Source organism: Elgaria multicarinata, chromosome 21 (assembly GCF_023053635.1).
Source record: "Elgaria multicarinata webbii isolate HBS135686 ecotype San Diego chromosome 21, rElgMul1.1.pri, whole genome shotgun sequence".
Classification (NCBI taxonomy): domain Eukaryota; kingdom Metazoa; phylum Chordata; class Lepidosauria; order Squamata; family Anguidae; genus Elgaria; species Elgaria multicarinata.
In genome coordinates this window covers 8,657,512-9,190,031 of record NC_086191.1, presented here as the reverse complement: position 1 = coordinate 9,190,031, position 532,520 = coordinate 8,657,512, and the positions used below count along the sequence as shown (strand labels likewise).

General features: G+C 49.4%; 24 protein-coding genes and 1 non-coding gene across 46 annotated transcripts; 7 read left to right on the top strand and 18 right to left on the bottom strand.

Moving 5' to 3' along the window:
• Positions 1-31,188: 31,188 nt before the first annotated feature.
• IL6R (interleukin 6 receptor) lies at positions 31,189-56,191 on the bottom strand. Its single transcript, XM_063145815.1, has 10 exons — positions 55,942-56,191; positions 46,898-47,146; positions 46,589-46,712; positions 44,323-44,501; positions 43,191-43,351; positions 41,801-41,948; positions 41,621-41,664; positions 38,388-38,466; positions 37,434-37,527; positions 31,189-34,551 (listed from the first exon to the last, which is right to left on the bottom strand). Exons 1-10 carry the CDS (start codon positions 56,027-56,029, stop codon positions 34,326-34,328), a joined length of 1,392 nt encoding a protein of 463 aa, XP_063001885.1. The 5' UTR covers positions 56,030-56,191; the 3' UTR covers positions 31,189-34,325.
• A 4,819-nt stretch (positions 56,192-61,010) lies between these two features.
• On the bottom strand, positions 61,011-96,273 carry ATP8B2 (ATPase phospholipid transporting 8B2). Of its 3 annotated transcripts, XM_063145890.1 has the most exons (28): positions 96,221-96,273; positions 93,168-93,235; positions 91,401-91,459; positions 89,893-90,006; positions 89,514-89,612; positions 89,245-89,306; positions 85,173-85,245; positions 84,683-84,753; positions 82,342-82,421; positions 80,835-80,993; positions 79,212-79,300; positions 77,982-78,178; positions 74,830-75,038; positions 73,581-73,624; positions 72,936-73,101; positions 72,056-72,244; positions 70,377-70,492; positions 69,499-69,663; positions 69,093-69,204; positions 68,055-68,160; positions 67,476-67,620; positions 66,422-66,605; positions 65,286-65,509; positions 64,425-64,508; positions 64,073-64,303; positions 63,256-63,394; positions 62,260-62,390; positions 61,011-61,599 (listed from the first exon to the last, which is right to left on the bottom strand). In XM_063145890.1, exons 2-28 carry the CDS (start codon positions 93,196-93,198, stop codon positions 61,294-61,296), a joined length of 3,585 nt encoding a protein of 1,194 aa, XP_063001960.1. In that variant the 5' UTR covers positions 93,199-93,235; positions 96,221-96,273; the 3' UTR covers positions 61,011-61,293. The 3 variants fall into 3 exon arrangements, with proteins under 3 accessions (XP_063001960.1, XP_063001959.1, XP_063001961.1); XM_063145889.1 differs by lacking the exons at positions 93,168-93,235; positions 96,221-96,273 and adding an exon at positions 92,168-92,252; XM_063145891.1 differs by lacking the exons at positions 61,011-61,599; positions 62,260-62,390; positions 63,256-63,394; ... (4 more) ...; positions 93,168-93,235; positions 96,221-96,273 and adding an exon at positions 92,168-92,252 and having other exon boundaries at positions 67,516-67,616.
• An 11,857-nt stretch (positions 96,274-108,130) lies between these two features.
• On the bottom strand, positions 108,131-116,548 carry AQP10 (aquaporin 10). Its single transcript, XM_063146256.1, has 6 exons — positions 116,427-116,548; positions 112,210-112,336; positions 111,377-111,514; positions 109,677-109,795; positions 108,795-109,012; positions 108,131-108,410 (listed from the first exon to the last, which is right to left on the bottom strand). Exons 1-6 carry the CDS (start codon positions 116,529-116,531, stop codon positions 108,131-108,133), a joined length of 987 nt encoding a protein of 328 aa, XP_063002326.1. The 5' UTR covers positions 116,532-116,548.
• Positions 116,549-124,817: 8,269 nt separating this feature from the next.
• On the bottom strand, positions 124,818-131,519 carry HAX1 (HCLS1 associated protein X-1). Its single transcript, XM_063145599.1, has 8 exons — positions 131,409-131,519; positions 129,613-129,842; positions 128,020-128,192; positions 127,673-127,730; positions 127,138-127,247; positions 126,424-126,541; positions 125,729-125,851; positions 124,818-125,000 (listed from the first exon to the last, which is right to left on the bottom strand). The coding sequence occupies exons 1-7, from the start codon at positions 131,459-131,461 to the stop codon at positions 125,754-125,756; spliced, it is 840 nt and encodes a 279-aa protein (XP_063001669.1). The 5' UTR covers positions 131,462-131,519; the 3' UTR covers positions 124,818-125,000; positions 125,729-125,753.
• Positions 131,520-133,104: 1,585 nt separating this feature from the next.
• Positions 133,105-175,697, bottom strand: UBAP2L (ubiquitin associated protein 2 like). 6 transcript variants are annotated; one of them, XM_063146134.1, is made up of 29 exons: positions 175,633-175,697; positions 169,179-169,308; positions 168,234-168,311; positions 167,202-167,312; positions 164,829-165,000; positions 163,788-163,883; positions 162,971-163,016; positions 162,037-162,149; positions 160,323-160,397; positions 156,933-156,985; positions 156,729-156,814; positions 155,550-155,721; positions 154,790-155,018; positions 152,813-153,090; positions 152,090-152,262; positions 150,179-150,368; positions 148,747-148,801; positions 147,825-148,002; positions 146,699-146,771; positions 145,208-145,403; positions 144,118-144,206; positions 142,551-142,604; positions 142,003-142,084; positions 138,582-138,799; positions 138,377-138,482; positions 136,453-136,520; positions 135,329-135,526; positions 134,952-134,987; positions 133,105-133,772 (listed from the first exon to the last, which is right to left on the bottom strand). In XM_063146134.1, exons 2-29 carry the CDS (start codon positions 169,266-169,268, stop codon positions 133,677-133,679), a joined length of 3,411 nt encoding a protein of 1,136 aa, XP_063002204.1. In that variant the 5' UTR covers positions 169,269-169,308; positions 175,633-175,697; the 3' UTR covers positions 133,105-133,676. The 6 variants fall into 6 exon arrangements, with proteins under 6 accessions (XP_063002204.1, XP_063002205.1, XP_063002206.1 ...); XM_063146135.1 differs by having other exon boundaries at positions 160,338-160,397; XM_063146136.1 differs by lacking the exon at positions 134,952-134,987.
• Positions 175,698-176,530: 833 nt separating this feature from the next.
• On the top strand, positions 176,531-184,030 carry C21H1orf43 (chromosome 21 C1orf43 homolog). Its single transcript, XM_063145975.1, has 7 exons — positions 176,531-176,723; positions 179,669-179,770; positions 180,567-180,684; positions 180,805-180,858; positions 182,028-182,194; positions 182,912-182,970; positions 183,744-184,030. Exons 1-7 carry the CDS (start codon positions 176,601-176,603, stop codon positions 183,937-183,939), a joined length of 819 nt encoding a protein of 272 aa, XP_063002045.1. The 5' UTR covers positions 176,531-176,600; the 3' UTR covers positions 183,940-184,030.
• Positions 184,031-187,103: 3,073 nt separating this feature from the next.
• On the bottom strand, positions 187,104-532,101 carry LOC134412125 (protein S100-A13-like). Of its 4 annotated transcripts, none has more exons than XM_063145928.1 (4): positions 526,425-526,620; positions 524,839-525,112; positions 520,635-520,781; positions 187,104-187,118 (listed from the first exon to the last, which is right to left on the bottom strand). In XM_063145928.1, exons 2-3 carry the CDS (start codon positions 524,989-524,991, stop codon positions 520,644-520,646), a joined length of 291 nt encoding a protein of 96 aa, XP_063001998.1. In that variant the 5' UTR covers positions 524,992-525,112; positions 526,425-526,620; the 3' UTR covers positions 187,104-187,118; positions 520,635-520,643. The 4 variants fall into 4 exon arrangements, with proteins under 4 accessions (XP_063001998.1, XP_063001997.1, XP_063001996.1 ...); XM_063145927.1 differs by lacking the exon at positions 187,104-187,118 and adding an exon at positions 501,496-501,509; XM_063145926.1 differs by lacking the exons at positions 187,104-187,118; positions 526,425-526,620 and adding an exon at positions 532,042-532,101 and having other exon boundaries at positions 520,456-520,781.
• Positions 197,450-252,879, top strand: TPM3 (tropomyosin 3). Of its 8 annotated transcripts, none has more exons than XM_063145917.1 (10): positions 197,450-197,599; positions 201,945-202,070; positions 228,527-228,660; positions 228,899-229,016; positions 229,758-229,828; positions 233,205-233,280; positions 237,450-237,512; positions 238,425-238,494; positions 240,740-240,818; positions 243,156-243,291. In XM_063145917.1, the coding sequence occupies exons 1-10, from the start codon at positions 197,486-197,488 to the stop codon at positions 243,157-243,159; spliced, it is 855 nt and encodes a 284-aa protein (XP_063001987.1). In that variant the 5' UTR covers positions 197,450-197,485; the 3' UTR covers positions 243,160-243,291. The 8 variants fall into 8 exon arrangements, with proteins under 8 accessions (XP_063001987.1, XP_063001985.1, XP_063001986.1 ...); XM_063145915.1 differs by lacking the exon at positions 233,205-233,280 and adding an exon at positions 235,400-235,475 and having other exon boundaries at positions 243,156-243,283; XM_063145916.1 differs by lacking the exons at positions 233,205-233,280; positions 240,740-240,818; positions 243,156-243,291 and adding exons at positions 235,400-235,475; positions 251,401-252,879.
• NUP210L (nucleoporin 210 like) lies at positions 254,582-293,523 on the top strand. Its single transcript, XM_063146255.1, has 40 exons — positions 254,582-254,766; positions 259,198-259,334; positions 259,784-259,915; positions 260,812-260,905; positions 262,900-263,050; positions 263,364-263,496; positions 263,986-264,144; positions 264,327-264,395; positions 265,308-265,414; positions 266,399-266,539; positions 266,879-267,016; positions 267,933-268,088; positions 268,987-269,185; positions 269,584-269,729; positions 270,496-270,717; positions 271,307-271,480; positions 272,866-273,058; positions 273,270-273,358; positions 273,678-273,782; positions 274,534-274,635; positions 275,093-275,221; positions 275,730-275,857; positions 276,230-276,362; positions 277,072-277,134; positions 277,704-277,883; positions 278,380-278,460; positions 279,072-279,203; positions 280,208-280,366; positions 281,244-281,335; positions 282,034-282,208; positions 283,026-283,201; positions 284,145-284,365; positions 287,099-287,235; positions 288,304-288,427; positions 289,219-289,368; positions 289,951-290,201; positions 291,779-291,983; positions 292,469-292,573; positions 292,882-292,956; positions 293,378-293,523. The coding sequence occupies exons 1-40, from the start codon at positions 254,582-254,584 to the stop codon at positions 293,464-293,466; spliced, it is 5,637 nt and encodes a 1,878-aa protein (XP_063002325.1). The 3' UTR covers positions 293,467-293,523.
• Positions 293,896-296,977, bottom strand: RPS27 (ribosomal protein S27). Its single transcript, XM_063145873.1, has 4 exons — positions 296,882-296,977; positions 295,827-295,935; positions 294,795-294,905; positions 293,896-294,174 (listed from the first exon to the last, which is right to left on the bottom strand). The coding sequence occupies exons 1-4, from the start codon at positions 296,885-296,887 to the stop codon at positions 294,146-294,148; spliced, it is 255 nt and encodes an 84-aa protein (XP_063001943.1). The 5' UTR covers positions 296,888-296,977; the 3' UTR covers positions 293,896-294,145.
• RAB13 (RAB13, member RAS oncogene family) lies at positions 300,440-307,810 on the top strand. The gene is made up of 8 exons (XM_063145587.1): positions 300,440-300,834; positions 302,968-303,028; positions 303,749-303,809; positions 304,269-304,346; positions 304,681-304,770; positions 305,480-305,545; positions 306,818-306,868; positions 307,216-307,810. The coding sequence occupies exons 1-8, from the start codon at positions 300,711-300,713 to the stop codon at positions 307,288-307,290; spliced, it is 606 nt and encodes a 201-aa protein (XP_063001657.1). The 5' UTR covers positions 300,440-300,710; the 3' UTR covers positions 307,291-307,810.
• On the bottom strand, positions 310,058-310,248 carry LOC134412433 (U2 spliceosomal RNA). Its single transcript, XR_010026410.1, has one exon. It is a non-coding gene; the product is annotated as a U2 spliceosomal RNA (small nuclear RNA).
• Positions 312,777-317,767, top strand: JTB (jumping translocation breakpoint). The gene is made up of 5 exons (XM_063145605.1): positions 312,777-312,879; positions 313,521-313,561; positions 313,801-313,886; positions 315,719-315,798; positions 317,122-317,767. Exons 1-5 carry the CDS (start codon positions 312,818-312,820, stop codon positions 317,276-317,278), a joined length of 426 nt encoding a protein of 141 aa, XP_063001675.1. The 5' UTR covers positions 312,777-312,817; the 3' UTR covers positions 317,279-317,767.
• Positions 319,545-324,395, bottom strand: LOC134412095 (cocaine- and amphetamine-regulated transcript protein-like). Its single transcript, XM_063145872.1, has 3 exons — positions 323,990-324,395; positions 320,696-320,779; positions 319,545-319,815 (listed from the first exon to the last, which is right to left on the bottom strand). Exons 1-3 carry the CDS (start codon positions 324,125-324,127, stop codon positions 319,708-319,710), a joined length of 330 nt encoding a protein of 109 aa, XP_063001942.1. The 5' UTR covers positions 324,128-324,395; the 3' UTR covers positions 319,545-319,707.
• CREB3L4 (cAMP responsive element binding protein 3 like 4) lies at positions 329,473-338,738 on the bottom strand. Its single transcript, XM_063145825.1, has 10 exons — positions 338,677-338,738; positions 337,051-337,229; positions 336,540-336,792; positions 335,721-335,827; positions 335,132-335,242; positions 333,832-333,938; positions 333,479-333,547; positions 332,708-332,792; positions 331,871-331,967; positions 329,473-330,361 (listed from the first exon to the last, which is right to left on the bottom strand). Exons 2-10 carry the CDS (start codon positions 337,222-337,224, stop codon positions 330,054-330,056), a joined length of 1,311 nt encoding a protein of 436 aa, XP_063001895.1. The 5' UTR covers positions 337,225-337,229; positions 338,677-338,738; the 3' UTR covers positions 329,473-330,053.
• Positions 343,303-356,435, top strand: SLC39A1 (solute carrier family 39 member 1). 4 transcript variants are annotated; one of them, XM_063145604.1, is made up of 4 exons: positions 343,303-343,422; positions 350,136-350,521; positions 351,206-351,336; positions 352,201-356,435. In XM_063145604.1, exons 2-4 carry the CDS (start codon positions 350,362-350,364, stop codon positions 352,903-352,905), a joined length of 996 nt encoding a protein of 331 aa, XP_063001674.1. In that variant the 5' UTR covers positions 343,303-343,422; positions 350,136-350,361; the 3' UTR covers positions 352,906-356,435. The 4 variants fall into 4 exon arrangements, with proteins under 4 accessions (XP_063001674.1, XP_063001670.1, XP_063001671.1 ...); XM_063145600.1 differs by having other exon boundaries at positions 351,203-351,336; XM_063145601.1 differs by lacking the exon at positions 343,303-343,422 and adding an exon at positions 347,785-347,801 and having other exon boundaries at positions 351,203-351,336.
• CRTC2 (CREB regulated transcription coactivator 2) lies at positions 360,598-389,580 on the top strand. The gene is made up of 14 exons (XM_063145819.1): positions 360,598-360,941; positions 369,627-369,728; positions 370,806-370,922; positions 371,136-371,197; positions 372,320-372,388; positions 376,353-376,456; positions 376,642-376,671; positions 377,744-377,826; positions 380,409-380,458; positions 382,320-382,564; positions 383,896-384,275; positions 386,061-386,330; positions 387,324-387,549; positions 388,407-389,580. The coding sequence occupies exons 1-14, from the start codon at positions 360,717-360,719 to the stop codon at positions 388,616-388,618; spliced, it is 2,175 nt and encodes a 724-aa protein (XP_063001889.1). The 5' UTR covers positions 360,598-360,716; the 3' UTR covers positions 388,619-389,580.
• On the bottom strand, positions 392,737-394,188 carry LOC134411962 (protein S100-A6-like). Its single transcript, XM_063145689.1, has 2 exons — positions 394,008-394,188; positions 392,737-392,962 (listed from the first exon to the last, which is right to left on the bottom strand). Exons 1-2 carry the CDS (start codon positions 394,143-394,145, stop codon positions 392,828-392,830), a joined length of 273 nt encoding a protein of 90 aa, XP_063001759.1. The 5' UTR covers positions 394,146-394,188; the 3' UTR covers positions 392,737-392,827.
• Positions 402,234-403,244, bottom strand: LOC134412074 (protein S100-A5-like). The gene is made up of 2 exons (XM_063145849.1): positions 403,074-403,244; positions 402,234-402,427 (listed from the first exon to the last, which is right to left on the bottom strand). The coding sequence occupies exons 1-2, from the start codon at positions 403,209-403,211 to the stop codon at positions 402,284-402,286; spliced, it is 282 nt and encodes a 93-aa protein (XP_063001919.1). The 5' UTR covers positions 403,212-403,244; the 3' UTR covers positions 402,234-402,283.
• LOC134412429 (protein S100-A2-like) lies at positions 419,453-423,095 on the bottom strand. 2 transcript variants are annotated; one of them, XM_063146351.1, is made up of 3 exons: positions 422,994-423,095; positions 421,740-421,910; positions 419,453-419,619 (listed from the first exon to the last, which is right to left on the bottom strand). In XM_063146351.1, the coding sequence occupies exons 2-3, from the start codon at positions 421,884-421,886 to the stop codon at positions 419,458-419,460; spliced, it is 309 nt and encodes a 102-aa protein (XP_063002421.1). In that variant the 5' UTR covers positions 421,887-421,910; positions 422,994-423,095; the 3' UTR covers positions 419,453-419,457. The 2 variants fall into 2 exon arrangements, with proteins under 2 accessions (XP_063002421.1, XP_063002422.1); XM_063146352.1 differs by lacking the exon at positions 422,994-423,095 and adding an exon at positions 422,636-422,668.
• LOC134412350 (protein S100-A4-like) lies at positions 425,947-435,518 on the bottom strand. The gene is made up of 4 exons (XM_063146254.1): positions 435,381-435,518; positions 432,919-433,063; positions 427,576-427,724; positions 425,947-426,265 (listed from the first exon to the last, which is right to left on the bottom strand). The coding sequence occupies exons 1-4, from the start codon at positions 435,516-435,518 to the stop codon at positions 426,101-426,103; spliced, it is 597 nt and encodes a 198-aa protein (XP_063002324.1). The 3' UTR covers positions 425,947-426,100.
• Positions 453,324-464,025, bottom strand: LOC134412349 (protein S100-A16-like). Its single transcript, XM_063146253.1, has 3 exons — positions 464,013-464,025; positions 455,755-455,933; positions 453,324-453,963 (listed from the first exon to the last, which is right to left on the bottom strand). Exons 1-3 carry the CDS (start codon positions 464,023-464,025, stop codon positions 453,832-453,834), a joined length of 324 nt encoding a protein of 107 aa, XP_063002323.1. The 3' UTR covers positions 453,324-453,831.
• Positions 465,358-481,909, bottom strand: LOC134411947 (protein S100-A16-like). Its single transcript, XM_063145672.1, has 3 exons — positions 481,730-481,909; positions 466,840-467,024; positions 465,358-465,886 (listed from the first exon to the last, which is right to left on the bottom strand). The coding sequence occupies exons 1-3, from the start codon at positions 481,734-481,736 to the stop codon at positions 465,722-465,724; spliced, it is 357 nt and encodes a 118-aa protein (XP_063001742.1). The 5' UTR covers positions 481,737-481,909; the 3' UTR covers positions 465,358-465,721.
• LOC134412124 (protein S100-A14-like) lies at positions 498,586-505,921 on the bottom strand. The gene is made up of 4 exons (XM_063145924.1): positions 505,798-505,921; positions 505,300-505,462; positions 500,978-501,124; positions 498,586-499,388 (listed from the first exon to the last, which is right to left on the bottom strand). Exons 2-4 carry the CDS (start codon positions 505,327-505,329, stop codon positions 499,257-499,259), a joined length of 309 nt encoding a protein of 102 aa, XP_063001994.1. The 5' UTR covers positions 505,330-505,462; positions 505,798-505,921; the 3' UTR covers positions 498,586-499,256.
• LOC134412126 (protein S100-A13-like) lies at positions 513,265-515,496 on the bottom strand. Its single transcript, XM_063145929.1, has 3 exons — positions 515,377-515,496; positions 514,514-514,763; positions 513,265-513,487 (listed from the first exon to the last, which is right to left on the bottom strand). Exons 2-3 carry the CDS (start codon positions 514,655-514,657, stop codon positions 513,350-513,352), a joined length of 282 nt encoding a protein of 93 aa, XP_063001999.1. The 5' UTR covers positions 514,658-514,763; positions 515,377-515,496; the 3' UTR covers positions 513,265-513,349.
• Positions 532,102-532,520: the final 419 nt, after the last annotated feature.

Sequence of the window (532,520 nt, the reverse complement as noted above, 5' to 3'; positions counted from 1 at the left end):
GCATCTTCTGCTCTTCCCTCTCTCCCACACCAGGCCTCTTCTTAGGTTCATAGCCATGTTAGTTAGGAATGAAACCTCCGTTTCTGAATCCCAGAGGAAGGGGCTGTTGCTTTTTAAAGCCCTTTAGTTCCAAAAGAGTTATTCTTACATGCAATTATTAATCGCCACTGAGGTAGAACCTCCATGCTCAGTGGCAGCCTACTGTTTACATCTTTTCTCCTGGATATGCTCAAGAAACCAAACTATGCCTTGAAATTGAAGCAAGGTTGCCCCCATGTGTCTGAGCTATGGATTGCAGCAAGCAGTATAAAACAGGAACCAAAATAATAAAGACTCTGGCAAATTTCAACACTGCCATAGGCGACATAAAGCTACTGATGTATTTATTTTTTAAAAAAAACCAAGGCAGGGATTCATCAAAGAGAATGTTGCTTTTCATAAAATGTGCATAATACTGATACGTGTTTTTGTACACTGGACAAGAATTACTTTCTTTGGAATTGAAATGCAAGGCATCTCACCCTAGTGAGGAAGAAAACAGAGAGTTGTGCCCACCTGCTCAGTCTGCTGTCCAGGTGTTTTACCTGTAGGTGAGGAACTTCAGGGCCTTTCCTGCTCTCCTGTCTTACGTTTCTTTAACTTTAAACCGGACTTGGACTGGACAGGCCTTCAAATAAGTAACTGCGATTGACCGAGATTCAAAAAAAAATTCCATGTCTCCAACAACAGTAACAACAAAAAGACATTTTAATGCAGATTTTTGGTTGTTAAACTGTCTTGCTGAGCTAGGTTTTTAATTGGTGGATGAGGTTATTTCTCGTTTCATTTAACGGGTGTGTTTTTTGTGTGCTTTTAACCGATGGGCTGAAATGGATGCAGCCATGTTTCAATTCTATCGCATTTTCTCTCGGCGTTGTTAGCGTTCGCCATTTTGAGCATTATCTTTGGTGGAAAGGCAGGATATAAATCATCTGATGCATGTTTACACAGAAAAATAAAGTCCTGCAACTGCCAGCATTCCCCAGCCAGCTATGCTTTCTAAACATGCATAAGATTAAGCACTAAATCAGTAAGTTGAGGGAAAGTAAATGAAAGAGAAAACAAATTGAAGTGGACTAAATTCATCTTTACTCTGGGGCTGTTATTAAAGAAATTGAAGTCCAAATGAAATGTCTCTAGCTGCAATCTAAGTCTCGTGGAGGGGATGGGGGTAGATTGGACTTCATCTCAGGCTGCATTGATGAAATAAGTTGCCACTGATTTTCCATACATTCTTTGGGTACTGATTTTGATGAATTAATTGGGTGAGTGTGTGCAGGAAGTGGGCTTGCCTTGGGTGTGTTTTAAAACAATTATTAGTGGGTGAGTATGTCGGCGTGTGTGGATTTGTATTTTTTTTTCAGCCTTGGTTGTCTATACATAAGAAGGACAGGAACTGAATACATGATTTTTCTAGCATTTGTAGATGACTTGCTAGTAGCAGGTAGTTCCATAGACCTCATTCAACAGTTTACAAGCCAACTGGAAAATTGTTACAAATTAAATTCCCTCAGTATTTGAGGGACCACAGGGTTTCCCTATACTGGCTATGACCTGGCCTTGCAGACCACTCACTGCCTTTCATCACAAAGTAAATGTGATATCATCATTGCTCTTTGTTAGACACTGCCATAAACTATAAACAAATCTATAGTTTCAGTATTACAGAACATAGATTATTTGTTATGAATATGTACTATCTAAGACTATTGGCCGAGTTGCATTGAACTGAGAACCTCCCACTTAATACTCTCTCTGAGTTAAAGCCAGCTATAAAGACTAGTCTCTTCTGGCAGGCCTACCCAGATGAATTTTAAACCTAAGAATTTAAGATGTCCTGATTGTTATTTTTACATTGTATTGGTTCTATATGTTCTTTTAATCAGTTTAATGCATCCAGCCACCTCAGGCAGCAGTTGAACTTGTACTGTCCCCGCACCAGTCCCAGGATGGGCATACCCCCCTCCCCTATTCTATGGCCAAGTTGTGGAAATGGGAGGACAGATCCTGCAAATCTAACGCCTCCCTCAATTGGTCCCTGACATGCCGCCTTTTTGCCCTCTCTACCATCGGAGCAGTGTTAGTGCTGCAAGAAAGCTTCCAAGGATGATCTGTCCTCTCTTCCCATGGAGAGGGAGGCATTCAAAATCCTTTGACCCCTGGGACCCTTTGTAGGACATAAGATTGCATCCTTCGCCATTTCCTCAGTCCATTTTTTCCTCACTTCACTGTTGCATTGAAACACTGTCATTCTTACAGATACGATCAAAATATCTGTACACGCTGATTGCACGAAATCGTTCAGCGTAAGATATGTACATCACGTTGCTCATAGAAAACATTTACCAACATGCCTTTTGACATTAAAAGGTGGTGGCGGGGAATGTATTTCTATACTCTCCAGTTGTTTTGCCGGCAATAGATTAATGAAGAAAACATTTTGTTAAACCTCATAAAATTACATTCAAATACACATTTCCTACATGTGATTTTATAAGATTTTAATGTAATTGGAAGGGTAGAATCATAGAATCATAGAATAGCAGAGTTGGAAGGGGCCTACAAGGCCATCGAGTCCAACCCCCTGCTCAAGGCAGGAATCCACCCTAAAGCATCCCTGACAGATGGTTGTCCAACTGCCTCTTGAAGGCCTCTAGTGTGAGATTTGTATTTAACACACTGATCAGTGTCCAGATTTATTACAACTTGATGAAATTGGGCTGCCGGGTTAATGTTGCCATTTATAGGCAAAATAGCCATTGGCTACATGCCATTGGCTTGCTAAAAAAAGAAATAATACAGCCCCTTGTATTACAACATAATCACATATGACATCCTTAGCCATTGTTCGTCTTCAAACCTGGCTATAAAAAAGCCAGAACTGCAGGGGCTTCACCTAAGCTCTGACAAGCCCATCAAGACCAGGTGTGCTCCAGCTGCAGAGAGCTCAAAGGACCCAGGTACCATCCTAATGGCAAGATTTAGACGCAGCCGGAGCCGAAGCCTCAGTCGTCGCCGTCGGAGAAGGCGACATGGGGGTAAAGGTGGAAAGAAGGGAAGACGGCGCCATGGCAGAAAAAAGAAAGGTAAGATGGAGAAAACAGGACTGTGTCTTGAAAACTTGAAGTCTTTCACATAGCAGTTGCTTCATAAAACGTCTCGGGCATAAGATGTGACCGTATGTTTTCTTTTCTGCCCTATGAAGGTCACAGACATAGAAGACGACGAGGAGGGAGACGGAAAAGCAAGAAAGATTAAATGTCATCTTCGTGGCCTACAAACCCTGCAGTCCCAGCCTTATTGGGACTGCCAAACAGAAAAATGACACAAAACCTTCCTAAGAGAACACCCAGGAACAAGAGAACACACAAGAGAACACAAAGGAGGCTGAACTGAAACAATACCACCTGTCAATTAAAAATTGTCATTTCATTTTGTGTCGTGTTCCATTCTTATCTATTCAGTATAACATAACAAGGGGGGAAGGAACAGGTATATAACAAAACAGAATATATAGAGGTATCTCATATGTGTCTACTCAGCATGCGAAGGTAATGGGTATAAGGCTGCATTCCTGTACCGGGAGAATTTCTACTCCATGGTTAAGTTTCACTGAATACAATGTTACTAGTGCATGGATAACTTGAGGCAAAATCCGTCCTCTCCAGATAGTGCTGACCTTGGCTTCTGCTCTGAAAGGCAGACAGTGTCAACACCAGTCCTAAAGGGATGCAAGATCATCTGATTCCCTCAAAGAACTCAGGCTAAAATTATTTCAAAATATTTTTCGCACCATCAGTGCCTTATGAAAAGAAATATGAGGATTACAAATTATAATTACTGGGGAATTTGCATATGGATCTTCGTGAAATCAGACGATGATCCTATTACACTCAGGGCAATGGTATTCCTACTTTCATTCCCCTGATATGGGCAATCACATGGACAGACCAAGTGTCTCCATAAAAGGGGTTGTCCGTTGGATTGCATCACAACTGAGCTGACTGGAAGCATCATCAGCCTTTGTTAGACTTGTTTTCAAAAAAGTACAGAGATGCCACTCTTGGTCACAAGCTCTGAAAGGATTAAGGACAGGTGGGGCTCCAGTTGCTAAGAACTCAGTGGGGAAGCGCACCAACAGACATGGCAGGATTTAGACCAGACAGTGGCTTGAGCCATTGTCATTGCAGAAGATGACATAAAGAAAATCATGGAGGTTGATCTGGACGGAGAAGGCAGCCCCTATGGCAAGAGGAAGAGAGGTGAAGGCTTTGATATATATATATATATATATATATATATATATATATATATATCAATATATCTGCAACTGTGTGACTAAATAAATTATCACACCATCGTTATACTGTGCACTCACTGCAAATTGCATGCAAAGGACTCCGAAGTTTTCCATCTTACAATCTGTTTTTATTGTGAAGTACTCTGAAGTTTTCCAGTTTATAATCTGCTTTGACTGTGAAGTACTCCCACGTATCCTGCTTTAATTGTGCTATAAAGGGAAAAGAATCGAGGTATTTTGCAAGCAGTTTTTGAGCGAATCATTTGTTGTTTTCCGAACGGCCACTGGGGGCGCAGGAGCAGGATTTGAAATGTTTAAAGAAAATTTAAACAAATGCTTACATCTGCGTAAACTTTAAAGATAAAGACATCAAAATTGGCACAGTAATAGATATTAAGGAGAGCTTTAAGCATACCAAATTTGAATCGGATTGGGACATCCGTTGATTTTTTAATGATTTTTTTTTTACATTCCCCCCTTAAACCCTTTGCAAAGGATCTTAGGAGTGCTGCTGCCCGGGGTGTGAATTAGCAGCAATGATGCCAGTTTAGCGCTGTAGGGGATAATTTGAGGGAAACAGGTACATGGGATGAAGCCCCAAGGATGAAATTCTATGCAGAATTCCTGGGAAGCCACCTTCACTGAACAAAGTGGGCGTTACTTTGAATAAACATCCTTAGGACCATGTTCTTCATGGCATCAAATTACTGGTGGTAATGTCTGTCTGCTTCCTAGGTCGCCGAGCCCATGGACACAAGAGAAGACAGCAGAGGAGAAGACATGACTAAACACCCACCTCACAATCTCCTCCTCTCTTAATCTGACCTCTCTAGAATTTCTGCCAAACAAAAAATGAAATGAAGCAAATTTCTTCCATCAGAACTCCAGGATGACTTCACAGGATTCAGAGAACGTGAAAACAAGCAAGGCCACCTGTCAATAAATGCCAGCATTTCATTCCAGTCTTGTTTATCATTCACTAGAGTGGGGACATTTATTTGATAAAAGGGTAAAGGAAAAGTTTGAAAATATATTTGAGACTATAAACTGTTAGCTTTTAATAGTCAACGATGACGGCATCCTCCTAGATTCTTTGGGAGCAAATAGTTATGAAAATGATACATAGCAGTGAGGAGGCCCTAGCTAAGAAACCACATTTTTTCAGAACAGATGCGCTTTTCCTTGCAGTTGTCTGAAAATAGCATACACCATAGAAATGTCCTTGGACAAAAAACCCTGAAAAATTACAGAAGGATAGGGGCAAAGGCTAGGGAAATCCTCGCATAAGTGCCTGCTCAGACCCTAAGATCATCCTCAGGGGTCCTTCTTTGTGAGCCCCTGCCAAAGGATGTGAGGCAGGTATCTACCAGGAGGAGGGCCTTCTCTGCTGTGGCACCCCAACTGTGAACGAGCTTCCGAAGGAGGTTCGCCTGGCACCTACGCTATACTCTTTCAGATGCCTTTTTATCCTCTCAGCATTTTAACAGTCTGTAAATTAATTTTAACTTTGCTGTTTTGACTTTGTATTTTAAATTTGTATTTCTGCACTGCTGCTGATTTTATCCTGGTTGTGTTTTTAATATTGTATTTTATATCATGCTTTAATACTGTTTGTTTTATACTTTGAACAGTGTTAATTTTTGTGAACCACCCAGAGAGCTCAGGGGAAGTGTGTGTGTGTGCGTGGGGAGATCGGAGCCTGGGGGAGGTGGGGGGAAGTTCGGAGGCGGGGGGGGAAGGGGGCTGGTGGGCAGGCAACGGAGCTGGTGGGGATGGGGGGGAAACAAAGCCAGCAGGAGAGGGGGGGACTCATGGCCAGGGAGGGCGGAGCGGGGAGAAGGGTTTTTTTTCCCTAAAGGATTTTCCTTATCTAAATGCAGGAACGTTCCTGCGTCCGCCCCCTTTAAAAAATAAAAAAATGGCAGACGCAACAGGGCTTTGCTTTCCCCTGTCACGTCCACATCTAGAAAGGCGCGACAGTCCGTGCTACTTGTAGCATGGGATCTTCACTCCAACTGCCTGGATTAGGCGGTAGGTCTAGCAAAGCCCAAATAATACAATGGAGTGTAACCAAATGTGGCAACTTAAATAACAGGGAGGGACCTTAAGGATGGGATTTCTTGCACCTTTCCTGTAATGCTCCCCTATTGCTTCCAGTCTGCGACAGTCTCCGAGGCAGGTGATGAACATTCCTTTTGTATGGATCTATGAACACTGAGATGTTGCTATGCAACTCAATGGCCACTGGTTGTTGCCCAGGAAGCAGCACGAGACAGGGAAACTGTACCAGGAGGCTTCCATTTCAAAGCTACTTCTGTGGGCCTTCCTCAAAATGGCACCATTGCTTTTCACACATCTAAGAAGCCACAAGAGGTGGCGGGTGACAAATCACTCTGATGAGGTTTGGGATGCTTCCCGACAGAGGGCTGCCAGTCAAAAGACATGGTGCTATAATTCCATTTTAACAAATTTTCTGTGGTAAAAAGCAGTGAGAAAAACATGGAGGGTTACTAGTGGAAGATGACATCATCTGGACCCCATAAAATTCTGTGAATGAGGTAGGGTGAAGGTGGGATAAAAGCTTTGTCTGGAAACATCTTTGTTGTCAACTGAGGGCCCTGCTAGATGAAGGTTTAGCCCGGTGCTCGCCCCGGGCTTGCCCCTGTGTGTCCAGATGATGCACAGGGGATCCCAGGGTCAGGCAGGGGTGAAACCTCCCTGGACACAGGGTAAGTGAAACCCCATTTAGTCCGGTTTTTCTCTACGGTCTCAGGCTCAGCCCGAGATTGCGGGCGTGTAGCACGTTCCGCTGCTGTTCCCGGCTACCGCACTTACACACGAGTAGCTGGGAACAGCCGTGGTCGGGCTGCAGTGCTCCCACTGCCGCCGATGTCCCCCGGCCTGGGGGCCATCGGCGGGGGCCATCACAGGCCGGGGGCCATCGGCAGCGGCGGGAATCGGTGGCAGGTGACAAGGGGGGGCAGGAATCAGCAGCCAGTGACATGGGGGGTGGGAATCGGCGGCCAGTGACATGGGGGGCGGGAATCAGCAGCCAGGGGGAATGGGAGATTGTGGGGGGGGATTCGAGGCCAGGGTGGGGAACTTGGGGCAGAGGGGCCTGGGAAACCCATTTTTTAAAAGCAAAACAAAAAAACAACCCTTACCTTTCCGGTGGTGTGCTCCTGTGCACGTGGCCCATTTAACACACAAAAAAAGGCAGATGCGACAGGGCTTCGTCGCGTCTTATGTGTCGATAGGCACGACGGCCCCTGCTAATTGTAGCACGGCCTTGCTGCGCCTGAAGCACCGATTTTTAGGTAGGTGTAGCAAGGCCCTGAGTGGAAGATTTCACAACAGCAGTAAGTCAATAGCTCCACACTGAGAGCCACCAACTGGGGAGAATTAGCGCTTGGAAGAGGATGTGGGATTGTGGCAGCAAGACTTGCCCCTAATCTCCATGCCGAGATTGCACCAGTGGCAGCTGGAGCCCATCTGTGGAGCAAGGTGATGGCGGTGCATCTCCAACTGTTGCCTAGCTCCAGACTTGTAGCAGAGGTGTATCCTGGTCAATGGTGACACCTGATTGGTCTCCATTGGCTGGTCAGGAAAGAGGGAGCAGGCCAATGAGCTGAACGGCCGCTGGAATGCCTCCGCACCTCCGTGCGCCTCAGGGGAGAAGGATTAATGAATGATTCTTTTGGAGCCCTTTGCGATCTGTTTGGGTTTTCATCACCTGAATCATTTGGTACCATTTGCAAATTTGGCCACCTCACTGCCCATCCCTTACTTTAATCATGCTCTTGAAATTGTACACAAAAGCAGGGAGCAAAGTTCGAATCAGGTGTCATGGTCCAAACATTAGGAAGACACTTTCTGGGTTTCAACACGACTTTTATTGATAGAAGGGAATGTACGTTGCAATGGAGAAATAGTGCACCTCTGCCAAGGAGCACCCTTCTGACCCTTGCTGGGTGTGCAGCTGTGCTATTAGCAAGTCCTGGTCACATAGATATGAAACAACTGAGCATGTGCAAAGTATGTTGTGGACTCAATAGGAAATTTAGCCGACCACAGGTTCCTATAGTTTCTGTGGTTACGCTAGCTCTTTCCTGTCTTTCCTGTAAGAGGAACTTGTCTGACAGTCAGCTGTTTCAAAGTTCACCCAGAGTGAATGTTATTTCTACTCTGGGAACAAGTTGTTGTTGTTGTTGTTGTTGTTGTTGTTGTTGTTGTTATTATTATTATTATTATTATTATTATTATTATTATTATTATTATTATTGAACAGTTCAACTCCAGTACCAATATAGCTTTTCTTATGCCAAGTTATGCCTATGGCCCCCACCACACAGGAGAGATCACACTGTGGCATGAGGCCTCAACTATATTTTGCTTCTTGTCCTACATACAGTGAAAGATTTGGGTGGGAGGGAAGGGGAAAAAAGAGACGGAGCAAAATTAATGGAATGATATTCTTTAAGAACAACTTTCTTTATATGGTACAGGGCAGCTAGGAATTCGCTCTCCTGGTGTCGAGGATGCAAGTAGCTCCTGGTTGTTTAATACAAAGGGACAGGCAGGTTGAGGGCTAACTGGGGGGGTCAGGATGACCCTGACTCATGTGATCCAGGTCACCAAAACAAACCGCAAAAACAAAGGAGGAAGGATAAAAGAAGACCACAGTGGGAGAGAAGAGGCCCAGTATCCCAATAGAAGACAGCCCACTGGGAAGGCAGGGGCTCATCATTCCATTTCTCTGAGGCCCTTCAAAAGTTTCTTCTTATAAGAGGCTGGCAGGCTTTGCCCTTGGGTCCTCCTCAAACATCCCTCCATTTGAGTTACAGCTCCAGCCAGGTCCAAGCTTTGGATTCCAGCTCTCATAAGCCCGGAAAGAAGAGGGTGAGGGGTCTGGCGTTCTTGTTCCCTCATCTTGCTGGTCGTTGTTGCTGCGCCTGTTGAGGGTGCGTCCCCGTCTGCTGCCTCAGTTGAGGATGGTGCCTTGTTAGCTGCCCTCCTGCCAGGCAAAGAGAGAGAGAGAGAGAGAGAGAGAGAGAGAGAGAGAGAGAGAGAGAGAGAGCACCCATCATTTGACAGTGAAACTCTGTCCATTTCCCCTGTTCCTCCCCCTTCCCAACCTTCTTAGTTTATTTCTAGCCCCCGCCCCCAAGGCAGTACCCAAAGGTTAACACAACTACAAGAAAATACAACTTACAGAAGTTCAAGGCAGCAATGGCTCAGTAGTCTCAGTGCCATCTTTAAACAGAAAAGCTTACAGCTCAGGCACATCCTTCCCCTGGCCTTAAAGGACACAGCACCCCTGCAATTTAAAAGAGAGAGGACAGGAGTCACCCACCCCCCAAGGGTTGAAGCCCCTTAGGGAGCCGCTCAAAACAGCTTCTGTATAAGGGGCCCAGCAGGGCTGCCCTGCCCTGCCCTGCCCTGCTGGTTTCCAAATGTAATCCTCCCCCCGCCCCCCAGCCAGCCTATGCCAAGACCGCAAGGCTAAGCAGTTTTGCCGAATGGCCAGGCTGGCAGCTCAGTGCCGTCTCCCGGCATGGCATCTCTGGACCAGCCCTGCGAGTGGAGGAGGGAGGTCTTGGGACTGGGACGCATCATCCATCAAATCTCGGATTTAGCCCTGTGTTGCTCATTAGCCCTGCGCTTACCGGCAAGACAGCTTCCTTCCTCAATGGAGGAAATGAAAGGATGTTGATGGTGCCAGGTGAAGTGTGCTGAGCTATTTGGCTTCTGAGGGCCTTTCACATGTGACTATTCTTTACACAGAGATAAAGTTCCAAATTTGGGGGTGGGGGGAAGCATGAATGTTTTGGATTTGCTGTGAGTAGATAGGTTGGGAGGCCAATGTTATCCTAATTTATTCCAAAGTTTGACAAAGCTTGTGTTTCCCACAGCTGATATAAAATATAAGCAGGGATTTGTTTTGTTTTGTTTTACATCTTCCTGTTTAAATAAGTTATCTAGCGTGTTAAAATCCCATATGTCTACTGCTCTTATAGTATAGGAAAGCCCTTTTCCTAGTCCCAAGGTTGTACAGACACAAAGAACAAAAATAACCTTCCTCAATAAATAATTCAATAAGCAACATTATAAAACAAACAAACAAACAAATACCTCAGTTTTAAAGAAAAACTCATGAGAAGGTTAATTTGATTGTGTAACTATGATGGTCTCATGGATATACGTTCTGAATCTCTGTGTTCCTTTACTGTTGTATTTTCCATGTTAATAGCAAATAGAATTTTAGAAACTTGAATGTTAGTAATATGTAATAAATACTCCAAACATAATTTCATCTTGTCACTTACTGGTAAGCAATGAAAATAGTTCAGGAGTCATTGCCCTCACTTGATTTGGCTTTGTGACATCAAATCTTGTTGTCTAGATGAGGTTGTTGTCATGTGACTCCTGACTTGACTGAAATATACATGGTTGGCTTGGGGCCATAGTACCTAAGTCTGCAATCCTAGGCACTCTTACTTGGGAGTAAGTGGCTTACCTGTGAACTTGGTGTGTTTTTCTTCTGAATAAACACATACAGCAATTGCACATCACTTCCTAGCCATAAAGATGTGGGACCAAGGCCCACTGAACTTAGTGGGACTTACCTGATTATACGTCAGATTGGACTGCATGCCTACAATTCTGTGAACACTTACCTGGAAATAAGCTCTGTTGAATACAGTGATACTTACTTCAGGTTAAACATGCATAGCCTCAGGGCTCATCTACACCAAGCAGGATATTCCACTATGAAAGCTGTATGAATGTGGTATATAAAAAGCAAGAGCCACACTACTGCTTTATAGTGGTATTGAAGTGCACTGCAGGATCTACACTACTGCCTTATAGTGGTAATAAAGTGCACTGACAGCTGTTGGGGCCCATGACACAGCGACAGCAAGCAGGATGAAAGTGGTATGAAAGCAGTATACGGTATATGTCATGGGCCCCAACAGTTGTCAGTGCACTTCAGTACCACTATAAAGCTGGAGTTAAAATCGCAGGAAGAAACATTAACAATCTCAGATATGCAGATGACACCGCTTTGATGGCTGAAAGCGAGGAGGAGCTGAGGAGCCTTATGACGAAGGTGAAAGAAGAAAGTGCAAAAGCTGGGTTGCAGTTAAACCTCAAAAAAACCAAGATTATGGCAACCAGCTTGATTGATAACTGGCAAATAGAGGGAGAAAATGTGGAGGCAGTGACAGAGTTTGTATTTCTGGGCACAAAGATTACTGCAGATGCTGACTGCAGCCAGGAAATCAGAAGACGTTTACTTCTTGGGAGGAGAGCAATGACAAATCTTGATAAAATAGTTAAGAGCAGAGACACCGCACTGACAACAAAGGTCCGCATAGTTAAAGCAATGGTATTCCCTGTAGTGGCCTATGGCTGCGAGAGCTGGACCATAAGGAAAGCTGAGCGAAGGAAGATAGAGGTTTTTGAACTGTGGTGTTGGAGGGAAATTCTGAGAGTGCCTTGGACTGCAAGAAGATCAAACCAGTCCATACTCCAGGAAATCAAGCCACACTGCTCACTTGAGGGAAGGGTATTAAAGGCAAATCTGAAGTACTTTGGCCACATAATGAGAAGACAGGACACCTTGGAGAAGAGGCTGATGCTAGGGAAAGTGGAAGGCAAAAGGAAGAGGGGCCGACCAAGGGCAAGATGGATGGATGATATTCTGGAGGTGACAGACTTGACCTTGGGGGAGCTAGGGGTGGCAATGGCCGACAGAAAGCTCTGGCGTGGGCTGGTCCATGAAGTCACGAAGAGTCGGAAGCGACTGAACGAATAAACAACAACAAAATAAAGCAGTAGTGTGGCTCCTGCATTTTATATATTGCTTTCATACCACTTTCATAGTATAATATCTGCTTGGTGTAGCTGAGCCTTCAAGCAGCTTTTCTGTAGAACAGAGGTATAGGCTTTTTCTGCAGGAAACATAAGTACTCCACTCAGTGGAATATAAAATGAATTATGTAGTAAGAGAAAAATAAAGGATCAATAATATCATTTCCCACAGATTTTTAAGGATTTAAAAGTAATAGCTCTTTTCAAGCTGGAGTAGACCAATAGCTCAAACAGAAAGGTTACCAGTTATTAAAAACCTCATATTGATTCCCTCATTCCAAGAAAGACAAGGAGTGTGGAATTGCCTTTTCCCCACTTTTGCAACTGAGGGAGAAAGGGGTGGAATGAGTGGCGGACAGTGTCCTGAAGACAGGAGTGGGGCAAAGGAGATTTGGATGATAGTCAGGTTGGCTAAATTGGCAGGCATCCTTTTTGGAATTTGAGAGGATTTGGGTATGTGGGAAAGGCACTTAGCTGAGGCAGAGATGGGAGCCACACAGAGAGCTCCCAATTGGGGCATCAATGGCACTGGTGAAGGTATTTTAGCAGGCAACTTGCAGAAAGGAAACACATTGGAATTGGATTGCAAGGGATATTATTGACAGATAAGCACTGGTCCTTCTACAGGGCATCTTCTGGGTGAAATGTTTGGCCCTGCAGCTTGAGTTTGATGCTGCCGTTCTAAAGAGTAGTACTCATAAAAGGACTTCCATTCAGTCCCATTTCTGTCCTCCATGTCTGCCTTTATGATGCAAGAGTGTATGAAATGAGGCCTCTCAGCAGCCTGCTCAATATCACCCAAAATTCAATTATATGAGAAATATCTAGCAAAAGTGCTCAGGCAGTCTTCTTATACAATAGGTTAGGAAATGATTGCATGGGCTGTCAGGAAAAAATACTGTGTATTATTATTATTATTATTATTATTATTATTATTATTAATGGATCCGTTAAACCAGAAATACACAATGATGCAGTACACACAACAACCCTTTTTTATGAGTTTATTGACACATGGACAGGCCTAGCATTGCTCCTGTAACAGGAGAGCTCCTGAATCTTGTGTTCCTCCCTCAGTTTCTTGATGGCTTCTCTGACAGATTTCCACGTTGTGAATGGTTCTTGCTGGTGAGGTTCACTGGTATGAAAGGTGGAATTTCTGAGTAGGGGGAAGCTATCCACTGGAAATTACTGCTTTCCTCCTCTCCTGTAGTAGTATGTAGCACAGACACGTACATACCCTGTCCAAAGCAAACCCAACAAAAAAAACAATATTGTTTATTAAAGCATTGTTCTTTCAGATGTACAGCAGACCTCCCTTTATGTTATTAACTTGGAACTGCTCCCATTCTGATTATTTGCCCAGCATAGGACGCCCACCCAATACAATACTAGGTAGTATTTACCTTTCTTCTTCTTCAGTGGTGCATCATAGATCTTCCTGCACCTCTTGTTCCTCCTACTTGGAGGAACTTTATGTTCAGGGTCTTTGCATGATACGTGCTTGGACATCTTCCTTGATATTTCAGGATTCTAGGAGCCAAGGCATTATCACATGGCTTGTACAGCCAAGCTGTCCACTCTGATGGTCTGTGAGTTTCTGAAGAAATTATACCCAATCTCCTCCTTTTATAAAATCTGTAACAGTGGGTCATGTGTGATTACAGTGGCCCTTTGTGTGCTGAAATATGCCCATATATAGTAATAACCAGGTATTGGTGGAAAAACACAAATGCATTTTGTTGTTCCCATGAAAATAACATTCCCCTGAATTTTAGTTGGATGGTTCAAAGTCAGCTGATTATTAGATAAGACAAAGACCAGAGATAACATATCAAAATGGAAGGTCACCCTGTCAATTCCTTTTCAGTCACCTGTTTTATTTCATGCCACCTTTCTTCCACTTTGCTTGATTGAAGGTAATAGTGGCAGCTATTGACATGATAAGCCAAAGGGTACCTCTTCATGGCCAGGCCAGCATCAAGGGTGGCCATGGTTGGGCGCCTATCAAGGTCCCATCCCACACCCTAGCAGTGGCCCACTAATGAGAGCCCCCTGGAGTGGCTTCTCTTCACCAATGGAAACAGCTTGTTCACCTGCCTCTCCTTTTGGCCCAGATAATTAAAGTGGCGAGGAGGAGGAGGTAGATGTTACTGCCTACTTCCTCACTGGCTGTCAAGCAAGCCAGCAGTAGGTCTTATCAATGACAGATGATGCTGGAGAATTTGGGGACACATAGTTTTTCAAGGACAATTATGTGAACCCATCACATAATTTGCCCAGCGTAGGACGCCCACCCAATACAATACTAGGGCAACCAGGATGATCAGGGGTCTGGAAACAAAGCCCTATGAAGAGAGACTGAAAGAACTGGGCATGTTTAGCCTGGAGAAGAGAAGATTGAGGGGAGACATGAGAGCACTCTTCAAATACTTAAAAGGTTGTCACCCAGAGGAGGGCCAGGATCTCTTCTCGATCCTCCCAGAGTGCAGGACACAGAATAACGGGCTCAAGTTAAAGGGAACCAGATTCCAGCTGTACATCAGGAAAAACTTCCTGACTGTTAGAGCAGTACGACAATGGAATCAGCTACCTAGGGAGGTTGTGGGCTCTCCCACACTAGAGGCCTTCAAGAGGCAGCTGGACAAGCATCTGTCGGGGATGCTTTAGGGTGGATTCCTGCATTGAGCAGGGGGTTGGACTCGATGGCCTTGTAGGCCCCTTCCAACTCTGCTATTCTATGATTCTATGATCAGTTTCTGATTTCTTGAATGGCCATTGAAAGCAATTACTAAAATATTAGTGTTGTGCATCTGATCATTCATACTTTGTGGTCTTCTTAATATATAACCCTTTCCCCAATCTTTGACCAATTGTCTTGAAATTTTCAGGGTATGTAAAACCAACATTTCTTTCTGGCACATGTAAATTTCAGCAAGATTGTTGAAACATTTTTGATTTTATGAATATTAGAATGACACCTCCACCCCGAATTACTGTTTTATAATGGCGGAATGCAAAATCTAATCACCGCCCTTAACTACATGGACACTGCAGTGTCCATGTAATTCCCAATAGTTTATGATGTTGTACAGTTACAGAATCCATATCCATGGCATTGAAATCGGGTAGGGGATTTATGTAATAGGAAGTAAAGTTATTTTTCCCTTTTTTTACTTCCTCATTGATATGGATTACTTTTGAAATTGGGACCACAGATTAAATGGCCTAGGATTCCCTTTATGCTATATGTGAAATAAAATTAAGCTTTATCTTGGATATTTATACCATTGATGGCGTTACAGTTGAAATGCATTTTAAATTTTGAAATGCAAATTAAGGCTGCAATCCTATACACATTTACCTGGAAGTGTCCCATTGAACGCAATGTGGCTTACTTCTGAGTAGACTTGTATAGGGCTATACTGTTAGGCTGCTGTTCTAAAGAATCCTAGAAATTTATCAGAGCGTAAGTCCCATTCAACTTCTGCGTAAATATGCCTAGGAGTGCATCTTATCAAATTATGAGCAATCCTAAATCCACAAGTCATTGTGGTTTGATCGTTTGTGTGCACTGCAATCTTAAACAAGTTTATTCAGCAGTAAATCCCACTGAGCTTAATGGGACTTACTTAGGGTGACCCTATGAAAAGGAGGACATGGCTCCTGTATCTTTAACGGTTGTATTGAAAAGGGAATTTCAGCAGGTGTCATTTGTATATATGGAGAGCCTGGTGAAATTTCCTCTTCATCCCACCCGTTAAAGCTGCAGGAGCCCTGCCCTCTTTTAAATTTGGCCACTCTAGTATAGCTCCTGCACTTTAACTGTTGTGATGAAGAGGGAATTTCACCAGGTTCTTCATATATTCAAATGACACCTGCTGAAATTCCCTTTTCAATACAACTGTTAAAGATACAGGAACCCTGTCCTTCTTTTCATATGGTCACCCTAGACTTACTCTCTAACAAGCGTGTTTAGGATTTCAGCCTGTATTGATTGTATTTTTTAATCTCAGCCAAAAAGTCTCCCAGAGCAGGATATCCCTGAATCAACCAGTGTCTCTGTTTGTGCTGCTGCTCTGTATGGGCAGTGACTCAATGAGTTACTGTGGGTGACAAGACAAAAAAGACAGCTGTACAAATATATTGTTCCTGATACCAAGGGAAGTTCTTCACTCAGAAGTGACTTGGCACCACTGCCCTCCTTCCACACCCAATAATGGCCTTGATATTCTTTTGACAAATCCTGGCCTGAGGTAAGACCGGCTTTAGGGAAACCCCATTTATAAGAAGACCAAAAGAAGTCCAAGTGGCATTTGAAATGCTTTATTGCTTGGCACACATGGTTACAGCTGCTTGGTGTTTCAGGCTCCTGCCATGATCCTGGCCCAACATGCTTTGATGGGATTGGCCGTTGTCTGACTTCAAGAAGTGAGTGAGGCTAGATTGACGTTGAGCACTTCCGGTAATGGGATTGACGTCTGCCTGAAAAAGGAGGGAGAAAAGGAAATAAATGCAGGTGAAGGAAAGCAGCAAAACCTCCAATGGTTTTTATTTCCCCTCATAATGATTTTGTCTTATAGAATTGTCATCTCTCCAGAATGAAAAGACTTGCTTTGGCTGACATAGGACCAACAAAACGGCTCAGCAAAGGACATGCTGAGTCACATGGCCCCACAATCCTTCAGTCACCTTATGGCAGCATCCATGAAGGACTCATATTATTGTAAATCCCACCACCACATTTGGTCACATCATGCCCAAATCTGGAATCAAGTTCACCCTTCTCCTTTCCTTAGGACTCTTGTATGCCTATTAGTCCTCAGCTGTCTAAAAAGCCAGATAAAATCTTGTTATGGCGTTACGTTTTCTGTGGTTGTTTGTTTAGGTTTTTTTTTTTGGTTTTACAGGGATGCCATTTCAGGGTTCAGTAGTTGTGTGGGGTGAAGGGAAGAGATTTCGACAGTGCAAGTGTTTCCAAGATTCCTGGCAGTGTTCAACGGCTTTCTCTTGGGCTATATAAACCAGGCTAAATGTTGAGAAAAGTGACATATTTTCAGAGAATTCATTAATAACCAAGAAATGTTTAGGTTGGATCCAGGCAAAGTTACTTGAACTTCATCCCCATTGAACTAACTTGCCCCCAATGATTTTAATGGGTGATAAATTCAACTAACTTTGGATCGTAACCCATTTATCATTTTATTACATACAGCTTTGAGGACTAATTCAAAAAAATGATCGAATAAACTAAAGGTACCACTGAGAAATAATCTCATGCAAATAGAGAAACGATGCGCAGCTGCCTCAAGTGCCTTGAGTTTTTTTACTCAGAATACTTGATGTCAGCTTTTCTTAAAGAAAAAACTATTTTGTGATTTTTTAAAATACTTCTCCTCTGTTGCCTCCAGTGTCTTCTAGCTGGTCTCCTCCTCCGCCTTATCTTACTACTACGAAGCACTCTTCGGCTTCGGCTGCTCTGGCGGACATTCCTTGACATGATTCCTTTTTCAGGTTTTCAGCCTCAGAAAGAGCAAGCAATTTCGTCAGTCATCCCGTTACGATAGTTGATATTATTCTGATAAATACAAACAAACAAACAAGCGGACTACAACAGGCCTCTTTTGTGAATGGTCATTCTGCCTTTATGTTTTATCAATCTATAATAATTTGGCATGGGTAAAATATAAGTAACAGTGTCCAAAACTTTCTTTTAAGCCCTGTATTTCCAAGAGTGCCCTGGAAGTGTTACTGCCTTGGTTAATGAGGTCTGCTGTTATTTAAAGTAATCAGAGCTTCAGTAAAAAGCAGAAATCCAGGCCACACTAGCGATGACCAGATCTCCTAGTTTAAAAATTATTATTATTATTATTATTATTATTATTACGAGAGGGGATCAGATCAGGATTCCGAAGCCGGAGGTGTTTCTTTTTAAAGAATCCTTTCTTTCTATACCATTATCCTGAAAGAAGTCCCTCAGCCCAAGCTATTATTCACCCCATGGAGGGGAATATGTAGATGGTTGCTTTGAAATAAAACACACATAATTAAAATGGCAGGAGATCTGATTTCGCAGCATCTTGACTAGTTTGGCCCACAGTTATATTTTGAAGATGCCTTATCCTTTAACTGAGCTGCCATTTGATAGAGCTTACCTTACACCAGCTTGCTGTGCCAATGGGACTTGAACTGTTTTGTGAATAACTAGGTAACAGTGTACTGTTATGAAATCAGTGACATCATGAATGATACATTATGACATCATTAACACCAAGACTAAACAGGATGAATCACAGAAAGCCCAGCTCAGCAGTTCTTCTGCAGACTTAAGGAATGTAGAGGAACAAATAGAAGGTGGCACTCTTCCAACTTATCAGACCACACTAGGACCTTAGCTAGACCTAAGGTTTATCCCGGGATCGTCCCGGAGTCATCCCTGTTCATGTAAATGACACACAGGATATCCCAGGAGCAGGCAGGGACGACCCCGGGATAAACCTTAGGTCTAAGGCCAAGGATTCAAAGGCATACACCAGCAATGGTGGTGTCCAGAAGCATATAAGCAACAACCGGTGCAATTTAGTAGCTATAGAAGTAAGGTTTTCCCTACAGTCTTTCCCTGTCAGGAGTAAGCTGCCATGTGTGACACTAGCTGCAGATTCTGAACTGTTGGCCCCATGGCGAGGAATAAATACATAACGTTAGCAAAGCATGAAAGACTTGGTCCCACTGGCTGATGGAGCCCTGTTCCTGAAGACACACTACACACCTTGTGTTCCCCCTGCTCCTGAAGTACACTACACACCTTACGGGGAGAACAACTCTATCCAAGAAAAGTAAAACCATCAGCCTGGCATCATAACCTCTGTCTTGTCTGAAGTATGCTCCAGCTTGTTTACCGACATTTGGCTTATAATCAGGCATTTATTCAGGAAATAAATGCTGCTCTTGCGTTTAATGGAAACGGGGGAAAGTAAGGTGCGTATCATCAACATACTGCTACACCACACTCCAAATTTACGATCTCTTCTTACTGCTGCCTATGTTAACAAACTAGGGAGAAGACAGAACTTTGTGGTACACCATAAGCACATTTCTTGAATGTGAACACAGGTTTGGGACCATGTGAGGTTTTCCTGAAAAATTCCTGAATTTGCAGATGGTGGCAAATTCAAGACAAAAACAAACAAACAGTGAACACCAAATTCTTGTATATTCTTATAATTAACCTACATAAACTGGTAAGATGGTTGATCTACTGTAGTTTCCATCTGGTTTCCATCCTGAACACTGTACTCAACCCTGATGGGTAGGGGTTCAGCAAATCCACTTCATCCAATAATTCCTGAAGCTATCCAACCAGTGTCAGGACAAAACATTTTAAACTGTTGACCCTGGAGAGGTGGCAGGTTTTTTGGGGTGTGGGGGTGTGTCTTGACTTAGCTCTTGTTCTCTTTTTTTATCTCTTCCTATATTTTCTGCATCTTTTCTTCTCTTTTCCTTTTCAATTGGCGATTCTATTGAATAAATTGGCCCCGCATAAACGCTTTGCTCGCATCCCAGACCATACTCATCTCAGCAATACTACAAACGAGAAGGATCTTGGAATTGTTGTAGATCACAAGCTGAATATGAGCCAACAGTGTGATATGGCTGCAAGAAAGGCAAATGCTATTTGGGGCTGCATTAATAGAAGTAGAGCTTCCAAATCACATGAGGTACTGGGGTCCCTCTCTATTCGGCCCTGGTTAGGCCTCATCTAGAGTATTGCGTCCAGTTCTGGGCTCCACACTTCAAGAAGGACGCAGACAAGCTGGAGCATGTTCAGAGGAGGGCAACTAGGATGATCAGGGGTCTGGAAACAAAGCCCTATGAAGAGAGACTGAAAGAACTGGGCATGTTTAGCCTGGAGAAGAGAAGATTGAGGGAAGACATGATAGCGCTCTTCAAATACTTAAAAGGTTGTCACACAGAGGAGGCCAGGATCTCTTCTCGATCCTCCCAGAGTGCAGGACACGGAATAATGGGCTCAAGTTAAAGGAAGCCAGATTCCAGCTGGAGATCAGGAAAAACTTCCTGACTGTTAGAGCAGTATGACAATGGAACCAGTTACCTAGGGAGGTTGTGGGCTCTCCCACACTAGAGGCCTTTAAGAGGCAGCTGGACAACCACCTGTCAGGGATGCTTTAAGGTGGATTCCTGCATTGAGCAGGGGGTTGGACCTGATGGCCTTGTAGGCCCCTTCCAACTCTACTATTCTAGGATTCTATGTTCTTCAGTTCACCACAAACGGGGAAGGTCCAGATACCTTCCTAAGTACCATTCCTTAACAGGGATGTACAAAACTTCCTGACTGTTAGAGCAATATGACAATAGAACCAATGACCCAGGGAGGTCGTGGTCTCCCACACTAAAGCCATTCAAGAGGCAGCTGGACAACCATCTGTCAGGGATGCTTTAAGGTGGATTCCTGCATTGAGCAGGGGGCTGGACTCAATGGCCATATAGGCCCCTTCCAACTCTACTATTCTATGATTCTATCATTCCCCCCCACCAAAGGGCAACTTTTGTCCTTTAGCTCCCCACTCAGGACTATTTAAAAAGTGCTTCATCATGGTTGGTGTTTCACACAGTAGGCATAACCTTATGTTATGCCACATGAGTCACCACAACTACCACATGGTGGGTTGAAGCCATGGTGGGTTGCTGTACGTGCCGGCATCCTTTTTGAATATTCAAGCCTTGGCAGGTTTTTGCCATGGTTTTGCAAACAGGCCATGGGGTATTGGAAGGTTGTTTTCCCTTCCAAGAACCCATGCTGCCCAAGATCAGATGATGATGATGATGATGATGATGATGATGATGATTATATAGCACCATCAATGTACATGGTGCTGTACAGAGTAAAACAATAAATAGGAAGACCCTGCCCCATAGGCTTACATTCTAATAAAATCATAATAAGACAATAAGGAGGGGAAGAGAATGCACCAAACAGGCAGTATAAAAGTCAGAGCAAAAGTCAGATGACACAGGAAGCTGCAGCTGGGCTCATATAGGTAACATGGCACCTTCGGCCACCACAGTTCGTCGTGGCTTAAATCAGCAACAGTGATCTTGCAAACCAGTCGTTGCATTAGTGAATTAGTGATCACCTCTCCAGCAACACTTCTGGCTAAGTATGGAATCATTTTGGAATGTAGCGTTGTGCCATTTCCCACAAGTAAACAAAAGAAAATGACTTTGCTCAAAGGAATTATTATTATTAATCAATCGATTGCTGTTTACAGGCGATGATGCAGAACAGTATAATTGGAAAGAAAGCCATGTTTTGTCTGATAGTTGGTTTTAATCTCCCTTCCTTTTTATTCAAATTTATAGTAAATTGGTAACTCAGCAAAACCTACTCTTCTTATGCAATGAAACAAGGCTTTGTCATTTAGGTACGGAGTAATTCATCTTTGGTTAGTAACGTGAGCTTTTGAATATATCCATATGCAGAGTTTGGATAGGAAGAAACGTGTTGTGGAGCAGAGCAAACTTTAATTATTCACTTGTATAGGAATCAGTGCAAGCTCAATGCATTATTTAATCTTAATGACACCCTTGACAAATGACACCCTGTAGCACTATTTGGCCTGACTTCAGAGTAGCTAAGTAGCTGAGGCTTCCATTATCTTCTGCACCTTGTATTGTATTTCCCATTCTGTGCTAATGCCTTGTTGTTCTCAGATCCAATGACCACCTGCAGCTTCAGACTGAGCACATGAGTAAGAATGTGTAATTCTTTGCTGTGCGAAGAAGCCCCCATTGCTTTGGGGACCCTCTGGATTGCCGCCAGGCTGTGAGGCCTCTGAACCCTGCCTGGTGGTCCCTGGCTAGTCACTGGGAGGACTGCACAGTGTTCTAAGTCACAGGGGGAACCTTTGCACAAAAGAACTTCACCCTTTACTCATCTATGGGGATCAACGGAGACAGTACGCTAGGAAAAGTGTCAATTACAACTGTACAGAGGAGAATGCCTGAAAGGGGGGACGTACTAAAACAAAGGACAGTACTTGCCCATAGGGAAACCATACTTGCCCATAGGCAAGTACTGTCCTTTGTTTTAGTACGTCCCCTGTAAAACAACGCCTCCAAAGCCAAGCTGCTTTAGTAAAGTAAAGCAAAGCTGTGGCGTTACACCCCACAAGTCAGTTCCCAAAGGTATGCCTGCAGTTTGTAAGTCTGTGGTTTTTAGAATGTTGGCCTGAGTGGGCGGAGTTAGAATGTCTTGGGAAGGGGGAGGAGTGATATATAAGGGAAGGACAGAGGGGATTGTGGGGGACTTTTTAGGTACTCTTAGAGTCTTTAGTGCTCTCTGTGTTTATGGTACTTAAGTTCTGGGAAATTTGAGAGTCAGTGTAGTGAGTGGTGTCTTTAGAGTGTGGTGTGCATGTAGTGGATGTATATTAATCAATACTGAGAATAAAGAAAGTTCAAGAGTGATTGTGTGAGAAAAAGGAAAGTGCATATGTGAATGAGTGACAGGATTGTATGAAAGGTTTCAAAAAGGTTTTTAAATGTTGTTAGTTGAAACAAAGCTTGTGAACTTTTAAAAATAAATTTTGATTGTTTTGTTTTTAAACTACCACAAAAATCCCATGTGTCTGTTTGGCATTTATCGTCTTAAGTTTACACATATAACACCCACTCTGACAATTATTCACCTAAGCAGATATAACTCACAGCGCATTATTATATATATTAAAATCCTTCTCCATTTTAAACCCCTTTCTCCACATAGTTTGGAGGAAGAAGGTTCTTATCCCTTGTCTCAGGCGTATCAAGCGGTGGTGCTTGGCTTGAGCAGGGAGTAGCCTCGGCCGGGTCTGTTGTTCAGAGCCTGTGTCGTGGCAAAAGCCACCTACCTTTCTGCCATATTTCCCAGCCTCCTTCAGCAAAGGTCAGGAAACCAGTGGCCAGATTTTTTTGGATGATAGATCCCATCATCCCTGAGCATTGGCCATGCTAGCTGGTGCATACTGGGAGCTTGAGTCCAACACTCTGGCCATATCACTGCAAAAAATCCGTTTCTTCACCATTTTATCCTGCCCTTCTTGTAAGGAATTGAGTTTGCTAATTTTACCACTAGGGGCATCCTTTGCATATTCTGCCTCAAGATGCCCTGGGTGGAGATGTACAAGAATTTGGCTTTGCTTCGTCTTTTACTCCTCTTTACCCCATTCGCACCTCCGAACGCAAACAGAAACACGAGTGTATTTTGGGGGAGGGGGTGAAAGCTCACATGGGCATTTTCCCTTTCAAGCAAAAATAAAAACAGATCACATTCAAGCCCGAGAGCGACACAAACCGAACTTCAAGGTGAAGTTTAGGGAATCTCAACAGTCAAACATCATGGATCCTCCTCCTTCCTGACTATGGCCCATTTCCAGATTTGCTTGAAGTTCCCTTTTCCACTCCCACCTGATGCAGAAAGCACCAGCGTTGAACGCACAAAGTTGCAGTTGGCTAAGTCAGATCTTTAGATAAGTATTGTTGCTGGAAAGACGGGGAGTAGCTCAGCTATTGCTTTGCATGCAAAAAGCCCCAGGTAATCCCAGGTATATCCAGGTAGAGTTGGAAATATTCTTGCCTCAAACCTTGGAGCGGCTTTTCCCCTTGTACAAATGTATGACGTGACCACACTTAGGATACTGTGTGTATAGTTCTGGTCACAGTATATTGTACAGTTGGGCGGAGAGAGTGCAGAAAAAGGCATCTAAAGTGATCAAGCGTTGAGAATGACACCTCTGTGAGGAAAGGTTAGTACATCTGGGAATGTTTAGCTTAGAAAAGAGGGAAGTAAAGGGGAGACATGACAGAAGTGTACAAAATACGCCTGGTGTGGAGAAAGTGGAGAGGGAGACATTCCTTCCTCCATCTCTCATAAACTTAGAACCCAGTCGGGTCATCCCAGGAAGGTGGGAGATTCATGACAGATCAAAGGAAGGAAGGACTTCTTCGCACAGCGCAGAATTAAACTACGGAATTCGCTCCCAAAAGATGTAGTGACGGCTGACAATTTGGATGGCTTTAAAAGGGGAAGTGACAAATTCTTAGGAGAAGGCTATCAATGGCTGCTAGCCCTGATGGTTATGTGCTACCTCCAGTATCCGAGGCATTAAGCCTGTGTGCACCAGTTGCTGGGGAACATGGGTGGGAGGGTGCTGTTGCACCGTGTCCTGATTGTGGATCCTTGGTCGAAGGCTGGTCGGCCACTGTGTGAACAGGATGCTAGACTAGATGGACCCTTGGTCTGATCCAGCAGGGTTCTTATGTTCCTGACTCAGTGCCACAACTCCCATCATCCCTGCCCCTCGGCCATGCTGCTTAGAAGGGATGGGAGTTGTAGTCCGAACCATCAGGAGGGCTCCAGGGTGGGGAAGTCCTCCTCTGCCAGTCAGCATGAGCAATACTGAGCCAGAAGGGCAAAGAGTTTGACTCAGTGTAGGCCAGCTTCCTATTTAAAATAAAGCAAGCTCCATGAGCATTGAAATCTTGCTTAATCTGATGGTTAAGGGCCATCTCTCAGTGGCAGCTCACCTGTTTTGCATGAAAAAGGTCCCAGATTCAGTTTTGGGACTCCATCTCTGTATAAAGAAGTTTTCGATTTAAATCAGTCATTCTTCAGAACCATGAGGACTGGAACCTTACTTTAGAAGAGTCAATCCCCGGCATCCCCTGGTACAGATCCTGTCTGAAATACCAGCTGGTCTGAAAATGTCCCCACCCACCCACGTACTTTCGCAGGGCCATTTGTTTCCTGCTAATGTGTCTTGGAGTCATTTTTGGAGGCTTTTGTGTGCTGGAAGGGAGAAATCTGAATATTTATTTGTTTCTTCATTTTCTACATTGATGTCCCACCCAAGGCAGCGTGCACGATCTTCCTGCTCATCTCCATATTAGCCTCACAACAACCCTGTAAGGTAGGTTAGGGCAGAGAGTCAGCGACTGGCCCAAACTCAACCAGTAAACTACACAGCCAAGCGGGGACTAGCCGTATTCCCATTGCCAGTGCAGAATGGCCCAATGGGAACAAGACTACGTTTTCATGACATAGACCCTGTTCAGACGACATGCTAAGCCAGCCTTCCTCAACCTGGGGCGCTCCAGATGTGTTGGACTACAACTCCCAGAATGCCCCAGCTGGCTGGGGCATTCTGGGAGTTGTAGTCCAACACATCTGGAGCGCCCCAGGTTGAGGAAGGCTGTTTAAGCCATGGTAGTTAAGCGTTTTGAACTAATCATGACAGCTTAGAGTGTCATGTGAACCATTCCTAAGCATGGTGGCTACATAACCATGGTTTAAACACGCTCATTAACCATTTGCTGCAAAAGGCTGAGCAGCCTAACCGTGGCTTAGCGTGTCGTCTGAACAGGCCCAATGGTTAGAAAGAAGAGATGGCTTTCCCTACTTGCTATTTGGAGAATGGTCTCCAAAACCTGAATTTCACGTCCCAAAGAAGAACCAAACTCCCTCCCCGCCGCTTTGACGGAGACTTCCTTCACTGAACTCTGACAAACCGTCTTTTCTTTTTTGGGGGCTTGTTTTTCCGCTCAGTTCTCCCCAATTTGCATGCGTTTCCCCTTTGCGAAGGCCCGGCTGTTTTTTCCTGAGCGCAAGCAGACATCCGCCTCCGCTTTGCCTGCCTCTTAAGAAATGCTGAAAAAGAAAGACCAGAGACATTTCTCAATTCTCAGGCTGTTTTTTGGGGAACTAACCGATTGCAACATGGCTGGGTTTAAGAGAAGTTAGTGCAGGCTTGTTGTGACCACAGAGGAAGAAAAGAGTGTCAATGTACAGAAGTTTAGGAGGAAATGGGCAGCAAAACAATCTTGTATCTATCTATATATATATATTGTTGCTACGACGGTTTGGCTGTGGAAGGAATCAAAAGGGCCAGTCTCACGGAATCAAAGAGTTTTAGGGCTGGAAGGGAACCCTAGACGTCCTTTAGTCCAACTCCCTGCTCAATTGAGTGAGATAAAATTAAAAGCAACTGCTATAGAATCATAGAACAGCAGAGTTGGAAGGGGCCTATAAGGCCATCAAGTCCAACCCCCTACTCAATGCAGGAATCCACCCCAAGCATCCCTGACAGATGGTTGTCCAGCTGCCTCTTGAAGGCCTCCAGTGTGGGAAAGTCCACCAGATAACTGGTTCCATTGTCGTACTCCTCTAACAGTCAGGAGGTTTTTCCTGACTGTTTAAGCATCGGCCTTTTGGGCTCACACTTTGCCCACCTCTGTTCCAGTGACCTGGGGGGAGGGGAGGGCAGGGGATTGAGCCCCAGAGAATTCATCTGCCTTTGTCCGCACACTAAGCACACACCTCTTCCCGGTCCAAAGATAACTTTCAAAGGCTTTTTAAGAGCCCTGCTGGATTAGGCCAAGAGTCCATCACTCTATGCACACAGTGGCCAACCAGCTGTCAACCAGGGCTCCCAAAAGCAGGACATGGTGAATCAGCACCCTCCCACCCATGTTCCCCGGCAACTGGGGTACATAGGCTTACTGCCTCCAGTCCTGGAGGTAACACATAGCCGTCACGACTAGTAGCCATGAATAGCCTTCTCCTTGTGGAATGCACTGCTCTGAAACGTGGCACGGCCCACTGTCTTAGACGACTTTCAGAGGGGATTAGACAAGGTCACAGAGGGGCGGGGTGGAAATCAGTGGCTGATCGTCACGGCGCCTCTGTGCTGGCGTCAAGATGGCACGTTGCCTCTCAGCCCCAGTTGCTGGAGAAGGGCCCTCACCCTCATGTCTTGCTTGTGGGTTTTGTGGGACGATTTACAAATTGGGCTTTTGTTCTGCTCCATCCAGCATGGCTCTTATGATAGTTGGAACAGAGCCTCCAGGTTTGGAGGCACTATACCGGTCTGTGCAGAATGCTGAACTAGATAGGGCTTTGACCTGATCCAGTTGGGCTCTTTCTAAATTCTAATAATCCAGAAGTGGTGAACCTCAGGACCATTGGCCAAATCCAGCCCTTATACTCCTTCCCCTTCATGAACACCCTGCCCTTCTAGGGCTTTCTGGGAACGCCCTTGGAAGATCTCACACGGCTTTGCTCCGGGGTTCCTTCCTGCTGGCTTCAATCCGGGTCCCTTGCAACAGGGAGAGACCCTAACTAGGGGGCTTCCAGGCAGTGGAGGGGGGGCTCTTAGCGCTACGCAGTGCATTCTGGTGCCCATTGGGGCTGGTGGGGTGGAGGACAGGGCAGATGTTCAATAGTCCACTGAGATTGTTGGAGGAATACAGGAGACCACGCGTGGTGCACGAAAGCTGTGGAGAAAATACACCTGGTTGTGGGAGGATCTGTTTGCCACCAATCAGTGGGGGGCAAGCAGGGGCCTACTGCCCCATTTGCCCCACATATAGAGCTGCATCAAAAGGCATCATGTCATGATTCCAACTTTTCCTCCTTAACAGATTTTCTGCAGTAAGGAAAATTACGGAAGAAGCAGAGGAAAAACGTGAGAAGGCTCCCCCCCCCCCCAAATAAAATCCCATTAACAAGGCAGGGTGATAACCCAATAAAAACCTCGTCTGGAAGCACCTTAAATCTGGCTCCACCTGCCTGTGGTTTTCCTGTGGCAGGACCGCTCTCAGTGGGGACAGCCCCAAAGGTTTCTTTATAACCCCATTGACTCAATTTTAGACCAAGTCAAAATTAGGAGGAACTTTTCGGTGTGCCTCTAGCAAGCAACGTGGCCAGGTCTGACAGCAGCAAAGCTATTAATAGCCACAAAAGTCCCTGTTTTGCAATGCGCAGGGTAATCACAGGTGTGCAACTAATTCTTACCCACTGCGATCGTCACCCTGTGCTAGCGAGGCGGGAGGGGGTGGGATTAAACCACAGCATCTACATGGTGTGGTGGAAATGTGACAGTACTCAGTGGAAGAATGTCTCTGCTCTTGACTAAATCAGAGATGACAATATTGGCAGAGCATGGATGTAGAATTGGTACCAGTCTACAGAACTGATCCAGAGTGCAGCTAGATAACTTTGACCCCTGGTCTTAATGGTCTTACTAGGAGCCCCTTCAGATAGCCGTGTGCATTCCTTCAAAGTTGTGAAGCACACCATTAACAATTCCCAATGGTGTGAAGCACACCATTAACAATTCTAAAAATAACCATAACCAACCACCATGCTCTTCTGCCACTCTTCATGGGCTGTAGAGCACCAGCTTTTCATAAAGAAGGACCTGAGCTTCAACCCCAAGCATCTCCGGATAGGGTAGGGGAAAACCCTCCCTGAAACGCTGGAGATCCGTTGCTGCAAGCTGGTGTCGACAATACTGAGCTACATGGATGAAGGACCGGATTCGATCTAACCCTGTTTTGTAAGTTCCTATGTAAATCAGTGCTACATTCAGATTTATGAGGACTAGAAGCACTTACTTTCTTTTTAGGAGTAGCACTGTAACACAATGGTAGCGCATTGGAGAGATGGACCACTGGTCTAGATGGACCAAGGATCTGACTCGATCTAAGCCCGCTTCCTAAGTTCCTGTTTAAATCAGCACTATTCAGATCCACGAGGACCAGAAACTTACTTTTTAGGAGTAGCACTGTAACACAATGGTAGCGCACTGGAGGGATGGACCCCTGGACCAAGGCTCTGACTCTATAGAGGCAGCTTACGATGGATTTCTACAAGCCAAGCAGGGCGCACCACCCCGATCAATGCCCTTTGCCTAAATCAGCAAACAACACGCACACACGAACAGGCCCATCGGCCAGGAGGGCAAGACGACCCTTCGGCCCTCAAAAGACCCGCAGGGCTTTCACTTCCCCCCCGAGGAAGACGCAGGCTTCCTCCATCGGCTGTTTATCACCCACAAGAGGCCCAAAAGAAGAACTGGAAGGCGGTGGGAAACGGCTGCCTGGACCGGTGGTTTCACCACCAGAGTGTGTGTGTCCCCCTTCTGCACCATGAACCTCCCGCCCCGCCCCACAAGATTGCCCAACGGTTTTCTTCCTCTCCCTTTTTCTCACACACAAGTGTGCAACCCACTGACCCAAGGAGAGAGAGAGAAAGAGGCCGAATCCACATGCACCAGAATGCCCCCTTGAACTGTGGGATTCAATTCGCATGCAGGCAGTAGCACTTTCATCTTGCTAGAAATCGGGTTGGACAAAAAAACTCCATCCAGCCTAGACTCCCAAATTGGCATCTCTACACATCCCAGGGTGACACCCTGGCTTTCCTTCCCCCTTGATTCAGCGTACATGTAAAACAAAACAAAAAAACTACTGTAGGAACCACCTGGGGGATGCGTGATCAAGTCTTCCCTGGCTATTCATTGGTCAGCCCGGGTGGTTTGCCCTGGGAACTGCCCAGCCTCACGGAAACACTTTGGCCCTTTAAGCGTTTGCAGCGCCTTTCAGCCAAAGAGTTCTGGCAAAACTCTTCCATGCGCTGGAGGCTCAGGGGTGCGCTATACACACATACAAACTGCAAGCCGCTATGGTGAGTTACTCTTAAGATCCTGATAAGTACGTGTTAGTGAGCTAGATTGATATTTATTTATATTTCTCTATGCATTTTATATCCCACCTTTTTTCCTCCAAGGAACCCATGGTGGCGTACATAATCCGCCTCCTCTACAAGTTATCCTCAGCACAACAACCTTGTGAGGTAGGTTGGGCTGAGAGTCTGTGACTAGCCCAGAGTCACCCAGTGGGTTTCCATAGCCGAGTGGGGACTAGAACCCGGATCTCCCAACTCCCAGTCCAAAACTCTAACCACTACACCACACTGGCTCTTATGTTGCGTTTTAGTGGGGTGGTTTTTTTTAAGCAATGGGTTCTTTCTCAGCTTCTCTCTGCTCTCTGGTTCTTGAATAAATGGATTGGACTGGAGACTGTCCCAGCCTGTATCTTGCAGCACTTGTTTTCTGCTTACGAGGAGAGTTCTTAAATATATTATCTATCTATCTATCTATCTATCTATCTATCTATCTATCTATCTATCTATCGCCAAAGGAGCATTTAAAACTGTGATCTCCATCCTGTGGTATAAAGCGGTGCAGTCTCTGGAGAAAGAGAAGATGTAAAGGGAAATATTAATAAAATTCTACTACCCCATAAATTCTTACTATTGATAACTTCCCTCTTGTTTAGGGGTGGTGTCATTTTGGCTACATAAAGATCCACCCTTCGAGAATGAGTTCACTATTAGCATATACGGTAGGGTTATTGGACCTCTGGCATGCAGGCCAAATACAGCCTACTTGAGATCCTAATCTGGCCCTAGGGATGGTCATGCCCCCTTCCTCGACCCCTTTCCCCCAGTTACCAATAGTTGTTTTTTTGGGGTGTGTGTGTGTGATATGCCTCTCCTAAAGCTTGCCTCCTGTCCCCACTTCCTTTTGCCTTCTTTGGCCCCTCCCCTTTCACCTCCGCCCACTGCTGGAAACTGGCCCCTGAGAGCTTTCCTTCCTTTGAATTAGGCCCACGGGCTGAAAAGGTTCAACACCCCTGGTAGAGGGCCTAGATTCATTCACACACACACACACACACACACACAAACAGAGAGTATAGAGTGGGAAAAGGTAAACTGCGAAGATCAATGAATGTCCGTGAAATGCAAGTGCTGCAGTTTGCAACACTTCTGCACAAAACTCAAAACATATAGAGTGAACGTTCGCAACAGCAGCAATTCTCAGTAACGCAATCTCCCTAGCATTGCTAGGTTAGTTTAAGCTAGTGAATTAGATTTAGCGAGGGTGGGGTGGGCAAGGGGACAGGACAGGAAGCCAAGGTTTCGACTGAGTCCCAAATGAATGAGATCAAATATGCTGACACAGCTTAGCTCAGCAAGAACAACAAAGAGTCCTGTAGCACCTGAAAGGCTAGCGAATTTACTCTGATGTGGCTTTTGTGGCCTAGAGCCCGCTTCATCAGATGCACATGGAGTATTATGGAAAATTTCCATTTAATATACAGTACATATGGTGGCAGATGGGTGTGGGGGAAAGAACTGTAAACAATGAGGTCAGAAGAAAATTAAATGCAGAAAGTACTGACAGCGGCAACCATATTATTCAATAGTCATTCACAGTACCATTTTTGTTGCATCGTGGCACTAAGTAAGCCAATTAAACCATGTAGTGTGATAAATAATAATAAAAAAACCCTTTATCCTGATTCAGGCCTCTGTGATAGAATTAAACCCGTTCATGAAAGCTAACTCATCAACGTCTCACTCTTTTCGCAATGACCACTGGGTGTCCTGGGAGACTGAAGAGTTCTGCCACTGTTTTTTTGAATAATTGGCATTTTTGCTGTGCAATTTGCATCCATTCATCCATGAGATTTTTAGGTCCTGTCAGTGTTTCCAGAATATATATGGTGACAGAGCTGACATCTGGCTGTGTTGCGGGATCAGTCTGGTCCCTGTATCTGTCTCCTTGTTATGGGACCTTGTTGTTGCTAGTGAGTAGCTGCTCAGCAGTGACTCAAGGATGCCAGTCAGACTGTGACATTCTTTGGGCAGAGTATAGTGGTCATGTTCTGTCGTACTTCTGAAGGCACCACAGGATTATTTTAAGGTGTTTATCGGTCCTGAGCGTCATGCGCGATTGCCTAACGCTGTGTTTTCCAGCCGGTTAGCCTAGGGAACATTCTGCCTTGAGAAACAGGCATGTAAATAAACCAGTCTGCTTGCAATTGCAACACCTCATTGTGCTTAGCCACAATACCATATGCCCTGGGAACCCAAAAAGAGAAGTGAGGCCAGGCGGGTCTGTCGCCAGAGATGGCCTGGCCCTCTCCGTGGACGTTACAGAGGCCTGTATTTGCTGCTTTCTTATCCAGAACAAAACCTAAAACCTAAACAGGTCGCTAGTCCCTTTGACTTGTGGAAGCAGAACGAAAACTGAGCAGGCAAGTTCTTATGCAAGGGCTCACCCAGAAGAAAGAATTAAACAACTTTAAATCTATTAAGGCTATTAAAAGTTATTAATTATTACTGGGCTTCCACTTAGGGCTCTTTTGTCCTCAAATGTCTGACTACTAGAAACGAACAGTGTTACACACACACATACTAATGTACCAAAACCACACACAGACAGTGGCTCAAAAGCAGTCATTTGGCACAGTTTCCCTGGCTGGAATAAATGTAGCTTTTAACCTCCTCTAAGCCGAGAAGATAAGTTCATAAGAAGAGCCACGCAGGATCAGACCAAAGGCCTATGTAGTCCCAGCATTTTGTTCCCACAGTAGCCAACCCAATGGGAAATCCACAAGCGGGACACGGCTGCAAGAGCGTCTCCCAATTCATCACGTCTCTTCCGTGGGTGATTTGCATAACGTTCAGTTCATGTTCCACTGAAACAGCAAAGAACACCCCGGCTGTCAAGTTGCACTCAAAGCAAAAAAAAATCACCAGAACAGTTGTCCCACATTGTGACCTTTTGAAAGAAAAGCAAAAAAAAAAAGAAGCAGACGAATGATAATCTCCGTGCTGTTGTTTGACAGCCAACAGCCAACGTAACACCGGGTTTCGTCACATCCAAGAGAGGCGGAGTTCTCCCCGGGGGCAGCTCCGCCTTTTGGCCATGGCTACTTGGACTCTGGGCTGTGTGTTAGAAAAAGCACGCTGGTTAATGAACAGCTGAACTTCAGCCATTTTTGCTCTCATCCCATTGGCTCAGCAAGAACAGGCCCGGGTTTATTCACGCGCTATAATGGGAGGCGATTTGCTCAAGCTGCAATTGTCTGAGGATCTTTACTATTATAATTATTTATTCTTATTCCAGTCGGGTGGAGAGCATTATTGTGTCACCCTTTGGAGAGTGAGTCCACAAAATACTGGCACAGGCCTGTGCTTTGCACACAAAATATCCCAGTTTCAATCACCGGCATCTCCAGTTTCGAAAAATAGATCACGTAACAGGTGATGGGACGCCTCTTTTCCTGAAGCTATGAAAACTTGCTTGTGGTAGCAGACAATACTTTGCCAATGGACTGATAGTTCAACAAGCTAGAAGGCATCTTTCAGTTTCATTTGGTCCACATTTTAACCTGGAGAAGCCTGATCCATACTTCCCGTAGGAAAAATAAATGCAGGTTTTGGGTAAAATGCCCACAAAAATGCCATATTTGGGGGGTAAAATGCCTACAAAAATGTGCATTTTAGGTAAAAAAACATACAAAAGTGTGTCCTGGGGTAAAATACATTCAAAAAAGTGTATTTGGGTGGTTTAATGCATTTTTTAAGAAAGCAGACTCTGTGGGGAAAAGTACGTTCAAAAATAATGTACAAAAACTTCTCACCAAGCCCGTGGAAATGGGATGGAAGAGACATCTGAATGAAAACGTGCGAAACTGACTCAGTCTGGTAAACAGACCCATCCATCCCAGTTATTTATTTAACTGCATCACAGATATGGAGACCTGAACTTGGCTTGTAAAACACCACCAACAGTCCTGGGTATCTCCATCAATTTGTGGCTTCAGAGATGGAGGATATTTCCATGGCAGAGAACAACCTCCCTTAAGATCACAAAGGTCAGGAGACGAGAGAAGCTTCACAGGACAACTCCTGAAATGTATTCTGTTCTCCGCCCATCATTCAGGGGAGATGTAGGCATGCCCTGATGAAAGGGGGTCTGTTGCTACCTCTGACCATTTTCTCTGACAGCTACCGTGGTAGACAAAACATCAGACCAGACCGGATCTTGTGAAGTCATCTCCACCTGGACAACAGCGACGTAGAGATGGTAGTGATGACCATCGGGAGGGTTGACCACGTTAACCGCCATCTTCTGTTTCTCCATGATCAAAAGAAGTGGGTTGGGTGGGATCTTCCAGCTGGTCAAAAGAACGTTGGATGACCAAGCCAAGACCGTATTTAGGTGTCAGTACTTTGGGGGCAGTCTTGCGATTATTCCAACGATGACACCCTCAAGCGGAGCAGGGACTAACAGACATCACGGGAGACCAGACAGGTGCCTCTACCGTGGCCCGATTTGACTCGCCGCTTCTTCTGGGCAAATTGTGCCCACTCCCCGTGCCGCAATGCCAAGGAGCCTCTAATCCAACATCTGCTATACTACTTGGGAAGCAGGAAATAGTCTGCATTAGAAACATCGTACGGGCTGTTTTGGTCCAGGGTACGCGGGCTATCGACGGAGCTCTCACTGAAGGGTGAGTCTGGAGGGGAGAGAAGCGGTGAGGCACTCATAGGAGGCTCAGGCCCCAAGGCGGCCAAGGAATAGGACGGTACGGGGCTGGGTTTCCCTTCTCCAGAAGTCAAAAGCCCCAGCTTTTTCCTGAACCTGGAATGACAAAAATGACCAGCTTTAGGATCAAGGTTTTCTGGACCGTTAGCCGTATTAGCCTATTGCAGCAAAACAACACAGAGTCTTGTCGCATCTTAAAGCAGAGGTGGAGAACCTCAATCCCAGGGGCTAAATCTAGCCCTCTGGGGGTCCCCGGAAGGCCCCGCCCCTTTTCTCTGGATCCACCCCTTTCTTCCAACCACTCACCGTTTGGTGGTTTCTTGCCTTGTGTGCAGCTTTTCCCCATTCTAAAAAGGTTCAAATGCCCCTCCCAAGGCATCATTACTGGCAGAGACAAGCTAAAATAAGCTGGCATTTTTTGTATTTTTGGCTCCACCCTTTTTACCTTCAAACTCACCCACCTGCCAACACTGGAATACAGCCCCCTGAGAGCTCCTCCAAAAAAATCCCTCAGGCTGAAAGAGGCTTCCCACCCCTGCCTTAAAGACTACCAGATTTATTCTGTCATAAGCCTTCGTGGATTTTTTGTTGAATGCAAAAAGCACAGACAGTGATAATTACCTTTCACAGTTGCCATTCGCAAAATGCTGTCGCGTGATAACACAGGCATCAATGCAACGGTAAGCCAAATAAAATATGTAGTGTGACAGAATAAGCCAAATAAAATATGTAGTGTGATAGAATATCTCCTTGCTGATTCCTGAACATCGGGATTGGCAATATTTAGAAACCAGTGAGGGACCATTTCAGCCTCCCAGGAGACATTGTTGAATGCAGTGTGTCACCTGGGAGGCTGAAATGTGTCCGTCCGTCCCCTGCACTGGTTTCTGAACATTGCCAGTCCTGATGTTCAGGAACCAGCAGGGAGACATTCTGTCAATGACCTAGAAGTGGCCATTTTTCAACAAAGGCATTCAAAAGACAGACACCAACTCATGTCCAATTCAGCAAGACGCACAAATCTGTTTCCCACAGTTTGAAAAAGAGCAAAGGGAGCTTTGGCTATTGGGCGGTATAAAAATGCAATAAATAATAATAACACAACAACAACAACAATAAATGGTTTGTTTCTTTGTTTTTATTACACTACATATGTTAATCGGCTCGCTGTAGCAATGATGCCTGTGTTATCACCCAACAACATTTTGTGAATGGCAACTATTAAAGGTAATTAGCACTGTCTGTACTTTTTTTCATGTCAGTTTCCTCTGACAACCATGTACGTCTCTCCTCCCACCCCTGGCATGTCTATATAAATCTGTCAATTTGAGGTTAACGCTTCATGAATCTGATGCTGTGGACAGTGTCCAGAGTGAACGCATATGCCAAAATAAATATGTTAGCCTGTACGGTGCCACAAGGCACTTTTTGTTTAGGATCAAGATGGGGACGTAATGGTCAGGTTATATCCCTCCGGCATCTGTCCTGCTCACTCCCTAGAGCAGCGAAGGCCGTCCAAGGGATGAAACAACACAGGATGATGCTATGACTAATTGGGTCCAAGCAAAAGGCTTTCCCAGCCAAATTTCATAACCCTGAAGCCATGGTGGGCAACCTGCAGCCCCAGCTGGCCCAATTTCAAAAGTCATCTGCAAGCAAGCAGTTCCAAGTCCAAGTCAAATTTATTGCACTTTGCAACCAGCCACCATACAGCTTCATATAGATGTGTTACATTCATTTATTCATTCCCTTGGCCTTTGTGCGCAAGAGCATGGCCAGCACAAGGAATGTAGCAGTTCTAAAAGTTACATATTTGTTAAAACCATTCAATAAAAAACACCCTTTTTCGAGGGATGATCTTCCCTTCATCCGAACTAGCAAAGGAAGGATGTAAATTTTCCTTATGTCTGAATAGACTCTGCATTCTAAAATAAAATGGGTGACGTCTTCTAAAGTAAAAAGGTTGCAAGGACAACCTCTAGCTTCCTTGGGGATACCCTGGAGGTGCTCCATACAGTCTGCCCAGGGGAGTACATTTAACCTTGCCCAGGAAAAAGCTGTTCTCATCTTAACTGAGAGTAAATCAACCAGATATTTTGGAAGGTTAAGGAAAGAAGGGTCTAAACGCACATAAAGCTTATTAGATGTGCAACTTGTCATTTCAGCCATTTGAGACTGCATTTCAGTATCTTTAAGACGTTGCAACAGTGCTGACTTGGCTCCATCAAGCAAGCAGTTCAGATCTATGGCAAGAAAGATGACCTTTCTCTCGGCAAAGAGGGAGAGAGGAAGAGAGAGGGGGCGGGGGGGGGGGAGAAGCAGTGTCAGAGAAAAAGAGAGAAGAGGTGGCGGAAATAGAGAGAGAAAGGGGATAACCTCAGCCACTTTTGGTTCTGGTCACAGCAATTGCCAGCTTTGGCTCCACTCACTGGTGGAATACGGATCCCTGTCTAATTTCAAAACCCCTCTGCCAGCAATCGAGTGAGACCTTGACAAAAGCAACCTGTCCTTGCAATATCAATCTGCTGGGTGAGAAGAGGGTGTCAGAAAGAGAGAAAGAGAGAGAGAGAGAGAGAGAGAGAGAGAGAGAGAGAGAGAAGACAGGGATGGCACAAGGAGAGAGAAGAGAGGATGGGTGGCAAAATGGGAGGGAGAACGGGCAACGGCAGAGAGAAAGAGAGAGAGAAGGGGTGGTGAAAAGATTAGGAAGGGAGAAAAAGGGGTGGCAGAAAGAGATAGAAAGTGGGTACCCTCACCATTTTGGCTTTGGCCCTGCCCACTGCCTGCAGACAACTCCCAATAGATGACTCCCATGCATTCCCTCCCCCAAACTTAGTTGTTCCCCCTTCCAGGGCCTGGACACTTTCCCCAGGCTCTTCAAAAATTTGCACTTATCAGTATTCAGAAGCAGAGTTGGGCAAGAGGTCCAACGTCCCAATCGTCAACACACCCACACACAATTAAGTTCCTTTGCTCACCGGGCAATGATACCGACCACCAGGGCAAGGCCCACCGTCACACTTAGTGCCATGATGAGGAAGGTGTGAAGAGGCACCATCACGGCAACTTCCACTGAAAGAAAGGGAGACAAACGGGGTGCGGAGTTACGGCAGGGTTCGGGGTTCCTGAGCCAGGAGTGTCGCCATTTCTTGACTTACTCATGTGGTCTTCATGATTGTCCTCTCCCAAGTCCTTGGGAGGGGGCAAGATATTAAAACGCACACCCCAATTATTTGAATTTAGAGACGTTCCCTTACACTGTATTGGAGGGGGGGAATGCAAGATGAGCCCTAGTAAGACACTGCAGTGATCAAAGTTATCCTCTCCATACATTAAGCATTCATTTCTACCCACTCTTTCATTCAACTGTTTGAACTTCAATAAAAACAACAATTACCACGTGATGGCAGCAGTAGGATTTCTACCATCTACTCCCAGGATCTATTGTGGTTTGTTAAAGCCACCATCAGAGGGCTGTCATTACATTGTCTCTCAGCTTGATGACTGGACCCATACGGTATGAGTCCAGGCTGGCTAGATGATGTTTCTGGGCCAGCTGTCCAGAGCAATGGGTCTACCAAGCTGGTAGTTAAGAGGGTGAGACAGGAATTCCCTGGTTCAAATTTTGCCCCGACAGCCACAGACTGTCTAAGGATTCTTAAGGCAAGCCATAAACACTCAGCCTCAGTCTGCCATCTGCAGTACAAGAGTAATACAAGAATGCCCCCTTCATATTTGGGGTCGACTCGAGAGAAGGGCCTTTTTGGTGACTGCTCCCAGACTGTGCAACTCCCTCCCAAGGGAAACCAGATGGCACTATTGCCCCCAGCTTTCCTGGCAGCTTGGCTAAGCACCTGTCTACCCCCATATTCTAGTGGTCTTGGCCACAGATACAATGATGCGTTGAGAGCACAGCGCGCATGGCTGCTCACCAGTTGGCTTGTCCCTGTTGCTTGGGACCTCGGAACTCCCAGGCCTGTTGGTACTGGCAAAATAATCATCAAAGGGGAACTGCAAGAGAGAGAGAGGAGACTAATTTGTTTGGAAGCCCCCCAGTCGTTGAACAACAATGCATCCCCCTACCGTATGAACATAACGTTGCAGCCATAGAGAGTTGATCCTAGCATGTCTGTACTCTGACTTTCAGGGCCTCCCCCAGATCTCAGGCAAAGTAGGGTCTTCCATGGATAACTTTTACCTAGGGATGTATGGGTTTTATTAAATGTGTTCCATCTCTGTGTGGTGGATTGTCAGGTGCCTTTCATTCTGTGGACAGAATGGGAATTCATAGAAACATAGAATAGTTGAGTTGGAAGGGGGCTATAAGGCCATCGAGTCCAACCCCCTGCTCAATGCAGGAATCCACCTTAAAGCATCCCTGACAGATGGTTGTCCAGCTGCCTTCCTTCCTTTCTTTCTTTCTTTCTTTCTTTCTTTCTTGCATTTCTATACCGCCCGATAGCCGAAGCTCTCTGGCCTCTTGAATGCCTCTAGTGTGGGAGAGCCCACAGAATTTGCACAAATTGCAATTTATGGGGGGGAAACAAGCCTACCACAGCAGAAAATCCATAAGCTGGCCCAGCTCGATGTAATCAAATTGAGCTCTTAGAAAGACAACCCTAGGATTTTGTTCTATTAATGCACATCAGCGCATATGCGCGTTAACACATTGCCATACATGTACGTTAGCCCATTAAGGAAACAGCTAAAGATGCTGGTTTAAATTTTTATACGTTTGTATTTTGGTCTCTGCTCTGTTTTCCTTTCTGCCCCACTGCATTGGAACACTCAAGGTCTCTGCCTGGAGATGCCCAAAGCCACCTTACATGGAGTTAAACCATCGGTCCTTCTATCCCAGATGGGAACAACTTTCCAATCCTTCAGGCAGAGAAGGGACTTTGCCAACTGAGATCTGGAGGGGCAGGGGATCGAAACTGAGACTAGGGATGTTGTTAGGTCTGGGCTTATGAGGCATTGGCCCCGGATCTATTTCCCTTTGCTCCAGATCACTTCCCCATTGATGCCAATGGAAGAGTATCCTTTAAGCTTCATTGCGTGGGGTGGGGGCAATTTTCCTACAGGAGGGAAAGAGAGAGAGAAGCAGGAATGGGTCAGCAAGAGATAACGAACTAATTGCAAGGAACTACTGACTGAGGATGATCTGGTGTGGGGTCAAAGTAAAGCGTTTGTTTTAGTTGACGTGGCTCAGATGAAATATTAAATAGCAGTTTTGCACATGCTGAGTTTGATCTATATAGCCTTCTGCGCATTTTAAACAAACGCGGGTAGTTATTTCTTAATTTGCATATACAGATATAAATTAGCATATGCAAATGTTATGCAGAGTTGTGGGCTACAAGCCTGGACCCCCAAATCCTTTAAGTGCCTAGCAATGCCCCTGCCTGACACCCTTTGCTCTCTCTGCATCTTCAAAAGCTAAGCACACAGTGAGCTTCGTCACACCAGCGTTATACTGTGCCATCACTGCGAACTGCATGCAAAGGACTCCGAAGTTTTCCATCTTATAATCTGCTTTGACTGTGAAGCGCTCCCAGGCATCCTGCTTTAATTGCACTTCTTAGCCAAAAGAACCGACGTATTTTACTACCCCTTTAGTAGCGAATCTTTTGTTGTTCTCCAAGTGGCCACTGGGGGCGCAGGAGGAGGATTTGAGATGTTTAAAGTACAAATTAAACAAACGCTTACATCCGCGCAAGTTTTAAAGATAAAGTCATCAAAATTGGCACAGTAATAGATATTAAGGAGGGCTTTCAGCATACCAAATTTGAATCAGATTGGGTCATCCGTTGATTTTTTAATGATTTTTTTTACATTTCTCCCCCTTAAACCCTTTCCTGGTATGCAAAGATCTTAGGAGCGCTGCTGCCCGGGGTGTGATTTAGCTAACGATGATGACGACAGCTTTACGCTATGAGGATAATTCGAGGGAAACGGGTAAGTGGGATGAAGCTCACACACCTCTTTTATTTTAGGACTTAGGTATCCCCCAAAAGGGCTCATCTGGGAGCCCCAAGATTGGGGCTAACACCCAAAGAGTGACAACGTTTTGGGCGAGGTGTTTGTGTCGGGCAAAAAGAGGAACAATGACTTCATAATGGAGAGTGGCCAGAAAACAGGGGTTGTCCCCAGGAATCGAAACTTCTGAAGCGTGCCCATTTTGCTGCTGTCTGGCACTCTTTTCATTTGAACGTCGCCTTTTCTTGAGTGAGTTGTAATGAAAGTGTATTATCTGGAGCCGCTGGGTTGAGTCGGGTTCCGGTTTTGTCAGGTCCAAGTCATCCGTCGGGTTCTTTTGGTTCTCAAGCTGAAAACGCGCCACTTGTGCAAACAGATGACATTTCATTGATGGGAAATGGGTGCAGAATGTATACATGCATCCATTTTCCGCCGATACACATTGCGTCTTTTGGCATAAGTGGCTTGTTTTCATCTTGATAACTCAAAGAACCTGACGGATGACCTTGGTCTTGACAGAACCAGAACCCAAGCTCAACACAGCCAATTTGGAAAGGAAAGGTAAAGAGGGGCACGTAAGTCCCAAAATAAAAGACTTGTGTGTGTGTTCTTCGGAGTAAGGATAAAATGGACAGAAGGAGAGGGATCATGGAAGCTGCCTTGGGTTCTTCGCAAGAAGATAAAGGCAGGATCTAACTGTAATAAATAAAAATAAACTAAAAGACGCAGAGAGAGGGAAAATGGTTAGGGGGAGTAATTCACCCTCTGTATGCAGAAGGTCACAGGTTCAATTTCCAGCATCTCCAGATCGACAAAGTTTTTGTCCCTTGGAGTGAAAAATAAATAAATCAGTACCCCTGATTGACATCCACACAGTACACTACGGTGTCTCTTGCAGAGGAAACAAATATAATTTGTGGAATAGAACTTAGTAAGTGATCCTGATTCGGAAGTGTTGAAAGTACACCCTGTTTTTCATCTGTGGAAAGTTAGAAGAAAGGATGAACACCTCCAGAAGAGGCTCAACTCCACGACACACAGGAGAATCGTAGATCTAAAAGAACTCTTTCCTTGTTTGTGAAATGAAACCGGAGAGAGGAGAGTGATAAATGGACAGCCCGCAGGGAGGGTGTTCTAGTGTCCCGGGGCTACAGCTCAAAAGGCCCCGCTTCTCGTGAGAGGCACTCACCTTCGAGACATGCGACGTGGTTTCTGACTCGGGGTCCTTAAGTTCTGAAACGTGAACAAGAGAGAGAAAGGATTGGATGGGAAGCAAATCAGGGGAAATGGGAGATTACCTTGAGGCAGAAAGGGTTAGTGCATGGGGGGGGGACTATCATCTTTCCATTGCCAGCGGGTAATTACCAACCTGTCCAGGGCATCCCCCTAATTTCATGGCTCCATTCACTCCAGCTTCCGTGGTTGAATTCTTCACGGCATCGCACCTGGACGGTGTGTCGGAGGCCTTGCAAAGCATCGTAGATGGTGTAGGAAGTGACCCCGTGCGGAAATGGGACCTGTCTCCAAGAGAAGGGGTAAGGGGTTAGAGCTATAGCTTTGAAGGTAGAAGATCCCATGTTCAGACCCCAGGTTCAGACAGGGAGACCTGGGGGAAACTCCTGCCTGGTGGCCCTTGGACTACAACTTCCATCCTCCCTGAGAATTGCCTGGTCCTGATAGGAGCTGTCATCCAAAACATCTGGAGACACCAGAAGTGGTAGTCATCCAAAATATCTGGAATGGAAAAGCTAGAGCCCGGAACAGAAGCACGCCGTGCTGCAACGAGGTGTTGCAACGACCCACTTGCATTGGCTAGCGCACAAGCAGAGCAGCCTTTTCCCCGACCTGGTGCCCTCTCCAGATGGGCTGGGCTGGGGATAATGGGAGTTGCAGTCTAACACATCCAGGGGGCGCCCAAGCGGGAAAAGCTGAAGTGGAGCGCAAAGCGAGTCAAGGAACAATTGCACTCCGGATGGTCAACAGATCCGTTACTCTCACAGCAGATCCTCAGGATGGAGGTAGGTGACCTTCCCCAGTTGATGGTTCTCTCCATTCAGAATATTCCAGAGAGGCATCCATCTAGGGGCATGATCCATCCGGGGGAGGGGGCTTGCCAAGCTTTCAACAACTCGGGCCTCCGGGACTTAAGGTCAGCTCTCTAAGAGTTCACTCCACATCAAGTCAGGCCAGCTTGTGGTTTTTCTGGTCTGGTGGGCTTGTTCCCTCCCCCCCCCCCATAAATTACAATTTGTGCAAATTTCAGCCTTTTTCTGCTTCATTTCGGCAAACTGCAGCGGTAATATCCGCAATTCGCACAAATTATGTGAATTGCGGCCGAAATTCACATAGATTACTCAAATTGGAGCTGCACTATTGTTTTTAAATAGATATTGTTTTTATGCTTTTAAATTTTTGTATATCTGTTTTGAATGTTTGTTGTTTTTAACTTTTGTAAACCGCCCAGAGAGCTTCGGCTATGGGGAGGTATATAAATGTAATAAAATAAATAAATTGTGATTGACAGGGGGAAATTGTCCAAGAAAGTTCCCTGATTTTGGGAAGAAGATCCCAGCTCAGCTCGCAAATGCATGCTGAGCTAGAGGGATGAGGGAAATCCGACAGGCCGAAAACAGCCGGATTTCCTTGTGACGGACATCCCCACACCTTGCTAATAATAAAAAAAAAGCCCTGAAAGCCCTGGATTCACTACACCCCTGCCTCTCCCCCACTCCTATAGTGGTGCAAAAGCAAGACCAGACCTCAGAGTAGTTTTGCGCATTTTCTGCCCGGTAGCGTAGCTGGAACTTAAGATGGTAATAAGTGGAGCCCCAGGAATAAGGGTTACGCCAGGTCACATGCAGCTTCCGGGGGGCCTTCTCCATGGCGGTCGCCACAACGTCTGCTGGCGGATCTGGTTTCACTGCATGGTGGTGGTGGAAGAGGAAAACGGAAAGATTTAAAGGAGGAAAAAAAAGAAGTCAGGCCACGTGACCTGACAGTGGCCACACAAGGCAGAATGAATTCACCAACAATACTCTGCCATCATATTTTCCCACAGAGGCCAGTGGGAAGCGCAGAGGACTTGAAGTTTTTGCCCCACTGCCTGTTAAAATGGAGGTTCTATTTAGCCCTCCATAGAACTCAATGGAGATTCTATTTCAAACCTCCATCTGAAAATGGAGGTTCTATTTAGCACTCCACAGAACTCAATGGAGATTCTATTTCAAACCTCCATCTGAAAATGGAGGTTCTATTTAGCACTCCACAGAACTCAATGGAGATTCTATTTCAAACTTCCATCTGAAAATGGAGGTTCTATTTAGCCCTCCACAGAACTCAATGGAGATTCTATTTCAAACCTCCATCTGAAAATGGAGGTTCTATTTAGCACTCCACAGAACTCAATGGAGATTCTATTTCAAACCTCCATCTGAAAATGGAGGTTCTATTTAGCACTCCACAGAACTCAATGGAGATTCTATTTCAAACCTCCATCTGAAAATGGAGGTTCTACTTAGCACTCCACAGAACTCAATGGAGATTCTATTTCAAACTTCCATCTGAAAATGGAGGTTCTATTTAGCACTCCACAGAACTCAATGGAGATTCTATTTCAAACTTCCATCTGAAAATGGAGGTTCTTTTTAGCCCTCCACAGAACTCAATGGAGATTCTATTTCAAACTTCCATCTGAAAATGGAGGTTCTATTTAGCAAACCCAATCACTGAATCAATACATATTATTCTTTGTTCAAGCATTCCAAGAATAATTTATGGACTTTGCATCGTCAGAATCCACAAAGGAGGATCTGAGGCAGCAAAATACACCTTTTGTGCCCACTACATATGATAAACTTGACCCTGGTGCTATGGAACAGAAGAGGTACCTACACAGTTCATCGGACCAAAGAAGCACCCGCTTCCTCTCAGTGCCTGCCAAGTTCACCACGCATGCGGACACCGCCAAGACGACGTTGTCTTCGTTGTTCACCCCAGTGAGGCGACAAGAAAATTTCTGAGACTTGGTGTAATAGCGGCACTGCTGTTCAGTGTAGTTTCTCCCACTAAACCTATTGAGGGGATTGGGGAGAGAAAAAAGCACACACGTCAGCATACACAATACTCAGCTGGACTAATGCATGCTGGGAAAAGCTACCCGGAAGCTTTTGCAGCATACAAAAGGTACACACAAAAACCATTGTGAGCGTGGCTCCAGGTCAGGTGATTTGTCCTTCTAGACCAAAGCTGCTTTACAAAGACTGGGTTCAGACAACACAATAACCGACACTCAAGGGTTGAGTATGGGTTGAGTGGAGCTTGTTGTTGGACCGCGGGTTGTTGAAATGTGGGATATCGTGTTGTCTGAATCCAGCCATGCTAACACACCATGGTTTTTTAACCATGAACAACCCATGAAGAGAACCCATGATTTGTCGTTGAGTTGTGAACTTTGGGTTGTTCGTAGTGAACAAACCATGGTTGGTTATCGTGGCTGGGTTCAAACAGCACGATAATCTGCAGGTCAGCAATTACCCACCATTCAATGACAGCCCATACTCAACCATCGTGTTGTCTGAACCCAGCCATACACTTGTAGAGTTTGTGTTAGTGAGTCAATTTTGATATAAATGTCTACACCACAGTTAAGGCTCCTCATGTATAGGAAAGCGTCTTTGACTTATATGCTAACTATTCATTCTTCAAGATTTTCTAGGCTGTATCCATGTATTAAGATTAATCAGAAATCTAATTATTTGGAGACTTGTCACCTTAACTCCATGCAGAATTGCCTTTACAGAACTAAGGTTTAATGTTTATTTATTTATTTATTACATTTTTATACTGCCCAATAGCCGAAGCTCTCTGGGCGGTTCACAAAAATTAAAACCATAATAAAACAACCAACAGGTTAAAAGCACAAATACAAAATACAGTATAAAAAGCACAATCAGGATAAATGTTATGCCTTCTGCCTTTCTGGATAGTTGTTATAAGAAATTACCGTTGGGGCAGCATTTCTGCATGCTCTGTAAAACAACTATAAAGGACATAGTCCATTGTATTACCCAATGACCCATTATATAATGACCCCATCGAAAAATATCTGCCTGAGTTCAGTCACAAGAAAAATGCTGTTACACCAACTGTGTTTGTCTGCTTTTCGTTATCAGACAAGGACATACTGTACAGCACCAAGTACATTATTGGTGCTATATAAATAAATAAATAAATAAATAAATAAATAATGATAATGATTTTGATGTTTCAATGCATGCTTCTTTATTTAAATTGGTGGCCAGGAAACGGAGAGCCAAATTTGCGGCCCAAATATGAATGACTTTGTGTTTGTAATGGCTTACAGCTAAATAAATTAAAATGATCTCTCTCTACTCCACCTGTCCCTCAACTTGGTGCCGTCCTGATGCATCAGATTACAACCAGGGTCAGCTTCAAGTGTAGGTACCAGGTTTGGGGTGGGTGGGGGCAAGAAACTCTCTTCACTGGCTGCCAATTAGTTTCCAGGCGAAGTATAAAGTGTTGGTTATCACCTTTAAAGCCCTACATGGTTTGGGTCCAGGCTACCTGCGGGATCGCCTTCTCCCGTACAATCCGCCCCACACACTCAGGTCCTGTGGGGAGAATTTCCTTCAGCCAGCCAAAACTAGGCTGACAACTGTTACCCAGAGGACCTTCTCTTCTGCTGCTCCCAGACTGTGGAATGGCCTGCCGGAGGAGATTCATCAACTTAACCATCTTTTAGCATTTAAGAAAGCTATAAAGACTGATCTCTTCTGGCAGACTTATCCAGTAGAATTTTAGGATGCTTTTAGGATGTTTTTAGTATGTTTTTAGGAAGTTTTTTGGAAGCTTTAACAATGTATACTGTGTTTTGATTAATATTTTATCTATTTATAGTTGTTGTTCCCCGCCTCGATCAGGATGGAGAGGCGGGTTAAAATTATTATTATTATTATTATTATTATTATTATTATTATTATTATCTGTGCCTCATGCCCCAAAGTTCAAAGATCAAGAGATACAGAAGGGGCCTCTCACCCACCCAACTATTCTCTCTCCTGCCTGAGGAACAGCAGTGTTCTCCCCAATGCCTGTCCCAAGGCAGTGGTGATGTGATGAGATGTGATACGTTGCTCACCCTTTTTTCACCCACAACCTGGCCTTGGTGCGGGGCGATATCGGGCGTGACACCTTCCACTCACATATAATGTCCTTGGCTAAGCTCCGCCGGTGACAGGTGAAATGTGGCGTTTCGGGCGGTTCTGGAATGGGAGAAGAGTTTGTCACGCAAGAGAAAGACACTCTGTGCTTCAGGAGGAAGAGGGAAGTCTGAGGCGGGTGGCAGATGACGTCAGCATCCCTGCTAATCAAAAAATCCTGGCCCTTCGTTCCTGTGAGCCCTGATTCCACTACACTACTGCTTCTAACCCTGAAGAACGGCACTCACCTTCCAGCACGAGGCGATGAGAGCGAATGAGGCGGCCACCGGCATGGCAACTGTAGTGACCCGAAGCGTTATAATATACCGATGACAGGAAAAGATTGGACCCTAGAACTGCTTTCCTGGCAGGGTGGGAACTCAGATTCTGCCCTTCAAACCTCCAGTGGACAATCGTGGTGTTCTCTGGCTTCCCCTCCAGGCAAGGCAGGGAAACATTTGCACCCGGCGGGATGACAATCATGGCAGATGGCACAGCTGGAAAAAGAAAAGGGGAAAGGATGAGAATGGGAGTCAGATATCCCAGTGAGGATGATGGGAGTTGGAAGTTACACATCTGGGGGGTGCCAGACTTGTTTATTCATCCCCCATCCGCCCAGTGAGATATACATGAACGTAACAGAACTTAGACAAATACACAGAAATCAACAGAGGGAGGGAGAGAGGATGCAGCGACAAGTTGTATTATAAAATTGGGAGTGAGGCTTGTAGGTTATCTAGGCCAGGAGTGGGCAGAAAGTAGATTGGCAGAAGTTTTGGGCTTCAAACTCCCAGCATTCCTGACTATTGGCCATGCTGGCAGGGCTTCTGGGAGCTGAAGTCCAGAATAGGGCGCCCATATGAAAAGGAGGACAGGGGGCACCTGTATCTTTAACAGTTGCATAGAAAAGGGAATTTCAGCAGGTGCCCTTTGTATGCATGCAGCACCTGGAGAAATTCCACTTTCTTCACAACAGTTAAAGCTGCAGGAGCTATATTAGAATGACCAGATACAAAAGAGGGCAGGGCTCCTGCAGCTTTCACTGTTGTGATGAAGAAGGGATTACACCAGGTGCAGCATACATACAAATGACACCTGCTGAAATTCCCTTTTCTATGCAACTGTTAAAGACACAGGAGCCCTGTCCTCCTATCCATATGGCCACCCTAGGACTCCAGATCATCTGGAGATCTACTTTTGCACACCCCTGTTCTGGTCCAGACTCAAGCCAAACAGAGGACATTCCATTTGAGGCAAGGGCATTTCCACAGATGGGCTGCCCGGTCTCTCCTTGAAGACCTCCAATGAGCAAGAACCCGCCCAGACTTCCAGGGGCTTGATTCCATTGTCGGAGTGCCCTCACCATCAAGACAGCCGAGATCTCTAGGATGTCCCCAAGTGGGAACAGATAGGTGCTGGATTTATAAGGATAGAGGAAATTTTGCCCATATATGGTGGCACTGTAATCCTGTTAAGGAATATTGGAAGGTGATAATAAACAGCATCAAAGAAATTACAGGCTGTGAGTTGCAATAAACCCCAACAGCAAGCCTCCCGGGTGATATTAAAGTTCAAATCCATAGAGATTTACAGGTGGTGGTGAGTTATAAATCATTCACTGCAAAGATCACCCTTAGCAAAAGCTTGGCGAACAATATATATTGTATATCCTCTTCTGGTACAGTGGAAAAAGAAGTTTTGGACTGCCACAGGAGGGAAGTTGCTATCAGAGAGAGGAACGAACTCCATCCAGATTTTCCAAAGAAGTTGGATACCGTTTATCAATTTATTTATTTATTTAATTATTACATTTCTAATCCGCCCAATAACTAATGTTCTCTGAGTGGATTGAAAACAATTGAAAAAGTAAAACGCCATAGAACAGTTAAAAATATAAAACACAACACAAATGTTTAAAAGAATAAAATACAGTATAATTCAAAACAATGAACAGCATAGGAATCAATGAAACAGCAAGAGTAACCTAGAACTAGGTCTTTGAAATGCCTGGGAGGAAAGAAGGGTCTTCATCTGGCACCTAAGCCAACAACTTAGGTGCCAGGCGAACCTTTTGGGGGACTTTACTCCATAAGTGGGGTGCCATCACTGAAAAGGCCCTCACTCTTGCAGCCACCTGCCTAACTTCCTGTGGCAAGAGCATGCAGAGGAAGGCATCTGAAGATGACTGAAGGATCCAAGCAGGTAAATGCGAGAGATGTACCTTTAGATCCTCTGGAATATTACTGGACTTATTGGAATACTAAAACAATGGCAGTCAAGAATACGTCCCAGGCAGTTGATTTAGAAATTATGAATATTCTAAGTTGAAGTGTTGTTACTGTCTTCAATGATTGTATTAGGAAATCAATTTTTTAAAAAAATTATATAACGAAAATGGAGAAAGGCACACAGCTTGTCAAGAAATACCACCCGTAAAGCATTGCACATGCCCATAGTCCGAAACTCACCTCTCCATCTTCTCCAATATTTCTCAGACAAAGAAGGGCCTATATGGGGGGGGGGAGAACCTCGATTCTTAGACCACGGGTCACTGTTTAAACCCGCTGAGTCCACCACAATGACATATTGCTGAAGCCCTGTTTGCCTGGGATGGTGTGTTTAATTTATTCTTCAACAGCATTTCATCAACTGATTTCAAACTAGAAGGGTGATTGATCTTTGGTTTAAAAATATCCCAGAAAAACAAAACTGTCCTACGAGGTGTTAGCAAGAGTTCAAAACATATCCCAGCCGCTGCCGTGTGCAGAATGGCCAGCTGCATGCTATAGGCAGACAGAGTTCATGTACACATTTCCACGCATGTGTACCAGGTTCAAGAAGCACCCATTCAGGAGATGCTAAAATCAGCCTTCTTCTCCAACCAGCTGCCTTCTATATGTGTTGTACTTCAACTCCCATCATCCCCAGCCAGCTGAGAGCTGTAGTCCAAAATATCTGGAGGCCACCAGGTTGGAAATGGCCAAAATAAACTCTGAAGGACGACGACGACGCAAGAAGAAGACGGCTGAGAATTTCATTTGGTTCACATTTTGATGCAAACGTACCTCATTCCCTCTCCCCGAATTTAGACGTGACCCAGACCCGCACACTTCAAAACATCGCGGTCAAGTTCCCCATTTGAAACCACGCACACACAGCAATGTGTAGATTAGGAGAAAGCGTGCACAAAATCATTGTGCGCTACGGGGGCAGGAAGGCGTATATTTAAAGAACTGTGCACAATACTGCACTTTTCAGGGGAAATGGGAACCCTGAAAAAGGTACGCGGTTTCGCACAGACGTTGGGAAAACGAAATTAGCGAATTGAAGGGGGGATGGTGGAAATAGACAAGCGAAATTGACAGACTTGCCTATCCCTAGCTAGGAGATAGACTCGGCCCTTGTCATTCAGGCCCTTAGGTCATTTTCAGAAGACATTCTCCGAGCGCTTCTGCCAAAGGAGTTTAGGCAAGCGGCTATAAGAGAGATGGCCTTCTCTGTTGTGGTACCCTACACGGTTAACTTTTTGGCAACCAGGCCAAAAAAAGGCCTTCCCTCCCAGTCATTTTAGAGTTGCGTTTATTTTTATCTTTTATTGCTGCTTTTCTATATGTTATGCCTGTGCTGTGTGTTGCTTCCTATTGCAATTTTATTCTCTTATCTTTCATAATCTGCCCAGGGCACTATCATTTAGCAGGTTTTTTTTTTTAAAAAATAAAGAAATAAAATATGAATTTGCCATGAATTTGCTAGGGCTGTGGAGACCAGGAAAAATAGACGCTCCCTGATAAATTGGGGTTGTTGGATTGTGTTGCTTCCAATGTATTCCAGGGAACTTCACAGGCTGAGTGATGGCTTTCGAAACAGAGAAAAGCCATGTCCTTTTTCGCTGTTGCTAGGCAAACCTCCCTCAGAGGCCAAGGTGGCTTTTTTGTCAATATTTGCTGTCAGGGCCGAGCGGAGGAGAGGAGACCATGCCTCACGCAGGGTTACCAACTGGCCAAAGTTAATTAAGCCACCTCTCTGGCTTATTCTTTCATTTGCAACGACAGAGGGGAGAGCCCTGCAACAAAATGTCGCAGTATATTCTCACCCCCTAACCTCTGGCCCGCTGGAGTCCCAGCAATGGATTCATCCCCTTTCTCTAAACCACAAATCATTTAGCAGTTTGCTATTAAAGGGGGCAATATTTAAATTCCACCTTCCTTCTAAGGAGCAGAGACATGGGATTATCTCTGGCCATAGCTAGACCTAAGGTTTATCCCTGGATCATCCAGGGGTCAAACCTGTTCATCTACGTGACACACAGGGGATCCAGTGCTCAGGCAGGGGCGAACCCTGGATGATCCCAGGATAAACCTTAGGTCTAGCTGTGGCCTCTGTCTCACAGCTCACATTTATTTCATTTGGGCATGCTCAGGAGCGCCTCCTGATCAACTGGGCCTCTTGCCTTCATCGATATAAACGCAGAGAGATTTCCTTACCAATAAGATGCTTTTAGGTAGAAAATAATAATTGTTTCTATGGGTCCAACTTCCACCACCTTAACGGGAGCTAACTCTCTTCTCCAACACCACCAGCGCCACGTCTAGGCCTGAAAAGAAGAGGGTGGCTGAGGCAGCCATTTTAAATCGTGCACAACCTGGTGACACCTGCACATTTTCCAGGCCTCCCCCCTGTGCTCACATGCAGCACACAAGCACCGTGAATGAAAGTTCATTAAAATAAAGTAACAGAAATGGCAACGAAAACAATTAGATAAGTGCAGAAAAACCCGCCCTAGCCTTATGTCTAGCCTTACCAACCCCTATTATAGGACCGCCATAGAGGCTAAACAGTTTAGTGGGCACAAGGGACGGGGCCTTTTTTGGTGATGGCCCCGTATTTCTGGAATTCCCTTCCAAGGGACGTACATTTGGCTGCAACGTCGTGGGCTTTTACATGGCCTTGAAACCTTTTTTGGTTTGTTCATTCTGCTTTTAGTTGAGGACGCTGTGCTAGATTTTAACCGTTCCACCGTGCCATTTTAGCTACATAAGGAGTGCCGCTTTGAGCAATGAGATTCGCTCTTCGCATGTATGACGCAGTGCCTACGAACGGACCAGAAACCTGCGCAGCGAGTGCTCTGAATGATTCAACAGCATGGCCTGAGTCCACATCACGCAACTTGATGTGCTTGTGGCGGGAGAAAGGGTTCTTCCTTTTGTCAGCCTTGAACCTACTGCCAATCAGCTGAGTAATCTCAGATTCTCGTATTCTGAGAAGGGAGAAGGTCGGGGGAGATTTCTCGCCTGCCTGTCATGCCCGGTTGTGCAACTGTCCCTTTGGGAAGGGAGAACCAAGCCAGGCGGAGGGCGGTAAGCGGCTTGGGAAAAGGTCATTGGCAGAGCAGTAAGTAGCACAGCACGAGTGAATAACAGCAGCTCTCCCCCACCACCACCACACGTCCCCTTTCGATGAAAATTGACGAAGACCTGGAACTTGATAAAATGTCAACAGCCCAAAGCAAACAGCCCGTCCGGCTGCTTCCTCCCAGTGCTGCCCCGTTCCGTTCCTCTTGGTCCCTTGCCAAGAACAGTTGGTACCCAGGCAAGCCAGGCTCGTAGATATCCACTAATCCCCAGCGCGGACAGGAGGACGGTGTGCCCGCACAGCAGTGCTGGTTGAATCATCATCATCATCATCATGGTGGCCACCTGGCACAGAGGCACGGCTTGCTACGCATGGAAGCATCAGGGCTGGCGGCAGTTCGATCGGTGGGGCGGAAGCACGTGCACATCATGTTGTCAGAAGCACACGCTTTCATTCTGAGAGATGGGCAGGTGGCCTGGAGACGTTGCAGATAACGCAACAGCGCTGGGTTCAAATCCCCACGCATTGGCTGATCTAGGGCCAGGGACTCTCTCTCAGCCTAGCCTACCTCACAGGGCTGTTTTGACGATAAAATGTGGGGAGGGCAGAGAGGCATAAACAACGCCATTTCCTCCATAGAGAGAAGGTGGAATAAAAATGATGTATATATATATTTTATCCTCATCTTCATTATTGCTATTCTTTTGTTATTGTATTGGTGTTTTATTGCTAGCCACCTTGAGCACAATTTTAGTGGAAAGGCAGAATGGTGATGATGATTTAAAATAATATAAAATAAAATATAATACTAACATAAAAATGAAATGAAATAGTAATAATAATAATTTTAATAATAATTTGTTGGAGGAGGAGGAAGAGGAAGAGGTGTCATTCAATTGCAGGCAGCAAAATCATCAAAGTATGTTATGGCAAATCTAATCAATCAACCAAACCCTAGTCCATGAAAACTTTGCATTAAAGCTGGGCTCCTGGTGGCCATCCAAATGTTATTGGACTGCAACTCCCAGCATCCATCACCATGGGCAATGCTGGCTGGGACTGATGGGACTTGCAGTCCAACTCCCGCCAGCCCCAGAAACTGGTTAGCCTTTCAGGTGCCACTGAATTCTTGGTGGTGATGGTTGTTTCTCCACCGCGGCCCAACGGGGCTCAACCCTCTGGCAATTTTTACCAAAACAAAAAAGAGAACTCACTTCACCCTGCCAAGCTCCTCTTGCAACTGCCTTTCGCACACGGGAAATGAAGAGCGTGAAAATAATATCCAGAAGTAATCAGAAGAAGGAAGTAACAAATAATGGCTTGCCAAACCCAGGGTCAGATTGGATGGTCGATCTTCACAGTGGTATATTAGCTACAAAGATGTAACACGGCCGCGGCGTCTTTATTGTTCCCGTGCCAACAGCTTTCTCCCTGGAGGGGACGGGACCACAACCCCCATCACCTGGCTGGGGATGATGAACACTGTAGTCAAACACCTCTGGGGGTGTGCTTGATTGGGGAAGGCTGTTTTCAGGGGGAGGAAAGAGAGGAAGCAGAAGATTTTTAAAACGACAACTTGCGCTTATTTTGCGTTGCCCTTGCTGTTGGTCTTGCTCCCAGTTTTAAGGAATCGGATCCCATTTTTAAAAACGAATATCCACAGAGAAAAGAGAAAGGGAAGGAGCAGAAACCCCCAAAGCCTACATGGTTCATTCCCCTGGGCTGGCCTAGCCCACCAAGTTCAAGTAGCGCAACCTCGGTGTATGCAACAGGTCAGGCAGAACGGCTGCAAACCATCTCGTTTTCATCAGTCATGGGCTGCATGCAAAGGGTGCCAGGGGAGAGGGAGGGGAACCAGAGACAGACAGGAAAAGGTGGGGCGATCACGGCACTCCATCGTTACATGAATCTTTGCCGTTCAGAAGAAGATAAGAACGTAAGCAGAGCCCTGCTAGATCAGACCAAGGCTCCATCTAGTCCGGCATTCTGTTCACAGTGGCCGACCAGCTGCCCAAGGAAACTCACAAGCAGAATGTGAGTGCAACAGCACCCTCCCACCCATGTTCCCCAGCAACTGGCATACACAGGCATACTGCCTCTGATAACTGCAGGTAGCATAGGGCCATGAGGACTAGTAGCCACTGACGGCCGTCTCCTCCCTAAAGTTGTCCCACAGGGCCCCCCAGCTGTAAGGAAAAGACGTGATTTCCGAATATGATGGTGCGATTCACACCTCTTCCTTCTCAACTGGGCCTCCCTAACCGGAAGCCCCCCTTCCCAGGACATCTGGTGCCTTCCAGCTGTTTTGGACGACAACCCTTGGCATGCCTCACCCTTGGCTGGGGCGTGTGTGTAGGGGGGTGGGGAGAAGCTCAGCCACCCCTGGCCGATCTTGGGTGAAGGAACTCTAACCTCCCCTTCCAGGACCACTCTTCACCCCTTTGGGCAGCATCCAATGTTACTCCTACTAAGAGTCGACCCACTGAAATGAATGGGACCTCATGACCAACTTGTCTTCTGTTCATTTCAGGGTCCAGTCTAAATAGGCTTGACATCAGACACTCCCCTTCACGTCCAGCCTGGATCTAGCCAGTCAAAAGCCTTTGGAGGAGAGTCAGGGCAGCGTAGCAGTTAGAGCGTTGGGAGTCGGGAGACCAGGGTTCTAATCCCCACTCAGCCATGGAAGCTCGCTGGGTGACTTTGGGCCAGTCACAGACTCTCTCAGCCCAGCCTACCTCACAGGGCTGTTGTTGTGAGGATCAAATGGAGAGGATTGTGGAAAACTCGTATTGGGAAGTGGGAGGATAATCCAGAAATTCCAACTCCTCCTTCCCCCCCTCAGCCGTATTTATTATAACTCTCTAACCTCCAAAAACACAGGAGGTTGAGTTCCAACAGTTTAGTCCCAGAAATAGGAAAGGGGCAGACGGATCCTAACCCTAACCCCCCACACCCCATAAGAGGCAGTTCTTGCACTTGGGAGAGGAAAGACACAGTAGTTATATTTACTGAGTTTAGAGACAGAGAGACAGATAAAGATAGACAGAACATTGGTTATTGGGCCGATTAAAAATATAAGAGGCAGCTGGACAAGAGGCAGCTGGACAACCATCTGTCAGGGATGCTTTAGGGTGGATTCCTGCACTGAGCAGGGGGTTGGACTCGATGGCCTTGTAGGCCCCTTCCAACTCTGCTATTCTATGATTCTATGATAATAGAAATATAATAAAAGAAAGAAGACTCATGCTCAGTCTTTCCATTTTAGATCCTGTTAATACGCAGTTCACTGCCCACTCACACACACACCCCATTTTGATTCGCACAACAACCCTGTGAGGTGGCTCAGTTAGGCTGAGGTAGAACATGATGCTAAGGTCACCGAGGGAACTTCACGGCTGCCCAGGGATTAGAACCCCGGTCCCCGTCTGACACTCTAACTCAGTCTCCTTGTCTGACACTCTAACTCAGTCCCCTCCGGATGTTTTGAACTGCCAGTCAAAATGCCAAAGTTCTGGCGGGCATTCAGTAAGGGAAGGCTGCTTTCACCACTACACCACGCTGTCTCATGTGAGCAGAAAGGGTTTTTCTAGGACCACCCATTCCCCAAACTCCTGGAATCCGTGTGAGAGGCAAGGGGTGTCCTCTCCAAAGAGACCTACCTGTCCCAGCTGCTGCCTTGTTTTTCTGAAAAATAACCACCAAGAAGAGAAGAGAGTACTCATTCATGGCTCTAGGCCTGATGTCCGATTTTTTCGCAAGAGAGAAAGAAAAAATGACCTAGAAGAGGGAGGTCGTTACACAGCACTGCCCTGATATTTATTCCCCATGACATAGAGAGTCGCAAATCCGCAACACGGGGACGGAAAAGCCGCAACCACGCAACACCCAGGCAGGCCAACACACAGACGCGCAACGCAGAGACAACGGCAAAGTTTCTCACCTGGCTTCAGGCAGGGCAACTCTAGCTCCGTTAAACCCGCCGTGACACCGATCAGATGGACTATCACGGAGGCACCAACCAGCCACATGACGCCAAGTGGATGCCGGCCTCCGCTTGGGTTCCAGCCAGGTTCGCTGGACGCTGCCACTCTGCTGTGCCCTTTGGCACTGCCTCACGTCCCCCCAGGCTGTAAGGAAGCATTTGAGGAACTGTTCGAAGCAGAGGCTACTGGCAGGGGTGCTGTGCTGAGTTGTGAAAGCGGTCGGGGAGGGTTGAGCAACAGGGCGGAGCCTAACAGAGGCCCAGGAGGTGGGGCAAGTGGCCCCTAGCAGAGTAGGAGGGAAGGGGAATTCTCCCTTGGCTCAGCACGTACGTGTGTGTGTGTGTGTGTGTGTGTGTGTGTGTGTATTTTTTACAAGCACAGATGTCAGCTCTCAGGTATCAGAACTAGGAAAGCAGACCCCCAAGATGAGTCTTTGAGAGCCAGTATGGGGTCATGGTCAGAGCGTTGGACTGGGACAAGGGAGACCTGCTTTGGGCCGGTCGCTGGCTCTCAGCCAACCCACCTCGCAGGGTTGTTGTGAGGATAAAATGGAGAGGAGGAGGGAGATCATGTATGCCACCTTGGGAGGAAAAAAGGTGGGAGATTAATGTAATTGACTAACATAAGCCCCATTCATTTCAAATGGGTCTGCTCTATGTAGGACTCAAATTGGATACAACCCAGAGCACACAATATGTAAGAAGAGCCCTGCTGGATCTGACCAAGGGTCCATCTAGTCCAGCACTCGGTTCACACAGGTGCTCACCAGCTGTGGACCAGGGATCCACAAGCAGGACATGAGTGCAACAACACCCTCCCACCCATGTTCCCCAGCAACTGGTGCACACAAGCAGACTGTCTCTGACACTGCCTTTGATAGCCTTCTCCTCCAGGAATTTATCCAACCCCCTTTTATAGCCGTCCGAAGTGGTGGCCACCACTTCATCTTGTGGAAGTGAGTTCCATAGTTTAACTCTGAGTGAAGAAGTCCTTCCTTTGATCTGCCCTGAATCTCCCACCGATCAGCTTCCTGGGATGACCCCAAGGGGATCTAGTATTATGGGAAAGGGATGGAAATGTCTCCCTCTCCACTTCCTCCACACCAGGCTATCATGCCTCCCTCTACCACCCTTTTTTCTAAGCCATACTGCGGGAGACTCAAATACAAGACTGCCTCCTATTTCAATCCACCCTTTACTTAGAATCATGAGGACGGGTATCTTACGGTCGTCTGTTAAGGGAAGGACCATAGCTCAACATCAGAAGGTCCCAGCCCCCAGCATCTCCAGGTAGGGCAGGGAAAACTCCTGCTTGAAGAGAGCCACTGCTGCTGCCAGTCTGTGTCGACAATACTGGGCTAGATGGTCTGGAAGTCTGGCTCTGTATAAAGGCTGCTTTTAATGTTCCTATGACAGGAGTTTGGGTTTTTCAAGCACACGCCCAACAACACATTAGATCTGGCAATGCCACACATTTGGAGCCAAGTGGATCCTAAAAGGAACACGAGCGCAGTTAGGTAGCCAGGGAGCCTGACCTCACATCCTGTGTGAAACAGCAAGCCGGCGCTGTTTTCGGGGGTGGGGGAGGTGACGTTCTGTGACTCCTTCTCCCAGCCTGCTGATTTGCACTTTGCCCTCTAGAGCTGGTGGTCCCACCCATCTAAAATGGCCCTGAGGGTCCGGCCAACTTTTCTCAACTTTACGCCTTCCAGATGCTTTGGACTACAGACCCCATCGTTCCCTAGAGTGACACAGAATGGATGCACATGCCTGCAAAAATCATCACCTGTTCCCTCCGCACCCCCCCACCCACTCCGCTTCCTTTAATTTAAGCACTGGGACATAAGAAAACCAGAGATATTTTTGTTTGGTTTTGTAAGAAAATGCAATTTCTCTTTATACTCATAAAATGATACAATTCTGCCAAGTATAGAAATGTGTAATAAATTATATGGAATGTTCTCGGTCGCTGCACGGCACGGCGGTCCTGTTATGTGGCTCCTTTCGCCTTGCACCAAAAATAGACAGTCCGTGACACACCGGAACACCCTGCCCCCCCCAACAAACTTTTCCTCTTTGGTATCGGAGTCAGTCTCAGGCGAGACTCGGGTGCAGCCAGTACCTGAAGCGTGGCCCTGTGCATGATCCCCTAAACATGACGTGGAGATTGGGGTGACCACCAGACTCTGGCCCAAACTCCCAGGGGGAGGGGACAGGGGGACAGGATGCGAGCCCCAGGACACACAGCAGAGCAAAGATTAAGCTTGGAAGAAAAACACAAAGCGATCAATTCAAGGACATACGAAGAGCCACGCTGGATCACTCCCGAGGCCTGAAGCCAGCTTCCCAGGGCAGCCACACAGGTGCCTATGAAAAGCTGGGAGGGGTGACGCAGGTGAGGGGGTGGAGCTATGCCACTGGCTCCTCCCAGATGGGGCGGGGCTTCCGATAGGTACCCCCGCCATGTCAGACTGAGCTGTGCTGCAAAGGGAACTTGAGGAGAGAGCCAAAGGATGATGGAGAAATGGGGAGGTCTCCCCATCGCATTTTGCCCTGCTATCTCTGAGGCACAGAGGGGATTAAAAACCGGGAAGAGGAAGTTTGGGGAAAGTATCCTCTGTCGGTGGGGCCCTGGTGGGCTTACTTAGCTGCAGTGGTGGCTGCTAGGTTTAGCCATCCTTTTAATTTCCCACAATGCCCCAGAGTGATGTTAGGCCACGGGCATTATGGGAGATTAAAAAGAGAGGCTAGAGCCAGCCGCCTGGCACTGCTCTGAGTGCTGGGCCTGGGGGGAGGGAAATGAAGGCATGGCCAGGTGAAACATCAGTATTTGGACCCTGCCCAGTGCCCATTAATAGGCGGGGTCTGTATGAGGGAAAAGACCAGGAACAACTTTGACTTGAGAGCCCAGAACCTGGAGAGAACAGGGCTGCTGCAGAAACCATTATAACACAGCCCCAGTTACCTCTAGAAAGCTGACGTCTCCAGGTTACAACCACCTGGATGCTTTAGAAGACAGGATGGGGTGAAGCTACAGCCCCCTCCAGAATTCTTCCAGACTCCAACTCCCATCGCCCCCGGGGATGATGGAAGTTGGGGTTGAACAAGATCTTTTCTTCTCGCCAATCAAAACATAAGTTGGTGACGGCCAAGGCTGTGAAAATATTAGCAGGTGCTATTAAAATAAGATCTATGCTTTTATCCGAGCCTCCATTTTACACTGTCCCTTCGATCGATCAGTAGTTTATTTCTTTTTCTCTGATGTGAAAAGGATTGTGTATTAAGGTTTGTGTTTGATGTCATTTTTTTAGAATCTAACCTGGGGAACTTTAGTCAAATGTAATCCTGGTTTTGTCCCTTGGGTTATATTTTAGACGCAAAGGCCAGTGAACGATGCAAATGCAGGCATCCGAGACCTGGTTGTGAGAGGCAGGGGCAAAGGGCCAGGGGGCCCAGCCAATGTTCAGGCCTGCCTTGGAGACTGATTGTGGGGTGAGGGATGAAGACCAGAGTGGCTACCTAGGAGGCCTCCATCCAATCAGAGAATAGAGAAGAGGATACAGAGGGGAAAGGAGCCAATGGGAGTCCAGAGATCCAAGCCAACATCCTAGTCAAATCAGACCCATGGAAAACAAAGGACGCACCAGCCCCACACATCTCCCGAATGGCGGTTCGGGGTGAAGGACAGCAGAGAAATTCGTTCAGTTCACGCTGCAATGCGGATTGACCGAATTTCGCACTTCCAACCTGCTATGCTGACCAAAGCTGTTCTCTCGTGAAATTCGTGCTCCTCTGAATTTTGCAATCCCCCCAAAAAAATAGCCTGCCAAAAAAGTGCATGCAAAGAAAAAAGACGCCCCCCAAATTTGGAAAGCTGATGCGTAGCGCAGGCAAAAACGCATACAAAAAGGCACTGATTCAGACAAACGTGAACGGAAATGCTGATAATCATCCAGCGAAATTTGTCTGGGGGGAAAAGAATTCTCAAAGGTTCAGGAGAAACCAAACATTGATTGGAAAAATGAGAAACGGAGAGAAATCGAAACGGATGGATATGTCCCTATTCTGGGCTCAGTCGTCTCCCTGCCCGGTTTGCTCTGCTGTGATTGGAGGGCTGGCCCCAGTCCCGCCTCCACTGGTGCAACGCTTTAGGACATGGACTGCGTCAATCAGGGAAGCGGGCGGTTGAGGAGGGGTGAAGTAAGAGGAAGCAGCTCCTTACAAGCCTAAGTCCGACGTTATATAAAAATAAAATTTCTCTTTCACTTCCTCCTGCCTCGGGAAGCGGTCCCTGGGTATGCAACCCTCGAGAGTGGACCCAGTTGGGGAGGGGGGAGGAAAGCTTGGGTTTTTTAAGAAAAGGATGGGAGGAGCTATCCGATTTCCCCCCCGAAACCCTCGGCTCCTTTTCCAACCCCTGTTCCCACAAACAAAATCAGAGAATCTCCGTGCCGAGGAGTGGTGCGTCTCAATGGAGGAAGCGACCTCTTATCTTGTGGGCACTGGATGCCAAATTCTTCCTCTGTAGGGCTACCGTGCAGGCGGGCAGCGAAGGTTTTTCCGATCCATGTGGTTCTTGCCTGGTTCTTTCACCTCCGCCAAGGGGCGCCCACTGAGAACCCCCGCACCAACGGGGAATCAAAGAAGATAAACACCCAAGTCTTCCTTGTTTTGTAAACTTGGATAGTTCTTAAGTTTCTCTTTCTTTCTTTCTTTCTTTCTTTCTTTCTTTCTTTCTTTCTTTCTTTCTATATATATATATAAAAAGACACGTGTCGATCATGGGGGGAGAGGCAAAGAGATAGGGCAATAGCAGGGAGGGCCCGCTCCCCCCCCTCTCCTGGCGTCTCCATGGGAAACTCCAGCCTCCGACGCGCCTTGATGCCCCCAACCTTCCTGCGCAGCTAGCGGGATACATTCGTGCGCAGTTTGGGGAGACGAAGTTGCACTGCTGAGGAAAGTAGATATTACTGGATTTATAATTTTGTGTTTTTAAAAGACCCCTTTCGCGCAACAGTTCAGGGTTACGTCCGTCTGGGGTTTGGGGGGGGGAGTGGGGAGAGCTGTTCTGAGCGTTATGCCCCGCCTGCCCCAGCCGCTATACGCTGGCAGCCAGACACGGGGTGATTTTTGGTTATACGGCAACAGCCCAGGGCTCCGGCCCATTCCTGCCGATCCACCCGGAAGGTTCCGCGTCTCCACAGCAACCGGGGGCCGACGGGCCGTTTCTGGCCTGCGGCCGGCCCTTCTTCGAGCAGGCGGGCCTGTCCTTTGCGTGTCTGTCCGTCCGTCCGTCCATCCCGGCCCTTCTCACACCTTGAGCGTCTTGTCGGGCCCGCTGCCGCTGGGGCTGCTGGCGACACTGCTGCTGCTGTCGCCGCCCCCGCTGCTCTTCTTCTTCCGCAGGGTCTCGATCCAGCTGGCGCTGGTGCGGCCACTGAAGCTGGACAGGGCCAGGGAGCTGAGCCGCATGTTCTTGCCGGACATGATGAGCTCACCGAAACCCTCCTGGTGGGAGAAGGCGTAGCCCGAGCGCCGTGAGCCGCCCCGGCCTACCCGACCCATGCATCGGTGTTGCGTCTTCTGCTTCTTCCGCACCAACTGGGTATAGCGCACCTGGAGAGGAAGGGAAAAATCAGGGACGGCAAGGAAATATTAGATGCAAAAGATACCTAGATGCTCCTCACCACCACCCCACGGAAAAAGGCCTAGGGTGGTATCCAACGTTAGTCTTGCAATGGGTCTACTCTGATGAACTGTGGTTGAGTCAGTCAGGACTAACACAAGTCCCATTCATTTTAATGGGCCTACTTGAAGTAGGACTAACATTGGATACTACCCTCAGGCCGCAGGGAGCTGCTTCCATTGCACACAGCCACTCGGCATCTATTTTCTGTTAGTACAGTTTTGCGCTGTGGCCGGTTTCTGTTCAACATTTGTTGTTAGTGTACATGTTTTTTAACTTGTTGTAAATAAGTAATAAATAAAATAACGGCTGTATATGGTGAGACGTCTGTGCGCACGTGCACTCCAGCGTGTCGGCATGGGGGCACATATGCGCTCCTGTGCACGTGCGCTCCTGTGTGGGATGTGGCACAGCTCACCCGCACAGCCTGAAGTGGTACAGACACAGGTTCGCCACTTCAACTGCCGTTTGTGGGAAGGGAAGAGAAGTGAAGGCCTGGGTTTGTCAGGAGAGAGATAGGCAGGGTTGTCTACCTCAGGAAAAGGAGGTAACGGCTCTGTCTTCCTTTTGCCCTGCCTGCCCAAACTCACCGTGTCCGAGAGCTCAGGCTTCAGGTCCAGCTTGAGGAAACGGAAAGCCACCACAGGCATGATGCACACGACGGTGGTGAGGGCGATGGTCAGCCAGACGTCCGGTTGGGCGAGTGTGTTCTGGGCATTGCCTGGCCAGGGGAAAGGAGAAAGGCAAGTCAGGAAAGAGGAGCAAGAGATTCAGGAACAGTTTGAAGCCGGGATAGGGCACAGCTCGGACGCTAGGCCTCCTACTCCTCTGAAAACCTGTTTAGATGTGGAACGGCATTTAAATGTTGCAAAGAAATAAATAAAATTAATAGGTAGCCAAGAAAGGAACAGAACTCTCCCATAATACACTGCCCTCATCCATTTTGTGAAGCTGACTCATGTAGCAGACAATACGGTGACTTTAACCATATTGCAGACAGTTCCCATAATGCACTGCCCTTGGTGATGTAGCAGAACTTTCCCATAAGGCAGTGACTTTAACTTGTATTGCAGACAGTTCCCATAATGCACTGCCCTTGGCCACGTAGCAGAATTTTCCCATAATGCACTAGTCTTGGCTACATAGTAGAATTTTCCCATAATGCACTGACTGCCTTTGGCCATGTAGCAGAATTTTCCCATAATGCACTAGTCTTGGCTACACAGCAGAATTTTCTCATAATGCAGTGCTTTTAGCCATACGGCAGACAGTTCCCATAACGGACTGCCCTTGACCATGTAGCGGAACTCTCTTATAATCCACTGCTCCTGGCCATGTAGTGGAATCCTCCCACAATGCAGTTCCCTTAACCATAGAGTGGCATTTCCCCACGATTCATTGCCCTTGGCAACGCAGTAAGATTGTCCCATATACAGCCTTTGTCAACAGGAGAATTTAACTGCTCTGTGGCTAGGCAGGAGAAGACGAATGAGACAAAGAGATGCAGGGTAGCAAGGGGGAGAAACCATCTTCACCCCTACACCATTGGACCCAGGCTGGAGCAGAGACACGGGCTTTGGACTCACCGACAAAACGGAACTGGTTGGGGAAGAGCTGGAAGAGGCCGTCGCTGTGCATGGCAAAGAGGATGGCGAAGTAAACAGCCAGGCTGCCCCAGATAAAGAAGTGGTTGATGGCTGTCCAGAATCCTGTGTCCAGACCAATCTGTCGAGGGAATGGGAGAATGTCAGCAGAGCATCGTGGGTGGAAGAAGGGAGGCCTCACAGCCCAAGACAGAACCAAAGCTTCAGACTATGACACACAAGAACGGACACTTGGACACAGTTCCCATAATCCTTTGCAATATAGAGCAGAGTTCCGTGGATCCCTTCACAAATGATCTGGAGTTTCCCAGGGCTCCCATGTCCTTAGTGCTTCCAAAGAGAGGTGTCGGGGATTTGCCCATGACTAGTGGAAAAGCTTCCCTGAACCCAGGCCATTTGAAAATCACTGTAGCAGCATCCCAAATATTAGGACCACTAGGAAATGGAGCGTCCCAGGGCTCCCAAGTCATTCATAACTCCAATGGTTTTCCCATCACTAGCAGAAAGGGGTCTTTGAACCCAGGACATATGAAAGGCACTGTTTAAGCGAACAGTATGATATGTAGTCACCAAAGGTAACACTGAGCATGTACGGAGTGCCTTTCCCTCACTGCTAAGGAGCTGTATCTCATCTCCAGGCGGAGATTTGAGGAGCAGAGGCCAGGACCCCTTAGGAGTGCCCCCCAGCTGCATTCCCACATGGGATTCCCAGCTCAGAGCCCTCCCTTCTCACCTTGATGCGACCGCTTCTGGGGCGGAGCGGTTGCTTCACAGCCAGCAAGGAGCAAGGATGCCTTACCTGCACGCTGACGACGATGACGAGGGAGGTGGCCACGGTGACGGCAAAGGACTGGTAGTCAGCGAGCTGGGCGTTGTCGCTGAAGACCCCGTAGGGGATGAAGAACATGAAGACGGAGGTGTAGATCCCCTGGGCGATGCAGATGAAGAACTCCCGCTTGTTGAAGAGCAGGTTCAGCTGCCCGGGTTCGTACAGCTTGGGGTACTCCAGGCTACGTTGCTCAGGCACATCCTAGGACGTAACGAGGCGAGCGCTGATGACCACCTTCCGCCGACCGTGCTCTCGGTCCCGATCCCGGACTTCCTCGCCTCCCCCACCCCACCCTTCTTAAGACGGAATTTGTGACACTGACCTGGTCAAAGACACCCATGGCGAGCACAGGCAGCGAGGTGTAGACAATATTGTACAGAGTGATGAAGTACTGATCGTACACGGTCTTTGGGGACGCGGGGGGAAAGAGACAGAGAAATTGGTGGGTTAGAGGAAGGAGCTCCCTGCTCCCTGATCCTGCTCCCTGCTCCCTTCTCAGTTCCCTAGGGAGGTTGTGGGCTCTCCCACACTAGAGGCCTTCAAGAGGCAGCTGGACAAGCATCTGTCAGGGATGCGTTAGGGTGGATTCCTGCATTGAGCAGGGGGCTGGACTCGATGGCCTTGTAGGCCCCTTCCAACTCTGCTATTCTATGATTCTATGACCCCAGCCTTGCGATCTTTGCTGCCCTGCCTACAGGCACAAAACAAATAAGAACGTCAGAAGAGCCCTGCGGGATCAGACCCAAGGTCCATCTAGTCCAGCACTCGGTTCACACAGGGGCCAACCAGCTGTGGACCAGGGACCCACAAGCAGGAGGTGAGTGCAACAGCACCCTCTTGCCCATGTTCCCCAGCAACTGGTGTACATAGGCTTACTGCCTCTGAGACTGGAGGGAGCACAGAGCCATCGGGACCAGCAGCTATTAAGAGCCTTCCCTGCGTTTCTAACCCCCTCTGAAAGCCATCCAAATTGGTGGCCATCCCTGCATCTTGCAGAAGTGAGTTCCACAGTTTAACTCTGTGCTGTGTGAAGATGCCCTTCCTTTGTTCTCTCCTGAATCTCCCACCAATCAGCTTCACGGGGTGACCCCTTGGGTGTGGGTGGGTGTAGCATTAGGAGAGAGGGAGGGGGAACATTCCAGCCCCCCACCCCACCCCAAATTAGATCTCCCCAGGGCACCACCTGGGCAGAGAAGCCGCAGAAGAAGCCGAACCAGAAGTGCACCATGGTGAAAGCGAAGTTCTTGTAGAAGAAGTAGCAAAGGAACTTGCACATGCGCAGGTAGGACCAGCGCCCGTGGACCAGCAGGAGGCGTTGCAGGAACTTGAACTGTGAGAAGGAGTAGTCCGAAGCCAGCACTGCCTGGATGCCTTCCTGACCGCTGATGCCGACGCCGATGTGGGCAGCTGAAGAAAGCAGGGGGCAGGGGATGAGACAGGAAAAGGCAGGCAAGAGGCGTCAGGCCCCATGCGCAGCCTGAGCTCTGGTTCCCAATGCCCATCTCAGTGAAACCAAAGTATTCACCCGTTTTCCTTCTGGCACAGGGCAGGACCAAAATACAAGCATGTTTTAGCTTAACCATCTTACTGCTGGGAAGTAAGATATATGGATGGCATTTCAACCTTACAGAATGCGGGGGACTTCACAAAAGCCAGGAAGCCACTAAACGATCGGCACTCAGGAAAAGAGGGTGGGGCCAGGGAAACAGGGCAGGGCCAAAATACCAGCATATTTTAGTTTAACATTAACTGCCAGGAATTAAGACTTAGGGAAGGCATTTCAACCTTACAGAATGCGGGGGACTTCTCAAAAGCCAGGAAGCCACTAAACAATCAGCACTCAGGAAAAGGGGGTGGGGCCAGGGAAACAGGGCAGGGCCAAAAAATCCAGCATATTTTAGTTTAACATTAACTGCCAGGAATTAAGACTTAGGGAAGGCATTTCAACCTTACAGAATGCGGGGGACTTCACAAAAGCCAGGAAGCCACTAAACAATCGGCACTCAGGAAAAGGGGGTGGGGCCAGGGAAACAGGGCAGGGCCAAAATACCAGCATATTTTAGTTTAACATTAACTGCCAGGAATTAAGACTTAGGGAAGGCATTTCAACCTTACAGAATGCGGGGGACTTCTCAAAAGCCAGGAAGCCACTAAACAATCGGCACTCAGGGAAAGAGAGTAGGGAAAAGGGTGGAGCCATCTGGGCAACCTTGGAGGGGCAGATTTTGACTCTAGGTGGGCCAGATTTGGCCCTCAGCCTGAGGCTCAACACCCCTGTCCTTTGGGATGCCTTCCACTCCCTTTTGCTCCAGGACTCACTCTTGATCATGCTGACGTCATTGGCCCCGTCGCCAATGGCCAGCGTGACAGCTTTCTTGTACTTCTTCACCAGCTCCACCACCTGTGCCTTCTGCAAGGGGGTGACACGGCAGCAGATGACGGCTTTGCAGGCGCACGCCGTCTCCAGGAATTCCAGCTCCATGTCAGCCTCCAGGGCATGTGCCTGCAGGGATTTAAAAAAAACGACATGGCAAACCTGCTTTGCAGCTCCTGCCCAAACCAAGCAGCCCAAGGTCTCCCAAGTGAGCTTCACAGCTGAGCAGGGATTTGAACCCGGGCCTCCGGGCCCTGGGGTTTAGTATTCTAAACCCAGATTTCCCCCAAGTTGGTGCCTTCCAGATGTTGTGGACTGGAACACCCATCATCCCTGACCACTCAGGCTAGAGCTGATGAGAATTGTAGTTCAAAACAACCGGAGGACGCCAGACTGGAGAAAGGCTGGGCTGGATGACCTCTGAGGTGCCCCTCCTACTCTAAAACTCCGTGGCTCACAGGGAAGCAACAGACGTGGAGTTTCCTTAACAGAGCAACATCCTTCACCCTCTCTTTATTTGGGCTGTTCACGAAACACGCTAACCCACACACTGTGGCTGTCATTAAACCGTTTGTTGAATCGTGGATTAGTATGCTGTCTGAACCCAGGACGTTTTCCACCGTGTGGCTTGTTAACCATGCAGTGCAGCTTGTTAACCACCCTGAACAACCCAACCATGGCTTCTCGAAGCGGCGCGTTCGAGAAAAATAAGCCACACTGCATTGTTCGCAACCTACCTCGCTGAAAATGTCCTGGGTTCAGACAACAATGCGCCAACCCACAGTCTAGCAAATAACCCATGGTTTGTTTATTTTATTTATTTATTTATTTATTGCATTTTTATACCGCCCAATAGCTGAAGCTCTCTGGGCAGTCCAACAACAACCCACGCTCAGCCACCGAGCGTGGTTTAGCGCGCTGTGCGAACCCAGCCAATCCCTCTCACCTATCAGATCAAGGCAAAACGTGTTCTAGACACACTCTGCGTTCATCCCTTACCAGACTGTGCCCGTTGATGACTAAGGCGTACTCTCCCGCCACGGCTTCCAGCACAGATGTTAGCTTGGAGGCGGAGAGCTTCTCTTGGTAGGTGAACCCGTTCCCCACGGACCGCGAAGAGTCCATCAGTTTCTCACGAGCCTTCCTGCCAAGAGGAGGGGGGGGCAGAAGGAGGATTGAGGGTCTTGGAGGAAAGGTTACAACATGGGGACTGTTCAGCTTGGAAAAAATGAGGGTAAGGGGAGACATGACGGAGGTGCACAAAAAAGATGCCTGGTGTGGAGAATGTGGAGACCTTTTTCTCCCCCTCTCCCAATACTTAAACCCAATGGGTTCATTCCATGAAGCTGATTGGTGGGAGATTCAGAACAGATAAAAGGAAGGACTTTTTCACCCAGCAGAGTTAAACTATGGAACTCACTTCCACATGACAGAGCGATGGCTTCCAATTTGGAAGCCTTCAAAGCGGGACTGGATGAATTCATGGACGAGAAGGCTATCCATGGCTACTAGTCCTCATGGCTCCATGGTACCTCCAGCATCGGAGGCGGCATACCACGCCCACAGGCCTTCACTCACCGCAGCTCCTGGCGCACCTCCAGCACCGTGTGCCCCGTGATAATGAACACTTCCGTTATCTCGTCCGTGAGCATCTTGCAGGAGTAGCCGATGTTCACCGCCGTCTCTGAGGAGGGAGGAGAGAAAAGCTCAGAGGGGAGAAGAACTCAAAGCCCGGGGCCTGGCATGAGTCTCAAAACCGAAAGCCAGAGCTTTCAGGACAAGCATTCATTTTCAAACTACAGGGCTTAAACCTAGAAAAAGGGTAGTCAAAAGGGGAGGAAGCACATTTCCAGATTTAAAGGGTAGCAAATAAAAAGTTCTTCCTCAGCAACAGAAATGCAAACTGGCCCTACTGAAAGACTTCCCCCAGGAAGGATCCCCTTCCTCAACTCTCCCCAGCAGCAGCCATTCAGACTGCTATTCTTTTCCTCTTCCCTCCCATCTGTTTTGCCTTGCGTGTCATTTTGATTCTTTTTTTTTTTTTTAGATTGTAAACCCGCAGGCAGGGACTACCTTATTGTTTTGCATTGTAGTGTATTTTATTCTTTTAAATGTTGTAAATAAAGTAAAATACACGACACTCATCATCTCAGGCCCTCCTCCAGGTGCCTCCTTTAAGGGTGGCTCAGAAGATGGCATCACGGGCTTCTCAGTGGTGGCCCCCAGTTATGGAATTAACTCCTCAGCAAGGGCCACCTGGGACAACATTGTTATTGTTTCGGCAGCAGGTTAAGACCTTCCTCTACTCCCAGGCATTTGACAGTATAGGATAAGGTTTTATTTAGGTCATGGGATATTGTTTAGTTATGTGAGTCTGCTGCCTGTGTATATGTCTGCACCTAAATTGTTTTGATATTAAGCACAATATTGTATGTGTTCAGGTTTTCGATCTTTCTAAACTGCCTGGAGATCTTGAGCTGTTTGCACAGTATAGAAACGTAACGAATGAAAATGAAATGAATGAAATAAAATAAATACGTAGAAATACAGTTGACGGGGTGTTGAAGGGAACAGGTAGAAAGGAGCCGCCCTTTAGCAGCGCTGCAGGGTCTTTACCTTGCTTGTCTCCCGTCAACACCCAGATCTTGATGTTCGCCAGCGTGAGAAGTGCAATGGTCTCCGGAACGCCCTGCTGCAGCTTGTCTTCGATGGCAGTGGCTCCTAGCAGCTAGAGGCAAGGAAAAGCAAAAGATGGTAGAGGCCTATCAGACCTCATTGCAGTAGAGGCTGGTGGCACTGACGTCATTGAGGCGATGGATCTGCTCCGGGTTTCACTCAGAACCAGTCAAAACTCTCAAGGTGCGGAAGCTCTAAGCCCTGGCTTCCTTGGCTTGTTCCTAAATCCGGCACGGGCCCAAAGTCAGCCAGTGAGCCACGAGGCTCAGTGGGGACTAGAACCCGGGTCTCCCGGGTCCCAGTCCAATATGGGAACCGCTATGGCGGCCGCGATGGAACGGCTTACCATCATGTCGTTCTCCACTTCCTCGTAAAGCCGGGCCAGACGCTCCTCGCGGCCCTCGCCCGCAGTGTTGGCCCGGTGCAGTCGCTCGGCCCAGCCTGCGTAGTAGCTTTCGTCGAGGTCGCGATAGGCCAGCACCAACGTCCGGAGACCCTCACTGGCGTATTCCTGGAAGCGGGGAAGAGAGGAGGGGAAAGTCAAGCAGGCAAGCCAAAAGCATCTATTGCGGATCATAGAAAAATTTTCAGTTTGTTGTCTCCCCGAGCTGTGGCCAGAAACCGGCAATGCGAGCAACACAGGAAAAATTAGGAACCCAAAAGAAAAACAAGAAGAGGTGGACGGCCACTTCTCCTACAAAAAAGCCCCCTGGCCCTCCTCGCCAAAAGTCCCCCGGTTTCCAAGTTGGAAGTGAAGGAGAACAGACATGACCCCAAATATTTCCCCTGCCTAATCATCTTAGATTTACTTTGAATGTAAATGGTTGATCTCGCCCACCTTTCCTTCAAGGAGCTCAAAGTGGTGGGCATAGTTCTCTTCTCCACCTCACCTCACTTTACCTTCACAACAACCCTGCAAGGTAGGGCTGGCTCCAGGTTTCAGGAGGCCCTAGGTCACGAGTGGGCAGTTTTGGTGTGTCGCATTTGCCTCCCCCAATGCCCGCACTGCGGGCTGCACCCAAGATTCCCAGCAATCCTGCCCTCTAGATGTTTTGGACTACAATTCCCAGCATTCCTGATCCTTGGTGACGCTGGCTGGGACAAATGGGAGTTGAATGTACTTCTTCGCTAAGCAGGAAATCATACAGTATATTCTCCCTTGCACAGTGCTAGAAATTACCTTGCAAGAGCCAACAGCCACACACACACACACAGATTACTCACATTCAGGTGGTCGGTGGTTACGTTATACAGCTCCTGGTTGCCTGGGTGAAGTCGCTCCAGCAAAATGGTGTCTGCTCCTTTGCAGTAAAGGCGGATCTGCCCTTCCTGGTTCCGTACTTGGGGATGGGAAGGAAAGGCAAAAAAGGACCAGGTTTAAGTGTGGGAGATTTCTTCATAGCCCACCTTTCTTCCAAAGAACTTAAGCATGCTACACGCTTCTCCTCTCCATTTATTTTCCCTTCCAAAACCACAACCCTGTAAGGTAGGATAGGCTGAGAGAATAGGACTGGCCCAAGGTCACCCAGTGGGGTTTGCGGCTGACCCGCATCTCTCCATTTCTAGTCTGGCGCTCTAACCACTACGCCGTGCTGGGTCTGAGATCGTGCGGAGAGGGTGGGTATTTTGATTACAAGAGGATCAGACAAGGCTGCGCCAGGGGGAGGATGAAAAGCGAAGCAGGGCCACTCCAAAGGGACTGCTGAGATACCAGCTGCCTCTGGCTCACCCTCAACTGTCACCTGGCAGCAGCCATTCCATCAGGCTACAGCACAGGAGGGACGAGAAGGGAGGCAGGGACAGTCCATTAGCTATGCTGAGACAACAGCTGCCTCTGGCTCGCCCTCAAATGTCACCTGGCAGCAGCCATTCCATCAGGCTACAGCAGAGGAGGGACAAGAAGGGAGGCAGGGACAGTCCATTAGCTATGCTGAGACAACAGCTGCCTCTGGCTCACCTTCAGCTGTCACCTGGCAGCAGCCACTCTTACCAGACTAGAATAGAGGGAAGGGAAGCAGGGCCGCTCCCTTAGCTCTGCTAAGATATCAACTCCATTTGGCTCCTCCTCTCCCTGAATGTTTCCCACCCCAGCTGGCCACTTTAAGAACAGGCTATGAAGAAGCTCAAAATTTGCAAAGTACAAAGAACCCCCCCCCCCCTCAAAAGCAGCCCAACAAGGACTGAGAGTGCTCATTGGCTACAAAATGCTGAGTGACTGTTGGGGGGCAGGGGTAACGGAAAACCGGGGGAAGACAAGGGAATAGAATGGAGTACTCCAGAAGAGGACACAGCTAGCTGGCTGGCATCTAATCAGGAGCACTCTGTGCTTGAATGTTTTGTCCCAGGTTCCACTCGTAAAGAATTATTCTTGATTTGAACTTGAGAGCCACCATGTGGTCAAAAATGGCATAAAAATCCCAATCAATCAGTTAAAAATGCACACATACAAACCCGGGCCCTTCTGCCTTTCCTCGACTTATCAATCGTCAACTGCCCACCCCCCACCCCGCCTCCCGCCCCTTTGTGAAGCCCTGCATCCTGTGCTCCCCCAGGCATCTATCCAGTACCTCCTCTGTGCTTGGGTTCTGTATTCTGAACACAGAAACTGCCTTATGCACCACATCAGATCATGGGGTGCATCTAGATCAGGGTGCACTCCAGCGGTGCAGAACCTTTCAGTCTGAGGGGCTGAATTCCATTGTGAAGGAGCTCTCGGGGGCCGTATCCCAGTGGTGGGCAAAGCCACAGGCGAAAAGGGGCAGGGCCAAAGGATCAACCATACCTGCATATTTGAGCTTGAAGCTCTGGCTGCCAGTAACTACACCTCAGGAGAAGCATGATTGACCTTTTAGAAAAGAGAAGGAAAAGCTGCAGAAAAGCCGGGAAAACCCACAGTTTCTCACCGATGACCGACATGCGTTTGCGGACGTTGTTGAAGTCCAAGATGGCGAGAAGGTGGTAGGTAACGGTCTGTCCCAGCTCCTGAACCATGATCGTCTTTGGGGTGCGCCCACGGAACACAAAGCCAAAGTTGCGGGCAGCCGTCACCAGGGCTCCCTCGTCGGGGGACTGGGCTTTGTAGTACAATTCCCCTGTCCGGATCAAAGAGGGGAGAGAAAAGACAGAGGAAATTCAGGCCCAAGAATTGGAACGATGGCTTCTCCTTGGGGGACGTGGTTACGGCAGCTGTCACGAAGAGCACCAAATTGACCGTTACGTTCCTGGAAGCAGTGGGTCAGATCCACCTTTAGTTCTTCTTAAAAGCAGACCCACGGAAATCAACAAGACTTGAGTTATTACTGATGACCTGAAATCCCCTTGAGTTCAGCGGGTCTACTTCAGGAAGGGCTAAAGTGAGATCCGGGCCAATTATGTGGTTGTTCCAGTGACATTTGGTTACTACAATGCAAGAGAGCCGTCTTGGCAATGCCGGTAGCTAGGAGGCCAGCATCCCCAGAAGGCCCATAGCTGGAAATGTTGCAATGTGAGGGTGGGGGGGGGGTGAGTCTGTGTATTGAGGGGAGGGCAGAAAATTCACAAGAATATCAGAAGAGCCCTGATGCTGGATCAGACCAAGGGTCCATCTAGTCCAGCACTCTGTTCACACAGTGGCCAAGCAGCTGTCGACCACAAGCCCACAAGCAGGACATGGGTGCAACAGCACCCTCCCACCCATGTTCCCCAGCAACTGGTGTATGTAGGCTTACTGCTAAGAAGGTCATCCTTCTCTCCCACAACCTTTGACCGCTGCCCCTTATTTCAAGCCCGCCCCCCGATTCCTACCTGGGCTCTTCTCCTCGGACATGACCGTGTGGCAGAGCGAGAGGAGGCGGAAAAACTCGTGCACATGGAGGTCGCCTATCTTGACTGCGTCCAGCAGGCCCGTGTCCCAGAATGTGAACATGGGGTCAGCCAGGGGGTTGAAAGAGAAGTCTACTGGTTCCGTCTTCTGTTAGAGGGAGAGGAAAGGGTTACAACAAATCAGCGGATGCCTTATTTAGGAAAACAAACTCTTGTTCCACGTTCTATTGGATACCACAAATAAGGGTTTCTCTAAGTCAGCCAATTGCTGGAGGCGTAACACAGCTAATGCTTCAAGGCACCCTTCACAACTTGGCGCTGAAACGAAGCCAGCGTCGGCACCAGTCGGGCATCCAAGGGGAGTTCATTCCACAGCCGGGGTGCCACAACAGAGAAGGCCCTCTCCCATGTCCCATCATAAGGTACCCTATTTCTTCGATTCTAAGACGCATTTTTTCCCCCATATAAACATCTCTAAAAATGGGGTGCATCTTAGAATCGCGGGTGTGTCTTAGGTTTTTTTTTTCCTGTTGGTGGTACTGAAATTAGTGTGCGTCTTACGATCGAAGAAATACAGTATGTCTCGCATTGGTGGGATCTAGAGGAAATTCCCCCCAGGGTTCCTACCTCTCCGAGCTCAGCCTTGTAACCCAGGACATCCAAAACATCACCTACAGAGGAGAGAGATAAAGAAGTGTCCATCACCTGGACTCAGCATATCGTGAGACAGTGGGGCAAAATTCAAATTATGACATCATCGTTAACAAGTGGGACGTACCACATTCCCCTCCAAGCAAGGTACCCACATCCCACCTTGGATTTCTTTTCCAAATGCCATGCAATGTCCTGTGGTTATTTCGGGCTGCGTTATTTTGGACTTTAGGACCTTTTTAAAAAATTGCACGTTTGCAAACATTCAGGATGCTGCATCCCTTTCCCTTCGTTTCTGAGCGGCCCCGTACCAGCTACACCGCTATCGGCACTCACCGCTCGTGCTCACTACTGCGATGGTACTACTGCCAGTGTTTTTAAAGAATTTCACATACATTACTGGGCAAAGTCCCTTACAACAGACCTGTAAGCAGCAAGGCCTCGTTTCTATGTACAATGAAATTAAATGGCATCTGGTTAATATCTGATGCTCAGAAGGAATTCTCAACCCTCCACTCAGCTAGTATTAATGATCGGGCAGTTCTTCAAGGATTTCTTTATTTATTTGCTTCTTCCACCCCTGGCCATATTTAGATGTAGGTCCCCTCAGATTGCAATATCTCCAGCAATCAGTCTGTATGAGAGGGGGGAGGAGCAAGAGACAGTGGCCCCGTTCAGAAGACACCTTAAAACACGGTGGTTAAGCCAGAAAGCCAGGCTGTGTTCAGAAGACACCTTAAACCATGGTTTTAACTGTGGTAAATAAGCCTTTTTGCTTTAGTCACCGTGGTTAAAGCCGTGGTTTAAGGTGTCTTCTGAACACAGCCCAGCTTTCTGGCTTAACCACCGTGGCTTAAGGTGTCTTCTGAATGGGGCCACAATGGAAAAGACATACTTAGCTACAGCAGCTGAACCAAATCAGATTGGAAGGGAGTTCCTCCAGGAAGCCAACATGCAAGCCCTGTTTGGGTCACAGGTGGGAGTGGGGAGAGCATGTGCCTTACTGCAGTGGACCCAATCCATCAAGGCTCTGGAATCTGTTTCCTGGACAGGTAGGTTGCATAGCCTTCCCCTCCTGTAGCCAAGTGGGAGGGGGGTATTCCAGCCCTCGGAGGGAACGCAATTCCCTACCATAGCTATAGCAGAATCAGCCCCGCTTTGCATCCAGTACTCAGAGAGAGGTTGCCAATGGAGCCGCTCGGCGTGGCTGGCCGGCCGTCCTTACCGTAGCTGCGCCCGTTCACTGAGCACTTGCTGAAGACCATAATGTTCTGGGTGAGGGTGCCCGTCTTGTCCGAGAAGATGTACTCCACCTGGCCCAGCTCCTCGTTCAGGGTGGTGGTCCGCGCCTCCGCCGGGGTGCACCGCTTGCTGCAGTACATCTTCTTGTCCCAGTTGATGAAGTAGCTGTGCCCGAGACGGATCACCTCCACGCTGCGAGGGAGTCAGAACAGAGACTGAAACTGCCTTCTCCATGATCAGGCACCCTCTGGATTTGCCAAATGCAGCTCCCATAACCCCCAATTAGCCTGGCTGACATTGGCTGGGAGCTATGGGAGTTGTAGTCTGACCAAATGAATCCATCCATTTCATCAGCGTGGCCCATCGGACCCGGCTCACTTCGGCCCAACTGGATTTGCATCTTTGGGAGAGGGGGCGTTGTCCCCATAAACAGAACGCCTGCCGTTTGCAACATCTGCTTACTTTGCGCAAATTGGGGTCAAAATTTGTGCAAATTGCAGCTGGAATTTGCGCAGCTTCCTACTTATGAGGGGGGTACCCCGAAAGATATTTCCAGATTTCAGGGGAAAAAAACAGCCGTTCAGCTCGCAAATGCAAGCCGTAGACCACGGGGATCCGTTGCTCCCCCAAAGGGCTGGATTTTCAAACGGCAGAACAAGGAAGCTTCCTGCTCCATTTGGGTGTCATTTAAAAAAAAGTTTGCTGTATTTACATGTTTTTGTTTCGGCTGCTTTGTTTGTTCACTTTGTAAAGAAAAGCAGGATGTGAGCATTTTACAACAAATAAGGAAATATTATGCCTCTCCAGTGCTGGGGTGGGGTGGGGGAAACAAGTTCGCATCCTGTGCTTTTCTCCCTCTAGGTAATATCAGTCTGGAACATCCACACAGCTGCCTGGTGGTTCTGTATTTGCAACGGCTCCTTGCTGGCCATCCACAAGCACAGGATGGAAAGGCAGAGGTGAGTTCCCAGCCAGCCCAAACACCCCAAATGCAAGCAGGGCCAGCCATTTGAAGGATTCATTCATTTGTGTTAAGCGATCCCGTAGAAAAAGCGCACATCGCCAGGGGCGGTTCACACGATCACCTTTGCCCACCTTGGCTTATTTCACCCACAGTAGGTTGCGGGACATGCGGCCGGCCGTTTTGAATGTTCAATGATCTCTTTCAGGGTTATTTGAGGGTTGCGCAACCCTTGAACAACCTCTGCTGCCTGGGTTTGGATAATACGACAAATCATAGTAACTCCCCGCAAAGGGTAGGATATTCAAAATGGCCGCCTGCAGGCGCCACACGACGCCACAGCTAAAACAGTGGGCTGCAATGACTTTGCCAACCGGATCACAGTATCTCAGGGTATGTGCCTGGGAACAAATCCCCCCCAAATCCCATACCTCTCTCTTCCAAACCCATTAGGCCTTTAACTAACCCCCAAAAGAGTGTAGGAGAGTTAGAAAGCCAGAAGTACCATCTCTGCCAGCTACAAATCCTCATTGATCAGAGATCTGCAATAGCACACTCCCTGTAGCAACCAGGGGAGAGATTGAGTAGATGACTTTCAAGGTACCCTTCACAATTTGTTGGCGTGGCCACAATCGCGCATCCACAACAATCCAGGATTCAGCAACTCATATCACGGATTAGCGTCACGTGCGAACCACGTCTAAGTGAAACGGTGTCCGTATCCATAGTACCGTTTTAGAAAAACTGATGTAAACTGTTCTGAACTACAGATGGCGGGAAAATCCACAATGGATTTGAATGAGTTTGGATAAACCGCCCAGAGAGCTTCAGCTATGGGGCGGTATAAAAATTGCAATAAAATAAATAAATAAATAAATAAATTCTATGAATCCATCCTTCAGGTTCCACAGCGGATCGCTTCCCCTCAAGTCACGCAGATTCAGTGGATTTGAAAAACGGCTCTTCACTTTTGGGGGAGGGGATCCACGCCAATTGGCTAACGCTCACGCGAATTAGCACAAGTAGAACGAAATTCTGGTTTTTAAAAAATCAGATTCTGTCCATAAGCGAACGATGGATCAAAAGTTCCCTGATATGATGCAAAACTCAGAGGGACATGGATTTAACAGCCTCCAACGCTCTTCGCCAGAGGAAGGGCGGGGGGGCGGGGGAGGTTTGCTCTGTGCTGCTACAGGGACGCCCCGGCTGGACGTCCCACCCCGTGCTCCCATCGGAGAGGCCCAAGCCAAGCTAGAAGTTAGTGAGGAGGAGGTGAGGCAGCTGAACGAGGATTGCAGGGCATGCTCTTACCTGGGGGCTAAGGGTGAGAGAGAAATTCATGCTGGAGGAAGCCGAAAGAAAAAAAGAGAAATTAAAAAAGGAAGGACAGAGAGAAAGAGAGAGAGAAAACAGGACAGAAGGGCTGCAGGAAAAGAAAGGGAGAAAATTAAATAAACCCAAAAAGTAGTGGTGGAAAATCAGGGTGCTTTATGAGGACGGATGGACCTGGGCCAGGAGAGGCTAGGGTCAGTTCTGTGGGTTCTGACAGGGTAAATCTGGTCAAGCTGTTTCCAGGAATAGACGCACCAAGTTGCCATACACATCTGGAACACACCAAGTTGCCATACACACACATACATGTCTCTCCGCATTCCCCACCCTTCCCCCTTTCTGAAATTAACTCAATGGATGGGATTTGAGGGAACTTTGAAGCTCAACACTTCCCCCATATATGGACTCAAGTTCGAATCTCGCCTCAGCCACCGGCTCACTGGGCAGCCTCCTCCAGCAAGCCACCCTCCCCTCAGCCTCAACCTTCTCAGTCTGTGAAATGGGCAGAGCGACACCGGTGTAGCTTTACAGGGCCACCGCAAGGACGATGGAGCTGACGCCTGTAAGCAAAGTACACTATGCTTTGTTATTTTGGAACGGTTTGGGTTGTGGGTTTTTAGGTGCCCAACGGCAAGCCAGCGGGATGAAGACATAACGTCAATCGACCCATCTCAGCCATTCTGCCCCAAGGAACGCCAGTCTAATTACGCTTGCGTTGCAGAAGAGTATTCAAAGCAAGACCCACTGTTGCTAGGTATTGTTACTGGTGTTCTTCTTATTTTTTATTATTATTATATTTATTACGGAGACAGGGAACAGGGGAGCAGAGTATGGCAAAATACCTGACGTAGAGCGAGATTGGGACGACGGTGTTGAGAATGATGATGTAGGACCAGAAGGAGAGGAAGCCAGAGAAGAAGGCACTGTCGACCGCCTCGTCCCAGGGCAGGTAGATCTGGAAGCAGGCGCCCACCTCATACTCCCAGATGGAGTTGCCAATGGCCAGGATCACGCCCATGCACACCAGAAAGCCAAAGATCTGCCAACCATGGAGGAAGAGAGCGGGTATCAAAAAGGGCCCCATCGAACCGATCAAGAACACAATTGCGGAGCCAGGCTTGATCCCGGGGCTGTCTCATCCTGATCCACCACCGATCCCTGTCACAATTTGGAAACACCTTGGGGCAGATCTCCTATACTGATATTCCATTCATTTGGTACATTTCTAAACCACAACGTAACTAACGTTCTAATCCGCCCACGAACTAATAGATCTATGCAAAAAATCGTTCTTCAGACTCCATCGCAGTCTAGCATGACCAAGGGAATGGATGGGGTTATGATTCTACAAAAGACATTCGACAGGGTCTGATCCAGGATGGCTCTTCTGATGTCATCTCTTTATTTAGAACAATGAGGACCGGAACCTTGATCATTAGGAGGAAGACCATAGCTCATCAATAGCGCACATAGCCTTTCCTCCGAAGCAAGCACAGAGAGGCTTGCAATATTGTTAAAAGCAAATACCCGTAAAACAACAATACAACCCTACCGTCACAATAAAACCACTTAAAATCCAATAATAAGACTCTCTGCTTCCTCGCTCCTTCCACGCCCCCCACTCCGAAAATACTGAAATTGTACATTGAAAATATCACAATTTTAGTAAAATTCCACCAGCCTCTTGGTTTAGTCAGGTTTCTTATTGAGTTTCTCTATAATTAAATATATTGTGTATTGGTTTTGTCCATGTCCATGTAAGAAGCTAACCAGTGATCGTAATAAAATTCATCTATTGTATCCCTTTCTTTTCCTCCGAAACACGCACAGAGCTCCTTGCGATATTAATAAAAACAAGTACCCATAAAACAACAATGCAATCCTACCATAACAATAAAACCACTTAAAATACAATAATAAGAATCTACCCAAAAAACACCCTCGGCCTCCTTTCCTACCCACACTTTGAAAATACCAAAACAGCATCCCCTGGATACACGTGTTTGCTGACACTCAATTGGTGGCATTCACACATGACGTGTTGGTGGTGGAGTTGGGGGGAGTTCACCTACCCAAAGCACCAGAGTGTTCATCAAACGATCAATACTCGTCCTCTTGAATTTAGTACGGCCACTGTTCTGCATCAATTTGGTGTCTGGGCCTGGGGGAGTGGAGAATTATTATTTTTATTATTATTATTATTATTATTATTATTATTATTATTATTAGCCATTCAACATCAAAAGATATCAGAGTGATGTACAATAAATTAAAAGGCAAAATACAGAATGTTGAAGAATGGTGGCATTGCAGTCTGGTTAAGGGATACTGGAAGAAGATAACAAATAGTGGGAGAGAAATTACAGGCTATGAGCAACAATTAATTCCAACAGCTATACTCCTGGGGAATACTAAAGACCAAATCCCTACAGATTTAGTGGCGAAGGTGATTTAATAGCTGCGAGGATCCTCTTGGCAGAAGCTTGGAGAACAACATTGATAGCCGTCCCTCATGCAGTGGAAAGAAACATTTTGGATTATTATTTAATTATTATTGCATTTATATCCCGCCTTTTTTCCTGCAAGGAACCCAAGGCGGCATATATAATCTTCCTCCTCTCCACTTTATCCTCACAACAACAACCCTGTGAGGTGGGTTGGGCTGAGAGTCTATGACTGGCCCAAAGTCACCCAGTGGGTTTCCATGGCCGAGTGGGGACTAGAACCCGGATCTCCCGACTCCCAGTCCGACACTCTAGCCACTACACCACACTGGCTCTCAGGGTGATGACTAAAAGAACAAGTTATGAAAAGGGCAGGAAGAATAAACTCCGTCCAGGCTTTGCAGCAACAAAAAATTGGATACCATTGATCAATTATTGGAATAGGATTAGGTCAGGTGATCTTGCAGCTTGAGATATACCAGACGTGTGTTAAGTTGAAGTATTGTAATTGTTTTGCATGACTGGATTGGAAACAAAATGAAATAGAAACAAAATAAAAATTGATTTTAATTTAGAAAACCAGAACCATTACCAGTAAAAGCAAACACTGGCTGGAATTTAGTCAGCAGTCAGGAAATGCTTGCCTGGAAAGAAAGGTCTGCAGCAAACAGCAAAAAGGAAGTAGCATAGGTGCAAGCTGATCTCTGTTGGAAGGGCGTTCTGGAGAATGGGAGCCAACACTTTGAAGGCCCTGCTCTCAAAGGAGCTTTATGTACTTTTGCGCCAGGACTGTAGGTTTTCCCTACACAACCTCTCCTTGCAAAACTTTTTTTTTGAGTGGTGGTGGGAGAATAGAGCTTACCGTTTGTCCTCTCCCCGCCCCCATCTAACCAAAAAAAGGCACTTGAGGCGGCTTGCAAGCAAAACAAGTGCACACTGACCAGCCTTTGGTGCTCTCCAGTTGCGTTGGACTCTATGTCCTATCATCCCCAGCCTTACAACAAAACAAACCCGTAACAACAACAGAAGCTCATTGCAACAAATAAATGCACACTGACCGGCCCTCCCCAAGCTGGTTGGTGTTTAGATGCATTGGACTGCAAGTCCCATTATCCACAGGTAGCTGGAGATAATGGGACTTGCAGTCCAATACATCTAGAGCCCAGCCAGCTTAGGAGAGGCCGACACAGAGAAAAGCAACCATTTTTAGTTTAAAGAAAAGCGAAGCAAGAAAGACACACGTCCACGCACCCGCGAAGATGACCAGGCCGAAGCACCACTCCGTATTGCGAAGGACGCAACCACGCAGCAGCATACTCTGGTTGCTTAAAGGGTACTTGCTGTCCTTCCAGTAGAGCGTCCCGCTGAACTTGTCCAGTTTATTGTTGGGTGGTTCGCAAATCACCTCCCCTAAAGTCAAAGGGCAACAGAAGGCAACATCAACATTTCTGGCTGCAAATTTCTGCACCACGAAGAATGGTGTAGCAAAAGTGGGGCTCACAGGAATGCCACACCAGGCTGACCTCATCTGCCACCCGCTTCAGACTTCCCTGACCCCTCTGAGCTTAGCTGCAATCCTCACAGTAGCTGGGAGGAAAATGATTTTTTTCAACCACAATCTATCATTCCCTGTTGCAATGCAAAGTATTTGCAGGTGGCAACTAGGACCCATTTGCTTTACAAAATATTTGCTTCTAGTGGCAATGAAAACTATTAGAAGTGGTTTGTTGATATGGTTCTGAATCCAGAAGGAGGGGAGCCCTCAATAAGAACCAGAAGCAAATCAATGGACCCACAACTGCAGCAAAAAGCAGATAAAACTCAAGGTCCTATGTCAACTTGAGATCTTGTGCGTTCACTTGCCACAGCGTGTATAGTTTGGTGCACATGGACCTACATTTTTACGACGTAAAACATATTCTTATCCTGAGAACAAATAAAAAATTACAGCTAAAACTGGCCTGTTTTGCACATAACGCTAAGCCATGGTTTATTTAACCCATGATTTGTTGCCTTACTGAGGTTTGTTTGGCAGGCAATTGAACAAACCATAGTTTGTTTTCTCAATCCACAGGTTGTTTGCCTCCTACCTTTTTCACCTGCTCCCTCCCTGTATCCCAAATAACTGTAAAGAGCCTGGTTGTTGTTTTTTACTGCTTGTGCCCCTGCCACCTCTGTGGCCTGGCAAAACAACCCACAAACAACCCACAAGGCCAGGTTCACACAGAACAACAAGCCATGGTTTAAACAACCTAGAGTTCCTAACTTTAAAATAAACCATTTTTTTCTTTCTGGGTAGTTCGTGGTTCATAAAATGTGGTTTGTTAGCACAGACGTGTTCACAACAACCCAGAATTCTACAACCATGGGTTAGCGTTATGTGTGAACCAGGCCACTGAGGCAGACCCTTGATCCATCTAGCCCAGTATAGTCGCCACTGACTGGCAACAGCTCTCCGGGGTTTCAAGCCGGATTCCTTCCAAGACCTACCTGGAGATGCCAGAATTAAATCTGGAATCTCCTGCATGTAATACAGAGACTCTACCTCAAACCAACAGACCTTCTTGGCATGCAAACAACTGGATAACATCCTTATTTAAGAAAACCATTATTGAAGGCTCCTCCCTTAAAGCTGGCTAATAAATAATTTTAAATACATTTTAGACTAGAGAATCATCAACGAACGGACCTTCCGGACCGGTTTAAAGGCCTGCAGAGATGGAGGTGGGCCCATCCATGCCTGCTCCGGCCCACTCACCATCAAAGTGCGCAAGTTTGCTGGTGTCGCTCAGCTCCGACGTCACGGGAATGGCCTGCCGTACCTTCATGTTGGTCTCCCTGGAGACAGAAATGGCGTAAGCAAAGGAGAGGGGAGGAAAGGCCATGCCAAAGTCTCCTGTTCTGGGGCCCCAGCTAGGCGGAAACCGCCCCCCCCCCCTTTCACACCCAAGCCCTCCCGAAAAAGCAATCAGAAGGTGCGTGGGAAGAACAGAAACAGAGCCCTGCCAATTCCAGCCGCAGGTGTCTCCGTATTCAGAGGGAGACAGCGTCTGAGGCTGGAGGTTTCATTCAGCTATGGTGGTCAACGGTTGCAGGCAAAAGAAAATTAAAACATTACAAAGTGGCGTGGGGTGAGTTGCCGGTAGGCCTGTCTGCCACCATGAATCTTACCTATTTTAGCTATAATATCAAAGGAGGACGTAAGTCTGTCTGTCTCTCCGCACCGTAGTGCCGAAACTGTGAAGCCCAGACAGTAAGCTTGCTTATATACTAAGTGGACCAGGGGGGGCATGGGGATGCCTCAGGGCTATTTTGTTTTAAAAACGCATTAATTAATTTTAATTCCTTTAAATTCGTCAGTGCTGTTGAAGCTTGCAGGGCCGTCATCAGTCACTAGGTGGCAGGCTTCCCTCGGCACACAGTCCAGACAGTTGGAAGCCAGGGAAGATTTGCAGGCCGAGGGAGGGAGTTACATGTCTGTCCCCTTTTGTGGCACCCCCATTTCCCCCCCATCAGAGTGAAGGAGTGGAGAGACCCCTCACTCAGGGATCTGTAGGGGTGCACCATGGCAGGAGCTATGCCTAAGGGTGCCAGTGGGCATGGCTTCAGCCAGATGGGGCGAGCCAACTCTGAAAGCCGCTTAAGTTTGCTTCAAAGTGTGAAGGTTTGAGACCTACAGAGGCCAGGTGATAAACCGACTTAGAGGCCTCGTGTTTTCTGTTGGGGGAGGGTATCCCTGAGAGGAGTACGTTTCATTTCCCCAGTTAAGGTTCATTCCTGGTTAAGTTCCATGTCTCCAGTTAAGTTTCATTCCCTCAAAGTGGGAACTTTACTTGTTTTGGGGCAGAAGGTAAAAAAGAGAGCCAGAGAAAGATCAGGACTTATGGAAGGAGCAGAAAGAAGCAGCTTAGGGGTAAAGGAAGGTGCTTTTTTTGCAACTCCTATTTTCTTTTAATGCCTTTGTATCATTCAAGCTCTATTGACCAAATAACTTTAGTTGCTGGTACTAACATACAAAGTGCTGGTACTAACATACAAAGCCCTAAACGGCTTGGGCCAGGTTATTTGAAGGAACGCCTCCTCCCATATGTACCTGCCCAGACATTAAGATCATCCACAGGGGTCCTTTTCCGTGACCCCCTGCCAAAGGAAGTAAGGCAGGTGGCTACTAGGAGGAGGACTTTCTCCGCTGTGGCACCCCGGCTGTGGAATGAGCTCCCCAGAGAGGTCCGCCTGGCGCCTACACTGTACTCCTATCATCGTCAGCTGAAGACCTTTTTATTCTCTCAATATTTTAACATCTAAATTTAAACTTTGCTGTTTTAATTCTGTATTTTAATCCTATACCAATTTCTGCTGTGTGGTTTTATCCTGGTTGTGCTTTTTATATTGTATTTTGTATTTGGGTTTTTAGATTGTTGGTTGTTTTATTATATTCCTCATGGTTTAAATTTTTGTGAACCGCCCAGAGAGCTTCGGCTATTGGGCGGTATAAAAATGCAATAAATAAATAAATAAATAAATAAACAAAAATAAAATACATTACAATTTGCTTGTTTTACTTTACTAGTAAACTGTTGTGTTACTCACCCCACGTCTACAGCCTAAACTCCACGTCACTGGGAAGGGGAAGTTAAAAGGAGTGAGGTGGGCCCCTTAAGGAGGCAGAGATCCTTAAAAGGTTGCTCAGGGAGTCCAGGTCATAGAAGGGCCAGAGCAGAGGCCAAATGTGGGTCAAGGGGACCCCTGTTTGGAGGTAGGCTCACTCCAAACATGAAAGTTCCACTCAGCCTAACAACTCTGTTCATTTTCAAGTGCAAAAGCTAAGCGCCCCTCAGCCATGTCGGGATTGGGGGAGGCAGATAAGCTATTCTTGAGCCCCTTGGACATAAAAGCAGCACCTGTGTGACAAAGACAACCGCCCCAAAGAGCAGAACTCCCCTGCAACCCACGCTCCAGTTCACGATGGCCCAGAAATCGCTTCTGGGCATTTCAGACTACAACCCCCGTGAGCCACAGCCGGCACGGCCGACAGTCAGGTTGCCGGTCCTGGTCCCAGCCACTCGCAGCGGTGCGTGCAAAAACGGACCAGCGCTCACCCGTCCAGTTCCGCCGTCTCGATGTAGCAAAGCCCGTGAGGTTCGCTGCTGGACAGAAGAAGCAGGTCAGCCTGTGGTGAGAGAGAGAGAGAGAGAGAGGAAGAAAGAAGGCTGAAACGGAGAACTCACTGGCAGTGGGGACAGCTCAATGGTAGAGCCCCTGTTTTGCAGGTTCGATCCCTGGCACCGCCAGGTAAAGTTGGGAAAGATTCCCATCTGCAACAATGAGGACTAGCATCTTACTTTATTTTTAAGGGAAGGACCGGAGCTCAGAGGCAGAGCCCCTGCTCTGCACACAGAAGGAAAGCGCTACACGCAAAAGCACCTTCGACAGCTCCTTGAGAGTCCTGAGAGGTTCCGACTGAAACCTGGAACGGATTCACCGTCCCACTGATGCCGGAGCCTTCCGCTTCTGCTGCCCTCCGCTGATTGGAAGCACACACACACACACACACCGCCCCCAGCCCCAATTCATCCTGCGAGGACTCACCGCCACAAACTGGTTGTTCTCCAACTTTATGATATCACCGACGCGAACGTTCATCCACTGTTCCTGCTGGAGGCTGCAGAAGAGGGAGCAGGGGGGAAAGCAATAGGTCAGTTTCAGATGAGATTATTCATGTAGTTATTATTGCATTTATATCCCGCCTTTTTCCCTGTTGAGGAAGCCCAAGGCGGTGTACGTGGTCCTCCTACACTCCATTTTATCCTCGCAACAACCCTGTGAGGTAGGCTAGGCTGAGAGTCAGCGACTGGCTCAAAGTCACCCAGTGGGCTTCATGGCTGAGTGGAGACTAGAACCCAGGTCTCCCCAGTTCAGCACTCTAACCACTAGGCCACACTGATTTAGATGGGCAAGATCCTCTCTTACTTAAATCTCCTGCCATGAGAGCTACAGAAGCCTAGGAGTTCAGAGCAGGGTGTTCTGAGACAGGAGATCCTGAGTTCAAATCTCATCTTGGATATGAACGCACTAAGAGCCATGTGGGACAGGTGTACTCTTAGCGGAAATGGAGCATCCAGGATCAGAGGAAGTCTACCTCTAAATACCAGTTGCTGGGAAGGAAGCACAGTTCCCTAAATATCTCAAGGCATCTAGCTGTCCGCTGTTGGAAACTGGATGCAGGGCTATTCAGACCCTGGGTCTGATCTTCATACTGATGTACCACCAGACAGGATGCAATCTCTCAAATCTTCAAAGCAACACACACATGCTCTCTCAGTAATCCTTACGGCAACCCTCTAAGGTAGGCCAGTGTGATTATTAGGGGAGTGGTGCAGGCTGAGAAAGCAGCCCTCTCTCACTAATAAGCATACCAGCCTACCTCGCAGGATTGCTGTAAGGTTTCGTGAAGTGCTTTGATAGACTCAACAGGTATGATATAATGTTGTTGGGAGCACTCACGCTGGAGGTCATACACTCGATCGTATCTTCGGCCTAGGGTTGGTCATTGGGGATTGTCATCTAACCCCTCTGTCATGGACAGACCATTACCTCTTGCAATGTGTGTTTAAGACACCTCTTCCCCCCGAAGAGGTGATGGCCCACAAGTCTGAGTCCGTCCAAGAAGCAAGCTGAAATCAGACAGTTTCCAGGGTGCTTTGAGAGCCTATAAACCTCGGTGGGATACCGACTACTCAGTGGATCAGTTGGTGCACTGCTATAATATTTGGCTGACCACAGCTATTGATCATGTAGCCCCAAGGCGCCTGCTGGCTTGGAGTTGCCCACGCAATTCACTTTGGTTTTCAGATGAGTTGCGTGGGATGAAACAGAGGTTGGGTAGATTAGAGCGGCACTGGAGACGGACCCGCTCTCTTGCTGATCGTAAATTTCTTGTATGGCACCGCAAACAATCTCATAGGGCTGTGATGAAGACGAAGAAATCTTTCTTCTCTTCACGCCTAGACGCATTAAAGAACCGGCCAGCTGGCCTCTTTTCAATGCTCCGCAGCGTGATCAATCCTAACTGCACAGCAACGGTAGTAGAACCTACAGTTAACGGGTGCGACGAGTTTGCCCAATTTTTTGTTGATAAGATTAATGGAATTAGAACTGGTTTTCCTCCAGGCTTACCCTCTGAGCCGCCGCTGGAGGCATCGAGAATACGGCCTACGTTTGATTGTTTTGGCTTAGTATCCTTGACTGAGCTGGAGAGGATTTTCAGTCAGGTTAGACCGACCACCTGTGGCCTGGATCCATGTCCAACTTGGTTGATCCGCCCCGCTTGGTCGGTGGTGGGTCCACTTTTAAAGGCAGTGGTGAATGCATCCTTGATGGAGGCTAGGGTGCCCACCTGCCTAAAATTGGCTAGTGCGCGGCCGCTCCTTAAGAAACCAACTCTTGACCTATTGCTGCTGACAAACTACCGACCGGTCTCTAACCTTCCTTTTCTTGGTAAGGTGGTAGAGAAAGTGGTATTGGAGCAGGTTCAAGAGTTTTTTCATGACTCCGATTTTCTAGATCCTTTTCAATCGGCAGCAGCACGGAGACTGCCCAGGCCACAATCTGTGACCATCTTCTTTTAGTGATGGACAAAGGTCATCTGTCCATCCCGCTGTTACTGGACCTTTCAGCGGCCTTCGACACAGCGGATCATGAACTGTTGATTAGACGGTTGAAGACCCAGGTGGGACTGGAGGGCCTGGCTCTTGCCTGGTTCCAGTCCTACTTGGATGGAAGGGCTCAAGTGGTTACCATGGGCACATCTACCCCCACAGCCCTCCCCTGTGGAGTTCCACAGGGTTCCATCCTCTCACCTTTCATGTTCAATGTATATGTGAGGCCGCTGGCAGAGTTAATTAGAGCCCATGGGCTGAGGTACTATATGTATGCTGATGATACCCAGCTTTACATCCCGGTGGGGTCTGACCTAGGCGAGGCAGTTGCTACTCTGTCTTGGTGCCTGGCTGAGATCTGTAACTGGATGTCTAGGAGTAAACTAAAGCTTAACCCGGAGAAGACTGAGCTGATGGTGATTGGCCGAGGTCAGCGGCTGGCAGATTTGAGGCAGGAACTGCCTATTTCAGGAATCCGATCAAGGATTGTGACTGAGGTGCGGGACCTGGGTGTTATTCTTGACCAGTCCCTCACTATGTCATCACAGGTGGGGGCCGTGGTTCGGAGTTGCTTTTATCAACTCCATGTGCTCCGCCAAGTTCGCCCCTTTCTGTCAGAGGCTGATCTTACCACCGCAGTCCAGGCCCTGGTTCTTTCCAGACTGGACTATTGCAATCTGTTGTATACAGGGCTTCCCTTGAAGCAAATCCAACGTACAAAATGCAGCAGCCAGGTTGGTCAAGGGGCTCCCGAAGTGGTCTTCTATCACTTTGGTGCTTCAAGAGCTCCATTGGCTGCCGGTGGCTGCTAGGGTGCGCTGCAAGGTCTTGTTGACCATGTATAAAGCCCTGCATTGCTTGGGTCCTGGATACCTGAGCAATCGCCTTTCTCCTGTGTCTCACCATTGGCAGACTCGCTCTCAGGAGCAGGGTGCCCTGATGGTCCCCCGCTACAAATTGGAATGTGCGGGGGCCTGGGCTTTTTCAGTGGCTGGCCCCCGGTTATGGAACAATGTGCCCCTGGAGATTCGACAGGCTCCCACTCTCAATTGCTTCAAAGGCCTTTGTAAGGCGTTTTTATTTTCACAAGAGTTTGGGGAGCGGGTGGTTTAAATTGGGGGTCGAGGGCTTTTAATGGTTTGAGGGTGAGGGTTTTAATGGAATTGTCTTAAAGTGGGTTGAGGGTTTTAATGGAATTGTTTTATATGTTACTGTAAAGCGCCTCGATGCCTGAAATGGTGAGGCGGCGCTATAAAAATGCTTTAAATAAAATAATAAATTAATTATAAATAATAAATGCAAAGCAGTTATTTATTAATACAGAGCTAGTGATGGAGGAGAAAGCAAGGGGGACAGGAAAGTGTTAGGGAGATAGGGAGCCCTTCCCCGCATAAAAATGCTTCCCCAATCCACAAGGAAAGGAGTATTTTAATTTTATTTATTTACACGTTTAACTCTGTAACACTAGTATTTCCTGGGTGGCTAGTAATACCAAAACCAGAAAGCCATGCAGGCAAAAACAACCAGGAAATTTAAAAGGCAGCTAAAGAACCTCAGATAAAATTAGGATCACTAAGAGCTTTTTAAAAAATTTCTTCCAGTATTGGGTCCAATACATCCCATCCGATCAGTTCACGGAATTCCAACCAGCGGGAGCTGAATTTGAGGATACGGGGGCCACACCTGAAGACCCTCCATGCCGGGACTGGTGTTTTCCATGCCCCCCACCATCACTACCAAATGGTCAACTTAACAGTCTATTAGCATTTAAGAAAGCAATTAAGACTAATCTCTTCCAGCAGGCCTATCCAGAGGAATTTTAGGATGCTTTTAGTATGTTTTTAGGATGTTTTAACAACGTATATTACGTTTTAATTCAGTTGTATGTATTTTATATTTGCTGCTGTTCCCCGCCTCGATCAGAATGAAGAGGCGGGTAAGAAATATATTTTTTTATTTTTATTATTATTAAATCAATCCATGGCTGACGTAGCAATACTCACATCCCATTGATCAGCACTTGGGATTGACGGTTGTTCACCTGGTTGTCACTCTTGTGGCGAAACTGCGAGAGACGGCAGCATCGGCGTAAGAGGAGGGGAGAAGAGGGGAAAAAACCCAAGAATAAACAGATCTGACCCATCACTGGGATTCTGCCCATTTCCTCAGCTCAAAGGGGCTGGGTGCAAATCCCCCCACCCTTGGCCCGCCCGCCAGGCAGCTTGGAAATCCCAAGTCCCGTTACCACCCCTCCCGTCCTCGCATGGCTTACGTAGTCGTCGGTGGCGTCCTTGACCGCCGTGATGGTAAGAACGAGAACCAAAGGCACTATGGTGGTGAACCACGAAAGGGAGGAGATTTGCGGGATCAGCTGAGGTGGAGGAAGACATGCGAGGGGGTAAGCGCACGCCGGATGCTTCCAACGGAGCCTGCCACTCCCACCCCCACCCCCCTCTGCTCCATGGTTTGTTTGTGTTTCAATCCAACCCAAATTGGGGTTTGGAAGAGAAGTCCTCCACCTCCGTAAGAAAACACAGCCCGGAACCGTGAAGATTCAAGGAGATGGCTGTGCGGTGTGACCTGGATGGGGAGCATGGGATTTCTCCCCCACCCCCCGCCCTCGAAAAGGGGGATCCCTGCGTAAATCCCACCTGGAGGATGAGGAGGAAGAGGAAGTAAGTGTTGGCCACTTCTTGGAATTGCTCAAAGAGGTTGATGGGAAGGAACGTGACCACGTTGTACTTGGACGTCTTGATGCAGTTGCTCTGCGAGGAGGAAGGCAGGGGGGTTAAAATTCAATTAAAGGATGCGGTTGTGGGGTGTGCAAGCACGAGTGTGTGTCTGGAGACCCTCTCCCCACTGCCACCCCTCAACTCGTCCATCAGCCCTGCATTTCCCCCCACAGAAATATCCCCGCCATTGTTGCAACCTTTTCTTTAATTTCCCGGCAAGGGATTAAACCGATTCATCATTTCCATCCGAGAAATCAAGTCGTCCCCCACTCGGTGGGGCGCGTTCGGGGCTTTCGAAATGAGGTCGGGAGGAAATGTCGGATTTTATCCCTTCATTTCGCCCCACCCCACCCGACTCTGGAAAAATAAAACATCCCAGGGTTGGCGTTTTTGATTTGTTGCCTTCCACTTGCCGGCTGAGTTTAGAACCACGGGCTGGCTGTTGTCCCCAGACAGGAAGTTATTCATAGACACACCCCTGACCAAGATACGAGGGGTCAAGCTGAGTCAGAAATGGCGGGGGAGGCTGCAACATTGGCGGGGGGGCGAGTGCACTGCAGAGCGGAGAGCAGCTCCCTTTTAGAAGTACACCTCCATGTCAAAGACGGTGTTTTCTGGGACGGCTACCCCTCGTCTCACAGAATAGCACGCGCTTCCTCCTAGTGTGTGGAGTTCTTCCTTGTTCATATGGGGTGAGGAAGACGATATAAAAAAATCACATGCCTTTCCCCGTTAGGGTGTCCCAGGTCTGGGTCATCCCACTAAGAACACTAGTTCTTAAGAACATAAAAACATCAGAAGTGCCCTGATGCTGGATCAGACCAAGGGTCTGTCTAGTCCAGCACTCGGTTCACACAGTGGCCAACCAGCCATCGGCCAAGGATGAACAAGCAGGACATGGTGCAACAGCACCCTCCCACCCATGTTCCCCAGCAACTGGTGCACACAGGCTTACTGCCTCAAATACTGGAGGTAGCACACAACCATCAGGGCTAGTAGCCATGGATAGCCTTTGCCTCCAGGAAATCATCCAACCCCCTTTTAAAGCCATCCAAATGGGTGGCCATCCCTACATCTTGTGGTAGTGAGTTCCATCATTTAACTCTGCGCTGTGTGAAGAAGGGCTTCCTTTTATTTTGTCCTGGATCTCCCACCCATCAGCTTCATGGGATGACCCCTTTGGGTTCTAGTATTTTGAGAGAGGGAGAAAAAGGTCTCCCTGTCCACATTTTCCACACCAGGCATAAGTTTGCCCACCTCTATCATGTCTCCCCTGAGCCTCCTTTTTTCCAAGCTAAACAATCCCAGCTGACGTAACCTTCCCTCATAGGGGAGATGCTCCAGCCCCTGAATCATTCTAGTTGCCCTTCTCTTAAGAACACGCTCGCTGTTCCTCACCGCAAGCACCCTACCACCATGGTACTCACCGCATATTGAAACTTTTCGTTATATTCCCGCGCGTTCGCCTTCACCCGCCTTTCCTCCTCTGGAATGAGAACCGAGTCAGCCGCTGGCGTGCAACCTCACCCGTAGCAAAATAATAATAATACCCATATGCACCTCACAGGTGCGACACTGCCCCGTAGGGCCATCCCCACTGTGCTGTCCTCTTTACCAGCCCCGTCTTGCCACCGCCTCACATCTCGGCATGGCTGATGCGATACCTCGCTTTCTTTTTGCTCCCTCCTACTTCCGTCCCCCCAGTTCTAAGAAATAGATTTTTCTGCCTGTCCCTCTCTTTGCACCAAATACAGAAAGAAGACATTTGGGAGTTGCGGGGAGAGAAAGAAGATTTCTGTGGGATTCTGCCCGTCTTGATGCACCGTCCCGGTCCATTGCTGCACACGGGTGACCTTTTCCCCAATATTTTGCCCCCGACCCCGTTTGGGACTCAAGAGTCCAGCAGCCTCAAAGCAAGGTCACTTGCAGGGACAGGGAGAAGGAGGGGGCTGGCTAAGCAATGCCCCCCCAGTCACACAAAGAGAGAGACACCAAAACAATACACAATGTAAAGAGAGGAACTGGAGGAGGGAGCCGGCAAAGGATGAGGTAATGTTTGGAGATCGCCGCAATGGCAGAATCCCCAGGGAGGTCACAACAGGACAAAGATGGGAAAGCCAGCCCTGGATGCAGAAGAAGCCCCCAGCCCCCCAATTATTCACCCACCCCGCAAAAAACACACACACAAAAATACCTGTCCCCCCGGGCGGCTGGCCGCGGCGGTCGGTCACCACGGCGACCCAGGGCCATTTCTCGGGCATCTCCTTGGGGATCGTCATGGTTACCGCAAGCCCAGCTTTCGTGAGTGGGTGCGATTATGGGGAGGGGGGCTGTCCAGGAGGCCCCCGCGCTTAGACAGCGGCCCCCCGCCAGCCTCCCCAGTCCGTCCCCCCCATCCTCTCCTCCTTCTCCTCCCCCCCTCCCCACTCGCTGCAGGAGAAAACTCCACGCTGACATTGAAGGAAGCCGGGGGCCGCCCACCGCCACGCGGCAGCCAATGAGGGGCCGGGATGACGTTACCTAGCAACCACTGTATGGGGAGGGGGATGAGGGGGGAGCCTCTCTCTCATCACGGCCTCCCCTTCCCGGTCCCCAACTCTAGATGGAGACATCCAAAAAGCCACACGAACCACCGTTCCTTCTTGGCCAGGGCCGATGTGGTCACCCGGCAACCCCCAAATAAACCCCCTTCCCGTTCACTCAATCCCCCCTCATTTTTAAACTCCCCTTTAGCCTGCTCGCCCTCTTCCTCCAAACATACACATCCCCCCTCCCGGTCTCTCTCTCCAAATTCTGATCCTCACAACGACTCTACGAGGTAGGCTAGGGCTAGCGCGTCGCCCACTGGCCAGGAACGAAGAAGGAACGAACCACGGAGCTGGTTCGCTCCCACACCTTCCGTGGCCGTCCCAACAATCAGCAGGCGAAGTTCTGCACGGCAGAAAGAACGTGACATGGCCGTCAGGGGCTGCCAAGGGAGACGCAGGAACGGGAGCCAATTTAGAAGTTGGCAATCCCGGTTTGGCATAAGGAGAGTGTGACTGGCCTAGAGTTAATCAAAGAGTTCTGTGAGGAAGTCAGTGGGGCAACTTCCCCCAATGCCCATTCCCGACATTGAGGGTTTCCTCCCCATTTCCAGCCCCCCATTTCTTTCCCCACCATCGCCATCGAAGAGGCCCGTCGCTGAGACTTACCTGGGGGGTGCTTCTTAGTACAACATTCCATGGCATTCGCTGGCAATTGATCAGGCCCATGGGAGATGCTGCATTTGGGGCAAATGGGGAGGGGGGCGGACAGAAGGAAAGAAAGAAATACAATGAAGGAGGGGAAGAAAAGAAAACGTATCGGAATAAAATCCCCTTCTCCGTACAACCAAAGCATGCCTTTATTTTGCAGTGGGCAGTCAAAGGTTTTCTACCTTCCTATACACGAGGGGTGCAGAACTCCAGGTCCACAGGGCCTGATCCAGCACGTGGAACCTCTGGGGTCCCTCCAACGGGTGGGACTAGGTAATCCCAGCCGTTGGGGCTGGTGGGGCAGAGGACACGGCAATGTTCAATATTCTGCACAGATTGCTGGAGGAGTCCAGGACAAGACCACGTGTGGCACTGGGAAACAGTGGAGCAAATATAGCTGGTTGTGAGGGATTTCTCTGCCATCAGGCCAATGGTCAGGGGTGATGGGGGTTGTAGTCCAAAATATCTGAAGGGCGCCTGGTTGAAGGCTGGCTTGAAAGGGTTAAGCCGTCTAACCCCCAAAATGGGTTTGGGGACAGGATTTGAAGGGAGAGACGTGGCATTGCATGGGTGTCCTGGGAAGGATTTCCAAGCATTAGAGCATGACAAGGGACGAGGGGAATTGTAGGCCGAAACATCTGGAGGGCCTCTTCTGCGTTGAAGGCAGCAAAAGCCTAGCCATTGAAGGGAGCCCATTTATTTAATTGATTAATCAGTTTACAGGGCAGCTCATTCAACCAGCCAAACAACCCTTTCGCGGCCCCTACATTTTCCCTCTCTTTCGAAAAACAGGCCACGGATGCTGCTACTTCCGGCTCTGGCGAAGGCTGCAAAGACGATCCGAAACCACGATCAGCACTAGCGCTACCAGAGAGGCTTCTGCATTATCTCCGGGTGTCGCAGCTGCCGTGCTACGAGGCTGGCGAGGCCTGAAACCAGATGTCGACAGGGAAGGACAGCTACCACTTGGGGGGGAACTGTGACAAGAGACACCTGTTGTGGGACGTGCTTCCTGTTGCATTCGTGGCTTTGTGGCAACCGTCGCCAGGGGAACGTGACTGTTGGTTGCACGGCCCCGAATAATCCCCAATTCTCAAAACAAGAGGGATGGAGGTGGTGTGCGGACAGCGGACAGCTAGGGGGACCAAAAGTGAATAGACTTCAACTCCTATCAGCCCCAGCACAGGCGATGGTCGGGACCCCTGTGACTTGTAGTCCAAAACACCTGGAGGGCAATAGGTTGCAGAAGACTCAAGACATGGGCTCTGGGCTACTCTTATCAGTGTGCCCGGCCGGTTTCTGTTTGGTCGAGGGCGGATTCCCAGGGCTTCAAATGAACCCACCTGCCCTCCAAAGTAGGTCAAAGACACCACACACAAGAGTCTATCCACAAAGCGAGACCTGGCCGGGGCCAGAGGCAGGGCCTTTTCCAGAGTGGCCCCAACCTTGAGGGAACAACTTCCTCTCTTGAGATCAGGGGCTTCTGGTTTGCCTCCCTTCCCTCAACTCATGTAGAGGTGAAGCCCTGAACTACTTATTCGAACACCGGGGTGGTGGTGGTGTTTTTATCACATTTTTACCATTTCAAACAGACTGCTTGATGGCTTTGGGAAAGTCATTCTTTCTCACCCTAACCTACCTCACAGGGTTGCTATGAAAATAAAATGGGGAGCAGGGAACCTTGGCGAAATCACTATCTCTAAGGCTAACCTACCTCGCAGGGTTGTTGTGAAGTTAAAATAGCAGGAGGTGGAGATTTGTGCCAATCCCGTGAGGATAAGATGGGAAGGGGGAAACGCCGTACATCACTGTGAGCTTTAGGAGGATGGGCAGGACAAAAATGGAACCACCTTCCCTCATTTCTTTCTTACATTTCTATATTGCCCAATAGCCAAAGTTTTCCAGTTGTTGTAGCAGCAAGTCAACATTAGGAATTACTGCTTTAAAAAGAGAGAGAAGCTACCTCTCTTTCAGCTTTAAATGGCTTCCCTATCTGGTCGCCTGGAATGGGTTCACGCTCGCCGCAGGCGACCAGGAGAAAAGCTGGTGAGACAGCCACGTGGCAAAACACAGATCAGTGAGGAACGCAGGAAATGAAGTGCCAATGCATCCTCACTATTTTGTTATTGTGCAGACAGGAAACTACCATAGATGCAACCACAAAAAGTATAAAAACACAAATGATCAGAACAAGTGGTTTCTTTGGAGCTGAACGCTGCCAGAGCCTTCAATGTGCTTTTTCGGGCATGGGCAGAGATGAGGGTTTCCTCCGCCACTGCTGTGTGTTCAACTCTCAGAACCACACACCACACACACACAATCCGGAGGGATACAGGCACAGACACAACACCCTGCCGGTGTCCCCTGCCCCCTTTATTCCGCCCCCCCCCCTCCAAAACGCCTTCCCTTCTGATCTCAGATAATGGGTGGTACTGGCAAGGGAAAAAGCACTCTGCACGAGCCCCAGAACACCATCTCTCACTACCTTCTGTTGCATATTCCACATGTGGAGGGGGGGCAGGATGAAAACAGGTTCTGGGGAGGTTCACCCACCAGCTTTTCCTGGCTCTTGGAGCAAGATAAAGAGCTAAAGATCTGGGGAAGAAGCGGAGCGGGAGGAGGAGGAAGGCGCGTACACCAATTTTTTTGGGCGTTGTTCCCTCCCAAGACTTTGGGGACATGCCGAGAGAGAGAGAGAGAGAGAGAGAGAGAGAGAGAGAGAGAGAGAGAGAGAGAGAGAGAGAGAGACAGAAGGATAAGTGAGAGAGAGAAAGGTCCAAACCCACCCAGTTCTGTTGCCCTGGGCATGGTTTAGGAACATCAAGTTGGCAAAAGGCTCGGGGGGGGGGAGGGTGAAGTGTCCCGAAAAATAAGTTAATGCAACTCAAGTGGATCGCCCCTGGCCTGTCTGTCTGCCCATCTGCTGCCCCCTCCCATTCTGTACCAGCCTGGCTGTTTGGGCATCCGGTGAGGTTGGGACCAGTGGTTATTTTAAGACATAATGGTCTTACCCGGGAACCCTTCCGGTGAGGACGTGTCTTACTTCAAAATCTGGTAAGGCAGCCCCGCCGCTCAGTTTGGGGGCTCCTCCTGGTCATTCCACAGAGCGGGGCCCCAGGCTTCTGTCCCAAAGTCCTACCCTGAAGGCACCGCTGGCTGGAGGGGGGGGGGCGGGAAGGGGAGGAAACGGCAGCCGGAGGGAGGGAGGAGGTGAAACAGTTTCTGGCTCCGGAAGGCCATGCTGCTAAAAGATGACACGAAAGCAAGATTTTGACTCCCGCCGGCCGCCCGGCAGCATCTGGAGGGGGGTGAGGGACGGTGCCAAGAGGAAAGCGAGGAGGAACTAGAGAAGAGAGATTACAGAAGCAGGATCCAGAACCTGGAAAAAAGGGGGATTTGTTTGGGTGTGGGTTAGCTAAGGCTAAGATATCAAGACTTCGGCATTTGGGGAAGAGAGCTGGGCTTTGGGGAAATGTTTGAAGAAGGCACAGAGAAAGGGAAGGAGGATTCCAAACCCAGGAGTGAGGATATGATATCTGAGCATCAGTGCCTTGGAGAGAGAGAGAGAGAGAGAGAGAGAGAGAGAAAGATGGGTGGGGGAGAGAGGGACCGAAAGAACCACCAGGAAAGAAACCTGGGAGCTAGGTAATGCAGGATCTAGGAGAAAGAACTGTGTGCAGGGGGTGGAATTGTTTCCTAAGATGCTAATCCAGGAGTGAGAGTGGTCATCTGGTCATCACATTTGTGGTGTGTGTGGGGTGGGGTGGGGGGTGGAATCTCAATGAAAGGATGGCTGGGGAAAGAAGAGACCACCCCCCCCCAAGAAAGGGAGTGCAGGGGTAAGGAAAAAAAGGTGCTGGATTTTATTAGACTCGGCCAAGCAGGGAGGAAGGAAGTTTCTAGTCAGGGTGGGGGTGCAGGGTTTGTATCCTGATTTGGGAGGGGGAGGAAGGAAGAACAAGGGAGAGAGAAATAGGGCAGATGAGGAGGGGGAGTTTAAAGACAAAACTGTAAACTGTTCCTTAATTATTTGTTTGTAAAAAAGGGGGGCAGATAAAATGTAGGGGGCAGCCCCCATGCCCCCCCCCGCTACAGATCTGGCTCCTGGCTAGACGGTGGCTGGGAGAGGGAAGATATGAAAAGAGAAAGGGGGGGAGAGATTGTCTGGTACGTCAAAGAGCAGCAGGGCACCACCCTTCATCGCCCCTTACCTGGAAGCAAGCCTCATTGAAATCAATTAGACTTACTTCTGAGTAGATGTAAACGGGATGTGAACTGTTAAAGAAAGCTAGATATCAGTATGTAAGAAGGGGGCAACCCTTCCTGCGATGGGGGGGGGGGAGTTGGTTGGAGTTAGAGGCCCAGGGAAAGAGAGGCGGATCTAAAAAGAACTTAAGGAGAGGGAATTCATAGTCTCATAGAATAGACGAGCTGGAAGGGTCCTATAAGGCCATCGAGTCCAACCCCCTGCTCAATGCAGTCAACATAAAGTATCTATGGGGGTGGGTGGGGTGGAGCATATCCAAAATTCACTCACACTCCCCTCCCCAAATAAAAAGGACTTAAGGAAATGCAATGGAGTCAACATAAAGTATACATGGACGAACGGGGGGGGGGGGGGTTCCCTCCAAAATCCACCCCTCCCAAGAACTTAAGGAAAGGGAATGTAGGCAACATATCTCTCAAAGGGGGTGTGTGTGTCTCCAAAATCCATTCCCCACCCACCCCCACACACAAAGAATTTAAGGAGAGGGTATTGAGACAACATGAAGTAACTCCGGTCGTGGAAAGAGCTCCAAAATCCCCCCACCCCGCCGGAACTTCTGGAAGGGAAATCGGAGCGTTTCAAGGGGGCCTCTCCCAAATTCACCCCCACCCCAAAAATAAAAAGAAACGAAGGAAAGAGGGGAAAGGTGTAAAGTAACCAAAAGAACGCCCCCCCCCCACAAAAGACACCCTCTGGGTGAGGACCCCCCCCCGGCCCCCTTTCCAATAGGTGGATCCCTGGGCATGGAAAGGAACCCCCGGGCCCCTCCCGGCGCACCTTAACGAGCCGCCGCCGCCGCCGGGCGCCCCTCGCCGCCGCCGCCGCTCCCTCCGCGCTCCATCCCCCGGCCAGGGCCGCTAGGCTCGGGCGGCCCGCGACCGTGTGTGCTGGCCGCGGCCGCCGTCCCGCCGTGCGCCCTGGCCCATGGCTGTGCCGCTCCGTTACGCGCGCCGTGCGCCCCAGCCCGACGAAGCCCAGCCCGGCCTGGCCCTGGCTGGCTGTGGCGGCGGCGGAGGCTGTTCCCGGGCGGGGATGGAGAGGCGAGGAGGAGGAGGAGGAGTAAAGGGGGGGCGGAAGTGATGAAAGGGCCCGCCGATCTCGGGGGCTGCTCTTCGCCGAAGCAGCTCCGGGTGGAGAAGCCACAGATCGGGCGGGGGACAAGGCTGGACGCGTGTTCCCTGGCGAGGATCGCCACGTGAGGATGGGCTGCCCGCGTGTCGATCCCAATTAGGACCATGCCATTTCCCCACCTGGGAGGGGGATTTGGGGGGAGGCGTCAAAAGAGGCCCCTGTTCCCTTCATACACTCTGCACACACACACACACACCACCCCATTTCCAGGCCAAGGAGGTTGAGGGGATGGACACCCTCGCAAGGCACGTGTCGGTCCATATCCACCACTGCCCGTCGCCCCCAACCACAGAGTCGGGAGGGACCTTGGGAGGTCACTTAGTCCATCCCCTGCTCCATGCAGGATGCAGCTCCAGTGACAGAGGGCTGGTCAGCCTTCTCCTTTACTCCAGCAATCTCAGCGAAACAGTAAGCATCTGCCTTGCCCCCCCCCCCGCCCAATGCCCCTCCCCCTGACCATTCCTCTTCGTTTGAGGTTGGTGGGATGGCGTTCCAAAAACCAAAACTAGATCCTCTTCCAATCCAGTATTCCCCCCTCCCAGGTCTCACGGGACTAAACCAGACCAAGATCCATCATACCCAGTATTTTGTCTCCAACAATGGGCACGAAGGGGACAGCCTTCCCCTGTCTTCTGTCCCCAGCGCCCGGCATCCAACGGTATATTGCTCCTGTCTGCGGAGGTTCTATTTAACTATCCTGGCTTTCCTTTCCTTTTTTCTTAGTATCTCTTACTTGCTTTCTACCCTCCTGGGAGACATTGTAACCTGATCCTTCTAGCAAGCCAGACTGAATGTGATCCATTTAACCCAGGCTCCATTCAATCCTGCTTCATTTGTTATCTTCCCAGTTTCAGTCTGGCCTCTATTAGAAACAGTATCTAGCAAGATACCATTCCATGGACGCACAGATACAGACCTTCTGCAAAAAGACTCCCATTCTCCAGATGAGAATTGTTGTTATTGTTATTTATGCTGTTGTTTTGATGGTTTTAAATTTTGTATACTTTTTAATGTTCACTGTTTTTAACTATTGTAAACCACCCAGAGAGCTTTGGCTATGGGGCGGTATATTAATTTAATAAATAAATAAATATATCCTGCCTTTTTCCCTCTTGCAAGGAACCCAAAGTGGCTAATGTGGTCCTCTACATTTTATTCCCGTTGTCTAATCCCCTCCTGATTGAATATTATTCAGCTTTTAAATAATAATAATAATAATAATAATAATGTCATATGCCCCCATATATTGAGCATCAACTCCATTCAGCTCCTTCTTTTCTTACCATCAGTTTTTGGGATGTGGTTGATTTTACTTGTCCCGTTGTGGCAGGCCGGCGAAGAACCGTCATCCGTCCGACAGCGCAGTGGGGTTGGAGGGCAGCATGACCCAGCGGCATGACCTGGCCCTCGGTTCTGGAGCAGGGCGAGGACAGCACAAAGATTAATTTGCTGAGGGAGAGCCGTTCCGTTCGGAGCCAAGACATCTCTGATGGTGCCAAATCAGACTGTAGGGGGCCAAAAGGCAGGAGAGGAGGAAAGGGGAACAGGACTGCTGACGTTTATTTATTTATTTATTATTGCATTTTTATACCCCCAATAGCAAAAGCTCTCTGGGTGGTTCACAAAACATTTGCATAGGTAGGAAGACGAGGGTGTTGCTAAGGCGGTGTCCTGTAACCCGGTGACCTCCGGATGGTTTGGACTTCAACTCCCATCAGCCCCAGCCAGCTTGGCCAATGGTCAGGAATGCTGGGGATTGTAGTCCGAAACATCTGGAGGGCACCAAGTTGGAGAAGGCTGCTGTGGACTATATTTTACTTATCAAATCGGAGAGGAATCCTGGATATGCAAAGCTATGTCATATAACTGATTTTATGTTTCGAAAACGCGCCCCGGTTTTATGTTTGTTTTTACAACTACCCCATGGGTGATGCCCATTTGGGTGACAGTATTCCACTTAGGTACACAAGAATCCTGAGAAACTGGACAACCATCCGTCATGGATGCTCTAGGGTGGATTCCTGCATTGAGCAGGGGGTTGGACTCGATGGCCTTGTAGGCCCCTTCCAACTCTGCGATTCTATGATTCTAAGTAGATTGCTATCATTCCAGTTGCACACAGATGGGGAAACTGAGGCTTGGCAAGAGAATAAATGTCTCCGTCCGTGGTGGTCAACTAAGTAACAGTCCAATCCTATAGGTCAAAGGTGAAGAAGCTCTTCTGGCTAAAAGGCTGAATTCAATTTCTAGTGGTGGGCGGTACCAAAGGCAAAAACAGGGTGAGGCCAAAATACCAGCGTATTTTAGCTTAAATCTCTTTCTGCCAAAAGCTAAGCTTTAGAAGCTTTTCAAGGGGAGAAACCTGAGCAATGATTGATGACGATGGGGTTATCTGGTATTGCTACCCCCTGTTAAAAAGTCAGTTAGCAGAGAAAAACATACGGTAGACCAGAAGGAGCGTTTACCAGTCGCGCACACACATAAAGTCTGAAAAGCAAGGAGATCGCTACTTTAGTGAAGAAAAGGTAAAACAGTTTACTCACAGGTCCTTGCATAAAAATGCAGGTGCAGCACATAGTTTCAGGCAAAGTTTGTTTGCTCTGTTTCTTTGTGTTCTATAACGCTGGCAGGAGAAAGAGAAAACACCTGTGCTCCCAGCAATGGAGAAGGTCAGAGAGAGAGAAGGGGGGAGGATCAGGAAACCACACTGCAGACCATAGAGGCCCTAAGGCTAGCTATGCCCCAAATTTCCATGCATTAACTAGCTCACTGCAATACTGCCCCCTTCCTGTAACTTGCAGAAGAGGTTGCAGTATTCCCAGCAGATTGGAAGTTAGAGGGAAACTGTGGGGTTATGAGAAGTGGGTACGGCCATCTGGGAACCCCATAGGACTGGAGGGCAGATTTTGCCAACAGGCAGGGGATTCCCGCTGCTACTACAGACGTTTTCTTGGATCGAGCGCCCAAGGGAACTTACTCCGAGGAAAATGCGCACATGATCGCAGCCAGAGTTAAAAGCTCTGATGGAATTTGAACTCGCTTCATCAAGGCTCCCAGCCCACATTTGTGGTCTGGCGGCCTAACTGGTTCCCCGTGCGAGTCTGTGTTTATGTCTGTGCGCTTGCATGTGTACTTTAACATTCCCTTCCAGGCTTAATTACTCGTGTGCCTAGCTGCTAATTTAACAGTGCACAAGAATGTCTACATGCCTTCCCCACGAAAGAAAGCCGAGTATCACCTAAAAACTCTTGTGATGTCAGAGGAGCTCAAAAACAAATGGGAAAGGCAACAAATGCTTTGGGGCACACCCTTTTATTTATTTATTACATCTCGACAGCATCCCTGAGCATGTACAGAGTTGCTTCCTCTTCCCCCACAGATCTTTAGCCAGCATCTCAGGAAGCTTACACCTCCCTGCTCCAGATGAAACTACTGGAAGGCTGTTGAAACAGGGCTGCCTTTGAAAATGGTTCAGAAACTTCCGTTTATTTATTTATTTATTTATTAAACTTATATACCACTCCCATAGCCAGGGCTCTCTGGGCGGTTTATATACCACTCCCATAGCCAGGGCTCTCTGGGCGGTTTACTCTCTGGGCGTTAGTGCGGAATGCAGCGGTCTGGTTTCTGGACAGGTGAAGAGCATTTTTTGTGCATGTCACTTCCTTCATTTAAGCCTCTGATTGGCTGCCAGTTCATTTCTAGGTCCAATTCAAAGTGCCATTTCTTGCCTAAAAGGTGTTCGTCCGGACTATCTCGGGGAGCATATAGCAGCCCCCTCCCCAGGTATGTGGTGTTCTAATTGCTTCACGATTCCATCTTAGAGGGAGGCTACATCAGCTGGCACTCTGAGCAGGGCCTTTCTGGCGTCAGCCCCAGAGCTCTGAAACTCCCTGCCCTCTTTCTGAAAGCAACCCAAAACATTCCTTTTCCAAAGAAGCCCTTGTAAACAGGCTCTGGTCTCATCTGTCATCTCCAGCAGGCTGAACCAGGGGTGGGAAGCAGGTCAATTTTACTATCCCTGCTGAAAGACCACTCCCTCCCCCCCCCCACTCTTTTCCTTTTGTGTGCGTCTTTTTAGACTGTAAGCCTGCAGGCAGGGACATGCTTGTTTTTATTGGGTTGGATCCAAGATCTGCATCCCGCAAGAAGAAATGTTCAGCTCACAGAACATCCCTCCGCCCAGTTTTGGGTGATCTTCCCCTGCACCCAATAAACCACAGCTCACCACATTCAGCAGGGTCTCCTGACTCTCTGTATAGCATTTTCAAGAGCGTAGAGGGACTGCCATGAGAACTAGGTGATAGGAAGCTCACGCCTGCCATCACAATTGAGCCCGCTTAAATCTGAATCCAATTCACACTGTTTGTTAGCCACTCCAAGAGCCTTTTTGGCTGAAGAGCAGATGATGATAATAATAATAATAATAATAATAATAATAATAATAATAATAATAATAATATCAGATATGCTGTTGCATTTTGTTGGTCAGGTGGTCTTCAACAGTGCTGCTGTTTCCATTATTTTTACTGTTATTGTTTTGGTAATAGGTGTTTTATTTTATTGTCATGATAAATATGTGTGTTTTTAAGCAACTATGAACCACTGAGCAATTTTCACATATATACACATTTCTTTGTCTTCCTTTTTTCAAGAATAACGTTATGGCACCATGGTTTCCATTTATTTCCTATATTTCAAGCCAACTACATATTTCTGATTAATGCATACACACACAAAATGACACACACTTGCACTCACTCCTTCTTTATGCCATAAAACTTAGGGTGACCATATGAAAAGGAGGACAGGGCTCTTGTATCTTTAACAGTTACATAGAAAAGGGAATTTCATCAGGTGCCATTTGTCTGCATGCAGCACCTGGTGCAATTCCCTCTTCATCACAACAGTAAAAGCTGCAGGAGCCCTGCCCTCTTTTGTAACTGGTCACTATCGTATAGCTCCTGCAGCTTTACCTGTTGTGTTGAAGAGGGAAATTCACCAGGTGCTGCATGCATACAAATAACACCTGCTGACATTCCCTTTTCTCTATGTTAAAGATACAGGAGCCCTGTCCTCCTTTCCATATGGTCACCCTAATATAACTTGCGTTTTTGTTTTTTTCATTTGACTTGGGCAGGATCTACACTACTGCTTTAAAATGGTTTATAACAGTTTTGACAACTGTTAGGGCCCAGGACACACAACATGTACAGTTTCCAAAACGTTTTCAAAGTGTTTTATCCTGTTTGGTGTCGATCTGGCCAGGCTGTTCCGCTGTGGATGGTCAGAGAAAGACGAAGAATTTGCATTAGCAAATTCCTTCATTTCTTTCGTGGCCTCCTTATATGATCTTTCACGTTTTCATTGTTGCAGGGTGTGATTGTTTTCAGTGGTGGTACGCCACCCTGATGGCTCTTGAACAGACACGGCGGCATGTTAATAATAGGTGTTCTTTTTGTTGCGTCCACTTTTAAATTTCATTTCAAAATAAAACACAATTTCGTGATTAAAAAAGAAGAAGCATAAATCGGTTGACCTTGGATACACGAGATGATGTGTGGTTTCTCCAGGGCAGCCTTCGAAGAAACTTTTGGCCCAGGCCTCACTTGGAGCACCCAGGCAGGCCGGGCCTTGCCCAGACCTTGCCAACCGACATTCCTGAGCCCACGGGCGGAGGAGGCCTGCGGTTACGGCAGCTGGCATGCAAGCACAAGCCCCTCTGAGGGCCAAAGGCAGCAGCTGCCCCTAGCGGCAGAAATCCAGCCTGCCTCTCGCACTGCTTTTGGGTTGACTCCATCACCAGGCTGCCTGCCAGGCAACAGGAAACTCGGAGCAAGCTTTGCAAAACTGACTTTCTTTCAGAGCAAAGGAGAGCACTGAAATCCCACGCCCTGCTCCACTGGCTAAACCTTACAAGACAGCTTCTTGTATTTCCAAGAAATTGCCTTTTTCGTACACTCTGCTAAACTCTGCCTTTTCGCTAGCAACTTTTGCTTACCTCATTCCCGGGGGAGCGGGTGGTGCTTGTAAGCTGATCCTCACCCCCTCTAACAAAAATTGACATTTTGCCGTCCGGTTCGCCTTAGCCCTGCTCATCCCTGCATCTCTCTGTGAAAAAAGCTTCAACTGAGTTTAGTTTGTTGACATAGCTTGCCTGCATTTTTGGACTCTTCTTGGGGGACGGCATGGCTGCAGGGACTGTCCCAATGATTCCCCTGCCCTACAAAACGTACCACAACACTGCTGGCGTGAGCAAAAGGGATAGCTGCACACTGCAAGGCACATTAGCACCTGTGCGCTTAAACAGGGATGCGAGCACTTGTCACACGCTTGGGAGTGACGGCCTTTGTAATCCTGGGAGGGGCGGCTTTGACCGGCATGTAAAACTTGACTGACTGGCTGCACAGCGAGGCCGGATCACTGACGGCCCTGAAAGCCAAGAAAACCTGCCCTGCGAGGCGGCTTTATGCCTGCCTCCAACAACACAGGCTATGCTTCGACTCGCTGCTGATGCTGCCTTGCTTCGATGTGACCGATGAGGGAACCCTGGGCAGGTCTTGCTGTTTAGCAGAATCGTGGGTTACAAAGGCATTGCATGACAACACAGCTCTAGTTTAATTTTCAACCCATGCCTGGAATGTGTGGAGTCAAGCCCTGAGTGAAGGTGGCCACTTTTTTCCCCACACTCCTCCCATTGAGGTTCTTAGGCCTTCATGGATACAACATAATAATTAGGACGACTGCAGCTCTTAATCAATAACGTCTTTTCTTTGTTTCTGGTTGCACTCAAAAAGGAACGCAGGTTCGATTGATCAGGAAATTAAAATGAATACATTATTTGTAAAAACAGTCCAAAATGGGATATTCCCTTTGCAAAAATATACCTACATTACTCATATACCTACATTGGGAGGGTAATTTTCCTACATTGGGAGGGTAATTTTCCTTGGAATTCACAGTTAAATCACACACACACATGCTGCGATGTCAGCAAAAATGTTTTCCTCCACCTCTAAGCCACACAGATATCGTTTATAATGGCACACTTATTATCGCATAAGACAGCGGTTCTCAACCTGTGGGTCGGGACCCCTTTGGGGGTCGAATGACCCTTTCACAGGGGTGGCCTAAGACCATCGGAAAACACATATTTCCGATGGTCTTAGGCAACTGTATTGACTGAACTATGTCATGTATCATCTTTTGTATTATTAAAGCTATCGTTATGTATTATTTTCATTAGCAAACCATCCCATGACAATGGATCGTGTAGAGAAGAACGAAAATAATGTTATGGTTGGGGGTCACCACAACATGAGGAACTGTATTAAAGGGTCGCGGCATTAGGAAGGTTGAGAACATAAAAAGAGCCCAGCTGGGTCAGACCAAGGGTCCATCTACTCCAGCACTCTGTTCACACGGTGGACAACCATCTGTCAACCAGGGACCCACAAGCAGGACATGGGTGCAACAGCACCCTCCCACCCATATTCCCCAGTAGCTGGTACATATAGTCTTCCTGCCTCCGATACTGGTTTGTTCTTCAGACCAGCAACTTCATGATTCAGAACTCCAACTCGAGGGACTTCACCAGTTGAATTTCTGCCTGCTCTGCAGCTGTTACCTTGGTTCTTTTGCAATACCATGGTTTGCCCGGACAGCCCTCCACATGAAAACTCCATGTAATGCCAGGGTGAGAGGAGAAATAATTTATTTCTCAAGCCAGGCATGTTGATGTCACATTCGGAGAATATTAAACATTTCCAGTCGAGGGGGTAGACAGGTTTGGGATTTATTTCCAAAAAGCCAGAATGCTGTCCCAAAAGAAGCAACGATCTAATAATTAAGGTATGTCTGTCTGAGTCCCTGCAGAATGTTATCATCCTCAGCTGACTAAACAGGGATTAAGATACCTCTTAGGTTAAAGGCTCTTCCATCATTTATTTACTTATTTACGTATATGAATTGCCCTGACTCAGACTAGAGCACTGAAGGGCAGCCCACGCTGGCCTCATCCACCAGCCACGGGACCAAGAGCCACTGAGATGACGCAACCTTTGCCTCCCAGGAAGAAGATCCCAACAGGGAAGAATCCACTTAGCCCCCTTCTGTCAGTCGGAGATGAAGCAAACCCAGGGACCTTGTTTCTGCCTTTCCTGCCAGAAAGAACACTCACAAGAGTCCTGGAACTCTAATGCCTGAGTCTGCTTTCTCCCTCCTCCCTCCCCGCTCCGTTTCCTTTTGTGTTGTGTCCTTTAGGTTGCATGACTGGTGGCAGGAGCTCTCTCATTACAGATTTTTTGTGAGCCCCCTCTGATCTTCCGGGGTAAAAAATGCTCATGATAATAATAATCCCCATTTATTTTCATCTTGGAAATTAAAAATACTAAGATCGCAAATCAGGGATAAAGATTCCATCACAAAATCTATGGGATCCAATCCATGGGGCCAGGGGTGGGTGGGGGTGGAGGCTGCTTGGTTGTGTGAGTTTGGGCAACTGATTGATTGATTTACATTTATTTATATACCATTCCATTTCTAAAATAGATGAACATAAGAAATAAAACAGTAAAAAGATTAAAACAGAAGGTTAAATGGTTCATTTAAAAACAGAATACCCATAAAAACAGTGGATGGTCAGTTAAGGAATGCTCCTTGGGAAAAAAGCTGTTTTTAGGAGGTGCCGGAAGCAGCACAATGTTGGCACCTGCCTGACCTCCAGGGGCAGGAAATTCCAAAGAAAAGGGGCCACCACACTGAAGGCTCTTCTCCGGGTGGACTCCAATTGGGGCACTGGATCCACCGGTTCGCCTATATGGACAGGCCGCCCCGGCTACGTTTGGTTTGGTTTATCCTGCCACTTCACAAAACGTGCTTACGAGACAACAATCCGTGGTGTAAAACTGATGCACGTAAAGAAAACAAACAAGCAAAAGAAAAAAAGAAAATAAAACCTAAGAAGACCAGAGAAATGAATCCATCACTGAGTCGGACTGGCAACAGCTTGCCAGGGTTTCAGACAGGCAGATCACCCTCTCCAGCCCTCCCCGGAGATGCCAGAAATGGAAGATGGGATAGGTTGAGTGCGTACAAAGGGTGGCTTCAACCACTGACTTATGGCCTTTCCGCTAAAATGAAAGTAAGTTTCCAGTCCTCAGGGTCCTGAACGAAGCTAATTTAATTAGGCCTGTAATGGATTAAATTCTGGGCCCCTTTCGTGAAGTACTGAATGTGTTGATGGGCAGAGCCTTGGCAGGATTTTGGGCAGGGTGGGGGCTCTCCCACTGACCTACGGCCCCTTCCGTGAACCAAAGAGCCTCCACCTAGACTCGGCACCCAGCAAAAGCTTCCGGAGTGGCTGTTCCACAGGAAAGGACCCATCGCCAAAAAGTCCCCGTCTCCTTCTGCCAACACACATCCTCCGTGCCGATCATGACCTTAGCAACATCAGCTCCACCCCATGGATAAGAACAGAAGGGAGTGAGGGTAGAGTCACTGCATTCTCCCCACCTCTCCGGCCTCAACTCGAATTGGCCGATTTCCATTGGCCAGGCTTGCCAGCCGGGACGGCCTCCGTGCTTTCGTCTTTCCAGGACTCGGCGTACACGTTCACGGCATAAACTGGGATTTCTATCTCCTTCTCCATTCTTGGGTGAGGCTTCTCGGTGGACAGGTCCTCCTCCGCCTCGTCCTGAGCTGGCGGGTGGTGAAACTCAACCCCAAACTGGTATATGGCCGTCCCGGTTGCTGCTCCCACCATCGGGGCCACCACAGGCACCCACCACCAGTAATTTCCAGCACTGGAAAGAGAAATCAAGATGACACTGAAAGGCACAAGACAAGGCAGGTGGCGATTTCTGCGGGTTTGCGCCCTGCAACATCTCTGCAGGGCGGCGATCCTTCCTTTTATTTCCAATGCCAGGGATGAGGTGCCCCACCCTCTTTTGTATCGGGTCAAGAGGGCAGGGCTCCTGCAGCTTTCACGGCTGCGACGAAGAGGGGATTTCACCCGGTGCTGCATGCGTACGAAGTACGAAGGACACCTGCTGGAATCCCCTTTTCAATGCAAAGGTTAAAGATGCAGGAGCCCTGTCCTCCTTTCCATATCATTCCAAGAGAAGTTGAGTTCGGGAGGCATTTGATCCATTTAATATAGATTTAAAAAAGGAAATGAACAAACCCACCTGAACACCTGGGGGCCCCAGCCGGCCACGTAGGTGAAGAGCCGCGGGCCCAAGTCCCTAGCTGGGTTGATGGCACAGCTGCAGTTGGCTCCCATGGCCAGACTGAGCATCAGGACCAGCAAGCCCACGCCCAACGGCTGCAGCCCTGGTGGCATGCTCTTGTTGCGGGAGTCCAGGAGGGCCAGGATGCTCAAAACCAGCATCCCCGTCCCCAACGTCTGTTCAGGATGAAACAGTCAGCTTAGTACGCAGGCCAAGAGCCACACCCTCACCTGCTGGGGCTCCCCATTCGGCCACACCTCCTTCCCCTATAGCCCCACCCCTTTCCTCCAACCACCAATCCTTTTGTAGCCCGGCATGGTTTGGGTGACCACGGGATTAACCCTTAAACCTGCGTGCCAAAAGGAACACAAAAGCAGGAGTTCTCCTTTGAGCACCCCTCTGTCCTTGGTGGTGGCTGCTGGCCGGATGCTTTGAGGAACCCCCACAAGCAGGGCTAGACGGCAAGTGCTGTTTTCAGCCATCCCCTACGCCCCCCCCCCAGCAACTGGCACCGAGACTCAGATAGACTGCATCTGAACATGGGGTTTCTCTTTCAAGGATCACAGTAAATAGCTGCCGATGTTAACTACGCCCTGCAAATGTAGCTCACAAAGAACGTAAGGTGCTTCCCAGGTGTGTTGGACTTCAACTCCCATCAGCCCCCCAGCCAGCATGGCCAGTGCCCAAGGATGATGGGAGAGGTACTCCAGCAGCATCTGGGGCATCACAGGTTTTGTTACATCCGTTCCGTTTGTGTTTCATAGCTGTTGTCAGCCATTGACAGAAAAGCTAAGACAAAAAGAACCCTATGCTGGCATCGACATTTCTGGCAGCCCCTACCTGGTCAAGGAAGCCGTTGCGTATCGACAGGTAGGGAGCTGGGTAGGTGGCAAAGATGGAGGCAGTTTCACGCGGACCGGTGACTGCCAGGGTCCCATTGCTATAGCTCTGGATAGCATCTGTGGAGAGAGAAAAACCAGCAGTATTGAGGCTTGGCAGGAAAGGAAAGGGTTAACAGACCCCCCCTTGCCTTTCTCCCAGGAAGCACGCCACCCTATGCCAGAGATGTGCACATGGAATGGAATGAGGTGGTAGAGTCCTGACATAGTAGACTATACCGCTTTGGACTGCAGGAGGGAGAGTATAACACACTTGAATGTGCCACTGCATTTAAAAAACAAACAACCCACCAAAACTCTCCCTGAGCAATCTACTCGCTTTGCAACTAGAAAGCTAGCACTGCAGGTTTCTCCTTGAAGTGCTGCTTGCCTACTTGCAAGGATGTTGTTTGGGTTTTAACACAGGGAAGTTTTCCAAAATGGCACAGGCCAACCCACCGCTCTCCTTCTGCTGCCATGTGTCGATCCAACTCGACCTGCAGTGGACTGGATCCAAAATTACATTCCTGGCTGCGAAGAAGGACCCAAAGGGCAGGAGCTATGATTCTGGAACGCTCCATCAGAGAATTTAAGCAGTGGAAGGGACCTCAGAGGTCAGGTAGTCCAACCCCAGCCCCAACCCTGTTCGCTGCAGTTATTTTGCAAGTATAGCATCCTTCAGAGGTGGCTACAGAGTAGCTAGAGCTTGAAGATCTCTGCCAAATCTTAAAGATCTCTCATCGCCTCCTGAGGCTGCCTATTCCACTGTCAAAATCGAACAGCTTTCCCCCCGTTAGGAAGTTCCTCCTAATGTTTAGCCTAAATCTGTTTCGCTGCAGCTTTCCACGCACTGGTTCTCACTCATCCTGGCCTCTAGAATGACCGGGCACAAGCCTGTTCCGTCTTCCGGAGCACAGCCCTTCACGTATTTGAACACAGCCGCCCTTAATCCAGAGCAGATCTTATGTATTGTTGATCCGGAACTGCTTTCGTTTTCGAGCATATCCTGAGAAAACGCTATTGGGAGCGAGTAGCTAACATGGTCACCATTGATGTTTCAGCTCTCTTTCCTGGACGCCACTTGCCTCTAGAGCAGGGGTGTTGAACATGTGGCTCGTGAGCCCCACCTCTTCCACCAGCTTTTCCCAATCTAAATAGTTGAAATGCCTCTCCTAAGACTTACTGATGGGCAGTAACAGCCTTAAGTTCCAATGTGCTAGTATTCTTGGGCTCCTCCCCCTCTGCCTTTAGCCCCGCCCACCTCTGGAATTCAGCCCCCCCCCCCCCCTGAGAGTTTCTCCAAAATGGAACGCAGCTTTCGGCCAAAAGAGGTTCCACACTTCTGCGGTGCTGCGTAGGCACACAAGAAACACTTCACGTGCCGTGCCATGCTCCGGGCGGCTGTTCCACACCCCGCAGAGGTATGTTTCCAGGTGTCAATAACGGCACGTCGGCCAATTATTGTCGTCAAGTGCATCTTCAGCACAAAGAACAAAGAGATTCCTGGCCATTACGTCGGACGCAGGTGAGCAGCTGCGGAGTAAAGTGAACGCACCCAGGCGGTGAAGGGCTAAGAGCGGATCTTGTGAGGCGGTCCCAGAGTTTGACCAGATGCACCCCCTGCCTGATTTCCGCTCGTGAAATGTAGGAGGACAACGTTACCATAGTACAGAGCGTAGACGGCGCTGGCGCCTATAAAAGAGCCCAGGATCTGAATGGCCCCATAGATTGGCATCTTCCACCATGGGAATTGACCTAGCAGACACATGGCTAGCGAGAAGGCCGGGTTCAAATGCCCTCCTGTGTGAGAGAGAGACAGAGACAGAGACACACAGAGAAAAAATGTTATAAGAGCAACAACACAGGTCTCCAAGTATCTGCTCCAGATTTGGGGATGGGTCCTAATTGCCCATTTTGGATCAAGTCACCCCAAAATCCTTTCCAATATACTGTTGCTGGGAAAACCTCTTTCCCTCCAACTAGCTCAGGGGGATCGGGGGGGGGGGGGGGCAGAGGATGCCAGGATCCCTGCTAATAAAAACATCCTGGCGCTCCAATCTGACAAAACCTGGTTCCGCTACACCGCTAATCCCTTTTTAAAAAAATTCCAAAGAGGGAAACTTGGGGCCAAAAAAGGTGCAGTCAAGAACACAAAAAGAAGACCCTGCGGGATCTAACCAAGGGGTCATCTCTAACCCAGCCCTGTGTCTCCATCCGTGGCCAGCAGCCAGATGCCCCAGGGAACGCTCACTGTTGTTTGAGGCCAGTGTCTGGGCCTTGAAGAGGTAGGCTGAGTCTGAACGTGGAGGTTTTGTCTTGCTGCCCTGTTTCCTAGCCACTGATTGCCAGCATGGGGCAATGGAGTCACATGCTGGGGAAACCCAGGGGCTAAGGTCGGCTGAGATAAGCGTGCCAGAGGAGATAAAGGGACCTGCAAATCTCTGGCACAAAACTCTCTTTCCTGGGACACCAAACCATGCCCTCTCCTTTCTCACCTGAGACGCCGCCCGAGACGTGGATTGCCAGCATCACAGCGATGCCGGAAACCAGGGCTGAACTCATGTAGCCTCCCTTTGTCCCTTCGCTGGTGACAGACTGCGCAGTTCCGCTCAGCGTTAACACCTGGGAGGGCGGAATGGGTGGGCAGGGAGGCAGAGGGAGAATCTGCGTGAATCTGCGTGAATCACTGCCATGGCCCCCCCTTCCACATCTGCCCCAAGTGTCCCACCCTCTTGTATGGTGAGTTTGCAACCACTTCCTCGGGACAACAAACACGGACCTTCAAATCTTCCAGTGCTTGTAAACAAAGGTAGACATTGACCAAACATGGAGGTTCTGTTCCAAACAATCATGAGAACCCTGCTGGATCAAGTTTGTGGTGCATTTTGGGGACTTTGCCCCATTCCTTTTTTTCATTAGGCCTGCCCCCCGCCCCCCCCCCCCCGAAACTGAATTCAGTCCTTGGGCAAAGCATGAGAAGGTGCCCCCCCACACACACTTCATTCTATGAATGGAAGGTCACTGGCCTGACAGTTGGATCATACTTTAACACTAGTGTTCTTCACCGCCTCTGAGGCAACATGGTAGTTTAGGGGGATCAGAAAAGGCTGTGTGAACATGCACACCCTTCTGTCTGGGGGTTTAAAAGCAACAGTTAGGAGTACTGCTGCCCAGCATCTGACGCCTGAGGCACTCGCCTTGCTCTGCCTAATGTTATGGCCAGCCCTGCTCTGTATCAGCACGGCCCTCAGACCCCATCGCAAGAACCTGGTGCAGGTCAGTTACTTCTGTCTACATGGCGTGGTCTTCTGTTTCTGTTTTCTGTGTACCAGGGGATTCTAAGCCCTTTCAGCCCAGGGGCCAAATTAAATTTCAGAGAAAGCTGTGTACATTTTTTTAAAAATAAAAAACATGGCTGGATGAGATGGGAATTGGACAAAAGTGGGTTAGGATGGAATCCATGCAAAGCTGACGTGGACCAGAAGGGGCTTCTGACCGAATGTGAGATTGACATGGACTGAAAAGGGTTGTGATCAAATACATGTGAAACTGATGTAGATTGGAAGGAGTTTATGACTGAATGCATGTGAAACTGACACGGCCCAGATGCAGATGGAGCCACCCGCCCCTGGAAGTCAGTCCCACTGAAATCAATGGCGCTTACTTCTGAGTAAATATGGCGAGGATAAGCTCAGCGAAGCGCCGTTTCAAACGCCAGCCGATCTGGAAGTGGGATCCAACCTCCCAGTCGCATCAGGGCATCTTCAAAGCGAGGACCTGTTGCACGTCTGGCTGATTTCACAACCCGTGGAAGGCGCAAAACAAACCTTTGGGACCTTGAACTTTGTCTCTCTGGATCCCGCTGCTGGGTCAGCTGCAATTAAGCATGACTCCCCGTAGCCACGAAGACGGTGCAAGCGTTCAGAGGAAGGTATCAAAGCGTGACCAGTAAGCAACTGGCGCTGATGGTTCTACTGCACAGAGAACACCTCCTCTGCATGGAGGACTCTTCAGCCCAAATCCAGTTTAAAGCTGAAGAGCCATCCAAAGACTGGCCAGGAGCCTCACAGCTGCCATCTCCAGTTAGCTCCTGAAGAGACACACAGTGTCTCTCTGTTTATCTCCAAGTTTCACCCTAAGGAGGTTCGCTTGGCCCCTACATTATATGCTTTTAGGCACCAGGTGAAGACCTTTTTATTCTCCCAGCATTTTAACAGTCTAGAAATAGATTTTAACTTGGTGTTTTAAATTTGTAATTTTGCATTGCTGCTGTTTTGATCTGGTTGAGCTTTTATATTGTATTTTATATTATGGTTTTATACTGTTGTTTTATACTTTGAATGTTTCTAATTTTTGTGAACCGCCCAGAGAGCTCCGGCTATTGGGCGGTATAGAAATGTAATAAATAAATAAATAAAGGTCTGTCTATCTTTTTATTTGAAAATGTGCATAATCTCCACCTTCATCTCAAAAAGGATTTCAGAGTGGTGTACCCAAAATGACCTAAAAACAATGTAATATGACAAAAACAATCTAAAATCTAGCCATCGCTTGGAATTCTAGCAGCTGAATTCTGTACTAGTTGACACTTCTGGCCCATTTTCATGAGAAATGGCTGGGGTGGATAGAAAGCATTTCAGATCACCAGTTATGTGTGTGCAGAGGGGAGATTCTCATGCCTGAACGCTTCTCTATTCCCCCAAAACCCCACACCTCCTCCCTGCACTTAGACAACTAGGATGTCAGGAAGAAAGCTAGGTTAGAACCCTTTTCCCTGAAACACTAACCTTCTAAGAGCAAGGGTGTGTCTATTGCTATATCTATATTTACCACCTCGTTTTGGTTTTGGTTTTTGTGTGTGTGTGCCAATGTTTCACAAATGAAAACAGGCATCATCTTGAAATTTAGCGCCTTGATTTTTCACAAAACTGACCAGGCAGCTGCACATCGTGGAAGAAACGTCTCCTCCACCCGCCGTGTTCATTCATTGACTCTGAAATTGGCCTTTCCTCTACCAATTTAAAAAGCCAACAGAGTGTTTGTTCTGTTGGTTAAAGATATACTAAGAAAGAAAGAAAGAAAGAAAGAAAGAAAGAAAGAAAGAAAGAAAGAAAGAGGGGGAAACCTGAATTGTCCTACACCTACAGGATAGGTTCTTGGCAGTTCAAAATAAACCTCAGCAGCTGCAGAGTGTGAAAACCCACGCCGTGGATGCAAAGCTGTTCACATCAGCCACACACAGGTCATGCACACGTCTTGACCTCCATGCTTGCTGCACAGTGCCTGTGTGCTTCTGCACGTCCTTTATGTGTATGTGCGCTGGAGAGAAGGTGCACGCCTTCTGCACTCGAGAGTTTCCGCTCCTCAAGACCCCGGAGAGAGAATAACTACGCTACTTATTCTCACTAATGGCGTCTTCAGAAGGTCGCTCCAAGAAAAAACGGGAAGCAGCAGAGACAGCGGCTTCCTCAGGCGAAGGAGCCAGAAAGCGGGAATTGTCTCTGATAAATGGGGCCTGCCACAGCGTAAGATCAGCCCAGAAACTCCCAAGCTGTTTAATATGCTCACGCAGGCAATTAAATTAATCGGAGTTCAGTTATCCTGGGCATAACACTTGAGTTGGGGATGAAACTGCTAGTCAGCAATTGCTTTGTAAAACTAAACCGACTGTAAAAGTGACAACCTGGGTGCTAGCGGAATAATCTACATTTCAGTTTAACGGGGTGGGTGGGTTCCTGCTTGACCACCTCCCCGTCTCCGCATGGCTCTCGAATCTCAGAAACTCAGAGGGGAGCTTGACCTTCTGTGATGCTTTCATTGAGCTACAGTTTTCCTAACAGGCCATGATTTGGCTCAAACTGGAAGGGGTCCGAGGGGCGAGCTTGTGGATTTCTTTATTAAGACCCCCCTCTATCAAAATTTGAGCACAGACTTTTCCATCCCTGCCCCAATGCTGTTGCTTTTTTGTTGAATCAGAAACCCCAAACCCAGTACCCTGCCTCTGACAGTGGCCAGCCAGCCGGTGGTGGGCAGCTCACGCGAAGAACACGACAGCAACCTTTCCTTGTCATTTGACCTCGACCTCTGGCATTGGTGGTAAACTGTTCCTATCCGTGGAGGTTCCATCCATTTAGCCGTCATGGCTAATAAGAACATAACTGCCTCGCTGAATTGGACCAGGACCCATTAAGCCCACAATCCTGTCTCCAGTGGGGTGGTGGGGGAGGGCTGTTTAGCAGAGAGTCCCTGTTTCACATGCCAAAGGTCCCTGGTTCAATCTCTGGTGTTTGAAACCCTGGAGAGGCACACTAGATGGATCAAGGGTCTGAGGCCCCTCCCTGCTTCCCTTTATAAATCAGCACTTTATTCAGAACCAGGAGGACTAGAATCTTTCCTTGTTTGGATTCAGAACCAGGACAATTAGAATCTTCCTCTGTTTTAGAGAAAGCTCAGTAGCAGAGGCCATGTTTTGCATGCCAAAAGTCCCAGGTTCTCCAGGTAAGACTGGGAAAGTCTCCAAACAAAATACCCGCAGGGCTGCTGCCAGTCAGTACAGACAATACCAGGTTGGAAGAAGAAGCTGCCCGTGTTGCTAGATCTTACCACGGCGTGCTGTCTCTTCAGCCCCTCTCTGTTCCTCGTTCCCATGGCTTTGGACACACACCCCCTCCCTGCCAAACGACAGACCAGAGGAAACCCCCTCCCGACTCACGATCAAGACGAACACCCCCAGGAATTCCGCGATGCATTGCCGAGCCAAGGGGCTGCGAAGGCGGAGGGCGGTCCGGGTCTTGGCTAAGAAACGGGAGTAAATCATCGCCAACCCGGGCCCAGAGGAGATGCAGGCGCTGCAAGGGAACGGAGCCTCCAAAGGGCAGCTTAGAGATATATACGTATCGGCACGCAAGTGCTGACCGATCGCTACCAGTGATAACTAATTATTCCGTGCTGGTTAATTGCCTGAAGAAGTTATGTAAAGGCAAAAGGGCACACACGCTTCCGGCGTGATCAGGAGCGTGGCCAAGGTATGCCACCCACTTGTCTCTCGATGCTGGAATTATGACCCTTGTAGCCAACCGGAGGGAATAGGCAGCCTGGGCGGATGCTGCCGGGCGGTGAGGCTCTGCTTGAGTTTTGCACGTGAAAAACTCGTAACGAGCATCGCCAGAGAAAACGCCCTCGGCCAAGTGGATTTGCCCACGCAGGTGTGGATGTGCTCCGTGACTCAATGCTTGGCGGCACACGGATCCGCCCACGTGCGGAGTTGGGCAAGGATGCCCTTCCCTTCCAGTGGTGTGCCTGTGTGAATGGTGTAATGTGCACTGCACACGTGTGTCCTTGTCACGGGTGTACACGACACACATGCAAAGAGAACGAAAAAGCACAGCCCGGGCCCAATCGTAGAGCCTCAACCACCAACGTCATGGTATAAAACAAAATGGCCGCACTCAGGCCAAGACAAGCGCCAACTGCCTGCAACCGAAACATCATTTTTCTTCCCAAATGGAGGAATTACTGAAAAACCTTGGTACCAGTAAACGAACAGCAGCAGCAGCAAAAAACCTTGGGTTCCCCTGACTCTGCAAATATCACCCTCTTGTGTTTGGGTGATGCTGTTTTGGCTGAGGAAGCAACAAAACAGCCTGCATACCCAAGCATCTGAGACAGGAGGGAGCAATAATACACTCTTGACCGAATTTGGAAAATTGCACACGCTCCCAATAGGCTGGAAAGTCAGAGATGAAAAGCAGCCATAAAGGCAGGTGCTGTTTTTGCCCCAGTGTTCAGCCTGGCTCCAGAATGATAAAAAGAAAAGAGTCCTTGTGTTTCCTTCGTTCCCAATTCCATTTGCATAAATTACCTGGGTTGCGCGAATTTTCCCTGTAGACTGAATCAGCTTGGCTTTATTCTATGGGGGAAAGTTGCAGAAATTTGCACAAATTTGGGGAAACTTGGGCAAAACTCTCATTTGATCACTGCTTGGTTTGCACACATTTCTTTTTCGTGCAGAGTGAGCAGTGAGTCCGAAGACGGGCCAGAATTGGGCATGAGGCAAGCCTTTCAGATATCTCAGCCTGGCTGCTTCATCGTCGTTTGAAACTTAACATGGCAAAGACTGAATTGCTTGTTTTTCCTCCTAAACCTTCTCCTCACCTCTCATTCTCTCTTACTGTCAACGATGTCACGCTTACTCCGGTCAAGGAAGCTCGTAGTCTTGGCTTTATATTTGACTCCTCACTCTCCTTTACTCCTCACATCGAGGCAGTAGCTAAATCCTGTCGTTTCTTCCTATATAATATTGCCAGGATTCGACCATTTTTGTCTGTCTCTTCTGCCAAGACTCTCGTTCACGCACTGGTTATCTCTCGGCTGGACTACTGCAACCTTCTTCTCTCTGGCCTTCCTTCGTCTCACATCAGTCCGCTGGTCTCTGTCCACCACTCTGCCGCTAAGATCATCTTCCTGGCCTGCCGCTCTGACCATGTCACTCCACTTCTGAAATCTCTTCATTGGCTTCCAATTCACTCCAGAATCCAATATAAACTTCTCCTGCTGACCTTCAAAGCTCTTCACGGTCTAGCTCCTGCCTATCTCTCCTCTCTCATCTCACACTATTGCCCCGCTCGGGCTCTCCGCTCCTCTGATGCCATGCTTCTCGCCTGCCCAAGGACCTCCACTTCCCTTACTCGGCTTCGTCCTTTTTCCTCTGCTGCCCCTTACGCCTGGAATGCTCTTCCAGAACATTTGAGAACTACAAGTTCAATCGCAGCTTTTAAAGCTCAACTAAAAACTTTTCTTTTTCCTAAAGCTTTTAAAACTTGATGTTGTGCAGACTTTATACTGTTAGTTTTACCCTACCCTGTGCCTGCTTACCCTACCCTGTACTTGTTTGCATTCTCTTCCCCTCCTTATTGTTTTACTAGGATTTTATTAGATTGTAAGCCTATGCGGCAGAGTCTTGCTATTTACTGTTTTACTCTGTACAGCACCATGTACATTGATGGTGCTATATAAATAAATAATAATAATAATAATAATAATAATAATAATAATAATAATAATAATAATAATAAAATCCCGGCAGCCATGAATATCACTTGTTCACCCATCCCTAATCAAGGACAGGAATAGGAAAGATTATTGTGTTCAAAGTTCCACCAGCCAATCTGAACAGCCCTGTGAAGACTACTGACTCACTTCGGAGGCCATTTCAGAGCCCCTGAAATCACCCCGATTTGACTCGGGGGTTTTCAGAACTGAAGCAAGATTTATCCTCTCCCCCCACCCCCCAAAATGTCCCTTTATGACTACAGTAGTTTGTGCCCATAGTTTGATTAAAAAACAGATCCCCCATGATCTTACCTTTAAAATGCAGCTTGGCTTTCAGGGAGGAGGCAAGTTCCAGCAGCAGAGGTGGCCAGGGATGGAGAGGGAGGCAAGGCGAAGGAGGGAGGGGAGGGAGAGGAGTCCATTGGACTCACATGGACTCACGTCCGGCCTCGGGCGGGCAGAGTGGCACACCACCACCCGAGACCACTCTGAGGACTTCAGTACCGATCCATCTCGGCCTTGAGCCAACCTGGTATCAGGTCAAAACAGGCTGAATTAGCACACCTTGACTCTGATTTTGGGCTTCTGCCCAAGGTGGTGCACAGTGAATATACTGGGCTGCCCTCCTGTGGCCACTTCTGAGCACTGCAGTTTGCTGTTTGCAACAGCATAATTTACACCTTAGGTCTTACAGTGAGGTGGTTTCATATGGCCAACTCTGAGCCTAATTAAGACCTCTGAGCACCAATTGCCCAGTTAAGACTTCAGTGCTTATACTGGAGTGCCCTTTTCTGCCCAACCCAAACATTGCAACCCAGTTGCACAGTTAAAATATCAGGGATTATAGTGGGGAGGCAGAATGACTCTCCCATTTCATGAGTGCTAAGTTTGCTGGCTGGGGAATGCTGGGAGTTGTAGGACCTTCTTCTGGCTGTGGAATGCTGGGAGTTGTAGGACTTTCTTCTGGTTGGGGAATGCTAAGAGTTGTAAATGCTGCTTAAACTGGAGTGCCCTCCTGTGGCCAATTCTGAGCACAACGCCTGCTTATTTTAACAGCCCAGTTTAAACCTAGGGGCTTTACACCACAGTGCCCTCCTGTGGCCAATTCTGAATATTGCGCTTGCTAATTTGAATTACCCAGTTAAAACTTATGGGCATTTAGTCTGGGACATACCAGGACACAGCGACTTTAAACATTCTCCCCTTCCCTCAAATATCTTTTCTGACTGTATCTTCACTCATTGCAAGCTGCTGTTGTTGTTAACAGGGTTTGCTACTGGCCCCAGATCTGTTTCAAATTTGTTATGGCTAAAGCTCTACCTGAATCCTATCATGGTACAAAGTTTCATCTCTTTATCTTTAAAAATGACGTTTTTAAAAATAATAATTTTAAAACCTCAATTTCTAAAAAAATCCTAAAAAATCAATGGATGAATGGATCTGTTTCAAATTTGGTGTGGCTAAAGCTCTACCTAAATCCTTTCATGGTGCAAAGTTTCATCTCTTTATCTTTAAAAATGACGATTTAAAAAATAATAATTTTAAAACCTCAATTTTTAAAAAATTCCTTAAAAATCAATGGATGAACGAATGTGTTTCAAATTTGGTATGACTAAAGCCCTTCCTAAGAGCTACCATTGTGCCAAGTTTCATGTCTTTATCTTAAAAAATGATGGAGTTATAAGCATTTTCCCCCTCCCGGATTAGCCATCAAAAACCTGGACACATCCGGGCAAATCTGGTCATATGGTCACCACAGTGCCATCCTGTGGCCATTCCTGAGCACTACAACTGCTTATTTTAATAGCCCAGTTAAAACCCATGGGTTTTGTACCACAGTGCCATCCTGTGGCCATTCCTGAGCACTGCGCCTGCTTATTTTAATAGCCCAGATTAAACCTACGGGTTTTGCACCACAGTGCCATCCTGTGGCTATTCCTGAGCACTGCGCCTGCTTATTTTAATAGTCCAGATTAAACCTACGGGTTTTGCACCACAGTGCCATCCTGTGGCTATTCCTGAGCACTACGCCTGCTTATTTTAATAGTCCAGATTAAACCTACGGGTTTTGCACCACAGTGCCATCCTGTGGCCATTCCTGAGCACTGCGCCTGCTTATTTTAATAGCCCAGTTAAAACCTACGGGTTTTGTACCACAGTGCCATCCTGTGGCCATTCCTGAGCACCGCGCCTGCTTATTTTAATAGCCCAGATTAAACCTACGGGTTTTGCACCACAGTGCCATCCTGTGGCCATTCCTGAGCACTACGCCTGCTTATTTTAATAGTCCAGATTAAACCTACGGGTTTTGCACCACAGTGCCATCCTGTGGCCATTCCTGAGCACTGCGCCTGCTTATTTTAATAGCCCAGTTAAAACCTACGGGTTTTGCACCACAGTGCCATCCTGTGGCCATTCCTGAGCACTGCGCCTGCTTATTTTAATAGCCCAGTTAAAACCTACGGGTTTTGCACCACAGTGCCATCCTGTGGCCATTCCTGAGCACTGCGCCTGCTTATTTTAATAGCCCAGTTAAAACCTATGGGTTTTGTACCACAGTGCCATCCTGTGGCCATTCCTGAGCACTGCGCCTGCTTATTTTAATAGCCCAGATTAAACCTACGGGTTTTGCACCACAGTGCCATCCTGTGGCCATTCCTGAGCACTGCGCCTGCTTATTTTAATAGCCCAGATTAAACCTACGGGTTTTGCACCACAGTGCCATCCTGTGGCCATTCCTGAGCACTGCGCCTGCTTATTTTAATAGCCCAGTTAAAACCTATGGGTTTTGTACCACAGTGCCATCCTGTGGCCATTCCTGAGCACTGCGCCTGCTTATTTTAATAGCCCAGTTAAAACCTATGGGTTTTGTACCACAGTGCCATCCTGTGGCCATTCCTGAGCACTGCGCCTGCTTATTTTAATAGCCCAGATTAAACCTACGCGTTTTGCACCACAGTGCCATCCTGTGGCCATTCCTGAGCACTACGCCTGCTTATTTTAATAGCCCAGTTAAAACCTACGGGTTTTGCACCACAGTGCCATCCTGTGGCCATTCCTGAGCACTGCGCCTGCTTATTTTAATAGCCCAGTTAAAACCTATGGGTTTTGTACCACAGTGCCATCATGTGGCCATTCCTGAGCACTGCGCCTGCTTATTTTAATAGCCCAGTTAAAACCTATGGGTTTTGTACCACAGTGCCATCATGTGGCCATTCCTGAGCACTGCGCCTGCTTATTTTAATAGCCCAGTTAAAACCTATGGGTTTTGCACCACAGTGCCATCCTGTGGCCATTCCTGAGCACTGCGCCTGCTTATTTTAATAGTCCAGATTAAACCTACGGGTTTTGCACCACAGTGCCATCCTGTGGCCATTCCTGAGCACTGCGCCTGCTTATTTTAATAGCCCAGTTAAAACCTATGGGTTTTGTACCACAGTGCCATCCTGTGGCCATTCCTGAGCACTACGCCTGCTTATTTTAATAGTCCAGATTAAACCTACGGGTTTTGCACCACAGTGCCATCCTGTGGCCATTCCTGAGCACTGCGCCTGCTTATTTTAATAGCCCAGTTAAAACCTACGGGTTTTGCACCACAGTGCCATCCTGTGGCCATTCCTGAGCACTGCGCCTGCTTATTTTAATAGCCCAGTTAAAACCTACGGGTTTTGCACCACAGTGCCATCCTGTGGCCATTCCTGAGCACTGCGCCTGCTTATTTTAATAGCCCAGTTAAAACCTATGGGTTTTGTACCACAGTGCCATCCTGTGGCCATTCCTGAGCACTGCGCCTGCTTATTTTAATAGCCCAGATTAAACCTACGGGTTTTGCACCACAGTGCCATCCTGTGGCCATTCCTGAGCACTACGCCTGCTTATTTTAATAGTCCAGATTAAACCTACGGGTTTTGCACCACAGTGCCATCCTGTGGCCATTCCTGAGCACTGCGCCTGCTTATTTTAATAGCCCAGTTAAAACCTATGGGTTTTGTACCACAGTGCCATCCTGTGGCCATTCCTGAGCACTGCGCCTGCTTATTTTAATAGCCCAGTTAAAACCTATGGGTTTTGCACCACAGTGCCATCCTGTGGCCATTCCTGAGCACTGCGCCTGCTTATTTTAATAGCCCAGTTAAAACCTATGGGTTTTGTACCACAGTGCCATCCTGTGGCCATTCCTGAGCACTGCGCCTGCTTATTTTAATAGCCCAGTTAAAACCTACGGGTTTTGCACCACAGTGCCATCCTGTGGCCATTCCTGAGCACTGCGCCTGCTTATTTTAATAGCCCAGTTAAAACCTACGGGTTTTGCACCACAGTGCCATCCTGTGGCCATTCCTGAGCACTGCGCCTGCTTATTTTAATAGCCCAGTTAAAACCTATGGGTTTTGTACCACAGTGCCATCCTGTGGCCATTCCTGAGCACTGCGCCTGCTTATTTTAATAGCCCAGTTAAAACCTATGGGTTTTGTACCACAGTGCCATCCTGTGGCCATTCCTGAGCACTGCGCCTGCTTATTTTAATAGCCCAGTTAAAACCTATGGGTTTTGCACCACAGTGCCATCCTGTGGCCATTCCTGAGCACTGCGCCTGCTTATTTTAATAGCCCAGATTAAACCTACGGGTTTTGCACCACAGTGCCATCCTGTGGCCATTCCTGAGCACTGCGCCTGCTTATTTTAATAGCCCAGTTAAAACCTACGGGTTTTGCACCACAGTGCCATCCTGTGGCCATTCCTGAGCACTGCGCCTGCTTATTTTAATAGCCCAGTTAAAACCTATGGGTTTTGTACCACAGTGCCATCCTGTGGCCATTCCTGAGCACTGCGCCTGCTTATTTTAATAGCCCAGTTAAAACCTATGGGTTTTGTACCACAGTGCCATCCTGTGGCCATTCCTGAGCACTGCGCCTGCTTATTTTAATAGCCCAGTTAAAACCTATGGGTTTTGCACCACAGTGCCATCCTGTGGCCATTCCTGAGCACTGCGCCTGCTTATTTTAATAGCCCAGATTAAACCTACGGGTTTTGCACCACAGTGCCATCCTGTGGCCATTCCTGAGCACTGCGCCTGCTTATTTTAATAGTCCAGATTAAACCTACGGGTTTTGCACCACAGTGCCATCCTGTGGCCATTCCTGAGCACTGCGCCTGCTTATTTTAATAGCCCAGTTAAAACCTATGGGTTTTGTACCACAGTGCCATCCTGTGGCCATTCCTGAGCACTGCGCCTGCTTATTTTAATAGCCCAGTTAAAACCTATGGGTTTTGTACCACAGTGCCATCCTGTGGCCATTCCTGAGCACTGCGCCTGCTTATTTTAATAGCCCAGTTAAAACCTACGGGTTTTGCACCACAGTGCCATCCTGTGGCCATTCCTGAGCACTGCGGCTGCTTATTTTAATAGCCCAGTTTAAACCTATGGGCTTTGTACCACAGTGCCATCCTGTGGCCATTCCTGAGCTCTGCAGCCTGCCCTTCCAAGTTGCCCAGTTGAGGCTTCAGTCATCTATACTAGGGTGCCCCCCTGTGGCCATTCCTGAGCACTGCAGCTAGCTCATTGCAATTGCCTAATTAAACTTTAGTGTTTACACTGGGATGCTTTCTAGATGCCAATTCTGATCCCACTTAAGCTCAATTAACACATCTGAGCACTAATAGCCCAGTTAAAACCTATGGGCTTTATACCAGTGCTAAGTTTGCTGGCTGTGGAATGCTGGGAGTTGTAGGACCTTATTCTGGCTGTGGAATGCTGGGAGTTGTAGGACTTTCTTCTGGTTGGGGAATGCTAAGAGTTGTAAATGCTGCTTAAACTGGAGTGCCCTCCTGTGGCCAATTCTGATCACTACGCCTGCTTATTTTAATAGCCCAGTTAAAACCTAGGGGCTTTACACCACAGTACCCTCCTGTGGCCAATTCTGAATATTGCGCTTGCTAATTTGAATTACCCAGTTAAAACCTATGGGCATTTAGTCTGGGACATACCAGGACACAGCGACTTTCCAGTTGTGTGGACATTTGGGGGCAACCAGAGAGCACACAGACAAGCCTCAAGCATAAATAAAGACTTTTATTTCTTGTATTATTCTTTCGAGGGCTGCGAGGCCTTCTTAGAAGACAGAGGAGGCAGCTGAGGGTCAGAAGCCACGCAAGATGGGAAGCCGTATCCAAGGCGAGGGCCACAGCAATAGTTTACCTTGGGGCGGAGAACGCAGCGTCAGAGGTGTGAACAAACCTGCAAAAGAGAAAAAGAAGCAGAACCGATGAAGCAGAGAGAAAAAAACACATAATGCCCCTTGCCTCCTTTGGCGCTCAAGGTTCGGCGAAAGTAAGCAATTCTACTTGTACTGCCAGAGGGGAAAATCCATAAAGCGTCAACAAATTGCTTGTCCTCGCTCCACTCCACCGTTTTAGCATTTTATGGATCCACCCAAGGCCGGCTGCTCCCTTTCAGCCAGCCGGGTCCTTTCAGTCCAGCACAGCAACAGCACCCCACGCTGTCATGTTTCTTTTTAAAAAGGAGTCAGCAGCACAATGCCCTCGGATGCGCTTTGACGTTGTGCAACTGAATCCAACGCATTCTGGGGGGCACCTGAAGGAACTGCAGGGCGATGAGGCACTAAAGGTTCTGGAAGAAAGGAAGCTGTTCAAAGGCCCTTGGAAAGTGGAGCCAAAAAAGGGGGGGGGGCTCCTTTTGCCTGGGGGAGAATTCACCTTCGCACCCGTCTCTTTCTGGAGTAGGCATGCTAGACCTCTTCCAGAGAAGCCCTGTTGGCTGGGGCTGATGGAAATTCAGAGGCCAAGAATATCTGGAGGGCCACAGGCCATAGAATGTTGCCCTGAAACCTTTGCGGCCCACAGGGGTACCTTGGCAGGAGGTAGAAGACACAGAAATACCACTCCAGGAAGCGGGACTGACTTCACCAGCCATAGGGAGACCCCTCTGCCCTCCTCACACCTCACCTCTAATGCTGGCCACTGGACAAATCTATCGCCTCTGGAACCAGCGGTGTAAAAAGGCGTCCAGAATGGAGAAGGAGTCGCTCATGTCCTGTCCGTGGTGTGAGCCTAGGGGCGCCAGGTCCTCTGTGAAAAGAATTGCCCCGTTAGTAATGTCTCCCTTTCCACACAGCACATCCAATCGCATCATGGGTCTCGTCTTGTTCCGAGATGCTCATGAAGTTGTTTTGTGTACCTAACAATATTAATTCTGATGCTTTGCCAAGCACAGCTCATGAACATACAAGCCTATACTGGACAGTAATGAGGACTAGAAACTTGGGTTTAGAAAGAAAGAAAGAAAGAAAGAAAGAAAGAAAGAAAGAGCAAGCCAACGTGCTAGGAATCTAAATCCTGCATTCATTCGTGCATTTTGAATCTGAAATGTCACCAGGCATTTCTCATATACTTACAAGCCCAGATTTAGAAACATTAGGATTAGAAATATTTTATTATTATTATTATTATTATTATTATTATTATTATTATTATTTTAAAAAAGCGGAAGCTGGGATTCTGAGGAAGCTGAGCGATGCAAACTTCTATGAAATCACAGGATATACACTACCCTGTTTCTCTCTCTCTCTCTGGACCGTTTTACTTGCAAGGCCCTTAAAAAGACGTTCCTTGTCAATAGGGTCCCTCCTCCTTGCGCTCACCTGAGCCGCTCTGCTGTTCACTGTCAAGACCCGGAACTGGCTCCCCTCTGCTCCGGCGGGTGACAACGGTCTCCTCGTGGCCTTGACTGTCCCGCACAGTCCGGCGTTCTTCGACAGTCTAAAGCAACAAGACAGAAGAAACGGCTGAGATGCTGAAATGGGGGAAAGAGTCTGGGGCATAGCTTTGGCCCAGAAGTGGACCCCATAGGATGTGGCAGAAGCAGGGACATCCAGACGTTGAAAGGGACACTTAACGTCCACCCAGGAGTCCATTCATCCCAAACTTTTTGAGTCTGGAGGTGTTTTCAGCTTGGGGAGAAATAATCGAGGACTTGCAGGATCTGTTGCTGCCTCCTCAGCTGCTCCTTTAAACCAGAATAGTTCTTTCAGAGCAACAAAGCAACAGCACCCTCTGCTGTCAGCTTAAAAGGTTAACCACCCTATGCACTGCAATGCACTCTAACGTTGTCCAACTGACGCTAATGCATCCTGTATCCTAAGGGATCCGTTTTAGGAACTGTCCAAGCGGTTCCCCACCCCCACCACAAGGACCAGGAACTTGATTCTTCCCGGAACGAAATTTGCGAGCCAATTCTCTCTCAATTCAGCCAAACCTCCCAGAGTCTCCAATCGACCTCCCGCAAGTCAGACACCAATGGGAGTGCACACACACACAAGGGTTTGTTCTTTCCACCCAGAAGCCTTTGCACTAACCCCATCTGGCGCCACCACTTTTGTGACCGAGACGCTTTTGAAATAAGACCGGGGCTGGGACGGCAAGAGAATTGTCTCAAGGCCTTTGGATGTAACATGTGAATCCAAATCTGTAAAGGGAAACAAGATTTAGTTTGTTAAAGTCCTCTCTCTGATATATGAACGGTTTCTCAACCAAGCTTCAGATATTCAAGTTAAAACGTATGGAGGCAAGGAAGGGCAGAGAGAAAAAGAGAGGTTTCTAGAGTTTTCTCTACAACAATAAGGACTAGAAACTTTAACGGATGTCTCCCAGCAAATGATATTGACATGTAGAGGTATAGCGGAACGCAGAAGGGCTCTTTCCCCAAAGGAACAGGGAGATTCTCACATCACATAGCAAATTTCTGCACCTGTGGGCCACATACACACACAGCCCCTGCCCACGTCTCACAGCTACATGGTTTCGAAAGCCCCCAACATGTGGCTAGCCTGATGTTTCGCCCCAGACCAAAGCTCCCTCCACCTCCCCCCGACCCGCCAGTCAGCCTCTGACCTCTGTCCTCCTTGGGGGCGTCTTTCACATCTCCAGGGGTTGGCTGTGACTCTTGCAGCTACAAAAAAGAAGAACACTGTTAATAAGATCAGTAAGGTAAGCGAGACGATGGTGAGTTCTACACCTGGGCGAAAGCCAACGCAGAAGGACACAGCTAAGTGCTAAGCTCCCCTACGTAAAGGCGATCAATGCCGCGCATGTAGAAAGCTAGCATATCAGAGAAATGCACCTAGTGCAGCTCCTTCTCTATTGTGCTCATGTTCTACATGCGGGGATTGATTGATTGATTGATTGATTGATTGATTTAAACTACTTACATTCCATCCCGGGTTCTTAGTACCACTTACCCCTTGGAAGGGGCGCCAAGGCCTCTTCTCTGGGGCTGTAGAACCAGCGCCATCCTCTAGCTCTCTGCTGCCAGACCTCTGGTTGTCGGGGTATTTGAGCATCGAATCTCTCAGGGTCTGCCTCTTCTCATGAAGGCGGTCAGCAGGTGGTGGTGCCTCCATGCCAGGGAACTCTGTGGGCAGAAGAGGAATAGTGCTAGGGATAAGCAGATACAGACATCCCAAGCAGATACTGACCTCCCAGCTTTATTGTGGGAGCTGTCTGGGCTTTGGAAGTGGTCCGTTTCATCTGGGCCAACACCTCTTTCGTGCCCATTCAGCTTTCTGAGTCAGGCTAAAGCAATGCACTTTGCAAGGCAGCTTCTCCGCAAGCGCTTTTCAAGGCCGCAGTTCCACTGCGAGTCAACCGAGTCAACTTGGCTAAACCTGAGCTGCCAAAGAGCTCAAGGTCTCCCGAGCTGACCTGGAGCCAAAGCTGTCTGAGAGCGGAGGTTTAACCACATGGCCTTAAACAGCGTGCTTTGATTGAACGTGGGCTCAAAAGAGGTTTAGATTATAATTTAGAGAAAAAGAAAGACTTGGGCCTACCGCTCTACTTTAAAACATGGCATGACACTACACCGTAATATGTAAAATTTTACTACGCATTTAGAAACACCAATTGAATCAATGCAAAAATTAATCTTTTCACAGGACTGGAATGTTGTCGTTACTTACAGGAAAGCAACAAGGGACATGGGGTGACTGACATAGACTCTCAACACACACACCCTCACTCTTCCGATATCCCCAAGTCGGAATCTGTGGTTAGCAAACCATCCCAGGATTGGGCGAATGTCACACGTCCTGCCGGAGGGGACTCGTCAACTTAACAGCCTGTCAGCATTTAAGAAAGCTATTAAGACTGATCTCTTCCGGCAGGCCTATCCAGTGGAATTTTAGGATGTTTTAACAATGTATGTTATGTTTTAATTCAGTTTTATGTATTTTATATTTGCTGTTGTTCCCCGACCTCGATCAGAATGGAGAGGTGGGTAAGAAATAAATTTATTATTATTATTATTATTATTATTATTATTATTATTATTATTTGGTAAGGGACATAGAAAAAGTGTACAATGTGTTGCTGGCTACAGAATTCAGCTTCCAGTTAAAAATATCAACAGCGATGGCCACCAGTTGGTTTGCTTTAAAAAGGGATTAAACAAATACCTGGAGAAGGCAAACAATGGCTAATAGTCTTGATGGCTATATGCGACCTCCAGTCTCAGAGGCAGTAAGCCTGTATGCACCAGTTGCTGGGGAACATGGGCAGGAGGGTGCTGTTGCACCATGTCCTGCTTGTTCATCCCTGGCCGATGGCTGGTTGGCCACTGTGTGAACACAGTGCTGGACTAGATGGACCCTTGGTCTGCTCCAGCATGGCTCTTCCTATGTTTAACAACAGATAGCAAGTTTCTAGACCTCATGGAGGTCTAGTTCATCAGCAAGCGCAGCAACCCCCTGGCGTATCTCAAACCAAATCATCTTTGCTGGATCCAACCCTCCTACCCACCCACCCCACATCGGAGAACCGCATAAGGCCATGCCTACCAAAGGGATGCATGGGTAAGCTCCTGGCGCCCATCTCGCTGAAGAGGTTGTTAAAGTCCCGGAACAGCTCATCAAAGCCAAAGGTGTCGTGGGAGCGTATCCCTCCCGGGCCAAAAGTGAAGCCGAATCCAAAGTCGTCAGAGCCTCTAGCCCCAAAGAAGGGCCCGTCTTCATCGTCATCCTCTTCGTCATCGTCCCTCGTGATTCCCCCAAAGAAGGGGTCCCGGTGCCTATGGCAACAGTGCAGAAGAGGAGATAGGTAGTGGAGACGTTCCGGGCTGCGTAAGGCAGAGAACCAATCACCTTGAAATTCCTAAAAATTAAAGAATAAGCCTCCAATCTACAAAGCAGGGTTCCTGAATCCCAGGATTCAGATTTACAGGTCTCCTTGGGAGTATAACACCAGATAAACAGAGCCCTATTCTAGCCCTACCCGGGTTTACTCTGAAATAAGATCCACCATGTACCACGGGACTTGCTCCACAGTTAAACATGCACTGGATTGCCACGTAATACAGCAATCCTATATACACACTTACCAGGGAGTAAGTCCCAGTGAGGAGCCTGGCTCTTGAGTCAACAGAAATCGGATTCGCATGGCAAAATCCTCGGTGAAAATTGACGTACGTACGTTCCCGTTAAGATCTAATTCATCATCTGTTCCCGTTAAGGGCCATTCATGCCCCACTTTGGACAGGCTTCAAGCTAGAAATAATTGGCTTATTGACATGGCTTGCTATTGGGTACCTAGGAAACCTTATACCATAACAGACTATTTATACTATTCATCCAGCTGTTGCCGAACAGCCGTCAGACAACAACTCCCATTACCCCCACCCAGCATTGCTTTGGCTGTGCTGGCGGGGGATGATGGGAACTCCAGTACAACTATATAAAGTGCTAAAAAGACACACAACTACTCCGAACACCAATAAAAGGTGATAATTATCAAATAACTCATTTATTTACAATTTATAAGGATATATAAAACCAAGTGATGTGTCTCAAAGTGGTTGTAAATAAATGGGTTATTTGATAATCATCTCCTTTTATTGGTGTTTGGAGTAGTTGTATGCCTTTTTAGCACTTTATATAGTACTACTTAATAACTACTCCTTTCCATTACTTGGGGAACTCCAGTACAAGCCATCCGGAAGGCATTAGGTTGTAATCTATCATCTGTTCTGCGCTCATGGATTTAGGACTGAGCCAACATAAAACCACTGGGGCTTTGACCTAAATAGAAAACATCGCAACACGAGACAGATCACGCCGCTCACTCTCCTTCGCGCGAGGGTCAGAACGCAATTTTAAAAAATACAAATCAGAAAGGGCGAAAGAGTTAGGAAATCTACATTTGTTTTGTTTATTTAAAGGGGGAGACAAATCGCACACTGTTGCTGTACAGCAGCCTTCCTCAACCTGGGGCGCTCCAGATGTGTTGGACTACAACTCCCAGAATGCCCCAGCCTGGCTGGGGCATTCTGGGAGATGCAGTCCAACACATCTGGAGCGCCCCAGGTTGAGGAAGGCTGCTGTACAGCTTTCTCCAACCTTGCGCCCTCCAGATGTGTTAGACTACAATTCCCAGCATAGCAGGGCAGGCAGAAACTCAACCGGTGTGGCTTTAAAACCACCTTTTCGGCGTAATGGGAGGGAAAGCTGCACCGGTGGGATTTCTGCCTCCCCCCTTGTTTGAAAGGCTCCCCTGGTGGAGAGAAGGGGTGCAGTCAGTGCACCCCCTGCAGTAAAGGAGTGACAGTCAGCTGTAGGGGCCGGGGCCCCCGATCTCTCACCTCCGCTCCCCGCGGAAGCCGAAGAAACCCCGGAACAGGTCGTAGAGGCTCATTGCCCAGCAGCCGTAAAGCAAAAGGCGCCCGCCCGCTTCCGCCACGCTGCCGCGAAACGACCTTCCCTGACTGCCGTAAAACCAGGCCGCCTTCACGACAGCCTGGAGGTGGGGAAAGGTATTACGTAGGAGCCGGAATTAAGAGATCTAGAAAATAATGAAGAGGTACCCACCGAGGTCGCATTTCCGGATTCAAACTATCTTTTTCTCTCGGTGTGTAAAGAGATCCATGGAGAAATGCAAGAATTGCATTTCTTCCACAATGTAATCCAATACATCGGTGGTCCCCGACCTGGACTACATCACCCTCAGACTTTTGACTGGGATGATGGGAGTTGTAATCCATTTGCAAAGTGACAGGTTAATGAGAGATCTACTCAGTTGTAACTCCTATTGACTTCCAGGTAAGTGTGTAAATATATATACAAAGGGCAGCTTTAAAGTTTTTATTATTTTATACACTACTCAGAACTGCCTCAGATATGTATGCCCCACCCCAAAGTCAGAAAATTCCCAGTGAAGGGAAACTTTGCTAATTTTCAAAGGTCTTATTTTGTGTGTAACGTTCATTTTCTTGAATTGGTGACGATTTCCTTGACAGTAAGTCCCATTGAACTTAATGCCACTTACTTCTAAATAGACAAGCCCAGGGCTTTGCCTTTAAAGCACATCCCTCAACGGCATGCAGGTTTCTACTGCATGCAACGGAGTACCAGAGAAGAATCGAGTCAGATGAACTCTATTGAGACCTGAGGGGGTGCTCAGGTCTGGAGGCTTATATATTCTGTGCTATAAGTATGTATCTATACAAACCTTTTTTGTTTTAAAAAAAGGACTTATTTTGAAAGGTCTGGCCCCAATGCTACAACTCTATTCAGGAGTAGGTGTCATGTACGTAACAGATCAAGACAACTGTTGACTTTGTGAGTGATTATTAACTTATTACATTTCTATACCAATAGCTGAAGACCACCATGTTCAAGATATCAGTTTCTGGGGGGATACAGCACAAAGCGTTGGCCCAATTTCATGCCTGGCTAGTAGGTTTCTCCAAAACATCCGACTGGTCACTGTCGGCAGAATTACGGCCTCGGATGAACTTTGGCATCTGAACCAGCAACGGACACCCTAAATGCTTAGGAACAAATGAGGTGGATGGTTCTTCCAAAGAAGCAAATTTTCTTGCGATTGCATGGGTGTTGCGATTGCATTACTTTACACTTTCCCACCCTTTCTCATGGCATTTTGGCCCCTCGCTCTTTACGATAATTTGTTCTGTAGCTGTGTGGAATAATGTTATGTGCGGCTGTTTACCTCTGGATAGAAAAGCGGCATATTAATCCGGGTTATGAAGTTGCTTTCGATGCATTTTCAGCAGAAAAGGAGTTGTTACTTTACTAACACCAAGGCCAGTTTCCAGTCTGGCCGATCAGTCTAAGAACCTTTAACATTAAGAGTTGGTGCATGAAGCAGTTATTCTCCTCTTCCTTCCTCACCCCCCACCCGCTTTCCTTTCGTGCCGTGCACTTTAAGACTGCAGGCCTGAAGAAAACAAGGTCTTGAACTGTGTGTGCAGTTGTACACCCAGGCACGGCCGCAAGAGCGGAGTAGGAAAAAAATAAAGCAAGGCTCAGAAAACAGAGTGGGGTTTTCGTTTTTATATACAAGACACATTTATCCATTAAATTTAGAACACAGTACAAAAAAACACTTCAACTAATTAATCTTACAACGCGGTTCATATCAATTACTGCTCTTATTCCTAATAATAAAGGGCAGGGCATTGTAGGGGGGGCAGGGAAAGGATTCCAGGTGTTGACTCCTTTGGATCCGCCGGGCGGTACTTTTTTTGTGGGGGACGGGGTAAGAGAAGTAAAGGAGTAGAAAAAGAAAAAGAAAAAAAAAAGGCCCCTACGGCTGAACAGCTCGTAATCTGAATGAATGCAGAAAAAACAAAAACAAAAGGGGGGGGGGGGGAGAAGATACAAATTCTATATTACATACGATAGGGGGGGTAAAGTTGGCTGGGGGGAGATCGCAAAGCCCAGCCGTGCTGGCCAGGCTTGCCGGGGGCTGCAGGGCCGTGCCAAGAGCAGGGGAGCTCTTCTCCCAGGGGTGGGGAGGGGGGAGGGGGGTCCTTCCGTCTTGGTTAGGTCGCTGTCGTTCTTCTGTCCATCTCTTGGTTGAAGTGGGGGGGGGGGCGCCTCAAAGCCCCTCAGTTGGCGCCCCAGTTGTAGCTGTTGTAGGCGGATTTGTTGGCCTGTGATTTCTGCGGGATGGAACTGCCCTGGCTACGCTGGCCGGTGCCACTCTGCAGGGGTGGGGTGGGAGGGGGAACAGACAAGGGGAGAGGGGAGAAACAGAGAGAGACTGGTTGAAATTCTGCCAGCCCTGCCTCTTAGGCCTTATTCTGAGAAAGCAAGCAGACCTCAAATCCTACATTGGAGCGGTAAACACACACAAGTCATCTCAACAGAAAGCCGGCGTTTTCTCCCATCAACCAGGCCTCTAGGTGTAGAATAGGAAGCCGTGTTTTTTTAACTCAAACCAAGCACAGCCAGGGGCAATGTAATAGTTTCGGCTGTGAGCTGTAGGACAAACACAGGACAGACGCTTAGGGAGCAAAGCCAGTTACACCCCGGGAGCCATTCACTAGTATGACCAGCCTGAGAAGTACAAATCTACATCCCAGTGGCTTAAGATCAGGCATTCTAACATTAGGCGTTTTGAAAAAGCCCCATATTTGTTGCTATTCTTGGCAATCTGCTGCAAATGACCCAGCAGTCTTAACGGGAGAGCCCCGTCCACTTTTTGCTCACCCTACCTCTACACGGAAGAGCCTGGGTTAGAACTTCAACTGCCCAGGAACCAGAGGAAATTGCAACACAATCCTAATGATGTTGTACCTTTGGTGTAGATTTGAATTGTGAGACTCTTTGGAAGCCAATCTCGGTTGAAAAGTGGGGTACAAATACAGTTAAGTATACATGGGTGAGCTTTCAAGATATTCAAATGTCACTTTTAAAACCTGATAGGGAGGGAGCTTCAAAAAAAAACCAACGCCCTACGCCTTGTTGCTAACGAAGGTGACAGTCTCTCTATCGCTCCCTGATTAGAGCAGCACGCGCAACCGGGGAACGACTGCTCATTGTTCAGCCTTCAGTTTTGAAATGGGAGGGCTATGGAGATAACTTTTATATATAAAAAAAAATCAAGTTGACCCGGGTTCTAGTTTCCTGCTGTGAGGAAATGCAAACCGCACAAGTCAGAATTTGGCGGACAGAGTACTTCTTCTCTCAACGGGCGGTCATAGGACTGGTCAAAGCTCTAGACCAGGTGTGGGCAACTTGCGGCCCCTCCAGATGTTTTGGCCAGCAACTGCCGGCATTCCGCAGGACGGACCCGCGCAACTCTGTCTGGGCCGGGGGACTGAACGCTAGCAGGGCAGCAGGCTGAGTGCAAGGAGTGATGCCTCCGAGAGGCTGGTTACCTGGTCTTCCTGCTGATGTTGGAAGTACAGAATCGACTGCCAGTGTTTGGGAAGGTGGAGGCAGGCCGAGGATATGGAAAATACAAGGATACATTATGCCAGCCCCCCTGGACCCAAGTGTGCGAGGAGGAGTTTGGGGAGAGAATGTACCAAGTCTGCCGGAAGGTGAGAAGCACGGTCCGAGCAGACTTGGTACGACCCATCCGTGGGGATGGGCAGGGCAGGAACGCCTTGGGTTATCCCAGGAGTCTTCCCCGTGTCTGCGTGCGCCAAGAACGTCATCTGTGTCTCCACGCGGAGGGGGCTGGAGGAGAAGGAGGGACCTGGAGACAGCTGCTGGGGGTGTCAGGGAGGGAGGGTCTGGGGTCCATGCTTACCTGCCCGTCCTGCTGCAAGTGGTGATGCAAGATCTGGGAGTGCGCCTGCTGATGGGGCGCCAGGATGTGCATGAACGGGGCTGGCGGATACGCCGCAGCAGTGGCCGGGTTGAGGGGGCCGCCGCTGCCCAGCGCAGACGGCAGGCTGAAGGAGGCCGCCGGGGTCCCGGTGTGAAATCCCTGCTTCTCGAATGACTGCTGCCGGGAGCAAAAAAATACAATACTTAGGGGTGAGGTTAGTGAAATACATAACACACACAGAGCACTAAAGAGTGCAAAATTTTTATTCAAGCAATAAAAAGCAGCGGTGGGAGGTGGAGGAGAGGGACAGAAATGTAACTCTGCGCGGATGTGTAAAAATTAAATGTGGGCGCTGATGTATAAATACACACACACAGTTTTATAACACGTATATGATAGACTAACAGAGTAGTTTTAAAATATGTTTAGTGCTAAACATTCTTGCTCCTCCTTCATTATAAATACGATCTCTGTGTGTGTGAGAGTGTGTCTGGGTCAACTTCTCCCACTCTGGCAGCTTGCACCGGCATCCACACTTGCTCACAACAACCCAGGGTTTAAAAACAAACCCTGGGTTATTGTGATGTGCAAACCAGGCCAACGTGAAGGGGTGGGGCATGTAAATGCCTTAACTAAACGAAACTAAAACCGAAGCTGTCCTTCCACCAATGTACTGGCAGTTTTTATCCCAGCACCCCTGTTTGCAAGGCCGTGTGTTTCCCACCCAGGAGCTTGGATATTCCCTTCCTCCTGGGGTCGCCGAGGGTGCTCTGTCTAAGAGGCAGGCTGCTCAGCAACAGAGCCTTCTTACGAGGTGAATCGACAACACTATTCGGAGACGGGGAGAAATTTTGTCCTCTGGCAAATAAGTAGAACACAGTACTAGAACGTAGAAACGTACATCCAGTTCTCTCTAGGAGAGTTGCACGCATCCAAACCTGAGCCACCCTAACCCCCAGACCGCAGCACATCCGTTTTGAAGATGGGGAGAGGGGCCGAAACGCAAGGTTCTGGCCAAGGTGAGATTCGAACCCAGGGCTCCCTAACTTCTACAGAGCGGCAACGTGCACATCCCTCACTCGATGGCCCGCTGCAATACCAACCTGCGTTTTGGAATAGACAGAGCCGGAAATGTCTGGCACTCCTGTATTACTGGATGTTACCGACACACCTGGGGAAAGGGGAAAACCAGCGGAGTTAGCAGCTAGCTCAACCAACACACTGTCCACTGGAAGCGTAAAACCCTTCCCAGTACCCTAGTAGCATAACGTATCTGCAGCATCCAAGTACGGGGAGGTTTTTGGGTTCGTAATCCTGCTTGTGCACACATCTAACCAGCTCGTTTCTAGTCCTCATGGAGGCTGAACAGCAGCTCAAGACGACAGCCATGTCTACATGGAGGGCTGCAGCGTTTAGCAGGCGCCACTATCAGCCAGAGGGTGGGTTGAGAGTAGTGTAATGCCCTCTAAGCAGCTTCCTGCACCACCACCCACCCAATCACCTCCATCCCCTGACAAGAACAGTTCGATGCTGCCTTTGATTTTAGTAACTAAAAGCAACAACACCTGGAGACAGTCTGGGCAGTGGTGCAAAGGCTAACCTCCCCCTGCGATACACACGCTAAAAAATAGCCTGCATCTTTTGTGATGGATTCTAGTTTTCTATTGCAAGATCCTTTGGAGGCCAATTTTGGCTGGAAGACATCAAGCACCCCAAATCACTCGCCCCCAACCAGGTCCCCAAACTAAGGAAGGAGCACCTGCGAGTCTGCTTTCTCAGCACTGTGACGTCAGGCAACTGGGTCAGAGCAAATGGGCCATCTAGCCTGGCGTCCACTTTCACCAGAGGCTGGTGCCCACTAGCCAAGCATGAAGGCCAACATCCCTTCCCTACAGTTTGCCCCTGGCAACTGGAATTCAGAGGCGCTCCTAGTTCTTGATAGACCTCTCCCTCCTCCTCCATAAATGGGCCTCACACCCCCTCTAAAGCCATCTAAGTCAACGCCCGTTGCCACATCTAGCAACAGCAAATTCCATTCATGAATCAGGTGCCGTACAAAGGAGCGCTTCCTGTTGCCTGCCCGGTATCTCCTGCCCATGTGTTGGGAGCACGCCAAAGTTCTAGCAACAAAGAGTCTTGAGGCACCTTAAAGCAGCTTTCCCCAACCTGGAGCCCTCTGGATAAATTCGACTTCCAGCTCCCAGAATCTTCCAGACAGTATCGCTGGCTGGGGGATTCTTGGGAGTTGTAGTCCAACATTATCCAGAGGGCATCAGGTTGGAGTAAGTTGCAACCGGTTTAGTCCGTCAGGGGTTTTCTTGAGCCACAGCCCACTGCAACCAAGGCAAAACGAATCTGATGAAGTAGAGAGTGCCCAAAAACACCTTTTAAATTTGATTGTAAAAGTGCCAGAAGAGTCTTTTGTTGTTCTCGCTGCAACAGACTAACACGGCTACCCTACCTGGAAATTGCTCCAAAGTTCTGGAGAGGGATTGGGAGGGAATCTCCACACCAAGAAGACATAGATAGATAGATAGATAGATAGATAGATAGATAGATAGAGGGGTGGGGGAGAGGAGAGAGATATGTGTAAAGTAGCACAACATCAAAACAACAAGGAGTCAGTCTTAAGTTAAAATAAATTTAAGATAGCCATAGTGTTAAATGGATACCAAGAGAGGCAGTTTGGAGTATCGGGAGATGAAAATTCCTAGGGAGGAAAAACAGAGGTATGACTGGTGTCAAACTTATGAATTGTCCTCCAGATTAAGGCCAGATGGACTAAGAGTTCTGCATCCGCAGATCCAGAAATGTTCCTGTCTGCCAAACGCGTCGGTGTCCTTCGTTTGCTCAACTGGAAGCAATTGCAAATCGATTGGTATCCATTTAACATCACAGCTGCTGATGAGGTGGGAAGTCGAAACGCTTCGCTCGGACTCTATTTTGAAATTATTCTGCGGGGAGTCTCTCCGACCCCCTTAAACGCATCGTTCTCACGCCTTCCTCTCCCCCGCCATGTCTGCTCACCAGTGCTGTATCCATGGGAGCCGTAGCCGCTGGGCTGCTGAAAAGGGGCGGCCGAAGCGTTGACGCTGACATTCACGCTGTGCTGTTTGGAAGAAGTGGGAGCCACCTGGGGAAAGCAAAGGGCTGGGGAGTGAGCCGCGTGGAGGGCAGAGGCGGGGTCTGGCTCCACCCCCGCCCCGCAGCTCCACAGCAGGCCGGCACTCACGGGGAACACAGCTGGCCCGTACTGGAAGGTGCTGGGCAACCCCGGGACTCCGGTATAGTACGGCAGGCTGGTGTAGCTGTAGCCGGGCGGCAGGGCCGGGTTGAGGAACGTCTGTTGGGTGGTGTGGTGCGTTTGCGTCTGGTTCTGCTGAGGCTGTGCCAGGGTGGTGGCTGGCGCAGGGGAGGAGGCATCGCCACGGCCAAACTTTGTGAGGTCACCTGTGGGGGGGGGAGAGAAGGGGGAGCGTGGAATGAGAACGCTGCCCTGCTGGCGTCACACCGCCGGCGGTGCAGTAGTTACTGCTGAAACGCAGGTGTCATCGCAACACTCCGCGTAGCTAGGCCCCCTGCCCCAAGGAGAGTCCAAAAATGCATGCAACTGCGCTGATTCACATCAACAAACCACTTCGAGTAGTTTTTATCTCCACCAGGTAAAGCATGTGGGTCCAAATTGCCCATTTAGCGCCAAGTCATCCCAAAACACTTTGCATGATAATATATTCTTGCTGGGGGTGGGGTGGGGGAGAATCCATTCCCTCCACACACCCTCCTTAGGTGAGGACTGCAGCTTAGCACAGAAGGAACGGGGAAGTCGGTAGGCAGACGGCATCAGTATCCCAGCTAATCCAGGAGTCTGGGTTCAGCGCCCCTGTAGCGGAAACACGGAAGATGGCTGTATATTGAGGAGCCAGTGGTGCATCAGTCCTCCTGACCACTGAACCGATGTGTGTGTGCTGGGGAGAAGGGAAGCAATACTACTTCCCAGAGAATCACTTGCTGTAGATAAAAAGATTTTGGCAGAATGTCAAGGCCAGCCGAGAAGGGAGCTGTCTGCGTTGGGCTGCCCGCCTGTTAATTGTTGAGACTTGTTGTTTTCCAGTATGCCAGAAGGTAGAACGTATGAAGTCATGGGACCATGTCCACCATGGGATAAATCAGAGGGATTAGTACAGGATTCTCTGTGGCCCTGCTCGTTTCATAACCTCTCCGTGGGCCAATTCCACAACTAATATGGCCCAGGCCTTTGGAGACATACACCGCTCTTACCTGATTTGCTGATCTTAAGGCCAGAGTATGCGGCTCTCGGGGACTGAAGGATGCTTTGAATATATTGCCTTGCTTTTTCTTGGTTTATTAGCCTATTTTAGCCCAAAAAAATCTTCTTTCCTCCACCCTGACCACACTACACAGCTCCTAGTTTGCCACTGCCCCAGGAAGGAGCAGACTTCTCCAGCGGTGTGGTAAGATGGCAACCGTGATTAGGAAAAGGCACCCAAGGGATCTTCCTTGCGTACACCGGCTGAATCAGAGTCTGCTCTCCCCCTGCTCTTTAGCAACTGCCCCGCTCTCACTCCCATTTCTGCTCACTAGACCTCTTTCCGCCTCTGTAGCTAACAACCACTGTATACAGACACCTCACACCCAACCCCAAGGATTCATAGGTCTTAACAGTTAAGAGCGAGAAGCAGCACTGTGGAGCCAGGGTGGTGGTGGTGGGACATTATCCCCTGATGTATTTTTTCATGGGTGTGTGTGTGGAATATCTCTTTCAGAAATGCACTGCGTGCCATAACATTTGCTAATAATGTCATGGGCTGGTTCGCACGACAAGACAGCCCACTGTGGTAGAAAGTGTGTGTCTTCGTGGGGACAGGTAGTAAATTCTGCGTTAACACCTGAAAATCTGCAATGGTTTACATATGGATCACTTCAGCTAGAGAATTTCCGAATCTGACAAAGCACAGATTCTGGCCACCACAGAACGGCAACTTTGGAGTTATAGTCCAACACTTTCCCAGATCGTGGAAGGCTTTTTTTAAGGCATGTAAAGCATTTTAAGCAGTTTTGATTTGGTTTGATATTCATTTTTACCTTCCAAGCCACTTTGAATTTCATTTTTTTAATAAAGTGGCATACACATTTCTACATAAAACTAACGTTACTGTATGTCGCCCTTTCTCCAAAAGAATCTACAGTGCATTCATAATAGTAATTCCTTCTCTCTAGGGAATTCTGGGATTCGTAGTTTGGGATGAGGAAGAGACCTCTAACAGAATGCTCAGTACTTGCAGTACACAGGGGATGAACTAGCATACAACAGATATAAAATATTTATGGTGCAAATTTAGCCTCACTCTCTCCTCGTTTCTCTTTCCACCCCTGAAGCTTGCTGCTACTTTTAATTTAAAAAGGAAGTCATGCCGCAATGCCACTGTGGTGGCCCACCTTCTGAAGGCCTTGGTCTCCTCACTGGTGAGTAGGAACACCGTAGGATTGTGGAAGACGCAGGTGTGATGGCTTTGCTGCCCTGCTGCAGGGGCAGGGACATAAAATGTGGATCGGAGCAGTTATTCTTCCAATGCTACATTAAAAACACACCAAACTGTGCATAAAAAGGCCTAATCTCACAGAAGATGCACAAAATGCATACATACGTTCAGGTAGCTTTAATCAAAAAGGGGGGTGGAAGGGACTCATGAATGAAACTGACGTGTGAAACTGACACAGACCAAAAGTATTGGTGGCTTCCATCCACCGGGTTCTGACTCATTAATTGAAGAACAAGAAACGAATTTATGGCCAATGTCCCCTTTGATATTTTAGGGGTGGGGATAAAGGTTCCAGATCCAGCACTACATATTGTTCCTGCCTAATCTCTATATACATGTTAACACTCTTTGCTGCCATGTAGCTTGATCCAACACCCCACCAATACCCTTCTCACATACTACAGACTACCCCAGCTCTCTTTCTCCCCAGTTTTTTTTTTTTAAATAGGGAAAAAGAATTCCAACAAATCTCTCTATAATATACCAAACAGTATGGGACTTCAGTGCGTGCGGGGCTTTCGTACAGATCCCAAGTGGTTTCACATCAACAGCCATATGCTCCCATGCATTTGTCCAGCCCCCTTTTAAACCCACCTTGGCAGCCATCGCTGCCCCATCCCAGTTTGACCATGCACTCATTTGGGTGTCACATCGTTTTTGAGTCTCATCGTTGGAGTATCTCCTTTGCTTTCAAGACAGCCAGAGTGACTATATTAGTAAATAAAATAAACTGATGTCACAAAGGCACCCTGAAGTCTCCGCAGGAGTTAGGCAACCTGATGCCTTCCAGGTGCTTTGGAATATAACGCCCAGCATGGCCAAAGGTCAGGATTATAGGAGTTGGAGTCCAAAACAACTGGAGGGCATTAGGTTGCCTTCCTCTGATGCTCTGGCCTCCAGAGGAAAACTGAATTTGCTGCTCGGGTAAATGTGGAGTGTAGCAAACGTAAATCCAGCTGAAGAAACTAACAAATGTATAGTGCTGAATTCTGCAGGCAGTCGCACACACAGGGCCTGACGCATTAACTACCATGTCCTGGTGTACAGATTTAACTCAACCTCCTTTCAACTAGGGCTCAGCCATCTCCCTACCCGAGTAAGGGTTGCTAGTCAAGCTTGCGTCCCTTCCAGTCAGCTGAGTAGTCGGCGTGGGGAACGGGATGCTGTAGTAGTCCTGGAAGAGAGAGAGAGAGAGAGAGACAGGAGGGGGAATTAAGGCGGCTCGTTTTGACTGGCTTTGCCAGGGATTGGCGGTCCTATCAGTAAGACTGTGTGATTTCGTCTTATCAAGCTCGGTTCGGACAAAAAAGGAAGACCAAAAAGCAGCAACCTTGTTCAAGAACTGGGCTCCTTTTATTAGTTATTGGCAAAATACAGCTCACACGTCTATAAATACGTCATGTACGCGAAACAATTGTAAACGTTTATTTGTACACTCCGTTATTTCAATTCTTGTTGCATTTAGAATAATTCCAAGTGATGCGGCATACTGTAAGTAGTGTGACGAACCATGTACACAATGCAGAACAATGAGAGGCGGCATTTCCCTTAAGATTTAATGATTTAAAGAAAGAAAGAAAGAAAGAAAGAAAGAAAGAAAGAAAGAAAGAAAAGGAAGGGAGAAAGAAAGACTAACTTACCAACGGGAACCTTGTCTGAAGCATCTGTAGATCGTCATAGCCGTAGACCTGGGGCTGCAAGAAAAGCAGAAGAAGTTAAGAAGAAGCCACGTCTTTCAGGAGTGACGTGTTTCTGGAAAACAAGGCAGTGGGAATTTTTCTACCAACCCCCTGTATCAACTGGGATCTAATTTAGTGTGCTTAGGCTTGTCTGCACTTTTGGTTTTAATTTGCCCTGCTGATGACCGACTGTGTAAGATACAAACAAACATTAATATATAGATGCCCCCTCTGGATAATTACTTGAAAAATAAACGAACAACTTCGAAACTGTTCCTTGTATCTTCATAGTAGGGTGCTTTCTCTCTCTCTCTCTCTCTGTGTCCGTGTTTATGCCATTCCATGAGAGCACTGAATATTTATTTGCATAATGTAGTATTGGGGAAGGTAAGTTTGATAAACACCTCTGATTTCCCCTTTTTAAAATGCAGGTTTCTAGATCTTATGGTTTTTGAAAGTATGTTTGAAGCAACGAGTGTTTTGGGCACACCTGATGACATTTTGGAAGATGAGGAGGGATTTAGGGCATTGTACAGCTCCCGCCTTACCACCGCCCTGTGATCAGTGGAAGCTTTGCAAAGTAAGGAGTTAATTATGAAAGTCCCCTTAATTTATATAGGCTACAGAATTCAAGTTACCTTGGTGCAGAGTTTCTTCGCAAAGAACATGCACTCCCATCCAAAAGCCCAATTGGAGGGCCGGCGCCACTGGTGGGATCCAAGCACCCCTCCACCCCACGGCCACTAACCCATAGTTTGGGTTGTTGAAGTCCGAGTTACTGTGATGTGCAAACACAGCCACGCTAACAAACCATGATTCGTTAACCACAAACAACCCAGAAGGAGAACCCATTTATTTTATTTATTTATTTATTTATTTATTTGTCATATTTATACCCCGCTCCTCAGCCAAAAAAGGCTCTCAGAGCGGCTATATTATTTAAAGACATAAACAAAACCTGGCTTGTTGGGTTGTGAACTCAGGAGCATTTAAACCATGAGTTGCTGTGATGTCCGAACCTAGAATTGTGTACTATCCATGGGCTGTTTCACCATGCTACAGAAGCAGTGGGTAAGAGTAGTAAAAAAAATTCCAGCTCCTCTACATACCAAATACTACAGTGCCACAAAGGCATTTAGGATACAGAGAGGGAGTGGAAGAAGGTGGAAAGAAATAAACAACCCAGGTTTTGAGATAATAAACCGTGATTTGTTTGATTGTTTGCAGGACAAACCTTGGGTAGGGCAGCAAACCCTGGGTTAAACAAACCAGGGCTGTGTGTAGAGCGATCTGCCTACTGCAGAGGAAGGTGCTTGGACACATGGCTCTCTGCCATGCAAGTTCTTGTCTGAGTCGGATGTTGCAAGCACAAGCAGGCTGGGGGCTGCTTCGATTGCATCTGGTACCGTCTCTGGTTTGCTTTCCCATGCTCTGTCCCTCCTGCCACGCTACGGTCCCGAGAGCCGGGCAGGATCTACTGGCATGGGTCCAACCTCTGGCGGGGAATGACAAAGTGAGCGCTACTCACCGGGTAGGCGTGCAACAGCCCCGGAGCCATGATGTACGGGTTCGGCAGCAACGGCGGCACGCCGGGAGGCAGGTTGGGAGGAGCCTTTCCTAGAGGGAGAAGGAAGAGTTATAGCAGGCGTCGCACACGGCAACCTCCTCTTACACAGGCAGTGAGGGTACTCACAACCGTGAGAGCTGGTGTGATGGAGCGTTGGACCAGGACCGGGGAGACCTGGGTTCAAATCCCCACTAGTACTGTAGAAAAGGGCCTTGGAGGTTGTTTCATACAGGATCTGCCATGCAGGATGCAACTACAGAATCCCTGGGAGATGCCCGACCTGTCTCTGCTGAAATACCGCTGACGAATGAGAGCCCACTGTCTCCCCAGGCAGCCTGTTCTGCTGCTCAACGCCGCCGTCCCCACAAAAATAAAACCACATTCGGGTAAAATGAAGCTCACTGGGTGATCCTGGGCCAGCCACTGACTCTCAGGCTAATCTACCTCACAGAGTTGTTGTAAGGATAAAATGGAGGATCGTGTACACTGGTTTGGGCCCCTCGGAGGAAAAGGCGGGGTATGAATGTCGCAGATGAACAAACATCCTCAAAAAGGGTGTGGTGACTCAGTTGACAGGGAGGGAGCGACTCTCTGGAGGAAGAGCTGAGGGGCTGAAAAGCCAACCAATCCCTTGGACTGCTTGGGAGGTTTTGGAGAAGGGCCACAGTTCAGAGGCAAAGGGCATGTTTCAGACACGGAAGGCCCCCAAAGTCCAACCTTCCCATCTCCCTCCCAGGCCTGAAACCCATCCTGCTGTCCTCCAGTTGCATTGGATGAAACCCCCTGGCATGACCTGTCACCCAGAACTTCTGGAGGGGGCCAGGCTGGGGAAGGCTGCTACCAATCAGTGTAGACAACACTGAGCGATATGGGCCCAAGGCCTGAACTCTGTCTAAGGCTGCTTTCCTAGGGTCCTAATTTAAAGCCAGCCCTTTGACCGCACGCACGACGACAGGGAATCTGGACAGAACGCAGGGGCCGTTTGGAAGCCAATCCTCCTGCCGTGTGCATTTCAGCCAAGCCCGGGGCGGGTGGGAGATCAAAAAGGCACCTGACGTCGTGGCCACTGAGCTGCGGGTGGTGGCCGTCACCGTGGAGTTGCTGCTGAGGCTCAGGCCCAGGCTACTGACGCTGCTGAGGCTCGACGAGGCGCTGACCACGGGCGGCGCGGCCGAGACGGTGCTGGAGGAGGTGGAGAAAGTGCTTGCAGAAGAATGGAGCCCGGCTTCGCTCTCCACGCTGGTATGCTACAACAAATAGACGCAGGAAGCGGGAGAAGTGAGCAGATTCCAGAAGGTGAAGCCATGGGGCTCAGCCAGGAGGCCGCCAACCGGCGTGTCGGAGCACCGCAGTTCAGCCAGCCACGGGGCCGGGGCTGGATGCATCTGGTTGCGGCTCAACGTTTGATCTGGCACGCCCACCGCCCCTGAGGAGCTACTGGCCAAGCTAGGCAGGAACTGGGAGGGCGTGCCTTTCGTCGGCCTCAATGCCATTCAGGAAGGGAAATTCAAGGGGGAAGGAGCGCGAGTCCATGCTCATTCCCGGAGCTCAGGGGTGCAGAACTTCAGGCTGAGGGAGAGGGGCGGTGCAAATGCCCCCCATTGTCCCACCTTTTGCAGAGTTTTCCCCACTCAAATACCTCTCCGAAGATGGAGCCCCTAGCAACAAGCTAATACATGCTGGGATTTTTGGCTCCACCCACCCCTGGAATCCGAGACCCTTGCTATGGGTTTTATACACAAAAACATTCCCTCCATCATTTAAACCAGATGTACGAAGAAGAATATCAGGAGTCCCACGGACAGGCAGTCCTGTTTAAGTGAAGCCTGCACAGGCTTCAGCTCGCAGAGCAAAACAGGAAGATGAGTACAAGCCTGACGCGATAGGCTTTCTTGCTGGATTGTACCATTTGGAACTACAGGAAAGGGGTGGGGACTGATATCTGAGTATCCCCCCTCCTCCACACAAAATACCCCATACACAGACAAAAGGAGCAAGTCAGGGATACTATTTTTTCTCTCTCTTCGGCTTCGTAGTTCCGCATAGCAATACCAGTGTCGAGGAGATCAAATACGTCTCTCTCCCAGCACCGCACGAAGTCGAGTGGTACAGCTCAGCAACAGAGACATGAATCAGGGAAATCATGTGTTTGAGCGCTGAGGAAGCTGAACTGGGGGTGAGGGGTGGGGAATAGAAGGACTCCTCTACACCTGTTCTCACAGACCACAAGGGCACACTGTGGTACAAGACCCTGAGTTTTCCCTGGGGAAATTCTGGGTGCCATTAAGACACAGGTGACAACTTCCTCTTAGAAAACAGAGCAGAATCCTGGGATAATCACACATACAATTCGCTGAGTGCAATTTCTCTGGCTCACAGGGGACTAGCATAAGCGAGGCCTCACGCTGACTCTGAATAACTTGCAAAAGGGCACCCAAAATAGACTGTTGGCTCCCGTGAATGCAAACCCTGAGACAGCATTCACAACTCTACCCCAAGACCCCCACAGATTCCCTTCCATCCCATCTGGATCCCTACTCACCAGGAGAGTGGAAGTTGACGTGCGACCGGAGGAAGTGGAGGAGGACAGGCTGTTTTGCTGGGTCGGTAACGTGCTGCAGGAAGAAAACGCCAACACTGGTCAACTCTTTTCTTGGTGGCCAGGTCCGTAAGCCTAGAAAGCTCAGGGCCTTTCTGGTAATAGCCCCTGAGTGGCACACACACCTTCCCTTCCTCAGGGTGGTTACGATTTGGTTATACTATTTGGAGCTTGGATGCTCTGCCATAGTTTTACAGACTGCTTTTCCATGTTTGTATTCTGAATTATTTTTCTATGCATTTCAGACAGAAACAAGACCTCCAACCTGCCTGAGAGTTATAGGACTTATTTCTGTCTAACGTGCACCTTAAATTGTGCTTTTGCAATAGGTATGGAAAACAAACACCTTCCTTTAATCTTGTTTTTATGTTACGGTTTTTGTAGAATAAATAGATCTAGCACAGGATTTACCTATTGCTATCTTTGTATCAACCACACAGAAATCACCCTTACTGCTGTTTTTTTTAAAAAATAATAATAATCAGGATGTTCTCTACATCATATCACTGCTGCTACTACTGAAATCATATTATTATTGTTCTCTATTAATAATGTATCGCTTTATTCTTATATCACAGTTGTTACTTAAATTGCAAGCCACTTCTGTTATGTTAGTAAAAGTGGCATATAATTAAGAAACGAAACACACTCAGGAAAGGCAGAGAACTTGGGACTGAGGCACAGACTACCGATTCTTGGGAAACACAGCTTCCAAGTAAGTTTCTAGTCCTTATGGGTGAACTTAATAATCTGCCTTATACAGAATCTGACCACGGGCCCGTCTAGCACTGGACTGATTGGCAGCAGGACTGATCCTGGTTACATTGACCCTGGGAGCAAAAGGATTTGTCAAAGCACTCCAGTTCTGGTGGTGGAAACAGATTCTTGGGCTCTCCCTCTGAGCCACTATTTTGCAACTTGCTCCAGCTGTTGAATCTTGGGGTTCTAGCAAAACACAGAGTAGATCTTCAGAAGCCTAAAATCTGCTTATTCTGACCTAGACTGTAAAAAAACCATGAAAGGTGAGGGCGGGGGTGCATTCTGGGAGGGGGGGGTGCAACCCTAATACCTGCTGTGTTGCGTGGTGGCCGTGCTGGGGAGCTCCTCGGTGTGATTCAGGCTGCTGAGCACCGATGAATGCTGGGTGGCCGTGGTAAGCAGGGATGCCGCGGACACAGTGTCACTGAGAGGGGTCGTGATGCTTGGGGCAGAGGGGGAGTCAGATTTCACAGCGGGACCTGCAGAACCTGCGAGACCGGGGAGATGAGACAAATGCGGTGTTAAAGGGGGGGTTCTTTAAGAGGTTCCTTCTCCCCTCCTCTTTTCAGGCTTACTTTTCAGCACAATATGAAGGAAAAGGTAAAGAAGTGGAAATCTTCCATGAAGGTAGTTAAAACAATGCAAGCCAAAAAACAAAACAAAAAACCCTTGCGACGACGGGGTGTCAAAAATAGAACAGACACTTGCATTGTGCCAAAATGAGAAGAAAACAACCCAGGGCTGTCAATCAAAGAGAACGGTATGAGAGCCAGACAGACATGAACGGAGGAGGAGGAGTTCCACAGATTAGGAGCCAAGATTGAAAAGGCCCTGTGGCTGGCAGGCAGCCTTCTGGTGAGTCATTTCCGCCACAGCTGCAGAAACTGTCCTCCCAGACTCCTTTGCAGGGAAACACAGGGCCTCGGCTTGACTCTCAAATGGAAGACTTGGCAAACAGGGCCCAGCCTGCTAGCCCCATGTCCCCAACAGCTTTCCGAGCCCTGCCAGGTAGGCCAGCATTCCCATTCTCGACCTGAGGGAGAGCGGCCACCAAGCGAACCGCAACCAAAGGACGTTCTTCATCGGGGGACTCGGCAGCCCGCCGCTCTCGCCCTCAGCTGCTGCGCTACGCACCCGCTGCTCGCAATAGTCAACACTTCTAACTTGGTCCACTGCACAAAAGCGGCCAGTGTGTGTTTTCCCCGCCTTGTCTGGGCTTGAGCGGTGCTTACCTTCAGCTGTCTGTGTGGTATGCAACTGCGTGGGCGGCACCGAGCTGAAGCCGTTCTGAGGAGAGAAAGGCAGGGGAAGGCAAGAGTCAGCTCCGGCTGCTACACAAACAGGGCCAGCCCAAGACATTTTGCTGTCTGGGGCGAAGAACAAGATGGCGCCCTCTCCCATTTCACGTACAAAAGCCGACTAGCTTATTTCTTCAACGCTGGTGATGGAGCATCCTTCTCCATTGAACCTGAACGAAGCAGGCTATCTTAGGGGGCATGGGGCAGGCCGACCCCTCTCCTCTCCTCTCCTCCAGCACCTTGCTGCCACCTGAGGCGGCTGCTTCACCCTGACTAACAGTAGGGCTGGCCTTGGCTCCAGACGTATTAGACTGCAACGCCCATCAGCTTGCCAAGGCTGACGGGAGTTGCAGTCCCATACGTCTGGAGGGCTGCGCATTAACTCATCAGCTGGACAAAGTCAGACCCTGCATCCGCCCAGCCCAGTGTCTTGCCCTCAACTGTGGTCAGGTATAGGCCTTGTACCTAGTGGTTAGATTTATTAGGAAATGCTTTGAGAATGTCAGATGTTCCCTGAAAGCTTATCTCTGTAAACCATGCCCACGTGCCAAGAGGGCAGGATGTTACAAACCACTTCGAAGAGTGTCCGTCACCTTTTCCAAAACACTCTGATGTTCCCAGAGAACCAGCCGCTTCAAGGCCGAAGCAAAGGAGTGAACCACCAGCTACTCCCATGGGAACTGCTTACAGAGATAAGCTTTCAGGGAACATCTGACATTCTCAAAGCATTCCCTAATAAATCTAACGACTAGGTACAAGGCCTATACCTGACATTTGGCCAGATTTATATTCCCTCTTTCCCAATGAGGTCAGTCAGACGCCTCCAGGAGGCCCACAAGTAGGCAGAGCAGGGAGGCAACCTGCCTGCCCCACTTCCCCGTTGCTTCCCAACAACAGGCATTCAGACACACACTGAAAGTGGAAGCTCTACAGCGCCACGGCCAGAACTCTCGTTTGTCAATTTCTCCAATCCCCTTTTATGATTAACCTGGCGGCGGCCACATCCCCACGTTAGCAAATTCCATAGAAGCATTTCACATTGTGTGAATGTCCCACCCTAGTCCAAAAGCTACTACTTCTGGCGACAGATATTTCCACAGGCAGACGTTGAAAAAATAAAAAAGTGGGGAGAAGTCTTAATCTCCCCAGACTTGGCCGTCCCAATTGAATGCATTAGTCAGATCTGTTTCTCTTCAAACCCACAGGAGGCAACTGGCAAGGTGAGCAACTCTGAGCATGTGCAGAGTAACCCCCACCCCACCCTGCTTCTTCCCACATTGTTCATCAGACGAAAGGGCTTGCAGATAAAACAGGCATGTGAACTCTGGTACGTCACAACACTAAGCACTGAGCAGGGGAATCTCACCTTGGCCTGGGTCAAGTCTTTTTGGGGTGAGGAGGAAATGGAGTTTGGGTATCGCCGGGTCTGAGTGGATCTCTGCTCGTACAGGGGTCCCTGAGCACTGTTCTGGGAGGTATACGTTGCTGTAGGCATGGTGCCACTCTGGTAACCCGACTCTTGGCTCTTATTGGACGAAATCGTGGACAGCGAGTCGCTGGAAAAGGGGAGGCGGAAGCAAATACACAGTGTCAGCTAGTGCAAAAACAGACCAACATCCAGAAGGGCAGCTAGCAGAAAGGCGCTTGGCTAGCGGAGCTCACGGTTGCCGTTTGGGCAATGTAAGTTACATGCGAGAGCCTGACATTAGTACATTTAGATCTTTGCCCTACCACCCAGAAATGTGAGGCAATTTGGCTCTTCCTATTAAATTATCCTCCCAGAAACCATGTGAAGGAGAGAGAGAGAGAGAATATATGTGAAACTGGTCCAAGGTCTTAAGGTGAGCTTTATGGCTGTGTCTCAAACACAGTCTCCTTGGTCCTATTCTGGTCACACAGGGGAGGGCCAGGATCTCTTCTCGATCCTCCCAGAGTGCAGAACGCGGAATAACGGGCTCAAGTGACAGGAAGCCAGATTCCGGCTGGACATCAGGAAACACGTCCTGACTGTTAGAGCAGTACGACAATGGAACCAGTGACCTAGGGAGGTGGTGGGCTCTCCCACACTAGAGGCCTTCAAGAGGCAGCTGGACAACCATCTGTCAGGGATGTTTTAAGGTGGATTCCTGCATTGAGCAGGGGGTTGGACTTGATAGCTTTGTAGGCCCCCTTCCAACTCTACTATTCTATAATTCTATTCTGGTACTCTAAAACCAAGCCTTTCCCCACCACAAGGACCTCCAGTTATTTTGAACTTTCAACTTCCAGCTGGGCCAACCAGCACCATGGCCATTGGTCAGCAACGCTGGGAGTTGTAGCCCAAAACATCTGGAGGGCACCAGGTCAGGGAAGGGTCTCTAGCCACACCGCACTACAGTGGCTCCCTTTGGTAGGTCTGGACCGAAGGGCATCTGGGCAAGGAAAGGCTAGGTGCTGTCCGAGTATCAACAATGACCAGGTTGTGCCGGTGAACCTGGCATTCACTGTGGCATACGCTCTCCCCACCCCCTTTATATCTAAGAACGTCTCAGAAAGGGTCTCCTGAGGCGCCGTTGGGCCTCCATTCAATGCGCCTGGTACTTTTAGGGATCCAACGCCCCGAGGACCTTATAGTCTAGAAGGTGAACAAGGGAGGGCAACAGAGGATACAGCAGCAGAAACGTGCTTCCCCTTCAGTTACACAGACTTAAGCTTCCGCTCAAGTTGAGCATGGGGTCAAAAGGGGTCACGACAAAACGCCTCCTGGGGTTTTTGAGGAGAGATCTGAAGGAAGAGAGGAGGGCGGGGATATTCAAGAGGGTGTTCCAGGGGTCGTATGGGGCAGAGTCATTTGAGGGAGGAGGAGACATTTGGATGGCTGAGATGGAGGATCCTCCCTGCCTCTTCCCTAGATCATCCTTTCTAAAGCTCCATGTTCTCCTTGCTGCTGTCTGCACCTTATTTACAAAAGAATATAGACTCAGCCATGGGAGGCTGTCAGTCAAAGTGGCTGCAACAGCGGCTGCAAAGCTGGTGTTCTCCAAACAGTTTGGAGTACAACGCGCAGCGCTACTAACCAATGGCTACGCCGGCTGGGGCTGTCGGGAGTTGAAATCCAAAAACATCCAGAAGCACCAGGTTGCAGGAGGCTCTGCATGGATTGACCCACAGCAACAGAAGGGTAATAGTGGGCCTTGAGCGTCCCCCACCTTGCCTGAATCGCTTCTGCCTCTTACAGAAAGGAAAGCTAGGCCGGCCACGGAGATCCCCCTGCCCAAAAGCCCGCGCGGCGGTTTACCTGGTAGTACTCGTGTACAGGCTGCCCGGGGGCTGGCTCGCGGAGGCGCTCGTGGCAGGCGTCGACTCGTACTCCGAGAGCACGGGCTCCGAACCGAACTGCAGCGCCCCGAACTGCAAGTTGAGCCCCGAGATATCCGCGGAGCCGGGCATCTCCACCGCCAGCGCAGGGATCTGGAGGACAACAAGGCAGCCCGTGACGCACGCTTGGAGCACGGCCTCCCGAGGGAAGGACGTGGCGCGCTGAGCCCAAAGGCAGGGCGCTCCCTCGGCCCCTGGGCCAGGGGTGGGCAAAAGGGAGATCTCCGGATGCTTTCGACTTCAGCTCCCAGCATTCCTGAAGCATGGCTGTGCTGGCAGGGGCTTCTGGGAGCTGATGTCCGTAACATCTGGCGCTCTACCGTCTGTCCTCAGCAACCAACAACAGTAATTCCCCAAAGCTTTCTGCCTGGAGGGAATCCCTTCGGGGGCAGCTTGCTGCTTGCGGTACAGTGTTTAGACTATTCTAAAGCCACGTTTAGGCCGCTAACCCTTTTGCAGCAAGGGTTTGCATGCTGAAACCCTGTTTATATAGCCACCCTGGCTAGGAGGGGTTCGCACGACACACTAAGCCACAATGTTTACCTCTAAACGTTTAATCATCATGGTTTGATCAGTCTGGTCAGCGCCACTATCTCAAGTTTAGCCCGCCCCGCCCCTCGACGCCCAGCTACCAATCACCCACCTTTGATGTTAAGGAAGCTTTCTTCTTCTGTTGTTTCAACTTCTGCTGAGCTGGCTGAGGACTTGAGGACTGGTTGTCTGAAGAGCCCGGGGACATCTGGGGGACAGGGTTGGTTTTGCTGGCCAGGGGGGACGACGGGGGCGGTGGGGCCGTGATGGAAGACGTCGCCACAGGCTGCTTGTCCTGCAGGAACACTTCCATCATGGTGGAGGCGGGAGGGAAGGCCTGCCGCTTGGAGAAAGGGCTGTGCACGGCAGATTCCGACGGGTTCTTCAGATCTGCGGGCCGGAAAGAAAAGGAAGGTTGAGGCAAGGCCAGCTTCTGCCTGTTAGTTGTTCACTCTGGGTTATTTAATCCATAAACAACCCAGAGTTGCCCGATTCACACATCACGAAACAACCTGGGAAGAGGGTTCACTTGCTCCAGCGTGCCCCCCACCAGGTAAGCAGGCACCCTCCAATTGTTTTGGACTTCCAATGCCAATAAACCCTGACCACTGGCCATGCTGGCTGAGGCTGATGGGAGCTGAAGTCCAAAACATCTGGAAGGCACCAGGTTGCCTGCCCCTGCCTTGGAGCAAAACACATTGCACTGAGCGCACATGTCTAAACTCTGCTCAATGAACCCACTTCAGCCAGCCATTTTGCATTCCGCTCCCGTTTCCGTCCCTCCTAGGCATCCTTAACCTGCACGTTTGGCGAGATCAGGATGCTGTGCGTGTGAAGACTTTCCAATCAGTTTCACCGGCAAACAAAAGGAGCTGGCACTATTTAAAGCAACTGGAATTTAACTGCTACGTTTTGGGGGTGGGCGGGTGGGTTTTGCAACTTGTTTCAGACCTTTTAGACGGAGTGGAATTTGGCACCAGAAAGCCGACTTGTTTGGGCACCGTAGCCGGCCGGTCAGCTAGGAAGCTGCATGACCGAATTGACCAACGATCCCAGTACTTGCTTTGGCATACGCTGTCCCCCCTTTATGGCTATGAGGGAGCCGAAAAGGGTCTACTGGTATGCAACCAACCCTGAAGCAGGGCAGACGGATTAAAACCAAAACTTAAGAACACGAGAAGAGCCCTGCTGGATCCAAGGTAGGGTCTATCCAATCCAGCATTCTGTTCAACCAGTTGCCCACAGGAAGCCCATGAGCAGGATATGAGTGCGAGAGCACCCTCCCACCCATGTTCCCCAGCATCTGGTGTATATAGGCTTACTGCCTCTGATACTGGAGGTAGCACAGAGCCATCCGGACTGGTTGCCATTGATAGCCTCCTCCCCCAGGAACTCGTCTATCTTCTTTAGACGAATATGGAGAGTCTAAAGGGAGACATTTTTCTCCCTCTCTCATAATACTACAACCCAATGGGGGTTGTCCCGTGAAGATGGGAGATTCAGGATAGATCAAAGGAAGGACATCTTCGTGCAACGCGGAGTTAAACTTCGGAATTCAGGACCGCAAGACACAGTGAAGGAGGAGAAAGCGATCAACGGTTTCCAGTCCTGATAGCTATATGCTACCTCTGTCTAGTAGAGGCACGATGTCCATGTACACCAATTGCTGAGAAACATGAGAGGGAGGCTGCGGTTGTTCTCAGGCCCTGCTTCGGGTTTCCCGTGGGCCACTGGGTGAACAGAAGCTTGGACGAGATGGACAGAAGCTTGGTCTGCTCCGGCACGGGCCTCTTCATGTGGCCCACTTCACAGTGTAAAGCAGAGCACCGAAAGCATGTCGGAACACTCTCCCCAAAGAGAGAAAGCGAAGATGTCAGGTTTGCCTCTTCTCTCGAGCATCTTAGACTTCCCTCGTATTTCCTCAATGTGGAAGGGACTACTTTTTGCAGCCTTTTACACCTTTTACTTTGTTGTGCTGCAGGCCAAGGAAGGTGTTCAGCGGCAGGCAGGGTGCCGTGCCACAGGACTCTTCCCAGCTCAGAACCAGCTCTTCTTCCCCCCACCGCCGCATCCGCCCTGAGCGTCTTACCGTACTGCACGAGAGATGAGGACGGGCCTGTGGTGCTGAGATCCCAGGAGGTGGCCGTGCTGCTGCTGCTGCTCCCGGATGGCTGGGGGTGCTGAGCGGCCAGCTGTGCCAGAGCCTGAGCTGTCTTGAACTGCTCCAGGAACTGCGAGCCGGTGGTGGTGGCAGCGTTGGCTCCGCCGCTGCTTTTGGCCTCGCCGACGTCGCTGAACCCCTTCCCCAGCATGCTGACCTGAAACGGCAGGAAGGAAAGGAAGCTGAGCGGCACGGCGGCTCAGGCCTGCAGCCTCGGGTTCCGACCTCCGCTCAGCCTGCCTAAGTCCAGCTCCCTTCTCTGGAATGGGTCACTTGACGAAGCCGGTGCACGTCAAAAGGAACAAGCCCCGATTTCCTGAGCAACTGCAGGAGTCACGGCTTGACAAGCATCAGGAGAGTGGAATTGCCATGTGGTCTCTGCAGCAGGGGCGGCCAACTTGTGGCTCTCCGGAACTGAGATCTGAGATTCCCATCAGCCCTAGCCCACAAAGCCAAAGGCGAGGGGCGATGGGAGTTGCAGCCCAAAACATCCGGAGGGCCCATCCCTGCTCGAAAGCTTAGCGCATCCTTCCTTCCCCCACCTGGTGCCCTCCAGGTGGGGGGCACGCTGGGAGTTGTAGTGCCTCTGGAGGGCATCAGGTGGGGGAGAGATGGCTTAGTGAGCAGAGCATGGTACATGCATACAAGACACACAGCACACCCCAGCAGGAGGCAGACATTTCCTTACCATGCCATGGTGAGAGAAGGTGTTCCCCGAGCTCGGCTGGGATATGGTGCTCTGCTTGGAATTGCTGAACACCAGCGGCTGGCTGAGAGCCGGGGCCTGTGAGGAATCCAGGTTGGGCGACTCGTTCTCCAGAGAAGAAGGGGTCTTTCCTAGCAGCACGGCCAGGTCGATTCTAGGAGGGAAAACAAGGCCGCCATTAGCAGCGGCTGGCAAGCCCCTATCTGCCTACTGAAGCCAGTCGCGTCTGTCCTACGTATCCACGACAGCAGACAGACTGACGGGGGACTGGGTGTGTGTGGATGGGTGCATCTATTCCCAGAGGCGTCGAACCTCTTTCAGCCCAAGGGCTGCATTCCATTCCGGAGAAGCTCTCGGGGGGGGGGCAAAGACACTAGCCTACTTTAGCTTAAAGGTCTTCAGCCTTAGGAGAGGAACGAGAGGGGAGGACAGCAGTGCAAAAGCTGGGAAACCACCAAATGATCGGAGGTTCATCCATCCTGACCCGCTTTGCCACTGCTCGCCCTGAATCTGCCGCCTACTGGTAGGGCCGGCTCAGCACACAATCCCATTCATCTAATATTGCCTGCTTACATCTTTTAACATCTGTTGGGGATGGCCCTCACCCAGGCACATCAGTGCTGGAAAGCCTCTTTCCACTGGAGCAGCCTTGATTGTGAACCACCACCACCTCTCTCTCTCTCTCTCTCTCTCTCTCTCTCTCTCTCTCTCTCTCTCTCTCTCTCTCAGGAATTCGACCCAGGCTGCTCCCCAACGTCATTCCTCCATCTCCAAATGATTTTGCTTTTATCCTGGCTAGCATTTGATCTGAACAAAGGGTTAGTTATCCTGGCTCTCTTTCTCTCTCAATGCTGCTGCTGTTTTCATTGCCACCCTGTTCTCTGACTGTTTTAAAGTTTGCTTTGAGCTTGAGTGGTGAGCTGCCTTTTGCACCTCCAAGCTGATACCAGCCTTGGTGACTGCACACTTAATTTTCTTTCTAACAAAGACAACGCATGCCCATATTCATTGGTACTGTTGATTCTGAGCACAGAACCCTGAGACAGGGATGTAAACCAGGCAATAGCAAGTGTTTTATTTCAACCCACCCACCGCCACTAAAAACACAACACAAACTCCGAAACGCAAATGCTGCTACTGTTGTAGACACAAATGCACCACCTCTGTCCAGCCGTGATGGTCACATTTTCAGCAGGCAGGGGCACAGAGGAGACGTTGGATGCAGTGAAGATCTTGGTCTCTGAAAGCTAGAGAGAAGGGGGGGGAATAAAGGAAGGAGGCAGTTAGGGGTGTCCACATTTAGGGAATGCAAAGACAAAGTGGGGAGCTAAAACAGGCAGGGAGGGGTGGGTGGGGAGTACCTACATCTTCATTCCAGTCCTCAGTCCCCCATTCCTCTGTTGCTGTCCTCCAGGCACCTGCCAAAAGAACCAAAGAAAGCAAGCGTCTGGTATGTGCGAATCCTCAGCACCTCTTAGCAAGAGCGTTCAAGGAGGGAGTTTCCAAAGAGCGTTGCAAGCAGCTAAGCAGGTTGGTGCTCCTGGCCCAGACAGACACAAGCGTGGAGAAGCGGGAGGCAGGAGAAATACCGGCACACCAGACAAGCTCCCCACCGCCACCAGAGCGAAAGAGGATGGAGCCTGGAATCCCTCTCACGGGACAGCACCTTCCTTTAACCTGACCCGAAACTCACTTCCCTTGAAAGAACTTTTAACATTGTACAGGTTTTTTGATTGAAAATAAATTTTGGAAGGGGGGCAAAGAGCAGAGAGCTTTGCGGGGCGCAGTAGGAGCTCAACCCACGCATGGGCGTTGAGGACCCCTGCTCTAGACAGTGTCGGAAGCTCATGTCAAGGCCCAGGACAAGACAGGCAGGAAGGCAGGGGAGTCACAGCACACGACCCTGGGCTTAAAAAACAAAGCGGAACACCGCACCTGCCAGTTTCTGCAAGCTGGTGTACGTGTTTAAAAGCCCAAATATAAGTCAACTGACAGAAAAAGGACATGGCAGAGGGAGGGAGGCAGGGAACACACACACACACGCACAGCTAGGAAGGTTAACCTTTATAGGCTTTTACGAAATGGTGAACAGATTGTCACTCATCAGCTTAACGCCCTACTGAAGCTCACATACTGCCACAAAAGACTCCCCCTCCCTGCAAGTTTGCCGCAAGTCGCAGGGAACCCGGGAGGCCTCTTATGCTACGCTGGCGTGCCACAAAGCTACCTGGTGAGGATTTGAGGGGTGGGCTAGCAGCAACCAGAACAAATGACTGGCAACTGCCCCTGCGGGCCACCCCCCCCCCCCCCCGGTGGAGCCCAGGATATCCCGCCATACAACAGAATGGTGGTTCTACTTCTTCCAAAGCCATGTTTTACGAGCACAAGAGAAGGGCAAGAAAGCCAAGGTGACAGCCATCAATGGAAGTTCCCATTCACACACCTCCTGGCCGCTTTGCTCCGCCTTGAGCTCTCCCCACCACACAGGCCCATTTTGCTCATTCTGCAGAAGAAAAGCCAGGCTTGCTGCCAACTGTAACTCGCCAGGAAGCTGCAGCCAATCCCGCCTGCCTGCCGCGTGCTCCCGTGTGAGCGCACATGCTTGCAAACCGAGCCCTTGCGGCATTCAGTTTTTAAGTGGGTGCGTCAAAAAAACGAAAAAACCACACGCACAGAACTACTAGACCAAGCAGCCCCAAGTGTCGAGGACTCCTTCAACACTGAACCAGTCCTGAATGTGAATAAGGGAATCCGGGCTAAACAGACTTGGCAAACACAGAGAGAGAAAGCAGACGGCACTCGACACTTCGCCCACGAAGGAGAAAACCTAGGATAAGACATCCTCCTCGCACAGCCCCATTTATAAAGAAAAAAACACAGAAACCAAGAGCTGGAGGGTAGACACGCGAAGAGCGCTTGACCCGGTTTCGTGGAATTTAGTAAAGGAAGCTGTATATTACCCTCCCATAGCCCCAGAGACAGTCTGCCTCTCAATATCAGTTGCTGGAGAACATGAGCAGGGGTGTGTGCTGCATTCATGTCCTACTTGTGGGCTTCTCCTTGGGGCATCTGGTGGCCACTACGGAAATAAGCCAGGCCTGTGGCTCTTCTTGTGACCATTAAAGGCCATGCTTCACTGAGCAGGTGCTAGTTCTTTCCAAAAAAAAAGCTGCAAGATGCTATCATGGCTGGCTCAACACATCTGACCCAGGAAGGCTAGGACTTGGATGACAAGAGGTTCAAAATCCCCACACAGCTATGAAGCTCACTGGGTGGCCTTGGGGTAGTTCCTCATTCTCATAGTGTAACCTTACCTCGCATGGCTATCGTGAGGACAAAAAGGGTGGAGAAAGAAGATATTGCGCCCACAGCTCCTTTCAGGATAAAAATGGAGGCGGCGGCGTTGGTTTAAATCATCGGGAGGTCTGAAGCGTCTCCCCCATCAAGAACTCCTAGCAATTTGCTAGAAACACATACACACACCTGTCTAGTAGCATCTAGAAACTACATATACCAGGCTGCCCCAAAAGCAAGGGCGGGGTTACACTAGCCAGGAGACATCCCCCAATCCTGCAGATGTTCATTCGCACACTTGGCCCTGGCTTGTAAAAGGCCACTTGCGCAGTCACCTGGGGCGAGTGAGGGCTTTCTCCAGGCGAACAGCTAGAGAAAAGCTTTTCGAACCAGGAAAGCTGGGCGGCGTTTTCCATCGCCCCACACTGCCAAGGCCGCAGGCAACGCTGCAATTCTTCTCCGCACAGGCCTGCCTCAAGCATTAAAATCTGGCCCGGTTCCAGCTATCGCAACCACTCGGAATTAGGAAAGAGGCGCCCTGACTTTTACCCTGATCTTTAAACTTTCTTTTTACGAGCCACTTTGAAAAAAAGTTGTTTTAGGATAAAGGCGTAGGGGATAAAGATTTTTAAAAATAAAACTTTTGTGGATTCACCTGCAAGGCTGCTCTTTGCTTACATTGCTTTATTGATACAGATTTTTCTGTATCAATACATATGGGTTGGCTAGAAGAATACCATGGCTAAAGACATTTTGACAAGCATGTGTCTTGGTCTTCAGCCTACCCCCCTGCCCACCCCCTGGGGGGTTAAGGTATTTGTGCCACAAGTCACACTGTAACCCACCTTTGCCTGCCCTAATTGTGAAGCCCTCACAGGCATGTCTGCCGTTTGGAAATCCACCCCTTGGGCTTGACGGATTTCCGCTGCCTGCCTGGTCTGGTTTGCACTCGTGAGAATAACCTCAGGTTATTCCCCAGATCCAGATTCATTTTCTGAGGGTTTTTTTTTTAAAAAAAAAAATGGCATAAAATTGATGCAAAGTTTAGCCCTATACATCTTGAGGTCACCCTGGGGTGCTCCCTGAGATAGACCAACCTTGAGTCTGACCCGGCAAAGCAATTCTGAGCTCCTTTTGACACAACAGCATTTACCTCGAGAGCTTCAAAGATCCAGAAGGTGGAAGCCACGGCACAAACCCATGTTCCCACCCGTAGAATCTTAAACCCCTCCCTTAAAAACCCAGGGGTGGGTGTGTGCGTGTGGGAGGGGGGGAAAGGACCAGCATTAGTAAAAGCATAGGCAAGAATGCACAAACATCCATTAGGTGAACAAAACGGGAGATGGAAAGAGATGGGGGGGAAAGGAACGAGACAATGACATATCCACAGATATATTCCAACTTATTTTTTTGAAAAAAAACAACAAAGTAAAGTAAGGAGATCCGGGGCAATTAGTGCACCTGGATTTCTCGTACCAGGAGCAGTGTCAAATTTTCGGGGATAATTTGACCCCTCACCCCTAATGTAATCAACTCCTGAAACAAAACAGAATAAAAAAGAAAAGAACAAAAAATCCAGTGAAATTTTACATACTTTTCTTTTTTAAAAAAACAAAAAACCGAGAAGGTGAGGTGCTACTGCAGCTGCCACCCTTCCTTCCTCCCCGCCCCACCTACGCTGTCACCCCTCTGTACCTGTGGATATTGTTAAAATTAAAGAAAATACTTAATGCTACTAACTAATAATGAGAGTATGAAATGGGGCGTGCATTTTGTAAAGTGGTGGGCAAGCCAATTCTTTCTGGGGCTGGGGGGGGGGCAGATGAAGGAGGCGGCGGGGGGACGGACACCTATTACCCCCTTTCCCAGAACAAGTTCTAGCACTCACCCTACTTGCAACTGTGGACATTGAACGAATGGCAGGGTGGGGGGAGGAGGAGGTGAGAAGAGGGTCTACTTGTAAGAGCAACGTTAAGATGCGGTGGTTGGTCTGCTGTTATTTCTAAATTTCTACTGTACATGAAGGAGAGGTTTGTTTGAGTCTTCCTGTTCAAGTAGGAGGCGGTTCTTTTTTTAAACAGTTCAGCTAAGCTAAGCTGAAGTCATGCTGTTGACACTCAAGAAGAAAAATGCATCTACCAAGGGGGTTGGGGGGGGTGGGAGGTTTAGAAAAAAAGAAGAGGACGCACCACTACACTTGAACCGTTTTCTCTCTCTAAAAACTTTAGGGAACTTTTTAATGAAATGACAAGGTGGCGGTAATCACTACCCGTCCCCCTGCCATGGTCATAGTGTTCTCTTCCAAACTAGACAACAGAGATGAAAAGAAGGACCCTCAACGATTTTCCAACTACGTCCTTGAACTCTAAAGCTGGGGTGGGCAACTTGCGGCCCTCCAAGTTTTTAGGGGGGGCCCTAAAACTCCCACCAACCCTAGCTAGAAGAGTGAATGGTGAGGAATTGTGGGAGTTGAAGGCCACATCTGGAGGGATACATGTTGCCGACTCCTGCTGTCAACTGAGTAAGTAACTCCCCACGATTTTTACAACCAGAATATTAACATAGATCTAGGGCCCAATCCTGTGCATATTTTGACAGAAAGAAGTCTGACAATTCCCAGCATTCCCCAGCCAGCCGTGTTTTTCTGTCTAAACATGCATAGGATTGTGCCCTGAAAACGATAACATGGCTGACATCCCCAACGTCACACCAGATGAAGCTTAAAAGGGAATAAATCCAGCTGTTTAACCACATCCGTAACTTGACATTAAGAGGCTGTATATTTGGAATTTGGTCACCCCGACAGGTTTCCCCAACCTGCTCCCCTTCAGATGCTTTGGACAGCCACTCCTATCATCTCCAGCCAGCCTGGCCAGTGGTCAGGGATGCTGGGAGTTGCCGTCCACAACATCTGGAGAGGACCAGGCTGGGTACGGGTTTGCCTGTTGAAGGCCCCGGGTTCAATTCCTGGCCTCTCCAGTTAACAGACTCTCCGCTAGCACGATGGGGAAAGGCTCCCCTCCGGAGACCCCTGGAATGCCACCGTCCGTCCGAGGAAACGATACTGGGATAGACGGACTCAGGCAGCTCCCTGCGTTCAAGGACAGCCAACTAGATGGGCCAACCCCCAACCCCTGCCCCAGAGTAAAACAGCACAAACGTCCAAGCCACTTACTCGTTCCGTCGTCCGGCTCAAAACTCCCAGTGTTGTTCCACGTATTGCTGGTGCAATTCCCATAACCTTCTTCTGTGCTAGCGGGCTCTGCGTAATCCGCGGGGTTGAAGGTTCTGGGAACGCAGGGGAGGGTTAGGGGGCGTCCCATGTGGGAGGAGGCACACTCGCCCGCCCCCGCCATGTACTCCCCACTAATCCAGAACCGGCGTCACCCCTGGCCCAAGGGTTTCTGCCGGAGTTCTTCATCAATTCACCCCCATGTCTGAAACTGCCCTCCCCTCTAGAGGGGTATCACTCAAACCCATAAGGCTGGAATGAAAAGCTTTCAGAGTAGGGGGGGGATCTGTGTCCACACCTCGCTATCACCGCTGTTCAGCTCCTGCCCTTCCCTGCTTCGCTCCACCCCATCCTCCAAGCCCCTTGCTCAGGGGTGCACAACCTTTCTGGCTCAGGAGTGCCACACCTGCACGTGCAAACACCATTTCAAGCAGTTGCTCTGGTGGCTCTCACCAGCAGGAGCACTCACAGGCAGGGGGAATCTGTGCCCCTGCAGCCACTCTCGAAGGGCAGGAATCATAGAGCCTTTTGAGAGCGCTAGAGTGTCTTCTCAGACGGAAATCAAAGAAAACTTTGTGGCAAGAGCAGCATCGAGGGAGTTGCCTCTGGCCCAGGGAGGGGGTCATGGGGAGACGAGGTAAGGCCTTGGTGGGTCTATGTGGCCTGCAGCTTGTGCACCCCTTCCTTAGCTCCTCCCTTGCTAGCCCTACTTCGCTCAAGAATTCCACAGAATTTGTAAGATACGTCATCCGGCCATAATGCAACACGGGTACTGAATGTACCTAACCATATGCCGCCTAGAATGGCTGGTGGTAGACCGGCCCACCCTCCCTAATAAGAAAAGGGGGGAAACCAAAACACACGCGGTGACGCTTACCCCATGCCTTGGGCCGAAAACCTTCCTCCCCGCCTTCCAGAGCCACCTGTAAACAGAGACACTGAGCTCGTAATCTCAGTACCAGGGTCTGCCTTTAGCCAAACTCTGCCACCGTGGGATATTCTTGTCGCTACCTTACTGTCTGCTTTTTAGGCAGCCAGACACAAAGGACGACATTTGGGCAGGACAGTGGTCATACAGGGACATTCTTCATCAAGCGCTTCTTGTTATGCAATGATCAGGAGCGGTCTCCCCACACGACCCCCTCCTTGGCTAGTTCAATTTCCTCCTTGTCTTTTTTGGTCTTCCCTTCTTCCCCAGCCCTCTCAGGAAGGAAGGAGACTCTACAGCTGCATCTCACCTTCATTTAGGGTCGGATCAGTTTGTGGCCCTCAGCCCACAAGCGAGTCTGGACTGTAAAATGGACTACGATTGGGGACGCTCGGCCATCTTGAGCTAGCGCTCATCTCTCACCCTAAACTGCCCCAGGGGATTGTTGTAAGGATTGGGAGGACGGTGGAGGGAGGGAGAGAAAGGGAGAACTATGCATCCTTCCATGAACTCATCTGAGGAAAGGTGGAATAAAATAAAACCTAACAAAATTAAGTAAACAAACCAACTAAACTTCACTGGGATCATGTCTGGCTCTGCTGGTAATGAAGCTGATAGAGAAACTTACCCAAGGGCTGTTTTTGATGTCCCGACATCACAACCACCCTTTAAAATCCTATCATTCTACACGTCGTTGTTTTTTAAAATGTCAACTAAGGGCAGCCAATTCCTTTTGCAGAGTTGCCAACCCCTCTTCCTTACTCACCTCTGCCTCGCCCGCGGCCCCGTCGCCCTCTCTCTGTGCCTCTTCCAGAAGATCCACCTGTCTTGCCCCCGTCCAGTCCGTTCTCCTGGCCCCGAACTGGAAGATACAAAAGTGCACGGGTGTATTTCCGGAGGGGTACAGGGGCACGGTTCAATCGCAACGCAGAACAAAGGTACACTTGCGACAGGTCGATAAAGAAGGCACAGCGGCAGTGCGCCATGTACCTGTGCCAAACGCTGGTGCAGATTTGGACAAAAATCCATTATACCGGAGTTCTCTCTTTTGTACTCAGTTATATGCACAGGTACTAAAAAGAGGCAAGCCGCTTTAATATGCTCCAGCATCCCCAACTAATATAATCTCTTTGTACTGATTGGAAATTATTCCTTCTCCCTCGATTCAGCCCATAGGTTGCAGAACAGGTGGTAGAATTTAGGGAAGTGGAATTGTTGGGTGTTTGAAAAAGCCACAGATCTGCAAGCAAAACAACATTTAAACACTTGCAACACAGGATCTGCAGAAGCAGGGCTCAAAAAATAAAATTAGAAGAACTACAGCTGTTGATTGCCAAGGGCACCTGGATATTTGATTTTTACTCTCATGCAAAGCTTGCTCCAAACTGGCTCTTAAGAGCAATGCCTTCCAGGTTGAACGAGTTGACTAGGAAGCCATTTTGCTTCCAGGTCGCACCAGCCGGGCAACGGGATTTTAACCCAGCAGCTGCTTCTCCTCTTGTCTCCTGTTCCGCCCCAAACCAAGGGAGCTGTAATTTTGTATCCCAAGGAGCAATTCATACTCTGGCCACCAATTTGGATGGCTTCAAAAGGGGATTAGATAAATTCCTGGAACAGACGCTACTAGCCTTGATAGCTATGCGCTAGTCCAGTATAAGAGCCAATCGTTGGGGAACATGGGTGGGAGGGTGCTGTTGCACACTCAGGTCCTGCTTGTGGGCAGCTGGTTGGCCTCCGTGGGAACAGAATGCTGGACTAGATGGACCCTTGGTCTGAACCAGCCTCAGGGCTCTTCTGATGTTCTTACATTCTCTTCCACGGCTAGCTCCCCGGCCCCTTCTTGGCAATGCACCGCCCCGTCGCCGGCTGAAGTCCCTCTCCCTCTCTCGGTTCTCTTTGCCTTCTTCGCTGGGTTCCATCTGTCCGCTGTCTTTCTGTCCTGAAACACCCTTCTTTTTCCCCACCATCTCCCAGGAATGCTGAAGGGAAGAAAAAGCAGCAGCTTAGGCTTTCATAGTCCTCTTGACGCACAGAAACACATTTGCTTTCTTTTTAACATCCTGAACACACTGTGGTTGAGAGCTGAATAAACCTTCTTGTGTTTTTCCCTTCAAAGCCAGTAAATCCAGGGACTCCTGAGCCATAAGAGCCAATTTGTGACACCTCTGGAGCCTATACTCTTACAAACAACCTCTCCTGTAGCAAGTCTAAATAACAGCATACAGGTCAGGAAAACTGAAGCAAGCATGGCCCAGTGATGGACATACAGTATAATTCAAATTCCAGTTCGGCTCTGGACGCAATTCTGGGGGGCTGAGGGAGAGGGGCAGAGGCACCGAGACTGCCAGCTTCATTTCTCACACTTGTAAAAACAAGGATTACAAAAATGATCTACTTTTGCACAAGGACAGCCAAACATTTTGCCCCCTACATGCCCTATGCAGATGGTATAATTAGGACAGGACAACTGCAATTCCTGAGCCAAGAAAGCAATCACCCTCGCTCAGTCATTTTCAGCCGTGCCTGTCCACAGACCTACGCTGAACCTCAATTTACACCGTAGGACCCTACATGAATTTTGTGGGGTCCAGTATAGGAATCGTGTTGATTTTCTCTCCGCCACATTCCTCTTTCACTGGCTCAGCTTTCTTCCTGCCTTCTCTTTAAAAAGACCCCTTAAAATTGAGAGAACTGCGGGGATGCCTCTGCTCGAGCCACTTTAGGTGGCTTCATAGCCCAATTGCCAGTTGTGACCCACTAGCAGGCATTCTAGGCCAGCCTGCCCCAACCTGGTGCCCCCAAGATATTTTGGACATCTCCCAGAGTCCCTGACCATTGGCCCTGCTGCCTGGGGTGGATGGGAGTTGAAGTCCAAAATATCTGAAGAGCACCAGGTGGGGGCAGGCTGTTCCAGGCAGAGACTGCCAATCTTCAGAAACAACTGAGCAAGGCAGTCCTCTCACTACCACCCCGCTCCTCCATTACGTCGCTCGAGAACCTTAGTACAGGGATGGGGAATGTGTACTCCTCCATATGTTGTTGGACTGTGTGACGGCACCGACCTCATACAGAAGGCCTTGCCTAGCACACCCTTCTCAAGCCAAGTGCTACCTCTTGAAAAGCCGGAGGAAAGGGTAAAACCAACACAACCTCTCCCCTATATGTGAGAGGAACAAGGTAAAGGGTTTTGGAAAATAGGTTCTATTACTGAGGTACTGAACTGCAGTTGTATTTTTAGATGTTTTTACACTGTGTAATACAGCAGGTAATAACTCCGAGCTGACACGTGGCTTGTGGTAACAGAACACAAAGTAAAGTTTATTGAAATTTAACAAATCTTTAGTATTTCAACTTGGATCAAACCTGCATATTTTTATATTCAAAATAACAATCCCAAGTCCCTTAAAATTCTCACTCCTCACACCAAACACTCTCATGAAGCACAAGCCAGACTAAAACCCCAGACTTCAAACCAAACGAACTAAAACTCCCACAATCCCCTCAGCCAACCTATTTATACTCCTCCCTCTGCCTCTCTCACTGCATCACTAGCCACACCCACTCAAACATTCCGCACTCACTAGACATACAAACCCAGACATACCTAAGGGACAGAAAGGTGGGTATCGCCACAGACTGCAACTCCCATCATCCCTCAGCACTGGCTATGCTGATGGAAGCCACCGTCCAATGACATCTGCAGGGCCACATGGTCTCCACCACTGCCTTACTCCTGCAGGATACCTTGGCACGACTGGAACTTTTAATTTAAAAAGGTTACTATCCATGATGGCTATCGGCAGCTTCTAGGCAGAGGCAGTAGGCCTCCGAATAGCAGTTGCTGGGGAACACAAGTGGGGTGGTTGCGATTGTCCACGTGCCCTCCTTGTGGGCTTCCCAGGGACATCTGGTTGCCCTCTGTGGGCAGCAAGATGCTGGACCTTTGGTCTAATCCATCAGGGGCTCTTCTGATGTTCCACATGGATACACCTCTGCATATCTCCGGACAGACCAGCACGTAGCTGGGAGAACAAGCAACAAGGGGCACCTCTTGAACCACTTCATCCCTGAACAACTCAGCCCAAGAACGGCTCAGGAGCCTTCTCTGCGGAAATGACTTCCAAGCAAAGGCTTTTGCAATCCCACCTCCATTTTGCTAACTGAGCTGCCGGGGCCTTACCGTGTCCGGGTTCCCCTCCAACAGCACATTGATGGCTCTGTTCACATCCCCGTTGCAGTCGTGCAGGGCGATCACACACTCATCCTGGTTCTTGCCTGTGATGTCAATCAGCTGCAGAGAGGGCGGGGGGAAGCAACGAGTACAGGGTCACCCCAAACATAGCTAGGCCCAGTAACCGCTTGCCAATGTACAACCGCCCCACGCCCGAGAGCCACAAGCGACGCAAAGCGGCGATCAGAGCATCCATCTCGCGTCAAAGACAACCTGCAGGGCAAGGTGTAGAACGGACCTTCCCTCAAGCCGCCCCAAAAATATACCAGTGTCACTCTACCGATATAGAACAGCAAATGGGTTTGTTTTTTACAAAATTTGCATCCCACGAACAGAAACAAATCAACGAAGCCACACAATTTTGCAAAGTGAACACACTTCATTCCAGTTAGCATTGAAATACACAAAAATACTTGGTTTCACGACAGGGGGAAATTTTAGGTCTTTTTTTGTTTTTGTTTAGGGAGTTGGCTTTTCCCCCCCCCCCCATCTGTGTAAAGCAGTAATAAAACAATCTAGTGCCTTCTAGTAACCTACTACTATACGAGCCTCATTTTTTGCTGTGATTTTAAATATAAAGTTGTTTACACTAGAATTTATAATTGCCTGCTTTGAATTTTTTATTTGTTAACTTGATAAGAGGGTTAAGACCTCTAAAATAAAGACATACTCAACACTGAAAGAACATTCTGCCATGAGAATAAACTATCATTATATACGCCCGTTGGCATACAATTTTTACACAGCGTACACAGCAGCTATTCAGATTTGGGGTTGGACATCCCATTCCCTACTCCACAGCGGCGATTGAATCAAGACAGCCCCCGATAACAGGTAACCACAGTACTGTACAGCCCACCTGTATCCCCCCTCCCAAAATGGAAGCTTTTGACAACACAATGGGAAGGAAGTCACCCAAGGGGATTGGGTCACGGTCAGGCCTCCCCTCTCCTCGGGTCCTTCCGCATCCTAAGGACTCACTTGTTTCACCTTCTCCTCGAAGTCAGCGTCGTTGTGGTCCGATATCATCTGCGCAAGGCGAATTTGCTCCGCAGTGGCCTGCAAAGACAGAAGGCCGAGAACAGCGCCATTAGAAGCTTCCGTTTTGAAGAGGGCTCCCCAAAATGGACCAGAAAGGAGAGGGATTAACTCTGCAAGTGGGATGGGCAACCTGGTAATGGGACTTTTAGGACTAAAGCCAGTGAGGGGATTCAACCCTTGGGTACGGACGAGTCCAAAACTGAGGTGAAGGTCAGCCTGATGCAGAACGTGGCCTGCCGGGGTTAGAATTCTTGCTCACCAGCTAGGTCAGTCTTTTGCTCTTTCTCTGTGAAACAGGGACAGTCACGATCCCAAGAGTTGATAAGGAAATTGCAATAAGATTTTGAGATTACTACGAGGGGCAACCCCCCGCCCCGGAAATAATCAACTCATTGGATTTGTCCATGTGCCTGGGCAACCAAATGTTCTGGTCCCGGTGGCCAGGAAACTGGGAAATTTGACCCCTTGCGCTGTCTCCTTGTTGAAAGAAATTTAGGAATTGATAAAGCAGCCTTCCCCAATGTGGTACGTTTGACCAGAGATCTCATTACTCCCAGCCAGTGTGGGGAGGATGAGAGTTGCAGTCCAACCCATCTGGACATTACCGAGTTGGGGAAGGCTGGGCTAAAGACTTCAGTAGCACCATCCAGCATTTGCCCATAGAAGCCAGGCCTCTGCCTCACCTCTAAAGCAGACCAAGTTAAGCTGCATGCTAAAAACAGACAGCCAGGGTGTGGAGAAATTCCCTTCGTCTCCCACGAAGATGTTAGGGCCAGGTGCCGCGGTTACTCACAACTGAGCAGGTAAGAGCAAGAAGAGAGGACTCTACCCCACCCCCATGCCAAGCCAACCGGTTTCCATGGACACTTCCCACTCGGCCTTTACCTGTGGCCGCTGCTTGTGTTGTGCCTGGTTCTGCGTCTGCGTCTGCTCCCAGCTTCCCCGGGCTCGGTTAGTGCCCACCGATGTCATCATTTACAGTATATACAAATAACAGTATTTACAAGGTAGAACTCTGCAAGGAAGGGTGGAAGAGAGGGGATTTAAAAAATGGAAGCCAACAAGTGGATGGCCCAGCCGCAGTAAGAGTTCTCAATTGCCCTGGAACAGCAAAGGATGTTTTTGCACATAGGCACCTTATACTCCCACTTAAAACAGAATAGCCACACACCTACACAGAAGCATCTCTCAGTCCCTTTATCATAGGATCACGCATTCCCATTGAGTTCTCCCCTCCCCTGTAGCCTTAACCACAGCGAAACCCCCACAAGCCAGAGACTTTGAACTTGTGCCTCCCAAATCTAGCCTTGACTCCTCATCGTATCCGTTGGATTCGCACCAATTCTCAAAGGGAGAGAGCTCAATCTCAGCTTGTTCTTCAGCCATTCAACGCCAGTTGAAAAAAGGGCTTTTGATACAGCACGTCCCCAAGGAAAGTTTCCATTACCAGTGGAAAATTACAGGTATGTTGCTACACGCCACCAAAAAGCAACTTTGACAAAAGCTGGCACCTTCGAGGGGCAGCAGTGCTGCCCAGCCCAGCCATGCTCCTTTCTCACCTCTCCACATCCAGCCACTCTTGGAGGGTTGGCCGCCCCTGACCTCATGAGTTCACATTTTGAAGCGAGGTTTGAACCAGGCAGTTTCCTGACTCTCAGCTTAAATTCTAGCCCTGACATCACAACCGCTCTCAGCAGGACTAAATGAGGCCATGGCAAGCAAGACAAGCCTCACATTTTTAGAAGCCCGATATATCTTTCTCCATTCTATTCTACCCTCCGCAAGAGTCACGCAACACTTTTTTTTTAAAGGCCTAATTTGGGGAGGGGGGCATCACTCAGCAATGCCTGCCAAAGCTCCTAGGTGCAATCCCTCAAAACTCCAGTTAAACGGATCTCGGGTAGCAGGAGAGTGAAAAGACCCTTCTCTCTCCGACTCTCTGGAAAGAATCCACCAGCCAGGGTAGAGAAAGCCTGGCGAGGTGGGCCAGCAGTGTCATCTAGTATAAAGAAGCTTCCTACATTCCTTCCCACCTTATCTCTCAGTTTAAGGGGAGCAACACCCGCCTGCAGTTAAGTTTTCAGAGGCAGACGGAGTGCCTCTTGGCTTTGTGCCATAGCACCACACACAGCTTCCTGTCCTGCCAGCTTCAAGGAGAGATCCAGACCTAGATCTAAACAATCCTCCCAAGCCAAGCAGTCTGATGTCCCAGCGGCAGAGCTGAAGAACACTATATTTTTAAATAAAATATTTCAGAGATTGCTTCTTTTCCCCATTTATAACCTAAGAGGGTTGTCGGAAAGATCTCACCAGAGTGTGAACACCAGTTAGAGAAGACAAAACTTAAGAGGATCTGTGCTGGATCAGAAAAAAAGGACCATTATCTACTCCAGCACTCCAATATCTCTGTAGCAATAAGCCCAGGATACCCACAAAACGAGACAGGAAGGCAACGGCCGTCTCCTGCGGCTGCGCCGCAAGGAATTAAGGCCCGGAGATACTGCCCCTGAATCAGGAGGTTCCATGTTGCTAATAGCTGCTGGCAGACTTGTTTTCCTCCTCCATCCACAAAATTCCCTTCTTTTAAAGTAATCTAAGCCACTGGTCTTCACCACATCTTTTGATAGTGACTCTCTTAAATTAAACTGGACTGGATAGATCAATGATCCGACCAGTTAATAAGGCAGCCTCATATATTCACCTAACGCTGAAGAGTCTTACTACTGCCTCCCTCTACCTCTGAACACACAAGGTACAGGACTGCTAGGGAAGCACTCTGGGACTACTTATTAGGTAAATTCCTGATTGCCACGAGGATATCATCGAGTGAGTCTAAGAAAAGAACCTCACTTCATGCTTTGCATTAGAACATCCGTGGCTTCTACCTGGTGGGTGGAATAAACTTCCTGTTTATACATCAGGCCTTTTCAGTCAATGACATTCGTTGGTTTCATATTTAAGGTTTATTCCCACACAGGTTTTTTCTGAGACTGTAAGATTGATTCAGGTGCCTCCAGAGGTGGGAATTTGGGGAGGATTTTAAAACCTCTCTTTGTCCCTGCAGATCACAGTTTCAATGGCAGCATAAAGAACAAACATGTTTTCCCACCAGCCTGGGCAGCGACGAAACTTGGCATGACAGTTTGAAAAATTACAAAGAACCATCTTTAGCGCCAAATTTCAAGATGGATATTGAAAAGGACACAGGCAGAAAGGGGAAAAATGCAGCAAGCAAGATGAAAGGTTTGTAGACGTAGAAAAATGCTAAATAAATTGATGCTGTTGGCTAGGTAAAAGATGACGCAAGAAAAAGGGGGAAATAAATAAGGCTTCCTTTAAAGAATAGCTGTTCTTATCCTATGGGGTTTACATCTCAGGATGTTTGAAGCTAAGAATTAGGAAAGCAGTACTGATATAAGACTCTTTGCGAAGTGTTAAAAGTCCTACAAGGCGTAGGACTATTATTGATTACTTCAATAATCTTTACAATACTCCAGTAAGTCAGGCCACTATTAATATTCCATGTTACTGGAATAGTGGGTAGATAGTAGTTTGCATCCAAGAAATGGCATTTTTAAAACATCTAAGCATTTATATCCAACTCTTCTGCCCAACAATTATCTGAGTGCTGCAGTGCTGAGATGAAAACAGAGGGCTTCCGGCTCATAGCTCGACTGCTTAACCACTACGCTAAAGCAGTGCAAAGAAAATCCTTCCATCAACAGTAAACAAGCACCCCAAGAACTCTATGCAATCTTCTCCTATAGAATGTTTGAAGGAAAGGCGGTCATGCCTGACAGGAGACCCCTGACCATGTATCAAAGAAGAGGACTGGGTCCACAGAGCACCTTCAGTTCTCCAGGACTCTAAGAATAAAGTAATAAGAAAGGTTATTCTTCTTTGCTGGAGAGAATAAAAGCTGGAAAAAGCCAACGATGCTGACAGGCTGTTTATGCTTTCGGCACCCTAACCAGGCAGGCTTTACAGGAGAGAACAGCCCAGGTAGACACAGCAGACAAGCTGCTTTGCTTTTAATAAAGCGTTTTTGCAACCAACGCGGACATTCTCTGGACATTTACCTGGGAGGAAGTTGCACCGAACTCAGGGGACTTTGGTGCAAACATGCTCAGAACTAGGCTGCATGGGAGATTACCACACAAATGCAGTTCACTAAAATCTGCGAAGTCTCCATAATACATCTTACTTTGTTTATTAAACTTTTATGCCACTCTGTAATTAGAGCTCTCCAAACAGCTGACAAAAAACACTACACCAAATTGCCTTGAAACTCAGTTTGGATTATAGTTGCTATATAAATTTAGGTAACAATAATAAAATTACTGATTAATAATAAAACAGTCAAAGCTGACAAAACTCTAAGGATGTAATCCTTTGCATGTTTAGGCAGGGGGGAAAGTCCTACAACTCCCAGCATGGCTGGCTGGGGAATGCTGGGAGTTGAAGGACTTTTCTCTGTCTAAACATGCACCGGATTGCATCCCAAACCAGCTTTCCCCAACCTGGCGCCCTTCAGATCCTTTGAACTACAACGCCTAGCATTCTTGACCACTGGCTATGCTGCCTGGGATTGATGGCATATGTAGCCCAAAACATTTGGGGAAGGCTGCTCCAAACCATTTAAATGTATTTCCTTGAAATGAGAAGTTATTCTGACATTTTGACTAGTTAAAAGAACCTCCTTTGAAGAATAGCTGTTCTTATCCTATGGGGTTTTACATCTCAGGATGTTTGAAGCTAAGAATTTAGGAAGCAACGAAAGTCAGGCTTTGGTATGTGAGGCCTGGGCTCTCAAACCCCTGCTTAAGAGTAAAGGGAGCAAAGAATTAGTAACATATTTTCCGAGCCTTAAAAAAAGGAGCAAAAAGCCAAGAGTCCTGCAAACTAAGCAAATGGTAGACCGGGGTGGGGAATCTCTGACACACACCCCCACCATTGTTGGGCCACAACTCCCATCACCCCTGGCCATTGGCAGTGTTGGATGGGGCTGATGGGAGCTGGAGTCCAATATCATCCGGAGTGCCACACATTCTTCATTTCTATGGCAGATACAACTTTCATTTTCCGTCTGTAAAGCAGGAACTGCAGCAGCCTGCTTGAAAGGGATTACTTTAAGGATGAAATTTTGTCTACGTTACAGCCTTTCTCCCTAAATGCTACACACTGAGTCGAAACCTTCCAGCCCAGGGGAACTTTGGCTCCTTCAGCAGGCCACCAGGCACAGAGGGTTAGCAAGGCACAGAGAATGTACGTAAAAAGCCATGCTGAACAGACCAAGGCTTCACCTCATCCAGCATTCTGTTCACACAGTGGCCAAGGAGATACCTGTGGAAAACCCACAAGTAGGAGATGAGTGCAACAGCAACCCCCCGCCCATGTTCCACAGCATACTGCCTCCGATGCTGGAAGTAATATACAGCTTTAATGACTAGCAGCCACTGATAACAAATCCCATAGTTTAACTGTAGCCTCAGGTCCAAATGGTAGAATCGTGTGCTGGCAAATTTGCTTTCTTTCAGCCTATCCTAGTTCACAGGAACGTTGGATAGCAACTTGGGCGCTAATCCACCAGACTTGGGCAACCTGGATTCAAAGCCCTGTGTAGTCACATTGCTCACTGGGGCCAGTTACTCTTTCAGCCTAACTGTCACAGGCTCTTGGGTAAGCAAAAAACAGAATCACTGCTCCCCCCACACACGCTTGATTACAGTGCCCTGAATTCTTTTGGAAAAAAGTACAGTATACAAAAATAGAAAAAAACTTGAAAAGAAAAAAACAATAATTATTTATCACAGCTGCAGGAAATGGTTTATGGGCCCTGTCCTATAGGCAAATTAACAACCCAATCCTAAATATACTTTTGCAGAATCAATGTGGCTTTTTCTACAGTTGGTGTGCACAGGAGTGCAACTTGACTCCATGAGAAAGTATGCCCCAATGAAAGCAACGAGGCTTCTGCCCTAGCAAGCAAAAAGAGGATGGCACTTAAGGGGCAATGCATGGTTAACTCAGAAGTAAAAGCCCACCTTGCATAATCCCAAGTGAAGCGTCTTTAGTACCCTCCAGATGTTTCGGACTACAGCTCCCAGCATTCCTTACCACTGGCCATGCTCGCTGGGCTGATGGGAACTGAAGCCCCAAATTACCTGGTTGGGGGGAGGGGGAACAGCTGACTTACAGGTTTTCAACTAACAGCCCAACCCTACGCATGATTTACTCGGTAGTAAGCTTGGCTGCTTGCAACGGAAGTTACTCCCTGGGAAGCATGGCTTAGATCCTGGCACTAGCCCTGGTTTTGTTACTTAAAACGGTGCAGCGAGGGACTTTTCCCGGCGTCTCGCCACGCAGCTTCCAGGCGGCTTTTGGGGGGGGGGGGTGTTTACGGATTAGCGGAGAGAGGAGGAGGGATCCGGGTGCCCCAATTTACCACCTTCGCCCCACGAGAGACGATCTTGGGAAGGCACGAACAATGGAAGGGGGTTCCGGTTCCCAGAAAGGGAAGGAGTCTTCCCGCCCCCCGCACCGCACCGCTTGCAGGAAACCCGAAGGCCCCGGCAGGGCCGGCGGGCGGGCGAGCAAGAGGGACCGGCGGTTGCCGGCTTGGCCGGGGCGGGGTTGTTGTTGGGTAGTTTTTAAGGCGCGGGGAGGGAGCGAGACGTGGGGCTTTCTTCGGTGGAAGCGGAAACAGCCAGCGAGGGCCTCAAGGTGGGGCGAGAAAGGATTTCTCTTTTCTTTTCGGGGGAAGGGAAGCAAGGGGGAACAGCGGTTCGCCCGGCAGTGTGTGAGCAACAACAACCACAACAAAAAGGAGGAGGAGGAGGATTAAACTCTTCTTTAAAAAATAAAAATAAACCTGAAATAGGTATATAGCTGTATTTTCTTCCCCAGAGAAGGGGTGTCCGGGTCTGACTGAGCCCGACTTAGCCCTTGCTTACCCCGGCTACGCGCGCCACGCAAGCCCCCGGCTTCGTCCCGGCCGACTAGGCCGCAGCGGCGCTCGAGACCGGAACTGCTCCCCTCCTCACGCCCCCTTCTTCCTCCCGAGGCCCGGATCCCCTCCCCCTTCCTTGCTTCCTTCCCTCACAGAGAGACACATATTAAAGCACACACACCGGTCGGTTCAACCATTTCTATCCCGCCCCCACCAAAACCTCTCGTACATGGGGGGTGGGGGGAGAGGAATTCTCCTCAGGAAAAAAGAATAAGAAATTATTATTAGATTACAAGGAAAGGGGGGGGGGAGAAAAGAGAGAAAGGGGCGGGGCCGGCGCTTAAAGGGCCCGCGCGCAATTCCCGGCGCAGGAGCTGCCGCCAACTTTACCTGAGTCTCCGCCGCCGCCACCACACACACTGACAACTAACCCAGCGCGGCCGCGACCGCCCCCTACCACGTGACGTGGAGGGGGCGGGGACCCGGGGAAGCTTCGGCTCGCCTGAGTCACGTGGCGGGATCGCGATCACGCCCCTTTCCGCGTCTCTCCCTTCTCGGACAGGAAGAAGGGAAGGTGGGTACGCATGCGCACACAGGCGTGTTTGTTTTGTCCCCCTGCTCTCGACTCACCCCGCCACGTGACTCTCTTTCACCGCCTTCTCCTCACAAGGTGGGGTATTTTTCTGCTTCTTACGCACTACGTATTAAGTAGCCTCGATCACAAGCGCCAATCATCACTTCCGGTCCCCATTCGAACCGCCCTCCCACTCTTTGTGGAGACGACCTTGGCGGGGAAACTGGGGTAGAGATACGACGGAGTGAGGAATTATGGGAAGGAGTCGCTTGTTTTCTCTCTCTCTATATATATGTATAAATTCACGCCTCATACACAGCTTCTTCCTAGCCCTCTACGGAGCCCTGCTCGATGCAGCTGCCCCTCCTCCCTGCACATGGACCGCTTTCCATTGGGAACCGGAAGTGTCGCACTTCATAGACTATAGCCCAGCCCTTTGCGCTCCCTGGCCATCCGCTCCTGGTCACGTGACCCTTATTTCCCCTCACGCGCTTCCTTTTCCCCTCCGCCCCTTTCTTTCACGTCGACCATTCACGGGCGCGTCTTCCCAATCCGCCCTTTTCTTTCTTTTCCAAGCGCCATTTCCCCGGTCACCTGATCCAGAACTTCCTCCTTCTCTTCCCTTTTCACCGACTGAGCCGAACCATAGAACTTCGCCTAGAGCGCCGGAGGCGGGGACAGGGCAGAGCCGGTCCTTCGTCACGTGACGTGGCCGCAGCTCGGCTTCGGGGGCCGCCATGTTGTGTGGCCCTTGGGGCGGCCGGGCCAGGCGCCGGGGCCGGGGATGGCGGCGTCCTCCTCTTCCTCGCCCCCCTCCGCCAACGCCAGCCCCAATCCTTCCCCCGGCTCGTCCAGCAAGTGGCTCTCTGGGGTGAACGTGGTGCTGATCATGGCCTACGGGAGCCTGGTGAGGACAAACGCCTGAGGAGGGGGGTGGAGGATGGGGACGGGGAGGCAGCCACCACCGCCTTCCGTCTCCACAGAGAAGAGCTCCTGCGTGTGCGGGGAGAAGCGGGGCGGCGGCTGTGGGGGAGCTTCTCCCCCGGCAAAGGGCCGTGAGGTAGTGGCCGGGCCGGCTGAAGGAAGGGGCGTGTTGTCATGGAAACAGCCCCCCTCCCTTGCCTCCGCCCCTCGCTCCCGTCCGGCTTTTTCAGCTGGGCGATGCTGAGCCCAGGACACCTGGAGGGCGCCACGTTGAGGAACGCCGCTCTGTGCATGCCTCGGGGACAGCTTCCCCTCTTCCCCACGCACCCACCCCGGGCCTGGTCCCCTCCAGATGTTGCTGCACTCTGACTCCCAGCATTCCTGACTGTTGGGCGGGGCTGATGGGACTTGAAGCCCAACATCCTATGGCGGCTTAGGGAAGGCTGCTGCGTCCCGGGGCGTGTGGTCCGCATAGCATGACCGTCTGCTTCTCTCTTCTACTGTCCTTGCTGGTATTTGTTTCTGTTCTGTATTCTTGTTACAGGAGTGGTTTTCGTCTCCCACTTAAGGCCCTTCTTTGTGTGTTTTATTTAGGGAAGGGTGGTCGCTTGGAGCTCTGGCTTTGAATGCAGAAGATCCCAGGGAGCCTTGCTAGATATGCTGGGAGGTCCCATCCAATGCATCTATCTGGAGGGCTCATGCAGTCAATACACAGCTAGAAGGACTGATAATCTGACTTGGGGTGGGGCAGCTTCCTATATTCTTACTGAAACCAGCTTTTCCTCAAAATTGTGAGGACTGGTATCCTTATTTTTAGAAAAGGGGCCATAACTCAGTGGGTCACTACCTGCCTTGCGTGCGGAATCTCCCAGGTTCCATCCTTGGAGTTTCCACGTGGGTTCGGGAAACACCCTTTTCTGAAGCCCTGGCGAGTTGTTGCCAGTCAGTGTAGGCAATATTGAGTTAGATGGAGCAAGGCAGGAATCCAGCGTAGGGTAGGTTCCTATCCAAATTGGCCTTATTCAGAGCCTTGAAAACTAGAACCTTCAGGTAGAGTTGGGAAAGGCCCACATCTGGAGCCCAGCCCCCTTTCCCTCCTTCCTGAGGTCATGTTTCCAAGGGGGAAGGAGCAGCGAGCCTTGGATCTGAGGTTGTAGCGCTGTCTCTGACCTCAGATCCCGTAATCCAAACTATTTGGAAGCGCCGTCTCCCCAAGATGCTGTTTAAGGGTCATAGGATTGATCCCTAAGGTAGCTTTGTGTTTGTGTCATATGTGTTATTATTGACAGTGATATATGTGGTGCAATTAATGTGCAAGAAACGTTTTCACAAAGTTTGAGAGGCTTAGAGGGGCGAAAGGTTTGGCCCAGCTTAGTGGAGCAAACCGGGTGTGTGTGTTCTTTTTGTTCTTTTCCTCACCCCGCCCACCACCTCAAACATTCACAGATACATCTTCCCAAATCATGTTTTTCTTCTTTATCTTTATTATTCCTCCCACCCAGATACATTTTCTCCTTTTGGCTGCCTGATACAGACTTCCTCCTTTCCTCCCCTCTGCCTCATGTGGAGCACTCAGCATTAATAGGGGCTGTAGCCTAGCTGTCCCCAAATTGGGGCCCTCCAGATCTGTTAACAGGATGACTGAAAGAACTGGGCATGTTTAGCCTGGTGAAGAGAAGATTGAGGGGAGACATGATAGCACTCTTCAAAGACGTGAAAGGTTGTCACACAGAGGAGGATCAGGAGTGCAGGACCCGGAATAACGGGCTCAAGTTAAAGGAAGCCAGATTCCAGCTGGACATCAGGAAAAACTTCCTGACTGTTAGAGTAGTACAACAATGGAACCAGTGACCTAGGGAGGTGGTGGGCTCTCCCACGCTAGAGGCCTTCAAGAGGCAGCTGGAGAACCATCTGTGAGGGATGCTTTAGGGTGGATTCCTGCATTGAGCAGGGGGTTGGACTCCATGGCCTTGTAGGCCCCTTCCAACTCTGCTATTCTATGATTCTATGATGATTGGGATATGTAGTCCAGCCCATCTGGAGGGCCCCAGGGTAATTTGACATAAGAGTCTCATGTCAGTAAATAGTTCCAATTGCTGTCCTGTTCAGAAATCCTTGGGGAATTTTGCAGGATTCTTATTTTCTGGCTCCCAATACAATGCATATGGGCGGAGCGAAGGCTGCAAGCCTACACAGATGTACCTGGGAGCAAGTAAGCCACAACTGAGCTTACTGAGTAAACAAGCATAAATCAGTCTGCTCTAGGCAACATTTCTACCTGTTCTTTATGGCCAGTCCCACGGAATGCCCTTTGGACTTGTTTCTGAGTGAACAGTACCCAAGTCTGGGTTGCCTAGTTGCAGGATTTCCAAGAACTGCTTGTGCGTTCTTGGAAATAACCCCAGCTGAACTCATTCGGACTTACATCAGGATCAGGCTGCCTTGCTGCAGCCTTAGCTTTCCTCCCAGGTCTGCGTGACGTCTACCTAAACAGTTCTACGGCTAGGATATACATCTGCTGAACTCAGTGGAACTTCCTTTTGAATATAGAGATAGAGGGTCAGGTTGCTAGAAGCCTTTTAAATACCTGAATCCTATATAAATGGACTCGTAGGTTCAATGGGACGTACCTCTCAATAGGGCTGCTGCAAACGTCTATGAGTGAACCGTGTTGCGCTTTCTGATTAGAGCCACTTGTCTTGGGACCGATGCCCTTTTTTATGCCTTCCGGTATTGGCCTCCTGTGCCGAAGCATCACGCTCCTGGCTCACATGCAGGCTATTCACTATACAACTATCCTCAAGGTGCTCCGTGTATATGGATTGGGGGCAGGGGGTGCCTTGACACCCGGGGGTGGAGAGGGGAGGGTTATGAGCCTGTTCCGGCTTTTCAAAATAGTGATGGTTCTTCTTTTGCTGCCTTTTCCAGATCTTTGTGCTGCTCTTCATTTTTGTCAAGAGGCAGATCATGCGCTTTGCTATGAAGTCCCGCCGAGGCCCCCATGTGCCGGTTGGTCAGCATGCGCCTAAGGTTTGTTGGCAAAGCAGGGTGAGGCTGTTGCTTTAAAAAAAAAAATGGTCACCCCAGGTGGAAGAAGGGGTCAGAGCACTCTTCCTATTAGAAGCAAGAAGCTTGAGGATTCTTTAGATTGGAAAGCTATGGGCGGGGGTATTCCGCTGGAGGCTTACATAATTGTGGATGGCATTTGGGGAAGAAGTTAAAAAAAGTCCTGCTTGTGGGCTTCCAGGAAGCCTCTAATTGACCACTTTGGGATGCAGGATGTTAAACTTGGTAGGCCTATGTTTATTCACACTGGTGTTTGCAATAAACAAAAGGACGTACTCCGTTACACGTAATGGAATTAATATTTCCTGTTCCAAGAAATGGTGATGTCCACTCACCTAGGTGGCTTTTCAAGGAGGGAGGATACATCTGTTGACCGCTGGCTGGGAATGATGGAATTGCAATCCAGCTGATCTGGAAGGCACCAGGTTGGGGGCGGCGGTGTTCCTACCTCGAAGCAGCTGCACTGAAACGTCAGTCAGAGCTACTTCTGTGCCTGTTAGCGCTTTGAGATTTCTCCCCAAACCAAGCGGGCTCATGCCAGCTCACATCTTTGGTCTTTCCAGCCCGCTACTGCCTGCTCTTGATTGATGCTTTCTCCCAGGGTTGTTTTTTTACAGCCCAGCAGGTACTACAGATATCATTTTTCATCGGAGGTAGCAGGGATTAAGACTGGGACGGCCTGCTGTGCAAAGCAGATGCTTGCTTGACCACCAGGCTCTGTGACGCCCTCTTCTTCCTTCTCCCACTTTTCTCTGTTCAGGGCCTAAAGGAAGAGATCGACATCCGACTGTCACGGGTTCAAGACATCAAGTACGAGCCTCGGCTGTTGTCCTTCAACGACATCAGGCTGCTTCAGCTGGAGTCGCCTCGAAACCCATGTACTGTGTCATACGTGTGCTGGGGGGGGGGCGGTAGGGGGACTGCGGGGGCCTCCGTTGGTGGCGCCTGCTACGGAGCGTGGGGTCTTGCGCTGACTCGGCTACCTTTTTTTCGTTCAGGTTCTTATAACTACGTGTATAGAATGAAGGCCTTGGATGCCGTTAGAGAATCAGGTAAACATAACTAACCATCACCAGGAACCATTCTAATTGGCTAGTCCCAACTCCTCTGGAGGGCGCCAGGATGGGGAAGGCAGGAATAGGCGGATGCCCCTGGTCTGGAAGGATTTTAGAGGCTTAAACTATGGCTGGTCAACGTGTGGCCCTCCAGATGGTTTGGCCTGTACCTTCCATCAGTCCTAGCCAGCATAGCCAACAGCGTGGAGTCATGGGAGTTGTAGGCGGAAGCACCTGGAGGGCCACAAGTTGCCCACTCCGGCTCAAGTGAAGGCGTTGAAAGCCAGCAGCCCCTGGGTTTAATAGGCACCATTCCGCTTGACCTCCCCTGAAACTGCTCTGGGCGGAGGGAAAGGCAGAGGCAGCAGGAGTGAACAAGGACGGGAATCCTACGTCCACGTGGGAGGCAGCCCGCCGGCATCCTGTGCCCAAGACGGTGGATGATGCACCACCACAGGAAAGCTGCAGGGTGTCTCTTTGACCTCAGAATTCGGTTTCCTAAGAATATTGTCTTTCGTTCTCTTTTTTTTTAAAGCAAACAGGGATCTACCAATGTTGGCTAGGCCTGGTAGCCAACCGTTGTTTCTACCAAGTCAGTGAGGCTTTCTGGTTCGGTTCTTCTTGGCAAGGGTTTTTCATGGGGAGGGAGGGGCCCCCTGAGTCGTCACCCTGATGCAGCGTCTCATCATGAGAGGTAGCCTTATCCCCTTTCATAAAGGGCTCCTTCTGCTTTCCTGTTTTGCCAGGAAAATGGTAACCCTATGGCAGTGTATATTAGAAGCATTTTTTATTTTATTTTTGCTGCTCCCCAGAATGCACTTTATGGTTGCCCTAGGTGAGTGTGTTTGCAGCCGACTAGCTGCAAAGATATTATTATTGTTATCATCATCATCATCATCCCGCCTTTTGCCCAATACTGGGCCTTCACACTTGGAAGTGCGAGGGCTGTGCCTGGCAGGCAATCACAGGCACCAGTGAATTACTAGATAAGATTGTTGAGCGGCTGAGGCCCTTCTCACGACTTCACAGTCACAAAACAAATCATGTTGAGTACAAGAAATCCTACTGATTTCCTCCCCGTAGTTGGTCTGCATTGCGAAATTCTTGACTTAGCGGTCTGCATGTTGCCTTTCAGCACTGAGCAGCATTTTCATCTCTCCCCGTAGATATCCCATTCACTGCCGAAGGCCGGCACCCCAAATCCTTGATAGGGAAGAATTTCCGAGCCTACCTAGTGGACCTGCGCAACTCTAGCACCCCCTTCAAAGGCATCCGCAAGACTTTGATTGACACTCTCCTGGACGGGTACGACAGCGCCCGCTATGGCACAGGGGTGAGTGGTCTCGGCCCGGGGCGCAGCAGAAGGCAGCTGGCCTGCTGGTATCGCAAACGGCAGGTTACAGCTTCCCCCAGCTTGGTCCCCCCCCCAGTCTTTGGGGCTACAACTCCCAGCATTCCTGACCATTGGCCATGCTGGCTGGGTTGATGAAAGTTTTAGTCCAAAATATCTGGAGGGCCCCAGGTCAAGAAAGTTTGCCTTCTTCCTCTCCTCCTCGCTCTTCTTCTCTCTGACATGGTTCGGCTTCAGCAGTAGCCAAGACAGATGTTTCTAAACCTGCACCACTGCCAACGCCAGCAAGTAGCAATCCAGGTTTCAGAAAACAGCCCCAAGTCAAAATTGGGGGTGTCCTCTTTGAGGGGGCAAATGCCAGCCCAACTTACCAGTAGTTGGGTGTTCCTACTGGGGATGATTTCAGGGGGCCCTTTCACCCTTCATCTCTCACTCACACAGAGCCATGAGATCCAATCCTCCCCTCCCTTATATTCAGTTCAGTCTAGAATGGTCTGAGGGCACTTGGTGCTCTTTGGTGTTCAAGGACATGAGGCTTTCCCGTTCTTTTTTCTCCCCCTACCCGGCTTCTTGTTGCTCTCTCCTCCATTACCTAAATGATTAATTGGGGGGGGGGGGGCTGGGATGGCCGTGGTAGTCAGGGCCTGGGATACAAAACCGTCCGGCTTACTTAACCTGCTTTTCTCTCTTCTGCCGTAGACTTTTGGCAAAGCAGAATTCCTCAAGTACCAGGAAGCTTTGTACGAGCTGGCAGCAATGTGAGTTGGTGGACTGGGCATGTCTGGGGAGAGGAATCTGCACCCCGAACCGTACAGGATGGCAGTGGGGGACAGCGGAGGGGTGACAACTGGTGCTGGGCATGATGGGAGTTGCAGTCCCGCACATCTGGAGGGCACCAAATTGAGGGAAGGCTGCCCTATGGGGATTTGAGCCCTGGCCTTTCCCGTCTTCTAAGTCCAACGCTGTGTTGCTGATTTAAAGCATTTTTTTATCCTGCTCTTCAGCCAAAAAGGCTCATCGATCAAGATAAAAAACCAGCCCAGATTGTCCCTGCCTTCACGCTTGCCATCTAAACAGATACGACACAAAAGGAAAGGGGGGTGGGAGGGAGGAGAAGCGCACGCGGGCACAGTTCTCAAAGCTACTGTCCTTGTGATTTCTAGCCGGGCTTTGGGAACGCTTCTAGTGGATTGCCTCCTGCTAGGTCAAGGGTGGGCAGCGTGCGGCCGTCAAGTCGTTTTGGCCTATAGCCTTCACTTTTGGTTGTACTGGCTAGGGTGGATGGGAGTTGTAGGCCCAAACACCTGGAGGGCTACCAGTTGCCCACTCCTGACCTAGGCGTGATGGGAGCCTCTGGGCAACACGGGTGGGATAGCCTGGCTTCCTTTCTCTCTCCCCCTCCTGCAACATGATGGTTTGGCTGCCATGAGCCAACTGCAGCCGCTCCATCACGCTTGCTGTTGGGGCTCTGACCTGCGCGGCCTAGCTGTGCTCTGATTCGGCCACTGTGCGTCTCTCTCCACCGCTGCAGCATCAAGGCCCGAGGAGGCGGCAGCCAGCGGCAGCATCAGTCGGCAGCCAAGGACCTGACCCTCTCGCCCGACATCTCCGGCCCCACCATCCAGGTCACCTACCTGCCTTCCAGCCAGAAGAGCAAGCGAGCCAAACACTTTCTGGAGCTCAAGAGCTTCAAGGACAACTACAACACGCTGGAGAGCACCCTGTGACGCCTCCCAAGCCACCCACGCCCCAAAAAGACGATGACCGGGGGGGGGATGCGTCACCCCTTCTCTTGTGGCCACGGGGTGCCGTTGTGTTGCCCGCCTGGACCGAGAGGGGTCTTTCGTCTGTGCACTGACTGGCGGTCGCTGCATTCCTGTCGACTGTCTAATGCAAAGCAAGTTGCTGCGTGGGGGTGGGGGGGCCCCTGAATCCTCCCTCCCCCCCATACACACACACACAAGCACACTTGTGGTTTTGTAAATAAGTCATTCCATTACCTCTTTAATTTATTGAGAAAGACTCAAGCCCCAGGCATGCCTCTCCCTTGCCACGGCCTGCAAAAAGAGCCAAGAATGGGTCCTCCCTGACCTCTTCCACCATGAAACGAGATCCTCCCTTGGTGTTCCTCCATTCCTTCCTCCCAGCATATCTCTCCGGGTTGTTCCTCCACCACCTCTTCTTCCCTGGAATCTCCCCTCCTAGCTTGCCCTTCTTCCCGGACAACGGGTGGAAGAGGCGGGTTGGGTTGTCAACAACCTGTCGGGCAGGGTGGTTGCTTTCCTGCGGCCTGTCCTTGGGGGAAGGCTGCCCAGAAAGCTGCTTGCGCCAGTGAGCCAAATCTGGTCCTGTTTCCTTCACTCACTTGCTGCATGGCAGCTGAGTGGTGCCCACTGAACTGAGCCAGCCGCATCGCCAACGCCACTTCCAGACCTGGGTCCCAGCACAAGCCTCCTCAGCCTTTTTCCCCTCTCTGGAAACGGGGACACAGCCAGGCCTCCTGTCTCTCTTTTTAAAGCGGCTGTTTAATAAAACGGACACTTGCCCTGCTAGGAACTCCTCGTCTGTGTGCTTCCTCCGCGAAAGGATGCTGCTGGGGGTCAGGGTGAACTGGGTGAGGTACCAAGCCAGGCCCCGTTCGCCTCCAGCAACTTGGGGCTCGTGCTGCCCTCCTTTGTGGCCCACAGCGTTTTGCGGTGGCTCCTTGTGCAGTGGTAGGCAGGGAGACAAGCAAACGTCCCTGTAGGGTGCAGACAAGCTGAGCTGGGTCTCATAATTATTTATTTCCTGCCAGCAGGAAATATGTCACTTTGCAGCAGGTGGGTGGGGAAGCGTCCGGCCTGCTGACCAAAGCCGGCCTTCTTCCTGACATTGTCCTGGCAAAAGATGTAATCCTTGTCACTTTCAGGAAGTCTGGCTGCAGGAATTAAAGCCGTCATGCGCTCTGTGGTCAGCAGGTGTCGTCCTTCTCCTGATCTGGGGACTATTGACACATCACAAGCTGACCTGAGGCCTCCATCTCTTGTCCTGTAAGGGGGTGGAGGGACGGGGGGGGGGGGGGTTGCTCAGAAATGGATCTTGGTGCTAGCAAGTGTTGTACACTCGACTTGATTTAGTTTATTGACAGGTTGCTTTTCTACAGTAGTTTATGCTCAAAGCGTCGACTTATCAAAGTATGTCACATTTGAAGAAGCGGGGGGAAGACAACCCCAATTTATGAAATAACATCTCACATTCAAATGTGTTGGCAGCAAGCACAGGACCCCCCCCCTCCCCCCAGTGTTTAAATTGGTGGAATGCTGGAAGAAAGGTGAAGCATTCCAGTCTCTGGTTTCATTTTACGGTTCATTTTATGTTACAATGACCTCAGGAGAAATACCTAGCAAAACCATTCCGAGATCTGGGACACGCTGAATCGATGACGTTTGAACTTTCAAAATGCCGCTCGTGTTTCTGCCAGCACCTCTTCTCCAAAGGCCTCAGCGCCTCAAACCGCTGGACTGGCTGAAAAGCGGCCGTCTTATCTTTTGAAGGACGGGCATGTTTGTCGCACCTTTTATCATCAGTCCCTAGCCAGCATGGCCAATGGTCAGAAGTGATACATGTATCCTGACAACTTTTGGAAGGCCTCAGGTTCCCCATCCCTGGTATACACCAGTCTTCCATGCTCTCCAGATATGTTGGGCTGCAATTCCCATCATCCCCCAGCCGGCTTTGAAGAGCACTGAGTTGGGAAGGGCTGGGACAGATTACTGTCCCTGTTGGCCTAACTCTGTCTATGGCAAATTTCTATGTTCCTAGCAAGGGTGAGTTCCCTCTTTAGATGATGCTTACCTGATTTTGAAGAAACAGTTGTCAATGCCTGGTTGGTACTTGGGTATATTACACCAGGGAGAGGCCTTTACGGTCCTAAAAAGAGAAATCCCGTGTTTACATTGCGGATTCAGCATTTGGATTCTTCCTTGGCCCAGCCAAACGCAAGTCTCCTGGAAGGGGCTCTGGTCATTTGATGTTTAACCAGAAGATTAAACTTGAGAGCCAGTGTGGTGTAGCGGTTAGAGTGTGGGACTGGGTTCAAATCACCACTCAGCCATGGAGTTCACTGGATGACTTTGGGACAGTCTCTGCCCAACCTACCTCACCGAGTTCTTATGAGGATAAACTGGAGAAGAGGAGGCCCGCATAAGCCGCCTTGGGCTCCTTCGAAGAGGAAAAAAGGCGGGATATAAATGTAATAAATAAGGAAAGAGGAATTCAAGGGTAGAGCCCCTGCCGTAGCTGACATTCTCTCCACCTCCATCCACCTCAAACTTCTCCCAAAAGCAAGCAGATGCTGGCATTTCTTGGCAGGGGACAAACATTCTGCGTTGCATCCCGTGGGATCAGGCCACCCCCACCCACCCACCCCGGCAAAGGTGGCACCGTGGCCATCTCCACCTGTTATTTGGGGCCCTGACAGACCGCTTGGCGAAAAACAAGGGTCTCATCTTCGGGCCGGCTGGCCTGATTCGGTGCCACAGCCGTCAGCAGCGGCCTGATGTGATCCAGAGAGACAGCTTGGCTAATGAGCCACGGGGGCTGGCCCCGCTCGCCTCAGCCTTGTCAATAACCGGAACTGGCCTAGGCGGTGATGGGCCCCAGAGCAGGGAGATGCCAAGGTCACCACCAGAGAGGAGGGGATGGGTAATGGGGGTGATGGCCAGCTGCATTGGATGGAGGGCCTGGGAGATGAGGATGCGCCCTAAGAGGAATTTAAGTTTGGGTGGGCCTCTCTCTTTCTTTCTGTGTGTGTGTGTGTGTCTGCATGAGTGTGTATGTGTACGCATGACTCTGTGTGTCTCTCTCACTCTCACCTTGTCTGTATCTCTCACTTTCTATCTTTGTGTTTGTATGTCTCTCTTGCTCTCTGTGTGTGTCTTTTTTGCATATGTCTCGGTCTCTGTCTCTTTGTTTGAGTCAGTATCTGTGTGTGTATGCTTGTGTATGTATCTCTCTGTCTCTTTGTGTCTCTGTGTGTGCCTATACCTTACTTAAAAGTTCTCATTATTTTAATAGAATCCCAACTCCTCCCTGCCCACACACAAAATAAATACTCCAAGGTCCTGCTGCCTCGAAAAAATTAAGCTAGGGATGATTGGTAGAGTGCCTCCTCTGACAATCGCCACTTATGGGCCGTCCCCTAACAGTGTGAGGTGCAAATCCTATTGACACACAACATGTGTGACTTATTATTATTATTTATTTATTTATATAGCACCATCAGTGTACATGGTGCTGTACAGAGTAAAAGAGTAAATAGCAAGACCCTGCCTGTATCAGAAAGGACAGGCAGTCCTGACATTGCAAAGGCTAACAAATTAGTTACAGGCAGGCACACATCTACATCCCCAGAGTTGCTCAGGATATATGGGATAAAATTGGATGAGAGGACTCTTGATCATGTGAAGAGTGCATTTCCACCATCACTGGGTTAGCTACACATTAGGGATTAGGAGAAAGGGCTGTTCACAAGCAGAGGGCGAGGCAATTTGATGCCCTATAGATGCTTTTTAGGGAAAAGCTCCCAGAATCCCTGACTGCTGGCCATCCTGTTTGGGTGGGGGGCTACTGGGAATCGTCGTTTAGAACATCTGGAGGGCACTGGATTGGGGGGAAGCTGATTTAACCTTTCACAGACAGAAACTGCATGCATGTAATGCTCCTGTTATACTACGGCTCAGATCCGTTAGACCAGTGGTTCTCAACCTTCCTAATGCCGCGACCCTTTAATACAGTTCCTCATGTTGTGGTGACCCCCAACCATAAAATTATTTTCGTTCTTCTCTACACGATCCATTGTCATGGGATGGTTTGCTAATGAAAATAATACATAACAATAGCTTTAATAATACAAAAGATGATACATGACATAGTTCAGTCAATACAGTTTCCTATGACATCGGAAATATGTGTTTTCCGATGGTCTTAGGCGACCCCTGTGAAAGGGTCATTCGACCCCCAAAGGGGTCCCGACCCACAGGTTGAGAACCGCTGCGTTAGACCTTTCCCTGTTGTTACACATTGCTAAAGCTCTATTCTGCTTCCTCTTTGCTATATCGCCGTATTTCTTCGATTGTAAGATGCCATCGATTGTAAGACGCACACTAATTTCAGTACCACCAACAGGAAAAAAAAACCCTAAAACACACCCGCGATTCTAAGACGCACCCCATTTTTAGAGATGTTCATATGGGGGGGAAAGTGTGTCTTAGAATCGAAGAAATAGGGTAGTTGGTTTAGCCATGGCCTCTCTTCCCTTTATTTGAAATGCAATTCCTAGTCGCCATGGATTGCTGTCACCTGAATTCGTCACATCCCCTTCAAAAGGGCTCTTATGTTTAAAGAACATAAGAAGAGCCCTGCTGGATCAGATAAAGGGTCCATCCCATCCAGTATTCTGTTCACAGCGGCCAAGCAGCTGCCTGTGAGAAATTCACATGTAGGACCTGGGTGCAACAGCACCCTCCCCACCCATGTTCGCCAAGAACCGGTGTTCATAGGCAAACTGTCCCTGATACTGGAGGTGGAATATAGCCATCAGGATTAGTAGCCATGGAGAGCCTTCTCCTCCAGGAATTTGTCTAACTCTCCTTTTAAATCCATCCTAACTGATGGCCATCGCTACATCTTCTCATAAAGAATTCCACAGTTTACCTCTGCGCTGTGTGAAGAAGTCTTTCCTTTTATCTGTCCCAATTCTCCCACCAATCATCTTCATAGGATTGCTCTGAGTTCCAGTATGATGAGAGAGGGAGAGAGAAAAAAATCTCCCGATCCACTTCCTATCCACGCCAGGCGTAATTTTATATACCTCTATCTTTACTCGCTTCGTTTCTAAGCCAAACAGTTCCAGCTGTTGTTACCTTTCCTCCTAGGGAAGAAGCTCTAGCACCCTTTATCATTTTAGTTGCCCCCCCTTTTTTTTTGCACCTTTTGTATCCTCCTTTAGATGTGGTGACCAGAACCGTACACAGAATTCTAAGATTTCTATAAGAGGAGTATGACCTTGGCAGTTTTATTTTCAGTTCCTTTCCTAATTAGGCCTAACATGGAATTTGCTTTCACCACCGGGATTTTTTGCCCCAACGTGCGTATGCTTCACATCTTGGGATAACGAATTCTCCCGTTCCAACTTTGTGCGTCTTTTTACTCTGTCCCAAACCTCCTGCATTGAGAGGGGTCGTTTGCTGCTCATATTGGCTGCCATTCATGCACCCCTCGCCCATTCCAGCCAGCTGCCCTCTTTCCCAAGGTCGCCCGTGTGTACCCACCCAAGCGTGCCCCATCGCTGCAGGGAAATCTCCATCAGCAGATGGGCCAAGGGATCGATCAGCCAGGATTAACCAGTGGAACAAGGTGGGCGGGGGGGGGGGGAGAGAACTGAATGCGTGCTAATGGAATGCATTACGGCCAGAGAACGAGCCGAGATGGACCTAATCCCGAAATTTTAGGCACATAACGGTGGACGACATAAGCCTTTCGTTGGATCTAGCACAGTCTTCTGTATATTATTGGATGACCTCGGGTTTTTGTATCATGAGAGTGAAACAGAAAAACATCTTGTATTGTATTCTTTTAAATGTTTGCATTCTATTTTATATTTTTAAGCGTTTTAAAAAAGCACTTCAGTTTTTTAACGGGCTATAATCCGCCCGGAGAACTTTAGTTATTGGGCAGATTAGAAATGTACTAAATAAATAAAATAAGTAAGAAAACATCTCTCTGTTTACTTTCTCCATGCCACGCGTCATTTTAGAAACTTCTAGGCCAGGAGGCGTTAGCTCAGTGCTAGAAGACATGTTTTGCCTGCACAAGGTTCCAGTTTGATTCCTGACTTCTCCTGGTAGGGCTACCAAAGAATCTTGCCTAAAACCCTGGAAAGCCGTTGCTGCCAGTCAGTGTCGACAATACTGGGCTAGATGGACCAAAGTTCTGACTCCATATTGCAGCTTCCTATGTTCCTGGCCAAAATAAGGCATTATGGGAGTTGCAGTCCAAAACATCTGGAGGGCTCTGGGTTTCCTACCACTTCTCTGCGGTGTCCACACCCTCTACTCACCTTTTTTTTCCTAAACCAAAAAGGCCCAAATCCAGGCTTTCTCGGAAAAACCTGCTCCTGCCAGTTGTGCTCTAGATCAGAAGGGGGGACAGGGCAAGAAAGACCCCCACCCACCAAATGCACACCAATCTTGGCCCCTTGTACCCGATGGACGAACGGCATGCCATCCAGGACACGGTGTATTGACGTGAAATTGACAAGGCCCGGAGGCCTGCAAGCAGCCAGCGAGGAAAGAGGATCGAATGCTATTGATCAGGATAATTTGACTCCAAGGGCATATGGGGGAGGGAGTAATTAATGGGAACGCGACCACGTGTGCGGTGGTGCTGAGGGCCCCCGACCAGGAAATCCACCCCACCCTTTGCACCAGGAGGAGGGGGCCAAAAGGATACGGTTATAAAGCGAGCTAGCGACAAAGCAGACCTCAGACTACAAGGATGCGCAGGGTGGGCGGCCCGGCCCTATACTCAGGTAAGGCCTTCGGAACTCAGGAAGGAGTGGGTGGGAAAGGATTCCAGGAGATTGCTCCCTAAATTGGCTCCCTTGTATGTCAAAAGCTGCCTTTGACAGGTCAGACGATCTATCCATCTGCCCTAGTATTGCCCACACTGACTGGCAGCAGATGTCCGGGGTTTCAGATAGGGATATTTCCCACTCGTATCTGGAGTTGCCGGAAATTGAAACTGCTGCAGCCTTTTCCGCTGCTCTGTGCCGAATCAGACCCTTAGTCCATATAGACCGGTTTTGTCGACACTGACCGGCAGGGACTCTCTGGGGTTTTAGGCAGGAAGTCTTTTACAGCCCTAGCTGGAGATCAAACCTGGCATCTTCTCGAAAGTGATGTCAGAGAAATCTGCAATGGAATCCATGGATTCCACAGTGGACTGGTTTCTCCCGAGTCATGCAGATTCCACGGGCTGGATTTTTTTAAAAAAAACCTTCTGGAATTTTATGCAGATTTAGTGGTAGAAAAATGCATTTTTTAAAAAAGAAAAGAACACCTGCCGAAAATGTGCATCTCCCCCAGAGGCTAAAGCATGAACATGTGTATTGCGGGGGGGGGGTGTTCGCAAGTGTGAATTTGCGCAAATGCAAATTTGCACAAATTCAGAAGACCGGAAGAAATGCCATTCAGCCAATGAGCGGGTGGTGGAATGAAAGGCACCTGACAATGCAGATGGAACGGATCTCACAAAATCCGTACATTCCTACTTCTTCATGCCAAGCATGCAGCCAGTTTCTAGTCCTCATGGTTCTGAACATAGATGCTTTAAATAGGAGCATAGGAAGCAGCCTCAGACCGAGACAGACCACTGGTCTATCTGATCCAGTGGCACCTGAACTGAACCTGGATGCCGGGAATTGGACCTGGTACCTTCAGCCAGCACTCCCAATATAGTCTGGTGCCTTCCCCTTTGCTGGTGCCTTGAGTTCCCTGGATGGAAGCAACATTGGCCAAATGAGGGTGTTACCATCTAGGCCTCGTCCCCCGATTATCTTGGCCTCCTCAGATATTTGTTACTAGCCGATCTGCCCATACTGACGGTTGTCGGTTATTTGTCACGCATCGATCTCTTTCCCCAGGTTATATTTGTTTTCACACCTGGTCATGTGGAAACAATTCCTAGTTGCCCCAAGTGACCGAGTAAATAGCTGCTTACATGCCTGATGTTAAGAGAAATGATCACCTTTTAATGGGCATGAAGTTAGCAAAATCAACTCATGCCAACGAGCAAAGTTTGGTCAGCTTGCTCCCAGTCTGCCCGTGCCTTTCTTCCCGGACCCACTTGAAGAGACCAACTTAGTTCTTCTGGCTCATGAGAGCCTTTAATTAGTGCATGGATGTATTTATTCCTTACAGCACACTGAAATTCTCCAGGACGCAGGAATTACTGCACGTTGCATTGATGTCCCCCCTCCCTCCTCTTTTGCAGAGTACCCAACACGCGGTGACATCTTCGACAGGTCCGTCACCCCTGGGCATTCCTTACATCTGGTTCCCCTGTTTCTGTCTGATATGTTTGATATTAGGTTGTTCTACTGGGAAACCAACTAAATATCAAACATATTCTTACAGCGCCAGGGTTGTTTCGACGCCCATCAAGAGCGCATTTTGGACTCACAACCAGTCGTTTGCAGCATCTTTAGCCTTGGAAGCTCCCCGCTGAGCCTGCTTTATCAGATTATCCAAAAGCCGGAGGCAATTTTGGGAGAAGACTAGCTAGGTAACCCTTATCCCAGACTCAAAAGCAGACTACAGGTCCGGGATGAAGCTCAAAAGCAGAAGCTTCTGGGTCTGTGCAGGGATGCAAAAGCTGGAGACACCGGGTCTGCAGAGGGATTGAAAAGCAGGAGACTTGGGGGGGGGCTTTGCAGGGCCTCAAAAGCAGGAGATTTGCGATCAATGCAGAGTCACAAAAGGAGACTAAAGGCCTGTGCAGGGTCACAAAGGTAATATCACATAGGAAGCTGCCTTATATTGAGAGCTTCTCTACTTTAGTGATTTATTGCATGCTCATAATTGGCCACTCATGGAAGTTTGCCGTCCTTTACATGACACCGTCAACCTCCCGCACTTTCCCCCAGTAATATCGCTTTTTTTAAAAAATGGAGATAATGCAGGATATGAATTATCATGGGATGTCCCCAGTATGTAAAGCTGGTGTAGTGATATAATTCCACCACTCGATGGTGCTGCTTCATTGAACTTAATAGTATTGCCGAGAAGGGAAGCTTTCAGTTCAAAATCAAGCGTTCGCTGTCTAAATGTGTCAGTCGTAAATGCAGAAAGATTCCAGAAGAAACCCTGGTAAGAATGCAGAGGTTTTTTCCTTAGAGACATCCTGAGCCAGCCCCTTCACCAACTAGCCCAGTATTGTGAACTCTGACTGGCAGCAATGGCTCTCTGGGGCTTCAGGCAAGAGTTTTTCCAGCCCTAGCTGGAGATGTCAGGAATCGAACCTGGGACCTTCTTATGCAAAGCAGGGGCTCTACCCAGTGAGCCACAGATCCTCCCCAATCATGACTAGTAGCCATTGATAGCTTTATTCTCCATGAATCTCTCCAATCCCCTTTTAAAGCCATCCAATTTGGCAGCGGTAGCAAATCCCACCTTCAGCTAGGTGCACATCATTCTGCTACATCCCCGTTTGTGTATTGCTGCTTCAAAAGATTTATAACCTGCTTTTCCATATCAATGTGGCAAGCAGCTTAGAGATTTAAAACACACACACGCCTATGAAAGCAGCCCTAAACAAATCAACACTTTGGGAACCAGGCCGCAGCGGCCAGAGATCAAACAGCCCGATGCTAAACTAGCAGTTGGGTCACCGCAAGCCTGAGCGAAATCCAGTTCAGAAGCAGAATTCGAATTACAGGCACTTGCTAGTTGCTCAGAAGAAAAAAAAAGGGGGGGAGCGCCAAACTGAACCCAACAGGGACAATGAATCCTGGATTCAATGAATCAATGAATCCTGCATTGAGCAGGGGGTTGGACTAGATGGCCTTGTAGGACCCTTCCAACTCTGCTATTCTATGATTCTATGATTCTATGACTAGTCAATGTGGATGTTTGGAGGATTTGCAGCCTAGCATATCCTAACCATGCCGTCTCCCCATCTCTGGGTTTAGATTTCAGGACAGCCATTACCCATGGCTCTGGACTCTGGGTTTAGATTTCTGTACACCCATTACCCATGGCTCTGGACGCAGGCAGCAAGCGGGAACATTTTGGGCACGTGGGTTTGGGGTGGAGCGGGGAGAGCAGTGTTGGGATCTCAGCACCTGTCAAAGATGAGATTGAGTAACGGAATGCCGGCGGCCTTGGATAAAAGTGGCAGAGGGCTCAGTTCCTCCTACCACGCTCCCTCAGGTCCCCCACCCCACCCTGCACTGGGCACAGTGGGTAGGGAGGGCGAGGAATTGTTCTTAGGCTATTTAAAGCCATAGGGTAGATTGCATGACAGCAGAACAAAGGACCGAGGACAAGGTTTTGCTGGGAACACGGTTACAGGCTACTGACCTTGGCGGCTCGGTCCCGCAGACTTGGGCTGGATCGATACCCAGGCAGGAGAATGACGTGTAAACGGGGGGTGGGTGGGTTACAGTCCTGGACGGTTAGAGTGTGGGCTGTACTGCTCCTCGTAGGGAGGAGTGGCATTGCGGAATGCTCTTTTATGTTTCATACTAACACCTGGAACGAGAGCAGGCGAAAAGCTCCTTGCAAGTAGAAAAGTAGCACAGCAGGGAGAGGGCCAGGGAGGAGCCGGAATCCCGGCAGCACTATATTTGTTTCGTTTCTACAAAAGGAGAGCAGGGTTCAATGAAGCCAGGTCATTCATTTATTGCATTGAGATCTGTTCCTCCCTCCAAATTCCTTAGGGTCCTTTCTCTCCCAAGTCCATTTCATCTTCACATCAACCCCGTGAAGTAGGTCAGGCTGAGAGAGGAGGTGGGAGAGAGAGAGAGAGAGAGAGATTGGCTCGAAGTCAGGCTGCTGTGAGGAGTTATATCTGGCCATCCATAGCCATTACATCATTCTAACCACTACACTCCACCACCGACCCACACGTCGTCTGAAGTGGGACAGTTCAATCGATGCCTAAGGACCTCCTGGACCTTAGCCAGGATCAGCTCCAGCCCATCAGCTTCTGGGATATGAAGAAGCATGGAGACAGGGAAATGTCCTTAGATAGGGTGTTCTCAGTAGCTAGTAGCCACCAGCCATCAACCACTAGGTGGTAAACAAAGCAAAACTGGGGTGGGGAGGTGGGTTGATGTTGAAGCCACCAAGGCTGCACCCAGGTCTGTTTCTACTAGCATGTAGAAAATATAAAATCCAATTGTAACCTGGATCCATCTTCATCCTTAGGTGAAACAAACTGTTGTTTCACCTTGGTCAGAAGACCATGTATGCAATATTACTGTTGTTATCATTGATATTATTATTATAATTTTATTACAGTTTTATTCACTTGTCATTTGTCTCCATCGCAAGAGCATCCTTGTGCCAATTTGAAGTCACACGTGGGCTGCCATCTCAGACGCACTTACCAGGGAGTCAGTCCTGCTAAACTCAGTTGTGCTTACGTCCAAGTGGACCTGACTAGGACTGCATTGTGTTAGCGGCCAAGACTACCTGTGCCAGGGCCCCTGCCCCTGCCCCTGCCGAGCCGCTGTGCACGGACTACGCCCAGCAATTAAATGACAGTTAGTTTACTGATCTGGGAGTGGCTGCCAAGCCGTGCACTTTACACAGAGAATGCTCTGGGCTTCAACCCAGAGACGGACCTCCTCTTCCTCCCTGGAGGCTGCAGCTGGTGAAAAGCAGGGAGCGACTGGGTTCGCACAACTTGCTAACCCACACCTAGTGTTTGAGTGTGGGTTATTGTTGAACAGTGGGTTGTTTGTTGAACTATGGGTTAGTGTTCTTCCTGAACCCAGGGCATTTTCTGCAGAGAAGCTTATTAACCATGCAGTGTGGGTTATTTTTCTCAAATGTGCCACCTTGATAACCCATGGTTTGTTGCTGGATTACTCAGGGTGGTTAGAAAGCCACAACGCATGGGAGATTTTATTCTTGTATTTATTTCTACGAGTGGTTCATCGCCCTATAACTGGACGCAAACATACTTCTGCCTTGCTGCCCGCCCCTTCACTGATTAAAGAACTGAATAGCTGTGTACTGAATAGTCTCATTTGACTCTAACGCCTATGTGTGTGGACGTGCATGTGTGTGTATGGGGGGGGGGGTTGCACAAGTATACATGCCCCCAAGGCTGCTGCTGACACCCAATATGTCCCTCGGGGCCCAAAAAGTTTGCACCCCAGTATTAGAAACATTAGTGCGCGTGCATAAATGGCTGCACACAAGATTTTCATATTGTCGCTTGGGCAAATGGCCACAGGAAGCTCATTGGAGTGGGCTGAGTGCATGTGATGTGAATTTCACATGACTTCCCCCGCTGCTGCTTAAGAGCAGTGCGACCCTTTGCAGGGCCGTTGGAGCTTTACTTCATAAGTACCATCCCCACAGGGCCTCGGCCACATCCACAGGTCTTTTGGCCTGCACGCCGGTCCACCTGTACCCTCAAAGGACATGGGGTGTCCACCGCCACTGATACAGCGGAGGAACGATGGAAAAACCCCTGCTCCCTTATTTCCAGTTCTGTGAGAATCGGCGGTAGCAGTATGATGGTAGGGATGGGCACTCGGCATGTGCTCAGAAGCACTTTGGTCTCTCAGGCGCTGAGCACCTAGATGGCACGGTGCCACAATGCTCACACGTCTCCACTGATGGGCGTACAAAGCCAAGGACACAGCCCAGCAGCACGTCCCACACTGCGAAGGATGATGACACTGGTAAATTATGTGCAGGACAAGATCTTAGCCAGGTAATCCCCCACAGGCACTCTCCCAAAAAAGAGGGGGGCAAGAGCGGGAGAGCGATTTACCTAGGGCAGGGTCCAGAAAACGCAGACAGTTGCTGGTATAAAGAGGGACACCTGGAGTGCCCCAACTTCCCCATTAATCCAGGTATGCCACAGGTGTGGTGTCCCAGCATGCCCCTGACTCCTTTGGCCTGGGTAGGCCTTTCCCCCGGGGGGGGGGATCCCCTCTGTCACACGTGTTACAGCCCTTCGTCCTTGTGCACTGACCTCACTTCCACACAGGAGCGAATGGCAGGAGAATCCCCGAGTCCTAGCCAGGCCCGGAGATCTCTGCTCTGTCTCCCTTGTCCCAGGCGCACTGAACCGGCTCCTTCCACCTGGCAGACTGCGAAAGGATAAGAGGAGGGGGCTGCTGGGTGGATGGATGGCAGGTGGGGGGGGGCGTTGCTGGAACAAAGCAGCAGCACACCACTTTGGGGTTTCTATTAGTGGCTCCCAGCTGTCCCCCGGGGAGCCCAAATATGGGCACTGCTCATCACGGAGCAAGAATCTCCCACGGCCCCAGGCCAGGACAATGGAGGGACATTTTGGGTGCGAAGGGCGGAGCCCCCTCAGCCCCTGAAAGGCAAGCCCTCCTGGCCAGCTGGCAGGGAGGGCGGCTACAAAAGGGCCCAGGGGCAGAGAGGAAGGAGCGCGCTCTCCCCAAGGAAGCAGTGAGCCTCCCTCCGTCCCCTCCGGACACCGTCTCTCCCTTGGGGCCAGCCGCTCACACCGACCGCCGCCGCCATGGAGGCCATCAAGAAGAAGATGCAGATGCTCAAGCTGGACAAGGAGAACGCCCTGGACCGGGCGGAGCAGGCCGAGGCTGAGCAGAAACAAGCAGAGGAGCGCAGCAAGCAGGTGGGGAGGCGTAATGGGACGCCCCGGTGAGGCCCGGGCCCTGGAGCAGAAGGCGAAGGCTCTGTCGTAGGGCCCCCAAGCCTGGCCTTCCCCAAACGGGTGTGCCCCCCCCAGCTGTGCCGGACTGCCATTCCCATAATTCCAGGCCAGCGTGGAGGCAGTCCAACCCATTTGGTTTGGTGCCGATCTACGGCTGGGAAGTCCTGGGTTCAAATCCCCACTCGGTCATAGAACTGCCCAGATGACCTTGAATTGGTCAATCTCTCTCTCTCTCTCTCTTTTCCCACCTGCCTGCCCTACCTTGCAAGGTTGTTGGGTGGATAAAATGTGCATGCGTGTGTGCGTAGAGCAGCCTTTTCCCAACCGGTTTCCATCTGCTGATGTTGTTGGGATTACAACTCCCATCCATCCTCCCTGACCGTCGGCCATGCTGGCTGGGGACATAGGGAGTTGGGAGTCCAAGAACAGTCACAGAGCCAAAGGTTGGCCACCCCTGGACTATAAACAGCTTCCCTTGGAAATCACCTTTTTCTTAGAGATTTTCAGTTAAGGAAATGAGATGAAAGGTTTTCTTTTATCGTGGAGATCTAAGACACTGGGGCTTTTGTAGAAAAGAACACTAAGCGGACACACACACACACACGCACTTGCCATTTGGGATACTGCTGCTAAGCCCCAGATCATGTGAAATTGTTGCTGAAGAGCAGCCCCTGAGCATATGCAAAGTGCCCGTGCCCATTTCTCTTTGCTTGCAGGCTCCATTCCCCTCCAGCCAAATGCATGTGAGGTTGGAGCTGACTTTGGCTATCTGGTGTTGAGGGAAACACACTCTGCATATGCTCAGAGGGCAAATCATTTATTAGTTCATATCACTCAGAGAAGTCAGAGAAGTATGGGGAAAGGGGCCAAGAAGAAAAACATACCTAAGGCTAGTTTTCAGTGGTGGGGAAAACACACTCAGCGCATGCTCAGACAGCCTCTCAACAGTAATTTCACACAACCGGAGCTAAATTCTGGACCAGAAAACAGATGCCGGGGCTTAGATGTGATGAGCCCTTGTAGGAAGCAACCCCTCCAACTCACTTGGATGTGTGTTAGCTGCAACGAGCCCCGTCTGCTTAACAGAAATGTAACTCCGCATATGCTCAGCGATCCCACCAAACAATTCATTCATGTGACCTCAAAATAAAATTTCGGAAGTGAAAATCCATTCCAAGGTTAGCTGCAGAGAGCCGTCGTTACTCGGCGGCAAGGCAAAGGCGCTCTGCTTATGCTCAGAGGTGCTGGATCTGAAAACAGAGTGTAGGCTGCCCTTAACCCTGGCATGGATTAACAGCTCTTTCCTTGGGGGGGGGCGGTTGTTTGATGAGTAGGGCAGGGCAGGTGGCCACGGAGGGCAGAAAGAATCTCTATTCAGTCTCGAACCCGTCCCTTTGGAGTTCCAGTTTCACATTCTTTGTGGCTGACAAAAGTCTTGGCAGACAAAAGGAAGGGAGGCCCTGTGGGTGCTCAGGATGGCTCCAGGGTGACCAAACAGCTGACAACAGGGTAGGAGGAACGGGCAAGTCAGGCTCAGTGCAGGCTATAATGGTGGGACGTCTCAGGTTGCTACACCCCATCACATGAACAGCACGAAAGAGCAGATTTTGCCAGGAGTGATGTGGCGGAGAAACGTTCAAGCCCATCTGGCAAGGAATGCCCTTGGATCGGAGAGAGGACTTACTTCGGGTGCAGTGGTTAGAGTGTTGGACTGGGGCTGTGGAGACCCAGGTTCTACTCCCCGCTCGGCAGCTTCATGGGATGACCCCGAGTTCTAGAATGATCAGAGAGGAAGAATAATATCTCCCTATCCCCATTCTCCACACCATCATGTTATACACCTCCATCTTGTCTAGGGATGCTGAAGAAATCCGCAGCAGAATCAAATGAGTTCAGATTTCCATGATTCTGACCCATGGATTCTGCAGTGGACCAGCATTTCCCACGTCGCACGGAAACTATGGACTTGAGGACTGTTTTTTTTTTTGTTGTTGTTTAAACTTTCTGACATTTTATGCAAATTCATTGAAGAAAAATACGTAGATCAAAAGGACTGTCCAAAAATGCCTATTTCCCCATAGTCTAAATCATTAAAATACATGTTTTTAAGGGGGGGGATTTGCATGTATTGCAAGTGCGAATTTGTGCAAAATGCGAATTTGTGCAAAATGCGAATTTGCGTGAATTTGGGAAATTGGAAAAAATCTGATTTGGCCAACGAGTGGATGACGGAACTAAAGGCACCTGACAATCCGCAAAACGCCTTTACATCCCTAGTCAGTGGAGACTGGTGGTTCTGACATCAGCAGGGCGGTGAATCCACTCCAGGTTTCAGCCCAAGACAGTCAAAACTCTAAAGGAGCTGTCCAAGGTGTGAAAACACAGAGCGGATTCTCTGCCCCTCTGAAATCGGTCTCCACTGTCCCTAGTCATGTCTCCTTCTGCCTGGGCTTTGCCCTGCCCTATTTGCCCATCACCAGTATGCAGCCCTCCATCACTTCCCCCCAAAAGGGTTAGGGAAGGTCTCCTACTCCTGGTTTGGATCCAAGCTTTCCTCCAAGGACTTCCAGTTTCTCTCCTCCCCCAACCCCCGTGACCAGCATTTTATCCTCACAACAACCCTGTGAGGTAGGTTCAGGTGAGAGTGTGTGTGTGTGAGAGAGAGAGTGTGTGCCTGGCCCAAGTTCATCCAGTGAGCTTCATAGCTGGATGGATATTTGAAGGTGGGTTCCACCACCATTATTATTATTATTATTATTATTATTATTATTATTATTATTTATATAGCGCCATCAATGTACATGGTGCTGTACAGAGTAAGACAATAAAATAGCAAGACCCTGCCGCATAGGCTTACCTTCTAATACCATCCAGCATCCCCCAGTCCTGGTCGAACGTGCTCTAAAAACACTACTGCAAAAACACAGGCACGTTTCCTGATGTTCTTCTGCATGTGAAGACTGAGTGCGGCCAATGCTGCAGAGATGGCAAAGGCACTCTGAATATGCTCAGAGGCACTCTCTACTTTCTGTTTTTCAGGAATGGACTCTGGCACTGAAAAGCAGGGAGTTGGACTCGATCGCCTTGTAGGCCCCTTCCAACTCTGCTATTCTATGATTCTATGAAAAGAGGCTGTAGCAACCAATCATCTTCCCCACATACTCTGAGAGCCAGTTTCAGGGTGAGGGAAGAACCAGAAGGGAGAGCTGTTCCTTCCATGCCTCTTTTGCAGGCTTCCTAGAAATAACAATCTGTTTGGTGCTACTGTGGAAAACAGGATAACTATCTGGAATCCAGCAGGGCTTTTCTTATGAGAATGGCCCTTGCCAGTTGGGCGGTATACAAAGAGAACAAATAAGAAAATAAGTAACGAAATGAATTCTGCCCAGAGCAATGCCAATTAAAATAAAAAGGACGAAGTTCTAGGTTCTTCTTACATTCCCAGGTTAGAATGTTGATAGATAGATAGATAGCCGATCTGGGATGTTTAAGGTTACGTTTTGCTTTTCTCTTGGCTGGAGGCAGTGAAGAGTAATTCACGTTTCATGCCCATTAAGGCTGGGACGGCAAAAGGAAAATACGACGGGGTATTCGAGATCAGAAATCTCAATCTCTGCTTTGACAAGGATCTCACAGTACCCTTGTAAGGCAACAAAGAATTATGGCAAAACGTCATAACCAGTTGCATAAGCTGGAGATGACCTTGTGATGTTTTGCACATGGGTAGACCGAACCCTCTTCAGATAAGACCTCAGCTCTCGGGTGGCCCCTGTCATAGGTGGCATCAGAGCCAGCCTCAAGGGTTGGCATGGCCGGGCACCTGCCGAGGGACCACACTGTAGCAGGGGCCCACTGACATGAACCCTTTGCTTCTCCTTTTCCCCATTGCAACCTGCCAGTTCACCTGCCTTTCCCTCTGGCTCAGACAACGGTGGTGGTCAGATTGAGGGGCAGGAGATGCCACGGCCTATTTGGTCCCTGGCTCTGCCTTCCAAGCAAGCACGTGGGAGCCATGATGAGGAAGAGGAGGAGGAGGAGGAGCAAGGGCAGCTGGTGACGATGGTGGCGAGAACGTAGACTCACTGAGTGGCGTCCTTGGATCTCGGTTACATGTCTCCCTAAGGTTGCCAGCTGATCAGAAAAGTGCCGGCCTGACCTGCTGCTGTGCCTTGCAAAGTCTGATCTGTGGCTAGGGCTGTCTCTCTATCCATCCATTCAGATTCATTTCAGTTCTAGGTCAGTCCTCAACCTAGATGGTGGCTCTATGGTAACCGTCTCTCTCCCTCCCATTCTCTCCTTTTCGCAGCTGGAAGATGAATTGGCTGCCATGCAGAAGAAACTGAAGGGGACAGAAGACGAGCTGGATAAATACTCAGAGGCTCTCAAAGACGCACAGGAAAAGCTCGAGCTGGCGGAGAAGAAGGCAGCCGACGTACGTAGGGGGGTGGGCGGGAGACACCCCCGGCTCACACACTCATGCTCGCATTCCGTCTGAGAAGGACGCGTGGCCACAACGGGTGATTTTTCACCTCGCATTTCCGTTTGGCCGCACAACCTTGGGTGTAAGCTACCAGTCCTGTTGTGGTGTTGCCCTTTGAACCTAGGGCTCCTGCCCTGTTTCTCCCTGCAGGATCAGTGCCGTAGAAGCCCTTCTCTTCTTCCAGGGCTGGTGTTGAGGGTAGGCATGGTTGGGCAACGGCCGAGGAGCCACACCCGAGCAGGGGCCCACTGACAAGAGACCCCCAGACTCGCTCGTCCTCTTCAGCATCACCTGACCCAGACAATGATGGTGGTGACGAGGAGGAAGAGCAGATGCAGTGAGAAGGCAGACTCACTGAGGGAAAAGGCCCACTGAGGTTGTCTTGCACATGGGCCTCCTGCAACCTGGAGCCGACACTGCCTTCTGCTATGCAACTTCTGGCCACATCCGCTATGCCACACCTTTCCGTTCTCCCATTGGCTTAGGGGCAGGAGGTAGCGAGAGCAGGATAAAGGGATGGGGAACTTCTGGCCCACAGGCCAATTTGGCCCACCAGGCTGGCCCATCTGGTCTGCAGGGCCTCAAGTGAGGCCTCTTCCCAAACTCCGCCTCCTGGAGTCCACTGAGCACTTGGAGAGGAGGCAGGAAGAGGAATACTCCAGTATCATCTTGCAATGAAGCTAGATCCCCAGCCTAGGTGTTGGGTGGAGGAGTGCGCCTCCACTCATTGCCATGGCTAGGGTGGCTCTGCTGTGCAGGGACTTTTTCCAGTGGCCCAGCCAGGGACCACATGATGTCAGGGAGCATGACTATGGCCGTAGCTAGACCTAAGGTTTATCCCAGGATCATCCCGGGTTCATCCCTGCCTGAGCACTGGATGCCCTGTGTGGCATTTAGATGAACAGGTTTGACCCCAGGACAATCCTGGGATAAACCTTAGGTCTAGCTACGGCCTATGTCCCCTGACATTATCAGACTCCCAGAGGGGTGGGTAGGGGGTAATCTAGCCCCCACCCAGTTATTGTGCCTATTTCGAAAAGGTATGGATGCCACCAAATGACCAGTGGTCAGGGGAAAGGGGGGGGTGGCTATCTGGGGAATCCCAGAAGGCTGTATTGGGATTGACTCCAGGGCCTAAGGTTCTGTTGTAGGCAATATTGATCTAAGGTGAATCAAAGATCTGTCTGGAATCTTGCTTTGTTTAACGGAAGGACCATAACTCGATGGTTTGGGATATACTTCACAGAAGAAGGTTCCAAGTTCAATCCCTGGCATCTCTTGGTACAGCTGAGAAAAACTCCTATATGTTCTGCTTCTACTGTAATGAGGGCTTAACTGTATTTAGATGTTGTTGAGGCTTGGGTTGCAGGATTCTCCTATGGACTGCTTTTTTTCCAGCAAGGTCAGGTTTCAGGAATATTCAAGAAGGTCAGGTTTCAGGAACAGGAATAGAACACCACCACCATAGAAAGCTCCAAGTGGCGCTGGAACCCAGATATGTCACTCCAACAAGGAGCAGAGCAAGACTGATCCTTAAATAAGAGTGTAGCTGCCTTTAGATTGGTTGGCCCTGCCTCCATATTGACTGAGGCTCTGTCTCTTAAAGGGGCCTGGTGTTTTTTCGCAATCTCAAGCTGCAACAACGTGGGAGTGGCTGTGGCATGCTAATATCCTCATGGCCCGAGTCCTTCAAGTCTAAGGACAATAATGCAACTTCCCCTGGATGCAGAGAAGATGACATCTGGGGGCTGTCTGGAGAATTGACTCCTGGGGAGGTGGAAGCTTTGCAATCCCCTCCAGTCGCTGAGTCCTCTGCCTGAACTATTAACTCTGAAGCCTTTTCTTCAGAAGACAAAAGTTCGGGACCCTCTCAGGATGAGGGTTCAGGCTCATAGTCTAACATAAATCCTAGAGAGCTGCAGCTAGTCAGTACTGAGCTAAGATGGATCAAAGATCTGACTTGATGTAAGTTGGCTTTATATGGTCTTATATTTACTTGATACTAACCCAAGTTACCCAAAACATATTTGTATCCCAGCCCTTTCCCATGATGTGGTGCCTAGCAATTTAACTACAAAAGGGGCTTTCTCACATGCTAGAGAAAGGCCAGCCTTTCCCAACGTGGTGCTCTCCTTGGGTGTTGGACTTCAACTCCCATCCTCCCCAGCCAGCATGGTCAATGGTGAGTAAAGCTGGGAGTTGTAGTCCAAAACATCTGATGGGCACTAAGTTAGGTAAGGCTGGCCTAAGTCAACAGGTTTCAAACTTTGTCAGGAAGGAGCCCTGAAACCACTATCAGTGAGAAAATCAGAAATAGCCGACAAGTTGCCCTGAATGACAGCTTCCAATCCAGCCACCTACAACGTGCAGCCATGTTGGTATATTCTAGGCTGCATGCTTGACCATGAACATGCCTCCTAGAACATGCCCCAGAATCCTTTGCTGTGCATCAGTGTTCCGAGGCAGGCATCCAGGGGCATTTTTCAAGGTGAAAGGGCTCCCTTTCAGCTTAGAAAAAGTTGAAAACCATTGCCCAGGGTGCTAAGAGAGCTGGCAAGGAGACCGCCACCCCCTTCACTTCCCAACTACTTGGCAGGAGCAGGGGAAGTTGTGGGGAGCCAGCAGCCCAGGAAAAGGAAACGCTCGGGTTCCGAAAATAACCTTATCTTTTCCAGCAAGCGTTGTGGTTAGGCTTGTGCACGGTCAGAGGCTCACCAAACTGCCGCTGACTTTTGCACAATGCCAACCGCTCTCCGGAGAGCCAGCTCCGAGCTTTCCCCAGCCATGTAGGCACTTGAAAACGCGGACGCAAATACCCACGCGCCCGCAGTGCTGAATTTCATAAGGATCTCTGTGAATGCCGCAGTTATAGTATCATAAGGGCCTTTGGGCGACCAAGGAGGGGGGTTAGTTCCCAGCTTTGATTCCTGGCATCTCCTGTACCACCATCAGGTAAGCAGCAGTGGTACAAGACTACTGCCTGTCACAGTGCTTGTCACTGGGCTAGATGGGTCTAACTCAGTGTACAAGGCAGCTTCTGAAGTTCAGTCAGCTACATAGCTCAGTGGTAAAGGTCCCAGGTTCAATTCCAGGCATCTCCTTGGAGAGCCACGGCCGTCAGCGTGGACAATATTGACCTTGTTTTCTGTGTAAATGCATTTTATTTATTTCAAAACAAAGATCAGCTTGGTGCCCTCCAGGTATTTTGGACTACAACTTCCATAATCCTTGACTATTGGCCGTGCTGGCTGGGGCTGATAGTTGTTGTTCTGGACGTCAGATGTTTTGTTCGGAAGGGCATCAGGTTGGGGAAGGTTGAGCCAGATGGACCAAACCTCTGACTCGTTATAAAGGCAGTTTCCTACATTCCTATTTCATTCAGCCCATTATTCAGAACCATGAGGACTGGAATCTTAGTATTTTGTTTGTTTTAGGAGAACGGCTATAATTCAGTAGAGCACATGCACTGCATGCCGAAAGTCCCCAGTTTCAGTTCCCAACATGGCCAGTGGTTAGGAATGCCGGGGGCTGAAGTCCAAAAAGCACAGAGATATTGAGATCTTCTTTTCTGACTTGAAAGAGTAAGTAGCGTCCTATATTCATATAAATAGAATTTGAGCAGAAACTGTAGCTTAACCTCCGCCTCCCCACAAAAAGAGCTTGTTGAAGTCAGCAAGGGTTTTCCTTAAAAAGAAGATCATCTCGTACGCAACATAATTGGAAACCCGGGACGGATCTGGTGCTGAAGGAAACTCTGAGTCACTTGTGCCTTGGCGTTTAGGAAGGAGTGACATCCAAAATTTGGGAAGATTGACAGCCCGGCGTTCGGGCTAAGTGGAAACCCACGCGGCCCTGTCCGCAGATGCCCGAGGCTGTGCAGTCAAGGCATGTCGTGGCCGGATCCTGCATGCTGGGCCGACCCTCTGTCGTATCGCTGGCGGCAGACTCTTGGCAAACAGGCACGTTGAGTTTCTCCTGCCGTGATGGCTGCCCCATCCGTCAAGCGCCTAAGGGCTGTCAGCGCCTCTTGCAGCTGCCACCTGGCATTCGGAGGGGATTATCTGTACAGATATATCGCCCAAAAACATTTGACGGACAGACCGGCTTTCGCCAGCTCCTCGCGCCCCTCCTTTCCCCTTCCAGATTCTGTTTGATGGTGGCGGGGTTGCGTGCCAAGGTACGGGGCGACCTTTGGATGTCGTTGGCCCTTGGCCTGCTCAGCTAGCCTTTTGAGATAGCCAGGATTTTGGCCACAGCAAAAATCCTGGCTATCTCCAGGAGGATCAAAATCAGGCATTAGCTTCTGCCCAGAGCCAGGATGCCCAGCATCCAAGGGCAGCTGCCAGCACCCCAGTGCCCTGTTTATATTTATTTCTTTTTCTTTTTTTGCCCCAGGGCTCTCAGCAGCACCAGGCAGCTGGGTGTAGGCACCATTTTTTTATTAAGAACATAAGAACTTCAGAAGGGTCCTGCTGGATCAGACCAAGGGTCCAGCGAGTCCAGCTTCCTGTCCACACAGTGGCCAACTGGCTGCCCCCAGGAACCACTGGCCAACCAGCTTCCCCCACAACCTCTCCAACACAAAGTCACTCCAGGTCAGGAGTGCAGAGCCTCAGACTTGGGGGTCGCAATCTGCCCCTCTGGGGTTCCACAGAAGACCATGGCAGTAACAGCTTTGAGTTAAAATAGACCAGTATTGTGGCCCCCCAAGAGCTTCTTCAAAATGAAATTCCAGTGCATTGTGGGAAATTAAAATGGCAGCTAAACCATTCGAATTTCCCAGCCACCCAGCACTACTCAGGGCACTGCGGCTCACTGTCACTGACACCAAGTAAGCCCACCAGGGTCCACTGATAGAGCAGAGGGCCCACCAGAAGGACCTTTCCCTGGGCCCCCCTTGAACCTGGTCCCAACCCTAAAAAAAACCCATCTTCCCAGCAGGGCTGGCCTTCCCATGAGCCACAGTGAGCCATGTGGCTCAGGCAGTGTATCGGAAGGGCAGCAGACTGCACACTTCTCTCTACCAACCACCTCTCACTGGGCTGCCCCCCGCCACGATGTCTCCCAGCTACTGGTGGGGCTCCTGCTGCCCACCCATGCCTTGCTCTGTGGGGTCCTTTCTCAGAACAATGCTTAGTGGGAAAGGTGCCCAGGAGACCGCCCGAACTGCCGTCGCTTTGCTGTAACAGCGGCAAAAACTGTTTGCAGCTGCCTTTGCCAGCAGGGCTGGCTGGGACCTATATACTCCAGTAGATCCGGAGGACACCAGATTGGGGAAGGCTGAAGTGTTTTTAAACCTAAAACGAGAAGCGCCAGGGGGTGGAAGAAGAAAAGGCAGGGTTGGGGAGTCTCTCTGCCTTCGGCCCTGCTCCCCACCACCCATTTCACTTTGCATGGAGAACCCTCAACGGCCAGGAACAGCGCGAGATAATTCTCCGCTTTCATGTCTGGCTTCTTCCGGCGTCAGCCCTATCTCCGTTCCAAAGGCCAGCTTGGAACCGTGTGGACAAGGAACAGCTGGGGAGTGCTTAAATCTTGCCGGAGTTGCCGAGAAAGATTTCTAGGGGCTCAAAACATGGGGCTCTGGGTGTCATGGCAAACTCCCTCAGACCAGTGATTGCAGAGAACTGCAAATAGGTAATGTTTGTAGAAAGAATGATGCAAGATAAGAGAACACAGTTTGCACCATATCTACAGGAAATAGGGTTGGGTGTGAACAGTGAAGGGCGTTTTAATTCAAATCTAATTCAGAGTTGTGTGGGGGGAGTGGGGGGAGCAAAGTCCTCAGATTTTTTTTTTTAAGTGGGAAACGCTGCTGGGGTGTGAACTCCACAGGCAAGCCTGCTCTGTTAATCCATGGATTTACCACTGCAGTAGTCTATTAGTAGTAGTAGTAGTAGTAGTAGTAGTATCCTGCCTTTTGCCCAATACTGGGCCTCAAGGCAGTATTACAAAGCTTAAAACATACATTTTAAAACATAGGAAAAGAAATGTAAAAAAAAAAGTTTAAAATACACAACAAAATTATAAGTCATTAACATAGATGGCAGACCAAATTACTCTCCAAAGGCCTGCTGGAACAAACAAGTTTTAGCCTGCTTCCGAATGCCCATCAAGGAGGGAGCCAGCCTAGCTTCCCTGGGAAGAGAGTTCCAAAGCACCGGAGCAGCCACTGAGAAGGCCCTGTCCCATGTTCCCAAGCGCGCTTGTGAAGATGGTGGGATTAAAAGAAGGGCTTCTCCAGAAGATCTTAAAGCACGGGCAGGCTCATAAGGAAGAATATGGTCTTTCAGATCACCTGGACCCGAGTAATATAGTAGTTAGAGCAAGGATGGGGAACCACTTTCACTCCGAGGTCCGGATTCCATTTCACAGATGCTCGGGGGGGGGGGATTCCAGTAGTGGGTGGGACTGAAAGCAAAGTGGGCGGGGCCAAAGGAAAAAAGGGCAGCAACAACAAAAACCAGCATATTGTGGTTTAAAGTTCTTTATTGCCAGGAATTAAGCCTTAGGAGAGGCGTTTCCACCTTTTATAAGGCAGGAAAACGCACCAAAGCTGGGAACGTGATGGATAAAGTGGTGGGGTGAGAAGACTTAGAGGGAAGTTGGGATATAAATGTAATAAATAAATACACGTCCTTTTTGTAAACGAGGTCATACAGACAAAGGCCTCTTGATCAATCTAAGAGAACTTGGGACTTTCATGGGGTAGGACGTGATCCCTGACAGAGGCAGGGCTCAGGCTGCTATTTCCCTAGGCATGTAAGTCAGTAACTTCATTTATTTTAATGAGAATACCCCCCTCAGATTGTTTTATTGCTCCTTCATTCAGCTCGGGGGCAGGATTTCTAGGCGTGGCTACTTTTCAGCAGTGCAATGAGGTCATTTTGGACTCTGGACTTAAAAGGAGGGCCACCTCGTTAGAAGGTAATGTACTTAATTAATTCAAAACGTGGCAAGCTGGCCCTGCATCGTTTAGTGGCCCCTTCTGATCATTCTCCTCTGAGGGGCCCCGGGACCTTTGCCACCCCCTCAAGTCCTGCCCTAACGGAACCAACGCTACTTTTGCCTGTCGGAGATTACTTCCCCAACACCGGCCAGCAGAGGGGGCCAAAAAACACATTCCTCCTCTCGGCGGTTATTGAGGAAAATCAATCCCAGTTAACGGTACAGGAATTTCAATGCGGATCTGGGTTCGTTTTGGAGGTCTGTGCAATGCTGGCTGGCAAGGAGGAGGGAGAGCCCACGGGAAACCTTAGCTGCTGTCTTCTTGAGCCTTTCAGCCATCATTTAGATGCCGCTTTGCAGCTCCAGGAGGGCGAGAGTAATCTCAGAAGCCAGCTTGCATGCCAAGGAATGCCTCCCTCGCCGGTGCTAATTGTAAAGTCAGCCGAAGGATTGCTACGCTGACCGCTGGAAGAAATGAAATAAGGAGTGACAGATGCAAAAGGGCTTTGCGGGAGAGATTCAGCTAAGTCACTTCCTCCAAGCTGCTCCAGATGGCTGTTCCCCCGGCCCCCAATGGGCCAATTTACTCTTGTAGCGCTAAATCAGAAGTGCTAAATTGAAAGGAAGAAATGCCAGGACTACCCATGCTAATCCCTGAAGGCCCATGTTGGCTGTGGCTAAACTAATAATAATAATGATGATGATGATGATAAATATATATACACACACACAACACATAAAACAGAGACAACACACACAGAAACAACACACACACGCTCACACAATAAGCAGACCAAACACACAAACAACATAAACGCACGCATATGAAAATTCTGCATCAGTAACACAAATTGTGTGACAACAAAACCTGAATCCTGCGACTTGGCTACACTACAACAACGAAGCCAATTTGCACAGTTTCTCTTATTTTGCATAATTCTATAATTTTTTTTACTGATGTACATAGTTTCCGCAAGCCTCCTTTCGTTAGCTATGGGGAGGTTGCACGGTGCCCTGCCCTTCGATCTCCAGAAATCTCCCTCAGTAACTCCTACAAGTCGCTCCATTTCCAAGCGTATCTTCACAACAATGTGAACTAGTAACTTTCTCTTTTTTAAAAAAAGAAAGACGAGAACGCCAAACATGAAATCCAAGTTCCTCAGGAAGCTGCATAAACCTTGCTGCTGTTCATGGCCTTTTGCCGGCTTTTCTGCCACACCCACAGCCCCGTGGCATATGCAGAAACCAGGGAATACCCAGATTTTCCATTAGAACTTGCAGCACTCAGCAGCAAAGCTGGGAGAAAAGTGTAGATGCGCCCTGTCCTAGGGTGTCTCCCAAGTCGAGTCTTTCCCCTCTCCCACACTGGTGGCCTCCAAACATTCCGGACTACACTCCCCATTATCCCCAGCCATTTGAGCCTGCTGACTGGGGACGATGGGATTTGTTGCCCGACAACACCTGGGGACCCAAGGTTGGGAAAGGCATCGGATCGCCCAAGAAAATGGACGGCAGTCAATTCCGAGCAGACCAAAAAGAATACGCTGCATCACAGAACATGCAATTCATGCAATGGATGTTGTCTGGGGGCTTCCTGGAAGCATCCTTGTGGCCACTTCGGGCAACCATGGTAGATTCAATCCTGGGCTTCTCCAGGTGGTACTGGAAAAGATCCCCTCCCCACCCCACCCCTATCTGAAACCTTGGAGAGCTCCTGCCAACCAGAACAGACAATACTGAGGTGAGATGGACTAATGGTTTCGGCTTATTATTATTATTATTATTATTATTATTATTATTATTATTACATTTATATACCGCCCCATAGCCAAAGCTCTCTGGGTGGTTTACAAAAGTTAAAAGTATAAGGCAGCTTCCTGTTTAAATCAGCCCTTTCTTCAGAACCATAAGGACTAGAATCTTACTTTAGTTTTGGAGGAAGGTCTACAACCTGGCGGTAAAGCCTGCAGAAGGTCCCAGGTTCATTCTCCAGCATTTCCAGGGCAGGGTGGGGGTGGGAACCCTGGAGAACCACCGTGAGTCAGTGCAGAGAATATACTGAGCTACAATGGACTTCGTAAAGCTGCTCCCTACGTTTCTTCCCAGGATACAGGACTAGATAGACATTTGGTCTTATCCAGCAGAGCTCTCCCTGAGTTGTCATAAGCAATTTCCCTCTGATGTTCAATATATTGAGTTTAAAATGGGAGACTAATCCAACTGGAGTTACCTTTGGGTTTTTACTCCCTGTTTTCTCATGCAAGCAGGGCCAGCCCTACCAGGAGACACAGTGAAGCAGCTGCTTCAGGTGGCAGTCGCTGAGAGGCAGCAGTGGCAGCCCCATAACTGTTCCCCTTGAGTCCACCGGGCATGTGCCATCCGGCCTATCCTGCACCCCATAAACTAGGCTGCTGGCCTTGGCCATGGTGGAGGAGCCCAGTGTTGAAGTAAGATTCAAATGCCTATCCAGTCGGCTTCTCTGTGTGTAACGGGGGGCGGGGTTTGCCATCTCATCCTTTGCCTCGCGCACCAAAGTATCTTCAACCAGCTCTGAACACAGACATTTCAAACCAGCTCTGCTTTCCCTCTTTGGTGAGCCGGAAAATATCCTTTTGACTTTGTACTCAGGAAAGGACTGCCGAGGTCGATAAGGGCGCTCTCTCCAACTATTGATAAGGCCCCGCTCCCTAACTATTTCGACGCTTCCCTCCCCCCCTCCCCCAAGAGAAAGGGAAAATGCTGTAGCTGGATCTTCCAGAGGCAAACGTCTTTTAATGCCAAAGAAATAAATGCTGCCAGCTGAATGTGAATAACGCAGCTGTAGCTCCAGCAGCAAGCCATCAGGAAACGGGATTCTCAGATCTTCCGCTGATCAGGGAAAGGGGCGGGGGATGGGCAGGCCCGCAAGAGGGATATGTGTGCATGGGACTGTGTGTGTGTGTCCGCGTGTCCGTGCAAAAACCAAGACCTCACTGGAATGGAATGTTTCCCAACCCTGCTCCTTCCCCCAGCAAAAGCCCCAGATGCTGTTCTGCAGAGGTTAATTCTAGTTCTCATGCCCATATATGTACCTCGTTGTTCTCCTAGCCTTCACGCCTGGGTTTCTCCCTTGTTGTTTTCCAGTAGTACATGCAACCTGCCAGCACACCAGGGGTGGGTGGGAAAGTATCGAAGACCCTGTAAGACCAAAGCATACAAGTTTTAGTGATTGTGCTTGGGAAGGGGTATGCTGGTTGAATTTGGGGCCACCTCCAGGTTTGAGGGGCAAAGTACCCCCTTGCCTTCATTGGCAACCCTCCCTTCCTGGTAAGCTCATGTGCTGTTAGCAGGCAGCAGTGCCTCGTGACTACTGCTAGCCACCCACCCTTTGGACGTCCCATAATGCCACAACGTTATGTTATGCCAGTAGGATACAAATATACTGGGACCCAATGGGGTCAGCCCATGAGGGGGAATGGTGGAAGATTCCAGACAGACAAAACGAAAGACACAGCGGCACAATGGGATTCACTGCCACACGACATTGCTGATGGACAACTCAGAAGGCTTTTAAAAGGGGATTAGAGAAATCTGTGGGCGATAAAGCTGTAAATAGCTACTAGTCCTCATGGCTACATGCTACCTCCAGGATCAGAGGCAGTATGTCTGTGTGCACCAGTTGCTGGGGGAAACTTTGAGACCAGGGTGGGTGGGGTGCTATTGCACTCACGTCTTGATTCCAAGAGGCATCATCTGTGTGCACTTGTATGTTACTATGGCTGCAATCCCAGTCTCATTCAAATCAGTGAAAACTTTCTTCCAGGTAAACCTACAATCGGCAGAACCCCAGTCTTTTATCCAGGTTTACTCAGAATCCCAGCCCCATGATGCTCCCTGACTCATTGCCAAGTAAGTTGCGCCTAGGTGTGGAGGCCGACCCTCTGCACATTTACTCAAAAGTAAGCCTGACTAGTGTTCGGTTGGGCTTCTGCATTAGTAGATGAGGCTTGGCACTAATGTTGTCTTGGAAGTAGACCCTGCTGGCTTCAATGAGGCTTCCTCAGAAGTAAGCACATATAGGCCACTTATTTACATGGACTTCTTTGGAAGTAAATCTTGCTTGAGATCAATGGATTCCTCACTAGCAAGGGTGCATCTTCTTTACAGCCTGGGTCTTGACTCGCATCATCTTGGAAGTAAAGACCACTGACTTCAGCAGGGCTTTCTCACTAGTAAGCGTGCCTTGGTCTGCAACCTTTTAAGAGCCCAATCCATGACACACATTTCTGCAGAACTGATTTCATTGGGGCTTCCTCACTATAAGCCAACACAGGTCCGCCTCATTGAAAGAGCTCTGTCCTTTCTGTGCATTTCCTTGGAAGTCAACCCGCTGGTTTCTATGGGGCTTCCTCCGTCGTTAGCAAGCACAGGGCTGCGTCCTTTTGAGAGCCTATTCCCCTTGGAAGTAAACCCACTGATTTCAATGGGGCTCCCTCCCTGGCAAGCCTGCAGCTTCTTTCTCTTGGCAGGCGCGTCTCACTGGGAAAGAAGCGAGCCCTCCCCCCGGGGATTTCAAAGGGGGCCTCCTTCTGCTATCGGCCCTCGCCGTGGCGTTGGTACCACGGACGTGCCCACGGGGCCAGCCCCAATGGGAGGACTTTCTGCCTCCAGCCCTTCAGTGGTGGGTGTGGCGGAGTGGAAGAGCAGAGGAGGATGCGGCGGCGGCGGCCTGCTCCGTTACCATGGCAACCCGCGGCTGGCGGTAGAGTAGAGGCCCGCCCTCGTCATCCGGGGCCTGCGCGCAACGTCAGCGGGCGGGGCGGGTTCCGGTATTTCAGGGCGGGGCGCGGGGGTTGTCGGGAGAGGAGGCGCGGACGGAGTAGGGAGCAGGCCAGGGCGTGTGAGCGAGCAAGGGAGGACTGAGAAGCCATGGCCGGGGCGACCACCATCGAGGCGGTGAAGCGCAAGATCCAGGTGCTGCAGCAGCACGCCGATGAGGCCGACGAGCGAGCCGAGAGGCTGCAGCGGGAGGCGGAGGCTGAGCGCCGCGCCCGGGAGCAGGTAGGCGGGGCAGGGAGGGGAAGGAGACGTTACTTCGGATGGCGATGCTCTGAAAATGGGGGTGGGGGCGTGGGGGAAGGAACGGGGATGTTGCTACCCAGAACCCCCTGCGGTGGACCACTCTCCCAGAATCCCCTGCTGTTGACCATAGTGGCTCTTAAGCTGGGAGGGAGGGGGGAAATGAGGTGCTGTTGCTGAGCGGAATCCTCTGTGGTTCGGCAGAGGGGTTCTCTCAAGCCTTGGGCTGAGGGGAGAAAAATGGGGTGTTGGTTCCCAGAATCCTTTGTGGTGCCCAAGTGATTCTGTGGATCTTGGGGCGGGGGGGTGGGCATGCTGCTACCCAGAATCCTTTGTGACTTGCTAAAGTGGCACTTGCAAGCGTTGGGTGGGTGGGGGAATGGATGGTGCTACCCAGAATCCTCTGTGGCTCCCCACCCCACATCCCCTGCAGTTGGCCGAGGAGTCTCTCCAAGGGCTCTGGTGGAATGGTTTTCTCCGGTCCTCCTGCCTAGATGGTGCCAGGCAGTGAGCATGGAACCCTTAACCAAATAAAGCATGAGAAGAGCTCTGCTGGGTCACACCTCACAGGGTCCCTCTGGTCCAGCTTTCTGCTTCCCATAGTGGCCCCAGCCAACTGCCTATGGGGAGCCCCATAAGTGAAGGGTGAATGTGATTCTCCCCCTTACTTGCCCTCTTAATCCCCTTGGCTACTGGCGTTTCAGAGTCCTTTGAACCTGGGAGGTTTAGTTCTCGTGGCTGTTAGCCATGCTAGTTAAGAAGAATGCTGCTGCGTTGACGAGGGGTGCAAGGGATGGCCAGCCGCGTGGCTCATCTTTAGCATTTGGTGCTCAAGGGGGCTTTCGAAGGGCCTGTTCTGAGCTGTCATTATTAACGGAAAGGGAGCCTAGCTGGATCAGACCCGGTCCAGTGTCCTGTTTCCCTCAGCAGTCTTGGGCAGATTCCTTTGGGACGCCCACAAACAGGGCCTGGCGGCAACTGCTCTCCCCTATTTGTTCCTGGCAGCATCTGATATACATGAGAGATCCTGCCTCCTTAACATGGCGGGGCTGTTTAGCTGCCGGCGTACACCCGGCTTCAGATCAGTGATCCGGATGAAATGATCTGGAATTAACTGCTGCTACTGCTTCCTGGGCCAATACTCAACAGTTGAAGGCATGTTTTAAAACTTGGCAGTTCGCTTGCACAGAGAAGCGGTGGCGGTGGGAACGCCTCCATCCTTTGTCCTTCCTCCGGAGACATGGGATGGGGTAGCATAATGCAGGAAGAACTAGCTTCCATACAGGGTCCATGTAGTTCACTGTCCTGTTTCCGACCGTGAATAGCCGGTTGGGTCCCAAGCAGGCTGTCCTTTCCTGTTTCTCCCAGGTTCTCTGGATGTGAACATACAAACTAATAGCTCCTTGATAAAGGGATCTTCCTCCATGAATGTGTCTGATCTTAACCCCCTTCTTAAAAAGCTAGGTTGTAGTAGCTGTTAGATCTTCCAGTAGTGAATTACATAAATTTATTGTATGTGTGTGAAGATCAGAGCTTGAGTAGGATCCCTTGAACTCACAGAAGGTCCTGGTTTCAGTCCCTGGTGTCACCACTTAAAAAGGATCAGGTTGTGGGTGGTGAGAAGAGTCCCTCTTTCTCCCTCTCTCTTTTTGCCTGAGGCCATGGAAAGCCATTGCAAGTTGGAGCAGATGTCCCTAGGCTCCATATAAGGCAGAGATGCTGGAACGTGGGCATATGTCATTAATTGAGCAGGGGATGGGGACTCAAGTTGGGAAAGGGATAGGATGTTTTAACCCTAACGTGGCTGGAGACGGGGGAAACAGAAATGGAAGGATGTTGCTAGGGTTGCCGTGCGGTTGGCGGCTTGTGGGAACTGGAGGTGAAAGGAGCTGTGGCTAAGCTAGAGAGGGGCTTCCTCTTGGTATGATTTGGGTGGGGGTGGCGGCGGGATGTAATCCTCAGGGTAGCTCTTCCTTTGTGTCCTCTTAGTGACGGTGGCCTGAGAGCTTTTTTAAAAAAACACTTCAAAAGGGCGTTTCCCGGAAAGCCAGCTCAGAGAGGGTTCTGGCTGGTGACTTGTGGCTCTCCTGCCGCCTGTTCAGGAAAGGAAGTGGCGGTTTGGGGCCGCAGGAGAGGCTCTGCCCACTGAAGAGGGGTGGAGTCACAGAGTCGCCTTTCCCGCTCTGCTTGAAGGGGCTGGGCTGGGAGGAAGCTGGCCAGCCTGCCGGCTTCTGCAGTGGAGAGTGTGGCAACTTCTCTCCCTGCCCCCACTTCGTTATGAAGAGTTCCAGTTGCAGATCTCCTGCAGTTGAATGTTGCCAGGGAACATGGGCCGGAGGTGCTGTTGTACTCATGTCCTGCTTGTGGGTTTCCTGTGCTGGGCTGGGTGGACTCTTGATCTGTTCCATCAGGACTGTTCTATGTTCTCACAAATGGTTAGGGATCCGTTAGCTTTCCCTCTGCTGAGGATCTTGCCTTTGCTACTGCCCTAAAGAGGCTGCATACTTGGCCTGAAGGCCATCTTGAATCTCTTGAGGGTGTCAAGAAAGCTCAGTGAGAGCTACTGGTTGGCCTTCTGCAGTATAACTTACAATGTAGATCAAGCTAAGTACTGCCAGCATAGCTTCGCTTCGTAAGTCTGGGAGCCTTGGTTTTGGTTTTATCCAGAGATAGTGCTTTGATCGATTGATGGGGCAGCAAATTGCCAGGCTAGCTTTATCTGGGCTTCTCCTGACTCTGGTGCTGCTGTTATTTGGGGAACTGCCTTTTGCGTAGTTAGAGTAGCACCTGGTTATCTTCCTCCGGCAGTGCTAGAACTTCAAGGTGGTGTTTTGCTCTGTCCTTGGGCTGTATACTAGGTGTGTATCGCAAGTGCCTTCTTCTTCTTCTGCAGCCCTGGCTTTAATTACCTGCTTGCCCGCCCTCTTTATCACAAGCAATTTTTTTTTCATGCCAGTGACCTCCGGTCAGGTTTGCTTGGCAGTGTAAATAATATTTTGTGGAAGGCAACTTCTGCCAACATGGGAGGAACAAGGCGATGCATAGGAAGCTTGAACTTCATCCCTCTAAAGCTAGAAATTGCCCTTTTTGGCTCCGTAGGCATTGCTGGTTTATCTTTAAAACCTTGAGAGCTAGAAACTTGCACTTTTAAAACAATTGGAGGCATTTCTTGGGATATGGGATGGGGCAGAATCCAGGGCATACCCATGTAGCCCTGGTGTAATTGCACAAATGTAGCAATGCACATGACCCTGCCTTGGAAGCAACATCTTTAGGGTGCAATCCTGTGTATGGTTAGAAAGGAGAAAACCCTCCTCTCTCGCCTTTCTGAACCTCACAAACTAAGCATCCTTGTCACTCTTCGCAGTGCCGGTGGAAGCTAGAAACTTGCTTCTTTTATTTTAAATGGAGGCTGAAACTCCCTGGGATATTGAACACTGCCAATTGTCAGTCAGCGTTGCTTGGCATAGAATAAATACAGAGTAGGCAGACTTCAAATGTCGGGAAGAGTTGATGTCTAAGGGATAACTCATACTTTTTGGATGCGTCCTTGCTGAGAGTCCCGTAAAAACTCTGTTACGGTGCTTATGAATTGCCTGGACACTGACTGGCTCTAAATCAGCCTTTATCTGCAGGCTCCATTTCAGCTGAATGAAACCAATTCCCAGCACTGCTTTGAAGAACGGAAGACAACCAAGAGACACCCCAGCTGTTGGGTTTTGCTGCTGCCATTTGCTAGAATGCATAGTAATAAGGCCCAAACGTTGTTGGTACAGAGCTTGAAATACAAGTACCACTGAACAAAAGATGTAGTAATGCCGGGAGCAAACAGCAGGAGGTACCTTCCCATCTTGTTCTACTTCCAAGCCTGCCCGTCTTCTGCTAAAGCTGCCCTCCAAGTGTAAAACTTTAAAAGTTAAAATTGCCTTATTAAAACCAAAAGAAGTTACAAAAAGAAGGGAAAGCCTGTGTGAAAAGGTATGTTTTCAGGAGGCGTTTAAAGGACGTTCCATTTTCCACTTCCCGAACTGCACGAGGGAGGGTTTTCCTGATAATGGGTGCCTCTACAGAGAAGGCCCGTTTATTGCTAATGTTTATTGCATAATGTATGTTTTAGTGTTTTATAATATATTTGCCGTTCACCACGCTGAAATATTCTGAATGGAAGGAGATATGTAATAGGGACAGACAAATCGGTCAGATTTGGCTTTCTTCTTGATTCAAATTTCTTGAATCTTATTTTGGTCCTGTTTATGGAGAGCTCTTAACAGTAAATCAAACTGAACAGACTACTCATCTATACCTAGTATGCATATATTCTAAGTCAGGGAGAACTTCCATTTCGGAGAAACTCTCAAGCTGTGTCCCAGTGTGGGTGGAGCTTAGGCAAAAGGGGTGGTACCAAAATACCAAAAACAGCAACATATTTTAGTTTAAAGCTCTTGCTGGCACTAGCTATGCATTAGAACAGGCCTTTTGGAATGTGGGGTGGAGGGGAAATGCACAAAAGCTGGAAACTGCCAACCGATTGGTGGTCTAGGGGAAGGGGGTGGGGCCATCTGGGGACTATAGGAGGGCCGCATTTGGCCACTGGGTCTAAGGTTCTGCACCTCTGTTTCAAGTAAATAAGCAGCAGACTGGCTTACTTATTTATTAAAACATTCGTATCCCATCCTATTATCACTGGGATCTCAGGACATGAGAGCGACAGGCCCTTTGTCTGAAACAGAAGAGGTTGTTCTTTAGTAACTGAGCTGCAGTCCTATACACACTTCCCTGGAAGTAAATCCTACTGATTGCATTTGTGAGTAAATGTAACTAGAATTGCATTTGTCTTGCATTGGGAAGGTTGCCAGTTGGTGTCCCAGAGAAGAACTGTATAGTGCCAACTACCCGGGGCAGCAGCTGTGCCTTCTCCTTTCTGTCCCCATGCCCTTTTCACTATTCCCTCTCTTCAAACCTATGTATGGTATACAGTTGGGAAGTGTGACAAAAAGGACCATAGAGGAAAACAGTGGGGAAAGCCACAAATCTCCTGGTTGCCTTCTGGCAACTTGTCCATGTGATACCCCATTCATCAACTCTATCCCTTTAGGCCAGCTTTCCACCTCCCATCCACCTTGGTGGGAGTCCAGGTGTGGTAGAAGACACACCCAGAGTGTACCCATGCAGGGGGATGCTCCTTCAAGCCTAGTGATCCAGAGTGTAGGAAACGCAAGCGGTTGCTAAACAAACCAGCCTAGATTAACTTGGTGAGGCTTAATTCTCTCCCGCCCTCCCGAGAAGGCTTTTTGACCTCTGAGCTCTTGACTTGCTGGCACAGAAGTCCTTCTGTTCTCCGCTTGTGTTCCCGTTGGTACTGTAGCAAAAGGGATAAGGGTTGATTCCCTGCCCCAAAGTAGCTTTAAGCCACTTGGCACACGTCTCGTGAACAGTGGCAAAACCCCCTAAATTGGATAGCCAATGCATATAATCCTTCTCTTCTCTCCATCCCCCCCACCCCTCGCAATCCCCGGCTTTCTAGTCCAGGATAGGAAGAGCTCTCTGCCTTGCTGGGAAAATAACTTATCAGCAGGCCTTTAGCCAAGAGCGAAGATTTATAGCCGTCTCGCCGTCATCTGAACAAGGGAGACAGCTAGTCTAGGGAAGGAGGCGATTTGTCGATCCCCTGGCATCCCTTCCCCCCCTTCCTCTACTCTTTCTTTCAAGCTTGGTGAGAGCGGTCTGGTTGTAAACAGGCCCGGTTGGTAAGAGAGACACTTAGCTTTAGTGATGGGGGCCTGGCTCGGAAGAGGGTGGTGATTTGGTTGGGGAACGCAAATCCCCACCTGTCTGGGATGGTCTCGTGTGTAAGGCTGCCCTGCAGGAACCGAGTCACTGGGGGCTCCCCTTACAGCATTGGCCAGCCACAGTTAAGAGTTCTGATAGATTGGGCTAAAGGTCCATCTAGTCCATGATCCTGCACCCTGCGGGAGCTGCACATTTGCCTCTGGGAAGCCCGCAGGCGGGCCATGAGGGCAGCAGCTCCGAAAGGATATGGGAGAGTTGTGGGGGGGGAGTGCAGAAAAGGGCAACTAAAATTATCCGGAGGCTGGAACAATGCCCCTATGGGGAAAGGCTCCAACATATGGGGCTGTTTAGCTGGGCAAAAAGACAAGGGGGGGGGGAGATGTGATCGAGGTGTACGAAATAATGCCTGGTGTGGAGGAAGTGGAGAGGGAGGCCTTTTCCCTCCATCTCTCCTGTACTTAGAACCCAGTGGGCAGATGAAAAGAAGGACTTCTTCACACAGCACAGAGCTAAGCTATGGAATTCTCTACCAGAAGACGTAGCGGTTAAAGTGTTGACTCCCGAGACCTGGCTTCTAGTCTCCACTCAGCCATCAAACTCACTGGGTGACTTTGGGTCAGTCACTGACTCTCATCAGCTTAACCTACCTCACAGGGTGGTTGTGAGGATAAAATAGAGAGAAGGTGGACTATGTAAGCTGCCTTGAGTTCCTTGTAGGAGGGGGGAAGGCGGAATATAAATAATAATAGTAATAATAATTGGATGGCTTTAAAAGGGAGTTAGATAAATTCCTGAAGGCTCCCAATGGCTGCTAGTTCTGATGGCTGTATGCTATCCCCGGCGTCAGTGGTCTAGAACAGCATTGCTCCATCATGATGCCCTCTGGGTATTTTGGACTACGACTTCCAGCATTCTTGGTCATGCTGGCTGGGGCTGCTGGGAGTCCAAAACATCTGGAGGGCACCAGGTTCTGGGAAGTCTGGTGTGGAGGAGCTGCGTCGTTCCAGAAGGAAGCAGCTGGGTTTGGAGAGTAGAGGGGACAACGTCCCTTGTAAGAGGGTGGGGGCACCCAAAAGCTTCCTTTGGCTCCCAGGTTGCCCATGTGGCATCAAGCTGTTTCTGGCCTTTAGAAGTAGCCAAGCACTGGGGAGGCGTTTGGCCCGCGGCTCTAAAGGTGTGTCTGTCTACAATTGCAGCCCTGTTTAGGATCCAGCCCCAGGGTCTGGAGAAGTGTCCCTTATGAACCCCCCCCCCTTCCCATCTCTGGAGGGCTTGTGGGCCTGCACAGACTTGTGGCTTGCCTGCTTGTTGCAAGACTGGCTGAAGAGGCCTGAGGCGCCGGCCTCCATCAGCATGTCTGCCCTTCACTATCCATTGCCGATCAGGAGTGGGGGTGGCGCCTGCCAATGAGCAGAGCTTTGATTGTGCTGGAAATTGTGTAATAGCCAGGGCTTTGTGTGTTTTTAAGTTGTGGGTGGGATCTCTACTTGGGCGGCCAGAATTGTCCACCAAGAAACGATCCCTAACCCTAACCTGGATAAACTGAAGCATATCGTGCCAGAATGAGTCAGGTTTTGCTAGTCGTGCAGCATGCTCACGCCACACCCGTAACACTGAGCATCCTATTCGGCCTCCTCCTTGGCTTTGGAGGCTCCTGCAGTCATAACCTTTTTCGAGTGTATCTTTTGTGGTCCTAAGTGCTAGAAGCTGATGCGTGCATGCACACAAACATGGGACAAGAAGGGGGGCTGAGTTGTGCTCTAGATCTGCATTGTGCAGGATTGCTGCTCTTCCTGTGGGGTTGCAGTGTACGCACTGCTCCATATGGAGTCCCCATTTGGGAATTCTCATGACTTCAGGCTTTCCTTCTTTTCAGAGCAAGTTCCTAGTCCTCATGGCCTGAAAGTATCTGGTGGACACAGATAAACCTTACCCATGTGCCTGGGTCCAACTGCTGTAGAACTTTAGGTGCCTTCCGCTTTTACCTGAATGTGGTCTTGGCTCACTTGCATGCATTACTTGGGACGTATTCGCACAGAACAGTAAGCCAGAATTGTGGGGAATCGTGGCTTACAGACAAGCTGTGGGCTGGTACGTCCTGCCCGTTTGCTCCCCCTTGCTCAGGTGACTGCAAAACAAGTCAGGATTCGGAAGCTTAGTGCATCATCTGAATCAGGGTTCCTGGCTTGTTTCTCCCTTTAAATCCAGAATGGATAGCCAACTCTGGCTTGCGATTCTGGCTTGTAAAGGGAGCAACAAGTTCAAGCCGGGGATCCTGGGAGCACAACTCTGCTTGTAAGCAAGCTGCAATTTTGGCAGGGTGTGGCCCTCAGTGGGTTCTGGAGGAGTGGTCAGCTTCCCAACACTGGGAGTTGCTCATCCCTGAGCTAGTTGGACACTTGGACCGATCCAGCAGGGCTGACCTTAGCAGATAGAGCAACTGGAATCATTCTGTTAAGATAAGTTTCAGTTTGAACTGGCCCAGCCTACCTTGCAGGGTTGTTCTGATGGGCTACGGAGTTGTGATGTAAAGATGCCACGTTCAAGTGCGTTCGTCAACTCTGGCTTCCAGACCCCGGCGCACAATAGCACACTGAACCGTCTCCTTGGTTCTCTCCTGTTTTCATTTAGTTGGATGTTTTCTGCGGCTTGCTTTTGTCTGGGAGGTGGCAGGGAGTGGGGGAAGTCTTTTCTTGGTTCGACAATGGCATCCCCATTCGATAATAAAGAGCAAGCATCTCATGGTGGCCTGCGGCTTTGTGGTCTCTATGCAGCGAGTGAAGACTGAGCTCAGTGGAAATTGCCGTTGGGGCCTGGGAGTGGGGAAGAACTGGAGCAGAGGACGGTGGCACCGAAGTGGCCGCAGGGCCCTGAGTGAGGGTGACGCAGCTGGGTGTCTGCGACTGGCACCCTGGTACAAAAGTGCTTAGGCGAACTGTGGGGGCCCTGTTTGAACATCTGTGTGAGCTCAAGTTCCTCCATGACCTCAGCTCAAAGCTATGTGCACCAAAATGGAGGCTCCTTGTCTAGGATTGAGTTGTGGGTTTTCTCCTTCCCCCCCCCTTTTCTGTCTGCTTGGCTAGTGGCGTTTGTAGACACAGCCCAGCAATGTTAGTCACCTGGTCTTCCCTAGGAGTCCTCCTAGGACCATGTGAAGACAAACACCCATCAATAAACACAGGAAGATCAACAAGGTGGCCGTCCGGCACATGCACACATGGGAGCAAATTCCATTGAACAAAGCGGGACTTGCTCCTAGGGACGGGTGAGAAATGAGCTCTGTGAAATTCTTTTCGTATGAATTTACCCAATTCCCATCTCCGGAGTCTTTCAGCAACCTGAGATAGACGGGCATTCCAAAAAAATCCATGTTTTTTGCAAGCTATGCAGCTCATCTGGAGGGTGGGGTATGTGCGTTTTGGGGGACGTGTGCACAAAATGTGTACACTTGAGAAGGGCACTCAACTGCATTGTAACAATGTACTCTGGAAGGGGGGATGCATAGGCTTAAAATGTGTGCAAAAATGTGTACGTTAATGCATACATTAGGAAAAATGCACACAATATTCCTGTACATATTTTTTTAATTGCAAGCTTATGTGGAAACAGGGAGGCATGAAATTGGCCTAAAAAGAGGTGCCCAGCCATCCAGACTGAAACTGACAGATCTGTTCTGACTGAAATTGACCAATACTGCCAGTAAAACATTCAGGATTCTTGCTCTAAGGACTATAGAGAGAATTTGTTTTGTTGATTGCTGCGTTGATAGTTCTCTGTTGCTTCTCTGTAACTTGTTACAAAACAGGGTATAAATAACAGAGCGGAGTCTGATATTCCAAAATAGGAAATGCTGTGATGTGAAGCAGCCATTCTAATACAAGTTTACCGAGAACCTCCGAGGCAGCCTCTCTGCTGGTGGCCAACTTGTGCAAGGGTGCATTTGCCATCCTGGCTTCCATGCGCATCAGAGTTTCCTGCCCTTGGAGGCTGCCTGTTGCCTTTCTGTATGAGTCTCTGTTAAAGAGGCATGTCTAGAATCTCAGGGGTGAACTTGTGAATGCAGTTAGAAGGCCTACAAAAATCCTGCTCTTGCATGGATGGCAGGTCACCGGGAACCACATGGGAGGCCGCGGATCAAGCCCACACTTGCTTATCTTCAGCATTGCTACAGCTCTGAAGCCACAGGTAATTTGTGGCGCAATGCAGGCTAGCTATTGTTGCGCCATAAAACCTAAGTATACATACGTAGAGCATCCACCAGACCTTGGGGGTGAGCTCCTCTAAGGGAGGCTTAGCCTTGCTCCTTTCATATTCCTAAAAAGGAAACGTTTGTGTGGGGATGGGTGGGATGGAGTGGCTGTATAATATAAAGAGAGGGTGGGGGAGTCTTAATTACCAGAACTTTGCTAACCCACTGGTTTAGGTTTCTGTCTTGGTGATGTTGTGGTTTGTCGCCTACCTAAGCAATGCGTGGAAACGATTCCTTTATTCCGTGAACAGATTGCAAACTGCGATAGATACAGATAGACTAAAGCTACTAATCTCCACGAAGCCTCGCGACGGCCCTCCGAGGTCGGCGCAATGCTGAACGGAAGCAGCTCAGCCAGGGAGAGCTCCATGGCTCCCTCGTCGATTTGAACCTGGGTTTCCTTGTGACCCCTTGACCACGTTGGCTCGCCTCGGCCGGTGCGAGGAAGGGCAGATACAGCTCTCAGCGGGTTGATGGGGCTGTAGGACTCTGTGACGTGGGCGTCCGCCCAGTGCTCTTACCTTGAGTGCTCAGGCTGCCTTGGGTGGCAAATTGCGGGTGGGCAGGAGGTGCTCCGAGCGCCAAGGTAACCGTCTCCCCCTCCCCAGCTTTGCAAACAGAAGGCGGAGGGTGTTAGCTTGCTTCCTTTGTGCCGACAAGGGCTTGTTTGGAAATAAGGACTTCGCTTTTCCCCATGTTTGACTGAGGGCCTCCTTGACTGCTTAGGGCTCTTTCCACTCTTCGGCTTGGCCACTTGCTTGGCTTCAGGGCTGCCCTGGCCCCGTTCCCATGCCTGCCCGGCTGTGTGACATGTTTCCCTTCCCATCAAATGCTAATCTTAGAGTTTCCTTGCCAGCCTCTTGTCTGGATCCCTGGGGGCAGCGAGGGGCCTAGTCGTCACCAGGACGAGCCGGAGTGGGGAAGGAAGGTCACAGTTCCCGATGCTGGTAGCAGGAGAAGCTTAATGGGGAGACTCCCAGCCTTCCTGTGGAATTCGTATTGGGCAGCCCCAACTGATGGCTTCCAATATTGCGTTGAATGTACTTGCCGCTACCTGGTGTACCGGGCTTCTACTGCAGAGATCACAGGCGTTTGGGGTTCCGGTGAAGCTGAGACACTTCCTCTCCATTTGGCCAGCCTCCCAGATCTTTTGGACTCCTAACTCTGATCGCTATTGGCCATCAGGGGAGGGGAGCCGTCACCAAGCATGCCTTAAGCATTCAAGGCAGGGTGCGGCAGCATCCAGAGTGGAGTGGCATCGTTTCCTTGGCCCGCTGGACACATCTGGCACTTTCTAAACTTCCCCCCTGCCTTGTAATTTAGATCCCAAACAAGAGAGGCAGCAGCAACAGCCCCAAATGCAGTTCGTTTTGGGAGTATCTGGTTTCCATGCTGGGGGGTGGGGGGTAGAGAGGTTGTGTGGGCATCAAGGAAGAGCCCTTTCCCCCTGTAAATGTACTGCCGGGCGCTGTGGGCTTTCCGGGGGTGGGAGGAAGAGCAGAAGCAATGTGGCATCCTGGCTCAACAGTAGCTGCTTTCATTGCTCTTGACTTGTGCATCTTCCTCCTCCTTCTCAACTCTGTCCCAATAGCGGAGGGGTGGGGAGCCTTTTCAGCCTAAGGGCCAAATCCTATTCCGGAGGAGCTCTTGGGGGGCGGGGGCACGGAACGCTGGTGGGTGGGGTCAAACGTAAAAGGAGCCAAAAACCTAACAGCAGGCTTCAGCGTTAATCTGGTACTACCAGTCACTGAGCCTTAGGGGAGGCATTTCAACCTTTCAGAGTGGGAGGGGAACTGCACAAAGGCTGGGGAGCTACCAAAAGATAGGTGGTTGGGGAAAGGGTGTGGGGCCAGGGAAGGAGACAGGCCCATTGCCCCACCCCCACCTCCGGAGAGCTGGCGGTTCTGCACCTCCGTGTTCCCCCGAGAACTGGGGCCGTTCGACTGCTCACTCAGCCACGAAGTTCACTGGGTGACCTCGGGCCAGCCGCCATCTCTGAGGCTTACTCCGCAGGGATGTTGTGATAATAAAGTGTGGTTGCGGGAGGGGCACATAGGCTGGCTTTGAGGAAGTAAGTGGACCAGCCTGCTGCACATGAGGTTTGGCTAAGCCAGGGAAGTCCTTTCGCTGAGCAGGAATTAAATCCAGGCGGTGGCTAAATGGATGCTTGGGGTGCCCCCCTCCATTTTGGTGGCACATTCCAGGGGAGTTTTAGTTACTGCCCCTCCTATGGACAGACTTTCTGCATGGCAGGCAGAAGAGGGCCAATGAATTTGCAATGTGGGTACTCCAGAAAACCTAGAATCAGTTTATTAATTTTCCTCCTGTAAACTTCACTCGGAAATTCTCTGATGCCCTCCTAAATTGACTCACGGCTAGGTAGCACGTTGAACTGATTTAGTGAACCAAAACTAGAGGGTGGGAAATATGGGGTGTTAGTTTTACGTGCTGCATAAATACCTCCCAAGTTTTTTCCTATCTCCGAAGAACTCGGGAGGTGTATTCACTGTGATTTAAACATTGCATTCATTCAAAGCTGTATTGAGGGCCGTGACCAGTGTTTCAAGGGAAGTAAATGTTGAGGCGTAACGAGTCAATATCAGAGTTTTCCTAGATTTTAGTGGGGGTGGAGAGGGGAAAGAAATGAAGGCGATGAAAACTTAATATCTTACAATAACTTATTTTTCTTTTATTTAATGTACAGCGCTTTGTAACAAAGCACCATATAAGTAAATTTTACTTTTTAAAAAGTTATTATTAGCATGCCCAAATTAGCATGCTTCTTGGATGGTGTTTCTCCCAAAACATATTAATTATAACTTTGAAACTGGCCGAATGGAATGAGAATGTGTCCTGTTAATTGTTACCCATTTTATGAAGCAATGCTTTTTGCATAGGAGAAACAGTCTGTTCCACATCACTGCCCGTCGCACGTGTGTCTGTCACGGAACCCCTGTCCATAAGGGCCATGACATGGTTTTCCTCTTATGCTTCCATCCCTATTTCCCTCTTTGTGTCGCGTCTTTTTAGACGGACGGCTTGATGCAAGGACTGTCTTGTTTCTATTGATTTGTAAGCTGCGCTGGGAGCTCTTCCAGCTGGGGAGCAGGCTGTAAATACTGGAAGTAAATAAAGAATATATAAAGAACCTTCGCAGCCGCAAGCTATCGGACAGAGAAAATAAGAGTGATGAATTTCGCAGGACGGAAGTGCCGGGATTCGGGTTTATACGGGAAGGGCATTTTCGACCCTTCAGGCTCACCCTGTATCCCAGATGTTTGTGGATGCTGGGTAGCTGAATCCCTGTATTCACCCAGGATGGGAAAGGGACCATAGCTCAATGAGAGGAGAGCACGCTTTGCGGGCAGAGGGCCTTTCCAGTTCAAGGATCGTATGCCTGTCAAAGTCAGTCGATGGCACTAAGATAGATGGACAAATAGTCTGACCTGTATAAGGCAGCTTCTTGTGTGCCTAAGGCAGCTTTCCCTGGCTGGGAATTATGGGAGTTGTAGTCCAACACATCAGAGTTGGGGGCACCAAGTTGTCTTCAGTAGTGGTGTAATAGGACAGGGATGGGCATCAAGTAGCTCTCTAGATTTCTGGACTTCAACTCCCAGCATTCCTGACCTTTGGCCACACTGGCAGGGCCTTCTGGGAGTCTGAGTGCCAAGCCATCTGGAGACCTGCTTTCTGCCCATCCCTGTAATAGTCCTGTCCAATCTCACTTCTTCTCATGGGCTTCCTTACTCTTAGGTCAAGCAGGACTTTGCCCGTCTGCCACCTTTCCGTGAGGGGGGGTGTCATAGCCATGATCTTGCTTGCTGTCTGATGCCAGTGGGGGTTTTTTTTGTTCCTCCTGCCTGCAGTAATCGGGCTTGTGTAGGCACTGTAGTGGAGAGAGAACACTCTGTGCTTGGGCAGTCTATATTCTGCACCAAGAATGTCTGAATTCTGCAATCTTGACTTTTGAAGCGTGGCGCAGATGTGGTCTGTGCCTCTTTCGTGGTTCTTCCTAGGTTGCCTAATGATATTTTCTGCTGGTCCGGGAGAGGAGCGAGGAGCTATGCAGCTCCCAAGCTGTACCCCTTAAATTGGGGGCAGGCAACTCTGGTTTGGGTTCTAACTCCCACAATCCCTGATATTGGCGAGGTTGGCTGGGGTAGCAGGCACCAGCTAGCCTCTTGCTTCCCTAAAGAACTGCTTCTTAGAAACCAGAGAGGAGGCTATGAGATTTCCAGCAGCACTGAACTCGCCCTTTGCAGCACATCGCCATGAGGGCTAGAAACTTATGCTCATTTCCCCCCATTTCAGTGAAGCACTGTTCCCTGCCCGATACCACATAAGTATATTTTTCCCTCCCCAGGCTGAGGCAGAAGTGGCATCCCTGAACCGCCGCATCCAGCTGGTAGAGGAGGAGTTGGACCGGGCCCAGGAGCGCCTCGCGACAGCCTTGCAGAAGCTGGAGGAAGCCGAGAAGGCTGCGGACGAGAGTGAGAGGTGCGTGCGCTCGGCTTGTTTACGCTAACTGTGGGGCTCCGGAGCCCCAGCCCACGGGACCAACGGCCAGGGATCCTGGAAGTTGTGGTCCAAAGCGTCTCGGTATAAAATCAACGCCGCTGCTTTTGCCTTCGGACTCCCCTTGTAGCTCAGCTCCCACGAGCCCTTGGAGCTTGTGTGTGTGTGTTGATGATCCCATCTCTCTCTCTCTCTCTCTCTCTCTCTCTCTCCCGGGCAGGGGCATGAAGGTCATCGAGAACCGAGCTCTGAAAGATGAGGAGAAGATGGAGCTGCAAGAGATCCAACTCAAGGAGGCCAAGCACATTGCTGAAGAGGCCGACAGGAAGTACGAAGAGGTGAGGAGCCTGGTTTCTTCCACTCTCCTGTGTTCCTCGGCTTTGCGGAAAGCCCGTGGCTCGGCGAGAGAGCCCCTGCTTTGTCCGCAGAAGGTGCCCGGTTCAGTCCCTGGCATCTCCAGGTGGAGCTGAGACAGAAGGACTCCCTGGCGAGCCGCCGCATGTCAACGTAGACAATGCTGGGCACAGTGAGACGCTGGTCTGGCTCAGCTTCCCATGTCCACGTCCTAGCTTGGGCACTGGGCCTTCAGGCGCGCCTCTGGAGCGCATGGCTCAGGGCTCCTTTGAGGGTGAGGCCAGCTCCAGAGGGAGCCTTGCCTCAGGGTCACTTCAGCAGCCCTCAGTCCGAGCTTCCTGCCGACTTCCTGGATGCCTGAAGGAGGATGGGTGGATTCAGATAGTGGCATGGGCAGAAGGTCCTTCTCTGCAGGGTTTGGGTCGTCCGTTCCCAGAAGCCCCTGCTGCCAGGGCCAAGCGACAGGAGTGCTGGGAGTGGAAGACCAAACCAGGTGTCGATGGGCCTCCTGCCTACCTAGGGAATGGTGCCAGGCCTAAGGTTTGCTCGGCTAGGCCTTTCTGCCACCTGAAGGGTCCTTGGCAGCTGCTTGAATGTTCCTGGCACTGGCGGCAGGCTTGAGTGTACACACATGCTCTCCCTGCTCCCCCCCCCCGCCAATGCGCTGGCGGCCAGGGCGCTCCCTGCGTTGATCTTCTCCCACTCCTGCTCCCTCCCACACCCAGGTTGCCCGGAAGCTGGTCATCATCGAAGGGGATCTGGAGCGTACCGAGGAGAGGGCCGAGCTGGCGGAGTCGTGAGTACCTCTTTCCTTCGAGCTTTTCCTCCTTGGCATGACGCCCCCCCCACCCCCCGCTGCATGGAAGCTAACACAAGCAGCTCAGCTTGCACCCTGTTAGACGAGGCCTGAAGCGTCGGGCGGGGTGGGGGGCTAGGGGCTGGCGGGCGGGAAATACGGCTCGCTCCATAAACTCTCCGTTTCCTCTCCATCTTTGTTACGTTGTTGGGGAGCAGGGGGGTACAGAGCACTCTGTTCTGAAGATACCCTGACAAATGTCTCAACGGATTTCTTTGATGCCACCTGCCCCCCCCCCAAGCCTTTAGAATGGGGGCAGGTGGGGGCAACCTACCCTATCAAACTACTAAAAAAAAACCCAGTTGGAAGGACAAACAGGGATGGCAGCATTTTCTTGCAACAAAGGAATGCTGCTGATCCAGGTGTCAGCTAGCCCTGTCCTCTTTCCCCAGGCTATTCTATTTCAATGACCCCCCTTTCCCCCATTTGCTTCCCCCCCTCCTACCCTAAAGAGCCAATCAGTGTGTCGTGCCCACTGAGCGTGTTTCGCCCTCGTTGGGGCTCTCACCTCCTTCCCCTTTAAGTTTTTTCCCCTAAGTTACTTCTCTGTGGTTCTGCAGACCTTGGGGAAGGGGTGTCCTCCCCTCCCCCAAACCTGCTGATACCTCACTCTTGGGGTGGATGGCGCTCTTCCGGCTAATTAAGGATCCCCCTCTCAGGATGTGTTAGCCTTTAGTATTTTTATCTAGCGCCTTGATACCCCGTTTCTCTCCCAACCCCCCAACCCCCCCATGAGACTCAAGGCCTTGTGCACAGAGTTCTCCAGCGACAGCTCTCTTCCAGATGTTCTGGGATGACGGCTCCCAGCATTCCTGACCGTTGGCCGTACTGGCTGGGGCTGATGGAAGTTGCAGTCCTGACACATCTAGAGGGCCACAGCCTTGGGACGGCTGATTCTAGAGATGGGGGGCTCGATCCCATGGTAGGAGGCAGCCCGGCTTCCGGCCCCATAGCCTCCATCTGTTTTTAAGTGTGTCGACTAGACCACCCTGCGGCAGGGTTTCAGACTCCACAAGATCCATCGGGTCTGCTTCACATCTGGACTACCGATGTGATTTGGGGGGGAGGCGGCTAGGCGCTCCACAAAAGCCCTGAGCAACAGCTTCCATGCAGTCCGTTGCATGGATTGCTCTCGTGCTCTGGTGAAAGGGGAGGAATCCCCAGCCGGGTTCAGAAGGCGCCCGCCCTCTACGAAGGCTCAACCGCCCCCTCCCTGAACATCTTCCCTGGGTGTCAGGTAAGGGCAGGCACATCTTCCACGCCTGCTTCAGCATCAAGGGTAGAACAGCTGCGATTTGTGCTGCAGCAGTAATCGTGAATGCCCAACATTAGTTTCTCACTTCCTCTCCTTTAAAAAAAAAGGGGGGGAATTGGGAAGTTGAATCTCAGCCTCCCGAGTTTAACTTAGAATCATAGGATCATAGAATAGTAGAGTTAGAAAGGGCCTATAAGGCCATCAAGTCCAACCCCCTGCTCAATGCAGGAATCCACCTCAGAGCAACTTCTGAGAGGACGTCATCAGGGCCCTTCAGAACTTGTCCCCTGCTTAGAGAGGAGGTGGGATTACTACAAGCTGACCTTCTCCTCTAGGAATAAGCCCAGGAGGGTCTGGTGTGGGTAAGGTGGTATCCACGCCACAGGCTCAAACTGCTTCCTTCTCCTGTCAGAAAGGACACGGGTTGCAGGTTTCCGGTACCCTTTCCAAACTGGAATTCCCAGAATCCTTTGCGGGGGAGACGGGCGAGCTGACAGTAAAACGTGTATTAAAACAGAGACTGGGTGTTTGTTTAGATAGGCCCCGACACTGTCCTGTTGAGTCAGCCTCCCCCTTCCGCGTGTCCTCCGGATGTGCTGTACAGCGTGCCAACACATCCGGAGGGCATGCAGTAGCGGGAGGCCGCTCTAAGTCCATGCGTTGCACACTGCTTCTGTAGGTAACCCGTTGTGTCGGTCCTGTTCCATGCCTGAAGGCCCTTTGCGTGTCGGTCCTCCTCTTCTCCCTTTCCCTTCCCCAGCTCCACCCCCTTCACTGTGGTGCGCGCATCTCCCTGCGTCGGGGGCCCGGCTGCGCCGCTTCCTCTTCCTTGGACATGGCCGGTGTGCGGTAGATTTTCTGTCGCTTACCCTTGTAACAGAGTGATTGGGGGGTGGGGGGGTCATTCATTGTCGCCACCCCTCTGCAGCTGTGGGGCAGGAGAAGCGACTGGGACAGTCACTCTCAGCTTGGGAGCCGGCCCGGAAGCTGCAAACAGCCTCCCGGTGGTGGGGTTATGGGATCCACATGGTAAGCTACGAGCCCTCGCTGTGCAGCTCCCAGTTCAAAGAGCTCTGCTCTCGGTCAGAGCTGTTTGTATCCCCACCCGGGTGAGGAATTCAAAACTCTCATCCCAGGCAAAGCAAATTCCACACCACAAGAAGAGCCCCATTTTGCCTCCTTTTGCAACTTGCATAGTGTTTTTTTTTGGGGGGGGGGGGGCGTTGTCGTTTCGTTTTGCCAGTTACAGGATGCTCAGAAGGCGACCTTGCCTCGAAGGCAAGGAAACCGCGTACTGGCTCCTGGAGCATCAACAAAACGCCTTTAGGCTCAAACCCCCTTTAAGGGCAGAAGCTTGGTTCTCATTCACGACAACCGCAACAACGAGGCCCTCAGGGATTCTGTCCATTTTGCCCGGTAGCGTCAGCCGTGTGTCCTTGCATGCGGCACGCCGTTCGTGCGCGGCCCTGTCACGGGTGGCTGAGGCGGGAAAGGAATAGAAAGCTGTTCTGGCCCCTGTCAGGACTTGATCTGGTGGCCCTCCTTTCCCTCTTGCCGCAAATCCCCTCACAGAACCCCTCCTTGCCTGTCCTAACTTCAGCGAGCAGCCTTTCCCATCCCGGTGCCCTCCAGATGTGTCGGACTGCACTCCCCTCATCCCCAGCTGCTGGGGATGACGGCAGCGTAGTCCGACAAGTCTGGAATGCACCGGGATGGGAAAGGCTGTGGCCGAGAGACGTTTTCCGAGGGCTGGACCGCGCCTCACGCTCTTCACCGTCACGCTTCCGGGCCTTGTGTAACGGGTTCCTCCAACTCCTGCGTGGCATGCCGCCTGTAGGAGCTGTGCTCCTGACGCCTCCCCTCATAAAATGTCTTCCATCCTCTCCCCCCACCAAGCATGCGTGTTGTGACAGACTTTTTTGTTTTGTTTTGTTTCTCCCTCCTCTTCTTCCCCCCCCCAAATGGCTCCGCTTTGTGTCTTGTTGTTGTTGTCGCTGCTGCTCCTTTCGGGCCCCCCAACCCCGCCCAACCCGTGCCTGCGAACGCGGCCGCCCCTAACAGCCGTGGCCGGGAGCTGGACGAGCAGATCCGGTTGATGGACCAAAACTTGAAGTTCCTTTCTCAGGCTGAAGAAAAGGTACTAACCCTGCCCCCCCCCTCTCCTTGAGCAACCATACTTTTAATTCCTGTCTCTCCACCCCCCCTTCTCTCGCTGCCTCAAAGCGCTCCACTTGTTCTACTCTCGCTGACTTCCGACTCGCTTGCTTTACTCTCCGCCGAGCAGGCGGCTTTTGCTGCTTGGCGAAACCGCTTCCTCCAAAATGGCCGCCGGGCCAAATGGATTCTGTGCGGGGCCGGGCCCAGGCGGCTCCGATCTCTTGGGCCGTCGCTGCAGCTCTTGTAGACTCTGTAGTCGGGACAGCGTCTAAAACCTGGGGGCGGAGGCTCCTGATTTATTTGCCCTTAGTGTGCCAGGATCTCTCTGAAGGCAGGAATCGCTGCGTGATGGACCCCTTCCAACCTTGCCTTCGCTGGGGAGCTCTTTCCCCAGTTGGATGAGTTAACGCCAAAAGCCCGGCACTGGGCTTGAGAGGCCTTCAAAGCAGTTACTTCTGGCACCATCGCCGCCGCTTGGGAGCGCGGTTTCCGACTTGACCTCAGTTTTGCCAGGAGCTCCGCTGCAGTGACTGCTGTGCGTGGGTAGAACCTTTGGTGCATGACGCCCTGTTCTAGGTGGAGTTGCAAATCAACAGCACGTCACGACAACTTCCCTTCCAATGCGGGACTTTGCGGAGCTCATCCAGTCCAGAACAAACTAAACAGACCGGGGATCAAAGGAAAGATAACGTTTAATGCACAACACACGCGCACACACCTGCCAGTAAGTTATTGGTGATGGTCAGTGCAAGGAGAATTATGGGCCCTGCTGTCTTCCCATCACACACCTTTGTGGTGGTTTAAGGAGCATAAGAGCCCTGCTGGATCTGACCAAGGGTCTGTCTAGTCCAGCACTCCGTTCACACAGCGACCAACCAGCCATCGGCCAGGGAACCACGGGTTGTTCCACCACCAACTGACGTATATAGAGAGAGTGCCTCTGATCCTGGAGGTGGTACGTAGCCATCAGGGCTAGTAGCCATGGATAGCCTACTCTGTTTCAGTAGGATTGACTTCTGAGGAAACAGGCATAGGATTGTGCTGCAAAGGAACTCTGAGATCAGGTGGGCTTCTGCGTGAGCCCTCACAAAACCCTGATCTAGTGTTGCTTGAAAAAGGTATATCCCATCTTTCAGCACATAAGTGCTTCAGTCCCTTCAGGGTGATGCACAGAGTTTAAAAAAACACACACCCAGCAATTGAAAACCTCCTGCAACTTGTTTAAAAGGGCATTTTGGTAAAACTAGTAGTTTTGAAGCAGGGGCCTGGGCAACTTGTAGGCTAAAACACTTGGAGGACCACAACTCCCATCATCCCTCAACATTGGCTGTGCTGGCTGGGGCTAATGGGGGAATCGCAGGCCAAGACTCCCAAGTGGCCCACCCCTATTTTCAAGAGTTCAAGAGGTTTGGGATTTTGCCCTGGCTTAGTTTCGAAAGCCCTCTGCAAGGAATAGGTTGGCGGCTGGCAGGAGTGATCTGCCTTCCCCAGGCAGACAGCTGGGGGTGGGGGCTTTTCCCACTACTGGGACGTGGCCCCCAATGGAACATTTCACACACACCCCTGACATAAGTAATCGGTTCATGGTGGTCCTGTCACGTAAACCCTGCCTCCCGAGCCATTAAAAACAAAAAGATGCCTGAAAAATGGGCTCCTGAGGTCCCCATGGACAGGCAAGCAGGTGGCTCTTGGGTATTTTGGACCCACGGCCGCCCTAGCCAGCATGGCCAACGGTCGGGGATGATGAGCGTTGTAGTCCAAAACGCCTGAAAGGCACCTGGTTGCCGGTAGCCCGGGCTGCTTCTAAAATGTCCAAGCGCTGCGTCACGGCCTCAACGAGGAGGGGTCCTTGCGCTGTCCGACTGCAGGGTCTGCAAGGTGCTGGTTGGCGTTTGGCAGGTGCCGGTTGCCTGGGTCCTGCAGGCGCTTCCTCGTCTGCGGATGGGAAGCCGTTGCTGGCCTTGCAGGCCCCACCTCCTGGAGCCTCTCTGATCCGAGGATTCACTCTTCTCTCTTTCTCTCTCCTGTCCTCTTTCACCCTCCTTTCCCCGTCCGTTTTCCCCTTGATGGCTTTTCCCTCCCCTGCAAACACTTGGCAGTAAATGCTCAGAGCTGGAAGAGGAGTTGAAGAATGTCACCAACAATCTCAAGTCCCTTGAGGCCCAGGCTGAGAAGGTAGGGTGGCTCTCTTCCCCCACCCCACCCCACCCCACCCCACCCCACCCCTTGTGGCTGGAGGGTAGCCTCGGGCGGCACAGGATCTGCTTTGGTGCTGTCTGGTGTAACTTCATAAACGACCATGAAGATGGCTGGCCCTGCCATGAGGCAGAGTGAGGCAGCAGGTTCAAAAGGGCAGCAGATTGTTAGTGGTTCTGTTACTTAATACTGTATTTTCACTGTTAGAGATGAGGGGAAGGGGCTGCTTCATGGGCCCAAATAACACGCCTGCCTTCGCGTCCCACACTCCTTGCCTGGGGTGGCTCAGGGGCACCGTTTGCTGCTCCGCCTCAGGCAGCAAAGTGTCTTGGGCCAGCCCTGATGGCAAGAGTTTATGTGTTCGGCCCTGTGCAGAGGTAACAGAAGGCCTCCTCTTAGCCCTGGTTTCCAACCCTGGTTAGCCTTTTTATGGCGGCGAACAGCACTGCCAATGGGAGGTGCCGCCATGGCTGAGGCAGACTGTAAAGGCTTTTGCTGGATCAGACCAGAGGTCTGTCTTTGAGTCCAGGATCCTGTCTCCCACAGCGACTAGCCAGAAGTTGAGGCCACAAGCCCCCGGGGCGTCCAGACAACAGCTCCCTCCACTTGTCTTCCTTTGTGGCCCAGCAACTACAATTCAGAAATATTCATTTCTTCGCTCTCCCGAGTAATGGCCGCTAACAGGGCCTCTCGTCTTTCCCCGTTTCTAATTCAGCCTCGGCTCCCCCAGAAGTTGGACTACAAATCCCACCATCCCTGACCCTTGGCTGGGGGTGATGAGTGTTATAGTCCCGCAGTGTCGAGGGGGACTGAAATTTGGGGAGCTCTAGTCTCCCACCTCTCGTGTTAAAAAGCCGTTTAAACCGTTGCCGCCTTGTGGCAGTGAATTCCAGAAGTCAAACTCTGCTTTGCGGAAAGCAAGCGCTTTCTTGAAGTCTGGCTCTGTTTGGTTTGACTCCATCACCACCATCACCCCAACTTTCACTGCTGCGGTGTTACCAGATACATTTCTTGATCTGCTGCCTCCAAACAAACAGCATAAAACCCTCCAGCACAACCTTCCCAGCCTGGGGGCCTCCAGCTGTTTTGGACGTTTCCCAGTGTTCCTGACCACTGGCTCCCTTGGCTGGAGCGGATGGGAGTTGAAGGCCAAAACAACTGCAAAGACACCAGGTGTGGGGAGGATGGCCTAGGTATTTTTACGCCACTAAACCCTCATCCACGAGGCACGGTAAAGTCTCCTGGGGGAGGCGGTGTCCTGGGTGGGCCCTGAACTGCCCGTCTCTCTCAACTGATGGTCGGCAGTAGTCAGGGCAGATGGCTCCGGGTGTGTTTGTGCTCGCTTAGTATCCCCTGAAACGAACTTGGGAGCTCACAGCCAGGTGGCCATTCATCTTCTGTGTTTTGGTCCGAGGCAGCCGGCACCAGTAAAATGTTGCGTGTATCAGAATGACAGCCGCAGGAAAACCCTTGAAATAACTAGATCCAACTCCTGGTGCCTGCTTAAAAGTTCAAAGGGCAATGGAAGGACCCTCTGCCACCCATAGCAAATATTCCCATTAAAACGTCACGCTTGTGCTGCTGAAAGAGAGCAGGCATAGGGTGAATGTCTCGGGTGGCCTTTCTATAGCCCTGAGTGCTGCCATCGAAGCCATCTGCCTGGCCTAAGTGGGGTGGGGCTACCCAGGGCAGATCCTTGGAGGGTTGCCGTGAACGAACTGTGTCAGGGAGGAGGCGTTTTTGGCTGCAGCTCCCAGAATTTCTGGCTCTTGGCCATGTTGGTTGGGGCTGATGGGAACTGTAGTCTAAAACATCTGGAGGGCCCTGGATTAGGCAAGGCTGACTTTGAAGCATTCCCACAGTGAGATGATGTCAGCCACATTTGGCCGTTACCGCAGGGTGGTGGAAGGGTCTGTTACAGTTGGTCCCTAAGTGTGTCTTCTCTCCCTCCAGTACTCTCAAAAAGAGGACAAGTATGAAGAGGAGATCAAGATCTTGACCGACAAACTCAAGGAGGTGAGTGGCGAACGTGGTGGCTGGTGAGCGGGTAGGCCGGCACCGTGGAAAGCGTGTGTTGTGCGAGAGCCCAGGGATAAGCCGGAAATACGTGACGAGTTAAAGTAGGGATGGGCAGACGGAGCTTGTGGGTTCTCCTCGGTTGTGTACTGAAGTCCAGAGGCCCGTCTGCTTGAGCCGGGTTCAGGTGGCTCAGAGGAGCATATTGATGCCTAGAACTCAAGACTGGCTTGCCTCCAAGTGCATTCTTGGTCTAGGAATGTATTTTCAGAACCAGTACTGGGCTCCATCCTTTCATGCAACATTTGGCTCCTGATTCTCCCCCCATCCCCAATTCACTTCATTTGAGCAGTCTAACTTAAGGATGGACGAGCCAAAACCCTTCCTGATATGAATTAATTTTGTAAATTAAAGTATATAAATCTGACTGAGGGGTGCAAGTGCCAAAACTCTTGCAGAAATTAATTATATAAATTATTTAAAGTACATAAATCTGATGGATTGATTAGAATCAGTCAACCAATCAAGGTTTATAGGCCACTTTCCACAAAACTCTCATACCGGTAAACCGGCAATGTCATGCCAGCGAAACAACAATAAAGCACAGTTATAAGCTGTAAAGCAACACACGCTGCTGGGTGCTGCAGACCGTAGCTGTCTGGGGCGCACTTCAGGCAAAGCCTGTGTGAAAGAGATTAGACTTGAGAAGACGTCTAACCATCAGAACTGATGTATTGGAAATGCCCCGGAGATGTACCAGTATATCCTAATCTACCTTCCACCTGGCCTGGCTTAAAAGTCCCTCTGGAATCCCACAGAGGGTTTTTCCCCGCCAGGAACGGGGCATTGCGTTTGCCCGTAATGGGCTTCACCTCCGTTCTTGCCTGACGATGCATCTCCTTCCCGTCACAGGCTGAGACCCGTGCCGAGTTTGCCGAGAGATCAGTAGCCAAACTGGAGAAGACCATTGATGATTTGGAAGGTAGGTTCAAACTGGTGTGTGTGTATGTGTGTTACCTTGGTACCGGCAGGCAGCATTTCAGGATGATTACATATTACCTTCAATATCAGATACAGCACATTTCTCAGTATCGGTTGCTGGGGAGCATGGGCGTCAGAGTGCTGTGGCATTCACGCCCTGCCACATGCCCTGCATTCACGCCCTCCAATTGCTTCCCATTGGAGCAACAGGTTGACCGCTCTGGGAACAACAGAACACTGGACTAGAGAGGCCTTCAGTCTGATCCGGCATGACTCTTCTTACATTCTTAGGATTATAATTTATGTTTTCGATGTCTCTCCTGATTGGCATGGTGATTGCGTGAGCAGCTGAAGTCGTTCTGACCCCATTTATAGGAGCCCTGTTGGCTTCTAAAACAGAATAGGTGTGTGTGTGTGTGTGTGTGTGTGTGTGTGTGTATCTCTCCATAATGTAGTGTGAACGAAAATAGCCTGGGGCGGGTGGATTGTTTTGTGTGCTCTGGTCCATCTCCCGCCTTTCCAGTGGTTTGTACCTCTTGAAGGCAAAAGAGAACTTTCGCCAGAGTTTAGTTTTTATTTCAGTTCTTCTCAGATCGGCTCTCTTGCACGACATGCAAGACTGATTGGTATAATCACACTTCTTCTTTTTTGCATCGCGCAATCAGCCACCGTCCTTTGGCTTAAAGGAACGGAAGTTTAAAAGGGCCACCTTTTGTAAAAACAAAACAGAAAAACTGGCGGTGATACCGTAAATCAAGTAGCTGGACTCGCTGTACCGAAATGGCAAAGCCAAGTGAAATTTCATGGTGCTTTTGCAAGGTGCCTTTCTGAGTCAGCTTGGCCAGTCTTGAATTTTGAAGAATCGTGGCTGAGCTGCGGGTGCTGCTAGGCGACGTGCTTTGTGCAGCGTCTCAGGATGGCAGTATAGGGGAGCGACTGGCCATCCGTCCCACTCCTCAGTAGCCCTGAGGCAAAACTGTAATTCTTACTAGCGTCTGAAATGTAGCCTGGGATTCCCTAGAGTCGCGAAACCTGGCTTTGAAAGTGCAAGCCAAATTTCTCCGGACAGTGAGTAGGTTGCTGATAAGGGGAACGTAAATATGTTGGTTCATGGCGGGCCCAGCCCCATCTAGGAGTCCCTCAGCAGCTCCAGAGAACCTGAGGAGAACATTCCAGCGCTCCACACCGGCTTCTGGAGGGGAGGATTTTAACCCGCCCAGTTTCTCACGCTCCTGCGTCTGTTAGGAGTTTGCTGGGTGCGGCCTTGTCGCTGAGGGCTCTTGCCTGCTAAAGGCTGCTAGCCCTTTACATATTCCGGAGAAACAAGATGTCCTTCTTCGAGACGTATTTGAATAACCGATGGGGTGGGGTTGGCAGGGGGAGAGAATCTACAAGTCTTAAATCTGAAATGTCAAGAGGCATTTCAACTACTGAGCTGCAAGTAGAGCGGCTTTTAAACTCGAAACCGTGACATCAGTGACTTTGGATCCTAAAAGAAGTTAACCTACAGAAGTTCTTGGAAGGAATTCCTGTCCCCCTCCCATCCCCTTCTCTCTCATGCAACCATCTGTGATCATCTACACACACCCAAAAAACTTTCTGGAGTGTTGAAGGGCTTCCTCAGGGATGGAGTGTGGGGGATTTGTGGAAGGAGGACACCTGGGAAGCTTTCCTTCTATGTACTTCTTTGACTCAGGATGCAAGTGTATATCTTTACCTTAGTGGAATCCTGGAATGCTTCTTCCTTTCTGTTATACAATATATATATTTTTAGCAGTTGAGGTCTCCTTTGTCCAGTTTTGAAATCTGGATTGCAAGATGTGGCTGAATTTTCGAAACATTGTGGGTTTTTTCCCCTCAAAAAATTGCATCTCCGTCCTTTCCGACTGCCAAATGCAAGCCAAAGAGGGCAGAAATTGTTCTTGCGTGTTGCAGAGTTTTAAAGTTCTGGGTCAAAGTGGCTGTTCGTATCCTTCTATTAACGAAATGCAGCCGATCAAAATCCCTAGTGGGAGTGGGACTTGTGTGATTTTTCTAGCCGCAGTGGATGCTAGCATCTCCAAGGATGCCCCCTTCCCGTCCTCTTCAAAACTGGTGGGCGAATGGAATTGGTTCGGCGTTTCCCCGCGGTTGAAGCTTTGATCCTGAGCCATGTGTATCTGACCTCGTTCTTTCCTCCCTTTTCCATCCCTGACGTCTCCTGCTCCTGACGCCGGACTGCCTTCCTGGTCCCCCCTTTTGTTTAGATGAGCTGTATGCCCAGAAACTGAAGTACAAAGCCATTAGCGAGGAACTGGACCACGCCCTCAATGACATGACTTCCATGTAAATACCAGTGCTTGGAGCAACCGGGTGGCGCTGGTGGGGTGTGTGTGTGTGTGTGTGTCTGTGTGCGCACGCTTCCGTTTGTCGGCCTCTGCTTCGGTGTGCCTTGTGTGCTGTGCCAAGCGGTTGGGCGGAGAGGAGGATTGGTAGAAGCTAATACTCCGCAAAGGTTGGGTTAGATGGCTATGCAAGGACCGCCTCTGAGTCAGCTGGATTCCTCGCCTACCTTAACCGATGCAAAGGAGAGTCGTTAACATAACGCGGAGATCCCAGCGTGTGTTTTGCATGTGCAGCCAGATTTCGGTTTTGCTCTCACTAACAAGCGTGTGTGCGCTCGCGGTGGTTCGTTTCCCCCTTCCTAATAGGCGACTTTCCGGCAAACTCTAGACCCTGGAGTTGTACTTTGGCAACAACGCTGCCCCGTGTGCCCTTTTCGCAAGGTTGAAAACCAAACCAAATGCGTGCACAGAACTCCCGGGATCTTGGTTGGGCAGGTGGCGTTGGCTTCCGGCCCGGCGGGAAGTTAAGTTCGAACAGGATGAGAAGCTGGGGCCGCTTCGGGGTTCGGTGGATGCTTCGGGTGGGAGCACAAAACAGGGTAGTTGGGGCCCAGCTGAGCTCGAATAAAAGCTCATTTCTAGTCCTCAGGGCTGCAGACTGCTTGAAGATCCTCTGTTGACGATGGCAGCTTCCCATGTGATTTGCCCCAGCTTCCTGCCATCTGCTAGCAAAATCAGGAAGAAAATTAAGCCGACCTTAACTCATGCATGGGGCAGAACTGAGCTGCCGAAGCTGGTGTGGTCTAGTTGTGAGCCAGGCTTCCAAACCTGTGCCTGGCCATGCAGACAGATTACGATTCCCCCCCTGTTTGTACCCCCACCCTTCCATTGTGAAAATGACCAGGCGCTTTCACCATCATCAGACCAGCACACGGCATCCTCCCCCCCCCAAAAAAATATCAAAGTTAGAAAGCCAGAGGCGAGGTCATACAACAGTTGCCGGAAGAGGAATAGCGGCTGGAATGGAGGAGACAAGCCTCCGTGTCGTGTAGTTTGGGCACGGTCCAAGAAAAGCCCCCCCCTTAAGTTTTGGCCAGGTGGGACACAAAGGGATGGAGAGGGGCCATATCTCAGGAGTGGAGCCCACCCTTTGCAGACCCAAGGTCCCGGATCTAGCGGCCGGCACCTCCAAAGCAAAGGGTCTTGGGAAGCTGAGCTAACCAAGGGCTCTCCTGGATAAGAGCGGCTATGAAACTGCAGCAGACACTGCTGAGCTCAGTGGTTCAGCAGTCTGACTGCGCACAAGGCAACCGGCACAGACCGCTTGGGCATGGAAACCGGGAGACTGACGGCGAGAAGAGAGCCCCCAGCCCCGCTTAAGGCATAATTGGGCTCTGGCTGTTGCTGCTGAGCCACCCCCTTCCCCCCCTCCTCCCCCTGTTCGTGCCTGCATGAACAGCCGAATGCCTTTCCTTTGAACTGGGGCGGACCCTTTCCTGAATCGGCAGCCGTGCCTCTCGGTTCCTGTTTCAGGTGGCTCCACCGGGCAACCCATAGTTCCCCTGCCAGCAAAAAGCCTCCACGCCCTAAAACGCTTTGGGACTCTGATGCCAAGCTGCGTTGACTTTGATTCTGCCGTCCCGCTTTCCTTGACGCGGTGCCTTTAGATGGGTTGGACTACGATTCCCACTCACCCCAGCTGCCTGGGGCTGAGAGGAGTTGTAGTCCAACCTGTCTGGGTTGGGGAAGTCCCCAGTCTCTTATAGTCTCTCCTCTTTTTCTTTCTTTTCTACTTTTTCGCTGCCCGTTTGGTTGCCTTTGATTTTCTCTGGATTTCCGCTTCGCCGGGCCCCCGTGGATGGGTTGGTGGGACGACGTATCGCTTCTTTCCTCTTCTAAAGCTGCCACCCTCGGCGTCCTTGTGTGTGCCCGCGCGTGTTCCTAACCAAGCAGTGTGTGTGTGTGTGTGTGAGTGCACGCACGCAGGTGTGTGCATTACAGGAGATCTGCTTGGCGCGGCCGGGAGTGTTTGCAAAATGCGGGGGGAATCGCTCAAGTAGCACCCTCTTTAAAGAAAAGAAAAAGGGGGGAAATCCACCCTGTTTTGGCTTGATATAACCAGCTGCTTTTCAGCCTCGCGTTGGTTTGGTTTGTGGCTTTGACGGTCGATTCGCTGGTCCCTCGACTTCCCTGCCCCTAAACCCGGAATGTATCCCCTTGCAAAGTTTCTCCTCTCCATTTTCCTTGCTTCTCCTCTCCTGCTTCCTCCCCGCACTTTGCTTTCTTCGTTTCAGACCCTCCTTCAACAGATGTTTTCTCCTTCTTCTCTTGCATACAGATAACACTTGTGATTCCAACGCTCCACTTAGTGGCTCTTCCTGCAGCTTTCTTGGGGATTTTTTTGTTTTCTCTAGGAGGGGGGCGGAATCCATTCTCCCTCTTCTCTCCATCCCCCCCCCTCCTGCCTTTGCTCCCATCGGCCGAAGTTTCCCGCGTCTCGCCACCCCGCGTGCATCTCTGGCGGGAACGAGTATCCTCCGTGTGCTGGGGGCGTGCGTGACCCTGTGAGCCGCCGGATTCTCTTCCCCCGGCCCGCTCTGAAACAAAGCTGTCTTTGTGACGTCCGACGTGCCAGACTCCACCGGGAGGGTGCTGGGTTTTCTTGTCCGCGTAGCTGATACTAGAGGCTCTCCAGCCCTTTGCCGGCTTGCAGTGGGAGGGCAGCGGCCGAGGGGTGGGGGGAGGGCAGCTAGGATCGAGGAGTGTCCTGGAGATGGAGCTGTTATGGCCACTGCCACACTGTGTTGCTTTTGCGAACAGATTTCTGTAACTGTCGGCGGAATGTAATATAGACACTGTGCACTAAACAGTAGCCCTGTTTTGATTTCCTCCTTTTCTTCCTCTTACCTGCCACCTCCCAAACGAAGACAACCTTGGGTAGTTACTTCTGATTCACTGAACATGGTTTGTTAAGGGTCTATTGGATATGCATGCACACACACACTCTTCTGGAAATGGCTTGGGTATTGTCTACACCATTTTCCCTCAACCTGGTTCCCTGGAGACCGTTTGGCCTGCAACTCCCATTGGCCGTGCTGGCTGGGGAGGAGCCATGATGGGAGTTGTAGTTCCAGCACCTCAAGAGGGGACACCCTGTTGGGTAAAGTCATGTCTTCATGGTGATCTTGGCCCAGCGTAGTTAGGAGAAATTGACATGGGGTTGGTGTGTGACGCAAGTTCATAGAACTTCAGATTGCACGGCTAACATCTCTTCCATCGCAATTTTAGAACTGGGAGGGGTGCGGAGCGAAGAGGGGAGGGGCAGCAAAAGTTCAATTTGATGAAGTGAAAGGAAGTTATTCACACAATGCTTAACTGGTGTAACACACTGCTACAAAACTGGTGTCAGCTACGTATAGTTTGCCTCTTTGGATCAACTCGTAGTGGGGATGGGGGCGGAATTCACCTGAAAACGACCCGTATGAAATGAGAACAATAGAACTAAACTGATGAAAAGGTATGGAACGACACTTCATCTCCACTAGTCCCCAAAAACTCAACATAGCAATGTTTTCATTTGCCTACGAAAGGAGATCAAGGAAGAACAGCTACATACTTCCTGGGGGAGAGTGTTGTACAGTTCAGGGACCACCACCAAAAAGGCTGTGCTCCTAGGAGACGGCTTACCTGATCTCTCTCTACAGGAAGGAATTTGCAGCAGCGTTTCGCTCACAAATCTTACGGCCATGGTGGCCTGTTTAGCCTAGATCTGGGGTCGGCAGGCTTTTTGGGTCTGTGGGCAATTTGAGAAACTGCCCTGGGCACCAGCGTAAAATGGCTGGCAGGGTGCGTATGGCTAGTCTCAAAGGACAAGTAACCTTTCCAAAAGACTGAGTACAAGGCAGAAGTGGGGCCTGAGTGGCAACCCATAACACGGCTCTTTCGAAGCCAGTTTTCAGCATGCGCAGAAACCTATTTTACGGAAGGCAAAATACTATTCCCTCCCCCTTTCTCTCGCTCCAACGGCCCCTCTCCCCCAGCGCCGGTCCAGCCGGCCTACTCATTTCCCACCACCTCTTTTTCCTTTCTCACTCTGGGTCACCGCCCATTCACACGTTCCTTCTGAAAAATGTGTTCTTAAAATAAAAAAAAACCCACCTAGATGCGTGCAAGAAAGATGTCTCCATTACCTCTCCGTGCACTTGCTCTGCATCTACCTTTTACTGACCCCCTCTGTCAAAGAGCCTAAAATTACTGAAGTGCTGTGCGGTTCTTAAAAGGCAATGACAGTCACTGCACTCGGGTCCACAATCAAATAGGCGGGATAGAAAAGGAACGGGGAGGTAAGCGGCCGGCAAGCAAGGAAATTCGGGAAACTGCAGCCTCCATAGGAGCATCTGATTCTGGATAGGTGAGGCTCCTCCTGCCTTTAAACATGCAGCCATCCAATGCAGGAGCTCTTGGCAGTCCCCAAGTTGATGGAAGCCCTTCCCTTCCTCTCCGCTAACTCCAGGCGATTGGCGGTTAGAGCCTGCTGTGGTGGCGGATTCCTTGGCTGATGAATGGGGCCAGGCTGATCTCCCCTCTGCCTCCGTGTTCTTCCTGGGAGGCAGTGAGTAGGGAAGGGGTTTATGACAGAGGCCGTAGCTCAGCGGTAGGGTCCATGTTTTGCATGCAGAAGATCCCCGGTTCAATCCTTGGCATCTCCAGGTAGGGCTAGAAAAATTGCCTGAAAAGCCGCTGCCAGTCAGTGCAGACAGAACAGAGCTGGATGGCCCCAGGATTGTATGCAGCCTAGGGCAGGTTCCCATTTAAATCAGCCTTGTTCAGAACCATGAGGACTGGAGTCTTTCTTTCTTCTTAGGGAAAGGCCCGTAAGGCAGATTGGAGGCCATGTTTTGCCTGCAGAAGGTCCCCGGTTCAATCCTGGGCCTCTCCATGTAGTGCTAGAAAAAATCCTGCCTGAAAATCTGGGGAGCTACTGCTGCTGCCAGTCAGTGTCAACAATACTGGGCTAGATGGACCGAGGGGCTGATGCAGTATAAGGCAGCTTTCTATGTTTCACCTTCTTCTGCATCCCTTTTTTAAAATTTGCAATCTCAAGTTCTTTCTGTCGTGTTTATGAAAAAATCCACCTATTTTGGTAAAGTCTTACTTAAAACGAAGTAAATCTCGCGCCCGTCTGCACTGGCCAAATTCAATAGGTACAGCTATTCCCAGCATGGAAAGGGCCGTGTTGTACCTGCCCGGTGTATAGCTGATAAAAAGATGATTGCTTATCAGAAAAGAAGAGGGGGCAACCCAAACTCAGTACCACAGACACAGCTAAAGACACGGAGATTCAAGCCCAGGCTTTTAAGAACTCAGCCCTCAAATCTCTATGCAGGGATGGATGTATCTTGTCAGTTTCGCTTTCTCCTTCTTAAAACTTGAACTTCTTCCCACCCGTTTATGAAGAAATGTGCCCATCAAATGGGTAAAGTTAACGATCCAAAAAATGAGCCAAAGAAAATGCCCACCCATCCCCAGGAAGGGGGTGATGCCTCCCTGTAGCCCTTGATCAAGGCAGAGGCTAGCATGGGGCACCCTTTAGCTTGGCAGTCCCCAACCAACGTGGCAGCTGATTCTGTTTTGGGCTTCTTTCTACTACTGATTCCATCTGAACTGTCGGATTAAATGCAGTTTTGCACAGCACTGCCCCCCCCCCACTTGCCTGTTTTTGCTTTGTACATCCCATGCTCCACAGGAGAAGCAGACACACACATCATCTGTATTTGTTTGCTTGTTTTTAAAAAAAGCTGAGCCTTCAATGGACGTGAAGTGGCAACCAGGATAGCTCAATGGAAATGTCAACATGGCAGCGGCTGTGAACGAGGCAAATTTCCTGTGGGGCATAATTATTTATTACTTTAACTTACCTTTTATATTCCGCCTTATCCGCTATAAAGCCATCAAGCCGGCGTGCGACAATTTAAAACTAGGAAACCTTGCAGCAATAAAAGCAGGAATATTTAAAAAGAGTAAAAGCCGTTTTAAAGCCAAGCCGTTTTAAGAGGTGAAATGGAAAAGATGCATCCTTATGTCCTTTCTAAAGGCCAAGAGAGTTGGGGACAATCATAATACTTGGAGGAGGATGTGCCGTAGTTTGGGGGCAATCCAGGAGGTGCCCTCAGAAGGGTTTCTCCTGCCGCTCTTGATACACAGGCAAATTCCTTCGAGAAGGATTTGCAGAACGAAACTCTACTTCTACAAATCTGTGATGTGACCACACGTGGAATATTCTGTACATTTCTGGTCACTGTACCAAAAAACACCCAAATCCTCCGCTATTGTAGGAAGCAGAATACGGGAGCAGATGGGCTTCTCAGTGAATCCAGCTACGCTGTTAGGCATCATTACAGCCAGGCCCGACTTGATGGGAAAGGAGCACCTTAGCTGAAACTGAGCCAGACAGTTGCTTTGGGTTTCACTGGAACGGACGGCTCTCTTTCTAGACCCCCTGTCTTTCTTCCTTCCCCGCCCCCACCCCACCGGCAACATGGAGGTAAGACCATCCTACCTTAACAGCGCAGATCTAAGGATTACCGAGAATATATGTGTGTGAGAAGTAAGACAGCTGGGCTAAGGGGGCGGGAGGGGAGGATTACATAGTAAACTGGGGTGTGGGGTTTCTTTGAGCCTTTCTGTGGGGTCAGAGGCTGTATAAGCCACAGTCAGAGGTCTCTGTGGTTAGCCACAAGTACTATGCGTCGTGTTATGCCGCCCCCAAATCTGAGTGTTTCCGTCCAGCTTAGAACTTGGCAGCCTGTGCAAGCTGCTAGCCATCATGGATGCAGCGACGTTCTTGGGTACGTTGCTCTAGTTTTAGCCTCACCACTTTGCCTTTTGGGAAATGGGTGTTTGCGACTGGCGAGGCCCTCCGTGGGGGCCGTTTTATGACATAGCCCCCCCCCGTGGCAGCTGTTTTGTGAAAGCGCCCACAGCTCAACATTCCAGATGTGACCACCGACTCAAAAAGGCTGGGGGACCCTTGCCTAACCCCCGTGGCACAATCAGCCGGTGCATGAGCCCGGCAGGATGTCCTGGCTGAGGCCGCGTCTGCAAGGCTGTCTCTGGGGTGGGGGCAGCCAAATGGCCAAGCGTGCTTGCAGAACGGCCCCAGCGTCCCTAAGTAAAAGGGTCCTGAGTGGTGCTGAGGAAGGAAGCCTTGCCACTGAGACCCGATAAGGCCACTTGGTTTGCAAAGAAGCCCCACGCAGAGCTAGGAGCTGCGCAGTGTTCCCGCTAGATTCCGGTGCACTGAGGACTTCCCGTTTCTGAAACCCTGGGCAGGAAGTGACGGCTGTGTCGTTCTCCTGCCCCTCCATCGCTTTCAGCCTCTTCTGGACTAACGTCACCTGAAGCGGTTGGCCTGGCTAGCCTTCAAACCCCAGGCAGGCCCTTCAGCGGCACAGGTCTGGGAATAGATTTCTGCCTGCACCCCTGGGCAGCTGTTGCCAAAACAAGACAGCACTGGGCTAGCTGGGCCAGCAGTCTGACGTTAAAAGCAGCTTCCTGTTTACCAGGGAGCCTGGCTCTCTCCCGGTGAGTGCCTTTCAGTGGACCCACTCGGTCATTTCTTGGCTGGATAAAGGCCCATTTCAGAAGCAGTCAGCTTCTAGGTCGCTGTCCTTTGTGCCCTCCGCGGGAGAGGGGTCCACCCGGCATCTTTTGGGGTTGATAATGTGCCATTGGCGGGGCTCCGTCGCCACGCTTGCTGGAAAAGGGCCGGAGTGTTGCGTCCTCAGGCAGGCCGTGTCGCGGGGCCGGGGCATCACACAACAGGGCATCGCTCCCGCGGCACCTCTTCCTAACTTCTGTTCCATAGAGGTGAGGTAAGGAACACCTTCTGCGTCCCCCTGGGCAGCATGCAGTGACTAACCTGCAGGCCTTTGCCTTGTCATCAGGGCCCACTTTTTGTTTCTCTTGACTGTTCTAATCCATGCAGCCTCTTCCTCCCTTCCCTGCTGGTTAATGCCTCTCTTTATCACCCTTCTCCCGCTCGCTCTGGCCCCATCCAAAGTCCTTTTTTGCCTGACACCGGCTGGGTTGGCATGCGTAATTGAGGCGGGAGGCGTCCCCCATCTTTGGTACTCGACTAACTTTCCCTTTTTTTGTTGTTCTTTTCTCTCTTTCTTTCTCTCTCATTTTTCCTCCCCTAATCTCCTCCTCCTTCCTCTTGCCGCTGCAGAGCGTCTGTACAGCCAGCTTGAGAAAAACCGCCTGCTCGCTAACGAGCTGAAGTTAACGCTGCATGATCTCTGTGACTGAGAACGGGGGTCCGCTAATCCTATTTAAATTTCGCCCCTCCTGTGCGGGGTGGTGGTGGTGGCCTGCCGGACCCAGGCCGAAACCGGAGCACTCTCTCTCTCTGCTAAGACTGGCTGATTTTAGGGCAGCGACTGCCATTTAAGCGGAGCTCTTGACGCTTCTCCTTCCTCGTGTACTTATTTTCTAAGCTTTTTAAAAACGACGCCACCCTGTATCGATCACCGCCTGTCCTTGGTGCAGTAGACCACCTCCACTTGTGTGTGTGTGTTTTTAAAAAGAGTGGGGGGCGAGGAAATACGTGGATGCAGGTCCCTAGAAGTAGCTTGCTCCTGCGAATAGAAGACTGGAACAGCAGTGGCTGCTTTCTCCTCGGTAGTGGTGGGGTTGTGGTTCTAGATCTCTCTTCAGCTAAGCAAGCGGCTCTAGCTGCTTTACAATAGCCCTTTTAAGTGACATTTTCTGCACCCGGACTACTATTGCTACCTGTGTGCTTTTTTTCTGTAGGCACCTGTTGCATGGATTGGCTGACTTGTTCCTTTCAAAAAGATATGTATTTGTTCCTTGTATCAATAAACCCACTGGCCCACTTGGTTTGTGCCTGAGGTGTCCTTTCCCACCTGTGCTGTTCTTCATCATTTCCAAATATGTGTATATAAATGCTGCCGTCCGGCGGGCAGAGGAGGGGGAGGTTGGCCTGCAGAGGAGATGGGGTAGGTATCAACGGCTGGAGTCGCGTCGTCCGGACAGAGGGGGCGCCCTGCCGCTACCGAAGCAGCGGCTGGACCGACGCCCATGAGTTGGAAGCCATCGGATGCTGTCGGACACGTAGGAAGCACGTGCTCTTGTGTAATGGAAACCTCCTTAGGGTTTGGTTAAAGCCTGCTCCCGCCTCAGGGTCTCACCCGGCTTGGCTCAAGAAATGGCCCCCAGCTTTTGCTTTTCATCCCACTCACGCCCAGCGGGAACAGCCCTTCTCAAAAACGTGGCTGCAGAGTGAAACTTTGCCTGGTCTCTCTTGCTTTCCTCTCCGCGTACACTTCTGCCCACAGGCGATGGCGGGGTGTGATCAGAGGCGTTCCGCTTTGGCCAGTGAGCCACGATCTGGGCGCTCCGGACGCTAAGATGCTGCCCTCATCGGTGTCTAAATCAGCCTTCTCCAGCATGGGGCCCCTCCTGGCATCTTGGACTACAGTGCCTATCGTCCCCAGCCACCAGAGTCATTGGTGGGAGTTGTAGTCCAACACATCTGGAGGTCTCCCAAGTTGGGGGAAGGCTGGTCTACATGGATCGTGCCCTCTCTGCGCCTGTCCGGGGTGGGACATCTTCAAAGCATCCATGTGCCCACTCCGCTGGGTGAGGCCGCTTTTGAATAAAGTTCCGGGGAATGGTGTGCCTCTGCATGTTACCCTGGGCTTGGACTCTGAGCTGCCTGTTCGTAGCAAGGCTGAGAAGCTCTTTAGAAACCGAAGCAGCCAGAATGTCCACGTGACGAGGCCGTTGCTTGAGCTTGGAGTTAACAGGAGGGAGTGCGTGTGCATGAGTTTTAACGTTGTGGCATGAAAAGGGTTTCCCGCTGAAGGGGAGAGAGAAGGTACGTTTAGATCAGGGTGGAAAACAGAGAAAGTGGCCTGGGGTTTTGGAATGAGATTTCCGAGCGTCTTGGCTTTAAAATAAAAAAATCCAAACAGCCATCCAAGCGCCTAGTCCTTAACGCTGCCGCCATACGCTTGAGAATGTATCGGCCACCCCTGTTGTAATCTTGGGCACCTAAGGGGGTGGCTGACGTGCAGAGCGCTTCCTAAGGACTTTTACTTGGAAGGAAATCCTGTGTAAGCGCCACAGCATGGGTCTGTGGCTTAAGAGTCCTGGCATTTCGGGCTTTCACAGTCCAGTGTACCATTCCTTGTTGCCTTTCTCTGTAACTGCCTAAAGCGGAAAGGGTGGGGGGGGGAGTCCAAAATAAAGTGAGGCCGTCTGTGCTGCTTGGACAGTTAGGAGGGCAACGGTTTCCTTGGCGCCGAATTAAAATCGTCTGGCGTGGTAATGGTGACGATGCAACGCCACTGTTGTTTTTTTATCATCACGCACTGGCCATTGTAGGGTAGGATGGATAGGCTTGTGTTTTGGACTGGGGGGGCATGACCCACACCCTTGCACATAGAAGCTTTCTTGCGGCGGCTGCGGAGAGCACTGCACCACCCGGGGAGGGTGAGCGGCCTTCCTTAGCCAGATTTTCAGCTTTTGATTAACCGTCTCCCCTCTCTTCCTTCCAGATAAGCTGAAGTGCACCAAAGAGGAGCATCTTTGCACGCAACGGATGCTGGACCAGACCCTGCTGGACCTGAACGACATGTAGGAGGCCCTCCCGACGGCCCGACGGCCCCACTGCCTTGTAGCCATTTGAGGAGCATCTTTCTGCTGGGGCCTGCTCTGTCTTTAGAAAAGAAAAGGAAAGGGGGAAAAAAGAAAAGTTGACCTCTAACCCTGGAAAGGGGGAGAAAGGTCAACGGTTAACATTCCAACTTTTGTTGCCAACTTAACCAAAAGTCTCTGCCAATCCTCCTCTCTCTCCTCTTCACCCCACCCCAGGATTACAGGCCATCACCAGCAGCACCGTTAAGGGAGAAAACCTGCACATATGCTACACAATACTATTTTGGGGAGGGTGCGTGCATCCAGGGTGTACACTTCTTTGTAGTAATTGTGGGGTGGCGTATGGTCTTGGTGGTGGCTGTTTTTCTTCCTTCTGATAATGGTTCTTCTGAACATCACGTATAATGCCAAGACTCACAAGCTATAAGCGTTTAAGGTTTGCCATTTAACCCTGCTCTCCTCCGGTCTCGTGCGCACTCTTTGGTACGCCGCCTTTTCGGGAGCGGGGGGGGGGGGATGGCGCGACTTCTTCTGTGCACCCCCCACCCCGCCCCCGTGGTATGGTCATAAATGTCCTAGCCTGGGCCTACCGAACAAAAAATCCCCACGGAATCTGCAAGGGGTGGGGAACTCACAAATGCACAAAATCAACTTTTGGGGTCTCAATCTGCCTTCCAGCAGGGGGATAGGTTTTCCTTGCTTTGCCAAAAAGAAAAAGGTGCCGTCTTCGCTCACTCTCTTTCGTGGTTTTTATAGCGATTTCTGGTTTGGAGAAACGACTATCAAAATATATCAGGTTTTAAAAGTGATCTATTTCCCCAACGTTTTTCCTTGAGCCACCTAGGCTTTCTCTGTCTTCCTCTCCCCGCCCACTTGAGTTTCCACACCTGGCTACTAAGAATTGGCGGCTACCCAGTCTGTCCCACTGTAACCATGAAATCTCTCCCCAGCTGGGCTTAGCTTGCTCTGTGCTTGGTAAAGCTTTTCGTAGCTTTTATGTGTGGGCGCTTGTGAGGAGAGGGGGGGCTTTTGTTACTGGCCTGTTCTGGATGCGAGGGGTCTTGCCTCTCTGGTCCTAGCCAAGATCCTATTGTACTGTCTTAAACAAACTGGATCCCAGCCACCGTGACGCTTTCTGCTATTCTGAGACCTGAGCTGCCAAGGTGTGTGCTTTTCCCAGCTCCCTACCCCACCCTACCCTGCCTCTGTGTAAAGCCTGCTGGGCCTTGAAGGAGGAAGTGTATATGCCGCCGTGGCTTTTAGGGGCCGGCGTGGAGAAATGAGGAAATCATATCAAGTGTTTTGATACTAAAAAAAAAAAAAAATCCTTTTGTCTTTTATTGTCTTTTTTTTAAATAATAAACAGATGCATTCCCTCCGCTGGTCCTCTGGTTTTCTTTTTTTAACAAGGGCTCAAACCCCGTTAATCGTTATAAAACGTACACGGGGGACCTGTAATGTAACTTCGCTGTGTGGAGTATTATCTGTTCAGGGCCCTTGGGGTGCTCCGTTCTGCAACCCCTCTGCCCTGGGTTTCTTTTTGTGTGGCACCCACTGGCACAACAGTCGTCATTCTGTGGTCCCTGAGTACATCCAGTGGAGGCTGGCGGCTCTAATGTCAGCAGGGCCATGAATCCACTCCGGGTTTCAGTCAGAACGCTAAAGGTACTATCCAGGGTGCTCTGAACCATGGATAGCTCCCTTAGAGTTCTGACTGAAACCCGGAGCGGATTCACAGCCCCTCTGACGTCAGAACCACCAGCCACCACTGCACTCAACCCTGATTGTGCTGTTCGGGGTTCCCCCACCCCTTAGGGTTTCTTAAAAGATTTTCCAACAAACCTCTCCTCCCTCTTGTTGAAAGGGTGGTGTTTTGGCTGCTCCCACAATGGTACTCACATCGCAACATGGGAAAGGGAATGAATGGTACAATCACACATATATGATAGAAGTACATTATATATATACATATGTGGGCGAAACTGCAAACAGGAGCTTTTTATTTATTACTCGGTATAGATTTTCTGCTGAGATGGTTCACGCTTTATGAAACTGAAAAGCATTAATTTTAGTCACGATACAAAAGCAAAGAGAACAAGCAAACACCGGTAGGTACTGATTTTCCAACTGTTGCATAACGGTCAAGTGGTACAGTCACAACAGGAGACAGTTCTGGGAGAGGAGGGGTAAAAGGAGCAGCCAATTCCAGGGAGGATAAAGAGGTGTGTGTCAGTCTGTCTGACCTTTTCAAAGCAGCCAGGTGGCATTGAGCGAATGGCTTTTCTTATTGCACATGCTCTAGTAGAACTCTTGTGAGTTGTAATAGACACCAGCAGGTAAGCATACAATTGGGGGAGATGAAAGCCAGTGGGTACACAAGATTCAGCCAGCCAATGGGAAGTTGATCTAGGCAACAGCAACCTTAAAATTTCACTCATTATTAGCAGGCTGGTGTTCAGCTGAGGTCTGCCGGATGCTGCTTCTGCCATCCTTCCTGCAAAGAAGCCTTAGGCTGCAACCCTATGCATGTTTAGAAGGGGAAAGTCCTACAACTCCCAGCATTCCCCAGCCAGCCGGACTGCTGGGAGTTGTAAGACTTTTTTTTGCATAGGCTTTCGCCCTTAGTGGCTTTAGGAGCTTAGATATTGCCAAGCCCTCATTGACTCGAATCCAAGAGCATGGGTGCAGGGCAGCTTTGCACACAGCACGATGGTTCTCCCTACATGCTTAGCCCAACATCGGAACTCGGCTGAAGAGCCTTTGCTGCCAGAGGCGTCAAACCTCTCTGCCTTCCTGGCCACAACAGCAGCCTGCGCATGCGCAAAACCAAGCGTGGTCTCTTCGCCCTGCTCCTGGTGGACTGAGCATGCGTGCACCGATTTTCGAAGAGCCAGAGGACGCGCATGACGGTTTGGGGGGGGGGGGGGACGAGGGAAAGGAATGTGCGCATGCGGAGAGAAGGACCAACGTGCTCTATCGAACGGCCGGGAGTAGCAGCGCATGCGCAGCACGACGGAGGGGAAAGCGCGAGCCGCTGTTCCGCCGCCATTTTGTACCGCGGCGACGCGCCTCTCGTCGACGATGACTGGTCTCTCCCGGCTGGGCCGGGCTCCTCCGAGGAGGTCGGCGCTTCTCGCGTTGGCCCTGGTGCTTCTGGCGGGGCGGGCCGGCGCCTACAAGCTGAACGTGCCGAAGGTCTTGCTGCCCTTCAGCCGGGACAAGCGCGTCCCCTTCGTGCTGGGCGCGGAAGGCGGTTGCTACTCCTGGTGAGGGAAGGGGAGGGGAGGGGGGCCTTCGACGGAGAGTGACGTAGGGTGAGGGGCGGGGCCAGGCCGGGAAACATGAATGGGAGACGATGACGTCAGGGCGGGGCGGGGCAAAAGTGGGACCGCCCTTGGGAGGCTGCGTACAGCTCTGGTCACCGCACCTAAGGAAGGGTATTGCAGAGCTGGGAAAAGAAGGCCATCAAGAATGATCTCTTCTGGCAGGCCTCCCCAGTTGGATTTTAAGATGCCTTTTTAATGGCGTGCTGCTTTTAATGATTTATTTATTTATTTAAGGATTTTTATGCCGCCATTCAGCCAAAAAAGGCTCTCATGGCGGCTTACAAAAGTATTTCTTGACAGTCCCTGCCCACAGGCTTACAATCTAAAAGACATGACACAAAAGGAAAGGGGATTGGGAGGGAGGAGGAGGAAGGGGGGAAGGAAAGCAAATTCAGGCACTACAATCTTAGTTGCAAAGTTCAGCAGTTACAGGTAACAGCAGGAGGGAGGGGGCTCTCAGCTGGAGCTGGACCCAGGCACGGTGGAGAGGTGCCTGGCTGCTGCTTCCTCCTTCACTGGTGGCCTCTGCAGAGAATGATGCGCTGGTTTTAAATGTTTGAATTAGTAGTATGTATTTTATGGTGTTTTTATTAGGGTTGTAACGCGCCTCGATCCAGAGGGAGAGGCGGGTAACAAATAAATATATTATTATTATGTTAGGCATTATAAGAAAAGGAATTGAGAATAAACTTGTCAACATCCTACTGCCCTTATACAAATCTAGGGTGCGACCACACTTAAATACTGTGTACAGTTCTGGTCACCACACCTAAAAAAAAAAGGATATTATAGAGCTGGAAAAAGTGCAGAAAAGGGCAACTCAAATGATCAAGGGGCTGGAGCATCTCCCTTACGAGGGAAGAGCTCCAGCTATTGGGCGGTACAGAAATGGTAAGAGGAGTACAAAATTAGGCCTGGTGTGGAGAATGTGGATAGGGAGACATTTTTCTCTCACACACACAATACTAGAATCCTGGGTCATCCTATGAAACTGATGGGTAGGAGATCCAAGGCAAATAAAAGGAAGGACGTCTTCACACAGCGCAGAGTTAAATTATGGAACTCACTGCCACAGGATGTGGTGATGGCCACCAATCTGGATGGCTTCAAATGGGGGTTGCATAAATTCCTGGAGGGGAAGGCTATCAATGGCCACTAGCCCTGATGGTTGTGTGCTGTCTCCAGTATCCAAGGCAGTAAGCCAGTGTGCACCAGTTGCTGGGGAACATGGGTGGGAGGGTGCTGTTGCACCATGTCCTGCTTGTTCATCCCTGGCTGGTGGCCACTGTGTGAACAGAGTGCTGGACTAGATGGACCCTTGGGCTGATCCAGCATGGCACGTCTTATGTTCATATGCCTTAAAAACAGCAACAAACTATTCTGTTCATTGATACTCATTGGGCCCGTTCAGAAGACACTTTTAACCACGGCAAATAAGGCTTTTTGCTTATGGTTAAAGCCATGGTTTAAGGTGTCTTCTGAACACAGCTGGGCTTTCTGGCTTAACCACCGAGGGGATTGGACTCGATGGCCTTACAGGCCCCTTCCAACTCAACTATTCTTTGATTCTATGGCTTAAGGTGTCTTCTGAATGGGGCCACCTTAAAACTTGCTATCCCACCTTCCAGCTAATTTTCCTCCCCAAGGCTGCCGACAAGCAAAGCAAAATCTAAGCTAAATAACCAACCATTGTTTAAAAATTGATCAAAAATGCTTAGGTATGTTTCTGTAAAGGCTTCAGCTGATACAGGTTGCTAAGCAACAGTAACCGCGTGTAACGTCAGCTGATACAGGTTGACGATTCCTCCGGGCTTTCCAAGGTAATCCTACCCCTCTTTCCATGAAGGGGGCAGCGCCATGGTCCAGATCATGAGCAAGGCACGGCCGGGGCCCTTGGTGGGCAGGTGGGAGGCCACTCGCTTGCTGCGAGCCCAGGCCCTGGCCTAATCTCATGCCAGCTGGGTGGGCGGCCCAAGGCTGACAGGAACCTCAGGGAGAGGGGGACACCTGCTCCCCTTCCCCCCGACCTCCCTGCCCCCCAGGTCTGCCAGACGGCGCTGTATCGGCGGCCTCCAAGCAGCCCACGCCCCCGTGATGATATTTAATTAATAAACTTTAAGATATGCTAAAACGGCGTATGTTACGCCAGGTACAGCTAGTTTAAAAAAAAAGCACAAAGTAAGTTTCTGCAAGTTTAATGGCATGACCGTGTGCATCCGAAGGAACTATGTACCATTGATCCCAGTGCGCTTGCCGAGGAAGATGGCACTGAAGGGGGCAGGTGGGGAATGTGTGGACGTCTGCATACTGGGCTGCGACTTCCATCAGCGCCAGGCAACAGGGCCTGTGGTGAAGAATGATGGGGAGTTGCATGCTATTATTTAAATACTATTATTTAAAATATTTCTCCCAAGGCCGTGCTCTTTTCTCCCAAGGCAGCCTGCGGAAGCAGCGTACAACAGAACACACAAAACCGATGCAAAACAAAAACAGCACAGCAATCAAAAGCAGCAACAGGAGTAAAATAGTATCAGGAGAAGTCCAGAGTAAAATAATAGGCTTACGGGGCCTTCTTAGAAGCCTGTAATGGTGGAGCACGGCGGGCCTTAACTCAAGGAGCCCTCTCTCCCCATTCTATCCTCAAAACAGCGCTGAAGGGTAGGTTAGGCAGAATGATGGTGACTGATGCCTTTCCATGAGCTTCATGGCTGAGTGGAGATTTGAACCCGGGTCCCTCAAGTCCTGGTCTAATTCTTTAAGCCGGCCTTCCCCCAACCTAGTTCCCTCCTGATGAGTTGGACTACAAGTCTAATCACCCCCAGCCATGGGGATGATGGGAGTTGCAGTCCAACACATCTGGAGGGAACTGTGTTTGGGAAAGTGACTCCAGCCGCTCCACCGCACTCTTGCCTTCATGCCCTGTTTGTGGGCATCCCGGAAGCCCCTGGCTGAGGCCACTGCTTGAAAGTGGGTGTTCGGAGCCCCCTGGCCTGATTCCGCTGGCCTCTTTTCTCTCTTCATGAACCGAAGAGGGCCTTCGGAAGGGAGACGACTGCGCTGTCTGCATGGAGAATCTGTGAGAGGAAAGGCCCTGTTGGGGCAAACAGTGGGTGGGGTTGAAACTGGGAGCCAACAGGATGAGGTTCTGGGAACAGAGTTGCCAGGTCATCATCCAGAGACTTCCCCACTCCCTCCCCACCCCATAACTTGAAAATGGAAGATTAGGCAATCTGCCCCTCCTGTCAGATGCTCTCCCCCCACCCCCTGCTGTCCTTTTGTCCACCTTTCTCTCCTGTCCATGATTACAGTGAGCAGGATTCTGTGTTTCCTATACAAGGAGGGGGGACGTACGAGAGGCACAGGGGGAAGCTGTGTGCATTTCCCGGCTGATATTTGCACGTTACGGCTTTGCAACCTATTTGGGAGTGGTTCCTGAATACAAACGGGTTGAACAGTAGGGCATGCAACGTAGTAAGTTCCCTTTCGTGTCCTGTTCTGGATCTCTTGCTCACAGTGCCAGAAGCGCAGCTGACTGTACATCCCCTCCTCACGCATCCCAAAGCAGTAGCGAGTTGCCCTAACTCACAAATAGAGCATTAATAATAAGGGTAACAACGATAGCAATAGAACCAGGGCCGGCCCCTTCCATGAGGCGGCAGATGCCGGGAGGTGCTGAAGGATAGAGCCAGATACGAACCTTATCTCCAGTATTCAAGGCAGAAGCCCGTGTGCTCCAGTTGCTGTGGAAAATGGGTGTGAGGGTGCTGTTGTAAGATGTCCTGCCTTGTTGGTCCCTGGTCGACACGGTATGAACCGAGTGCTGGACCCTTGATCTCATCCAGCAGGGCTTACGTCTTACGTTCTTAACCTGTGCTGCTCCCTCTAAGCCTGCCTGCTGCCTTTGAGTGTCGTTGAGGTAGGCCGCAGCGTTGAAGTAAAATTCAACTGCCAGCCTGGTCCGCTTTTGTATATGGAGCATAGGGAATTGCCATAGTGTCCTTTGCCTCAGTCAGCAAAATGTTTTAATAATAATAATAAGAAGAAATTGATATATTGCCTTTATCCCAAAGCACTGGTCTACAGTTGGAAATAATGGGTTACAATCTAAAAGACACTATACAGAAATAAAAAAGAAAAGACAGGTAGAGGAAAATAAGGAAATGTAGGTACACATTCCATAATTCCCATAATTTTGCATTCGAATAGCTGCTGATGGAGGCCGAGGGGAGGCAGTTGGTTCCAGCCAAGCTGATGGAGGAAGCCTTCCCGTTTGTGTCTCACCTCAACCTCCACATCTTCCCACTTTGGGCCACATAGTAATGAGAGAGAGAGAGAGAGAGAGACTGTCCTGACACCTGTTCTGTCCTGCAGGTACTCCACACGCCACGACACCGTGACCATTGAACCCGTGTACGAGAACAGCACCGTTTGCTCGCAGAAAGCTTTGCTGACCACCCGCTCTTCGCAGGCCACGAAGCTGGCTAGTGTTGTAATAGCAGAGGAGATCGGTAAGTGGGATCCAGTTGGGGAGGCATGGGGAGGATTGCTTTAGAACGGGAAGGAAGCTGACGGCTGGTGGGCACGCTGAAGGTGAACTAGGAACCTGAAATACTGGGCACGTGCAGAGTGCCTTCTTGTCATCAATGAGTAAACACAACCCAGCCCTCCTACCTGTAACAGATCAGTGCTGCTTATTCATTAAGGGCAGGCCGTGCTAAGGCTTGGCTAGGCCTTATACATACCAAGCCCAATGCAGCCCACCTTCCATGTATAGAGGCCCACTAGCTGCTCTGGAACCATCCTTTTTTCCCCCTGTACACCCTACAAAAGAAAGCCCAGCCCCAGTGTGCTCATCGGAACTTTCTGCTGCCTTTGTGATTTCTGCTTTCCCTAGACCCTGCTTTTTTATGCTCAGCGTTTTGAACAGACAGCGTTTTTCTCTATTCTTCCTTTCCAGTGACCGGGCACGTGCTCCGTTGTGACATCATTGTGGATCTCATTGACCGCGTTGAAATTATTTCCCGGACTCGAGAGATCTATGTTGAAGACTCCCCGCTCGAGCTGAGCGTGAGAGCTCTGGATGCTGAAGGTACCCTATCTGGGGCAGCCCTGCGATCAGAGGAATGTCGTCAGATATTTCTTGGACCTCCTTCTCCGTGCCAATCCGCCCGTCCGCTGAGATTTTCCTTTCTCTGGGCGTCCTTGTTGCCATTTGAAGTGCAGCAGGTGACAGCTGGAGAGAGCGCCTTTTCAGTGGCGGCTCCTCAGATTGGGGAGGCCCTTCTCGGGGAGGCCTGCTGGGAGCAACTCTCACTTTCGTTTAGGCACCATACAAAAGCATTTCTGTTTTCCCAGGGTTTTAAGAACTGCTAATGTTATAGGGCAGTTTGATTTTAAACCCTATATTTGAATGGACTGTGGAGCATGGTGGGGTTTTTTTTAGTTTGCTGTGTTTTCTTGCATTATTATTATCATTAGTCCTTTTGTTTCTTACTACTTTGTTAGCCGCCATGAATTCAGCTTGAAGGTGCAGCATATACATTCTGTAAATAAATATGTTATCAGCCCATTTCTGCTCCGCCTTCACTCTGTATTTTCAGTCCTGGCCGAGGCCCATCTGGCTATTGACAGGGTCAATGGGCTGGTGGTCCAGGAAGTGTTCAGCTGACACCGACGAACAGGCAAGAGAAAGGACTATTCTATCATCAGTTTAGGGAACGCTGCTAGAAGATGCAGCCAGAGATGCTGCCTTAGACAGCTGTGGAAGAGGAGGAGGGGGCTGAGCCAGATCAGGACTACGTTGGGGGCAAAGGACTCAAGCCCCTGAACCTTGCCACAGTCCCAATCTGGCTCACCCTCCCCTCACCCCCACTATTTGTAAGAAGAAGGGCCAAAGAGATATCAGCCCTGCAAGATCAATACACATGACAAACGTCCAGTCAGGATTAGCTTTAAGCCGGTGCTTGTTCTGAATTCTATCCGCAGGGAACACGTTCAGCAGCTTGGAAGGGATGGAATTCGAGTGGAGCATCGCCAAAGACGACGAAATGGAGAACTTGGAGCTGTCGAGCAAAATTAGGTACGTTTAAATCCTGAGCGGCAAAGTGTGGTTGCAGCTGTGATGAACGATACCAGGACGGTGGGTTTGGTCCAGCTGTAGAAAGCTAAAATTGAGAGGCTTTGATTGATTCATTCATTCATCCTATCCTTGCTTTGTACTTGGTGGTTGGCCCTAGAGAAAGTCACTCACTCATCCAATCGTGACTGCTACAGGTGGGGAACTCTCCCATCAAGTGGCGGAAGGGGTCACAACAACAGTTGCAAAGCATTTTGCAAATTCAAAGCATGGATTAATAACGATCTTTGCCGCATTTCTTGAAAGATTCCAACACACACACACACACACCTGCATTCAGCGTTCTCAGAGTGGGGAAGGGGAAATGCCATGTCACAGTTTCTTCAAACTGGGACATCAGGTTAGGGTGAGCAACTGTTGGTGCATCTGTTCTGCAAACCTCTGTCGGTTTTATATTGCAGTGGCTTCTCCCAAAGTCTCTTGACAATTGTGGCTTGATGTGAGTGCTGAGATACGTCTCTTAGAGATCTCAAGACTTTCTGTGCGAGAGATCCCTAGCAGACAAACTGTTGCTGGTTGTTATCGTGTTATTCTGTTTTCAACTTACGGTTTTATAGTATGATTTACTATGTTATTGTATTTTATTATGGTTTTAAGCTTTGTAAGCGTTCCGGAGAGCTTTGGCTAATGGGCGGCACAGAAATGTAATAAGTAAATTAAAATCAGTAATAAACATGTCTCAAATTGGACTGCGTGTACGTAGCGGCAGATAGGCCCTTATTTTGCCCCGATTTAATAACAAAAAAACGCAGTGGTTTTGCCTTAGATGTTTGCTCTGGCATGTTGCTAGGGGACTGTCTAAACATGTCCAAAGCTCCGCGGTGGCTGCAATTCGGCGCTGTGTCAGTTATATGACGCAGACCACCACGGAGGTTTTCCACAAAGCTGCAGTGTTAAAAAGTCAGGGACTTACCCCAACTTTTTTGTTGGGAGGGAGGTCACCCCAGCTCTTCCGCCATCTGACCTTGCTCCATAGCCGATCCTGGCGTATGGCAACCGGTGATTGGTCACTGAAAGCCAGGCAGATGTGGGGGGGGGGGCATCTCCAGTACCCACATGACCACCAAACCCCCCGTGCTTCCTCCTTGGCATGGGGATTACCCAGCGCAACCCTGCAGGAGGGAAACGGCGGGGTTTAGGGGGAACGCGGTGAAGTCAAGGCAGCCCCCCACTCTGTAGGAAAAGGTACCTAATTGGCACCTAGTTAGATAGTGATGGTTCCACTTCGAACCCATCTAGTGGCGATCTCACAAATCTTACAGTGTAAGAGTTGCTTTTTCTGTTTCTGCGATCCCATCCGCTGAGCTAGGGATGCCTTTTTGTCTCCTTGGGTCAGAACTTATTTAGACATTACGGGGGCTCTGTGTGTGTGTGGGGGGGGGTGGCTACTGCTGACCTTTGGCTCCTCTGCAACGTCTAGCAAAAGAAATACATGACGTGATACCATTGTGTTCTGTGGTTGTGTACCCCATGCAAGCAGCAGCAACGAGCTGGATTGGGGAGGACGTGACGATGTTCTGCCGCAGTTTCCTTTATTTGGGAGTCATGGTGGAGGGGCCACACAGCCCTCATAATCTTCTGTTAGGTCTGCAGATGTAGGCGCGTGAATGGAGGCCCTGCATCTTTTATTTGGGCTCCTTTCCCCCCCTCCGCATCCCACGTAATCATTTGAGGTTTGTTCTTAATGTATGCTATGATATGTAATTCAGTAAAAAGCACATTTATTTACAGCGTTTTAAACCTGCTCTTCAGCCAGAAAAGGTTCCCATAGCGGTTTCCACAGATTAATAATAGGACAGTCCCTACTTTCAGCCTTAGAATCCAAGAGACACGACACGAAAGGAAAAGGTGTTAGGAGGGAGGAGGAGCGATACAGCGAGTCGATTGCAGAGACGGCGCTTTGTTCTTCCCATAAAAGCCAAGTTTGGTCTCTTTAGGATTTTAAAGTATTCTGAAGCAGAATATTCTCCGCCAGACTACGTAGTTGAAATGGAAAGAGAGGAGAAACAAGGAGATAGGATACTGGTGTCGGGAATCAAAACAGGCGCGGCAGTCATTAAGGTCCGAATTCAAGAGCCTGTATATAAGGTGGGTTCTCAATGTGCCTTCAGAAGAACACCCTGTACCGATAGTGGCGATGCAAGGTCCTACCAAGGCTGGAGGCAGACGACCGTGTTTGAGCTGAACATTGCCGTTGTATTCTGTGTATTTGCCCTGAAGAGCTGCCCATCTCTCTTTACCTTCAGTGTTGACGAGGAAAGGCATGTGAGGCGGTGGCATCGCCCAATCCATTTTGATTGAAGACAATCTTCAGTAAAACGCTTTTGAACAAACAAAACAGATATGTATCCTTTGTTGCCTTCTCTCTGCCTGAGTGTTTGCTGTTGTTTTTATTCATCAGACAGTAGCTGCAGCTTTGGTGCGTCTGTTGGTTTTGGAGAACGTTTTCTTACTGCCTTCCTATGATGTCTACCTGCTGGTGGGAGCCTACATTAAGTACAGAGTCGGCAAAATAATTCAGGGAAAGATCACAGGTACATTCTTCAGTCACCTCCTTGCTTTATTGATGCAATCTTTTCTCACGGGAATGTATTCTTCAGTTAGCAGTGCAGCCCTGTGCGAGTTTACCGTGTCCCACTGTGTTCAACAGGGCTTACTCCCTAGTAGGCGTGTTTAGGATTACAGCCTCTGTTTTCCTTAGACCAGGGATATTTCCAGAAGGAATTGCCCTTCCTCCTTTGTACAATGTTTCAAGAGATCCAGATGATGCCATCTTCCACTCATAACCCTCCCGCGTTTTCCCACCTCTTCTTCCGTCTGTTCTTTGGTTTCCACGGCAGGCAGAAGGCGGATTGGAGTGAAAATAAGTGAATGACGCTAAAGCAGAAGGCAGTACTTGGCCGCTGTTCTGTAGTCCTGATCAGGTTGCGGGGCAGAGGGTCTGTAAAGAAAAATACCTAGTGCAGCAGCTGTGGCTGTGAAAGATCAAACGAACGTCATCAACCCCCTTATTCCTCCCGCAGAGGTGGAGTTGCCTTTGGAGCATTATGAGCTGGAACTGCAGAATGAAGTGAAGGCCCCCAACGACGCTTACCTTCTCCCCGTGGCCCACCTGGATGTGAACACGGCTACCGTCACCGCCGTGCAGCTGGGACAGGTCAACATGGTCTTCGTCCATAAAAGTATCCTTTGGAGCTGAGGCTGGTGGTCCATGCCGGTCAATTTCAGTCGTCCCTGTCACAGCAACCCTTCGCTTTGAAGGCGCCACCGACAGCTCAGCTGTCCCAAGAAATCCCCTTGGCCTTCTGTTGAACTCTCCCTCCCTGCTTTACAATAAGGCTGAATTCCTTATGGAAGAAATAAGACATCCACATGCGAGGTTCATCTGGGCTTCCCAATTGCAGCATCTATGTTGTGGAGCCTGGATTTTTAGGTAAGCAGCTACACACACACACAGAGAGAGAGAGAGAGAGAGAGAGCTCCCCTCACCCCCCCCTCCTTGCAGAACTTCATTATATGCACTTGTTTCTTCACCTAAGGGAGGGGCGCGGAACCGTTTATTTTAATCCATTCGTTTCTTAAGCCAACTTCTAAGAGCCTTCTCTTCTCCAGGCGAATTAAAAACAACATGAAAACATTAAAATCATGTTCGATGAATATCAGATCAGCAACTGATTGGAGATAAGAGATTCCGCACACTGCCCCTGGCTGAAAAAAGTCTGGAGAGAAGAGATCTCCCCACCCCCACCCCAATTACTTCTCCCCTGCGCTCCATTTAGGCTTTTAAAATGCCCAATTGCAGCACAGAGGACATTTGGGGGAGTCACTGCTATGTCTGGAAAGGACTAACCCTCCCCTCCTCAACGTTGCAAAAAAACAACAACGCTGATTTTTTTTGAAAAAAGCCTAATCGCAGCACAGAGGGGCATTTTCGGAGTGTGTATGAATAAGTTCTGGTCAGTCACATCAGGAGCCAGATGTTAGCATCAGGACGATCCCCCTCCCCTGCCCTGGTCCATGGCTGGCATGTGGCCCCAGAGCCAGTTTGGGCCGAAACAGGTTCCCCGTTTCTGACATAGGTCATTGGTTCTTATCCAGGGGAAGGCCAGCACGGACCAAGCAGAGGAACGCAAATTGGCACGCACCTCGGCAGAGGCTCTAGCTGCTGCCCACAGCTGTGCTAACTCTGTTTTGCTGCTAGAAATGAAGCTGTTTGCTAGTGTCACACTGGAGACCTGTCAGTGCCTTGGCAATCCACGACGCCGTGAAGAGTATTGCCGCACAATTTATTTTCTTCCCGTCGTCTTACGGAAAACGTCTTTTTTTGGTGTGGCTTTGATTGCAGGTTTCACTGTCCAGCCTGGGAACAGGTGGACCCTAGAAGCGAAGCGAACCTACACCATCACTGTCGAAGTGTATGACAAGTCGAGCACCAAGGTCTACCCATCCGATGTGAGTAAGGAGAGAAGCCAAGGAGCTCCCAAACACCGAGATGAACGTGATCCTACGCAGGTTTCCTCAGGGGCAGATCCTACGCAATCCAGTGAAAGGCAGTTACAGCTGTACAATGTAATCCTATGTACGTTTACATGGGAGTGAGCTCGATTAATCTCAGTGGGACTTGATTCTGAGGAAACATGCATTGGATCACGCTGTTAGAGAATCTCCAGATATGTTGGACTACAGAGTCTGAAAGAACTAGGCATGTTTAGCTTGGAGAAGAGAAGACATGATAGCCCTCTTCAAGTCGTTGAAAGGTTGTCACACAGGGGAGGGTCCAGGATCTCTTCTCTGTCATCCCAGAGTTCAGGACACGGACTCATGGGCTCAAGATTCAGGAAGCCAGATTCTGGCTGGACATTAGGAAAATCATCCTGACTGTTAGAGCAGTATGACAAAACATCAGGAAAAACTTCCTGACTGTTAGAGCAGCACGACAATGGAACCGATGACCTAGGGAGGTGGTGGGCTCTCCCACACTAGAGGCCTTCAAGAGGCAGCTGGACAGCTATCTGTCAGGCCTGCTTTAATGTGGATTCCTGCATTGAGCAGGGGGTTGGACTCTGTGGGCTTGGTTCCAACTCATCTATTCTATGATTCTACAGCTACCATCACGTACAGCTGGCAGGGGATGATGGGAGTGTCAGTCCACCCGATCTGAAAGGCTGGGCTCAAGAACCTTCGCCCCAGGTTTTCGAGTTGGCAAAAAAATGATGGGGTCTAAAAATCGGCACCTAAGAATTTGAAATATTTTCCCAGGCCTGCAAGCTTTCTTTCCAGCTCAGAGTCTGTGTTGCCCGACTCTTGGCACGACAGTGATTCTATTCACCATTGGCCTTTTTGCTGTGCCTCTGAGGAGAGCGATTGAGGGAGTCCCTTCCCTTCTTCTGACAACATCCGTCCTCTTTCCCCTCCCCCCCATTCCTCGTTTTCCAGAATCTCCGAATAACTCACCGTTTTCCAAACGAATATTTCGAGGCATTCACCTCTTCAGTAAATGGTTCCTACCACATTGTTCAGGTGCTGAAGGATGGTATCACCATCATTAAAGCCATACTGGTGTCTGTTCTGCTCCAGGTAACCAAAAATAATACAAAGTAATATAAAATACTATAAAGCCCAAAGCATGGCTGGCTGAGGAGTGCTGGGGGTTGTAGGACACTTTCCTGTCTAAACATGCATGGGGATTGCGCCCTAAGGAATTTTCCCTGTCCTGGGCTTCTGGGTTGTCAATAAATACATACATACATGTAAAACGATGGGGCTTTAAAAAACGGGCATGGGAACCTAAGAATTTGAAATATTTTGCGAGCCCTACAGGCAGTGATACTTCTTTCCAGTAATGGGTGTGGCGCTTTTAGGCTGTCATCTGAAAATGAGGGCCATTTCTCCCCGCTCTTTCTTCCTTGCTTTCAGAGTGGCTCGGAAGATTTCTTGGTGTCCCCAATCAGCCATGAGCAAGAAGTGAAGATCTACCTTCCCATCAAGCTGACGCCTTCTTCCTTAGCCTTCCCGCATCACCCTCTGATCATCTCGTATCAGTACAGGATTCAGGTGAAGTTGATTTAGGCCTTAGCTAAACCTAAGGTTTATCCCGGGATTGTCCCGGGGTCATCCCTGTTCACGGTGTGTGTGTGTGTAATCCAGGAATGCCCTTAGTTAGTTTGTTTTATATTGCCTTCTCTGCCGCAGGAACATGGCACCCATTTCCCTCTAAGGTTTTGACCTCCCTGAGCCTTGAAAATGTCAAACAACAAAACCCTAAAGCGATGTTAGTTGGCTGTTGTCGCTGCTGCTGTTGTTATAAGCTTTTATTCCGAATAAAATCAGATTAAAAAGAGTTTGTCGACTAAAAGCAACAGCCAGGGGAATCCTCTTGAATCCCCGTTGCTTGTGGGTTTCCCATTGGGGCATCTGGTTGGCCACAGGGTGAACGGAATGCTGGACAAGATGGAGCCCTGGCCTGTTCCAGCAGGGCTCTTCTCGCTGCCTTTTGCTCCAACAATATTCAAATCCATTGAAGCTCCAGGAAAATGGTGCAGTTTTTACTGCCGGCCTAAAGCTCATTAGGGATGGAGCCAACCTGATTTCCCTCGGGAGGGAATTCCACCCACAGTCAGGGTGCTGCTACAGAAAAGGCCCTGTCTTAAGCCAACCTCCGCTGCCTTGGTGTTGGGACATATAACAGGGTCTTGATGAAGATTGCAGATTACAGGCAGGCTCAGAACAATTTAAACCAGGCTTCTCCAACCAGGCACCCTCCAGATGTGTTGGACTACAACTGCCATCATCTCCAACCAGCATGGAGATGATAGGTGCCGTAATCCAACGGATTTGGAGGGTGCCTATTTGGGTAAGGCTGCTTTAAAATCTCTCACCCACATGCGTAACATCTTATTTCGTTTTTGGTAGGCAGGCTTGTTGTGTATAAGCTTTCTCTTTTGATCTCCATCCTCCCTGCGTTTCGCAGGTCGAGGGAGGTAGTGGCAATTTCACGTGGACCTCTTCCAACCAGACGGTGGCCACCGTCACTGTGAAAGGAGTGGTTACGGCAGGACTCGTCGAGGGGCAAAGCACCGTGCAGGCCAGAGATGTGCAGAACCCCTTCCATTTTGGAGAACTACAGGCAAGTCTGCCGTTGGTTGGTGTGTAAATGGTTTCCTGACAGACAGACTTACAGCACAGTCCTACACACGTTTACTCAGAAGGAAATCCCATTGGGTTCAAGAGGGCTTATTCCCAGGCAAGTGTGTGTAGGATGACAGCCTTAAAACTGGCTCAAGGCGCAATCTTACGCATGTTTACGCATTCCCCTGCTAAAAGACTTTTTTTAAAACATCCTACAACTTCCAGCTGGTTGGGGAATGCTGGGAATTGTAGGACTTTTTTTCCTGTCTGAACATGTGTAGGACGGGGCCCTTAATCAGTCATAACTTGGGAATTAGGTAGGGTGGGAGCCAGTGGGTGGAAACGGCAGGGAAGCAGATCTTGGCTAGGCGTGAGAAGATTCCTAATGGTTAGAGTTGTACCTTCGCTGGAGGTATTTAACCCGAGCCTATTAGGGATGCTTTAGTGGCAAGATTCTGTTAGCAGAACAGCAAGATCCTAAGAAGGACTAAGCTGTGTGAAATCCTGGCTGAAGGAGCACGCTTCACCCTGGATGAATCACACTGGAGACTCTGGGTCAAAGCAAGAAGAACACCTGCATTTATTGTAGGGAATACATGTTGGATGGGAGGGATGCAGGGAGACCCAAAGAGATGTCTCTCTCTGAGAGGCAAGAGCACGAAGAACGAGGAAGTCATCACCCCTAAGAGTACCAGTCTAGAGATTGAAGGAAGGTCAGCACAGTTTAGGGGACAGTCTAGGAGCCTTGGAGGTCCTCTCTCTGTTCCCTTTTCTTTTCCTTTTGAAGCTGGCTGACCTGCAGCCACACTTTCAACAGATTCTTGCATGTACGGAGCAGGTGGCTGCATTAGATGACCGCCGAGATCCTTTCCAACACTCTATTTCTACCCGCTCAGGTGTCTGTGCTGAAGCTGTCGAAGATGGAGTTCCTGCCGCTCCACGCAGACGCTGAGATCGGGCAGACGCTGGAAGTCCCGCTCAGGATGTATCACCTTAAGAAGGATACGGGAGAGGCCGTTGCTTTCACCGACTGCTCCCTTTTACTCCTGGACGTCGCCATGGATAAGCAAGGAGTCTTTGCCTTAGACGAAGAGGGTGAGAGGGCAGCTCTAAACCACAGCAGAGGCTGTGAGAGATTCGCCCCGGGCCAGCTTTCATGGGAGACCATTGCTGAGAAGGGTCAGGGTGCGTCGTTTCGCGTTGGGTCACATGCTTTGCAGGCAGGCAGACCCAGCATCCTCGACATCTCCAGTTAAAAGCATTTTGGGGAGCAGCAGCAAGCAAGGTTTTGGAGACCAGTTCTCAATTCCGAGACTGAATAGTCAGTCCTGGGCTAGATGGGCCGGCCACGTAATGCGGCTTCATCACTCTCGAAACAGGAGAGTGGTGAACCTGACGCTTTCCCTTTTGGCCAGCCCGGACTCCTGAGGCCATAACTCTGCCCTTACGCTTCCATGCAGAACAAACAGCGGCTGTGTTCTTATTTTATCCAGGCAAGCAGAAATCCGTCCCGGCGTTCTGTTCCAGCCTCCATCTGGTGGCAAAGTCTCTGGGGCACACGTTGGTAACAGCGAGTGCCACCATCTTTGAGGAGTATTTTGAAACCAGTGCCACACTTGCTGCTTACGAACCTCTCAAGGTGAGGAGGCGCCGACCCTACGTACCGGGGGTGTCGGGTACCCTTCTGTGTCTTGCACCCCTTGAGCAACTGTTTAAGGCTCTCTTGCCTCTTGAAGAGTCTCAGTTCCTTTCTTTTACTTTCCCTTTCCTAGTAACGTGAGGTTTAGGCTGTAGATGTGGGGTGAGTGACACTCTAGACACTTTAGGTTCAACACAACCGTTTATTAGAATATTAAAACAACCAAATTACAAGTAAAGGTATTCAGTCAATAATGCTAAGTGATACAAAGGCATTAAAAGAAAAGTTTCAAAAAATGCAAATTCTTTTATCCTAGCTGCGCTTAGACTTTTCTGGCTGCCGCTTCGTCATGCTCTCATCCTTTCTTGCGCTCTCTGGCTGGCTCTCTCTTCTCTTTTTATACCCTCTTCCCCCAAAAGAGAAAGTACTGTTTGAACCTTGAAGAAATGAAACTGAACTGAAGAAATGAAACTGGTCTTCTCAGGGATACCCCCTCCCAAGCCTCTAAGGCCTGGCCTTTTTATTTCGGCTCTGTAGGCCTCAAACCTTCACAAGGGGATACTACTGTCTATTTCTACTCTCTCTTTTGAATTCCTTGCCTGCAACCCTCCAGTCAGACCGGCTTGCCAGCAGTCAGGGACACGGGTTGTGGTTAGCGAGCGGGTCCATCCCCCCAGTTATTGGAAAAGCAACAGCGGGTGGTCTGAGGGGTGGAATTAGGGTTTGCAGACCCAACGCAACGTGGACTCCTTTGTGTCGTGGCCAGGCTGTGAACCCCGTGGAGGTGGCTCTGGTGACCTGGCATTCCGTGAAGGAAATGGTCTTCGAGGGAGGACCCAGCCCGTGGGTTTTGGAGCCCTCTCGCTTCTTCCTGGAACTCCGAGTGGAGCACCGGGATACAGTCCACGTGCAGGAGGTGCGGACGCCAAACAAGAGGAAGCAGCACCAGTACGTTTACCGGATCACGTGCCTGCAGTTGGGGGAACAGGTAGGAGGAAGGTGTGTGTGTCCCCCCTCCCCACAGACGTCATGGAAGTGATTGATAAGGAAAGGGCAGGAAGGAGGCGAAGAGACTCATTGAACAGCTCTCCTCGGGCTGCGCGCAGCCTCCCTAGGGCCGCCCTGTTTCAGAGGTAGCAGTTTTCTTAGTCTAGCTCTGCAAAATATGCCTTAGTTTAGTCCTCTTGCACTTTATAAAATGCTATGCGGATACTATATGTAATCACCCCTCGCTCAACCCCGTTGGGAGGTGGAAATGTAACACCCTTTAAACACATCCCTGAAAAGTTTTTCCTGGGCCGGAACTTCTGCTGGGTTTATTTTGGTGTTACCTGGTGGGTTTTTTTTTTAACTTTCAAAGCTTTATATTATGTCTTGACCTGCTCTGTTTTATGGTTTTAATCGTGAACTGTCTAGAGAGCCTCGGCTATTGGGCAGGATAAAAATGTAATCAATAAACGAAATGAAACAAATCGATCCGTTGGAAAAGGCACCCAGCCCACATTTTCACTTTGTGCGAAGCCGTGTCCACAAAGCCTGCTGGCTGAAGACCACCTTCCTTTGCTTGTTCCCCAAAGGTGTTCACGTTCCAGGTGGGCAATCATCCGGGGGTGCTGAACCCCAGCCCCGCTACGGAGATGGTGCAGGTGAGATTCATCTGTGCCCACCCCGCCAGCATGGCTGTGACGCCGGTGTACAAGCTGGCAGCCGGCGCTCCGCCGTGCCCTTTGCCTCAGCACCACAAGCAGCTGGTGAGTGTCGCGGGAAGCATCCGGAAGGCTGCCAGTTTGGCTGGGTTCAGACAACACGTTTCTCAACCGTGGTTTTAGAACTCCGCGGTGGAGTTGTTACACCACCGTCGAGAAACCCGTTGTGTAGTGGGAAAACTCCACGCAACGGTCGAGTTTTTGGGGAAAACACTCCACATAGAATATCCACGCTGTGCAGAGGAGAGTTCCTGCACAACCGTTGTGTGGAGGGCTCCGTGGAGTTTCCTGCTGCATTGAGTTGACTTTTCCCACTGGCTACAGAGTTCCCCGGCAAGAGTGGCAAAAGGAGCGAGTGCCACTCTAGGAGAGCCGCCGGGATTATTTCTTGTTCGTTTGTTTTTGCAGCAATGACTGATGGGATACCATCGGGAGGACCGGGCGAGGAGTTAGGGTGGAGGAACTGTCAGTCGAATGTCACAGTGGGTTTTACTCAACTCCATGGTAGCCCACAGTCACACAACAGTGGCATTAGAACATGCTGTGTGGGGAGCGTCTCCTAAAAACTCACCCGTTGAGTGGAGTTTTCACACTGCGCTGACTAATGTGTTGTCTGAACTGAGCCTTTGTCTCAGTGTTCCAGGTCGGCGGGAGGGAGTTGGACAGCCTGGTTTTTTTGGGTAGCATGAATTCATATTTTAAGAGTTGCCGACCAAGGGGCTACAGTCCAAAGCTACAGGGGGAGCTGCAGTGTTAGATTGGCCTGGGTGGAACCATCCAGAGCTCACCAGGAATCTGAGCCGTTTTTAACCTAGCAGGGAACTGAGGCTGTTACATTGGCTTCACCGATAGGAAAGGAGCAAGAGGCCTCCGTTTCAGCCTGCCCAGCTATAAATACCAGAAGCTGGGCCCCGGAAGGCTTGTCTAAAGTTCTCATAGGAGAATCTGCTGCCTGATTATCCAGGCACCTATTTTTTTTGTTTATTTCTCTGAAGTATTTTAATCTGGTTTCTCAGCGAAACAAACAGCAGCCAGAGCAGCTGACAAAGAATCAGTGAAAGCAGACCGCCCCGGTTCGCCGGCCTACAACCTAAAAAGACACGACAGCAAAGGAAAAAGAATGGGGATAGAAAGGGGGATTACTTCTTTCAGCAGCGCTGATGGGATATCCCGGCTTCCCCCTCTCATTTCCCTCTAATCAGATTTAAAATAAATAGATTAGTCCAACTGACAAAAATCAATTAAACATGGCAGCCTGATTTGTAGTTCTCCAACGTGCTGTCCCTCCCTTCCGGGTGTCCACTTCCTTGCCTTGCCGAGCACGCGGTCTGTGTTTCGGTCTTCACGCACAGAGCTGCGGTCCTTTTCCGTCGGGCATCTCACGGCCCGCTGTTAAACGCCGCCTGGGGCGGCTTTTGGGCTGCTTGCAGGTCCCTGTGTCCAGTTTGAGGAACACCGTCTTGGAGCTCGCTTTGTTCGACCAGCACCGCAGGAAGTTTGACAACTTCTCCTCCCTGATCTTGGAATGGACGTCAGCCAACGAAACTCTCGCTCTATTCACTCACCCGAGGGCCGTGCAGATGGTACCCAAGGATGACGGAACAGGACAGACCAGGCTCCATGGTATGGCTCAGCATTATAGCCTCCACGTCAAAATGTGCGACTCGTCCATGTTTAAAAGCTTCCCCCAGCCCTGCTTTGCTGGGCCTCACGGGGTGGTGTCTCCCCCATTCTTCTTGCCCAACTTAAGAACGGCACGTGCAGCTTTTGTTTCACATCCTGCCTCTTTTTCTCTCTCCCTCCCGATGCCACGTCTGCGTGGACCGCTCCCCAGGACACCAGCTCCTCGAAGTCCATCAGATCAAAGGGACAGTTTTGATCGCAGTCAACTTTATGAAATACTCTGAGAGAGGCAGCCCCAAAGTGAGTGGGGGCGGGGGAAGGATTTCGCAGCGGGGCTAGTTGGTCTCCCAAGCAGAACTCACGCAACCCTCAGGACATACGTGTGGATTGGAAGCGGCTCCCATCCGCACACACCGAATACTGTGTTTCTCCGGGAGGCGAGTTGCAGGGAGATAAAATTGTCCCTGCGGATGTGAAACGGAGGCACAGAAATCAGTTCCTTGAGGGGAAAGGAAATACCCAGTTTTGCATGGCGATTTCTCTGGTATCGGCCGCCTCCTGAAAGCCTCCCGAGGCTGGGATGCACGGTTACTGTTTTGTGTTTTGTTTGCATACTTAGGAGGTGTCTAACTCTCCTGCCTCTGCAGCCGTGGAACTGTTGCTGGTTGAGGATGTGACCGTGGACCCGGATAACGTCACCCTGTACAACCATCCAGATGTCAAGGTAGGACCAAAGTTGGCGTCTGTTGACCGGAATTCAGAGAGCACGCGTCGCCATTATTATCAGCCCTCACTTGTTATTACTGGGCCCTCACTTACCCTGGGGGACAAACCAGGTGTGATGCTATCCACACAGTTAGCGAAAGAAAAAGCCAGTAAAGGGTGGATGGGGATATTGGCATCCCAGTGGTGGGGAGGGGTGATCCAACCCTTTGCACCCTCCCCCCCCATGGGCCTGATCCAGTCAGGGCCCTCCCACCTGCCCTTTGCATGGGAAAGAAAGCTCCTGTTTGCACCAGCGGAGGCTTTTCTTCCAGTGCAAGTAGCAGGTTCGGATTGGGATGGCAGCGAATGGTGTCGCATCCGGTTTGGCCCTGTCGTAAACCAAACCTGGAGTGGCTTCACTTGTGTGTGTGTGTGTGTGTGTGTGGAGGGTGGCAAACGCAGTAACCCCAGGAGACCCCAGACAATGTGGGCTGAGGAAGCACAAGGCAGGTCCTGATCTGGACATCAGGAAAAACTTCCTGGCTGTTAGAGCAGTATGACAATGGAACCAGTTGACCTAGGGAGGTTGTGGGCTCTCCCACCCTAGAGGCCTTCAAGAGGCAGCTGGACAAGCATCTGTCAGGGATGCTTTAGGGTGGATTCCTGCATTGAGCAGGGGGTTGGACTCGATGGCCTTGTAGGCCCCTTCCAACTCTGCTATTCTAGGATTCTATGATCTGGAGACTTCGCTTCTGCTTGTGCCTGTTTAGGAGGTGTTTGCCTTGGTAGAAGGCTCTGGCTACTTCCTCGTCAACAGCAGCGCAGAGGAGATGGTGAACATCTCCTACCTGGAGACGGAGAGCACCATCCAAGTGAGTGCCATGCCCCGGCGTGGAAAGAGCAGAGCCTGGCGCCCTCTGCTCTACCGCTTCCCTTCATTTGATCTTGCACATACCAAGGCCTTGCGCAGGACGTTTGCTGCGGCAGGACCCGGGTGAGGAATTCCCGTCTCGAGAACTTCAGATCGTCTTTGTCTCTTCGAGGACCTGAAGATGTTTCCCTTCCAGCGGGCTCTTAACTCGGTCGCTGCTTAATTTGTTGGCTGGCTTTCTCCATTTTTTAAAATACTGTTTTTAGCTATTGTTGTGTACTTGGTTTATGATTCCACTAACGCAAATGATAGTTTTAATTTCAGTAGTTGAAATCAGCAAGCTGCTCTGAGAGCCTCCCTAAGGATTGGGTTGGAGAAAGGGAATAAATTTTAAAAATATAAAATACCAACACGGGTTCTGTTTTACCATCTGCTGCTTGCTGCATCTTTCCTTGCAGGTCGTTCCTGTACTTCCTGGTTCTTTGACCTTGGAGATCTATGATCTATGTCTGGCCTTCCTGGGACCAGCTACAGCCTACCTCCGAGTATCTAATATGTACGAGGTGGAAGTGGACCTCATTGATAAGGTGAGAGGAGCGCAGGCTAGCCGGCGATGTGCGAAGGGGGGGTGGGCGGATGCTTGGCTGCCATTTGCAGGGGGCTCCTTCGAGAGCACGGTCGGCCCCTGATACTTTGAGGGTTAGGGCAAAGAACCAGGTGACACCCGCTTCCAATTCCAGGTACGGAAGCCAACCTGGCTGGCCCTTGAAGCACACCGCTCTAGCCTCACTTTCCACCGCCTGAGGCACCCGCCTCACTCTGCTTTGTGGCAGGGCTGGCCCCGTTCAAGAGAGCAGCTTCTCATTTGCACGGAGCCATTGTAAACATATGCAGGGGTCTGAAAGGGGGAGGAGAAGAAGGCCTGCTGAGAGGGGAGCGGACACGGTGGCACAACAGGAGACTCGATAAAGCCCAGCTTTGGCAGGCAGACCGAGTGGGTTGTGCCAGACAAAGCCAGGGTAGGCAACAAACTGTTGTTTAAAGAAACCACGGGTGAGTGTTACGTCCGAACCAGGTTTCTGTCTCCTTCCCCAGATTGAGATCGGCAAGTCCGTGCTGGTCTCCGTGCGTGTCCTGGGACATCATCGGCAACTTTTCCGGAGTAAATACTTCACCTACATGCGGCTCCAGCTGAAGGCAGCTTCCGCCATTGTCACCCTTACGTAAGGCCTGCCTGGGAACTGGCAATCCGCCCTGAGCCCTTCTCCCTCGGCCACGGGCCCTGCTCAAGGAAGGTGGGAGGAAAACCATGTACGCCGCCACGTAGGGGAAGGGAGGTTTGCAGGTTGTCTGTGGCGTGCTTGGCAGGATCACGCCCTTGGATTCAAATTCCAGATTACAGAGCTAAACCGAGCCAAGGAATCTCTTGCTGCTGTAGCTGACCTTTTCGGGAGCTCTGTGTATTGTTTATGCCCGGGAGTGTAGACGTTCAGAAAACCCTGGTGAAAATGGGTGCCCGAGATAGGTTTGAAAACCCACCTGGGCTCACTGCCCGGGTTGGAAAATGAAACCTCTTGCGAACTTGTCCCCTGCAGACTGATGGAAGAAGTGGGCAACTATTCCAAAGTCTACGTGCTCCGAGCCATGGCGGTGGGGCAGACGACGTTGGTCGCCACGGCCTGGGACAAGATGGGAGTCAAGTTCACTTCGGCACCTCGGAAGGTGGAGGTAAGGAATTGTGATCGTGTCGGGGTTGCCAGAGGAGCGTTTCCCCAGGCGAGTGGCTGTCGAAAACGGCTTGGAAGACGTCTCGCGGCTTTTAAAATTGAGGGCATTGAGAGCCTCGAAGGAAAAACGTACGGCCTGTGGAAGTTGCCTTTGGCCCTTGTGTGGGTTTCATTGAAAAGATTACCCTCCGGCACGGGGGTCCCCAGCGCAGTGTCCGAGGGACCTCTATCACTCTCAACTCCCTGCCCCCTTCAAAAATGTATTTTTAATTAAAACTTGAAAAACGTTAGGGCGGCAGGTTCTCCTTTCTGTTCCTGAACCTGACACTGACCAGCTCTTCAGTGGAAAGGAAGTGAAGGAAAGAGTTGACCATTCCCCTTTGCTCTCTCTCCACTCCCAGCCTCTAGCCTTGCTATTTATCTCCCTCCGACCCCTTTCCTTGCTCTTTCTCTCCCTTCTACCCCTTCACCTTGCTATTTTCCCCTTTAGCCTCGCTATTTCTCTCCCCCCCACACACACAACTCTTTTGACTAGCGAGGCCCCCGGGGCAGCCATGACATAACTAGCCGCATCCTCCACAGGAGCCATTTTGTGCTGGTGCCCACAGCATGTTCTCACATTCCCAAACGTGACCACGGTTCCCTCTGTGTGTTTTAAAGACCGCCTGGATTCACAACTCCAAACTTTGTCGGTGTTTGTGTTTTGCCAGGTCTTCCCACCATTCAAGCTCATTCCAGAGAAGATGACGCTCATTCTGTACAATATGATGCAGGTGAGTTCAGGGCACCATCGGGCAGGTGAAACCGAGCTATTGGCTGTGCCCCCCTCCATCACCCTTCCAATAGCGAACAAAGTTGTCCTCCGCTAGTTACTCCTTCTATTAGATAGGGCCATGTCAATCAAAGTAGCTTCACTCCTTGTCTTCACGCTACAAAGGCGTATCTGTAGCTCCTACTTCTTTCTACTTACAAGGCCAAGCATTATCCGCCCGTTCTCCCTTGGTTGAGATAGTTAGCATTGCTTAGAATTGACTTACGTATTTAATCGCTCGGTTTCTTTGTTTTAGAAACCGATCGCTGCCTGCCTTTGCCTTCCCTCTTCAACCTGCTGTCCTGCCTTTCCCATCCCGGTGCCGACCTGCTATGTTGGACTACAGTTCCCATCATACCCAGCCAGCAGGGTGACTGGCCCTGCTGCGGCGGGCATGATTGAGGTTGCAGTCCAGGGGCTTTGTGAACCTCTTTCCTGCCCATCTCGGAGAAGCTCTCGGGGGGCTGTGTCCCAGTTCTCCCCCGTCCGCCTCTCCACAACTTTTTCCCTTGCGTTTACGTCGAACTGCAGGTGATGTCGGAGGGCGGCCCGCAGCCACAGTCTCTCATCCACTTCTCAATCAGCAACCAGACAGTGGCCGCAGTGAATGGACTGGGGCAAGTCACCGCCAGGGCCGTGGGCGCAGCCACGATCCTGGGGACCGTCCGGGCTGTCAACGAAGACACGGGGAAAGTCATCGTCTTTTCCCAGGTACGGCCTTCCTTTCTTCTTGGAACCAGCGAATGCTCACTTCCTCCTTTGTGGTCCACGTCCCTAAGCCTGGAACTGCTTTTAGTGCCTTAATTCCACCACCACCACTTAAGCATGAGGACTAGCATCTCCTGTCTCCATAATCCCATCCTGGGTCCTGTTCCTGCTAGTGCATTCTCCCCCAGCCGGATGTCCTCCAGATGTGTTGGTCTTAGGAACATCTGCCACTGCAAAATCCGGTTCATTTTTGGCTCAACGGAGTTCAGCCACACGCCTGCCTTGGTTTGCGTATCCAGGCCAAGCCGCGGGGTTTTTCCCTGATCTCCAGGAACTTTTTGAGTTAAGTGGTGCTTCTCTCCCCCTCCGGCACTGTAGCCTCTGCCCCTGTGCAGAGCAAGCCCCGCCTGACGCAATCCGTGAGACGCACACGCTTCCCCCCACCCCTGCAAGTGGTGGGGCTTTTCTTCTGGCCCCAACCTGTAGCTTTACTCCGCAGGATCAAGTAGACCTGGAAGTGGTTCAGCTGAGAGGGATCCGAATTCACGCTCCCGCCACTAGGCTCATCACGGGTACTAAGGTCGGTCCGGCGTGTCGACTCTCTTTTAAAGCCACCTCTCCTGCCTTTTTGTGGTTTTGGTTCAGGTCGTGGTCTGTTTCATCTTGCCACATCCTGAAGAACCCTTGTTCGTAAGCATGTCCGCTGTAAATTTGGGGCCCGGAGAACCCTTCGCAAAATACAAGCAACGTGGACTTCTTCTCCCCTGAACTAAGCTTATGTTAGGGATCCCACCCTAACTTGCATGTGCCTCCCTCCGTGGTGCTAAACTATGTGCTGGCGACTAAAGGCCACAAGAAGAAGAACGTAAGAGCCATACTGGATCAGACCAAGGGTCCATCTAGTCCCATATTCTATCCAACCAGTTGTCTAGGGCAAATCCACAAGCAGGGCGTAAGTGTCACAGCACCCTCCTGCCCATGTTCCCCAGCAACCGGTGTACACAGGCATACGGTCTCTGATCCTGGAGGTAGCCTATAGCCACGACGACTAATAGCCATTGGTAGCCATCTCCTCCAGGAATTTGTGTAACCCCCTTTTGAGGCCATCCAGATTGGTGGCCGTCACCACATCCTGTTTTAGTGAATGCCATAGTTTAGCTATGCAAAACTAAAGGAAGCCTCTCTTTGCAGATGCCTGTTTACGTCATCGGACTGACCAGCACCGTGACGCCATTCTCCTTTGGGAACGCCGCCCCGGCCCTGTCGTTCCACTGGACAATGAGCAAGCGGGACGTCCTGGACCTCCTTCCCAGACACTCGGAGGTACGCGGCTGCCCTTCGTGGTGCACGTTCAGTCACCACATCTCAGGAAAAGGCTTTCATAATCAGGCTCCGAGACGAAGCTGTGAAGTTTACAATTCAATACTAAATTTTATGCCACAGAACTGGGACGTGACTGGGATAGGGGGTGGCCTTTTCACAGCAGAGCGTAATTTGCCCCAATTTAGGTGTCGACACCTTGTGCTAATTAACTAGCTGAAAACGGCTCCCTGATTAGATCGCGTCTTGAGTTTTGCTCTGCTTAACAATGGGGCACCATTGTGGCTCTCCGCTGCATTTTCCCAGCCTTTTCGCTTGTGTAAAAGATAAACCCAAGCCCAATGTCGGAGCTCACTCTTTATGTTACAGTCTTTATCATGTTAGCTCCCAGGCTATCTCACTGAGTAGGTTGTCTCCATTTCCTTAGCGAAATATCCTGCTGCTTCAGTCCAGAGATGGGAAATGGTTTCTACCCCCTTGTAGGGCATGCACAATTCCTTCATGCTTGTGGAGAAACGTTTCTCCCAAAGCACCCTCTGGAACGCTTGAGCGCCCCACTGAGGCCCGCTGGGCACCAACACTGTCCCCCTTTCGCCGCCTGTTTAAGGCCACCCTCTTCTCTCAGGCCTGTGATGGGGCATTTATGCCAGTCGTCGAAACAGGTCTCGCATTTCGTTGAAACTGTGTTTAGCTATCTAAATTCTTTTCCATTTTGAATATTTATTTATTTATTATGCTGTGTTTTACCGTCTTATGAATTGTTGTAAACCTCCCAAAGGGCTTCGGCTATTGGGCGGTGTAGAAATAACAACAACGACGCTTTAAGCAGCAGGCCGGAAAGAAGTTCCGCTTAAGCCTTTCCAAAGACCGGAGCAGACATTTGTAGGCTTGCTGAATTCAAAACAAGGCAGACAGGATCTTGGTTGGGGCCCATCCTCTTTGCTCCAGCCTTTGGAAGAAAGAGAAAAAGGATTCTCAAGTATACAATCCCTCCCTTCGTCCACCAGGTTTCCCTGCAGCTCATTCCGGAAAGTAACTTTGCAATGGTCTTGCACACAAGAGCAGCTGGAAGGACAAGCATCAGAGTGACGGTGCAGACTTCGGACGCGCGTGCCGGGCAGTTCGAAGGAAATCTCACCGAGCTCTCGGATGAAGTGCAAGTGCTGGTAAATTCCCATCCAAATCCCTTCCTTTCTGTTCATTGCATGCAGCCCCACGCTGGCTCTTTTGGGACAGGCCGGTCTCTCTCTCTGCAGAATCCAAGGAGAGTGGGCTAAAACGGAAAACCAAAACCCGTCAGCCTCAGCTGTCCCAGGCTTCTTGATGCTTTAATCCTGTTTTTCCCACCGTGTTCAACCTCTCTCTGTTCTGTTCATCTTAGCCCAGCTCAGGCTGGCAACTTTTTGCCACTGCAGCCGTTCAGCGCTGTCCGCGTTAACAGGTCATCACGCCAATCTCCGTTCCACGCAAGCCTTTGCCTGCTCCTTTCTGCACGCCCAACCTTTATTTATTTATTTATTGCATTTCTATACCGCCCAATAGCTGAAGCTCTCTGGGCGGTTTACAAACCTTTGTAAACAGCACGAGAGCAAGCCGTTTGTGGCAACCCTCAGCCCAGACTGAAACGACGACAGAGGATCTTAATTTGTAACTCTAGCTGGCAAATAAAAAATAATTAATTTAGGGAGCAACATAAGTCCGACAGCTGCCAGCATTCCCCGTTGGCCAAGCCGGCTGGGGAATGCTGGGAGTTGTAGGAATTTCTGTCGAAGCATGCATAGGATTGTGTCCTTAGCAAATGAAGCCACACCCAGCTTGCTAAATACTAGCATTTAATGCAAAAGTGCTTGTGCAGCCGGTCTTCTGCTTTCCTGAGCTGTGGCCTCTCCCCTCTCATCCCCAATCTTCCTTTCCGTAGGAAGCTGCCTTGAACCAGCTCAGGATATTTGTCCTCCTTCACCCTCAAGTCACCCTAGAAGTTGATGTTTAAGCAGAGGCGTATTCTTGCCTTCTGTCCGCCGGATCCTTGCTCTGTCCTTACAGGTGTTCGACAGGCTCCAGTTCTTCTCCCCAGAGTGCCCCGCGGAGCAAATTCTGATGTCCATGAATTCACAGCTCAAGTTACTTACAAACAGGTATGGTGGCCTTGGTGTGTGTTTTTTAAGCGGCAGGTGGGGGAGTGGGTGGGAGGCAGGATAGAAAAGAGTCCAGTTCCAGCCTGAAGGAGCAACAGCACAGAGACCTTCTCCCTCTCAGGGTATCTCCGCCAGCTGACATAGCAGGAGATTTGGAGGGGCATCTGGTTTTTTGGCCCCCTTTGCCTTAATGTTTTCCCACAGGGCAGGTTGGCTGGCTTCCAGGCAAGAGTTCCCACCACCTTGAATGCCATTTTCTTGGAAGAAAGGCAGGGAATAAATGAAATCAGTAAATAAGACCTGACTGGAGCCATTTGCTCTCAGGCAGTTTTCCTGCTTTTTCGTTTGTACCAAACCATGAAACTGCTAAACCAGCGATTTATTGCACGCTCGTGATTGGCCACTCACGGACGTTTTCGGGTCCATTACATGACGCCGTCCACGATCGGGACGTCTCCCGCGGTATCCCCTGGAAATCCCGCTGTGAAAAGGTCCATTTTTAATGTAATTTCTGCGGCAGAAAGTGGGATTTTCCACCACTAGAAGGCGCTGTCTCAATCAAAGTGAAGGGAGGGAAAGTATTCATTTCAAAGCACGTGGTCTCCCCTCTCTGCCTGTGTAACGCAGCCCATAGCAATCGTGCCCGGAAACCTCCACGATCCAAAGGGAGGCACGCTCACTCTGGCTTTCCCACCTAGGGAAGGGGCGGCCTTTGTGAACGCCCAGGTCCTGCAGTGCTCCCCCAACTCCTCTGTCATTGAGGAGCACAGGCACGGTCTCCTCAAGGCAGGAGCTGTCACCGGCACTGCTGTTCTGGAAGTGACCTCCATGGAACTCTTTGGAGTCAACCAGACCGTCATCACCGGAGTGCGGGTAAGGAAGGCTGGGAACAGGACAGGGTGGTGATGGTGGCGGCTGCAGCACGGCTTATGGGGGGCTCTGAGCTTGGAGGTTCCCGGTCGTTGTGGAGAAGGCAGAGAGGGAGCGCAGTGCTGGGTGCGAGAAGCAGTTGCTGCAGGCGTAGGGGGGGGCGGGGCGGGGCGGGGCGGGGGGAGGTCATGTGTCTCCTGGAGATTTCAGAGTGCTGCACTAAACCAGGGGTGTCGAATCTCTTCCGGCACGAGGGCCGAATGCCATTCCAGAAGCTCTCAGGGGCCGCGTTCCGGGGGTGGGTGGAGCTGAAGGGGCGGAGCCAAGACGCCAAACCCACCATCGCCTCGTAGATTCACGCAAGCCACTAAGCCCTAGGAGAGGCATTTCAGCCTCTAGAGTGGGGGAAAGTCATGTGCAGAAACCAGGAAATCACCCAATGATTGGTGGTCGGGGGGGCGAAGGAGGGCGGAGCCAGTAGAAGGGGCGGGGCATTCATGGGGGGGGGAGACTCGGAGGGTGAGATTTGGCCCGTGAGCCTGCACCCCTGCACTAAGGCATTGATCAGCTTGCTGAAGAGTGCAGTATAGATTGGCCTGACCGTTGGCCATGCTGGCTGGGGCTGATGGGAGTTGAAGTCCAAACAATCTGGAGTGGGTGCCAAGTTGGGGAAGGCTGGTAAGAGTTGAATAGACCCTAGTCCTCGGTGAACTTTGGGCCACGCCTCTGCCACTCTGTCCACGCTGCAGTGGACCCTCTCCACCAGCTTGGGCTGCAGTGATCTGGAAAGGCAACGCAGGACTCCCGTCCTTCTTTCCAGGTGGCCCCGGTGTCCTACCTGCGGCTGAGCAGCGCCCCCAAGCTCTACACAGCCAGCCGGACGCCCCTGCGAGCGTTTCCGCTGGGCATGTCCCTGACGCTCACCGTCCAGTTCTACGACAGCGTCGGGGAGAGGTTTCACGCACAGAGCGGCCAGATGTACCTGGCCTTGAACAGGTACGGTCCCAGAAAGGCATATTTTGGCAAGGGCTGTTCCGCGCTTTGCGGGCGCGACTTGCTCTTGGGACGCCCGTTCCCCAGGCTACGGAAAGCCAGCTGTGTTGTTCGGTAGCTCATCCACGTTGGCCACTTGTGGCTTCCCAGGCTGCGTCCACGCAACTCAGGACACCTGTGTCATCGTCACAGTCCACAGGTTGGCTTTAGCTTTTATTCGCCCCAGAAGTGCTTTGTGTGTCGTCAAAGCATCATGTGCAAAGGGCCCCTTAGAGTGTTTTGGTGACCTTTAAGAAAACAGAAACAAAATCCTGTTTCCCAGGTCACCGGCACCTTCGTTCAGAATCACAAACCACATAGGCAACCCAGCATCCATCCACCTACTGATCTCCTGGTAGTCCAGAGAGCAGATGACAGTAGTGGGCTTGCTGGAAACGCAGAATCCGTGAAGCGGGGTGAGCAAATCGCCCCAGTTGCAACTCTCGTCGTTGGCAATGCTGTCTCGGGCTGATGGGAGTTGCGGTCCAACAACATCCGGAGGGCTGCAAGTCAAGGGGGTGCCTTTCGTTGGACCAACTGGACATGACTCAAAACATCTTGCAAGCTCTCGAGTTCCATAGAAATCCTCATCTCAGGCAGACCAAAACACCCTGAACCTGACTGTGCCCAGTTGGGAGATTCCTGTGAATCCCTTGAACATCCGTTGATCCGACAGAGAGACCGCCTTGTGATTCACTCGACCAGTTCACGTGCGCAACGTTTGCGGAATGTGACGCAGACTGAGCCCCATGCAAAGAGCTTTCACAGCACCCCGTGTCAATTCCAGCACGGGGTTAGGGTGCCATTAAATTTGGGGGTAGACCCAGCTACACAAAGACCCCGAGTACAGGAGGGGACAGTTTCCTTACACTGCACTCTCACCCTGGGGTCCATTTTTGTTTTTCAGAGATGACTTGCTGCTGATCCGACCCAGCAGCAAGAATTACACTTACGTCGCCCAAGCTGTGAACAGGGGCGTGACCTTGCTGGGGGTCTGGGATGAGAAACACCCGGGCATGGCCGATTACATCCCTGTCCCAGTGGAACACGCCATCGAGCCGGACCTCTCTGAGCCGCTTGCCATGGGAGACGTGGTGTGTTTCAGCACCCCCCTCGTCAGCCAGGAAGGTCAGTCACCATGGTCTCCTTTTGTCTGTAGTAGACAACCAAATTCCCTGTTCAAGCAAGGAGGTTATGTGGATGGGACACCCCCAGGAGGTTCAGGAAATGGGGAACTGAGGTTCAGCAAGAAGGAGACATTTCCCCCCAAGGTGCGAGCAGTCTTTGCTTGCTGGCAGAAAGGCGACAGAGGGGGAGCAGAACTGCCCTCCTCCAAGAGGGAGTTGCACAGCCTGGGAGCCGCCACCGAAAAGGCCCTGTTTTGCGTCGCCACCCACCATGCCCCTGATGGTGGTGGTCATGAAAGAAGAGCCTCTCCCTAAAAAATCGTAAGGGCCAGGCAGGCTCATATGGAAGAAGGCCGTCTTTTGGGGAGACCTGTCCTAAGCCGTATATAACCTGAGGTGTGTCGTGGCTGATTGAATTCCTCTTGAGGTACGCCCTTGAACTCATGCCCAAATTAGCATACCTGGCGTGTTCCCAGAATTCCCTTGCTGAAGGTGGCTGGAGGAGAAAGCAGAGTGGCTGGCAACAGGTCATATGGGGCAGGAGTGCGTTAGGCTGTGGTGGAGAGTGCTGTAGCATCTTTTTTTTCACGCAGGAGGTCCCATGTTTGGGTTATCTCCAACTTTCCAGACTTGAGGGAGCATATCTAGGAAAGAAGGAAGGAGGGAGGGACCTCATCATAGCCGCTGCTCGTTCAGAGGCTATCGTACTGGGCCCAGATCGGCCAGTGGTCTTCCTTACGTGCGCATTGTGGTACCTACAGGCCACCGATCGGACCACGATGACCAAGGAGACATGGTATCAAACACAGGGCTCCCCTGCACCATGTTGCTCAGGCCTTTAGGGGAGACGTTGGTCACGCTTCAGATTGAGTGCTAAAGTGCTGGACCAAAGCTGTCTGCACAGGAGGCTCTGCTAGTGATGGATGTCCCGTTCCGTTCTCCAAACTCTTCCTGGAGCCTTGTATGAGTCGCTGTGGCTCTGCTTCTCTTGGCCTTGGACACAAAAGAAACCCCCTTTCCCCCCCCCCCATCCCTAGCCGGACGCTTTAGTGCTTTCCCATCCATGGTTTGTCATGGGCGAAAAAATACGGGAAAGGCGTCCTTCCTTCCAAAACGGCCTTGCAGCCGGCGTTGAAATGCTTTGGCACATAATGGAGGCAGCCTCTGGTTCGTTGGCTGCTGTCTTACGGCTGCTGTGCCCTGAGCACAGAGCTGCGCATTAGGGGCCTCGGTCCCATCTTTGGCACAAAAGAGTAACCCGGAGAGCATCTGCCAGAATGCCAAGCGTTCTTCGGGCCCCCCTCGTAAAAGGCTTTCTCTGCACTCAGCGGCCCTCAAAATCACCCCATGCAAACGTAGAAGGGGCTGTTCTAACGGAAGACATGCGAGCTGCGTTCTTCTGGTTTGATACGCAAGAAGCTTCTTACTCAGTTAAATTAATCTGGAATAATTACCTTGATTCCGCACACCCTGTCCCTAATGCAGCTTAAAATCCCCATTTCACCTAGAAAGGCGGGGGGGGGGGGGCTTGCTGCCCTTTTAGCCCTGTAAGAGTGCATACAACAGGGACGTTTGCCTATCAAAGAGACCGCGCTGAGTCTCAGGGGGCACCCACAGTAAGAGAGAAGTATACCCTGCTTCCAGATGGAGGACTCCTACTACTAAAAACCAAACGCATTGTGCAGCTTCTCCGCCTTTTTGTTCTTAACTGATTTTCTGCAGTTAGGGAAAAGACGTCATCCCTAGAAAAGTTCTGTGGGTGAGGCAGGGAGCTCTGGTTGGGAACACCCCTATTCTCCTTTTATATATACCGCTTGCAACTGAGAGTGGCAACTTTAAATTGGTTACATTTATAGATCAAAAGCCTTTTTGATCCACTTTTTGAAAAGTTTAAAATAATGATTATTTGAAATGCATTTTAACAAACGTGCAGATGGCAAGCTCCAGTAGAGGTATTCCCGCTAACAGCAGGTGGGAACACCTCTTCTAAGATAATGCAAGCAGCAGCATATACATGCCTCATGTGAGAACTGAGGACAGAAACCTTTTTCTTCAAAATTGTAAGGTTGCTTCCAGACTCGGGGCGTAATCCTATGCATGTTTAAAAGGAAAAAAAGGCCTACAACTCCCAGAATGCCACCCAGCCAAACAGCCTACAGCTGGCTGGGGCATGCTGGGAGCTGAAGGCCTTTCTTTCTATCTAAATACACACACATGGGATTGCATCTTAAATTAGTCAAGCTTTAATCCCATTGAAATAAATGGAATTGAAGTCTTCCATGATTCACTTGCCCCATTGATTTCAGTGGCTCCCTTTCTCTAGATCCCGCCTACGAATTGTATTCAAACTTTTATCGTTTCTTTAACTGAATACATTTTAAATCCGTACCATCAGTCACTAGGGCCTCTGGGATGGCAGGCAATGCAAAACAGAATTAAACTTTAATTCAACAGAGTTGAATTAAAATCAGCACATGGATTAAAACTCATATGATTGATCGAGTAAGATTTGCTTTGATCGGGTGGCAGCTGTACACTCTCAAGAGATCAGAGTCACTTCTGTTTTTCAGATGGGAGGACTGAGGATAAGATAGACACACTCAGGGCTGCCTAGTCAGAATATCCGTGGATTGGGATTTGAACTAAGATCTAAAATCCCAAGTAAACCTGGAATCCTGTCTACTTTGACTACAGTGGAAAGAGAATGGAAATGTGGTTTGTTTTCTCTTTTTAGGAGAATTGGGGACATGGCAAATCACGCCTAGTGACATCCTCAAGATGGACACAGTGAGCGGAGCAGCGTTTGCAAAGAATGCTGGGAAAGCCACTGTCTTTCATGACATCCCAGGGATAGTGAAAACCTACAGAGAGGTAGGAGTCCTATGTGTCCTGCTACGAGAAGGAGCCACCTTGCCACTCTCACAGAAAGGAGGTTGCTAGCATAACAGCAGGGCAAAATCATTCAGCTATTCTTCCTCTCCCGCATCGAGAGTATAGGGCTGAGAATGGCAGATTGACTGATTGCACTTTTATCCCACTTTTCAGCCAAAAAAATGACTTCCAAAGCAGTTTACAAAGTTAGGAAACAAAGCAGACCCTGCCTGAAGGCTAACGTTCCAAAAGGCACAGCACAAAAGGAAAGGGGATTAGGAGGGAGGAGGAAAATAGCAAATTCAGACATGAGATTCTTAGTTGCAACGTTCAGCAGGCGGTAAAGTTGCATCTAAGCACAGTGCAAGAGCTGCTTCTTTGTCTGAAGTCCTCAACCAGTCCACAGTGGGAGAGAGTGGGGCACTCAGCTGCAGCTGTATCCAGGCACGATGGAGGGTCCCTAACTCTTGTGTCCTCCCTCTCCGGTGGCCTCAGCAGTGGTAGTTTATAGCAGGAGGTTCTCGGAGCACTAAAACTTAGGCTCGTTTAACTCTTATAACTGCTCCCGGAGAAGCCTGGGAATTATAGTCTGATCAGATCATTGGGGATTATCTATGGGGGTGGGAATCCCTTACCCACTCCCCCCGCCCTGCCCGAAAGCAGCCTTCCATGGAGACAGAGAGTGACTGTTAACAACAGGTCAAGGTCCTTAGGGTGAGCTTTCACAACCACTTTGCCACTTTTGGTGATGGCAGGGAAATCCCCGGCTAGGCTGAGAGCTGGAGGCTCTACTACTTTGGGCCTGTTTGAGCCATTTGCAGTCCATGCAGGTTTCAAAGTGCAAGAGGAGGAGTGTTTGCCTGCTATAAGTCAACACAGGGCAGATGGCAGAAGGAAGGGAAGGGTACATGGGGCCAAATTCGACACGGCGCAAAACTTGCATGATTAGGAATCAGGGTGTTGTTGTTTTTAAAAAGCGTGAATTCATTGGGGACTGATGAATGCCGTCTTGGAGACAAACGGCGGCAGCCCAACCTTTTCTGCATTCGGTTATCTTGTTTCCTCCAGGTTGTCATCAGCGGCTCCTCAAAACTAAGCCTTCGCCTTGGTGCCAAAAACTACCTCACCAACACGCCAAACTCCCCCGAATTCTGGGTTCTTGTTGCCACGAGCAGCGCGACGACCCTTCGAGGTAGGCGATGCGGCTACTGCCTCCCTCTCTCTCATTCCTGCTGCTAACTCAGTATGTGCTGGGAGGGGCCAATGCTCAGCCGAAAACGTGGTCTGCTCGCCCTAGCTGAATTTGAGGCGACTCATAGTGTGCAAAGCCAGGCCAACCCAGGCGGTCTCACAGCCCCCAGAATCAATTTCAACATCTGGGATGATCATACCAGTGCTCAGGCACCTTTAGCTGTTGATGGAGATGAGGAAAGCACTGTCAAAAGTAGAACCTCTAGCTTGGAAACAACTGAAATCAAGCAGCCCGGTCTTAAATGTATTTATTTATTTCCTTTTTCCCCGCAGCCATCTTGGAGGGCACAGCTTACAGCTTTCGTTTCCTCCAGGAGACAAGAGATACATTTATCTTCAACTGGTCCTTTACCTCTGAAGAGAAATGAGAAAACACTAGAAAAACTTCACGCCCCAATACAGTGTTCAAACCCACTGCTGTCAGATGCTGAGAGATGTTCGTTGTCGATTGTATTCTCTCTGTAAAAGGAAAAATCCTTCTGCAGCTTAATTTCCCTTACTAGCATTGTTCTGGTAAAAGTAGCACTGCATTAAGAGGGACACCTTGTTTCCACACTCCAGCTTTTAGCTTCCTCCAGCTGACTCCATCCCACCTGATTTAATGCTGAATTAAATGTGGATCCAGCTGCTGTTCCCTAAAGAGGGGAGCAATAACAGGGCCTGAGGACCGTCCGCAAGAGACCCACCCATTTTTTTCCCTTTGCCCACACCCACGTCCTCTTCCCCTTGCAGGGCCTTGCAGCGCGGTTCAGCTCCACGCCGTCGCGGATCTGCTTCTCCCAGAATCCAACCTGATTTGTCAACTGGAGTTCAGCAAGATGGAACATAACATCCCTGCGCACAGGGTCTTCGACATCCGGCCTGCATTCTACACTGACAAAGGTGGGCAGAACCTTTTGGCAGTGTGGAAGGGGGGTATAAAGAGGAGGAATTGTGGTAAACCAGGGAAAACACTAGCTGGATTATCTCAAAACTTTAAACCTCCCCCTTCCTATAAACAGTATCTTTGGAAACCTTGAGCACATCTGCTTATTTCAGTTGTTCCCTGTGAAATAAGGTTATTTTATTTAGTTGGTACCTTTCAGGATACAAACCCTATCAAGGCAGCTTACAGGTAATATGAAAATCAGAAAATTACAATAAATATTAACCGTTTTTTAAAAAACCCATCATTTCAATAAAACCATGAGGACGGATGAGATATGAACCAGGGCCTTTATTATCTGTAGCTCAGCTTCCTGGCCACTGCTACAGCATCTTGCTCATAAGATATGCAGCAGGATACAACAGCCCTCTGGCTACGTTGGGCTGCAACTCCCGTCATTACCATCCAGGAATGATGGGAGTTGCACTCCAATACAGCCAGAAATCACCAGGTTGGGGAAGGCTGCGTCAAAATATTCCCAAGCAAGCCGCCTCAGCGGTCTCTGGTTTCTTCTCTTTCTCTCTCGCACACAAACCAAGGCCTCTATGCCTGCATCGTAACAGTGAAATCCCAGCCTGAAGAGGACCTGCTGGCCCTGAGCACCGCCGAGGGCTGGGTGTACGTGACCGCCTCTCTCGTCAGCGAGCAGAGCCAAGACGGGGCCCAAGGAGTCATGGCCCCTTTCCTGCCTGCATTCTTTCTCAACCAGTCCGAAGTCCTCTTCAGCAGCAAGGAGCTGAGAGGTGAAATCTTGGTGCTGGGGGCCAGGAGTGTGACTGAAAAATTACAGGTAAACTGACTGCTCAGTGGGACACAGGGCATCTATGCATCATAAAAGATGCTCTCCTGAAAGCTTGGAGGCAGCGTCCCTTTTTCATAACGGTACAAGAGGAGGCAGGGGATAGAAATAGCTGATAGTTCAACATGCAGAACATCCCAGGTTCAATCCCTGGGAGGTCCAATTAAAACGCAGATTTATTTATTTATTACGTTTTTATACTGCCCATTAGCCGGGGCTCTCTGGGTAGTGCATAATTAAAACCATAAAATGCAACAAGTATAAGATAAATTTAAAAAGGCAATATAAAAACAGCTAAGTTAAAATCCAGAGAAAGCCTGTGTGAAAAGGTATGCTTTCAGTAGGCGTTTAAAAGATTTAACGTTTTCCTCCTCCCAAACTGCACGAGGGAGGGTTTTTCAGAAGGTGGGTGCCACTACAGGGGAGGCCCCGTCGCCGAGGTTCTTCATGGCAGCATTCCGTTCGTTTCCCAGGTGGTGGGAAAAGACCTCCGCCTTGTAAAGAGTAGGTAATACTGGGCTAGATAGGTCAAAGGTCTCATTTAATATAAGGCCACATCAGGTGTTCAGCTTTGGGATGGGACTGTAGTCCAAATGGAAGAGTGCCTGGTTTAGTCCCTGGAAGCTCAAGGTAGAGCTGGCAGAGGCCTGAAATTCTGGAGAGAAAACAATCAGTGTAGAAAATAATCCGCTAGATGGATCCCGTAGTCAGGCAGGAAACATGGATTCTGATAGACGAGGTTTGGGAAGGATAGGCATAAGGAGACATCCCCAGCAAAATGAAGAGGAGGCCACCACCAGCGCAAGGTTTTACAGCCTTCCTGTGAACAAGGGCTGCTTTCCAGCCCCTAAATCCCATGTTTTCCAAATGCACGCTAGGACCTGGTGGGGGATTGCAAGCGTTGGGACGTTGAGCAAGGACCTAAGAAACAGGCGGAGTAACGTCTGTCTTCTCAGAGGTGCCGGATAAGAAGCCAGCACGCAGCAGTTGGAGGAAGGCCCTTCGGAGTTCCTTTCCTTCAGGGCACAGCCTTAGAGACGGCAGGCAGGCAGCCTTTGTTGCCAAAGGAAAACAGATGGGCGGTTACGTAGAGGAATGTCAGCTGGCGCAAGTGTTTGGATGTACACCTGAATCTGCCCACCTGTCTGTGGCTACTGAGGTGGAGGAGGCCATCTCTGGAAACACATCTATTGCTCTGTGGTGTCGCTCTGTGAACAAATGTGCGAGGAGCAACCGACAGGCCCCATGACAAAGTACACCTTAAAGACTCAACCGGATCACCCCATTGCTTTTCAGACTAATCCATTTTGGGATTAAGAGCATAGGATGTGCAGTATGACATTTCTAAGTAAAAGCAAAATACCATTTCCCCCTCTGTATCACTGTATATACAACTTTTGCCAACTGAAAAATAACACTTCATACGTCTGCGGAAGTAGGGCCTAGTGCCCCAAAGCAACGCAATGTATGTAGGTATCACAAGACACCTTACTGTTCCTGCTGCGACACAGTTGTCCCTCCGGATTGCATGGCTTTGTTGTTGACTTTCTAATAAATTCCTCCCCAAGGCCCAGCCCAGTTCCCCCGTGATAAAAGTGGGAAAGCCCCAGCATCTGCCAGACGTGTCCGGACTTGTCCTCTACCCGATCAGCGTGGTCAACCTGACGTCTCTCCAGCAGATGGCAGCCCCCGTCTTCATCAATCTCTCCTGCAGCCTGACGGGCCAGAGGGCTGCCGTGTTAGTGCGGGCTTTGCCAGAAAGCCATTTGGCAGGTAAGCACCACAGCGAGAACACCCCACCAACAATCAAGGTCTAGAGCCCTGCCCTAAAAGAAGGGGGTGGGAGCGCTGTACGGTTTGGGCTTTCAACTCCCAGAAGCCCTTGCAAGCATGGCCAAGGGTCTGGATGCTGGGAGTCCAAAACAGCTGGAGATGTACTTGCTGCCCAACTCAAACTGTAAAGGAACAGAACAGGGTTTTCATTTCTTTATCTGGAATAATCGTGGGGAGCAAACCTGCTTTGAACTTTTACAAGGGCCAGCCTTGGGCAGAGGAGCCCTAGCCACCTTCTACCTTGTGCTCTCCAGATGTGTGGGATGCGAGTGGCAACTCCACACATCTGGAGGGCATCGGGTTGGAGAAAGCCACTGCATGAAATAAGTCAGAAAGGCAAGCAGACCGCCTTCCATGGAACTGTTGGGTGAACTGCAGGCTGGACATAACCACAGCTAACCAGCCGCCTTTGTGGAATTCTCTAGGTCAGTGCGCTGAAGCAGGCCTTATCGGGCAGCTCGTGGGCTCCTACCAGGTCCTCCTCTTCACCATCTTTGCTGTTCTAGCATCCACCATGGCCATCTTTCTCGGTAAGTAGAACAAACCTCCATGAAAGGCCGGCAACAGTTACACGGAAATTTAAATACCGCTCTTCCCATGACTTAGCCAAGCTTGGGTATCAGCCCTTCCGTCTTTGAAGGATATTGGGTCTACCTTACAGGTGTATTGTATGTGTCTCCAAGCATGTTGAACATATGGATACTGATAAACCCAACAGTATTTTCTTGCAGTTAAAACCCATACCTTGGGAGATTTTCAGAAGCCAGCTTTTTATTTATGTCAGAATCAGGAAGGGTTAAGAGTGGAACTAACTATGATGCAACGGTTGTCCCCACAGCCTACAATGCCTTCTTGACCAGAGTACAGGTAGTCCCCATCGTTTACGTCCCCACACAAGGCTCAGTACAGACAGGTGAGTCAAAAGGAAACGTTCCCTTGACGCTGTGTGCGTGTGTGTGTGTCTGTCCCCCAACTGAAATGTTAGGCGTACGCCGTGGAAATGTTGCTTCAAGTGAAATGTGAAGCAAGTTTGGAAATTAATGTGTGTGTGTTACATTAGGAAAATGACATTTTGAGGGAAGCCGCCAGGAGACTTTGAATAAGTCAGCCTTTTCTCTGGCTTGCCATCCTTGGGTCTCCTCAGTTCTCATCACCCTGTTATAGCGCCTTCATACACATTCTTTTAGCCGAAGTCAAGTCTTGCGACAGTCATCAAGGCAGCTTCATTCCTTTGAACGGCCTCCCAACGGGTATGCAATATAACCGAAGCATCTTGGTAAACTGACGAAGGGAGCTGCCTTCTCTCTTTCACGCACCCCCCCGTTTTCTTCCAGGACACCTCAGCCCTCCCTCCAGTGCTCAGCATCACTATTGCAATGGAAGGAACAGGACTCAGGCCTGGCTTTGGAGTGTAAGGAGATGAGGAAATGCCCTCTTCTTCACTGGAGGAAGCACCAAGAGCAGTATGGAAAAGAGTAAACTGGTGAAGATTGTGGCAGGTGTCATCTTTGATTGGGAAGGGCAGACACCTTCCGGGCTGGAGGCATTTGGAAGAGCTATATGGTAGGGTCCACTCTGAAGGCCTATTGCAGTTGGCTTAGGCCAAGGACAGAGATCCCCTTTCAGGCATGGGCATGCAGAGGACGCTTGATGATGTCCCGACTATAGCGAATCTGACACTGCCCAGTTCCACTTTTTACCAGGTTACAAAAGGATACAGCTATTCATCCTCCACACCTGCCCTAGAGCTAGATCCAGAGCAATCTCAGGCGGCCACCTGGACTACAGCAAGCCCATCTCATATTCACAAGCAACTCCCAGACTCAACACACACAAGAGAGGCAAAAACAGGTTGTCTTTATATATCCAAAATTTATTGAGTCAAATGGGTGAGGCTACAAGGACGGTGCGATAGCCATGGTTTAATCCTATGCCGTAGGCGGCAACAGCAGCTGAAGGCCTCAAGGGTCGCACCGTGCATCACTGTTTAGTAGCTTACATTTTGTTCATATCGCGTTCCCTCCACGCTCTTGAGTTCTTCAGCGTCTGAGCTGGTGACCGTGCACGTAGCCCCACCCATCCGGAACAAGCATCTGGGTAATTTAATGCTGCTTTCGCCTGAAGGAGCATCCTGCAAACAGAAAAAGTCCAAAAAGTGAGCAGAAACTGGCTCAGGGCATCCGCACCAGCACATCTCATACCAATTTATTCTGTTTCTGACGAAAACGTAGTGGCTCTTTTATACATATCACTTTGACATCTTGAGTAAGAACAACCTGAACAGTCAACTTCGTCTTGGTGCATTTGAAGAAGGCCGCTCCAGTGATGCTGTACTAGTAAAACGGAGTTACCCCCACCCTAACACTCAACCAGCAAGGATACTTTTAAAATTCACAAGGCACAGACATATTTCCATACCCCACAAACTGCTAGAATCCCAAACTTCACTATCTGAGGAAAGCCAGTATGTTTTGTACAAAGCCTCACATAATAGTTACCTAACGGGTGAAGTTAACACCTAGGAGCAAATTAAAAATAGCACATTTCCCTATTACAGATTCCTCCTGTTCTATGAAGCTTTAATAGCTCCATCTCCACAGCATGGGTGGAGGAGAGAGAAAAGGGGTTACATAACGCAACAAAGCATGTGCAATTGAACACTATTGCAGCACTTAAGCAAAGAACAAAAAGGCAGAAGAAAAATAGATCTGTTTGAAGTGTGCTTTCAACGGCTTAAGCTCTCCAACTCACCTTCTGTCAACCTTGCTTTTCCCCCAGTGGGCTGGCACAGCACAGTCGAGCAGCCGACGCACAAAACCACTGTCTGAGCATGGCTGAACACAGTGGTGATTTTGTAGCAACCTGGGAAGGCGAAGAAAAACACCAGCTTGGGTATATCCCAGAGGGAAATAAAGGAGCGCCTTCCCAAATATTTACGCTCAGTAAACTAGCAAACTTAAGCCAGCAAAGAACGTGCTATGTAACAAGCAGTTGCTAGAATGCTATCTATCTGAACTTGTTTTCCCCAACTTGCTTCCATTATGTAACTGTACACAAGCACTCCCTTCTCGTTCCAAACTGTTTTGCTTCAAAACAACATTGAACTGGAAATAGCCGCCTTTCTTAAATTCGTGATAGGGAAATAAGTTTAACTTATTTATATCCCAATTTCCTATTCAAATAATAAGATGTCTTACAGACTTTTTTTTTAAAGTAAACCAACCACCGTTAGAAGAAGTAAAAGGCAGAAATTAAAACATCAAAAAGGCAGTTCTGAAACTTTCAGCGATCTTCAGGCTTGGCTTCATTGAACAACAGCACACAGATTAAAAGTCCCCTGGACACAAGGTCTTTGCCAGCCACTCAAAGAGAAAAACCCAGCAAACCCCAAGTAGGAGGGATTTGCGCAAGTTCAGAGCCATCACCATGAAGGCCCTGCCTTTTATAGCTGCCCACACAGGCAGCTGAGTGAGCAAGGCCAATCTTGAAAGCTGGGCACATTAACAGGGGAGCGTCCAGTTTCCCAGATCATCCCATCTGTGCAGGCTTTTCCTCCTCTACATGCCAATGCAGGTGCCCACTGTCAGCTCACACAGCTGAGCAAATGGTCAAGCTGCAAATGACATAGGCTGAAACTAGCAGAACAATAAACACAGAACTATATAGCCAACGTGGGTTGGGTATGCAATGTAGCCACTCATCGCCATCAAATATAGAAACAGCATGGAGTGCAGCAGAAAGTACCCCAAGAAATGTCCCCTCAACCCAACCCATAAGCTCTACCTGGGCATTTCACATCCATGAAGTAAGAGTTAGGACTCTGGACCAGGCGCTTTTTCTTATGCTTCCTCTTCTCCTCCTCAGGGGAGGGATGTAGGAGATCCTTTGCGAGCTGCAGGGATGAAGGAAGAGAAGCATAAACAGAGACTGTGTCTCGCTCCCACATGCACCCAACTTATCCCAAAAGTACCACCATCAATCTGTGCAATGTCCCTTAAGAGGCCATCCTCTTGGCTAGAAAATGTGCCTTCTTCCCTTATCTACCCCTCAAGATAAAGAACTTGGCCTTTCCTGCCTCTAAAGTATCGTGCACATTATCATAATCATCAAGGGTTGTTATTATTGGACTTGGACTCTTGTACTTCAAGGAAGGCACGATAATAAACAACACAAGTTCAGCGGGAGCAATAATTATTAAGCAATGAATCTCTTTCTAAGTCCCGAATTCAAATCTCGACAAAGCAAGCTACTTGCTTGCACCCGGGCGATAAGTCAGCTTTGCTCTGCCTGCCTTCCGGCCAACGGGGGCCATTGTAAGGATCGAGATAAATCTCCGTTAAGGCGTTCTTTGGGCTCTCCAGACGTGCAACGAGCACAAACGCAAAGAACAGCTGCAAGCCCTACCCACGTTTACTCGGGAGGCCCATCCCACGGGAGTCCACGGAAGCACGCGTAAGGCCAGGCGTGTGCATGCCACTAGCTGCGCAGCCACCCTCCAAGGCTGAGCTGCGCCGCTCCTTCCTCCCTCCCTGCCCAAATCAACCTACTGTTAACTTAGACATTCATTGTCGAGCAGCATAACCAGGCCCAGGTGTGTGTATTGGGGGGGGGCGAGGCGAGCTCTCCGCTCCCTCCTCTCTTTCCTCCCCCACCCGCCACAGGGCCGCCATTTTGAGCCTCGCCTCCGACCAGGAGGCGTGGGAGAGCGGGGGGGGGGGGGGAAGCAACACAGGGCTTCCAAGGCGAGTAGGAGCTTCCCCCTTCCCGCAGCCGGGGCGTGGAGGACGGAGCCCGGGGAGGGAGGCCTACCCCGGCGCCCAGACCCAGCGAGGACTCACAGGCATGTTCGCGTGGAGGCAGCTACGGCCGAAAAGGAGCCAAACCGGAAAGAGAGGGTACTATATCCGCTCCGGGGTTTCCCGCACGGGCGGAAGTTAGCGAAGAGGCGGGTTCGTCGTCGTCGCCACATTTGGGAGGGGCTGAGGCGCCATGTTGGAAAGGGGGGAGGAGGAGGAGGAGGAAAGGAAGCGCCATGTTGGGAAGGACGTCGCGCGGCGCCATGACGTAAAGGCCGCGTCGACGCGCGCGGGGGCCACCGGCCGACATCTTGCGAGGCGGCCCTCTTGGGAAGGGCAAGCCTCTTCGAACCTTTTGGACGCCATTTTGAGAGGGCTTTGACACAAACAAAAAAGGGGCCAGGGACTAATGAGAGATAAGATGCTTCTTCGCCCTTCCCCGTCGTTTTCTATAGTGATACATTATATTTATATCCCCGGCTTTCCACCAGCTTATTCAGGGTAGCATTTACCTCTCCACCCTCACTATCCTCCCAACAACCCTGTGAGGTAGGTTAGGCTGAGAGAGAACACGTGACTAGTCCAAGGCCGGGCAATGAGCTTCATGAGGGGAGCTGGAGCCCGCCTGGTCTCTCAATGGAGACCGTGCATCTTATCATGCCTCTCGAGGGTGTGTGGTGTACTGGTTAGAGCTGGATGAGGGCCAGAGAAACCCTGGGTTTCAAATCCCCACAGAGCCATGAAGCTCGCTGGGTGACCTTGGGCCAGTTGCTCACTCTTGGCCTAGCCTACCTCACAGGGTTGTTGTGAGGATAAAAGGGGTTGTGGAGAGAACTGCGGGTGGCCAGAAAACTCTGAGTTCGCCAATCAACCGGGGCGGGGGGGGGGGGGGCAGGTAATAGGAACAAACTGGAAGTCAGCCGTTGATTGTGCATTGAGCAGGGGGTTGGACTCGATGGCCTTAGAGGCCCCTTCCAACTCTACTATTCTAGGATTCTATGTCGGCAGAACTCAGCCACTGTTTTCTAGCTGAGGGTAGTTCCCTCAGATGTGGCCCTGCATAGTGAACACTGACCGGCTGTCAATTACAGGCTTCTTAGTCCCTCTAGATTCCCCTAATGCTGACTAACGCTTCAATGGCAGCTCAGAAACTTCAGCGGGTACAAAATGCAGCTACACCAGAATAGCAGCTGAAAAGGCCCTCCAGATGTTTTGGCCTGCAACTCCCATCAGCATAGCCAATGGTGAGGGATCATGGGAGTTGTAGGCCAACACATCCAGAAAGCCCCAAGCTACGCACCTCTGATCTGCTTCCATCTGCTTCCCTCGCGTGCATCTTGCACTGTTTGCTCTGTTTGTTTCTGGGCTCAAATTCGAGTGCTGTTGCGCATTTTTTAAATCTTGTATTGGTTCGGGGCTGGGTTATTTGAAGGGCCCCATGCAACCTGCATTAGCGAACATTTCTGTGCAAGGGCGTGGAGGGATGTCACTGCCGTGACATTATCCTGGCATGGGGCGCTGCAAACATAGACACCCTGGCTATAAAGAGCTTGCACAAAGGTGGTTCATGACCACGGAATCCGAAAGGTCAGCTCTTGAAGCAGCTTGCTGTTCAGCTCCATTGCAAAAGTGATGAGAAAAGCTTAGTCCTTCTTAATTAAATGAAAGGCAATAAGCCAACACACCCAACAACAAAAATACAGAAGAAAGGACTTCCAGAGGGGTAGCCGTCTTAATCTGTAGCAGGAAAAACAGCAAAGAGTCTTGTGACACCCTTAAAAACGAACACATTTTATTCATTCTGGCGTAAAGTTTCGTGGACACTGTCCGCTCCGTTGGATGCATGAAGTGTCCACCTCAGATTGGCTGATCTCTATACACATGCAGTGTGTGTGTGATATTTATCATTGCTTAGTTCTGAGTAGGGAAGTATACATACGACTGCACTGTAAGGCTGGAATCTTATACATACATACCTCAGAGTAATGGGACTCAATAGGACTTACTTCTGAGTAGTGATGCATAGCATTGCACCATAAACAGCTTCCCCCTCCCCAAATGTGATTAATCTAGGTATCTACAGGTACTCATGGTATAGTAGTTTGAGTGTTGGACTAGAACCAGAGAGTGTTGAATTGGAACCTGGGTCCAAACCTCTACTCAACCATAAACCTCACTTGGGCATGTCCCCTCTCTCAGAAAAACCTTCCTTGCAGGGTTGTTGTGAAAATAAAGTGAGGATGGAGAGAAGACCCATATGCGCCATCTTAGGCTTCTCGAAATAAAGGCAGGATAGAAATGTAATTTTTTAAAAAAATCATCTAACATTGAAGCCACTGGTAATAATGATAATGATAATGATAATAATACACAATAACAACACTGTCAGCTTTCTTAGGGCAGACTGGGAAGCCTGTGACTGTCCAGAAGTTGATCGACTCCAACCTCCGTTATCCTCGACTATTGCTCATGTTAGCTTAGACTGATGGGAGTTGGAGTCCATCAACATCTGGAAACCACTCAGGTTCCCCACCCTGCCTTAGAGAGTCATAGAAGCAAAAAGAGATCCCTGCTCCCTAGGAATTTACAATCATGACAGCATATTATTATTATTATTATTATTATTATTATTATTATTATTATTATTACATTTCTCTACCGTCCCATAGCCATAGATCTCTGGGCAGTTTACATAAGATTGTCTCCTCTATATTGATGGCTGTTATTATTTTAAATATTTTCTGCTGTGGTTTTAGCTAGTTGCACTGTTATTTTTTTATTGTTTTGAAATTTAATCTTGGCTTTGTTTGAAAACATTTTTCGGACACTTTTCCAATCAGCCAATTCATTTCTTTCTTTCTTTTTTCATTTCTTTGATTTGCATCTTTCCTTTCCTATCAAGAAAATGGCCCTCACTCAAGGCAAGTTACAAGCATAGCAACGACAAAAGGAAGTTCAAATAAAAACTGATTAAAACAATAATAAAAGAGATGCATTACAAACACAATTAAAGACAAAACAGTAACAGTATAAAAACAGCGCCCAACGTTACAGGCTAGCTTACATGCGAAAGGCCTGCTGGAATAAAAACGTTTTTGCCTGTCAGTGGAAGGACAGCACAGAGAGAGTCAAAATAGCTTTCCTCCGTAGAGAGTTCTGGAGCTTGGGAGCAGCCACCAAAAAGGCCCTGTCTCGTGACCCCGCTAAATGTGCTCCCGTAGCAGCAGGACCGAGAGAAGGAGAAGTCACCAGGAGGGCTTCACCTGTTGAACGTCTGCCGGTTTTGCAGAGGCCGTCTGCCCATTTGCAAAAGTTGGCAACCAAAACCGAGGCCGTGAAGGCCATCCCTCTTGACATGGAGCCATCCCATGTGTGTGCAACAGGTAGCTATGGTTACTTAGCAGCCGCTGCAAGGGAAAGTACTTTACACAGCTCTGCAACATCCTCTTCTTGGACTTTTCTGTCAGAGGAGAGTTGACCAAGATCTCCTCCTTGCAAATGAATGAACAGCCCCAGATCTTTTTTCCACATGACGGGGCCATTGAATACTAAGTTCCTCCCAGCCGGGGTTGAGTCAGCTTGGAGCTCAGATATTTAAGGCCTGCTGGCTTAACCCCTCCCTGCCCGGGAGGGACGGCTTTCCCCCTTGCCTTCCAGCAAACAGGATCAAGGGAGTGGTTTGGACTGCCAAGAAGAAGGAAGAAGAAAAAGGGGGAAATAGCTGTCGGATTAGAGGAAGCCTCAGTTCCACCTCTCTCAACTTTTCATCCCGCAAGCTTCAGATTTCTTCCTTTTTCCTTTTCTTTTTCTCTTCTTCTTTTCCTCCCAGGGACGGACACCCGGGACAGGATCCACAAAGGGACAAAGGGACATGGCCAAGTCTTACGATCACCTCTTCAAACTGTTGCTGATTGGGGACAGTGGCGTCGGAAAAACCTGCCTGATCATCCGCTTTGCAGAGGACAACTTCAGCGGCACGTACATCAGCACCATTGGTGAGAGGGGGCCAGGGTGGGGGGTGGGGGAGAGGCTTGGGCGCGGGCATCTGTGCGTGGGAGAAGCCCTTCCTAGGAACTGAGGAGCCAGCATTGCACACAAGGGCAACCCAAATGATCCCAAACAACAAAGGATGTTCTTGTGGCAGCCCTTTAAAGACTCATAAATTGATCCTGGCATGAGTTTTCAGGGACCAGAGTCTGCTTCATCCGGGATCAGAATGATCCAAGGACCGGAGTAATTCCCCGCTATTGAGAAAAGGGTACAATGTTTGGCTTAGGGGAGGGAGGGGGAACACGAGAGAGGAGTACAAAATGATGGAGAAACTGGAGGGGGAGGCATTTTTCTCCCTCACTCATCACGGACCTATGTCCCGATTGGAATCTCCCAGGAGCAGAGCCTTTAGTGTGGTGGCCCCTTCTCTGTGGAACTCCCTGCCCCTGGAGGCCAGGCAAGCGCCAAAACTAGGCTGAATCCGGCACCTCCTGAAAACAACTCTATTTCGAGACGCCTTCCTCAACTGACTAGCCGCTGTTTTTTCTGGTCCTTTGTTTTAAACTGAACAGTTTTAATTTGCTTTTCTAATCTTCTTTCTTTTGACTGTCATACCTATGTGCACCGCTCCGGAATCTATTTTAGATATGAAGCGGTATGTAAATATTGCAAATAATAATAGAACTCAGTGAGGTCATCCCATGAAGCTGAATGGTGGAAGGTTCAGGACAGATCAAAGGAAAGACTGCTTCACCCAGCGCAGAGTTAAACTATGGAACTCACTTCCACAAGATGCAGCGATGGCCACCAACGTCGGTGGCTTGAAACAGGGATTGGAGCCATTCATGGAGGAGGAGGCTAGCAAAGGCCGCTAGTCGTGATGGCTATGCATTGCCTCTTCTGACGGAGGCAGTATGCCTCTCTATACCAGTTGCTGGAAAACATGGCTGGGATGGTGCTATTGCACTCATGTCCTGCTCGTGGCCTTCCCATTGGGGGTGGCTGTGTGAACGGATTGCTGGATTTGGGAGGCCTTTGGTCTGATCCAACGTGGCTCCTTTCCGGTTCTTATGCCAGCAGACCACACCATCTCCCTGGGGGCAGTGAGATAAGGATCGACTTCCGACACCCCATTAATGGCTTTGGGGCGTGAGCGAAAACCCTAGGATTGATCTCGGCATATTTATCTTCTAGAGCTCAGTCTGGTCTGAGGAACAATTCATTTGTCTTTGAGATTTAAATTGTCCGGTTGTTTTAATTGATTGGTTGTGAATTAAATTTTTGGTTAGCCGTTTATCTAATGTGTATTGATTGATTTGTTGTTTATATTGCTGTATTTTGTATGTTTAAGTCAATTGGAATGCACTCTGGTATAAAGCGCAGTATAAATCATATTGTTGTTGTTGTTGTTATTAACCTGCAGCAGTTTTTTTTTCCTTAGCCCAGGGAAGACAGGGAGGCTAGGTTAAGTTGCAGGGCTGTTGTGCAGTTAACCCACTGGCCCCGTTCAGAAGACACTTTAAACCACGGTGGTTAAGCCAGAAAGCCAGGCTGTGTTCAGAAGACACCTTAAACCTTGGCTTTAACCATGGTGAATAAGGCTTTCCAGCCAAAGACCTTTTTATTTTCTCAGTACTTTAACACCTAATTTAACTTAAATTTAAACTTTGCTGTTTTAGTCTCATATTTTAACCTATATTAATTTTTGCTGTGTGGTTTTATTCTGGTTGTGCTTTTTATATTGTATTTCGTATGTGTGTTTTAAATTTGTTGGTTGTTTTTATGCTCTTCGTGGTTTTTAATTTTTGTGAACCGCCCAGAGAGCTTCAGCTATTGGGCGGTATAAAAATGTAATAAATAAATAAACCACCGTAGTTAAAGCCATGGTTTAAGGTGTCTTCTGAACACAGCCCAGCTTTCTAGCTTAACCACCATGGTTAAAGCCGTGGTTTAAGGTGTCTTCTGAATGGGGCCATTGTGTCTGACTGTGGAATCTAATCTGTGCAAGTGTGTGCACAACGCTGAGTGCAGAACTAGGAGATGCTAGTTATTCCAGATTAATTAAAGCCGGGGGAAAGAAGGCGTGACTATGTGCCTATGGAATGAAACCCTTACTGACTCGCTCTCCCTTCCTCCAGGGATTGACTTTAAGATCCGGACCGTGGATATTGAAGGCAAGCGGATCAAGCTGCAAGTCTGGTACGTGTTTTTGGGACAGAGTCAGCGGGAACGACGGCAGCAGCACAACGCCACGGCTCTGCCCCGATACGCTTACAATCTATGTTTTGGCATAGATTGCAGGGGTGGGGTGGAGATGTGCAAATCTGGTAATCTATACTGGGTGTGTGTGTCAGTTTGGGATAAGGACAGAGAGGTTAAGCTTCATGGGAAAAGCTCTGATCATTGTGCATTTGAAGAAGGACTTGAAAAAAGAGGTTCTTTTGAAACCTGTAAAAGGATCCTGCGAGTTGGGGTGGACGTGTCAAAGGGGCCGAAGGAGTGATGTGGGAGGGAAGCAGGGGTGTTGAACCTTTCAGCCCGAGGGCCGAATTTCAGAGAGGCTCTGGGGGCCGCATTCCAGTGGTGGGCGGAGCCAAGGATGCAGGGTCAAAATACCATCCTCTTTTAGCTTCAAGCTCTTCCCGCCAGTGATGAAGCCTCAGAAGAGGGCATTTCAAGCCTTTCAGAACAGGATTGGGAATCTATCCTTGAATAGCAGTTGCTGGTGGAGGCATATGATTGGCTACTGTGGCAAACCGGATACCGGACTAGACAGAACTTTGGTTTGCTTCGGCTGAGCTCATTTTATGTGCGTTTATCAGATAAAATACATGGGGCACAGTAATGGAATGGTTTTCGATGGGAAGGGGTACGAGATAATCGTCCCCCCTTGTTATCTGGGGCTTATTTCTCTTGCAGGGACACGGCTGGCCAGGAACGGTTCAAGACCATCACCACGGCATATTACCGGGGAGCCATGGTATGGAATCTGCCCCCTACCCTGTCCACTTTCTTCTTGGTCAGGATAGAACTGGGCAGTTGGTCTCTGATAAGGTTGTCACGCAGAGGAGGGCCAGGATCTCTTCTCGATCCTCCCAGAGTGCAGGACACGGAATCAGGGGCTTAAGTTACAGGGAGCCAGATTCTGGCTGGACATCAGGAAAAACATCCTGACTGTTAGAGCAGTACGCCAATGGAACCAGTGACCTAGGGAGGTGGTGGGCTTTCCCACCCTAGAGGCCTCCAAGAAGCAACTGGACAGCTATCTGTCAGGGATGCTTGAAGGTGGATTCCTGCATTGTGCAGGGGGTTGGGTTCGATGGCCTTATAGCCTCCTTCCAACGCTACTATTCTATGATTCTAAGAAACGGGGGGGGGGGGCGTCTATCCCCTAAATAAGAGCAAATCCTCCAAGTATTAACACCAAGTGCTTTCCTAGGGGATTATCCTTGTATACGATATCACCGATGAAAAATCCTTCGAAAATATCCAGAATTGGATGAAGAGCATCAAAGAGGTGAGTGAGCAAGAGAAAAAGTTGGCGGGGGGGGGGGAACGGACGGATGAGAGGGGAGCGAGGTGCTGTGTTCCTCCCTCCAACCATGTCCCTCCCTCGCCTGCTCTGGTAAGCGGGAAAGGCAGATCTGGGAGAACTTTGGCTGTTTGGTGGGAGATATGCAAGGATGTCTGACTTGTTTGCTGGGGTGGGGGGAAGCCGTGCAAAAGCCAGGAAGCCACAGAATGATGGGCTGTTGGGAGGAGAGGGGTGTAGCCGGAAGAAGGGCCCCATCCGCCCCCCCCAGCCTGCTCTCTGACAGGTCTCTCCCTGCCCTGGACGCCCCTTTCCGCAGAACGCTTCGGCCGGCGTGGAGCGCCTCCTGCTGGGGAACAAGAGTGACATGGAGAACAAGCGCAAAGTGCCCCGGGACCAAGCGGAGAAGGTACGGGGCTGCCTCTGGCGGGAGTAGTGGAGGCTGGTGGCTGCGATGCCAGCGGGGCGGCGAATCCGCTCTGGGTTTCAGTCTGGGCTCTGCTCTCCGCGGTCTCGGGGAAGGGGACGTGGGGAGCTGCTGATAGGCAGGGCTCTATCGGATGGCGGCCAAGGCTAGACCCAAACATGGGCAGAGCCGCGGCACAAAAGCAGGCAGAGTTTGGCAGCGCTGCAGGATTGCACAGCCAGGAGCCTTTTCAGAAGTGCAGGCGCCTCATCGTCAGGGCCGGGCAAAGCTGGTAATAGGCCCGGGCCAGATAGGAAATGTAGGCCCCATTTCAAACTGCTCATTAATCAGTTCTAAATACATATGAACTAGAACGATTTATAAAAAAGGTCATGGCAAGCACTTTTATTCAAGGTGTATATAAGACATCACTTCTTCACATTCAGAAATGCTTTACGTGCTTTTCTTTGGGCAAATTCATCATCAACAACGGAAAAATCAATCAACTTTGCCCAGGGTGACTTGCAGTAGGCCCCCTCAAAATCATAAGCCCATGCCAACTGTTCCCCTCCTCTGCCCAGCCCTGCTCATCATTTCCGCACCTCCGAAGAAAGTCCAAAAAAATGCAGGCAGTTGGGTTGATCCGTACAAACAACCCAAGTCTAGCTGTATTTTGCTTTTCTGTTCAATTGTCCGTTTCATCTGCCGACAGCTGTCCAAGGAGCACGGGATCCGGTTCTTTGAGACGAGCGCTAAGTCCAGCTTGAACGTAGAAGAGGTGAGTGGGGCAGCCTCCCCCAGCCGGAGTGGTTGGACTACAACCCCCAGCATCTTCCAGCCGGCATGGTTGGCCGCACGATGAAACATGATAGCACTCTTCAAATACTTAAAAGGTTGTCACACAGAGGAGGGCCAGGATCTCTTCTCGATCCTCCCAGAGTGCAGGACACGGAATAACGGGCTCAAGTTAAAGGAAGCCAGATTCCGGCTGGACATCAGGAAAAACTTCCTGACTGTTAGAGCAGTGCGACGGTGGAATCAGCTACCTAGGGAGGTTGTGGGCTCTCCCGCACTAGAGGCCTTCAAGAGGCAGCTGGACAAGCATCTGTCGGGGATGCTTTAGGGTGGATTCCTGCATTGAGGTTGGACTCGATGGCCTTGTAGGCCCCTTCCAACTCTGCTATTCTATGATTCTATGGCTGGAGTTTGGGGGGCTGACCCGAACAGGCAAGGAACGGAGTTTATGGTATAGATTTGTGCCACTTACTGTCACGGGATTTGGGGCGGCATCTGCCTTCCCGTGGCTTTTTAAAAGGATTAGATACATTCATGGGAAACGAGCGAGCTGTCAGTGCCAAAATGACAGGTGTTCAGGGGCAGTGCACCTCCCACCTCCATGTTCAGAACCAAGGACAGTGTATCCTCAGCTTCCATGTTCAGGGGCAGCATCCATCCCAATAACCCATCCTGGGGATAGAGCAATAACCCTGGCTTATTTAAACCAGGGTTTGTTGCTCTAGCCAGGGTTTGTCTGGCAGACGGTTGAACAAACTGTAGTTTTGTTCCTGACTTATTTATTTCCCTCTTCCTTTGCCCACTCCCTCCCTGTATCCCAAATGCCTTTGTGTTCAGGCATCACAACAAGCCCTGGTTAAACAAGCCAGACTTCATACAACAAACCATGGCTTCTATTCATGGTTTCCAGCTGGATAACCGACCGTGGTTTGTTTGCGGGGATGGGTTTAGGCTCAACAACAAGCCAGATTTCAACGAACCACAGCAGGGTTTAGCATTGGGTGCCAATCAGGACACTGGGAATGGACGACAGGAGGGAGTGGTTTGCCTTTATGCCCCACATGCTTCCCAGATTATACATGTGGGCAATTGTTTTCTCTGCACCACAGTTCTCCCTGTGTTAAATGGAGATAATAGTCTACCTCGCAGGGGTGTTGTGAAGGCAAGCAAGATTGTGAAGCGCTAAGGCAATAATTGCATGTAATGGAAATGATGGGGCGCCTTAGCCTCACCCTACCTGCTCTTTTCCCCCCAGGCTTTCAGCACTTTGGCCAGGGACATCCTTCTGAAATCGGGCAAGAAACCGGTGAGTACTGGATGCCCGAGGAAAGGGGCGTCAGGGTGATGGTTCAGAGGAAAGCCAGCTAGCCTGAGGAAGAACGTCAGAGCCGTAGGGTGGGTAATGAATCTGAGAAGAAACCTTCTCCATAGAGAAGGTCAAGAATCCGTTCTTAACTGGAAACGAAGCATAAGACGAAACGCACTATGAAGCGACAAGTGGGCTTTATTTTATTTTATTTTTAAAAATAGTAATTTCACAAGAGCAGCAAGACAATACGGATGGTGACAATCAGCGGCAGCCACAAAACCGCCCTCTAAAACTTCCTAGCTGCCCCTCACGTTACCTATGCACCCCCCCTTCCTCTTTTTCAGGCTCAGCAGCACATCAAGGGAATGTTGGACCCCAAAAGGCCGCAGAAAAGCAGCAGTAAATGTTCCATGGTGTAGTTAGCAGCCGGCTCGTCTAGAAGCAGCCCGTTGCCACTCCAGAGGCCTCTGCAGCGGGCACCATCTCCCCCTTCACTCCAAAACGCCTCCGTTCTCTTTCGCGGAGACTCTCAAGCCCTTCCGGGCCGGACCCCGAGGGCAGACGGCAGCTGGAGGCCGGGACCTCCCCCTCTTTCCTTCTGGATCCCGTGCTCCTTCAGCTGAGGGATCCCGACAGATCTGAAGTGGGGATCTCAAGAAAGGGACGATATACTAGAATGCACTGGGCCAGCCCTGAACCTCTGGAATTTCAAGGGGCGCTACCGAATCTTCGTGAATCCGGCCTGTCGATCGGCAGAATGTCTTCCCCCGCTGCCAAGCGACTCTGCGCTGTATTACTCATAGGAAGGAGGCTGACCAGTTCCCGGTTTCCAGGGGGGAAGGAGGCTCCCTCTGCACGGTACTTGTGCAGATCCTTTAACCTGGGCACGCAAAATCATCCCCCCCACCCCAAAAAGATCAGTCCACGCACACGTGCCTCTCGCTCATGGTTTGCCTTTTTGTAATCCTTTGAACAGTATTAAATATTTGCAGTGACGTCTCCGGGCTGAAAACAGTCAGGACCGCAGCGCTGGGTTTGGAGGGGCGGGCAGGGAGGGACGCCGCTGCTGTGTGGCTTCAAAACGGGGTGGGGGGGGCGATTGGAAGAGTCCTCTCGGACATTCGCCTTGGCAAATTGCTTCCTCTACTGCGAACAAGGCAGCTTGTGCACCCCTGAAACACACACACACTCACACACACACACGTGTCCATGCCTCTTTTCAGGCAAAGCCTCCCAAGGCGCCTTCCAAGAGATAATTCCTTTCCTGCGCATTGCTTCCAAACGATGGACAGTGCAACCCGCTTGTCAGGCCTCCAGGCCCCGTTCCTTCTGCCCCCCGCCCCACCTCTGAGCCATCGGCCGTGCCTGTCCATCCCTGTGGGTTTATATGTTGCACAGAAGGAAGGTTGGGGCTCAAAGCCGGTGTGAGCTAGTTGAAGCTTTGTTTGGGAGAGGCAGAAAGAAGGCCAGCCGGAGGGAAGCAGGCACAGTAACATCCCCAAGGTTGCCTTAAAGCTTTTTCTTTTGTTTTTTACATCACTTAGATTTGAGGTGAGGTGGGGTGGGGGAGGGAGTGGGGAGGGAATGTTTTGCCCGTGGAGGAATGTCCAAAATTTCACCCTGGAAGGTTGGCTTGCAGCTCTAGGCTCAGATGAAACTCTGCCCTGTTCTGTAAACTTTTTTTTCTTTCGTAGGAAAATTAAAGAGGGGATTTTTAAAATGTGGGGAACCGGCTTTCCTTTCTTCCAAGCGAAGATCTCCGTGCAACGTCCAAGCTTACAAATTCTCATGCCCAGCAGAATCTGTTCCGGTAACGGAAGGCCCACCAGGTCGTTTTAAACTCTCTTGGACGAATCTAGAGGCCCGGGTTTCAGATCTTTACCCTGCTGCTGGCTTTTATTCCGTTTTTTAAAAAAACACTTTGTAGAGGTTTTGTATTTGATCATGTTGTGTTTTGGGGCTGGGCGAGTTAGGAATGGAAGGAAGGAAATTAAAGAAACGCTAGCCATGGTGGCTTGTGCTAGGGCGCCATCTCCTGGAAGCGTGACATAACAACCGTTGCCTTTTAAAGAATCGGAACTCAGCAACAGAATTGAGATGCTGCTCCAGAATTGTGTGCATGGGTCCTTGACACACGGGATGTTTTGGACTTCATCTCCCATCAATGTCAGCCAACATGGCCAATGGACAGGCATTCTGGGAGCTATCGTCCGAAACATCTGGAGGGCACCGGGTTGAGGAAGGTTAGTCCTAGCGCTTCATGCACATCTGGCCACCAGGCATTGCTGCTTTTTCCTAGCCCACCATCACTCTGATTTGGGGACTGCCTTCAGATCAAGGTGTCCTGCCATGGCTCCATAGCACGCCAGCATGATCCTGGAGGCCACAGAGTAAGGGCGACTTACTTTGTCTGGGGACAATGGGGATTGTAGTCCAACACAAGATATGGATGGGTCCAGGTCAAGAAAGTGTACTCTGGATTGTTTCTACATCTATGTGATAAAGGTACCTAAGTTCCTGCGATATATATTTGAAGGGATAGAGAGGCTCATCTCATTGTCTGGCTCAGAGGATGACAGCAAGGGCGAGGGCCTTCTGAGTGGTGGCCCCCCAATTGCGTAATTTTCTCCCACTGAGGTCTTCCTGTGACAACATTGCCACCTTTTCGGTGCCAGGTTAAGACTTTCCCAGGCCTTTGACAGCATATGGTGGGGCTTTTAATGTCCGTTGTTTTATCTAGTCCATTATTTTATCCGTTTTATTTTGCGGTAATTGTTTTGTAGCTGTTTTAATGTGTTTTCAAATTTTGCATGTTAATGAAACGTATGTTCTAAGGTGGATTCCTGCGTTGATCAGGGGATCGGACTCAATGGCCTTATAGGCCCCTTCCAGCTCTACTATCCTATGATTCTATTCTGTTTTTATTTTCTTGTAGTTTGGGGGCTGTGATTTTTGTGAATTGCCCAGAAGAGCACGCTGGCTATTGGGTGGAATAGAAATGAAAGAAATGACATGAAATGGCAGCAAGCCCATAGGGCAAGCCTCTACTTCAGTCCCCCAAGACTAAAATTAGAGGCGTGCCTGGAGTCTGTTTGCAAAGGGAAAGGGAATGGAGCAGCCAGCAGGACTACTCCAGAGTGACTTATTGTTTGATCTCTCTTTGAACCAGCCATATTCTCCCCAGAGGGGAGGTGCACCGTTCCTGGAGGTACTGCAATACCAGGTCGATGCGTGGAGTGGATGGAGCAAGCCCCTATTCCATCTCCCAGTTCCAAAAATCCATTTAATATATAGTCCTCAAATAGAGGACATATCAGATATTAAACTGATAAGAACAGATACTACACTTGATCTTAGCCAAAAGGCCGAGAAGCGATACTGATTGCTGCAAAAGGCAAGGTGGACTCCTTTCCCACCGGCATCAGAGAGACCGAGAGGAAACCCAGGCTCCGAGGAACTCAGCGCCTCATCAGAATCAGCACAAGTTGTATAATCCAGAGAATGTGTTCTGAAAACAATCCTGGTCCTGTTCTCCAGGTAACCAGCTCCCTGGTAGGTGATTTCGTCTCAAAAAACGTGGATTCTCTCGACCTCGTCAGTTTCTCTGCTGTCAGTCCAGTTGTTCAGATGGCTGTTGGTGTAATATTTGCATAAGACTTCCCCTTTTCCCCCCATTGGCCTCTCTGCCACGGTTAATTCACTGCCCACCACCAGAGGTCCCAGGTGTTTCTTTCCCTGCAAAGCTACACTTGTGCATAAGAAGAGAACATTCCTCATCACACCAAACATTGCAATGCTGTAAAAAAAATTTTTAAAAAAATCCGTCGAATTGCAACAGCACAAAACTTTTCTGGCCTTGCGATGGCTTTCAAACCGTTGCCCAGTAAGACCTGATGTTTGGGAAGCTTGAATCTGACCACTCGCATGCTGAATAACTATACTACATTCCCCTCAATTCAATGCAAGGCTGCCGCCCCCACAATTAACTTGCCGTGATTCAAGCACCTAACAGAAATGAGAAGGAGACTTGCGTTGACCTTCAACCCTAACCAGTTAATTTTGCCATAAAATTTCATTAGCAAATTATGATCGTTTGTTGCTGTTCCAATATTTACACCCGCTTTTCCATTAAAAAAGCATTCCAAAGCAGCTTTAAATCCCAGATTAATCTCCCACCTTTGAAACAAACATAGAACCAAGTGGTGAAGCTCTTGTTAAACTGTACCATCCTTCGAGATCATCCTTAAAGAATAGAAAATAGTGTGTTAGGAAGAAGGGATTAACCTATTCGTCTCCCTGAGGTGTTCTTTTTCTTGGTGCAGGGAGATGTTTATGACGGAAGATTCACACACATGCATCTTCCTCTCCCCCTGAAATGGATCAATGTAGAGGGGAGAATTATTATTATTATTATTATTATTATTATTATTATTATTATTATTATTATTTATTGCATTTCTATACCGCTCCATAGCCGAACCTCTCTGGGCAGTTTACAAAGATTAAAAACTTTAAAATACAGTATACAACATTTAAAAACCATTTACCTAAAACGCACAAGCAATATACACGAAGACAACATACATCTAAAAACAACTTCATGTCTTTAAGATAATCAAATTGTAAATCCATTCATTGCTTCCTACTGCTTGGTCAGTTTCGGATAAGAAATAGTACTTTTCTAATCTGTGGATCGTAAATGAATTGCAAATTGGCATTAAGCTATGTATCTATCCCTCGATGCAAACTTAGAGCTCATTCCGGAAGGAAATCAGGTTATAACAGTTCCCCTTTGTAGTTTCTGTCATTTCTAGTTAAAACTAGAATATAGTATTTAGAATTAAATATCCAGTTTAGATTAGATACTTAACACATTCTGGCAAATGAAACATTGAGAGTTATATCAGCTGTGCATTTGAATGTTTCTTAGGCAGTCTTGCTTTGATTTTGCTGACTGTTTAAAGTGGCTGTCAGGTCCTGCCTGGGGAAAGTATCCTCAGACATTTTCCTGGAAAGGAGGTGATGGCCTCTTTACGAACATGCTGAGATTCTGTAAGGCTGGGGGCAAAGCTGACAGGCAAATGATTGCCCCAGGTGATTGCCCCGTAAGAGCAAGCCGGAGCATCCTGTGAGGTGACACGATTTCTTGTTGTTGTTTTTAAATCCCTCTGCACTTTCAGGTCTGCTTCTGAGAGAAAAGCAAGAGGACAAAAAATATGGCCTTGCTAAGCTGCCAAAAGCCAGTGCAGAACTTTCTGAACATTGATCAACATAGCTGATATGGGATGCAGCTCGTAGGGCAGTTACTCCACCATCACCCGAAAACAGGGCACAGCTTTGCATACAGCTAACATCATGCTGTCTATCTATCTCTCGATGCAAATTCCGAAACAATGACTATAATTTAAAAAGAAATATTCATACATCTCACTAGAGTGGGGAAAGGCTGTGGCCATATCCAGGCCTGTCTGGAGGGGGACTGAACGTCTCTGTTACCTGCTTGGAGTTTAGGTGGCATCAAAGTCTCATCCTTTCTAGAGAACTGGGAAATTGTAGGAGTGTTTTTTCTGTCTAAACATGCATTGAATAGGTTCAGCACCTTGGATAGAGCCTTTAGGCTTCTGACTGAAACCCAGAATGGATTTATAGCCTCACCTAAATCGGAGCCTGTCTCCTTAATCACTGATTCCTATTAATGTACTCTACCCACTCTTTGCCCCGCATATGGCGGCTCCTCTTGGCTGCAACGGAGGACCGAAAGTCTCTAGAGAAACACCATAGAGACTGTGCCTTCAACGCCCCTCTCTCTTAACCAAGCCTGCCTTCCACGGCGGTATCAGCGGCCGTCGCAGCGCGCGTGCGCGTTACGAAGGGACCTACCTTCTTCCCAGAATGCCCCGCCAGAGCCCATGAGCGTGGCGGAAGTGCGCTTATGGTGGAGCGACGATGGGGCCAAGATGGCGGCTGGTGTTGGCTGCGCTTTGGGGGTTCATCGTTGCGCCCCCTGGGTAAGGGGGTGGCTTGGGGGGAGGAGGAACTGGGGGGTCCTGTTATTGGAGGTGGGGGTTCCCTAGGGAGCCAATAATAGGCCAGCCTCCCCCAGCTAGGCGCCCAGCAGATGTGTTTGGACTGCATATCCCATCAGCCCCAGCCAGCTGCCCCGCTGTCTGGGCATGACGGGAGGTGTAGTCCAAACGTATCTCGAAGGCTGCTTAAAAGTGATTTATTATTATTAACATGAGTAGTAGTAGTGTTATAGTACAATCTTATACATGTCTACTCAGAAGTAAGTCTGATTAATTTCAGTGGGGCTTACTCCTGGGTAAAATAGTATAGGATTTCAGCCTTAGTCTTCTTTTCCCTTTATTTCCCTTTTTCTTTTTCACCCCGTTCCCATAGGGTGACTTATGGATCAAGGAGAAAGCAAGCGTGCAATGTAAAAGACATCATAAAAGGAAAAAGGGGTGGGGAGGGCGGAGGAAAAAGGCAAGCTCAGGCACTACAACCCTGAGAGCTGGATTGCTACCTGTTCCCATTTCCTGAAAATTATCTCCCTTACGTTACTTTAATTCCCTTTGCTCCAGCTGCTGTCATTCGCAATAATAATAATAATAATAATAATAATCAAAATTTTCTATTCTATTTCCAGGTTGGCTGAGGTTGCTCTTGAAAATGATGTCAGGAGCCCAGGTTAGAGGATGGTTCTGTATACCTTTTGTGTGTGTGTGTGTGTGTGTGTGTGTTCGTGCGTTACTGTCTCTGGAAGGCCGGGGGTGGGGGCGTGGGAAGCAGTACGTTACAGCAAATGTTTCGTGAGGGCTGGGTGCCTGCAGTGGGGACAGGGCCGGGGCCCATGCTTTCTGAAACACTGTAGGGCCAGCTTTGACATGACTCCAGTGACGCGGAATATCCTGTTTGGCTTCTCGCAGTGAACTTGCCTGGCGCCACGCCCTGTTGGCAGACCGGAGACTTCGTCGTGACGGTACAGTGTGCCCCCTGCACAAGTTTTCAGACTGTAAGTGATTCGCCTTTCTTGACAGAGTTCTCCACAGGAGGGCCATGTGCTTGCTGGGTCAGGAGGAGCTGGGCTTTGGATTGGCCATGTCACACTGGAGAGGGGGGTGTAAAAGGCGGGCTAGTACGGCCGCCATGCGGATGTGGACACCTTGGAACCATAGTCACAGACACAGTTTCTCAGTGGCAGTGTATATCCCTTATTGATTTATTTCCAGCATTTTTACCCTTACTCTTCAAGCCCCTCCCCAAATGCTCAAAAATGGATAACGAGACGCGATCTAAATGGCACGACACAAAAGGAAAGGAGATTGGGAGGGAGGACGAAAAAAGCAAAAAATCAGGCACCAGTTCTTAGTTGCATAGCTTTTATAGGTGTTCTTCATTTGCGGGGAAGGGCAAAACCAGTTCCCTGCGGTTTCTCCTTCCCTGGTCGATACATGGGGCTACCTTGGTCTCCCCCTTGCCTCATGGGAGGCAGCTTCCCAGTGGCCCTTGATTCTCCGGCCAATGGGTGAGGCCAGAGTTTGCTGGGGGGGGGGGGCTGGGAGCTGTAAGCCTTTTTTTTTTGTCTAAACATGCATAGGATTGTGCCCTTAAAAGTTTTCTTACCTTTTTTTGCTGGTACATAAAGGCCTAAACAACTTGGGATCTGGTTGCCCAAGGGACTGCCTTGTCCTCCTGTAGACCCATTTGATCGTTGAGTCCATCTGCAAGGTGCTGTCTTCCCGAGGTCTGCCCCACAGTTGTTCAGAGCGAGGCGCTCCCAGTGCCGCAACATCTTTCCCTGATATGCGCGGCATCCCTTTTTATTTTTAGGGGCGTGTTGAAGGCTTGATCCGTTTACGCTTAGCATCCCCTGCGTGACTTAGCCTGACATCTTCCGAATGTGTAGATATTTTATGGTTTATGGGGTCTGCTTTGAAAACTGTAGATGCAAGCGATTTAGAAATACTTGGAGCTAAGTATCTAACGAAATAAATGGGTAGCTTCCTTGGAGGGCACGTCGTCCCCTTGCCCCTTAGTAAGGCGGATTATGGAACGGTTCCATCGCAATCAGTGATGGAGATGACCCCCCCTCTCCCTGCTGATGCAATCTGATATAGACAGTGATGAGGCAACAGCATGGACTCAGGCAGGGATACGGCAGGGCAGCCTCCTTTCGGTGGCTAACTTTGAGCCTGATTTCTGATGCCATGTCGTTTGGGACATGGCATCAGAAATCAGTTCCAGCCCTACCTGAGGATCGGACCTGGGACTTCCTGCACGCAAAGTCCGTGCTTACACTACTGAGTTACGGCCTTAATTCCGCTAAAAGGAAAAGACTCCGGTCCTCATGATTCTGAACGGAGGGCTGCAACAATAGGAGCATGGGATGTTGTCTTACGTTGAGTCAGACCCTGAATCCGTCAGCGCTCAGTCTTGTCTACACAGACTGGCAGTAGCTATCTGGGGGTCTTTTTAGCCCTATCTGGGGAACCTGGAAATTGGCCACGTGACTCCGCTGCCGTAGAAAGGTGGGGGAAATGGGTCCCCTCTTCTCCGTTTGCATGCAGGCCTGTTTGTTTATTATTTTTACTTGGAGGTTTGTGCCCTGCCTTTCAATCAAACGTTGCGCAAAGCGGCTTACGAGCCACGGGTCATCGAAGGCAAGAAACCAGCCTCGCACATGCGCACACGGCCTGGCAGCCCTGAGGGATGGAGACCCCTCCCCAAGGGGGTTTCCCTCCTGCTTTCCAGCCGTGGGGTTAATGCCTGGGAGGACGAAACCAAAACGGCGGCAGCTGTCCTTGATGTGGCGGTATTTTAACGAACGCGTCCTCTTGGCCGTAGAAAACATTGCCGGTGTGCGGCACCACGGGCTTCGTCGAACAGATCAACTGCAGTGCTTCCAAGAAGGGCGAATTCAAGAGGTGGGTGTGTTGGAAGGCGCGGGACAGGGCCCCCTCCTCACGGCAGGCACAGTGCCCTGTCACTGATGGTGGCCAGCTGCACAGCCGGGTGGGTGGAGGGAGCGTACTGGTTTGGTGGCCCTTTTGCACGGCACGGCAGTGGCAGGCCACCTCTTGTGAGTGCTCAGCTCGGAGCCTTCTGGCTGTGTTTGACTACAATTCCCAGCATCCCCCAGCCAGCACAGGATGCATTTTAGAGGGAGAAAGTGAGCCTGTGTCCCCACTAGGAAGGCACGACTGAATTGGCGTATTCCAGTCAATCCCGCTAAAAGCCAACTCGGGTGCTGCGGGCCGGTGGTTTTGTGGCTGAAACGGAGGCGCTGAGAAAGACAAGGGAGTTATCAACACGTTCTCAGAGGAACCTCAAAGTTTGCAGCTGTCATGGGGGATGCTGGCTTGAGATGATTCGATATTTCCAACCTTGCAGCACAGTGTACTCCTGTTCAGGGTTCTAGCAAACCAGTCATATCATCTTTCAGGCTATTCCATTTATTTATTTATTTATTTATTACCTCTAAAAACTTTCAGGTTCCCCTGAGCATGCTGGTTCCTCCTCCTCCTTTCTCAGTGCCCCCATTTCGGCTACAAAACTCATTGGCACGCAGCACCCGAGTTTGCTATTAGCGGGCGTTATTTGACGGCGACTACAGTTCAGTCACGCCTTCTGGGCTACTTTTCTCCCTTTAAAGCATGGGTTCTCAACAAGGGGGGGAATTCCCCCCTGGGGGGGATTTTAGGGTTCCAGGGGGGAAATTGGGTCCACTATTCAGCAAAGTATGATGTCCTGGAGATTATGTCTTCCTACACATGTTATTAAAAACCTCCCCGAAAAGCGTCCTGTCGTCTGCAAAAGCCAGGCCTTTGCTCTCTTTTCCCTCCCTCCCTCGCAATCCTAGAAGTTTCAAGCTTCCCATTTAAAGGGAAGCATGGGAGCTGAGACTGTAAAAGGGGCCATGCTTTGCGTTGCCCCTTTAAATGGGACTAATATAGCAAAAAAATGGAAGATTTTCAATATTATATGCCTATTATTTGGAATGCACCTTTTGAGTTAGACTATCTTGGGAAGGGGGGAATTATATTCGGAACCATGGTGAAAGGGGGGAATGGAGCAAAAAAGGTTGAGAACCACTGGGCGCCCCGCCGCTCCCCACGGGCACCTCTTGTGCGCCGTTAAGACGCGGCTGTTGGAATTTGAGCCGGAGGGAAGGCCGATTCCGTCCTGGCCTCTGGAAGTGTTCCCTCTTGTGCGCTGGGTGTGACGCTGACCCCACCTTTCCCTTGCAGCTGCCGTTCGACGGTGATGGAGGCGCGCCTCTTCTGGAAGTTCGAGGGCGCCGTGCTGGGCGTGTCGGCGGTCTTTGCCCTGCTGGTGGTGAGTCGCCAGCGCATGCTCGACCGGAAAGCCCTGGAGAAAGTGCGCAAGCAGATCGAGTCCATTTAGCCGCGCTCGCGCCCGGCCGCTCCCTTTCGACGGGGAAGCCTCCTCAGGACACGGTGGAGAAGGATAGCATCCCGCTGCGGGTGGAAATCGGTTTCCCACGCGTCCCCTCCGGCCGCTAGGGAACGCTTCTCCCATGCAGACACCATGGGGGATTCACACCGGAGCATCCATTTGTAGCACCTGCGTTGGTTGGCTGGGGGCAGGGGGCAGGGTTCTGATTTCGGCGCCGATGCCACTGTCTCTCCGTCTTGCATTGGACTCAACGGAAGCCCGGCCCGTCTCTCGTCTAATCGCTGTTTATTAAACGAGCGGCAACCCCAGCGGGCGTCTTTTGGAAGTCTTGCGAGGAGACAAGACAGCGACTCATCCTGTGACCCCTCTCTCTCCGGGGCGCCACTCTTTTGACTTTTATTTATTTCGTTTCTTTCCACGCATCCTCCCTCCCGACTGTGTACGGAACCTGGATTTGATTAAAACGATTCCCTCCTAGCTGAGTGTCTGGAGGCCGTCTGCGCAGCCGCGTCGCTCCGCATGTTTGCCCAGGGCAGAGAGAGGCAGTGGGATAAATTTGGGGGACCGGGGGGGGGGGGGGTGGGGGTTCAAAATGAGAAACAGGTACCGGGTTGGGCTCTCTGTGCCCCACCTGGGATCCTCCAAGTGCCGTTGGCCTCCAGTTCCCGTAATCCCTGACCATCGGCTGTTCTCGCTGGGGCAGATGGGATTTAGAGGTCGAACCTACCTGGAATTGGGGGCACAGATGTTCCACCCCCGCCTGGGGCTTGGTTCAGCTGTGCTTCCGTATTTGATAGGGGTGGGGTGGGCAGTGGAGGTGTTTGGGGCGGGCAAGTAGGACTGGCCCAAATGTCCACCGCTCCAAACCACCTATATTCCTGCTTTGGCCCAGATGCCGCAGCTGCGGGGGACAATTTGTAGTACAGGTGCTCCCCCTCTTCTCAAGGGAGATGGACCCCAGGGCTGGCGTTGACACTGGCTGGGTGCGGCACAAGCTTACAAAGGTGTTTTTCCCCTCTTGTTAAATTTCCTTGCTGACATATTTAAGACGGCGGGAACATGAGAAGATCCCTGCTTGGGCAGGCCAAAGGCGCGTCTAGTACAACGTTGGGATCCCGCAGAGGCACAGCAAGGGCCTCCACGGGACGCCCGCGAGCAGGACATGAGCGCAAGAGCGCCTTCCCGCCGCTCCGGTCCGGGCCGCGGAGGTGTGGCGAAGCTGTGAACCGTCCTGACGTGGGGATGCTTAGAGCCGCGCAGTTGAGCTCAGCGCCTCCCGGCCAGCCCTGCCGGTCTAGCGTTGAATGAAATTGTCGAACGAAATGGTGGCAGGTGAATGTGTAGTCTTCCTGGCACCCCCTGAATCCTTGTGACTAAAGCTAGGCGGCGAATTTGGCTGGCGATGGCCTATTATTATTATTATTATTATTATTATTATTATTATTATTATTATTATTACTACTACTATATTTATTTGTATTCCGCCTTTTGCCCAATACTGGGCCTCAAGGCGGTATTACAAAGTTTAAAACATAACATTGTAAAACCTAGAAAAAGAAATGTAAAAAAAAGAAGAAGTTTAAAATACACAACGCCCCCAAAGGAGCCTGCCTCTTAAGCTCCCAGTCCCAAAAAGATGTTGCAGCTGGGGTTGAGATGGTTCTGTACTGGGAGCCTGAGTCTGCTAGGAGGCAGTTGGAAGGTTCCACAGACTAGGCCAGCCTTCCTCAACCTGGGGCGCTCCAGATGTGTTGGACTGCAACTCCCAGAATGCCCCAGCAGCTGCTGGGGCATTCTGGGAGTTGCAGTCCAACACATCTGGAGCGCCCCAGGTTGAGGAAGGCTGGTCTAGGCAAACCCCCAAGGCAGGACAACAGCCCCTGACTGGCCCCTTGCTTTGTAGGCATCCTCTCCTGGCTGGATCCGATGGACACGATCCCAGGTAGCGGGAGCCTGCCTCTTAAGCTCCCAGCCCCCAAAAGATGTTGCAGCTGGGGGTGAGATGGTCCTTTGCTGGGGGCCTGAGTCTGCTTACTCCCTGCATCCAGCCACTCGCCGGCAGGCAGGGTGGGGAGGCGTGCGATCAGGATAAATCCGGACCTTTGGGATTTCAAAGAAAAGGTCCCCATTCGCTTGGCCTTCCAGGAGCGGGGAGTCTTTCTTACTGCTCTGACCTATCTCCTTTAACCTAAACCGTTGCCCTTCACCCGTAGGGGGGAAAAATGCACTCCACACATGCTCAGAAGCTCTCTTTTATTACTTCCGAAGCCTGGGTCCAGGGTTCCGGGGACGCCCGGCCCCTTCTCCAGATCGTCCCCCTGCCCGCCCCTTCGGGCCGATGCGTCGCGACGAAGCAGAAAGCGGGGAGCCGCTGTTGGGGGAGTTTAGCGGTGGCGGAGCGGAGGCGGCCGGCCATTTCACAAGCACTTGAGGAGGAAAGCGTTGCAGGCAGAGCTGCGCGGGCAGTCGCAGAGTTTCCCAATCCGGGCGCCTTTCCTGACGGCGCAGGGGTTGCCGAAGGAACACTGCGGAAGGAGGGGGGGGCACGTTAACACCGAAAGCCCTGAGGGAGGCGGCAGCCTTGGCTTCTGCCCTGCTGGCTGGCTTTTCTCCCTGGAAACTGTTCCTTCGTGGTAGTGAGGGCTGTGCGTATAGTGGTTAGGGTGGGGTGTATTATTACTATTATTATTGTTATTACTATTAGAGTTATATACCGCCCCATAGCCGAAGCTCTATGTAGTGCTGTGGTTGGACTACAGTTCCCATCATTGGCCATGCTGGCTGGGGTTGATAGGACTTGGAAGTCCAGCAACATCTGGAAGGCTGCAGCTTCACCCCCCCAGGTTACAGCAGGATCTTAACACCTGCGAAAACGCGTTGACAGGTCTGCCTCCCCTCACCCAGAACCCTTTGTTTGTGTTGTACAACTCCCATCAGCCCCTGCCAGCATGGCATTGGCCTATGGCTGGGGATGATGAGGGTTGTAGTTCCAAACATCTAGTTGTCCCTCCCTGTTGTCGTTTGGGCTACGTTAGCATCAACACTCGCGGCCTGAACAGAAGGAATTACAATTGTTGAGACCATCCCTGGGAAACCTGTTTCGGGGGCCCTGCCCTTCGTCCCCTCCACCGTCTGGTAGAAACAGGTACGCTGCTTCTGAACATGGAGTCTCCATTGCTAGCTCTAATGACTTGACAGCTGCGGCTGGAGCACTCCTTCATAAAGTAAAGCCTACTTAAAAGCCGCCTTTGCGGGGACGAAGCCCAGCCCTCGAGCGCAGAGAGGACGCCACCCTCTTCTGGCGGTGGCGTCTCATCCGTCCATCTCGGACGCCTCTTCCCCGTTGCTACGCCCCCACCCCACCCCGTCGCTCCCGCCGCCGCCACCGCCTCAGCCAGGCGCTACCTTGGGAACTTGGTTAAACTTTTTCTCCCAGGTCGAGACCTTCTTGTGCTGCAGTTTCTCCAGCACCTCCTGCAGTTCGTCCAGCTGAGAGAGACAAAACGGGAAAAAGACACAGACGGGGTTGACCTTCCTGCAATCGAGGGCTGCATTATCCCAGCCCCATAGGTCTGGGTCTGCATTTCTGCGGTGGGTGTGGCCAGAGCTCAAAGTAGGCGGAGTTGCAGAGGGGTGGGGAGAGAGACCTGTGGATTCAGGCCCGTTCCTTCCCCGACTAACAGTGGTGTAGTGCAACCAGGGCAGGTAGGGTTGAAGCACCAGGACTTTTTTATTACCAGGGATCCCAGCACCATCTGCCACCCTCCTCCGACTTCCTTGTTCCCTGAGCTTAGCTGTCGTTCTCACAGTTGCTGGGCGCGGGGGGGGGGGGGGGCGGGGGGGATGGATTTTGCCAGCAGCAATATATTGTAATGAGCTAGCCCTAGGGTTGCCATATTCCAAATCCACAAAACCGGGACAAAATTTTTTGGGGGGTGGGTGGGCTAGGATCTTTTAAATGAGCAATATGTAAAGGTCTGGGGAAAGCCCAATTTTTGCAAAGGCCAATTTCTCAATTAAAACATCAACTACTGCAAAACCAGACATTTTAGATTCACTGCAACTTACTTCCAAGTAACAGGTTTGAGGTTGGCAACCCAAATCCAAGGACGTGGATTTTTGAAGGGCGATTTTTGGGGGAGTGACTTTCCTTTCCTTTCCTTTCTCCCCTCTCTCCTTTCCTCTCCTTCACCCCCTCATCCCCCACTCGCTCCCTCCTTCCTGTCCCCTACAAAACTTTCTTCCCCCACAAATAACCCTGCAGCTCCGCCCCGCGCTCACCCTAAAGGTCTGACCACAACCAGCCAAGCTCACCAAACTCCTTTGCATTGCATGGGACTCAGGTAGCCGGAGGAGAGCACATGCTCTGTTGTTCCTCTTCTACTCAGCCACAGGCGCAATAAGGTGAGTCTCGGTGAGTGACTCAGATGAGCCTGTGGAGCAGCGGTGATGCTCTGGAAAAAGCACCGGATTGATGTGTCTTTTTCTCTGCTGCTGCCGCTTCGCTGAACAGGCTCAAGGCACCATTTCGGAGGTCAGAATTTCTCCAGCCAGCTGGACCAGGAATCTGGGATTCTTGCCCAGCCGGTCGGGACATTTCAGAATCTCCTGGAAATCAGGACATTCCCGGTTTTCCGGGACGTATGGCAACCCTAGCTAGCCCTGATGTAATGCAAAGAATTTTTGGAGTTGTTGGTCTGGAGTGAGCAACTAAGGCCCATTAGCTTTGCCCAAGACTTGGTCCTAGCAGATGGGAAACCCTCCTACTGGTTTGTTGACAGTGCAATAAAGGGTAGCATCCGGTGTTAGTTTTTTTGGTGGGAGCAGGATAAATATACTTTAAAGATGAAACTAGTGGTCCCTGTGCTTCCGGCATCCTGCTTCCCAGGGTAGCCATTTCCACACCTCGGGGAAACCCACACGCAGAGCAGGAATGCAACAGCCCTCTACCGGTGTTCACAGGTAGACTGCATCAGAGTGGGGAGGTTCCACAAAGCCATCGCAATTAGCAGGGTTGAAATCTGCTACCAGGAGTTGGACTCTCTCTCAATTGGCAAAGCCCATGTTCTGTGAGAAGGATGTCCCAGGTTCTGTCTCTGGTACCTCCCAATCTCACACGGTAGGACTTACAGTATTTCTTCGATTCTAAGACAACATCGATTGTAAGACGCACTCTAATTTCAGTACCGCCAACAGAAAAAAAGCTTTGATTCTGAGAAATAATAAACGCACCTGCGATTCTAACCCGTTTTTAGAGATGTTTATATGGGGGGAAAGTGTGTCTTAGAATCGCAGAAATATGGTCGTTTCGAACCTTACAAAACAAAATGCCTGTTCTGAACTCCTAGAAAACAGCTGCCAGCAGAGGCTGGCGTCTCTGAGGTCAGTGGGGTGGCGGATCCGCTCCAGGTTTTGGTCAGAACTCTGAAGGAGCTGTCCAGGGGGCTGAAGGATAGTTCCTTCAGAGTTCTAACTGGTTCTGACTAAAACCCGGAGCGGATTCGCCACCCCACTGACCTCGGAGGCTCCAGCGTCCACTGATGGCTTTCTATCAGGCCATGTCGGTCGCCCCGCAACCCCCAGGTGGGTCGGATTACACAAGACCAAGCTAGAAGAACCAAGGGCTTGACGCGGATCACGCCCCTTGCTTGTTCACAGAGTGCAAAGCAGCCTTCGCCAGCCAGGCGTGTGCCGGGTGTTTTGGACTTCAGTCCCCAGCATTCTTGGCCCTGCCGCCTGGGGCTGATGGGAGTTGAAGTCCGCAACACCTGGAGGGACACCAGGTTGGGGAAAAGCTGATGGGGGCAGAGGCAGTAGCTCAGTGGTTGAACCTGCACTTTGCATGCAAAAGCTCCCAGGTTGGGTTCACGGCGTCTCCAGGAAAAAATTCTTCCTGAAACCCTGGAGAGGTGTTGCCAGTCAGTGTCGGCAATACTGAGCTAGGTGGACAGCAGGTCTGACTTGGTAGAAGGCAGCTTCTGAGGTTCCTGTTGAAGCCGGCCCTTCTTCAGAGCCATGAGGGCTAGCATCTTGCTCTATTTTGGGGGGAGGGGCTGAGACTCAGCATCAGAAGGTCCCAGGTTCCGTTTCTGGCATCTTCAGCTAAAAGGTGCAGGTGATGGAGGGGTGGGGGGAAATGCCCTTCTCTTCCTTCCACTCAAAGTTGGCACTACGGGGCTATTTGGACAATGATGCGATTCAGAAAAAGGCAGATTCGTCTGCAGTGGAAGGGCTGTAGCTCAGTGGGTAGAGCCCTTGCTTGGCATGCAGAAGGTCGCAGGTTCGATTCCCGGCTTCTCCAGATAGGGCTGGGAAAACGTCCTCCTTGAAACTCGGGCGATCCCTTGCTGCCAGTCAGTGTCGACAACCCTGGGCTAGATAAGCCGATGGCTACGTTCTCCCACCAGGCGGCTTTTCTGTGGACGTGCTGGGGTATCTTACGTATCTTATGCGCGTCAGTTTCAACCTAACGTACTCCGTGGGTGCCCACGGGTACCACCACTGGGCATTTCTGACATTTCCACCACCACCCCGCTCCACGTACATCAAAACGTGTCTCCTCCTCGGTTGGGGAAATTGGGTTACCCCATTTTCAGGCACCTCCTTGCAGCATCCGTGGCTGCTTTTGCCCCCCCCCATTCCCCCATCCCGTGGCAGCCACGGACCAAAGTCGTGGGGACCGACGCCACGTTAACTCACCAGTTCCTTTTCGTGCCCCTGGTAGTTGTGCTTGAAGGGGAATTCCTGGGGTGGCCGGCCGCCGCCGGCGATCCCTCCGCGCGCCACCAAGAACAGGCAAAGCAAGACCACCACGGCACCCAAATGGGAGCGATCCATGGCGGCCGGGAGTGGAGGCAAGTAGCAGCTCCAGCCGAAGTCGAGGGCGAATGTGCCGGACGGGGAGCTGTCCGCGGTCCTGACCCTGGGATCTTGCCTTCCTCCGGCTCAATGCAGGAGAGAGTTAACCTGCCTGCGTTCCTGCCAGCCCACACAGGCTGCTGAGATGCGTGTGCGTGTGGGAAGCTTTGCACACTGAGGAGTGGCGCCCCGAACCCTGTCTCCTTGGAGAAGCACAGCCGCCAAGGAAGGTGGAACGCGGAGCCGGCAGACACGCACCGAGCGAGGCCAAAGTTTGGGCGCAGAAGTGGCGTCGGCGGCCCCCGGGGGGGAGGTTCGGAGGGGGGGCGCCGCTTGAATATTGATGAGCGGCTTACTCCACAATGGCAATTTGGCAGGCGAGGAGAGGAATTAAAGGGAACAGGGAGAGGGAGAGAGCGGGAGAGCGAGCGTGATCCATCATCTTGGGACGAGGCCCAGCGCCGGCTGCAGGCAAAAACACGCTGGGAATGAGCTCTCTCCCTGTCCAATAACTGTTGATTCTGATGTGCCTGGCTCTGGGCATCTGTCTAAGGACCCCGCTGATGTGTACGGTTATTATTCGAATTAATCATTCTTGCAGGACATTTTGATGTCCGAAAGCGCTTGTAAATTCCTGCCTCGTTTATCTTCCCTGTTCCTTTCTTTTTTCTTCCTTTTCTTCCTTTCTCTTCCTTCCTCTTTCTTTTCCTTTCTCTCTCTCTGTCCTTGTTCCTCTTTCTTTCTTTCCCCCCATCATTCTCTTCCCTTCCTTCCTTCCTTCTTTCTTTCCGCCCTTCCTTTCTCTTCTTTTCCCTTCCTTGCTCTCTCCTTTCTTTTTCATCCCTCCCTCCCTTTAATTCTCTTTCTTTCTATACTTCCCCACGCCTCTGGACACAAACCCACGGAAACATTTTTATTCTGACTGAGGCATTGAGGCACCCTCCTATAAGGAAAGAGTGTGGGCCCTTTTTAGTTTAGAAGAAGAAGAAGGAAGAGGAAGAGGAAAGAAGAAGGCTTATGGTTAAACCATGGTTGATATTGTGATGTCCGGACGCAGCCGTGTTTACAAAGTGGCCTTCCTGTTTTCCTTTGGCTTGTCAGGCCCAACCCTCTCCCATTCAAGATGGAGGAAGCGCTAAAACCCATGCCACTTTGGGGGTCTCACTGGGCAATGACCCTCTGCTTTCCCTATCTAGGAAGTCGCCTTCCACGGAATCAGCTGCCTTGGCCCATCTAGCCCAGCGTTTTCGATACTGACCGGCAGGGGATCTCCAGGGTTCCGGGCAGTAATTTTCCCAGCCCTCCCTGGAGATGCCGGGGTTCAAATCGGGGACCTTCTGCATGCCGAAAAGGCTCTCCACCCCTGAGCCACGGCCCTTGGCTGAACGTGCTTTCGCTGGCTTCCGAGGGGACGGCGCGCATGGGTAGTGATGTGCTTTCTCCTGGGTCATGCTTCTGCCATGTGGAAGATTACATAAGAGATGGACAAACCATAATCTGGTCTTCTTGCTGGGGATTAGGATTAATTGTTTCCTGCTGGAAGGAAGAATCTTGTAAAAAATAAATCTCACCATCTGCTGTTCCCTCATTTTCCCCTTCTTGCTTAAAAGGGGATGCGTCTTCTAAAATGGTGCCTTCTATGACATACATGTTGCATCATCTAAAAAGATAGGATGTTATACTTCTGGTTCGGAATTATTGTTTTTCCTCGTGCAAACCGAATTGATAGATTAATCAACTGAAATTGATAGATTAATCAACTGTAACCCAGACGTTCAATCAAATAAGATTTGTTTAATTGTTCAATGCGAAGAACTGAGAAACTTAAAGATTTGTGGGCACAAACAGGTGCAGGATGTAGCAGTCAGCTGATTGTTAATGTAACCCAAGCCGTGGTATGTTGGGCATCCCTCGAATTATGCATGGTGTGTACCGAATTGTGCGTGATGTGGAGAAAGTGAATAGGGAGACGTTTTCTCCCCTCTTTCATAATACAAGACCCCATGGAGGTCATCTGATGAAGCTGATTGGTGGGAGATTCAGGACGTATCAAAGGAAAGACTTCTTCACACAGCGTGTTGTGGAACTCTGGGACTCACTTCCACAAGATGTAGCGATGGCCACCCATTTGGATGGCTTTAAATGGAGGTTAGAAAAATTCATGGAGGAGAAGGCTATCGGTGGCTAATAGCCTAGATGGCTCTATGCTACTTCCGGTCTCAGAGGCAGTGTGCCTACATATTCCAGTTGATGGGGAACATGGGCAGGAAGGTGCTGTTGCACCCACGTTCTGCTTGTGGGTTTCCCGTATGGTCGGCCACTGTGTGAACAGAACGCTGGGCTAGATGGACCCTTGGTCTGATCCAGCAGGGCTCTTCTGATGTTCTTATGGGGCTGGGGAGGATGCTTAATGAAACCCACAAGTCCCACACCCTGACTCCCTATCCCAGTTTTATCAACATCGGCACGTAGGAAGTTATGTACCAGGTCAGGCACCAGATATTTTGGCCAGCACCCATCAGCTTGAGCCAGGATGGCCAATGGTCAGGAATGCTGGGAGCTGTAGTCCAAAACATCCAGAGGCTACCTTGCCAAGGAAGGCCAATTTTGCCCAGTTTTGTCTACTCCAACCATTGAGATGTTATGCTCACGGCTCCCACCTATCTGGCTATTGGCCATGCTGCCTGGGGCTGATGGGAGTCGAGGTCCGAAACACCTAGAGGGCATGAAGTCGACCTCATCAGGGTCTGAGGCAGAGAAGTATTGCCCGCTACTTGATCTGCCGGGAATCGAACCTGGGCCCTTCTTCACGCAGCCGAGATGCTCTTCCCCACTGTGCTACGGGACCCCTGCAGAGGCCGAGGCCCCTCCGCACCGCAGACCCCCTTGTGAGTCCAGTGGAAGCTGATCCATCACCGAATGAGCTCACCCCTTGCCTCCATCCGCAGCCTGCTCTCATTAAATCTCCGCCCGCAAAGCCAGTCTGACGGATCGATGTCGGGTCTCGGCTGCTTGCCAAACAAGCTCTTGAAAGTGACTCAAGGCCTCGGGTAGCGGCCGCTAATTCCGGCTCGTCGCGGGTCCCATTAATTCCCGCCGTCTCCACCTGTTTGCCCTCGCATTTTAATCACAGCTTCCCCTTCAGAGCCAGACACAGTTACGGCACGTGGCAGGAAAAATGGGCTGTCGGGGGCGGAAAAACAGCAGGCAAATGCTGCGATAAACTGGACAGGAAGAACATCAGAAGAGCCCTGATGCTGGATCGGACCGAGGGTCCATCTAGTCCAGCACTCTGTTCACACAGTGGCCAACCAGCTATCAGCCAGGGACCCACAAGCAGGACATGGTGCAACAGCACCCTCCCGCCCATGATCCCCAGTAATAAAAGAGGGTGTTTCATAGAATCGTAGAGTTGGAAAGGGCCTACAAGGCCATCTAGTCCAACCCCCTGCTCAATGCAGGAATCCACCCTAAAGCGTCCCTGACAGATGGTTGTCCAGCTCCCTCTTGAATGTGGGCTTGGGACCACAATACCTGATGGAACGCCTCTCCTGACGTGAATATACCTGGTCACTATGTTCAACATCTAAGGTCCTCCTCCGGGTGCCTACTCCGAGAGAGGCTCGGAGTGTGGCAACGAGGGACAGGGCCTTTTCGGTGGTGGCCCCCAAACTATGGAATGATCTCCCTGATGAGGCTCGCCTGGCACCAACGCTGCTATCTTTCCGGCGCCAGGTTAAGACTTTCCGCTTTGCCCAGGCATGTGGCGGCACATCTTAATCACCCACATGTTTAGTTTTTTTTAACGGTTTTTAATGCTTTATGTGTGTATGTTCTGTGTTTTAGAATTTTAAATTTTGTATACTCGTTTTTTCTTAATTTTAGGATTTCTGTAAACCGCCTACAGAGCCCTGGCTATGGGAGCAGTATATAAGTGAAACAAACAAATAAATAAAATAAATAAATAAAATGTCCATCTGTCCATCAGCATTGTAGTGTCATGTCCAATTTTCAAAGGGGGAAGTTTTCTCTCCCCGCGTGCTGCAACATCCCCCTCCAACTCCCCCCTCCTCTTCCTCTGCATGGCAACAAAGCTCAGAACAGAACATTTCAAATCGGTACAGGAAAACACATTGCTTTCCGCTTGAGATGGGTCGGATGAGCGATGCATCGGCCGGCGTTGCCCGTTGTGAAATGTCAATAAATCCTAACCGTTCTCTCCGGAGCTGCATAGGTCGAGATGAATGAGCATGTGCAGTGTGGTGTTACGGGCCTGGGGCTGGGAGAGTTTCAAATGCGCAGCCGTGCGCCCGGAGCGTTGGGGTCGAAAACGGAAAATCGCGACCCATGAAATGGGGGCAAAGGCCTTGGGTAAAGGCAGATGGGACAGCCGGTGTTGGGGGTCCATTGGCTTAAGAACAGAACGTATTGTGATTTCCTTGCTGGATCATGCCAGCTGGGAGTTATGGGACTTGTAGTCCAACACGGTGGAGGGCCCCAAGTTGGAGAAGGCTATGCCAGGTAGGCGTTTTGTGCACTGCTCCCTAAAAAAACGTCGGTTGTCTCTGCTGCTCCCACCCACCTACGTCTTGAGTGCCTTTAGTGATGCTCTCCCGGGAGATGACTTCATCCCTGACGCAGCCCCTGGCTTGCTGTCTTCCTTCTCCCACCTGCTCTCTCATCTCTGGTAAAATGAACGGCGACTTTTCATCTTTGCCTCTCCGGGTCGGAAAGAGAAATGACACACCAGGGGACCAGTTCTTGGGAAAAAGGAAACCCACTGGGGGTCGATTGGAGCAATCCTCGGGAATATGCAAATGCCGTCATCTAACCTCTGGACACGTGCAGAGGGCTTTCGTAGCAAGCCGCCACCACGGGTGGCCACCTTCTCCCTGTCCAGAGGCCGTAGGTGCTTTTTGCGGCTGTGTTAAGGGGCAGAAATTCAGTAGGTCATGCCTTTGTCTGTCACTAGAGGGCGGAGACTGCTCCTGTTAGATTTCTGCCTGTCAGGCATACACACACACACACTGCCCATTTAATTAATTTACTGTGCCACCCAACTGTCAAATGCCCTCAGGGCAGTTTCCAATAATGAAAAAGCACACCGCAACGTCTCCCAAACAGCAATACAATGACAACAATGAATGCGACAATGAAAATATCAACAAAACAGGAATTCAGAGGAGCCTTCTATTATTGCAGGGCTCAGCCACGCTTTAAGGCGAGGGAGGGAAGGACAGAGGGTATAAAATTTGCCAAACCTTCTCCCTATTTTCAGATTTAGACTTGTTCCTGCTGCTTGAACGTGAGCAAAAAAAAAATGCACTTTTCCTGTGCTCAGAGGCACCCTCGTTGCTTCTTCACACATTCCAGGGTTCAGCTACCGGAGCCTGGCTAGAGCGAAACTGGAAAGCCACGGCGTCTTCCCCCAAAGCGCCTCCCTGACTACATCACCTGCAGCGCTTCACACCTGTAATTGCATCCTCCGACTCTCCAAGGATTAATTAAAAGATGGAGAGAAAGGTCCACTCTTTTTCTAAGCCCTGCTCCTCACTCCCCCATCTGGGCTTGTTGCAGTTCCTTGGCAGTGCAAGGGAAATGCGCTCTGTGCATGCTCAGGGGTGCCCTTTATGACTTCCCCTATGCATTCCAGGCCTCAGCCACAGTTCCCATCCAGCCCAGATTGGTTGTTTGGAGGCCAACTCTACCACCCCTAATAATTTTTGAAGCTAGCAGCTTCCTTGATGGGCTCTCTCCTCAGAGATGTCTAGCTGCTTGCATCGCCCCGGAGGGGATTGAGGCTACGAACAGGAAACTGCCCCGGGGGAGGAGAAGAGTCCCAAATGGATTCTTTGGAGGCCTGCGGCTTCTCTCTGATACAACCAGTTTCCCGTTCCCGCAGGGCCTACATCTCATCCGCATGCATTTGCTTCGCTGGGTCTTTGTCTGGTTCGGGCCTCGTCGATTTCGCCAGCAAACCTTCCTTTGGTTCCACTGGGGGGATCCTCAGTGCCCCAGGATCGGATGTGTTCACCATCACCCCCTTCCCCAAGATGCCGGGTGTCCCGTTAGACCCTTGCCCTTCGTCGCTGGTGCCAGGACCTTCCTGGGTCAACTCGATTCGAACCCGGGGCAATTCTGGATCGGCGGAAGCAGCTGGGGGCTCTTCTGGATCAGAGAGCCCCCCTTTGGTCAGGATGTTTCGGGAGATCACTGGAGAAGAAGGAAAGGTGCGTCACGAGGGGGCATTTCTGGGGCTGACCCCCATGAGTTTCACAATGGGTCCCGGAAGCCAGAAAAATTGTGTCCAGGGTGAAGTTTAATACATCCAGCACATAACACAGAGATCGCCTGATACGTTGAAGGTTTTCCGGCCAAGCAATCGTATATTCTACATATAGAGGAATATGCGGTACTGCCAGTGAGATTGATAACAATTTATTGTTTATTTGTAGATGGGGTGGGGTTTGTGTATATTGTGAGCTAACTTGGGAGTACCAGAAAGTATTCTCGGAAATGGAGCAAAGAAGATTGCCACATAGGGATTAGTTAAATATTGGTTGGTTAAATATTGCAAGCCGAAAGTTGCTTGGCTTCGGAGGGAAACCTTTGCCAAGCGGCTACTGGTGCCAGTGGTAAACCTGGCTGCACTGGGAGGCAGCCCTTATGGGAAGTAGGAATCGTGGTGTGACCAGGTCCAAAACTTAGGACGAGGTCACCCACGTAAGGGTTACAAAAGAGAAGGGCTGAGTTGTTTGGACAAGAGGTCCGGAGAGAATGAGAAATCAGCCCAAAGGTGCTTTGGGCGAGCTCTGTCCAACAGGCGTTCCATTTCGGTACATACGAAATCCTGATTTTAATTAGATTGAGAGGAACTTCGGTTCTGCCACGTTCACAGCCCGCTCGCTAGTATTTCCATTATACTTTTGGCGATTATAACTCGCGTGTGTTTAGGGATGCAATCTGCCTGATCGTGATGGAAGCATGTTCTATCTCTTAGGCCGTTTGAGCAAGAAACATATATCCCTTAAGACCAAATTTGTGCTGTCTGGCTTGAGAGAAGCTTCACGGACTGCTGCCCATACATTAATCCTTGAAGCCGAAAACAAGCAGTGAGGCTTCGCGAATCTGTCCCTGAGCGGGGTCTAGTCAGACAGAGCAAGAACAAGAAACTCGTTTCACCGAGGGATGCAACCTAGCACCCCGGGGTTTTGTTGGACTGCAACTCCCATTGTCGCTGACCGTTGGCCATGCTGGCTGGGCCTGATGGGAATTGTAGTCCAGCACATCCGGAAGGCGCCAGGTTGCCTTGCATTCCAATTCCGCTGGGGTGATGTCCCTCTGTGACGGCGCAGCGGCTATGTGCTTGCCGTATTCAAGCTGGTCTGCTGGCATGACTGTTGTGTCACTGGAACTTCGGCATATGAAAGCGATGGCTGTATTTTGCTGTTTGTTTGCAGGGTCTGGTATTCAGAAGTAGGCTAGAGAAGCCTTCCTCAACCTGGGGCGCTCCAGATGTGTTGGACTACAACTCCCAGAATGCCCCAGCCAGCTGGCTGGGGCATTCTGGGAGTTGTAGTCCAACACATCTGGAGCGCCCCAGGTTGAGGAAGGCTGGGCTAGAGGGTTCTGTTCAGCTCTTGGAGTTCCCTTTTCAACCCATATTTTTCTCTCTCCCCACTTTTCCCTGCTCTCTGACCTCCTGCCGGCCCCAATAGTTACCTCCAGAGGGTTTGTAGTCATCCCGACTGATCTGGGTTCCACCGAGCAATGAGCTATAACTGGGCAGGATCAGGAGTCCAAGGGAGAAGATGAGGATCTGTCCAGTAAAAGGATTGGGAAAGCGGGTTTATTGGTGCAGAAGAAACCGCGGGATATATAATGCAATCAGGAGGGACTGAGTCGGAGCCCTTGTGGCATAATGGTTAGAGTGTTGGATTGGGAATTGGGAGACCCGGGTTCTAGTCCCCACTCAGTCGTGAAGTTCAATGGGTGACTTTAGTCCAGATCCCAACTCTCAGCCTAACCTACCTCACAGGGTTGTTGTGAGGATAAAGGAGGAGGACCATTTAAGCTACCTTGGGTTCCTTGCGAGAGGGAAAATAAGGCAGGGCATAAATGTCATAATAAATAGGGTATAATTTCTGATGGGAATTTCACTCCTGTAGATTTGTGACTAAATTGCAAAAAAGAAAGAAAGAAAGAAAACAAAATCCACCCCAAAAATGCAGTATAGTTTAATGGCGTTCATCTTGTCTTTAAACTTTGGACCGAACAGCCCTTCAAACGGAGCAAGGGCAGGGGGGAGCCTGCAGCCCGCCAGATGTTGGATTACAGCTCCCATCATCCACGACCACTGGCTTGGGGTGATGGGAGTTGTAGTCCGGCGACATCTGGAGGTCTGCAGGTTCCCCTACCCTTGAGATAGAGGAAGCCTCTTTCAAAGAGCTGACCGTCCTCTGTAAACTAAGACGTGCGGCCCCCTTACCCAAGAGTTTTCCGGTGTTTCACTTTTCCCGGGCTCACGGCCCCCTACCCCTTGCCCTTACCCGCACGTACCACGAGGCAGATGGTAGTCTGGGCTGCCTTGGTGGACGTCTGCTTGATGAGTTTTTGCAGCTTTTGTAACTGATCCAGCAGCGACCTGCAGGAAGAAATGACGTCAAACAGTATTTGCATCCTTCTAGCTCCATAAGGACTAGAAACTTACTTTAAAATCAAAGAAAAGAAGAAGAAGCTACGTAGTGATGGACCTGCCCTGACTACCCTTTATGTGGTAGCCCTCTCTGTCTGAACACTGTTGCTGCTACCTACTCGATGATGAACAATTCAACAGGGGAAGTTTTTCTTGTTCCTGGAGCTGCAAGAATGGGAGAAAGCAGCACCTGTTGAACCTCTCACCATTGGGCATCTTGCACAGGGCCCCGGTTCTTTGGAGGTACAGGCTCTCTGCATATCCTCAGAGGTACCCTTTCTTTATTACCTCACACGTTTCATGGTTGGAATGAAGCATTAATCTCTCTCGGCATACCAGGTGCCGTGGGAACAAAGGACAGAGGGGCTGTTGCAGCCACACCCTGCTCGTGAGCTTTCCAGAAGCGTCTTGCTGTCCTCCACTGGAGGCAGGACGCCTTGGCGAACATTTCCCAAGTTCTGCACTCCTGTATGCCTTCAGGGTTGCAAACGGGACATATTTGTGCGATTTCCGAACGGGAACGAAATTCGCAGACATCCCTAGATTTGAGTCAAGCCTTTCTGTGGAGCATGGGGGTAGGGGAGCCAGGACACCTGGGTCCTCTTGCCTGCCAGGAGAGGCCGCGACCGACTCACACGTTGTGCGTTTCCAGCTGCTGCACTTTCTTCCTCAGCTCCTGGTTCTGGGCCGAACACGCAGTCACCCTGCCGAGGATAGAACCAAAAGGAGACCCAGTTACATTTTCTCCGCCCTCTGGCAGGGGTCGGGAACCCACGTCCCTCCAGTTGTGATTGAACTACAACTCCCATCATCCCCAAACATCGACCATCATCCCCAAACAGGCTCCTCACCCCTGGCTGATGGGAACAGGGACCCGGGGCAGATGAGGAGCCCCCTATGGGGAGGTGAAGCAGGTCTTTATGGGGTAAGCAAGACCCCTGCCCCCCACCAAAACACAGCCTCCTCTCCCTCCCACCCCAGTTCTCACCGGCCCTCCAGCCCGTCGATGTATTCCTTCTTGCGCCGGCGGCTATCTTGAGCCGACTGCTTGTTCCGGATTTTCCTCCGTACCTTCTTCAGGATTCGCTCTTCTGCCTGTGTGCAAGGAAGACAGGCGGGAGTCAGTGGCGCCCCAAGTTTCTGGGAGGAGCCTTGGGCAAGTCACCCTCAATGCCCCCCGCCCTCAGTGAGCCTATCTTCTCACTTAGGCCTAGCGTGGCACCCATGGGTGCCTCCAATGGCACCCATGAAGGGTGCCTCAATGTCTACCTGCCACCCGTTCAAATACTGGAGGCGTCGTAAGGGGCCTCAATCCATTGCATTTTATCTTTCTGATGTCACGGTATCCGTCTTTGAGCCATCAAGTGGGCGCGGCGAGTCCGTTTACGTCGACCTTTTGTTAATTTCCATGAAGCGGGGAAGTCATTGAAAACAGCGTGTATTTCGGTGAGCATTAAAGACTGTTCCAGTCCAAAATTTATCTGTGTTGTGAGCTCCTCCCCAAATGAAGCAATGCCTGGACCTCGGCAAAATGTATGTTCAAAAGAAGAGTTCGCTGATTAAGCATTTTGTGGTTGTGCCTGCAGCAGTTCCTCAAATTCCCAAATGCGGCCACAGGTCCAAAAAGGTTGGTGTCCCCTGAAGTTGGCAGTGACACCCATGTTCTTCCTTCCTTCCCCCTTAGCTGGGGCAGAGCTCTGGAACTCCCTGCTGAGGGAGGCTAGGTTGGTTCCCTTTCTGTTGCTCTTCCACGGGCAGGGAAAGACATTTTTATTCAAGCACATAAGTGGGTCTGTTGCTGAAGGGGAACTGGCTGGGTGCTGCTTGTTTCTTTTGTGGTTGTGTTTTTAGCCTTGGACCCAGGAGTCTGGGACCCCCTCCCTCTCGCAGCCAGGGTGGAGAAAACTGCACCGGTTGCCTCTCCGAAGTCACAAAGCCAAACTCCGAGTGGAGGAAAGGGGAGCAGTTCTGTGGGAGGGGCCGGGGAGGCAGGTTCCAGCCTCCCCAGCCTCCTTCCCTCTCGCCCCTGCTAGATGGGCAAAAAACCCATCTAGCAAAAGTGCCGAACGGGAGCAGCACAGAAGCAAAGATCCCCTCTGCACTCCTCCCGCTCTGCTTAGGATGCCAAATTCGGACGCTGACGAGCCTCCAGTAGGACTGCACCCTAAATTAAATATATACATTTTTTTAAAAAAAAACCTAGTAAAAATGACAAAACTGGAAGAAATCAAGATGTACCATAACTAGGCTCCGTCCCTTCCACCCTGGTAGGTTGTGCCGCCCTGTACCTTTGTAAGGGGTATGTTGCTGCGCAGTGAGATGCCCTCTTGGCTTAGCAGACGTTTTTCTTCATCCGTCAAGTAGAGTCCTGGAGGGAGGTGTAGCTGCTCCAAAGGATCCTGCCCCGTGCAGATGCAGAGTTCATTAGCTGATCCCCTTTTGTGACGTGGGGTTCGTTGCTTTAGGATCTGACTGTCCCCAACCCCGACTTTCTTTTGCTGCCATGGATTGATGGGACAAGAGCGCCCCTGAGCATATGCAGAAGGACCCCTTCCTCCTTGTCACAGCTGATTTCCCGATCCAGTCTGCCAGCAAGGGCTGAACCGGGGGTGGGGAGAGACACATAGAGACACCAGCCTGTGTGGGGCGAAGGGAGGGAAATAAAGGGACACCAGCCGTCCAATAAGGAAGCCTCTTGACACTAATAGGCTGCTGTAAGTCACATGACACCCTCCGACCTCTATAAAAGCATCTGACTTCAACCCTTGATGCGGCACAATTCTGGTCTGGCAGCCAGGATTGTCGGGGAGGTCTCAAGGCCTTCTGGGGTACACTAACGCCCTGAATACCTTAACGAAGCAATTCCATGCTGCTCACCATTGCAAGCCCTGTCATGTTGGGTTGGGCCGCATTCTCAAGGAGGCGGAGGGATACTTCTCTTGGGACACAGGCCTCAGGCAGAATCACTGGGGACGTCCAGTTTCCTAGGGCGAGGAAGGAACCAAAAAGGCACAGTGCCAGTCAGGGAGGGGTCATGATTATGGGATGGACACGGTCTGAAGACCAGCAACCCCCTTGCTGCAAGTTAAAAATGTCGCTCCTGTCCACCCACCTCAGTTCCCTTTCAGTGGATTTATTTACATATTTATTACATTTCTGTTCCACCCAACAGCCAAAGCTCTCTGGGTGGTTGTCAGAAATTAAAACTCAAGTCATTTGCAACACCCCACCTTGAAAATTGCATCCTATATGTCAACTAAGGTGCAAGAAATAAACACTTTCCATTGGAACCAATGGACACTTAAAGCTTTTCTATATGAGGCACTTATTGTGCACTGGTAATTCCTTACTCATGGGTGTTTGTGCATGCTTTAGGCAGTGCGATCCTCCAAGTTTCGCTTCTGCTTCCCCCCCCCTTTTTTTTTTAGAGCGGGGAAAATGAGATATTATTTCTGATGGCGAAAGAAAAAGTGTTTTCCAACTTGTTCATTTGCGCTATAGCACAGCACCACCTAGAGGTTATGTAATGGAAAAGCAGGAAAGGAAAAGCTCTTTGTGTAGAGCTGTTCTGTGACAAAACTGAAAGGAGATACAGGGATTAAAAGCCGGGGATGTGGGGCCATGGAAAATGATTCTGGGGCAATCAACAGCCCAGGGTATTTGCAAATTGTCCCCCACCCTATGGCCCACACTTACCTAGGGAGCTAGAAAAGACGTGATCAGGCAGGCCTGCATCCTCCACCAATCCCGTGTCGCAGATAACCTCGTAGATGACAGTAGGAGACGAGTCTGGGGGATTTGGATCGGCTTGCAGTGGGGCGTCTGCACAGGGATCATCGGAGATCCCGCTGTCGCTCTCGGGAGAGGCAGTGGGGGACCTTGAATTGTAAATGTCGTTGGGGTTGATTAGCAACTGTAAGAGATCCTCTGTGTCGCTGTCGTTCACTCCCTGCGGCAGAATTGTGGATAGGTTAGTAGTAAAGTTTTGAGGTTTGTGTGTGTGTGAGTGAGTGTGATAAATAGCAACATGTTAAAACAGAGAGGGGAAAATACCCTAAAAAGCCTTGGAGAGAAAATAAATGCCTGCAATGAACTGCACCTTGTCACCTTGAGCACACATTCCTTGGGGAAGATGGCTCAAATGCTGTTTACAAACCGATGAAGAAATGACGGAACATGAAAACCGTTTTGTTTGTCTCCCGCTCACCTGCTCTCTGCCGGGTACCCAGGGCTCATAACCTTTATTCAAGACGCATCCATAAGCGTGGTCTTGAAGCAAGTAGTTGGGTTTGGGGTCTGTCGCAGAGAGGGTGCTGTTGGGGGGCAGTTCTTCCTGCCCCTGGAAGAGGTCGTCCAGGAGACTGGAGCAGTTCAGGTCCATGATGGCTAAGAAAACGACAAAAGTCCTCGGCTCAAACCTCACATTCCTCTGTTCGCCCTAGGTGAGCTACTTTCCCTCTGGCTTCAGCATTTCCAACCGTAATGTGTGATCATTGTTCTTTTTAAAATGTAATTCTTAACGCGGTGTCGTTTATTCTTTTATTCTATTTGTTATTCACCCGTCCGAAACCTTTTGGATGGGGAGTGTTATATAATTATAATGCCCTACCTTGCAGGGTTGTTTGCATGGATAACAAATGTCCGTGACGCTTTTAGAACATGCTCAGGCTGAGGTCCTGCATGCACGCGCCTGGGAATGAGCCCCATTGAACTCCATGAGTCTTACTTCTGGGTAGGCAGGTCTAAGACTGTGCTATGAGGCTCCCGTCCCATGCCCTTCCATTGCATTCAATGGGACTTGCTTATGAGTAGACATATAAAACAGGAACGTTGCAACTCTTTCAACTTGGGGGCCAGGTTGAATTTCGGAGAAGTTCCAGGGAAACCAGATTCCAGGGGTGGGCGGGGCTGAAGGCAAAAGGGGGCGGGGCCAAATATACATAGACCAGCATATTTTTGCTTAAAGTTCATCCTGCAATTAACTACAGCTTAGGCTGTCAGGCTTTTTAGAATGGGGGTTCTACACACCCACATCATTCACAAGGCTACTCTTCGCAGTTTCTGAGACAGGCAAGCAGACTCACGCAGAAAAGTATTTGTACTATCCCTGGCTTTTTCCTCCGAAACCTGAATAACCTTTTATGCCCTTGTGTCGAGCAAGGGCTGGGTTGGGTTCAAATCCATGAAGTTCACTCGAACCCGTCATGGGCTGCGTTCACACAATGTGCTAGCCCACACTCCGTGGGTGGGCGGGGGTTGCTGTTGAACCGTCAGTTATCGTGTCGCCTGAACTCAGTGCATTTTCTGCAGGGTGGACTGTTGTGTTGTCTGACCGGAGCTCCGTTTTCCATAGGGTGGCTTGTTAACTACGCAGTGTGGCTTGAACAACCCATCGACAAACTCTGCATTGTAGAAATGGCACCTTCGAGGAAAATAAGCCACCCTGTATGGTTAACAGGGCATCCTGCGGTAAACGGGTTCCATTCAGACATCACAACAACCCACGGTTCAACAACAACCCACACTCAACCACTGAGCGTTGGGTGAACCCAGCCATTGTCTCTGAGCCTAACCTACCTCACAGGGTTGTTGTGAGGGTCAAAAGAGTTGTTCGGAGAATCTTGCGGGCAGCCCTTGAAGTTCCCTGGAAGGCAGAAGGAAGACACAATAAATGCATCTGTCTGTGAGCTCTAGCCTACAGAAGCATGTACTACAATAAAAGGTTCGCCTTGAAAGGTGCCTCTGAGGATTTTGCTGCAACGGAATGACTCAGTTACTCTTCTGAAGAAAGTTGATCTCCTGCAGGGTGGATTTGGGTTCCCCAAAGCCTTACCTTTTATTCTTGTTCGATTTCAAAAGTGCGTGTTGGGGGGAACTGAGATGCCTGTTCCTGAGCAGAGCAATGGGCTTGAAGTCCAGCCTGCATTGAAACAAGGAAGGCTTCTAGCTTCCGTACAGGATCTTCGCATCCTGGAACTGGTTTGCCAAGACCCACCCACGGCCCGTAAACCAATTAAAAGGGCCAAAGGGGGCCAGGTATATGTACACACCTGTCCAGGCAGCGTCCCGTTGGATATGGAAAACTCTTGCGGAAAATAGAGCTGGACATTTATTGTTTTAATACATTTGTTTCAGTATTTGTGGTTTTAAAGTTAGAAATTTGGGTTTTTTTAAATGAAAGTTTTGAAATTAATTTCAAGTTTAACTTTTTTTTTTTAAAAAAAAAGCCTTTCAGGGCGCAATCCTATGCATGCTTCAACAGGAAAAAAATCCTTCAATTCCCAGGGCTCTCCAGATAACCACGGTGTTTAAACATGCATCGGATCGTGCCCTAAATTGTTCTCGGTTTTAATTGTTTTATGGTTTTAAGTGTGAGTTTTCCTTTTGGGGCCAAAAGGAGACTTATGCATTTATAAACAAATAAGGGCCCAATCCTATACAAGTTTAGACAGAAAAAAGTCACAGACCCCTAAATTATTTTACATTTTAATTGTGAGCTGCCTTGGTGGCCCTTTCTGAGCAAAAAGGAGACTCATGTTCATAAATAAATAAGGGCCCAATCCTATGCATGTTTAGAGAAGAAAAAAGTCCCACAACTCCCAGTATTAGCAAGGATGGCTGGCTGTGAAATGGTGGGAATTGTAGGACCTTTTTTCTGTCTAAACATGCATGAGATTGCACCCTAAATGTGTGTGTGTGTGTGTGTGTGTGTGTGTTTAAAGAAACCAATAGTGCAATCTTAAGTACATTTACTCTAAAATTCTGTCTAACTTCCTTCTGAATCAACCAGGTTGCAATGAGTGTTTTCCTCCACTCATCCCCACCTGGAATTATTTTCATAAAAACAAAGAGAGGGTGCGTGAGATTTATTTATTTATTGTTTATTTAAAATGTTGCTATCCTACATTTCCTTTAAAAAAATCCAGGGATGCAAATGACAAGGATAATACAAAATACAATAAGACATTAAAAATCAACCCCACAAAAACCCAACATCTGAAGAAGCGCCAATAGGTAACAAAAATTCAATGCAAACAGTTACAAAACGAAAGAGATCATATAAACCACTAAAAAAGAAAAAAAGAAGAAAAAACACAACCCGCACCATACAAATAATAAAACAACAACTCAAAGGCTCAATCCTAGACCTGGTTCCCCCAATTTTGGACTACAATTGGGCAAGTCTGTTCTTTCTCCGCCTCAGTTTTCCTGTCTGTAAAATGGATGCTTTTGTGACTCCTTCCGCACATTTTGTAAAGGAGGGTGAATGTGGAGCATGAGACGGAGGCAGGGAGAGCAAAATAAGGGGTGATGGGTAGGGGGAAAAGTCTTAAAACTCAGTGCTGAAACAGTGGTGATTTAGAGGGGCACACACTCTGCACATGATCAAAGGACATTTTCTTTGTTTCTGAAACGATGAGCGTTCCTGTACCTTATCAATACCTGACGCCTTCCCCTGAGTACCGTCTCCAAGAGAGGCTCGGAAGGTGGCAACAAGGGATAGGGCTTTCTCAGTGGTGGCCCCACGATTCTAGAACGATTTCACACTGAGACCAGCCGAGGTTCATCACCGTTGTGGTTGTATTTGAATGGTTAATGATTGTAGCTGTTTTTGAATTTTGTACGTTGCAAGTTGCTGTGGGTCTTTCGTTGTTGCTGTTGTTGAAAAACGCACCTAAGTAACAACAACAACGAATTCCAGGCTCAACTGAGATGAAATCCGTTCTGCACACTCCGCCGGCCGTGCGCTTTCTCCTCCCCACTCTGCAACATTTCCCTTTTAAGCCGCGTGGAGACTGCTCTGGGTTGACCCTGAGAAGGTGGGGCCAGTATGTTTCCTTCTTGCCCTTCAGTGGTGACAAATTCCAGTGAGAAAGCTCTGTGGGATGTAGGTCTGTCACTGCACACAAAAGAGAATTGCAGGAGCGTTTTAAAGTCCGACCGGTTTCTCGTGGCGGAAGATTTCGGGGGGGGTGGGGGTGTCGTCGTCCATTGCATCCCCTGCATGGAAAAGGGGACGAAGACCACCATTTTTTTGGCCACGATCAGTCAGTCTAGATTTCATTTCGACTTCATAGCAGCATTTCTCTAAGTCCCCATTCGATGATACTCTAAGCCACAGCGGTTTATTTATTTATTTATTTATTTATTACATTTTTATATGGCCCAATAGCCGAAGCTCTCTGGGCGGTTCACAAAAATTAAAACCATAATAAAACAACCAACAGGTTAAAAGCACAAATACAAAATGCAGTATAAAAAGCACAACCAGGATAAAACCACGCAGCAAAATTGATATAAGATTAAAATACAGAGTTAAAACAGTAAGATTTAAATTTAAGTTAAAATTAAGTGTTAAAATACTGAGAGAATAAAAAGGTCTTCAGCTGGCGATGAAAGGAGTACAGTTTAGGTGCCAGGCAGACCTCTCTGGGGAGCTCATTCCATAACCGGGGTGCCACGGTGGAGAAGGCCCTTCTCCTAGTAGCCACCTTCACGTTTTGAGCTGAACATCATGGCTTAGCGTGTCGTGTGAACCATTCCTAACTGTGGTGGCGACATAACCACGGTTTAAACATGCTCACTAACCATTTGCTGCAAAACCATTAGTGGCCTAACCATGGCTTAGCGTGTTGTCTGAGAAGGCTCGAAATGTATAAACTTTATGTGCCAAGACACACGCTCTTTAGAACAGGCCTGTCCGCGGACACTCCCTGCTCAAGCTAAGCGCCACCACTTTATGAGCCTGAGGTGAGGGACAAACCCCACCTTTCTACAAACTATGTGGAGAAAGGGGTTAAACAGGAATAATTCCAGGAAGAAAATAATGCGCTGTAAATTATAGGTGCTGATGGTGAATTAATGTCAGAACGGGTGTTATATGTATATAACTGCAGATGATAAATGCCAAGGAGACACGTGGGATTTTTGTGGTAGTAAAACAAACTGAATACAAATTTATTTCAATGTTCACAAACTTTGTTTCATAATAAAACTTTCCAGACCCTTGTTCAAACCTCTCATCCAATCCTTTCTCTCTTCTCATGCACGCTTTCCTTTTTCTCACACCTTCACTCTTGAACTTCCTTTATTATCAGGATTGTTTAATATACACCAACTGACTATCTGCACACTACACTCAAAAGACAACCCTATTTACCCTGATCCTCTAATTCTCCCCTCCAACCAAAGTACTTTTAAACCAACAAAAAACCCTTATCACCTCAGTCATTCCCTTATATATCCTCCTTGACCCTCCTAAGATATTCAATCTCCACCCACTCAGGTCAACATCCTAAACACAATAGACTTACTGACTTGTGGGGTGTAACGCCACACTGCCCCCCACCCATGGTTTAAACTTGCTCACTCTCCTGAGCAACCTACACTGGCAAGTAGGACCTGGATGTATGGGACCCTTCCCCTAATCTATTTGTAAGGACCAGAGAAGCTAAATATTTCTCCTAGAGCCATGAGTCCCCATTAGTTCCAGTGGAAGGATTTGTTTCTTTTTCTTAGCTTAGGGTGCAAATTATGCATGTTTAGACAGAGGGGGGGAGTTCTAAACTCCCAGAATCCCCCAGCCAGACGCTGGGAATTGTTGGCCTTTTTCTGTCTAAAGGAGCAAAAATGTCTTCCATTGGTTGAGGTGCAGATTCACCGAAGAATTTATTCTAGTATATTTATTCAGCGGTATATGAAGTTTTAAAACAAATGTTTAAATAAACTGAGCTCCCCGTTAATTTTTGTTCTGACTTTATACTGTTAGTTTTACCCTACCCAGTGCCTGCTTACCCTACCCTGTGCCTGTTTGCATTCTCTTCCCCTCCTTATTGTTTTATTATGATTTTATTAGAATGTAAGCTTATGCAGCAGGGTCTTGCTATTTACTGTTTTACTCTGTACAGCACCATGTACATTGATGGTGCTATATAAATAAATAAATAAATAAATAAAAATAATGATAATAATTTCAATGGGTCTACTCTAAATAGGACTAACATTGGATACTACACTTTGGGCTTCTTCTTTTTCTTTCTTTCTCATAAATCAGCACGGCTATTTGGGTGTGTGTGTCTTTTTCTTTCCCTGTTTGTTTAGCCTTTTTTATATATATACTTTATAAAAAAACAGCTAAACAAAAACTCCGCCTGCCTAACGGAGAAAGAGGAAGGAGGAGGAGTTAAAAGCAGCCCTGCTTCTTCCTCATTGGCCCAAAACTGGTGCTCATCATAGGCTCGCAACGTCCTTTCTTCGGGTTCCCATTGGCCGAGAGAGAGTGCTTTCGGCCACACTTTCTTTGTTCTCCTCCATCCCCATCCCACTTTCGAACGTTCAGACACCGAGGGGCGGCGCCTGGGGCTCCCATTGGATGAGCGAGCGCCTTTCGTCACCTGCCGCGCCCCGCCCTTTCGAACGCTCCGCAGGCGCCGCGAGCGAGGCTGGGCTCCCCATTGGCCGAGCGGGCAACTTTCCCTTTCCTCCCTTGTCTTCTGCGCTCCTCCCCTTTGGAACGTCCAGACTGCCGCAAAAGCGGGGTTGAGTTGAAGATCCAGAGTAACAAAAAGTGCCGGAGGAGGTAAGTCCCGCGATCCGGAGCAGGGGAGGCCGGTTCGGGTCATGGTCATTGTTGAGGTCTCTGCCCCGCTGCCCTCTTTTTTGGTGCGAGAGTATGTATGTAACAGTTCTGGCGTGCCCCCACCCTATTTTGGGGGGCTCCTAGCAGTGTGTGGGGAGTACACAGAAGAGAAACCGGAATGATTGGGCCGGTTTCGTTTAGAGTACGTTCCTTGTCGGGTCTACTCGGAAGTAAGCCTCAATGAGAGTTACTCCCAGGTAAGGGCATTGTAGAAGGTGGCAGCTGTCTTAATGTACGGCCTGGAAAGTAAAGGATAAGATGGGACAGCGTGGCTTTTCCCAGTCTGGTGCCTTCCGGATGTTTTGGACTCCAAATCCCATCAGTCCCAAAATATCTGGAAGGCGCCAGATTGTGGAAGGCTGTGATAGAGGATTATCAAGTGCTTGATTATGCTTTAAGAACATCAGAAGAGCCCCACTGGATCGGACCACGGGTCCATCTAGTGCAGCACTCTGTTCACACAGTGGCCAACCATCCATCGACAAAGCAGGACATGGTGCAGCAGCACCCTCCTGTCCATGTTCCCCAGCCACTAGTATACATAGGCTTACAGCCATTGATACAGGAGGTAGCACATAGCCACCTGGTTTAGTAGCTATTGATAGCCGCCTCCTCCAGGAATTTGTGCAACCCCCTTTTAAAGCCATCCAAATTGGTGACCATCGCAATGTCTTGTGGCAGCAAATGCCATCATTTAACTAACCTCATCTTGCTGCCCTCCATATGTTTTTTATAGTACTTTATTGAATATTTATTCATTGCTTCGCTATTTGTTTCTGGCGTGTTTATGGTTTTTATCTTCTACGCCACCTTGAGAGGGTGCTACCTTTAAAACCCAGCCTTTCAATCCCCTTGAATAAATAAAACCGGGTTGGACTGTAGCCCCCATAATCCCCAACCAACGTGGGTACCTGTGTTGGCTTGGGGATGATGGGAGTTGGAGGCAACACATCTGAGGTTACCAGGTTGGGGAACTGAGTCAAAGAAATGAATAGGTTTCATTTTATTTTCCTTTCTCTTTCATGATTTGATTGATGGCTGGTTGATTTAGGGGCAGACTTATAAACAAGGATGCAGAGAGATAACCAGGGGCTTGGAGCAAGGTATATTTGGGGTGGGGGGTGTCTCTTGTGTGCCCCCCCCATGCCCTGAAGATGCAACCTATGTATATTTTTAGCCACCTTTTAAAATGGCCATAATGCTTCACCATTAAACTCCAGAAGAATCAGAATGGCCATACTTGCTGAGGATGGCCGGAGTTTATTTTTACTTTATTGCATTTATATCCCACTTTGTCTCCTCCAAGGATCCCAAGACGGCATTCATAATCCTCCTCCTCTCCATTTTATCCTCACAACAACAACCCTGTGAGGTAGGATGGGCTGAGAGTATGTGACTGGCCCAAAGTCACCCAGTGGCTTTCCATGGCTGAGTGGGGACTAGAACTCGGATCTCCTGACTCCCAGTCTAACACTTTAGCCACTACACCACACTGCAGTGCAAAAGACCTGGAGGGGGCCAGGTTGGAGAAGGCTGCTTTAGAGCGGTATGAACCGATGTGTTTTGGCCCCCCAGACTTAGAGGGTTGTGGGGCTATTTGCTGCCTTGCACTCCCCAGCTTCTAAACACAGTACATGGTTCATCTGTGGAACTCATGGCCACAAGGTCTGGCGATGATTGCCCCTGCCCTAGATGGCCTTTTAAAGGAGCTGAGGCATTATCCTTGCGGAGAAGGCCGGTGGCTACTGGCTGGGTTAATAAACAGAGTAATCTCATGCTTACCTGGCAGGAGGTCCCACTATTTTCACTGGTGCTTGTACCTTTGTAAAGATGCAATCCTAGGCATGTTTAGACCAAGACAAATCCTACAACTCCCAACGTGCCTCAGCCAGCTGGGGCATGCTGGGAGTTGTAGGACTTTTCTTGGTCTAAACATGAGTGAGATTGTGCTTCAAATGGTTTAGAATTACAGCCTAAATGGAACTTCATTGGTCAGAACTTGTGGTCTTCCTGGAAGACCATTGTGGGCACTTCCAGTAGAAATGTGGGACATAAATAAATGTTGTTGTTGTTGCTGTTTCCATGAAATGTGATTTTATTTCAAAATAAAGTTAGCAAAATAGTGGCAACGGAAACAAAAACTTACATGATAATAAATCAAGTTCCCTGAAGAAACAAAGGAATTCATTATTTATCATTCTTAGTCTATTATTGGGTATTATATTATCTCTCTTTTCTCGCTTGTGGCAGTTTTTATAAATGAACGTGATGGGCTTTGCCAAGTCATGTTGTCTTACTGATTCAGGAATTTCCTGACTATTGAACATGTTTTAAGTATGACTGCTTTCTGGATGTTGGTGTAGGTGTATTTTGGTAGACCCAGTTTCTGAAGGTTTTCTGTAAAAATAATAATGATAATTTGACGTGATGCCGGTGAGTGATGTGACTAACAGAATAATTGCAACTTTTTTCTTGTTGCCATAGTTCTTTAACTTCCATAGCCAGTGGTGTATATTTTTCTCTCTTCCTTTTTTACATTTTTGTCATTAGGTATTGCTATGTCAATGAGGTTGTTGTTGTTGTTATTTTAGTACTACTGCCAACAACTGGCTTCCCAGCCCAGAAAAGGTTCCTAAGAGTGGCTTCTAGCTCTAAAAAGCATGCATATCGTAATCATTGTAATAATAACAATTGCAGTAACAGTTGCAATAATTGTATGTTATTATGGGTGCGTTGTTTTGTATCAAGAGACTCCTCTTTCCTCTGCTTAGCCTAGAAAGAGAACATGGGTGGGTGGTGAGAGAGGAATGGTAGAGACCTCTTGTGTTAAATGGGACTTGGTCCCAGGTGAAGCGTGTGTATATAGGAGTGTCCCTTTGGAAGAAGATGCTTCCCTTTGAAAGTCTGCAACTTCATATCCAAGGAAAAAAACATTCGTAAACCGAAACTTGTGTCAAGACTGAGTATCCTTGTGGCCTTGTGGATTGGATACTGCCCATTCTGGGAACTAGTTTGTCTTCCACTGTTAGAGGGGCTTGTTTAGTAGCGGTCAAATTTGAAGAAATGTACCTGTCCTTTCCTTTTGTCTTTTGAAGGCTACAGAAGATACTTTTCTTTCGTTGGGCGCTTTTAAAAGTTGGCCGTTTTAAGAGTGTAGTTTCTCCTTTTTTTGTTCTTGTCTTGTCTCAGTTTCTGTTGACGGCTGATCCATTGTTGTTTTTCTAAAGGTTTTTTAAGTGTTCTGGAGGTCACCATTTTGTAAACCAGCTTCTGTTAAAAGTGGTTTATTGATTGATTGATTGATTGATTACATTTCTATACCGCCCAATAGCCGAAGCTCTCTGGGCGGTTCACAAAATACTAATAAATAGAGGTTGGTTCTGGATTTGGGGAGAGCTGTTGTCAGATCTCCCTGTTGGTCACAAAGCTTTCCGAGACTCGCTTTCTTTGGCTCGGCCTACCTCGCAGGGCTGTCTGCCTTAATGATAAAATGTCTCACGCAGATCCTTGGCAGAACAGATGCGAGGGAACAGTTTTTTTAAAAAGACGTCAAGGCTGATTTTCAAGGCCTTTGCTCCTTTTAGAGACGAAATCCTTGAGAAAATAAATTGTGTTTGTGTATACTCTGGAGCAAAGATTCCATCGGCTTCCCTTAATCTTTTGGACTTCAGTTCCCATTGGCCCCAGCTAGTATGGACAAAAGTCAGGGAGTCTGTTGAGTTACCTACCCCTGGGGAAGGTCAGTGTGATCGATGGACTATTAAAGTGCTGTACTGCAATGTGGCACCATGTAGCTGGTTGGACTACAACTCCCATCAACCACAACCAGCATGCTTGCAGAGGGTGATGGGAATTGAAGTCCAACCATATGTAAATCTCCGTGGATGCTAACGGTGCACTAGAAAGAAGAACGAGAAGAACATAATATAAAGCCGCAGTTGTGAATTGGCGTGGAGTTGGTCCAGCGACTTTGGGCAAACTGAAATCGCGCCCCTTTCCCCGGGAAACGGACAGTGGCCACGAAAACTCACACTGAATGGCTGCAAGTCGTCGAGGGCCCCCGAGACCCTCTGTAGCTTTTGTAAGAATTCGTGAAAGTGATCGTGAGTTCCTGGGGGCGCTTTTTAATTTTGCTCGTTGCTTCGAATGTCTTATTTTATTTTATTTTGCTTCTGGTGGTTATATAGCGCCATCTGTCTGACGGGTCTCTGCCCCGGGGCGCTTGCAGTCGATAACTGGAGATAGACAGCGGAGGACGTGGGATGGTTGTGGTGGCACCAGAGACAAGGCTGAATTGCACAGGCTTAAGGGTAGTTTCGGTAATGCTCTTCCTCGCCCCCTGCTTTCCTTTTTGCGACCGTGGGCTGTGTGTCGGGTGGCTGAGACGTGAAAACTCTTGATCACGTCCGTCCACCCCTGCTCCGAGCTGCAGGCGTACCGCCCCGTGCCCGCTCCGAAACGGTGGCCAGCGGTTTGCTCTCCGCGATGCTTGCATCCCCTCCGGTTCCCTGGGCTGCTGGGCTTGCTCTTCCCTCTAGTCGGCCCGGGCCTGAATCCGTGGCGTGCCACTGTGGTCGCAAACTTGGCCTGGAGGTCAGCGGCTGCTGTTGTTTTCCCCTTCGCTCGGAGGAGGAGGTGGGGAGAGATTACTGGAATCTGTTGGGCCCAGGATGACTCACTCGCTGGTAGCGGAGTCCAGGATGTTCCCAGGATACGGGGTTAGGATTTGCTGCTCCGCTGCTCTCTCGCTTGACGCAGGCTCCAGTTAAGAGAGGCTCTGTAGGAGGGGGTCATCTCCTCCATGTTGGTTGGGTTGTTCTTTATGATTTGCAGACTCGAAGAAGATAATCCTTCCTTTTCCTGGAACCTCCTGGATTCCAGTAGTGGGTGGGTGAAGAGAAGGCTAAAAGTGTGATAAGAACTTACAGTAACGGGCTGTGTTGTATAGAGTTAGACCAAAGCCAAAACAAGGGAGAACTTCACAAGAAATGCCCCCCAAAAGCCAAAGGCAGAGAAGTGGGGGGGGGGGAGATGCTTAATACAATATAAGAACTCTGATGCCTTTTCGACCATCAGGTCACGGTAATCTAAACAGTGTATAATAGACAGATATTTGGGGGAAATGGAGAAAAAAGCCATTTTTTTAGGACTTCAGTTCCCATCAGGCAGCATGGCCAGTGGTCAGGAATGCTGGGCATTGTAGTCCAAAACCTCTGGGGTGGGGGTGGGCTGCTCTAGGAGCATAAAGCAAAGTTATATTTGTTTCCAAAGAAACAACCATTAACTCTGTTTCCAAAGTTATATTATGTATAACTTGGTTTGTTGATAAAGTTATCATTGTATTTTTAAACTTTAAAAAGTAAACTTAGTAAAAATGTAATTATTGTTTGAATATGCTTTTAGCATTTAATATACCAAATGTGGCAATTCGTTGAGCAAACTAAGTTATATATAACATATTTTAGCTTCCTAATTTATGACTGGCCAGAGGGAAACTTCAGCAAGCGGCCCCTAAAACCTCTGAATCATCCTAGAAGCCAGAAGAAGCAGGAAGAACTGGAGGCAGAGGAAGACTGACACATAGCGTCTCTTCCTGCTTGTGGGGAAGTTTAGGGAAATTCTTCTAAGCCTGTTCCTGTTTGTTCTGGTGGCAGCAGTTAACGGTTTTATAGCTGAGGCAGCATTCCGTAGCAGGGAGGTCTAATTGAGAACTTTAGTAAAAGGTTTGGCAGTGAGTTCCATAGATCTCAACGTCAAAGTTAATTTTAAAACAAGAAACACAGGTGGGATCACCCATATGATGTTCTGGCACAACTGGAGACAGTAGCAGGATAAGCTACAGTGTTTTAGATTTTAGATTAGGGCTACCTTAATGGACTGCTACAGCATCTAACCAGAACATGCCCAGAAACACAGGACCCTGATAGAACTAAACCCAAATGATCAAGAATGCACATTTCTTCTATATTATGATGTGGTGGCTCTGCTAACATGTTGGGAAGCTGAGCATCACTTAGAGGCCCTCAAGAGGCAGCTGGACAACCATCTGTCAGGGATGCTTTAGGGTGGATTCGTGCATTGATCAGGGGGTTGGACTCGATGGCCTTAGAGGCCCCTTCCAACTCTACTATTCTATGATTCTAAATGTCTATCAGTACAACATACATTAGGGGGGTGATCCTATGAATATTTAGATGTGGGGGGAATCTGAAACTCCCAGCCCTCCCAAGCATAGGATTCCACCCTAGATCAGTAACTTTAATAAGGAATGGAAGAAATCACTACACTGGGATTCTTACAGAGAGGAATTAAAATAAAAAATTCCGCCTTCCTCCATGGTTTTATTATTTCTGGCCATTTTACATCTCTAGTCTTTCTATGAAAATCTTATTACATTGCTTTTAGAAATCAGAAGGCTTCAGCTATGGGGATGTATATAAATGTTTGGGGGGTGGGGGGTGGAAATGGGAAAAAGCAGAAATCCCCGCTCCGATATTTTCTGTCCCCTGACCCCCAGGCTGTCACCTCTCTATGGATTTCAAGAAGAGGACTTTGGTTCTCCACTGGCGTGCCCTGAATTCTCGTCCCTGTTGTGTGTCTGCTTGTTGATCTTAGGTTCTTCCAGTCATCACATTCTCCTATTCTTTCTCCAGGCCGGCTTCCATTCCTCGACCCTCTTGATGTGTCAAAGCTGATCGGGAATGAAGAGGACGCCGGCGGCTTGAACCGTTTTGAGCAGACCTCCGCTCCCGTCAACCGTGCCGTTGCTTTAAGAACAAGAGGGGCGAGCCGCCTGGGTTCAGCAAGGAGCTGGGTTCGAAACCCCGCCCCCCGGAGGCCATCGCTGAGACATTGGTACTTGACGCCAAGCTGGAGCACATGGTGTGGAAGCCTTACGCCCAGGTGGTGCCGCTGCGCTCCACCACGGGCTTAGAAGTGAAGCTTGGATCTCTGGCGCTGCTGCTGTTCGTCACCCTCTTATGCGGGTTCCTTCCGCTGTGGGTCTTCCGTCGGCCTGGAGCTACAACAAGCTCTTCGGGTAAGGATGGGAAATAAAATCCCCCGGTGCCTTCACATCTCTACAGATTTCAAAAAGGGCCACTGCCCTAGGGTTTGGGTTCTCCACTGCCCTTGGTTCTCTGTTTTGCCCTAGGGTTTGGGTTCTCCACTGCCCTTGGTTCTCTGTTTTGCCCTAGGGTTTGGGTTCTCCACTGCCCTTGGTTCTCTGTTTTGCCCTAGGGATTGGGTTCTCCACTGCCCTTGGCTCTCTGTTTTGCCCTAGGGATTGGGTTCTCCACTGCCCTTGGTTCTCTGTTTTGCCCTAGGGTTTGAGTTCTCCACTGCCCTTGGTTCTCTGTTTTGCCCTAGGGTTTGGGTTCTCCACTGCCCTTGGTTCTCTGTTTTGCCCTAGGGTTTGGGTTCTCCACTGTTTTTGTTTTGCCCTAGGGTTTGGGTTCTCCACTACCTTTGGTTCTCAGTTTTGTCTTTGGCCCTGCCCACCTCTGGAATGTGGCCCCTGAGAGTTGGAATTCGGGCTGAGGGAGGTTGAACACCTCTGGTGTCCAATGAATCGCTTGTAAAGGCTGCGGCCCTAAGGATAACTCTATCAATTACTTCTGCGGCTCCTTGTAGCCTGAAATGGTGATGCGCTTGGGGAGGCAAGGGTTAATACTCCTCTTCTCCTTCTCCTTTCTGTTCTGATCCTTCCTTCTTATCTCAGCAGCGACCCGGAGGAAATGTCTAAGCCTGGTGAGCTGTTTTGCTGGTGGTGTGTTCTTAGCGACTTGTCTCCTCGACTTGATTCCCGATTACCTGGCCAGCATTAATGAGGCCCTTGACGACTTGAGGGTCACGGTGAGTAAAGGGCCTGGGTTGCCGAGGATGGGGGAGGGCGCGCAAGAGCATGTTCAAAAAGCTGGACGTTCTTGCTGACGGCAACATAGGGGGGTCTCTTTCAGCAAGGCTGCAGGGTGTTCCTTGGAAACACACACAAAGGCCAGTGGGCCGTGTTGTGGCTGCAGAATCCAGCTTTAAAAATTGAGTGTTCCAGTTTTTGAGGGGTTTTTGTTTTTTTTTAAGTGAAGTTTCTTGTCCTCATGATGGCAGAAAGAGAATCTCAGAGGGGCATGGCGAGATCTTGGAAGCTGGGCGGGGCGCTGAGTAAGACTTCCAGTTACTAGGATGTTCCTTTTCACGAACTCACCCGAAGCAGTAAAACAAATGATTGTAGGACGGATGATACAGAGTCCGAGGAAATAAAGGATATTTGCGTAAGACCTGGGCAGGATCCGAGTGAAGGTCTGACATCCTGTTTCCCAGAGTAGCCAGCCAAATCCCGCCCCCCAGGGGTGCCCACAAGTGGGGGGTGGGGTGGGGGTGAAAGCTACAGCCTTCCCTCAGTTTGTCCCCCACCAGCAAGTAACTGGTGTTCAGAGGTATACTGCTTCGGGATGTGGAGGCTCCGCTCAACCAGCGTGGCCTGGCGCTTAAGCACACAATTGGTGGTGCAGAACTATAGCAAATAAAAAGGATCTGTCACGTTTGGGAATGAAGAATATCCCTCCACCTCCACCTTCTTGCTGCAGGCCAACTGAGTGCCTTTGACGTAAAATAAACAAGTTCAGGTCTCACCAGTATTCCAGGAAAACTTACGCTCGATGGGTGCTGATGCTGTAAAACGCCGCTCTTTATGCCTGTCCCCTCCTTCCCTCCCGGCAGCTCCACTTCCCCCTGCAGGAGTTCATCCTGGCCATGGGCTTCTTCTTGGTCCTCGTCCTGGAGCAGATCGTCCTGGCTTTTCGGGACCCGTCAGGCTCGCTGGAAGAGACGGAGGCCCTCCTGGGCTCGGCCTCCCGGGCCTCCCCCACCATCCAGGACCAGGGCTGGCCCGACGGGCCCCTGCAGCGCCAGCATCCCCGGGAGGGCCCGGTCCGGGAGCCGGCCCACGTCCACGTGGATTTCAACGCCCACTCGGCCGTCCGCACCGTGGTTCTCCTGCTGGCCCTCTCGCTGCACTCCATCTTCGAGGGGCTGGCCGTGGGGCTGCAGGAGGGCGGCACCCAGGCCCTGGAGATCTGCTTGGCCCTGCTGGTCCACAAAGGGGCCATTGCCTTCAGCCTCAGCCTCAAGCTGCTCCAGGGCCGGCTGCGCCCCCGGGCCGTGGCCGCCTGCCTGGTCCTCTTCGCCGTCATGTCCCCGTTGGGCATCGGCCTGGGCGTGGCGCTGACGGAGAGCCCCGCCGCCGCCTTGCCCCGCCTCTCGCGCAGCGTGCTGGAAGGCCTGGCCACCGGCACCTTCGTCTACATCACCTTCCTGGAGATCCTGCCCCACGAACTCGGCTCCTCCGAGCAGCGCATCCTCAAAGTCATCGTCCTCCTGGCCGGCTTCGCCCTCATCACCAGCATCTTGTTCGTGAAGATCTGAAATACGTGTGACTGTATAGAGGAGGGGAGGGGGGAGACACCCCCCCCCACGCACACACCTGTCCCCCGGGAGCTGGGAAGGTTGTCTCACCAGCGTGCCACTCACAGGTGAAAAGGAGACCCCCACCATAAAACACTATTTCATTCCCCTTCTGTTCCCTTTCCCCAATTTGCTGCCCTCCAGGTGCGTTGGACTACAACTCCCATCAGGGCTATGCAGGCTGAGGATGATGGTTGCTGTAGTCCATCAGGAGGGTACCGGGTTGGGAAAAGCGGCCCGGCTGGTATTTTTCTGCTGCCCAATCGATTTCCCTTCCGGAGTTCCCGTTAACGGTCCATCCTATGTCTTTGGGGTGGGGCAGCACCTGTTGTCCCCTGAGAAAAGCAGCCCGGTCGTTTTAGAGCTGCGTTCCGACGGCCCGCTTGGTTCAGGACCCATCAATCTCAGGTATGCCTTCCCAGCTGCGGTCAAAACCCGGCCGTGTCGGGCAACGCCAGCGTCAGGTGCGAAAACCTGGTGTGGGCACACCACACCTCACACACCCTCTTGATGCTCCAAGCTGTGAAGGACGTTTTTGGCCAGGGGTGGGGAAACGTTTCTGTGCCCCCTTGATGGGTTCGGGAATTAAGTAGGGCTCCAATTTTGAACATGGCGGCGGGCGTGAGTCTTTCTTCATGTTTACAAATCAATGGGTGTTAAATCTCGTGCGTGAAATTTGCTTGCTGGTGCCAAAATGTCAGCGGGGCTTCTCCAACCAGCGTCTTGGAGGGCAGGCTTCATGCCTTATCTCCTCTGGTGCCTTGGATATTTTTAAAGGGCTCAGAGCCACGTGTGTTTGTGTGTGTGTGTGTGCGTGTGTGTAGGATGGATAGCTCGAGGGAACGCATCTCCAGTACAAATGCTTCTAGAGTTAGGATCCTTCCTTCTTGACTGACCTGGCTCTTCGTACGTGCCGGGGGCCTTCTCATTTCCTGGTGTGTTGACTTTTTCCGTGTGAAGTGCCAAGTAGCTCCTCCTCCGTGTGTGGGCATTGGTTTGGGGGGGGGGGCTCCCGTGGAGTTCGAAAAGTGTGTTTGCACGGGGTTCACTCGGCGCCGAGTGCGAAACGGCTGCCGCTGATCAAGCGGTGCAGGTAGAGCTGTTGCCGTGGGCTTGATTCCGTGTGTCGCCTGAGAGACGTGTAGATGTTGAGTGATGCATCGATCGGCTCAAAGCCTGGAAGAAAAGAGTGGGTGGCCCTTGGATCGGTCGTGCCTTAAGACAGAGAGAAACGTTGGGAAGGCATCTTTCATTGAACCGACATCTGTTACAGAAATGAAATGATTGAGTTGCACAAAACATGTTTTGAGCCTTTTCCGTTCATGGAAGACTCAACTCACGGGCCTGGTGTAGGCATAACGTTTAACTATAGTTAGTACTAACCACAGTTTTGTTGTCTTAGCCAGGGTTATGTTTCTCTCCCTCACACCCCAACAACTTACAGTGAAACCACGGTTTAGCTTCCTTGACAAAGGAAAATAAAGGCACAACCTCTTTTTGCTTTGCAAGCAAGGTAGCTGGAGGAATGGAAAAACTGCTTCCACCATGGCTTGTCAGTCCAGACGCAGCACTTAACCATGGTTTAGGCAAGCCAAGTTTTACACTCTCATCAAACAGTGGGTTGTATCCTGGTTTTCGATCATGGTTTACACCAGCCTTCCCAAGCCAGGTTCTGTCAGTTCCAGCATCCTCAGCCTTAACTATGGTTTACGCCAGACCTGCTTTGCACATCTACTTCAACCATGGTTTGACACCAGGTTTGTAGCCAACTCTGGTTTGGGTCTGTCTTCCCAAACTCAGTGCTTTAACTCTCATCAGCTCTAGCCAGTGAGGAGGGGTCTCTCCCCTCCCCCTGCCACGTGAGATGGTTTAACAATTATTGGATTGAACCTGGTATTTTTTGCATGCAAAGCTGACCTAAGTGTTACTATTTAAGTATTAGGTCTGCAGCCTTCCGGGGCTGGTTTCCACTGTGGATTGCAAAACAATAGTGGCATAAAGGCCCCACATTTTAAAGCTATTTAGACCATGGTTGTGGTTTGCTGCTGAAATTTGTCAGTAAACTGCCAATTTTGCCGCTTAGGGCTAGCAGGGCATGTAGGCAGGCTGTGAACTGCTCACCTCTGCCCCAGCACAACCGACACACGTTCAACCAGCGATCGTGCCAATTTTCTCAGGTCTCCGCTTGCGTTTAATTTTACAGAATATTGTAAATGCCCCAAGACCTGGGCCATTCTGGATGGTGCCTCCGTCACCGCAGAGGGCATTGGCTACACATTAGGCCGTCCAATATGACCAGGCAAAGTGGTTTTGAACGTTGGGTTTCGATAGTAGTTGATTAGAAAACAGATTTTGTTCCTATAGACCCGTTTCCTGCCTTGGGCTGGCTAGCGGGGCGTAAGACGCCCCCGACAAGTGATTTTCGCGCGCTTGTTGGGTGGAAAATACTCGGTAAACAGGGGTAAGTGGGCGGGCGGGAAACGAAAGTAGCTCTTCACCAGACCTTTATGTTTGCTGGCATATAATTTCTTGACGCAGATCTGTGGTTGCTTTCATTAAATATTTCTCCCTTCTGGGCATCCTTTTCACACGGGCTTGGCAGAATCTGTGAACATTGCGGAAGATTTGGAGGGGGGGGGCGGGGAAATGGCGTAAAACCACGGGTAGGCAATCTGGTGACCTCCAGACGGTTTGGATTACGGCACCCGCAATTCCTGACCCTGGATGGGGCTGATGGGACTTGTAGTCCACTACATCGGGAAGGTGCCAGATTGCTTTACCGACCCGGCGCCCGTTTGCCATCCCGCCTGAGAACGTGCCCTCCTCTCCCCTGTGGCTGCTTGTTTCCATGGGGGAAAGTGGGCTTCCGCTTAAGAAATCCCTAAGAACTGTCTTAGGGTGCAATCCTATGCATGTTTAGACAGGAAAAAGCCCTGCAACCGTGTCTTGTAGGCCTTTTTTCCTGTCTAAACATGCATAGGATTGCGGCTTAAGGAACGCAGAGGGTTTGCTAGAAAGAACGCTGGTTTTGGAAAACAGTGACACATAGGTGATGTTTAGAATACGTTGTGAGCTTGATCGTCCGGTGGATGTGACCTTTCCCAGCCTGCCGGGGGATCCTGGGAGTTGTAGTCTCAACACATCCGGAGGGCCCCAGGCTGGAGGGAAGTCAGGGAAGAACAAGGCAGGGTTTGTGGTGGATCTGGAGTGTTTTCTTTTGCCTTCTGCGGTTCCCGCTTTGCAGATCTGTTGTTCTCTGTTTGGCATGCCCTTTTATAGCGTGCCTTTGGGGGTTTTCTTTCGACATGACGGGATGGAGGGGGGAGGACAGGCGAGCCATCGGCCGGCACAAAGCGGTTTGCCTTCGCACGGAAAGGGAGCCTTCCGCGTAACGTGCCCAGCACATGCCTTTCTCGCTCCACAGAAACATGATTGTGCCAAATTGCTAATGGGATGGAAACGAAGCAGCCAAATAAACAGCTTTGACTCCACGCGGTGTGCTCATTTGTGCTTCCTCCAGCGGTGTAGCCTTTTAAAAACACACACAGTTGTGCGAAATTTCTTTTTTTTAAAACAAGTTTGTTCATATGTCTTCAGAAAGAAAATGTATACAAAACTATATATATATTGTCCTTGTTTTTTTTTAAAAAAAAGATTATACATTGTAAAATGATGCACATAGAAATTGCAATCAAATCGCCAGTATAAATACATTTCTATATTCCTATTCGTGCATGGCATTGCTCCGTTCACCGCAACTTGAGAAGCAAAACAAAAATGTTAGAAAGAAGATGGATTCCTCATAGTAATGTAAACAGTGGGTTGGGACGTACATCATCACATTTTTCCTCCCACAAAGGTAATAAAAATTGAACGCTTCCTTCTAAATCTCTTCCATATAAACGGATTTTCGTACATTTGGTTTTCACAAGCTTCAACAGAACACGTAGGTTTGTGCACGATCACTCTGTCTCGGAGCCTGTCGAACCAAGGTGAGATTGGTGGTGCTGCATCCTTTTCGCAATCGACCTTTTTGCTACAGCTAATTCATAGAATCATAGAATAGCAGAGTTGGAAGGGGCCTACAAGGCCGTCAAGTCTAACCCCCTGCTCAGTGCAGGAATCCACCCTAAAGCATCCCTGACAGAGGGTTGTCCATCCTTCTAAACAATTCAATTGCTCTTAGAGAGCAATCCTGTGCTCCCAGGAACCGTAGGATGGCTCAGGAAACCTCTTCCGTGGTCAGAGACCAATTTGTGAAGAAACGACTGATTACACGCGAAGTGCTCTGCGTTCCGTAAAGGGTTGCCTCCTTTTTTGCTCACAAACACCCTGCGAGGTAGGGTCAACTGCGAGACGGTGATGTGTCGCAAAATCCACACACACGCCCCTTTGCACTTCATGGTTAAGTAGGGATTTGATCTCGCCCTGAAGTCCAACACTCCATCCTGACCTTCTCCATCCTGGTGTCTTTGATGTTTTGGAACTCTCACCATCCCTTGACTTTGGCTGGGGATGATGGGAGTTGTAGTCCAACACATTGGCAAGGCACTAGGTTGGGGAAGGCTCCTGTGCCTCTGGTTTATCTTCCCTCTCTGATGTGTGCTCAGATACGTGCAATGCTTTTTGTTCCAGCTCGTGCGCGGCTGGCGTGCCCTAGCCTTGGGGGCAGATGTTGTTCCACCGCCACTGGCTTCGGGGTGCTCCTACCTTGCCAGGCAGGATCCACGTTGATCCCTGTCATGTTTGCAATCCACTCATTTTTCCAGCTTCCCCTCAGAACAAATCCCTCCCGATTAATCCCTTAATGCCGCTTGCAGAACCTCGGCTTAAGCACGTTTCTCGTTTTTTCCCTTTTCAAAGGCCTGGCTGGCTGATGGCTTACGGCCAGGGATGGTTCACAGGCAGCGCTCTGGTTTCTGACTGCTCAGGCCTCTCTGTTCCCCCACCCACCCCAGGGAAAATGCAACAAATGGAAGAGTGGGATGTGAGATTTACACTTGGAGATGTCCTCCTTTGCCAAGTGCAACACGGCAACCCCCAAACCCTTCTAGAATGTCCAGGGAAGAAGATATTTTCGAACCGGGTGCTGGTCCCAGATTAAACCAGGATTTGCTTTTCGTCCTCTGTGGCGTGGCTCTGTGAAAGCTACTAAACTGCCCTGTTAGGACGGGGGGGCCCTCCCCAAAAGGAACAACACTGATATTTGATATATGGTTAGGGCTGGAGATAAACCTTTGATAGAATGGCAAGAGCCACGGGGAAAAGAACCGGCTTGTGTTTAAAACCAAGAGGGTCATTTGTAGCCTTTTAAGGTGGGGTGGGCCGGTTGTGGATCTCCAGGTGTTTTAGCCTACAACGCCCATCTGCCCTAGCCCACACAGCTAGGGGTGAGGGGTCATGGGAGTTGTAGGCCAAAACAGCCTGGTCACAAATCGCCCGCTCATGCATGAGACTGTCAGGAGGACTGGCGAAGAACAGGAGCACCTGCAAGCGCGGTTTGATGTTCAAAGCAAGGATGCGCTGGCAGCCTAAAATGTGGCAAAGGTTTTCCCCACGCCCCCTTTCAAAGCTGCCCGATGGTGGACAGACACTCCAGCCACGATTGGGCATGAGGAAACCGCTGCCTAAAAAGGCCGTGGGACCCCTTACGTCAGCCTGCTTTGAAATGTCGACTTCAAAAGTTGGGAAGAGCAGCTGACAGCATTCTGCATTGTTATTCCACGCTCCCTTTTCCCTCCCTGCAGCAACTCTGCTTTTAATTTTTGCTGCCTGTATAACCCTTTTCTTTTTGTGCGTGTACTAGGGCGCAGGGCTTGACCGCAATTCGTTTCTGTAGCTCAGCATTCCCTGATCTACTGCAGTCTAGATGTTTTGGCCCCAGCATTCCTGACCATTGGGACTGACGGCAGTTGAAACCCGAAACATCTGGAGGACTCCAGGCTGTAGTGGACTTTACTGCAGGGAAAGGGGTTGGAAAGATAAGGGGATACCCTACTTATATCTCCCCCTTAAAAGTTTTCATATTATTACAACGCGATTCTTAAAACTATTCAAGTTTAGAGAGTTAAAAGGTAGTTTTCTTTTTAATTCTTACTGATATTTCTGATATTGCTGTTAGCTCTACATTACAAAGCCTCCATGAGTTGCTTTTTTAAAATAATAATAATATTAATAATAATAATAATGGGAATTCCTTGCGGACAGAATCAGGTGGTTCTTTTTGGAACAAGTGATTTACAACTTCAAAGTAGGGTAATCCTGAAGAATCCTGGTTGGAGCCTGTGCATGCAACACACTTCCTGTACCTACTGAACTTTCACCTAAAGAAAAGGCAGCTGCAGTCTTTTGCACACTTATTTGGGAGTAAGCCCCATTGAACACAGCAGGGTTTACTTCTGAGTCAACACATGTACAGGCTTGCACCATTACGCTGTCATCTGTATACACTTACTTGAAAGCGATTGCATTTAAATCGCTGGAATTTCTGAATAAACATGGGTAGGGGTTGCACTCTACAGAAATATTTATGGGGGAAGCTTTTCTAACCCCCTACAATTTTGCTCCTTACCTGAGCGTCAATAGTGGAATTGGCTCTCAGGTAAATATGTATGTGCACATTTACAGGGGCGTAAGCTCAGTTAAATGTAATGGGTCTTACGTCTGCACAGGATTCCAGTTACTGGGCAATCTATAAATGTCTACTCAAAAGCAAATCCATCTGCGCTCCGATGAGCTTACTATTAGGTAAATGTCTACAGGACTGCAGACACGCTGCAATCCTATACTCACTTACCTGGGAGTAAGTCCCATTTAATTCATTGGGATGCGGCAGGGTCTTGCTATTTACTGTTTTACTCTGTACAGCACCATGTACACTGATGGTGCTATATAAATTAATAATAATAATAATAATGAATTCTGACTAGACACGTATTGGATTGCACTGAAAGTCTGTGTTCAGTGTTCACTGTGCCACAAGACTTAGGGGGTTATTTATTCGTTTTGCTGCAAAAGCCCTAACTTAACTCTGTTTAGAATTCAAATATATTACTATTATTGGCTATTTGCAGTTTATTGTAATTCAAATAAGTCAATTTTGGGGTGGTGTATTGCGTTGTAATTTTGTTGCGGGGCTTTGTTGAAATATTAAAACAAAAAGAATAGTTTATGGAGAGAGGCGCTCTGTACATGCTCAGGAGGCCCGCCCGCTTTATTTGTTTTATTAGTTTCTATATTCCAGGGATGAGCTCTGCCTTTTCTTTGCGAAGGAGGGGCTCAGCCTAGCCCGATTAGGGGGCTTTCGTCCTGCCCCGCGTCTTCCTGGTCAGCTCCCCGCAACGCCACGAAATTGTAGCATGCGCCACTGTCCCAAGAAGGGGGAACTCCCCGTCGCCTCCTTGGGAGGAGCCGCCCTTGGGGCAGGGCCGCGCGGTGCACACCGGGAACGGCAGTCCCGCGCCGCAGCCCCAACCGCCGTCTCTTCGGCAAGCGGACTCCGTTTCCCGTCGTCTCTCCGCGCTGCGCTGCCCCCGCCTCCTTGGTGGCCGCGCGGGGCAGGCCGGGAGCTGTAGTCTCCCACCGCCCCCTCGTCCCGCGCCCTCCATTTTGACGACGGAGGTAAACAAACTCGCTTTCCCGGCGCGCCCCGCGCTCGCCTGGCTGAGGCAGCGCCGAGGCGGGGGGTGAAGAGGAAGGCAGGCCGCGGCCCTGCCGCTCCTCTCACGGGCGAGGGGAGGGTTGTGAGGCGGCCGAGGAGGCGGAGGACCAAGATGGCGGCGGCGGGCTCCGGGGCCGCTGCGGGAGCCGGGCCGAGCTCCGCGTCGTCGTCGTCCTCCTCGTCGGGCGGCGGGGGCGGCGCCGCCGCGGCCGCCGCCGCAGCCGCCGCGGCGTCCAACCCGCGGAAGTTCAGCGAGAAGATCGCGCTGCAGAAGCAGCGGCAGGCCGAGGAGACGGCGGCCTTCGAGGAGGTGATGATGGAGCTGGGCACCACCCGGGTAAGCAGCGCCGAGAAGCGGGGAGCCCGCCCGCCCTTCCCGCCGTCCGCCCCTGAGGGGGCGCCGCGCAGGAATGGGGGGCCGACTTCCGGTGCGGGGCAGGTATACGGGGGGCCGCGACATCCGGTTTGAGCGGAGGGGGGGAAGGGAGCCGGGGAGCCAATGGCGGAGCCCCTTGAGGGGGCTTGGGGGGCGGTGATTGGGCGAGCCGTTGATGAGGTCATCGGGGTACCCTTCAGGGGAGGGGGGGCTGTATTTAAGCCTCACGTGTCCATCCTGGGGAGGGGGCCCGGCTGAAGTTGTGGGAGGGGGCTGACCTTGGGCCATGGGGTGGGGGGCGAAGGGGCTGACAGGGAGGTGGTGGGGCTCAGGGGGGGACTTAATTCCAAGGATGCAAATTGGGAGGGGTGAGTGAGACTGAGCTAATGGGGGGGGGGGTTATGTTGGTAAATCGGGGAGGGGGCTGAAGGGAGTGTCTCAGTGGGGTTTGATGCCCATGTGGGGTGTGGGGGTGTGAGAAACTGAAAGGGTGGGCCAGAGAAGGGGCTGTGACAGGGGCTCATCAGTGGGGCAGTGAGGCTGCCTGGAGCGATGGGAAGGGGCTTTACCTTAAGAGTATGGGGTGAATGGAGAAGGGGGGCGGAGGTGTGTGGTTTTAAGGATGCAGAGGAGGGGGGAGTTGAAGGAGTGGGGCGCTTGTGAGTGGGGTGCCGTGAGGCTGAGTGAGGTGATGGGAACGGGCTCATTGAGAGTAGAGGGTGCGGATTTGTTTATTTATTTATTTAACACATGTCTTGGCCTTTTCTTTTCTTTTTAGGGCAGGAGCCCTCCCAAGGTAGCATACAGGACTAAGACACATAATAAAAACCCAGTAGATGCACAATAAAACAATAAAAGCACGCTAGAAACAGCAGGATCATGAGCAGGGTGGGTGGGGGTTAAGCAAGTGTCATGGGGCTGGTGGCGGGAGGAAGAGGGAGGTTTTATTCCTAAGCATGTACGTGGGGGAAATCTTAGACTCAATGAAGTAATTGGGGTGTGTGTGTGTGTCTTATATTGGTGGATGGGGGAGAGTACTGAGGCTGAATGCAGTAATGACTGGGGCTGGTCTTGGGGTAAATGGGGGAGAGTGATGAGAAGTGGGGCTGGGCTTTAGAAGGCGCAAATTGGGGCAGTGGGGAGTCTCTTGAGAAAGAATTAGGGTTTTGGATATTGGGGGGGTCAGTGGAGAAAGGGCGATGGGGATTAAGCCTTCTGATATAAAATGGTTGGGGGGACACTGTAGGAAAGGCTCTGTGTTGTTGGGGGTGAGTGAGGTAATGGGTGTGGGTGTGTGTGTCTATTTTCCGAATATGAAGGTGTTGCTGTGGAAGTGTACTAAACCCTTAGGATATGTGACTTCTTTAGGAAAGGATCCAAAGAAGGTGATTCGGACAAGATGCAACTGGGAGTGAGGGAGAAAGACATTAGGGAGAGTTGTTGTTACTCTGTTTATTTGGATCCTGCCTTTTTCCCAACACTGGGCCTCAAGGTGGCTTACATCTTGATTGGGTAATGGGTTGGAGCGCTGTGTAGGGAGTGAGTCTGGGGAGCATCCAATCAGTGGGTGGCCTTGGTGGGGGTGTGTGTCCAGCAATACAGACAGGACTCAACTCCTGCTGTTGGATGTGCATTTTGGGCAAATCCTTCTCCCAGATGCACCACTCCTAGGGGAAGCTGGTCCCTATCATAGAATAGTAGAGTTGGAAGGGGCCTATAAGGCCATCTAGTCCAGCCGCCTGCTGAATGCAGGATACGGGCACAGGGTGCAAAGTGTGCTTAGGTGCTTCAGCTGAGCACTGGCACCAGCGGAGGGCCGAGGGATGCCCAGTCGAATCGGTGTGGTGAAAACCAACAGCAGGCCTTGTGCGCGGAAAGCAGACTCTATGCCGTTGGCCGTGTGGTACGCAGGGACTCCTCCAAGACTTGCATGCTTTACGCCCACACGTTCTTGGCTGTGCGTGTTAAGAGGGGCTTGAATTGATCCGCGGCTGCCAGCGTACTTGTCTTGCTGCTTGCTTCTCTTAGACTTGTTTGGGTTTGTGGGAGGCGGGGAGGGGGCTCGCTTGTCCCTGGGTCTCGGCAGCGGCCGTGGACCCGCTAGCCAGTACCGTAGCTTGTCTTGTGCGTTTGCTTCTCTTCCTCCTGTCTGTAGCGGCGCTTGTGTTTCAGAGCTCCCAAAATGTGGTGAACATCTGGAGACGTAAACTGACCAGCAAATATTATTTCAACAATTGGCATTAAAAAGGGAACGTCTGTTTTGAAAGATGCTGGTGAGACACACACACACACGCACACGCACTCAGGCTGATAGGTTTCTTCACTCTCTGGCTCCTGATATTCCCCTCTTGCTGGCGAGAAGCAAAACGTTGGGCAGACCCCCCCCTTTTTCCTCCAGCAGATCTGGCCAACGTTGGATCAATCTCCCACGGGAAAGAGGTGGGAACACTGATTCCCCGGAGAGGGGTTAAAATTAGATTCGGCCAAGGATGAGAAAATGTACAAATGCTTTGGACAGAAGCAATTGAGTGGGATGTCCCGGGGAACTGAGTTGGTACTGCCTGCCCAGGTTGGCCCGGGTGGGAGCTGATGGTGGCCGTGCCAGGAACTGGCCCCGGCTGCAACCCACAGCAGAAGCTGAATACAGGCTCCGGGTATTTACACCAGGGCTGCCCAATCCAGTGGCTTTTTACTGCCTGCCAATCGCAGTGCCTGATCTTGCACGCTTCTTGCGTTATGGCAACCGAGTCTGCACAGGCAATCCCGGACATGCATGTGGAGAAGGTCTTAATTTTTAGGGGACCTCCGTCATCTAAGAGGTCTGCTGGATCAGGCCAGAGCTTCACCTTGTCCAACCAGTGGCCAACCAGCTGCCTGTGGAGAGCTCACACCACTTGGGTTCCTCAGCAACTGGCGTACATTGGCATAGACATCTGGGTAATAATTTGCTGGGATATCCCCACCCCACCCCAGCCCAGCCCGTTGCAGACTTACAAATTATTTGCACCATCTTTCTGATTCATGTCCCACATTAGTGCAGTTCTGTCTGTTCGACTTTGGCTACTGAATTGCTTTGATGGTGTGAGTAGGGGAGACGTTGTTGGGAAAGTGCATGATCCGTGTAACCGCTAATCCATCTTTCTCCAGCCTGGCGCCCTCTGGACTTTTTGGACTGCACCTTCCATCGCTCCTGTCTGTTTGCCATGCCGGCTGGGGCTGGTGGGAGTTGAAGTGCAAAACCTCTGGAAGGTACCGAGGTTGGGGAAGGTGGCTGTAATCTTTGATCTGAAAAGAACACTCTCCCCCCCCCTCACCCAAGAAAGCAACAGAGCATCAAGTTATTCCCTTGCTTTTAGGATCCATCAATGCCTTTGTGGGATCACCAATCCCCTTCCTTCACCATAGAGAACAGCTTTCTCTCTTGATCGCCTAGGGGGAGATGCCTACTCATCCCAGGCGACCAAGCAAAGGGCTGTATGCAAACCTGCCCTGATGGTGAGCCTTTCCTTTTCAGTAACTGCTGCCCAAAGCTCTCAAAAGAGACCTTAGAGGCTCAAAATTTGAAACTAGTAAATAATTAGCAATATTTACTCAGTCCTATGCATACTGCTGCCTAAAGTATAGCGTCTTCCCCAAAATGGGATCTGGATAACTAGGAATCTTCACCGTTTTCCCAGTTCAGCTCCTGATACCCCTTCAAAGATCTAGTGACTTCGTTCTCAAATATAGCGTGAGATCTCCTCTTCGCGGAATTCGACTTCTGGGCCACATCCAGGTTCTAGGAGACTGTTTTGTCGCTCACTCCTGCAGTGAGGCGCTGGGACTTCCTTAGGTGTGCAGCAAACAGCTGGTTAATTTCCAGCCGGACCGAGGGGCGACTGGTTTGGTCGGGCTGCTAATTCCGTGCCCCGAGGGGACAATCCCGGGCGTTTCCCAAACCAGTCCTTCCAGAAAGGTCTGTGGTGTGCGCGATTCCCACGAGAGATAAGCCTCGCGGAGATCAAACCTGGGGGACTCCAAAAGCCATCTCCTGCAGCAGACGGTCTTCGCCGCTGCTGGAGGAAAATGGCCAGATGCCATTTACCTAGAACTAGTAACTTCATTGAACTGGTTTCCCAGGCCAGGCTGTTTGGCGATCCAGGAAGATCCCCAGTTCAGATGTCTCCTCTGCGTAAATCTCACTGGATTTATGGCACTCCTGAGATTTGCATCAGGGAGGGTACTTTGACAGCCTAAACGCGGGCTTTTAAAAACTAACTTGGACCAGTTCCTTTGGGGGAATTTTTTATTCTTCTTAGAAACGGGGGTGCTGCTTTAAATCCAGGTTTTTGAGAGGCCTGTGGCAAGACTCCCCTCTTTCGGTGAGCCTGCCTTCTCACTGCCATTGTCACCAGCTGCTCTTCCTCCTCCTCTTCTTCCTCCCTCTTGCTTGCTTGACACCAGGGTGGATAAAAATCAATGGTTTTTAAAAAATAAATTTCAAAAATCGGATTTTTTAAAAATTTAAATCGGATTTTTTTTTTTAATAAAATGCTTTTTGAGGAAAAGTCTATCCAAAGTTAGTTTTCTATTTAAGATACATTATAGTCCAAAGGTTATTCATCATGAAATAAGGATTAGTTTTTAATTACGAGGCTGTGTATTCATGCCATGTTTAAATTTTGGGGTAAATGAATTCCATTTGTCCGTTCACCATGTCAGGCTCTTCCAGAGGTTTCTTTTAAGATTATTGGGCAGTTTTTCTATCTAGAACAGCCTTCCTCAACCTGGGGCGCTCCAGATGTGTTGGACTACAACTACCAGAATGCCCCAGCTGGGGCATTCTGGGAGATGCAGTCCAACACATCTGGAGCGCCCCAGGTTGAGGAAGGCTGATCTAGAAGATATTATCACGGCTGCTTGGTTTTACAGTTCTCAAAACGGTGAATTTGGGTCTGCAGAAATCACAATCCCGTTGCGCATTGATCAGTGATTGAAATCAGCAAGAAGGGAGGCTGGTTGGAATCACGTTTCCTATTGGAACGACGTCACGTGTTTCCTGTACAGGGCCCAAATCGAGTACCATTCCCACCGTTTCATTCTCACAAGCGGGCTTTGCACCTCCTTGTCGCGTTCTCCATATATTGCACACTTTCCTTTTTTAACCCTAGAGGGAATGTCTTTAAAATATTCCCATTTAGGATCTTTCTTATGGCCGACACGCATGGCAGATTGAGGTTAACAGCGCCATCCTCACCAGGTCTCCTCCGAAATAAGTTCCATTGAGTTCAGTGGGGATTCCTCCCAGGTATGTGGGTATAGGATTGCAGCCTTAGTGTGAAAATGCAGCACACCTGGGACAGTTTTAGCCTCTCTTTTTCTTTCCAGCATTGCGCCTTTCTGCTTCACGCTGTTTTTTGCGAGAGCCTTGCCCTCACAAAAAAACCAAAGTAAGGAAAAAAGACATGCCCGTGACCGATAGGTCAAAGCATGATTTGATAGTTACTGGGCTGAAAAAAAGCCAACTTACATTTTTTAATACCCGTTTATAAAAATTCAGTTCAGGCATCTATTTTTAACCGCCGTGTTATCTTGCCTTTCTGTCTTCACTAACTCCTCCTTGCTTGGCCCAACTGTGCCACCGCAAAAGCACCGCGCGACAATTTTGTCTAGCCGGTGTCCTTGTATGTGTGACTTCGTTCAGAGAAATTGAAAGCCCCAAACTTTCCAGAAGGAAAGAGCTATTAGGACGGCCAGCGCCACTGCATGAGATGAAAAACTGAAATTAACGCCCCTGTCTGATTGGCAGGTAACTTCATTTTTACCAGAATGTGAGTGTAAGTTTACCATAGTCATGATGAGATCCGATTGTAACTATATGACCTCTTTAAGTTAGAGAGTCATGCCTTTTATTCGTGGCCTAAATTTTAAAAAGCAGATTTTTAAACATTGATTTTTATCCACCCCGGCTCAAGCCAGCACGGCCAATTTGAGGAATGCCGGGAGCTGTAGTCCAAAAAGAGAGCCAGTGTGGTGTAGTGGCTAAAGTGTTGGACTGGGAGCTGGGAGATCCGAGTTCTAGTCCTCACTCGGACATGCAAAACCCACTGGGTGACTTTGGGCCAGTCACAGGCTCTCAGCCTAACCTACCTCACAGGGTTGTTGTGAGGATAAAATGGAGAGGAGGAGGATTATGTACGCCGCCTTGGGTTCCTTGGAGGAAAAAAGGTGGGATATAAATGAAATAAATAAATAAATGTCTGGGTGGGTGGGTGCCTGTGCCCTCTCTGCTGACTGGCAGCTGGGATTTTCTCTGGGATTCAATCAGAGAGCAGCCCTTCCCAGCCAGGAATTGAACCTGGGACTTTCTGCATGCTAAGGAGGAGCTCTGCAACTGAGCGACAGCCTTCTCCTTGTTCAATATACCCTCGGACCTAAAGAGAGTGCAGAGAACGCCCCCTTTTCCAAGTCCCTTGTGGGCAATGAGAGGCCGCTTCCCCCATTCTCCTTTCCCATGTTGTCGTGGGATGGCGGCAGGAGCCCGCTTTGAGCTGCACCGTGTCCATTTAAAATGCCAGCTCTGCAGCGGCTGGAGAACTCGGAGCACGTGCAGAGTGCGTTTGGGGGAAAGCTCTCCAGGAGGAGCCGTGGCGCGGCAGGGGGGCACTTTCTTTGCTTGCAAAAATTCTCAGGTTTGATCCCCGGCATCTTCCGGTAGGGCTGGGGTAGACTCTCGCTTGAAATTCCCGGAGAGCCGCTTCCTCGGTTTCTCCAGTCGTTCCTCTTACGGGCGGGGCGACAGCAGCCGAGCCCGCAAATGTGAACTGAGGCTTGCAGCTTGGAAGGTGAAGTTCAGGACAGCGTGAAGTGCCATAAGATGGGATTCCTCCTCGCCAGCAGTTGTTCAACAAACCAGGAAGGGGGGTGTTTAGTGCAGGGAGGTGGCATCCCCAGCCCCCGGGCCTCATCCAACCCGCGTGCAGCCTCCCGGGGTTCTCCCAGGGGGGCGGTTGAGTGTGTCACACACACACACACACACCCCTTTACAAGCCGGGATTTGTCCAGGGAGCGACAAGCCAGGATTGCCAGATCTGATGACACCCTTAACAAATCCTCCCTGGTTTGCTAGTGGGGAAAAGCAAAGTGAGAGCGTCTTCACGCTAAGCCAGGATTCTCCAGTTCCTGTGCGACGGCATTTAGCTTGGCTTGCTTCTACCCTTTTCGGTGATGTTGCTCGTGCGGGTTTTATTTTGTGTTTTCACTCGGAGGTGGGTGAGTGGGTGTGTTTTTCTACAATGCTGATTTTTTAAAACGTTCTCCACTTCTCAGATGGAAAGTGGATGATACATCCTTGTTGTTGCGGGAATGTGGCTTATAGTAGGAATGGCCCAGAAACTCCAGGTCCATGAGGAGAGAGGAGGCACGCCTTGTGCCCTCTACCTCATCATGTGCAAAGCCGTCTTGCATCCGAACTGAAGGAACGTGCTGGATCAGACCAGAGTTAAATCGCTTTGTTAGCCTGCAATGCATTTTTGTGATGACTAGGCATTTAGGAGAAGTTCCAGAGGGGCGTCTGGGTTACTGTTCCAGGCTCGGGTTGACGGTGGGGTGGGGAGAGTTATGAAGGGTGGGGTGGAAAGTTGTCAGGGAGCCCTTGTCCGTACTGTTACACCTGAGTGGATTGTGTCCCTGAAAGCTTACGCCAGGGTGCAGGACACGGACTAATGGGCTCAATTTAAAGGAAGCCAGATTCCGGTTGGACATCAGGAAAAACTTCCTGACTGTTAGAGCAGTACGACAATGGAACCCGTGACCTAGGGAGGTTGTGGCCTTTCCCACACTAGAGGCCTTCAAGAGGCAGCCGGACAGCCATCTCTCAGAGATGCTTGAAGGTGGATTCCTGCATTGCGCAGGGGGTTGGACTTGATGACCTTACAGACCCCTTCCAACTCTGCTATTCAACGATTCTATGCGTTGGTCTTTAAGGCCGCTGTGTCAAACTTCTTTCAGGACTCCGTTCCGTTTCGGAGAGGCTTTCAAGAGGGCGCGTTCTGGTGGTGGGCGGGGCCAAAGCTAAAAGAGGCGGGGCCAGCAATACCGTCGCCTTTTCGCCCAAGAGCTCTTACTTGCCAGGAACTGAGCCTTAGGAGATGCCTTTTGACCTTTTTTTAGGCTGGGGAAAAAACTGCATGAAATCTGCCCAGCAGCCGCTGTTTCTTTGAAACACCTCCGGAGCTGGTGCCCATCACAGCACCTTTTACCCGAGTTGATTCTCTCTGCCGGGAGACATTTCCGGAGCATGGATGAAATTAGGCGGAGTGTTTTCTAATCCCCGGTGCGTTTGCCCCAATGCTTGCAGTTGGTTAGCTTTCGTTAGGGGCCCCAACGTGCTGCCGTGGCAATGTGGGCGACCCCGGAAGCCCCCGTCAAAATCCTGCCAGGCAGCCTTTGGCCTCTACCCCCGCCCTGCCCTTTACAATATGCGGAGAGTCGTAACGCCGGCCTGCCTTGCAGGGTTGTCTGGAGGATGCCGGCCGAGCTCATGTCTGGCGAAGCGCTTGGGCGGTTTGTTTCAATGAGCTGCTCACCTGGGCCAGGTAAGGATCTAGGTGAGCAGGGCTGGAAATTGACGAGGTTTTTTTCCTTCTTCTTCTCTCCCCTCCTCAGTTGCAAGCACAGAAGCTGCGTTTGGCGCACAGTCGGGGCCCTTACTACGGCGGATCGTTACCCAACGTCAACCAGATCGGGAGCGGAGTTTCGGAGTTTCAGGTAACTGGCACCCGAGTCGGGGCTGTGAGCTTCTAGTCTGCTTGGCCCCCTCTAATGCCCTCCCGCGAAAAGGGATCTTGCCTGAATTTGGATTCCCTTCCCTGATTGGCCCGAGGTGATCCTTTATATAGCCTTCGCCAAACGGATCCATAGGTCTGGGGTTCCCCCCCTCCCCGAAACAGGGCTGTGGTGCCTTTTACAGCCGAGTGACAGGTGGAAATCCAACAGGGGCTGCTTTCCCTATCGCTATGCTGGGCGAAAGGTAGCCTGTTGAGTTTCTTTTCCGCGCAGGAGCCCTGCAGTAGGCCTTGCACAGGGTGGTGGGGTGGATCCCCCTTTTCTGGGGTGTCCCCGGCAAAAGTGGGGCCGAGGAAGCCGACTCAGGCGGGCGAGATCATTTGCTTCTCTATGCGTATGTGTTTGGGTCTTCTCGCCCCCACCCCCCCCAAACAGAGAGATTTTGGGGAATGGTCTCTCAATTGGGATCCATGCTGGAGTGGGAGAGGGAATGTTTGAAATTCCCAGAAGGCCGCGTTAAATTTTTACGTGCCAGCCCTGTTAGAGCGTCTGATAAACATCGTAAACTTAGCCGAGTGCCTCTCTGTGTGGCCTGTGTGTGTGCGTGTGTCTGTCTGTCTGTGTGGGGCGCTGTGAATGAAAGCCAGACCACCCAGTCTGTTTACAGGGGGCCGGTAGACAGGTTTTTAACCATGGTTTCCTGTCCTCTCCCCTGCTGGCACAAACTGGGGGACGCTTTATATGAGAGCCAGTGGAGGGGCACAGTCAGGGAACACCAGTTCAGGGGCAGTGGTGTCTCTCCCGCCCCCCCCTTCTTCCCCGGCTCATCCCAGCCAATAGAAACCGAGCCTGCTCCTGACGGCACCGCCCTATCCTGGGCTTTGCATCTCGCTCACAGCAAGAGCGGGGCGAGAAGTTGGGCACTTCCTCCTGAGCCTCCGGGCGTTCCCCTCCTCGCCCCCTCGGCCCCCCATCCCAAACCCAGCCCTGCTGCGTTCATCCTGGTTCGGAAGCCCCTATTAACGCTGCTTTCCTCCCCGCTTTCCTGTCTCCGTGCAGGGCCCGCTCCATTCGGTGCTGGATTCGGCACGCGGCACGCGGCGCCACGGCTTGGTGGAACGGGTGCAGCGGGATCCCCGGCGGATGGTGTCCCCTTTCCGCCGCTTCACGCGACAGATATCCTTTGGCCTTGCCTCCCCCCTCCCGCTCCGGGGTCCGTCCATCCAGTGGGGGGTGGTTTTGCCCCGGCTCTGGGGGATTAAAGGGCATTAGTGAAAACCTGCGGTTTCGGGGCCATCTGCAGACCTGGGTTTTGTCTGTAGCGACCCCCCCTCCCTCCCTCCCCCCTCCCAGGCTCTGCGCCTGCATCTTCCTTAACCCTGTTTGCACGTCGACAGCTCCCCCTACAGCCCTGCGTACCTGTCGCCTCCTGCCGAACCCAGCTGGCGAAGGTAAAGTCCCCTACTTCAAGGCGCGAAGTAATTTCTCTCCTCCCCCCACGGCTTCCTCCAGGCCCTGTTTAGGTCCCAGCCCCCTTGCTCGGCCCAAACTGTGGGGACAGAGAAACACAGCCGGCTTTTCGCAGTGGGTTTGGGCCCCTCGGAGGCTGGGGTAGCCGTGGGATGGTTTCGCACGCGGAACCCTTCCTCGATCGATCAGTAAGCAGCAAGTCGCAGACCGCTGGGGTGCGGGAAGGCAGGGTTTTCTCCAGCTGCAAAGCGCCATCCGTGTCCCTGGCAAGTGGCTTCATCACAAGGGCGGGGAACCTCCAGTCCTCCTAAGATCGTGGTGCGGCCCACTGGTGTCCCCAGAGGGCCCCGCCTCTTTCTCCTGGCCACGCCCCCTTCCCTCCCAACCGCCAATCCTTAGTGGTTTCCTGGCTTTTCTTCAGTCACCCCACCCCCTTCTAAGAGCCTGGAATTGCCTCTCCTGGGGAAGAGCTCTCACCCCAAACCGGCTGGTATGTCTTGTATTTCTAGCCCCACCCACTTTTGCCTCTTGACTCCGCCCACCACTGAAACCCACCTCCCCTGAGAGCATCTCAGGAATCGAATTCAGCCCTCGAGATGAAAGAGCGCCCCCCCGCTCCTGCCTTAAATTTCCCGCACGGCTCCAGGGTAGCGTTGGAGTTGCCAGGCCTTGGTGTCGGCCTTGAAGTTCCAGGGTTTTAGCCTCCTCCATCTTTGGCTCTCCAAGGGGGCGTTCAAAAGCATTCTCCTCCCCCACTCTGAAGTGGAACAGTCCACCCTTTGCCACCCTGCTCTGCTGCCTTGATATGATAGATCGGGCCTTTTGCCCAAGACAGGAAAGGACTTTCAAAACCGGCTTCCTCCCCCGGTTGTCCTCTTGCAGCCTGCGGCAATTCTGGCCAGCTGCCTTTTCGTTTCTGGAGAGATCCTGCCTCCCCCTCTCCCCAACTATTCGGGCTTCTGAGCATGTGCTGAGGGCTGGCAGTGTGGTCAAGCCGAGGCTGGCTCCCAAGTGCTTCTCCACCCCGTCCCTACATTGCCAAGTTACAAATCCCCCCCCCTTTGCATGACCTCAAAGTAACTCTGCTCTTTTTCATTGTCAAGGGCCATGCCGTGGGGTAACTTTCCCATGGACAAAGGACACCTGTTCAGGCTACCGGCGGCGCTCAACAGGTGAACCATTTTTGATTCTGTATTTCTTCCCCACCCCTTCTAATCCACCCCAAGCTCTTGATAGCCAGACCTAAGGAGTGTTTGCTTGTAGGAGGGGGTCCCAGTGTCCCAGTACGCAGGCAAAGGGCACAGGTGTGTCTTCAGGTGTGTCTTCAGGCGTGCTGCGCTTTTGCCTCGTCGCAGGCATATGGGGAGGGGCTGTAGCTCAGTGGGGGTTTGCTTGCGGGGGGGTCCTGGAGTGGGCAATTAGTGGCCCCTCCAGACGTTTTGCCCTGTGCCTCTTGTCCGCCCTAGCCAACATTGCCAACACTGAGCGATCACGGGAGTTGTCAACGAAACGTCTGGAGGGCTCCAAGGACTCTCCGCCCCCCACCCGATTGAAAGGGATGCTAGGAAATAATCCTGGAGGGCCACAGCGAATCGGCTCAGAGCAGCCCTGCAAAATAAGCCCACAGAAAGTGACTAGCCTTCCTCCCCCACCCTCAAAATACGAGCTTTATTAGGGGCAAGTAGTGTGCGTTTCCACCCTGGTTGTGGATGAGGTGCACGCCCTCTGTGGCGGCCAGCACGGAAACAGTGGCCTGGGTTAAAAAAAAGAAGAAGAAGAAGCCTTTTGCCAACGGAGAGATCTGTCCCTCCTCCATCACCTTGCCTGCTCGCCTGCGTGGAGTTCTTGGTCACCTGTGGTGACCAGGAGGGTTGGTAACTACTAGGGTGGAGTAGACAGTCCTGGGTTAGATAGGCCAATGGTCTGAGTCGGTCTGAGGCAGCTTGCTATGTGTGTGTTGTTTCTTAAAAAAAAAATGGGGGGACGGACGGAATTCAATTCTGCACATTATGCCAACTCACCCCATCTCTTATTTTGCTGCCTCCTGACACCCCCACCCCGGAAATCGTATTCCGCAATTCTGCCCTCACCACATGGCACCCCGCACGGCATTGTGGGAAACGCTCTGCCCTGCCGAGCCGCTTCAGTGCGTGCCCGAAAGAAAGGACTCAGCTTGGCTGACTTGGACCGACTGTATTCCTCCGTCGTTGAAATCTGCTGTTTTAATTGTTTTCAGTGCAGGGTTCTACTCGGGGGCATCTGCCCACAGGGATAACGTTCCTCCCCGTGCCCCACGTTCGCACCCCTTTGGTGAGACAGACCCTGACCATCCTCTCCTCTCCTTTGCCATCCTCCCCCACCCCCAAAAAAATCCGTGCTCGCTTCAGCGGACAAGAGAGCAGCGTCTTGCTGCACGCAGGCAGCTCCGCTGGGCTCCAGCAACAAAGCCCCCTTTGTCAGTCCCCGGGGAGCGACGGGAGTCTCCTGCGTGATGTCATAGCCTTTCACACACCCCCTTGGGGTCCCAAAATGCTAGGAGCTGGCAAAGGCAGGATGACAGCAGAAAGCAGGACCCCCCCTTTCTGCCTTGTCCGTGTCTCTGGAGGCTTTGTTAATTTCACTTGGCTTTTCTGTCTCTCTTTCTCTCACCCCCCCTAAACCTTGCCCCATGAGGGACTTCTTCTGAATCCTCCCTCTGATCTGGGTGCTAATTGGCAACACGAAAGATTTAAAAGCCTTGGACGTTGCGGGGACGTCTGTTTCTGGGTTTGTGAGTGGGAGGGGGTGCTGTCAAGCTGACGGCCTGCTTGTGGGCGTCCTGTGCAAACAGAACGTGGCGTGAAGCAGGCCTTTGTGTGTCCGCAGGGCGATGTAGAAGAGAAGGCCCTGTCCCGTTTCAGAGCCACCCAGCCCCCTCTCACCAAGAATGTGACACACTCACTCACACCCTTCCTGCCCTGGAGATTCTGGGATCAGTGCTGGGCACAGGGAGAAAAATGTGTGTGCCTTTTGGACGTTCGTAGTGCGAGATTGCGGGCTGAAGAGGCAGACCGAGCCGGGGGGGGGGGGAGTGGGGCAGCGGGTTTTCTTGTCCTTGCACCGCAGGCGTGCCTGCGGCATTATTTATTTATTTATTACGTTTTTATACCGCCCAATAGCCGAAGCTCTCTGGGCGGTTCACAGAAATTAAAACCGTGAAAAGCACACAAAACTACCGACAGTCTAAAGACACAAATGCAAAATACAATATAAAAAGCACAACCAGGATAAAACCACACAGCAGAAGTTGATAGAGATTAAAATACAGAATTAAAACAGCAAAGTTTAAATTTAAGTTAAATTAGGGGTTAAAATACTGAGAGAATAAAAAGGTCTTCAGCTGGCGACGAAAAGAATACAGTGTAGGCGCCAGGTGAACCTCTCTGGGGAGCTCGTTCCGCAGCCGGGGTGCCACAGCAGAGAAGGCCCTGCTCCTAGCAGCCACCTGCCTGACTTCCTTTGGCAGGGGCTCACGGAGAAGGACCCCTGTGGATGATCCTAAGGTCTGGGCAGATACATATGGAAGGAGGCTTTCCTTCAAATAACCCGGCCCCAAACTGTTTAGGGCTTTGACTGGCAGCCAATGAAGTTGTAGAAGGACTGGCGTGATGTGGTCTCGCCGGCCAGTCCCTGTTATTGCAAAACAAGAGTCACAGGCTGATTTTATTTTGAATCCTTCCATTTTTTTCTTTTTGTGGGGGACACGCGATGCAGTGAGTGTTGAATCACGCACCCTAATGTGTGTGTGTGTGAATTTGCCGCACAATCCTAAGCTACAAACCATTAAGACTGGCTGTGGTGGTCCCTTGAACCTCTAGAAAGTTTCAGCGATCCCGGCTGACAGTGAAGGAGACTAAAACCGCCTCCTTCCCGTTGTTGGTGAAAAGTTTTCCCCTGTAGGTTGTCCTAGGATCTTGTGGAATCAATGGGAATTCCTTCAGAGCAAATAGCTTTAAGACTTAGATCCCCCTTAAATTTGTTAAACTTCTCTTCTTTATCTGAGCATGGTAACTATAAAAAGGGTGCATTCCTTAGTCACTTTTTATTAATTATTATTAATATTTATTTATATAGCACCAATAATGTACTTTACCAAGGAGATACCCAAAGATGGGCTTCATATTATCCTTATTAATTCCTAAAATCTATCGACTGGCCTTCATCCACAAGGGATCTTCTGGCAGTTGCGCCCAATTAGAAACAAGGATCCAATACGAAGATCCAATGACACATTAAAAGGCAAATTGAAAAGGCAGTTCTTCAACCGGTCAGCCGGAGAAAAACCCCAACAGCCAGTTCAGTTCAAAAACGAATTATATGTGCAAAATTGTCCGGTTCCAAACGGATGAAACACTTGGGCAAAAGGCCGCATTTTGATTTTGGGCCGGAGAGAATGTTATTAAGTTGGTGGGTCACCACCAAGAAGGTCCTGCATAAATGCATAGCGTATTCTGAGACCACCGCTGGAAATCTTTGTGCGCGGGCAGAATAGTGTGGGAGGAGGTGGGCCTTCAGGTATTTGGGGTCCGTGCGCCGTTTGGGCTTTGAAGGCGATCCCAGCTCCTTGAATTGGGCCTGGTAGCAAATAGAAAGCCAACGCGATCCTATAAGAATTGGTGTAATACCGCTCCGTCTGGATGAGCCATTCAAAATTCTTTGGGGCCTTGCAGTGCTGAGCTAGAGTTAGCTGATGGGTGGGTGGGTGCTTGCATGCTCACGATCCCTAGTTAGACAAAGTCCCTCCAGTTATTTATTTATTAATTACAACCGTTTATATATCCCGCTCCATATCACCAAGATCTCAGGGCTTGGAATCTGTTCAGTTTGTGTCGGGGGCTGTAAAGCCTTGGAGAAGCAAGGCTACTATCAAGTGCTCTGGTGTGAGATTGGTGTCCGGGGGAGGGGAGGGGGGGCGAAGGGGAGCCTTTTGGCGTCGCCCCCTTTATGGTGGCAGGTCCACAACCGCCCCTTTACCTCTGCGGCAACCGCCCCGGCATCCGTTCGCCTCGGCTTTGGGAATGCTGACGTCTCTCTCTCTCCCTCTGTGTGTGTGTGTGTGTGTTTTGTCGCCTTCCGCCTCCCCCCCACCGCAACCAGAACAAATTCCGATTCCGCCCTGCACACGAGTGTGATGAACCCCAATCCGCAGGACGCGTACCTGGGCCCCTCTCAAGGCGTCCCCCCTCCGAATCGCAAGAGCGGTGAGTGAGCTTTGGAGGTTGGCGGTGCCACTCCCCCCCCACCCAGTGGGGGTTCGAACAGGCAAAGGGAAACGGAATGCCCTCGGGATCCCAACTTCCCCCTTCCTTTCTCTGCGAGGGGAGTGGGCAGGAAACCACCCCTCCGCAGCATTTAGCTAACGTCTCCTGCATCTCTCTTCTTTTAGGTTATCCGGACAGCGACCTGGATAGCAAAGGTACCTCGTCCTGCCTCTTTGGAGTCCTGTTTGCGTGCGTCCCCTCGTGAGCCCTGCGCCTTGCTGGTTACGCTTGGCTTTGAGCAGATTTGAAAGCGCAGCGGGCTAAAGGCATCCTGAGCGGTCTTGGGCCCTTTATTTATTTATGATAGCACTTTTATCCTGCCCTTGAGCCAAAAAAAAAAAAAGGCTCTCGAGGTGGCTGACGAAAATAATTCTTAAGACAGCCCCTGCCCACAGGCTTGCAATCTAAAAAAAGTCACACAAAAGGAAAGGAGGTGTGGAGGGAGGAGGAAAAACAAACAAACAGATTTAGGCACTAGATTCTTAGTTACAAAGTTCAGAAGGCCTTGGACACAGTGGAAGGGCTGCCTCTCCTTTTAATAGCCTTGTACAGATCCAGGCACGATGGGGAGGGGCCTGGCTGACACTTCCTTTCCCTCTGACGGCCCCATCTGTGACAGTTGGTAGCAGGAGTGGGGGGTGCTGAGTGTGATCCTGTTGAGAGGGACATTTTGAGCATTACACGGGGCTTTATGAAAAGGCTCAAACATTACGTATTTATAATACGTCGCACAGTTCTGTGGTCTCCTGAACACCTGGGCAGGGTGCAATTCCCTTCAACAGGGGCGGGCCACCCTAATGGGGTGGGCAGGTGACACCCCCCCCCTGCAGGCCAAAGGACATCTGGAGGTACGGCTGTGCCCCGGGTGTCGTTTGGTCCCTGGCAGGTGCATCAGGAGAGTCTTTCGCCCTGCGCTACCTCCAGGAACTGCCTTTGCAGCATCCGGGCCTTCTCTCATCTGCCTGCGCACCGTGAAGTCCCATGAGGGACAAGACACGGGGCAGGCGAAGCCGAGCGGCGCTTGTCCATCACCTTCCCTGCGTGGGGATGCCTAAAAGAGCACCAGTGCACGTTGGGAACTGTAGTTTCTGTCGAGTGGGGTGGGTGTGTTGCTGTGCTATTCAAGCTTGCGTCTCACGGGCGGTGGGCTTGCTGTCCTCCTCCCGGAGGCCACAAACTTTGCACAGGCGCAGGTTTATCAACGGTCTCATCTCTCCCCGCTCCCAGCGTTTCTTTTCCAAGTGCCTTCCATCGAAGAGAGCTTCCTGGACGACAGCAAGCAGCTGCTGAAGCCTTGGGACACCAAAAAGGTGGGTGCAGCGGCATACGGCCCAAGGGGGGCAGCCTCTTCGGGCGGCCCGCAAAGGCCGGCGAGGTCTCGGAAGCAGCGGTGCGACGGATCAGGGTAAAAATAAAAACGGAGACCCGGGAATGCCACCACTTGCAATCCTCGGGAGCTCGTCCCAAAGACGAGGTGAGCATCGCAGCCCCGTAGTTCAGACTTCGCCAACCAGATGCCCTTTAGGTGTCGTGGACTCCAGCTCACATCATCCCCAGCCAGGCTGGGAAAGGCCGCTGCAGTTTGTTTATTTATTTATGTATTTATTACATTTATATACCGCCCCCCAGCCGAAGCTCTCTGGGCGGTTTACAAGAATTAAAAATAGTAAACATTAAAAGTATACAAAAATTTTAAAAAACATAAAAACAGTATATAAAAAACAACAGTATCCATTTAAAACAACAATTCTGCGGTCCATTAAAAACAGACAATGTTGTTAAATGCTGTTAAAATGCCTGGGAGAAGAGAAAGGTCTTGACCTGGCGCCGAAAAGATAACAACTTTGGCGCCAGGCGAGCCTTTCTGCGGTTCAGGTTCAAATCCGGAGCGGAGAAGGACTTTGCTCTCCCCCCAGCCATATTTCCTGGGTCTACAGGGCCCCAAAGGGAGGAACGGCCCCCTTCCTTCCTCGCTCACCACAGTTTGGGGCTGGGGGTGGCCGCGTTGTCAGAGATAGTGGGAGTGGTTAGGCTCACAGGTGAGTGGGTGTGGGGCATGCCTCCCCCCACATTTGGCTTTTCCGAGCTTTCTTGGAAAAGTCTCAGCGCGGCTGGTCGGTGGGAAACGCGTCGTCTTCTGAGATTTCTCAGGGGAAGCTTTCGAGGAATCGAACGCTTTACAAGGCGAGTGGGGGGTGGGGTCGGTCCACTCTCCCCCCCCCCCATTAAAAAGTGAGCGCATGTTACAGTTTTATGCGCAAACAAGAGAAAAACGTAGCCAGGCCAGGAGGAGTAAAGCCCAGCTTCAGCGCCCTGCCTGCAACAGCCCTTTTTATTCGGCGCCTTTTAATTTTTCTTTCAGTGTTGTTGCACTCGATGGAGGTCCGCTTTTGTTTTTAAAATTTAAATTTTATTTAATACTTCAAGCATACGTCAATACAAATAAAACAATACTACATAATACATAAAATATTGGACAACATTTGATAACAGATATTCTAGCTTATTCTATTAACTTAATCGTACTTAACATAAAAGTGCTCCCCTCAACCACGGGATCTTATTCCTGTTTCCAAAATCTCATTGCTTCCTCTGGAGGTGTTTTCCCTCTCCCCTTTGATAATACAAATTCTAGGAACTGTTTCCATATTCCCTCAAAATCATGCGTTTTTATCATTCCTCGTCTAACTTTTATATTACATGCTAATTTGTCATTAATAGCAATATCCCATACTTCTTTATACCAATCTTCTATATCAGCCTTCCTCAACCTGGGGCGCTCCAGATGTGTTGGACTGCATCTCCCAGAATGCCCCAGCCAGCTGGCTGGGGCATTCTGGGAGTTGTAGTCCAACACATCTGGCGCGCCCCAGGTTGAGGAAGGCTGTTCTATATGATAATCCCCTTGAACCTTCCAGTTCCTAGATATCATTAACCTTGCTGCTGTTAACAAATTCGTTATCAATTCTTTTGTCTCTTTACTACAATTTAATTCTCCATATAATGATAGCAATGCCACTATAGGTGTCTCTTCAATCTCCGTTCCTAAAATTTCTTTTATCTCTTTAAACACCATTTTCTATAATTGTTGTACAAATTTGCACATATGTAAATACGTTCCTTTTTTTTTTACAACCTCTCCAGCAGTTTGCTAAATTCAACTTATTTATTTTATTTAACCTGGCCGGGGTTCGGTACCAATGGAGGTCCGTTTCCTTGGTCGAAAGGCCGGGTGTGGATCAAACCAGCCAAACCACAACTCCACCAGCGTACCTGCCACGGTTACGTTTGCTGCAGGCCTACCTGTCTCTGGCTTCCGCTCGTGTCCCTCCTGACGGCAGCCACAGATGTATAAATTTTTATACCGCCCAATAGCCGAAGCTCTCTGGGCGCTTCACACGAATGAAAAACCATTCAAAATCTAAAACAGCATAAAAACACGATATAAAAATACAATATAAAAACACAACCGGGATAAAATCGGCGGCAGTACAGAAACACAATTTTAAAATACAAATGTAAAACAGGAAAGTTGAAATTACATTTATAAACCGTTCAAATACTGAGAGAATAAAAAGGGCTTCGCCTGGCATCTGAGAGAATACAGTGTGGGTGCCAGGCGAACCTCCTTAGGGAGCTCATTCCACAGCCGGGGTGCCACAGCAGAGAAGGCCCTGCTCCAGCATGTGTGTGTGTGTGTGTGTGTGTGTAGGGTGTGTGTGTCTCTTTTTGGTTTGAGCCAGGGGAAAGAGAGCTGAAGTAGCCGGAGAACCCTGCGGTGTTGATTTCTTCCTCTTGCAAGCAGATTTCATCAGGGTGACGGGGTGGATTCAGAGGACCACCTGAATACTTATTTTCAGTAGTTCCATCTTCTTTTCTCTCTCTTCCACAGCTCTCCTCCTCATCCGCCCGTCCGAGGTCCTGCGAGGTGCCTGGAATACAGTAAGTTAGGGCACTCACATTCCCGTCTTCCCTAAAATACTCTGTGTACACGTGTGTGTGTGTGTATTCTTCCTCCTATAGAGCAACTGCCACCCAGATCTCATCAGACTATGCTTAGTTTCCCCTTTTAAGTGATGGGACGTGGCAGGCAGACAGTGTGTCCAAGGGGAAGCGTTAGGCTCATTCTATGCACGTGGCCGAATATACCAATAAGAACACCCTGCGCCCACTCCAGACTTCAGATAGGGCATGCCTTTTATTTTAAAAATGAACACTTTCCTATACTTCAAAAAGAAATATTAAAAAATGGAAAGAAGCCAAGCCAAGCCAAACTCTACTCCCTGTAGCTAGAAAGCTAGCTCATGAACAGGAGCTAAGTTTCATGCAAGCTAGGGATTACTTTCTCTTTCCCCCCCGCTTTCGAATGGAGAAGAGCCCCAGAATTGTGATTTCTAAGGAATTTATTTGTTGCATTTTTATACCATCCCGTTGCCAAAGCTCTCTGGGGGGGGTTACAAACATTAAAACCATGGAAACCATTCAAAACATAAAACAAACAGTATAAAAGCATAATATGAAATACAGTATAAAAACACAACCAGGATCAAATCGAGCAACAATGCAGAATTTAATACAGATTTAAAAAGGACATTTAAAACAGCAAAGTGAAAATTAAGTTAATAGACTGTTAAAATGCTGAGAAAATAAAAAGGTCTTCACCTGGCGTCTAAAAGGGTATAGTTTAGGTGCCAGGTGAACCTGTTTAAGGAGCTCATTCCACAGCCGTGGTGCCATAGCAGAGAAGGCCCTGCTCCTGGTAGCCACCTGCCTCACTTCCTTTGGCAGGGGCTCATGGAGAAGGACCCCTGAGGATCCTTTCTTGCAGTGATATGGCTGCAAGAAAGGCAAATGCTATTTTGGGCTGCATTAATAGAAGTAGAGCTTCCAAATCGCGTGAGGTACTGGTTCCTCTCTATGCGGCCCTAGTTAGGCCTCATCTTGATTATTGCGTCCAGTTCTGGGCTCCACACTTCAAGAAGGACGCAGACAAGTTGGAGCGTGTTCAGAGGAGGGCAACAAGGATGATGAGGGGTCTGGAAACAAAGCCCTATGAAGAGAGACTAAAAGAACTGGGCGTGTTTAGCCTGGAGAAGAGAAGATGGAGGGGAGACAAGAGAGCACTCTTCAAATACTTAAAAGGTTGTCACACAGAGGAGGGCCAGGATCTCTCCTCGATCCCCCCAGAGTGCAGGACATGGAATAACAGGCTCAAGTTACAGGAAGCCAGATTCCGGCTGGACATCAGGAAAAACTTCTTGACTGTTAGAGCAGTACGACAATGGAACCAGTGACCTAGGGAGGTTGTGGGCTCTCCCACACTAGAGGCCTTCAAGAGGCAGCTGGACAACCATCTGTCAGGGATGCTTTAGGGTGGATTCCTGCATTGAGCAGGGGGTTGGACTCGATGGCCTTGTAGGCCCCTTCCAACTCTGCTATTCTATGATTCTATGACCTTAGGGTCCGGGCTGGTACATATGGGAGGAGGCGTTCCTTCAGACAACCTGGCCCCAAACCATTTAGGGCTTTGAATGTCAATACCAGCACTTTGAATCAGGCCTGGACCTGGAACTGGCAGCCGACGAAGCTGGAAAAGGACTGGTGGGATGTGGTCTGTACGCAGATGTGCTGCCCTGTTTCTAAGGAATGGGAATTTGCGGCGGTGCCGCCCACTCAACTATTCGGGGGGTGTGTGTGTGTGTGTGCAAAGCCGTGGCTGTGTTTGGCCTCCTCCCCAGAAATGGGGCAGGTGCTTTTCCTCCTCCGCTGAGATGCTGCTCCGCCTCTCTTCTCCCCTCTCCAGCATCTTTCCGTCCCCGGACCAGCCTGCCAACCTGCCTCTGATCCCCGCCGCCCTGAACACGGGGGGCTCCCTCCCTGACCTCACCAACCTGCACTTCCCGTCGCCGCTGCCCACGCCCTTGGACCCGGAGGAGTCGGCTTACCCCAGCTTGAGCGGCGGCAGCAGCACCGGCAACCTGGCCAGCACCATGACGCACCTGGGCATCAGCGGCAGCATGGGGCTGGGCCCTGGCTACGACTCCCCAGGTGAGGCTGCCCCGGACGGCCCAGGTATCCGCCGGGGGCTGGGGCTTGGGCCGTCGGCCGAGGGGGTCTGGTGGGTGGATCACCTCAAGGGGGCGATCGGGTTCAAACCCCTGGATGTATTTATTTATTTAGAGGGGATTTTTAGAAGATTTCTGTGTTAAACCGGCTACTCCTTCCCCTTTCACGAGGGCTACTGACAGCCCTCGATGGATGTTTTTGCCGACGGAAAGCCTTTACGAGTTTCCTTTCCGCCCGAAGGAAAGTCTCGAACCAAAACGGTGCCGTTAGAAACACCACCAACCGTCTTCAGAACGTCGAAACGATTGAACGCCCGTCCCAAGTTAGCCCGAACAGAGCAGTATTTGCGGCCGGACTGAAGCTTCGGAGCTCCTCTGGCCTCCTTAGGGGAAGGGTGTTCCATAGTCGGGGTGCTGCCCCACCCCCCTCAAAAAAGCCCTGGTGTCGTGTCCCCCACACTCGGTGTCAGGAAATGTGACGGGGCCTCTGGAAGAGGTCATAAATTGTGGACGCGTCCGTCCGGGAGGAGCTGGCCTTTTGGAGATCCCGGACCCAAACTGTGTAGGGCGAGAGAGGGCAGGCTCCGCCCCGTGGGCGGGGCTTGCCCAATCTGGCTCATGGAGGATTGGGCCCCCTCCCTGGCTCCCACCTCCTCCCGCCCCAAGCCCTGCCTCCTGGCACGGGGAGAGGAATTCTTAATTTCTCATCAGAGGTAACGAGAGACTTGCAAACGCACAGCCCAACCGAGTCCTGTCCTCGCGTGCGCAGGAGGCATTTGACTCAGCCGGGACGAGCGCCACCCGAGGTCTTTCCTCTGCACGAAAGGAGGGGTCAGGCGATGTCCGTGACGCCCGCAGCTCAGCCGCTGAGCTCTGGTTCCCCTCCTTAAGCTGCTTGCGGCTTCGTTCCTCCGATTCCTTGTGATTTCTAGAAGTGTTAATTTTTTCACGCCCTCTCCCCTGACGGGAGTGGTGGGACCCTCCGGCCCTGTCGGGCCACAACCCCCGGCATCCCGAACCGACCCAAGTCGGGGAATCTGGCCCGCCTCGGGACGCAAGGGGGGGGTCTCTTTCCCCCCTCCCTTCCGGCACAGGCGAGAAGTGTCTTCATGCCGTTTCCCCGTCCCCCACTTCCGTAGGTCCGCTCCTACGTTTCACGCACACACCCACACGCACACACCACGCCGCGGGGCGGTTGGGGCCGCACGCTCCCCGTTTTTGCCCCCCCCCCCGCAGCGGGTCAGCCGGGTGTTGCGCGTGCCGTTTTCATTCCCCATTTATTTATGTCTTATGTTCTCCTTTTTGTCCCCACAGGCCTGTGCTCGTCTATGCAGAACTCCCTCAGTAATCCCTGCATCCAATCCTCGCTTAGCAACCCCTCGCTGCAGGGCTCCCTTAGCAACCCCTCGCTGCGCTCCCCCCCCAGCGGTGCCTCCCTCCCCGCCTCCCTCAGCAACCCCTCCCTCCCCGCCTCGCTGGGCGGCCAGACCGGCAACCCCGGCTTCGGCGGCCCCGCCCCCGCCTCCGCTTCCTCCCCGTCGGCCGCCCCCGCCTCCTACGCCTCCCTGAACGCCTCGCCCCGGCGCAGGGCCCCGCTCAGCCCCCTGACCCTCCCAATGGGCGCAGACACCAGGAGGCCGCACCCCAAACCGTTTTCGCCAACTATGTCACCCACATTGTCCTCCATCACGCAGGTACGCATGGGGGCCGTTCTCGGGCGCACCTCGGCGCTCGCTTTGGGCTGCTGCCTCTTTTGTGCGTGCGTGTGTGTGTGCGTATGCGCGTGTGTGCGTGTATCTGTGTTTTAATTTCACCGTTCTGTTTTTCCATCTTCATTTCAACTTCGAGGGAAGGCTGTTCCCCTCCCCTTCCCCGCTAGAGGTAGCGATCCACCTTCTGGAGTAGCGGGGTGGAGAAGCGAGGCGATTCGGAGGCCTCTTTTATCCCTGGCGAAGAAGAAAGGACGCCGGTTGCTGAGAAGGAACAGAAACCTTTTAATGTAGCTCTACGTATTTCAGAGTAGATCTGCCTCCATCACCGCCATCATCTAAGCTACGTAGGCCGCTTTTTCGCAGAAAGTGCCCGGAGTGGCTAACAACACACCTGCAATAAAAAACGAGAAAGCGTAGCAATACGTTAGCTACAATAGTACGTCATTACAGGAACCATCAACCCAAGCAATTCATGTCACTAACAGTAATATTCAGTTGAGGAGAAACAAAAAGAAGCCCTTCCTTCCTTCCTTCCTTCCTTCACTTGTAAAATATTTGCAGAGCGTGTTTGAGGCTTTTGAAGGCGGAATCTCTGTTCCAAAACGTATAGAGCTGCATTAAAGATTTCTGTTACTGCTCAACCAACCAGAGTTCTTTGCTCCTTTTGGGTTTGCCTGATTGAGGTGCTGTTCTTCCCCGGCCCCAGAGCCTGCCTCTGTTCCTCTATTTTCAGAGCCCTCAAGGGATTGCTGTCCCTTCAGCCGGTGTTGTGACAGAGCCATAGCGCCAGCTGCTGGGCTGTTGGGGAAACGTTTCTCCCCTGAAGTGCTCTTCAGTTCACCTTAGCGCGGTTTAATCAACCGCAGTGGTGTTTGAGTGAAGTCTCGGGCCGATGTAGAAATGGCAAAGGGGGGGTGTTTCCCGTTCAGCAGGAGAGTCTTCAGGCCTTGCCGGAGAGTGGCATTGATTATAAATCCATGCATTTTGCCGAGGTGGAAACATTGGGACCCTTTGCATCGCTTCTTTCTCTCCGCTGCTGCCCCCCCCCTCCCCAATCTGGGTTTGGCCCCCCCTGCTATGCTGGCTCCCAACAAAGCCAGGCTTTGAGAGAAAACTCTCACTTATCCACCAGATGGGGCTGTTGAGCGTTGCCCAACCTCCCCACCCTCCCCTTTCCCAAATTCCTTCCTTTCTCAAGTCTGGTCCCTTTTTTGACCCCGGGCTCCACCTGCCACAGAACGAGGTGGTAGAATCCTCAGTGGGATGTACCACTTCAGACTTGTGGGTAAGGGAACCGCTGGGAATGCTCCTCCGTGTGAAACAAAACTCCCTGCACACGCGCAGAGCGAGAGCGTCCTAGCTGAGCCTGCTTCTTGTGGGCGGGGGGGCGGGGGCAGGCTTCCTCCTCTTCAGCCAGCATTCGAAAACGGTGCTCCCCCACCTGCAGTCCAACGTGGTACGCTCCGTCTCCCCCCCCCCCCCGGGTCTCATTCTACTCCCTGAGTGGACTAGGAGTCGGGAAGGAACCTCCTGCAGAGTACGATGTTGGACTCCGACGCCCATCATCCCCTGCCGGCCGGGGGCTGATTGGGAGTTGGAGTCCAGCAAGATTTGGAGGGCTGTGGGTTTGTCTGCTCCTGCCTCAAGCCTGATCGAGGGTTTGGGGGTGGGAGAGTGCGTGACTGTTCCTCCCCTCCCTCCTGGGAGCTGCCAGCCTCACCTTTAACGGTTGCTCCCTGCCCTGCCTTTTCTCTTCCCCCCCTCCAGGGGGTGCCGTTGGACACCAGCAAGCTGCCAGCCGACCAGAGGCTCCCCCCGTACCCGTACAGCCAGCCCGGCTTGCACCTCCAGCAGGGCCAGAAACCCCACCACCAGGGGCAAGGGGGGGCAGCCGGCCCCCAGCAAGTCCGCCAGCAGCAGCAGCAGCAGCAGCCGCCCCCCATGCCGTCGCAGTGCACGTACCCGGGGCACTACCAGTCCAATTCCATGCTCCAGCACCAGCTCGGCCAGCCGCTGGGTGACTTCGGCCTGGGCAGCGTGAGTACCGCGCCCCTTGGGGCTTGCTGCTTCTGGATTGGGGTAGCGTCGGGCCTGTGCGTGCGTCCTGATCACATTTGGTCCGCCCGTGCCGTGTTAGGACAGGCCAAGCATCCGTCCCATCCAGCATCCCACGTGGCCGAGTTGACATTTTTTTAATTGATGCTCTTCCTGATACCCCACCCTGCCCCTTCAGCCAGAAGGCAATTTGCGGAGCTGAAGGAATAAGGCCGTCCCTCCCTGAGGGCAGAGAATCCGAAAAGACATGGCATGAAAGGAAAGGGGATGGGGAGGGGGGAGGAAAACAAACCAACGAATTCAGGCACAAAAGCAGAGGCCTCTGGGAAGCTCACAAGCTGGAGCCGAAGGCAAGAGCCTTCTCCCCGTTGTCGCTTCCTAGCCGCTAGCATCTGGTGGTATACTGCGCCTGGACGTGGAGGTTCTATGTAGCCATCCTGTCCGAGAACGAGCCCACAGGCAAGGTATTTCTTGCTCCATCTTTTAGGATAGAATCCTCGGTTATGCCTCAAGGGCAAGATCGTCGAATCCTAGAATAGCAGAGTTGGAAGGGGCCTATGAGGCCATCGGGTCCAACCCCCTGCTCCATGAAGGAATCCACTGTAAAGTCTGCATGCCTCTGCAGGCCAGTTGCTGGGGAACACAGCCAGGAGGGCACTGTTGTGGCTACCTGCTACCTGTCCCACAGGTAGCTGGTTCGCCACTGTGTGAACTGGATGCTGGACTAAAGAGGCCTGTGGTCAGATTTAGAAGGACTGCTCTTATGTTACATTAAGGTGGCTGTCAGGGTAAATAATAGTAAAAAATGAAGGCCAGTAGCCGGTAAACCTTTTCTGTTCCCAGCGTCTGCTGTTCGGAGGTAGACTACCTCTGAAGCTTGAGGTTCTGTTTCTAACTGTTGTGGCTCCTGGTTCCCTTCGTGCTCAGTTCAAACGGCTGTTCTCTCTCTCTCTCTCTCTCTCTCTCTCTCTGCAGTTTGATCAGTACAGCTTCATGGACAACATGACGGGCGGCTTCACGTTCAACAGCAACGCCTTCGCGGACGACCTCGGTGCCTTAAACTACTCCCAAGGCGACAGCATGGGCCAGTTGGGGGGCGGAGGGGGCGGCAGCAACACGAGCCACGACCCCCACCTGCTCAACCGTCAGAACCTGAACAACTACAGCCGCCACAGCAACATCCCCAACATTATTCTCACAGGTAACGGGGGGCCGGGAGGGTGGAGGGAGGGAACGCCCCCCACCCACCCCCACCCGAAGCCAACAGGTGGGTTTTGTGGGAATGTTTGCTCTCTGGATGAAAAGCAAATCTATCGCTGTGCCTTGGCTACTTTGTTGTAAACAAGCTGTCCCCCGGCCTAGCAGATGAAGGGAGTTGTAGTCCAACCCGTCCAGTGGGATGGGAAAGGTTGTTCCGAGAACAAAGCCCTATGAGGAGAGACTGAAACAACTGGGCCTGTTTAGCCTGGAGAAGAGAAGATTGAGGGGAGACATGATAGCAGTCTTCAAAGACTTAAAAGGTTCTCACACAGAGGAGGGCCAGGATCTCTTCTCGATCCTCCCAGAGTGCAGGATACGGAATAACGGGCTGAAGTTACAGGAAGCCAGATTCCAGCTGGACATCAGGAAAAACGTCCTGACTGTTAGAGCAGTACGCCAGTGGAACCAGTGACCTAGGGAGGTGGTGGGCTCTCCCACACTAGAGGCCTTCAAGAGGCAGCTGGACAAGCATCTATCAGGGATGCTTTAGGGTGGATTCCTGCGTTGAGCAGGGGGTTGGACTCGATGGCCTTATAGGCCCCTTCCGAGTCTACTTTTCTACTATTCTGTGAGTTTGCAATAAAACCAAATGCACGGATTCTGAAGAGGGCCTTCTTTCTGTCTAAACCTGCAGAGGGTTGCGCCTTTAGGGGTTGTCAAACGGGAACAGGCCGGCGCCGTTAGCTGCTTGGGCAAAGGGGTTGTCCCAGTCCCCGAAAGCCTTGCCAGAGGCGCCGTGTGCCTGATGCTCCCTCTCCCCCCTGCCCCTCCTCCCTCTTGTCTCTCCCCCTGTTTTAGGGGACTCCCCCCCAGGGATTTCCAAGGAGATTGCCACGGTCTTGGCGGGCATGCCTGGTTTCGAGATGGACTCCTCCTCCTCCCTGGGTCTGGACGAAGACCTGAAGATCGAGCCGCTCACCTTGGACGGACTCAATATGCTGACCGATCCATATGCCCTCCTGACCGATCCGGCCGTCGAGGATTCCTTCCGCACGGACCGGCTCCAGTGAAGGGAGGCGGCTGCGGCGCCGAGAACACCCCACCCGGTGAGGAGGAAGGGACCCGCAGGAGCCCCGGGGGGGAAACCGCGCCCACGAAGGGCCAGGCTTCCGCGCCCCAGACGGGGACACCGGGAGCCGAGACCATGCGCGGCCATCGCCTTCGTAGAGACGTCGGTGGCTTGAACCCTCCCTGGGCGTTCTGGGGCTGGACTTGGCGACGGGCGGTAGCCAGCCCAGGTTGCAGGGGACCTGGGAGGAAGTTGGGCGTGCGGGGGTCATCCCCCCAAACCCCACAGCAGTGAGGAGCTTCTGGGGTGCTTGGGGGGAATTCCAAGCGTCCCAAACCCTGCGGGACGCGAGAAGGAGAAGACGGAACGGATCCTCTGCCTCCCTGGATCCGAGGGATGGGTGTCCACATGGATCCGAGGCCCGTAGGAGTCCCAGACATTTCTTTGCCCTGCGTTTGATCCTGTGTATATTTCCACCCGCACCGTTAGCTAGCGAGATCCTCGTAGCGTGCCGTGCGAGAGTGGAGAGGTGCGGCATTCATGGTTCCACCCCTCCCCCCCCTTTTTTTTTTGCCTAATCATGTTTTTTAAAGAAAAAGAAATCTGTACATAACTCCTCCCTCTCTCCGTCCTCCCCCTCCCTCCTTTTGAACTGCCGTGTACATGGGGGGGCGGGGGCAGAGAGGGAAAAGGGGGGGTGTCTCTTGTAAAGCACTTGTAACTTTGCATTCTTATCTGTCATGAGGTCAGGTCCAGATCTGAGCTTGGGGGGGTGGGGTGGCGTGATAGCGGTGGGGGGGACAGGGAAAAACGAAGACCGTGGGTCGGAGCGGTACTTGGCTTCGCCCGCTGCCCTTTCTCCCTCGCTCCTTCCCCCCCCCCCCCGCTAGGGAGGAGAGAAACCAGAGTGATTTTATTATTATTTTTTAAAATATATGTTAATTATAATGAAGTTTCGAAGTTGCCGATTTGTGTGATTCTGGGTGAGTCGGGCCGGATGGGGGGAATTCGAGAGACCTGAGTGTTGCCCTGCTGGATCGGGGCCAAGGGTCCATCCAGCCCCTGACCCCCCCTTTTTTTTTTTTAAAGAGAAGACTACCCTCAGAAGCTCACAGCCGTGGCGTGTGGGTATCTTCCATTGTTTAGTCCCCGGCATCCAGAGGCCTGGATGCAGAAGGCTTTTGAAATTAGGCCGAGGGCCGCATGCTGCCGTTGCCCCACCCCCACCCCACACACCCCTCCTGGATACATCGGATTATTTTATACAGTGCCATTACTTGTGTGGTGCTTTACTGCAGGGATGTTGAACCTGCGGCCCACGGGCCATACGGCCCTCCGGAGTTCCCCAAATGGCCCCGCCCCCTTTTGCCCAACCACCCAGCGTTTGGAGGTTTCCTGGGTTCTGCAGGTTTCTCCCCCACCCCATTCTAACAGGTTGAAATGGCTCTCCTAAGTGTTGGTTCCTGGCAGTAAAGGGAGCTTCAAGCTAAAAGAGGTTGGTATTTTTGGGGCCCACCCCCTGCCGGAATGTGGCCCCCGAGAGCTCTCTGGCTGGAAGGGGTTGGACACTGCTGCTTTACAAAAAATGTCTGTCCCCTGCCTCCAATATTGACAATCTCCATTGTTACCTTTTAATTTCCCTTTCTCTGCTTGGGGCCAGCGGGGGATGTGAGTCGGGGAAGGGGTGGAGGCCGGCTTGGAACCGTTCAGTGTTGAAGCATTCCGGTCTTGGCCTTCCAGGTCTTTTGCTGGGACTCGCCGGCCACAAAATAGAATTCCGAGCCCTTTCCGAGGGGATCTCGGCAGCTGTGATCGCTTCCCTTGCGCTCCAGGGTGAAGGATCGTTCCGCTTCTGCCATCTCGACATAAGAGCCATACTGGACGGGGCTTGCGGGTCCGTCTAGCATCGTGACCCCACAGTGCCGAAACACATCCCCCATGGCAAGCCCCCAGAAGCACGACACGAGGCCACCAGCCCCCTCCCGCTCATGTAGCCCAGTATCCTGACTCCGACAGTGGAAGCGATACGCAGCCATCGTGATGGGTAGCCCTCGATAGCCTTCTCCATGAATTTATTTACAGCCCATCTCGGATTCCGCCCTCACTTCGCACTCTGTGGCAAAAGCCCTTCCTTTCGTCTCCCAAATCTCTCCCACTCTTCAGCTTCACTGGATGAAGCAAACTCGGGGTTAGAGGAGATTTCTTTGGGCTCACACACCGGGCCAAGGGCTTATCTTCGAACCTCCGGCTCCCGTCCCAGGTCAAAAGTTTCGGACACACTCCTTCCTTTCTCCATTTTTCAGGAGCGGTTTTCCGTGAGGTCTCAGTGTAAGAGAAAAATCGGTCTTAAAGCTTTCTTTGGTTCATCCCATTACTTTTATGGGATGTCAGGCAGCAAAATATCCCACTTGAAATCATCAGTTCAATTTATACCCTGCCTATATGCAGAATTCTCTGCACACCTTGCTTTGTCAGGAGTTTAGGAAGTGGCTATGTATACCCAAGTACCAAGATCAAACTTGACCCGTCGGGACCGCCTGCTCCTCCAGGTGTTTTGAACAACTCTCAGTATTTCTGATATGAGTAGGTTGGGGGAAAGAGTGAGGAGGGATTGTGGCCTTTGCAGTTCAACACCATCTGTTCTACTGGCAAGAAAACACGCAAAGGGACAGTGTCACATCCTTAAACCAGAGCACCCACGCTTCCAATCTGACAAAGGCTTGCTCCCTGCATGCCTTGACCTCTCCCTCTTCAGTGCTAGGTGACTGAAGAGAGAAATAGCAAAGGGGTCAGAAATTCTTTTTTTTTTTTTTTGCAAGAGAGACCCAAATGTGAGTGACAGGCCAAGGCGGAGAGAGAGAACTTGGAATGGGAAACTGAGGCGCAACACCTCCGCCTGGTGGTGATGGGAATGCAGCGCACCCCGGGCGCAAAAGCCTTCTCAACTCTAGGGGGCATGGGGCGAGGAGAGCGTTTTCCGCACTCGGAGCCCGTCAGCAGCGTGAGTGTGCTCAGAATCGTGGGCAAAGCTTTCTTCTGGGATGCAGGGGCTCTCCCTTCTTCCTGCATCGGAGGTTCAGTGAGTTGGTTTTTATTAGATTTATATTCTATATGTTTATTATATAATTTATATTTGATACAATAATATATTTATTTAAAACATTTCTCTAAACGCCCAGAGAGCTCAGTCTGTTGGGTGGTAGAGAAAAGCAATAAATAAATAAAATAAATTGGCTGTTCCTTAAGGCAGAAAGAAATATATACACACACACACACACACACACACACACATATATATATATATATATTCAGGGCAAATATATAATAGTAATAGAAGTCTAATAATAACGTCATATAGTATGTAATTTACATTTCATATAATATATATAATATATATATATAATTTATTTGTATTCATAAACCAGCTTTTCTCCAAGGTAGCATATCTTCACAACAACCCTGTGAGGTAGGTTAGGCTGAGAGGAACTGGCACAAGGATACCTGTTGACCTTCATGGCTGAATGGGGGAGTTGAACCCAGCACTTGTAGTCCAGTATTTCAACCCAAGCTTCCCCTACCTGTTGCCCTCCAGATGCATTGGACTACAACTCCCTTGACCATTGGCCCTGTTGGCTGGGGGTGATGGGAGTTGAAGTTCCCACCCGCCTCCATGGCCACATCCACTAATGTCATTGCCTTGCCCAGTTTGGCTTTCTCCATGCTAAGAGAGGCAGGGACTAAAGGACCCAGCTGGAGCCAGGAAAGGAGTGTGTAGCTAATGTGATGGCATCCTCCCCAATACATAAATAAATCACTGCATGTTGAAGACTAGCAGGTCAGGGAGCAAGCTTTTCATCTCGCCTTCTCCCTGACAGGCTAGTTTTCTATGTGTGGGGAGTTTTTCCCCACTTTCAACAGTGTGAGATCCTCACTGCCATCTTAAATGATACAACCACTCTTCGTAAGAAATAGGGTTAGTGTTTCATGTGGGTAGTCTGTCACTTTCTGTCTACCTCTAATGCTAGGACTTGGTTTCTTATTTATACACCCACCCACCCACCCCTTCCCGCCCCTCAATTCCCTTTTCAAAAAACGAGACAAGTAGTGTAATGCCAGCCAAACTTTACAAAACTTAATTTTTATTAGATATTAGAACAATCTTAGAGAGCCGTATTTCGAGACCACACCCCCTCATGCCGTCCGGCCCGCTTTAGCAAGCCAAAGCTTCGTTGTAAATCATGGCCAAGGCGCCCAAGAAAGTGACGTACTCCTGGAAGTTCACCTCCTGGTCTCCGTTACGGTCCAGATCCGTCATCAGCCCTTGGATTTCTTTTTCGTTCAATTTCTGGAGCGAAAAGGAAGACAATAATAATTAAAAAAGAGAAGCCGCTTGGAAGTCCCAAAGTGGCAAATTGCAACGCTGAAGTCAGGTGCAGGCAAAGATGCTGGGCCCACTTTACGGGTGGGGGTGGGCTAGCAGAGTTTTGCTGGGCCCAAGTTTCTAGTCCTTCTGGCTGTAGAGACAAACCTGGGTGCTTGATGGCAGACTAGGTAGCAGAGGTGGGGTGTAGCCTTTGCTACACCCACGTTTTAGATGTCGGAGGCTAATTCAAAAAGGTCAGCCATTCTTTGGTTATTGAGTGCCTCCTAACTTTGGCCAGTCTGTGTGCCTTGAAACTAATGTTGACTACGTATAATTAAATCGAACATAAGAACAGCCATGCTGGATCAGACCAAGGCTCCATCTAGTCCAGCACTCTGTTCACACCGTGGCCAACCAGCCGTTGACAAGCAGGACATGGTGCAACAGCACCCTCCCACCCATGTTCCCCAGCAACTGGGGCACACAGGCTTATTGCCTCGAATACTAGAGATAGCACACAACCATCAGGGCTAGTAGCCATGGATAGCCTTTGCCTCCAGGAATTTATCCAACCCCCTTTTGAAGCCATCCAGATTGGTGGCCATCACTACATCTTGTGGCAGTGAGTTCCATAATTTAACTCTGCGTTGTGTGAAGAAGTCCTTCCTTTTATTTGCCTTGGATCTCCCACCAATCAGTTTCATGGGATGACCCCAGGTTCTAGTATTCTGAGAGAAGGAGAAAAATGTCTTTTTCTGCCTCTGCTTTGTCCTCGCCCTTTTCTCTCCCTCCTCCTGTTCAATGGGAAGCCCTTTCTCTCTTGCGCTTTGTCGAGCGTAACGTACATGGATTGGTTTATATATACACACAAGAATCCTATCTATTGCTACCTGCATCAAGAACTCCAAAGTACCAGGAGGCTCTTAATAAAAGCCCTTGATCTCAAATGCAGAGGGTTGGTTTGTGCCGACAGAGGAGGAAATCTCGCTCTGTGCATGGGCAGGGACCTGCTTCTTTTGGTACTCACCGGTCCAATGGTCATTTCTTTCTGGATCAGTTCCTTCAACTCTTTCTTACTTAGAGTGTTCTTATCGCCCTCCTTGCCAGAATATTTGTGGAAAACGGCAACCAGCACGCAAATGGCTTGATCGAGGGGACATGCCATCTTGAGAGAAGATCTGAAAAGAGGCAATACAAAAACCGAGATGTTGGATCAGGTTTTAGAGATGCAAGGTGACAAGAGAAAGACATCTTTCAGTGTAGTCCAAACTGGTGCAAACCTTTCCCACCTTTAGGGTTTTTGAAACATTTCTAAATATTATTACGAGGTCTTCGAGCTTCAGTTTGGTAGACCAACCCACTAGAGCTTTAGCTGATGAATTCACAACTTTCATAGCTGGGCTGTGAGTTCAGGTCATTTAAAAAACAAAAAACAAAACAAACGCTATTATGTTTCTACCGGTCTGTTGCTGTAATGATTGTTGGTTCCGGTGTGTTACTGTAATAAGGAAAGAACCTGTTTTAACCATCAGTCTTTCCCCTCTGAAAAACCCCCCAGTTCTAATCCACAAATTTGGATTGTGGCCGAGTTTAAAATCAGGCCAGTGAAGAGGAGCCGAAGCTGGCTTTGAGGGGCTCCTATTGACAAGCGTCTGTGACATCACCAACTCACCCTTCCTTGCAATCTGGGGCACAGTTTCCCAACTGTGTTTAGAATATTTACAGGATATATTTTTTAATGTTCAAAGACAAATATATAAATGAATTAACGTACACGCCCCACTTTATAGTCTTTTATCTGAAACATGAGAGAAAGGAGAAGGCTGATGAGTAAGCTAGCTTTTAACTTGATGATCAATATGACATCCGTTGTCTTCCTTACAATTTTATAATCGGTCACTTCCTCACTATTTCACAAAGTGTTGAGCCATAGAAGGGGCTGGTCTGTGGTCCACCCTTAATGGCTGGATTGGGTCATGGGTTCCCCAAAATTTGGGGAATGGCATCAAGGAAGATGGAGGAGACCTATTCCTGGCATTAATACCAGCAGTTGGTTACAGCTCTTTCTCTCCTCTTCCGGCTTGCAGCATTCTCCCGTTCCTGTTGATCATAGGGTGTGGCCCTTTTACTCCAGGCATTTGTGGCCACGAAAAGGACCATGCCCGGAAGGCAGAGTGGGAAGCTTTTGAAGCTGTTTTCAAAGCCTATCATTTTTAAAAAATAAATAAAATCATGCGCAGCAGAAAAAGAAAAGGCGCTTGTTCCAAACCAGGTTCCTTCTCCGGTTAAGGAACTGAAAGGATTAAAGAGGTCGGACGCTTCCCCATGTGAGCTTCCTGCTGTCAATCTCCCCCACCCCATGTCTCGACTCCTGTTTTTCTGCTTCCAGCTTCTGGTTTGGCATTAGCAAAACTCCAAAGTTCTCCTGCTATCCAGCTCTGCCCACTCTCCCTCGCTGCCCCTTTTGGGGGGCGGAGGTAGTGATGGCTTTTAAACCCGCTAGGCCAGCTGGGCGTGAGATGAGTCCGTGGAGGAGAGACAGTTTTCAGTGTCTCTTAGCTGCACTCGCCAAATAGAACCTCCAGTGTCAGGGGCAATCTACCTTTGCATACCAGTCGCTAGGGGCCAAATGATGGGCAAAGTCAGTTTGCCTCTCAGTTCTGCCTGCAAGCAGTTGTTAGAGTACTGGAAAAAAGAGCATTTGCCCTGATCTAGTCAGACTCTTCTGAAATGAGGTATATATGTGTATATTTGGCCTTTATGGCAAGCCCTCTTGGAGAGGGCTTTCTGCCCTGAGTCAGCTCGCTCCAGATCGGTTGGACTACAACTCCCATCATGCCTTACCAGCCTGAAAGGAGCCACTGCGCTGGGAATTGTGGAGCTGACCAGCGCTGCCGTGGCAAGTTTGGAGGCGCGGGCGCTGATCGCGACCATCCACGGAGGCTTCAGAAATGCGAACGGCTGTTTCGATCCATATCAGGGTTAGGCCTGTCTGATCCAGCCGGCTGGGGTTGATGGGTGGTGTGTTCGAAACACCGGGTTGCCTGTAAAACTTGTGGGTCTAACTGAAGATTGAGCCAATTGGAAACAGGAATCGCTCACAACAATATATTGTGGGTGGAAAAACCCAGTCTGCTCCCCGCAATGCCAGCTTCTGTGAGGATTGCAGCAGAGCTCATAGGAACATGGATGTCTGGGCAGGGAGGCCCAGCAAGGACTCTTCCTTTGTCCAAAGGCCGCCGGAACAAAAATGGATGCTAAGCCTGCGTGGCTTTTGTTAGTGGGATTTGTGACTGTTTGAGGCCTCATCCAGACAAAAGAGAGCGAAAGAAAGAGACTTGTGTCTGTCTTTGTCCCCCTGTTTATTTATGGCTGCACCTAGGAGACCCACAACGAAATGTTGCAGCATCAAGTCTCCTAGTCAGGATTCTCAGCCAGCCACACCCTCTTCAGGAGATGCCATTCCCCCTTCTTCCCCCACATGGTTTCCCACGCACCCTGAATGGCACCCCTCCCATTTTTTCCCCTTGAACAAATCAGGAGTTCCTCTGAGCTTGTGGAGATGCGTTCTTCTTGCACGTGGATCGTGCGGAGAACAAGTTTGCGATTAGTAGATAGGTTTCGTAAATTACATGCCTTTTACTCCCAGGAGACGGGTGTGGTACTAAAGCAAAGCAGGGCTAAATGACAGGATTTGTAGAAGCGCTGCGGAGGTGCAGGGGGTAAAAAGGAGAGCAGGGCCTGATCCACCCCTGTCCTGGGTATACGCTGCCCCACCCTTGAGCTAATAATTGCATAGGGATCAGTTGCCTGGGAAATGGGTGCATCAACAAAGCAGCAAAGTAGGGCACCCTCCTTATTGCAGGGCTGGGTTCGGGGCAGCCTCCCCCATCCCGGCGTGCTAGCTGGGGATGATGGAAGTCGGAGTACAACACATCTGGGCAAGGCTGTTGCAGTGAGACAAAGCCACAGCAGTTTCTTCCTGGTGTAGTGACGTTAGAAGGCACAGATGCCTAGCCCAGAATCGAATGAAAAAATAAGCCAGCAACATGGAATAGGAAACAGGTGGTAAGATTAGCACTGGGAAGTTCTGAGTTCAAATCCTCTCTCAGCCATTGAGCTTGAGTGCCTTTGGCCTTAGCCTGTTTAAGCAGACTTGGTTCTTCTTATTACTGCTTTTATCATCTGCCGTTTTTCTCTGGGAAGGAACCCAGGGCGCCTCCCTGTCCATTTCACCCTCACTACAACAAACCCTGCGAGGTAGGTTAGGCTTAGAGTCGGTGACCGGGGGCCCAAAGCCGCCCAACAGCTTAACACACCCAGCTCGCCCGAGTCCCAGCCCAACGCTCTGACCGCTGCGCCACGCTGTCTCTGGGCTATGGCTTCTTTCATTTGGCATGAGGACAGGGCAGCCACGACGCGGCGCAAGGAAGCGCATCACCAACCTTGGCCGCCAGGGGTCGCGAGGGAGTTTGGAAAAGTTTTTGGTCGCCAAGTTAACTGCGCAGGTAGTAAAAAGAAGCTGGGACCGCCGTGGGGAGGGGTGGGGTGGGGTGGCTAGGTGGGAGAACACCCCTCCCATTTGGAGTTTTCCATGCTCATTACCCCCCTCCCCCGCAGCACCCCCCCACCCTTTGCTTTCCTGCATGGTGGCGGGGTTGCCCTCTGGGCCTCAAATCGCCACCTCCCAGCTTGGCTACTCCTGGGGCGAAAAGGATCGGGGAAATTCCCAGGGTGGGGCTGGAAACGCCCACCGTTCCCTTGCAGCGAGGGCCACGCATGGCGTGGAAAAAAACCCACACTGCAACAGAGCGGGGCGGGGGTGCGATTTACCCGCTTGGCGGAAACTAAGAATGATGCAAGGATGCATGAAAGCATCTCTTTTTACAGGGCGGGGGGAGGCTGAAAGCCGCAGGCCTCTCGGGAGTATAATTTTAGGAGGAGAACGCGGCCCCCTGCCCCCCACAGCTTGGTGGGAAAGGGGAAAGCCCTCTGCACATGCTCAGAGGCAGCGCGTCAGGAGGAGAATGCGCCCCCTGCCCCCACAGCTCGGTGGGAAAGGGGAAAGCACTCTGCACATGACCAGAGGCAGCGTGTCATCGAAAGGTAGGGCCGGACTGCAGGACGCTGCAGTTCTATTGCGCTCTTTCCTGGGAGTAAATTCCCCCCCCCCGACTTAACTTCTGGGTAGACGTGGCTAGGATGGGATGGCTAGATAGAGGAGGTAAATCTAATCCGGACCGCGCGGGGGGGGGTAGTTTGGAGTAGACCTATCTAGGACTGCACCCTTTGAGGCTTGCTGGAGAGTAAGCCCCGTTGGACTCAGATGGGCTTCCTTCAGAGGAGGCATGTGTATCGACCTACCCCCTCCCACTTCAGAGGTGTCAGACTACAACCCCCACTGCCCCCTAGCCAGCATGGCCCGGGGGCTAGGGATAATGGGAAATGTAGTCTGGACTCAGCGGGGCTTACTCCCGAGTAGACTGAGCTAGGGTCGCACTGTGGAAAAAGGGGGGGGGGAATAAAAAGCCAAAGGATGCTAACGTAACGCATTAATACAATTAAAAGAGAAAAGAAGAAAAGCCCCGAAGGATACAATCTTGTGCAGGTCTACTCAGAAGTAAGCCTCGTTGTGTTCAATAGGGCTTATTCCCAGGTAAATGGATATAGAATTGGGGAGGGAACTCCCTCCCTCCTGTCACTTAACTAGCCCTGATCTTTGGAAAGTAGAAGCAGCAGAAAAAGCAGCTGAAGAAAGCTGGTAGGGGGAAATAATAATGAAACTTACCCAAAATAAGCAACAGCAACTGAAGTGATGTCAGGAGAAGGGGAAGTGGTGAGCCAAGGTCCCTTGGAGCCTGGATTTATAGACCAGGGTGGAGTCTGGATTGGGCAAACAAGCCCCCCACCCACCCAGAAGGCAGTTGATTGGGTGCAAAGCTGAAGCCTTCCCCCCCTCCTATTTTACATATTTCAAACTCCACCTTTATTTGCTCTTCCAGAATCCCAAACCCTTTCAACGCATGACTGGTTGGGATGTTTTCCCGGTTCATCCCTGAGGGATAGAAACTTGAACTCCTCTTCTCTTCTTTCCTCTTCTCTCCTTTCCTTTTCCAGATTGTCTGCCTTTCTTTCTTCTCCAGATACTTTTTTTTCTTGCTTTCCCTGTCTCTGGCTGCCTGCCTGCCTGCCTGCCTTTCCATCCACTTCTCTCTCTGTGTCATAGAATCATAGAATAGTAGAGTTGGAAGGGGCCTCTAAGGCCATCGAGTCCAACCCCCTGCTCAATGCAGGAATCCACCCTAAAGCATCCCTGACAGGTGGTTGTCCAGCTGCCTCTTGAAGGCCTCTAGTGTGGGAGAGCCCACGACCTCCCTAGGTCACTGGTTCCATTGTCATACTGCTCTAACAGTCAGGAAGTTTTTCTTGATGTCCAGCCGGAATCTGGCTTCCTGTAACTTGAGCCCGGTATTCCGTGTCCTGCACTCTGGAAGGATCGAGAAGAGTTCCTGGCCCTCCTCTGTGTGACAACCTTTCAAGTACTTGAAGAGTGCTCTCATGTCTCCCCTCAATCTTCTCTTCTCCAGGCTAAACATGCCCAGTTCTTTCAGTCTCTCTTCATAGGGCTTTGTTTCCAGACCCCTGATCATCCTGGTTGCCCTCCTTGGAACACGCTCCAGCTTGTCTGCGTCCTTCTTGAATTGTAGAGCCCAGAACTGGATGCAATACCCTAGATGAGGCCTTTCCCCCCCCCCCGACTTTCAAGTTGCTGTGTGTGGAGATGATTTTCAAAGTGTGGTGATGGACAAATCCTCCCTCTTTCCCCCCTCCTTTTTTTTTTTTTACTGCAAGGATTGCTCCCGTGGAAATGACACCACCTCGACGTGTTAAAAGTGTGGTGAAAGACACATTGCTCCTTTCCCTTTCCTCCGCTGCCACCCAGGGCAGAAGCCGCCTCAAAACGCAGAGATCATCTGTGAAACTGGCCTCACCAGTTTCCTCCTCTAAAACCTTAAGAATGCCGAATGAGATAGATCTAATCTCACTGAGGAGCTTCTCCTGTTTCTAACAGTGACGCAGAGACGTTCTTTAACAGTGACCCATCTGGATAAGCGGGGAAAACGTGGAGGTGGGGAACCTTGGGACGGTGGGCCAAATCCGGCCCTCCTAGGTTTCCAGATGTGGCCCTCCTAGGGCCCAGCTATACCCCCTTCATCCTTTCCTTCCATCATTTGGTGGTTTTCCGTCTTTTGCATGCGTTCTCTCTCCCCAAATCTAATAGGCTGAACTGACTCTGCTAAGACTTAGTTACTGGCACGTAACAGCTTTAGCGCACGTTTAGACAGCAAAATAGTTGTATATCTCCCAGCATGCCCCTGGGGCATGCTGGGAGATATACAACTATTTTGCTGTCTAAACGTGCATAGGATTGAGCCCTGAAGCTAAAACGGGTTTGGTATCGCCTTTTGCATCCCTGCCTTTTTGCACTGAGCTGAAAGTTTGCAGTCTGAAATTTCAGAGCCGTTCATAGGCGGGGACACAGACAAAAAGAGTGGGGGACTGAAATCGAGGCCAGTTTTGGGGAGGGCCCAAACTGTGGTGAGTTTTACCGGGGTGGTTCACATGTGGCGCATTTAACTTTCCGGCTTTTTTTTTTTTTTTTACTAGCGATGGAGGAGGGTGGGTTTCCATTCAGATCTGATTTGCGTGTGTGTTCACGAGCGTCAACGTGCATCTGCTTTTCGCTGAGAGGTTTTGAAAGCTAGGGAGTGAATCTCTCGCATTAATGGGGGGAAATGGGTCAGTGTTTGTTTAGGCTGTGATAAATAGGCACCGTCTCCGCAAAATAGCGGAGGGTTGGATCATTCGAACTTCTGTACATCTTAGCCTGGATTCTATATATGTTACCCTGTCATCTACCGCCTGTGCCCAGCCCTTGTTTACACACAAGTACACGCCTAGTTTTCCTTACCTAACAAACATCCCAGCGTTCTTTTGAGTCTGGTTCTCTCCAGCAATTCACATCGGCGAATCGGGGCACCTATGTGTGCTTGTATTAAAGTGGGCGAAGCAGGAGTGGACGAACAGGAACGTTTGTTTGACTTTGGTCTAACTCCAAAGGCCCTCCGCAAGCGATCAGTTTGGACCTCTGGCAAGAGTGATGTGTCTTCACAGGCAGGGTGGGGGGAGAGAGAGAAAAGGGGGTGGCAGAAGAGAGAGAAAAGGGGGTGGCAAAAAGAGAGAGAAAGGAGGTGGCAAAAAGAGAGAGAAAGGAGAGCGAAAAGGGGGTGGCGGAAGAGAGAAAAGGGGGTGGCAAAAAGAGAGAAAAGGGGGTGGCAAAAAGAGAACGGAGAGCGAAAAGGGGGTGGTGGAAGAGAGAGAAAAGGGGGTGGCAGAAGAGAGAGAAAGGGGGTGGCAAAAAGAGATGATGGAAGGAGAGAGGAAAGGGTGACAGAAGAGAGAGAAAAGGGGGTGGCAGAAGAGAGAAAGATGATGGAAGGAGAGACAAAAGGGGGTGGCAAAAAGAGAGGAAGGAGGTGACAGAGAGAGGAGGTGGTAAAAAGAGAAAGGGGGTGGCAGAAGAGAGAGAAAAGGGGGTAGCAAAAAGAGAGAAAGGAGAGAGAAAAGGAGGTGGCCGAAGGAAAGAGAAACGTGATGAAAAGGGGGTGAGCCATCCACTTTTAGCTCTTGGCCGCATGCACCTCTGGCTTTGGCTCTACCTACCATCCACATGTGTCCTGAGGGAATGTGGACCTTGACAAAAAAAATTGTTTCTAGTCCCTGGTGTATGTGCTTGCAAACTTCACACACACACCCCCTATACACAAGCTGAAGGTTTTTCTGACTCAGGTGGCGCTTCCAGACGGAGACTTCCTAACACTCCCAAGCAAAATAGGCCCCGCGGCTCTATTCTGGGTTTTTCCTTTTTAGTGAATTTTCTGGGGAAAGAGGAAAAGGCACGGAAAGGGGAGGGTTGTTTCACGCAAGAACCTGGGAAACTGCCCTAGGCTGAGCTGGGCCCTTGGCCCATCCAGATCAGTCTTGTCGACACGGACTGGCAGGGTTTCTCCGGGGTTTCAGGCAGGAATATTTCCAGCCTTACCTGGAGATGGGGACATGGAGCCTTATTCGAGACTTAGCCCTGATGCTTCCTGCCTTCCGAAAGGTCGGTTTGCAGACATACATACAGGCAGGAGAGAGCAGCGTTTGGAGCTTCTGGGGAGAAGGGGCTTTATTTCAATTCACCCTTGATGACGTAAGTAAGGTACCCACTGCCGGAGGGCTCTGCCCATCTTTGCTCCCCTATTTTGCATCCTGCTTGAAAAAATCATTGTAGGTCATGCAGAGGGCCGAGAGGAAGGCCGTGTACTCCTTGAAGTCGATCTCCTGGTCATGGTTCTTGTCCAAGGTCCCCATCAGTCTGTCGATTCCGCCGTCCTTCATTTTCTGCAAGACAAAGTGGGGTGAGGGTTCATTCAATGGGGGGAGGGGGTGGATGGGATGGGGGGGGTGTGGAATCTACGCTGCAGATTTATCTTCCTTTGGGTTCCCCCGTGGTGCGAAGAAGTGAGGGAAGGAGGAAACGAGGAAGAAAAGAAAGTAACGAAGAAGGAAGGATGGAAAGAAAGACAGCAAACCCCGACCATCAGCAAAGTGCCTGGTGGGTGGGAGGGTCTTTCTCATCCCTCGCTGGAGATGAAAGCAAGGTTCCAGTCCTCATGGCTCTGCATAAAGAGCGGGTTCAAACAGAAACACCAGATGTTGGCTTCTCTCGACTCAGAGCAGGAACCCAACTTAGCTCTGCCTTTTCTACACTGACTGGTAGCAGATCTCTGGGGCTTTAGGCTCCAGAGAGGCTGCGTTTTTTCCCAGCCGTGCCTGAAGATGTGAGGGATTGAACCCTCACCCTTTCGCAGCAAGGGAGGCGTTTTACCACGGGGCTATGCCCCCTTCTCCACATGTCTCCCACCCTACCCCCAATTGGCTCTGATGGTGACTTGAACTCACACCTCGGGTTTCCCAAACTCGCGCCCTGTTTTGTGAGCTGCTGAAGGCGGCTGCATCCCCAAGACCCACTCTAAGCATCACTCGCCTCTTCCAGTGCAAGCTCCTTCTTCACCAGCTCCTTCAACTCCCTCTTGCTTAGAGTAAATTTGTCACCTTCCTTCCCGGAGTATTTGTGGAATGTGAACACCAGGGTGGCCAAGGCTTTCTCCAGGGGTGTCTCCATGGCAAACGGCTGCGCAGGATCTGAAAGAGAAGAGGAAAGTGATCCAGAGGCATGGGTATGGATTTTCTCCTCGGGAGGCGTGGCTGTGGATTCTCCTCGGGAGGCGTGGCTGTGGATTCTCCTCGGGAGGCGTGGCTGTGGATTCTCCTCGGGAGGCGTGGCTGTGGGTTCTCCTCGGGAGGCGTGGCTGTGGATTTTCTCCTCGGGAGGCGTGGCTGTGGGTTCTCGGGAGGCGTGGCTGTGGATTCTCCTCGGGAGGCGTGGCTGTGGATTCTCCTCGGGAGGCGTGGCTGTGGATTCTCCTCGGGAGGCGTAGCTGTGGATTCTCCTCGGGAGGCGTGGCTGTGGATTCTCCTCGGGAGGCGTGGCTGTGGATTCTCCTCGGGAGGCGTAGCTATGGATTCTCCTCGGGAGTCGTGGCTGTGGATTCTCCTTGGGAGGCGTGGCTGTGGATTCTCCTTGTGAAATGGCTACAGATTCTTCTTGAGGGGCCGTGGCTATGGATTTGCTCCTTGGGGGCATGTCTATGGGGCCCCCCATGATGAGCTCCTGCACTTCAAAATTTAACCCCGACACCACTAATTATACGATGATCACCTGGCGTGGGAACTGGGAAGTTTCCTACTGTTGGGATTAGAGCAAAGAGGGCAATAATTCATAAAACAGGCTTGGCAAAAAAAGTATAAGTAGGAGATAATTGTGCAATTAAGCCGGGAGGAAACGAAGGAGGTAAGGGCCCCATTAGCAAGGTTCGGGATTTTCTTGGGAACACCTGCTAGTCCCTGGGCCAAACCGCACCCTGACAGCATTAGAAAATTCCTGAGATCCGTGGAGAGAGTTTTCTGGACCTTGGGTTTACAGTTAGAAGAAGTTGCTACAGAGGGAAAGGCAGCACTAAGTCTCTGGACTGCCAGTTCCTACCAAGTATCTCCTAATAGCAAAATGTTTCCAAAATGGCAGCACTCCCAGGCAAGTGGACACAGGAACATAAGAACAGCCCTGCTGGATCAGACCAAGGGTCCATCTAGTCCAGCATTCAGTTCACACAGTGGCAAACTAAATGCCCCCCCCCAATGGGAAGCCCGCAAGTGGAACAATAGAACAGTAACAGCCTCCCGTTCACATCCCCCATCAACTGGCACTGAGAAGCACATAGCCTCCGACCCTGGGTGTAATTTCTAGCCTTCACGGCAAGTAGCCATCGAAAGCCTTCTCCGCCCGGAATTTGTCTAACCCCCTTTTAAAGCCATCCAAAGGCACCACTACATCTTGCAGCAGTGAGTTCCACAGTTCCGCCATGTGCCACGTTAAGAAGTTTTTCCTTTTTATCTGTCCGGAATCTCCCATCTTCGTGGGATGATCCCATTGGGTACTAGTATTACGAGAGAGGGAGAAAAATGCCTCCCCCTTTCTCGACATCATGCAGCATTTTATACACTCGTCCTTTTTCTAAGCCAAACGTCGTCATCAATGGAATCAGTTACCTAGGGAGGTTGTGGGCTCTCCCACACTAGAGGCCTTCAAGAGGCAGCAGGACAACCATCTGTCAGATATGCTTTAGGGTGGATTCCTGCATTGAGCAGGGGGTTGGACTCGATGGCCTTTCGGGCCCCTTCCAACTCTGCTATTCTATGATTCTATGATCTTTCCGCAAAAGGGGAGCTGCTTGAGCAAGGTATAAACAGTCTTGAGAACTCCCAAATTTTGCAAAAGTACAAAAAAATCTTTAGGGAAAAAAACGCCTTGCAGGGTGGTGGTGGAATCCAACAGAGACTGATTGTCTGTTGCAGGCAGACAATAATAAAAAAACTGAAGATGGGAAAAGGAATATCTTGGAAAAGTTATATTAATATTTATTTGGGAACATTATTAATGGCAAAACGGGGATGTTTAGGCTTAGAATGTTATTTATTATTATTTATTACATTTATATACTGCCCCATAGCCGAAGCTCTCTGGGCGGTTTACAAAAGTTAAAAACAGTGAACATTAAAAAGAAATATACAAAATTTAAAACCACAAAAAGTATCAAATACAAACAAAAACAGACAATATCTGTTTAAAACAACTATTCTGGGATCAGTTTAAAAACGCAGCACATGCTGTTAAATGCCTGGGAGGAGAGAAAAGTCTTGACCTGGCGCCGAAAAGTTAACAGTGTTGGCACCAGGATACACACTTTGTCCTCTGTGAACACGCCTTCCTCTTAGCTACTTACTCTGTTAATTAACCTTTGGAAGAAATGAGCTAATAGGTGCTACGGAAGCCTCTGAGGATCAAATGGGGCAGAATGTTTCCTTTTGCTAATCACCACATCAGCTAATAACAATCTCAGGAGCGCTGATGGTTTATATAGCCAAAATGACACCACCCACGCCCCAGAGGGAGGTGTCAGCAGGCTGTTTGTAGAAGAAGAGAAAAAGCCGCTTAAGGGGGGGAAATAAGTGTAATGTGAGAATCCTAGAATAGCAGAGTTGGAAGGGGCCTACAAGGCCATCGAGTCCAACCCCCTGCTCAATGCAGGAATCCACCCTAAAGCATCCCTGACAGATGCTTGTCCAGCTGCCTCTTGAAGGCCTCTAGTGTGGGAGAGCCCACAACCTCCCTAGGTAACTGATTCCATCGTCGTACTGCTCTAACAGTCAGGAAGTTTTTCCTGATGTCCAGCCGAAATCTGGCTTCCTTTATCTTGTGCCCGTTATTCCGTGTCCTGCAATCTGGGAGGATCGAGAAGAGATCCTGGCCCTCCTCTGTGTGACAACCTTTCAAGTATTTGAAGAGTGCTCTCATGTCTCCCCTCAATCTTCTCTTCTCCAGAGAAAAGAGCTGTGCGAGGATGGAGTAGCAGTGGGGCAGCGAATCCGCTCCGGGTTTCGGTCAGCACTCTAAATGAGCTCTCTGAGATGTGGACTCATTCTGGTTCTGACTGAAACCTGGAGAGGATTCACCGCCCCACTGACATCAGAGACCCCAGCCTCCACTGACTGAGTGTGTTCAGCAGCCACGAATTCCTGTCTGAATGCTGAAGCGACGTTAGGGAGCATTGAGGAGACCCAGAATTGTCCCCCATTATTGATCCCCCCAGCAACGGCACGTTGGGGAAAGGACAAACAGGCCAGGAGCGGGCAAGGGCTGGTTCCAGTTGGACTTCCCACCCCACCAAGGAGATGGCAGCAAGGCTCGCAGCAAGAAATCAAACTGGTTGGGCCTGGCCGCGCGCGTTCGCTCACCAGCTCTTAATTTTTTTTTCCTTTCCCCTCCTCATCCCCTTTTCCTTGCGTGCCATGTCTTTTTGGATTGTAAGCCTGCGGGCAGGGATTGACTTTTTTGCTGACTCTTTGTGTGGGGGCGTGTGTGTTGAAGAGTTGAATGCTGAAGATTGACAACCGGCTTGTAAAATTTTAACGAGGAATCTCCCAAAGGCAGGACTAGACTACAATAGACTAAAATATTTACCATGGTTTACCAGAGATGGGAAACAGAAAACAGGCATAGCCCCTTCTAAATCGGATAGCGGAAGTGTTTTGCATGGTTCCCACCTTGCAGCGGGTAGACATCCCTTTAAATTTCCCAGTTTAATTTAGAAAGCCAACAGCTGGATCCCCTCCCCCAATCCTTGGCAGGAAGATGCTGCATTGCAACAGCGCTTATGAACAGCACAACAGCCCTTCAGGAGGAAGGAGAAGAAAAAGTTAGCAACCCCAGGTGCGCACACCGCTGGCCTCTGCTCCCCTTTCAAGACAGGCAAATCAAAGTGTGTCCGGTGAGCTGCCTTTCAGGGAAGCGAATCGCCTCTCACACGTACCCCAGCCCCGGCAAGCATCGAATATGTCCTTCGTTTGCATTTATGCCCAAGGGGAGCACTTTATTTATTTTTTACTATGTGGGCACTTAGATCAGGGCTAAAGATCTCGCAGAGGCACCTGGCAGGTTTACAATCCACGGTGGGTGAGCTGCGTTGGGCTTGTGGCCGCACCTTTTGTGACGTTTCATACCTGATGAAAGAATCTCGGAGAGGTGCAGTATTGCCTCTTGTAAGTTCCTCACCAACTCTAAATTTGCTGTTTCAACATACATTTTTTTTTTTACTCCTGCACATGCCAGGGTAGGCAATTCTGCCAGAGGGGAATTGCTTTGTATGCAGTAGGTCCCCAAATCCACCCACCCACCCAAGGAATAAGGCTTCATCGAACCTTGAAGACAAGCTAGTGATCCAACTTGTCTCCGCGGCATCAAAATATAAATTGTAATGTATACTCTTTGGGGCAGAGACCTGTCTTTATGTATGTTGCAGTCTGACGAGGCAGGCTGATGCAATTATGATAAGGACGACACCCAAAGCCCTGCCCTTGAGTATATTTCAAGGTGAAGTGGCAAAAATGGGAGTTGTATTTCACGAGTGTTTTAATTTTTTTTGATGGTGTACCTCATATTAATGAGCAGTGGTGGATCCAAGATAAACAGATCTGCGTCACGGGTATTTATGCCTAACCAACAGTTCTTTTTAGAGCACAGTTTTATGCAAGGTTAAACAGAAAAATGTCCTATAATTACCAATTTTGCCCAACCAGACTGACTGGCTGGGGAATTCTGGGAATTGTAGGACTTCTTTCTGTCTTAACTTGCATACGATTTTGCCCTTAATTGTTTAGCGATAGTCAATCCAGGCGAAGCGAAAATTCAGTGGGGGCAGCAAGAACTCCTGCTACATTCATGCCTTTTCTTATTTTTAAAAAATAAGTTTCTAGTACTCATGACTGCAAAGAAATGCTTAGACGGCTGTGTGGCCACAGGGTTGGTTGAATAAGATGACCTATGGGAGGAAAATGGGGCTTCCTGTTTCTATCATCCTTCTCCAACCTGGTACCCTCCAGATGTTTTGGACCAGCTCCCATCATCCCCAGACATTATGGTGAATGGGCGGGGATGCTGGGAGTCGTAGTCTAAAATATCTGGAGGGCAACCAGGTTGTGTGTGTATATGGGGTGTGTGCCTGAGTGAGGCCCTCCCACAACTGGGTCCTGATTACAGAGAGTCTTGGCATATTACGCTCAGGTGTGTGGGCCTGAAAACTCCAGAAGAAGGAGAAGCCCGAAAGAGTTAATCCGTGGGAATTGCTGCTGACCGCTTCCTGGAAGGCGTTGCCCCATCAGGTAAGAAGAGAGAACAATTAATCAGATAAGCTGGAGGATAAATAGAAATTTGAAAAGGCTACGGCTGTTGAACAGGTAACTGAACACAAACCCAGTTAACTGTGACCGAGGAGGGGCAGGCCTCCCCTTCAAAGTCACGAAACTGTTCTCATCGAAGTCATCCTAGCAACCAGGATTGGGTGCGGCGTATTCAGGGTTAAGGTTTAACGGATCCAGACTCTGCTTGGGTAGGGTGACCCGATGAAAAGGAGGACTGGGCTCCTGTATCTTTAACAGTTGTATTGAAAAGGGAATTTCAGCAGGTGTCCTTTGTATATATGGAGAACCTGGTGAAATTTCCTCTTCATCACAACAGTTAAAGCTGCAGGTGCCTTGCCCTCTTTTAAAATGGTCACTCTAGTATAGCTCCTGCAGCTTTAACTGTTGTGATAAACAGGGAATTTCACCAGGTTCTCCATATATACCAATGACGCCTGCTGAAATTTCCTTTTCTATGCAACTCTTAAAGATGCAGGAGCCCTGACCTCCTTTTCATAGGGTCACCCTAGCTTGGGCTCTGCTACCAGGTGCTGTGCCATGATCTGACAAAATAAATCAGCTTCTTTTTGTTCCTATTTAAATGAGCCCCTTATTCAGAACGATGAGGACTGGAGTCTTGCTTTATTTAACCGTACTAGATTTAGCCACATAGATGGGCTACGAGGAAGGCCGCTTCCTAGGGACCTAAAGTCTCGAGAAAAGGCGTTCGGTTTTGATGGTGAAGACATGGCTGTAAACAGGAATTGTATGTCAAGTGAAGCTCTCCATTTTTGTAATGTGTAAATTTAGGCAGGATGAGCCTGGTGGGTTCTTTGTGGCAAGGATGTCCCTGTTATTACTTAATAGGTTCCGGGGTGCAAAATAAATTTGGAGGCCCAGTAAGGAGGACTGGTTCCAATTAGGCTTGAGCTGGGAGTTATTAATATAACCTTTCTGGATCAGGACTGACAGTCCAGCACCCAGTTTCCAACAGGGGACAGCCGGATGCACAGTGCATGAAACAAACATCCTTCCTGACTGTTTCGTTCTCCAGAAGCTGGCAGTCGGCACAGACAACTTCTGAATCTTGAGGGTTTCACTGAACTATGACATAGCTGATAGCTCACTGGGAGCAGGGTGGGGAAGAGGAATCTAGAAAGCCTTGTGAAAAGCAGATGAACGCAGGTCTATCGTGCCAACGTTTGCAGTCAATTAATAAATGCGCACAAAGCAATGTATCAGTCCATTTCGGATTGATCGAGCAATTTAAAAACAACAATATTGGATAAAAGCAACTCACCGGGTGAGAACTGTGGACTCTGACTTGAGAAGGCGGACAGGGAACTGGGTGTGGTGGATAATTTTCCTCCTATACACTTTCAGGAGGATCCCCAGAGATTGATGCTAGCAGAAAGGTACAAAGGGAGTTGATTTGAGATGTTGCCAGAATCTGCCCTAAGGGACTGTTGATGCTTTCCCTCTGCTCTCCTTTTTACTTCCCGTTCTTTCTTTCCTTCCCCACTTTCCGATCTTTTGGACGGCAGCCCCCATCGCCTTGACGTCTTGCTGGGTTTCCTGCGGCAGATGGGAGTTGTAGTCTATAACATCTGCAGGGCAGCGAGTTGGGGGAAAGGTGTCCTACGCAGTCATTCTTACAACCCAAATAAATAGAAAGCTCTCTGTGTGAGTGAGAATGAATGCAATGAGGGTCATTTGTGGCCCAAACTTTCGTGGACTAGAGCCTGCTTCGTCCGCCACAGCTGGTGATGCCACGGGAAATTCTGTTTGCCTTAAAGTAGCTGAATCGCCACGGAGGATCACGTATTGTGGGAGTTCCCCAATGTCTCTTCAGTATTCAGACCACCTCCAAAGTTTTAACAAGGCCTCTCCCAAACATTTAAAGAAAGCAGAAAAAAGTAAGGGGGTTTTCCAGGGAGAGGGACCAGACTAGAAAAGCGGGGAGGCGTCTCTTGGCTCCCACGGCAGCATCTCTGCCTCTGTTCAGCCAGGTGACGCACAAGCAGGATGCAGGGGACAGGTGTTGGACCTGTTGCTTAGCAACAGAGGAGCCAGGGACCAAGCAGAGGGACTGGAGGATGATGCAAAACGGGTCAGGGCAGAAGCAAACAGGGACCAGGCCGAGAAGCTCTGGAGGCCTTGCTGGGAGAGAAGACTTGGGCTCTTTGGTGTTGAAGGCACTACCAGGAGGAGGGCCGTCTCTGCTGTGGCACCCCGGTTGTGGAATGAGCTCCCTAAGGAGGTTCGCTTGGCACCTACGTTATATGCTTTTAGGCGCCAGGTGAAGACCTTTTTATTCTCCCAGCATTTAACAGTCTATCAATAAATTTTAACTTGGTGTTTTAAATTTGTAATTTTGCATTGCTGCTGTTTTTATCTGGTTGAGCTTTTATATTGCATTTTATATTATGGTTTTATACTATTGTTTTAGACTTTGAGTGTTTTTAATTTTTGTGAACTGCCCAGGGAGCTCCGGCTATTGGGCGGTATAGAAATGTAATTAAATAAATAAATAAATAAAACAAATTGTTTCTCTCCTCCCCACCCCCACCCCAAAGTTTGGTTCAGCCAGCCTCTGTTCTTGCAGGCTGAAGGCTGCAATGTTTTCCCCCAGAGGAAAAGGCTGTGTGGACGTAGGCTGAATAATAGGCCGCTTTGTACATGGTGGAAAACAAGACGATGTCAGTCAGGCAGGGTGGAGAGAGAAAGAGGCAAAGCCATGTGGAGTTAGGAAATTGGGTTTAGTGCGCAATCCCACGCATGTTTAGATGGTGTGGGGGAACCTACAACTCCCAGCATTCCCCACTGATGGCTGAGTCAGAGCAAGAGGCAGGTGAAAAAGCAGCTTGCCAGACGAAGAGCAGGAGCACGTCCAGAGTTTTGTTTTTTCTGTTAGAGGGCCCGCATTAGGGCATGGGCCCAACTCTGCCTCCCCTGGTTCTCATACGCCCCTTTCAGCAAGCCGCCACTCTCGCTAAACCAGCCCCTGCCCAGCCCTTTTCCTCCAAGCCCTGGATCCTGACGCCGGGCCTCCTCCGGGACAAGAGGATCCCAGACTGGTTGGGAACAAGCCCACGGGGAGTTTGGCTGAGCCCAGGCTTGGCTTGCAAGCCAGAGGGGGGAAATGTTTGGGAATGCCTGCGCTCAGCAGAATGTTTACATGCCTTTGAAAAATGCAGCTCCGACAGTGTCTTTCACGCCGGCTCTTGGCCTGAGCTAGACCAGGCCGGCCTCACTTGTTCGTGTAAGCTACAGCTCGCCCTGCACTGCCGGTTCTGCGGCAGGCTCTTTTTTCGACGATTTGTATCTTCTAATAGCGATCTCAAGTGTCTGCGTGCCGATCATTATGTGGCTGAAAGAGGGAGGTATTGGCAGACTGGGGGAAACCTAAAGTTTGCAGAAATGCAACCGCCCCGCCCCCCCAAACCCCTCTTTCTTAAAAAATAAAACTACCTGTCTTGCTATGAACCTGCCCAAGTATTAAGACTGGTAAGAGAGGTGCTTTCAAGGGTACTGTTATCCTCAGAGGTGTGTTGGTTGCACATGTTTGAAAGGGCTTCTCTCTTCTGTGTTGCACCCAACTACAATTGCCTCCTCTCTCTTATTATTATATTTATTTGTATCCAGATTTTTGCCCAATTTTTTGGCCTTTAGAAAGAGTGTAAAGACACATCTTTTCCATTTAACCTTTTAAAATGTGTATTTTTAAATGTTTTTAAGGTTCTTGTTTTGTATTGTTGCAGGGGTTTGTTGTTTGAAGCTGTTGTTTGGAATTGCTGATGTTGATGATAAATAAAACCAAGGTTTAAAGTTCGCTCTCCAAACAGCCCAGTGAGCTCAATGGGAAGTTTTTTTTCTACAGGAGGCATTTGTCTTGCGCTCGCCGTTCCTGACTCGTGGTTGTTTGCGGGTTCTTTAGATGACGCTGTGACTCTCTGGGTTTGCTTCAAACAGGGCTTTTGTGTGTGTGTGGGAAATGCGGGATTATTTGTAAAAGGAGAAGAAAACGTGATTCCAGCTTGAGTATTTGCGCTATTCCGCTCTACCACAATGCCACCTAGAGGTCATGTAGTGGAAAAGCGGGGAAGGAAACGCGCTTCGCGTATTGTTCGATCTCAGTTCTGCGCCGAAGCTGAAAGCAGATACAGCAGAGTAACAGCCTCGTATAAAAGAGCTCTGAGATGGAGTCTCCTGGAAGAGGGCAGGGCTGGCTCTCTCACTAGCTAGAACCCTGAACAGGAGCGCTGCGCCCTCACTGCAACAGTTTGTTGCAGTTCTCACTTGTTCCTCTGGAGGTAATTTTCTTATTTTTCTCAACGTAATAACTAGAACATCAAAATAGTCCTTTCCCTGTGGTACACAGACTGCACTTCCTGCTCAACACCACCACCCCATACCTACGGTACCAAATTTTATTTACTGACTTATTTTATTAGTGATACTTGTATACCATTTAATATAATAAAATCCACAAGCGGTAAACTTTGAATCAGCCCTGTAGCTCTGCCTTTATCCAGCAGCATGGTCAGTAACAGCGAGTGGTGATGGGTGACGTTGAGTTCTGTGTTGTGAAAAGCCTCGACCTTCTGATATAGGCCCCGTTCAGACAACACGCTAAACCATGCTGCTTAACCACAAAATGGTTAACGGAACGCATTAACCTTAATGCATTCCGTTTACCGTTTTGTGGTTAAGCACATGGTTTAGCGTGTTGTCTGAATGGGGCCATTGTTGTATATTCGGGCACCTATTGGCAGCAATTAACTGCTACATCTATATGGAACCTCCCCAGCCAGAGGTAATCTACCTTACCACGGTTGTTTTATAGCGGTAGCAAATATTCCTATCTCTCCGTACGCTAAAATTATAACACTGGGCCTTCGGGTGGAAAGAGGGAGCCGACAGATATAACAACACCCTTCTTTGAAAGCAGTCTTTATTGGGGAGAGGGAGGGAGGGGGACCCCCACCCCCTTTCTCTGGCTTGGAGGGCGAGAGGGAAGAGCAGTGTTTTTATTCTTGGGCGGAACAGCGCCACCTGCTGCTTTGGTAAAGCTTTGCCGAAGGCACGCCTTGCCAAGTATTTATTGACGAGGGAACGGCTTGGTGGAAAATGTGTTTCCCCGTTAGGGATTTGAACAGTCGACTCACTGATAAGGTATGGATGAGTACATGATTAGGCAGTTGGGTGATCCACGAGTTGGGAATGCAAGCCAGCCACCAGAGTGCCGCACAAAACCAGTTTGGCCTAGCTTGGCCGACGTTTCGTGTGTATGAGGAATGGGGGCGGGGGGAGACAGCAATTGGGGGGGGGGTCTGGACCAGTAGTGGATCTAGGAGTTGGGGAACAGGAGGACTGGGGTCGATGTGAACCCATCCCTGCCTGCCTGTGTGCTTGCTCCTGCACCTTCTCTCCCCATAACGCTTGCTCAGTTTGTGCACTTGTATGCTATAATGCAAAGATACCGCAAGCCTGGCGTGCTTTTTCCCCTGAAGGAAATTCACCTTGGCAGGAATGGGCAACGTCTAGTCTTTGGCCCGGGTTTGTCTGCTCTTGTGCAGCCCTCGACCTATTTTCAAAAGCCATCTGCAGGCGATTGGTTCAGACCGCTTGACAGGAGTGACCAGTGCCAACCCTGGCTTTCCAACGGGCGGGAAGGAAGAAGTGGGGGGGGGGAGAGAAGGAAGTGTCAGAGGGAGGGGGAGATGAAAGGGAGTAGAAGAGAGAGAGGGAGAGAAGGGGAAAGGGATGTCAGAGAGAGGGAGAGAAAAGGGATGGCACAAAGAGAGAAAAAGGGGGTGGCAGAGAGAGAGAAAAGGGTGACAGGCAGAGAGAGAGAGAAAAGGGGATGGTGCAAAGAGGGAGAGAAACGGTGTCAGAGAGAGAGAGAGAGAGAAGGGGATAGTAGAAAGAGAGAAAAGGGGTGACAGGCAGAGAGAGAGAAAAGGGGATGGTGCAAAGAGTGAGAAAATGGGGTGTAAGAGAGAGAGAGAGAGAAGGAAGGGGTGTCAGAGAGAGAGAAAGGGTAACAGAGGAAAGAAAAGGGGTAGCAGAAAGGGAGAGAGAGAAAAGGGGGTGACAGGCAGAGAGAGGATGGGGTGGCAGAGAGAGAGAGGGGGGAGGAGGGATAGAAAGGGGTGGCCCCACCCACTTTAGCCTGCAGACCTTGACAGAAACAAGGTTCCGCCTGAGCATTTTGGTTGCTCCTTTTTTCCTTCTCCACCCTACGATCTCCCTTATTTTATTTCATGGCGCAACCAGAGCCGTCCCCATGCTGTAGAAAACGATCTCTGAATAAATTCACGGGGTGGGGGAGGTTCCTCCTCCTCCCACTTACACTGACGAGTCCCGGCAGCTGCTTCAGGATAAGCGCCTTCATTTCGGCCCTGCTGAGCTTGAATTTATCCCCTTCCTGGCTGGTGTAGCTGTGGAAGGTGGAAGCCATCACGTCCAGGGCCTTCCCCAGGGGACTGGCCATTTCCAAAGGCTTTCGAAACCTGTGTGGTGTGTGTGTTTGGTTGTGTGCTTTGTATCATGTGTGCATGAGTGTGTGTTTTGTGCCTTTGTGTTGCGTGGGTGTTCTGCTGTGTGCATGAGTGTGTGTGTTTTGTTGTGTACTTCGTGTATGTGAATGTGTTTGCGTTGTGTTTTATGTTGCGTTCTGGTTTGTGTGTGTATGTGTGTGTTCTGTTGTGTGCATGAGCGTGTGTTTTGTGTTGCGTGTGTGTTTTGTATTTATGACTGTGTGTGTTTTGAGTCGTGCTTTGCTGTGTGTGTATGTGTGAGTCTTTTGCTTGTTTTGCACGGTGTGCCTGTTTTGTGTGTTTTGTGTCATGTATGTTTTGTGTGTTTTGTGTTGTGTCTTGGTGTGTGTGTGTGTGTGTGAGAGAGAGAGTCTTTTGTGTATTTTGCATTGTGTGTGTGTTTTGCTGTGTTTTGGGTCAAGTGATTCAGTCCTGCTTACTTATGAGCAAACATACAGAGGCTTGGTATTTGGAACGCTATCTGGAAGTGCTGCTGAGTGATTCAAACCTGCTTACTCCTGAGTCAACATGCAAAGAAGCCTTGTCCTGCTTACTTCTGAGTAGGTTTAAAATTGATAAGAATCCAATCAACCCCAACCAGCACGCCCAATGGTCAACTGGAGGGTGCCATGTTGCCTCCCCCAGATATGGACCGACACATCTGCCTGCCTTTTTGGAGTCTCCTTGGAGACATGGTCACAGAGACCGCCATGCAGCTCCAAATGTACCCCTACCCATGGCTTCCTTTTACACAGCTTGCAACTGGACCGCGAGCGAGTCGTCGCAGTTAGAACCGGATCGTCCTGGCGCCGAGGAGGTAAAGGGGAGAGGAAACGCAAGCAGAGTCAGGGAATCGAATCAACTGTTTTGATGTTTGCATCATTATTTTATTTTTATGTAGCCTCCAGGTTAGGATTTGCAGTCGGCAAGGCCACGCCCAGCTTGGTCAGCCTTGGAGGCGGCAGGGGATAAGCCGGAGAGGAAATTCTGAGTCATAATTCTAGCTCTGGAACCAGCAGTATCATTGGGGGCAGAGGAGGCCTGAGCAAGGCAGCAAGGGAAGGGTGCTGGAGGATTCTCCGCTTGCCAGCGGGGCGGCAAAGACCTTCTTAAACAAGGAGACATTTCTAAATGGCCGGCTGCACCATTTCTGTCGCAGCAAAAGCACCCAAGGGTGCTTCCAGATGGAGAGAGCCCCATGCCAATGACCAGGCAGGATTCTATAGCTGTGCCCTCTTTTTTCCCCATCAAGGGATTTCCCCCAATATGAAAAAAGGCGAAAGAAGCAGTGAGGAAACGGGGAAAGTTTTGAATGGAAGAGGATGGTTGGATCACACAAATTCCTTGCCTTCTCATGGTTTCCCTGGGCAGCTCGCTTTCCACAACACTGAAATCCCCCCTGCAAATGTAGATCTTTTCTTTTCCAATAAGAACAAACGAAAACAATTCCCTGATATGGGGGAAAAGAAAAGATCCCCCATAAAAACAACAACAAGATTTGAGAGAGGGGATCTTCAGTTGAGACCCCAGAGTTGGTTCCTTTACTCATCCACAGTCAGGAACCTTGGACCTGTCATTGTCCCGCTGCCTAACCTACATTGCAGGGTTGCTGTGTGGATAAAATTGGAAGAGGAGGAGAAGGGGTGGAAACTATGTGCACCACCTTGAGCTCCCGGATTTCAAAAAGGTAATACAAGTTTTTAAAAACACGCACGCTATTTAAAAGAAAACAGAGCGTGCACATCCAAACAGCAGCACAGAGCAGCAGGTTTTTACAACCTAGATCAGAGAGAGAGAGAGAGATGTTATCAGTCCTGCAAGGGGAAAGATACAGCGACTTGCATGCTCAAGACAGATGTGGTTAACGGCTGGATTTGGTATTTTCAAAAACAGCAGCTCAGAACGATTGCCTTTGTCTTAGTCCCAGCAATTCTAGGTGTGACCCGAACTCCACACAGTACTTAATAGAGCCTGTCAGTTTCCCTCCAACTGTGGTTTCCTCCAGATATGTCAGACTACAACTCCCATTATCCCCAGCCGGTATTGCCATTGGGTTCCGGATTGCTGTCTTAGCGATTGTAGAGCGTGGTGGAATGTTGAGAGTTGGCATGTTTCATAGATCCGCATCTTTTAGGTGGTGCTTTGAGGCAAAGTTAGTTTTTCCACCTTGGAAAAGTACGGTATTCTGCAAGAAGACTTTAGGTGGAATTGACCAAGGCCGGCCCTGGCCTGAGGCAAGGTGAAGCCACTCACTTCAGGCAGCAGCATTGGTGGGGGACGGGTCAGCGCAGAAAGTTTTTTAAAAGTATTGGCTCTAGCAGGGTGTGGCGGTACTATTTTCGGCTCTGCTTCGGGCAGCAAAATGTCACGGCCTGGCAGGTTCACCCAGGTGTTGACTGAATTGGGCCTCTGATGTGTGTGTGTGTGTAGTGTGTGTAGTGGTCATTGCTGAAGTGCAGGCACCCATCACGACCCACAGCCACACCTTCCCCAAGAAGAGTCCAAACATTTAGGCAGTTGCATTGATTCATATCAACAAATGGGGGTGTAGTTTTCATCTCCACCAGAGCAGGGCATTGGTAAAGAGTTGTATGTGTGAGAGAGAAACTGAGAACGCTCAATGAAACTTTTCTCTTCTCCCCAACAGTTGATCTTCTCTGTTTATCTGTCCGTTCCCTCTATGAAGCTGTTTAAAAATGTCCGACTCCACTTTCCCACAGAGATTTGCTTCCAAGGTGGTTCAATACCCTTCGTTTTCGACAATAAACGCGAAAGAAAGCACAACACTCTTCTTCGAACGAGACAGTCCGATCCAACATTTAGTGTGTATTCTGAACGAAATTGACACACACCCTATTAGTTAAGACTGTGCGTATACACGCTTTAAACAAATGTCACCCCCCCAAAAAAGCTTTCTTCTGACTGCAAGCTGAACCCCCGAACGACGCACATTTCCCATGATTTATCCACATCCTGCTGGTCCTAAGCAAAAGGCAGGGGGATAATGCCGGATGCTGGGGGAAAACCCACCCTGTAGCCGCTGGGAGTCTGGGCATGTACAGAGCGCTCTTATTCTTGCTGCTGAATGCAAATGCATTAGGTTGTGTGGGCGGGAGAGCGGGGAGCATCCAGACATGCTTGTACATTTGGCATCTCTCCTACCCATGGTAAGAAAGGAAAGGAACCTCTCGTGCAAGCACTGAGTCATTACTGACTCTTGGAGGGACGCCAGCTTTCGCTGACATTTTCTTGGCAGGCCTTATAGCGGGGTGGTTTGCCGTTGCCTTCCCCGGCCGTGATTGCCTTTCCGCCAGCTAGCTGGGTACTCATTTTACCGACCTCGGGAGGATGGAAGGCTGAGTCAACCCGAGCCGTTGAGTATTTCCCAGCGAGACTTTTACTGGGCAATCACCCTGCCCCGTTCATGAAATTTTATGGGGGATCCAGACACCGTCGTCTTCTGTTTGCAACTCCCTGTGTTTTCCCATGCCTCCCCCCCCCTTACCAAACAAAAACCCATCAAAAGGGAATTACTGGAATCCCTCTGGACTGGTGGAGCCAGGAGCTGTCCGTCTGGAAGCACATGTGAAATACTACAGATGATGAGCAAGGCAGGGAGAAAGAATGGACCGGCAATTGATGTTGTAGCAGACAACGGAGGAAATGTTCTCCTAATGAAGTACCTCTTTGGGGGCTCTTTGGCATGAGATAGATTCTGGGAGAGGTTCTGCCGCGCGTCCCACCGTAAATGTGTCATCCTTCTTTCTACTTGACAAGGAAAGGAAGAAAGAAAGAGACTAGGCACAGAAATGATAACAAAACAGTCGGTAATGCTACCAAATAGGAAAGCGATGTATGAGATTAAAGGGAGGAAATAAAGGGCAATGAAGACCTGAGTCATATTTAAAGCCCCGGATAGGCGGTCCTTTTTAGTTAGGGTGTTCAAAGGGTGCACCCACTTGCTACCGAGACAGACCAATTGGGATCCCCCTGGATTTTGCAGGCCTCGCTTGGCGTGAGAGGCAAAGGCGATTGCTTGCCTCTCATTCTCTCTCTCTCTCTCTCTCTCTCCAAATTCCTGGGGCGATTCTTCCCAGCTGTTTGGCACAGAGGGGCCTTGAAATGCCAGCAGTGGCAAAACCAGCATAAAGCTACAGAGGCAGGAAGAGAGAGAGAGAGAGAGAGACAGAGAGGGAGGGACAAAAACCAGCGGAAAAGGGTATACAGTCATGCAACGGAAGAAAGGCACGGCCCCAAGAAATTTTACAGATATGCTTGAAACAAACCGATTCTTCGAGCAGGCTAACCACCTGAGCTAATATTCATTTTCAAGCCCCTCAGCCGTTTCTGTGGCTGATCATTTTCGGTCACATGAATGTGGACAGTATTAGGACGGAGAATGAATTCCTCTCCGCCTTTCGCGCTAGTCTTTCTCGACTCCCATCTCCACGGTCCTCCCCGTCTCTCCATCCCGGCTTTCATTGTGGCGAAACACCCGTTCTTCTCGGAACTTGGGCGCCATCTCGGGCATCCCTACACCCGCGGCTGGACGGCAGGGCTGTCCTTGAAGAAGTCATGGACGAAGGTGCAAGCTGCCGTGATGAAGCGGATGTACTCTTCAAAGTCGATCTGGTTGTCTTTGTTGGTATCCAGCAAGGACATCAGTTCTTCAAAAGCCCCGTCTTTGATTTCCACCTGGGGAATGGAAAGTGAATAAAAGTCCCTTATTAAGCACGTCGTAAGAACATGAGTAGAGGATAAAATATCAGTGGCTGAATTACAGCTGGACAGAGCTGTCCGTTTTGGGGTCTCCCAGTTCCTCATTTTCCCCCGACCTGAAATTCATTACCTCCTAAAACGTGATTTATTTTGTGCATGAACATTCATGTACATTTTGGCGTGCTTTTCTCCCGCGACGTCAATTTTTGTTTGCGCTTCGGACTTCCGCGCACTTTTTGGGCAGCCGGGTGTCCTGATGCCAGATTTACAGATTTGAACATGATCCTCTCTAATATGTGCTTTTGCCTCTTTTCCTGGATTGGAGAACTGCATTGCACAATTTGGAGAAGTGCGCATTTCGAAGGGTAGCTAACTTTCAGTTCTTATAGTGGTTCCAAAGTCTGGAAGTAAGGGAATTGGTTGGCATTAAGAGGCAGACCAAAGACATTTCTCCCCCAGCCTTACTGTAATTTGCCAGTTGCTGGGGAACATGGGCAGGAGGGTGCTGGTGCACTCATGCCCACAGGTGCTGATGGGCCCCTGTGGGAACAGAATACTGAACTAGGTAAGCCTTTGGCCTGATCCAGTACAGCGCTTGTGTTCTTAACATGTGAAGAGCCTTGCTGGCCCAGGCCACAGGGTAACACCTTTTTGCAAGCCGGTCTGCTCAAGGCTGCGTTTCAAAGCTCCGGAGGGTTGCCTTTTGGCTGGACGGAGAAGCACTCCCGTCCTCACTCAGCGTATTTTGCAAGCTGAACCCAGGCAGTCCGAAGGAAGCACTGCCACTTCCATGGAGTTTAAACCCAAGTAACTCTGCGTGGCGTTGCGGTCACACCCCATCGACTTAAATGTGCAATTTCGATTAGTGGTTTGTTTGTTTCGGATGTGTGGGTGTTCCAGTGGAGGTTTTAACCAGTATGTTCGTTCCTTTGAGTATAAATAATAGAAATGGCAAATGTTATATATCCTAGAAGTGTGGCTATGGATTCCCCTTGTGGTCGTGACCATGGATTCCCCTTGTGGTCGTGACCGTGGATTCCCCTTGTGGTCCTGACCGTGGATTCCCCTTGTGGTCATGACCGTGGATTCCCCTTGAGGGTGTGACCGTGGATTCCCCTTGTGGGCATGGGCATGGATTCCCCTTGCGGGTGTGACCGTGGATTCCCCTTGTGGGCGTGGCTATGGATTCCCGTGGGGGAGTGGCAAACTTTATCACAATTCCCCTTGTGGGCGTGACTGTGGTTTCCCCTTGTGGGCGTGGCTATGGATTCCCATGGGGGAGTGGCAAACTTTACCACAATTCCCCTTGTGGGCGTGACTGTGGTTTCCCCTTCTGGGCGTGACCGTGGATTCCCCTTCTGGGCGTGACCGTGGATTCCCCTTCTGGGCGTGACCGTGGATTCCCCTTGTGGGCGTGAGCATGGATTTCCCTTGTGGGCGTGGCTATGGATTCCCGTGGGGGAGTGGCAAACTTTACCACAATTCCCCTTGTTGACGTGACTGTGGTTTCCCCTTGTGGGCGTGGGCGTAAATTCCCCTTGTGGGCGTGACCGTGGATTCCCCTTGTGGGCGTGGCTATGGATTCCCGTGGGGGAGTGGCAAACTTTACCACAATTCCACTGTTCCTTGGAGAGATTATTCCACCCCGGAGAAGATCCTGCTGTTGGTAGACAACAACTATGTTCGGGAGGCCAAGTTGTCATCCACCAGGGACAGGAATGAATGCAGAGCCAGGCTGAAATGGGGATAACAGTCATGGCTTTCTGCCCCAAAAGAATTCTGGGAAACTTTAGCTCTGTAGAACGATTCATACAAACATTAGAAGAGCCCCGCCGGATCAGCCCAAAGGTCCACCTAGTCCACCATTCGGCTCACACAGTGGCCAACCAGCTGCCTGTAGGAAGTCCAGAAGTAGAACATGGGTGCAACAGCACCCCACACACACACACTGCAAGGACTGGTTTGTTGATATGGATCAGCAGCGCCTGTCTGCAATTTTGGGCTCTCCTTGGGGATGCAAACTGTCCTGGTGAGCACTTCAGAATTTGCCAGTAGCCCCTACACTGAGGACGCTTGGAGTGGGGACGGGTACTTACGGTTTTCAAGCTGGGCAGCTCTTTTTCCAATAGCTCCTTCAGCTCCCCTTTGCTGAGTGTGCGCTGGTCTCCTTCCTTCTGGCAATAGCGCTGGAAGGTGCAGACCAGCACCCCAAGGGCCCTCTCCAGCGTCTCGTAGTGCTCCATCCCCGATCCTGTTTGCAAACGGCTCTGCAGGGCAATGGAGAGAGACTAGATGGTTCAGCCTCATCCAACCTTATTGTATCGGACTACAACACCCATCACTGCCAGTTCAGGGAGTGATGGGATTTGTAGTCCAAGAGATCTGGAGGGCACCAGGCTGGGGAAAGCTGGTAGGATGGATGGATGGATGGGTTTGTAACTGTCATTCGTTTCATTGCGCACAGCATTTTTATGCCACTCTTCAACCCATGTTCCCAAAGCAGTGTACAAATAAAAAAGATCAACAGGGGGAAGAAATGAGGTCTGTTCCCCACACTTGTCCCCAATTTACTCCCATACCTGACAGGCTGTTATGCAGGGCATCAGATATAAGAACACTCCACCTGGGTGGCAACGTAAAGACCAACAGCTGTACTGTGTCCAAAGACTCTGGCCTGAAACAGCCAAACCAGAGCACAGCAGTAAATTTGTTTCTATTCATGGAGGACTCATCCGTGACCAAGGTTCTCTCGTCGTCTTTCAAGTTTTAAATTACACAGCCAAAGCCAGGAAGACCAAGTTACTACCAAGAATGGCTATTGTGAATACTTCTAGCACTTTTCTTACGGAGATTTAAGCTTTGGACAGAATTGTTACAGTCTTGTTCTAACAGCTGTACGGTCCATTGGCCCCACTGTTGATATATATATTTTTAACCCATCTGGATACTTCTCTGTTAACTGAGGATGTACTTTGCAGCTGCCTCCACAGACCTGTTAGTCTTGAAGGAGCCACAAGAATTTGTGTTATGATTTCTGAATATCAGACGCTGAAGAATGACATCTGGAAGTAGCTGCCACGCCTTGTTTGCGGCTTTCCCAAAGGCCTCTCAAGTTGAAAGCAAATGCTGAGCTAAATGGACCTTTGGTGTGTGCGTTTTTATCTTGCAAGGGCTTTGTGAGTTCGTAACTCCTTTTCCAGAAATCGCTCCCATCCCAGCACACTGAAAATGCTTTTCCTTCCGCTAGACAAGCAAAGACACAACAACAAACCCAGCGAGACAACCCCATGCAAAAAAGTCTCAGTGGCTCTTCGCCCTCCCACCTTCTTCCTGAAAGGATATTAACGTACCTAGTGAGATTTCCCCCGTTACGGATCCTGCTGCAGGTGAATTCACTGGAAGGGTAGGCGCCTGAACGGGCAATCTCCCGGCCTGTCTGGGATTGCGCCTGTCTGCCGGATTCTCACCCCTGGCAAAGCCCTCCTGTTCGTTGATAGTGCAAGGGAGGTTTTGGGAACGGGCGAGATCCACCCATCCGTTGCATCACACACCTGATTCCAACCCACACCCACTGTTGCTTCAGGAATAGGGACATCTTCGTTCTCCACCCCACCCCAGGGCTTGCAGCCTCAAAACACAAGGCTCCTGTTTCATTGTTGCTCCACCTGACGTGCTGTTTTTGTAAGGTTTGCCCAGGAGCAGTGGTGTAGGGGAACCAGGGCTTACGGGCCCCTGGCCCCTTTTCTATGAACAGGGTGTCATCTGCCACCTCTCGCCGGATTTCCTGTTTCCTTCCCTGTTTCCCTGAAATCTTCACTGGCCCTGGGGATGCAACGCATGTTCGCAGCAGCAATATCATAATGCAACGTATTTGGGGGCCGGCGTGGTCTTCTTGAATGGGCAATTAAGGCATGTGAAAATGGCTTGAACTGGTTTGTTGATATGGATCGACAATCGTTGTTTGAAAGCCAGAAGTGAAGAAGCAGTATGTATCTCCCTGGAGAGAGTTTTCCAAACGCGCAGGGCCACCACTGAGAAAGCCCCGTTCTTAGTGCCCACCACGCTAAGGACTCCCGCTGCAGGGCCAGAGAGTGGATGTTAAGACTGTGTACGGACCCCCTGAACCGCTTCGTGGCCCGATCTGCTTCAGGCTGACCCACCCCTCTCCCGCTCCGCTCTGTGGAGCAAAATCCGGAGGGGCGGATTGACATTTTGCCCCCCTTCCCTACTTACTTGCCTCTGCAGCGGGCGGTGGAGGCAGGTAAGTGGGGAAGGGGGGCAAAATGGGGGCCGAATAAGCCCCCCTGCCCCCTTACCTGGCTCTGCTGCTGTCGCCACACAGACTGCAGCAGTGGTGGAGCCAAGTAAGCCCCCCTCCACTTACCTGCCTCCGTCACGGTCCAGCGTAGGCTTCAACTGAGGCCTGGGCCTCAGTTGAAGCCTGCGCTGGAGCACGATGGACACAGGTAAGCCCCCCTGCCCCCTTACCTGGCTCTGCCGCCACCTCCGCACGCACTGCGGCCGTACCAGGTGAGCCCCCTCCCCCCTTACCTGCATTCGGCGCTCCGGAAGGAGGCGAACCACTTCACCTCGATCTGCAGCTCCCCCGACCCGATCTGGGTCCGCCTTTGGCGGAGGCGGATCGGCTCGCTCCACTCCCGCTTCTACGACCCGAAACAGAGCGGAGCACAGCCCTAGTGGATATCATGTATCCCCTTCCCTGTAACTCAATATTTCTTTTAATGTGTTGATATTTTCAGTGTTGCATTTTTTGTTTGGATTGCTACTGTTTTGGTAGGTTTGGGGTTTTTATTTTTTAATGGTTATAAACCAGCCCGGGTTTCATCTGCCATTAAATTAAACAAACAATGTTAATAGCATGAAGAAGACCAGAATATGAAAGCTCTAAACACTTAAGAGAAAAAGAATGAAAAAGAAAAAAGAACGAAGCCACTCACTTGCCCCAAGGGAACAGAAACCAACAAAACCAATTGTATTTTATTTATTTTCTATGTATTTTTTTTAACCGTTCCCTCCTAGTCTTTCTCTTTCGCTCCTTCCTCAAACCCCTCCAGCTAGAAATTGCCAGTCAATTACAAGACATGTTTACTCGGAAGTAAGTCCTGCTGAGTTCAACAGCATTTACTCCCTAGGAAGGGTGTGCAGGTTTTAAAGGAGAAATGAGAGAAACCTGGAGTTTTGCTTTTAAGTACTCTGGAAACCAGATTGGCTGCCTTTGTGGGGTGGAACTGGGAGGAAGACAAAACCGAGAGAAGACAGAAAGCAGGGATTTTGCTGGGGGGGAAGTCGTGGAAAATTTGAGCAAGGTTTTCATGTGTGTGTTTTTTAAGGGAAATAACACGGAGATTTCTCTGTGGGTGTTTTGGTTAGCTTTTCATTTTAGCTTGGGAGGTGGTTTCAATGGAAGGGGGTCAGGGGGGTGTTTTAAAGGGTGGGGGGTACTTTTGCCAACACAAACACACCATCTGATTTGGAGCAGCTAGGCAGGGCTTTCGGGGCAGGGGGGGATGGAGTGGAAAGAGTGAAAAAGTGAGCTTTTTATTTGGAAATAGAGGATGCTGCAGCTGCAGGGAGAGAGAAACAGATGGGGCTGTGGCATAGTTCCATCGTAAAACCGTCCCTAAGCCAACATGAAAAGCTTTGGGGACAAAAGAACCCCTCTGCTACTTTGTGAAAATAAGGTTTTTGAGTTTGCCCCAATGGGTGAAAGGCTTTTTAAAAGTTCTGTATGTCTGAAAATCCATTTTAAAACTTAAATCAGGAAAGCAGTGGATTCCCTTGTAACTTGTTAAACAAATAAAAACATGGCGCATAGATATGAGATATGAACGGTCTTGAGATATGAACGGTCTTAAGATATGAACGGTTTACAGAGAAAAGTAAATGCAAAAGAGTAAGCCATGGCTTAGGGACTCATATTATGAGGGGCCTTCAAAAATGTTGGGAGGTAAACTAAGATGTACGATAACTACAGTGGAATCGCTTTGGCCTTAAATATATCAGAAAGCCAGGTGACTTACAGCAGAGTTGCCTTATATAGAGAAAGCGTGGCAATGCAGCATTTAGTATTGGAGGCAGTAAGTGCAAACTAGAGCCAGTTTAAGAGACGTTCAAATCAATTTATTAGTGCTTTTATACCCATCTTCAGAGAAGGCTAACACTGTAATACATTTTCCCCCTCCTTTTTTTATGGTATGTAGCCTCTGAATTTATTTATTTATTTATTGCATTTTTATACTGCCCAATAGCTGAAGCTCCCTGGGCGGTTCACAAAAAAATCTAGATATAGTTTAGGGCCTCAGCATGTCTTAATCTTGCCCTGCGAACACCCCGTTGTTCCAAGCACCTTTATTACTGTACAAATAGCCCAGCCCCACCCTGGCCGGTCTGCGTAGGCAGGTGTAACAGCCAAAGAGACCCCCCGGAAACGTCGGCTTCATCTCTTCCGGTTGTTCTCGTCGGAACACTCCTGGAAGAATTCGTTGCACAGGGAAGCGGTGAGAGCCAAGAAGACGGCGTACTCCTGGAAGTCCAGTTCCTCGTCCTTGTTGTCATCAAGTTTCTTCATCAAGTGCTCAAAGCCGCGTTCGTCGATCTTCCCCTAGGAGAAAGAAGAAGCAGACGGTTGATTGCGCAATGTCCGCCTATTTCCCCACGTGATACCGAGATGGCTTGTTTCCGTTGTAATCAAGGCCAAGATTTGGCAAAAAGCTAGGCTTGCGGAGAATGCTTTATTAAATTAAAAGCAGAGTGCAGAAAGGATGCGGAGAGAGGTTTGCTTGGAAAAGGTCCCCCCTCCACCCGGAACCTGCTCTTCTGAAGTTTGGTTCCGTCAATCCACGTTACAGATTTGGTACATAAATGACAACACAGAGCAGAGATGGCTGCTGGGAACCCTTCAAGTGTTGTTTACCATCACGGCCAATCTGATGCCGCTAGGAAGTCCACAAATAGAGCCTTGACATATAACAGCTCGCCCTGCCACCATTCCTCCACAGCAAAGTGTGTTCAGAGTGGCTCTAAACCGAGGGTCTGCTCCTGGTGGCTCCACATAGCTCCATCCTCCAACTGGAGTTCACCAGGAGAAGAGTCTTCGGCGTGGTGGCTCCCCTCCTGTGGAACTCCCTGCCTCTGGAGGTCAGGCAGGCGCCAACTTTGTACTCCTTTCGGCGCCTCCTGAAAACACCATTATTCCAGGACGCCTTTCCTTAATGTCCTGCCATGAGTCACTGTATTTTACGTGTTTTATTCTGTTTTTATTTTCATGTTATCTTGTACACCGCTCCGAAATTTTCAATGGGGAGTGGTCTATCTAGCCAATGTAACATGCTGATTAGAGTGTTGGATTGGGACTTGGAGATCTGGGTTCTAGTTCCCACTCCAGCATGAAGCTTCCTGGGTGACTTTGGGATGGTCACTGAGCTCAGGCTGGCAGCTCTGTTTTCAGTTGTGAAATTTGGAGAGCCGAAAATTCATCTCATATGAAACCGGGAAGAAGAATGCCCAAACAGAACTAGAAACAATCACACACTGGTTCTCTGTTCACCTCTACCTTGATTTCCTTCCCCTTCCCCTGTTTTCCGTTGTGTCAGATTTTAGATTGTAAGGCCCTTGGGGCAGGGACCTGTTCCCCTGGGCACGGTATGCACAACCTCCAGAGTCATGAGAGCTAGCCAACCTGATCAAGAAGGCTCCCAGATAGGATGAGCACTTAGACCCAGGGATGGGCAGACCTGGAGGCTGTTGGACTACAAGACCCATCAGCCCTAGACAGCAGAGTAAATGATGAGGGATGATGGGGGTTGTGACCTTCCAGATCTTTTGGCCTACACGTTGCTCAGCCCTGGCATAGAGCCTGAAGCTGAAGACGGCATTTATCTACTGGATCTCCCCTTTGAAATGAAATTTCACCCTGACAAAGGTGGGCATCTCATGGAGCAGCAACTCTCGCATCTCAGCCTTGTTGAGCTTCAACTTGTCCCCTTCCTTGGCGGAATATTTGTGGAAGGTTTCTATCATGACGTCCAGAGCTTCTTCAAGGGGAGCTTGCATCTCGGGGCCTGGGAAATGCAGACACAGCAAAGAGGGGAGCAGAATTAGGAATTGGCGTCCAAAGCATTTGTGGGGGGGGGTTACTTTGTCCCCACAGAATATTTTGGGGATTCTGTCCCCCCAAGTCAGGGACTTAACAAACAAATACAAATGTGAAAGCCTCTTTATTTATTTATTTAAAATATTTATTTCCTGCCCTATATCAAGAAGTTCTCAGGGCGGCGTACAGATAAAAGCATACAGTATAAAACAGTAAATATACACAGCTAAAAACAAATTAAACCATAAACCAAGTTAAAACAACACATAATTTAAATGCAGTAAAGCTATTAAAACAATATGCCAACTTAGTGAATTCAACCATTAAAAGCTTTGTTAAAAAGCCATGTTTTCACTTGGCGCTGAAATAAAATCAGTGTTGGTGCCCGTCGGGCCTCCAAGGGGAGGGCATTCCACAATCGGGGTGCCACTCCCCTGCCTTCGTAAGGTGGCGCCCTTTAGAGAGAGTGTAGCAAGTTTTTAATTTGAATTTCGGGAGATCGCTGGAAGGATTGATTAAAACTGACACCGTCTTTTTGGAACGGCATTCTTCTTTTTGGGAACCTGCTACAGGACGGCTGGGGGAGAAATTGGGTCAGTTCCCATTTCAATGCGAAGTCAACCTAATTTTGCACACATTTTTGTGGACAGCCCAGAAAGCTTTGGTGATACAGAAATGTAATAAGTATGTGAACAAAAACTCAGTTAGCCTTCAAAATGTTCACTGCTCCAATTGTGTGCACGAAGCGTGCAAATTAGGCAAAAGCCCAGGCGTTTGGAGGAATGTGGACCAAAACGTGTACGAATTTTCGTGTAAAGCTTTTGAAAAGAAATGATTCGTCTATTTCTACAGCGAGATAAGTAGCTGCGCTGACTGAGTTAAGTTCTTCCTTTCCTCCGTGTCGTGCTGATCCCGGATCCTCTGTAGCTACTTTTCTTTATAAATAAAATTAAAGATACACAAATGCAACTCCGTATTGTCTGATACGGCCGTAGTTGGAAAATGAGAAGGGAAGTGGAGTCCTGCTGAATCCAACCAAAGGGTTCTATATTCTGGGCATCCGGTCTGCTCCAGTGAGAAACAGGATGCTAGGTTTTGATCCAGCAGGGCCTTTCTTGTGTTCTTAAGGCTCTTTCGACACAAATGGGACTTCGCCATCTGAGTAAACACGCTTTTTTTTTTGCTTTTCCCTGCTTACAAACGGAAGCAGTTAAAACAGCATGAAATTTTTGGCCGTTCAACTGAGCTTTCCCTAACAGGGAGGTCTGTCAAAGTCCGGCTCCCATCACCCCAGGTTGTGGATGATGGGGATTGGAATCTGACCCATTGGGGGGGAAGGCACCAGATTGGCCGGGAGAGAGCTGATTTCACCCGATAATATTTGTTCTGGATGGAAGACGCTTTCCTGGACCTTGCTACCAGGAGATGCTAGGGAGTGGACCTGCATGTGATGCGGGTATCCTGCCTGTGAAGGAAGCGGGGGGAAAGCCCTCTTCTAGATTTGGACCAGAGTAGTTTTCCCTGAACACTCATTGTTTGGTGCTTTTATACTTCCGTCTCTCCTAAGACTTAGCAACTGGCACTCAGAGCTTCAAGCTAAAATAGCTGGTGGTTTTGGCCATGCCCCTTTTGCCTTTGGGCACGCCCACCACTGGCACGCGGCCCCCGAGAGCTGCTCCCCAATGGAATTTGGCCCCCGGGGCTGAAAGAATTTCGACAACCTTGTTCTCGATTCGGGTTAGGGGTCAGGAAAAGATCGCTCCGGCCCCGTGTGGCTTAATAGGCCTGTTACCTGATTTGTTTGTTGTTAAAGATGGGTTTAAGACTGCAAAAGAAAAGAAAACTGGCAACGGGGTGGGGTCAGGGTGAACAAGATCACTCACCTGGATCGGTGGAGGGGAACTCTCAGCAGAAGTCAGGGGTAGCGAGGCGAAGACAGCAAATCAAACTTCAGCGCTTCGATTTTGAGTCCACCCGGCTGCTGTCTGCTTCCGCAAACACCTGCCCTTCCTGCTCTGTGCCTCTGGGCTTTCTCTTCGCTCCCAACCGGTCCCGAGTTCGAGCCTCACCCAGATCTAATTTGTTTCCCGAGTGGAGAATCTCAGGCGGGGAAGGGAAGCCTCCCTTTTAATCCCTCCTCTTTTAGGGGAAACGCTGCGTGGCAGCGGTCGGCTCTCCCGTTGGTTCCTTCCTTGCGTTATACGGAATTGGGGATCTCAAAGAGGGACCTCGTTTCCCCCACCCGGTTCCCTGCTGCCGTGATGAAATAAACCAGAGCTGCCAAAATTCTCTCTTTGGAGGCGTCTAGGAAACTATCTGCATGTAAGGGCATGATCAGGTGGAGCTGAGTTTGCAGGCTCTCTATTGCAGCTTCCCCCAACTTAGGGCCATGCTGGCTGGGGATGCTGGGAATTGTAGTACCAGGTTGGAGAAGGAGCAGGTTCTCCTCCACCTGATAGCAGCGCTGCCAAGGTTTGGGGCCCGTTTGAGCACCTGCTATTTCTGAATCCCCTTAAGGGGAGAGGCCGGGAATTGAACCCAGAACCTGACGCTGAGCTCTGGGCCCGTCTTGTGGCCTGAAAACTGTTCCCCTCTCAAGTCCATGCTTTGTGTAACAATTCCATGATCCCCTCCTCTTCCATTCTTCAATTTACTTCTGTTTTACAAGCTGTACCTGCCAGGCTAGAGATGGGGTCGGGTTGCTGCTGGATTGTAGACTGGATTTTAAAAGAATAATGGCAGAACAGATACTGCTGTTCCTTAGCACAACCCAAGACCGGTTTGGTGGCAGTGGTGCCTAGTGGCAGTGAACTGAATTAAGTTCCCCCCCGTTCCGTCTGTGCTCTGTTATGAACTACAGCCATGAGGCCTTTCATATGATGCTCTGTTCCTCACCACCGGTTCTGCTTAACCAGCCTGATGAAGAGTTCTGTAGAACTTGAAAGCTTGCCTGCGATTTTGTACATTTTGGGCTAGCTCTTAACAAAGGGTTAAGAACCTGACAACAGCCCCGTTGGCTAGTGTCTGTTTAGCTGAGCATTCACACAACCAGCTGCCTGCAAGCAGGACATAAGTGCAACAGCACCTTCCTGCCCATGTTCCCCAGCATCGATTTCCGTATTACATCTATTCAGAGTAAAAATATGAATTAAGGAGACCATAATCAAACACATACCAGTCAAATAGCCTCTAACAGCTCAGGATTCAGTACGCCCTTGTTTATTACTGTGTCATTGCAATACGTAATAAAGCCACTCCATTTTTCTGTAATGGAGAGGCAGTGTCGCATAGTGGTTAGAGTATTGGACTGGGCCTCAGGAGACCTGGGTTCTAGTCCCCAGTTGGCCATGAAGCTCACTGGGTGACTTTGGGCAAGTCACTGCCTAACCTACCTTACAGGGTTGTTGTGAGGATAAACTGGATAGGAAGAGGAGGGTCATGTATGCTGTTTGGAGGGTGGGAAGTGGGATATAAATGATGATAATGATTATAATAATAACAGCAGCAACAGCAGCAGGAGAATGGTTTACTGCCCTTATCTGACTCTTAATTTCATTTTACTGAATTTCATCACAGAAGCCACACAGCAATCAGCATTTTTGGGAGAGTTTAACTCTCTTTCACCTTTCGTTTATAGCCGTACTGGCAGCTGCCAGTAAATTAGTCTTTTCCACATTGCCCGTTGGGAAAATATCCTTAATAGATCCAAGTAAGATTACCAATGGGGTTGCTCTAAACGTGACTAAGTCTGAATCTAATCCCGCGAGATTGCTGTGCTTCCTAATTGGCTATGCTTTGAGGGCACAACCCGTAAGTCACCCAGTCACCTCACTCCCTTCCTTTGGGTGAGTACTAACCACCTTTCTCTGACACCAGCAAGTCTGGGCCTAACTGGAGACGTGGCCCCGCGTCTTCGAGTTGAAACCTGCCTGCCAGGTGTCCGGAAGAGACACAGCCCCGTCTTTGAAATTCTCTCTGATGCCTGCGCGTCTTTCGTTTTTAATCTCAGTTCGTTTTCTGTGATGTGGCTTGTCGTATCTCCTGCACGCTGAAATTGGACCCTCATTTAATTACAGACATCGTGGCTTGATGTCTAGGTGTTGATCTCCACGCTGGATTCCTCCAACGTCCCTATTATTACTAGCCAGCAAACAGGGCCTTCTAGAATCATAGCTGATCCAGGGATGTAGGTTGGCAATTTTAAACTGGAGAATGGCCTTAATGGGGTGGGTCCCCTCTTACATGGCCCTGTGCGTTAACTTCCCTTATTTCAAATTGTGGTAAGCCAATTTTGGGGGCCTTCTGCTCCTTCTGTGGAATGGGGCCCTGTCCCTCTGCCCTAAAGTCCTACCCTGTTGGTGGCACTGAATGGGTCGATCATAAACTCCGTCCTGCATTTGAGCTGGTATCACATAGCGACTAAGATGTTGAGCTGCGAGTTCAGGAACGCCTGCATTTAAAACCCCCACCATGAACTTACGCTGAGCCACTTAATCAATGTGGTTCTTCTCTCCTCCTCTGCTCTACTTTGCCTGCAATGTGGGGAAAATATATTTGGCTCGCCTACTTTGCAGGGTCATTGCAAAGTGGGCGAGTTCAGCCTGCAAATCTAAATGTTATATTTGGTGACGATGAGCAATCGTCCACAGATGGATCCAGGAGCTGGCCCTGAATTTACACAACCAAGAATCCCGAAGAAACTTTAAATGGGCAAAGTTTCTAGTCCTCTGCGTTTTTAGAGGGGAACGTGTGTGTGAATGAGAGAAGAAAGAGGTGGATATGGCAGCAATCTCTGCAGAGAACAGGATCCTGAATGGAATGGCTGTGTCGAAATCTGCTCACTTATGTGTCCCAGCTTTTCCTTCCCTGTGACGCATAAAAGCAGAACTCCGCCACAGCCTCTATCGCTGTCCACAACCCTGTCACCTGATTTGCGCAGTGTCGAGAGCCAGAATTGCTTGGCCTTGCTCAATTCTCGCTGCTGCAGTCTCTATTAAAATGTATTTTTAGCCACCATACAGTTTTCTCTAAATTATGGATCCAAGAAGTGAAAACAGGGAGGCTAGTGGGTTAATAAAAAGATTGTTTTATTTTGAATTTAAATTGGAACACTCAGCTCTACCAGGGTTCCTCCATCAGGGCTTATTTCCTGGGGAGTGGAAGTTTGGGGCAACTCCGAAAGAACTCGTCAAATCCCATTGAGACACACGCCAGGAAGCAAGAGAACTCCTGGAAATCCACTTCGTTGTCCTTGTTGTGGTCCAGGTCATTCATGATCTTCTGGAATTCGGCCCCATCCATTCGTTTCTGGGCATGTCAGAAAGGGAAAAACACAGTTAACTTTAAGAAATTGAAGCCTGAGCACACTTGTTTTTCCTCTGCCCTCCTCACCGCCTTATCCTTTTGTATTTTTAGATTTGTAAGCCTGCAGATAGGGATTGATTATGAGGTGATATGATAGCCATCTTCAAATATCTGAATGGCTATCATATAAATGATGGAACCATTTGTTTTCTGATGCTCCAGAATGTAGACTGAAAACCAATGGACTTAAATATCAACAAAGGGTATTTTAACTAAACATTAAGAGGAATTTCCTGGTGGTAGGAGTCATTCCACAACAGAATAAACTGTCTCAGAAGCTGGCACATTCTCTTTTAGAAGTTTTCATTTTCCACAACAGCATGGGGGTGGAGTAGATGACCTCTGATACACCTAGGTTTTTATTGATCTTATTTAAGACACTCTGAGAGCCTTTTTGGCTGAAGGGTGGAATAAAAATACATTAAATAGATAAAATCCACTCATTCAGGTGCAGCAATGGTTGTATAGAAATGGCCTGCAGTTAAGTATCTTTGAACTTCTCTTGAATATATTCCTGTCTATCCACTCATTTGTTAATAGCTACGCCACTTTTTTCCTCTTTCCAAGGCCAACGTTTCCGGAAAATCTCATTTTTCTCCCTTCTCCTGCCCCCTTTCCCTTTCAGCCAAACTTGACCCTTCTCTGTTTCACAGATTGTCAGGGTATCTTTCGGTCCCTCGCTCGTTCATTGATGGAATTGGTGGTGTGTGTGTTTTGGAATTTGCACAAATTCCACACTTGCAAACACATGCAACCCCCTCAATGTGCAAAACCAAACCCCAAATGTGCAGATAATCCCCAAATGCAAATTTTCATGCTTACGCCTCTGAAGAAAATTTTCATTTTTGGCTGGGTTGTTTTTTAAAAAAAATTATGTATTTTTAATGTCTAAATTTGTGTAAAATTCTCAAAAGTTTTTAAAAAAACGGACTGCAAGTTCATGGAATTTGTGTGACTCGGGATAAGCTGGTTGGCTGCAAAATCCCCGTTCAAATTTGTAGAAATCCGAACTCATTTGATTCCGCTGCAGCTAGGATGGAACATTGTTCCCAGTGATGGCATGTCACCTGTGACGTGCTCCCCGCCAGTAAGACCTACCTTGTACCCAGATTACAATCACAGATCTGGAAGCGATCATGAGGACCATTTAGTACAACCCTTGCCCAAAGCAGGCTTTGCTATGGAGGATGCAAATTAAACTCTTTAAACATTTCCAGCAAAAGAATGCTCATCAGAACGCCCCACTGTCAAACACAATTTACTGTTAGGGAGTTTCTCCTAATGTTAAGCTGCAACCTGTTATTATGTTTACCCTGCCAGGTAAAGGAGATTTTGCCTTCTCCACATCTTTCAAAGAAACATTTTGTTCTAGCTTTGCATTGGTATTTGAGTCTATTGTCTTCTGTTTTTATTGATTATTTTATCGCTTTTGTTTTATGTGTGTTTGAATTGCATGTGTTATTTTAGTGCAATGTGCTGTGAAAAATCAAATATTTGAAGGAAAGGATATGTTGCTATAGATCAATAATGTTCTCTGAATTTTGTATCGAGGGAAAGAAAGAAAGTTGCCGTTTGTGAAACAAGGCAAAATTTCCTGACAGTTGGAGCAGTACGACAATGGAACCCATGTCCTAGGGAGGTTGTGGCCTCTCCCACACTAGAGACATTCAAGAGGCAGCTGGGCAGCCATCTGTCAGGGATGCTTTAAGGTAGATTCCTGCAATGAGCAGTGGGTTGGACTCGATGGCCTTACAGGCCTCTTCCAACTCTACTCTTCTATGAACAGGAAAAACTTCTTGACGGTTAGAACAGTATGGAAAAACATCTGGAAAAACTTCCTGGCTGTTAGACCAGTACGACAATGGAACCCATGACCTAGGGCAGTTGTGGCCTCTCCCACACTAGAGGCCTTCAAGAGGTAGCTGGACAACCACCTGTCAGGGATGCTTGAAGGTGGATTCCTGCATTGAGCAGGGGGTTGGACTCGATGGCCTTGTAGGCCCCTTCCAACTCTACTGTTCTATGATTCACTATCAGCTATTTAAGCCCCTTTAAAAATTAGCATTTTCAAACATCCACGGCAAGTGTGACAAAGCACTCTCAGGATATTAAGCGAACGGGTGACATCGGTATCCTACAGGATTTGATCGTGTCCTTTGGCGTGAAATGTGCATCTTGCACTTTTCAGAAAGCGGCCACAGATGAATAAAGCTTCATGTTTGGGGTTTTCCGCCCAGCCCCAGATGCCCGACGAACTCACGCTGTTGAACGCGGGAAGTTCGTTCATCAGAAGCTCTTTCAGCTCCGATTTGTTGAGCTTGAACTTGTCTCCCTCCTTGGCGGAATACTTGTGGAAGGTGGCGACAATGGTGGTCAGGGCTTTCTCCAGGGCAGTCATTGTGAAGGAACCGGCCTGAAATGCAGAGGGAAGGCTGTCAGGATTACGTCCCACCTATCCAGGGGAGAAGGGGATTGACCAAGCAGGGAAATAGCAAGTCAAAGGGGAAGAGAATGAGCAAGGCTGAGAGAGGGGAGAAACAGCAAGGCAAAGGGCAGAGAAGCAGCAAGGCTAGATGCTAGAAAGGGAGAGAAAAAAGTCTGTCTCAACGTTTTCCAAGGATTTCCTTAAAAGGATATTTTTGAAGGGGTCAAGGAGGGGAGAGTTTCATGGGCACACGCAGATGCTATGGCACCCATGGGCACCCCGTTAGGCACCCCTGGACTCCGTAAAACAAGTTAGGCTCAGCTGCACGCTACGCATTTCACGTAGGGTGTCGTTTTAGCCCTTGGCTTCACCGCGGTGCACAATCGGCAAACGACATTCTCGCCCAGCCAAGAATCTGGCCGCTTTGAGGAGAGGAAAATCTGGCAGGGCTTGCACATCCCTGGCGTTACTTCCAGGCGAGCAAGAAGACCTAGAGCGCCAGGACCAGAATATCTGTTCCTGAGGTTTCCCCCGCAAAAAAAAAGGTATTATTATTAAAGGGGAGGTAAGGAAGGGACTTACCCCAAAAAAGAGAGGTTGCGTGAATTCCGGAAGTGATGGTGAAGATGTCTAAGTTGTTGTCGGAGCGTGGCCGGCAGTGGCTCTTATATCGTGTCCAAGTCCAACCTCCTGAGATACTACCTACCTGGATGGTTTCCTGTCAGCCAATCGCAAGGGACTTCTTTTGTGGAGCGTTCTCTTCGTCAACATCTCATTGGCTCGTGCGGTTCTCCAGAACTGGGCAAACGGGAGTGCCTGACCCAAAGCTCACCTGATTTCAATCCGCACCTCATTTTTGCCCAACGAGGTGCATAAAACTGTCCACCTCCTCACACGGGCCACTGAGCTCGCGTTCTGACAGGGAACGGGCTTCTGGTCTCGTTGGAATTTACCACCCCGAGATGCGATCTGACATCTAAGCAGAGATGGTACATGGAGCGTGGGACCTGGGCGTTTCTTACCTCATTCAACCCCTTCTAAATGGGGGGCTGGGAGTGTGTTTAACAGTTCCTAATCCTCCCGTTGCCTCTTCCTTTCTGAGGGAAATGATAGGGGTGTACAAAATCACACCTGGTGTGAAGAAAGTGGAGAAGGAGACATATTTCTCCCTGTCTTATCATCCTAGAACCCAGTGGGGGTCATCCCTTGAAGCCGATTGGTGGGGGATTCGGGACAGAAACAACGAAGGACTTCTTCACATGGCGCATAATGAAACTCTGGAACTCACTTCCTCAAGTTTTAGTGATGACCGCCAACTTGGCCAGCTTTAATAGGGGGTTAGAACAATTTCTGGAGGAGAAGGCTATCAATGGCTACAAAAAGACAACAACAACAACAACAACAATAATAATTTATTTCTTACCCGCCTCTCCCTTTGGATCGAGACGGGGAACAACATTAGTACAAACATACAGTGTGAATCAGATATGGCTGATATGATACCTAAAATGATCAAGGTGCCTGTTGCATCTTCCCTCTGAGGGAAGGTTACAACAGCTGGGATTGTTTAGCTTGGAAAAAAAGGATCATAGAATCATAGAACAGCAGAGTTGGAAGGGGCCTATAAGGCCATCGAGTCCAACCCCCTGCTCAATGCAGGGATCCACCCTAAAGCATCCCTGAAAGATGCTTGTCCAGCTGCCTCTTGAATGCCTCTAACGTGGGAGAGCCCACAACCTCCCTAGGTCACTGGTTCCATTGTCATACTGCTCTAACAGGAAGTTTTTCCTGATGTCCAGGTGGAATCTGGCTTCCTTTAACTTGAGCCCGTTATTCCGGGTCCTGCACTCTGGGAGGATGGAGAAGAGATCCTGGCCCTCCTCTGTGTGACAGCCTTTTAAGTATTTGAAGAGTGCTCTCATGTCTCCCCTCAATCTTCTCTTCTCCAGGCGAAACATGCCCAGTTCTTTCAGTCTCTCTTCATAGGGCTTTGTTTCCAGACCCCTGATCATCCTGGTTGCCCTCCTCTGAACACGCTCCAGCTTGTCTGCGTCCTTCTTGAATTGTGGAGCCCAGAACTGGACGCAATACTCTAGATGAGACCTAACCAGGGCCGAATAGAGAGGAACCAGCACCTCCCATGATTTGGAAGCTCTGCTTCTATTAATGCAGCCCAAAACAGCATTGGCCTTTCTTGCAGCCATATCACACTGTTGGCTCATATCATGCTGAGGGGACACATGACAGAGGTGTACAAAATGATGCCTGGTGTGGAGAAAGTGGACAGGGAGACATTTTTCTCCCTCTCTCACAATACTAGAACTCAGATTGGGGTCACCCCATGCTGCTGGTTGATAAGAGATTCGGGACAGATTAAAGGAAGGACTTCTTCACTCAGCACATTGTCAAACTATAGAATTCACTACCACAAGATGTAGTGCAAAAGTAATGCAAATTGGTGTCCCCCGCCCTTTTTTTTTTGGAAACAAAGGCCCAAAGTTCTTTTTTAAAATGCATTTTCAGACATCCGGCGGGAGCTTTCTTAATCCTTTTATATCAATTCCGAATCGTCCCGAGGGAGTGGGCCTGTCATAAAGGCAAAACAAGGGAAGAATACAGGGATGAACCTTGAGGGAGGGAAAATGTTTGCCAAGTGAATTTGGCTCGGGGGAGGTGGGGAGGAAGAGCACAGCGGAGGCAGGAAACAGGGGCAGACACCTTCTTAAATCCCCTTTAGACCCCTTTCCTCGTAATCAAAAGTTACCTGCTGCACCTGGAGCCATAAAAAAAGGGCGTCTTTGTAGGGAGGATTCATTCCACACATGCACCCGCCTTTCCCACCTGGTCTTTTGTTTCTCAAGTTCCCTTTTCAGTGCTAAACCCGGTTGATGTTGGCCCTGGGCCACCGGTTGTTCAGCCGGGGAGTCTCACGCAGTTCCCGGAAAGGAAGATGCGGTTTTCAGAGATCACTGGCCAACTTTTGGGCTGGGATGAATTCATTGATGATTATGCAACTGACCGGTGTGTGTGTGTGTGTGTGTGTGTGTTTAAATGAATCAAATGATTTTAGGAGCAGAGGACGGCCACTGGAAATCCATAACCCAAATCCGATGGCAAGACCTCTGTCTCCATGAAATCCCAAACCAGGCCCCTTCTGAGAATTGGAATGGAGCCTGTCTCTCTGAGATGGAGTCTTTCTCCTCGCCCTTGCAAACGGCAGGGCCTTGCACGTTATTTCACTGCTTGGTCAACCTCCCACAGACTCCAAAAGCGATTTAGTACCGGGGGGGTTTGCGATCACCCCACCACCACCAGGGCCAGAATGCTCAAGGCCATCTTGAGATGGAAAACGAAATCAGGGAGGCCTCCAAATGAGGAAGTGTTGTAGCAATGGGTGACGTCATTTACCCTCGCGTTGACTGGAGAAATGCACGCCCCAACCAGCTCATGAAAATGAACTGGAACAAAGTTTCTCACATCTGCGCCAGCCAGATTCAGTAGGTACAGCTGTTCCTATTATGGAGAGGACTGTGCCTGCTTGCCATCTAGGCGTTAGGGAAGAAGAGCCCATTCGAAAGTAGAGGCGGCAACCCTAAATCCGTACTAACATGATGGATTACACCAAGATTCAAACCCGACTCTGAAGAGCAAACTACCCAAAGCCCTCTGGACCTGGATTGATGGACCTGTCTGTTTTGGTTTCTCCCACATTCAGTTTAAAAATAAAAATCTCAAGTTCTTTTTGACCCCGAATCTTGAGAACTTTGCAAATTCGGGTAAATCCGGGTAAAAGTTGGTAAAAACTTTACCTGGGTAAAAATTCGGGTAAAAGCTGGCCAAAACCGAACTGAAATGCAATTTCTCACCCACCCCACATCTTGGGTTACAGTATCCCCAATCCTGTTTGAAATAATGTGTGTTCTTTGGGTTACTTGATTGTTTTTATTATTGTACATCCTCTTGAGGGGAGATATATAAATTGAATAAATGACTAAATCTAAATAATTTGAGCGAAAGAGAGATGCCCAGATGAAGTCCAGCCATTCATGCCTCCGGTCTCCTGCAACGGTTGTGTGCGCTACCCAATAACAAGATGGCCGCCTTTGTCCTAACAAATTCTTCCTCCAACTCTCCCTACTTTCCACCTTCCAAGTAGGATACCAACTTGATCTCACTTGCATCCCTTTAATCTCTGGCTCTGGAAAGTCCAGATAATTCTGTTTGCTGAAACTTCAAGCCCTGATTTTATGTTGGAACTAGAAAGATTTCTCTAGAGCTGGATTCCTGAAGCGTGACAAGGGAGGGCTTTAGGATGGCAGTTTCCATACCTTTTTGCCTTGGCAGCCAGAACTGTTTGTTTGTGCGTGTGGGGTGTGTGTGTGTGTCATGTGAGGGAGATATTTGCTCTCATTGTTTCCTCCTGTTTACATTTGAGGGGGGGGAATAGTATGGGTCTGTTTGATAAGGAGGCGTGACAGCCTGATGAATCACCCAGCTCCAACAATCACGATGGATCTCCCAATGGGGAGGTGGAGGCAGTTGAAGTCTTCCAAAAGATAGACGGGATGCGGAAAACCATTGCAGGAGGGGAGTAGCCCTGCTTTCCCCCAGCCTTTTGGAGGTCCTGGGCAAGTTGCCCTTACTAAGCCTCTTCCCTGAGCAGCCCCCTCCCTCTTCTCACCACTATCACCGCTGCTCTTTTACTTGCTCTCTCCCCCTGGGTCCAATCCGTAGAGTTGCTTGTTCTGTCATGAGGTGAAGAGCAAGGGAAAGGAAGGCACAGCAGCTACTAAGGTTCAGGGGTCGGCTGTGGGCCCACTCCTAGGACAGGGACATTAGCATGTGCCCAGTGATACTGACCCTGGGGTATAGGTTAAGCGAGACCCATTTGAACGTATGCTTTAGGACAGAGCTGTTGAACCTGAAAGCCGAATTCAATGCCACCCGCCAAGAAAAGACCCTATCCTCTTCCCAATCTTTTTGGTTTCAATTTGAATCCTGGCTGCGTTACGCGGATCTTCTGTTTTTGCAGCTTTTAGCTTATTTTCTGCATTTCCTTTTTTGAATGTGTTTTATTTGGAGCAACAGGCAGTATAGAATAAACCAAATGAATACTACTTTAAAAAAGCATCTACCACAAATGTTCTTAAAATCTACTTCTCCGTTGCTTTCTCCTCCTCCTCCTCCTCCTCCTTTTTGCAGGCCTCTGTACCCTTCTTGCAACCTGAAATGGATTCTTCTCCAGTCCCAAGGCTCCTGCAAAAGACCGATCTTCGTCTTTTGCAGGGAGGGTTACGAGCTCTCTCAATTATTCAAGATCACGATGCAAATCGAAAGGCGCACGGAAGCAAACCCTTAGTCAGGGATGCAAATTGGCTGTCCCCTGCGGAATCTCGTCTCCATCCCTCACCCGCAATGTACACACCTTAAGTCTCCGGGTGTTTCAAAAAACTGGTATGACCGGTCGGCTGGATCCAATTCTTTGGGAGAGTTTGCGTTCAACCGCTTCCCCCCCAATTAATCACCACACCCCTTGACAGCTGCTTCTGCCTTCACTTTCTATGTCTGAACCAGCCAACATTCATGCTCCCTTTGCCATCCTGTACTCACCTGCCTCATCCTTGCTCCCAAACTGCAAGCCGCATAAAGATTTATTGATTGATTGATTGCACTTATATACCTCTCCCATAGCCAGGGCTCTCTGGGCGGTTTACAGAAATTCTAAAATTAAGATAAAAACGAGTATACAAAATTTAAAATTCTAAAACACAGAACATACACACATAAAGCATTAAAAACCGTTTAAAAAAAACTAAACATGTGGGTGATTAAGATGTGCTGCCATATGCCTGGGCAAAGAGGAAAGTCTTAACCTGGAGCTGGAAAGATAGCAGTGTTGGTGCCAGGCGAGCCTCGTCAGGGAGATCATTCCATAGTCTGGGGGCCACCACTGAAAAGGCCCTGTCCCTCGTTGCCACACTTCGAGCCTCTCTCGGAGTAGGCACCCGGAGGAGGACCTTAGATGTTGAACGTAGTGACCGGGTATATTCACGTCGGGAGAGGCGTTCCGTCAGGTATTGTGGTCCCAAAGAAGCAGACTGGTACATAATATCGGGCAGTTCATTTATGTATTTCGGCAGATCTTTGCAACGGCAAGCCTGAAAGCAGCTTTGCGACGGAATGAAAACGAGCGAAACCAATTCAAGTTGCAGCCCCAACTGGGGCGGGTGAATCTGGCGCTCTGGCTTTCTCCTCTGCCTGTGTGTCAAAACGGTGTGCCTCCTGAATGTTTTTGCTGTGTTTTGCTTAATACGGGGCAGCATTAAGTGAAGCGCTTTGTATTACATGGTGAATTATATATCAAGGTGTTCCATCGCCCGCCCGCCCAAATTTTATAATATGTTGCCGTCTTCTTTGACCAGGGATTATTTTTCATTGTTGATTCCTGATAAATGGATCCTCCTTGTTTCGATGCAGTCTACCTCTCAAATGCCAGATTACAGGGGGAAAGGATAGGGGAGGGACAGCTCCTTCATGCCGTGTTTACAGGGTTCCTGGAAGCATCTGTCTGATACAAATGGATTTTTGGCCCGATCTTGTATCATGCCGTCCGTCCTGTCGCTTCTAGTTTGGGTAAAAGGGCGGATGTGTCTATTTGTGCATGCAAAATGCGGATTTGAATGCATCAGTGGCTTTTGAGGATTCAACTAAGTGGTTGTTGCAGAGCAATTAACTCAGAGACTGAAATTGTAATCTATGTGCGTGACCAAATGCATGACTCCATGTTCAGAACGAGAGTATGTCTTAATACCTGCATGCTAGACGAGTTGAACCTTTGTCCTGATTCTTGCGTGTGTGTTTGTAAAGTTAATCAGGTCTTGTGGGCCTCTGAGCATGTGCAAAGTGCATATGTTTATAAGGGGAGACATGACAGAGACTAAGGGGAGCATGATAGAGGTGTACAAAATTAGGCCTGGGGTGAAGAATGTGGAGAGGGAGACATTTTTCTCCTTCTCTCAAAATACTAGAACCCAAAGGGGTCGTCCCATGAAGCTGATGGGTGGGAGATCCAGGACAAATAAAAGGAAGGACTTCTTCACACAGCGCAGAGTTAAATTATGGAACTCACTGCCACAGGATGTGGTGACGGCCACCAATCTGGATGGCTTCAAAAGGGGGATTGAATAAATTCCTGGAGGCGAAGGCTATATCCATGGCTCCAAGCCCTGATGGTGGTGTGCTATCTCCAGTATTCGAGGCAATAAGCCTGTGGGCACCAGTTGCTGGGGAACATGGGCGGGAGGGTGCTGTTGCACCATGTCCTGCTTGTTCTGGCTGGTTGGCCACGGTGTGAACAGAGTGCTGGACTAGATGGACCTTTGGTCTGATCCAGCATTAGGGCTCTTCTTATGTTCTTATATTTATCTATTTATTTATTTATTTATTTGCTATTTCATTTCATTTCGCTCCTCAGCCAAAAAGTCTCCTGGACTGACTCATTTAAACTACACGTGCCCTGCACACAGGCGTATGATCTAATGCCTTTTCAAACTTTTGTGGTTTTTTTTTTAAAAAAATGGAGCTAACCTGTTGCCTTTGGGAATTTATCTTTCCCCTCTGAGGGGAAGCAGCTTTTTAAAGGGATTGGTCTAAGGACGGGGTGCCTGTCAGGCCGTGTCAAGCGCCTCGCTCTGAAAGATACCGTTTTCCAGCAAAAGGTGCGGAAATCTAACTGAATACGCCAAAGAAATTGCACTTTCTTTTGGCTTTCCGGTGTGACTTCCTGTTTTTTGCAGCAGCCGGCCAAAAAGATGCCAGGCTTACCAGCTGGCTTACCACATATGCTCCAAGTGTGTCAGTTTCCAGTCTCTGCACCAACTCGCTTCCGCTCTGAACGCCACAGGGCCGCTGGTTTTAAAATCCTTCCTGCTTTGGTTTTTAATATGCTGGTCGTGTCAGTTTCGGAAGTAAAGGCTGGCAAGTGTGACATTTTATTTTATTATTATTATTATTATTATTATTATTATTATTATTATTATTATTATTATGACATTCGTATCCCGCCCTATATGTCAAGGATCTCAGGGCGCCGTACAGATAAAATCATACATGTAAAACAATAAATATACACAGCTAAAAACAAATTAAACCACTAATAAGCTTAAACCAGTACAGAATTTAAAAACATTAAAAGCAATTAAAACAGTTAAAGCTGTGTACAGGCTGGGTGAATTTAGCCATCCAAGGCTTTGTTAAAAAGCCATGTCTTAACTTTGCACCGAAACGAAACCAGCGCCAGTCGGGCCTCCAAGGGGAGGGCATTCCAGAGCCGGGGGGCCACAACAGAGAAGGCCCTCTCCCTTTTTCGAATGGTTTGGTTTATTTACAAGATTTGGCTGCCCACCGTGGCAGACTGGACCCGGAAAAAGGTGGGTTTGATCCAGTTGAGCACTTACTTATGTCAGAAATGCCACTTCTTGTTTGTTTGGGCTGGGTTCGTGGGCAGGTCGGGCAGAAATTCAACAGGTGCAGGAGCTCGCTTGGAGGTGTGTGTGTGTGAGTGTGTGTGTGTGAGAGAGAGAGAAAGAGAGAAGAATTCATCTGCTGAATTCCTATCTTTTGGCAGGAAGCAAAAAGGGGGCAAGCCGTTGTTCTGAGCATAAATCATATGCTCAGGTTGAGATTTACGCCTGTCCAGCAAGACACACACCCACACCCCGCCTTCCTTGCAGTCTGCTTCATTTTGCCAGGGCGTGGTGCCTCGGGCTAAGGAGTAACTATACCACAAGGAGGTGACTCACAGCTTGAGTGCCTCCCTCGCTCGCAAGAACAATCAGGCAGTGGAGGCGGAAGGAACGGGCCCGGAGACACACAACACCATATGATCTCAGAGTGCCCATCCCAGCTGCCTCAGGCCTGGAGGCCTGCTAGAAAGAAAGGCAGGCAGGCAGGCCCAGCTAGGAATAGGTGGGAAAGAAGAAGCAAAGGAGGGGGGGGGGGCGGAAATCCTGTTTGGATCCAGAAATCCCAGACTGATTTCTTGCCCAGCCAAACCGAAAACAGAACAAGCCTCATTCGGAAAGGTCCTATTGGTAGCTGGAGAGGGCGGGGAGAGGGAGTTTTTCTAGTCATTTCCCAGCTCTCGCTAGACAAAAAAGGACAGATTATTTTCCAGACAGTGCTGTCTTAGTTTGGGCGGTGAGTTTTCCCAGCCGGTATCTTTTTCGGGGAGGGTTAGCGTGCCTCCTCTTTAAAGGTAGACTGTGTTTGAACCTGGAAGTTCAATTCCTAGCTGCCGCAAGGCCATTGATATAAGTAGGCACCAATATTATTCTATTATACCATTATTATTTTTATTATTATTATTATTATTATTATTATTATTATTATTATTATATCAATATTATATTATTGATATAAGATCACACCAATGGCCCATCTGGTCCACAGTCCTGTCTCCCATGGTGGCCCAAGCAGGTGGCCCTGTGGACCTTCAAAGTGTGTCAAGGAAGTGATAGTTTTCTGTCGAGTGTATGAGAATGTCTCATTTCACAGTAGTGGCTGAGAATAATCAATAGGCCTTTTCTCCTTGCATTTGCCTCTTTTAAAGCCACCTGGGTCAGTGGTAGCCACTGCATCTAGTAGCAGGGAGTTCCATAAGTGAACGACAATCAGCAGGGGAATGAATGAATGAGTCAAACCTCGTCCAGTCAAGAATCGAATTCTCTTTTGAAGAAGCTTCTGATGTACAGAAATCCAACACCCTTAATGTACAGATTTACTTATTTTTTGCTTGGCCTACATCCTGCTGCCAATTAAGTTCATCGTTGACCCTGACTTGTAGTCTCCGGAGGGAGGGAAGGAGAGAGACAGGCTTCACCTGTTGCTCTTCCGCCTAGTCGTGCACAGCGCGTCCCTTGGTTGTGCTTGGGAGCGGATTCCCAAGTTCGAAACGAGGCACACACCCACGCAAACGCATGGCGAACAGTGACGTTTTTGCAGGTCAAATTAACTTCGGGCCAGGAGAAAGAACGTGCCCTCCGTCCGTTTGACTTCTGGCCACCAGAATCTGCATTTTTATTTCTACGCGTTTGTCCTCTGTGTGTGCTTTTCCCGCCGCCCCCACCCGATCATGTGCCTCTAGCTTGCATGCCCAAACTTCAGTCCGTGAAGCGACACGCGCACAATGCACAACTATCCATTCATTTAGCTATGCGCCCTTGCGCACACGTGCCTCTTTGTGCTGCCTCCCCCTGTGCTTTACTCTCGAAATCTCTCTGCCTTTCCCGTTTGCTTAGCATATTTGAATTCCGGCCTCCCTTGTTCACTGACCGGTCGCCTGTGAAGAAGAACTGAATCTATCTCTCAATTCTAGGTGCCCGGGGAGAAACAATGAAATTTCTCCTAGCCCAGAAACTCCATTTGGCTATAATGATAAATATCTGTTCCTTTCCTCCCTTCCTGTTTTCCCACCCTCAAACTGTCAACCAGTGCCCCCCCATAAGAAACCTTTCCCCTGAATAATTTTTCATACTTCTGCAAAACATGGGGTCCCCCCTCCCCGCATGTGTGTGGGTGATACCGTTTTGGCTACGTGCACATCGGAACTAGAAGGGGGATAATGGTTCGTTAGTGTGAGTTCACTAAAAGTCAGTGTGGGGGTTCCAATCCCATCCAAGTTAAATCTCGGATGCATTCAACCAGGCTGTCGTTAGGGGGGCAGGCAATTCAAGGGACTTCCTAGGGCAGGGCCCCCCAATGCGACACCCACAAGGACCCCCAACGGCTCTCCCCTCCGTGCCCCCTTCCAAATAAATAAATAAATGCTAGAACAGTCTCTTTCTAGCCTTGCCCGTTTTCTTCCTCTAAGCCTGGCTTTTTTTCTCTCCCAGGGACTAGCCTCATTATCGGCTCTGTGCACCTCCAGTATCAGAGGCAGTAGGCCTATGTATGCCAGTTGCTGGCGAATATGTGGTAGGAGGGTGTCGTTGCATTCCTGCCTTGCTTGTCGGTTTCTCTTGGGCAGCTGGTTGGCCAATGAATGCTGAACAGAATGCTGGACTAGATGGACCCGTGGTCTGATTTGGCAGGGCTTTTATTACGTCCTTAAATTCTCTCCCCTATCTCTTTTAGCTCACAACCCCCCAGAGAGCTTCGGCTATGGGGCGGTATAAAAATGTAATCAATCAATTAATCAATAAATTTGACCAACCAGTCCCCTGAAGGTGGCCGTTATGTGACTAACCTCAAGATGGATGAGAATTCCATTTGTGGGGTGAAAACCCGATGGATTTTTCCAGCCAGGCCCTCCAGATTTTGTTCTGTCCCCACCGCCCCCATCCGCCCCTGTTTTCCATTTGTTTTTGGAATAGCTGCACTTTGCACATCCTCCAACAGGTTCCGCCATTTGTGCAAATTGTAATTTGTGCATTTTAAAAAAAATCATCGGGAAATGTGCGCAAATGTGCATTGCGATTGAAAAGAGAACCCTTTTTTTATTGGCGAACTTGTGCAAGTGCACACAATCGTAGGTCCGCCTGCCCGCTGTGCAGCCCCACAGAGGTTATTTCCCCCCCCCCTTGTCAATGTCTTTGTCAGTTTCATCCTCTCCACACAATGCTCCCTTTAGGACTCAGCCCAGCCCTATTCCATACTTGTCAAACAACGTGTCAATTTCGTTCGCTTGGGAAGTGCAAGTGGGAACCGGGAAAAGGGGTGTGTGTTCTAGATCTGGGTTAAAAGCACTCGTTTGAGACTCAGGCAAGTGTGCAAGGGATGTGGGGTACCCCAAATGTCTGACACTTGACACCCTGAGGATCAGGTTGCTAAGTGGGCAATTTGGTCCTAGAAACTGACCCCCACACCCTTTGAAGGTAGCCTGGGGTCCACCCTGCAAGGTAGGCGCTGGACCAATCCCCTGGTAACCCATATCCTCACCTCCCTAACCCTGTACCAAGACAGTATTAGCCAGCCCTTTGGAGAACAACTACACACACCACAGACTAAGGACTGAATCAATTTTATTACACACACTAATTCTAACACATAAAGGCCCCAGTCAACAGCACAAGCAAGGGAATGTAAAGGGAACAGAGAAGGGGTGGGGGTGAAGGAAGAAGATTGAGGTTGGTTTAGCAGCAATCGACCCCTTAAAACGTTGGCCCACCATAAATCACGCCACAAAGGTGACTAGTCCTCCCTGGAGAGTCCAGACACTTAAAACACACACAAAAAAAACTATCTAAAACTGAGCCGTAACCCATCTCGCCAGGGATCTCCTGTTCCACACGCGTGTAGTTCCAGGGAAGAATGTTTTAAAGATGTTTTAATCATGTATACTACGTTTTTAATCAGTTTTTATGTGTTTTATATTCACTGTTGTTCCCTGCCTTGATCCAAGTGGAGAGGCGGCTAAGAAATAAATTATTATTATTATTATTATTATTATTATTATTATTATTATTATTATTATTATTATAGTTGGTTGGCCCCTGGTTGCCCACTCCTTTATTCCTCTTTGGGCCTGGCAGTACCATGAGCCATTCCAACCAATCCCAAGCCCCACTCAGGCCTTCGGCTCCCCCCTTCCTTGCGAAGGGGACCCTCCCCACCGGGTCATTTTTTCCCACAGCTGAAGCGAGTCAGCACCCAGTTAGCACGACCTTGAACCAGGCTGATAACTTCCCAGGTGTTGTTATGGGGTGAGGGGATGGGGAGAGACATTGTTCAGCTCAACCAGATGTTTTCTCAGAGATGGACCTTGAGAGCTGTTCTCATAGACTCCCCCCTCCCTCTCCGTTAGGGAGCCTGAACAAGTCTGAGCAAGACTGTGGCCATCTTGGCTGGCCTTTACACACCCCACCCCAAAGCGGTCCACCACCCACCACCCTCACCCCGCTTAGTGGACTGGAAATGCTGCAGAAATCCTTTGGGCTTCAACGGAACGGATTTCCCACTGTCGTCCCTCCCTAGACTAATCCCACCCTCCATTTTGTGGTGGTGCCCACAGCACTTTTGCAAATTCCCAAATATGCCCAGGGGTTCAACAAAGTTGGGGATCCCTGATCTAGGGTATTGGGTTTCGGGGGGGTGGCAGCACCCGGCTCAGTTCTCTCCAGCCAACTGTCCGTCCTCGAACTGAAACAAGCAGCATTAATGGTTCCTCATCCCTAAAAAACACTATTTATGGAATGCCGTTTCATGCAAAGGCAGCGCCCTGTTTAGTTCGATCTGTGTTGGTGCATTTTTTTCCGTCTTAATATTTAAGCAGTTCCCAGGCGCTTCGAGGAAGCAAGTTTGTGGTTTGTGTGCTGCTGTTTTTAAAAAGATCTGCTTATAAATCGCAAGAATAAACACAGATTTACTGATCTGTACATGGAAATGGATCAGGTCTGAGCCAGATTTAGGTGGATGCGATTCGGCTGGCCGAAGCGGACCTCCCCCACCCCGTCCGCTCCCTTGAAAATGTTACAGGGAGGATCATGGGCCTTGCTGAACGGGGTGAGCTGTGGGGCAGAGAGAGGGGGGATCCCCTAAATCTGGGGATCCCCCAAAATCCAGAGGAAACACCTTCCTGGGTCGGACCCATTGTTCGATGGGAACGAGGTTAAATCCTGCGTGCCATAAAAGACACATCTAAGCAGGAAACGGGTCGCAAATGGAATAGAAATAAAAACCTTCTAGTGTTCCGAAATTGAAGAAATGGGGAGGGTGGAGCCATTTGGCATTGGGCTTGACCAGCTTGGCTTGGTCCCATTTTCATGGTGGGGGGAGACCAGATATATGAGTAGAGTAAGAGGGGCAGTTAATATATTCAGTTCCCAACCTTTCCATGGGCGTTCATGGAAGCCTTTTCCCCCTAAGTTTCATTGACGTCTGGAGGGGGGGGATTTGCAGGGGGGCGCACCATGCAGGCAGGGGAGGGTTAACCCTGGATCTCCCTGGAAATCCACTCTCCCCCCCCATAGCAATTAAGTGGAGGGGAAGAAAAATCCTATTGGATCCAACGTAATGGATTTGTCTAAGCTGAACTGCAGTGCAGGCGATGATTTGGCAGAGGAGGGCGTTGGAGAACACGGGAAGGGGAGATTTAACCCTTCCCTCACCCCGTAGCTGCAAACCCACCCCCCTTGAAAAATTGTATTTAATTTGAGAGGGGAGAAAAGCTTCCTTCAGCGCTAAAGGACACTTAGGGCTTTGAGGAGTAGATCCGGGCGCCTGAGAAAGAATCAGGTCTGGAGCCCCGCAGCAACACCCTACACAGGAGGGAATTTCAGCTTTCCCTGTGCGGTCCAGGCTCGCTTGATTTCCCCCCCCCCCTTCCTCCCTGACTTGGTGGAGAGCAATGCAGGCCAGTGGCTCAGCTCAGCCCGGCAGGCCTACCCAGATGAATTTTAAACCTAAGACTTTGAAGAGGCGGTGATAGTTATTTTAATATTGTATTGTATTGGTTTTATAGGCTCTTTTAACTAATTTTATGTATTATATTGTGTTTGGGGTTGTTATTATTATTTATTCCCTGCCTCTCCCTCTGGATCGAGGCGGGTAATTAATAATAATAATAATAATAATAATAATAATAATAATAAGTGTAGGATGCCTGGTGGGTGACTCACCCTGTGGGCTCCTGGATGGAGGGCTCCTGGCACTCACCATCTAAAGATGTGGGGCTTATCCCTCTCTCCCCCATCCCATGGAGTTACAGCAATGAATACACACACTTCTCTTAAGATTGGACAACTGGGTTGGAAGAAATGAACATTTCCTGGCCGGCCGGACCCCGCCGGCTCTCATTTTAAGAGTTTTCCGAAGGCTGCGGAAGCCATTTCAGAATGGGTGTGATCACCCCCGTGTCCTGTTCTTGCCATCCGCTGCCTTGTGCTGCCACCTGGTGGTTGCCATCGTTCACTGCTGGAGTTGGGGGGGTTATGGGGGACCCGGGAGGCGCCAAGATGGCGGCAAATCTCTCTGCTCCCCCCTGGGGGTTAGAATGCAGAACTACATACATGGACACACACAAACAGAGAAAGAGCTCTTTCAGGAGCGCAGTTATTAACAAAAGTTAGACAGTCAATAACATGCACTTCCACCAATGTTGTTTATTTCATATAAACAAAGCCTTATGAGAAGAGACTGAAAAAACTGGGCACATTTAGCCTAGAGAAGAGAAGACTGAGGGGAGACATGAGAGCACTCTTCAAATACTTGAAAGGTTGTCACACGGAGGAGGGCCAGGATCTCTTCTCGATCCTCCCAGAGTGCAGGACACGGAATCATGGGCTCAAGTTACAGGAAGCCAGATTCCGGCTGGACATCAGGAAAAACGTCCTGACTGTTAGAGCAGTACGACAATGGAACCAGTGACCTTGGGAGGTTGTGGGCTCTCCCACACTAGAGGCCTTCAAGAGGCAGCTGGACAAGCATCTGTCAGGGATGCTTTAGGGTGGATTCCTGCATTGAGCAGGGGGTTGGACTAGATGGCCTTATAGGCCCCTTCCAGCTCTACTATTCTATGATATATATATATGCATGCTATGCTATGCTATGCTATGCTATGCTATGCTATGCTATGTTTGTTTATATCCCACCTTTTGCCCAGTGCTGGGCCTCAAGGCGGCATTACAAGATTTAAAGACCTACATTTAAGACCTATAAATACAAATATACAGAAATTAAAAATATAAATGCTGATCTATCCCAAAGCTGTCTTGATGTGCTGCAAAAGGATGTTTTTACAAGCTCACGGTCCAAAGGCTTCACGGTCAAACTGTGCTCATTAGGTTTATCTATGGATTTTCTCTATACACGAGATTATCCTGTGGCAAAATCTATTGTAGAACAACAGATTAAGGACATGGATCTTATATATATGCAACATTTCTTAAGTACAAATCTGCAATTCTGACCAAAACAGTAGTCCCGCTTGTTTGCAAGACATTTTAACTCGTCTGCATTTCAACGCTCTGATTTGCGATTGCTTCCACTAGAAGTTTTTCTCGTCGTTTTACGGAGGTTTGCGGAAAGAGTTAACCACTCCACGATTGCGCGCTCTCTCTCTCTCTCTCTCTCAAGCGTATTCTTATTCCAATTTCTGTGTGTCCTTTGTCTTCGCGGATCAAAGCCACCTCGCGGCAGACAAGCGTGCGAAATTTTAAAACAGCTGCGATTAAGCTAAGCTGCTTTTCATGTTTGGAGTTTAAATTTCTCCCGATCTTGCAATGCTAGACTCCCGGGGTCATTCCACAAGGCTGATTGGTGGGAGATTCAGGACAGATAAAAGGAAGGCCTTCTTCACACAGTGAAATTATGGAACTCGCTTCCACAAGATGTAGAGATGTCCACCAGTTTGGATGGCTCTAGACAAATTCCTGGAGGAGAAGTCTATCAATGGCTACTAGTCCTGATGGCTCTATGCTACCTCCAGGACCAGAGGCAATGTGCCTATGTACACCAGCTGCTGGGGAACATGGGCGGGAGGGCGCTCTCGCACTCATGTCCTGCTTGAAGGTTTCCCGTGGGCATCTGCTTGGTCACCGTGTGAGTAGAATGCAGTTTAGGTGACACCTTGGTCTGGTCTGGCTCTTCTGGTTATCCTAATTTGTTACCATTTTTCATTGGGCAAGTTCATCTGATGAGTTTCATGTTTGTATTTCATATCTATGAATTGCAACAGCTGGGTTTGATGCAAATAACTATCTTACAGCCTTACGCTGAGCTTCTTATCTTCAACTCCATCACTGCCCGTTTTAATTTTTTTAAGCTTTCTCCATCTCACCGCAACTAATGTCTTCCTGCCCTTATGTCCTGTTCCCTCCCAGTCTATGACTTCTGTTCCTTTTGCCCCACTGTCCTCTGTGGCCCAAAGGCCTCCTGCTCTTTCAAACAGCATTCCCTTTCGAAAGAACACCCCCATGGCCAGGGATGGCTCAGAATTCTGTTCATTTTTTAAAAAAAATGTCCATAGGTTTCTTCATAAATGGGCAGAAAAAACGTGGTAGAAAACAAAACTGAGGGATTGGTCATCCAGGCCCAGAGTGCTTAGTTCTTAAAAGTCTGGGTTTGAATGCCTGTGTGTTCCGCCACATTAGTGGCACTCAATTAAGTGGAGTCTGGTGGCTCCGGTATCAGTGGGGCAGTGAATCCGCCCCGGGATTCACTCGGAACCAGTCAAACGTAGATGAACCTTTGTTCTGTTCCAGAAAAGCAGTTTTCATCTCCTTGCCTCAATGAGGCCTGGAAGCTTGTTTGAGAAGGGTTACAAAGAAGACAGAGGCATTCACAGGACTCTGATACCAGACTTTATATTTTGTTGTATTCACAGTTTCACAGTTGCTGTGCCCCATGACACCATGAAAATCCCCTACCCGTCGCCCTGTATATAGTGCAGGGGTGGCCAACTTCTGATGGTTTGGGGAGCATTTTCTCTCCATAGCTCCCCTCCCAGTGTTGCATCTCCTTCCTCACAGCACCTGAAGTGGTTAAGGAATGCCCCAAAGGCCAAAATTAGGCTATTTTCAGCCTAATTTGGACCCTTTTAGTGCTCTGTAAAAGCTACAGAACGATCAAAATCTGCATTGAGCAGGGAGTTGGACTCAATGGCCTTGTAGGCCCCTTCCAACTCTGCGTTTCTATGATTCTTTCTATGATTCAAAAGGGCTTTAAAAAAAGCTTCAAAATGGCCGCTCCGGACACCATTTTGTTTAAAGCCAATTTTTTTTGCATTTTTGAGAGGCCACGGTGGGCACAGTGAAGGGATGTGTTCCATATTGATGGGATGTGTCATGTGCAGCCTAGCCGGCAGGGGACAGAGATGTCAGAGAAATCCGTTTGAGGGATGGACTTTGTTGGGTTTTCCTAGGCCTGGCCCCCTGGATTTAATTTCAGTTCCTGCTGTGGTGCCCAACTCGATCTGAACTGAGTCGGGTCTGTTCATGGATTTTCTGGGAATTTTGTGTATTTGGAGGGGGGAGGTTCTGCGATTTGCAAATTTCTGAGTTGTTTGCACATATTCGGCTGGGTTCGTGCAAATTCTGATGGATTTCCCCAAACCCTGCTGGATTTGCACATATTCGGCTGGATTTGCGCAAGTTCGCAGGACTTGCACAAATCGCTCGGGAGTTTGCGCAAATTGCGGAAACTCCCCTCTCCCTGCCAAAATGTGCAAAAAAGTTCCCGGAATTTGGGGAGAGCCGTGAGGGCTACAGGGGGGACCTTCGGTGGTAGTGGCTGCCTTTTGCTGGTGGTTGTTTCTCCCGCAGGCTTCTGGTTCAGTGAACTTCACCCTCTCTTACTGCTGTGGGATCATGCCCTGGACGATATCGCTAACCAAGCTCCAGTACTCGTCGAAATTGATCTTTCTGTCCCGATCCTTGTCCAGATCACGGATCAGTTTGTTAGCAGCTTTCTTGTTCTCGGTTTCCTGGAGGTGGGAGGAGAGGTTAAGTCTGGTGTCCAAAGCAGGCTTGGACATCATTAAATCTAAGATCTCTCCCCATCTGCCCCACCACCTCAGCCCACCCCCAAAATGCCATACACAGGGCACTTACCTGTCAAAGCAAATAAGTCGTTTTTCACTGGAGAAAATATTTTTCTCCAGCGATAGCTCTGCAGGTTTTTAACAAAGCCTTTAACGGTGAAATTCACCAAGCTCACATATTGTTTGAACTGTTTTAACTATTTTTACTGCTTTTAAATTCTATACTGGTTATTATTATTATTATTATTATTATTATTATTATTATTGTTATTATTAATATTATTATTTATTGCATTTATATCCTGCCTTTTTTCCTCTTAAGGAACCCAAGGTGGCATACATAATCCTCCTCTGCTCCATGTTATCCTCACAACAACAACCCTGTGAGGTAGGTTGGGCTGAGAGGCTGTGACTGGCCCAAAGTCACCCAGTGGGTTTCCATAGCCGAGTGGGGACTAGAACCCGGATCTCCCGACTCCCAGTCCAACACTTTAGCCACTAGGCCACATTGGCTCGGTTTTAGCTTGATTAATGGTTCAATTTGTTTTTAGCTGTGTATATTGATTGTTTTATATTGTATAATTTTATCTGTGGGCTGCCCTGAGATCCTAGTGATATAGGGCGGGATACAAATGTTTTAAATAAATAAATAATAAATAAATAAAGGGGCAATAGCTGCCTCCAGACTATTTTACAATGTCGAATAGTCTATTTCACGTTGGTGCAATAGTCTATTGTGCGTCATAGCTATAGACTGGCTGATTCGTTATGGCTTATCTTTGCTCTAGGACTGGTTCAAAAAGCCAATGCTCCTTACAAAGCTCTTTCACGTGACTCAATTGTGGGTGCTTTCAATTTGTCATTCCCCCCGCCCCCGCCGGTGAAATAAATAAGGCTGTTTCGCAAAAATGGAAAGGTGCTTTATTCAAAAGCGGAGCCAAAGGTTTCAAAGGTGGTCCTTGATTATTTTGAGTGGGGGACTCTGGATATTGAGTGGGGAGGGGGCAGCAGTCGGTGCTTCTGAAGCTAGGAAACAAAGAGTTGGCAATTGCACCCCAGCTATTGCACACATCTGCCATCCACATAAGGAAGCTCCAAATAGATGCTTTGCATGCAAGCGGTCCCTAACTTGGATCCCTGTCGTCTCCAGATAGAGGTAGGAAAAGACTCCTTCCTCCCAGGACAGACCAGCGGTGGTGAGGTACTGGTCCTCAGATGTTGTTCGACTTCAACATCTGTCATCCTTGACTATTGCCCATGCGGACTTGAGACATGATAGCACTCTTCAAATACTTAAAAGGTTGTCGCACAGAGGAGCGCCAGGATCTCTTCTCGATCCTCCTAGAGTGCAGGACCCGGAATAACGGGCTCAAGTGACAGGAAGCCAGATTCCGGCTGGACATCAGGAAAAACGTCCTGACTGTTAGAGCAGTATGGCAATGGAACCAAAGACTTAGGTCGTGGGCTCTCCCACACTAGAGGCCTTCAAGAGGCAGCTGGACAGCCACCTTTCAGGGATGCTTTAAGGTGGATTCCTGCATTGATCAGGGTGTTGGGTTCGATGGCCTTATGGGCCCCTTCCAACTCTACTATTCTATGACTCTAAATGGTGGGAAAGGCTACAGGTTCCCCACCTCAGGTAGAGACAATCCTGACCTCAATGGTCCAATGTTTCGAGTCTGAATAAGGGAGCTTTCTATGTACCTCTGTCGTCCCAACCCCTGGTCTCCTCACCGTCAACATGTGGTTGAGTTCGTGGCTCAGCATGGTCCGGAAATGCTTTTGGCTGATCCCATTCTCTTTCCTGGAAAGTAAGGCCTTGCTGGCATAGTTTTCATAGTTCTTCACCAGCGTCTGGATGGCCCATTCCAGCTCCGAGGGGTCCCCAGCCTTCTTCTCACCCCCCTCGGCTCCTGTGTGTGTGGGGGAAACAGCATTTCATTGAGCATCAACATCAATATTACGATTTTCAGTTTTCAGTTATTGACAGGATCTTTCCCCTTCGGTATAACCATCGTAATTTGAACAAAGAGTTTCTTCAAAAGGAAGCTGAGTGGATTCATTGACTTAATTGTGTTCATCCTCTTGGACTTAACGCCAGCTTAGATCTCACAGCTTTCCTCCCATAGAGGTGATTTATTAGCCAATTAAGTCACATTATCTACAACTTATAAGAACAGGCTTTTGAAACCTCTCCAAGTAGTTGAGGGCATTATCTGGCGGTCTGAAATGTGAAAATGGTATGGTGGTAAGCCTTAATAGGTTTTTTGTACAGTTTTGTATAACCAATTTAGGTTTTGGGGTATTTTAGAATTATAACTAGGGGTGTGCACGGACCCCCCGCTCCGCTTCACTTGCAGATCCGCCATTTTTCGGACCGGGCCGCTCCGCCCTGCCCCCGCTCCGCCCACTTCCGCTCCGCTCCGAGCTCCGGATCCGGATCGGAGCTCCGTTTTTCCTCCCCATAGGGTTGCATTGAAAGCTAAAAAAGTATACAACTTTTTTTCAGTTCAAGTTAGAAACCTCACATTTGGCACCATGATACCTCATGGGCGTATACACACGCACGCCAAGTTTCAAGGCAATCCCATCATCCCCTGATTTTTGGCGAATTTTTGAAAATCGGGCACCCCATTCAGACCCCTTGGGATAGCTCCGTCAATTTGCATGTTAGAAACCTCAAACTCGGCACCAGGGCAGCTTATCCATGTGTCCACATGGACGCCCAGACTCAAGGCAGTCCCATCATCCCCTGTTTTTTGGCGTGGCTCTAACCTCTAACGCACCACCCATCACACCCCTTTCAATAGCTCCGTCAATTTGCATGTTAGAAACCTCAAACTCAGCACCATGATAGCTTATCCATGTGTCCGCATGGACGCCAAGTTTCAAGGCAATCCTATCATCCCCTGATTTTTGGGGAATTTATGAAAATCGGGCACCCCATTCACACCCCTTGGGATAGCTCCGTCAATTTGCATGTTAGAAACCTCAAACTTGGCACCAGGGCAGCTTATCCATGTGTCCACATGGACGCCCAGACTCAAGGCAGTCCCATCATCCCCTGATTTTTGGCGTGGCTTAACTCACCCCAAATTGTCTCATTCTACAACTACGTCAATTTGCATGTTAGAAACCTCAAAGTTGGCACCATGATAGCTTATCCATGTGTCCACATGGATGCCAAGTTTCAAGCCAATCCCATCATCCCCTGATTTTTGGGGAATTTTTGAAAATCGGGCACCCCATTCAGACCCCTTGGGATAGCTCCGTCAATTTGCATGTTAGAAACCTCAAACTTGGCACCAGGACAGCTTATCCATGTGTCCACAGGGACGCCCACACTCAAGGCAATCCCATCATCCCCTGATTTTTGGCGCGGCTTAAACTTTTTAACTCACCCCAAATTGTCTCATTCTACAACTACGTCAATTTGCATGTTAGAAACCTCAAAGTTGGCACCATGATAGCTTACCCATGTGTCCCCATGGACACCAAGTTTCAAGGCAATCCCATCATCCCATGATTTTGGGGGAATTTTTGAAAATTGGGCACTCCAGTATGTCAGGGATTTAAAGTTGCAATTGCAGACAGCTCAATGGGGCCAGTTCCAAGGAAATCCCAACATGCCACGAGATCTTCTTGCACATTTGAAAAAGGGATTATTGAACTTGATAAAGTCTAAGTGAGCGCAGGAAGGACTTCTCCCCTGAGTCAAAGCAAGACACATACACCATCGCTGCAAGGCGGGAAGGGGAGAAGGGAGGGAAAGCAGGCAGGCAGCATGCATTGTAGTGCCGCAAGGATGGCTTGAGCACTAACGCATAGCAAACCAACCCATAAGCGGGCGTAAAGTGAGGCAAAGATGGCTGGTTGTTTCTTTCTAAGCCAGCAGTTACGCCTTGAGGGGCACAGAGGAGGACGACTGGGAGCAAGCGTGCCGGAGGGTGCTGGGCACGAACCGCAAAGCTCATCTCCCAGGCACCAGGCGGGCAGAGAGGCGGGCAGAGCAGGCGAGGAGTCAGTCCTGGCAGATGCCCCACCACAGCAGCACCCCGGGGGAGGCGGGCAGACAGGCAGGCAGGCAGGCATGGGTTGGCGGGCCCAGAAAAGCTGGTACCTTGCACAAGTAAGCCATAGATCTGCGGGGGAGTCAGTCCCAGCAGATCCAGCTACCTCACAAGGACGGCTCCCAGGCAGGCGGGCAGGCGCCTCCACTGTAGTGGCTGTGCTCAACTCGGCGGGCGCACTACAAGACGAGTTGAAGTGAGAGCTCACTTCTCAGGAAACGTAGTGGCTGTGCTACGGGAGATCGGTCGACTGCTGGAGCTTAGCTTTTTCTCTGAGGGGAAGTCCATGAGTTTCAGTGACAGCTTGCTTCTCAAAGAGAGGGTTACAGCGGAAGAGGGGTGGGACGAGACCGGGGAGAGAAGCTGGACCAGCTTCTGCGACTAATCCTCACCCACATCCTGGAGGACCACAGCATCCACAGGAGTGGCTGTGGTGAAGTCAACGGCTGTCATGAGTCGAAGTGAGAGCTCACTTCTCAGGAAACTTCAACTGTCCGTACGCACTAAGTGGCTGTGCTACGGGAGATCGGTGGACTGCTGGAGTACCTCCCTCAATTGGGGAAGTCCATGAGTTGAAGTGAAAAGTTGCCTCTCAAAATCAGCAGACTGGTTGAGTAGTCCACTTGATCCCTGAGCTTTCCAAAGGGCGACCCGTGGACTGCTGGAGTTTAACCTCCCTCACCCTCAATTGGGGAAGTGAATGAGTTTCAGTGAAAGGTTGCTTCTCAAAATCAGCACACTGATCGAGTCACCCAGGTCCTGGAGGACCACAGCCTCTACGTAGTGGCTGTGCTGAAGTCAATGACTTCCATGAGTTCAAGTGAAAGGTTGCTTCTCAAAGGCGAGGACTCGCCTGTTTCATTTTCGCAGCGAGACTGGCAGCTGCAGTGACACTCACAACCACACACACAATGACAGCTTTTGCACAGAGGCTCATGAGTTCAAGTGACAGCTTGCTTCTCAAAACCATACTTCTGGATCAGGGAGTACGTCTTCCACTCCCAGCCAAGGGCACTCCAAAGGGCGACCCGTGGACTGCTGGAGAGAGGCAGCCTGGCTAGTGGTGGTGGTGCCAGGCATTGCCTTGCCCCCTGCTTGCACCTCACCTAAACACGTGCAGTCAATCATGGAGTCTTTTGGAACTGGGTGGAAAACTATCCGGATGAGTTGACTAAGCTGTACCGGACGCCACAGAAATGAAATGAACTCAAGTGCAGTGCTTTGCCCTCACAGTCAGTCACACACACGCACGGTGACAAACTCTGCCTAGTGCCTACAGAGACGAATGTAATGATTCAGAGTTGATGTTGTGAACTGTAACACAGCCACTGAATAATAATAATAATAATAATAATAAGAAGAAGAAGAAGAAGAAGAAGAAGAAGAAGAAAAATATAATAAAAATAATAATAAAAAGAAAAAACCAGCCTGCCTGAACTGTAGTGTGCCTGCCAACCAAAGGAGGGGTGGAATTAAAGGGAGGGGAGCCTGCCTGTCACTCCCACGAGGGCTTGAGGGTGGGGTATCCCAGCAGGGGCAGATTGCCCTTCAGAAAGACCAGCTGCTCCACCAAGTCCGGCTCCAAGCGAGAGCGGTGAGGGGTCACTATGTCGCCCGCCATAGAGAACACCCTCTCGCTTGGAACACTGGTGGGTGGGCAGCTGAGTCGATCCATGGCCACCCGCGCCAGGTCCGGCCAAATCTGAAAGCGGGATGACCAGTAGGCCAGGGGGTCCATGGAGCAGTCCTCCATGGGCTCTGACAGGTAACGCTGCACGGTGGTTGCAGCGTCATCCTGGCTGGTGGCTGGGGAGGGTCTCTGCCCAACCACGGCATGCAGAGCCTCTTCCCAATACCCCTCGCCTGTGCTGCTGCTGGGAGGGATGCAGGTGAGGCTGCTGCTGCTGCTGCTGCTGCGGGGAGGGGTGGCCTGCTCCTCTGCCTCACTCTGCCCCACCCTCTTGGCTCATGCCGCCCGCACTTCGCCCACCAGCGTTTCCACCCAGTGCTGCCTGCTATTTGGCCCACAAAGCCCATCCTTCACATGAGGGTCGCACATGGCTGCCAACATGTGGACCCTGTCGGTTTGGATGGGCTCCAGCCTCCGCGTCAGGCCGTCCCTCAGCCTAGTCACCGCTTCGCGGACCTCGGGCTCGAAGCGCCTGCCAGTGACAGGATCCCTGTACTCCAGAAAGTCGCCCATCTGTTTCTGGAGATGCCTGCATACAGGGATCACCTGGCTGAGGAGGGCAGAGCTTTTGCTCAGGGTCTCGGTGGCGTTCAGGAACGGCTTGAGGACCGCCACCAGCTGGGACATGGCGTCCCACTGCTGCTTGCCCATGTGGTGGACGCCTATGTCCCTGACCCTGAACAAGTCGTGGATGGCACGCTGTTGCTCCACCATCCGCTCCAGCATCAGGTAGGTGGAGTTCCAGCGTGTCACCACATCCTGCACTAGCCTGTGCTGCGGGAGATTCAACTCCTCCTGCTTCTCCCGCAGCAAGCGACTGCCCTTGACGCTGTGGTGGAAATGGCCTGCCACCTTTCTGCAGCTCTCCAGGAGGTTACGGATCCCGGACAGGGGACCGAGGTTGGGCTTGCTGCTGCCCATCCCAAGGCCATCCCTCACCACCAGGTTCAAGACGTGCGCGATGCAGCGGACGCCCTCGAATCCGCCGTCGCGCACCGCCTTCACCATGTTGGCTCCCCCGTCCGTGACCATGTAACCGCGGGTGACCTTCCGCCCAGCTAGCCACCCATCCACCATGCGGTTCATGGCCTCCGTAATCTCCGCTGCCGTGTGGGACTGGTCCATCACTTGCGTGTGGAGGAGGGCCCAGCAGTAGCCCTCCTTGCCAGTCCCTGTAGTGCTGGATCCTTCCTGCCCCACGGCTGCCCACCAGTGTGCCGTCAGGGACAGGTAAGCGTGCACTCCGCCCTCGCTGGACCAAATGTCCGAGGTGAAGTGCACCATCCATGCCTCTGCCTGGCACAGACGACCCAGCACTAACTCCCTGCAGGAACGGTACAGGGAAGGCACCACCCGCCTGCTCAGGGTGGTGCGACACGGCAGCTTATAGTATGGCACCACAAGCGCCATCAGCCTCTTGAAGCCTGCGTTGTCGACGAGGCTGAATGGCTGGTCGTCCAACGCCACCATCTCACCGATTGACGTGGTGATCTGGGAGGGCGTTGGAAAACGCCATCTTGTGGTTCCATACTTCCCCCACCCCATTTCCGGCAGGGTTGCCTGCCTAACCCTTGCGGGGATGGGAGATGGAGAGCTGAGAGTGGAAGTGCCAGCAGCAGTAGCAGCAGCAGCCTTCGGCTTTCCCCTGGAACCAGTCGCCTTGCCCGCCTCTTTCCCCAGCAAGACCGACTGGTGCTGCCTCTGAAGATGCATCTTCATGCTGCTGGTTCCATAATGCCCTGTTATGTTTAATATTCTTAAACATATTATTATATTCTTTTAGATATTCTTAGTAGTATATATATTAGTATATTCTCATACATATTATTAGTAGTATAATATTTTATTCTTCTTATACAGCATACACACCTTGTCCCATTTCCCTACATTTAAACATATTATATTCTTCTTATACATATTCTTAGTAGTACCTTATACATATTATTAGTAGTATTAATATTTTATTAGTCATCATTAAAAGAGGGAGCAGGCGTGCTGAAAGCAGCAAGGCTCAGGCTGGCACCAGTAAGCAGGCTGCCTCTCCTCCTGTGAAAATCAAACGGGCAACTCCTTGGCTGACTGCTCCAAAACAGAAGCAGGACAAGCAGCAGGCAGAGCCACTCTCTTCTGCAACTTGTGCCCGGCGTTCTCTTTTTGAGGGTGGGAATGGGAAAAGTGCCCCTTTACAAGAGGCAGGTGGCATTAGAGGAGGAGGAGTATCCCCAACACCTTCATTATCCTTTCAGCCCACGAGCCCGCTGATGGACCTAGACGAGGGGGAGGGGGAGGAGGAGGCGGTGGGCCTCCAGGATGTGGGGGCTGAGGAGGAGGAGGAGCAGCAGCAGGCCGAGGCTCTCTCCCCAGTCTCATCCCACACCCCTGTTTCTGTGGCAACACCAGAGAGCTCAGGCGGGCAATTGGTGGTGTCACCACGGAAACGAAAGACAAGCATCGTGTGGGACCACTTTGAGTTGGGAGCAGATCCCCGCTTTGCTGTCTGTCTACGCTCCTAATCGGAGCGGATCACACCCCTAATTATAACTACAAGTTTTACTATGTTCTTCCATAGAAAATGTTGGAGGGTTTCACCCTAAATGTACAGCCAGGGCTCCCTTTATGAACAAGTTGGTGAGGCCAATATATTCTGATTCTTTGTATTGTTTTTTGTATTGGATGTAGTATATGACAACTCAAGTGATTGGTTACCGATGTTGAGAGAGGTATTTTTGTATTATTTACAGCGTCCAACTGATGAAGATACTTCGAAACGGGATATGTACCGGACAATTGTTTTATTAGACGCCTTATTATGAATGTTTAATAGATGCTTTATTTATTAGACGCCTTTTTATGAATGTTCAATAGACGCCTTATGAATGTCATTTAGACACCTGACATTGTGCATGTGTGGAGTGATCGCCCCGTCTAGCTATGGCTTAAGGCATCATGGGAGACAAGTCTTGTTTCAAATTTTGCACCAAATCCTGTCTTCAGTTTGAATCCAATCCTGTCTCCTATTTTGGGGGTTTGGCGTAGCATCTACCCTACCCCTCACCCTGCCCCGGTGGCTGCTGGGAATGTAACCCGGCCTCTTTCCGGAGTGCTTCCTTCTGCACCCTGATGCGACCCACCCACTGTGCCTCCTATCGCTTTCGCACGAGGTCAGAACGCCCACTCGAAGTGAAGGCAATTTGAAGTATTGTCTCTTTCCCAGGCATCCAGCCTGGTCCAGTCAGGCAGCTGCTGGCAGAGCACCGTCTAACCTGTCGCGGGACGTTCCTCACCCAGAATGCACTTCCCTGCTGGCCAATCAGAGAAGGCGCAGGAGGAGATGTGGCGTCAAGCCAACGGCAAGGCGGCAATTAGCAGCCATCTCTGCTCTTGCCACACCACGCATGTGGGCAGGATTGGGCTGATTAAAGCTATGTGTCATAGACAGAAACCTCCCCTTCTTAGCTCATGTTTTCCTGATCCTTGTGAACAGGGAAAAACCTAGCCTGGGAAGATGAAGCCATCTGAGATGAAATGGCAGAGTCCTGAAGCCGGAGGAACGACCTCAGCCGGGAATGACAGTGTTGCCTAAACATGTCCTGAACAAGGAAAAGCCAGCAGAATTGCCTCCTGTTCAGGTTACTCTCTCAAATGTGTCCCCTCCTCCCATTATGCACTGCAGTCATGTTGAGTTCAGTCTTGCCTGGTCTGCTTGAAAAAGTTTGGAGATGTTAACCATCTCCTCTTTACATCTCGGAGACGGTGTTTCCGTAATATGGAAGCTCTTGCGAACTCTTTTATTTTAAATAAGGACTGATGGGCCATACACGTAGCCCGAAGTCCTAGTGACCATCGACACATCTTGTGGCAAGGAGTTACACAAGTCGTTTGTCGTCACTTGCTTTTTCTCCTTCGGCTTCACTGAGTGGGTCCCCAGGCCTTGGCGTTTCTCTGAGAGGAAGGAAGAGGGTCTTTCTCTTCCATCCGTGTTGAGCTTCGTTTAGGGCTGAGGGGGAAATTCAATTTAGGAAAAGCTCTCAGGGCCCACGTACCAGTGGTGAGTGGGTCTGGAGTCAGAAATGGGGGGGGGGGGGGAATACCACCGCCAACACACGCAAAAAAAACACAACACGCAGCAGAAAGGATGAAAGCCCTTTCCGTTAGTAACTAAACTTTAGGACAGTGGTGGGCAGAAGGTAGGTCTTGAGATATTTTGGACTTCAACTCCCAGAAGCCCTTGCCAGCATGGTTCATCGTTAGGATGTGGTCCCATCTGCATACACACACAGGATAGAGGGTCGAGAGTTGGTCCCAGTTTCTTCATAAATGGGATGGAAAGGACTTTAGATTTTAAAAATTCAGATGTGGGAGAATGCGCAACTCATGGATTTGGACACCCCTTTACATCGTATGACTCCCCCCCTCTAGAACCCCCTTTCAAAACCCACCACAAAACCTTAGATTTAACCCACCCCACCCCCAAGACCCCATCATCCACTGAAACAAAGCTTAAGCATGTGTGACTGCATTGGCTTCTGTCCGTCTCTTGTTAGCCCGCTCCGAATCGACGCATAGATTGTAAGCTCTCTGGGACGGAGAACTGCCTCTTTTGCTTATGTCTTTTTGTAACACACCGGATGCACTGGGCTAGTTCACACGTCGGAGCAAGCCACCGTGGGTTCATTGACTCATTGCACTCCGTCCGACATCTTTCAAATGCAAGCCGTGGGTCGTTTTAACCATACTAACAACCCACCCTGGCTGGGTTTGCGCAACATGACAAGCCATGGGGCATCCTTGCCGTAGCTTGCTTTTCAAAAATGTCAGCTGCTGCGAGACAACACGCCCACAGGTAAATAAACCCACAGTTAGTTGTCGTGATGTGTGAGCCAGGTCATTGAGGCCCTATTATTATTAATATTTTTATTAATATTATTCAGAAATTCAAGGTACTGCGGCCGGACTGGAGCAAATTCACCTGGAATAAATCTGTGAAACACCCCTACCCTCACAGCTTATAAATCAACGGAGAGAGTGCATTGAAGGGATGCCCTATCTACCCTTCATGATACTAGACCTCCGGATCTCTTGATAGAGGTGATCGCTAGCAGATTCTTAGAGGGCACCGGGAAAACATTTCTTCATGCGATGCATAGTTCATAGAATCATAGAGTTGGAAGGGGCCTCTAAGGCCATCGAGTCCAACCCCCTGCTCAGTGCAGGAATCCACCCTAAAGCTTCAATCCACCTTAAAGCAGTTAACTTGTGGAACTCTGTGCCACATGACATGGTGACACCTACAAGCTTGGATGGGTTTTGTAAAGAACTAGGAAAATATACAGAGGAGGGGAGACTACTAATAACGAGATGTGTTCAGGTGTGGGATGTTTCATTGGCTGTGCGTTGGAGACATAGAACAGGGTCCTTGTGCATGCTTTGCTTTGGGGGTCGTCTAGAAGCAGGAATAGAATGTGGAAATAGTGGAACTTTTCTTCTGATCCAGAAAAACAGTTTTCATCTCCTTGCCTCAATGAAGGCGGGAAGTTTGTTTGAGAACAGTTACCGACAAGGGAGAGACCTCCACAGGACTCTGACGCAGTTCCAGACTTTATTGCAATGCTATTCACAATCTGACAGCTGCTGCACCCCATAATACATTGACAATACCCCCTTTGACGCCCCAGTACAGTGTACAGTGCAACCGTCGAATGGGAACAGATGGATAGATGGACAATTTCCATAGGCAGGCCCCCATTCCCCCCACCCTCTCCGAATTTCGACTTCACGCCAATATGCCGACGGGAGGTGTCATGTGCAGCCCCGCCAGCAGGGAGAGCTGTAACAGTGGCAAGGTTAAGGCAAGGAGTTGGAGTCCAGTGAGGGATATGGGGGTGGGGGGAAGCGTCTTCGCTGGTTGACTTATGTTGTTGTCCTTTCTGCTGCGGGCTCTCTACTTGGTGAACTTCACGCTCTCCTCCTGCTGTCGGATCAGGCACGAGATCGGACTGGCGATGCCACCAATCAGGTTCCAGTACTCGTCGAAACTGATCTGTCCGTCTCGGTTCTCGTCCAGGTCACAGATCAGTTTGTCAGCGGCCTGCTTGTTCTTGGTGTCCTGGGGGTGGGAAGAGGAGGAAGGGAGGGGTGAGTCTAGTGACAAAAGCAGGGTCAGAAGCCATCGGACCTCAGGATATTGAAACCACCACCACTACCACCACCAACATCGATTTGCGTGGGTTTATTCCCCAAAAATGCCATTGCTTACGTGCCAAAGCAAGATATGTACCTCTTCCACTGGAGAATTATGGTTCTCCAGTGGCGGGTCTGCGTGCTACTTTGTCTCCTAGCCGAAGAGTGCAATCGCCCCTCTTTGGGCTATTGCACATTGGAGCCATTCTATTGACCATCATAACTACAGGCTGACTGATTCATTTTGAGGGCTGGCTCCAAAAGCCAGCAGTGGTTGCAAAGCTCTTTCACTTGAATCAAATGTGGCCGCTTTCAATTGGTCTTTTCTTTCCCCAGTGAACTAAATCAGGATGGCTCGCTAAATTGGAAAGGTGCTTTTTTTATTTAAAAGGGTGGTGGTGGTTCCAAAGGCATTGCATGATTATTTTGAATGGGGCCCTCTGGATGTTGAGTGGGCCTGTAGTCAGCACTTCTCCTGAAACTGGGAACCAGCGCAGTTGGCTATTGCGCACCAACTATTGCACACCAACTATTGCACGAGACTTGCATCCCCATAAGGAAGCTCTGAACACATGCTTTGCAGGCAAAAGGCCCCTGTCATCCCCAGAAGGAGGTGGTGAAAGTCCCCTTCCTTGACTGCTGCCAGTCAAGATGGAGGAGCAGTGTAGATTAGTGGCCCTCCGGATGTTTTTGGACTGCAGCTGCCATCTTTAACCATTGGCCCTTCTGGCTGGGCCTGATTGGGACCCAACAACATCAGGAGAGACCCCGATTTCCCACCCCTAGGACAGGCGATCCTGACCTCAACGGATCAATGCTTTGATTCAGGATAAGGCAGCATCCTATGTAACCCCAGTCGTCCCCGCCTCTTGATCTCACCGTCAACATGTGGTTGAGTTGGTGGCTCAACATCTTGCGGAAATGCTTTTTGCTGATCCCACGCGGTCTCTTGCGGCAGCAGCAGCCGCCACTTCTGGAATACTTCTCGTAATTCTTCACCAGCGTCTCGATGGCCCATTCCAGTTCCGAGGGGTCCCCAGACATGTGCTCGCCTCCCTTAGCGCCTGCGGGAAAGAGCAGAGGTGCGTCCCAATCGGCGTCCCGTCCCAGGTTCATGCGCCCGCGTGTTTTCAATTGCGCAAAAACCACGTATGCCCATGAAGGGGTGTGCATGTGCCTGTGGGGTGTGTAATATTAAGGATATGTTTCTCCCCCCCCCCATTTATTTGATTTGTAGCCTGTGTTTTTATCCAAAAATGGTGCTCTGACATGGATATTGACAACGATGAGCAAATGCACTGAACCACAACTCAAGACAATTAAAAACACAATGACAAAGTAAAAACAGCATCCAGCTAAATAGTCTTAGTGGTAGCCCCTTAAATTTGTACCTCCTGTTATCCCCAGGAAGGAAAGCTCCCCACTGGCCCTTGGGTTTATAGCCGAGGCGAGATTTGAACCCAGTTTAACGCTTCCACCGGAGGACTGCAGCTGTTCTCACACACCTCCTCTGTGTCCATTCAGCCTTTGCTGTCTCACCCCCCTGTGCCCATTCACACACTCATTTATATGACTCGCGTGCAATAAATTTGACATCCTACCAAGCCAGCAGCAGTCACATACCACTGTCCGTACCAGTGTAGCAGTCGCCATCGTAACAGGGCCAACGTTTTTGACAATGCTCCCTGCTCCCTTCGCTTTCCACCAACAGTACACCACACCGCCAATCCACGGACTGCTGACCGTATGTGTTTGTGTTCCAACAAAAACTCCGGAGAAGTTGGAATGTTCATAAACGTTCCGTATGATCTCGGAAGGGGAGCCATTCACTAGAATATGCTCAATTCATCTAAAGCCTGCTTTTGCCAGAAAGTGCAAGAATGAAAGCAAACTCATTCGTCGTTGTTTAGTAAATGAATAGCATTTGAACCAAATGGAACACACACTCACACCCTGGTAGGGAAGTCAGAGAAATCGTTTTCGTTGGAGTCCAGTTTTCCTAGGTTTCGGTCCCCCCTGTGGCACCTGACTCAGTTTGCAGCAAGTCAGCCCAGTTTGTGGATTTTCTGGGCGTTTTTTTGTGCATTTCTTTTAGTAAATTCCGCCATTTTGGCCATTTTCTGAGCATTTTTGGCAAATTTCTGAGTAATTTCAACGAATCCAGCTGTCATTTGTGCAAATTGCCCCCTCTACCCACCTCTGCCCCTCCTGGGTTGATGCAAGCGGAGCCCTTAGGGCTGAACTAGGTACTACATTAAATACAAGGTGTGCAATTCACTCTCACCACTTTGTTTACCCGATTGTAAGCGTGTAGGGGCCTGATCCAGATTGGGACCCACATGCATAGGTAGGGGAGATTTTATCCTTCCCACCTGGCCTCTTCTCCCATGTAATCCTCACCCTCCCGTGGAGCCTAAAGAAGAAGACGAATCCTCTATTAGTTCCAACAGAGGGTTGATTTGTTTTTAAGTCCAGCTCATGGGGTTGGACTCGATGGCCTTATAGCCCCCTTCCAACTCTACTATTCTATGATTCCATGACGTCTCCGTGGTGTTGCATTCGGAGTGAATTTAGGGGTGGCGGAAGGTGAGGAGGAGAAGCCCTCCTCGACCTGCATCTGGCAGCCCTGCTCCAGATCAGGCGCCCACACGCTTACACCAAAGTAAACAACATGGTGGGGATCAGTTGCCCACTCTGGATTGAACGGAGTGTGTCGGATGCCACTCGACAGTGTGCGTTTTGACGGGGAAGGCAGTTTTGCTTCAAATATTGTGCCGGATCCCATTTTCAGTTTTTAATTCAATCTCCTCTCCTTTGGGGATTTGGTGTCTTGTCTGCCCGGACGTAAAAACATAAGAAGAGCCCTGATGCTGGATCCGACCAAGAGTCCATCTTTTCCAGCGTTCTGTTCACACAGTGGCCAAGCAGCTATCAACCAGGAACCCACAAGCAGGACATGAGAGTAATAGCACCCATGCTCCCCAGCCACTGGTGTCCATAGCACGCTGCCTCTGATGCGAGAGATAGCCCATAGCCATCAGGGCTAGTAGCCATGGATAGCCTTCTCCTCCAGGAATTTCTCCGATGCCTTTTTCAAGCTGTCCAAATGGGTGGCCATCTCTCCAGCTTGTGGCAGTGAATGTCATCGTTTAACTCTGCGCTGTCCTGAATCTCCCACCAGTCAGCTCCAGGGAATGACCCCTAGTATTCTAAGAGAGGGAGAATGATGTGTCCCTATTAGGGATGTGCTCCGCTTCTCTTCGGTTCAGAGAAGCAGGAGCGAGGCGGCCTAATTCGCCTCCGGAAAAGGCGGAGGCGAAGGGAGTCAGGGGAGCTGTGGAGCGAGGCGAAGAGGATCGCCTCAATCCGGAGCTTCGCCTGCAGGTAAGTGGGGGGGGGGAGGGGGACTAATCTGGCGCTGCCGGCGCCGCCATCCATGCGGCGGTGGCGGAAGCACCAGGTAAGGGAGCAGGGAGGAGGGAAACTTACCTTCCAACGTCGCGGGCTTCAATTGAGGCCCCGGTTGAAGCCGGAAGTGAAGGCCGAGGCCTCTTCCGGCTTCAACCAGAGCCTCAATTGAAGCCCGCAACGGAAGAAGGTAAGGGGGCGGGGTGGGTGGGTGGCTTATCTTGCACCGCCACCACTGCTGCCGCCCATATAGTGATGGCGGTGAAGCTGGATCTCGCTCTGCGGAGCGGAGTGGGAGACGGGTGGAGCAGCGCGAAGAGGATCGGGCTGGGAAAATCCGGATCGGGCCACGAAGCGGATTGGGGGGCCTGTGCACACCCCTAGTCCCTATCCTCCAACCCGTGCATATCCCCAACCCTGCCCCAGTGGCTGCTGGGAATATACCCCCGGCCTCTTTGCAGCAGGCCTCCTTCTGCACCCTGATGCAATCCATTCGTCCATCCTTTCCGTCTCTTCCCTGCAAGGTCAAAACCACCCACTGCAGCACGGCAATTAGCAGTAATTGTCTCCTCCTCAGGAATTCCACCTGGTTCAACAAGGCCGAGGCTGGGAGAAAACCGTCTAACCTGTCATGGGGCATTCCACAGCATGGCATGCATTTCCCCCCTGGCTAGTCAGAGAAGGCGTAGGAGGCGATGTGGCAACGAGCCACAGTCAAAGGGGCAATTAGCAGCCATCTCTGCGCTTGCCACATTGCGTCTGTCGGAGTTCCCTGAACCAATGCCATACCATTCCATACCATACTTCTTTATTGCGATCCATAGATCCATGAAAAAACAAGAATCAAACATGAAATCATACAGTTAGAGCTATTATCGACTTTAGCCTAATACACAGAGAGCTCTAATCCACTGTAAGAAATTTAGCAACAGCCAAAGTTACTCTTGAGGACTTATCTTCCAACAGAAACTTAACACAATTTTTTTCTGAACTTCTGGACAGTTTGCTCAACAATGGGGGTGATCATAAGATGGCGGGCCTGATTATAAAAGCTACAGGACAGAAGGATATGCTCCATCGTCTCCACTTCCATATTCCTACAGGGGCACCGTCGTTCCTGATAAGGGACACCAGCATATCTTCCCTGAAGTAATTCAATAGAATAAACATTGCATCTGGCCTTGGAGAAAGCAATACGATATTTAGCGACCGACAGGTTCTTTAGATAGTCAGCCAGCTGAAGAGGCCCAACGTAATGAACGTGCAATGCACTGGGAGAGCAAGAAACATGAGAGCGAGCGCGTAAGTCGCAGAAGGCTATATCCCACAGTCTTTGTTTAACAGCTTTAAAAGCAAAATTCAAGCCCAGATTAAGGAGGAGGGAAGAGGAGAGACCTATTGAAGCTGCCTTCCTGGCAAGAAGCTTGGACCAGCTGTTCACATAGTTGTCCTGAGCCAGACATGGAAGCAGACCTGAGCCCCTCCCAAAAAGACTAACTTCCATCCAAAACCCTGAACCAATGCTGTCAAGGAGCTGCCTGTGTCGAAAGATCTTGAATCAGACTGGGGGGTGGATCCCGGGCCTTTGTGGGGAGGGGGCCGTTGTGTCTTTGATTCAAGACACCCTTCTAGGACTCTGAGGGAGATGCTCAGCGGCCACTGAGCTCCAGGAACAGATCTGGACAGCAGCCACACTCAGGAGTGCCTGCTTGCAGAATAAGGAGTCCTCGTGAGTAAAGGCATACTCGTGAGCAAGGATCTGCTCAGGAGTAGACCATTGCTCAGATAACCCTAATGGCTGCAGCTGTGTCCTGGGTGGGGCTGTGGCAGCTCAGGATTTAAAGTCTTCAGCTCGATGACTTGATTTTTTCCTGCTAACCTTGCTCTTCTCTGGACAGGCCTTATATCAAGTCAGGCCAACACTCCCATGAGGCCCAAAAGGGCTGGGGCCAAAATCCTGTCATATTTTAGCTCAACGCTCTTCCTGCTAGACTGTCTTCATTGGGGGTGGGGTGGGGGAATCCTAGAGGGCTAGGTTTGACCCACAGTGTGAAGTTCAACACTTCTATTCTATTCCCTTTGTCTAATAATTGCTCGCAATTTTCCCGAAAGCGTTTCATACAGTCCTTCCTCCCCTTTGCTAGCCTGCTTCTTTTTCTAGACTTCTCCCACCACAAAAATACAGCGGGTTCAACCCATCCAAACCATTCTTCTTCCAGGAAGCAAGACAACCCACCCCTGAATTTCTCCCTTGCATGACAACCACACAGAAATATATTTCCCCTCATGTCCAGACGGCCCAATAATCTAAGCAAAGTACACAACCAAATACGTGGCCCAGAACCAATTTGGTGCCAGAAGATTCAGAAAGGTGTTATTTCTGAAAGACTCGCTTCGCTTCCTGAGGGAAGCCACCAGGATGCTGAGGACCAGTCAATTAGATAAACCAGTTAAGGCTGCTCCCTGAATTTCCGACAAACCAAGATACATCTTCAGCAGACCTGGACCGTGTTTTCCCTCTAGCGGGAAAAGGACGGGTTTCTGCTTTGTTCACAGAAACCACTTTTTTTGAAATGAACACAGCAAGTTGGGTGGTGGGTTTTTTTACCTGCTGAATCCAGTTCTTTCTCTGGGGGTCCCGTTCTCCTCATTTTAAAAAAGAGGGGGAAAGGCAAGTCCACAGAGATGCCTTTGGAGAGTGACAATCCGGGTGCTCGGAGCACTCAGGTTATCCCAGAGTGGAAGTTTTATATGCAACTGCGGCTGTGCGCAAACCCACAAAAACAGGATAAAGGGGCGGGAGCTGGTTCCATTGTTTTTCTCGGCCATTTCCTGGCCGGCCATCGCCTCCTGGATTTAAAAAAAATGACGACACAGTGTCTCGTGGATGTCCTTTGCACACAATGTAGGACTTCCACGCCAGTGACCCTACCTGCGTGGGTTTCACGGCCTGTACATCCCATGCCAAATTGCAGCTGGCCATGTTTACATGATGTGGAAGACCTCTGTCTCCACGTATGTGATAGCTTCCAAGTGGGATTCATGCCAGATTTGTCACGTATGGAATAAGCACAGCTCCCTATTATTATTATTATTATTATTATTATTATTATTATTATTATTATTATTATTTTATTTATATAAAATACAGAGTATATACAGAGTAAAACAATAAAATAGCAAAACCCTGCCGCATAGGCTTACATTCTAATAAAATCATAATAAAACAATAAGAAGGGGAAGAGAAGGCACCAAACAGGCACAGGGGAGAGTAAAACTAACAGTATAAAAGTCAGATCAAAATCAAGTTTTAAAAGCTTTAGAAAAAAGAAAAGTTTTTAGCTGAGCTTTAAAAACTGCGATTGAACTTGTGGTTCGCAAATGTTCTGGAAGAGCGTTCCAGGCGTAAGGGGCGGCGGAAGAAAATGGACGAAGCCGAGCAAGGGAAGTAGAGACCCTTGGGCAGGCGAGAAACATGGCATTAGAGGAGCGAAGAGCACGAGCGGGGCAATAGTGTGAGATGAGAGAGGAAAGATAGGAAGGAGCTAGACCGTGAAAAGCTTTGTAGGTTAACAGGAGAAGTTTATATTGGATTCTGAAGTGAATTGGAAGCCAATGAAGAGATTTCAGAAGTGGAGTAACATGGTCTGAGCGGCGAGCCAAGAAGATGATCTTAGCAGCAGAGTGGTGAACAGAAACCCACGAACTGATGTGAGAAGAAGGAAGGCCAATGAGAAGAAGGTTGCAGTAGTGCAACCGAGAAATAACCAATGCATGAACAAGAGTCTTGGCAGAAGAGACAGACAGATCTTAAATAGAAAACTATCTTTAGATAATTTTTTTTCTCAAAAAGAATTTTATTTAAAAAATCAGATTAAAATAATAAAAAAATCCGATTTAAATTTTTAAAATAATCCGATTTTTTTATTTTTAAAAAAATCATTGATTTTTATCCACCCTTGTTCGCTTAGTCCAAAACGGGCAATTATAACCCATTAACTGTAGAGAACATGCTGATCTCTATCCGCCAACTAGTCCTAGCGGGTTTTTAATATTTATTTATTTAAATATTGCATTTTTATACCGCCCAATAGCCCCTGACGTTAACTGCCCAGAGAGCTTTGGCTATTGGGCGGTATAAAAATGCAATATTTAAATAAATAAATATTAAAAACCCGCTAGGACTAGTTGGCGGATAGAGATCAGCATGTTCGCTACAGTTAATGGGTTATAATTGCCCGTTTTGGACTAAGCGAACAAGGGTGGATAAAAATCAATTATTTTTTTACAAATAAAAAATAAAAAAATCGGATTATTTTAAAAATTTAAATCGGATTTTTTTATTATTTTAATCTGATTTTTTAAATAAAATTCTTTTTGAGAAAAAAATCTATCTAAAGATAGTTTTCTATTTAGGATACACTATAGTCCAAAGGTTATTCATCATGAAATAAGGATTCGTTTTTAATTATGTAGCATGAGGCTGTATATTCATGCCATGTTTAAATTTTGGGGTAAATGAATTCCATTCATCCATTCACCATGTCATGCTCTTCCAGAGGTTTCTGTGAGACTATTGGGCAATTTTTCTATCTAGAAGATATTACCACAGCTGCTTGGTTTTACAGTTCTCAAAACTGTGAATTTGTGTCTGCAGAGACCACAATCTCATTGTTCCTTTGCAAATCTATGTACACAGAATCAACCCCTTACCTCTTTTAAGTTTTGAAAAATTCAATGAATAGAGTGCACTTTTTGGGGGGGGGGTGTCACATGATTAAATCGAGTCTTTCTGAGTAGTGATTTAAATCCTGATTTAAATCAAATTGATTTAAATCAAATCCACCCTGAAGCCAGCCTATGCCTAAATAAAATATATTGGCCCCATTCAGACAACACACTAAACCGTGCTGCTTAACCAGCATGGGGGCGCCATTTTTATTTTTGCTTCAGGCAGCAAGGTTCCTTGGGCCTCCATGGGCCTCCTCTGGAATTTTTCCAGTGTGGGGGGAGGGCAAAGGTACACATCAGTTTGTGGTTCTAATTCGCACACGTAGCGCACGCGGCCACGACAGACGAAAACGCCAACGCCCTAAAACGCCAACCACGCTGGCCTACCCTGCGGAGATGTCACACGCTACTCTGGCACGCACGGCCCTCTGCAAAATAGAAATAGCAACACTGGGTTGCTTTGCAGGACTTGTATCACCTCTACTTCCTCAGCCACGGCCCTGCCGCCTGAAATATGGGCATAATAAGGAGAACTGGAGAGTAGAGATAGACGGGGCAGGTGTGCACGGCGCGGGACGTCCTTGCTGCTCTCAGAAAGGAGTTACTTTAGCGTGGAGAAGCCGGGTCACGCTGCTGCGTGTTGTTACCCCTTTGCCTTACGAGGGGGCACCCCCACAGCGGCGATCAACACGAGGCCATCCCCCCACCATCCCGTGTTTAAGTTACTAACCTTCCATCCTGTCTTCCGCCGGGTCCATGTGGAAACTGAAAGTAGAGATGGACGGGGGAAACGCAGCACCGCAGCTCCGTTGCTGCGCTCAGAATGACATCACGGCTGGAATCCGTGAGAGGGGGCAGTCGCCCCCCCTTTGCCCCTTATGAATGGATTTCCATGGCTACTTCCCTTGTTTTTTTAGATGGTGGCGGTCCAGGACATGTCCTCCGAAGAGGCACTTTCCCTTTTTGTCTCTTCTAACTTGGCATCAGCTCTGCGATACTTTTTTTTTTTGTAAGTAACCTTTTGAGTTTCTTTTGGCTCTCCATACAATGGAGCTCTTTGACCATGACTGGCATGGCGTTTCCTTCCCGTTTCAAGGCTGGCGCTTTCATTGTTATGGGACTTTATAGTCACTGTGATTGCATGGCATGGCCGTTCTTTATGCTTTTAAATTCTTCTCAATGCATATTTATATATATGTATATTAAAGAGGCCTTCCCTCTTCGATTCCACATGGTGCATCTTCAAAACCAACGCATGCCATCCATACACGTTGCAAACATTTGTATTTAAAATTATTTAAATCTGGGGTGTGGAACCCCTTGCAGCCCAAGGGCTGGATTCCATTTCATAGATCCTCCAAGGGGGGGCGCATTCTGGTGGTGGGTGGAGCCACAGGAAAAGAGGCGGGGCCAAAAAGACCAGCCTAGTTCAGTTTAATGCTTTTCCTCCCAGTCGCTACGCTTCAGGAGAGGCCTTTCAACTTTTTAGAACGGGTGGAAAGTTGCCCCAGAGCCACTAAGCCATGGAATGATTGATGACTAGGGGAAAAGATAGAGGTCAGGGGAAGGAACCCCAAAATGCGAGATTTGCGAGTCTTTCACCCGTTTAAACGAATCGGATGGTGTCTTTGAATCGAACTGAATGGCTTTTTCAATCGACGGGTTTTGCATTTGCGTTGTACTCTGCCTCAATCCAGAGGGAGAGGCGGGTAACAGATGATGATGATGATGATGATGGAGGTGCGACAGCCGTACTGATTATATTGGGGTGTCGGTGACTTGAACAATGCCTCCCCCCCAATCCCCGCGCACCCCCTTAAAAAGGGGGGAAAAACTCACGAGTCAGCATGAATTGCACGATTTCCTCCAAGGGACGCACAAATGCAGAAACGGTATCTTGATCCCTGCCGCACTCCCTAACCTGGGAGTAAACCCCATTGAAATCCGTGGGGCTTACTTCTGAGTCGGCGTGCATAGGAATGCATACTTCGGATTAGACGAGTGTTTTCTTTAAGGGAGTAGAGGAATTGAGATTTTTTTCCCCCCTCCCAGTAGATGGAAGGAGAAAAGCGAAGCAGCCATGGGGTTGTGGGGGGGTGAGTTCTAAAGGCATCTGAACAGAGCAGTTTGAACAAGAAAGGACTTGCTGGCATCACACCTGTGTGTCCCTCCCTCTGACAACCCATTTTGCCTTCACACAAGCGATTCTTTGCCGTGTTGAGAAATCCAGGATCTTTTTTAGACGCGACATTGTTTCATTTTGGCACTGGGGCTCCAATCTAGGTGGTTTATTTATTTATTTATTTATTTGGTGGCCATCCAGATGTTTTGGGGCCGGGACTGATGAGCCAAAATCCCAAATGTCTGGAGGGCACCAGGTTGGGGAAGGCTGGTCTTCTAGAATTAGGGGGTTGTGCACCCTCAGGACTGCCAAGAGGAAGCCCTTCCTCTGGCAACGATATAATTTAGCTTGTTGAACTCATTTATTTACTAAATACTTTTCTGTGCTCCTGACCACTTTCTTAGATGGCTTCTCTCTGTTACCGTGTATTTTAGATTTGGGGCTGAGCTCTGTTTGATATATCGATGGCAGCAGCTGCTGTCCCCAGCGTTGAGTCCCCAGCCCATATGGCCTAGTGGTCAGGGATCATAGGAGTTGTAGTCCAAAATCACCTGGGAACCACGAGAGCCAGGAGAGATTTCACGGGGGAGAGCTTTGTTGGTAGCTGTTTGCCCTGATAACTAAGCGGAACCCTCCCTGCTCACAGGAAGTCTATCTCTGAACATGTTAGGGGCAAACACAGGGAAGTCCCCGTTTGGGAGTTCCAGGAAGCTTCTAGCAGGCCCCTCTAGGACCAGCTCCTCTCATATCCAGAAGCACCACCCCAACCCAACCCAGTTCTGTGTATGCAGGAGTCTTCTCTCCTCAAAGGGAAGGGAGTATTGCGCTCTGCCCATGCTTAACGGCACCCTCCTCTTTATTATCAATGCACCTATCCCATAGCTTGGTTCCGCCGCTCCAGGCAAAGATCCATTCTAAGTCTCATCATGCCAAGCGCCGCCCCAGGCTTCTTTGCCTTGCTTCCAAAGTCCATTTTACCATCGAGAGTTTGCCAGCCCCTTTCCATTCTTGACCAGGTGGCTGGCATACCACGGCCTAGATTTCTTCGTGCCTCAGATGGAACGTTTCAATCACTGCTTCTAATTTACCCGGCCCAATTGACAAAAGTCGGGATCAAATGCGCCACGTCCCAAACCTAACCTTCCCTTTCGGGGCGTTACACCTGATCTGAAACAAAGACATTTTTTAATATATTTTACACACAAGGTGACTCGTTGTTGCTTATTGTCCTGGGGCTCAAGATCAAACATGCCAGGGCGAGTTAAAAACAACAGAGGAGCCATGCTGAATTAAACCAAAGGTGTGTCTAGTCTAGAATTGCTTCTGTTCCCACAGTGGCCAACCAGCTGCCTGTGGGAAATCCTCATACAGGACGTGAGTACAACAGCACCCTCCCGCCCATGTTCCCCAGCAACTGGTGTACACAGGCACACTGCCTCTGATACTGGAGATAGCATGTAGCCATGAGGACTAGTAGCCTTAGATAGCCTTACCCTTCATCTAATCACCTTTTAAAGCCATCCAGGGCCATTTCTACACATGCCTTTTTTCCAGGGATCATCCCAGGATCATCCCTGTGCATGCAAATGACACACATGGGATCCCGGGAGCAGGCAGGGACAATCCCTCCATTTCCCTGGGATAATCCTTAGGTGTAGAAAGGGCGCAAGCTGGTGTTTCTTCAGATCTAAAGGAATGATACACATAGACTTCCAGTACAGACTCAAAATAATTGGCACCAACTTTAAGATGCCCATCCTTCAGGAAGTAACATCATAAATAGAGCATTGGGCAAAGTTCCTTATATCTTGTCTCCCATTGTATATAAACTGGGTCTTAGAAACACCTAGGAATGGACAAATCTGTTAATTTTGGTTTCTTTCCTTTGCTCATTTTTCCAATCTTAAGATTTATTCGTCCTGAACTTTGAGATTTTTTTTAAAAAAGTTCGCGTAAAATAATCATATTTTGTGCACATTTCTCCTGAAACCCGGATGTTTCTACACACTTTTTGCTATATAAAAAGACAAATTGCGTGCAAGCAGTTTTCATAATGCAATGCCATTTCGAACATTATTTCTGCTCACAGGCCCATTTTTTGCGTGCCCTTTCCCCAAACGCATGCGTTTCGGGAGGGGTGCGAATTTCGAAGGACAGCTTCCTTTCCCGTTGCAAATTGGTTCAAGAGTATGAACTGTTTTTTTTCTCTTATGTGAACCACCCAAAGAGCTTTGGCTATGGGGCAGTATACAAATGCAATAAAATCAATCAATAAAATAAATAAAATAAATATGAAATCAGGGGGAAAATTGCATTGAAATGCAAACTGAAGACACTTCTCCTCCATCCCTAGAAAGTCGTGCCATAGTCAGCGAAAAGATCCTGTCGGAGAATGGCAGAGAATGGATTCTGGATCGGGAGGTTTCAGATTTGATCACTGATCCTATAAAAGTCCACAGCATCTCCAGGTAGGGCTAGGAAATAATCTTTCCTGAGACCGTGTAGATCTACTGTCAGTCACGATTAATACTGGGTTAGCTGGACCAAAGATCTAGCTTAGTACAAGGACAGTCTAAAAGAAATTTGGACAGATTTTGGATTGATGATGGGTACTTTTGGATTGATGGTGGGTACTAAAAGCCCTGAAATTCACTGCTCAGAGCCTGGTATAAAACAGAGTGCGAGAGACACTATGAACATCATCATCATAGAATCATAGAATCGTAGAGTTGGAAGGGGCCTACAAGGCCATCGAGTCCAATCCCCTGCTCAATGCAGGAATCCACCCTAAAGCATCCCCGACAGATGGTTGTCCAGCTGCCTCTTGAAGGCCTCTAGTGTGGGAGAGCCCACGACCTCCCTAGGTAACTGATTCCATTTACCTAGGGAGGTTGTGGGCTCTCCCACACTAGAGGCCTTCAAGAGGCAGCTGGACAAGCATCTGTCGGGGATGCTTTAGGGTGGATTCCATCATCATCATCATCTTCATCATCATTTATTTATTTGTTACCCGCCTCTCCCTCTGGATCGAGGCGGGGTACAACACAATTAAAAACAACATAAAGTACATAAAACGAATTAAAACATTTTAAACCAGTGCATCTTTAAAAGCAGCACACCATTAAAAAAAGGCATCTGTATATACAAATATAGATCTCCATCTGAGCTCCTATAGATCAGGGAATCTAATGCGAAACTCTCAAAGTGGCTGGTCAAAGGCATCCCAGTTAAAACCCATTTTTGCCTGGTGAGGAACACCGAGGTTAAGAGATCTCCCCCCAAATCATCCAGAGATCAACTCCCGTTTTACAGATGAGGAACACTCAGGTTAAGATATCAATGAACCAGCCATGGCAGAGTTGTTGTTGTTTTTAAAGAAAACTTTCAATATTACTTGCTGTTGCCAAAATCTTGGGAGCCAAAGACCCTTATCAATCTACCAGTAGATCCCAGTTCACCTTCTGGCCACCCCAGTATACATCAGAGAGGTGGGCAGACTTCAGGCTTGTGGGATCTACCTTGTGTTTTTTATTAGAACCTCTGAGATCCACCAGTGCAAGAAGCACACACTCGGAATTAAAGAATTCCAAGTTGTTTTGAGCGCCAGAGCAGAAAGGTGCCCACAGTCCTTCCCCACAAATATTTTCTTCCTTTGTTGTATTTATTTATTTCATTTCTATACCTCCCAATAGCTGAAGCTCTCTGGGCGGTTCACAAAATTTCTGCTGCATGACTTAGGACTGATGGGGGGCATTTTGTAAATAATTAGGAATATGAGAGCTGTTCTGATTTGCTTCAAATTGCCTGGATATCCACCAGTAGATCCTGATCTGCTTCTACCCACCCCTGGAATAGACAATATTGAATTAGAAGGACCAACTGTCCAACTGTTTATAACAAAGCTTCCTAGGCTGAGAAGGGGCAGAATTCCAGTGGAGATTCATGTGTTTTGTAGTCAGATTGCCACTGGTTCGATCCTCACATCTGCTTTCGGTGCCCCCCAATGTATCCTTGGGGAGTGACCCAAATCAATGTCCAATTTCTAAAAGGATCTCACTTGGATGGCTAGATCAATGGATTGGGTCCACACCAAGTTGATTGCACTTGGGTCCCATTGAAATCAACATAAAAAGGAAGAGTTAGTGACAGCTGAATTTAAGTCTTGTGGATTTCAGGGGTGACCGGCGTGTGACTAATCCGCCCTGGAATGGACCCAAGCCCAGCAAACAATGTTTTAAAACAACAAAACTAGCCGAATTAGCAGTCAACCTGATTCAATCATTCCGCTTAGAAATGCCAGAGAGAATACTAAATGGCGTCACCGTGCAAACAATGTTCTGATGGGGTTTTCCGTGAGCAGTTTGGTCCCACCACAGAGAAAGTGTTTGCCTTGAGCCTTACAAGGTTTTTATAGCATGCAGTGAGGTGAAACTAGAGACAAACATCTGACATCTCAAGAAAAAGGCAAACGTGGGGAAATTCTGGGCTAGAAATCCTGGGCTAGATGGACCAAGGATCTATCTCACTGTAAGGTAGAATCCTATGCACCTTATATTCATTTTGCTTAATATACACAGTTTTTGCAATCAGTTTCCCTAATATAATTCATTTTTCATGTTATTTTCTTGAATACGCACGTTGTTGTATCCAGATTTTGATCAGAGGACTCTGTTACAAAATTCGGACCCGTGCGAATTTCAGAAGAGTCCTTTCAGTCCGCAGAGTGGTTCAGAAGTTTTTGTAGGCATTTTGCATAGTGCATGGCAGTTTTTGCAAGCAATTTCTAAATGGAATGCCTTTTCAATGTCATTTTCGTTCATCTACACATCCAGATTTTGATCAGAGGACTCTGATACAAAATTCAGACCTGTGCGAATTTCAACAGAGACCGGAGTTTTGTTCCGCAGAGTGGTTTGGAAGGGCGAACTTGGATTACTTGGCATTCAGATGCGAACTCAGGAAATGTCTTCCCCCGCCTCTACTTGGGAGGAGGCCCCACTGAACTTGACCTGATCCAGCAAGCAAGCGCCTTTCGGCTCTTCGATACTCAGAATCCTCGCTCGTGGATTTAGTTTGGCTTTACGAGAGCCAAGCATGTAGCCTTGCTATACACAAATTGAATGCACAGAAATCCCCAACGAAAAATCAACTAGACTAGCCAGGCTGGAGATAACCCGTCCCTTGTATACAACAGAGTCAAGATCTAGTGCTTTGTGAAGGCCGGGGTGTTCCCTTCCATGGGCACTGATTCTTTCCCAACTTTTGAATTCTCCCCCCCCCCCCCATACACACACACTTCTTTCATTCCAATTGTTTTCTTGTTGGCAAGTTAGAGTAACGAAGAGAGTTTTTATTGGCAGGGCTTGCAGGGGCATGCCTGACCACTTGCCATGTTCCCAGCTGCATTCCAAGCTGCGTGCCGCCCAATTGAAACGACCCCCATGTCAGATCCTCTCCGGGCTTGCCCCTTCGCACCTGCCCAATAGACAAACACCCATTCCCCCTTACCTTGCATGATTGTGGAATGTGGTCCCTGCGTGTGAGTGAGCGTGTACGTTCTGTCTTCCAAAGACCTCTGCGCCCGTCTGTCTGTCTCGTTCCAGCTCCTTCTGGCTTTACAGGACTTAGCAATATGAGATATGACACCTCCTACTTTTTGCGTTTACTCAACGTCTGTGTCACGAGGCCTGCTTTGCCTTCTTTTAAAGGGGAATATTCTCCCACCTCTTTCGGAGGGTTGCCGACACTTTTCAGGGCGTTGCCCAAACTCACCTGGGCATTCAGTTACAAAATCAGAGTACCCAGCCTGTCCTTCCTGCCGGTGATGCACAGTATCGCCCACGCTCTGCGCCGGTGCGTAAGGCCTGAGGTATGGATAGGCAGAGCAGCTAGGATGGATTCACTCCGTGTTCTGTTTTCACTGAATATCCTGCCTTTAAGCAATCCCAGATGGGACAGATGGGACCCAGCCGCACAAGGTTTCGGTGTCTGGCTCCGTTGTCCAGGCCGTGCGCTCCCTGGAAGCAGTTGCTGGATTTAGATTTGACTTCCCCAAGATAGATCCCTTCAGGTGTTTGGGACTATAGCTGCCATCATTCGTGACCATTGGCCATGTTGGATCAGACTGATGGGAGTTGTAGGACAAAACAGCTGGAGGAATGGCTGATTTGGAAAGGCAAGGGAGACATGATAGAGGTGTATTCAACAATGCATGGTTTCTGTCTCTCCCATAATACCAGAACCCAATGGGGTTGTCCTATGAAGCTGATTGGTGGGAGATTCAAGAGGGATGAAAAGAAGGACCTTGATGTTCTGGCTGGACATCAGGAAAAACTTCCTGACTGTTAGAGCAGTACGACAATGGAACCAGTTACCTAGGGAGGTTGTGGGCTCTCCCACCCTAGAGGCCTTCAAGAGGCAGCTGGACAACCATCTGTCAGGGATGCTTTAGGGTGGATTCCTGCATTGAGCAGGGGGTTGGACTTGATGGCCTTATAGGCCCCTTCCAACTCTACTATTCTGTGATTCTATGACCCCTTTACACCGCACATCATTCAATGGTGGAATTTGATACTCCAAGGTGTAGTGATGGCTGCCAACTTAGATGGCTTTAAAAGGGACTTAGACAAATTAAGGGAGAAGTCTCTCAATGGCTATTAGTGCTTGTGGGTGTATGCTACCACCAGTATCAGAGGCAGTATGCCTATGTATTCCAGATGGAACACAATCAGGAGAGCACTCTTGCACTCATGTCCTACCTGTTGGCCACTGGACTGGATGAAGCCTTGGTCTTGCTCCAGCATGGCTTTTCTTATGTTCTCATGGACCAGCAAGACTTATCCTATGCGCTTCACACCCAAGTAGAATGCAACTGAAAGTTTCGCTGTTGCAAACATTCATTGGAATTCAGAGGAGGGGTGAAATTTGGGCCCTGAAATTTGGAGGCCAGCTCTAAGATTATGCAGAAGAAGTGAGAGTCCTCACGGAGCAGTTTAGAGGTGACAGGATGCACATTTCCTCTTGTCGGGTGGGGTTGATGGGAAATTTAAAGATGGCAGATGGCAGAGGAAGAGCGCCAATGAGTTTGGCACCTCCCACCATTGAAATTTCCTCCCCAAATGCATTAAAAAAAGGGGGGCCTCCACTTTTTTCACCCGGAAGCCACAAAATGGTGGACGCATTTCAGCCCAGCCCTGGTTCTGATAGGACAGTGTGCAGTAACCATTAGACTTCGGCATGACCAGGCAGTCGCCAAGGCCCATCCGTACAAAGGAGAGGCCACTGACTAAGGGTCAGCTCTGACATAGGACGAGGGTGCTGTCCTATCCCATCATCTTCCTAGCAGGACATTTTTGTACTATTATTTTTTATTAGACAACTCCACTGCAAAATTTGGAGAAGACCGCATTTCGAGGGATAGATGAGTTTCTCTCCCATCTCTAAATCTTAGACATGGGCAGTTTCATAAGGCTTTGGGGGAGTTTAGGAAGCATTCCTAGGCTTCTGGGGGCAAGAAAGATGAGTACCAGCATCATAGATTGAGCCCAGAAGCAAATGGGCTCCAGTCAAAACTCTTCGTGCCACTGGAAAGTGAAATTACGGTTCACTGTGAATGGATGGTTTCTGAAAATCTCAGAAGAGGTCATGGATGAAAAACTAAAATGGCATCATTGATTGAGCAGAGAGAGAATTCAGCATGGCTAGGGCTGTATGAAAAAATTGTTTAGTTCATTTTTGATCAGGATTTATCCAGTTTCCTTTCCTGAACCGAACGCAGCTTCAAACGCAATCTGTGGTTGAGGACTGAACATTCACAAGCCCAAAGAAATGCGTTCAACAGCATGCGACCCTTTGAAAAACACACGTGAAAAAGTGTGTACTCTTGAATCAATGGGAGAAGGATCTGTACACTTTAAAGGTTCACACAATCGATGCATATATTTGGGAGACTAGACACAAAAGTACACACAAAATTTCATGCGGAAAGACCAAAACGAAGTTCCCAAATCTGTTGGAGACAGAAGATGGAATGAATTTTAAGATGGAATTTGGGAAACTCTACTGCTCGGGTCCAGGTTATCTGAAAGACCGTATTCTCCCATGTGAGCCTGCCTGTGCTCTGAGATCTTCTGGGGAGGCCTTTCTCTCAGTCCCACCAACATCCCAGGCACGCCTGATGCGTATGCTGGAGAGGGCTTTCTCGGTGGCTGCTAAAAAGCTCTGGAATCCCTTCCCAGGGAGTCTAGGCTGTCTCCCTCTGTGCTACAGTTTCGGAGGCAAGCAAAACCTTTTTTTTTGTTTCAGCAGGCTTTGGGAACTAGACTGGACCTGCGTTAATGTATTGGATCCCCCCTTTTTAACCTGTAACAGTTTTTTTTTAAAAAAAAATTAACACGTTCTTAATTTTACTGTAGGCTTAATCCTATTTTAACTTTTGTAATTTATACTTACGTATATGTTTTAATTGTACAGGTTTTAATTTGGTAAACCGCCTTGAGTCCCAGTACTGGGGAAAAGGTGGGAAATAATAATAATAATAATAATAATAATAATAATAATAATAATGTGAATTTTGTCGGCATGCACATCTGTATATGTGTTACATGCTTGATTTTGTTTTTGCATCACTGTTAACTTGTATTTGTAAAATAAAATGGTGTTTTTTAAAAAAAAAACACTATCATATTTTAGATGGGTTTGCAAACTGTCTTCAAAAGCTTTAGAATAATCCTGACTATGCTTATATGGCAATGCTTGGAGAATTTCCTCATTGTGAATTCCGAAGTAAACTGATCCAGTATGTAGTTGTCCATCATTTTTCGTCGGCCTCGAATGTTCTGACCCATTAAAAATGTTTCATTTTGTAGGAAATAGATTTATTCGAATGCATATTCTCATGAGGATTATTTTTTAAACCCTAGAATTAACAAATGAATGCAGAGAAAGCACAGACTGGATTTTCAGGTGAAAATGCTCAAACGTTGACAGGATGGGAAATTGATTAATTTGCGCATCAGGAAACGTAACTGTAGGTTGAATAACTGTAGCATTAATGAGTGGAGTCAAACATCCGATGGGATTCTTTTGCTCCGAAGAAAGGAACAGATTATTTCATGACTGTATGAGCATCCAGATGCAATATTATTAAGCCAAATAATGACACCTTGGCCAGCTCATTGGTTTAATCGATGACTCAATGCAATGATCAGCTGTAGAGATGTGCGAAAATGTTGCAACCGTGCTGACAAACTATGCGTTTTCTTTGCTGTTAAGCTGATGAAACTACTGCATGGTGCAGAAGGAACCATTTTGTTAAAAGAGGCATTTTCTGCTATGTGTGAGAGAAGGAGAAATACTAAGCTAAGGCAAAAGGAGTCGCGGTGAAGAATGTTCTCCACAACAGGCACCCACAATTATGGAATTCCTTTCGGATCAATTTACACTCAGCCCCCGTGAATAAGCCTTTCAAAATAGTGTAAATAGCTTGTGTATTTGAAAACTTTTTTTCCTCCTCATAGTACCTGTACATCTACCTGATATGGCTAATTTATCTTGTACCATTCATAGAATCATAGAATAGCAGAGTTGGAAGGGGCCTACAAAGCCATCGAGTCCAACCCCCTGCTCAATGCAGGAATCCACCCTAAAGCATCCCTGACAGATGGTTGTCTAGCTGCCTCTTGAATGACTCTAGTGTGGGAGAGCCCACAACCTCCCTAGGTCACTAGTTCCATTGTCATACTGCTCTAACAGTCAGGACATTTTTCCTGATGTCCAGCTGGAATCTGGCTTCCTTTAACTTGAGCCTGTTATTCCATGTCCTGCACTCTGGGAGGATCGAGAAGAGATCCTGGCCCTCCTCTGTTTTCGATTTGTAGTTCGGTTAGGGTTTTCGATTTACAGTTTTCGATTTGTAGTTTGGTTAGGGTGAACATATGAAAAAGAGGACAGGGCTCCTGTATCTTTAACAGTTGTATAGACAAGGGAATTTCAGCAGGTGTTCTTTGTATATATGGAGTTGTTGTTTATTCGTTCAGTTGCTTCCGACTCTTCGCGACTTCATGGACCAACCCACGCCAGAGCTTTCTGTCAGCCGTCGTCTCTCCTAGCTCCCCCAAAGTCAAGTCCGTCACCTCCATCTTGCCCTTGGTCAGCCCCTCTTCCTTTTGCCTTCCACTTTCCCTAGCATCAGCCTCTTCTCCAGGGTGTCCTGTCTTCTCATTATGTGGCCAAAGTACTTCAGATTTGCCTTTAATACCCTTCCCTCAAGTGAGCAGTCTGGCTTGATTTCCTGGAGTCTGGACTGGTTTGATCTTCCAGCAGTCCAAGGCACTCTCAGAATTTTCCTCCAACACCACAGTTCAAAAGCATCTCTCTTCCTTCGCTCAGCCTTCCTTACGGTCCAGCTCTCGCAGCCATAGGTTACTACGGGGAATACCATTGCTTTAACTATGCGGACCTTTGTTGTCAGTGTGATGTCTCTGCTCTTAACTATTTTATCAAGATTTGTCATTGCTCTCCTCCCAAGAAGTAAACGTCTTCTGATTTCCTGCCTGCAGTCAGCGTCTGCAGTAATCTTTGCGCCCAGAAATACAAAGTCTGTCACTGCCTCCACGTTTTCTCCCTCTATTTGCCAGTTATCAATCAAACTGGTTGCCATAATCTTGTTTTTTTTTGAGGTTTAACTGCAACCCAGCTTTTGCACTTTCTTCTTTCACCTTCGTCATAAGGCTCCTCAGCTCCTCCTCGCTTGGAGAACCTGGTGAAATTCCCTCTTCATCATAACAGTTAAAGCTGCAGGAGCTATACTGGAGTGACCAGATTTAAAAGAGGGCAGGGCACCTGCAGGGAATCTCACCAGGTTCTCCATATATACAAATGACACCTGCTGAAATTCCCTTTTCAATTCAACTGTTAAAGATACAGGAGCCCGGTCCTCCTTTCCATAGGGTCACCCTAAGTTTGGTGAGACCTTGACTTTTAAAAGGGGCTTCCACATAACTGGAATGAACGAAGTAAGATGTAGCCTGTTCTTATTGTCTTAAGTAATTGCATTTAAAATGGTCAGCTTTAAACCGCCCAGAGAGCTTCGGCTATGGGGCAGTATATAAGTTTAATAAATAAATAAATAAATAAATAAATAAATAAATAAATAAACCCCGCTGCCCAATTCAACAAGATAATGTCTTAACTGGTTATTAATCAATTTGCCTAACCAAGGGGTGTGCAGCCCGAGGCCCATGGGCCAAAACACCCTCCCCCCCGGAGTACCAACCCTGCCCTCCAGGTGTCTCAGATGGCCACACCTCTTTTCCCCATCTTCCAGTCTAACCGATTCAGCAACTTTGGCTATTGGGTGGTATAAAAATGCAATAAATAAATAAACAAACAAATCAACTCAACGTTACAGCAGCTGCCTTAAATGTCCTGTTGTGCAAATTGTGGGCTTTCTCATATCAGTTTGCCGCAGGGAATAGCTCACACCCTGAATCTTGATGCTGTGTGTGTGTGTGTGTCATTGCTCCTGGCTGGCTGGCAGAGATGGCTGTGGTGTCATAACCATGTTGGGCTTCCACCCCTTGGTGTGTGCTGCATTTTAGAAGGGGAGCAAGGCGTGTCTTTGGGCACCCGGCCATGTTGGTGTTCACAAATCTTCTTTGTAACAGAGCTCCCAGCCCTGATCCAAACCTAATCAGACTCATCGTTGTTGAAAGACATGCTTTTCCTCTAAGCACGTCAGGAAATCCTTTTAATATAACACTGCAGGAGGAATAACAGATAGATACAATTCATCAAGGTGATATATCAAGTTGATAAGAGGGGAAAGGATATGTTCTGTCCATTTCCATGGCTTCTCCGGTGCCTAGCAATGGATTCTCTGGTGTTAGTGTAAGCAGTGGATTCTCTGATGTTTATTTTATCCCTCTCTCTTTAATTGGTGTCATTTTGGGCCAATTCAGACAATCACAACTTCTCCCCCCCCCCACCCCACTTTGTCGCGGTGGGTTTGCGTTACCCGCCTGATATCTTCAGGATGGACTGGATAAAGAGAACCTAATTTTAAACTTAAAGATTTTAGCTGCAATCATAGAAGAAGAAAAAAGAGGGGAGAGTTACACTACAGTTTTCACAATGCTGGGATAGGGATTGCCATATAGCTGAAATCTCTTTAATGTGAAATGCTCCCTGATTGTAGAGAGCTAGCAGTTTATGACAAAGGTGCTGGCACAGTGTTGTCCCTGATATGCCAATTTTATGAAGACAGGATGTTTAAAAAAAATTAATGAGGTCCATCTATCCATGGAGAACGTTCAACTCAAATTTGGGGAGAAGGATAAAAATGGCATCTTGTATCTGGAGGCAATGTTTTGAGAAGACAAACATTCAAGGGGCATGTATGTAAATATTGACCGCAGCGCTTTTCTCTTTCTTTCAGCCAAGATCGCTCCTTCAGGCACCCCCAGTTGGTGAGCACCATTCTTTCCCCAGAATGCCCCATCCACACAGCATCGTTCCAGAGACTTCTGGGAGAAAAATGGCAGGTGCCAGGGGAAAAAATGGCATCATCATTTCTTGTGATAGCTGCCACCCGACCACAATCCTCACCCCAGAATGCCCTAGAAAGATGGGAGGGATAGCGGTCACCAGTTAAAGGATGCTTGGAAAATCTTGATCATTTTGTTATTATTATTATTTTAAGCACGGGGAGGGGATAGAAAAAGCATTGCTCCTTAGACACTAAGGCAAGCCGCACAATCTCTATGCCAAATTAGTCCCCTCCAAAATTTGCCAAAATACCCTACAATTTACTGCTTTGAAAGGATAGCAAATGGGGGGGGGGGGATGCATTTTTGTCCGCCAGCTCAATGCGCAATAAATATGTAATAAGCCCACCCACTTTAGGAATAGACTGTACCACATGCTTCCTTTAAAAAAAAAGTATAGATCAGATCTTGCCCTTTGACGTATGAAGATTAGCTAGAAGGCAGTATGGTGCAATGGTTGGAGTGTTCGGCATGGGAGAGCCATGTCACTTCTTAACTCCGTGAGTGGCCTTTTGGGTAGGACCCAGCTCTCAGCTAACCTTCTCCCAAAAGTTCTCAGGGCAGATAAAGAAGATTAGAGACATGAAACAATTTGTGTGCTGAATATTACTGGAGAATGTTAAACAGCAATTGGTTTGAGCCTCAGAATCTGGGTGCCTTGCATTCCATCTCTAAAAATATGCATGGTATGAAAAACTTTTTCTTGTTATTGTTATTGCTGAGCCATCAAACCGGCACTTGTCTGTCTGAAGGCCTCCCAAACTTTGGCTCCAGCCTACATCCTGTGGCAAGCAGTTCCGCAGTTTAATTGTCAAGTTGTCCAATCTCAAAGGCATTTCCTTTTCATGAGGCTGGAATGTGCCGCCATCTGCGTATCACACCATCTCATCAGTCAGGGAAGACAATAGATGACATCATTCTGGAAGAAGGTGGAAATGTGGATTTTTAAGCGGCAGTAAATGCACGGACGAAAACAAACAAAGGGAAGACATTTTTGGGTGGACTGGCTGGATCGCTTTGTCGGTTGCAAACCTTGTAAAAGCAAGCAAGCAAACAAAAGCAAACAAACTCATCAGCATATAATTGCGATGACTACTTTTACTTAATGAAAAGGAATCATATGTGTACATCAATATCCATATTAAAGGTCTGGTTGGGAGGCAGGGGTGGAAGGGGGCGGTTTTCTGGCATTCTTCTTTGTCTTCGTCTTCATCTTGCCACCATCCCTAGTTTCACAGAGGTAACGGCAAAGTTTATCCTGCAGTCTGCTAACTGGGGGTTGTCATTCCCCTCCACACACACCCATAATTCCCTGGGAACGATGCTTCATGATGGCAAAAGGCCATTCCAGGGGAATTCTGGGAAATCAAAATGGCAGCCACCGCCATTGCTTGTTTTGCTGTGATGACGGCAGTGCTTATCCTGCAGTCTGAAAACTATGGGTTGTCATTCCCCTGCAGATACCCATAATTCCCTGGGAACAATGCCACGTAATGACATAATGTCATTCCCAGGGGAATTCTGGGAAATAAAAACGGAAGAGCCTCCACTGCAGCAAAAGCCACATTTCACCAACTTTCACCCCCATGTAAAAAATTATCTCTCCCCTCCCCCCAACCTCTAGCTGTCTGTGAATGGAACAATGAAAATGGCGTGAGCATGTTGGATCCCTCCTAATATATAGTGAATGCGTAGGCTGCCATTTGTCCTCGGGATGTTTTTGGCTGGGTCTGACATCCGCCCCAAAGATGAGGCATTGTGGGAGTTGTAGTCCAAAACCTCTGGAGGCCAATACCATGAGCAAGGATACGATGGTCAAGAGAGAAGCAGAGCCGGACCTACCTTGCAGTCAAGTGAGGTGTTTGCCTCAGGCAGCTGATGCTCATAGGCGGCAGCAAAATGTCAGAGGATGGAGCTGTTGGTCACACAGTCTGCTCTGCAGCCTCTAAGCAAGGCTGTGGTGTTTTCTGGGGCAGTGGGGGATGCCAGCCAACTGCCAGCATTGAAGGAAGATTCAACTGACAGTTCAGTCAGATTTTGCACATGGAAAAAAGCCGCCATTTTGTTCTTTGCCTCAAGCAGCAAAATGGCTTAGGCCAGTTTCTGTCAGTTTTGCTTTCTCCTGCATTTGATTTTTTAAAAATTATTCATTTATTCATTTATTACTTTTTTATACCACCCAATAGCCGAAGCTCTCTGGGCGTTTCACAAAAATTAAAATCATGAAGAGCATAAAAACAACCAACAATCTAAAAACACAAATACAAAATACAATATAAAAAGCACAACCAGGATAAAACCACACAGCAAAAATTGATATAGGTTAAAATATGGAATTAAAACAGCAAAGTTTAAATTTAAGTTAATAGGTGTTCAAATACTGAGAGAATAAAAAGATCTTTAGCTGGCAACGGAAGGAATACAGTGTAGGCGCCAGCCGAACCTCTCTGGGGAGCTCGTTCCACAGCTGGGGTGCCACAGCAGAGAAGGCCCTCCTCCTAGTAGCCACCTGCCTCACTTCCTTTGGCAGGGGCTCACGGAGAAGTTCTTTCTCCTCCGTATATGAAGAAATCACAAGTTCTTTCTCCTCCATGTATGAAGAATGTTCCAAAATTCAGTAAATTCTTACCGAAACCAAACTGGAATGAAAAGATCCCCTATCGGCACTGGCCAAATTCAAGTGGTATGGCTATTCCCAGTATGGAGAGGTCCATGATATACCTGCCTGCCACGTAGCTGATAAAGATACCTGGGCAACTGAAATTCACCACTAATGTGGTTGAATATGCAGAGATTCAAACCCAGAACATTAAGATCTGAGCACTCCAAATCCTCCCAGGCCTGGATGCATGAACCTGTCAATTTTGCTTTCTCTCGCTTCCAGATTACGTGGAAATCTCAGGTTCTTTTTGTCCTGTGCATGGAGATATTTGCGAATGTTTGATCAATTCGTATCAAAACTGAACGGGAATGAAATTCTTGCTCAGCCTTAGCCCTGGAGAATAGGGGGAGACCCCTTTGAAGGCAGAGGCCTATGGGGTTTTTTTGCTGGATCTCGGAACAGACAAGAAAACAGAAGAGAGACGCATGGGGTGGAGTGTGATCAGAATATCGAGGGGGGGGGCAAGACGAAAGGCAACCAGCCCTGTGGATTATCTCACCTTTTCCCCCAGGGTTTTCTCCGAACCGCAGTGATGAGGTCACCCTGATAAACAAATAATCAAGTGGGAGGATGAATTAACATCAACAAGGAGGTGCCCCCTCGAAAAGACTTCTTGGAATGCGCAAAGGAACAATCCAAATGGATTCATCATCATCGTATTTTATCGACTGCCCTTCCTCGTGACCCAGCAAGCTCTTCGCTGAACATTCCTGATGGATAGACAGACAGATAGGCAGATAGATTAAGAACGTAAGAAGAGCCCTAATGCTGGATCAGACCAAGGGTCCATCTAATCCAGCACTCTACTCACACAGTGGCCAACCAGCCATCGGCCAGGGATGAACAAGCAGGACATGGTGCAACAGCATCCTCTCACCCATGGTCCCCAGCAACTGGTGCACACAGGCTTATTGTCTCGAATACTGGAGATAGCACACAACCATCAGGGCTAGTAGCCATGGATAGCCTTCTCCTCCAGGAATTTATCCAACCCCCTTTTAAAGCCATCCAGATTGGTGGCCATCACCACATCCTGTGGTAGTGAGTTCCATAACTTAACTATGCGCTGTGTGAAGAAATACTTCCTTTTATTTGTCCTGGACCTCCCACCCATCAGTTTCATGGGACGACCCCGGGTTCTAGTATTTTGAGAGAGGGAGCAAAATGTCTCCCTATCCACATTCTCCATACCATACATAATTTCGTCCACCTCTATCATGTCTCCCCTTAGCCTCCTTTTCTCCAAGCTAAACAATCCCAGTTGATGTCGCTTGATGATTCTTCCAAGTGTGAAACGTGATGCCTTGACAAGGAAGGAGGGGGACCTGTGTGAAGAGATAAGGAAAGGGCTTGCGACTTCCAAAGAGTAAGTCAACGCCTTTGCGCAAGAGGATCCAGGATTGCTCCAGGTTTCTGCTCACATATCTGAGCGGCTAGATCATGCTCGTTCCTTCGAAGTGGAAAGCAAAAAGCAGGTCTCTGGCTGCTGTTGTGAAAGAACATGACGTATGGTTGGAAGGGAACGTTGCCTTTCCAGATCTATGTCATCCGGCATAGTCTGATTCCACATTCCAAAAGTGGCCGGTGCCATGCCTCCAGGAAGCGTGCTAGCAATGTGATGGCTGGAAATATTTGGATGATTTAGAGGCAAATTGCCTCTGAAACTGAAGTTGCACATCAGTAATGTATCATATCTACTCATAGTGAACTGTCTGTCTGTAGCCAAACCAGCTTCATCCATGCACGAGAGAGAGGTATCAACAGAATCAGGGAAGAAGCAGGTTTTGCAAGATTGTTGTCGTTTTCAAAACGGCAAATAAATGGGGGACCCCAAAGCACCCAATTAAAGGTTGAGCACAATCGTGTTTACCGGCTCTTGGAGGGTAGACAGAAAACTCAGGGGAGAGGAAGCAATGGAATGGAATGGAATATTGTGGGAAAGGGTCTGGCTGGCTGGTTGGTTGGAACCCTGAACAAGAGCATTCAGTGCTGCATCAATTTGTTGCAGGTCCCATCGGTCAATATGGATTAGCCATGACATAGGTAAATGGAGAATATTGAGAGGCCATTTTCACTAGGGATGGAGGAGAAATTCACCCAGTTTGCATTTTAAGGCAACCGTACCTAAGTTCACACTTTTGAACCAACTGGCGAACCTAAACTCCATTTCCCTCGAAATTCGCACTTCTACGAATTTTGCAATGGCGTTCTACAATCAAAACAAACGCAGGGGGAAAGCAAGGTTTAAAAAATGAATTGTGTTAGGAAAATTACTTGCAAAAAATGTCGGTATTAGGCCACAATGCATGCAAAAGCCGTATGGATTCGGACTGAGGAATGTGCACAAAAAGTCTTAGGAATTTTCATGTGAACTGTTTCTTTAAAAAAAAAGTTTTTAACATTTGGGATCAACCAGACTTAAGGCTAGAGAAATTTCCCAAGTCCGAGACGATCTAAAACTTAAGATTGGAATACTGAGAAACGGAGAGAAATCAAAATGAACAGGTTCATCCAGCCCTGATTTGCAGAGTTCTGGGGTGGGTGGGGAACTATCTTCTTCACATAGCGCATAGTAAAATTATGGAACTCATTACCACAAGATGTAGTGATGGCCACCAATCTGGATGGCTTTAAAAGGGGGTTGGATAAATTCCTGGAGGCAAAGGCTATCCATGGCTACTAGCCCTGACGGTTGTGTGCTGCCTCCAGTATTCGAGGCAGTAAGCCTGTGTGCACCAGTTGCTGGGGAACATGGGTGGGAGGGTGCTGTTGCACCATGTCCTGCTTGTTCATCCCTGGCCAATGGCTGGTTGGCCACTGTGTGAACAGAGTGCTGGACTAGACGGACCCTTGGTCTGACCAAGCAGGGCATTTCTGATATCCTTATATTTTGCTTTTCTCTCAAAGCCTTGAGTTCTTCTCAGATGGAATTCCCCCAACCTTTCTCCAACCCTAAGCTACCACCTTGGGTTTTTGGCTCCTGGCATTCTCACCTCCTCTCATTCTGTGACACATTCCCCGTCTGTCTAATTAAAGTCACGCCACACCCTTGTGCCCTAATATCTATTTACCAGTTCCCATGGTGGCTGAGAGAAACACGGCTACCCCATTGTGAAATCTGCCCCCACAGTGAGGGAACCCTACAACACAACACGAGCCCTTCCTACTTCGTCTGGCTTTCTCAACTTTTGGTGGCCGCCGGTGCGAACGTCATTGAATAGCGTCGTCTCTGAGGTGGTGATACCCACACTGGAAAGCCTCCATTGGCCGGCCCTACCATTCGGCAGAGTGACGGGTCTGCTGGTTTTGTGTGTCATGAAAGGGCAGTTAATTGTTAGTTATTTCATTTATTATTGCAGTGTTTTTCCTCTGAGAGAGAGAGAGAGAGAGAGAGAGAGAGACTGGTGCAATTTTCTGTCTCAGCTTCCAAAATAACTTGTCTTGTATATGCATACATTGTAATAATCATAATCATAATCAATAATAATAAATTTATTTCTTACCCGCCTCTCCATCCTGATTGAGGCAGGGAACAACAGTAAGTATATAATATATAAAATATTGATTAAAAGCGTAGTATACATTGTTAAAACTTCCTAAAAAACATACTAATACTAAAAGCATCCTAAATTTCCCCTGGATAGGCCTGCCAGTGCCGGAAGAGATCAGTCTTTATAGCTTTCTTAAATGTTAAAAGACTGTTAAGTTGACTGATCTCCTCCAATGGCCATTCCACAGTCTGGGAGCAGCAGAAGAGAAGGTCCCCTGGGTAATACCTGTCAGAGGCCAACCTTGCATGGTTGGTTTGTAGGTCTTATATAAAAGTCCACCCATGTGTTTGTAGTACTCAATGACATATCACACACACACACACACACACACACACACACGTCAGATCTTCAAGAAAGGGTTTGATTTCCCATCACGTGCGCGCGTGTGTGTTTCTTGCATAATCTGCCCTCACAACAACCCTCTAAAAGAGGTCATAACTAGATTAATTTCACGACAGGGGACTAAGGCTGAGGACAAGTTATTGGCTTGGCGCCACGGAGTTCCTAAACGAAGGAAACATCCATTCAGTCTGATCCCAAGATTTACGCATGCGCACAGCGAGAAGTGCCCATGCGCAATCCTGCAGGAGCAAAACCCAGACTGCGCATGTCTCTCAAGCACATGTATTTTCCCCGCAGTTAAACAGGGAATGTATTTTCCCCGTCATTCACACGGCACTCGCAAGCTGAGGAGCTGTAGGGGTTCAGGAGTGGGGAACCCGGGATCCTTCAGATGTTGCTGGACTACAAGTCCCATCACTCCCAGCCAGCCTGTGCAGTGGGTGAGAATGATGGGGGTTGGAGTCCAGTCACATCTGCCAGGCCACCGCTTCCTCGCCCCTATTTAAATCTCTGCCATATTTCATTTAGCACCCTGTCTCTCAGCTAAGTTTCTGCTTGCAGGGGGAAAAGATGCTGATGTCTCCCATTTAGCGGTTTTTGTCCATCTAGGTCTGGGGTCCCCAACATGGCAGTACATTTCAAATCCCACCCCTTTTTACTTTACAGACAAAACTATCATAGAAGCCCATTCACGGTACACGAATGTATGTACACTATGCATGCCTAACTTACGCGTGGTTTTCCCCCCCAATCGGCTTTCCTAAGAAAATGCATTTTTTAAACATTCTTTTTGTGGGCAGGTGTTTTTTTGTGTGTGTGCACCTGTCCCTCATATACAGCTGTTTTATGCTTCTTTTTTGAATTCGGGAGCTCCGTTGCAAATTCTGAGGTGTGTGAATTGGAAGGATAACTGAGGTTCACCGTTGCATATTGGTTTGGAAGTGTGGCATTAGGCCAGCTTGCATTCAAACGTGGACCGAGCGAATTTCTCCCGTATCCCTTCTCTGATTTCTTTAAAACGCCAACAAAGCTGGAGAATCCAGGTATAGAACTTGGGACGTTCGGGATGTAAAACAGGTGATCGCCTCTCAATTATGCCCCGCCTTCTCTATTAGCTGTCTGACTAAGGTGTGCAAGCTAGATGCCATTGGCAAAGATAGTTTATTTCATTCCAGCTTTGCCAGATTTTAATATTTTAAAAATGCTGCTCACAGTTTCACTCCTTAAAATAAGACCACTGTGTTGAATATTTTGTGTGTGTTTGGGAGAGACAGCAAAAACTATTATGACTTATACATCTTGCTTAACAACTCTTCCCTGTCTGTGTATATCTTGGAGGTTCTTGCAGGGGTCTTCCAACTGGTGCTCTGCAGATCTTGGACTACAAAACCCATCATTCCTAGCCAGCATGGCCAATAGCTGGGGAAGAATAGCCTAAATCTGCCCCCTTAAACGAGATGTGAATGAGATCAGACAATGAAGCACTCACTAATGTATTTCTTGTGGGTTCCTCCCCCTGTTTTTATTGCATCGATTTATACAAAAAAAAATTATGGCAACCAACAGAACAGGTCATAATGAACCACCACCACATCCGAGCCGTCGAAAATCTGTGATTACTCAGCTTGCCAGATGTAGGGATGGGATGGGATGGGAGAAATCAGGCCTTGACGAGACGGATCGCTGGACAGCTAGGGAAATACTGGTCCCATTTGACTTGTCCGAAGTTATGTGGTAGGGAATCCCTGGAGAAACCAACACTAAGCCCAAATAATCTTTGACGACCTATCTCCCCCACATCCATCTCTCTCTCATTGCTAGCCTCTTCTTCTAACCACTGGACTCCGCTTCCCTTCCACAAGAGGGAATGGAAGCTGGAAGTTCTGCCCTACAACTACCACTGACAGGACTTCTAGGCCACAGGCCTTTCCGAGGGCAAATGCACAAAATGGTATATTTAGGCCCCTGGCGAATTCTACTGAGACGGATTGAGGGACCCCACTAAGGACTGGCACAAATCTACCGCTTGATGGCCTTCTTCGTTGCTGCTGTTAGGGGCTGAAGATGCATCTCCTCTTTCCTTGAAATGCATCGAATGCTGACGTGGTAGTCAAAGAAGCAAGCCAGACTTGATTCGACAAGATCTAGGAGCCATGAGGCAGGGCAGGGACGAGGGGTTATGGAGCAGGGCCAGATTAGGACTCTGGTTGGGTTAGAGGTGGAGGCAAAGCCAAAAAAAGTGGTCAGGTTTAGGTGTGGAGCCTGTAGGAACCTGGAGTCATTCCAACCACAATACAGGTTACCACAACTGTAGCTGGTTGGGCCAGTTGGCTGTCAATGCTAAGCAAAATCCATGCTCTCATTAAGCTTCCATTCATACTTGTGGCCTCTTTCTCCCTGTGGCCATACACGTTCTGAGCAATCGCCTAATCCTGACCCGCCCTCTCCATCACTTCTCTCCGTCACCAGCTCCTTCTTGCATGGACAGATGCAGCCTGGTTTCTCAACACCGCTGCATAGAACCGAGGTGTCAAACCTCTTTCAAGCTGTAGGCCGGTTTCCCTCTTTCGGAGAAATTCTCGGGGGCTGCATTCCGGGGGGGGGGGGGGGCCTGACCGCAAAAGGGGCAGGGGCAGAAATGCCGTCACATTTTAGCTCAACGCCAGTAACGAAGACTTAGGCCACAGCTAGACCTAAGGTTTACCCTGGGATCATCCAGGGTTCACCCCTGCCTGAGCACTGGATCCCCTGTGTGTCACCTAGATGAACAGGTTTGACCCCTGGATGATCCAGGGATAAACCTTAGGTCTAGCTATGGCCTTAGCAGAGGCATTTTCAAACTTTGGGAAGGGAGTACTGCACCAAATCTGGAAACTACTAAACAGTCAGCTGTTGGGGGAAAGGGGGTACAGCTAGGGGAAATTGACACACCATTTGGGGAACCCAGGTGGTCCAAATTTGGGTTGCAGGCGTAAGGTTTGACACCTCTGGCATAGAATCAGCGTAGCCCCTGAATATGGAAGACCAGCCCTAATTCTGCTCTTCGAACCAGTAAGCAAGGCTGATGCGGAAAGGGCCATCAATGCAATGGATTTTTAGCAAATGAAAACGCCAACCAAACTAGCCAATTTGACACGAGGAGAAACAGGAAAACCTTTGGCTGGAGAAGTTTATTAAACATCCCGAATCTGGAGAGATCAAAACTTTAAATTAGATTTATGGTTTTAATTTTTTTCTTAAAAAAAAAAAAAACGAAGCAAAAAATAAAATAAAAAATAAAAATATTATTATTAAAATATTCTTAGAATCTGGAGCAAATCAGTTTAGGATTCTGGCTTCCAGATCCAGAAAATGGAGGGGATCACAGTGTTTGGGAGCTCTGGATTTAGAGATCCAGTGGTTCGTGGATCTAGAGATGGGGATTGTTATGGTTTTTTGTTTTTAAGTAAAGCCTTGAAGGGTTGAATATCTCAAATAAACTGGTGTGAAAATGAGCACCAGTGCTGTCCCGAAGATCCTTCAATCAAAACCTGAAAATCTAAGGTCTGAAAATGGAATCACGAGCATTCTAGACTACCAGCAGAAATATTTTATTCCAGAGCTCAACCGGTAAAACCTCCCTGTTTGAAGGTTTTAGTGTTGGGCGATCAGGAACCCAGAATGTCACCATTCTGGAAGGCTCACAAACCAATGTTGTTCTAGAGCAAACCCGAAGAGTAGAGGATACTGGGACAGAACTTGAAAGATTCTTGACTTGAAGGAAAGGAGATCAGCTCTGGACTTTGACATTCCAGAACTGGAGAAGGTGAGAAGGTAGAGGGAGCTTCCCAGATATTAACACTGCATGGACAAACGTTGACATCATAGTGGACAGTCTCTCATTCTTTTTTCCTTTGTAAATGGTCCGAGGCCTCATGGATCTTCCCCGATTCCCGTTACTTCTTGCTCCCTGGGACTCGGCAACCTTTGGCCGCGTCTCCCATGATATCCCAGTACTCGCCGAACTGCAATTTGGCTTCTTCGTTATCTCCAAGACACTCAATCTTCTCCTCCAGCGTCCCGACACCCTGCATTGAGAAAAGAGAACCGTCAAAACCAGGGCCGGCCCTACCATGAGGCAGAATGAAGCAGCGACAAGGTGTCAGAGGAGAGAATTGTGGACCATGCAGTCTGCCCTGTGCCCCCTAAGCTGGTCTGCTCCTTCAAGTGCTGTGCAGGATGATTTGCCATTGTCAGTATTGAGGAAACCATCCAGTTGGCTTTTGTACATGAAATGAGAGAGGGTGCCATCTTGTTCTTTGCCTCAAGCACCACAATGTCTTGGGCCGGCCCTGCAAGGTCTCCTTCTGGCCTACAGATGGGACCCCGCGTACCACAAAGTAGCGGCCTCAAAGTCGAGTGACCATCTGTCCTCTGTTACAGAGAGCAATCCTCTATTTTGAAGGAGTTCTCCAGTTGATGGGCTGTCAAGTCCAGGTCTGGTTTAAAGATCACGAAGAGCCAGGCCTTGAAATTGCCCATTCACACTACCTGGCACATAGGTCACCTGGTCAGTTTTCCATACTATAGTGTGATGTATATTTCTATTTAAATTATAATTATTTCTAGATTCACATCTACACATGGATTTTTTTATGCAAATTGGTGTCCTCTCTGCTCTCTCTATTTCTCTCCAGGTGATACATTCCTCTTTTTTGACAATTCATCAATGGCCACCCTCGCCCGCCCCCCAAAAAACCGTTGCAATGACTCCCAGCAGAGATCTCTCTCTGTGTTTGCTTTTATGTACCTAAGAAGTTCCATGCTGGATGAGACCCAGGGTCCATCTAGTCCAGCATTCTGTTCACACAGTGGCCCCCAGCTGCCCCCAGAAAACCCACAAGCAGAACAGGAGTGCAACAGCACTTTCCCACCCATGTTCCCCAGCAACTGGTGTAAACAGGCAGACTGCCTCTGATACTGGAGGCAGCATAGAGCCATCTGGACTAGCAACCATGGACAGCCTTCTCCTCCAGGACTTTGTCTGAACCCCTTTTAAAGCCATCCAAAGCGGTGGCCATTTCAGACACGCATCAAAGGCCTTCTTCATCGCAGCAAGCGTTTCAAGCGTCCTGCTGCTGCTTTTTAAGGATCGTTTTTAACCCGGGGGAGCTTCCAGATGAGGCTTTTGTTGTGGAATCGCACCGCCACATTCATGGAATTTTTACAGGTGGTCCAGATGTTTTCCAACAGCTTCCTCTCCATCCTTCCCCCCCCCCCTTTACCAGAAGACACTTCGGTCGACCTGAGGACCATAGGAGCCCGGTTCAGCATCCTGATTTCCCTGCTCCGTGGCGGTTTTGTTCCATTCACTTGCCCAGAGCAAGAGAAAAGGCATCCGGGGACACAATTGCTCACAATGGCCTCCACACCTGAGAATCCCACATCAAGGGTCTAGTCAGGCAACCATACCTTTTGACTACAACTCCCATCAGCCCCAGCAAGCACGGCCAATGGGATGATACAAATTCTCATACGGAACCTCTGATCTAGGATGTCGGGAGACGTATCCCTCCATCGGTAAGTTCCAACCCCTGAGAGCTCTGCTTCCCTAGGTGGCCTCTTTGGGCCACCTGCTGGGTTGGGCCGTCCATCCCAACCGGGCCCCTCCCCTCACCTTTGCTAAATGCGGCAGCCTCTGTCCCACCAGGTCCTTCAGCTCATTGGGGGTGAGGCACTCTTTGCGGCCCTTCACTGCATAACAGTGAAAGTTGTTGATGACGATTTCGATGGCCCGCTCGACGTCTGTGAGCTCTTGGCTGTCCTGTAGCCAGCAGAAAAGGTTGTGGGGGGGGGGGAGAAAGAGAGAGAGAGAGAGAGGAGAAAGATGGAGACCGCATTATTAGGAGTTATGAGACATTAGCAGAAGTCTGAGATCTCGAGAAAGCTGTTGAACCAGCCTGTCTCCCGCCTACACAATTACACACTCCCTGAAACTCCAACTAGCATCATTCATCTCCGAAAGATTGCACACCAGGGCTGAGGAGCAATCTCAAACTGATATCCGTTCTTCATCCCCACCTCCAGTCCACCAAGGGTGAGACCCAAACTGTCTAGTTCCATTTTGGACCAGATCAGTAGATGGTGAAGGCCAGCAACTACCTTCTCCTCCACACCATACCAAAGTGAATGGTGGTCTCTCTTTCTTCCTCCTCTCGGCACCAAAACAAGATCCATCCCTACTGTGTCTTATCCCCCCTCCCTTTACAATATCGGAACCCATAAGAACACAAAAAGAGCCCTGCTGGATCAGACCAGGGGTCCATCTAATCACACAGTGGCCAACCAGCTGTTGACCAAGGACCCGCAACTCATCTAGCAGACACACCTCACTCTCTGTGTCTATTTCATTCAACCCCAGATGAATCCATTCCATCTCCTAATGCAGCAGAAGACATCCATGACCTTTCTCCAGCATTCGGACATTGCTGCATAGGCTCAGTGGTTTTCCTGATGGATCAGCTCCTGATCAATTTATGCCTCCTTTGACATTTCATCCTAGCCAGTAATCCCCAAACTTAATCCTTTTTCATTGACACAAGTTTAGAACAACCTTCTCCAACCAGTTGCCTGGCAGATGTTTGGGTCTACAGCCTCCATCGTCTCCAGCCAACATGTCAATGATCTGGGATGTTGTGAATTGCAGTTAAAAACCATCTGGAGGGCAACCGGCTGGGAACGCCAAAGTAGAGTCTGTTCCAATAAGGAAGCAGAACAGGTCAAAAGGACACAAGGAGCCATATTGGAGATTGGGTCCCAAAGGGATTCTGGGTACCTTGTGGAATGGATTCTAGATTTCAGCGCATCAGGCACAATGATATCGCTGCCAAATCATTTTAAGCCTCAAGATAGAATCCATCCTCTTCCTAGAGGCAGGTGTGGGAGCGCCTGAGAGCAGACCAAGCTTTAAGATGCGCTCAGTTGTGCACTGGGTGCGCATGAGTGCATCAGTGCAGGTGTATGTGATGCCCAGCTGTTCTTCATCAGGTACTGGCATACTATGGTCCCCCTGATCAGGTACACTGAAGATAGGACTTACGGCAGAGTCAGCAAGGCCTATGCCAGTGGTGACGAATCCCAGATCCATGGGCCACAGGACCACACCGCCTTCGCCACTTCATCAGGGGGTTCCCACATCCCCAGTTCTAGAAATGCCTTTCCTAAGGCACAGCTACTGGCATTAAGAGCTTTCAGCTCCAATCTGCTGGCGTTGATATTTTAGCCCCGCCCCCTTTGCCTTCAGCCTCGCTGGAATGTGGCTCCCGAGATGGAATCCGGCCCTCGGACTGAAGAGGCCTGCGCCCTCTTCACACAACGTTGCCCACCGCAGCTGTTTTTCTAGGAACGGGTCCTCTGCTTCCCTGCTTTAGTTGATACGAGTGCCAAGATGGAGGGAATCTACACGTCATACTGAAGGCGCCTGCGTGCGCCTCCAGTGTGCCCTCAAAACGATGGTGTAGATGGAGAAAGAAGAGACGGAGGAAGAGGCAGAGGAGGAGGAGGCTGGGGAACCGGCCGCGTCCTTGCCACCGCCGCCGCCTCCCCGCCGGCCTCCTGCTGCCGGGGTAAGAGCCACCCAGGTCGGAGAGCTCGGCGGAAGCGGAAGCTGAGCTCTTTCTCCGTCTACACCATCGTTTTGAGGGCGCACTGGAGGCGCACGCAGGCGTCTTCAGTACGACGTGTAGATTCCCTCCATGAGACATTTTCACCCAGGCCCTCCGCTTTAAGGGGGAGGAGCTGTAAAATGCATCCCGTTGCGCTTGGTTCTGAGAGCTACGCGCCAGTGGCCTCTCGTAATTCTCCGCACTATTTGAAGGCTAAAAGACTGAGGACACCATTTCAATGAACTTCTCTATAAGAAGGAGAAATTCGCCAATTTTCCGTGGTGGGGACTCCACTGCCCCTAGAACTGCGACAAACAGCCTGGGTGGCCGCCATTTTCCATCCTCATCAATGCCTCGGGCCTAGTGTCATTCCAGGCCATTCTCAGGGTAGGGGGACAGCAGGCAAAGATGGAGAATATTCAGAGAAAATTCTACGAAGCACCCTTCTTTTTCTACTGGGGAGGGGTGAGGAAAAATCCCAGACTGCTTCTCAGAAAACCACCTTCTGTGGAATTTTGGCTCTGCTCTCCTTCTCCCGATTATTCCGGGTTTTTTCATCCCACCCATGGCCTTCTCTGGGATACACCAAAGTGCCTCAACCTCCTAAGGAGCTATTAACAGCGACCGCGCCAAACTGGTAGGAGCATGAGCCATAATCACACTTTGCTTGCAGCATTTCGACTGTATATTCTCCCAATTCATTTTAATGTTTTTTTTTTAAAAAAAATCTCAACTCTGGATGCAGCTGGATTTAAGGAACTACGGAGAGAGAGAGAGAAATACACAGCGTAAAAGTGCTGAGTGTGCCTCATTCATCAAGGACAAAAAATCGTAAGCCCAGTCCTGTCTGTGCTTACTTGAAAGTAAGTTCATCCACTTTCATAGAGCTCATTCATGAATTAAGTATGAATGGTGCATCAGCATGGGGGCGGAATGAGTGAGTTTTGTTCTCTAACGGCCCTCTTGTTTGAGCGCGATTCTTGTTTCGCTCTCACTAGAGCTGCCATTATTATTATTATTATTATTATTATTATTATTATTTGCATTTATATACTGCCCCATAGCCAAAGCTCTCTGGGCGGTTTACAGATGACTTCTAAGTCATCGTGGGCAGGATCACGTTGTGCGTCAAACAGCAAACACCAAACATGATTTAAAAAGAAATTCCAAACACCCCTTTTTTCAGGGAAAACCGAGAGCAGCAAGAGCTTTGGTGGCGTTTCCCTCAACGAACCTCCTTCCACTTGACCCTCGCAGATATTTAAAACCAACTTGGGGCCAAGACAGAAGGCCCAGGACACACAAGGTTGGACCCAACCCCGGTGCCGTCAGAGGTGTTGGCTACTACAACACCCATCATCCCCAACCATTGGCGATGTTGGCTGGGGCTGTTGTAGCCCCAAAGATCTGGAGGGCACCACTTTGGAGAAAGCAGATTTCTGTCGGTATTCAGGCCCACTATGACAAGATGTCATCCTTGGTCACATGACAGCCCCCTCTGACCTCTGACCCTACACACATATAAGTCCATCCGTATACACACACGGCTTGCATACAGCCTGCCTGCAGCAGCCTCAGCCACCTCATTTCCCCACAAACAGCTTCTTCCAGCTCTTTTCTTTTGTCACGTCCCATGTCAACACCATCCCAGTTGACAATGGCAAACTCTGACTCAACGCTAGCCTTGGCAACAGTTTCAGCTCCTTCTGGAATTACGGCCCCAATTTGTTGGGTGGTGCGTGTGTCTGCGTGTTTTCGTTCCCAAACCACTGAGACGCTTCCATTGAGATGTTTCTAGCTGTAATCTTTCAACGCGTCTCAGGAGGGAAACCATTCCGAAGGAGCTGAGGACCTTGCTGGGATGATAGCAACGTCTTTGTAGGCCTTGACTCCCAACGTTCTACGGCACTAGAAAGAACTGGTTTGGTTTGATCAACAACAACTTGACTTTTCATTATAGGAAGCTGGTTGCACGAGAAAAGACATTCTTTCACTCTGTCCTAGAATCTTAAGGGATGAGGATGGCACTCAACATCTTTGGTCAACGCCATTTGGCTCCCTCTAGTATGAAATCATTGGGCTCCATCTTTGGTCAACACCATCCAACTCCTTAGAGCATGGAGTTATCTGGTTCTCCCAGATCCATGGAAGACCGTCACCTCTGTTGAGTTCAGTAAAAGAGATGGGTCCACAGACGGCACAAAACTGCATCCTCTACATGCCGAAAATATATATACACACACCCCGCCCCTCCGTTCCAGAAGGGTTTCCAACAGTTGCTTCTCCTGTCCTATCCCCAGAAAACCAGAAGGCTTAAACACCGTTCCCAATTGACCTTTCGTTTCTTGCAGCACCGGCAGCCCATTTTTCCTTGAGCGGGTTGGTTCGGCGCGTCGGCAAAATCCCCCTTTTGGAACGCAGTGCGGCTGTCGGCTCGTCGAGGTCCGCCGAGTTAGATCCCACGGATAGGCTCGGAATCCGACGCTGGGTCTTTTCTCCTAGTGCAGGCGACAGAAGAGGGGGGGGAAGGGTTCTTTTTAACTTTTTCGGGTCAGCTCCTGCCTCTTTTCTTTCCCCCACCTTCGCTCCCCTGATCTTTCCCGAGCTGCAGCGACGTGTTTTGGGAAAGGGAATGTTTGACGCTGCCCGAACTTGTCCTCAGCGATGAGGTGCAGAGAAGCAAGAAAAGGGTGGGGTTGTGGAAGAAAAGGAGGGGGGTTTCAGGAGAAGAGATTCTTCCCCTGCCGTCGCTGCTACTGCCTCAAATGACACGCAGCCCTTTCCATTGGGGACGGGATCCCCGGAGGAGCCCCGAAGGGAAAGGCCGACTTACCTGCTCCAAGGGATCCGGTGTGCTGGTGAAGCCTGCTTCTCCTGCCACCGTTTTATATCTCGGGAAGGCGTGTGTGGGAGACACCTCACGGAGATACCAGGAGGCTGTGATGGTGGCGCAAGTCCATCTCCTTCCGTCGCCTGGCGCTGGGCCAGCGTGGAACGCTCGGGCGCCACCCATTTCCCAGTCTTTAGTCACGGCTCGCCGGATGAGCAATAGTTACGACGGGAGTCCAGTTTACCAGCGACTCCTTTGCCCCCCCCCTTTTCCTGCTTCCCAAGTCTTCCTCGCTGGAGATCCTCATCCCCCAGTGACAGGGAGTTGAGCTCTAGACACGAAGGATGGAACAGTGGCTGAGACTGAGCCGGTCAGGGCCGGCCCTTCTATGAGGCAGGGTGAATCCCTCAGGGGGTGCATCTGGAAGGGTGGTGTATGGTGTACTAGAAGGGCCATGGACCCTGTTGCCATCCTGTACATCACTCTGAGGACCTCTCTGAGGCCATGGCTAGACCTGCTGATATCCCAGGGATCGCCCCGGGATCATCCCTGTGCATTCACATGACACACAGGGGATCCCGGGAGCAGGGAGGGATGATCCTTCCCTTTCCCCGGGATATCGGCATAGCCTTTCCCCCCGCTTTTTCTGTGGCCTCGGGATGATCCCCAGAGTGCGGAATGTGTGGGTGGGCGTCGCAGGTTGTCCCGGCTCCTCGCGTCCTGGGCACGGGGCATAGACCTCCTCAGGAGCTCTGTGCCCATCGGGTATGGGATGGGGGGGGGAAGGTGAGGTTTTTTTTAAAAAAAAATACTGACATTTTGCGATCGAGCGCTCCTGCGCTCCTTCTCCTTTAAGAAAAAAATAGCGGGCATGACATCCTCTTTCTCCTAGGACCTTGCGCGTCGCGTGTAGACAGAGGGGGAGATTTCATGATAACCATATCGCGAGATCCTCCCTCCTCCATCGTGCTAGACCCGATAGGTCTAGCCATGGCCAGAGTAAGGCTTAGGGCAGACCCCGACTCTGCAAAGCGACAGTATGAGATCTCACATTGGCAGGTCCTCCGAGCGATGCATCCATTTGCCGGGCACTCCGGAAAGCTGTGACAGCCGGTCTCTTGCTGTGGCAAACTCGCAGGAGCTGCGCAGCTGCCCACCTGATGCCTCACTCTGAGGACTCCTCAGAGTGAGGCATCTGAGCTCTCTAGGGAAGAGCACACTCCCAGCCGTGCTCTGAGGGGGCCTTCCTGAGAGCGAGGCACTGGTGGGGGAGGGTGGCCAGTGGACATGGGCTCTCAGGACACATCTCATGAAGCTTTTGTGTGGACAAGGCGCTTGTGCACGCAGGAGCTCCGCACACCCCTGTTGGAGCATTCGGATGAGGAGGCATTTGTGGGCATTTGAAGCTTCCGCGTGTGTCAGGGAGGGGAAGGGGCTCGTGAGCACGAGAGCTCGGCACATGCCTTGTGGCGCCTTTGTGGCAGCGAGCGGTGAGAAGTCGCTGGTGCGCACAGGACCTCGGTGCACTTTCAGGGAAGCTTTCATGTGGCGCTTGTGTCCATGGGAGCCCTGTATACTCCTCTGTCGCTTTCATGTGGGTAAGGCGCTCCTGCCTCACGCTCCACCTCTCCCTCACACTCACATGTGCTCTCACACGGAGCTCGGGATCAGAGGCTGTGTGGTTTCAGGAAGCCACCCTGTTGTCATGGCCACCATCTGTGATGAAGCAACAGCCCCAGGGGTGACATTCTGGCGCGCATTCCTTCACCCGTCCAAAATCCGTCTCCTTGTGCAGGATGCGCCTTGGAACGGGGGAATGCTTCATTTCCGGTGCCAGAGCAGATTGGCAACTGTCATTCCTGGGCTCTCGGCAAGCCCTGACCTAAAGCCACCCGGGGTTTATCATGACTCGTCGAGCTGGTCCCGCTATAAGCAACTGCTCCGCCCTTCCCCAGAGGTAGCCACATCTCCCCAGTACGCAAGGAGTCATTCATTGTTGGCTCTCTAGCCTTGAGTTATTCTGGATCCTCAGGTTTGCTGTCTAAGGGCTCATCCACCCCTGCAGCCCTTTGGGGAGTGGGGAGGGACGATCACGGCATTTTCCATTTCCGGGATTGTCCCTCAGGGGCCACACGCCAGCGAGTCCTCCCGGAAGTGAAGAGGGACGTTCCGAAGCAACTTTTTTTTTCAAAGAGGAGACATCTGCGCAATTGCGTAGGCACGATCGTGCTGAAGGTGAGTTTTTTTAAAAAACACACACACACACACACACACACACACACCAAACTCAGCGCTAGAAGACGCCAAGCGCCGTCCCAAAGATGGCGAAAATGCTCTCCTCACCCCGATGCCCACGGACTCCCCCCCGCACAGCTCCGTGCCCATTTCCTGAGTCCTGCTACATGTGGGAAAGAGGAAGGACCCCGGGAGGGATAGCCACACCACCCCGCGGAGATCGGGATGGTCCCGAGATGATGGAGGAAAACGGGACAAAAGCAGCCGCAGCTATCCCGGGAGAACTGAGTGGTCGTACCCGGTTTACCCTTGGATCAGCTGTGCATCATTTGGATGCATAGGGATGACCTCGTGACCACCACCCTGGGATAAATGGCAGGCATAGATTAGGCCTAAGATGTAGCTACCTTCTGGAGGCTAAATATAGCTTTCATTTTGCATGCGCAGGGATGTTGCAAGAAGGGTTCCCCCTCCCCTCTTTAGACTATGAGCTGTTGAACCCCTTGCAGCTCTCGGGGGCTGCCTTCCTGGGGTGGGCGGGGCAGAAGGCCGAAGGAGCGGGGCTAAAACACCAGCATCTCTTTGCTGAATGTTCTTACCGCCAGTAACGAAGAAGAGGCCGTGCAACCTTTCGGAATGGGGGGAATACTGCAGAAACGCCTGGAAAGCAGCCGGAGTGTCAGTGCGGCATAATGGTTAGAGTGCTGGGCTGGGACCCAGGTTCTAATCCATGAAGCTCGCTGGGTGGCTTTAGGCCAGTCCCTGACTCACAGAGTAACCTACCTCACAGGGTTATTGTGAGGATAAAATGGAGAGGACACCATGTAGGCCGCTTGGGTTCTTTGCAAGAGGGAAAAAGATGGGCTATAAAATATTGATATAATAATAATAATAATAATAATAATAATAATAATAATAATAATAATATTGTTGGGAGAAGGGGGCATGGTTATCAGGGAATCTCCTGCAGCCTGGACTGGAATCTCCAGCTAACCAAATGTGGCCTCTGTGTGTAAGTCTGTAAAATGGGCATCTACTCTGAATTTCAACTGCCCATTCCCCTCATAGCCATAGCTTCCCATCCTTCACCTTCATCTCCACCAGGGTTTGCGTGATCTACGCTGGACATTCCAGTGATCCCACGGATGCTGGACTATCGAAAGAAGGAAGGAAGGCCGTTGTGATTCTCCATCTCCGCCTCAGAATTTCCTTCTTCGTGACGGAGGAGAAGGGACCGTTGGGTCAGGTTCAAGGGCAGCAAGGATCTCAATACTTAGCTGACCACAGCTGAACTCCAAAACTCTTGGATGGGTGGGGAGAGATTGCATGAGTCCATCTAATGATCATTGAGTTGTGAGTTTGTACATACTAAAACCAGAAGCAGAAGGAAGTGGTGTGCGTATGTGTGTGTGTGTGTATGGTAGCTTAACTGCATTGTTTATGGGAAGGGATTGAAAATAAATCCCCAATTTTCCAGATTGTTCTTGTACTCAGGTTTTTTGTTGTTGTGAAAGTACGTTGGTTATTTGCATCCGTCCATTTCGGCTTTGTGTCTGCTGCGGACGTCACTCAGCAATTTCTGTCTCTTGCGGGCATTTTTCTCCCTCTCTCATAATACTAGAACCCCATGGGGTCATCCCTGCAAACTGATGGGTGGGAGATTCAGGACAGATCAAAGGAAGGACTTCTTTGTGCGGCGCGGAGTTAAACTATGGAACTCACTGTCGTGTTTCTCTGAAAACTCCTGCTTTCGAGGGGAGGCAAAAGACGAGGCCTGCTAGGTAATCTACAAAGCTTTTATTAAGCGACAAACATCTCTTCCAATTGAAGGGAGTCTAATCCCTTGGAAACTTTTCCCTAGGCAAAACTATGCAAACCAAGCAAGACAATTGTCCGACCAAGGAGAACAGGAAGCCTTTCTCCAAACACCCCTAACTTCAGAGAGCCTGGTGCGGAGGCAGGTTCTGGCACAATCCTACTTGGACCGACTTTCTCACACCTTCCTTCCGCTCCATGGGTTTTAACTTCCGGCAGACCCTAGCATCAGCTAGCTTGTTGAGGCGCTCCCCTCCAGAAGAAACCTCTCTTCCCACTGAGTGTGTAGGATTTGGCCTTGAGGAGATAAGCTCTGGAGAGGGCTGACTCCCAGCTGGGGAATCGCCCATGAGAGCTTCCTCCCCCACTGGTCCAGGTTGGCTGGTGTCTGGTGCCGCCTCCCCTAGTTCCGAATCTGAGTCTGATTGATTACTTGAAACACCTTTCCCCAAAACGGGCAGTAGGGTTAGCCGTGACACTCACTGCCACAAGATGCAGTGATGGCCGACACTTTGGGTGGCTCTCAAAGGGGGAATTGGACTAAGCATTAGTTAGAGTGAGGGGTTGGCTCAGGTGGCAAACGCTGAGAGGAGGCTGCAAGGTGTTGCAGGAGAGAGCTGTGGGCCACACAGGTTGCCTGGCAACCGCTGAGTTCATCTGCTGACTTCAGGTGTTGTAGAGGATGCTGTCCCATCACCAGTGTTGAAGGAAGCTTTAATTGTCCATCTTCTGCACATGGAATGGCATGAACCTCCCCGTACACTGCGCTCAACCTCTAAGGTCCTCCTCCGAGTGCCTACTCCGAGGGAAGCTCAGAGGATGGCAACAAGGGAGAGAGCCTTTTCAGTGGTGGCCCCCCAATTCTGGAATGATCTCCCCGATGAGGCTCGCCTGGCGCCAACGTCGTTATCTTTTCGGTGCCGGGTCAAGACTTTTCTCTTTTTCCAGGCATTTAACAGCATTTAACAACGCTGAATTTGTTTGTTTTTAACGGACCCCAGAACTGTTGTTTTTAACTGGAGGCCATTGTTTTTATGTTTTTGATGGTTTTAAATTTAATATATATTTTAATGTTCACTGTTTTTAACTTTTGTAAACCACCCAGAGAGCTTCGGCTTATGGGGCGGTATATAAATGTAATAAATAAATAAATAAATAAATAAATAAAATGGCAGAGGGCACTGTGGCGTTACACCCCACAACTCCTCCTCCCTCCCAATCCCCTTTCCTTTTGTGTCATGTCTTTTAGATTGTAAGCCTGTGGGCAGGGACTGTCAAGAAATACTTTTGTAAGCCGCCGTGAGAGCCTTTTTTGGCTGAATGGCGGCATAAAAATCCTTAAATAAAATAAAATAAATAAATAAATAAATAAAGTCAGTTCCCAAATGTATGTCTGCAGTGAGTTTAGAATGTTGGCCTGAGTGGGTGGAGTAAGGATGTCTTGGGAGGGAGAGGAGTGATATATAAGGGAATGACTGAGGGGATTGGAGAGACTTTTTAGGTACTCTTAGAGTCTTTAGTGCTCTCTGTGTTTAGAGTACTTAAGTTCTAGGAAATTTGAGGTTCAGGGTAGAGAGTGGTGTCTTTGGAGTGTGGTGTGCACGTAGTTGATGTATATTAATCAATACAGATAATAAAGAAAGCTCAAGAGTGATTGTGTGAGAGAAAGGAAAGCGTGTATGTGAATGAGTGGAAGGACTGGATGAAAGGTTTCAAAAAGGTTTTTAAATGTTTTATTTGAAACAAAGCCTGTGAACTTTTAAAAATAAATTTTAATTAATTTGTTTTTAACTACCACAAAAATCCCACGTGTCTGTTTGGCATTTATCGTCTGAAGTTTACACATTTAGCACCCACTCTGACAATCATTCACCTCAGCGCATATAACTCACAGTGTTTTATTTTATATATTGAAATCCTTCTCCGTTTAACCCCTTTCTCCGCATAGTTTGTAGGAAGGTGGTTTTTATCCCTTGCCTCAGGCGTATCAAGCGGTGGTGCTTGGCTTGAGCAGGGAGTAGCCGTGGCCAGGCTTGGTGTTCAGAGCCTGTGTTATGGCAGGTGCCATCTTGTTTTTTGCTTCAAGCAGCAAAATACCTTGGGCCAGCCTCGGATTGGAGAAATTCCTGGAGGAGAAGGCTATCAGTGGCTACTATGGCTCTATGCTAGCTCCAAGATCAGAGGCAGTATTCTTATGGACACCAGTTGCTGGGGAACATGGGCTGGAGGATGCTGTTGCACCCCTGTCCGGCTTGTGGCAGGTGTTTGCCCACTGTGTGAACAGAATACCGGGAAAAATAGGCCCTTGGTCTGATCCAGCGGGACTTTCCAACTTTGCTGCTTTACAAAACGGGCAGCATCCTTGCACTTATAACCCAACTACTTCAGCAGCGTAGGTTGCCCTAACCTTTCTTGGGGGAGAGGGGAAGAGGCCGCGGTCGGAGTAGTGTTTAAGCAACCCAGATTCTCAAGGGGTAGAGGGAGGAAGTTGAGCATTGGATCCGGGGAAGGAAATAGGGTAACGTAGAAGCGTGACGCTCTCCTATTGCACTGGTGGTGCGAAAAGTAGAGAATAGTTTAGCTGGGTTGCGTATTGGGTGCTGGCTTTAACCTATGGAGCCTTACATGGCTTGGGACCATAATACCTGACGGAATGCCTCTCCCGGCATGAACCTCCCTGTACACTGCGCTCAACATCTAAGGTCCTCCTCCGAGTGCTTACCCCGAGGGAAGCTTGGAGGATGGCAACAAGGGAGGGGGCCTTTTCAGTGGTGGCCCCCCAATTATAGAAAGATCTCCCCGATGAGGCCCGCCTGGCACCAACATTGTTATCTTTTTGGCGCCAGGTCAAGACTCTTCTCTTCTCCCAGGCATTTAACAGCCTTTAACAACATATGCGAAGTCTGTTTGTTTTTTAATAGACCCCAGAATTGTCGTTGTTTAAAATGGATACTGTTTTACGCTGTTGTTTTTATATTTTTGATGGTTTTAAATTTGTATACTTTTTAATGTTCACGGTTTTAACTTTTGGAAACTGCCCAGAGAGCTTCGGCTATGGGGCAGTATATAAATTTAATCATAATAAAATAAATATTGGCAGACGATGAGCCTTAAACTGGGAACCCATCGGTTGGTGTGCTGTCGCCCCGTTGCGTCGGCCACCAGGGCTGCGAATCAGAGCATTTCCAAGGCGATGAATATTTTGGGGGTTGCGTGGGGACTCCGTTTACCCACACTGGAGTCACGCCGCCCTCATGCGGCCCTCCTAGGCAGGAAGGACCTATGACAGCTTCCTGTTCAGGTTGGAGGCAACAGCCGTATTCCCTGACTCTCGCTCAGTGGCTGCCTAATTCCTGGCTCTGACACCCCATCCCTTCTGTCCCGCCTGCCAAGCAAGGAACGAGCAACGCCACCTCAGAGTAAAGTCTTTTATTTGGAAATTACTATCTGCTGCCATGTAGATTTTTATCTCACATTACCTAACACACACACACACACACACATCTCATTTCTTCTTCCCCACTTTCTCCTTCTTGAGTTCCTTGGCCAGCTCCCTGATAAGCTGGCAGAAGTCTTCAATGCTCAACCCGTTGTCACAGTCGATCCTAAAGCTCTTCATCTTCTCCTCTAGATCCCCCACGTCCTGCAAAGAGGAAAGGGAAAGTCAGAGGGGGCTGGTGCGAGATTGCTGTGATGAACCTCCTGGCACAGGAGCAAGCTAGCTCTGAAGACTGGGTGTTGGCAGCAAATAGTGGAGGCGGGCGTTGCTTTTGTGGGCAAGCATCCTGCTCTTAGAAAGAGAATACTGGGATTTGAGTGCACCCTTTTAGTCTGTCCTGGTTGTGGATTTCCCCCGGGCATACAGTGGGTTTCCCCACTGTGTGAACAGAATACTGGATTAGATGGGCCCTTGGTCTGATCCAACAGGGCTCTCCTTATGTCCACCCAGCAAGGCTGTCCTTGTATGCATCAGAGCTATTCGACAATTAAAAGAATATATGGTGGAATGGAGGTTTTCAAGGAACATTGGGTCCAGAATTGAAGGCTCCTTTCATATGTGTTGGACTACAACCCCCATCACCCAGAGCCAGCTGGATCCAAAACATTTGGAAGGTGCTAGTTTGTGGATGGCTGATGTATAGGATGAACAGTGTGGAGGGAGGGAGGGAGAGAGAGAGAGAAAGAACAGGGAGACGGAGGAGTCACCTTTCTGCTCTGTAAAACTGACTGACCGTAGTAAGTTCAGATTATGCAAAATCTGAGTGAGTAAGAAGTGTCTCTCCTTACTATGTATAATTCACTTCTGGAATTCTCCGTTGCAAGGTGTGTTCCTGATGGCATTGGCTGTTTATGTTTGTGTTGGCCCTATGTGTGTGGTCCAGCTTCTCGCCGGATGATACGAGGGCCTGACTGTAGTTTGCATGATAAACAGTTACGACCATATGTCATCCTGCAGAGCACATGAGCATAACACGAGTGCAATGCTCTTGGAGTGGAAAGGTTAGGACAAAGGCCCCTGGGAGGAAGGCGCGAAGAACGAGTGACTTCAAGGAGAAGTATGGGTAGATATGAAGAGTAAGGAGTGAAGAGTACAAAGGAAAGGTCTGTCTGGTCCAGCATTCTGGCTACCCTATTGCTTGCCTCTCCCCTCTCCACAATCCAGGCCCACCTTCATGAGGTTAGGGAGCTGTAAGGCCACAAGCTCCTTGAATTCGCCAGTGGTCAGCATGCCCTTCTTGCCTCCGTGGGTTGTGAAGACGTTGGCGATTTTCTGGATGGCCTTCTCCACCTCTGTCCACTCTGTGCTGGCCATGATATTACGGAGCCCAGGGACGGCTCCTCTCCTTCCTTGCTAGGGTTGTTGGTCAAGGGTTTTCATGGAACGGGCACCACGTCTCGTCTGCTGTGCAAGATGGGTGCTGTGGACCGAAGAGATGGGAGAAGTGAGCAGGTTAGAGAGAGAAACAGGAAGGCAGGTGGAAATATATAGTGCCCAGATGAAATTGCTTGTGGAAATCCGTACATTAGGTAAAACAGCACATGAAAATGCATAGATTTAGAGAAATGCACACACAAGTGCATGAGGATTTTCACGTTGATTTCTTTTTTTAAATGAATATTTAATCAGAAAGAAATCTCTCTTGAGTTCCCCGGGGCTTACTCTCCAGCAAGTCAAAGTTTTCAGATCGCGCCCTGATTTGCCCAAATCCGGCCATCCCGTGCTTTCTGCAGACCTCTGAAACGGGCACGTCCGCTGAGGTTTAAACTTTAAAGCACCCCGTCCACTGATGTGCACAGAAGCGATTAATGTGCCAGCGTTGGTTTTTAATCGCTTAAATGCCGCTTGAAGGATTATCCAACCCCCAAGATCCTTTTTACTGTCTGGTAGCTTAATAAATAAAAGCAGGATGACTCAAATTCGGGGCAGGAGCAAGGGGAAACAGCCTTTTTGCACGCACGCACGCACGCACGCACACGCACACACACACACGCTGGCACGGTGCCCTCTTCCAAAGGGGAATTGTCACTTACCCCCCAAATGTGGATGTTCGTTGGGAAAAAATGGGTGAAAGGAGCTGTCCAGAGCTCTTTATTTATACAGCTCAAAGTAGCTGGAATCAGGCCTTGGAGGGGTGTGTGAATAGGTGGGATCAGAAGGACATTCGCTAAAGGAATTCTGGTTTTGGTTTCTCTTCGCAGAGCCAGACAGTCCCGCCCACAGCCATTCCCCCCTCTGCTCTCCCCCCATTTGCATTCCGAGTTCTCATTCTGTTTCCATCGTTTCCCTACTTGTTGACAGAGGCAAAGTTCAACATCCGGGCTCTTGCCGTCCGTCCGTAAACTACGCCTTTCGTGCGCTATTTCGGACCCGCGCAACGGAAGCGTTAGTTTTTCTCCCCCGCGAACCCCCGTTTTCCTTGGCTGGATTCCAACATCTGCAAAGAAACGGGAGTCCCCCGAGGGAGAAAAACTAACGCTTCCGTTGCACGGGTCGGAAACAGTGCACAAAAGGCGGAGTCTGCGTTTTGGAAGCTCAGCCGAAGGCGTCCAAGGAATGTGTGCTTCGGTGGCTAATCTACATGACCGCTTTAAAACAGTTTATAACAGTAGTGACAACTGTTGGGGCCCAGGACACACTCCATATACAGTTTTCAAACCGTTTTCCAAGTGTCATAACCGGCTTGGTGTAGATCTGACCCCGCTCGGTCAAAGCTTGCAGGGAAACAAAGAATAATGAAAAAGAAGAGAACACAAGCAAAGTGTGTTGCACCTTAGCAAATTGACGCTGTACACAATTACCGTGAAAAATCATTATACAGTTTAAAACGCGTCTCATGGACCATTAGAAGTATTTGAGGCAGTAAGCTTGTGTGCACCAGTTGCTGGGGAATATGGGCGGGAGGGTGCTGTTGAAACTGAGTGGTGGGAGATTCAGGCCAAATAAAAGGAAGTAGTTAAACTATGGAACTCACTACCACAAGATGTAGTGATGGCCACTCATTTGGATGGCTTTAAAAGGGGGTTGGACAAATTCCTGGAGGCAAAGTCTATCCATGGCTACTAGCCCTGATGGCTGTGAGCCATCTCCAGTATTTGAGGCAATAAGCCTGTGTGCACCAGTTGCTGGGGAACATGGGTGGGAGGGTGCTGTTGCACCTTGTCCTGCCTTGTTGGTCCCTGGCCAACAGCTGGTTGGCCACTGTGTGAACACAGTACTGGACTAGATTGACCCAGGGCCAGTGCTAGACTACTTTGCGCCCCGGGCAAGGTGAGCTACTTGCACCCCTCCTCCCCCCCCCCAAAAAATTGTCAACTTCAATTTTTAAGAACAGATGTGTTGTAGAAAAAACAAAAAAGCTCAAAACTTGAAACTGCTAAATTTATTTTAAATTGCAAGAATAAGTAATAAATAATAATCAATTTTTGATTATCTTTCGCAAATCCTATGGGAGGGGGGGGCAGCCACCATCTCGCGCGGAGACTGAAGACCTCCGGAGGGGTTCAAATGGGGTGCAGAAGCACCGCTTGGCCCCTTCCATGTCTGCACGAGGACATCCATGCATGCCCCACAATCACACACAGTACAATATTTTACAGGGGGTCCGGAGGACAGTGTCTTCCACTTGTGTTACTCCTGTGTTTTTCCACCTCTCCTGTCATTTTTCTCTCTCCAGGGGAAAAAGAAACATTAAGGGAAAAAGATGGACTAGGTGTGTCAAGCCTTTAGATTCATAGCTCTCAAAGCTCTCTTCCCAGAAGGACACCTAGGTGACAATCCTATACTCAGTTACCTTGGAGTAAGTGCCATTGAACTCACTGAGGCTTACTTCTGAGTAGACATGTGTATGACCGCCCTTAGTCTTACTAGACCAGGATTATTTATTTTTAAATGAAGGAAATATCTATGACAAACACCCACTCACTCATAAGTAATGCCTCAAAGCACTTAAGTATTTTTCTTAGAATCCAGTTACCCTGTTCCCTTTTGTTTCAGAATTATTAGCATGGGGAAAAAGATATACAGCTCTCCAGGAAATGTGCTAGATTCAAGTCAGGAAGCTGTAAGAATTCAAATCTCTTTCATGATAGCAATGGACCCTTGGTCTGATCCAGCATGGCTCTTCTTATGTTCGTATTTCATTTATATTTCTAATGCTGGAACCAGGGTCATCCCATGAAGCTGATGGGTGGGAGATTCAGGACAGATAATGTTTAAGGCTGCCATTAGCAAGGCAGGAGGGAATGACATGCTTTCTTGAGGCACGTCATTCCCCCACCCCGAGCTCCAATTGAGGTCTTAAAGGGGAAAGTGGGTCATTCGTGGACATTATAGAAAAGGCCCCAATTGGAGTGGATGGTGGTGGTGCAGAATGAAATCCTTTCCCCTCCTCCACTCCAATCGGGTTCTTTAAGGTGGCGGGGGAATAACGTACTTTCTGCAGGACTCAGAAAGCTGCTTCCCACACACACACTAGGTGTCCTCTTTTTTGGTTTCCCAAATATGGTCACCCTAGGTAGGGGGGCACTGGGCATGAGTTTGTGGAACCAAGGAGGCAGTGACCTGAAAAAGTTTGGGAACCACTGCTTTAGACCGTCCTGGGGAGGGGGAGGGGGACAGACATCTTTTGCTGAAACACCCCCAGAGAAGCGCCCGAGATCTGATGATGGATAGGTTCGAGGAGGGTGGGGGCACAGTCCCCTTTCTCCCCCAAGATTTGTAATGGCCGCTTTAATCCGGATTGAAACGCGATTGTCGTCATTGTTTTGGAAAGGGATTACAAGCTCAGACGATAAGAACAGGGAAAAGCTGCAGCTAAAACATGTCGTTTTAGGGAGATGTCAGATAAAGGAAGGGAGATTTATTTAAGGATTTTTATGCCGCCATTCAGCCAAAAAAGGCTCTCACGGCGGCTTACAAAAGTATTTCTTGACCATTTCACCCTGCTCCCATCTCTGCAAGGTATGTAAAGATAAGGGAGATAGACCTTGTTTTGCAGAGTCCTTTTTAAAGACTCCTTTCAGCACCGTCTGTCCAGCGATACCTCATCACCTCCTCCTCTGTTTCTAGTCTGCAGACTCAGGGTTATTGTTGTTGTTGTTGTTGTTATTATTATTATTATTATTATTATTATTATTATTATTATTATTATTATTTTACGTATATCCCACCTTTTCCCCAGTACTGGGACTTGAGGCAGTTTACAAGATTAAAACATGTACAATTAAAACCTATAAATATAAATTACAAAAGTTAAAATAGAATTTAACCTACAGTAAAATTAAAAACCTGTTAAAAAAAAATTAAAAACTGGAACAGGTTAAAAAGTAGGGTGGGTGGGATCCAATACGTTAACACAGGTCCAGTCTAGTTCCAAAAGCCTGCTGAAACAAAAACGTTTTTGCCTGCCTCTGAAACTGTAGCACAGAGGGAGCCAGCCTGGCCTCCCTGGGAAGGGAGTTCCAGAGCCTTGGAGCAGCCACCGAGAAGGCCCTGTCCCACGTACCCCTCAGGCGTGCCTGGGATGTTGGTGGGACTGAGAGAAAGGCCTCCCCAGGAGATCTCGGAGCATGGGCAGGCTTGTATGGGAGAATACGGTCTTTCAGATAACCTGGACCCGAGCCAGAGAGGGCTGTATAGATGGTTATGTTGGCCATATAGCATTACCCACATGCAAGCAGCAGGTACAGGGCTGGCATCAAAGGTAGACACAGATGAGCACCTGCTGAGGGGCCTTACTCAGGTAGGAGCCCACAGGCAAAAGCCCCCTGGATTTGCGCCTCCTCTTCATTTTGCCTGCTTCTGACCCAGACAACGGTGGAGGTGAGAATGAGGGGCACGAGACGCCCTGGCCAACTCGTTCCTTGTCTCTCTGCCTGGGTGCCAGGAGGAGGAGGAGGAGCTGGTGACAATGGTGGGGAAAAGGTAGACCCCCAGAGGAAGGAGCTCCATCGGGGTGTCTTGCCCAACCTGGAGCAAGTTCTGGGGGAGGTATCAGAAAGTTTGGGGGAACTCTCAAGTTTTCAGAGTTTTTTTTTTTAAAATGGCTGAAGTTTTCCCCAAAGAAATGGAAACAGGGCTGTAGGCGGAGAACCCTGCAGAAGAGGGGTTTCAAAGGGGTGCCCTAAGATCTACTAAAGAGAGCGGTTCAGAGGTAGCCAGTGAAGCCCAGCCACTGTCTGCAAGCTAAGGTTTCCCTGCCGGGAACAAATGGCTGATGGTGATCTTTAGCAGGCATCTCCCTGGGTTTTAACCAGAGCAATGGGCAGCCGATTCTGCTGGAAACAACGTCTTTGTAACCCGCAAAGCCTCCAGCATTCACTGGTGCTTTAAACCTGTTTGGATTTATTCGGTGTACTGAACCCAGGGCTGATCTCGGCTCTTTTGTCATGATGCTCACGAACTGATTCGGGGCGAAGGACGGCGTTGTTGTAATCTCTTATCTGCGCCTCTTTCTCGGACTGTAAAGGCTTCCAGATCAGCCCTGGGATTACCGCAGCAAAAGGTTGTACTGCGTCGTGCGCCTCTGCCCCAGCGAGTCAAGTTTCGACAGCTTGGCCCAATAAAATCCTGCATGGCTCAGAACTCACTGAGCAGGACAGGTTGCCTGTTGGCCCCTTCTTGGGGGCGGGGGGCATTGCTCACTTTTCTCCCCCAACTTCTGTGGGGTGGCATTTAACACCCCAGTTTCTCAAGAAGAAGAGGGATGAGGGATGGATCCGGGGAAGCAAAAGGGGTGGCACAGGAACAGGAATCTCAACTATGAAAAGTTGAGAATAGGGAGCCGGGTTGCGTATTGGGAGCTGATGGGCCTTAAACTGGGAACAGACTGGTTTGTCTGCTGTCGCCCCATTGCATCGGCCACCAGGGCTGCAAATCGGAGCATGCGCAGGGCGACGAATATTTTTGGGGTTGCACAGTGACTCCGTTTACCCACATTGGAGTCACGCGGCCCTCCTAGGCAGGAAGGACCCTATGACAGCTTCCTGTTCAGGTTGGAGGCAACAGCCGTATTCCCTGACTCTTGCTCAGTGGCTGCCTAACTCCTGGCTCTGACACCCCATCACTTCTGTCCCAACTGCCAAGCAAGGAACAAGCAACGCCACCTCAGAGTAAAGTCTTTTATTTGGAATTTGCAACCTACTGTCAGATAGGTTTATATATCCTGGTACCTGCCTCACCCCCAGCCACCCGAAATACTCATGGTCCCGCCTGTCAGTTTCACATGCATGCACATTCTCTCTCTTTCTCTCTCTCTCTTTCTCTCTCTCTCTCTTTCTCTCTCTCATACAAATGCCTCTCACTTCTTCTTGCCCACTTTCTCCCTCTTGATCTCCTTGGCCAGCTCCCCGATCAGCCTCCAGTACTCCCCGAATTTCAGCTCCTCGTCATTGTTGACATCCAGGCTCCTCATCTTCTCGTCTAGATCCCCCACATCCTGCAAAAGGGAAAGGGAAAGCCGGAGAGGACCAGTGGGAGATTGCTAGGACGAGCCTCCTGGCACAGGAGCAATCTATCTCTAAAGACCGGAGCCAAGGGGCGAACAACAGGAGCAGGCCATCGCTTTGGTGGGCAGGCTGGGAGTTGGTTAATTTAAGGGGAGAGAAGTGGTAAACTGTAAACATCCCCCCCGGGAGCTGATATCTCCCTCTTTCATTTGTGTGTGTGTGTGTGTGGGGGGGTGCCCTTTTGGCTACACACTTGGAGAACTATGTTTACTATGCTAGACAGCCTACAATTCCCATCATCCCCAGACAGCTGGATCCAAGACATCTGGCGGGCACTGGGCCAGGGGAACGAAGGTAAATAGGATGAATGAACTGGAGAGAACAGGAAGAAAGAGGATGTGATGTCCTCCTTCTCTCGTCATGATGGAGGGAATATGAGTGATTGGTCAGATTGGGAATGAGCAAAATAAATAAATAAATAAATGGCATTGAATCATCACATAGCTCAGTCACCCCAGTAGAAATGATTGACAGGCACAAGCTCAGAACAGACAAAAGGAAGAACAACTTCATATGATGCATAAATAATTTCTGGAATTTGCTGTTGCAAGACGTGGTCATTACAGCTGCTGCCGTTTCTATTTGTGTAACCCTGCGCATGACGATACATGTGGTCCAGTTTCTTGCAAGCTTTCTGTTAAACATGCTTCTGGATATACCACATCAGACTGCATGGAGTGTGTGTGTAAGCTTCTACGTAAGAATGAACAAATCCTTCCTCATAGAAAAGTAGGGTGTCAGGGTTCTAACCTCGTTTTGTCTTGACTGGCTAGTTTTCTATGTGCGGAGCCTTTGTAGGAAAGGGGTTGGAAATGCCTTCCGTCACAAGGAACTCCCTGTCTGCAGTCTGAAGTGCTTGTAGGATTTGAGTGAAAAGAGTGGCTATCACATTTTTGAATTCTTTCATTTACAACAGTTTTACCCTGCTTTTCAGCCTCCCTCAAAAAAAAAAAAAAACCCTACCAGAGATCACCCCAACGAATACAAAAGTAGATTTGAAAGGCTTAAGAATCCTTTTAGGACAAATAAAAAGCTTTTAATCTGGCATTGAAAACAGTATAACTGAAACATCAGACACAATTCCCAAGGGGGGGGTATTACAAAATTGTGGCCCCCACCACGCTGAAGTGGGGATTAAAAAGGGCAAATGTTGCATTATAAAATCCAACAGAAATTTACCATCAAGGCGCACCGCGAACCAATATTAAAACGCTATCAAGCGCCGTACGCCGACTGAAACCAACTCGCCATGGGAGGTGTGTGATCTGTTTGCATGGTTTTTTTGTTTTTAAATTGATTTTAAAACAGAACTGAAGTAGGACAGCTATGTTGTTTTTTTAAACCCTTTATATGGGGCCATTTCCTAGAGTTAAATCGTCCCCGTTGCTATTAATCCTTCTGGAGTGGTGGTGGTGGAAAAGAAATTCATTCCCCGCAGGGCAGCCCCTCCGTGAGAGAGTGTATGGCCTGGAGGCTGGCGAACCATGGCTGCCCGCAAAGGCTTCTGGGTAAATGGCTGCTTCTGTTTCTAAGCTAGCAAACTGTCATTGCCTTCTGTACACGTCAGCAACATTCCTTTGTGTTATGGGAAAGATGGGTCAAAAGCACAATTACAGTGATCTCATGAGAACAACAGGTGTCTTATCTATGTAGCCTGCTATTGTAACTGGAGGCTCTAGCGAGCTGACATTCCAGTGTCGGGGTATCGAGAGGCCATGCCATAATACCCCATCCATCCAATTAGTAAGTGCACCTGAATGAAGGGGATGCGCTTGCGTGTGCCAAAGAAATGCCAAGTAGTGCCTTGAGAATAAAACGGCCAGTATCGTACTGCCCTTATACAAATCTATGATGCGACCACACTTTAAAATACCGTGTACAGTTCTGGTCACCACACTTAAAAAAGGATATTATAGAGCTGGAAGAAGTGCAGAAAAGGGCAACTCAAATGATTCAGGGGCTGGAGCATCTCCCCTACGAGGGAAGGTTACATCAACTGGGATGGTTTAGCCTGGAAAAAAGGAGGCTAAGGGGAGACATGATAGAGGTGGACAAAATTATGCCTGGTGTGGAGAATTTGGATAGGGAGACATTTTTCTACCTCTCTCAGAATACTAGAACCCAATGGGGTCATCCCATGAAGCTGATGGGTGGGAGATCCAGGACAAATAAAAGAAAGGACTTCTTCACACAGCGCAGAGTTAAATGATGGAACTCACTACCACAAGATGTAGTGTTGGCCACCCGTTTGGATGGCTTTAAAAGGGGGTTGGATCAATTCCTGGAGGCGAAGGCTATCCATGGCTACTAGCCCTGATGGCTGTGTGCTGTCTTCGGTATTCAAGACAATAAGCCTGTGTGCACCAGTTGCTGGGGAACATGGGCGGGAGGGTGCTGTTGCACCATGTCCTGCTTGTTCATCCCTGGCCGACGGCTGCCTGGCCCCTGTGTGAACAGAGTGCTGGACTAGATGGACCCTTGGTCTGATCCAGCATAGCACTTCTGACGTTCTTATGTTTATCACACAATATAAACGTTTGCCATGGATTCTTATGATCCATAGAGGGTCCAGACTGGTCAAAGGGTCTTCTGTGCAGGAAGCTTTCGCAGTCCACTTTATTATTGAGATATGCCTAAATGTGCTGAAATATGCCAATATATTAGTCTCCTTGTAAGCAAAGCTGTGAGTCGGGCTACTCTTGTCTCCTTGGTAACCCTGAAAACATCCTGAAACTCACGGACGGAGCTGGAAGGGTTGATACAAAGAGACTGAGGAGATTTTGGTGTGGGAAACAGTGGCCCCGTTCAGACAACACGCTAAACCATGCTGCTTAACCACAAAATAGTTAATGGAATGCATTCCGCTAACCATTTTGTGGTTAAGCAGCATGGTTTAGCATGTTGTCTGAACGGGGCCAGGAAGATGGAGGACAGAGTTAAGCACTTTCCCTCTTGGTCTCTCTCCTCTTCTCAAATGTGGAAATGTGTCTCCTCCATGGCAGCTTTAAGGTGTGTGTATTTGTTTTTAGGAAGGAGGGATGGTTCCAGACAGTTGTTCCCTCCTGCCACAGATCAAGATGTTGTGTGGCAATTTCTGTCTTTCCCTCCATAACGTTTTTTCCCCTGGGTTAGAAAAAAGATGAAAGGATCTGTTCTAAAAAAATAAATATGGGCGGGTTACATGTGGAAGATGACATAATCTGGATGAAATCCCATCTTTGAGGCTGGGCACAGTAAAAGCTGTGTTTGGAAGCACAGGCTGAAGGGATGCTCTGTCTGGAGAAAAGGAGGCTGAGGGGAGACGTGTTATCCGTGTTCAGGTCCATAAAAAGGTCCCACGGGGAAGATGCTCCAGTACTATTTTCCATGGCCACAGAAATTACGACCTGAATTAATGGGTTTCAGCTCCCTAGATTCCGATTAAACATACGGGAAAACGTCCCGGCGGTAAGATCTGTACAACAGTGGAACAGTCTCCCTACGGAGGTTGTGGGCTCTCCGTCTCTGGAGGTTTTTAAGGAGAGGCTGGACAGCCGCCTCTCATGGTTGGTTTAACTGGTTTTCCTGCACGTTGCAGAGGGTTGGACTAGATTATCCTTGTGGTCCCTCCCAACTCCACAATTCTATGATTCTATGACCCTTGGTGATCCAATCACATCTCCTGTGTGTTGCATCAGTATTGGTCCTTAGGATGCTTTTATTTTATTTATTTATTTTATTGATTTTTATTCCACCTTTTTTTCCTCCAAGGCGGCCTACATAATCCTCTTCCTGCTCTCCATGTTAGCCTCACAACAACAACCCTGTGAGGTAGGTTGGGCTGAGAGACTGTGACTGGCCCAACGTCACCCAGTGAGCTTCCACGGCTGAGTGGGGACTAGAACCCGGATCTCCTGACTCCCAGTCCGGCACTCTAGCCACTATTCCACACTTCCTTCTCCCCTGCCCCTCCGCTTGCCCCACACACCATCCCACGTCTGTGCTCACCTTCATGAGGTTGGGTAGCTGTAAGGTCACAAGCTCCTTGAACTCGCCGGCGGTCAGCGTGCCTTTCTTGCCCTCGCGGGCTGCGTATGTGAAGAAGATGTAGACAATTTTCTCGATGGCTGTCTCCAGCTCTGTCATTTCACCGCTGGCCATAGTGCTATGGAACAGAGGCAGAGGGGGGCCCCTCTCCTTTCTCGCTGGGGCTGTTGGTCCAGGGACGGGGTGGCTTTTTGTGGGATGGATGGCAGGGGATCCTTGCTGCGTAGGATGGGCGCTGTGAACAGAAGAGACAGACAGACAGACAGACGAAAGGTGAAACCAATGGTAGCAAGCGACGAAGATGTAAATATCGTGCCAAAATGTATATATTTATTTACAGCCCTTTTACTACACCAAAAAGATCCCCCTGAGTAGCTTATAAATGTCAGGAGTATGAGGGAATCTGCCCTCGTGCTTACAATTCTAAAAGAGATGGCATAAGAGGAAAAAGAGAGGAGGAGGGAAGAGGAAAGAGGGGGGAAGCAAGCTCAGGCGCCTCCAGTTCCAGCTGGGATGGAAACTGTTCAGGTAGCCTGACGGAATGGCTGCTAGTTAGGTGACAGTCAGAAAGCACCAAAGGGAAGCTGGCCTCTAAGAAGTGGTGCTGGAATAGCCCATCTGGTAAGATGCAATGAGAGCCCATGGCTTAGATGGCTTTGAAAAGGGGATTTGCCAGCCGGGACGGCGTCAAAATCTGTTTGCTTTGCACTTCAACGCAAGCCCACCCAATCCGCGCATCCTGAACCATGACACGAACCAAAATGTAGCTTTCCTTCGGTTTATGAGTGAGAAGGTGTGTACAGAAACGCCCAACGCCCGCAGAAATTGCTTGCAAAGGTGCAAAACGTTAGGCAAAATGGCGCACACAGAAAGGGTATAGCAGGAGACACCTGCATGCATACGGGTTTGGGGGCTATTTTTAAAAAATAGGGAAAACGACGCAGAGATCAGGCAGAACGAATGTAAGAGGGGAGGGGAGGAGAAACAGAGAGAATCTGAAGTGGACAGATTTGTTCTTCTCTGTTTGCCACATTAGTGCTATCTATGCTATATAATGGAACACCCATGTTCAGATGCACCAACCAGACCTATTATTATTATTATTATTTATTTAGAATGTATATCAGGGATGGGCATTTTTCTGCCCTGGTTTACGGACGTCCAGAGGCAACTGACTAGCTACTGCTGAGAACAGAATGTTAGATTCGATGCATCTTTTTGATTGAGGAAGGAAATCTCTTTTGAGTTCAGTAAGACTTTCTCCCTAGGGGTTAGGAGAGCAGCTTTATTGATCGAACTGCAGGCTATCTTCCCATCTATCTCAAATCGACGCATCCGCTGAGGGTTTTTTTTCACCAGCCCAACGGGGTGCCTTCCACCAATAAACGCCCCTGGGTTTTGCTTTTTTAATCGGAGGAATGATGCACAGGCTCTCGCGATTCTTTTATCTTTGCGTGCGAAAACGCAGGCTTTGCACACACAGATGCACACCCACACCCCACACCCACTGGCACAGTGCCCCCTTCCAAAGGAGAATCATCACTTACCCTGAAGGTGGCCGCTTGCAAGGAAAAATGTCAAGAAGGGAGAAACGCAGCGCTTTTTATATAGCTCAGGGTAGCCAGAATCAGGAGGAATGGGAGGGGTGGGTGGAGGATTAGAAGGCTCAGTGCTCCATTAGCTAAGAGAAAGTGGTGTTTGGTTTCTAGATCCACAATTGGACAGGCACTGCCCTCATCCAGCATTTATTCTCCCCCCCCCCCCGCTGTCTCTTTCCTGGTTGCTGCCTGCCCCAGGCATCCACAAACCAACTTTTATTTTGCAAGCATAGGTTTCAAACCAAAAAAGGAGGGTGGGGTGAGGGAGGGAGGGAAAAACCAGGGCTGTTTTCGCGCATCGACCAGCAACAGCAAACAAGAGAGGAGTTTCTGCTTTGGGTGTGTGCTCACCCAGAGGCTGGGCCCGAGTTAACGGGCGAGAAGTGGAATCCCTCCAGGAAAATGTATTTCATCGGGCGACGCGCTCAGCTGTCGCTTGCAGGAAAAACACAACTGGTCACCGCTGGTTTACACGAAAGGGGAAAAACCACCTCTTTTTCTAGGGCAAATAGACAGGATGTTCTAGCAAGCCTAGTTCGGGCCAGACGCAATACGTTGGAACTTTGCCACCTTTATTTATTTGTTCCATGTCCTGTACGTGGCCTTCCTCTCCATTTTACCCTCACGACAATCCTGTAAGGTAGGTTAGGCTGGGCATCGGTGCCTGTTCCCAAAGCCATCCAGTCAGCTTCATGGGGACTTGTATCTGAGTCTCCTGAGTCCTGGTCCAATGCTCTAACCACTACACCACATTGTCAATACCTCTGATAGGCACCCCTCTCAGCAGTGTGCCACAGACGCCTGTCCAGCTTGGCTGTCCTTAAGACCAGCCCTGCACACACAGCCTCAAAAAAGACCGTAGTTTGCACAAACTAGTATTTGGAGAGGATTAATATATCTAGAGAGGTGGCCTGTTCACTTTACTATTAACTGGATATATTATTAACTGTTCATACACAGCTTCAAGGATCTCTCTTCAAGGCACCCTTGTCTTCCACGGTGCCCCAGCGATGCACTCAAGAACGAAAGAGGGTGGCATTTTTCCAATAGCTGAAATGACTGCATTAAGACTGAACATTAAGACTAATGACTGAACAACCTGGAGGGGGTTCAGAGGAGGGCAACCAGGATGATCAGAGGTCTAGAAACAAAGCCCTATGAAGAGAGACTGAAAGAACTGGGCATGTTTAGCCTGGAGAAGAGAAGATGGAGGGGAGACATGAGAGCACTCTTCAAAGACTTAAAAGGTTGTCACACAGAGGAGGGCCAGGATCTCTTCTCGATCCTCCCAGAGTGCAGGACACGGAATAACGGGCGCAAGTTAAAGGAAGCCAGATTCCAGCTGGACATCAGGAAAAACTTCCTGACTGTTAGAGCAGTGCGACAATGGAACCAGTTACCTAGGGAGGTTGTGGGCTCTCCCACACTAGAGACCTTCAAGAGGCAGCTGAACAACCATCGGTCAGGGATGCTTTAGGGTGGATTCCTGCATTGAGCAGGGGGTTGGACTCGATGGCCTTGTAGGCCCCTTCCAACTGTGCTATTCTATGATTCTATGATTCTATAAACCAGATTGAATCCAAATTATTGTTGTTGTTTTGGAAAGAGATTATGAGTTCAATGGATGAGAGCGGGAGAAAGCTGCAGCTCAAACTTCTCATTTTAGGGCAAGACAAACCAACAAGGATTGGTAGAAGATTGGAAAGGGTGGGTGTGGAAAACTCCACCCATGAGAGAAGGTTACATCAACTGGGATTGTTTAGCTCAGAGAAAAGGGGGCTAAAGCGAGACATGATAGAGGTGGACGAAATTATGCATGGTATATGGAGAATGTGGAAAGGGAGACATTTTTCTCCCGCTCTCAAAATACTAGAACCAGGGGTCATCCCATGAAGCTGATGGGTGGGAGATCCAGGACAAACAAAAGGAAGGACTTCTTCACACAGTGCATAGTTAAATGATGGAACTCACTGCCACAAGATGTAGTGATTGGTGGCCAATTTGGATGACTTTAAAAGGGGGTTCGATAAATTCCTGGAGGTGAAGGCTATCAATAGCTACCAGCTCTGATGGTTGTGTGCTATCTCCAGTATTCGAGGCAATACGCCTGTGTGCACCAGTTGCTGGGGAACATGGGTGGGAGGGTGCTGTTGCACCATGTCCTGCTTGTTCATCCCTGGCCGACAGCTGGTTGGCCACTATGTGAACAGAGTGCTGGACTAGACGGACCCTTGGTCTGATCCAGCAGGGCTCTTCTGATGTCCTTATCCTTGCAGGGTAGGTAAATATAATGGAAGACTAATTCGTTTTGCAGCAAGGAACAAACGTTTTAGGTTCCGAGTTTCCTTTTAAGTAATTGTTTCAGTGCTGAGCGATGCCTCATAATCAATCTCTCTGTTTCTAACATGCAGGAGTAGAGTGTCAATGGTTTTGTAGGCAAAACGGCATCCTGTTTTGTTTTTATACTGTTGTTTTTTATGTTTCTGATGGTTTTTAAATTTTGTATACTTTTTAATGTTTACTGTTTTAACTTTTGTGAACTGCCCAGAGAGCTTCGGCTGTGGGGCGGTATATAAATGTAATAAAATAAATAAATGAAAATAAATAAATGAGCAGGGGCGATCAGAAGGTCTGGGAGAACTCCAAGGTCTGCAGAAATAACAACAGGGATAATAAACTGTGTTTTTGTTTCTTGAGCCCACAGAGAGATAGCAGTTGAATGCAGAAGAGGTGGCCAGACAAGAATTTCCGGAGAGATTCTTGGATGTACGGAAGGGCAGCCCTCACCCCACACAACGCACACGCCTCCGTCCTGAAGAAAAATGAGAGATTTTGACTCTGAAATGACACAGGTGCCCAGACCAAAATTGGGGCAGGTTTTACAACATCTGAACACGGCTCATAGTTGTTTGGAGGTAATTATAGAGAAATGCATATTTTTGTGCCTAAGGTCCTTTTTTTAAAAAAAAAGTTCTTTAGTAGGGGGAAATTATGTTGTTCCTCACCTCGATCCAGAGGGAGAGGCGAGAAATAAATTATTATTATTATTATTATTATTATTATTATTATTATTATTATTATTATTATTATCCATCTCTGGATAAATTTTTATGTGTGCAACATTGCCCTTTTTGAGGATTTTTCGCAGATTGAGCACCTGTTCTGTAACCGAATGCCCGAATTCACAAATCTCTTGAATTTCAGTAGCTCTAGCTAGAGATGTGTGAGGAATTCATTTCGGTCTGTTTTTGACCAGAATTTATTTTTTTATATAATTATTTTTATATCCCGACTTTTCTTCTCTTGCTTACATGGTCGTCCTCCTCTCTGTTTTATACTCACAACAACCCTGTGAGGTAGGTTAGGCCGAAAGTCAGTGACTGGCCAAAAGTCACTCAGTGAGCTTCCCGGCTGAGTCGGGAGTAGAACCTGGGTCTTCTCAAGCCCAGTCCAGGACTCAAACCACTACACAACACTGCCTCTTATGTTCTTGGCTTTTCACACATTCCTAGTTGATTCTTCTTGTGGGACGTTGTAAGTAGTCTGGATTAGGGTACATTGATAGTGGTGGTTTTGTATCATCGTGTGTTCCAGAACCTAACGCGGGCCCGAATATTTCCAATAAGGCTGTGCACTAAATGATGGATTCATCAGAAAATAGCCAGTAAACCTTTGCAAACCCAAATCTTTGACACTCCTGATTTCTGAGCATGTGATGTTTGCGATTCACGGAACAAACCAAAGTGTGGTGTAGCGGCTAAAGTGTTGGACTAGGAGTCGGGAGATCCGGGTTCTAGTCCCCACTCGGCCATGGAAACCCACTGGGTGACTTTGGGCCAGTCGCAGACACTCAGCACGACCTACCCTACAGGGTTGTTGTTGTGAGGATAACAAAAAACCCTTTGAAAAACGCATACGTGTGTTTGACAGATGTGCACGAAAAGATGGGTAGGCCTAAAAATATATACATACAAACACACATGAAATACGTACGAAAGCGCTTTAATCCACGGGAGAAAAATGTGCTCATCTCGAAAAACGCACGTGATATGTACAATTGCACAATTCGTACATTTGGGGGAAAGCGTGCAAAGGAGCAAGGGAAGCATTGAAGGCGTGCTCAGATTCGGAACTGGCCCTGTAACCATTTCATAACAAAACCTATTGCTCATTTTCAGGTGGGAAGGCGCTATGTCGTTTTTGACTTTCACTTCAGAACAGTCTTTTTTTTTAACATGTGTTTTTGACTCTCCAACCCTTTGATTTCGTTACTGAATCTGCCAATTAAGCCAATTAAATCTGGCAGCCTTGCTTAAAAGCGAATACACTTTTCTGCATGCCAGAATCTATGAGGAAGAACCCCAGTTACTTAATCTCAGAAGTCATGGTAGCTGTGCATCCTATTTTACAGGAGGCAGGCCTCTCTTTGAAGGTGTCCTCTTTTGAAGGGCTTTCCAGATAAAGAACGGTCAGAAAGGAAAGAAGGAGAGACCTTGGAGTTGCCTGTCCACAGTGTTCTCCACCATAGTGAGATGTGTTGTATTCCTATTTAAATTCTGCTAACGGTTTCTCAATTTGCCCCTATATACATATAAATTAGCCTACACGCATTTTCCGCAAATCCGTTGTTTCTTTTGGCGTCTTTTGAGGACGGGGTGGGTGGGGATTATGCCTGTCTCCTTTTTTTGCTGATGAATAAGCAGCCAACTAGTGAGGAGTAAAAGGCCTTCTGTGCATGCTCAGAGGCATGCTTGTCTTGATGATGTGTTTCTTGCGAAGAGAAGAGAAGGCACGTGGCTCCTGTCCCCAAACTGCTCACAAACAAACAAACAAACACCAGCTAGCAACCCTTTTCCCCTTCTTTGTCTTGATCTCCAACCCAAAATAGCAAAAAGCATTCTAGCTAGGGTGGCCCTATGAAAAGGAGGACAGGGCTCCTATATCTTTAACAGTTGCATAGAAAAGGGAATTTCAGCAGGTGTCATTTGTATATACGGAGAACCTGGTGAAATTCCCTCTTCATCACAACAGTTAAAGCTGCAGGAGCTATACTAGAGTGACCAGATTTAAAAGAGGGCAGCTTTAACGGTTGTGATGAAGAGGGAATTTCACCAGGTTCTTCATATATACAAATGCCACCTGCTGAAATTTCCTTTTCAATACAACTGTTAAAGGTATAGGAGCCCTGTCCTCCTTTTCATAGGGTCACCCTAGCTAGAATGCTTTTTGCTATTTTGGCCACGCCCCTTTGCCTTTGAATCCGCCCACTGCAGCAACTCGGGGGCCCCCAAGAGCTCCTCTGAATGGAATTCGGGCCGCGGGCTGAGAGAGGTTCTGCACCAGCATGTACGGCCACGCGCAGCAAGCCAAAAAGCGAGAGCAAAAGTTGGCTTATTAAAACGTCTGTTCCTGTCTTCCACGGTAGCTTGTAATTCCAGCAGGAGGACGCTCAGGATACAATTCCCGTGCTGTTGAACTGGGCCCCAACACATGCAGATGAGCTGGGAGTCTGGGAACGCGTGCGACAGTACAAGCCCAGCCTGTTTGGGTACCCACACACAAATACCTCTCTTTCTCGTATGCATGCTAATTCCTTCTCCGACTCAAGGGTGTCGGTCCAGTTTAGCTCCATGCCATTGTCGAGGGCGTATAATAGGCTTCCGGTGAAGAGGAAGCCATGAGATCGTCATACCTTTCTACTGCCACCCTGGAAAAACCAGCATCGGTGGATGAGGCAAAGGCACATGAGGCAGACTTAGAACGTCACCTCTGAGCTCCCCGGTGAGTAATCCTCAACCGGTCGGGATGGTGTTCCCCCATCCAGCGCAATACCCAAAATAAATCCAAGGGGGAGCCAGTGAGCTCTCTGGGAAAGAAGGATGTGACGTCATCGGCAAAGGAATGGCAATTAACCATGACTCTAGTTGAATCCCGGGGAGTTTTGGGCGCACACCCCAAGGAGGGAGGCTCTGCATTTTTGACGTATCGATAAACCAGGATCAGAGGCAAAGGGGACAACTCGTCTCTCCACCCCCAGCATGTCAG

Bases quoted from the DNA above. Each gene is read 5' to 3' on its own strand.
- IL6R (XM_063145815.1), bottom strand. From the start codon at position 56,029: ATGTGGCTGGTTGGTGCCTCCGTGATAGTCCATCTGATCGGTGTCACG. The intron at 46,713-46,897 runs GTGAGTGCCGTT...CTCCCATTCCAG, and splicing joins TCATCGCCTCGTGCTGGAAG to AACCGCCCGAAACGCCACAT. The intron at 41,949-43,190 runs GTCTGGTCTTGC...TCTTGGAGACAG, and splicing joins ATGCGCAAAACTACTCTGAG to GTCCCATTTCCGCACGGGGT.
- ATP8B2 (XM_063145889.1), bottom strand. From the start codon at position 92,252: ATGACGATCCCCAAGGAGATGCCCGAGAAATGGCCCTGGGTCGCCGTG. The intron at 78,179-79,211 runs GTAGGTGAACTC...CATGGTTGGCAG, and splicing joins TGAACACTCTGGTGCTTTGG to ATCTTTGGCTTTCTGGTGTG. The intron at 72,245-72,935 runs GTAGGAATCGGG...TGATCCGGACAG, and splicing joins GTCCGAGGAGAAGAGCCCAG to GGGAATTGTACTACAAAGCC.
- AQP10 (XM_063146256.1), bottom strand. From the start codon at position 116,531: ATGATTTACTCCCGTTTCTTAGCCAAGACCCGGACCGCCCTCCGCCTT. The intron at 112,337-116,426 runs GTGAGTCGGGAG...CCGCCCTCCCAG, and splicing joins TGGGGGTGTTCGTCTTGATC to GTGTTAACGCTGAGCGGAAC. The intron at 109,796-111,376 runs GTAACGTTGTCC...CTCTCTCCACAG, and splicing joins CGTCTACGCTCTGTACTATG to ATGCTATCCAGAGCTATAGC.
- HAX1 (XM_063145599.1), bottom strand. From the start codon at position 131,461: ATGAGCCTCTACGACCTGTTCCGGGGTTTCTTCGGCTTCCGCGGGGAG. The intron at 127,731-128,019 runs GTAAGTGGTACT...TCTTTTTTGTAG, and splicing joins CTTGGCGCCCCTTCCAAGGG to CTGCAAGAGTCACAGCCAAC. The intron at 125,852-126,423 runs GTGAGCGCAAGG...TTCTTTTCACAG, and splicing joins TGAACAGCAGAGCGGCTCAG to AGGACCTGGCGCCCCTAGGC.
- UBAP2L (XM_063146134.1), bottom strand. From the start codon at position 169,268: ATGATGACATCGGTGGGCACTAACCGAGCCCGGGGAAGCTGGGAGCAG. The intron at 162,150-162,970 runs GTAAGCGTCACC...CTGCGTTCCCAG, and splicing joins TTTTCGGCCCAAGGCATGGG to AACCTTCAACCCCGCGGATT. The intron at 155,722-156,728 runs GTGGTGCATTTG...TTTCCCTCCTAG, and splicing joins ACCATCACGGCTGGACAGAG to AATCGACCTGGCCGTGCTGC.
- C21H1orf43 (XM_063145975.1), top strand. From the start codon at position 176,601: ATGGCGGCGTCCTCCTCTTCCTCGCCCCCCTCCGCCAACGCCAGCCCC. The intron at 180,685-180,804 runs GTACTGTGTCAT...TTTTTCGTTCAG, and splicing joins GGAGTCGCCTCGAAACCCAT to GTTCTTATAACTACGTGTAT. The intron at 180,859-182,027 runs GTAAACATAACT...CTCTCCCCGTAG, and splicing joins GGATGCCGTTAGAGAATCAG to ATATCCCATTCACTGCCGAA.
- TPM3 (XM_063145916.1), top strand. From the start codon at position 197,486: ATGGAGGCCATCAAGAAGAAGATGCAGATGCTCAAGCTGGACAAGGAG. The intron at 229,017-229,757 runs GTGAGGAGCCTG...TCCCACACCCAG, and splicing joins CCGACAGGAAGTACGAAGAG to GTTGCCCGGAAGCTGGTCAT. The intron at 235,476-237,449 runs GTAGGGTGGCTC...CTCTCCCTCCAG, and splicing joins TTGAGGCCCAGGCTGAGAAG to TACTCTCAAAAAGAGGACAA.
- NUP210L (XM_063146255.1), top strand. From the start codon at position 254,582: ATGACTGGTCTCTCCCGGCTGGGCCGGGCTCCTCCGAGGAGGTCGGCG. The intron at 277,884-278,379 runs GTACGGCCTTCC...TTTACTCCGCAG, and splicing joins AAGTCATCGTCTTTTCCCAG to GATCAAGTAGACCTGGAAGT. The intron at 288,428-289,218 runs GTAGGCGATGCG...TTCCCCTTGCAG, and splicing joins CAGCGCGACGACCCTTCGAG to GGCCTTGCAGCGCGGTTCAG.
- RPS27 (XM_063145873.1), bottom strand. The intron at 294,906-295,826 runs GTAGAGCTTATG...TCGCCTTCCCAG, and splicing joins CATGGATGTGAAATGCCCAG to GTTGCTACAAAATCACCACT. The intron at 294,175-294,794 runs GTGAGTTGGAGA...TTCTGTTTGCAG, and splicing joins AAAAGCAAGGTTGACAGAAG to GATGCTCCTTCAGGCGAAAG.
- RAB13 (XM_063145587.1), top strand. From the start codon at position 300,711: ATGGCCAAGTCTTACGATCACCTCTTCAAACTGTTGCTGATTGGGGAC. The intron at 303,810-304,268 runs GTATGGAATCTG...GTGCTTTCCTAG, and splicing joins CATATTACCGGGGAGCCATG to GGGATTATCCTTGTATACGA. The intron at 304,771-305,479 runs GTACGGGGCTGC...ATCTGCCGACAG, and splicing joins CCCGGGACCAAGCGGAGAAG to CTGTCCAAGGAGCACGGGAT.
- JTB (XM_063145605.1), top strand. From the start codon at position 312,818: ATGGGGCCAAGATGGCGGCTGGTGTTGGCTGCGCTTTGGGGGTTCATC. The intron at 313,887-315,718 runs GTAAGTGATTCG...TCTTGGCCGTAG, and splicing joins CCTGCACAAGTTTTCAGACT to AAAACATTGCCGGTGTGCGG. The intron at 315,799-317,121 runs GTGGGTGTGTTG...TTTCCCTTGCAG, and splicing joins AAGAAGGGCGAATTCAAGAG to CTGCCGTTCGACGGTGATGG.
- LOC134412095 (XM_063145872.1), bottom strand. From the start codon at position 324,127: ATGGATCGCTCCCATTTGGGTGCCGTGGTGGTCTTGCTTTGCCTGTTC. The intron at 320,780-323,989 runs GTGAGTTAACGT...TGTCTCTCTCAG, and splicing joins AGGGGCACGAAAAGGAACTG to CTGGACGAACTGCAGGAGGT. The intron at 319,816-320,695 runs GTAGCGCCTGGC...CTCCTTCCGCAG, and splicing joins AGTTTAACCAAGTTCCCAAG to TGTTCCTTCGGCAACCCCTG.
- CREB3L4 (XM_063145825.1), bottom strand. From the start codon at position 337,224: ATGGACCTGAACTGCTCCAGTCTCCTGGACGACCTCTTCCAGGGGCAG. The intron at 333,939-335,131 runs GTACAGGGCGGC...CCTTGCACACAG, and splicing joins GCAACATACCCCTTACAAAG to GCAGAAGAGCGAATCCTGAA. The intron at 332,793-333,478 runs GTGAGTCGGTCG...TTCTTCCTGCAG, and splicing joins CAGCTGGAAACGCACAACGT to GTCGCTGCTGGATCAGTTAC.
- SLC39A1 (XM_063145600.1), top strand. From the start codon at position 350,362: ATGGTGTGGAAGCCTTACGCCCAGGTGGTGCCGCTGCGCTCCACCACG. The intron at 350,522-351,202 runs GTAAGGATGGGA...TTCTTATCTCAG, and splicing joins AGCTACAACAAGCTCTTCGG to CAGCGACCCGGAGGAAATGT. The intron at 351,337-352,200 runs GTGAGTAAAGGG...CCCTCCCGGCAG, and splicing joins TTGACGACTTGAGGGTCACG to CTCCACTTCCCCCTGCAGGA.
- CRTC2 (XM_063145819.1), top strand. From the start codon at position 360,717: ATGGCGGCGGCGGGCTCCGGGGCCGCTGCGGGAGCCGGGCCGAGCTCC. The intron at 371,198-372,319 runs GTAAAGTCCCCT...TTCATTGTCAAG, and splicing joins GCCGAACCCAGCTGGCGAAG to GGCCATGCCGTGGGGTAACT. The intron at 387,550-388,406 runs GTAACGGGGGGC...CCCCTGTTTTAG, and splicing joins CCCCAACATTATTCTCACAG to GGGACTCCCCCCCAGGGATT.
- LOC134411962 (XM_063145689.1), bottom strand. From the start codon at position 394,145: ATGGCATGTCCCCTCGATCAAGCCATTTGCGTGCTGGTTGCCGTTTTC. The intron at 392,963-394,007 runs GTGAGTACCAAA...TTTTCGCTCCAG, and splicing joins AAGAAATGACCATTGGACCG to AAATTGAACGAAAAAGAAAT.
- LOC134412074 (XM_063145849.1), bottom strand. From the start codon at position 403,211: ATGGAGACACCCCTGGAGAAAGCCTTGGCCACCCTGGTGTTCACATTC. The intron at 402,428-403,073 runs GCGAGTGATGCT...TTTGTCTTGCAG, and splicing joins AGGAGCTTGCACTGGAAGAG to AAAATGAAGGACGGCGGAAT.
- LOC134412429 (XM_063146351.1), bottom strand. From the start codon at position 421,886: ATGGAGCACTACGAGACGCTGGAGAGGGCCCTTGGGGTGCTGGTCTGC. The intron at 419,620-421,739 runs GTAAGTACCCGT...TCCATTCCCCAG, and splicing joins AGCTGCCCAGCTTGAAAACC to GTGGAAATCAAAGACGGGGC.
- LOC134412350 (XM_063146254.1), bottom strand. From the start codon at position 435,518: ATGACTGCCCTGGAGAAAGCCCTGACCACCATTGTCGCCACCTTCCAC. The intron at 433,064-435,380 runs GTGAGTTCGTCG...TGACATGCCCAG, and splicing joins AACTTCCCGCGTTCAACAGC to AAACGAATGGATGGGGCCGA. The intron at 427,725-432,918 runs TTCCACTCCCCA...TGCATTTCCCAG, and splicing joins CTTTCGGAGTTGCCCCAAAC to GCCCCGAGATGCAAGCTCCC.
- LOC134412349 (XM_063146253.1), bottom strand. The intron at 453,964-455,754 runs GTGAGGAGACCA...TCCCACCTCCAG, and splicing joins AACTCAACCACATGTTGACG to GAAACCGAGAACAAGAAAGC.
- LOC134411947 (XM_063145672.1), bottom strand. The intron at 465,887-466,839 runs GTGAGATCAAGA...TCCCACCCCCAG, and splicing joins AACTCAACCACATGTTGACG to GACACCAAGAACAAGCAGGC.
- LOC134412124 (XM_063145924.1), bottom strand. From the start codon at position 505,329: ATGGGCTGCCGGTGCTGCAAGAAACGAAAG. The intron at 501,125-505,299 runs GTCAATTGGGAA...TGCTGGCTACAG, and splicing joins GGTGCTGCAAGAAACGAAAG to GACAGCCAAGAGCTCACAGA. The intron at 499,389-500,977 runs GTGAGGGGAGGG...TTCTCAATGCAG, and splicing joins GGCTGCCGCATTTAGCAAAG to GGTGTCGGGACGCTGGAGGA.
- LOC134412126 (XM_063145929.1), bottom strand. From the start codon at position 514,657: ATGGCCAGCACAGAGTGGACAGAGGTGGAGAAGGCCATCCAGAAAATC. The intron at 513,488-514,513 runs GTGGGCCTGGAT...TCCTCTTTGCAG, and splicing joins AGCTCCCTAACCTCATGAAG to GACGTGGGGGATCTAGAGGA.
- LOC134412125 (XM_063145926.1), bottom strand. From the start codon at position 524,991: ATGGCCAGCGGTGAAATGACAGAGCTGGAGACAGCCATCGAGAAAATT. The intron at 520,782-524,838 runs GTGAGCACAGAC...TCCCTTTTGCAG, and splicing joins AGCTACCCAACCTCATGAAG to GATGTGGGGGATCTAGACGA.